This window comes from Arvicanthis niloticus, chromosome 4 (assembly GCF_011762505.2).
Source record: "Arvicanthis niloticus isolate mArvNil1 chromosome 4, mArvNil1.pat.X, whole genome shotgun sequence".
Lineage (NCBI taxonomy): Eukaryota > Metazoa > Chordata > Mammalia > Rodentia > Muridae > Arvicanthis > Arvicanthis niloticus.
This window is the reverse complement of record NC_047661.1, coordinates 91,627,226-92,086,932: the sequence shown is the minus strand read 5'-3', so window position 1 is coordinate 92,086,932 and position 459,707 is coordinate 91,627,226. Positions and strand designations below refer to the sequence as shown.

The following is a 459,707-nucleotide window of genomic DNA, read 5'->3' as shown; positions in this document are numbered from 1 at the left end:
CGAATCCATCAGAAGGCTCTTCTTTCACATGTGTTCTCTTAGAAACCCACAAATTACTACTGGAAGAGTAATAGTATAGTCCCTCTGGAGATTTTGGCATTCCCAAAGAGCAGAATGTCTTCATTTTTGTCCTGCATTTTTCTATTGGACATCTAGGGAATTAAAACACAAAATCAAGGATAAAAATCAGCATATTTGACCAAATGGTACCTGAGAATATAAGGCATTCTTTATTCAATACTTTAACAAGTAAAATCCAATCTATATTTTAGACAAAGTGACTGTTTCTTGTCCTTCCCATTTGCTCATAAATTCTTTTATTTAACAACTGAGTTTATAATTAATGCAATTCTAGTATTTGTCTAAGTAAATTACTATCTGCAATCAAGCATGTATTGAAATATGTATGTATATACATACATATACATATAATAAAATGAAGAAGAAAATATTTATAAAGTAAAGCTGCTGCTTATATGTGTACAAAAAATTTATATATACACCAGAATCATGTATATGTCAATATATATTTCCTACTGAATTTCACTCACTTGTGTGTAGAACTGTGTTTTTGCAAATAAAAGACATGGCAGGAAGTTAGCTGAATTATTTCTCGATACAGTTGTTTTTCTTTTTTTTAATTCAAAATAATAATTTCCTTAGGGAGATACGCATGTGGGAGGAATAAGGGTACAAGAATTTGATAGGACTCAGTTAAAATTTCAGCATTATAAGCAGTTCAAAATAAATACACCATAAAGACTCCTTATCAAAGGTTTAATGTGTAGTAATGAGAAGAAACATGGACAAATTGAACAACAAGGTTAAGGTGGTAGGGCATATGTGGAGTCTTGAAAAAGCCAAAATAAATAACAGTAATTTTATTTTCAACTTTCTTTGCCATCTCTCATGTTAACATGTATAAAACAGAATTTTCTGGCCTTCCTCTAATGGTCATCCATAACAGTACCTGTACTTACAGTCCTACTTACTTCATGACTTCCACCCACCTGTTTTTCATAACAAAATTCTCAGTGCCATCTCCAAGTCAGTTCTCTCTTTCATGCTGACAATATAGTATAATATAACAAATATAATATAATATAATATAATATAATATAGAATAGAATAGATGAATCCTTGTTAGACCCACCTTAAATAAGCTCCCAAGGGGGAGGGTGTTACTCTCTCCTTTGTCATCCTTTTTGATGACATCTTATCTAAGTCAAAGTCTCTCATGTGTGTTTTTTAAGTCACTTTGGTCATTAAACTTCTGATCTTTTCCCTTACAGTCCCTCCTTAACTCAGACGCATCCTTTCAAAAATGTGTAAAATAATTTCACTTCTCTGCTCAGAAGAAATTGAGTGATTCATTGGTGTCTATGGGATTACATGAAGCTTGTCCCCTTTCTGATCTCTCCTGATCTATACTGACCCTATATTAGAACATTACTTGTATTTGTTGTTCTTTCAACATTGTAAAAATTAACTGATTTATATGATGAAAAATGTATTTTGACTCATGGTTTCAAATGACTCTATCCATTATTGTTTTGCCCTTTGATCTTGGGAAAAATATAATAATGGGAAGAACATGTGATGGGGAGCATCTTCACTTCACTTCATGGTGGACAGGAAGTAAGATGTAGCAATAACAGAAAGGGCTAACACAAGAGAGAGTCCTAAGAACATACCCTTAAGTGACTACTTCCTCCATTCAGTCCCCACCTATCCTAGTTTTACTGCCTTCCACAACTCTATGTACATTTTTAGTTTATCAGTGAGTTCAATTATTAATTTCTTCAGCGAGTCCATTTTCTAATTCTCCCTGGAAACACCTTTAAATATATACCACAGAAGTATTTTAATGATCTTCTATGTATCTCAAGTAAATCAAGAACAATGCAATTTCAACTGAAAATGGCAACTCTATAGCAAGCTGGAATGGAAGTCATGTGAGCAAAGACTTGAATATATGTTATCCAAACCTTGAGACTTTATGGTAAGCTGTGCTTTGAAGTGACAATCTTTAAAATGACAATCTTATAGAGGATATTTCAAGGTAGTCCAATATATACAGTGTTATTACTGGCCAATTTTGGCCAAGTTTACAGAGATACACTGGATCAAAAAAATCAAAAACTTAAAATTTCTAGTTTGTCCAAAAATCAAAGTAAAATTGAAGATCAAATAGACATGGTTTCTGAATAAAAGAGCACAAATACGAAGAATCCAGTTACAATACATTGTGATTATAATAATAAAAAAAAAAAAAAAACCTTTGAGAACACTTCTGGAATGAGTCAGACTCTTCCCATCAAACACTAAACGTTACTTATAAAGGTAAACTTACAAGTAAATGTATTAACTCATATTTTCTTTTAAGAAAAGTGTACTATTTGACAACCTGCTTACATAGGACCACCTTAGAAGTTTATTTTTATCTGATCTTTGTCCAAGGGGATTTGGTTACTTTTTGAGTTGGTGGAAGACCTTGCATTGTATCAGTTTTCATTGCTGTTTTTCTATTTCTACATTTTATAACAAGAAGCCTACTTCATCTTAGAATTGTGTAACTTTTTTTGAATTTACAAGTTTTCATGACTAACTTTTTTCCTTGAGACTCAAAGAACACTTTGAAGTTGGAACCTTTGGAGGCTTCTAAATACTATCAGAACTTACAAGATTATAAGGAGCTGGAAATAGAGGGAATGCATTTTTCATAATGAGACTTACATAATACATTAAGAGCCCAATGGTGAAATGTTGTGAATTATGAAGATGCATTTGTATGTTGAGTTTATAAGTAATGGATCTTTAATAATTAATTTTGACTGTCAAGTTGATTGAAATCATAAGTGTCTAAGCAATTAGAAAAACACCGATGTGGGTATGTCAGGACATTTCCTAAGAAAAGTAATAGGAGTATGTCTCAACTCAAATATGGAGGCATAATTCCAAAGACTGGAGTTGTAAATGGAATAAAAGTAGAGGCAATAAAAAGCCAGCTAGTTTAGGCATTTTCTGTCTTGATTCCTGGATGTGAGCCTCTCTGCTCCACCTTGCTTTCTTTGCCATGATACATTAAGATCTCTAAAACTTTAGCAAAAAATTGTCCTTCATAAAAAGTATTTTTCTTTATTTTGTGATCCTCTAATTTAATACATGATGGTGGACAAGCTCAATTTTATAGAATATAAATATGCCTTAAAAATATGAAAGGGTCTTCAGTTCTTAATGTGAAAAGGGAAGAGACATTCTTAATGATGTCTCATGCACAGCCCCCCCCCCCCACACACACACACATGCACACATACAGGTGGAGAGAAAGATTATGAAAAAACTCAAATAGTCCTTTTTGTAAGATGACTTTTCTGTGTTTATTTTGTTAGTGTCACCAGCCAGGACCACAGATCTTGATATAGATTCAATGATCCAGAAAACCCAGTCATAAACACTTTGGAGAGCCAGAAATCTCAAGTGTCCATTTCACTCTGGAAATTTTTGCTCTCTCTGTGTCTTACATGATTTAAATGACACCAAGACAGTTAAACCTATTTAAGTGATGACTTTATCTCAAGGCCTTTTATGCAATAACTATTTTCATGTTTGAAATAACTATCAGATTAGTGATAGGTGGGGGAGAGGAGGGATCACTGAGCCAAGAGCTCACCAAAAATGACAAGGAAAAGTCATGTCTAGTGTAGACTCCTGAAGAGTAGGACATTTGGATTAGTGTTAAGACATTTTTAGAGCAATGTCAACATCACTGCACATGCTGATAAATCTGCAATGAGAACAAGGTTCGGCACCTGCTATGAGCACTTCAGATCTGTAAGTAAGGCAAGATTCTTGACACACAAAAAAAATTAACAAAAGATAGACATGAAACAAGTAGTTATAACAAGGCAAATATAATAAAATAAGCTTTGCAATTTGCAAAATGCCAATAAAATAAAGTTTGGGGCTAGACATGAAAAGATAAATGTGATCAGCAAGATCATAATGAGTAGAAAATATTTATGGATGCTCTACTCGAGAAAACAATTTGAATTTTGTGTGATTCTCTGCAAGGATGCAGGACTCAAAAGCAGAAGTGAATGTAGAATATAGAGAATAAAACTGAGAGCTGTGAATGAAAATACAGAATCATAATAGAATTAGGATTAAAGACCAAGTAAGTTGCTCTATAATCTCAGTTTAATGAGGAAAATAGTGAAAAGAGTGTTCTTCTTATGTCCATGTCACTGGTTTTATTTTCTAAATATTCTTATTTATTCATTGCTATCATTTTAGTGTTTACAGCCTTTGTACACAAAAGTTGTCTTTGAGGAAACCCAAGAGCTTACTGATGCGCTGATGCTGGCTGACATTTTTATTTTTTTTTTTCTTTTTCTAGGTTTATTCCAGAGTAACGAAAATGGATTCTTTAAAGTCTAAAAGAAGCACTGGTGCTTTAATAAGTTCTAGAAAAACTTATTCAACATAATACCCTACCAACTCCTAACCACATGCATCAGAGGCAGGTCAAGATCCAAAAGAGGAATTTCAGTGTGAGTAATTACATGCTGCAATGTAATTTCCTTAAAACTACACACATGCTGGACAAATACTTATTTGTGGCTATAAAGTGGGTAAAGTCGCTGTAAAAATAGTACACCTTATAATAGTGCCATATGCCATAATTTACCTCAGCTATATCTGAAGTATCATATCAAGTTTCAGACTTAATATTTAGTAACTAACAATTTAATGTACAAATCTGCAACCTGAGCTACAGAATAATTTCAAAAGACAAGCCATTATTTTTATATGAATAGAATATGATGGACCATGCCAAACACCAAAGGATTATACAGAGGTGGAGTAGACTTATACTCATTAAAGAGATGTAGCACATTCCAAATACCATACAAAACAATGAGTTAACTCAGTAGAGATATGCAGAAAAGAGATTATTCATAAATGGTAACAAATTTCCCTCATACTGGTAAATACAGGGGGGTTGAGTGAGATCAGACAGTATTATGTACACATGTAAATTTTCAAGGAACGCATTTTACAAGGTAAATAGTACGAGGATACTTGATGGGTACAGAGCCTCCAAGAAAAAGAATCAAAACCCTTTGTCAAAATGCAGTAAAACCCCATTTTATTGAAGCCACAGCAACTGCATGTGACTTCTGATCTTTGTTCTTGGCTAGGGAGAGGCAATTAGCATTGTTTCTGCATTTTTACCATCCAAAGTAAATCTTTCAGATAAAAATAACAATTGAAATAGAAATATCAACAAACATATTTTCATATATTTTAAAAATTCTTTGAACATGATGAATCTTCTATAAATGTACCTTTTAATGCTATCACAAAATTTCTAACATAGATTATATATGAACATGGATTTATGTTTCTCACAGCCCTGGAAGTTCAGTGACTGAGTGTTATCAGTAGCTTAGTTCTATTGAGAGCCTACTGTAGTTGTAATCATGACCAGAGTACCTATGAAAATGACCACATGGAAAAGCCAGAAGCTACCACTAACTTATTGCATGAGATATTTGTATATAAATTCCTTGTGATGGAGGAATAACTATAGACCTGCTTGTCATCTACTAAGCCTAAGTTTATAAAAGTTCTGTTACCTTTTAACATAGCCACAGGAAAAACTATTTTGAATGCACTGGTATGCTTGAGAAGCAGTACCCTTGAAGAATTCTGTTACTTTATTGTAATTTCTTACATATATTTTGATGTGTTTTGGTAGTTTATTTGAATGCTCCAGGCACAATTTAGCACAGTGAACAGTATGGGTCCAACATTCAGTCACATCAACGCAGAGTTTTTAAGACTCTCTTAGTGCAAAACTATTTCTGGTTTATATAAAAGTTGAAAGTTAACACATCTATGGTAACTTTGAGATTTTTCCAAGCTATAATGCAACTTACTGTATTGATGTATACAAATAACATTACTAACCTAGAAAATATGTATACATATATATATACACACAACCTGTTCCTAGTATTTCCCAATCTTCAGTTGTGTCACTTTTTTTGTTTTGTTTTGTTTATTTGTTTTGTTTTTGTTTTTCGAGACAGGGTTTCTCTGTTAGCCTTGGCTGTCCTGGAACTCACTCTGTAGACCAGGCTGGCCTCAAACTCAGAAATCTGCCTGCCTCTGCCTCCCAAGTGCTGGGATTAAAGGTGTGCGCCACCACCGCCCCGTTGTGTCACTTTTTTATTATTCTGCTAAAATTAGAAAAAAAAAGTGTAACGTAAACATTTATTTTCTACTATAAGTTCTAGTATTAAGAATGTTATGGTGAATACAAACATAATGCTCTTTTTTCTTTAATTTCTTTATTTTATAAATTTATACATGAATGATATATTTCTAATATGTTAACCCTTTCCTCTGTCCCCAACAATTCCATCCATGCTCTCCCAGACTCAGCAAATTCAGTTCTCTCTCTGTCTCTGTCTCTGTCTCTGTCTCTCTCTCTTTCTGTCACACACTTACACACACACACATACACCAACACAACCTTCTGAATCCATGTAATATTATTTCATATGCATGTATGTTTAGGGTAACTATATATGTATCACCCATCATGGGGCTCACTTGGAAAAGACAGATTTTTTCCCCTATCGACAACCATTAATGACCTCTAGCATTTCATATAACAGTGGGCTCTTGTGAAATTTTCCCATCCACATGGACATATCAACTTGTGTAGTCAATTTTTAGTTTGTCATTTTTGTTTTTGTTTTAGCAACACATTGTTGAAATTTTTATAGGTGCAGTTTCTCTGTTACATATAGAAGATACTATCTTGCAAACAGCACATGGAGACTACTACAGATATCTACTACTGAAATCATAAATATCAAAGATTATCAAAGACCAGAAAAATGTTGAAAGTCATACCAATACAAGAGTATTGTCAGCAAAGACCAGCGAGTTTTTTCAAGACAAACCAATCAAAGAATGTTGCTCAAATCTTTTGGGTTATACTTATACTCTTTCCAAACATCACATATTCACTCAAGTGTCTGCCTCAGCAAAGCATCCTCTCTCATGTGTCTGCTTCATCAAAACATCCTCTCATAAGACAGCTTCCAGAAAAATATCATATGACATAAATGAGTCTCCAAAGAAATGAGAAATTTCCACTTCACTTGTTGCAATAAGTAGATGAAACAAACCTTTCCTAATTAATATTGTAGTTTAATATTTCTTACCTATCTTAAACTATGCATAATATATAGTAATATAAATTTCTAAATGAAAGGCTAAACAGTGAAAAACAGATTTATCAGAAGCCATCAAGGAAATAGGTCTTATCATGGGAGAGAAATAGGAGTCTCAGACTGATGATGGAGAAAAATTATAGAATGATTGCTGTGTATAGATAGTACCTATTTCAGAGTACAGTGTTGGATGTAAATTGTTGTCCCCAGAGTGACAACAACATATAGATTGAATAAAATAGATACAGATAGACAGACAGACAGACAGAGGAATAGTAGATAAACCAAGAGAACACTTGATATAATTGACCATTTGATTATAAATTTAATACTTCTCTCAGAGTTGAAGAAAACTATGTATTGATACAATAAAACAACAGAAATAATGGAAACATTACTAATTATAAAAGAAATAGAAGCCTTTCAAGGCAAGTTTCATAATTAATTTTGTGTCATACCATATAATATTTATATACTCACAATCATGTAAATACAAAATAATTATAATACTCAGCATAAACATTATATTAAGAGTTCAGTGAAGACATGTGTTTATGTGTGCCAGAAAAAAAGATAAACACAGAGAAAATGTGTTTTGTAAAGTTTGTTAGAATGTATTTGAAGGTTAAATAAAATAATAATTAAAAGTCTGTAGACTTAGTCAGTACAACAACTTAACAAATAGTAGCATTTTATATATTTCTATATGATCCATCAGGTAGAGACTATTTCCAATAACTAACATAATTGTAGTATTAGCATGGTAATATTTAGAGTTGGTGAGTAGATAGAAGAATATACTGTTTTAATTTGATACCACTAACTGCAATTTGAATTATTAAACTGTGAAAGTACATTATTTTAAGTAACACAAAATATAATCTGACACAGAATAAATATACAATTTCAAAGCCATTGAGTTGAATATTACTTTAAGAAATTTTTAAAGTATTTTATTTATTCATTGAGAATTCGTAATAATATTCATGTTCTTTGTTCATATCCACACCCTCCTTCTATCTCCAAAATATTCACAGGACTTCCCAAAATATGATGCCCCTTTAACTTCAAATGTTAAGTCCTGTTTTTGTTTTAAAACCCACTAAATTTAATGAGAAATGTCCCTATGTGTTCGGATATAAGACCACCTACTAAGATATAATCTACCAGAGGCCATACTCCTACAGAAAATGCCTTAGCGGCCTTCAGACACTAATACTCTTCCAGGTAGAGGTGAGAATTTAGAATCGTTGACCAATCTATGCTGTGATTTTTGACTAGGTTGATCTTGTACAGGTCTTTTTCATACAGCTACAGCTACAGTAAGTTCACAAGCATCAGTTAGATTATATCCATAAAACACTGTTTCCCAGAAATCCTGCCTAACCTCTGACCCACACAATTTTTTGCTCTTTTTTACTGGAATGTTTCCTGAATAAAATTCATAGTTTTCTCTACGAATTATGACAAGAACTCCATCATGAGTTTCTAACCATTTTTATAGTACCAGGAATGAGTTATATCCTATACAATAGTACATAAGTCCAATCATAAAAATGCTTTGCTATTCCCAGGAACTTCATACCATTATTGTTTGAATGGATATAACTTAGTAGGCCATCTATTACTGTAGTTCACAGGACTCATCTGAGTAAGACTACTAATGACTTTTGTTCTCTAGCAGACCATAAATAACCATTCCTGCCCTGTGAAAGTCAGCATTAGGCACAAAGCTTCAGGTCCTACCTTCTACGTATCTTATGATCCAAGTCTGTGAAACCTTCAGAGAAAGAGTTTTGTCATCAAATCTTAGTGGATACCCAAGAGCAATTACTGTAGCCAGCATAATTGGGGAGTTTCTGTAGGAATTCCCCAATAGACAACTTGAAAGAAGTACAACATACTTAGCTCTATGATTTTTATTCCATATTTTCTCTTATTTTTGAAATTAAAATATAGTTACATCATTTCTTCCCCAGTTGTTCTAAAATCCCTCTCATACAACCCTCCTTTTTCTCTTTCAAATTCATGTCCTTATTTTTTATTGTTATTACATGCATACATATGTATGTATATATGTACATATTTATTCATAATTTTAATTTTTGTTAAAAATAATTTGTATGTAATACATTCTGATTATAGTTCCCTTTCCACAATTTCCCACATATCATCCCCACCACCCTACTCACCCAAATCCATATGGTTTTTCACAACACATACAAAGAGACTCAGACACAGAGAAATGCAAACACATACAGAAATTCCATAAAAACACAAAACTGAAAACTTTAATAATAAAGCAAAAGACCTGAAAGGAAAAAAAAAGATCCCCAGAAAAAGCCCTATGAAGCAAACTCCCACCAAAACTACCATTAAGTTCATTTTGTGTTGGCCATATACTCCAAGGACATGGAACCTGTTCTTATGTGGTTTATGTATGGAGAAAACTAATTTTTTCTTTACAAAGCAATTGTCAATTAAAGATAGCTTCTGAGTTAGGAATGGCTGTTTGTGTCCACTTCCTCTCAGTGCTGGAATTCCATGTAGCTTAGACGTGTATTGGCTTTGTCCATTCTGATACAGTCTCTGTGAGTTAATATATGTGTCAGCCCTGTTGTGTCTAGAAGGCCTTTTTACCTTAGTATCTTCTGGCTCTTACAATCTTTCTACTTCCTCATCCATGACATTCCCTAAGACTTCAGGGGAAAAGTTTGAAGGAAACATCCAGGTTAGGAGTGAGTATTGAAAGATTTCTTACTCTCTAAGTTTTTTCCAGCTGCATACCTGTATTTGTTTCAATCTATTGCAGAAGGATGACTGAGCAGGGCACTGATTTATGATGATAGAAAAATATCATTAGAGTTATTTTATTACTATGTTCCTTTAGCAGGACAGTAGTATTTGGTTTTCTCCTAGGTCCATGGTCTCTCTTTAGTTTTTGGCAACCCAAACATGTCACACATGTATCTCATGGAGTTGACCTTATATTCAATCAAATGAGAGTGATTGGTTACTCACACAAATATTTTGCTACTATTGAACCAGTAAATCTGGTAGGCAAGCCATCATTATACATAAATGGTTTTGGATCTGAGTTGATGTTTACCTTTCTCCTCTAATAGCATACAGTGTACCTTCCAGTATCATGAACAACGATCAGTACAGGCAAATAGACACCAGCTTGATTTCTCATTGTTCAATGAATTATGTATGTAGCTGTTGTCTTTAGCAATTGGACTTTACCATCAGATGGTAGAGAGGAACCAATAGCTTTACCAATAGCCTGGTTGTTTGGGGTTTTCATGGGTCCCCCTTTACCAACAATTTGTTTAGACATAATTTATTCTTGGCACTGGAAGATTTATTAGTTTATTTATTGGTGAGAGATACATAGTTGGGGCTTTGTCTCCCCCATTATTTGATAATTTCCTCTAGGTTTTTTCATATATGTATGTATATATTTTAAGAAGCTTTTATTGTAATAGATTTTCATATTACACATCCAATAGTGCTTACTTTCACCTGTCCTCCCAGTACTCACCCTGTACCCTCCTATTCCCTCTCTTCTCCATTTAATACTCCTTTTAAAGGTCTCCCCCATTATTTCCCTTTCTTAAAAGATTGTTCCTTAGAATCTGTGAATCTGTGGTTCACAGATTAAAATATACTTTAAATATAGCCTGTTCATACTCTATAATGTTAGCTGTATGTATGTTTTGAAGGATGATTGTTTGGTATTGGATAACCCATTGGTTTGCTCTTTTGTGGGGAAGACTATCTCCCACCTTCAGTATTCCTCAGTTGCCTATAGTACTCTGGTGTTGGGTTGAGGAGACATGTGCTGTTCTACATCCACTTCCTATGGCAATGACATTCTTGTTGCTACTTGTTCAGCTCCTGTTCAGGAAGTTATATTGACTGTATGGGTGTAGGTTCTGATGTTACTGGGAGACACACTCCTGCAGCTATTTTCCCTGATTTTTTTTTGTCCATTTAAATCTTTCTGCCTCCTCTTCTGAGCTTTAACTGTTGGAATTGTTTTGTAAATTCATCTATTGTGGATGGGCTTGACTGCTCTGTGTATTGATGACTCTTGGTCTTCTGTAATATTTTTATCTGTTACAAAGAGTTTTCTTGATGTGGGGTGAAAACTACATTTATCTGCAGGTTTAAGTACAAAATAATTATGTCATTGATAACTGTTGTTCCAAGAAATTCCCAAACATTATAATATGTTTATACTGCCTTTAATAGACCCCCAGAAGTAGAAGTTAAGTTGTAGTGGTATATTTCCTGCTACATTAAACTCTGTATTTTGGGAGGCGCTCATGTGGGAGGAGTAAGGAGAGGAAGAAGAGAAGGAAGCGAAGGAGCTAACAGAGGGGTGGACTGGAGAGAGGGGAAAATGGCAGCGGATATATGTGTCTCCAGCAGTCTAAGGTAGTTGTAATATCTAGGTTAGGTATTGGGTAAAACCTCTAATTGTGTGGGCATCTTGTTATTTGAGCATTGCCAAATATATAAAGCTATTGGATAATCTTTAAACATTAGAATCTCATTTCTACCAGGTACCGCATGGATGTAGAGATGGTCTGGGCTCGGCTCAGCCTTGCAGAGACAGCGTGGGAGACTGGCAGAGCCTATGGCCTCTGGCTGCTTCCAGCTGTAGAGCACTTGGCTTCAGGCCTTGGAGCATGGCAGCCTGAGCTAAGGAGAGCCACCACTGCTTAGATAATCAGCCCAAGAAAACACTGATATAAATATTAACCATGACAGCAAGTTCCTATTTCTGAAGACACCATGTCCTTTAGGTGCATAAAGATTAGCTTTCAGGTATCTGAGGATACCAGGTAAGCTTCCTAAGAAAGAAAAGAAGCAACAGTCCTACCCATCTATGATGCTAATGAATCACTGAAATGACCAGCATGGAATAATAACCCTACTGATGTAGTAATGACATGCCTACCATCATGATAACTAACAGTTCTCTAATTGAACTGAAGCTTCACTCAACAAGATGGAAATCATACCTGTTGCTGGAAACCTAACTAACTCCTAGGAATTAAGTTGTGGATCTTGAAAGACAACTTAAAACCACGATATCATTGAGTCTTTTAAATAATGAGAAGGAAAGAGAAAAAAACTGAGTGGGAAGACCACTGAAAAGAAATACTATGGGGCTGGTGAGATGGTTAAGTCAGTGGTTAAGAGTACTGACTTCTCTTCCAGAGGTCATGAGTTCAAATCCCAGCAACCACATGGTGGCTCACAAGCATCTGCAGTGAGATTTGATGCCCGCTTATGGGGTGTCTGAAGACAGCTACAGTGTACTTACATATAATAAACAAACAAACAAACAAACAAACCTTCAGGCCAGAGTAAGTGGGGCCGAGGTGGAAGACAGAAGGGAAGACGGAAAAAAAATAAAGAAAAGAAACACTATACAGTGAAAAGTCTTGATATGTTTCCAAATATATTCTTCTAATATTCACACACAGACCACTTGTTATACCCTAAATGTCCTTGTTTACTGGCATAGCATCTTTCACACCCTGTCTCCATCTGGAAGAGCCCTGGCAATCCCTCAAGTACTATCTCAATGGTGCTTTATTGTTTCCTCTCATCTGCAAACATATGGAATTTTCTTTCTTTATAATCTCCTTGGGGTTTCTTTCACCTTTACTGTGCTTATTTTACATAACTCTGTATTCTTTTGTGCATTTATCTGATTCAAAATGCTTAAATATTGAGCTTGTGTTTTGTAATACTTTTATTCCTGACACTAAAAATTTGGATAAATATTAGCCATTTTAAAGATGAATAAATTTAAATAAATATTGCCAAGCAGTGCTCATCATTTAAAAAAAGGAAATATCAATGTATTATTCTCATTTTAGGAAAGGAATATGAAAGAATGAACCCAGAGTCTTATAATGTTAAACTTGGATCCTATTACTAAATTAGACTCTTTATCTCTGCTCCCAATTTTATTAACAATGGCTTGAATTACATAACAATACTCTAATAAAAACACAAAATATACTACTTATAATCAAATATGACTAAGATAATTGTAATAAAATTGATGATCTAAGTAATCTCACTTTGATGTTTTGTCATAATTTTTCATCACATCTATGGAAAAATGTGCTTCTAATTTTTATTCTTAAACTGCAAATGCAAGTATATAATATCCATGGAGATGACATAATAGCCATAAACTTGATCACATATCACTAATTATAGGTTCCGTTTTGGTTAGCAACTCTTTAGAAAACCAATAAACAGCAGACGTTAGTCCTTAAAATTGAAGATTATTATCCATGTTAAGAAAATTTATTGAAAACATTGTTTTTAATGACCAGAACAATTTCTTCTATAACTATTTGATATATTTGTTTTTAAATGAGACAGAAAATTAAGAGTATCATTATAGTATTAACATTAATTTATAAAAATCTTACAAAACCAGTAGCAACACACAAAACCAGCACACATACAGAACCTACTACATGTAAAATACTCATCTGAGTTATGTTTTACACATGCTAACACAATAGACATCCCTGAGACTGGCACGCAGACACTGTTGTTAATGCTTTCCTTTGTAGTCGAGAAAGCTGGACCATACCCAGACTAAGTCTTTCCTTATGCTGAGTTTTATTTAGTACCAGACCTAGAATCAAGAGATCAGTAATCCATGCCTGAACAATCCATGCCTTAAAAACCCATGCCATATGGAATAGATGTTGTCTTTGCTCTTAATTTGATTGTTTTTCACATGAGCAACCTAAGGTCTGGAAGGCAGAAACAGAATTAGAAGTCATCTGTTCTGTTTAATAAATATTGCTTTGTTTGGGCATGGTTTTGTCTTACCAGTCTTTTTTTTCTGTATTGTATGGTTTACAATTTAGTGATTTTTATGGGTTTTATTTGTTTCTGGATATGCATGTATGCTTCTGCTTTTTCTTTGGGTTTTTACTTTATTTTTGTTTGTTTGTTGTTGTTTGCCCTTTCTGTTTTCTGAAGAGCAGGAAATAGTAATGGCACAGAGTGGGTAGGTGAGCAGGGTGATGTTGGGGGAGGGGAATATTATCAAAATATATTATATGAAAAATCTAGTTTTAATAATATATATTTTGTATATCAAAAATAAAATGTCTATATTTCAAACAAAAATGAATACATTAAAGATTGTGCTGCAGACTGAACACTGAATATAAAACAAACTACAAGGGATCAAGCTCTCCCCACTGTTAAAGCTCTATACTAAGAAACATAGTGAGGGTTTGAGAAGGTGGCCCAGTGGTTAAGAGTACTGCCTGCTCTTCCAGAAGATAGGGGTTCAATTTCCAACACTGACAAGGCGACTCACAACTGTTTGTAATTCCAGTCCCTGGGGATCCAACACACAGACATGTATGCAGGCAAAACACCAATGCAAATAAAATCAAAATAAATAAATCAGTTTTTTTAAAAATAAAAGTTAGTGAAAAGATGAGCATGTAATTCAGCTTACTTAGCACAGACAAAGTCCTGAGTTCAAATCCCCAACACAGTGCATACCAGAGGGTATGGCAATGCATGCCCATAATGCCATCACTCACTCTGGAGGTTGAAGCAGTAAGGTCAGAAGTTTAAGATTATTCTATGCTACACAAAAAGTCTGAAGCCAGGTTAAGCTACATGCAATTCTGTTTTAAAGTGTAAAAGAAAATAAAGTAAGGGAGAGAGAGAGAGGGAGAGAAGTATAGAGTGTCATACAGTACTTCTTAACTCTGGTTATATTCTGTATATTCTGCATGTCCATCTCACAGTTACATACTTCTGTATTTTCATTAAAACCCTTCAGAAATTGAGGTGAATTACTCCTCTTTTAAAGGATTTTTCATGTAAATCAAAGAGAAACATAATTTTCAAACACAGATTTGATTATTCTTTAGGTAACCTTCTTACATTTAGATATACTATATTCATATAAATATGCTGACAATTTGCTTAAAGTTCTTTATGACTTTTTCAAGTGGAATAATATTCACTTCTCTGCTTGATATTTTGCTATGCAAGAAGGCAGTTACCATGCTCAACTTCAATGGATTCCTTCTGATGCCTCTAAGTAAATCAAATTATACAGCAAGCAGGGATATCACTAAAGCCTATGTAAATAAAATATAAAAAATTAAATATAACCTGTCATTTGCCTTGTGACTTATTCAGAGTAAAACCATTCATGTTGTTCCAAATAAAACGCTTGAGCATTAGAAGTCTTTGCTGGGCGATGGGTAACTAAGAATGAACACTTTAACAGGGAGAGAAAAGGACCTTTGAAGGTCCGTTCAGTCCCATTCCCATGATTCCTCTTTGCTTTACCATGTCTCAGAACCACTAAGAATGACTACAGGACTTTCTTTCATCAGCCTGAGAGCCACTGAGGGTGACTTCAAAGTGGATTGTCACAACAGTGTGCAGTAGTCTGTAAATATATACAGAATAATATGGAAGCTGCTCAGTGTGGGGTTCAAAGAAGCTTTCAAGCAGGGAAGGTCAAACGCAGAACATCTCAAAGCGGTTTTGTTCTGTGTTTTCCCTACCACTATGATTTCTCAAGGAGCCGGTTTTGAGAATTTTGGACCCTTCATTCTGCAACTTTATCCTCATCTCCTTTCAACTTCTAATTGGCCACTAAAGATCCTTACCTACCTTTTTCTTCTCAGGATTTTTGCAATAATACATTAATGAGGGTTGAATAGCAGCCATTAAGAGCACTTGTTCTCTTAGAGGACAAAGGTTTCATTCCCAGCAATCACATAGTGGCTAGTCACTATCATAACTCCACTTCCTGGGAACCTTACAGCCTTTTCTGATTTATGAGGGCACAGGCCACATATGTGATACACATATATGCATGTAGTCAAAACACTCATATGTATGAAATAAATTAAAAACCTAATTATGATTGTGAAATAGTAATAGGTTTCCAGCCACCAAGGTTCCTCCATACATTTCCACAGAACAGAAAGTAAGGTTTGAAAACAGAGGAAGTACATTTCGGTTAGGAATTAAATCCATTACATATAAAACATCATGAATAAATATTTTTAAGGGAAGCAAAAAAGAAGACAAGAAGCAAAAAAAGAAAGGAGATAGGGAACAACAGAAAGAGTAAAATTAACAATGCTTAGTGAAACTAATGTGTCTGATAAAATATGCATCAAACCCTGACGCTATTGCTGATGCCTTGTTGTGCTTACAGATAGGAGCCTAGCATGGCTGTCCTCTGAGAGGCTCTACTTGCAGCTGACTGAAACAGATGCAGATACTCACACCCAAATACTGGACTGAGGTCGGGGACACCTCTGAAAGATTTAGGGGAAGGATTGAAGGAACTGAAACAATGGATATCCCATAGGAAGACCAACAGTGTCAACTAACCCCGACCCATGGGAGCTTCCAGAGACTAAGCCACCAACCAAAGAGCATTTATGGGCTGGTCTGTGAACCCCTGGCACATATATAGAAGAGGATTGCCTTGTCTGGCCTCAGTGGGAGAAGATGTGCCTAGATTTTGATACCCCAGGGAAAGAGGATACCCCAGGGAGAAGTGGGGAGCACCCTCTTGAAAGCAAAGGGGAGGGAGGATATGGGTGAAGAACTATGGGAGAGGGACTGGGGGAAACAATATTTGGGTAAATAAATAAAATAACAATTAAAATATGCAGCTCTTATTAAATTTAATAAAACTTGTTTATCTATACCTTTATTTCTTCACCCCTGTTTTTCCTCCTCTTTTTGCTCTTTTTCTGTTTCTGTTTAGTCTTATCATCAAATCATTATCTTTTCCTCTACTGTGATGGATTAAGGGAAAATGGGCTTCATTGGATCATAGGGAGTGTCACTATTAGGAGATGTGGCCGTATTAGTGTGCCACCGGGGTAGCCTTTGAGGTTTCAAAACCTCAAATCAGGCACAGTGTATCTTTCTTTTCCAGCTGTCTGCCTGTCTAGATCCCAACTCTCAGCTACATCTTTAGCACCACATCTGCTATGTGCCACCATACTTCCCACCATGGTAATCATAGGCTAAATCTCTGAGCTGTAAGCCAGCCCCATTTAAATGTTTTCCTTTATAAGAGCATCTATGGTCATGGTGTCTTTTTTCAGCAATAGAAACCCCAACTAAGACATATACCTTTGCTACCAGCAAAAAATATTGCATGGATCTATACACGCTTATGAGCTATAAGCTAGCGCGCTGCAGCTCTAGACATTCCATTCAGTCTAACTATGAATTATGAGACCTAAAAAATAAATAAGAAATAATTCCAATGACAATTTTTAAAAAATTTGATAATGGCCATAACTGAATCACATTAAAGAAAACGAGATTAAGACTTTATACCAGTAAAAATTACCATGGAAAAAGAAAAAGAAAAATTGTACTATTGATCATACAATGTCAGCATTACATTTGGTCATATTAAAAATAATAGTTTGATTATCAGGCAAGTTCTGTTATTAGCAAACTCTGAAAATCATGAAGGTGGGTAAATTTTTAAATATGCTAACAAGGCCAATTTTTTAACCTGTGTTGAAATGTCAATGCTACCAGGAATATTTTAAGCCAGCAGTTATTTTCTTGAGATGAACAATCAGTTTATTAAAACTATAGGTAAACACACGGCCTAAGATGTGACATGATAAAAGTATCATCCGTAAACAATTATCTAAGTGATTGCTCTTACCATAGGAGTTTATGACATGTCAGTCTAGCAGGGAGATAGACTTTAGGTTGATAGATGCATAGAGACATGAAAAAAGATAAATGGAAATAGAGGCAAATGAAAAGGGAAGAGTTTGTAGAAATGAGAGAGAGGAAAATAAAAAATGAAGAGACAAAATAAAGTTTTAAAATAATCAATTCAAAGAAAAAAAACTGTATACTTTGTGTTCATAGTTCATATCAAAAACCTTTTTTATTGGTTATTTTATTTATTTACATTTCAAATGTTGTCCCCCTTCCCAGTTTCCCCTCCACAAACCCCATTTCTCATCCCCCTCACCCCTGCCTCTATGATGATGCTGCCCACCCAGCCACCCACTCCTACCTGACCATCTTAGCATTCCCCTATGCTGGGGCATCCATTGGGGGGGGGGGGAGACCAAGGGAATACTCTCACACTGATGCCAGATAAGGCAATCCTCTGCTACATATTCTACTGGAGCCATGGGTCCCTCCATGTGTACTCATCGGTTGGTGGTTTAGTCCCTGGGAGCTAAGGCAGGTGTGGTTAGTTGATACTTTTGTTCTTCCTTGGGGTTACAAACCCCTTCTGTTCCTTCAGTCCTTCCCCTAGCTCTTCCATTGTGATCCCAGTGCTCAGTCCCATGGTTCACTGTGAGTATTCATATTTGTATTTGTCAGGCTCTGACAGAGACTCTCAGGAGACAGCTATTACATATAATAATCATATGTATTATATATCAACATATAATATATAATATAATACATTATGCATAAATATATAGAATTTATTTTTATATAATAGAAATATATTTATATATTTGATATACATAATATGTACTAACATATAATATATGTAGATTATATAATACAAATTCTTATCAAAACAACAAAGGTGCTTATAGGTTTATTGGATGACTTTTTTGCTAACAAGCTAGGCCAACTTAATAATTTCATAAACTTTCTCCTAATTTCATAAACTTTCTCTAATCAACACTATCACCCTCCATAACATATCTATTATTGATGACAGAGAAAGGCTCTTGTGGTTTTTTTTCCTGCCTTGTACTACATCACATTACTCCCCTGTGATAATTTGTATATGCTTAGCTCAGGGAGAGGCACTATTAGGAAGTGTGGCTATGTTGGAGTAGGTGTGTCACTGTGGGTATGGGCTTTAAGACCCTCATCCTAACTGCCTGGAATTGAATATTCTGCTAGCAGCCTTCAGATGAAGATGTAGAACTCTCAGCTCCTCCTGCACCATGCCTGCCTGGATGCCACCATGTTCTCACCTTGATGATAATGGACTGAACCTCTGAACCAGCCAGCCCCAAATAAGTGTTGTCCTTATCAAAGTTGCCTTGGTCATGGTGTCTGTTCACCCCAGTAAAACCCTAAGTAAGATATGCCCCCCAAACAGAACTGTGGAATTGAATTCATCTCATTTCATTGAATTGAGTTTCTTACTCTGTATTTTTTCAGTTGCAAACTTTCTTGCAATTAGAGTCTTCAGTTTTTAGCCTAACCTGCCATTTGCTTCAAGTATTGGCATTGGAGGCAAGTATGAGATTCAAGAGCAAAAGTTCCCTTGAGTAACCATCTACTGTATTACATATATTATACTCACATGAGAAATAAGGAATTATTTTCCAATAATTATGTCATTATCAATTACAAAAAGAGAAGTAATGAGGGGTAATGAGGCTCAGGGGGGTTTGTAAGCACGGTGTTATGTTATTCTTTTTCTTGAACTGTAAAATAACAAGTCATTGGTGAATATAATAAAGACATATTAGTCCTAATGTTCTAAGAAAAGTGTACTTTCAGGATTCTCCAAATAAAGAATGAATTATACTGCCTTTTACAATACTCCGATTAACTGTTTGGATAGGAATAAAGCACAGCTTTATGTAAAATGTACCACCAAACTACACATGCTTCTTAATGCTACACTTTACACTGTTGAACATTTGACTATAGAGCAAAATGACAGAGAACATATTGATCTCTGTGACACTTTTCCCAATTTAGCCAGCTACCCTATGCAATAAGAATTGATTAGGACATTTATACAGGTTTTCTAATATACCACACAATTCTAACTTTGTTTAGATAACATCTAACATTTGTTCCTTTATCCTTTTCTGATAAAAAATGGCTAAGTTAAAATAAACACCAATTGAAGAGACATTCTTGTTCATTGTGATGTCTGCTGGATGAGATCTTCAAGAATAATGTTGCAGTTGCCTCTAACAGATAGTTCCACAGGTGCAATTAGTGACTCACAGGAAAGGACTCCGGGATGCTGCACTATACTCTTATAATGTTTAATTTATTTTATAAAGCCCAGTACTTTAAACCTTCTGAAAACTGTTTTATAAAATAAAACATGTAGCTCCTGAACTGGGTCTGGTTCATAAGCCTGTAATCTTCATTTTTAGGAAGCTACTACAAAGGATTACAGATCAGGGCCTACATGGACTACAGAGTTTAAAGGCAAGTTGAATAATTTAGTGAGATGCTGTCTCCAAACTTCAAAAACAATAGGCTGGAAGGTAGGGTACTTGCCTAGCATGGGTGAGGCTCTAGCTTCAGTTCCCTTTACTCTATTTTTACTTATGATAGCCTTAATTCACCATTAAGAAATTTTATTGTGGATTTAGCAATTTCATATGTACTAAGATTATGGATATTTTAGTAATCTTGGTGGTATTTATGCAAATTAGTTTTCAAGTAGTAATTTAAATCACCTATTATATTCAATAAAATGGTTATTTAAATAAAGCTCATTGTTTAATGTTCTTAAAATTGAAAGTTAATTCACCCTTGTTATAATAAAAGTTATAGTTATACAAAGCATTGCATTGTGCTACATGTTGGAAAACCTCTATAAAATAGTTATATACTATATTCCTCATTTTGCCATAAGCTATATTTTAATTTGGAATGGGAGATTGTCTCAGTTACTGTTTTACTGTGGTGAAATAAAATGACAGAGGAAATTTATAAAATAAAGCATTTCATTTGGGTCTTTCTTGCAGTTTCTGAAAGTTAGTCCATTTCCATTCTTGTATGAGCACTGTAGACTACAGACAAGCAGGCAGGCAGGCAGGCATGGTGCTGGGACTGTAGCTGAAAGCTCACATCAGATCTGCAAGTTACAGCAGAAAGAGAGAGAGCGGGATTGGGCCTGTGGTGAGCTTTTGAAACCTCAAGGCTGTCCTCAGTGACACAATTGCTCCAACAAAAGCACTTGTCTATCAACAAGGCCACACCACTTAATTTTCAAATAGTTCCACTAACTTAGAACCAAACATTCAAACATGAGCTTATGGGGTCCTATTCTTGATCAGAGCACCATAGTAATTACTTGATTTTAAGTATTTTTAAACTATAAAATAAGATTTAGTTTGCAAAATGCAAAGTTGACCAAACATAGTTTATAAAAATAATAGGAACAGTGGTAACACTAAAAGCCTTTTGAAAAGCTAAGAAAAGAATATAAATGTAGTCACTGTATAATGAGAGATGTAATGGCCCACATATATATCATATGCCACCAAGTAAAATTTCCAGTGCCAGGATTACATTGTATTGGCTGATTGTCAAATGGGTTCCTACAGATTTCCCCAAATGTCATGGTATTGTCAAAGCTATTGGTTGCTCCCCAGAACCTGATGGTGAGGCCCTACTGCTAACGATAACCCTTACTTTTGTCATGAAACATAGAGAAGTTGATCTAGTGCCCAACTAGAAGATTCATTGACTAGCATTCAAGGTATAGTCAGGTATTCTTTTCTAAGAAAAGGAATCATAACTATCACTCAGCTATAAACTGTGCAACAGCAACTTGTTTACAGGTACAATAGTGGTGCAAATGTCCTGGGAATACATAACCATTTTCTGGTTGGATGGAAGGCACCTTCCATGAGAGAAAATCCATTCTGGCACTGCTATGGTGGTGGTTAGGTTGTGAGGAACCTAAGAGTAGATAGGTTGTAGGTCTACTGGGAAAACCTAGTGCTATTATTTACTTAAGAAACCAAGCAACAAAATGACTCCTAATATTGCCACACTCCACCTTCATCAGAGAAGCTGCTTCTTGTAGCAGAGGAAAATTAACAGAGAGAATCACAACTGAACAATGGGTAGAACATAAGAGACTTTGGAGCTCTTAGTTATAAATGAAATATTTTCAACAAAGCCCCTTCTCTCAAGGCTCAGGGAGCCAAGTGGAAGAGGAGAGGAATGATGGCAAGAGCCAGAGGTAGTGGATGACTTCAAGAATCAGTGTCTTCCAGACACTAGGAACTGATAAACATATAAATCCAAAGAGATTGTGACAATACACACGACCTGCCCAGATTCAAGCCAGAGTTCCAAGACTGAGAGGAAGAAATGAGTGTGGGGTCCCATACTTAACCATGAACCATGAAGTTATATGTGCTTAATACCATTGGGCAAATAGGAGATCATTTTTCTCTGATGGAGTAAATTGGGTATATCAAACACACTTTAGGACAGATATTATGCTCAGAATTGGTTATTCAGTACAGGATGAACTATATGTTGTATTTGGAGACTTTTTGAGGGGGTGGGAGAGCTTTTTTGTTGTTGCTTTATTGGGATTTTTTAAATGATTTTTATCTCATGTTTTGTTTTATTTTGTTTTTGTTTTTTGAGAGAAAGATAGCAAGAATTTGGGTGTGTAGGAAGACAGGGAGGATGTAGCATGAGTGGGGGGAGGATAAATAATGTGACCAAAATATATTATATGCACTTTGAATTATAAAACAAAAGGGAGAGTGCTAATATGTGTTAGGGTCTGTCATGTGTTCAGTACCCTACCCTGTTTAACAAGTTCCTCCAGCATTGGCAACCATACTTATCACCTTTCTAATAGAGTTCCTTGTGCACTATAAATGAACTGTAAAAGATACAAAAATAGGCCTTCTGATTTTTAAGTATCTGAGACTTTTAAAACAGCATCTTGCTTTACAGTGTGAAAATGGTCTTATGCACAGCAAAACCATTTTTTAATTTAAAAACGTTTTTCTTTTTAAAACTGTTCAAATAATTTCCCAAGAAAATGTGGGAAGACAGAACTATAGGCAGGGCTTCTGATCAACATAAAAATAAAAAGCAGGCAGAGTCCCAGCATGCATCACTCTGTTTCCTGAGTATGGATGCAGTGTGATCACAGCCTTCTGCTTCTACAGCCATCCCTTCCCTTCTTTAATGAACTTTATTCCCAGAAGCTGTGGTCCAAGTTTAAGCTTTCCTTCCTTCCTTTCCTTTGCCATATATTTTGTCACACATATTTTTAAAGAAAAAAAAACCATAACCACTATTATATATCTTTATGATATCATCAGAAAATTAAAACACAGTTTATGCTTAATATTGATGGCTCAAACATCATATAATAAAAAGAAACAAACAAGGTTGTTTGTCAATGACTTGTTTTTCTCATGCTAAATCTAATCTGTGATAGATGTGGCAATATGGCTTTTTTTTTTTTTTTCTGTATACATGACTTGTCCCAAGCGTAGAAACTCATACTTGATGGGTTTTTTTTTTTATTAAAAAGAAACTAACCCATTAGTCAGTCTTGTAGTTACCATTGCATGGTATTTTACATTTTACCTTGAATAAGTCTTCTATAATGATTTATTTATTAGTTTTTTCACTTGATTCCTGTTTTCACACATTGCACTGAATTATTTCCTTGCAAAGTCCTGAAAGGAATCATAGAGATGCAGCCATCCCCAAACATTTGCTGCATGCAGCTGGCCTCGGGTGACATAGACTAGCTTCCCAGAACCCACACACACACTCACCCATATTCACAGCCCATGCTTAAATGAATGGAGCTTTTCAGAACAGTAGAGAGGGGCCTGTGCTAACTTTGAAAGAACTGTTGTACCATGTATACATATTCTACCACATTTACCATCTTTATTTGTCTAGCACAAATCTTTCTGTCCAAAGCTTCGCTGCATTTAGACTCTTATTCATTATTCACTATTCAATATTCACTTTTTCTGGGAAATGATAGGAGTTTGAATATTTAACTTGCCCTCATATAAAAATAAACAGCATGGTTAGCACCCTCCTCAACAAGCTAAAAGCAGCAATTGAAGTAGTTGAATCTGATAGTTGAATTCATAATTCATTTATTTGAATATACGGTTTTGAGACTTTTGAATCTGAGTCATGTATTTATTATAAAATTTTTTGTTGGCAATAATTTTATAATATGAAGAGAGTTGTCATGTATAATGCTATGATAATTCATATAATTAGAAATAAATGTTCATACAATAGGTACATTTAGAGATGTACATTTCAGATAACTTAAGATGTGATAAATTTTCTTTTTATAGAATTTGGTCTTTTGTTACATCACATACATACTTGTAGGTTTATTTTTATTATATTTTGTTATTTAATGCATTTTAAAATTTGAATATATTAGTGTTTTTTGGAATTAAAAATCTTTTTATTTTTCTTTCTTTTTTATTGGATATTTTATTTATTTACAGTACAGATGTCATCTCCTTTCCCCATTTCCCCTCCCTAGAAACCCCTATCCTATACCCCATCTTCCTTTATGCTTTTATACAATTTTGTTTACATGCATGTAATAAGGTCAGTTCTAGGTTGAGGGTCTAGCAATACAATAGATGTAAATAGTTGAGGAAAAATAAACACAAGTAGTCAAAGAAAAAGCAAGGCATTAAACCCAGTTATTAGAACACTCCCGTGATCACTGTTTCTAAAGGATGACTAAGGTCTTACCCTCTGCAAAATCCTCCTTCCCCTCCCTCTCCTAAAAAACATAACTTTATGTTATTTCTCAAAAAATAAAATCCCAATACAACAAGTCCCCCCAAAACCACACAACTGTAACCAAATAAATACGCACACACACACACACAAATACTGGGAAGTTCATTTTAGGTGGTCTAATTTTTCTGGACATGATCTCTGTCCTAGAGTGGTTGATATACCTAGTATCACTCCATTGAAGAAAACTTATTTTCCTTCTTTAAACAGTATAACTGACAGTTAAGTTGTTAACTTTTACCATGGTCATCATTCATTCGTTTGTTTTTTAATGTAACTAAATAATACCTAATAAGCTAAAACTAAAACAATCCCATTAAATTTGGACAGGACAAATCAAACGTAGGAAAAAAAAAAAAAAAGCCTGAGAGAAGCTTACAAAGCATGGCTACTCTGGCAAGGGATCTCATCCAAAGACCTTCTAGGTCTATATGATCTTGCAAGAATGCAGACATACCGTGGATTATAACCATTCAGTGTTCAGAAAAAAAGCTAGAAAGGGCAAGTTTGTTCAGCAGTAAGGCTCCAAGATGACATTACATCAAATAAATAAAAGTTATTTTTCCACCTTCTTGTACCAAAGACACTAAACTGTTGTGGCCCACATTCTGCCTCAACGCTTTGCCTCAACACTTTTGGGGCTAAGTGCTCTGGTCAAGAGAGAGTGTGGCTCTTGGGGCAAGAGACACAAAGAATGAAGACAAGACAGGGTGTGATTCAGTCTCTTCTATTTTCTCAAGTCTCCCTTATTGAAGGGAATTCTGAGGTATTTATATACACACGCAGGAGAACACAGGTGAAAACATTTTACCACATGCACCATACAGCTGAGGTCACTAAACAGCAAAACAAGCTATGTGGGATAAACAATATATTTATCAGAGTGTGCTTCAGCTGTTATAGGCTTTTGACAACCAAGTCTTTCATCAGGGTATATGGTTCCAGATGGCTGCAAAGTTGATCTAGCCGCTTTCTACTAAAGTCGGCTCCCAACAGGTCCCCCTTTTTAAATTTTTTTCAAAAGGGAAGGCTGGGAAAACTTATAGAAACCGTGCCTGTCCTAGGTTGGAGCAAAGGACCCCAGCCTCACTTAAGATGGTGAGGCCTCCCTTATTTTAGGGGCAAGGGTCTCGATATGCTCTCTTACCCGTCATTGGCTATACGGCTTAACACGTAAGTTAGGGGTTAATCCTCGTCAGTCTTGATGACAGAGTTTTCAGAGTCCCCTACTTCCAGCCTGTAATAGTGGACCTGTATGGGTTTCATTTGTTATCTGTTGCCGTACCAAAGCCATCAGTTTGTTGAACAGCATGAACCCGAGAGACAAAAGACTTAATATCTAAACTGTTGATATAAAAGCAAACACTCTTTAAGGCAACACACAACTTCCCCTGTTGGAGAAGTGAAAGGTCTAAGCCTTGTACCCACAAATTTATACCAATGAAATCCTTGAATTTTGCATCATCTTAGTAACAATTATACAGATTAAGACAGCCTAATATTAACCACCTCAGTCCCCAAGTCCAGGGAATTGGGGCGCCGACTCTTCATTAACTTCTTCAAGCTGAACACGGGCATTGACTTTTAGAAGAGGAATGAGGGGAAGGGTAAATTGATAAGCATCTGAAGTCTGTCTTAACTGCATCCAGCTGGAAGTCCAGGGCATCAGTGAACATGCAGGTGATAAGATTCATTCTCCAAAGCTGTGTATTCTGCAATATACAAATCTCAAAACAAGGTTTAGTATCAAGATAATTATTTTGATTCTCTGAAATCTAGTGTTCTGGAGGCCTACCTCTGTCATGTCTGATCCATATAATTCTGGAAGACATAACTACTACTTAATGACCTCATTAGAAAACTCATAGAAAAACCTTTTTTTCCAAATTAGCCTTTCCTTAAGCCAGTAACCAGAAAAACCTTTACATTGAGTTTTTATCCAGAAAAATATTATATAACTCAGAATCACACCCATTTTGAAAGTTAAATCAATTAACATTATCATTCTGCTTAGCTCTCTGTCTAGAGCAGCCTTCTATTTATTCCTCGCGTCTTTAAAGCCTTTTTCATCTGTTTTTACTCACTTATTTCTTGCCCCATTTTTGTTACTATAACCTTTATTTATCTGTTTGGCTCTCTTGACTCAGAGCAGCCTGCAATTTACTCCTTGCATCTTTAAAACTTTTTTCATCTGTTTCTGCTTATTTTTTTTCTTGCCCAGTTTTTGTTACTATAACCTTTATCTATCTGTTTGGCTCTCTTGACTCAGAGCAGCCTGCAATTTACTCCTTGCATCTTTAAATCCTTTTTCATCTGTTTCTATTTACTTATTTCTTGCCCCGTTTTTGTTACTATGCAATCACCTTTGTTTCACTTCCGAATTCAGCCAGCTCCATCAGTCAACTGGTTCTCCAGCGCAGGGTGTCTTCCACTGTATCCCGCTTACTGGAGCTCTAAAGTTGAGACTCTGTCAGTCCACTGGTTCTCCAGCGCAAGGTGTCTTCCACTGTATCCCGCTTACTGGAGCTCTAACGTTGAGGCTCTGTCAGTTGACTGGTTCTCCAGCGCAGGGTGTCTTCCACTGTATCCCGCTTACTGGAGTCCCTGTTCAGGCGCCACTAATGTTGTGGCCCACATTCTGCCTCAACGCTTTGCCTCAACACTTTTGGGGCTAAGTGCTCTGGTCAAGAGAGAGTGTGGCTCTTGGGGCAAGAGACGCAAAGAATGAAGACAAGACAGGGTGTGATTCAGTCTCTTCTATTTTCTTAAGTCTCCCTTATTGAAGGGAATTCTGAGGTATTTATATACACAAGCAGGAGAACACAGGTGAAAACATTTTACCACATGCACCATACAGCTGAGGTCACTAAACAGCAAAACAAGCTATGTGGGATAAACAATATATTTATCAGAGTGTGCTTCAGCTGTTATAGGCTTTTGACAACCAAGTCTTTCATCAGGGTATATGGTTCCAGATGGCTGCAAAGTTGATCTAGCTGCTTTCTACTAAAGTCGGCTCCCAACACTAAACATAGGAGTAAAGGCTACATGTAGGCACGGGGTGTACATCTCCATCTCCAGTGAGTAGTAGATGCTATCTTTAGCACTGAGATGCTATGAATTTGTGAAGAACAACATATAGTCTTGGCAACAACCTGGTTTGTTTAGGAATCCCATGGGGCATCTTAGGCTAGCATCTCAATTAGATTATACCCCATCTTGACTGAAGCTTTCTTTGGGCCATTTGGGACTCTGTCTCTCCTATTATTAGGTAATTTCATTTAGATTGCCATCATATTATACTTATATTAGAAAGTTTCTATTGCATTAGATTTTTATACTAGCCTTAAATGCCCCTTAATTTTAGTTGTCTCTGCATTAATTTTTTTCCACAAACCCTCCTCCTTCTTCCTTCCCACTTGATCTTCCCATTCAAGCATCCCCATCTGTCTATCGTTATCTATTCTATTTTCCTTTCCTCCTGAGATATCTCTGTTTTCTTAAGTCCCTTACTCTATATATACACCATTTGAGGTTCTAAGGATATAGCTTGGTTATCGCTGACTTCACAGCATAGATCCACATATAAGTGAAAAGACATCATATTCATCTTTTGGGTTCAAGAGGAGGCTCATTTTTAGATATGTCAAAGTGAGTTTTAATTTATTTTCAAGAAAAAGACACTTTAGGTCTTTTCCATACTTACATTTTTATCAATTTGAATCCCCACCCCAATTTCAAACAAGTAAATAATTGACACTCAATAAAGCAAGGGGATCACCCAGGTATGCTACTCATTAAAACTTAGAGCTTAATACCTTCACTTGAGTATGATTTATTTACTCCATCTCACATTTTCAAATAACTTGTATTATGACATTCATAGGTTTTCATTGTCAATTATCTGCAAGCTCCTGTCCACAACCATAGGAGAGTATCATTAATAGTGTCAGGAGGTGGCTCTTTCCCATGCTATGGATCTCAAGTTGAGCCAGTCATTTATTGGCCATTCCCTCAATCTCTGTTCCATCTTTATTCCTATGCATCTTGTAGCCAGGACAAATTTTGGGTCAACGGTTTTGTGGATGGGTTGGTGTCTCCCTACCTCTACTGGAATTCTTGCCTAGTTACAGGAGGTGACCATATCATGTTCCATACCCCACCTCCAGGAGAAGTACTGCCTGGCTACAGGAGCTAGCTACTTTGGTCTCTCTAGCCAGTTGCTTGGAGTCCCAGCTATTGTCACCCCCATAGAGTAATAACAAATTCCCACTCAGAAGTCTCTGGCTCATCCCTGAGATGCCCCTCCACTGATTTCCATTCTCCTCATCTATTCCATTCATGTGCCTACCTCTCCCCACACCAGATACCCATACCTGTTCCTTTCCTCTCGCCCCTCCTATCCAGTTGCCTCTTTCCACCCACCTCAGATGTCTATTTCATTTCCTCTTCTGAATGAAATTCAAGCATCCTCATTTGATCCCTCCTTGTTACTTAGTTTCATTTGGGCCTGCAGATTGTAGCATGGATATCCTGTATTTTATGGCTATTGTCTACTTATAAGTGTGTTGGGAGCTGACTTTAAGCAGAAAGCGGCTAGATCAACTTTGCAGCCATCTGGAACCATATACCCTGATGAAAGACTTGGTTTTCAAAAGCCTATAACAGCTGAAGCACACTCTGATAAGTATATTGTTTATCCCACAGAGCTTGTTTTGCTGTTTAGTGACCTCAGCTGTATGCTGCACGTGGTAAAATATTTTCACCTGTGTTCTCCTGTTTGTGCTTATAAATACCCAGGATTTCCTTGTAAAGGTGTGGTGTAGTGGTGGTGGTGTAGTAGTGGTGGTGTAGTAGTGGTGGTGTAGTAGTGGTGGTGTAGTAGTGGTGGTGTAGTAGTGGTGGTGTAGTAGTGGAGTAGAGTAGGAATTGTGTGTGTTGAAGACAGTAAAAGAGACTTGACTACAGATCCTCTAGTTTGTTTTCCATTCTTCGAGTTTCTCCCCCTTCTTCCCCCACTCTCTCTCTCTCTTGCTAGACCCCGACCTGTGGACAGAGCGGGCCGCAACAGTTTTGGCCGCCCAAAGTGGGCCAGCTTAGGCCTCAACAGTTTTGGCACCCAAACATGGGACTAGTGAGGTTCCCAACATAAGTGAGTACATACCATGTCTGTTTTTCTGAGTATAGTTAACCTCACTCAGGATGATATTTTCTAGTTCCATCTATTTGCCTGCAAATTTCATGATATCTCTTTTTTCAGATACCTGAATAGTATTCCATTGTGTATATGTAGCATATTTTCTTTTGCTATTTTTTAGTTGAGGTACATCTAGGTTTCTATTACAAATAAAGCAGCTATGGAACATAATTGAGCAAGTGTCCTTTTGGTATAATGTGGCATACCTTTGTGGTACATGCTCAGGAGTGGTACAGTTGAATCTTGAGATAAAACATGTAGACAGGAGCCTAGCATAAGTGTATTCTGAGAGGCTTCATTTAGCAGTGGATGAAAACAGATACAGAGACCCACAGTCAAACTTTAGGCAGAACTCAGGGAATTTAGTAGAAGAGGGGAGGATAGGGTTGAGGGAGATTGAGGAAACACACCAAAAGAAGATCCACAGAGTCAACTAACCTGTGCTTATGGAAACTCACAGAGATGAAACCAACAACCAAAGAGCATAAAAGGACTAAACGTGGGCCCCCAATGCATTTGTAACTGATGTGCTGCTTAGTCTTCATGTGAGTTTCCTAACAATTGGAGCAGGGACTTCTGACTCTATTACCTGCCTTTTAACCCCCTTCCCCTAGCTGGATTGCAGGGTTAGGCCCGAGTGGGAGAGGATGCACTTAGTCCTGCTGAAATGATATGCCACCACGTTGTACCCATGGGAGGCTTCCTCTTCTCTAAGAAAGGGAAAGGTTAGTGGAGAGAGGTGTTTGTAAGAGAGGGACTATAAGGAAAGAAGTGAGGGGAACTTCAATCAGGATGTAAAATTAATTAATTAATTAATTAATATATATTTTTAAAATGTCAATTATCAAAATTTTTGAAACATAGCCCAAGTTAGTCTTGAACTAAGAGAATGTAGATGAAAATTGCATCAGATTTACTATACCACAGAGGCTTGCATGACATTCACTATGATGCTTAGGGGTTTGCCTAGACCTCAAGATTTCCCAACCTTACTCTCTGGGGTCCAAGGCTCTTAGGTCTATACTTATAATGCCTTACTCCAATAAGCAATCTTTATGGACAGTTATGGTCATATTTTAGTGAATTTTCCCACTTATATTTCCCTTACTCCTGAAACAACTTTCTGCTTGTTACCTTTTTACTTCATGTTATCTGTTTAGATACTTTACTCATTTTAATTGACTTTATATTTTCATCCATAAGATCCCACTGCAATTTCAAAATTCATCTGAATAAATTGCATTATTTTGACATTATACATTTGGAAATTGAGATTTAATTTGTAACAAATAAAATTTTTGCTCATCTTATCCCTACATATTGATTTACCAGATTATTAATATGAAAAGAACATATAATAATATATATGATATGTACATTGCACTTAACAAAAATAATATGAACTAAGGGCCAGGCAGAGGTGATACATGCCTTTAATCTAGCAGTGATGAGGCAGAGGCAGGCAGATCTCTCTGAGTTTGGGCCATATGAACTAAAGTAAAGAGTACTTTCTTACAAGTAATGGGATTACATATTCCTGAGATTATTTTTCCAGAGTATAACATTCAGTGAAGAAGGTAATTATTCAATTTTATTTTCACTAGAGCTTCCAAAAGAATTACATATGTATATAACAATATACAAAGAAATATAGTTATATTTATACCAGGTAGTTTTACTGGCTTGTAATTCACTCAGTGTATTTTAACTACAATTTTTACAAATTTTAAGAGAAATTTGATTAAAGTAGAATGTAACAACAAAAGTTAAATGAAGATAAAACTTGTGACAATTTTTAAGAGTACTGGATTTTCTTCCAAAGGACTTGTATTCAATTCCCAGCACCCACATAGCAGTTCACAACCATCCATAATTCCACTCCCAGGAGATCCAAAGCCTTCTTCTAGATTCTGAGGGCATCATGTACACTTGTAGTCCACAGATATACACGCAGACAAAATATCCATACAGATAAACTAAACAAATAAATTTGATCCAGAAGAGTTAGTCCACACCTTTAAGTCTAGCAGGAGGAGTGAGCAAAAGCAAGTTGATCTCTAAGTTCAAAGCTAGCCTTGTCTATAGAGTGAGTCCCAGGACAACCAAGGAAGGCTTCACAATAAAAGTTTGTCTCAAAAAGAAATAAAATTGTCCCAATTTTTCTGTGGGGCAGACATGAGATGATAGTTATATTTCCATATTTAGTTGAAAAAAAGGTTTTCTAGTTTTTCACTTGATTTTAGAATGATTTACAAAAGCATTTGTTTCTAATTTTACCTGCCAGGTAGTATTGCTTTATATGGCAGATATTTATCTAGTTTCTAATAATCATAAGGCAATAATGATTAAAAGCATGCATCTGTCAGGCCAGACAGATTAATTCAAGCAGTGGCGAAGTCACTATAACATACTATAAAAGATTCTACTATGATCCAATGAGCAAATGAATTCATAAAATTGTTTACCATATCAAATTTATGCTTGGAAAGATATGCATGAAAATTAAGAGATGTCTATATGACAAACTCAAATTATTTTGTTTCTAGGAAGACATGAGAACTAATTTTTTTAAAGATGTTCTACTTTCACTGAGATTTTGTTATTGTTTTGGTCATGTGTAGAAAGAGGCAAAGCTTCACCATATTTCACTGAAGAAGTGATTGTGTGTGAAATTTATATTGTAATTTTTCCAATTCCACTCTCCAAAGATGTGTGGCCCAAAGTGTGTAAAGAAAAAACAAAAATGAATAACATTTACCTAAGGCTTTTGTACAACTATTCAATCCGCCATTGTACCAATTACATCATGGCTCAGTGAAATTATTTAACTTCCTTTTTTTGTTTTTTTTGTTTTTTTTGTTTTTTTTTGGTTTTTTTGGTTTTTTTTTTTTTGTTTTTGTTTTTTTTTTTTTTTTTTTTTTTTTTTTTTTTTTTTTTTTTTTTTTTTTTGACAGAGTTTCTCTGTATAGCCTTGGCTGTCCTGGAACTCACTCTATAGACCAGGCTGGCCTTGAACTCAGAAATCCTTCTGCCTCTGCCTCCCAAGTGCTGGGATTAAAGGCATGTGCCACCACTGCCCGACCAATTATTTAACTTCTTTTCCTCAATCTTTACTAAAACTCTATAAAAAAAGGACCTTCCTTGGTTGAAGAGAATGAAACAACCTAAGGAATATTTATCATTTTGCATTTATCCAACTATAATAGATTATAGTGGGTGTGAACATCAAACTTTGCCTCTGAGATTGGAATCCGTACAAATATAGTTCAAATACAGGACTCTTATTTGACATCTCTTATTGAAAACACATTCACAGAAGAACAGGAAGTGATGAGCAGTGGGGGGACTATAACAATAGCTATTATTGTGATGCAGACTCTCATCTTTCATGATGTACCACAGTCTCTTGCTGCCCTTCTCAGGCCTTGGTAACTCTATTAATCTAATTACAGTTAATGCTGGGAAGGCTGAAGGGTAGATCATCTGAATGGCAACTTTACTCTGCCTGACAATCATTATGTTAGATGGAATCTACTGTGAAAAATTCTGACACTCCCCTAAACATCATGATCCATTGCTTCTGCCAATAATAATCTCTTGTTTTATTTCTTCTCCCAGAAGCCATTAACTAGAAGTCATAGTTTTAAGTGAAGTTATGATTCTCTTAAGTCTTTTGATAGATACACATGTGCATTTTCAAACACCTGAACCCGACATCATAAAGCTTACAGTTACTGGGGGAAGAACTCCAGATTCTACAAAATGCATGAGGTCAGCCTATCCACAGGTGCCAACCCTGTAGTGTGGAGGAGCTGTTACTCAGTACTCACAGTAGTATGAGGGTAGACATATCGGTTTAGTAAAATGTATATCAAGGGACAGCAGTAATACACTATAATGTTAGTTATATTATTTTGGACCAAATCTCTGCCTTTAAAAATGTTAATAAATATAGTGCTCTTGTCCTACTGTATTAGCTGTAGCTTGGAAGTATGATGGGCCAACAGTTTGTCTCTTAAATTCAGTATCAGAATAATAGAAGCCTGTAAAAGGCCCTCATCTCACCAGAACCTGGCATATACAATGAATTTTTGGATTGTCCTCATGTTTGGAAGACTTAATCTAATAGAAAAATTAGTCATGTTGGATAGGTAGGGCTCTGACTATAAGTTAAGGGAAAAGAAGACAAATTGTAGAAAACTATTCTTTTGATGGTCACCTCCGAATCCAAGGCCTTCCTATTTTAATGCTTGTTCAACCTCTTCCTTTTAAACATAGACTCTGAAATCTTTGAGCATTAGCATTATATTGTTTCCAGGCCTGATCTGTAGACTTTGAAGATGCTACTTCTGCGCCCACTCTGAGCAGCCACATGAAGAGATGATCCAACTTGCTGGAAACACAATATGGATCATGAACAGGTCCTATAAGAGAGCAAGATACCTGGTAAGTACATAAATGAATCCAAGAAACTCAGTAGACGGCTAAAACAGAGACTCTAGGCATAAGGCTCTAAGTATGTACCACCAGATGTTCCAGCCAGGCCTAGGTTCTTAAGCCATAGTAGATGAAGTTCAGATGTGACTACATCCACCTTACCAGATATCACACAGAGCAGAGACAAACTTTCCTTGCTGTGTTATGTCTGACTTACCAGCCTATAAGACAGTGTAACTTAAACTGACAGCTATTTCAAATCAATGAACCACAGTGAACTTTGTAAGGTAACCAAGATGACAAGCTTTGCCCCACTAAAATGATCAAAATGTCTAACACAGAAATAACAGTAGTAGCAAAAGCAACAAATCTGTGTATAACGAGTTCAAATATTAACAGAACAGCTCGGTCTCAGGCAGTAACTTTTTATAGTGTCTTGCATGTTGTTTTTTACAATGAGTTCAATGTATTGAGTTACAGTTTCTATATCAATTCTTTAACTTAACATTTGAAAACTTATTACAGTCATATAATCAAATGCAAAAGATATTTTTCATTTTTAACAAAATTGGTTATAGAAAAATAAGGCTGACTTTTCAGAAATCTGTTTCCACTTAGGTCTTCCAGCTTTCATTTTACAAATCCTTCTGGGAATACATTTTCCTTCTCTGCATTCCAATACCCTTTTTATTTCCCAAAGCTGTGTCAAAAGCAGTAGTGCCAACTTTAGAGAATGGAACAGGTTACCTTATAATATATATACCATACTGTCCCTTTGTTTTAGGTTTGGGAATTACTGTATGTGATCATTGTTCAAGCCATCCTACTGTATATATTCACTCATATATGACTATGAAAGCTGGTAGATATTGATTAGTAAAGACATGACCTGCTTTTAAGCCAGCTCTTGATACACATTTCTGTTTGTAATATCTTAACTCTCAACATTCTTTAAAATCTTCTGTCTGTGACCAAGCAATAATTGTCATTGTATTAAATCTCTGTATTTGCTGAAAAAATATCATACAAGCATATTCCAGCCTGTAAGGGGTTGAAAGGAGAGGAAAAAATACTTACATGCTAGTTTCTAAGCCTCAAGTATGACTAAATTCAGGCAACAGAGAAAGTATGAAAGAGAAAAGTGTTTGGTATTAACAGAGTTCAATTAGCTTCCATTCCTTGATGGACAGAAAGATAGAACATGAAGTAATGTCCTTCTCTTATATGTATACTGTAGGATCAATAATATAAACAGTGTCACAGAAATGGTACTCAAATGTTTATATCCGTCTTTATGTGCAGTAGAAACCTTCCTGTAAGATAAATTGATATATAGACAATCAGCAAACTTAGTATTCAGTAATTGTAGACACAGTCATTAAACCATGTGATGAAGCTCTGGGCAAGATTAGGCCTGTACTTTTTGTAAGAATAACACAAATTTAAATTAATATTTTAAATATGTACAGTGGAGAAGGCAAAATAGAGAAACTGAACAAGTAAATGACTGGTGTAAACGTGTGGTGTTAGGAAGATAAGAGAACATAGCAGAGAGGGGATGACAAAAACTAAAATATAAGAAACAGAGCTGATAAAGAGACACATCTTTGAATGTCATGGAGGAAATCATTCCATCCCTCAGGCTCTGAGGAATGACCTCAACATGTCTGTGTGGAGGAGATGTCTGAGGGGGCTCTGGTAGGTTCCTTTGAATTAGGACAAAAATCTTGTCAGCTAAATAGTGTAAGGGAGTGACCTGACCTGCAGGTCCGAGGTTATTCATGAGGGATGAGGAGGATTACAACCTGGAAGAAAGGGCGAGAGAGAGAATGGTCTCAAGGAAGCAAATGCTTGTCAAGAGTCATATATTTGGGCACAAAGTGCTTATTTATAATACATTTTTCAAAGGGAGGGGTAAGAGGGATCCAGGTGATGGGAAAGTACAGAATCTTCTTGGCCTGTGCCCTGAAACAATGGCGGTCTAACTGCTTATTTCAAAAGATATGGTACACTGCTTTACATCTAAAAATCTATTTGTAACTATTAAGCAGAACCTTGTGGTTGCTAGGGAAATGAAGCTGCAGCAGACAGTGTGCAGGTGGGGAGAAGTAGGGTATGAGGGTAAGAGTCGAGGGTCCTGGCTTCTGACAAGGGAGAAAAGAATCAGAGACAACTCCTGTGTTACAATTTATAAATGAGAAGGGATAGAGAAGTGTACATAAGACAAATCTATATTGGTTTTTTTTTTTTCTTTTTCGGAGTGCTTGCATGAGGCAAGGTGTTACTATGGTGCCTAAACATCTCCAGTAGTTCTCTTCCTGAACCTCTGAAAGATGCTGTACAACATCATGTCTAGATCTGTTATGTTCTCAAAACATTAAAATACACCTCAGCAGTGTTAGAAAATCTCAAAATATAATGGACATAAAAATTTCAACAGTTACAAAGAATAACGAAGCTTTCTTTTTTCAATCAAAACATTTTCATATATTTTGATCATGTTTTTCCCTCCCACAATTGCTCTGAGATCTTTTCTACCTCTCAACCCATCCAACTTTTTGTACATTTTTGTCTCTCAAGACAGAGAGATAAAAAGCAGAACTTAAAAAGAAAATTAATAATAATAATAACAGCAACAACAACAAAAAAGGTAAGAGCTTGAGGGCAAGCCTCAAGACCTGAATTAGATCCATTAAATCCAATAATTAAAGAAGAGAAAGGACTCTCTATAAATTGTCTTCTGACCACTACACATTTAATTGTGGCTCATATGCATGCACAAACACACACACACACACACACACACGTTTAGATAGATAGATAGATAGATAGATAGATAGATAGATAGATAGGTCTATACATATTATATATTTTTCTTTAGCCATGCCCAAATTATAAAATAAATGAGTCCTTATTAAAGCAGAATTATAGAATGTCTCAGTGTCCAAATAAAGATGTTTCCAAATTTTATAGCATCATGTAAGAAACATACATTATAAAGAAAATCTCTGGTGTCTTAGGGTTTCCACTGTTGTAAAAAGACACCATGACCAAGACAACTCTTATAAAAGACAACATTTAATTGTGTTTGGCTCACAGGTTCAGAGGTTCAACCTATTATTATTAAATCAGTAAATACAACAGCATTCAGGCAGACATGATGCTAGAGATTTCTACACCTGGTCCTGAAAGCAAACAGAAGACTTCTGTCTTCCAGGCAGTTGGGATGAGGGTCTCAAAGCCCACTCCCACACTGACACACTTCCTTCAACAAGGCCATGCCTACTCCAAAAAGGCCACACCTCTAGCATATTCAAATCACCACATTCCACTCCCTGGCCTTAATAAGCTTGTTCAAACATGCCTATGGTGGGGCTATATGCCATATATGCCATATATACCTAGCCATAGCATAATACAAAATACATTTAGTTCGACTTTAAAAGTCCCATATTCTATAACAGTCTCAACAATGCTAAAAGTTCAAAGTTCAAAGTCTCTTCTGGGATTCAGCCAATCACTTAACTGTAGTCCCCTATAAAATCAAAATTTAAAAAAGCAGATTATATACCTCCAACATCACAGAATTACCATTCCAGAAAGTCATAGTGAAGAATACTGGACCAAAGCAACCCAAAATCCAGCTGGGCAAACTCCAATCTTTGCATATCCATGTCTGATATCAAAATGCTCTTTCAGATCTCCAACTCCTTTCATCCTTGTTGGCTGATGTTGGCAAACCTAGCATTCAGCAGTAACAAATTTTTTTCTTTGGGCTGGTGCCACTAACTGTTAGCACCTTTCCTTGGCAGAAATCCCATGGCTCTGACATCTCTAACATCTTGGGTGTATCCAAGTCAACTTTAACTTTACAACTTTTTGTTGTAATGTCTGGGATCCACACCTGATCTTCTGGGATCCTCCAATGGGCTGGTATTACTTCTCCAGCTCTTCCCTCTGTAGCACTCTAAGTTCTGGTTGACAACACTCCACTGCTGCTGCTGTTCTTCATGATCATCCCAAGGTACTGGCATATCTGATTTACTGGAGTCTTTTACTGCAACTATGATTTCACATCTCATAGGCTCCTTTCATGTTGTCTATCCTCAACTTCTTTGCATGACCCCTCCAGTCCTGGTACATCAACTGCAACTGAGGCCATCCCTTCACCAATTGCCTTCCCTAGCCTCTCATAGTGTGAAGCCTCAGCTGCTCTCCATACCTTCAAAACCAGAACCACCTGGCTGATTCTTACACATTGCCAAGTCCAGCATCTAGGCAGGCATGAAGCTGGAGAAGGTGAGAGTTCGACATTTTGTTCCGAAGGCAAATAAAACACTACTGACTTCTAGGCAGCTAGGAGGAAGTCTTAAAGCCTACTCTCACAGTGACACAATTTATCCGAAAAGGCCAAACCTCCTAATAGTGCCACTGCCTGTGCCAAGCATACTCAACCCAGCACACTTAGTAAGCCCACTCGAAAGTATTAAAAGGGTAGGACCCACGTACCATGGGGCTCCCTTCCAGACCCCACATTAGGTGCAGAGCACACCCAAACACCAATTTTCAACCAAATTTCCTTTATAAAGCAAGATAGAGAGATAGGGCACTGAATCTGAATAGGGCAGAAAGAGCAGCTGGCAGCTTACAGCTGGCAGCTCACAGGAGTGTTTGGTTTTTAAGGAGAAAAATGGAAAGTCTGTGCTAGATGAGATATTTAGTCATGATTAGACATATCGGTCAGTATAGCCAAATAACGAATTTTGATAGTTAGAGCTTGGTGGTGAACTTTAAGAATGTGGGAATGGCTACTACTGATTGACTGAGTTCAAGGACAGCCTGGGTAACTTACTGATATATTGTCTCAAAACTAAAATATATATAAAAAAAAGAGCTGAATGAGTAGATGAGTGGCAAAATACTAAGCTAGTGTACCCCAGGCTTTATATCCAATCTCTAGCTTTGCAAAGAAAAAAAGACAACTGAGCTATCTGTTATCTTCACATAGGAAGAAAATTATAAAAGATATTATAGAGGGAAGATGAGATTCACTAAGCTTGAGAAATTTAGCTTATCACAACATCTAACTAATAGAAAAAGCAACAATCATATATTAAATAGAAAAAAAATCCTAACTAAAATATTATTCAAGTCTGTGAATAAAAAGGACTAACTTTATGAACCCAGAAGAAAATAAAAAATATTTAATGAAATATTAGTACCCAAGTCAGGAGACAAATGGCTTATGATTTCTAGGCAGCTAGGAGGAAGAATTTGGACTGTCTTGCAGCTTTCTCTTTCTGCATAAGTGGATGCCAGAAGACAACAAAGAATATCCACGCAGTGCTTTACTGGAAAAAGTTTGTGACCTGAAAATTCCACATCAACCAATTTATTGTTCCAATATAAAAGCGGCAGGAGGCATTCTTAAGTTATAAAGGCTTGGAAAATATTGTAGCCAAAGTTTCTTGGGAAAAAAGTCAGTAATATAATTCAGGTAATAAATACATAATTCAAAATGAAGGAACTGGTGATCACTGAGATTAAAGACATGAGATTAATAGAGTTTAATATGAATCTAAACAGAACAGCTTTCAGCAAATTTTCTGAGTACCTACTGTGTGCAGATTCAGCAATGTAAGTCAGGGGGAGTGTCCTGGGTAGGTTTCTATTTCTGTGAGAAAAGTAAGTTGAAAAGGAAAGGCATTGTTGGGCTTACAAATTACTGACACATGCAAGGATAGGAACTTAAAGCAGAAATTGAAGCAGAGATTATGGAAGGATGGTGCTTATTGGCTTGCTTTCCATTGCTTGCTCAATCTTGGCTCTTATATTACCCAGAACCACCTGCTCCGCGGTAAAAGAAAAGGAAAGGGAAGGGAAGGGAAGGGAAGGGAAGGGAAGGGAAGGGAAGGGAAGGGAAGGGAAGGGAAGGGAAGGGAAGGGAAGGGAAGGGAAGGGAAGGGAAGGATGACTGCTCCTCAGTATGGTGGAGGAGAAAGTTTAGTGTAGATTATCTGTGAGAGCATAGTCAGAGGCAGATATAGCTAAGAGAGTCCAGAGTGGTCATGACCTTGAACCATGTGGTGAAAAGGGGACAAGAAGGTAGATGGGAGAGGGGAAAGAGAATGAGATGTATCCTCAAAAAAAAAAAAAAAAAAAAAAAAAAAAAAAAAAGTGGTGGGTAAACAACATGTGTGGATTATGTAGGGAAGAGCTTCCAAGGGCAGGGCAGTCCAGGCCTCGGGCTAGAGAGTTCAGGGTAGATGGTGGTGCATGCCACCCACAACTTGTAACAAGTAGGGACTGGAGGATGCTGAGTAATATGGAGCCCAAGTCCACTTTGATAGGTTAAGAGACACCTCAGCTGATTGTTCTGGGTTTGAAACTTTAACACCCCAGGCTTTGCATTGATAATAAATAAATGATAAGGGGCAACATACCCATCTACAACCCCTCACTTTGTACTGACATTGGAGTGTCATTATTAGGGACTCAAAAAGCTGGTATGTTGGCCAAGTCCAAGAAAAGCAGGCTGTTTAACTTGCTGTCCAGGCTTTGCTGGACCGTCTGAGGCTAGGGACATGCAAACAGTGATTGGGGCAGTTTACAGTGTCTAATTTATTGGAAATCTGCTGTGAGATAAAGTTAAGGAATTTAGGGGAAAATTTTTTCTTAGATGTACCTTTGAAACTTTTAGGCCCATGATTCTGGTAGTTGAGGAGGGGTGGGGGAAGAAGTCCCAAGACCAGAAAAGAGAAGAGATCTTAGCCACATCTCAGGTTGGGAACCATGCTGTTGATTGACACTATTCATCTGGAGGCCATTTGATCTATGAGGTGTGGACTTAAGTTGACTCCCTAAACTTACAAGAATTTTTGTAAGTTAACAAAAAGAGATACATTTTACATAAATTAGCATTACCACTGTTTGTAATCCATACTGAAATCCACACTGTAGAAAAAGCAGTAGACTCATGGATTTGAGTCATAATAAAGGCTAGGGAACCCAAAAAGAATTTTGGTTAAAAGTATGATCAATCTTCCCTTTGTCCAGAATATTGAGTATGTAAAAATTACACAGATGTTTTTAGCACCAGAAGGAGTTTTAAGTCTATTCTTAGAAAACAACCAAAGAAAAATTAAAATCTTGAATTTGTAACTATAATAACATTATCAACACTTTACCAATGCTACATTAGTAGCTTATTAGAACTCCATTGACTGATGCTAAAATTATGAACTTTTCAAGTCTTAGTATAACAATATGATAGTGAGGGAAGAAAATCTGAAGCATTTTTCACTTTTTATATACCTTAAATCACTTTTTGTTTCTTTTTTATTGTATATTTTATTTACATTTCAGATATGATCCCCTTTCCCCGTTCCCCCTCCACCCAGGAATCCCCTATCCCATCCCCCAGCCTCCTGTTTCTATGAGGATGTGCCTCTATCCATCTGCTCCCTCCTCCCCACCCTCAAATCCCCCCACACTGGGGCATCCAGCCTTCACTGGACCAAGGACCTCTTCTCCCACCAATGCCTGACAATGACATCCTCCCTTACATATACAGCTGGAGCCATGGGTCCCTACATATGTGCTCCCAGGCTGGTGGTTTAGACCCTGGGAGCTCTGGTTCATTGATATTGTTGATGGGACCTCAAACCTTCTCAGTTCCTTCAGTCTTCTCTCACTCTTCCATTGGGAACCCCCTGATCAGATCAATGGTTGTTAGCTGTAAGGATCTGCCTCTGTATATGTCAGGCTCTGGCAGACCTCTAAGGAGACAGCTATATCAGGCTCCTGTCAGCATGCACTTCCTGGCATCCACATCAGCATCTACCTTTGGTGTTTGCACATGGGATGCATACCCAGGTGGAACAGTCTCCAGACGACCCCTCCTTCAGTCTCTGTCTCACACGTTGTCTCCATATTTGCTTCCATGAGTATTTTGTTACTCCTTCTAAGAAGGGACAACGCACCCACACTTTGGTCTTCCTTCTTCATGAGCTCCATGTGTTCTGTGAGTTGTATCTTGGGTATTGCAAGCTTTTGAGCTAATATCCAATTATCAGTGAGTGCATACCTTGTGAGTTCTTTTGTGAATGGGTTACCTCACTCAGGATGATATTTTCAAGTTCCATCCATTTGCCTAAAAATTTCATGAATTCATTGTTTTTAATAACTGAGTAATACTCCATTGTGTAAATGTACCACATTTTCTGTATCTATTTCTCTGTTGAAGGACATCTGGGTTCTTTCCAGCTTCTGGCTATTATAAATAAGGCTGCTATGAACATAGTGGAGCATATGCCCTTGTTATATGTTGGAGCATCTTCTGGGTATATATGCCCAGGAGTGGTATACCTGGGTCCTCAGCTAATACTATGTCCAATTTTCTGAGGAACCATCAGACTGATTTCCAGAGTGGTTGTAGCAACTTGCAATCCCACCAACAATGGAAGAGTGTTCCTCTTTCTCCACATCACCTGAGTTTTTGATCTTAGCCATGCTGACTGGTATGAGGTAGAATCACAGAGTTGTTTTGATTTGCATTTCCCTGATGACTAAGGATGTTGAACATTTCTTTAGGTGCTTCATGGCCATTCAAGTTTCCTCAGTTGAGAATTGTTTGTTTAGCTCTGTACCCCATTTTTCAAAGAGTTAGTTGGCTGTCTGGAGTCTAATTTTTTGTTTTTTGTATGTATTGGATATTAGACCTCTATCAGATGTAGGATTGGTAAAGATCTTTTCCCAATCTGTTGGTGGCCATTTTGTCCTACTGACAGTGTCCTTTGCCTTACAGAAGCTTTGCAATTTTATGAGGTTCCATTTGTCAATTATTGATCTTAGAGCATAAGCCATTGGTGTTCTGTTCAGGAACTTTTCCTCTGTGCCAGGTATTCGAGGTTCTTTCTTACCTTCTCCTCTATTAGTTTCAGTGTATCTGGTTTTGTGTGAAGGTCCTTTATCCACTTGGACTTGAGCTTTGTACAGGAGATAAGAATGGATCAATTTGCATTCTTCTACATGCTGACCTCCAGTTCAACCAGCACCATTTGTTGAAAATGTGGCCTTTTTCCACTGGATGGTTTTAGCTCCTTTGTCAAAGACCAAGTGACCATAGGTGTGTGGCTTCATTTCTGGATTTTCAATTCTATTCCATTGATCTTCCTGTCTGTCTCTGTACCAGTACCATGCAATTTTTATCACTACTGCTCTATAGTTCAGCTTGAGGTCAGCGATGGTGATTCACCCAGAAGTTCTTTTATTGTTGAGAATAGTTCCCCCTGTCCTGATTTTTTTTTGTTATTACAAATGAACTTGCAAATTGCTCTTTCTATCTTTATGAAGAATTAATTTGGAATATTGATGGGGATTGCACTGAATTTGTAGACTGCTTTTGGCAAGATGGCCGTTTTTACTATATTAATCCTGCCAATCCATGAGCATGGGAGATCTTTCCATCTTCTGAGAACTTCTTCCATTTCTTTCTTCAGGGACTTGAAGTTCTTGTCATACAGATCTTTTACTTGTTTGGTTAGATTCACACCAAGGTATTTTATATTATTTGTGACTATTGTGAAGGGTGTCATTTTCCTAATTTCTTTCTCAGCCTGCTTATCCTTTGAGTAGAGGAAGGCTACTGATCTGTTTGAGTTGATTTTATATCCAGTCACATTGCTGAAGTTGTTTATCAGGTTTAGTTTTCTGGTGGAAGTTTTGGGGTCACTTAGGTATACTATCATATTATCTGCAAATAGTGATATTTTGACTTCTTGCTGTCTTATTTTTATCCCTTTGATCCCATTTTGTTGTCTAATTGCTCTGGCTAGGACTTCCAGTACTATATTGAATAGGTAGGGAGAGAGTAGGCAGTCTTGTCTAGTCCCTGATTTTAGTGAGATTGCATCAAGTTTCAAGAGAATTGGTATTAGGTCTTCCTTGAAGGTCTGATAGAATTCTGCAATAAAACCATCTGATCCTGGGCTTTTATTGGTGGGGAGACTGTTAATAACTGCTGTTATTTCTTTAGGTTTATCTGCTCCTGATTTAACTTTGGTACCTGGTATCTGTCTAGAAAATTGTGCATTTCATCCAGATTTTCCAGTTTCATTGAATGTAGACGTCTGTAGTAGGATCTGATGATCTTTTGAATTTCCTCAGTTGCTGTTGTTATGTCTCCCTTTTCAGTTCTGATTTTATTAATTTGGATACTGTCTCTGTGTCCTCTGCTTAGTCTGGCTAAGGGTTTATCTATCTTGTTGATTTTCTCAAAGAACCAGTTTTGTTGATATTTTGTATAGTTCTTTTGTTTCTACTTGTTTGATTTCAGCCCTGAGTTTGATTATTTTCTGCCTTCTGCTCCTCTTGGGTGTATTTGCTTCTTTTTGTTCTAGAGCTTTCAGGTGTGCTGCCAAGTTGTTAGTGTATGCTCTCTCCAGTTTTTTTTTGTAGGTAATTAGAGCTATGAGTTTTCCTCTTAGTAAAGCATGCTTTCATGGAGTCCCACAAGTTTTGGTATGATGTGTCTTCATTTTCATTAAATTCTAAAAAGTCTTTAATTTCTTTCTTTATTTCTTCCTTGACCAAGTCATCATTGAGTAGAACGTTGTTCAGTTTCCATGTGTATGTGGGCTTTCCATTGGTTTTGTTATTATTGAAGACCACCCTTGGTCTGTGGTGATCTGATAGGATGCAAGGGATTATTTCAATCTTTTTATATCTGTTGAGTCCTGTTTTGTGACCAATTATATGGTCTATTTTGGAGAAAGTACCATGAGGTTCTGAGAAAAAGGTATATTCTTTTGTTTTAGGATTAAATGTTCTAGAGATATGTTAAATCCATTTGGTTCATAACTTTTGTTAATTTCACTGTGTCTCTGTTTAGTTTCTGTTTCCATGATCTGTCCATTGCTGAGAGTGGGGTGTTGAAATCTCCCACTGTTATTGTGTGAGGTACAATGTATGCTTAGAGCTTTAGTAAAGTTTCTTTTATGAATGTGCATGTTCTTGCATTTGGAGCATAGATGTTCAGAATTGAGAGTTCATCTTGGTACATTTTTCCTTTGATAAGTATCAAGTGTCCTTCCTTATCTTTTTTGATTACTTTTGGTTCAAAGTCAGTTTTATTTGATATTAGAATGACTACTCCAGCTTGTTTCTTGGGACTATTTGCTTGGAAAATTGTTTTCCAGCCTTTTACTCTGAGATAGTGTCTGTCTTTGTCACTGTGGTGTGCTTCCAGTATGCAGCAAAATTCTGGGTCCTGTTTATGTATCCAGTCTGTTATTCTATGCCTTTTTATTGGTGAATTGAGTCCATTGATGTTAAGAAATATTAAAGAAAAATGATTGTTGCTTCCTGTTATTTTTGTTATTAGAGGTGGAATTATGTTTGTTTAGCTATCTTCCTTTGGGCTTGTTGGATGATTACTTTCTTGCTTTTTCTAGGCTGTAGCTTCCCTTCTTGTGTTGGAGTTTTCCATCAACTATCCTTTGTAGTTTTGGATTTGTGGGAAGATATTGTGTAAATTTAGTTTTGTCATGGAATATCTTGGTTTCTCCATCTATAGTGATTGAGAGTTTTGTTGTTTATAGTAGTCTGGGCTGGCATTTGTGTTCTCTAAGGGTCTATATGATACCACTCCAGGATCTTCTGGCTTTTATAGTCTCTGGTGAGAAGTCTGGTGTAATTCTTATAGGTCTGCCTTTATATATAATTTTACTTTTTTTCCCTTACTACATTTAGTATTTCTTCTTTGTTTTGTGCATTTGATGTTTTTATTATTATGTGACAGGAGGAATTTCTTTTCTGGTCTAGTCTATTGGCAGTTCTGTAGGCTTCTTATATGTTCATGGGCATCTCTTTCTTTAGGTTAGGGAAGTTTTTCTATATAATTTTGTTGAAGATATTTACTTGCCTTTTAAGTTGGGAATTTTCACTCTCATCTATACCTATTATCTTTAGATTTGGTCTTCTCATTGTGTCCTGGATTTCCTGGCTGTTTTGGCATAAATCCTTTTTGCGCTTTGCACTTTCTTTGACAGTTGTGTCAATGTTCTCCATAGTATCTTCTGCACATGAGATTCTCTCTTCTATCTCTTGTATTCTGTTGGTGATGCTTGCGTCTAGACTCTTGATCTCTTTCCTGGGTTTTCTATCTCCAGGGTATTCTCCCTTTGAGATTTTTTTTATTGTTTCTACTTCCGTTTTTATGTCCTGGATTTTTTTTTTTTTTTTAATTTTTTCACTTGTTTACTTGTGTTTTCTTGCAATTCTTTAAGGGATTTTTTTTGTGTGTGTATTTCCTCTTAAAGGCCTTCTACTGGTTTACCTGTGTTGTCCTGTATTTCTTTAAGGGAGTTATTTATGTCCTTCCTGAAGTCCTGTATCATCATCATGAGAAGTGATTTTAATTCTGAATTCTGTTTTTCCAGTGTGACGGGGTGTGCAGGACTTGCTATGGTGGGAGAACTCGGTTCTGATGATGCCAGGTAACTTTGGTTTCTGTTGCTTATGTTCTTGTGCTTGCCCTTTCGCCATCTGGTTAACTCTAGTGCCACCTGCACTCACTGTCTCTGACTGGAGCCTGTCTTTCTAGTAATCTTGCTCGTGTCAGAACTCCTCAGAGTTCAGATGTCTCTGTGATCTTGTGATCCTGAGCTCCTGGGTGGAAGAGCTCCTGGAACTCAGGCTGCCTCTGAGATCCTGAAATCCTGCCGCTCTGAGTGCAGTAGTCCCTCTAGGATGGTTCAGTATATGGTGTCTTCACTGGAGCAGACCAGCTAGGTGTCTGCCCCAGCCAAAACGACCAAGGGAGGGCCTTAAATCACTTTTTAAAAATCAAATTATTTACCAAGAGACACAGGTGGTTGATACTTGACAGGATTCAGTGTAAAGCACATTTCTTTAAACAAAGAAATAGTTAAAAGTTACTTCGAAACCTTGTTTGTGAGTTTAGCTCTTTTCTAAATAATAAGATAAACCATTAATCTTTCTCCAGTAGCTCTCATCCTTGATTTTTACATATGAAGAGAACTGAGCTGGCAGCTGAAACCTTGGTTGCAGCTGTTAAACTCACCAAGCTATCATTAGCCCAGTCCTCAACACCATCAGAGATCTGACAAGGAAAAAATTGATCAGAGTAAGCGGGAGGTACAGACCAAGCAGCTCCTGAATCTACTGACAATGACAGAGAATTAATAGATACCTGGACAGTTACCTTAGGTTCCTCTGTGGTCATGAAGGGCAGAGGATTCAGGGCAGTATCAGTCTTCAGATGCCAGGTTGGAAGATCCAAGCTTTCCTGTGGAGAAGGAATTGGGGAGACTGACACACCTTGTCTAGGCAAAACAGGGGGCAATCAATTCCCCAGTGTCCTGCTTGCTCACAGTTTGGACAGGGTCCTGGCAGCAGTTGAGGTAAAAGGCAATCTTCCACCCAGTGTCCACCTTTGTTACATTTAATGCAAGCTTCAGGTGAAGTTCTCCTATGTCCATCATCTTTGGAGGAGATTAGGGGTGCTACCAGGAACTAAGTTCTATCATGGGAAGATTTATTATTATTACTATTATTATTATTAATTATACATTTTAAATGCCATATTCAGCACTTTGAAGAGTCTGAGGATCATCTGTGTATTAAGTATATCTAAGTTCACAAAAGCTAACTTTCGCAGTACCAGTAAATTCCACTATACCCTACCCTGATGAAGACTCATAAGACTGGTGTGAGCCACCAATAGTATAACATAACAATCAATAGTTTGGAAAATAAAAGAAAAAAAGAAAATGACAGACATATGACAGCTGGTGTCTTAAGTTAGGGTTTTACTGAGGTGAACAGACACCATGACCAAAGCAACTCTTATAAAGACATTTGATTGGGGCTGGCTTACAGGTTCAAGGTTCAGTCCATTATCATCAAGGTGGGAGAGTGGGAACATCCAGGCAGGCATGGTGCAGGAAGAGGAGGTAAGAGTTCTACATCTTCATCTGAAGACTGCTAGCAGAATACTGGCTTCCAGGCAGCTAGGATGAGGGTTTTAAAGCCCACACCACAGTGACACACCTGTCTAACAGGGCCACATCTTTTAATAGTGACACTCTCTAGGGCTGATCATATAATAAACCATCATGGCTAGGGATTAGGGATCTGAGTGAAATAAAAAAATTAAACTGTGAAAGGTCTCAGAAAATGGATTTTGGGATTTTCCAACATCCGGAGATGAGAGAAAGCTTGCCATACTTCATGAAGAATAAGGTGGCTACCAGGAGATCAATGAACTAGCAAGAAAAGTGACAGGTACTTGCACACATGAGTGAGCAACATTCACAGAGCTTTGAAAAATACATAAGGACTTGCAGTTTTCTGATGTAACAATTGGAGAACCAAAAGAGGGTTTTCAGAAATTCAAAATTCCATGCTACGCTTGTTTTGTTTTGTTTTGTTTTGTTTCTTATGGAACAAGTTGTAAAGGTCTCAGTTACTGTTCTTACTGTATGCTCAATGGCTTCCAAACATTATGATAATGGCCTAACCCTCGAAAACTTTAAGCAAGTTCCGAATCATATGTTTTCATTTATAAGAATTGCCTGGGTCATGGTGCCTCTTCACAGCAATAGAACAGTAACTAAGACAGTTAAGCCTACAAAGTTCGTGCCACTATTGCAGCAGCATATCATGTAGGCAATTCATACTTGTGGCTCAAAGAGTTTTTGTGTTTGCCTTTCTCTTCTGGTAGCATGCAAAATACCTTCCAATATTATGAGCACAAGTGAGTACAGGCTGCAGGCTCTAGGTAGGCACCAGCTCAACCTCTCTGGGTTGAATGATATCTCTGTGTTAGCTTTAGCAATAGGGCCTTGCTGTCATTTTGTGGAAGGCAACCAATAACTTTGACAATAGACTGAGTTGTTTGGAGTTTTCCATTAGGTATCTGTAACCAACAACTCAATTAGATGTAACTCATTCCTGGCACTAGAGGTTTCATTTGTGGTGAAAGATGTCTAGTTGGGGCCTTGTCTGTCTATTATTTGGTGATTTCAGAGATAGATAGATAGATAGATAGATAGATAGATAGATAGATAGATAGATATAATTATCAAGATGTTTCAACTTAAGTTTTTCTATGTCCCCTCAGACATTCTGTAGTATTAGTTGTCCCTCTCAGTGTGTTCATCTTTTCCCCTCTCCATTTCATCTTCCTTTTCATCTAATCTATTCCTAGTTTCTAAATAGTTCCTAAGGAAAACCTGCCGTCCCCACTAGTCCCATTTGGGTTAGTAGCCCTTGGCCACCTCTTAATTTGGCGTGGTATAGCAGGGGAAGGTTAAAGAGTGCCATCTTTGAGCTAGTCGTGGAATGTCAGAAATTAACTTGTGTGTGTGTGTGTGTTTGTGTGTGTGTGTGTGTGTGTGTGTGTGTGTGTGTGTGTATTTCATTTATTTCATTTGAGAATCTAGATTGCTCTTGTGTGGGTGCACATGTGCGACCCGCCAGGAGCCAAAGTGATGTAGCCAAGTATGCTACACATAGCCAATGAAGAGATATCTCTATAGACACATAGTAGACTCCTCTCATCAAGGAAACGTGACACCACATACACATAAAGGAAAATATCAACTCCTTGGATTTCCCATAAGAACACACTATGCCTTTAAGTGCTCAACCATGGTTAACTGTATTATCACTTATAGCAAGGAAATTGGCACTTGTCACTATGGCAACGAAGCACAGCAACCCATACCACATGGTGGAAAGTAGTACCTTGTACTGTGTGGACAATGATCTATGATAAATACACTGTGGGGTTTGATTGAAGAACTGTATTGAGTATAAGCCAAGCAAGAGTAAAAGAATAAATGCAAGGTACTGCTAGAGAGAAGCATCAGAAAGATAACAAAATATTAAATCTGATCCTCACTATAGCTCTATTGGGCCCTCAAACTATAACCCCAAATAAACTATCTTTACCTTAATTTGCTTCTTGCCAATTATTTGTGCACAATATAAAAATAACTAACCAAGGAAGACAGTGGAAAATTGTAGCTTTAATGAGATTGGTGGTATATGTCTTAAATTCCAGCTGTCAATGTAAAAAGAAGTGGACTGTAACTTTGAGCTTAGATGGAACCTGGCACATCAAGCTCCTAGCTCCAAAACAAGACTAATGATAGCTGAGAAATAGAGTGCTTGCTTATGAAGCCAAAACACACACACACACAACAAACAAACAAACAACACCCCCAAAAAAACCCCAACAACAATAAAGAAAACTCAAACTGTAACTACATAAATATTTTTTTATTAATTGAAGACTTTTAAAACTTATACCACATTTTCACAATCATCTTGTCTCAATACTTTTATTTAAAAGATGTCTCACATCCTACCTTTTAAGTTTTGACTATGCATTATTCCATTGCATATTAAAATTTTAATTTTAAGTGGGTATTTAAATGACAAGGAGAGTTATATGTTTTTATTATGTGATGAAACCATGTCTCTACAGAAAAACTGGGTCAGTTAAAGCAACAATAGCATGGCTCATGGTCACAGTGGCTTGATTTCCTAAGAGTAAAATCTTGTGGGAAATTTGGAATGTTCCTAAGAATTGTCCAAATATTTTTCTACCAAATCAATATACACTTCAGTATTATTTTACACAAATATGCAACATGGTTGGAGGATTCATAGAGTCTAGCTCATGAGGACTCATCCAAGAAAGGAAGTACAAAATATATTTTAAAATCATTCACTAATAGCTCTGCCTTAATTCTTCTGTCTGACTTTTATCTGAAGACTGCAGAAAGGTGAGACAATTCAAACATAGATAATGATCAGAATAATGAAATAGTTTTAAAAAGTATCAACAAGTCTCTTCACACTTGGAGTAATTTGAATATTAATGTACCCAACAAATTTATATATTTGAATGTTTCATCCCCAATTGGTAGAATTGTTTAGGATGGCTTAGAAGGTATGCCATTATTAGAAGGAGTATATCTTAAGGATTAGGCTTTAAGGTTTAAAAAAGTGTATGTTATTCCAAGCTCTCTCTCTCTCTCTCTCTCTCTCTCTCTCTCTCTCTCTCTCTCTCTCTCCCTTCCCTTTCCCCCTCCCTTACTCTCTCACTCTCTCTCTTTCCCTCTCCCTTTTCCCCTCCCTTCCTCTTTCTCTCTCTCTCCCTCTCTTGATCTCTCTTTCTCTCTCTTCCTCCCTCTTTCTCCTTCTTTCTCTTTCTCTTGCGCTCTCTCTCATTCTCTCTCTTGCTCTCTCTCTTCTTCCTCATCTCTCTTTTTTTCTCCCTTGTACTTTCTCTCCTCTCTCCTCTCTCTCTCTCTCTCTCTCTCTCTCTCTCTCTCTCTCTCTCTCTCTCTCTCTCTCTCTCCATCCTACAGGTAGATCAGATGTAAATTCTCAGCTACTCTTTCAACAGCATGCCTGCCTGCCTGCTTCCACACACCTTCCAGGATGATCATGAGCTCTAAACTTTTGAAACTGTCAACCATTATTAAATACATTCTTCTATAAGTTGCCTCAGCCCTGGTGCTTTGTCATGGAAATTAAAAAGTAAGGCAACATGGAAGCTCCTTTAGCTTGAATATTTCATAATAAATTAAGCTTTTGCAAGTAAAAGTACAATATTATCTCTTTTCCCTCATATTTTTGTGAGCCACTGTGAATTATGATATTTAATGAGTAATTTGGTGACCATATTATGTGTATTATTAGTTGTATCACTTCTACTCCACATATACAGCAATAGCAACACACATAAAAAGGAATCTCAGTGAAAGGTGAATGCAAGGGAGAGATTGGGGTAAATATAATCAAAATGGTATGAAACTCTTAAAGAACAGTATAAAATATACTTTAAAAGATTGATGTGAAATAGAAACAAAAAGGAAAACCTTGGAGAAAAATACAGGTACAATGGCCTTCAAATATAACAGAGGCAATGTGGCCTAGTAATTTAATAGCTATTTTATCCTACATGTAAAGTAGAAATCAACTCCGCTTGAGGCCATAGTTTATTGTGAGACTTCTTGGTTATTTAAAAAAGTCTTGAAATTGTCAAAAAGTTAAATAAATAAGTAAATTAATATATAAAAATCATGAGAACATTTAAAATTCTATAATAAAGAAGACACTGTAGGGAAATGATTACAGTTTTGGCAACAACTACAACAGTAAATAATGGAAAACATTAAAATTACCTTAACATCAATAGGAGAATGAATAAATATATTCTACTATATTTATATCAAGTACTATGCAGCCATTACAAGTCAGTGCTGTTATAAGTAGCAACAGACAAATATCTTTTTTTGAATGTTTTACTTATTTTTTATTGGGTATTTTATTTACATTTCAGATGCCATTCCCTTTCCCCATTTCCCCTCCCTAGAAAACCCCTATCCCATACCCCCTTCTCCTTTTTGCTTTTATACAATTTTTTTTAATGTTAACCAAAAGCTTTAGAAGTTTGGTAATACTCAATATCAATCAGAAGTGTAACCTAATACCCAATCTATATATATCAACTATCTCTGACTGGCAGAGACATGTGAACATCCACCTCCATGTCTGGCCCCCCTCTCTCTTTCTCTGTCATCACCTAGCTCCTCCTCTTCTTCTCCTCCTCCTCTCCTTACTCCTCCTCTCTGTACTCCTCCCACCTTAGCTCCTCCTACATATCACCCTTCCTGTTAAAATAAAATTTTTCTCTCAAAATATAGTTAGAGCATAACTATACTAATTTATGTCAATAAGGTGCAAGATAATACCCAGTCCATCATTTTGTTGACTAAGCAGAACCTCTGTCATCTCTCCTAAATAAAAGACTTAGTTCTGAACCTGGCTTTTTTTTTTTTCTTGGCTTTAGGATGAATGTCAACTGAAAACCATTCTCTCAAATCTTTTCTCTGAAAGTAAATAGCAAAGATTGGCTATGAGACTATAAGTTTTCAACCCCATCAGAGATCCAGAATGACTGAGTTAACTGAGATTATGGGAAGCACAAAGCATAGCTTCTAAAACATAGCCAATTTATAGAGACCACTGAACACCTGGACAGTCCCTATACTACAGAATGTTGGAGCAACAGACAAATATCTTATAAAATATTTATGTTGATGGAAAAATTAATCCTTGAAAAATGATTTATCACATTATCACATATGTAGTTTAAAATCAGAAGTATAATGTACACCATATATGATTATATTCATACTTGGCTATATTTGAAAATCTACGGAAATGCAAAACACTGAATTCAAAGAATTCATTACTTAAGGGTATGATGAAAAAACAAGAGTAAATATTTTAAAAGAAGTTTCTTTTGTTTATGAAAATTTTAAATAAAATATACATGATTACTTTTTAAAAATTTTTGAATAAATGAAATATTTGATTTTATTGTGTAATTAAAACACATGTTTCACATGATTCTTACTGTAAAAACAGTTTTTGCTTTGTGGAAATCAAGGAAACATAAATAAGAAGTGAATACATCCTCTGTCTTTTTCTGATGTAAAAGATGCTCACTTACAATCTTGAAAATAAACTTCTAAGTCCAAGAAAGTTTTTACAATTATCATTCAGGTAACAATCCACATGTTGAAGGGACATCAGGAAACATACAGCAATAGGGTACTTACTGGTGAGGTTCCAGGGCAATGAGGAGAGATAAACTAAATTAATACTTTATAAGCCTGATAGAAATGGCATTGGCTATGAAGAAAAGCCAAGCAGAGATTCAGGCTAAGTTCCGATTTAAATAAGATGCTTGACACAAAACAAATCAAAGCAACGCAAGCCCCAGTACATTATAAAAGTACATTCAGATTAAAGATTTGAGTCAAGTGTTAAAGCAGACATGGGTACCTCCGTGTTTGGCCCACTGCTGATGGAGAGCACAGCAGAGGCTTCAAATGATAGCAAGAATCTCAGCAGGCTGGAAAACAGGAAAAGAGGGAGTGGAGGAAGGAGATGGGTGCAGGAACTATGCCAAGCCTTAGAGAAGGTTGAAGGGTCTGCCCATTTTTATGAATTAGATGCGAACACTTCTGAGAATTTTTGGATATGATCTGACAGTTGTAAAAGGTATACTCTGACTTTCATGAAGTTCCAGTAAAGAAAGAAAGGGATCAAAAAGACAAATTGAAAGCTATTGTAGTGATCTAGCAGATGATGGTGCCCTATGCACCTGGTAAATTAGCATTTGGAAGTACTTTGGTAATGTGTTAACAGTCCTGGGAACTGTGGGAACTTAAAGCCCTCCCTGTATTTGTTTTTGAAGCAACATGAGGCATATAAAATTAAACGGGCATACTAACAGAGACATGCATGAGTCTGGCATGTGCAAATTTCAGTGTTAGAACTGCAGGTATATGAGTCTGCATATTAATGGTTTGGCCACAGAAAGCCTGAGTGACAAACAAGAAGCAACCTTTATTTTTTTAACCCAAATGTTTATAGAGGTTTGGAATTTTTTTCCAATGTGCCATGAAGAAAAACATGTACAAGAAAAAAAAATACAAAATAGTGCATTAAATGAAGTTTTCTAACAATACTTTTTTGGTCTTTTCTTTTCTCTTTCTTTCTCTCCTTTCTTTCTCTCCTTTCTTTCTCTCCTTCCTTTCTTTCTTTCTTTCTTTCTTTCTTTCTTTCTTTCTTTCTTTCTTTCTATCTATCTATCTATCTTTCTTTTCTTCTTTCTTTTTTAATGTACTCATTTGTATCTAACAAGATAACCAGAACTATTTGTGTGCTTTTATGAGATTGGATACTTGGAAAAAGTTCTAGGGCCTCTATAAAATGGCGAAAATGATCCCTTGTTGGCTAAAAGTGCATTCTACTGACCAAGTAGTCTCAGAACTTCTGAAAAGGCCTAAGGAAAATTTTGTAAGTGTTTGGGAGTTGCTACTTTCAAGCCAGAGATCAATCCTCTGTCTGTTTCCTTACAGTTCTCTTTGTTTCCCAGTGCAGCCAGAAAAACAAAATAGAACAAAAACAACAAACAAACAAAACACAGCAATATCTTCAAGACAAGGGGCTTCTATAAAATGCCATGTCGGAGAAACCCACATCAATTTCCTGCTGGATGACTTAGACCAAAACATAGTCATTTTTTAAAATTTTCACTGAATGCACTAAACATATGTTATAATACACATTGTGAATAATACTATCATCTGTTTTGATTTATACCACTAACCCCTTAATCACAAAACAATTTCTAAATGAACAATTTACTCAACAGTAATTAAGGTTTATTTTGTGTTATTTTAGAAGCTTAAAAATGTTGTTCCAATTATTGCAGAATACCTCAGAGTTGACATTTAAAGAGGAATTTAGATGGCTGAGATTTGAATTAGCGATTATCATATCCAGATGATGGGCAATTGTTCTTGTCAGTTGCTGGAGGAGCTGCTAATCATGACTCCCACCATGGGCTTGTGAGTCCCATCCAGCCTGCTACCCACATGCTGCCCAAGGCTAACAAATGAAATGTCTGCCCTGGGTTAGGTTTCTAATCACATTTTTAATAGGCATGACTAGCTAAAATGTTTGTGTCTAAATAATAAATTGTGTCTAATCTCACATAAACATTATTCTACTATTAAAATCAAAATTTACCTGTCTGTGATTGTGAAATGACTAATAAATACATTTTATGAGAAATTTTAGTTTGCTAATATATGACCTGAGAAAAATACTTTGCTCCTTTAAAAATGAAAGTTTTGATCATGTTAGTTTCTTAATATTATTGAAACAGAGTAAGACTTCAGTTTGAGTCATTTGCATTTAAATTTTCAACTGATTTAGTTAAGGTTATTTTATTTTATTTCATATTTTAATGTTATCTTCTCTTTTCCTTTTTTTACATTATAGATTTTATTAACTTAAATTTTTAAGTTTTTAGTTGTATTAGCTTGCATTAGTAATGAATATTAATTTGGTTCTATGATACTATGAGATAGCTCAGTTCAAACAGGACAGTTCGAACATTTTATATTTACATTTGGCACACATCTTTTGTTGCTTGCATTTAACAGGACAAATATGCATGCCAGTCATTACTTTAATGATCATTGGCTGTCAAACATCTGATTCCATACACTATTGTCTTAAACTTGGCTGCTACATTAATCCCACCTGACAAGAATGAGCCACTACCACAATTTTTGAGAAAAATTTGAAGCAAGCACTATTAAATACTAACCAGGATGCTGTACAGTAGCCAGGTCTATACCCAGGATTTCTAAAGTATGACACCAAATTCCATTAGTCAGAGGCTTATAAAGGCAAAACCTACAGGCTATGTACTTCCCACCTTTGTCCAATCAAGTACAAACATACATCCTGACGTACTTCCTGCTTATACACCTACATGTGATCAAGCACATCCTGTGCAATTGGGGCAACCAAACTTCTTTACAGAAACAAAACCATGTGGCTTGTTATCTTAGATTAACAACAGCTCTTAGTATTACTGGAAGTTACCTGTCCTTGGGCAAATATGGCTTTACAGGTTAGAGGAATATTTGGTTTTTGTTTGCTTGCTTATTTATTTGCTGTGTTTGTTTTTATATATATTTATTCACATTACATCCTGAATGATGCTCCTTTTCCTGGTTCCACCAACCACAATCCCTCCCCCAATATCCCCATCTCCTTCTCCTCTGAGAGGATATAGGACCTTCCCACTAAAGATCCCCTACCCTAGCACATCAAGTTTGTGCAGGGCTAGGCACATCCTCTCCCATTGAGACCAAACAAGCCAGCCAGGTTAGGGGAAGGTATTCCATACCTTTACCTTTAGTTGTGGGTGGATCCACATGAAGACTGAGTTGCACATTTGCTACATATGCCCAGGGGAGCCAAGCTCTCCTTTTCCCTTCCCCTTCCCCTTCCCCCTTCCCCCTTCCTTCCCCCTTCCTTCCCCCTTCCTTCCCCCTTCTTCCCCCTTCCTTCTTCCTTCCCCCTTCCCCCTTCCCCCTTCTTTCCCCCTTCCCCCTTCCCCCTTCCCCCTTCTTTCACCCTTCCCCCTTCCTTCCCCCTTCCTTCCCCCTTCCTTCCCCCTTCCCCCTTCCCCCTTCCCCCTTCCTTCCCTCTTCTTTCCCCCTTCTTCCCCCTTCTTCCCCCTTCTTCCCCCTTCTTCCCCCTTCTTCCCCCTTCTTCCCCCTTCTTCCCCCTTCTTCCCCCTTCTTCCCCCTTCTTCCCCCTTCTTCCCCCTTCTTCTTCCCCCTTCCCCCTTCGCCCTTCCCCCTTCCCCCTTCCCCCTTCTTCCCCCTTCCCCCTTCCCCCTTCCCCTTCCTTCCCCCTTCCCCCTTCCCCCTTCCCCCTTCCCCCTTCCCCCTTCCCCCCTCCCCCTTCCCCCTTCCCCCTTCCCTTTTCCCCCTTCCCCCTTCTTCCCCCTTCCCCCTTCCCCCTTCCCCCTTCCCCCTTCCCCCCTCCCCCTTCCCCCTTCCCCCCTCCCCCTTCCCCCCTCCCCCTTCCCCCTTCCCCCTTCCCCCCTCCCCCTTCCCCCTTCCCCCTTCCCTTTTCCCCCTTCCCTTTTCCCCCTTCCCCCTTCTTCCCCCTTCCCCCTTCCCCCTTCCCCCTTCCCCCTTCCCCCTTCCCCCCCTCCCCCTTCCCCCTTCCCCCCTCCCCCTTCCCCCCTCCCCTTCCCCCTTCCCCCTTCCCCCTTCCCCCTTTCCCCTTCCCCCTTCCCCCTTCCTCTCCCTCTCCCCCCCTCCTCCTCCTCCTCCGCCTCCTCCTCCTTCTTCTTCTTCCTTCTAAACTGGAGTTCCTATACTAAACATTTTACATTAGGTTTTCTTTTTTATTAGATATTTTATTTATTAATAATACAATTGTTATTTCTTACCCCATTTCCCCTATCCCATCCCCCCTACTCTTTTAAGGTTTTATAACATTTTGATTACATGTATGTATTAAGATCAGTTCTAGGTTGAAAATCTAGCAATACAATAGATGCAAATAGTCAAGGCACAATCAAGACAATAAACATAAATAGTCAAAGACAAAGCTAGGCATTAAACCCAATTATGTGAACACTCCCCTCACTGTTTCTAAGGGCTTATGAGGATGACCAAAGTATCTGAGCCAACTTCCCTGTCAACTTCTCTGTCCTAGCCCAAGGTCACTTTCATGTTTGAAGCCTACTTCCTTGTTCTAGCCTAAAATTTCAAGTCCTGTCTGAAATTACTTCTTTATTCTAGGCTAATACTTAGGTTCCTGCCTGAGATTACTTCTTTGTTCTAGCCTAATGTCAGATTCCTGCCTGAAGCCTATTTCCTAGTCATTGGGCAATGTCATATTCCTACCAAGCAGCTCATTTCCTTGTCTTTGGCCCATGTCAGATTCTTGCCAAGCAGCCCCAAAGGCTCTCCGCCTCTCCCCCCTTTTCATTTCATTAACAAGACTGAGCCTGTCTTAGGTGGTTCTGACAAGAATGCCTTCCTTACTCATCATGGAATATGCATTATCAAAAGCAATGCATTTCTGTCTTAGGTTAGTAAGGCTCTGTGCAGAATCTTACCCATCCTTGGCTTGCTACCTGTTAATTTAATAACTATGTCTGGACGTCCATTTTCAGGTTCAAGCCATGTACGTGGCTGCCAACAGGTTGATGTTGTTGAAGAAAAGCTTTATTACAATTGTCAGGAATAAAAGTATTCCCAGGACAAAAAGGGCTAGCCTGATCAAGCTATATATGCTATTCTTGAAGCTTGACCAAAATAGAAATACTGACCTCAGGCTATGGGTAATTTTATTGGCAGTATGTACCGCATCAACATTCAGCAGAACAGCATTCTTGAAATTCATAAGCTCCCTATGTATCCTTAAAACATCCTGAGAGGTATTAGAATTATGCCAAATATACTGCAAGTGTCGTTAAACTTCTTCCTAATTATAATGACTACCACTTTAAATTATAGAATTAACATGAATCCAATGGTATTTGGCATGACACTCAAGATGGCTTGCTACCCTTAAATTCTGAACTTCCTTCCAGTAATTTGAATAGGATAAAGATCATCAATACATTCTTCCAAATGCCTATCTTAATCCTCTGGTATATTCAACACATTAGTAATATGTTTTTGTTAAATGATTAACAAAAATAACTGTTTTAACTTTTTGCATCACAGTGATTTCAGAAGCAGTGGTGCTAGCAATTAATGTAATTAAAGCTGTAATAACAGCAATAATCAAGCCCACTACCTTCTTGCTTCTGCTTAAAGCCTGACTCATTTCTTCCAGTACTTGTAAGCTATTTTTAGAATATCAAGGTTCTGTGATAGGGCACTAAAACAAAAGCTGGTTGATAGACCTCCATAACTGACATACCAGATTTCAAACCACAAGTACAATTAGAAGGTGTACAATCAATTCACCGTACATTAAATACTGTAGAAGAAACAAAAGTATTTTTAACTTGACAATTAAAAGAGCCTTAACACATGTGCTAACACCTGTTTGAAATCCAGATCCTATCCCAACTTTATCTCTTGCTAATATAACATCATAGTGAACTGCAGCTAATTTCCATATATGTCTCTGAAAATGTCCAGAACCAGACTTCCAAATGAAGACTGTTATTTCCAATATTGGATTGATTTCTAGACCAGTCCATGATTGAGTCTGAATAACTGGCCACATAACAAAACAATACAAGAGGGATTTTAACTTCTCTTTTTGATTCTCTGTTCCACAAAATCTAAGAATGTGAGGCAAGGCAGCTTGTCCCATCAGGGGTATAGGTAAGCAATGGTGAGTCAGAAACTTATGTCCAATACAGCTTCCCAGTCACCACTGGCAGGGCACTCAGTAAGCTCACAGGTCAACATCATTCTTTGTCCTGGCATCAGAATGTCTCACCCTTGTCTCTGGTGGCCACCATACTCCTTCAGCATCCTACAGAAAAAACACAAACATGCTCTCTTCCCCATGTTTATTACCTAATCTGTATCATGCCTTGTTCCAGTAAGTAGATCCTTCCCTTTCACCTAAGTATACTTAAGTATATATACATAAGTATATATAAGTATATATACATAAGTATACATAAGTATGCCTAGTTGTAGAGCACCATAGACACTCAGCAGAAAGTTCCTTGGTATTCAATTTTTTAAAAAAATTAAATAAAAATAAAAAGAATATGATTTAAATAAATTTATGGTGTACAGGGGTATATATCCCTCTTTTTTATTTTATGAAGATATTGTTTTAAAGGTCCCGTTCCACAGTCTTTTATCCTTGACAATTAAAAGGAATCCGAGTAAGATGGGTAATGTTAAATTGCTGCTAAAGAGTCTCAAATGTCTTACTGTCATAGCCAGTTCCAATATTTGTTTGTTTTTTCTTTTTTTATTATTGAGTACTTTATTTATTTACATTTCAGATGTTATCCCTTTCCCCATTCCCCATCCCCAGAAACCCCTTAACCCATCCTCCCTCCTCCAATATCTATGAGGGTATGCCCCACCCACGCACTCTCACTTCCCCTCCCTCGAATTTACTTTCACTGAGGCATCCAGCCTTTAAGGAACCAAGGTCCTCCTCTCCCACTGAGGCCCAACAAGTCCATCCTTCTCTACAAATATAGCTAGAGACATGGGCCCCTCCATGTGTGTTTCCAGGCTAGCTGTTTAGACCCAGGGAGCTCTGGTTAGCTGGTATTGACGCTCTCCCCATGAGGCCACAAGTCCCTTCAACTCCTTCAGTCTTCACTCTAACTCCTCCATTGAGAACCCTGTGGTCAGTTTGATGGTTAGTGGTTAGTATCTGCCTTTGTATATGTCAGGCTCCTGCAGTGCAGCTCAGCAAACAGGTATATCAGGCTCCTGTCAGCATGTACTTCCAGACACAATAGTGTTTGCATATGGTGATTGCATCTGGGAGGGATCTCCAGGTGGTCTCTTCTCCAGTTTCTGCCACACACATTTTCTTATATTTGCTCCTGTGAGTATTTTGTTACTTCTTCTAAGAAGAACCGAAGCATCCACACTTTGGTCTTTCTTTTTCTTGGGCTTAATTTGGTCTGTGAGTTATGTCTTGGGTTTGCTGAGCTTTTGGGCTAATATCCACTTATCAATGAGTGCATACCATGTGTGTTCTTTTGTGATTGGGTTACCTCAATTAGAATGTTATTTTCTAGTTCTATCCATTTGCCTAAGAATTTAATAAATTCATTTTTTTAATAGCTGAGTAGTACTCCATTGTGTAAATAATGTACCACATTTTTTGTATCCATTCCTCTGTTGAAGGACATCTGGGTTCTTTTCAGCTTCTAGCTATTATAAATAAGACTGCTATGAACATAGTGGAGTATGTGTCCTTGTTATATGTTGGAGCATTTTGGAGTATAAGACCAGGAGTGGTATCACTGAATCCACAGGTAATAGTATATCCAATTTTTTGAGGAACCGCCAGCCTGATTTCTAGAGTGGTTATAGAAGCTTATAATCCCACTAACAATAAAGGAGTGTTCACTCTTTCTCTACATCCTCTCCAGCATCTGCTGTCATCTGAGTTTTTAATCTTAGCCATTATGACTGGTGTGAGATGAAATCTCAGGGTTGTTTTGATTTGCATTTACCTGATGACTAAGGATGTTGAACATTTCTTTAGGTGCTTCACAGCCATTCAATATTCCTCAGTTAAAAATTCTTTGTTGAGCTCTGTACCCCATTTTTAATAGGGTTATCTGATTGTCCAGAGTCTAATTTCTTCAGTTCTTTGTAAAGTTTGGATATTAGCTCCCTATCAGGTGTAGTAAAGGTAAAGATCTTTTCTCAATCTGTTGGTGGCCGTTTTGTCCTATTGACAGTGTCCTTTGCCTTATAGAAGCTTTGCAATTTTATGAGGTCCCATTTATCAATTCTTGATCTTAGAGCATAAGCCATTGGTGTCCTGTTCAGGAACTTTTCCCCTGTGACCATATGTTCGAGTCTCTTCTCCACTGTCTCTTCTATTAGGTTCAGTGGGTCTGGTTTTATATAGAGGTCCTTTATCTATTTGGACTTGAGTTTTGTACAAGGAGATAAATATGGATTGATTTTCATTTTCCTACATGCTGACCTCCAGTTCAACAAGCACACAAACACACACACACACACACACACACACACACACACAGAGAGAGAGAGAGAGAGAGAGAGAGAGAGAGAGAGAGAGAGAGAGAAAACTACTGGGATTAAATACTCTATCAAGATGCTTCTCTCTGAGCAATGTACACTACTCTAAACACATGCTCAAAGTGTGTCTCAGTGCTCCTGTGGGAAGTTGAACTTCTTTCCTCTGGTCTGGAGCAGGAAATTGTCTCTGCACTATGAAGCTTTTTTCTAACTTTATTCCTTCCTTACAATGTATAGATTATTTTCTCCTACATTAACAAATGCAGCAAAACATCACTTTTTATTTGCTTTCCTTTACCGCACAATTTTTCAATCTATTCAATAAAACCTCATTGTATCAACACAGAAGGTACTTTCTAAAGAAAAGAAAACAGAAAAAATCCCAGCTGGGATATTTAAAAGGCAATTATTTTACCTACATTTATTTATGATGTTTGTCATTTGAACCATCTCCCCTCACTCTTACTCTCTCTCTTCCTCCCTCCCTCCTTCCTTCCCTCCCTATATCATAGCATGTACATGTTAGTAGTGGAGTTTTTATATGCTATTTTTATTACATCTCAAAATGTATATTTTTTGTTCTGTCCCTAAACATAAAGTCCTATCAATTTTAATCTTGCATTTTATGTAGGGTTTGTAATGTTTGTCTTTTCCATCTAACTGTTTGCATATCCCAGTCCTAAATACTCTCAATAGCCTCTCAAACCTTTTAGTGGTTATAGTATGAATTAATCCCTTTAATGTTTAACTATCTTAAATAGTTAAGTATTTCTTTTGAGGGTATGGATTTCAACAGAAACTTGAACTGGGTGAAAATGTCTTCAGGATATGAATGATAATTTGCCTTCTGCATTTCCTGTTGTATTTTCAAATGGTAAGAAAATATTTAATAAAACTTATAATCTTCCTTAATATCTATGTGCACAACCTCAGTTAAAAATTCTAAATCTTAGCCCAGTATCATGTGATCTACCTGCAGTCCTAGCTTCTGAAGACAGAGGTAGAAGAAAATAGAGTTCAGGGCTAGCAAGATCTTGTCTTCAATACTCAAAATATTCGAACAACAAAACTTCCAAATCATATATCAGTTTGATCACCTTTCTCTAAACTTCTTCTACTCTTGTCAATAGAAATTAATATAGAAAAATCACACTATTGTTATATGTGCCTCTTCAATGACTTACCTAAGCTACAGATGAGTCACCTCAATTACTTCAATGTTGATTTTACAGTCCCAGTACACCTTTGAAAGTATAGATGAAATTGGTCATTTTCTTGGAAAATAAATAATAACTAAATTATCTGCAGTAGAAATAGAGTATTAAATGACTTGCTTTTATAAATGGAAATTTTTCTTTATCCCTCCATAAAACAAGATTATGTCAATATTTAATTTAAAGGCTACTAATACAATTTATTTTTGTTTCTAGAGACTTCTATGATTCTATAGGAATGGAATGTAAAATTGAGTTCAGTACTTAACTGAAAATCCAAGAACAATACAGACAAACTAAATTTACAAATGTTGATGAGCATTTGATAATAAAATAACCACCATCACATTACAAGATTATGACTTAGTGGATTTAATTCCTGGAATACATGGACAAATCAATAATAATCATGGTGATAACTCAAAGGAGAAAAAAAATCAGTTGGCCACCTCATAGATGTTAATGAGGTATTTGATAGAATCTAACAAGTATTTGTTTTTCGCTAATCACATAAAATTATTATTAGAGGAAAATCTATAACATAAAATCTACACATAGCTCTTTCAAATCTAATATTATGTCTTAAGGGAAAATACTGAAGATATCAACAGTAAAAAAGAAAAAAACTGTAATTCTAGATGTCAGTGTAGCACTATTAGTAAATGTTATTCATGCATATGAATTTCCAATGTAAACAGATGCTTTTATCATACAGGATTTCTTTTTTTTAAATATATTTTAACACTTTGTGGTTTGAACTTTGTTTTTGGTATCTACCTTACTATGTCAACTTATGCTTTTAAATGTCTGTTTGCTGGGTTTATTTTGTTAGTCGAAAAAGTTTTAGTTTTCTTCCTTAACACTCCTTTTTAAGTCATCTGTAAAGTGAAGCCTTTATAAGTATTACAATAACAGGTTTAAAAATCACACAAAAGGGCTGGGGATATAACTCAGTTTCTAGAATGTGCCTAAAACATACAGTTTTTCACAGGATCAAGGGCCTCCCCTCCCACTGATGCCAGATAAGGCATTCCTCTGCTACATAAGTAGCTGGGGCCATGGCTCCCTCCATCTGTACTCTTGGGTTGATGTTTTAGTCATTTATCTGGCATCAATGGGAGGGGAGGCCCTTGTTCCTGTGAAAGCTTAATACCCCAGTATAGGGGAATAAAAGGGCAGGGAGGTGGGAGTGGGTAGGTGGTTGGGAGAGCACCTTCAAAGAAGAAGGGGGAGAAGGGATGGAATAGGGGGGTTTTAGAGGGGAAACTGGGAAATTTAAAATGTAAGTAAATAAAATAACCAAGAAAAAAAAGAAGGAACAAAAACGGAGTCCTGGGCTCAGTCCTCAGGATAAGATAAACCAGCTGGAGCAGTGAATGTATGTAATCCTTGGGCCTGTAAGGTGGATGCAAGAGGATTAGATATTTAATAACATCTCGTAGTACTGAGTTCAATTCAAGGGCAGCTTGACATACATAAGATCTTGTCGCAGAAACAAAAAAGTAAGAAAATCTAGGAAAGTGAAGGCTGACACTAGGAAACTACACATCTGATAAGCAGTTAGTGTCTGTACATCCTGAAGTACTGACATGGACATGTAAGCCCGAACTGTGAAAAACTGAAGCAGCAATGCACATATGTCTGCCTGTATAGTCTGAACAGAGGTATCCATGGAGATGTCAGAGGAAACAGCATCCTCTCACAGTACTATTGTTTATGAATGAACATAGTCATGAGCCTGGAGTTTATCCCTGAGACAATGTTGAGTGAATACTTCCATGTTATCAGAGATACTCTGACTTATCACAAGAGGACAAAACATAGGTTATTGAGTTTTGTCTCTCTGAACACTGGGTCATTCTAATAGAGGAGTCCTTTGCTCTTTCTACCCTGCAAGTTTCTTATAGTTAAACTCTAAGAGCTATACCAACTATGATATGACCTACCCAAATATGATAGATTGGAGGAGAATCTTGGAAACTGCTTCTAGAGTTGTAAAGTATCAGCATTGCCAATTCAATTAAATATTTGAGTAATTTTGTACTTTTCCTATACCCTCACACGTGGGCATAAACTTTATAAATACATGAAAAAAAAAAGAAAGAAAAGAAAAAGAGATCATGGAGAAAAGAGATAGGGGAAGGGAAAAACAAATCAGATTCCAGAGTCACAGGCATGTCACCCATGTGTTTTGGAGGCTGAGGCAGGGGTATTAAAATTTAAAGGCTTTTTTTTTGGTTTTTTTTGAACTACAGAGTAACTCCAAAGTCTTGACCCCACACTAGCACTTGACTCCCTTATACCACTACAGTGTGAGGATCTCTTCCATGTTCTACCACCACCATACTACCGCTCTACCAAGACCTGCCCACCATGAGGGAATAACCCCCCATGCCCCCGAAAAACTAGGCACAAAAATAAATCCATCTCTCCTGCATTACTTTAGTGAGGTTTTGCAAAATATGAGAAGTACTAATATGGGGCATTAACACTGACAAGGGGAGTTATTCAAACTGGCCAAAACATTCATGGACCTCTAGAATGTCTTTATGAGTGCTGGGTGGTGCCAGTTAGACAATCTTTAGAATGTTATAAAGAGCTTAATAAAAACATTATAGTAGGAGTTTGGAAGACTAAAATACCAATATACATGTGGACAGAGCTTCTGAAATTTCATGGATAGAATGAAGACTTTATCAGGAATTGTACTGGAACTTTAAAAAAAAAAACCTTGATGGGTCTAATTTCAGAAATAATTACTAAAACTCATCTGTATAATGAAAAATAATTTGCTTTCCTCAAATTCTACCTAATTAAGTGCTTATCATATACTGAAAGAAGATTGTGTGAGGGTTGGTATTTGACCAAAAAAAAAAAAAAAAAAAAAAAAAAGCATCATATCCTACCAAAGTTGGCACAAAATCAACAGTAAAATCTCCATATAATATCTGATCAAAATATTAAATGTGAATGAAAGCATGATTTAAATGTATTCTGAGAGTCAAAGCCTCTACTAAGCATTCCATTGGTCTCATTCTTGGAATAAATACAATTACTAGTTGTCCCGTGCAGAATGGTCAGCCCTGAAACCACATACACACGAGCAAAATAGACTCAGAGAGTGTTGTATGTATATACTGCTCATGGTGCATGTATGTATATAACAGTATAATTAAAGGAAATGTTAAACTTAGATTTTGAGTGATATTAGAACTATAGAAACATTGTTAAAGAAATTGAAGCATTTTTTGTTATACACAAGACAGTTCTATAATTTTAAGTGGAATTCTGACTTTGATATTGCTAGATACAACATGGCTATGGAAGGGATAATAAGACATGGGTCCTGTCCCTGGAGCAGAGCCAGAAAGACATGGGTCTCCTCGAGTGCTGACTGCTGCTGTAGGCATAAAGTTTGTCTGCTTAATAATGTACATATTTTACTTCATGTTCTTCCTTCAAGGAAGTTCTCCCTCCCAAGGTTAATGGCTCTATGATAATGCACAATTCCAGGAATGGAGAATGTGTCTGGTGACCTGAAGGGGAAATTTCTGGTTTCTTTGGAGACTCAGTTATGTCATGTGATGATTTTCTGAAAAAAAGTATTATACTCAAAGCTAACTTCCTCAGATAAAGATGCCCTTTATGTCTAGACTTGGCAACCACAAGCACTGTGCCCAGTGAACCACATAGGACTTGCTATGTTAAAAACAATGTACTTGCCGTCTGGTACATTTGCCTCAAATGTACTCTGTATTTCAGTTTCTATTCCTAAGAGTGAAGGAGGGGCTTTGGTCATAAAATGCTGATTGGTGGAATGATCAAAAGGGAACCGGGATAAAAGATTAAACTGATATGCAATTTCTAAGGAAGTAGCTTATGAAAATAAAAAATCTGGCTTTGGTCTGCAGGAGAGAGCTATCTAGAGCAGATCACAGAGCTGTCATCCTGCAGCCATCACTGACTCTGAGACATTCTTCCACTGCTCCCATTCACCCCTTGCTCAAGGACTCTCTCTCAAGCTGATGCTGGTCCTTGGCAGCCTTTATGTGAAGACTGAATATGGCTTAAGAAAGTGTGTTTTGGTGCAAAATTGACAAGAGCTGGAACTGAAATGCTTAATATAGATTGTGATTTTGATTGGATTCAGAGGTTCCCCGATTAACAAAGTTAATCATGTATTATAAGTTAATTATAAGTTAATCTTGTATTATATGGCTTGTATGTGGGGGAGCATTAATTCTAGAGGATTCGGTCATGGGTCTCTGACTTACTGAATGGTTTAATCCATTAATTAAAGCAGAGTGGTGTAACTATAGAAGATATCTGCTAGAAGCTGGTGAAAGTATAGAAAGGGGGTCCTGCATGGTAAGGAGGACTTATGTATTGGAGGCTCATCTCTGTAGGGCATACATTAACCTGATTCTTCTGCCTTCATCCTATTTCTTGGCTGCTATAGAATAAGGGTTCTGCTTCGCCCTGTCCCTCTTTAATGATGCTCTGTCTTACCACAGGCACGGAAACATGGAACCAACCTGTCATATACTGAAAATTGTGAAAATGTGGGCCAAAATAAACCCACTTTTGTTAAAAATAAATTAAAACAAAAAATACTTTTAAAATGCCTTAACTTAGCATTTGTTGCCACAAGTGAAGGATATTTTGTATCTGTCAGACTTCTCTGGTAGCTGCATCTGAATATTATGGCTGTGCATTATTTGCCCAGTATCATTATTCTTTTAAAATGCATTACCACAAAGTGAAATAAGAAAAATATGTTTCTGCCTCCAAATGTGCAAATGTTTCTCCTTAGTTTTATGTTTTACATTATTAATCAACTTCCATAACATTTTTTTCCTGTAATCTAGACATTGCATTGTATGGACTCTTTTAATAATCAGTTTGGAAAGTTGCCTTTCATTTTAAGATTTCATTTTTAAGTTTTATTTATTGACTATGGAGTTCCTATCCATATTATACAAAAAATATTCTGAATAAAAGTAAAATGAAAGAAAGGTAAGAAGTGATATTCAATCAGATAGCACAAAGAACTATACCCAAATGGTTAAATCATAATGATATTGCCGCTTCCGCCGCTCGCCCCTCCTGCAGTCTGAGGCCTGCAAGTGAGTGCACCCAGGAGCCCCCCAGACACATTCTGGGGGATCCATAGAACCCATAGCCAGCGCTAGCACGCCCCTTCCGCTGCTCACCCCTCCTGCAGTCTGAGGCCTGCGGGTGAGTGCACCTAGGAGCCCCCCAGACACATTCTGGGGGATCCATAGAACCCATAGCCAGCGCTAGCACGCTCCTTCTGCTGCTTGCCCCCCCTCCGGTCTGAGGCCTGCAGGGTCTGAGTCCCAGACCAGACCTCTACCAGGTCTGCAGTTGTGTGGACCCCGGATTCCACCTGAGACATACTGGAAGGTCTGCTCAACCCAGAGCCACAGAGGAACAACTGAACTCAGAGTGTCAGACAACATACCCTGAGATATCCAAGAGGAGACACTGCACCCAGAACAGCAGACATCTAGCTGGACTGCTACCTTGGAGGCACCATATCCTGAGGCATCCTAGAGATACCACTGTAATCAGGGCAGCTGAAAAAAAATCACAAAGACATCTGGACTCCTAGAAGACCAAACAAAAGTGAGACAACTGGAAAGACAGGCTTCAATCAGAGACAGAAGTACAGGTAGCACTAGAATTAACCAGATGGCAAAAGGCAGGCGCAAGAAGGTAAGCAACAGAAACCAAAGTTACATGGCATCATCAGAACCCAGTTCCCCCATCATAGCAAGCCCTGAACACCCCATCACACCAGAAAAGCAGGATTCAGAATTAAAATCACTTCTCATGATGATGATAGAGGACTTTAAGAAAGACATAAATAACACTCTCAAAGAACAGATAGAAACCCTTAGAGAGGAAACACAAAAATCCCTTAAGGAATTACAAGAAAATGCAACCAAACGGGAGAAGGAATTAAACAAAACCATGCAGGATCTAAAAACGGAAGTAGAAACAATAAAGAAATCACAAAGGGAGAACACCCTGGAGATAGAAAACTTAAAAAAACGATCAGGAGTCATAGATACAAGTATTACCAACAGAATACAAGAGATGGAAGAGAGAATCTCATGTGCCGAAGATACCATGGAAAACATTGACACAACTGTCAAAGAAAATGCAAAATACAAAAAGCTACTAACCCAAAATATACAAGAAATCCAAGACACAATGAGAAGGCCAAACCTAAGGATAATAGGAATAGATGAGGGGGAAGACTCCCAACTTAAAGGACCAGTAAATATTCTCAACAAAATTATAGAGGAAAACTTCCCTAACCTAAAGAAAGAGATGTCCATAAATATACAAGAAGCCTACAGAACTCCAAATAGTTTAGACCAGAAAAGAAATACTTCCCGCCACATAATAGTCAAAACATCAAATGTACAAAACAAAGAAAAAAATACTAAAAGCAGTAAGGGAAAAAGGCAAAGTAACATATAAAGGCAGACCTATAAGAATTACACCAGACTTCTCACCAGAGACCATAAAAGCCAGAAGATCCTGGACTGATATCATACAGACCCTAAAAGAACATAAATGTCAGCCCAGACTACTATACCCAGCAAAACTGTCAATCATTATTGATGGAGAAACCAAAATATTCCATGACAAATCCAAATTTACACAGTATCTCAACACAAACCCAGCACTTCAAAGGATAATTGGTGGAAAACTCCATCACAAGGAGGGAAACTACAACCTGGAAAAAGCAGGAAAGTAATCTTCCAAAAACCGTAAAAGAAGGTAGCTACACAAACATATCTCCACTGCCAATAACAAAAATAACAGGAAACAACACTCATTTTTCCTTAATATCTCTTAATATCAATGGACTCAATTCTCCAGTAAAAAGACATAGACTAGCAGACTGGATACATAAACAGGACCCAACATTTTGCTGCATTCAGGAAACGCACCTCTGTGGAAAGGACAGACACTACCTCAGAGTAAAAGGTTGGAAAACAATCTACCAAGCAAATGGTCCCAAGAAACAAGCTGGAGTAGCGATTCTAATATCAAATAAAATCAGTTTTCAACCAGAAGTAATCAAAAAAGATAAAGAAGGACACTTCATATTCATGAAAGGAAAAATGTACCAAGAGGAACTTGCAATTCTCAACATCTATGCCCCAAATGTAAGGGCACCCACATACATAAAAGACACTTTACTAAAACTTAAAGCATACATTGCACCCTACACAATAATAGTGGGAGATTTCAACACCCCACTCTCAGCTATGGACAGATCATGGAAACAGAAACTAAATCGAGACACAATGAAACTAACAGAAGTTATGAACCAATTGGACTTAACTGACATCTATAGAACATTTCATCCTAAAACAAAAGAATACACCTTCTTCTCAGCACCTCATGGTACCTTCTCGAAAACAGACCATATAATTGGTCACAAAACAGGCCTCAACAGATACAAAAAGATTGAAATAATCCCCAGCACCTTATCAGACCACCATGGATTAAGACTTGTCTTTGACATGGACAAAAACATCAGAAAACCGACATACACTTGGCAACTGAACAATGCTCTACTCAATGATAACTTGGTCAAGGAAGAAATTAAGAAAGAAATTAAAGACTTTTTAGATTTAAATGAAAATGAGGACACATCATATCAAAACATGTGGGACTCATTGAAAGCAGTACTAAGAGGAAAAATCATAGCTCTAAGTGCTCACAAAAAGAAAGTGGAAAGAGCATACATCAACAACTTGACAGCAAACCTGAAAGCATTAGAACAAAAAGAAGCTAGTATACCCAAGAGGAGTAGACGGCAGGAAATAGTCAAACTCAGGGCTGAAATCAACCAAGTCGAAACAAAAAGAACTATACAAAATATCAACAAAACCAGGAGCTGGTTCTTTGAGAAAATCAACAAGATAGACAAACCCTTAGCCAGACTAACCAAAGGGCGCAGAGACAGCATTCAAATTAATAAAATCAGAACTGAAAAGGGAGACATAACAACAGAAACAGAGGAAATTTAAAAAATTATCAGATCCTACTACAAAGGCCTATACTCAACAAAATTAGAAAATCTGGAGGAAATGGACACTTTTCTAGATAGATACCAGGTACCAAAGTTAAACGAGGAGCAGATAAACCACCTAAACAGTCCCATAACGCCTAAAGAAATAGACACAGTCATTAAAAATCTTCCCACCAAAAAATGTCCGGGGCCAGATGGTTTCAGTGCAGAATTCTTTCAGACCTTCAAGGAAGACCTAATACCAATCCTCTTCAAGTTATTCCATCGAATAGAAACAGAAGGAACACTACCCAATTCATTCTATGTAGCTACCATTACACTCATACCTAAACCACAGAAAGACCCAACAAAGAAAGAGAACTACAGACCAATCTCTCTTATGAATATTGATGCAAAAATACTCAATAAAATTCTCGCAAACCAAATCCAACAACACATCAAAACAATTATCCATCAAGATCAAGTAGGCTTTATCCCAGGAATGCAGGGATGGTTCAATATTCGGAAATCCATCAATGTAATCCACTACATAAATAAACTCAAAGAGAAAAACCACATGGTCATATCACTAGATGCTGAGAAAGCATTTGACAAAATTCAACATCCCTTCATGTTAAAAGTCTTGGAAAGATCAGGAATACAAGGCCCATATCTAAACATAGTAAAAGCAATATACAGCAAGCCAGTAGCCAACATCAAACTAAATGGAGAGAAACTTGAAGCAATCCCACTAAGATCAGGGACTAGGTAAGGCTGCCCACTCTCACCTTACCTATTCAATATAGTACTGGAAGTCTTAGCTAGAGCAATTAGACAACAAAAGGAAGTCAAAGGGATACAGATAGGAAAGGAAGAAGTCAAAATTTCACTATTTGCAGATGATATGATAGTATACTTAAGTGAACCTAAAACTTCCACCAGAGAACTCCTAAACCTGATAAACAACTTTAGCAATGTGGCTGGATATAAAATCAACTCAAACAAATCAGTAGCCTTCCTCTACTCAAAGGATAAACAGGCAGAGAAAGAAATCAGGGAAATGACACCCTTCACAATAGCCACGAATAAAATAAATTATCTTGGAGTGAATCTAACAAAGCAAGTGAAAGATCTGTATGACAAGAACTTCAAGTCTCTCAAGAAAGAAATTGAAGAACATCTCAGAAGATGGAAAGATCTCCCATGCTCCTGGATTGGCAGGATTAATTTAGTAAAAATGGCTATCCTGCCAAAAGCAATCTACAGATTCAATGCAATACCCATCAAAATTCCAAATCAATTCTTCATAGAGATAGAAAGAGCAATTTACAAATTCATTTGGAATAACAAAAAACCTAGGATAGCGAGAACTATTCTCAACAATAAAAGAACCTCTGGGGGAATCACCATTCCGGACCTCAAACTGTACTACAGAGCAGTAGTGATAAAAACTGCTTGGTATTGGTACAGAGACAGAAAGGACAATCAATGGAACAGAATTGAAGACCCAGAAATGAACCCGCATACCTATGGTCACTTGATATTTGACAAGGGAGCTAAATTCATCCAGTGGAAAAAGGACAGCATTTTCAACAAGTGGTGCTGGCTCAACTGGAGGTCAACATGTAGAAGAATGCAAATTAATCCATTCTTATCTCCTTGCACAAAGCTCAACTCCAAGTGGATAAAGGACCTTCACATAAAGCCAGGTACACTGAAAATATTAGAAGAGAAGTTGGGGAAGACCCTCGAATACCTAGGCACAGGGGAAAAGTTCCTGAACAGAACACCAATGGCTTATGCTCTAAGATCAAGAATCGACAAATGGGACCTCATCAAATTGCAAAGCTTCTGTAAGGCAAAGGACACTGTCAACAAGACAAAACGGCAACCAACAGATTGGGAAAAGATCATTACCAATCCTACATCTGATAGGAGGCTAATATCTAATATTTACAAAGAACTCAAGAAATTAGACGCCAAACAACAAAATAACCCCATTAAAAAATGGGGTACAGAGCTAAACAAAGAATTCTCAACTGAGGAAACTCGAATGGCCGAGAAGCACCTTAAGAAATGCTCAACATCCTTAGTCATCAGGGAAATGCAAATCAAAACAACACTGAGATACCACCTCACAACAGTCAGAATGGCTAAGATCAAAAACTCAGGTGATAGTAGATGCTGGCGAGGATGTGAAGAAAGAGGAACACTCCTGCATTGTTGGTGGGGTTGCAAGCTGGTACAACCACTTTGGAAGTCAGTCTGGCGGTTCCTCAGAAAATTGGACATAGCACTACCTGAGGACCCAGCTATACCACTTCTGGGTATATACCCAGAAAATGCCTCAACAAATAACAAAGACATATGCTCCACTATGTTCATAGCAGCCCTATTTATAATAGCCAGAAGCTGGAAAGAACCCAGATGCCCTTCAACAGAGGAATGGATACAAAAAATGTGGTACATTTACACAATGGAATATTACTCAGCTATTAAAAATAATGAATTCGAGAAATTCTTAGGTAAATGGATGGATCTAGAAAATATCATCCTGAGTGAGGTAACCCAATCACAAAAGAACACACATGGTATTTACTCACTGATAAGCGGAGATTAGCCCAAAAGTTTGAAGCAACAAAGATTCAACTACCAGACGACAGGAAGCTCATGAAGAAGAAAGAACAAGTGAGGATGCCTAGGTCTTTCTTAGAAGGAGTAACTAAATAACCAAGGGAGCAAATATGGAGACAAAGTGTGGGTCAGAATCTGAAGGGGGGGTTGTAGGGAGACCATTGTGTCTGGGTATTCATTCCATAGGCAGTCACCAAAAATAGATGCTGATAGGGATGTCAGGATGGGAAAGCTGACAGCAGCCTGATAACCCTGTCTCCTTAGAGGTCTCTCAGAGTCGGACATACCCAGAGACAGATACCCACAGCTATCCATTAATCTGATCAAAGTTCCCAATGGAGGAGTTAGAGAGTAAATTGAAGGAACCGTGAACCATACGGGCTGGTGGCCCTGTGAGGAGAGCAAGAATACCAACCAGCCAGAGCTCCCCAGGGTCTAAACCACCAGCCCAGGTGCACATAGGGAGAGACACATAACTCCAGCTGTATATGTAGGGGAGGATGGCCCTGTTGGGCATAGGTGGGAGACAAGATCATTGGTACCCTGAAGGCTGAGCACTGAGGGGGGGGAATCTTAGGGTGGGGAGGGAGGCTGGGGGTAGGTGGGTAAACACCTTCATAGAAGCAGGAGGAGGGGGGATGGGATAAGGGGTTCCTGGGTGGTGGGGGAAATATGGTAAGGGGATAAAATTTGAAATGTAAATATTATATCCAATAAAAGAGGGGAAAAATAGAAAAGCAGTTAGAACCAACATTCTTAATAAAATGTCAGCCCTCTTTAAAAAAAAAAACTATCTTGATACTAAAATTTGTTTTGAGAATTGTATATTGCAGAATGATCAGCCTTGGTGTATCTACTCAACAAGCAAGCTGGGCAGACCTGCTCAAATCTCTGAGGTCCGTGAATTCCATCTGGAGGCAGCGAAGACACAGCATCAGAGGATTGTCAACTTGCTCTCCCCCCCACTCCTCTTCTAATATCTCAACGCCCATAATCAGCTTGAAGAAGCTAATGATGAGTCAGCGCCCCTATTCCCTGGGCATGGGGACTAAGATGGTAAATGTTGGGCTGTCTCCCTAGGGAAAAGTAGTGGTTTTGTCGGAATAGAGAGGATTAGCTAGGGTTTATTGCATAGCCATAACCTATTAGTAGAAATCTGTATAATTAATATCAAGATGAAGATATAAATTCTTAAATGGCACCAATTTACTTTGTTTACAAATTTTAAGGTTTTCATTGGCATGAGCTTCTTAGTGATATAAGAGTGAGATGAATATTGTTACTCTCATAGGCATTGTACCAGTATAACACACTTAGGAATACAAAGCTTAGACCCAGTCCTTCTTTAACTTTTTTAACTGATTTGAGATGGTCAGCCTGTGAGTTAAGGGACTATAGCAAATTCATGACTTGGAGTTTATTATAAGGGTGTTCTCTATGTTTTATTTAGAAATAGCTGAGTGGAGTTAACAGGCAACAGTCCAGATTACCTTACATGGATAGCTGGTTTTCAAAACATCAGAAATCCTTAGAATTGACATGACAAACATTTCAGTATTAATGTTCATTTTCATTAGAGACCTGTCTGCTCCGGACAGCTTCCTATGTTAAATTCTAAGAAGAAATTGAGCATCCTTGGAGTTACTCCAGTTGTGGTGAGACAGCCACTAGGCAAGAATTGCCACTTTCCTTCTACAGACAAATTACTGTCCAGAAAAGGACACACTTGCAGAATAGTCGACTGATTATATCTGCCTAGACAGAGTAATCAGCCCTTAATAATTCTGCAGCACTAAGGTCTGTCAGATGATCCTGGGCCAGAAGGCAGAAGAACAGATGCTCCAACGTTTTGAAGTAGAGCGAGTGTCCAGGTGTTCAGAGGTCTCTATAAATTGGCTAAGTTTTAGAAGCTATGCTTTGTGCTTCCCACAATTATAGTCAACTCAGTCATTCTGGATTTCTGATGGGGTTGAAAACTTATAGCTATTTACTTTGAGAGAAAAGATCTGAGTGTATGGTCATCAGCTGACATTCATCCTAAAGCCAAGGAAAAAGCCAGGTTCAGAACTAAGTGTTTTAGTTAGGATAGATGACAGAGGTGCTGGTTAGTCAACAAAAGGATGGACTGGGTATTAGGACTATCTTGTACCTCACTGGTACAAATAGGCATAATTATGCTCTAATTGTATTTTGAGAGAAAAGTTTCCTTTTAACAGGAAGGGTGATGTGTAGGAGGAGCTAAGGTGGGAGGAGTACTGAGAGGAAGAAAAGGAGTAAGAAGAGGAGAAGAAGAAGGAGAGGAGAAGCTAGGCGATGAGAGAGAGATAGAGGGGGGAGACAGGGAAGCAGATGTTCATGTATCTTCACCAGTCAAAGATAGTTGATATATCTAGGTTGGGTAGTGGGTTACACCTCTGATTGAACAATACCAAACTTATAAAGCCTATGATTAACATTTCTTAAAAAAATGTATAAATTCAAAAAGGAAAAGGGGGCATGGGATAGGGGTTTTCTAAGGGGGGGAATGGGGAAACGGGATGGTATCTGAATTGTAAATGAAAGATCTAATAAAAAAATTCAATAATGACAAAAAAATGATATTGCCTTGGTAGTTAGTATTACAAAATCACAGCTTTGCTTATGAAATAAATACCCATTTCTCTGCAATGCTAAGTAAATAAGCAAAACGTCCATAAACACCATGATAGACGTAAAACCTCAGCAGTCTGAATTGGAAGTCTGAATAGTACATAAAATAAAATGAGTTCTTAGTCAAGACCAGCAGGGTGTAGTTAAGGCTGCCCCTATGAATAGTAACACTTGAAGCTCTTTTCACAGACAGAAAAAATATGTGTGTTGACTCTGGCAGCTGTCAGCATATGCTTAACCAGTAAACCTTCAGAGAAATTATAGGCAGGGTCACAGCTAAACACGCTGTACATCTCAGACCGAGCTATAGTGCCTAGGAGTTCTTTACATTTGAGACACTTCACTGAAAGTGTTCATCATTTCTCACAAAATAATTACTGTTCAGGTTTAAGCTATATAATTCCATTTTCAGAAGCATTATTTCATGCTCATGGAAAGTGAGAAACTAAAAGAATAAAACTACACATAAATTGAACATCCCACAAATGACTGAATGGAAAAGATAATCTTTTAAGTACTCACTTTAAAGCCAAGTAATACCCTTCACCCCACCAAATGTCTCAGAAGATGATAGCCTGCCGTTAGATAGCATCACAAAGTAGCTGGTACATGTCACAAGAATTAATATATCATAAAGCACAAGAATCCTGAGAGTTACATCGTTCATAAGCTAAAGTCCACAATAAGATCAGGTCTAACTTAAGTTTTTAACAAAGTGTTTTTTGTGAAGATCTACTAAATAAACAAAAGATGTCCTCACATGGCTCTCAAATGCTAAAAAATGGAAATGGTTGGAGACTGTACTGTCAACGGACTAGACCAGGCGCCTGATTAACTCCAAGACTAGGTCAGATGAGGTGATGCTTCCTTTGAGGGGCAGTGTTACTGTGCACCCCACTGCTGCCATTCAAACAATCTGCAGTCACAGACATTCCCTGGAGGATACTACTGAAGGTTCAAAAGGGGATGCAAGCTTCGTGTGGTCCCCTCCCACAGATTCACTTGTTTGTATAAAATAATTGCTCTGCCAACAGCTTTGCTCCAAAGATTCTGATTTCCATTTATAAACATGCCATTCAATTTTTAACTCCAAAATATTCATGATATCTGAAAGTATTTTAAGAAAGCAACACACTATTCAAATAAAAAAATAAGCATCTAAAATTATACCCACTACCACATAATATGACTATGAATTAATGATTATGAATGTCATATATCACTTCAGTAAAATATGTAAAAATTAGACTATTGAAAGTACTAAAAAAGAAAACATCACAAGACACAAAATAAATTAACTGAAGAAATTATTCACAAACTAAAATGCATTCAACTTATGATTACATAGAAGTCAGATATTATTCAAATACTCAGGAGAAATACATGCCTAGCAGGATTTTGTTCATTTCTTGTGATGAAGCCAAGTATGAATAAAATAGTTTGAATGCCTAGGTCTTGAAGTTCATGCTGTAATAATCTGAATAATTCAATTATAAGCTAATTCATGACTGATGGAAATTATCTATGAACTCTGTAATCTTGTAGTCTTGGAACAATTAAAAATTTACTTACAAATTTTCAGACTTTATAAAATGCTATTAAGAAACTTAAGAACTTAAAAATTTTATTATCCAATTTAAATATACAAGGGTCCACAAACACATAGCCTTGCTAAGATTAGAACTTATTACCAAATATTCTGTTAAATTAGAAAATTATTCCTTTCAGCTCTTTACCCAACAGAATTCAACTAGGATACCAATACCTTGCTATATTTGTATTCTAAAACACAGAAACTATTTTTTTGTTGTTGTTCTCAAAGAGATTCCAGGGCTGTTAGAGAAATCAGTAAATAGTAAAGGGCTATGGAGTTATTTAAATTATATTATAAATACATAATATAATAATATTTAATAATATATAAATATAAATGTTAATTGCACATAAATTAGTATTATATAAATCTGAGTCACTCCCTCGTAATGGTTTCTATTGCTGCAAGGACACACCATGACTAAAATCAAGTTGCAGAGGAAAGGGCTTATTCAGCTCACATTTTCACATTGCTGTTCATTATGAAATGAAATCAGGATAGAAACTCAAACAAGTCAGAAACCAGGAGGCAGGAGCTGATGCCTGTCTCCCCTCCTGTGGAAGCCCCCCTTCTATTATTTCACTAGCATCTGATAGTCTGTTTTAATAGATCAATGCACATCCTGAACCTGATTGAATCAAGAGAAAATTTCTCTAAAGGAAAGATTATTATTTTTCAGAAAATATTTCAGTCATTTGTACCTTGGCTATAACCACCATTTATAACAATTTTGTCTATAACACAGAATACTCAAAATATTTTTTTCAACTTTTGAGTCATTGGGTGATAAAATCAACACTAAACAAGAGCCAGTGTTTCAAATTAAATATCACCATAGAATGAAGTTCTAGGAGATAAAAGTAAATAACTTATACTAAGCCAAGTTTATTAGAAATTCATTATTAAACATTAGTTAAAATTTTAAATCTTGATATTGTAGTGACAAATTATTTCTGTAATGGGGCATCAGCCATGCTAAATAGAAACTCATTTTCACAACATGAGTTCAAGGAGCAAGATCATGTCTCACTTGCTCTTCCAAAGGCGCATAATATACTTCTTGATGAACGTAGAAGGTATGTCAGATAATGCAAGTGTAACAGTCATTAACATTTTATTCATCTTCAATAATCACAGGTTGGTCAAATGAAGTATGTCACTATTTCTCAGAAATGAACATCTTGTGTTAAAAGCCAGATACGACAGGTCAGGAGAAACAGAGGTGAGAGTGTTATGGGGGCGATCAATCACTAGTCAGACTTTTTTTCTGAGGAAAAAAAGCTGGATTCATTGAAGCAGGCACTTCCTGTGACTCTCTGAACTCTTTAGGGGCCAGCCAAAAGAAAGGAGAAAAACAAAAGGGGAAAGACTCACACATGCACACACACACACACACACACACACACACAGAGAGAGAGAGAGAGAGAGAGAGAGAGAGAGAGAGAGAGAGAGAGAGAGAGAGAGAGAGAGTCAATAAATGAAGCAAGACAAACCAGGCTTCAAGTTTATTTTTTCTTCTATGGCTTATATATTTCAGAAAAATCTTTCAAGTGATATAGAATTACAATGTAATTACATTCTATCATTCTTCTAGTGAATGACTATGAAAAAACATATGTTCCCTGATACCTTCACATGAAAAGAACATTATATAGTACAGTTAAAGAAAATAAAGTATTCCCAAGAACCCGCGTACATTGGTAACTAAGCAACTTGTCAGAAATCAACAAAAGCATGAGCAAGCAATGTAATTTTGTCAACCAGTTTCTTTTATTGGAAGATACAAAAAATGTATCAATTATTTTATTATTTATCTTAACCAGCCACTGATTGAGACAGATACAAATAGTTATAGCCAACCATTGGACTGAGGTCAAAGATCCCTATGGAAGAGTTATGGGAAGGATTGAAGGAGCTGAAGGGGATAGCAGCCCCATAGGAAGAACAACAGTATCAACTAACCAGGACCCCTGAAAGTTCCCAGAGATTAAGCCACCAACCAAAGAATATACACAGGCTGGTCTGTGGTCCCTGGATAATATGTAGCAGAGGACTGTCTTGTCTGGCCTCAATGGGAGATGTCCCTAATTCTGTAGACTTGATGTCCAGAAAAGGGGGATGTGGGTAGGGGGTTGAGCTGGGGTTGGGTGGGTAAGCAGGGTGAATGTGTGGGGCATTGAGGAAAACAGCCTCTCAGAAGCAAAAGGGAGGGAGGAGGAAGGGAGGAACAAAGAAGAGGGCAACATTTTGAATGTAAACAAATGAAACAATAAAGAAAAAGCAGTTATAAAATATCTTAAGAGAATCACAATTCTAAACTTTTCTATAAAAATCAGTCATTCTACTTTAATCTTCAAGGTGCACATCTACTCATTAACAATTTCTTATTAAATCACATATGGAAGCTGAAGGCAAAAATGTGTACAAAAAATTTGTCATGAGCAGCACCAGCTTCAGCAAGAGTCATATCAGCCAGTGCTATTTGGATTGCCATTGTTCTTGTTTCCAGACCTAAAAATAAAATCCTAGTTCAAAATATTAAGAGTGTGCCTATAGGTGGAAAAGGGAATCTTTGGTCCCATGAAGGCTGGACACCCAGTGGGGGAGAATTCGAGAGCGGGGAGGTGGGAGTGGGGGTGGGTAGGTGGGGGCACATCCTCATAGAAGCTGGAGGAGGGGGGATGGGATAGGGAGTTTCTTGATGGGGGAGATGGGGAAAGGGGATAACATCTGAAATGTAAAAAAAAAAAAAATCCAATAAAAATATTTTTTAAAAAAAGAGTGTGCCTTTCTGAATTTTAAATTGTTCCCTAAGATTTTATACATCAGAGCCACTAACAAAAACATATTAACATAATCTCACTAACAATCTATTCTTCCAAGTGCTTTCTAGGTGTAGTGGCTGTTGCTAACAATCTACATTTCTAAGTTCTTTCCAAGGGCCATGATTAAATCATTAATCTGCTGCAGCAGCAATGCTTGAGAAGGATCAAGCTCTATTATTGTGAGTGCCAATGATACTGCCCAGTGAGGGGCAGGAAGCCCCTTTAGAGTTTTCATACAACTCTTAGAAATAAAGGGATGTGAAGGCAACAAGCAAAGTAAAACTACACAAGGACATGAAGTCTTCAGGATACATTGTCCTTAGGGCATGTAGTCCCCCGGGCTGAGACTCTCCTAGTCAGACTCATTGAGATGTTTGTACTAACCAGTGAGCTAGATCCATAAGTTCTAAAGTCATCTGTTGTTCCTCCTGCATGGCCCATAACAATTGTAACTGTTGGTAATGGTGCAATTTTAGGATGCAATAACACAGACTAAACCTCTGTACATTGCTTGAAAAAAACATTACCTTTTCAAATAAAGTTCAGACTTAAAATTTTATTTTAATACATATAATTATTTACAGTATTGAACTAACCACTTTTATGACCAGTTATATATTATGTGATCTTCTAAAGTAATATGGAATCTCCAAGATAAGATGCTTTAAAGAAAAATTAAATATAAATCTTAAGAAAAATTGCTTATTGAGAGCAGTGTTTGCTGGGGGCCGACTTGTAGCAGAAAGCAGCTATCAGCTTTGCAGCCATCTCGAACCATATACCCTGACATGAAACTTGGTTTTCAACAGCCTACAACAGTTGAGCACACTCTGATAAATATCTTGTTTGTCCCACATTATCTTGTTTTGCTGTTTAGTGCCCCTAGCTGCAAGGCACACATGCTATCTATGCCATACACGCCTGTAAGGCATACGTCATATCCACTCCTGCAAGGCACGTGGTATCCACACGCCTACAAGGCACGTGACAAAGTGTATAAATACCCCAGACTTCCCTTCAGAGAGAGAGAGAGAGAGAGAATAAGAGAGATATGAAAAGAGACAATAAACGACAAACTGGACTTGATTACCCTCGGACCAGAACAACAGAGCAGGCTGAGACATTTTGGCCCCAAAGTGTGGTTCAGAACGGTCTGCAACACACTAGCTCCAGGCGTGGGTCAGAGTGGGCCTCAACAGTGTTTGTATCAAAGACTATTGAAAACACTCAAACTCTTAAAATAATACTACTGAAGCATGCAAAGTCAACACAACTGAAATCCCCTTTACTCTCACAATGATCATTGAAGGATAAATAAGAACAGGCCCACCATGACTGTCTTAGGGAGCCCTAAGTATCAAAATACTGACAAAAGAATCATACTTCTAGCCTATTTCTCTCCATCTTGGAACTTAGGAACTCTGAATTGAGAGATTGAAGGACAGAGAATTATTTTGAAATGAGTCATTTGACTCTAACAGATTCTGATTTCAAAAGAAAGATTAGTCTCTCTATTACTGAAGTTTCTAGAGCTTGTCTAGTATTGATGTGCCTTAAACTCCTCACACTAGTCACCAATATTCTCTCAATAAATTCTACTTTGTTCTTAGACTTGTGGTATGGCTACTTAAAGTGTTCAGATTTTATATTTCCATTGGCCCTTTATCCCTCACATTTCAATACTGGTGCAACATTAGGTCAGTTTTTTTAAGTTATTAAAATTCTTATAATTACTATGTGATATTTTTAAAAATGTTATGTTTTAATACATAAATAGTATAAAATATCTCAACTTTTTTAACTTGAAAATTTTGTGCAGTTAGACTAGTAGAAATGAGAATGCTCTGGGAAGATCTAACAGTAAATAGTATTATAAAACTTGGTAATAAACCTTTATAAATGTGTGACATTTTTATATATGTCTGATCAGGAATAGCATGTTTCAACATGAGATGATCTGCGATCTTTTTCTTTGTTTATATAGTGGATGATATTGACATATTTTTACATATTAAACCATCCCTGCATCCCTAGGATGAAGCCTACTTGATTGATGTGAATGATAGTTTTGTTGTGTTTTTGGATTCTGGTTGTTAGAAATTTATTGAATATTTTTGCATTGATATTTATAAGCAAACATTGGTCTGAGGTTCTCTTTCCTTCTTGGGTCTTTGTGTGGTTTAAGTATCAGAGTAACTATGGCTTCATAGAATGAATTAGATGGTGTTCCTTCTGTTTCTATTTCCTGGAATAGTATGAGGAGTGTTGTTGGCATTAGCGCTTCTTTGAAGGTCTGGCAAAATTCTGCACTAAAACCATCTGTCCCTGGGCTTTTTTGTTTTGTTTTGTTTTTCGGTTAGGAGGTTCTTAATGACCTCTTCTATTTCCTTAGGGGATATAGCCCTGTTTGGATAGTTTACCTAGTCTTGATTTAACTTTGATATGTGGTGTCTGCCTAGCATGACTGCCCTCTGAGAGGCCCAACAAGCAACTGACTGAGATAGACATAGATACTTACACACAACAAATGAATGAAGCAACTTCTCAGTAGCAAAGAGGGGGTATTTTGGGTGAAGAACTCTGGGAGAGGGCACCAAAAGAGGCAACATTTGGAATATAAATAAATAAAATAATTTTTAAAAGAATGTTTTGATACTTTCTCAATTAAACTAATTTATCAGTAGAAATTGTCTTGATTTCTAACAGGTTGATCTCACAGAAAATATTTTCTAGTGTACAGCTTTCGTTATGAGAAATAAAGGACCATATTGCTTTAATAGTGTGAGAAAATACTTCTGCTATATTTCAAATGTGGTGGTTTATAAGTATGACAGATGTTGAAAATGGTATCAAGTGAAAAAACACAATGTGACATGACCAATGTTTCTGGTTCTCTACCCTTTTAATGCAACTTTATTTTTTATTTATTGTTATATAAAGATCTTAAAATTTTTTATAAATTTTTAAGAGTTGATGAAAACTACACAAAATTCATCAATTTCAGTAAAAATGTTCTTTAAGTAAAAATATTATAATACGAAGAGACTCAAGTTTAATTACTGCATCAACTTTTGGAAGATCAGAATTCAATATTCTAAACAGCTATTAAGTCTCATACAAATCATCTTGCAATCCCATCAACAATTGAGGAGTGTTCCTATTTCCCAACATCCTCACCAGCATTTACTATCACCTGATTTTTTGATCTTAGCCATTCTGACTAGTGTGAGGTGGAATCTCAGGGTTGTTTTGATTTGCATTTCCCTGATGACTACGGATGTTGAACATTTCTTTAGGTGCTTCTCGGCCATTCAAGTTTCCTCAGTTGAGAATTCTTTGTTTCGCTCTGTACCCCATTTTTAAAAGGGTTATTTGGCTGTTTCTAATTTCTTGAATTCTTTGTATATATTAGATATTAGCCCTCTATCAGAGATGGGATTGGTAAAGATCTTTTCCCAATCTGTTGGTTGCTGTTTTGTCCTTTGCAATTTTATGAGGTCCCATTTGTCAATTATTGTTCTTAGAGCATAAGCCATTGGTGTTCTGTTCAGGAACTTTTCCCCTGTGCCCAGGTATTCAAGGTTCTTCCCCATCTTCCCTTCTATTAGTTTTAGTGTATCTAGTCTTCTGTGGAGGTCCTTGATCCAATTGCACTTGAGCTTTGTATAAGGAGATAACAATGGATTGATTTGCATTCTTCTACATGTTGTCCTGCAGTTGAACCAGCACCATTTGTTAAAAACACTGTCCTTTTTCCACTGGACAGCTTTTGCTCCTTTGTGAAAGATCAAGTGACCATAGGTGTGTGGTTTCATTTCTGGGTTCTCAATTCTCCTCCATTGATCTTCTTGCCTGTCAGTCTGGCGGTTCCTCAGAAAATTGGACATAGCTTTACCTGAGGAGCCAGCTATATCACTCCTAGGCATACACCCAGAAGATGCTCCAACATAGAACAAAGACATATGCTCCACTATGTTCATAGCAGCCTCATTTATAATAGCCAGAAGCTGGAAAGAACCCAGATGTCCTTCAACAGAGGAATGGATACAAAAAAAAAAAAAAAATGTGGTACATTTACACAATGAAGTATTACTCAGCTATTAAAAACAATGAATTTGAGAAATTTTTAGGTAAATGGATGGAACTTGAAAATATCATCCTGAGTGAGGTAACCCAATCACAAGAGAACACACATGGTTTTCATTCACTAATAACTGGATATTAGTCCAGAAGCTTGCAATACTCAAGATTCAACTCACAGACCACATGAAGCTCCTAAAGAAGAAAGACCAAGTGTAGGTGCTTCGGTCCTTCTTAAAAGGAGTCACAAAATACTCAAGAGAGCAAATATGGAGACAAAGTGTGGGACAGAAACTGAAGGAAGGGCCATCTGGAGACCATTCCAACTGGGTATCCATCCCATGTGCAGTAACCAAGGGTAGACACTGATGTGGATGTCAGGATGTGCATGCTGACAGGAGCCTGATATAGCTGTCTCCTTAGAGGTCTGCCAGAGTCTGACATATTCAGAGGAGGATGCTTAGAGCTAACCAATGAACTGATCAAGGGGTTCCCAATGGAGTAGTTAGAAGACTGAATGAGCTGAAAGGTTTTGCAGAACCATGAGGAGAGCAACAATACCAACCTACCAGAGTTCCCAAGGTCTAAACCACCAGCCTGGGAGTACATAGGAAGGAACCCATGGCTCAAGCTGTATATGTAGGGGAGGATGGCCTTGTCGGGCATAAGTGGGAGAGGAGATCTTTGGTACCATGAAGGCTAGTTGTGGAATGTGGAGGAATTCGAGGGTGGGGAGGTGGGAGTCAGGGGTGGGGTGGGTGGAGGCACATCCTCATAGAAGCAGGAGGGGAGATGGGATAGGGGGTTCCTGGGGAGTGGGGAGATGGAGTAAAGGGATAACATCAGAAATGTAAATAATTCAATAAAAAAAAACCTTAAAAAAGCAATAGCATAATGATCTGAACAAAATATCTTCAAAGAAAAAATTCTCATACAAATCATTGTTACATTTACATATATTTATATTATAGTTGAATTTTAGCAAGTTTCTTAGGTTCTTCTAGTTTATGTGTAAATGAGAATAACTTTTGTATGTCTAATAGAATAGACAAAAATCTTTAATCTGTATTTTTATGAAATACTGGAAGGAACAATTTGTCACAATTAAGTTTTCCTGAGTTGGAGTTCTAGTTACACAATCAGTTGTAGATGGTACATGTATATTAACCTATGTAATAAAGAAAAATGTCACCAAGTTATGTTACAAGCCTTCAGCATTAAAATCCAAAATTCCTCATTACTATTAATGAAAAAGTCGTACGTAAATATTAAAGAAAAAACAGTTGAACTCAAGAGGATTTATTCTAGATACGACAAATCTAAAAATGCTCACTGTTCTATTCATTACAAATTATGTATTATGAGAATAATAAGGATCTTTTCAACACAATAAAAAATTAAAAATTAAGCAGTCACTTGTAAATTTTGAGGCAGAAAACTATATTTAAATATGTGTAACCTGGCAAACATTTTTATTAAAATTTTGTGTAGGGGTTTGGGGAGATGGTTCAGCAGTTAAGAGCACTTGACACTCTTGCAGAGAACTAGGGTTTGATTGCCATTACTCATATGAAGTCTCAGGTCATCCCTGACTCTAGTTCTAGAGCATCTGATGGCTTCTTCTGGACTTTGTGAGTACCAGCCATGAATGTGGTACACAGACATGCATACAGGCAAAAACATAAAATCAAACAATTGATCAATCAATCAAGCATAAATATCTTATGTATTTTTTTTACCCTCCCGATTTTATTCACCCCTGTCCACCCTCTGACTCTTCCACGTCTCATACCTCCAACCCACACCCCTGTCTCCACAAGGCTATCCCCACCCCCCAAGTCCCCAACCCAGCTGACCTCTAAACTCCCTGGGGCCTCCACTCTCTTGAAGGTTAGGTGCATCATCTCTGATTGAACACAGACATGCAGTTCTCTGCTGTATATGTGTTGGGGGCCTCACATCAGCTCGTGTATGCTGCCTGGTTGGTGATCCAGTGTTGGTGTGGTGATCCACAGGGCTCAGATTCTGTCCATTGGTTGGATGCAAATATCTACATCTGACAATTTCAGCTGCTTGTTGGGTCTTCCAGAGGGCAGTCATGGTAGGTCCTTTTTTTGTGAGTGCTCCATACCCTCAGTAATAGTGTCAGGCCTTGAGACCACTACTTGAGCTGGATCCCACTTTCAGCCTGTCACTGGACCTCCTTTGCATCAGTCTCCTCTCCATTTCCATCCCTGAAGTTTTTTCAAACAGGAACAATTACGGGTCAAAGTTTTGACTGTGGGATGGTAACCCCTCCCTCATTTGATGCCGTCTTCCTGCTGGAGGTGGTTTCTATAAGTTCCCTCTCCATACTGTAGGGCATTTTATCTAAGGTCTTTTCCTTTGAGTCCTGAGAGTTTTGAACCTCCCAGGTCTCTGATGCATTCTGGAGGATGCCCCCAACCTTCTACCTCCCTAGGTTGCCTGTTTTCATTCTTTCGGCTAGCCCTCAGGGCTTCAGTTCTTTTCCCTCATCCAATAACAGATCACGTTCCCCTCTACCCAAAACTTCCCTATCTACTTTCCTTCCTAAGTCCCTCCCTCCCTCCCCACTTGTGATTGCTTTCTTCTGCCTCCCCAATGGGATTGAGGTGTCCTCATTTGTGCCCTTCATCTTCTTGACATTTTTGAGTTCTATGAACTGTATCTTGAGTATTCTGTACATATTTTTTGGCTAATAACCACTTCTTAGTAAGTACATACCATGCAAGTCTTTTGGGGGTTGGGTTACCTCACTCAGGATGATATTTTCTTATTCCGTCCACTTGCCTGCAAAACCCAGGATGTCCTTGTTCTTAATACTCAGTATTCCATTGTGTAAATGAACCACATTTTTTGTATTCATTGTTCTGTCATGGAACAGCTGCATTGTTTCCAGCTTCTGGCCCTACAAATAAGGCCTCTATGAACATAGTGGAACACGTGCTCCTGTGGCATGGTGAAGCATCTTTTGGATATATTCCTAAGAGTGGTATTGCTGCGTCTTCAGAGAGATCTATTTCCAATTTTCTGAGGAGTCTCCAGGTTGATTTCCAGAGTGGTTGTACCAGTTTGCAATCCCACCAGCAATGGAAGAGTGTGCCTCTTTCTCCACATCCTTGCCAGCATGTGTTGTCACCTGAGTCTTTGGTCTTATCCATTCTGATTGGTATAAGGTGGAATTTCAGGGTCATTTTTATCTGCATTTCTCTGGTCACGGCTCAGAGAGGCAGATGCACAGGAATTTGACTGAGTTCACTCCACGTGGCACCAGGCGGATGCTGGGCTGAGAAGCTGTGGGGGCCCCACTTGGGCGTGAAGAAGTCTCAGCCTGAAGTTTTGCAGGGACAAAGCTCTGGAGTGGGGGGTCTCAGGGCCAAAGTGGCTGACTGGGAGACTGGTGGTCTCTGACCTTGGGCTCCCAGATGCTCCCTGGAGCTTCAGAAGAACTGAGATGGAATGGGCATATGGGCTGGACTGGCCCACAGCTGAAAAGGGCGAGAAAGAGAGCTCTGATGGCACCCCACAGGTAGAGACTCTTGGTTACAGCACTCTCTTGGCTGGATCAGCTAGCTTGCTTGAGTTTGCAGGCCTCTGTGGAGGGAAAGTAGAGAAGTCTTCTAGCTGGAGACTAAGCAGCAGCTGGGTAGTCAAAGGCCTTTTCCACAGTGCCCCACAGCGGGACTCCAAAAACTTGATGAAGTCCATGGTTTTAAAAGGTTTATTGTCATGGTGGAAAGTAGATCTACCTGTGCCCCACCCCCTGAACCTCAAGGCAAACCTGAGTTAAATAGGAAGGGAGGAGGGTCTGAGAAGGAATGCTTAATTGGCTATGTCCTCTGGCCTTTAGGTATCTCATTAATATGGAGATCTCTTGAGGCTCTGAAGCCTGTAGACACACCCTCTACCTGTGGAGGGGCTGGTAGGGGTGTTGCTCTACATGACTGAAAGATGCTGATCAATGGAGGTGTTCAGCATGTCAGGAGCCTGGAGTCTGGGAGTATGGAAAAATTATGCCATCCCATGCAGGGATACTGTTGGGTCTCTCTCTGGTCATCTCTAGCCAGTGCTCCATCAGAAACCAAGTTATCCTTTTATGGTCCCACACCCCATTTTTTGATTGGGTTGTTTGGTTTTTTTGGTTGTTAGCTTCTTGAGTTCTTTATAAATTTTGGATATTAGCCCTCTATCAGATGTGGGGTTAGTGAAGTTTTTTTTTTTTTTTTTTTTTTTTTTTTTTTTTTTTTTTTTTTTTTTTTTCCCAATCTGTAGGTTGCCAATTTATCTTAACTATGTCTTTTGCCTTACAGAAGCTTTCCAGTTTCATGAGGTCCCATTTATCAATTCTTAATCTTAGAACATGAGCCATTGGAGTTCTGTTTGGGAAATTTCCCCCTGTGCCAATGAGTTTAAGGCTCTTTCTCAATTTCTCTTCTATTTGATTCAGTGTATCTGGTTTTATGTTGAGGTCCTAGATCCACTTGGACTTGAGCTTTGGGCAAGGTGAACAATATGAATCTATTTTCATTTTTCTCCATACAGACAACCAGTTAGACAAGCACCATTTATTGAAGATGCTTTCTTTTTTCCATTGTATATTTTTGGTGTCTTTGTCAAAAATCAAGTGTCTGTAAGTGTGTGATTTTATTTCTGGGTCTTCAATTCTATTCCATTCATCAATATGTTTGTCTCTGTACCAATACCATGCAGTTTTTAATCACCATTTCTCTGTAGTAAAGCTTGAAGTCTGGGATGGTGATTTCCTCAGTCATTTATTTTTATTGTTAAGAATTGTTTTTGTGCCGGGCGGTGGTGGCGCAGGCCTTTAATCCCAGCACTTGGGAGGCAGAGGCAGGCGTATTTCTGAGTTCGAGGCCAGCCTGGTCTACAGAGTGAGTTCCAGGACAGCCAGGGCTACACAGAGAAACCCTGTCTCGAAAAACCACAAAAAAAAAAAAAAAAAAAAAAAAAAAAAAAAGAATTGTTTTTGCTATTCTTGGCTTTTTGCCTTTTCAGATGAATTTGAGAATCACTGTTTCCATGTCTTTGTAGAATTGTGTTGGGATTTTGATGGGGAAATGGGAATAGAATACTTGTTGCCACCTGTGATTTAAGAAAGTCATTAATTTAACTAGATACCAACAAACAAAAACAGGAGTCAATTTTTTTTATTATTTTCTATTACAGATTAAATATTCAAAAATGAAATAAAAGGGATAATTTTAATATATGCATTCTATTGCCAAAACCATAATAATTTAGATTAATAAAATCTTAGAAACAAACAAATGAAACAAATGAAACAATTATATGCATAATATTTATATTCTAGGAGTCAATGAATGTAGAAATCAGTAAAGAAGACCTGTTGATCTATGACAAGTCCACGTCACGGTAAATCCATCAGGATTCAGAAGCTGCTCTAATGCACCTAATCTGCTGAATATCACTGAGCACTAATCTCTGGACACTGCTTTGACTACACTTATAATTGTCTAATACAAATACTATCGAATATAAACTGTCTTTAATGATAAACATGTCATGTAGTCTTTTTGACTGTTGCAATGAAAATAAAAAAGACATTGTTCTGTTTGTATACTTTACATCTTTATACAATTTGGTAGGCAAACTATCATGTGTCCAGAACATCAAGATTCACTAAATCTTATAAGGAATTAATTGGATAAATGCAAATGAACTGAAATTTTTATTGTGTATATTGTTAAATCCACTAGTATATATTCAGTGTATCAAAATTAGCACATAAATTTAATATAGTCTCAATATAAAGATGAACATGCACTTCATCATTTTTGTGGTAAGGGATTCTAACTTAGGATCCTACACATTCTAATTAATTGTTCTGCCACTGAGCTACTCTGATTTTTGAGATAAGTTTCCCTTTGCAATCCAGGGTGACCTCAACCTCTCAGTCCTCCTCCTCCATCCTTCTCTAAATTCTAAGACTACAGGATATTCTACATAATCTTATCTCGCTCCTGTTTTATATTTAAAGAAAAAAGATTTTAAAATAAATCTAATGTTAATTTAGAAAAATCGACATATAAAATGTACAAATAATCTATTTTCAGTGCATGAGGAAAGTGATGCTGACTATATTATGAAATTGACCCATTACATTCACAATACATAAGGTTTGCCACTGAAAGAAATTGAACTCAGATAGGCTCCGATAGTAAGAATGTTTGAGTTTCTCCCAAAGGCATAAGTTGAAATTGAATCTTCTATATGAAGAAATTAGGAAGTAGGGCTTTGGAGAGGTAAGTGTGTCATGAAGGTAGAGCCCTCCTGATGAGAGTAATTCCTCATAAAGGGACCTAAAAGACTTGCCTTGCCCCTCAACTGTATAATGACAGGTAAGAAGCATACTCTGTGAACTGAGTGTTTGCCAGAAATCACATACCCAATTGGTTGGCCACCTGATTTTAGACATTTCAGGACTCAGATTTGTAAGAAATAAGTATCTATTGTTATAACACACCTAAGCTTTTCTACATTTTATACAAGGCAAATTGTACAAAGGCACAAATTTCAGAGAAATGAATGAATTTATTGGTTAAAGGAACTATTCCAGGCAAATGCAAAATTTGCAACTATGCCAATAAAAATCATGGACTATTCTTCCTGTAATGGTCACAGTGTGACAGTCACAGTGTCTGACACACAGGTAACAAGAAACATGTTAATTTAATGCCCAGATTAATATCTGCCTGACTTCTGGTGTGAAGAACTGAGAAATGTGATAGATACAAGTTATCTCAATTATGAGGCTATATGTAATGTCACATTTAAATTTTAATGCCTCATAGGAAACATGTAACCAAGAATAGAAGACAAGAAAACATTTCTAAAAATTCAGGATTTAATTTGGGCCAGAGGGTTGTCTTGGGGGAATGCAGCAGCAAAAGTGAGTCTACAGGGTCAAACAGTGGCCACTCGAGAGATCAGATAAGACTAAATCCAAACATCTACAGAGTTAAATCAAATACATGGTATAAGGAGAGAAAATGGCACATTCTCTTATAAAGCATACTGTTGAGACAAGGACTCACAATGATGCTCATGCTGACCATAAGGTTCTAAAGCAAAGTGATGTTCAGAGAATGGCTTGTTCTATAGACAGAGAATGTAGTACAGTAGATAAAGGGCAGTGAGTAAAGCAGATCTAGTATTGGTTCCATTCAAGGTATGATCCAGAACACTTGAAATAAATAAGAAATAAAGCAAGCAGCAACATCCAACCAAATGAATAAGATTGTAATTTGTATTTTATGAATGACAATTTCAAACCCAGGAGCAAGTGGGTTGTTCGAGATCATGTAATTAGCAAGTTGAGCCTATACACTTTAAACTTTTCAGGTACTTAATGTGAAGAATAATTTTGAAATGAAAACTACATCAGAAAACCAAATTGATTTATGTATTCACATGTATATATGGATATGGATATGTCTGTTTTACAGAGCAATGCCAACAGACACAAATTTGCATAATGAATTATTGCTTGAGATAGTATAATGTGCCTGTTTCATATTACTCAATTGTGTTCTAAAAAAGTCAAAGCCATTGATTTTGAAATCTTCTGAATAATCATGGATCAACAAAAGGATGGGCTTCTCTTTCTAGAAGCAAAGTTGTGTCCAGCATAACTTTGTATTGTTTCCATCTCTACTATGAATACGTTGAGTTCGATGATGCCATCTAGAAACTGTGATAATTTTCTATCTGGTGAGCCCTGGTACTTCATACTGCCTCAAAGTAGTCCCTTAAAGGCCTTCCTTTGTCACAGGCTCAAACATAGAAGTGTTCATTCTTGTTTGCATGGTATTAAGAACAATCTGGATGAAATGCATAACTCCATACTAGTAAAGTATGTTTCTTTTAAATCTTGGACCACTGGCATAGAAATGTTCTTGTTGTTTCTGTATGTGAACAGTGTCTTCTGTCTTTCTTTAAGATCAGACTCCTCATAGGAATCTTAAATTCTATATGATGGCCAAATCATAACAAATAGCTGAATAAAGAGGTTTCCCAGATACTGTGTAGTGGCCCATAGAAGGTTGCAAAGCAGCAATCAAGTTTTCAGTTTGTAAATCAGGTCTCCATGGGTTCTAGCTGGCAGACTATAAAGGTGGGTCTCTTTTATGCCTTCACCAAGGGTGGAGGGATTCCTCCACCCTGGAGTGAATAAGTATTTTCCCCTCATTTTCTTCTCTAATGAGATTTTCAAGTTGGGAACAGTTGTAGGGAGTGGCTCCATTTCTAAGAGTCTGAGTACACATGGCATAGTTTACTAAGTGCAGCTCTTTCCTGTTTCTGTCCATACTGGGCCTGAGCCATGCTCCCTAGGTCTGTGGTTCTTCTGGACAATACTAAGCCTTTGGAGTCAATGCTGAAACATTTCAGTGAGGACTCTGGATAATATTTTAAAAACTGAACTGAACTGAGGCTCATTCTAAATCACACACACACTTATCTACAACAATGAGCAACTTTGAGACTCTAGTAGTGTTACACTCACGACTAGTCATTTTCACCAATGTTAATGTTATATGACCTCAGATATATTCCATTGTTTGAGTATTGAATTCTCTCCAAATGTTTAAATAATGTAGAATGATTATCTTCTCTAAAATATCCAGCTTGTGGGATTTTATCATATTTTTTACAGCAACGCATACTTATCTATTGTCATAAAATTTCAGCCCATATCTAAATATTCTTTAAGCTTCCAAAGCAGTTGAAAGTTTTCATAGAATAGATGGCTATCTTAAGCTTATATAAACTGAATTTCAGTCAGGAATATGGCTACATTGTTATGTATTACATATGTGTGCAACTAATATATGTATAAAAACAGTACAGGTTCTTAATATATATGATAAAATTCTATAATTTTACTTTATTTTATTGTAATTCATTTCTGATTTTTAAAGTGCTGATGTATCATTCACTCACAAGGCCCAAAAGAAAACAAGAAATACACTCAAAACACTGGCAAAAGTGTGTACTTCTATTCTGTAGAAAGGATTAAAGCATTTTTGAAGTCAAAATCTGAGATAGGGATCTTAAATGTTCTTTTCCAGCCTCTGTATTTCTCAATGATCTTGAAAATAAGAGAGAAGCTCAACTGGAAAGTCCAGAATCTCTTTTGTTATAAAAAATTTTCTGAATCACTGTATAATTGTTTACAGTTTATAAAGTACTTTGTCTTTGTGTCTTTTATAATAAATTTTACATCAGTCTACTGAAATTTCCCAAATCTATGAAGACTCATGAAAGTTCTTGTTAGTCATTAATTCTCCACCATGGTAACAGTCACTGTCTCAAAATTAGTCATAATTCTATGTATATGAATTCATTTTTCTTACAAGTATATGTTGCCAGAAGTTTTAAAAAATTACTTTCAAATTATCCTACATAGAACTTGTATTAATTCTATTTTATAATATTCAAGCCTGTGAAATTTTATATTCATTGATATGAAACATTATCCTCTAAGATACCTCGTAATTTACTGACTGTAAACACAGTAGAGCCAATATTGAGACTCTACTCTAAAACATAAATGGAATTCTTCTTCATCTGGTTGAAGAACCATTCATTGTTGTTTTCTTGTTACCATTGCCCCTTCAGCTTCTGTTTCTAAAAAGCAGTGATGTTCACTGCTACCAAGTACTGATTCTCTAAGTGTAACCAACCACACAAGTCAGTTCTCTCCACAGACTTCCATCTGGCAGCCCCATGCAATCCTTAAATTCACCTCCAGTATTGGACATCTATGTCAGGGGGATACAGGTTTAGAAAGAAAGATGATATTGCAAAGTTATCTCAGGTAACTTCTTGCACTAGCCACATTTTCCGGCCCCAGTGAATACTAACTTTCATTATTTAGTTCTCTGGAACAATTCAGCTTTAAAAAAAATGTTCTTTTCCCCTCTTGTATGCATGGATTATTTATGAGAATTCAGATTGCTTAAAAACTGTGAGGAGGTTTTTTTTTTGGTGGGGGGGATAGACTGAGCATGGAGAGAGATATTTTATTCTTCCTTCCCCCTCCTCTCAAACATTATTAGAAACACTACTAGAGTTGGGGTTGTGGAAGGAGAAAGAACAGAGAGGACATTAAAAGAAGAAAGTTTGTTACCAAATTCATTATAAGACTTTAACATAACCTTGTTTGCACCAAACATCATAGCATACTCTGATTATATCAGCCCTCTGAAGCCTGAAGAAGGATCCTCAATTTCAGATTGTAAGGTTGTGAGTTAAGATAGCCTGGGTCACCAAAATAAATAAGTAAATAAATAAAATCCCTCTTTTGAGTAGATTGGCCAGGAAGTACAGAAAAGATATTCTTTGGAAAAATTCAGAGTATTTTCTCTGTTTTCTCAGGGAAAAAATCATAAAATGTTTTTATATTTTATAAATATAAATACAAAATATTTTATATTTCATAAAATATTTTATCTTTGAGAATTTCTAAAACTTAATATTCTATCAAATAAATACAAGCTTAAAAATAATTAAGTAGAACAGGAAAAGAATTATAAAATTTTGCTTTACCACTAAAGGAAAGCCTCTTTAGTTTCAGAAGAAGTACAGGCGTTTAGAATGTAAACTACATCTGTATCTATAAAAATCTTTTAGATGTTCATACATTTTTATTAGATATTTTATGTATTTACATTTCAAATATTATTCCCTCTCTCAGTTTCCCCTCCGGAACCTCCCTATCCCATTCCCTTTCCCTCTGTTTCTATGAGGATGCTCTCCCTCCCTCCCACCCACCCACTCCTAACTCCTTGTTCTGACATTCCCCTACACTGGGGAATCAAGCCTTCACAGGACCAAGAGCCTATCCTTCTATTGATTCCCAACAAGGCCATCATCTGCTACATAAGCAGTTGGAGCCAGGGGTTCCTCTGTGTGTACTCTTTGGTTGGAGGTTTAGTCCCTGGGTGACACCTGTCATGAAGGTACATCCTTTAATCCCTGTATTCAGAAAGCAGAAGCAAATAGATCTCTGTGGACTTGAAAGCAACTTAAGATAGATAGAGTTCCAAGACAGGCAGAGACACAAGTTAGGATGCTTTCTAAATGAACAAAAACTTCAGGAGTGAACTTGGTCTATTGGTCTAGTTGTTAAGACAACTACAACAATAACAGAAAGGCAACAAGAAAATGTGTACAAGTGAGGATTCTCTAAACTGATATAATGAAAGCATTTATACAAAAAGGATGAGAGCCATTTGAATGGCTTACAGACTGTGATCTAGCTTGTCCAACAATGGATGTCTTCCAGTGGAAAGTCCAAGAACAAAAGTAATTGTTCAGTTTATGAGGCTGGATGTCTCAGCTGATCTTTAGTTCATATTCCTGATTCAGTAGACTCTAATACCAGTAAATTAAGAATGAAGGCAAGCAGGCAGAGAGCAAATGCTTCTTTCTTTCATGCTGTCTATATAGGCTGCCACCAGAAGGTGAGGCCCAGTGATTAAAAGTACATCTTTCCAACTCAAGAGATCCCAATTAAACTTGAGTCTTCCTATTTGAAATGATTTGGTTAAGAAAATTCCCCCAGAGCTGTACTCATATACTTTGATTTTAGTTAACTCTAGATGTAGTGAAGTTACAATCAAGAACAGCCATCACACAATGGCTCCTGAGTTCTCATCATGTCAAACAGAAACATGCGTCCTAATCCAAAGATTGAAATCATCATTTGTACCTATATAAGCAGTGATTCCCATCTTTTAACATGCCAGAAATATGATTTGTGACAAATTGAATAATGGAGAAAATACTGGACAATCAGCTTCTAGAAGTATCACTGATTTCCTTCTCATGTGTGGCACAGACATGAACCCACATTCGTTAATTAGATTCATTACTATTATTTCTACCACTAGTATGATATTGAGAAGAATTAAGTATAGTGGTTATGCTAATTTTCTCTCATCTCACTGAATAAGAGAGAGAAATATAACACTGAAAACACAGCAAACAAAAGGAATTAAAAGATTTTGCCTGCCATAGCAATTACAATAATCTAATTAATTCCATTTACATTTTTAGTTGGTTTCTTTTATTTTTTGAGGTTAACTTTGCAGTTAGTGGGTTTTTTTTTATGTTTCTGTTTCTGCTTAAGTATACTCAATATTCCTAAATGTTCAGTTCTAAAGTTATTAAAAACATATTCATGGGCTGGAGAAAGGGCTTAGCAGTTAAGAGCACTGACTGCTTTTCTAAAGGTCTGGAATTCAATTCCCAACAACCATATGGTAGCTCATAACCATCTGTAATGGAATCCAATGCCCTCTTCTGGTGTGTCTGAGGGCAGTTACAGTGTACTCATATTAAATAAATAAATAAATAAATAAATAAATAGTGGGTCTTCCCACTTCAAAAAATATAGATGAAAATTGTTTATGCATATATGCATAAATACACACATAAACATTAAAAGAGCACATGCAAGAAAGAAAATTGAAGGGAAACTATTAGACTTAGAATGTGTATCAAGAGGCTAATTATTTATATTGCAATTTTTAAAGTTACAATAGTTTTGCTAATAATTTTTGTTAAATTGTTTTGCAGTACTAAACAAGACTGATGTCAATGTAGGAACATCTTACCAACAGAGGGTTAATTCTGTTCATGCTGCTTATCCTTCACTTGACAACTATAGCTCTTCTTAATATTGTCACTGATCACCCATGTCCCAAATCCCTAGACAGGAAGACTAATCCAGAATGCTTTCTTTGAGTAAGGCACAACTTCAAGATGTAAGAACATCAAGCTTGAATAAAACAACAGAAGGTAGATAACATTCTTTCCTCAATAAGCAATTATTCCTATATTGTAGAAGGCCATATACTAAATCCAAACTTTGATACCATATCTAGACCTTCTCATATAGGTCTGCCTATCTCTAATAGCAGAGAGGAAAATAAATACAAATTTCTTAAAAGGGCTGAAACTACTGTTGAAAGCTACCTGCTACTTCATGCTCTCCTAAAAATTTGGGGAAAAAATAAATGCTAAATAATTAATATAGGATATTATTTTTATTTTGTCAAAAGATAAAACATTTGCCAGGATAAGAGTATAGGTCAGTGGTAGAGCATTTCCTGAATATTCAGTAGGTCTGGGTCTGATTACAGCATTGAAAAATAACAACAAAATAATTCCAAATAATATTCTGCTATACTCATAGATCAGTGCTTTTTTACTCATCATTCGAGAGGCTTTCTTCAGCAGCAGTTGGGAACACATTCAGAGACCCAAAGCCAGACATTACATAAAATGATTGCCTAAATGGGAGGTATTAGTCAAATCCCTCCTCTCAGAGCTCAAAGAATCCCAAGGAAGAAGAGGCAGAAAATTTTTAGAATGTCAGAGTGGAGGGAGGATACCAGAAAAATATGACCCTCTGAATCAACTAAGCAGGTCACATATGAGCTCAGAGAGACTGAGGCCATAAGTACAGAGACTGCATCAGGTTCTCTAGATAGATATTATACCTTTAAGCTTGGTATTTTGTCTGGGACTTCTGACCATGAGGGTCTCTGATTCTTTTGCCTACTCCTGGGACTCTTCCTCCTGTTGGGCTGGCATGTCTAACTTCAATATGAAACTTTTTGTTTCATCTTAAATTTTGTCATATTTGGTTGTTATCTAACAGAAGCCTGTTATTTTCTAATAAGAAACAGAAAGGGAATATATTTGGAGGGGAGGAGTGGTCTGGGGTGGGGGATAGGAGGGATGGAAGGAGAATAAACTCTAATAAAGATATATTGTATAAGAAAAGAATCATTTTCAAAAAATCTAATAACTTCTGCATAAATGTTGATGTGAACCTGGCATTGCATAAATATATTTTATATTTTCCTTGTGGTATAACCACAGGTCACAAAGCATCTTTAGATGCTCACACATCACCATCTCAAAGCACAACATAGTTGAGTTAGAAGATGACCTTTCCTACCTTCTCAAATAAGATGAAAACGCAAGTTTTAAAAAGACGTTAAGTGAAAACAATTCCTTAATTCCTCAGATATTACTTTTTGGCAAAGAAATATCCCATTCAACCCTTACATTAGCCTGTGATTCTATGGCCCTCCTGTCCATTTAAAAATAAATGAGGAAATTGAGACGTAGGGAATTCAAATTGCACAGGTAGTTAGCATCCATGCCAAGAAGAGAACATATTTTCTACCTGAATCCAGTGCCAATTCTATAATCCTTAGTCACCTTGAGTAAAAAAACTAGTATAGAGCCAATTTATCTTGGATCGCATTCGAGGGAATGTAGTTGTACTCACATTAAAGAGCAAATACATTTATAGGTTTTCTAACATGCATGCCAAGGATAGTATTACATAAAATTGCTACTGTTTCTAGCTTTCACATATTAAATATATGAAACATTATCTGTCTCTGACTCAGGTATATTTTATTAGTGCTGAAGTATAATCTAGTTATTATTAAAATAATGTAATGTATTTATCCAAAATTTTAAAAAGAAAAAGAAGTAAAATGCAGCCAAATAAAAGAACAAAAGTTCTTACAAATGTCATTCAAAATACTGAACTGGCAGGAAGATTTTTAAAAGCAAATTACCTGAAGGTTCTTACTGATACTGGCTTATTTCTTGTGATGTCAGTGACTAGTCTCACCCCTTTGACTAGGATGGAATATTCAAGTCTATTCTTTGCTTTCAAAGTTTACACTCCTGTGGGCATTATCAGACACTAAAAGGTTGTTGTTTCGCCATCCTCATTCACACAAACCATTGGCTCTTCCGCTGTGTCTGCCAGCCCAGAGCTGTTCAGAAGGAGGTATTATATTTTTGGTATTGTTTTTTAAACACACTTACCTCTTTGAGTAGAGCCAGAAGCTTTGAAGGTAGTTGTCGATAACAAAACTAGACCTGATGGGCAAATGAACACTTGACTACATTTTCTAGTTGGACTTCCCCAAAAGAATTATCATATTCGTCTCTGGTTCCAATGAAGGGGAACTTTCTGCAGTATTCAGAATGGGAGTCTCTTGGCCTACTAGGCACAGAAAATCCTGCCAAATTAGACCTGGATGGCATGACTTCTGGTTTGTACTAACAAAGTAGCATATTGGATATCTATGCCCTTCTTTCATATCCATTGACAGCAAAAGTTGCTTGTTTTTCTCTGATATTATCAGAAAGATTTCTTTGGAAAAAGAAACAGAAAGAGAGAAGAAACATGATAATAAGACAATGAGATAAGTAGGCTGACTTTGAAAACAGATCCCAAGCGAATAAACAGGAATTTTGGCTTAGAAATCTTTTTTCAGGGATTGAATGCATTTGACTATTTCTTTGGCATTTCTTGATAGTCAGGTTGACCAAAATTAGAAAGATTGGAATATAATCTTCATTCTCAGAAGAAAGCATAGACTAATACCTATCAGCTTATTTTTTTCACCTAATTCTAGCACATGAGATTTTACTCATTTGACAGATACTAGCCAAGCTTAACTTTGTGGAAGTGTTTATGAATTTTCCCCACAGTTTCTCTAACTAACACCCATGAGAGCATGCCAAGAAGATGTGATAATGGTACCTTAGAAACATGCATGTCAGTGACTGGCAATTGTCAGGTTCGGTCACAATTACAAAGGTTTAGTGGTTTGAAAATCAATTCTTTTCTAATCAGGATGGAGGCACTGCAACTGTTAAAGATGTCTAGGTAGCAGTCTGGTAGAAACTAAACTCTTCAGGAACCTAATATTCTGAGTTAATGGTTTATCTAACATGTATCCAGCAACTCAATGGCCCTCTACAACTCCCCATATTTTTTCTCTATAAAGAAAATTAATATTCAGTGATAATTTGTGAGTCTAACACAATGTAAATGTAATCTCTATGTAAAGTATTAAGTTCATTATAAAGTAATGCATTAATGTGAGACATTTATTTCTACACATGAATATTTGTTTTAAAAAACAATAAGATATACAGTTCAAATAAGGTAAGATATGTGAATGTGCTTCAGACAGAATTTATACTTGCCTGAATATAACATAATGTGAATACTATATTTAACAAGCCTCTCTAGAGAAATATTCAAGGAAGTACAAAATTAAGGATTAATTATTATGGTAACTGCAGCATTGTTTTATGTTCTATCATAGCTCTTGGTTTCACCTTTTACCATAAAATTTATCGTGGTCTGATTTAAAGACAGTGAGTACAAGGACTGACAAATCCTCAGGGACTTAAACTTCTTTTTTCCTCCCATTTAACTCTTAACTCCAGTTAGAACTAGAAAAACATATCTCAGATTCCAGTGGCTTCTAAGACTGGCAATCTAAGCAAATGGCATGATCTGAGAAATATCAAGAAGCCCCACCTGCAAAATATATCTTTCCTAAGGGACATTCCTGGAATTCCCATCAGTGAGGACAAACAGAGAGCCCTTTGAACATGCACAGAGGTGCTAATATAGCATTCACCTATGTAGCAGTTTGGGTAGAAGATTTAAAAAAATGAGTGGATATAACCTTGAGGTGGAAATGATATAGTTACACTTTTATCTTTGCTCTGGCAAAATGCTTTTGAATCACATACCAAAATAAAAATTCTGTTTAATATTTGTCAGATTCCTCATAGCCTGAAACCATCTAGTACATGCATTATGTACTTATACCTTTATCATCAGATTTCTTTCTATCATACCATGTATGCCTTTACAAAAGAAGCTTCAATGACATTTAAAAATACCCTTTCAGGTCCTTAGAAAACATGAGCTGATTCGAGGAGCCTCTTTCTCAGGCAAAGTAAAAAAATGTCAGATATTAACCTAGAAATAAAAAGGTTCACAAGTTAGCAAACAGGAAATTCTCAAGCAATAAGCATGCAACATTAGCTGGACTTTCAACTCCAAAATGAAGGAGAAATTTGGTAGGGACAATCCTTTTAAATCATGATTTCTCTCTGCTAGAAACAACTTTTTGCCAGCTTTCCAATAATCCTAAGAATCAAAGCTCAGGCTATATACATGCACTGTTAGCTCCCGACCTTCACCTCAAAGTACTTGTGTCTGAAACTCCCTCAGAAGGATCATCTTACTCAGCTAAAAAAAGAATATGTTTCTATTAGAATCCTATATCTAGTATTCTTTTCCTCAATACAGCCTCTTGTGCTTTTTAACTGTCTCTGAAGTCACACTTAATCACTTACCATTCTTACCTTGACTAATATTACCATATTCTTCACATTCCTTTTAACCACCCATAGGCAAACTCAAGAATCTGGCATTTCTGTAATGATGGGTTTTTATACATTGGGGCATTATTAAACAGGAGAGACATGTTGTTTTTTTTTTTTCTTTTTAAAAATTTAGAATGCATTATACACTACATTGAGTGAGCTGTTCAAAGAGCAGGGCGAATCACTTAACCCTTGTGATGAAACAGTCAGAGATACTCAAAATGTTTCTAGCTGACTGGAGCGTTTATAAATTAAGAATAAGAAAATCATAAGGTGGGTTAGAGAGGTGTTTCTAAGGTTGAGAGCACTTGATGGTTTTCTAGGAGACCTGAATTTTGTTCCCAGCACCCACACAGTAGCTCAGAATCATCCAGTAGTTCTAGGTAATCTGATGTTCTCCTCTGACCTCAGGCATAAAGTAGTCATGTGTACACAGATATACATGCAGGAAAAACTGTCATACACATAAAATATAGTTGTATAAGAAAGATAGTCATATGTTAATGTCACAAACTATGAGGTGAGATATAGTTTCAATTTGACAGGATACAGACATGCAAATAATGAACTATGGATTCATATATGATTTGCCTTATAAATCGTAAGTTTTTCTTGTAGATGAAGCAAAATTTAGGCAAAGCAAGCCATACTATTTAAAAAATATTTTCAATATTTTTATTAGTAGTATATGCAAGTTACAAAATAATATTTTAAGTATAACATTTCCATGCATATGCATACTTATCTACCATTACTCATGATATTATCCATTCACCTGCTTCTGATAATAAATACCCTTTCACCTTCTAATAGTCCTCTTTTTACTTTTATATGTTACATTATTAACTCTAGATTTCACATGTGAAAAAATAAGTAATACTTCTATTTTTGAGTATGATTTATTTTGCTTAACATGCTGATCTCTGTTTCTATCCATTTTCTAGAAATCACATGTGTTTATACTTCTTTACAGAAGAATAATACTCCATTGTACATATGGATCATATTTTTATTTATTTCATAAAGCAAAAAGTGCATATATAGTAGATTAGCCTGAAGTAGCATGGGACCATAGACCTGAGTCAACTGTGTTCTTATTCCTACTGATGTCCTATTGTAATCCAAAAGTCATAGTGATTAAACAGTTCAGTAAGTATATTATAATCCATTAGCTAGTACATACAAAATAAATAAATTTTAGAGGCGGGGGAAGCAGGCTTTTGTTTTCAAATTATTTTAAAGTCATATATGGGATTAGAAATAATTCAGTGTTATGAAAAATCTGTATATGAGACAAATATATTAACTAAACCAACTGAACGAAAAAGATAAAAGGGTGCACAACCATACTTGTGGATATTTTTTGAAGTAGGTTTTACTTTGGGAATACTTTGTCTTAAAGGATTAAAATACATGGACAGGCACTATGTTGTTGTTCATACAGAATTTCACTATTGAGATTAAAATTTAGCCTCTAAAATCATTATATTTTTACTTAAGGATAGAATAATAATGTATAGAAGCCATGCTTCTCTGTGTTGATAATATGAAGATACAGATAAGCAATTTTATATTATAGGGCACTGGCTCATATAGTAATATAATAAATTTGGTGACATCTGTATGAGTACATTATACATTAATATATACCATTCTTCCCTTTTCAAGACTATGGCCCAGGACCTCCAGTAGATCCTTGAAAGCTCAGATATAACCAAGTACTACATACACTGTATTTTGTATCCACATATACTATCAAAAAGTTTGGTTTATAGATACAATAAGAGATGAGTAATAATATTTAATGATAAAATGGAATAGCTATATAAACAGACTGTCATTAATTATTAGCATCATTACATTTATAGTTTTTGAATCACAAATAATATAAAGATAAATGGGCACAAAGAGATAGAAATTATAAGATATAATAACAGAGATGGTCAAGCGAATAATAGGAGGGAGGTTAATGTAGGCCATAGGGATACAGTGGACAAAAAGATGATTCATGTTCTAAGAGAGACTGTCAGATTTTATCACATTGCTCAGACTAAACACATAACTTAAGACATGAATTGTTTCTATAACTTTCCATTCAATAATATTGGACTCTGGATATCTATAAATAAATAAAATCATAAAAAGTTAAAGCATAATTTTAAGCAAATATGGGGCAGCTGCTATACTAATCAAAGATATTTAAGTAAACATACATGTGTCATTCTGTTCTTTCAGGTGAAAGGCACAAAAGTGACACTTCTAACATTGAGCATATCTAGTGCCCACACAGGATGTCTCAATACATTATCATCAATACAAGAAGTTTGGGATACTTTAAGAAATGGATGGTTCTGAAACAAAAACTATATGCAAGATAAATCAAGAGCATCTCATATCAGCAAGCAATGATTTTTTCAAATTCATATGTATATACATATACATTACATATACATCTCACCATGAGTGGGAAGTATGTCAAAGGGTCGTGGCAGACAATTGAAGAACTTTCTACAGGCAAAAATGGAATAATTAACCACAGGCAAAAATGGAATAAATAATACAGTACATTTAATCAATATTTGATTATATTGCAAAGCTAATAATGGGCATTTTTGTGTAGTACTGATCCAAAGAAATAACCAAAATAAATGGAGAAGAGAGAAATATCTCATTCAAAAAAATCAGTTCCACAAGGTATTTTAGAACTACTTTGCCCAAAAGGAAGCATAAAACTTCCCACTTACCAAGTGTGGGCTGTCTTTAGTGATACTACTAAAGACTACACTGTGGAAAAGAAAACACAGAAACATTACAGTGGGTAATTCCCACAGAGCTTTGCTTATGCTAGTAGTCAGCATTAATACTGATATTGGTAAGTCATATTGGTGGTATGTGCCAATATAATACAAATGCCATTTGACCAGAGTCACCTAATCCCTAAACACATTACCACCAGGAAAAAAAAAAAAAAAAAAAAAAAAAAAACAAGAAAAAGACATATAATTACTCTAATTTAAGGGACATGCTAAAAACATTTGATCAGTTCCACAAGCTTACTGTAAAAGTCATCAAAATAAGGAAAGTCTGAGAAATTGCCACTGGTATGAAAAGGAGACATGAATATTAAATGTAATGTGGTATTCTGAAAGGAATTCTGGAACACAAAGGGGACGTTAGGGAAAGCCTGAAGCAATGTGAATGAAGTATGGCAATCAAAATTGTAGTGTATTAAAAAATGGTTAATTAACTTTGATAAAACTATCATCCATATCATAAGATGAGAATCTGGGCAATAGCAATAAAAGACTTTGGTTTTGTATTATGCATAAGTGTTGTCTACTGTCATTCCAAGAATTCTACATTTCCAAATTTTTTTCTAAAATAAAAAAGTTACAGGATATGTATTCTATTAGTGTCATTAAGCAGTATTGAAAGAGGATTATATTATATGCAAACATTTAGATCCTCTTTAACTCTTCTAAAATCACAATATGAAAGAAAAAAAGGAAACAGTTATAATATTCTGAAGAAAAAATAAACAATCAACGATATGAACTGAAAATAAATTCTATTAAATATATGCATAAAATGTTACTGCTCAAATATTAGTGCTATCTTCTATGATGTCTTACTATGTCTAATCAAAACATAGTATGCATAAGGTCCACATTGTTTTCTTAGCACTTTCAGAATTAAGGAACTAAATTGGGTATATAGCTCCCCTTTATATCCCCATAATTTTATGTTTTAATTCCCTTAATATCATCATAAAACTGTTCACTTTAAAAAGTATATTTTGTAGCTGATGGATTAAAAGAGATAACATATATTAAAGATAGCTGTAAAATATTCCAACTTCAATATTTTTAAACATTTAAAACTGGATATTATATAGAGCCCAGGAGAATAATTTTCAGTCTTGTTTCCCTGACTGGACTATAAAAGATCTATTTAACTTCTAGCTAATAGTCAGACAAGATATGGCTAAAGGTTTAAGCTTTTCCCCTGAACTGTGCTTAACACAGAGAGCCTTCTATTTTATGTTTCTTAAGTTTCTGCATTTATTTAAATAAAAATAATACCAAGCCAAGTAAAACACCAGTTGGGTAAAGCTGAGTTCCAAAAAAAAAAAAAAAAAAAAAAAAGCCATGAGCCAGTCCACAGTCCACACGTACAAATGAAAGGCCTAGTAGACTCTGGGCTTTATTTTCTCTTTCCATAGCTACTAATTAGAAGTGGTGGCTGTAAGACAGAACCTAAAACTATGTCCTAGAGAAACTGGAGATTTCAAGTATCTTCTTCTAGGAAGAAATGAAATGTACTCAAAATACTCGATTTCAATCTCAACAAGTAGGAAGATATTCTATTTTCCAAACTGACCTACTTTACAAATATATTTTTTTCATGTCATGAAAACTACAATAGTCTTTATTAAGTAGAAATGAGCAAGATATAATAACTAATTTATGTGTAAAATGTGATGTTCCCCATTTAACTCCACATGCCTTGAGTATTTTTAAGAGCTACCTTTTCTTTTTTTAATGGATATTTACATTTCAGATTTTATCCCCTTTCCCCATCCCCCCCAAGAAACCCCGTATCCCAACCCCCCTCCTCTTGCTTCTATGAGGGTGTGTCTCCACCCATCCACCCACTCCTGCCTCTCAACCTTTGAATTTCCCCACACTGGGGCATCCAGCTTTTATGGGACCAAGGACCTCCTCTCTCACCGATGCCTAACAAATCTAATTCCAACCTCCTCCTACATGGTTTCCAGGACATAGATAGATTTTTTTTTTTTGATATGGAATATTCCTTCCAAATAAATGTGTCTGTCTGCCTGCCTGCCTACCTGTCTGCCCATCTCTCTTTCCCTCCCATCCTCCCCCATGTGTGTGTGTCTGTGTATGTATACCTATGTATGTATGTATGCGTGAATATGATTGCATGTATTTGTGTACCTGTATATATATGGGGCAGTGTGCTGTGAGAAGCAGCTGGGTGCTTGGTTGAGTATAAGCCTGGAACCCCGGACAGTTATGGGATGGCAGGAGTTCAGCTCTGCTCCTGGGCCCTGGTTCTTTTCATTTAGCTTCAGCCCTCCACAACCCTTCCCACAGAGAGAGCTAAGGCCATCAGTCACTAGGAACAGGCCTCAGGCCCTAAAGAGATTTACATACTAATGAGAGGCCTGAAGGCCAGAGGGTGGAACCAATTAAGCATTTTTTCCCAGCCCTCCCCCCAACTCTCACTCCCTATTTAACTCAGGTCTGCCCTGGGTTTTCCGGGGGCGGGGGCATCCAGACCCATCTACCATCCGCCATGATATTAAAGCCTGTAAAAACCCATAGACTTTCTCGTGTCATTGGGTCTACTCCTTGAGGAGCCATGGAGAAGCCTTTAATGAGCTACTGTAGCCGCAGCCACTGTGCCTAACTTCCCCTGCAGGAACCCTCAGCGTTCCCAGCAGCCACTACCCACATATATATATAGGTGCATGTGGATGTGAGTGTGTGTATTGATAACCATCATGTGAAGACTATAATTTTTACAACTAAGGAAAAAAATCACTGAGGCAGAGATAATGTGTTTGAAGAATTAAAAGAAGGAGGAAATGACACACAGAGACAAGTGGTAACAGATCTACAGTATCAGATTCCTGTGGGAAAAGCAAGTATCAAAAAAGTTGCTATGTGATGTGTAAAACCATATGTTAGTGTGTGTTATCATTGATCATTGTAGAGTAATTTTAACATAGTAACATGGCTGCTCTGTCTAGAGATAACATCCAAAGAACTCCTAGGTCTGTGTTATCTGGCTAGAATACAGACACACCTAGGTACATATTGTTAATCCCAAACAATATAGGTAAGGTTAGTTTATAGAAAGAAGCAGCCATGTTTGAAAGTGACAATTAATTGAGGGTCAGACAAAGTGATGGATCAGAGAAAGATTTCACAGAATGAGTCAGACAAAGGATACACCCAACTCTCTTAAGAACAGCACGGGAAAGAAAAGCTTTTAAGAGCAGTACAGGGAAAGTCAGTCAGTTCTGTTCAGTCGTTTGAGTTCAGTACACTGAAGTCAAGTCAGTCAGTTGGGAGTCAGTATAATGAGTTCCATAAAGTGGAGTTGAATTCATTCATGATTCCATGTAGTTCGGTGCAGGTCATCAGAGACAGTTGAAGCCAGAGAGTAAGAAGGAACCAGTATGTCAGAACAAATTGCCAGTGTTAGTTTGAGGCCAATATGGCAAGGAGCCAAGCGAAGCCAGATTGAATCAGTCAGCTCAGAGAGCAGTTTGAGCCAAAACATCTGAGTTGAACCTCCCAGCCAGAATTCCAAAAGAACTAGAAAAGGTCAAATTATTCTGCAGTAAGCCTCCAAGTCAACAATTACTTCTGGCAAATAAAAGTTACATTTAAAGACCATAGTAGATATCTATGCCACTAGATTTATAGGGTAGTGTATAAATTTTTCTTAGATCTCCAACCATTCCTTTGGTAAGGACAAATACATCTCTACTAGGTGATTGGTATGATGCCCATCTTTATCCTATACATTTACCTGTTATATTGTCTCCTTAAGGGAGATTTAAGGCAACTCCAACAGTGGTCTCAGCCACTCTCCAGTAGTACAATAATGACCAAGTTATTTAAGTTTGCTTTTTCCTAGTTCTTTCACTTAGGAAAATATAGCATAAATTTCATATAGTTACTAGGAAACATAACAATAATTCTCATGTACATACATTTTCATAAATGTGCACAATTATGCACATATACACAAAAACACATATATGTGTACTTCGAATACACAGATGACCATATATGTGTGTGTATGTGTATATATATATATATATACATAATTTAACACTATAATATATGCATGTGTATATATTCTTAGTCATTAATTGATAATAATTAATATTTTATATGCCCCTTGGTCACCTATATTGTTTTCAGTTTTATGTTTCAAACTTGAGAAAGATGTACTAATTTAAGCTGTTATCACAAAACATATAAATATCAAAGTGAGAAATACTAAGGTCATGAATAAAATAGATCAATTCATTAAAAAACAAAACTCTGTATGTGCAGGAGGCATATATGTGTTTGCAACATGTTCTAAAACATATAAAATAAATAAATAATTCAAAAAATGTTAATCTTATTTTTCTCATTGGTTCTACTAAGGGAGTAGCCATTATTATTTCAATACTTATTCAGTGAATAAATTTTATTTAAATTATTTCTTTCGATGTCAAAAACATTTCACATTATTCCCTGTTTACTCATTTTAACTTATGATGAAGAATAAGTTAACAACTGAGTTAAGATAGTAGAGGAAAAAGATAAATGGAGATAATGAAATCCCTTATCTGGTGGCCTTTGTACTATTGGACATTGCTCATTTTCCAGGAAGAGAAGCAACCAGTCCATCTATGGAAACAAGTGAGTGATTCTTTAGGAAGATGGTAATTGATCTACCTCAAGATCAGATCTATCACTCTTGGGCATACATCCAAAAAAATGCTTCATCTCACCAAAGAGATATTTGCTGAAACAAGTTCATTTGCTGTATTCATAATACCCAGAAAGTTGAAATAGCCTAGAAGTCTTTCAACAGAGGAATGGACAAAAAAATATTGTACACTAAGCAATAGACTATTACTAAGTAGTTAAAAAGAATGAAATTGTGAACTCTATGGGTAAATGCATAGAACTTGAAGAAATCACCCTGAGTGAGGTATCCTATACCCGGACAAATATGTTATATTTTTACTTATATGTAGATATTAGCTGATAATTCTATGATAGGAAGAGTAAAATCCATAGAGCCACAGAGGTTATGTATAGAATAAAATGCTGGGGAGGAAGCATAGATTTCCTTAGGAAACGAAAATAGAAGAGATGATAAAGAAAGTATGAGGGTAGGAAACTGAAATGAGAGGATCAAAGAGGGTGAAAGAGGAAAACAATGAAGGGAATACAGGGAGAGACAGCTAAAATGAGGGCCCTTTGAGGGAAAACTAACACATTAGAAGCATCCTAAAATATATACATAAATGAAGGCTATCTAAATAAAGTCCTCAAATAATGAGTGATTCAGAGCCACAACTTGACATCTATAGTTACCAAATGAATCATCTAGTACTGGGAATGTATTGCATTTAGTTGAGTTGTTTGCCTAAGATATACAAATGAAATAAGGAAATACCCCAAACAAGAAAGGTTGTTGCCAAGACTATAGGCTGCTCTTCACAAACTAGCAGAAAGGTCCCAGTGGTGAAGACAATCCTTCAACAACTCATTGAACATGTAGATGTCAAATTGGTGATTACATAGAATCTTCACACCTATGTACTAGCCGTTTTGGTACAAACGTTACTCTGCACACTACCAAAGGAGAAACATAAACATTAACACAGCTACAAAACCTTTCATCTACAAAGGTGTCCTGCCTGCAAGATACTCTAGGGCAATAGTGCCACAAAGCTTATGAAGGTAACCAACCAATGTCTGATTTGACTTATGGTACACTGTTACGGCCCGAGCTGCCCCATGTTGGGCGCCAAACATGTTGAGAGCCACTCTACCCCACGATTGGGGGCCAAAATATCGGGGACTGCTTTATCAGTGTTGGAACTCGCACTGCCAAAAGCCTTGGGAGCTAAATTGTTAGAGCCCACACTGCCCCAAGCTGTTCCGGTCAGCAGGTCGGGGTTCAACAAGAGAGAGAGTGAGGACAGACATGAGGAATGGAGACCAGACAAAGTGTGATTCAATCCCGTTTATTCTTCAGTCTCTCTTCCTAGTCCAAGTCCCAAGTCTTGAGTTCCTAGACCCTAGTTCCTAGTCCCTAGTGCCTCCACGTTCCAAGTTTCCAGTTAGTTCCAAATACCAAGTGTCAAGTATTTAATCTTAGTTGCCTGTCTCAGTCTCAAGTGCCTACTCCAAATACCTAATACTTAACAATCATTTCTTCTGTCTGCTTCTCATCTTTTATATGTCTCACTTCTAAACCATGCCTTTAAGTCACACTTTTAAGTCATGCCCTTAGGTCTTGTCTCTAAATCTGATCTCTAAGTCATGCTCTTAAGTCACACACCTTTAAGTCTCACACATCCAAGGGAAATCCTGGGTATCTAAAACAAGATGTTATCAGAGTGTGCTCAGCTGTTGTAGGCTATTGTAATCAAGTCTATGTCAGGGTATATGGCTCAAAATGGCTGCAAGGATGATAGCTGCCTTCTGTTGGCTCCCCACAGTACACTCCAGGAAATCAGAAGCCATATCTGGCATTTCTTAGATAACTGGGAAAAAAAGAAAGAAAGAAAGACTAGATAACCCATGGATCTAGGGGAAAACCAAATGCCTCTGTTCTGCTAAAGGAACAGAGCAATAAAATGCCTCCTAATGGCACTCTACTATACTCTTAGATCATGTCCTTACTCAGACATCATCAGAGAAGCTTCCTCCTGTGCAGATGGGAACAGAGAGGCCCTATACTCAGACAATATTCAGAGAGCAAGAGACCTTGTAACACTCAGCACTAAAAGAGAGGTCTCTATCAGATCGCTCTCCTCAGAGCTCAGGGAACAATGCAGAAGAGGAGTTAGAAACAGTGTGAGATCAAGAGGGGATGAAAAACATCAAAGAAACAAAGCCTTCTAAATGTACAGGACAGATGTGCATTTGAATGCATGGAGCAGCATGCAGAGGGCCTGCATGGGTCTACACCATATTGGGTCATAGAACTAAAAGAAGTAGACTCCCATCTTCTACTCTTAATTCAGAAGCTATCTTCAATTAATAACCACTTGCAAATGAAAATGTAGTTTTCTCCAAGGAAGTCTCACTGAGGAAACAAACTACTCTTCTGGGTAGGCCACATGACCAGTAGTAGAAGGCCAACAAAAAAGGAACTCAATAGCATCTTTGGAGATTCTTTATTTCATAATGCAGTGCCAGAGCTTTTTCTTTTACCCTATTAGGTAGGGTAAAAAAGAAACCCCCAGTGCAGTCAAGTGGGTCTCTGGGTTTATATATGGTTTTTTTTTGCATTTTCTTGGACATGTTTCCTTATGGGTTTTGTTGTTAGTGGTAGTGGTTTTTGTTTGTTTGTTTGTTTTGTCCTATTCCAAAGTGTTAATTTTTGTTTTATCTCATTATGTTTTATTATACTATATTATATTATTACCCTTTACAAACTTTTTGTTTATTAGTGAGAGACAGAAAGAAATACTTGTATTTGAGACAAGGAATAAAAATACTTTTGTCTCTTCAATATTATAAAACTGGCAAGTATTTCAGTCCCCCACCCACGCACCCACCCAGTAACATCTTTATTTACTCAAAGACACACGACTGTCTCTTAGGAATTTGAACCAATTTTTTTTCAGACTATCCACCTGAATAGTATATTTTGAAGCCTGTTCCCAAGCAATGAGGGAAAGACACAGTCACGGCCTGAGTTAGAATAAAAACAAGTGCACTCTTGCCATGTTTGTTTCCTCTTTCCAAGCACACACTCTTGATTGAGAGTAAATTTCTCCTTGTTCTGACATGTTAGTTGGAATTATGGTATGTTTCTTTTAGACTTTGAACTTATTTTTTTTAATGTACTTGATGAACATTGTTCACATATATGAATCAATGTCAAATGTCAGTTTACTTCACTCAATTGTGGAGAGACTTGATCAAATAAAACTTATCATCAAGGAATTTATTCACAAAATTTTCCATAAGAAATTTTAAATGTATCTGGTATCACTTATGTATGTATATATGATAATCAATATCTGCAAATTATCTCAATTGCATATTGTTCATAAATATGTACTAAAATTATCTAAATACTTTTGAAAAGGATGCTAGCTAAAGTTGTCATTTTAGATTATATATGTAGTTATACACAGGTTTAAACAGACAAAATATTACCTTCATCTTTTCTAAAATGTTATTATACAAACAGTTCCATCTGTAAACTCCAGCTTTTATAAACTATTGCCAAATCCTAATGAGAAAAAACCATAAATACTTCTCTTCCATAAGACATGATGTAAAGCTAAATGTAGTTTCAGTGGGTCTGTAGTCTGCTCTTGGAAAAATCCAGAAAAAGTGTTGTAATGTGAGTTGAAGACAGAACGTTGAAAATGATCCATATTGCACGGGGATCTGTAGAACAGTGCGTCTAGATTGCAGCTCTCAGTCACTAGCCAGCTTTCCCCGTGTTTCCATGATCGGCTCTGTCTTCACTCTTTAAAATACGAACAGGCTTCTTGTGGGTGGGATCAAATGACTGCCCCTCTCCCTTCACCTGTGAAATTTCAGAGCCTAGTTGAAAAGAACCATTGTTTCCTAGGAATGCCAGGCCCAGTCCAGGAAAGAAAGTCTTCATTTCAACAGGAATTTGGAGGCTGCCTGAGAAGGCCAGCCAGTTACTTGGTGAAAACTGTGGCGATTCATTCAAGTTCTGAACAGTTATTGTCGCGACCGTGTTCACTTACTTTCAACTCCTAAGCATTCTGATTAATCTCTTTCATTCCCTTAAGTCATGGGAGTATGTACAGGTGTATCTGTGTATACATGGCAAAGCAGAAAAGGTATATGTGAAACACAACTTGTGAACTAGCAGTTAGCTACTAGAGGAAACCTCTTTCCCTTAATGGTGAGCTCCAGCCAAGCACAAGAGCCATTGGTTTCTCTGTTCCAGCTTCTACTCCTATGTTCACAGCTCTTGAGTGCACTCATGTGAATAAGCTCATAGGTTTAGCAAGAATTTGAATTAGATTCCCAATAAAATATATTTATACAAGAATACAAAACAAAGATAAAGTATGTGTATTCAATCAACACTGCAGCAGAGGGGCCCTATCTGAGAGATATTATAAGACAATTCTAATGTGAAATCGAGAAGAGAGGGAAAAGAGTAGGTTGCATTAAAAGAAGGGGTAGCACATATTCTGATTAGAGTTTACAGGGGCTGCTGAGTAGTTTCCTCATAGAACTGTATACTGCTGAGATTCTCTGACATTTTCTAAAAGATGATTTGAGAATTTCCCAAGGTTTAACATTTTGGTAATAATATATTTAAGGATCCTTAATGAATATATTGCCTATTAAAATTTCAAAACATCACCTAATCGTTCAAGCTGAATGAAACATAAAAGTAATATCAATAAACAACTTTGACACCAATGAATTTGAATGCAAATCACCTATATGTTTACGCATGAGAACACACAAAAAGTACTGATGACCCAAAGCTAACACAGCTTTGGACTGGAGATTTCCAGAATTTGTTTTGTTTTGTCTTTCTTTTGTTTTTAATGTAAGTAGTCTTACCTATAAGCTGACATTATTTCCTATTGATATCTAAAGAAGATTTGGGGTAAGATGTCTCAGACAGCCCACGGGTTAACCTCTCATTTCTGTTAGTTTCTACTAAACTGTCACCATGTAATTATTTTCCAAAAGGAATGTTCAAAAGTCAGAAGAAAAAAAATCACAACAGAAGCTAGTAAGTTCAATAGATTCTCTTTTTCTCTTCTCTTTTCCTTCCTCAGATGTTTCCTGTGATTTTGGGAAAACCTAATGTTGTGCCATTGTTAGCAATGAGACTTGGGGTAGGTGGTGCACAAAAGGAAGCTTGTCCTTTTGGGACCTGGTTTTGAACCAGTTTCAGAGGACAGAAAAAATACTCTTTTGTGGCTGCTAAAGTTCAGGAATGAATTCTGGCAGCTGTACCCAATTCTCTAAAGCAGAGTCCACATTACCAACATCTAATTGGCAGGCTTCGCTTGCAACTCCCACCAGGGCCAAGGTAATGAATGGATTTAGTGAAGGTGTCCTGAGTCATTCCACAGTAGCTCCTCTGAGCTGTAAGGCTCTGCCTTCTAACCTCCCCAGATGAGTCACTCAAAGAGAAGAGAGAGCCTTCTGTGCTTAAAGAACAGTGACATGACATAGAAGTTTCATTAAATCAAACGCTCAAGGAAAATTGATTTCTTCATTTCATCTAGAAAGCGAAAGAGTCTTAGGAGAAAAAACATTTTTAATGATCACTTTATTCTTTAGTTTCTACTCCAAACACATTTATATTTGGCATAAATCCTCATTTAAATACAATTGAATGGGGCTTCCTCTAGGCCTGGTCCAGATTATTATTTAGGCAGCCAGAGAAGAAATTTGGCTGTTCCAACCTAGAAAACCCTAAGAATTTATTTTTACTACTAAGAAGCCTTCACTGTTTACTTTTGAGAGAAAATGTTTCTATCACCTGTAGTCAATGCATACCATCAGCATTAAATATTTAATGTCAATTCAACTTTACCTTGCTAATTTTTAAAAACATTTATGCCAAATTTTTATCCAAAAATATTTTCACAAGTGCCTTGATCATAAATTTCCATTGCTCTCCCAAATCTAACAGCCATAATTGAACATTGCCAATTTCTTCAGTGTCAGCAACTCTGCCTCATTCAAATTAGGAGTGTAGGAAAGAGGCTGAAAACAAAAATAAATCAGCAATTACAACAAAAACTAATGAATAATTCCTTAGTGTTGGAGAAAGCACTCTCACTTTCTTCCAAGGGACACAAAACAAATACTGTTTATTTTCTTAACAAACATAGTCAATATTGATTCTCTTTTCATAAATAAGGAATTGCTACATATAATCCACAAGGAACAGGCACTTGCAATGTTCCCAAGCCTCCTAATGCATAGGTTATACTCCAGTTTCTCTAAATGAATAACGACAGAGTTGTCAAGAACAAAATCCACATTGAAAAGTTAGGTGCTTTGAAGTGTCTCATCACCTTACCAGAGTTTCCGCACGGGTAGTCTAAAAGACAACTCAACGATGTTTGAATCAACTACAAACAATGGCTCCTTCACAACTTGGCCTTTAATTGATTACGGCTGTGTTTATGGAAGCAGAAGAGAATTTACAAAAAATGACAGATTCCCTTCATTTTGAGAGAGTTTTACTGGCATTCGTGGTCGCTCCCTTTCTCCACTGAACAGCCCTGATCCTTTTCCCTGCCTGTGCCCACCTGAATGCCACCTAACTAAATAAACATTTAAAAAATACTACTTAAAAAAATTTTTTTTACAAGAATTACCTCCTCACTATTCTCCATATTTGGTCAAATTTATACTTTCTCTGATATTATTCTGCTGAAGTATGAAGTATGTAAATAAAGTCTGGTTTTCCTTGGTCCATGTGATTGTTTCTTACATATTAGACGAGATAATTAAGTAGAAAAATTACTAGAAGTCAAATTAGTGGCATCTCTTCTGTCAGTGGGTCTAAGAAACTGTAGACAGGAGGTTAAGGAGATCAAACTACTTAGCTAAGCCACTCAAGTAGTAGTACCTGATTCATTACTTAATTTTCTAAACAAGATGTAATTTTTAAATTGTATAACATTTGTATAGTGTGCTAGTATTGAATAATATGATCATTTTAGTGATTTGAGATGGGTAGAAATTAAAATTTAGTTACACTGACATAATTTCAGGAGGTTTTCATATGTCTGCTAATAGTGACCTCTACAGGTCAACCAAACAACACCATGTCCTTAGCTGAGAATTGACTCAGACAATTGGCCTGGGTTGTGGCAATAATAAAATAAATTATTTATTTATTTATTTTACTTATTTATTTAAAAAATTAAATAAAAATAATTAATTAAATAAATAAATAATTAAATTTAAAACCATGAAAGAAACTTCAATGACAAATGATGCATTATGTTTATAAATATAACAAAAAATCTTGGACTGCTAAGTACCTGAGGACTCTAATTTCCATCCAAAGTACTCCTTGATAAGAACAAAGAAACAAATCCCACATAGAAACAGAAAAAACTAACATGTGTGCTATGATTAATAGTCAGCTGTCAAAAATGAAGGTGCCATCGTGTGCGTTCTTTTTCAGAGAAATTAATAAATCAAAATTCGATATAAAGGAATAAATCTATCTCCCTTGAGGATATTAACAGTAGGCACTTTTCCTTATCAAGTTCTTCTTAAAACAATATTATAATTGTTTCTATAACTAGATTTTTCATTTTATTAAACTTGATAATCTATATAAATAAACTGAGAAATGCCATTGCAGTGTTTAAGATACATGAACTACTTTGGAAGGTCATTCTAAAGAGTTCTAGCTCAAATTAGCCAAACTTAGTATCCAATATCTAGACTTTCTAGTTTGTAACATTTGTCTATATTTTTATCTTGAGTTCTCATTAAAAGTGTATTTTGTAACACAGGGGCATCTCCTTACAGTCTGCTATCATTTCTTTTCCCACAGCTCCCTCCTCACACCTTTTGCTCTGATAGAGAGTTTTAATTTGACTTTCATTTTACAAGTACACAAGTGATTTTATCTATGTAAGTCTAAGAACTACAAATGAAAGAAAATATATTTGTTTTTCTGGGACCAATTTAAATTTTTTGAAACCAGGTCACACTATGTAGCTCTGGTGGTCCTGGCACTATGCAGACCAGCTGTCCTGGACCTCACTGTGGAGACCAGGTGACCCTGGTACTCATAATGATTCACCTCCTCTGCCTTCTGAGTCCTGTGCCACTATGGCCAGCTTGGCATAATTTGTTTAAGATGACTAATAGTTGCATTCACTGCAATAATAATGGCATTGGATCTGTAGACTGATTTTGGCTTTAGAGCTGTATTCACGATCCTAATCCATGATCTTGGAAGTAATTTCCATCTTCTAATGCCATCCACAGTTACTTTCTTCAGAGTATTAATGTCTTCATTGTAGAAGTCTTCCTCTCCCTTGGTTAGGTGTATGCCATTTTTTCCTAGGTTATTGGGAATAATATTATTTGTCTGATTACTTTCTCAGAATGTCTGTTACACTACTTAGAGACATGATCCAACAGCAAGTTCCCTGATTCTCTTTCTACAATATTCCCTGAGCCTCAGAAGCTGAGTGTCTTGTAGATGTATCCCTGAGACTGGGCTCCTTTCTAGTTTTATTCCATTGTGGTCATAAGGAATACAAACAATCAGTGTTCCCATATTTCCTAAAATTTGTTGTATGCCATATGTGATTTATTTTAGTGAAAACTTCTCTAAACCGCTGGGAAAAAAATGTATTCTGCAGTTTAGATGGAATGTTTTAGAAAGGTCTGTTTTACTATTTAATCAATAGTGTCATTTAACTCAAGTGTTTATTTATTTATTCATTGTCAGGCCGACCTGCCATTTGATGAAAGTAGAATATTACTATCATTTGTAGTTGCTCTTGGGGTGGTATGTGACTTTTAATCTTGTCCTATTTCCTTCATAAAATTAAATGTTTTTATGTTTTCTTTTTACAGGTTTCAAATTATAATGTCCTATTGAAGAATTATTTCTTTACTCTATATAGAATGACTTTCTTTTTCTTTCTTGATTTTAAGTCTGCTTTATCAACCATTATATTCACACTTGCTTGATTCCTACTTTGGAACTGGAATATCTTTTTCTATTCCTTTTCCCAAAGCAGTATCTTTCTTCAATGGTGTTATGCATTTCTTGGAGGGGAAAAAAGTCAATTCTGATTTTTAATTTTGCAAGTCTCTGTTATTACAATAATAAAAAACTAATATTAAATTACTATTTAAAGATTTATATTAATTCCTGCCATTCAGTTTATTTTGCATAGTTTTGTGCTTTATTATTCCTCATTTGTCTAACAACTGTTCTGGCATTACTTTTTCTTTTCTAGATTCTCCTGGATGTTGTTTCTTCAGTCTAAAGAATTCCTTTTAGAATCTTCAGTAGAGCTACAAATGCAATAATAACTTTGAGTTTGATCCAATCAACAAGATAGTATAAAGGTTTACTGGAGAGCAATTTAAACAGTAGGGTTCATGTGGTTATAGGAAAACTTATTAAGGAATATATTGCTTTTTTAGTGATATTTGACCAGCTACATAGAAACATTGGGAAAGAGCTAGGCTATTTGTTATTTTGCAGAAAACAAGGTAGGGAGTACGAAATTTTTAAATGTCTGATTTTCCTGTGATTTTCAATGTTTATTTGAAGGCAAATAGTTTACATTCTAGGTAATCACAATAAAGAAGAGGTGTTGAACAAATACTCAACTTCTCTATAATGCTTATTAGCAGAGACTAAGTACAGTACACATTGACACAACTCTTTTTCATAATATCCAAATGAGAGACATACTATTACAATTATCTTTATCTCCACTTTACAGGAGAAATCAAGGCACAGATGTCTCACAACTGCCTACTGACCAGGTAGAATTCGAAACCAATGAAATAGGTTTTACAATTTGTGTATCATCAGCCTCCTCTTAGTGTACAGGCAAAAGGCACAGATTGTGAATACAGAGTATTTGAAGTCAAACTCAGATTCACTACATCTGAAAGTATGGAGCCTTGAGTTTAATTCCTCTCAGCCTCAGTTTCCTTTTTTACACAATCAAATGATCTCTTATAAAGATATGTACAGTGGGGCTGGAGAAATATCTTGGTGGTTAAGAGTGTTTGCTGCTGGTATTGTGTCAACTTGACACAAGCTAGAGTCATCAGAGAAGAAGAAGCCACAGTTGAGGAAATACCTCCATGACAGCCAGCTGTAATGCATTTTCTTAATTAGTGGTCAATGGGTAAGGCCCCTACTTATTTTGGGTGGTACCATCCCTGAGCTAGTGTGGTCCTATAAGAAAGCAGCCTGAACAAGCCAGGGAAGTAATCCACCTTCCCCTGACTATGGGCTACATCAGCTTCCTGCCTCCACACCCCTGCCCTATTCTGTTCCTATTCTGACAGCAGTGTGGAAGCTGAATAAACCCTTTCCTCCCCAAGCTTCTTTTTGGTCAGGGTGTTTCATTGCAGCATTAGAAAGTGTAACTGAGTCCCTGCTCTTCCAGAGGATCTGATTTTGTTTCCCAGCACCCACATCTGGCTATTCACAGTTACTACTCCAAAGGACCCAACCGCTTCTCCTGGCCTCCACAAATACATGTACACATATAAACATACTAACATACATACAAATAAATAAATAAATAAAGGTTAAAGATTTTATCATTACTAAATGAAGTAGCTCACTGAGCCAATTCAGCACAATGATTATAATAAGGAAGTTGCTTCCTCTCTACCAGGTGAGAAGGGTGAAAAAGATTAAATATGTATGATGTATAGGTGAATTCTTTTATAAAGCCACCTGAGTGTAGATAATCAAACACTGAGGAAACATTTTAACATGTAGATAAGGCATACATTTAAATTTGAATTTAGAGCTTCTTAACTAGATCAGTGCTTCAAAATACTGATCTGTAGTTCCTGGAAAATTGTGATAAATTTTATCAAACAGTTCTTTCACACAATGGTGCAACCCATAAATTAATGTACTTTATTTTATTTTAGTCTCCTGAGAAATACAGCACTTTAAAGTTTTCACATGGTACTTTGAAATCACAAAACTATAGTCTCAATAAAATATTAAATGTTACATTCCAGACCCAATTACATTAGCACTCTTCTAAATAACATCTAAGTAACTTCTAAGTAACATAAAAATGAGAAAGCCTGCAGAGGTGAATGGCACAGGAGGTCCCCATTGTCTCTGAGCTTGTCTAGGTAGACCCCAAGAGCATCCTGCCCCACTCACCCTGAGGAAACCTTCTGAAGTCCCAAAACTAACCAGCTTGGAAACGTACTGACCACCCATCCTAGTCAGATCGACACGAAACTCCAAGTAGTCTGTTTGGGACAATCCGTAGAAGTGAGTGGCACACATGGTCCCCTGATTACCACTGTCTAGAGTTAGATTCACCTGTCACCCCACCTTGGTCTGATTGGGACACAGCCTGGAGAGTAGGTACCACCCTCAACACAGCCTGCAGAGAGAGTGGGCTCTGTCTGAGGCACAGCCAACAGAGTAGTTGGCTCTGTTGACTTCCATTGTCTGGCTCCCACACCCCCTAACCTTCCCAAGAAGACCTTCAGTCATCAGCTTTTTCAGCCAATATCAGGGAAAACCAGATGCCTGAAGGAGAGCCTAAGACTACAGTTAACAAGTCCCAGGGCAATACAGCACCACCATCACCAGAACCCAGCTCTCCTGCTACAACAAACCCTCAAACTGTGCCACAAAAAATAGAAATAGAAGAAACACTGTCAAACTCATTCAATAAGGTCAGTTACCCTGATACCTAAGCTACACAAAAACTCAACAAAATAGAGAATTTCACACTAATCTACCTTATGAAGATTGATAAAGAGATATTCAGTAAAATATTCCCAAACAAAATCTAAAAACCACATCAAAAATAGCATCCACGATGATCAAGTAGGCATCATCATGCCTGATCCCAGGGATCCAGGGGTGGTTCAATATACAAAAATCCATCAATGCATTCTATCATATAAAAAAACTGAAATAAAAAATGATCATCTCACTAGATGCAGAAAAAGCATTTGACAAAATCCAACACTCCTTCATGATAAAAGTCTTCGACAAAGCCGAGAGATACAAGGAGCACACTTAAAATAATAAAGCCAATATACAGCAAGCCAATAACCAAAATCAAATCAAATGGAGAGAAATTTAAAGCATTTCTACTAAAATAAAGGACAAGACAAGGCTGTCCACTCTCCCCATATCTCTTCAATATAGTGCTTGAATTTCCACCTAGAACAAAAAGACAAGTAAAGGAGATCAAGGAGAAAGAGATTAAAATGGAAGAAGCCAAAGTATTGATATTCACATATGATATGATAGTATATATAAATGATCCAAAAAATTCTATCAGAGAACTCTTACAGCTGATAAACACCTTCAGCAAAGTGGCTAAATACAACGCAACTCAAAGAAATTAGTAGGCTCCTCTACACTAGCAATAAACAGACTGGGAAAGAAGTTAGGGAAACAGTACCCTTCCCAATAGCCATAAATAACATAAAAGATTTTGGTGTAACTCTAACCAAGCAAGTGAAAGACCTGTATGACAAGAACATCAAGTCTCTGAAGGAAGAAATTGAGGAAGATATTAGAAGATGAAAAGATCTCCCATGCTTCTGGATTGGTAAGATTAACATAATGAAAATGGCCATCATACCAAAAGCAATCTACAGATTCAATGTAATCCCCATCAAAATTCCAACACAATTCTTCACAGATCTTAAAAGAGCAATTCTCAACTTCATATGGAAAAACAAAAAATGCAGGATAGCTAAAATGATTCTGTATAATAAAGAACTTATGGAGCTATCACTATCTCTGCCTTCAATCTGTACTACCGAGTGTGATGGCTATTCCTGGTTGTCAACTTGACTACATCTGGAATGAACTGCAATCCAGAAATGGAGGGCACATCTCTGGCCCAGATCTTGAGGTTGGAAGACGTGGGTTTCTGACCCCGACATTGACATGGAGATCTTAATGTTAAAGCAAGTTTCAGATCTAGCCATGGTGTTATATACCTTTAATCAGGGCCATACCTTTTTCTGGAGGTCTACATAAGGATATTTGAAGAAGAAAGGCTCACTCTTCTTTGCTTGCTTGCATTTACTTCCCAGAATATCTGTTACAACCTACTTCTTTATGATTCCAACTTATGCAGAGGACCAGATGAAACAACTAGCCTCACAGGACTGAACAACTACTAGATTTTTTGATTTCCCATTTGCAGCTGCTCATTTTTGAGTTAGTTGGATTACAGACTGTAAGTCATTATGATAAATTCCATAATATACAGATATTCCATAAGTTCTGTGACTCTAGAGAACCCTAAGACACAGAAGAATAGTAAAGAAAACTGCATGGTATTGGTATAGATACAAATAGGTGGATCAATAGAATTGAATCAAAAATTCAGAAATAAACCCAAGTACCTATGGCCATTTGATTTTTGACAAAGAAGCTAAAACTATAGAATTGAAAAGGGAGAACATCTTCAACAAATGGTACTGGCCAGACTGGATGACTGTATGTAGAAGAACGAAAATAGTTCCTTAGTTTTCACCCTGCACAAAACTCAAGTCCCAATAGATCAAAGACCTCAATGTAAAACCAGACACACTTAGTCTAACAGAACAGAAAATGGGGAATGGCCTTGAACTCATCAGTACAGGAGATAACTTCCTGAATAGAACACCAGTGGCTCAGGCACTAAGGTGAAGAATTAATAACTAGGACCTCATAAAACTGAAAAGCTTCTGTAAATCAAAGGACACCTTCATTAAGACAAAAACGACAGCTTACGAATTGGAAAAAGATCTTCACTAACTCTACACCTGACAGAGAGCTAATATCCAAAATGTATAAAAATATCAAAAAGTTAGATACCAGCAATCAATTTCGATTAAAAAATGGGGTACAGAGCTAAAAATAGATTTCTCAACAGAGGAATCATGAATGGCCAAGAAGCACCTAAAGAAAGACTCTGACCCAGAATTGTTCCTGTCTGAAAGAACTACAGGAACAAAAATGCAGAAGAGCCTGAGGAAAAGAATGTCCAATGACAGGCCCAAATTGGGATTCAGCTCAGGGGGAGGCCTCAAGGCCTGATGCTATTACTGATACTATGATGTGCTTACAAACAGGGGCCTATTATTATTGCCGAACAAGCAGCTGAAAGAGTCAGATGCAGATATTTGCACCCAACCAATGGACAGAAGCTGCTGATCCCTGTGGTTGAATTAGGAAAAAGCTGAAAAAAGCTGAGGAGGAGGGTGACCTTATAGAAAGACCAGCAGTCTCAACTAACCTGGTGCCGGGATCCCTCATACACTGAGCCACCAACCAGGCAGCACACACCAGCTGATATATACATATACAGCAGAGGACTGCCAGGTCTGGACTCAGTCAGAGTAGATGCACCTAACCCTCAATAGACTTGGGGCCCCAGGGAGTGGGGAGGTCTGTTGGGATGGGGTAGGGGTGGGGACATCCTCTTGGAGATGGGGGAGGAATTATGGGATGTAGAACAGTCAGAGACTGGGACAGGGATAAAATCTGGACTGTAAAAAAAGATTAAAGGATACATTTTAAAAATTTAAAAATACACTAAAATTTACAAAAATAAATGTTCAACATCCTTATTCATCAGGGAAATACAAATCAAAAGGACTCTGAGATTTCACCTTATTATACCCATCAGAATGGATAAGATTAAAGACTCAAAGGACATGTTGAGGTTGTGGAACAAGGGGAACATTCCTCCTTTGCTAGTGCGAATGCAAACTTGTGCAACCACTCTGAAAATGAATTTGGAGGTTTCTCAGAAGATTGGAAATAGTTCTGCCTCAAGACTCAGCTATAACACTCCTGGACATATACTCAAAATATGCTCCACCATCCCACAAGGACATTTACTCAACTATGTTTACAGCAGCTTTATTCAGAAGATCCAGAACCTGGAAACAACCTAGATGGTTGTTCAACTGAATAATGGATAAAGAAAATGTGGTGCATCTACACAGTGGAATAGTATTCAGCCATTAAAAACAAGGGCTTCATGAATTTCACAGAAAAATGGATGGAACTAGAAAATAGCATTCTGAATGGGGTAATGGTATGTACTAACTTGTAAGTGTATATTAGCCATAAAGTACAGAATAGCCGTGCTGTAATCAAGAAACCTAAAAAGCCAAATAACAAAGAGGGCCCAATAGATGGTTGAATCTTTTTCAGAAGGGGAAAGAAAATAGATATTGGAGGTCGATGAAAGGAGGGAACTAGGTACAAGAAGGGATGGAAAGGAGAGGGTGCTGATCATATGGAGGAAGAGCAGGGAAGAGAAGGGCAATCAGTTAGGCAGGGCAATTTCTAGGTCATACCAGAGACCTGTGAAGTGGAGAGGCTCCAACCAAAGAGTGAGCACCTGCTGGGCATTGGCCCCCTGTAGATATGTAACAGATGAGCAGCTTGATCTTCCTACAAGTCCCCCAACAACTGGAGCAGGGGTTGGCCCTGAGCCTGTTGCCTGCCTGCCTTTGGATCCTACCTTGTCTGCCCTCATTGGGAGAGGATGTCCTTAGTCCCTCCCACAAAGACTTGATGGGTGTTTGGAATGGGAGAGGGGAGGAGTGTTGACACCCAGATGGTGGCTTCCTTTTCTAAAAAGAGAAAGGGAAGTTAGAATAGGGGAAGGACTTGTGTGAGAGGGTACTGGGAAGAGTGGAAGGAGTGATACTGGGTGGTAAAATGAATATATAAACTTAAAAATGAAAAATGTAGATTAAATGAAAGAGGTATAATTTGGAAAACAAAATTTGACAGTTAAGATCAACTATAAAAGAACTCAATGAACAGTCATTAAATGAAATAATTGTAGGGGATTTTCTGAAGTTAAAAAAAAGAATTTTTTAAATGCTATTTTTATTTGCTTAAAAACATTTATTTATTTTTGATATGTAAGTGTATGTCTGCCACATATGTATGGATGCCTTCAGAGGCCAGGAATTGGATCCCCTAGACTTGAAGTTACATGTGGTTGTGAGCAGCCTGGTGTGAGTAATAGCACCAGAACTTGGGTTCTCTGGAAGCATCAAATGCTTTTTAACTCTGTCCTCTGAAACTGTAACTTAAATGACTGTGATATGTCAAAGTAGTTTCATTATGTATCATAGTGGATATCAATTGATGTTGGGCAAAAAGTGAAAAAAATCTGACATCACACTGTATTACAGAGCAATGGTGATTAAAATCAGCATGGCATTGGTACAGATAGATAAATGGAATAGAATTGAAGACCCAGAAATGAACCCACACACCTATGGTCACTTGATCTTTCACAAAGGAGCTAAAACTGTCCAGTGGAAAAAGGACAGCATTTTCAAAAAATGGTGGTGGTTCAACTGGAGGACATGTAGAGGAATGCAAATTGATTCACTCTTGTCTCCTTGTACAAAGCTCAAGTCCAAGTGGACAAAGGACCTTCACATAAAACCAGATACACTGAAACTAATAGAAGAGAAAGTGGGGAAGAGCCTCGAACATATGGGCACTGGGGAAATTTTCCTGAAAAGAACACCAATGGCTTATGCTCTAAGATTAATAATCTACAAATGAGATCTCATAAAACTGCAGTTTCTGTAGGGCAAAGGACACTGTCAATAGGACAAAATGGCAACCAACAAATTGGGAAAAGATCTTTATCAAACCTACATCCAATAGAGGACTAACATCCAAAATATACAAAGAACTCAAGAGACAAAATATACAAAGACTCCAGACAGCCAAATAACTCTATTAAAAATGGGGTACAGAGCTAAAGAATTCTCAACTGAGGAAACTCAAATGGCCAAGAAGCACCTAAAGAAATGTCCAACATCCTTATTCATCAGGGAAATACAAATCAAAACAACCCTGAGATTCCACCTCACACCAGTCAGAATGGCTAAGATCAAAATCTCAGGTGACAGCAGATGCTGGCAAGGAAGTGGAGAAAGAAGAATATTTCTCCATTGTTGGTGGGATTGCAAGCTGGTACAACCACTGTGGAAATCAGTCTGGTGGTTCCTCAGAAAATTGGACATAGTACTACCTGAGGATCCAGCTATACCACTCCTGGGCATATATCCAAAAGATGCTCCAACATATAACAAGGACATATGCTCCACTATGTTTATAGCAGCCTTATTTATAATAGCCAGAAGCTGGAAAGAACCCAGATGTCCTTCAATGGATACAGAAAATGTGGTACATTTACACAATAGAGTATTATTCAACTATTAAAAACAATGAATTCATGAAATGCTTAGGCAAATGAATGAATTAGAAAATACCATCCTGAGTGAGGTAACTTCATTGTTAAGTGGATATTAGCCTAAAAGCTTGTAATACCCAAGATACAATTCACAGATTATGTGAAGCTCAAGAAAAAGGAAGGCCAAAGTGTGGATGCTTCACTCCTACTTAGAAGGGGGAAAAATACTCACGGGAGGAAATAAGGAGAGAAAGTATGAAACAAAGACTGCAGGAAAGGCCCTACCTCGGGTCCATCTCATACACAGACACCAAACTCAGACACTACTGTGGATGCCAAAAGGTGCTTGCTGACAGGAGTCTGATCTAGCTGTCTCCTGAAAGGCCCTGCCAGAGCCTGGCAAATACAGAGGTGGATGCCTGTAGCCAAGCATTGGACTGAGCACAGGGACCACAATGGAGGAGTGAAGAAAGGACTGAAGGAGCTGAAGGGGTTTGCAACCCCATAGGAAGAACAACAATATCAACCAACAAGACCCCCAGATCTCCCAGAAACTAAACCACGGATCAAAGAGTACACATGGAGGGACCCATGCCTCCAGTTGCACATGTAGCAAACTATGGTCTTGTTGGATATCAGTGGGGGGAGAGGCCCTTGATCCTGTGAAGGCTTGATGCTCCAGTATAAGGGAATGCCAGGGCAGGGAGGCAGGAGTGGGTGTGTGTGTGTAGGTGAGCATCCTTATAGAAGCAGGGGGAGGGAGGATGGGATGGGGGGGGTTCTGGAGGAGAAACGGGAAAGGAGATAGCGTTTGAAATGTAAATAAATAAAATATCCAATAAAATAAAATTTAAATACATCTGACTATCTTAATAACTTTATGTACTGCCAAAGTTCTTGATCCACATCTACCAACCACACTTACAGTTAAACAGGTTAGTGACTTTTCTCTATTGAGTGACTTTTCTCTATGGAGATATTAAAAAGGAATTATAGGATTAAGGTCCTGTTTAAATAATTTGGAGGAAAGTCAAATGAGAATGCCCTGAAACAGATTCTGCCAGAAATAAAAGACATTTTATGGCTTGTAATTGAGTAAATCCTCTTTATAGGTTAAAACCTAAGTGGCAGAAAGTAACTACTTATTTTAATTAGTAACCCTTTGCTCCCATGTTGTTCATAGTTTTCTTTCATTCAGACACCATGACAAATTAGGCCAATTTTTGTATTATTCTATCATGGTTCTATAGTGTTTTTGTCTGATATTGGTGTTGGCAGACAGTATGTTTTAAGAAAGAGCATAGCCGGGCAGTGGTGGCGCATGCCTTTAATCCCAGCACTTGGGAGGCAGAGGCAGGCAGATTTCTGAGTTTGAGGCCAACCTGGTCTACAGAGTGAGTTCCAGGACAGCCAGGGCTATATAGAGAAATCCTGTCTTGAAAAACCCAAAAAAGAAAGAAAAAAAGAAAGAGCATAATTTGGCTGTGAATCCTATGCCTGCTCATAGAAACATGAACACATGTTTGGGAAATCAGTTTATCTCTCCCAAATATGCATTTATAAAAGCGGGACCATTCAGCCATACCCATAGGTTCTGCATGCATAGATTCAAGCTACCAAGAATCAAAAATATTTGGAAAGAAACTGAATTTGTATTTAACATATACAAATATTTTTATCATTACTCACTAAAATGGACTGTAGCACCTATTTCAATGATAGTGACATTGTATTGGATATTCTAAGTAATCTAGAGATGAAAAATATACAAAAGGGTATAAAATATGTGTAAATACATTTATGTGCCATTTTAGAAAAAGAATTAGAGCATCCACAGAGTTTGGTATGGGAAAGATCTTGGAATAAATACCCCCGTGGGCAGTTTCAAAAGATGATGACCATTTATTTTAAAGAGGCAATTACAAGGTAACTTGGATTTTACTAAATTCTATACCACATCATTGGATCTGACACAAATGTACTGCTAAATAATATGGCTACAGTAAACTTAATATTAATTTTACTAAACTAATTTTGATTGTAGACAAACATGTAACTTTTAAACCTATATAATCTTTATTAATATTTAATGGGATTCCACTTTACATTTGGACCATGTAGGTAAAAGTTTATTATTAAAATCAATAATTCAATGACTTCAAAGCAAATATAGAGGCAACAATGTTGAGTGATAGCTAGATTTTAAATTATCTTCAGACAATTAAAATTTAGATAATGAAAAATTATATAGAATAAAAGTAATTAAAAACTAACATATTTGCCTTACATATCAATAACACCAGTACATTGAGTGTTTACCATACAGCACTTTACTGACATAAGAGAAATGAACTTACTGTATACAATAACATAAGATAATTTGATTTCTAATATTACACCATTTTTTTACAGATGTGGAGAAAGATGACAGTTGCAAGATGAAATCATCTTGGCTAATGCAGAACAAAGACAGATCTGTGATACAAAGCTGAGCATCTCTTCATTCAAAGGCTTGTCTTCAATATTCACACTAATATGTCTGGTTCTGACGCATTTCTGCTTGGCAGACCATTGGTCACAGTGTTTAGGATTTTGTGACATTCTAACACTAGGATGTGGCCCCAGAAAATATGGTATATTTTAAAGAAGATAATACACATATATACTATTAGGTATGTAAGAATACATAAATCACACCCCCTTTTCTAAATAAACAAAATAAAGCAGATGATGTTAAAGGTGACAATCAGAAAGGTTTAATCACTGATTCCTTCTGGTCTGGCCCTAGCACTGAGCAGGTCCCAGGCAGCATCTCTGTCCCCAATCTCACAGAACCCAGAAGTGAGCCTCATATTGTCAATAATCCTATTGATTTATAGAGTCTTGTTTCCTTGATGTCCTCTATCTCCTCTGAATCTTATACTCTTTCCACCTCCTCTTTACCAGGTTTGCTAATCCCTGAGTGGAGGGATTTGATAAAGGCATTCCTTTGGGGCTGAGGACTTCAATGTCTCAAATTCTCTACATAGTATCTGGCTGTAAGTCTTCCTATTTGTTCCCATCTGCTGCAGAAGGAAGCGTCTACAATGATGGCTGAGCAAGGCCCTGAACTTTGAGTACAGTAGAATGTCATTAGGTTTCATTTTATTGTTCTCTTTCTTTAGCAGAACAGTGGTATTTGGTTTCCCCCCCAAGGTCCCTGATCTATCTAGTCTGGGTGCAACTTGGGTGCATCTGTAGGTCTAGTTCTCAGGCCCTTTTTTTTTTTAAAAAAAAAAAAATGAAGGCCAGTCACAAGATGGAGTAGGTTTGGGCTCTCATAGTCATTATGATAGTTGTTGATATTTACTGAATTACTACACTTTTATATAAATTACTAAATTGCTATAGAAATTTACTCACTTGATAGCATAATTATTTACACTTTGCTGATGGAGTTCAGAGCTGAATTTTTTATGATCACAAACTAATAAACTATTTTTATTATGATCACAAACTAATAAACTATTTTTATTATGATCACAAACTAATCATACAATATTTCTATTACTCATTAATATTGATTATAGGTGACAATATTTTCTTCTATTTGTTTGTTGTGATGTATGGCTATGAGCACATGCTGTATGTGGATATATGCATGCCCACTCATATGCATAGAAGTCAAAGTAGGATATTGGTTTCCTTTTTGTTCATTTGAGGCAAAGCCTAGGCAAAGTATCTCTGTGAACCTGAGCACCTAAATTTTAAGATGGCTTAGGGGCCAACAAACTCCAGGGATTTTCTTCTCTCTGCCCATTACCCCGCTGCTGAGTTTCCTGGACCATAAGATCCCCTTTGAATTTCACCTGAGCACTGTGTCTGAATTCAGGTACTCATTCTTTCTAAGAAAGAAAGTGCATCCTCTCTACCCCTGTCATTTCCCAAGCCCTGTAAGTGAATATTTTTAACTCCAACTCTGCTTTTCAACAATGATCAGATACTTTATGTAAAAAATAACCCATATTTTTTAAAGACTATATTGCAACATTACCACATTACCAGAGGCTCAATCTGGATTTCCTGTGATCCCTGTTGTTTGTAATCTTTATCAAAAGAACTTTCAGTAGACACATAGAAAGTAGTAGAGAAAACAAGCTAAGTGGGATAAAAGTAGAACACATTTGGAATGAGAGTGGATAATGGCCACAATCTGTAATAGCCTATGGCCAGAGGGCTAGTTTCTGACCCGTCTGATTAATAGTACCATTGGAATTGACTCAAATGGGAGAGGTGAATAGTAGAGCCTTTTGTAACTAGGAAGCCTTGAGCAAATAGTGATCAGATGAGGTTTAAATCCTTATCTATTAATGACCTTCTTATAAGGGTCTGGCTGTTCTGGGGACAGCAGTGAAACTTAATTTCTATTCTTTTGACTCTTAACCAGAGTTGTTAGTTCTTAGTTTGGCAAGCTATATATCATGAAGGAGGTCCATCTCTAATGACCTCCAAAAACATATGTATCTAACTAGCTACTTAATGATAACATTGATGGTATTAATGTATTAGATATTGAGAAGTTTCAAGTGTAGTATATTATTTTGACAAAGAAAAAATGAGACCCACTGCACCCACTGCATGAGTCTTCCAGTCTTTTTTTTTTGTTTGTTTGTTTTTTTGTTTTTTTTTTTTGTTTGTTTGAGACAGGGTTTCTCTGTGTAGCCCTGGCGTCCTGGAGCTCACTCTGTAGACTAGGCTGGCCTCGAACTCAGAAATCCACCTGCTTCTGCCTCCCAAGTGCTAGGATTAAAGGCGAGTGCCACCACCGCCCAGCTGAGTCTTCCAGTCTTTACGTTTACCTGACTGCCTCTTTAGTGCTGCCCTACCGGCACATCATTTTCCATCAGACATGCATTTCTATGGTTTGCTAGAAAACCATACAATATAATGTTTTCCTTAAAGAAATACTTAAAAACATACAGATATTTAAGTAAAGGACTGAAATCATCTATAATTAAGTCAATTGTCTAGAATTCTTTTGCTTGCAAGTGATAGGAAATTAAAAGGTATTGAATGCCGAATTAAGATAGGATCCTGGCTAATACAAGGACAGAACCACCTTTTGGATGGGGCAACATATCCTACAAAGGTTAATCTTCAGGCTTTTCTCCTTTTGCAGAAACTGATTTTAGACTCTTTTTCATGCCTTACCAAAACATCTTGCTACTTTCACTGTTGGTTTAAGTCCTTGAAGAGAGGTTCTGCCATGACATTTTCACAAGGCTTAAGGTATGCTTTGATTAAACCAACTCTCTTACTTAGAATGAGATACGCTCACAGTCCAGATGATGATTGCTTCTAGTCAGTATGAGGTTATTCTAGACCACAGTTAACCCAGTAGAACCTTCTTACTTGAGAAATAGGGGTAAGGAGCAAGATTCCCACACATTGCAGAAATTTTATTGTATTAGTTTTATTACCTATTTTTAGTGCTAGATATTTATTTATAAATATTATGAGCTACAAGCTTTCTGAATTCCAGACTATTGAGGATTTGCTAAATTTTACTACCTAAAATATTTATTAGCAAATATTGACTAAATTCAAACCTTCTATTAGTAAGCATACCATAAAACTTACCAGAAAGTATATACAATATTTTTTGATATTCATATGCATCTATTCTCTGACTTAGTAAACTAGAATAAAAACTAAGAAATCCTGCTACCTAAAGTAGTTAAAAATTTTTTAAAAGGTTTATAACTAAAAGCATTAATAATCTTTAAACTCACATTGCCATTTTAATGAAGTAGATAAAACATTTTAATAGGTATCCTGGCTATTTTTATGTCATCTTGACACAAGCTAGAGTCATTGGAGAGAAGGGAGCCTTAATTGAGAAAATGCCTCCATAAGATCAGGACAGCCTGCAGGGCATTTTCTTATTTGTTGATTGTTGTGAGAGGGCCCAGCCCATTGTGGTTGGGGTCCTCCTGAACTGGTAGTCCTTTCTGCTTTAACAAAGCAAGCCGAGGATGAAGCCATATGGAGCAAGCCAGTGAGTAGCACTCCTTCATGGCATCTGTATCAGCTCCTGCCTTTAGGCTCCTGCCCTTTATAACTTCCTGTCCTTGTTCCTCTTGATGATGAACCATTATATTGAAGTATGAGAGAAATTAACCCTTTCTTTCTCCAGTCGCTTAAGGTCATAGTGTACCATCATATCCATGTTGTGGTACTATTTAATCCCAATCTAGGGTTTCTACCTGCCTTTTACCATTTCGATTCCAGATAAAAGACATATACAGCCTTTATATTTACACTAAGCCTTAATCAGCACTAGTCCTGGGTATATATCTATCCTCTGTGCTATTAAAATCTATTTCCTATCAGTGACACTGAGTTACTTACTATGTTTCATCTGGGCTGGTCTTAACTCCAGTTGGTCAGCCCTCAGGGCCGTTCTTTCTTTACTCCTAACCCATGGTGTCTTCCTCCTCCTCCTGCTTCATCTTCTCCTCCCCCTACCCCCTTACTGGTCTCCTCTGATCTCCATGATAGAAATACCAAGCACTTCCTATCTCAATTCTGCCCAACTATAGGCTATAAGCATCTTTATTTACCAATCAGAAATAACCTGAGGGCTAGGTCACATAGGGTTACTTGGGTATGTGGGCTCTTTTGACTGGGGCAACCAGGTCTTGGGAGCCCAAACTTAGCATTACAATACATAGCAAAAGACCAAACTTCAACGCTGCCAAAGTAACCTGAACTAAGACAATAGAACTTTAATTATAAATAAGTAACCCAAAGACTCCATTTAGAATGAATGTTTTAAGATGAGGACTTACCTGGTTTATATAATATTATACATAGTTCTTTGCTTATTGTTTCTTTCAAAAACATTAACTCACTCAAATTTAGAATAACTCAGATCTCCGAAAGTTATTTACATTTTGGAGCTCTGGTATCTGTCTATCTTAGTTACTGACAATATAAGTCAGGACAAGATTACACACAGAGGTGGGTGAGAAAACTAAAACTGAAATTAAGATGCTTTAGGAAACTCAAGAAAAATCTGTTAAAGTAACTTTTATTCACCCGATATAATTCTCATCTTAGAGGCTACTGCTAAATATGGTCACCTTTTCTAGTTTAGAGTTCTTTCTGAAGTCTGGCTGGCTGGGTCAACTCAGCTGTTCTGGCTCAAACTCCTCTCCAAGCTGACTGATTCAATCTGACTTTTCTCTGCTTCTCATGAATTGCTCTGCTTGGCCTCAAACTAATCTTCTGGCTCCTTATTCTCTGGCTTCAACTGCCTCTGCTGACTTGCAGTGAACTGTATGAACTCATGAACAAACTCAGCTCCACTGTACTACACTCCCTGACTGCTCTTAAATAGCTTCTCCCTGGGCTGCACTTAAATAGCTTCTCTTTCTTGTGCTCTTCTCCTGAGAGTTGGGCATATTCTAACTCATTCTGTCAAATCTTTCTCTCATTCATCATGTTTGCATTTCAGTTGGAAGTCACTTTTTGGCTGTTTCCTTCTACAAACTAATTTTACCTTAAAGGTGTGTAGTAAGAGAATGTCTGTATTCTAGGTGTGTGGTGTGTCTGCATTCCAGTGGTGTCACACAGACTGAGAACTTTAGATGGCCAGAGTAACCATGTTGCTGGATTAAAATTCCTCTGTACAAATGAGATAAGTAGATTCCTTAACTGTAATTCCCCACCTTGGTATCATTTTCTAACTTGATTAACTTACTAAGAAATAATGTTCTCTACTCCTGATGGGTAATCCCACTGTATGGGTTCTAATGAATGTTTCTTGCATATTAGGAGTCCTACATGTCAAGACTATCAAGGTATTTTCAAAAGGAGTCACCTAGGCATAAGATGCAGGATAAAAATAAGTGTTAGAATTAAGATGTGAGAATTTAGGAAATAAAATTTCTACAAGGATATTTTAAAAGATGCTATGACCTCTGTAACAATATGTTGGACATACTATTTAAAAACCCATACCCTGAGGATAATTAAGGATGAAGTTATAAAATCTAGAAGTACTTCTGTCTAGTTTTGAGTTACAACTATTTTTACGTGTATTGATATTGTCTATATTAAGTACTAAATATACTTCTTGTCATGTGATTTGATATGGAGTAGCAAGGTCCACATCTTTATTGGAATTACTGTTGCTACACTTACCTAAGTTTGGCACAGATAGGTATGTGACAGAATAAGGAAAGTGAGATACTTGACAACTAGTGACCCATAGAAAGTTGTAAAACATATAAACATGGGTTACACAGTGTCACCCACATACATTACATATTACCCTTATACAAAATATATTACATCATATTTTACATATAAAATATATTTTGTGACTACATTTCTAAGCTAAGCATGGTAGTGCCTGCTTGCATTCTCAGCACTGCAAAGGCTTACAGAGAAGTATTATGAGTTTGAGGTCAACCGGGGTCACCCATGTTGGGACCTTGTGTTAAAAAATCTAAAAATAAAAAACTTTCAAAATCATACAGAGTAAAACTTCAAATAATTTTCTGGAGATACACTAACTTAGAGTGGCAGGCATGGCTCCAGCAGGCCTTGCCCTTCTCCCCCATTCCCTCGCCTTACTAAACCCCACTAGATTACATTTCTAAAGCTAGCCACCAAGGTCTATCTCATTATTTGACCACTTCCTCCTCCTGAAGCTGAGTACCAAGGTCCAGCTATCAAAATACTGAGTCAAAAGTTCACTTTGGTTCACATAATTAACATGCCCAATTAAAAAGAAGCACATCATCCTAACATGGGGTTTCCCGTTTTTACCTTTATAAACTTTATAAACTCCTCTCTACCCAGAGGCAGTTTTGTCCCTTCAGAACAAATATCTCTGCCCCTATCCCTTGTTTATTTCCTTCTACTCCCTCTATCCCCTGTCTTTGTCTGTTATTCCCTGCCCTCTGTCCCTCTGGGGAAAATAAATCTTTGTGCTGAGAATTTATTCTTGGGAGATTCTGAGTTGATACCAATCTCTTACAAGGTCTTTTTCTCCAAACAGAAAACTGATAAATGATAAAAGAAACAGCCATGCTATGCCAATGCACATCTTAATTTTCAGCACCCAAGAGGCAGATCTCTGAGTTTGAGACCAGCTTGGTCTACAGTGCAAGTTCCAGGGCAGCGGGGGCTATACAGAGAAAACCTATCTCAAACACCCCCTTCCCCAACACACAAACACACAAAAGAAAGATTCCATGGGAGAGAGCCAATCTCTGAGACTATTAATGACACTCCACTATGCTTGCAGACAGGAATCTAGCGTAACTGTCTCCTGAGAAGTTTCATTCAGTAGCTGATGGAAAGAGATGCACAGACCCACAGACAACTAAGCAGAGCTCAGGAGTCTTGTGGAAATGTTGAGGGTAGGACTAAGCTAGCTAGAGGAGTCAATGACACAAGAAAAACTACAGAGTCAAATAACCAGAGCACATGGGGGCTCACCTAGACTGAACCACCAACCAAAAAGCATGCCGTGGCTGGACTGAGGCCTCATACACATTTGTAACAGATGTGCAGCTTGGTCTTCATGTTGGTCCTGTAACAAATGGAGAGGAGACTGTCTCTGACTCTTGCCTGTCATTGGATCTCCTTCCCCTAGCTGGACTGCCTGGTAGGTTAGGATGTGCTCAATTCGGCTGTGACTTGATGTCTCAGAGCAGGGTGGTACCTAAGGGAAGCTTCCTTTTTCCAAGAAGGAAAGGGATAATGGGGAAAGGGATTTGAGAGGGTGGAACTGGGAGAAGAGGAGGACTGGGGTGCTGCAACTGGGATATAAAGTGAATAAATAAATTAATTAATGGAAGAGAAAGAAAGACAAGAAAAAAAGGAAAAAATAAAAAGAAGAAAACAAACAAACAAGGAAACAAAGAAAGAGAGGAAGAAAGAAGGAAAAAAGAAAGAAACATAAAGGAAAGAAGCAAAGAACAAAAGAAAGAAAGGAAGGAAGCATTCCATTTAAATGCTGGTGAATGTCTTAGGGTTTTACTGCTGTGAACAGACAGCATGACTAAGGCACATCTTATAAAGAACAACATTTAACTGGGGCTGGCCTGCAGGTTCGGAGGTTCAGTCCATTAACTTCAAGGCAAGAAGATGACAGCATCCAGGCAGGCATAGTGCAGACAAAGCTGAGAGTTTTATTCTTTGTCTGAAGGCTGCTAGCAGAATACTGGCTTCCAGGCAGCTAGGATGAGGGTCTTATAGCCCACACCCACAGTGACACACCTATTTCAACAAGACCACATCTACTCCAACAGGGCCACACCCTCTAATAGTGCCACTCCCTGGGCCAAGCATATACAAACCATCACAGTCAACCAATGAATTGAATTAGTGTTACAGGATGATGGACAACTGTGGCTACACCATTTAAGAAGAAATGACTCTCTGCCTCTCAGCAACTATTAAATACATGCTCATGGAGATTTAGAGAACTGTGAGCTCCTCTCTATTAATAATGCCTAGTTTCCTATAAGTTGGGGAGGGGCAGGATTCAGAGCCTTCTCCCAATCCTTAACAGAACAATGATGGGCCCAATCTTGTCTATTGTCTTCTTTAGCTAATCACAGTTACTGGGAGTTCAAGAGAACAGTGGCTATAGCATGTCTAGATGGAAAAAATTCTAAAACAAGAATTTTTTTCTAGTTTTCCAAAAATGTTACCAACGCTCATTCTAGTGAGTAACAAATAGTGAATCAACACTGGTAGGAAAATGGAATATGTTAGCCATAGGTCCCCAAATAGGTAACAAAAGGATGGGCAATCATTGGTATCAAATATACCAAAGATGGGCAGTGGAAGAGACAAGGTACACCGACTTCAATCTGGGCCAGTGGGTTTATACCAAATCTATACTTTGTCAATTTTTCTTTAAAAAATTTCCTTCCATTAAAAGACTTGAAGTCAAAAAACAAAACAAAACAAAAACCCCACAAATAGTGTATCAAAACTCACGAGTTGAAGAACAAAATCATATAAAAAGACATTTAATGGATATTGCTAAAAGTTCAGAAATAATATGAATGGTAATATTCTAGTTTTACAAATATATCTAAACAATATAGGTAACAGGGTAGAAGGAATTATATTACATTGTTAAAAATGCTGCCAATATTGTTAAAGTGGTATATGTATTTCTTTCATTTTGTTGGGGAGTAAAATTTGAACAGTGGGCACAAATTGCCTTTAGGACAATAGTAAAGTATATTTTCAACTAATAATTATTTTTAAACCTTAATTTTTTAGGATGCCTTAGTATTGGGTATTTGTAGGATAGTACTGTAGCTGGAAAATGCATTTGGATGGTTCCCTCTCACTATGATAGCTCATCTCACAAAGCCCCAAGTTGGATATAAGACAACTTTGTGAATCCAGGCAATATGAAAGGCAATATGCAAATGAAATATGACAGAGTAATAGAGGAGTAGAAGTGAGTGGAATATTTCAAATTCATACTCTAAGCTTTCCAAAGAAACCTCTGCCAGTGAATGTTTTCTTCCAATCTAATCTTTTAACTTGAGAAAGTTTGTCCCTATGTTTGAATTCTTCATCAACATTGGTAATGACAACATTCTAGCTATTTCTAGAAAAACTTGAAAAAAGTCAATAGAAAAAAATGAAATTTTTACATTCCCTGCATTGAAAGATTCTGTACAAAATTAAGTAATAATTATACTTATGTCTAAGGAGACACACTCTAATTTCAACATTTCCACCACCCACTAGTTAACATGATATAACTTTAACTCCCAAAGTGATGTCATGAGTCTCTGCCTTTCTGCCCTGTGGTGAAAAAACACCATGTATACAACAGTAGAAATTGCTTTATAAGACACTTAGGACAACTTGTTCCTTGATATTAGATTTCTCAGACTCAAGAACTGTGAAAAACAAATGCCTCTCATTTATAAGATACTTAGCACATGTTTTTTTTCTACAACATCCAGAATAAATTAAGACAAAAGGAAAACAATTTATTTTAGCTTATAGTATCTCATATCCAGTCATAAAATGTATGTTTAAAGTTAGTTTTGTAAATCCATATGATTCAAAAGATAATTCAAAAAATAAATGTGAATATAATAATTTTAAATAGTGTTATGATTAAAGCTATTACCTCTGTCTTCAAGTATTATTGTTTATTTTTATATGTTTACAATTATTATGCATTTGATAAATTTAATTTTCCAAACTATATTTAATTCTCTGTAATTGATACATAAATTGATTTTAAATATTATATATGAGATTAGACATGAACTATAATGTAAGGTATTTTATGTCCCACTCAAAACAAAATGTATTTTGGACAACTAATAAAGATTCTAAGTTTGACAGGATCCAGAAATATTCAATGTTCTTTCAAAATATTTTTGTTTTGTAATAGATATGTGTTAATATAGCAACAAGAGGTTAAATGAGATTGAAATAATTATTATGTAAAAGATGAGCTTGTCTGAAAAATACAGGACAGAGTGGAATAAAAAGGAATAAGTCATAAGCAATTGCTGTTGCATGATTAAACTGTCCCCTTTCTGTGATTTTTAACAGTCAGAAACCATATATTCAACATTTATTCCTAATGGACGCCATGCTTAATTTATGAAGGCTTAAAGCAGAAATTTGTGTTACCTAGACAAGATTGCCATCTAGTGCTAAAGAGGTGCAAACACAGAATATCAATTTAAAAAAATAAAAAATAAAAAAAACCAACTATTAGTAAAATGATTAATGATTGAAAGACTACAACCTAAGCAGAATTCACATCAACAAAGTGGATGAGAGTATTAACATGGAAGAAAAAATTCTGGAAGATGGAAGAAAAATCTCAGGGACGAAACACATTTAGAGGAAGAAAAGGATACAGAAATGCTGTAAGTGAAAAATTCAATCGGTCCCCAGCAAGTCCAGCACAGCCTTGAGATCTGCCACATGCCCTCTATGCTCCATCTTCCAGTCCACATCTCTAACTGCCTCGAGACCTGTAGCCATTAGTGATCACCAGCTAAGAGCCTTACCCCATTTCCCTGTCTGCCTGCCCATCTTGGCAAACCTAGCAGCAACCTCCATCCTGCCTCCTCTGCACTACATTTTCCATTCCACAAGTCCACTTGTATCACTGGAGGCCTGCTGCTGCCCAGAACAAAGAGAGTCCTGCAAACATCAGGGACCACCAAGTCAATCCACATTCCTTTAGGCTCCCGTGGCAACTTCCCAAGACAACCAGCAGCCTGAAGCCATCAAGGTCTAGCAGCTCTGCCTGCATCCCTGAAAGCTTACTGCCACCAGAGACCACAAGCTCTACCTGCAATCACAAAGGCCTGATGACCTCAGGGACTACAAGGGCTACTGGAAGCCTCAGCAGCCTGCTCCCATCAAGGACTACCAGGCTTGCCAACACTAGAGACACACAGATGGGTAAAGGCCACTCAAGAACACAGTCAACCTTGACTTCTTCTTTGCAAGTTTGTATCTCCTTGATCTTCTTTTGTTGTCTTATTGCTCTGAGTAGAACGAGCACTATATTGAATAGATACAGGGGGAATGGACATCCTTGTCTTGTCCCTGATTTTAGTGCGATTGCTTCAAGTATCTCTCCATTTAATTAGATATTGGCTGTTGGTTTGCTGTTTATTGCTTTTATTATGTTTAGGTATGAGACTTGAATTCTTGATCTCTCCAATACTTTTAACATGAAGGGGTGTTGTATTTTATCAGACCTTTTCAGCATCTAATGAGATGATCATGTGATTTTTTTCTTTGAGTTTGTTTATATAATGTATTGTTAATGGTATTTTCAAACATTGAATTACCCTTGCATCCCTAGAATGAAGCCTACTTGTTCATGGAGATGATCACGTTGATGTGTTCTTTCATTTGGTTTGCTAGAACTTTTTTCAGTATTTTTGCAACAATATTCATAAGCAAAAGAGTTCTCTTTCTTTGTTGGGTCTCTTTGTAGTTTAGATATCAGAGTAATTGTGGCATCATAGAATGAATTAGGAAGTGTTGCTTCTGTTTCTATTTTATGGAATAGTTTGAGGAAGTGTTGGTATTGTCTTTGGTTGAAAGTATATTTTATTGGATGTTAGGATGGAAAGAACTCTCACTCTTTTCTTGATACCATTTGCCTGGAAGACTTTTTTCCAGCTTTTAACTCTGGGGTAGTATCTGTTTTTGTCATTGAGGTGTAGCAAATGCTGGATCCTGCCTGCGCATGCAGTCTGTTAATGTTTGTCTTTTTAATGGGGAATAGAGTCCATTGATATTGAGAGATACTAAAGACACCTTTGGATGTGGGAGGTGGGGGGACCATCTTGAATGTACCAGAGACTTGGGATGTGAGAGACTCTCAAGACTCAAGGTGGGTGGGACTTTAGATGAAATGCCCCACAGTGAGGAAAGGAAACTTGGAGAACCCACCTACAGTAGAAAGACAGAGCATTAAGTGGAGGGAAGGGGGTTGCCATCCCACAGTCAAAAACTCTGACCCAGAGTTGTTTCTTTCTAAAAGAGCTGCAGAGACAAAAATGGAGAAGAGACTGAAGGAAAGGAAGTCCAGTGACTGGTCCAACTTGGGATCCACCTCAAGGGCCTGACATAAATTGCCAATGCTATGGTGTACTTACAGAGAGAAGCCTAGCATAGCTGCCTTCCTAGAGTCCCAACAAGCAGCTGACTGTGAAAGAAACAGATACTTACTGTTGGTATCAGACTCCAAACCCAGTGATATCACATTCAGGCGACCCCCACATTGTTGCAAAGGCGACTGCCATATACTCCCAGAATCCACCTGTCTACCTCACCTTTACCTGGGAGAGGCTATGTCACCACCCATATAAAACAAGCAGAACCCCCTGACCTTGCCCTCTTCTTCCATCTTCTTCCCCCACCTTTGCCGTATCTCCTGAATAAACCCCTCCCCTTGGAACAGTTTGGTCTGGAGTGGTTTGCTCTAAGCTGCATGCAGACATCTAACACTGTCTAACATTGGTGCATTGGGCTGAGACCAAAAACCTAGGATACTGCGACCTGAGGTGCAGCAGCTGCAGCAGCCACTGGCTCCTGTAACCCTGTAACTGTGCAGGACTGATGCCAGCCACAGACCCCGTTGATGCTACTGCCGCTACACCACGTGGACTCCATCTGCTACACATGGACTCCACCCACAGCCACAGGCTCATGAAACTCCTGCCACATGAGCTGTGCCACTGCACCTCCCCACTCCCACCCCCCGCCCCCCATGGTGCTCTTCCACATATGTTAGGCAGCAGACAGGCCCACACAGACCACAGGGTTCCACCTTTCCTGATACCAGACTGTGGAAGCCCACAACACACACCAGCATATTGATTGGTAAGGAGCTTCCAATTGGCAGGAGGGACCCTAGATGCCCAGATAAGGCCTGAACAGCCTTTCCTGGGCTGAGGAGTTGGCGTTTCACTGCCCCAGTCCATATGGCTGACCTATGACTTAGGACTTTGGCCATTGGGTGACCCCCCTCCTCAGAAGCAGTTCACAGCCCCCCCACCCCAAGCTCTTGCAACAGCCAGAAATCCTGGTACCAGGTTCAACTGCTTTCTGGCGATCTCCGGGAGTTCGCTGAGGCCCCTAGATATTCTTGACCTGATATCTAGGCTGCTTGCTTGATTTGTTACCAACTTTTCTTTTGGGACGCCAATACAAATAGCTCAGTAAGCCCCTGTCACCCAATGGGCACTACATTGTCTTCGGCTGCACCCCTAGATACCCCACTGGGTTGTCTCCTGAAAACCCTCAAATCTCTAAAATTAATGCCTGATTTGAGGCCTTCCAAATTGATACACCTCTGAAATAAGGTCTGGATTTGGTACCCTCTAGATAATGGTTTAAAATGGCCACCTAATGGCACACTAGATCCAATCATTTTAAAGGGTTGTCATACATACTGCCAGCAGTCTGGTAAATGGAAAGAGGTTCCTTATATCTGAGAATTCATCTACCTTCGCTCTAATCCCTCCATGTGTTCTGCCTGTTCCCCACCCCAGGCTCTCTTAGCCATGAAACCTACTCAACCGCCGTTGGACAACACTACACCCTTAGATCCAGCTGATGAACCGCCTCTCTTCCGTCGCAGACCTGTTTCCATGCCGTCAAAAACCCAAACTGCTGGCTCAGTTTCTTCTTCTTACCAGGACACCTCAGAGTCTACTAGCCTGACCTTTCCAGACCCCTCCCCTCCTTCTAACTCCACAGGCAGAAGTCTTGGCACTGGCCTTCAAGGTGTACCATGAGAGAAATGAGAAAGCCCGAAAACAAAAATACCACATGCTGGCAAAGACTATCCGACCAGCCTCAGCCACTACCTCAGACTCCTGGTCTTTGAAGGCTCTGGGACCACCAGACCCCTGTTATAAATGTGGTCGATATGGTCATTGGGTAAAGGCTTACCCCAACCCCAGCAAGCCAAGGGGACCATGTCTTAGGTGCCATCAGAAGGGACATTGGGTTGTCGATTGCCCTCATGCCGCCCAGAACAGAGGGACATCACTCCCAGAAAACCCTTCAGCTGATCTTCTAGGATTGGCTATGGAGGACTGACAGGGCCTGAGTTCTCTCCACCTGACCACGCCTATCACTAGCAGGGAGCCCCAGGTAGATATTTTGGTATGTAGAAGATCCATCTCCTTCCTCTTGGACACTGGGGCCACTTACTCAGTCCTGATGGAGTTTGGGGGACCCACCTCACCTTTGTGTTTTCCTATTGTTGGGGTAGGACAACCTTACCTTCCCCACCAGATCCCCCCACTTAGTGCATTTTTAGGGGTATACCTCACACCCATTCCTTTTTGGTAGTACCTACATGTCCTGTCCCTTTATTGGAAAGGGATATTTTAGCTAAGTTGGGAGCCTCTATTTCCTTTGCTCCCCTAATTCACCCAAACCCAAGCTTGCCAGCAGTTCCTCTGCTCCTTTTTTTTTTTTTTCTTCCCAGCCAACCTATTAACACTAACATGTTATTTCCCTTACCAGCTTCTCAGGTGGACCCCCGAGTTTGCAATGTCCAGAACCCTTCTGTTGCTAAACATCATTCCCCTGTTATCATCCAGTTACTGGACTCTACCAGGTACATCACCCAAGCTCAGTACCCTCTCTCTCTCCAGAGCCTCAGGGGACTTAGGCCTATCATTTCTGACCTCTTAAGAAAAAAACTCCTTCGCCCTACCTCTTCCCCCTATAATAACTCTATACTAGCAGTTAAGAAATCTAATGTTACCTATCGCCTGGTTCAAGACCTCAGACGCATTAATTCTGCAGTGGTTCCCTCCATCCTGTTGTGGCTAATCCTTACACACTTTTTTTCTACTATCCCCTCAGGGACTTCTCATTTTTCAGTCCTAGATCTCAAGGATGCATTTTTCTCTGTCCCTCTAGATACCCAGTCAAGGACATATTTCCCTTTACCTGGGACAGATCCTGACACCTACTTTTCTACCCAATTTACCTGGACTGTTCCTCCTCAGGGATTCTGGGACAGCCCACACCTATTTGGCCAGGCCCTGGCTTCTGACTTGCTCTCTTTATCTCTCCCTAGATCTAAGATTGTACTTTACTTAGATGATGTCCTTCTTTGTAGTCCCTCTCTAGAGATTAGCCAAGCTGACACAGCTGCTCTTCTAAATTTCCTTTCCAGTCAGGGCTACAGGGTCTCACTTTCTAAAGTCCAACTGTCTATTCCTCAGGTCACCTATTTGGGACTAACAATTACCCCAACCCACAAGGCTATTACCTTAGATAGAAAGAATCTGATTCAGTCTCTAACTGTTCCTTCTACAAAGGAAGAGATTTCATCATTCCTAGGAATGGCTAGCTTTTTGTAGTCCTGGGTTTCTTCTGTTTCCCTACTTTCTTGCTCCTTATATGAAGCAGCATTAGGCCCCACCCACGAACCTCTTCTCAAACCTGTTACTAAGCCCTTTCAAAGGCTCCAACAGGCTCTTTTTAAGGCCCCAGACTTACATATCCCTGACCTGCCTTTTCCTTTTTTCCTCTACCTAACTGAAAAGGAAGAATTTGCCCTTGGAATCTTAGGTCACCAACTGGGACCATCTTTTGCACCCATAGCATACTTGTCATAAAGACTAGATCTAACCATCCAGGGATGGGCACCTTGTATTCATAAGCTGCTGAACTCCTTATTCGAGAGTCAAAGAAACTAAACTTGGGATTGCCCATAACTGTCCTCATTTCTCACAACCTGTCATAACTCCTAACTTATAAAGGCTTACAGACTCTACCTCCCTCCAGGGTTCTTTCTCTCCAGGTAGCTCTAATAGAAGACTCCACCCTCACCTTTCAATCATGCCCACCTCTTAATATTTCCAATCTTGTTTCTTGGCCTAATACTAACCACTCCCTATCTCACTCCTGCACTGAAACTTTAGAGGAACTACTACCTCATCCTTCACACATATAGGAAGGCACATTGCCCCAAGCCATCTATACCTGGTATACAGATGAAAGCTCCTTTATACATGAAGAAGTCAGGAAAGCTGGCTATGCCATAGTATCAGACACCAAGGTGGTGGAGGCACAGGCCCTTCCTGCTCATACCACCAACTAACAAGCTGAACTAATAGCCCTTACCTGTGCCTTCCAGCTGGCACAGGGACAATCCCTCAACATCTACACAGATTCCAAATATGCTTTCCATATCCTCCTGTCCCACGCTGCTATCTGGAAGGAGTACGGGTTACTTACCACAAAAGGAGGATCAGTACCTAATGCAAACCAAATTATGCCCATGCTAAAGGCCTCCCATCTCCCCACAGCTATTGGGATTGTCCACTGCAGATCCCACGGGACTGACGACTCTATTGTCTCCAAGAGGAAACAACAGAGCTAATGAGGCAGCTAGAGCTATGGCCCTTAGTGGCCTACACTCATCTCACCCTCTCCAGGACATTCTTACACTGCAACCCACATACCCACCTACACCCCCTGACATTCGTCAAACTCTGTCCTATCTTCACCAACTCTTTCATCCTAACAGCCAAGCATTGTCTTATTTTGTTAAGACCTACCTACAACCTGCTCCTGAGGACTTAAGTTTCTTAAAATCTATCACTGCTTCTTGCAAAATCTGTCAGATGTCAGATCCCAACTCAAGGTATCGTAGCACCCCTTTTCCTACCCATCAGGCTAGAGGTTTCTTTCCTGGAACTGACTGGCAACTTGACTTTACCTACATGCCCGCTGTCAAACATGCCAAGTACCTCCTGGACACTTTCTCAGGCTGGGTAGAGGCTTTTCCCACAACTAACAAAAGGGCTCAGACTGTCTCTGGTCTCCTCCTCCAGGAGATTCCCCCAATTTTGGGTCCCAGCCTTCCTCCAGTCAGACAACGGTCCTGAATTCCCAGGTTTCTCAAATTCTATCTAAGGCCCTAGACATCCCCTGGCATTTTCACATTCCCTACCACCCTCAATCTTTAGGTAAGGTAGAAAGAACTAACCGCTCTTTAAAAACCACTCTTTTTAAGCTGTCACAGGAACTTCATCTTAACTGGATAAAACTCTTACCTCTGGCTCTTTTCAGGCTACCAGCTCTCCCTAAGTGGCCTCTCCCTCTCCTCATCTCACCCTTTGAACTCATGTATGGACGTCCAGTTCTAACTCCTGGTCTTTCACCTAAATGTTCTCCCCTCCCAGACCATCTACTCACCCCATTAGTTTGCCACATCCGTTCTCTTTTATGGAACTTTGCTGACCACCATCTACCTAGACCACACACTGTCTCCTGTCCATTGCCTGTCAACACTGGAGACCAAGTCCTTCTCTCCCCTCCAGATCATCGGCCCTCACCCTTCTCTCCCAAATGGCAGGGTCCTTTTAAGGTAATTTTTGTGACCCCTACGGCTGCTAAACTTGAGGGACTCCTTCATTGGGTCTACTTGTCTCACCTCAAGCCTTTCATCCCTCCATCTAAAATCAACTCTTCATACACATCAACCCTAACAGGACTGTGCTCTATTAAGCTCCAGAGAACTTCGAAATCACCCATCTTGTCCTCAATCCCAGAAAATGAAACTCCACTCCGGCAGCTGAGCTCGACCTCACTGGACTCGACATCGGTTTCTCGTCCTCCCCCTGCTGCTTGTTTCTATCCAGGTCAGCCCTTACATCTGGAGACTCGAGGGTCAAGAGACCACCACAGATAGTCTCTACAAACAGGGTCAGGAAACTGCTCCATAGCCGGATGCCAAGAACCAATCCAAACTGCTATCATCCCTATATCTGTTGTCCCATCTAAATATTATGTTCTCTACACTTGCTTTCTCTTTGACCAGATAGAAGATTATTGTAGAAACTGACCAGATGATTATGGAGGCTGCCCATATTGGTCTTGTCAGATATATATGCTAGAATTACGGACCAACCACTTCTACCAACACTGCAAGACACTCTTTTCTACATACAAGACCCGCGGGATTCCAGCTGTGGTGCTTCAGAACTGAAGGGGACCAACAGCTAAAGAAGATGGTCTTCGCTGGTTCCTCCAAGAATAATGCTGTTTTTAGGGAACGTGAGATCTCCAGTTCTGAGATTTTTAAAAACCCATATAAAAGCAGATACTCTCTTTTGTAACACCCTTTTTAGTCATCCTCCTGGTGTTATTATTTTTAACCAAACCATTAATCAGTTCCTGTTACAGGATTACCAGCCACTGTCCACAGTCCACAGAGGAACCTGATACACATATCTACTGAGTGGACCCCGATGGTGAAAGCCAGCTACTCCCCACAATGGACTTATGCCCCTACACAGCAGGAAGTAGTTTAAGAGACACTGTGACCCAACTTACTTTTCACCATCAGCTTCTCCTCCCCCTTTTTTTTCTTCTCTTTATAATAAGAAAAAGGGAGGTATCATGTTGGTATCATGCTCTGAATCCAGTGACATCACATCCAGGTGACCCCCACATCATTGCCAAGGCAACTGCCATACCCAGAATCCACCTGGCTACCTCACCTTTTCCTGGGAGAGGCTACGTCACTGCCCATATAAAATAGGCAGAACCCCCTGACCTCACTCTCTTCTTGCATCTTCTTCCCACTACCTTTGCCCTATCTCCTGAGTAGCCCTCTCCCCCCACCCCCCCGCCCTTTGGAACCATTTGGTCTGGAATGGTCTGCTCTAAGCTGCGCACTGACATCTAACACTGTCTAACACTTATACCCAGCCAATGGACAGAAGCTGGGGACTCCTGTGGTTGAATTAAAGAAAGGCTGGAAGAAGTTGAGGAGGAGGGTAATTCCATAGGCAGGCCAGCCATCTCAATAAACCTGGACCCCTGAGATCTCTCAGCCACTGAGCCACCAACCAGGCATGCACTAGCTGGTCTGAGGCCCCTGACACATATACAGCAGAGGACTACTTGGTCTGGCTTCAATAAAAGAAGATGCACTTAACCCTTGAGAGACTTGAGGCCACAGAGAATGGGAAGGCCTAATGAAGTGTGTGGGGTGTGGCTGGGGATATGGGTACATCTTCTTGAAGACCAGTACTATGTACCTCCATAAAGAAATTAGAGAATTCTCATACTAACAATTTTAAAGTACACCTGAAAGCTTAAAAAAAAGTCAAACACATAACAAAGATCATTAGACTCAGGGCTAAAATCAATAAATGAGAAACAAATAGAACAATACAAAGAATCAACAAAAGGAAAGGCTTATTCTCTGAGAAAATCAACAAGATAGACAAACCCTTAGCTAAACTAACTAAAAGTCAGAGACAGTATCCAAATTAAAATCAGAAATGAAAATGGAGACATAACAATGGACTCTAAGGAAATTCAAAAAATCATTAAGTCTTACTTCAAAAGCCTGTACTCCACAAAATTGGAAAATCTAAATAAAATGGGTGGTTTTCTAAATAGCTACCACTTAGCAAAGTAAAATCAAGATCAAGCAAACTATTTAAATAGTTCTATAAGCCTTAAGCAAATAGAAGCAATCATTAAAAGCCTCCCATCCTCCCCCACCCCTCCAAAAAACAAAACAAAAATCAAACAAACAAATAAACACCACCAAGGACAGATAGTTTTAGCACTGAATTCTACTAGAATTTCAAAGAAGAGCTACCTGAAACTACTCCACAAAACAGAAACAGAAGAAACTGCCAAACTCATACCATGAGGCCATAGTCACTCTGATATCAAAACCATACAAAGATACAACAGAGAAAGAAAATTTCAAACCAATTTCCCTTATGAACATTGATGAAAAAATACTAAATAAAATACAGACTGAATTCAAGAACACATCAAAGACATCATTCACCATGATAATGTAGGCTTCACCCAGGGACACAGGTTTAAAATATGAAATTCATCAAAGTATTATTGTAATCTACCATATGAAAACCTAAAAGAAGAAAAAGCACATGATCATTTTATTATATGCTGAAAAACCCTATGATAAAAATCAATACCCCTTTATGTTAAAAGTATGAAAGAGATCATTGATGCAATACACATAGGTAAACACAATAAAAGAGCAACATGCAGCAAGCCGATAGCCAGTATCAAATTAAATGGAGAGAAACTTAAAGCAATTCCACCAAAATCAGGGACAAGATAAGGCTCTCTCCCTATCTCTTCAATATAGTACTTCACATAGTTAGAGAATTAAGACAACTTTTAATTTCTTTTTCTTTTTAATTGGATATTTTATTTATTTACATTTCAGATGCTATCCCCTTTCCCCATCCCCCACCCCTGAAACCACCTATCCCATCCCCCCTCCATCTTTTTTGCTTTTATACCATTTTAATTACATGCAAGTATTAAGGTCAGTTCTAGGCTGAGGAACTAGCAATACAATAGATGCAAATAGTCAAGGAACAAGCAAGACAATAAACACAACTAGTCAAAGAACAAGCAAGGCAATAAACAAAGTCCTGTGATCACTCCTGTGTGCATGGTTTCTAAGGGCTTGTCAGGATGACCTAAATATCTGAGACTACTTCCCTGTCCTTGCCCAAAGTCATTTTCATGCCTGAAGCATACTTCTTTGTTCTAGTCTAAGATTTATATTCCTGCCTGAAATTGCTTCTTTGTTGTAGCCTAATATTTAGATTCTGCCTGAAATTACTTCTTTGTTCTAGACATCTAAAGGAGATCATGGGGATACAATTTGAAAAGGAAGACATCAAAGTATTACTATTTGAAAATGATATAATTGTATATTTAATGACCCTCAAAATTCTACCTGAGAACTCTTATAGATGATAAACATCTTCAGCTATGTGGCTGGATACAAAACTAAAAGAAAAGTCAGAGAAATGCAAATCAAAACAACCACTCTGGAAATCAATTTGGAGGTTTCTCAGAAGATTGGGTATAGTTCTTCCTCAAGACTTAGCTATACTACTCATTGACATATAACCAAAAAGATGCTCTAACACTCAATAAGGACAGTTTCTCAACTATGTTCATAGCTGCATTATTCATAATAGGCAGAAACTAGAAATAACCCAGATATCCTAATCTGAAGAATGGATACAGAAAATGTGGTTCATTTATACATTGTAATACTACTCAGCTAAGGACATCCTGAAATTTGCAGGCAAAGGGATGGAACTAGCAATATCATCTTGAGTGAGACAACCCATATACTTGGCCTATAGAGCATAGTACTGTTAGGAGGTGTGGCCTTGTTGGACTAAGTGTGCCACTGTGGGGGTGGGCTTTGACAGTCTTCTCCTTCAAATCAAGATGTAGAACTCTCAGCTCCCCCAGAGCCATGCCTGACTGGACACTCTGTGACTTGCACACAGCCTCACTGGTCAAGATTCTCCTCTAACTAGCAACTGTTTCTCCTTATATAACCTTGACAAGGTCCAAAAGGATATTGTAAATTCAAGAGTTTGCTGAGATTTCTAAGTTTTGTTTACTTCCTGAATCATAACATCACTTACCCTAGGCAGGAATATTTTAATTCTGAGGAAATACACACACACACACACACACACACACACACACACACACACACACAGACACACACAGACACACACAGACACACACACACAGACACAGACACACACACACACACACACACACACACACACACACACACATATGTCAGTGTCCATTATATTGTATGGTTTCTTCCGAAGCCAGGATCCACAGATCCAAAAATAAAAGGGTGGAAGGGAAATAGTTCTACTCCCTATCACCCCTAGTGACCTACTAGAATTTTTTTCTTCCTGTTTCCAGAATTTTACATTCTGCGGGGCTAGAAGCTTTGGTTGCAGAGTGGGACACACTCCTCCCAGGAGCCACAACAAACATTCCATTAAACTGGAAGCTTAGACCTCCTACTGGACACTTTGAGCTTCTGATGCTCTTAAACCAACAGACTAAGAAAAGAACAACAGTGTAAGCAGGGGTGGTTGATACAGAGTATCATGGTCAAATTGGATTGCTCTTTCACAATGGAGGTAAGAAAGCTGATGTCTGGAGGGCTGAAGATCCTTTAGGGTGTTTCTTGATGCTATCATTTTCTGTGAATGTCTATTGGAAACTACAACTGCATAATTCAGGCAGGCTGACAAAGGGCACAGACCCTTCAGGAATGAAGATACGGGTCACTCCACGAAATGTGCCAAGACCTGCTGAGGTAGTTGCCAAGAGTGGGGGAAGTACAGAATGGGTAGCAGAGGAAGGTAGTTATTAATAAAAGCAGGGACACATGGATTATAATTGACACTAGTGCTTGTGTTTTCTTGATGTCTTTGTACATATATTTGTTTTCTTTTTTAAATTTCTTTATCACATAGCATCCATTAAGAGAATATCAATGGTTATCATATTTAAGTTTGAGATACTAAAAGACTATCCCTCAATTGACACCTATTTGCAATTTAAAAAATGCCTGCAGTTGTACGAGGAATAGTTATGTTTGACATACTTACGACCTAATTAAATATATAATGAATTTGAGATTGTATATGGGATAGTTTTATTGTGATTAGGCATTGTTATGACCTGGTTACTGTTTTTATTTGGAAATTAGTTATGACATGAAATGATTGTGTGCCAAGCTGAAAAGGGGTAGACTTGTAATGGCTATTCTTTATTGTCTATTTGCTTACATCTGGAATTACTGGAAAACTAAAAGTGAATGGCACATTGGTGAGGGATTTTTGATTATTTTGAAATGGAAGGATCTACTTCTAATCTGGATTTTTGAGGTAGAAAGACACACCTTTAGTCCAGTTCTAGTCTGGGCCAGACACACCTTCTGCTGGAATCCTATATAAGCACATGGAAGAAAGAGGCTTTTGCACTTTGCCTGCCTGCTCTTACCTCGTTATCAAGCCCATCCCTTCACTGGTATTAGAGCCTATTTCTTTGGAATTCCAGTGTATACTGAAGACTAACCAAGACAATGGACTTGTGGCTGAACAACTACTGGATTCTTAGACTTTGTACTCAAAGCTAGCAATTGTTAGATTAGCTGGACCATAGTCTGTATGTAAGTCAGTCTAGTAAATCTCCTTCCTCCTTCCCTCTCCTTTTCCCTCTCCCTCTCCCTCTCTCCTTCTCTAAGTTAAGTTAATATAGAGAACCCTGACTAATACACTAGCCAACAAGCTCCATAGGTCTTTTGGTCTTTATCTCTACAGCACTGAGATTACCAGAGCAGACCACAACACTTAGCCTTTTGTTTTAAAATTATAGTATAATTACAACAATCCTCAACTTTTACAATGTGGACTCTGGGTTCAAGCTCAGGTCTACCTACTTTCAAGATAAGTGTTTTATGGACTGAGCTATCTTCTCAGACCTAGCAGATTGCTTAAAAATCAAAGCAGCAATCAAAATGAATATGTAAGGTAAGTGACAGGATAAGAAAATAGATTATAAAACTGTATATTTTTGAAGGGTACTATTTGAGGTAGTTCCATTAGTCCCAACCAACGCAAACTCTCAGCTACCTAAACACAGAACCCATCTTTTTTTATTAAGCTGAAAATAACTTCTAGATTAAAAAACACATGTACAGTTTAGTTTGGTAAAAATTAAAATGGGCATATAAGACTTGCCCCACCTCCCACCTCTGGCCACTGCTTCCAGCTCTCCAGATCTGTATGGTTCTGTGGTTTTGGATTTCTGTTCTGCAGAATGGGGTTTGCGAAAGTTGTCGAGAATAAAGTCTACTTTAAGAAATACCAAGTGAGATTTAGAAGGCTACAAGAAGGTAAAAATAACTACTATGCTCAGAAATGATTGATGATCAATGACAAAAATAAGCACAAGATTCTCAAATATAAGACAGTAGTTCATGTAACTACTAGATTGTGTGTACCTGACAAAGGGGATATGATAGGCTGCACAGTATATGTATATGAACTGTCAAAATACAGGTGAAAGTTGGCTTGACAAATTATGCTGTAGCCTACTATACTGGCCTGTTGCTGGCTCACAGACTTCCCAGTAGATTTGGAATGGACAAAATCTATGAAGACCAGGTGGATGGAGGTGACTAGAGATTAATACAATGTGGAAAGCATTGATAAGACTATCAATGCCTGGTGCCTGCACTTGCTATTTGGATAAAGGTCTTGCCCAAACTGCAACTGCCAATAAGATTTTTGGTACTCGGAAAGGACCTGTGAATGGAGGCTTGTCTATCTCTCATGATACCAAACAATTCCCTGGGCTTTATGTTGAAAGCAAGGAGTTCAACACAAAATTACATTAGAAGTACATCATGGGTCAAAATGTTGCAGAAGAAATATTGAGTTGCTCAAAAGAAGAGCCAGCTTCCTCGGAGCTCAGAAATGGGCTGCTGAGATCTAAAGCAATTTTCTATTAAGATTTTTAAAAATAAGGACAATAAACTTATTGACCAAGACACAATAAAAATGATGTACTTTCTTAAGAATTTATGCCTGGGCAGTGGTGGTACATGCCTTTAATCCCAGCACTTGGGAGGCAGAGGCAGGCGGATTTCTGAGTTCAAGGCCAGCCTAATCTACAGAGTGAGTTCCAGGACAACCAGGGCTACACAGAGAAACCCTGTCTCGAAAAAAACAAACAAACAAATAAATAAATAAATAAATAAATAAAGAACATGATTGATATTTGCTCCCATAAATACAATATTGTACTGGTGAGGGGCATATTAAATATTTTATAGTCTGATGCTTGGGAATAATTTCTTGTGGAAAGGAACCAGATTTCCTCTGAGTGCTCCTCGATTTGTTTTCTTTATTCCTTTCTTTTGTGTCTTTACATAGCTCAGTTCTGGTTGTCCTGGAACTCAGTGTAAACCATGCTGGCCTCAAAATCACTGAGATCCATCTGTCTCTGCCTCTTGAGAGCTGACATGAAAGGGGAGTTGCCACCATGCCAGGTTTCTGCTTTATTTTTCAGAGTGAAATCAAAGAGAGATTTTCAAACGCAAAATTTAACTATTCCTTCAACACACTCTTAAGTCTAGGGGTTTCTGTTCATATGACAAGGTCCCTAACAAACCTCTCAAGTTCACAAGGCCTGTCTCTAGTAACTCAGTATTTTGCTAATTTTTCCCCCCATCCAATGCTTCCTCAAAGCAGAACTTTGATATATTTTGTACTAACTGGCTCATATCCATCAAGCAATTTAGGAGAGAAGACACCATAGTTCTATCGATTGCACATAACGCATTTTGATTAATCTGTAAGGGATATTATTATTTCGGACCACCATGGCCTAATCTCGATCACAAAAGTGTATGCTCAATTAGGTGCAAGGGATCAGATCTCTCCTATTGATGATCAGTGAGACTTAATCTAAGTCAGTACCCTCACTTGTGAGGTGGTGAGAACTTACATACACGTATATGTATGCTTACACATTTTAGATACTTATTCATGGAAGTAGCCAATTTTTTTTTGTTGTTTTTTGGTTTTTTTGAGACAGGGTTTCTCTGTGTAGCCCTGGAACTCACTCTGTAGACCAGGCTGGCCTCGAACACAGAAATCCGCCTGCCTCTGCCTCCCAAGTGCTGGGATTAAAGGCGTGCGCCACCACCGCCCGGCGCCAATTTTGTTTGACGAACAAATCGTGGCAAGAACCTTCAGCCTGTATATGTCGATTGATAATGGCGTGTTCTCTTGTCTACACTGTTTAATCTTAGGCTGGATACCTCTGTGTTTCACCATTCCTAAATGCTAGGAACTCACTTAACAAATCCAGAGAGTTCTCCATTCACCAGCCAGATTCACTTCCGAAACTCTGGATAAGATCCCAGAGAGAACAGCCCTTAGCAGGTTCCTTCGGTACTTGGTCCCAGGGACTATAGCCTCTTTGTTTCACATGACTGACGTTCCTCGATTAGATTTCTCGCCTTCTAACATGGGCGTCTCTTTCAGCCTTTTTTATTACAACGTCTCGTTAGATTTAAAGTACAACGCCTGGACGATCTGCCCTGCAACCGGCTGCGAACTGAAGCACGGCTGTCCGGAAGTCCATTCTCGCGAGATCAGCTCTCGCGGGATTTCCCTACGACCAGAATCCTTAGCGCGTAGCGGAAAATAACTTCAGCTCAGCCTCGGTGACTGCGGGAGTTCGGCCGGAAGCTTCCGCACGGTATCCGATCCGTGTGAGGCTGGTTCGGCGTGGAAGATGGCGGTGCCCGAGCCGCCGATGCAGCTGTCGCGAGGAGGCCCAGGCTCCGCTTCCCTCTCTCCGTCCCGGGGCGACCGCACCCTCCTCGTCAGGCACCTGCCGGCCGAGCTGACGGCTGAGGAGAAGGAGGACTTACTAAAGTACTTCGGGGCGCAGTCGGTGCGCGTCCTGTCAGATAAAGGGCGCCTGGTAAGCGTGCGCAGCTAGCGGGGTGCGGGGCGGGCCTCCGGGACCGTGAGAGCGGGGACGAGGCCGGCCGTCTGCGCGTGCGCAGCTTGCCTACTACCCGGAGTGGATTGGAGGCTGAGCCGCAGAGGGACCGTTTGCGCACCCAGCTCCTCGAATTCAAAACTAGTCTAGACTTGGAGATGTTACTTCCTTTAGATTCTTACGGACGTATGCACGTTTTTGGCTTTGTGGGTTTTTTTCTTCTTCTTCTTTTTTTTAATTTTGGAAAACCTTGGGTTGTAGAGCAGGATATACAATGCCAAAACTTTGATTGTCGTAGATCGTAGACTTAATAGATTTTTGACAAGTCATAAACATTTTCCGAAGTAATCTTTCAGCGAACGGTATTTTTAGAGTTGAAAGTCCTTGTGGAATTCGCAGGTTTTTTTTTTTTTTTCTTTCTCTTTGAGACTGTTTGCTTTTTGTGGTCACAAAGATAACTGTTATTAATAAGTTTATACAGGATGGTTCTCTGTGATGGAGCCAGACACCAGTGGGTTTAGAGTTCCAGGGGACTTTTAATTGTATAGTCAAAGTTAAGCCTTAAGAAGAAGAAAGACCGATTTCGAGCACTTACAGTATTCTATATTCTAACAAATGCGAATAAAAATGTTCTTTGACTCAATCTAAATATACTAAGATCACCTTGGATCAGATTGGACAAATTTAGACTTCTAATAAACAACTCAAACTTACCAGTAATATAATTCATTCACCTACTCATGATGGTTTTGAAAATAGAATTTAAATGAGAAATTAGACTTATTACTGAAACAAATTATAAGAATAAAGCAAAAAAAGACTGCAACTTGAGGGGTGATTTCACTGTTAGTAAATGCTTTTAAATTTTCTCTTGTACTGTATTGAATGCAAATTTAAGATTTTTGAGTGTGATTAAAAAGGGTATTTCATATGTATAAATGTTTTAAGATTGATCTTTCTTGGGAAGAGGAGATGCTTTAAGCTTTATTTTCCTTTTAATTATGTACATTTGTGTATATTTATTTTGGCGGGTGCAGGAGTGTAGGTGTCTTTGGAAGCTGGAAGGATCTTCTAGAGCTAGAGTTTCTAGGTGGTTATGCAGTTTCTGGGCATGGATATTGAGATCCCAGTGAGGTCCTTGGGAAAAGCCCTGCTGACTTTTACCACTGACCCATCTCTCTAGCCCCCCAGGAGTAGAGATTTGTAAAGCTTTGGTCTGTTGAATTCTTTGCTATTATAAGATATATTGTGTTTGTTCTTGTTCATTTATGTTCAAAGGCAAAGGTGAAGAGTTTTCAAGTCCAAGAAGTCTGACCCTAGAAGATTCAGAGCCACTAGACTGAAACTAGTAATCAGTTAAATAGTCTAAAATTTCATCCTTTCCTATACTTTTATTAACGTATTACATGTTTTAAAAATGCTATGTTTTATTAGACACCTGAATTATCTTGGAAATAATGTGTCTTCATTTTATTTCAGAAACATACAGCATTTGCTACTTTCCCTAATGAAAAAGCAGCAGTAAAGGTATGCCTTTTTCTTTATTATTAAAGCTTTTGCATTTCTTATCCAATTTTAGGTCAAAAGTTGGAAGTAATAATAAACTGTCATGTTTAAAAGCAAAATCATTTGTGTTCCAAGAGTTTTCCCAAAAGGTCTTAATTGGCTTGTCCAGTGCTGAGACTTGAGAACCATAGATTATTAAGTAAGACAAGGATTATTTCAAGTATAATTTCAAAAGAAATTTTTAAGAATATTAGATAAACATGCCTAGTGCTTATGGTTCAAAATTTTATAAGTATTAAAAAAGATACATCCAAGGAATCATTTGTGAAAGCTATCCCTTTTGAACTAGGCCTCAAGTGATTCTTTGAATTTTGAGAAGAAAACAGGAAGAAATTGTTCATTCAGGTTTAAGGAACAGTAGAATTGGCCATGAGATGTGATAGGTCAAGCAGGAGCTAAAGGCAGCAGTAGAAATAGAACAAAAAAAGTAAGACTATATTTAAGTGGAAGAGAGGTATTGAATTTGGTTTAGTACATGTCCTAAAAGAGCTTGATACTATTGAGAAGGTTAAAAATATGCTTAGACTGATTTAAAATGTCTGATAGAGTTTATATTTATATATTGGATTTGATGTAGAGAAAAATTACAGATAGACTACATGGGAAGCTGTTTTAGAGGCAGAGGTACTATGAATCTGAAAAGGACACTAAGGAAACAAAAGGAGAAAAGTACATGTATGATTTGGAAAGAAAACGTTTGAGTCTTGTTTTACAAAATAATCTAGTGGAGTATTGCATAGAATGCAGAAGGTCCTACGTCCAATCCCAGTACTACAGAAGTAAAGTTTGTAGGTCTTAGTAATACAAGATGTGAGAACAAAAAGTACTTCAGGATCTTAAGTATTTTTTTTTTTCACAAACCTTTTTTTGCCACTTGCACACATGTGGAGGTCAGAGGACAAGAGTTGGTTTCTCCTTCCACAATATAGTCTCAGTCTTGGGAGCAGGCACTTTTACTAGCTGAGCTATCTTTCCATTCCTGGTTCAGATCTTTGGACTGATTAGCTTACGTGACAAAAGAATATAAGGGTCTTTCACAGGCATGTAATGAGTTTCTATGTTATTCGTTAACATTGAGGCATTCTTGGAGTACTTCTGTAGAAACAGTAAACATTTTAAGATATTTTCTAGAACTGAGAAAGTTAACAGAGTTGTTCCTAGTATGTAAATGGCTATGGTGGACCAAAGGAAGAGAAAGCTTGTTTAAAAAAAAGAAAACGGAATTGCAAAAATGAAAAACATGTTATCTTGATGCAAAAAATAAGTTGGAGATTTTGTGATGAGACATACTGAGAAGTGAGCAGTCTTACTAATCAGAGTTAGTCAGGACTTATTTTTGAAACAAGAGTCTCATAATGTTGTCCTGACTGGTCTGGAGCTTACTGTGTAGACTAGGCTTTTCATTGACCTCACAGAGATCTGCATTGCTGCAGCCTCTACCTCTGCCTTCCTGAGTTTTGGGACTAAATGTTCCACCATACTCTGCTTAGAGACTTTTCTTAAAACAGAAAAAAAAAAAAAAGGAGAAATAACACAAATATTAATGAGAGAGGAATACCATAACTTTAAAAAATATTATACCTCATCTCAGTTAACAGGTCACAGTCAAATTACAAACATTAAACATAAATGATCTTTGGTCTAAGTGTGTCAAGTATGACACAAGTGAATGCTATGTTTAGACTTAGATATTAGCTCCATGGTAGTTGATTATGATTGCAAATATATATAACATGAAAAGACCTAAAAATCTGAATTTAGATCCCAGCCATTTCGATAAGATGTATTAAACTTGTCTGCATTCATGTTTTGGACTGTAATTGACTGAATGATTTTATATGATTATTAAGTTCCTGTACTTGAATGAAGCTGTAAAACATGATACTTTCCTATATATGTCTAGAACAGTGCTTCTCAATTCATGGGTTGCAAACCCTTTGGGGATCTAATATCAAATATCCTGCATATCAGATATTTATATTACAATTTGTAAAGTAGCAAAATTATGGTTATGAAGTAGCAACAAGATGATTTTATATTTGGGGTCATTACGACATGAGGAACTGTATTAAAGGGTTTCAGCATTAGGAAGGTTGAGGTAAATAAGTATAAACTTCTGGATTTAGATAAATATACAGTTTATCTAAATTTGTGATAACATGCAAAGTAGAACATACAGATTCAAATGTTAATGTGTAGCTCACAGTTCACATTTAGTCTCCTTGCATAGAAAGCAAGTAAGAGAATGGGAGAAGAAACTGTGTGAGGCTACATATTAAGGAAAACATACACAATTTTCTCTTAAAGATTAGTGCAATTTAGGCCAAGATTGTGATACATAATTTTCTGATGTCATGGTCACCTTGAGATTTTTGTGGTTGGAATTTATTGGTAACCAGAAGACTTAGTATTTTTGTTTTGTCAGGTACAAGCAAAGTTAACGAGAATTGGAGTTATTTTATTTTATTAGAGTACTTTGATTAGTAATAATGGTAAAATAGCCTGAGATAAGTCATAACTAAGGAAATTTAATAAAAAAGAATAAATTATCATCTTTTAAGTTGAGTAGCAAGTTTTTTTTTTTTTTTTTTTTTTAATATTTATATTGTTGTACTTAAAGGCATTGACAAGACTCCATCAGCTGAAACTTCTAGGTCATACTTTAGTTGTTGAATTTGCAAAAGAGCAAGATCGAGTTCATTCCCCTTGTCCCACCTCCAATACAGAGAAAAAGAAAAGGTATGTAGACGTACAGGGTTTCCTACCATTTTGAAATAATTATGTGTGTGTGCGAATGATTTTTATAGTTATTGTGATGTTGACAAAGAAAATATGTTGAAAGCATAATAAAATGTTTTTCTGCTAAATTTAAAAAGTAAAGCAGTATTTTTACTTCTAGTTGTGCAGGGGGCTGAGGTTTGAAAGCTTAACAAATTAAGTGAAAAAAAAGTGGGGTGGATAGCATTCTACATGTAGTGGAAAAAGGGCAACTGAAGGCTAATTATCCCCTGTCCAAAAATGCATGGGATAAACAGAACTTCATTTGGAGTATTCACCAATACATGATTCATTGTCTTTGAAGTATTATTCTAAGCCTAAACATGAAACTTGTTTCATATTTGCATTGTACACCTTTTCTGAAGGTAATTTATATAATATTTTCAGTGTGTGCATTACAGTGTGTTACCAAAAGAATTCTCTAATTAGTACTATCATGTTGCCTCAGTTTCAGATTTCATAGCATTTCAGATTTCAACCTATAGTAATAACACTAGTAGAGATAATGACAAGTAGAAAAATTACAGCTTCTCTGTTGGTATGTTCACATTTAGACTCTGTAATGTTTGGCTTTGGGTGTATGTACCTGTTCACATCTGCTGTAGGAGGAAGCTTTCTGATGACTGAATATGTTGTATGAGAATAGCACAATATCATTAGGAGTCATTTTTTTGTTAGATTAGTAATATTTGGTTTTATCCTAGGTCTCTGGGTTATCTCGTCTCTGGTTCATGGTTACCCAAGCATTGTCAGGCATGGTTTCCCTCTCATGGAGTGGGCCTTAAGTCAATTCAGCCATTAATTAGCTACTCTCACAGGTTCTGTGCCACCATTGCTGTAGCATATTTTGCAGGCAGGACAGATTGCAGGTCAAAGGTTTTGTGACTGGGTTGGTCTCCACATTTCTCTTTTTGTATCCTGTTAAAGACACTAGAATGTAGGGATAAAGTCTCCATGTAGGCATCAGCTTGACTTTTCTCTTTGTTCAGTGAGTTTTGTGGGTGTTGTCATTGGCAATGAGATCCCACTGTCAGTTTGTGAAGAGTAATCCTTTGTCTTAGCTACAGCCTGGGATGTTTGGGAATTGCCATGAGATTGTCATGGCCAAGAACTGAATTCAATGTAACCTAGTCCTGCTGCTGAAAGCCTTGACTGGCAATAAGAGATGGCAACTTGAGATTCCATGTCACTCCTTACTAGGTACTTCATTAGGATCACATTCATACATTCCAGAAAGTTGCCATTCTACTAGGTTTTCACCCTACCTCTCAAGTGCCTCCCATCTCCCCCAACTCCCTCCCTCCATTCCATCTCCCCCACAGCCTGATTCCTCTACTCTCATTCCCTCCTATCCCTTGTTCCCTCCCCTCAGAGCTCAGGAAATCTCAAGGAAGAGGAGGCAGAAAGAGTTTAAGAGCCAAGGGGAAGATATATACCAGGAGAACAAGGCCTTCTATATAAGCTTACAGAAACTGAAGTAATAGACATAGGTCTACATGGGTATGCACCAGGTTCTCTGTGTATATATTGTAGCAATTAACTTGGTATTTTTATGGGACTCCTGACTGAGAAGAAATGGGTCTCTGTCTCTTCTTGTGACTCTCTTGCTTCTCTTGGGTTAGTGTCTCCAACTTAAATATGAAAGTTTCTGCTTTATCTATTATATTTTATTTTGCCCTGCTTGGTTGTTGTCTCTTAGAAGCCTGTTCTTTAAGTATGAGAGACAGAAGGATCCAGAGGGGAGGGGAGAAAAGGGGGAATTGGAAGTAGAGGGAGGGGAAATTATAATGAGGATATATTGTAAAGAAACAAAAAAATTCCAATAAAAGAAAAAAAATTGAAGAACAGTACTTTAGTTCCAAGATGAACTTTTATATTCTTTAGCCTTTGCAGAGTTTTTTTTTACACTAGCTGCCAACTACATTCATCATCCAGGAACTTGGCTGAATTATAGCATGTTAGCTCTTTTAATGTTAGATCCAATCTTACTAGTATCAGAAATTTAAGAGATGAAGGTAAGAGAGATAAGGCCCTGCAAGCGTGGAATTTTGTGAGGAGATGCACAAAAGAGTTAAGTACCCTCAAACCCTGTAATATAACATGTACTTAGTTTCTCATGATCATTTGGAATTACCATCCCATGTTCATAAGTGTAAGTAAGGACTAAGTCGTTTAACTGTACTCCTCCTCAGCAGTGCTTGTGTGAGAAGTCCTTTAAAGCTTTCTGGTTTTCTAGTAAAATTGTTTTCATAATGTCATGTTTGAAATGATTTTTATTTTCTATATACAGTTTCTCACTTTTTTCAAAGATAAGATGATTAGTGATTTTGAATGTTCTAGGTTGGATGACACTGTGGAAAATGATAAAGAAAAGAAAGAGCCAGACGTTTTAACAGTAGAAAATGGAATTGCACCAAATCATGGGTTTGTATTTTTGTTATTTTTTATTCTGCCTTTTATTGCTCTGTGTGTGTCTGTGTCTGTCTCTCTGTCTCTCTCTGTGTATATTGTACATACATAATATAAATTAGGTAGTTTTGAAAGTCAGCGTTTTTAATATGTCATGTGTAATGTGTTAAATAAATATTTTGAGTTATGAGGGTTTCTTTTCACTGAATTTAAGAAAGATATATCTGTTAAAGTGTTCAGGGATGTAAGTGAACTCTGCTAAGAAATGTTTTTGTATTCCTTAAGGTAATAGGAATATTAAGTAATAAGATAAATATATGACTATTATTTATCTAAAATAATAAATTATTTAAATTGAATTATCTAAATTATCTAAAATTATCTAAAATTAATTATGGATATGAAGTTACTAAAATGTAATAAGCATGCACCTTAATTCATTTTGTTTTTGTAGGCTGACATTTCCTCTAAATTCATGTCTCAAATATATGTATCCACCTCCTTCAAGCACAATCCTTGCAAATATAGTAAATGCTCTGGCAAGTGTCCCTAAATTCTATGTACAGGTATGCAGAATCAACTTTCACTTTTAGTATGAAGTTTATAATTTGGTTCCTTAGATACTGTGCTGGTATTCAAATATATTTATAACATTTAGAACAACTAATTTCAGACAGGCAATGTTCTATGTAATGTTTTAAATAAAATGAACTGTTAAATACTACTGTCAATTAAAGGTTTCATAAATGCAGTGTAAGTGGATACTAATAAGGGTATACACTGGGAAATGTAATTTAATATAACTGTTACTGAGTGTAGCATTGACTTTCAGAAATCCTTAAAGAAAAGATAGGGATAGATCCTTTAGCAAATGTTTGAAAACTTAACAGAATGTTACTTCTCTGAAGTATAAAAATATGTGGTATGTATTTTCTTTATTCTTAATTTCATAGACTCACAGGAAGGAGGGACAATTATATGACAACATTTTCAGTAGGTTTTACATTGCAAAGACATTACACTTTAGTAATAGGAATTAAAATCAGTATTTGTGGAAATGTAGGATTAAGGCTGGTTTAAGAACTGTTAAGGTCAGAGAGGGACTTTGGTTTTTGATCAGTAAATCGCTGATATTAATCATAACACTAATTTCATGTGACTTAAATATTTTACACTTTAAGGTGCTTCATCTTATGAATAAAATGAATTTACCCACACCTTTTGGACCGATTACTGCACGACCTCCTATGGTAAGACGTTCTTAGAATTTTAGGAGCCATAGTTTTGTTCCCTGAAAACTATGGGTTTTTGTTTGTTTATTTTTGTTTTTGTTTTTTTTCTGTAAAACTTTTACAAAGTTTTCTAACAAGTTTGTATTTACTACTAATAAAGCTGAGAAGTAAAAGTGGAAGAGAGTGAGATATGAAGGAAATGCTTTCTTAATAAAGCCAAAATGTCTTCTAGTTTTATGTCCTTTGGTGGCAAATATATCATCCTATAAATGTAAGATAATTTTATTTGAGTTATCCAAATATTCCATTGCTGTGGTTTTAATTCACATGCATCTAGCTTCACTTGGTAAGGATAAAGTTACAAGAAAGTGTTGGCTACTATTATATGAACTATTAGCTTCCTAATTTGTTATTGTAACACCACCATGGACTTGTTGCTTAGTAATTTAATAAAGTCACATTAGATAGTGTTAATACAGTAAGTTAGACCTTGTCATAGCTATTCCATTTCAAAGAATAGGGAAGGAGGGATATTTCATTCTAAGATTCAAGTTGTCTTTACTATGTGCCTGTCCATGTACAGATCAGATAAAAAGGGAGGATTACATATAGGCTTTTTAGGCTCTTGTTGCATGGGCTAATTTACATGTTGAAATGCAAGGTATATTTACAAGTATAGCTAGATGGCCAGGGAAAATAGAAAACAACACTGTTATTGTCTAGCAGTCTGCCATCATATGTGTTCCCTGAAGGTACACTGTTTATAGGAGAGAAATGAGAATCAAATATTAATGTGGAATGAGATTGTCTTGATGAGAATCAAGAATTTATACAAGATAGGTTGTCTATTCTGTGAGTGTCACTGTTTTCCATAGTGTTTGTTTTGTTTTTTTAATAGTATGAGGACTACATGCCGTTGCATGCCCCTCTTCCACCTACATCCCCTCAACCACCTGAGGAGCCTCCCTTACCAGATGAGGATGAGGATTTATCTAGTAAAGAATCAGAATATGAAAGCAGTGATGAGGAAGACCGACAGAGGTTTGTGATACTACATACTCATTTTTGTTCTAAGAATAAGGATGTGGGAAAAGTTTGTTCTTCCTATATTTCACATATAATTATTCAAAGTTTAGAGTGTATTAAAATGTATTTCAAACCTCCCTATGATCTCAAGCTCAGTGGATATAGAAAATACGGATCTTCAGAAAAATTTTTGGATTAAACAATTTTTAGATTGGTAATTTTTGTATTACCGAGTATACTTGAACCTCATTGGTTATGGTTCTATATTTGTTATTTTGCTTATAAAAATTTTTGTAGCTCCAAAATTACCTGTTTTTTTTCTTTAAAAGAAAAATGTTTTTTTCTAAATTGTATTGTTTCTTTACAAGGACCTGTTTTATTTATAAAGTGTTTTGTAGATGTGAGTATAAACAGTATCCTGAAAATTTTAGTCACTGACACATAGGTTAACAAATGAGATATAAAGTAGCCAATTGTTAATACTGAAGTGCTTGGGATTTAACTTATAATTTAAAAAAGTGTATTTTTATTTACGATTTGGGAGGATACCAGCTATGTCCCCATTTTGTTTGGTTTGTGGACAGTCTGTGACAAATCAGAAGACAGCACATACTACTCATTTTACAACTCTAAAAGCAAAAGAGAAATGAAGAAATCATGGTACCATGATCTCTTCTAAGTAGCCCAAGGTGCTCACCAGGTTCTACCATCCTTGAAATCAAGGTTTTCAAAAATAGACCACTGAGAAATATTTCATATCCGAATTATAGCAGTTATATCCCAACATCTTGTTTTAACTTTCACACTAGTTACATATATTATTTATTTTTTAAAAAGTATTATTTATGTATATGAGTACACTGTCTCTGTCTTCAGACACACCAGAAGAGGGCATCAGATCACATTACAGATGGTTGTGAGCCACCATGTGGTTGCTGGGACTTGAACTCAGGACCTCTGGAAGAGCAGTCAGTGCTCTTAACTGTTGCCATCTCTCCAGCCCCCGCATATATTATTTTTTAATGGTCCACTTATGCTTCATGTTTTTCACGCTTTGGTTTTATTACTAATTAATACATTCAAATGGTTTTCAGTTATAATCTTTAAGTGCAGACTAGTGATGCTAAGCACAAGAAAACTATGCCTATGAGAATATTAGGCCAGAGATGTAGTAGTATTGAATACAAGTTAAATCATTAATATTTGTTAAATTAGATATCTCTCATGTAAATCACAGGTATGTATTATCATTTTATCATATGCTATAAGGAGAAACTAGCAGGAACAAAACTCACACTTGTCTGGATGTAGCGTTTTATTCACTAACCAATATTTGCTATGATTTCATAGAAAGTTGCTTCATAGAATAAACATTAATTGTATTCATAGCTTGAACACCTGGTTGCCCTGAGTTGTATTCTGTTCAGAATGATTTCTAGAGAAATTTTATAGGATTTTTTTTTTGCACAATCATTTATGTTAGTAATTACCAATAAAACTTTCATTGGGTTACCTAGAAATTCTATATGTTTGTTTAAATATTCTATAAAGTAATTATAAATTCTTAACAATTTTCTGGCGTGTAATCTAAACCTATCTTAGTACAAGAATTGGCCAAACATATTCCTTGAAAATCCAAAGAATAAATGTTTTTACTTTGTGAATCAGGTGTGGTGTGGATCGCATTTCACAGCTGTGACTCAGTTCTATTTTCATGGCTGGAAGTCAGCCACATTCATAGTTCCTGAATAGGTGTGACTGTGTTCCAAGAAAACTGTATGTGTGTACAAGGACAGCTAGCTAGCTTTATTTGGTCCTTGGATCAATCCCCACCTCATGGAAATGGGTGAAATGACATGACTATTAATTATGTACAAATGAATTAACTATGTACAAAAAGGAAGGGTTAGTATGAGTCAGAATCCAAAACAAATTTTTGGAAACATATATTCAGCAATAATTTTGTTAATGCCCATCTAAGTAGTGATTCAGTACATAGTATCTCTCTGTGGAAAATCAACATGCAGGTGGGACACAGGTTACTAAGTAGGAAAAGATAGAACTTACTTGGAATAGAAACATTCTGCTGTATTGTAAACTAAAGAATAGTATAAAATTTTGCATTTTATTAATTATTCTCTTAGAAAGTTGTATTTATTTTAGTAATCTTGTAGCCTTATTTAGAAATACATTAAAAAGTAAAAGTAGTGATCTTAATTAGAAATGCAATGATATACTATCCTAAACTCATTTTTATTTTTGTAGGTTTTCATTTAGAAGTATAGCATGAAATTCTGGCCAAAATTCATCTTGAGTTTTAAAATTCCTGATGCATGTTTTTATAACCTTGGTATAAAGCAAAATCTTCAAAAAATATATTTAGTTGTATTTATAAAAAATAAATTTATTAATTTTTTTATTTGCCTGTTTTTGTTTTCAAAGGTAGCATAGTTTGGGTGAATAATTTTAATGTAGGTATATGATTTAAATATTTAAATATTGTATTTTTAATAATATTGTTGTTAGTGTGTTGGTTTGGGGACATCTAGAAGTGGTCCGACTCGATAATCCTAGCTGATTTGAATTGGCTATATAAATCAGACCCTGTCTGAAATCTTCCTTCCCTGCTCCGAGTGCTGGATTACAAGTGTATGCTACAAGTTTTTCTGAAACTTGGCTGTTGTGAAGCTTCATACTGTGAAGTTTATATTTATTCTTTCACCTGTTTATTGGAAAAAGGCCTAACGTTTTTAGCCATGCCCTCTATTTTTGTGTGTTTGTATATTTATTCACAAATGAAGTCCTAAGAGATTTATTTTTAATTGCTCCTCTGTGAAAGATACCAAAATATCTAAACAAGATTTATTATAAACATTAACTGTTCAGAATCATAATAGAGGAAAGTTGTACATGTGATGCCAGTTGCTTACTAATTAGAGCATCTTTATTATTTGGATTTTTTTTTCAAATAGCCACTTTGTTCATATAATGATTTATCAGCAGTAAGTATGTACAGAACAAATATGTATGATTCAAATATAAAATATGTAAGAATAAATGTTCTTTTCAAAGAAATACTTTAGTAATTAAAATAAAAACCAAAAATAATGCAATATATTTCTGTGTTTTGTTCAGTTGTATGTCATTTTATTTGGCTAGCTAATAATTCGTACTGAAATCTTTTTAAATATTGATAACATAATTAAGTGAACCTTTTAAAAATAAGATTTAAATGGTGCAGGTTGATTTAGAAAGTGAATTCAGTCAAACTGATAATGTTTATTTTTGGCCTTAAAGTTTTCTCGTAATTAGTTTTAAATATATATTTTGTATTAGAGATATAAGCCATATTTTAGAATGTCATCTCTTGTTTACTTTCCCGTTACTTAACATAGAATGAACAAACTAATGGAACTAGCAAATCTTCAGCCCCAAAGACCCAAAACAGTAAAGCCACGTCACGTGAGAAAAAAACGAAAAATAAAAGACATGTTGAATATACCTTCATCGGCTTCACATAGGTAATTTTGTTTATACTTATGAAATGAGGGTTGTCTGTGTGTGCTGAATTTGCCTTACTGTAATCAGTATTCTTCAGTGTGTTTTGCCAGTTTACTTTGTTGACGTCTTGGTTACTATTTGCCAAACGAGTAAATTCTCACATTTCTCTGTTTACCTGCATTTGATGATACTCAGTTTTCATTTCTTATTAACATCTCTTCTCTGACTAGGTATATTTACCACTTCTTACTAGAGATTGCAATTATAATTTCATTTAACTTTTCTGTTACATTAAAACATAACGAATTATATTTTAATAGAAAGAATCTGATGTATAAATTATTGACACCTTAACCTTTTTTTGTCTTGACATTATAGTCCTGTGCTTTTAATCTCTTAGTCGTGCTGAGCAGCAGAAAGAATGTAAACCATGGTTTCTTGTAGCCACATTATACAGTAAAAATGAGCAAGTTAAGACAATAATGATAATTATTTCATTCTCTAGACTGAAAATACTATTTCATCATAGAATCTGTATGAAAATGTTATTGAGCACTTGGACATTTTTCTTTACAAAAATTCATTAATTACATGTAGTTAATGACTACTAAGTTGCATATTATAGCACTGATGTCACAGTGTATAATATAAACTGTTAAAACACTGTCAGATGATATGGTATCTACCTATAGTCATAGCACTTGGGAGAGGAATGCAGAATGATTACAAGTTCAAAGTCATTCTCTGTTGCACATAGCAAGTTTAAGCCTGAATGAAATGGGCTGGTAAGATAGTTTTCTGGGTAAAGTTTTCTGCAACCAATGGTGATGTCTCGGTTTTGATCCTAAATAATCACATGGTGGAAAGAAAGACCTATCTAACACAGTTCGTCTTCTGAGCTAAACATGTACTCTACCACACATACAAAATAAATGTAAAACAAATAAAAATACTGTTTTATACTGACTCAACAAGTGCACACCTGCAGTCTAAAATCAATTACAAAATGATTTTATTAAACTTTGAACATCCTTTAACCACTGTTTTTCTCATCTGTAAATTAGATATTTAATAGTACCATTACTAAACTTTTGGGCTTTATTGGCCTACTAAGTCTAGTCAGTATGTGCCGTGCCTATATTACAGTGAATGTTTTATCAGCAGTAGCCTTTTAAATTAAAGACAATATGAAATAATGTTCTAGAATTTTATTTTAAAGTAAAAACTTACGTTGTGATTGTGTGTTAATACCAGTTTTCATCCTGTGCTGTTACCTTCGGATGTATTTGACCAACCACAACCTGTAGGTAATAAAAAAATAGAATTCAATATATCGACCAACATGCCTGCAGCATTTACCAAAGATTTGGAGACTCAACAAAATAATGAGGAAAAGAATTCTGGTAAGAACATTTTTGTTATGTTATATGCTAACAACTTTTTTATGTTAATATAAATTTTATATTAGTGTTTGTCAGCTTTAAAGTATTCAGTTATATACTGAGAATGTTGTAACTCAGTTGGTAGAGAACATGCACAGCGCTCTGTGTCCCCAATACTTCAAAACTGAGCATGCTAAGGCAAACTTGTAATTTCAGTGCTTGGTAAATGAAGGCAGGGGACTCAGAAGTTCAGGTACATTTTTGGCTAATAGTTGGAAGATAGCCTAGGTTAAATAAGACTCTACAGTGTAAAAAAAGAAAAGGTTTTGGTTTGTTTTTTTGTTTTTTTTTTTTTTATCAGAAAAAGTAAATTATATAGTTAGGTGAGTCTTAATATCATGGGCTAATGTATTATCAGCTGTTACCTAACTAAAACTTAGGTTAAGTAAAAAGATTGTCATTGTTGCTTTTTTGTTTTTTTTCTGATATTTTCAGATAGGATCCTCTGTCCCAAACATCTATTAAACACACACAGTCCTCCTTTTCCCAATGCTAAAGTCAAGGGTATGCACTAGCATTCCTGACTTCTTGTTATGTCTTACTAGTGGTCACATCTACATGAGATTTAAGAGTTCTGCTGATTTAAATGCTGATAATAATAATATTTCTTATATTAGCAACTATTCATTGTCTGACTGATAAGATATTCTGTGATTCTATTAACAGAATTGTATAATTTTAAGGAAATAAGCTTTGCTACTATCCTGGAGTTTTCAGTTTACACAAACACACACACATACACACACACATGCACACACGCACACACGCATGCATGTGCACATACATTTTACCTAAAACTCAAAGAAGTAAAACATTCCAATGCTTATTGAAACTCCTAATTTCTTAGTAACAGTGGTATTCTTCATTTTAAAAGATATATTTTTATTTTTCAATTACATATATGAGCTTATTGGAAGGCAGATGGACACTTGAGTAAAGATGCCTGCCTGCTGAGGCCAGAATAGCATGAGAACCCTGGAATGGAGTTACAAGGCTTGTGAGCCACCTGTGTAGCATGTTGGGAATAGTCCCGAACCTCTGTAAGAGTTGTATATGATTTTAACTACTGAGCCATCTATCTAGCCCCACAATGACATCCTTTAAATATATCTTTCAGAATTAATATATGCTACTAGAAATTTAATCACAAAATACATGAAGTGAAATTTTAAAAAGTTAATGTGGAATTTTTTAAATTCTTTATTCTTCAAATGTAACTAATTTGTAATTGTCTTTGTTAATGTTATTCTGGCCTTTATTATCTGAGGTTTATGTTTGTAACAGAATAACTAAAGTAGCTTTGAAAAGGATATATTTGGGTCACAGTTTTAGAAGGTCAGCCCTTTTTACTTTGGGTCTGTGAAAAAGCATGTGTCAGAGAAAACTGCCTACTTCAAAATATCCAGGAAGCAAAAAATGGTGTGAGGTATCAAGAGGCTAGTATCCAAAAACTCCCTTCAGGATCATATGAGAAGAATTCCCTACCTCAAGTTTCAAGTTTTAACCTACCTCAAAATATTGCCATGCCAGAGATCAAGACTTTAATATAAGGGCATGTAGGAGGCATCCCAAATTTAAAATACTTCATCTTGTTTGTTACATAGCAAGTTGTAGTGACAACCTTCAGAGCTTACAGGCTAGTGAGAAGAGTTTGCTCTATTTCTGAGTTATAGTCCATAGTTGTAGCATTAATTGTAGCTCTTAGATTTGGAAGTTTTTCTTACAATAAAGATTTATATTTTATTTGTGGGTGTATACACTGGTCTGTGTATGTTCACATGTCTGTGGTTGTACACTGAGGCCAGAAAAAGGCATCTGGTGCCCTCTTCTATCACTTTCAACGGGTTCTCATTTTTGCTATACTGGAATGAGCAAGATCCTCCTCCATGTTGCCTTTTGCAAATATGGGTATTTGAAAGGAATGCCTGGGTTGTTATCTGGTTGCTTGGATCCAAACTCTAGTCTTCATGGTTCTGGAACAAGCACTCTTAACCACTGAGCAGTCTCCACCCAGCCTCAATTCTTTCTAATTTGTTAGTGTAAATACTAGAATATATTTTATATTGCTTCTTTGTTTACTTTTATAAATAAAGAGTTCTAATAAGGATTGTGCATGTAATATGTGAACTTTTAATTACCTGTTCCTTATTATATTTTGCACTTTTCATTAGCTTTATTTTCAATATTTCTACTTTTCTTTGTTATTTTCTCATTTTATGGCTAGTCACCTTACATTAATATATTTTTACTATAATTGATAAACAAATTTAAACATATGCGGTACAGTTTTATGGTTATTTGAATAAAATATTTTATGTTTTTGAAAGATAGTCTGTCATCCCAGAGTTTGTTTTTGAGGTTTATTTAGAGGATTTAATCATATTTTTAAAATTTAGTATGTTGCTATTTAAAGTAAAAGTTAACATAAAAAATTGTTAGCTTTTAAGTATGAAATAATTGTCCATGAAGGATAAACCTTATTACTTATTTATCTTGGAGTGGTGTCAAGGTGAATAGAACTGTTTTGTTCATTTCAGCTTACCATTTTTGACACGAGTTTTAACTTATGTTGAAGAGAGTAAGATATTTAACAGTATTGTGATAAAGTATTATGCAATTCTCATAGTCATTATAGATTATTTTGAATGACTTTGATTTAGAGTACTACTAATTTTATAATGTACATAATTGCACATTTATTTTAACTTGTAATTGTTTCTACTTCAGAGAGGATTGGTTAAGCAACTAATTGCTATATACCAGTATACATACTCTTATCTAACATTGAACATTTTCATCAGATTCTCTTTGATACATCAAATTGAATATGCTAAAGCTAAATTCATTTCCAGTCCTCTTTGCCCCCTAACTAGCATTATAAAGCAAACATTTGACTCTTTAGCTTTTGTTTGTAGCTGCCTTCATGCTGCAATAACAGAACTGAATAGTCAAAGCCTTGGCCAACAAAACTGTAAAACACTGTTCTTCAGAGATTTATAGGAAAGATTGTCCTGTTTCTGTTCTAAGACACCAAGAAACACTAAAAATGACCAAAATGGTATATTAGTAAATGTAAAACAGGAAAAGAAATCTAAAATACATTTTAAATCAAGAGTTATTTTCATTTGTTTGTTTTGTTTTTCTTTTTTAATGACTGATGTTAATGTTCGACTCTTAGATTCACCAGACACTGGACTTGATGATTCAAATACAGGATTTGGAAAAATCTTCCCCAAACCTAATTTGAACATCACAGAAGAGATTAAAGAAGACTCTGATGAAATGCCCTCACAGTTTATTTCTAGAAGAGAGTTGGAAAAGGGTCGTATTTCTAGAGAAGGTAACGTAATAAAATAAACCAACACATAATTTATCTTATATTTTATGTCTTATTTACATTTTTTATACTTTTTGAAGTAAGAAATTTTTATTGGTCATTTCCATTACGTGTTAGTATCTCTAGTTAGTTTGTTGACCCTTCTTTCTTAGAAACTCAAATCTTTTTCTTGTTATTGTTGTTTTGTTTGTTTGTTTGTTTGTTTGTTTTTTGAGACAGGGTTTCTCTGAGTAGTCCTGGCTGTCCTGGAACTCACTCTGTAGACCAGGCTGGCCTTGAACTCAGAAATCCGCCTCTCTCTGCCTCCCAAGTGCTGGGATTAAAGGCGTGTGCCACTACTGCCTGGCAGAAACTCAAATCTTATACTGGGGAAGTTCCTTACCATGCAGTGCAGTCAGTATTGGGTAACCAGTAAGTGCCTCGTGTCTGGAGTTACTTAAGTTGACAAATCATTATCATATACTCTAAAATAGATACAATTTGGTAATTAGAGATCTGAATTTAGGATGTTATATCCTAAAGTTACTCTTTATGTAAATTTGGAAAAAATATATAATAAATTTTAGTCATTTTCTATATGACAAAATATCATGACTTAGGCAAAAAATGAAAAAGTCACTTAATTGGGCTCATGTTTTCAGAGCATTAGAATCTATGGTGGTAGAGGAAAGGCATCATGGCAGGAATAACTAGAGCTCACATTAAGCTGTAGGAAGGGAGTGCACACTAGGAATGGTTCAAGTCTTTTGACACCTCAGAGACTGCTCCCAGTAATAACACCTCCAAGGCCATACCCCATAATCCTTCCCAAACAATTCTAGTAATTGGGGACCAAGTATTCAAACATGGGTTCAAAACAACACCTCTAAATGATTTCTTTTTGTTTTAGTATTAAAAAAATTAGTTATAAATACCTTTCTTTACAATTATGGGGAAACAGACTCCATTAACATCTTTGCATATAAAATCTGGTTTCCCAAAGCATATTACTGGCAATAAATATGAGGAACTATAAAGGAGTTTGGAGACCTTTGTCTGAAATTCCTGACTATTGATTTTGAATGCATTGTTCCTACATTTGAATATGAAAGTGGCTGATTTGGGAAATAAATTTTATTTGCTTATTCATTCATTCATTTGTTTTCTTTACATCCCACTGATTGCCCCCCCCTTCTGTTCAACCCCTCCCACAATCCTTCCCCCATTTTCTCTCCACTTCTCAGAGTGGGTGGGGACCTGCTAGGTTTCCTCCCATTCTAGCATTTCAAGAGTCTGGGAGGCTAGGAGCTTCCTCCCCCACTGAGGCCAGACAATGCTGCCCAGCTAGAAGAACATACCCCATATACAGGCTACAGCTTTTGGGATAGTTCCCACTCCAGTTGGGTGGGACTCACATGAAGACCAAACTGCATACCTGCTACATATATGTGGCGAGTTCTAGGTCCAGCCTATGTATGTTCTTTGATTGGTGGTTCAGTCTCTGAGAGCTCCAAGGGTCCAGGTTAGTTGACTCTGTTGGTCTTCCTGTAGAGTTCCTATCTCCTTAGAGGCTGCAATCCTTCCTCCTGTTATGCCATGAAAGTCCCCAAGCTCCATCTGCTGTTTGGCTGTGGGTATTTGCATATTTCTGAGTGGGACCTCTCAGAGGACAGATACACTAGGCTCCTGTTTGCAAGCATAACGGGGTATCATTAATAGTGTAAAGAGATTGGTACTTCTCCATGGGATGGGGCTCAAGTTGGGCTGGTTATTGGTTGGCCATTCCCACAGTCTCTGCTCCATCCCAATCCCTGCATTGCTTGTAGACAGGATAAGTTTTTGGGTTGAAAGTTTTTTGTATAGGCTGGTATCCCTATTGCTCCACCAGGATTCTTGCCTGGCTATAGGAGGCAGCCTCCTCAGTTTCTATCTTCAATACTGTGAGTCTCATTGATTCTTGGGCCTCTCCTCTATCCAGGGTCTACATCTCTTCCTGGAGATGCCCCCCTACCCATGTCAGTTGCAGATGTCCATTCATTCCCATAGCCATCCAGCCATTTCCCCTCCTCCTTCACATATTGTACCCCGAGCCTCCTCCCCCCACTTCCCTCCTGATGTAGCAGAGTTGATTATGTAAGCGGTTATCACATATTTATGATAAAGTGACTCCTCAAAGAATTTTTAATGACTTTGGGATAAATTTTAGTTCTGTGTAATTGAGAAATACTGCTACTATTGTCTGCTGCTAACATTTTAATAAAGCTTCTTTTTGTCTTTTTAGCAGTTATAGTAAAATGTTACAATTTTACTTAAAGAAAATTACTAAAAAGATTTTAATTCTATATTTTTCTTTTTTTTGTTCTTAAAAAGAAATGGAAACCCTTTCAGTTTTCAGAAGTTATGAACCTGGTGAACCAAACTGCAGGATTTATGTAAAGAATTTAGCCAGGCACGTTCAGGAAAAGGTAAGGTGAAATGTACATTTGATTTTGTTACTTACTTTTCCCACTAGTTTTCTAATTTGTCTTTTTTTTTTTTTTTTAATTTTCTAATTCTAGGATCTTAAATTTATCTTTGGAAGATACGTTGACTTTTCTTCAGACACACAGCGGATCATGTAAGTGGTAGTTCTGATCTCATATTGTATTTTACCTGTTAAAAATTCATCATGTTTTGTTATGCTTGATTTTTCTCTTTAGTGCTAAAACTCACATGATGAAGCATTTGTTCTCTTACATAAAAGTCCTTTTATAAGTCTAGAGTAGGGATAAACAAATTTGTATATAAATGAGCAAATAAAATTTTTAATATTTAAATTAGATCATATTTGTTCAATTTTTTCTAACTATGAAAGCTGATATAAAAATGTATATTAAGAAATGTTTCTGGTTATATTTTTCTAAATCCTTGTTTATTTATTTATTTATTTATTTATTTATTGGTTTTTTTTTTTTTTTTTTTGATAGGGTTTTTCTGTGTAGCCCTGGCTGTCCTGGAACTCACGATGTAGACTAGGCTGGCCTCGAACTCAGAAATCTGCCTGCCTCTGCCTTCCAAGTGCTGAGATTAAAGGCATGCGCCACCACCGCCTGGCTTAAATCCTTATTTATAAATGCCCATTTTCTAGTAATTTTGTCCCTAAGCCTCTGACACTAAAGCATTAGTACTCAACTCTTTTACATTGCCTGAGAACTACTTGAAAAGCTTGTTTAAATGGTTTCCTTGGCCTATCTCCAAAGATAGGTTTTCTAGTTGTGGCAGGCCTCACAGATTTGGATTTCTAAATATGACTTTAGCTTAATTTTATCTTAATTTTAAGTAAAACCAATACTTTTAAAATCTTACCTACCATGGATATAATTTTGTTCTCATGTACAACTACATACAAGGTGGTATATACTGTAAAGGTTACATTTTCAGTATTACCTTGCCCATAATTACAGTTTGAGATGAAGGAAAAATTCCATTTGGAAAAAGGTTATAAATCCCCAAATGATTGTTATCTATGAAACTAGTAACTAATTTTTCTAAAATCACTTCATTTTCAGTTTTGTGTGTGTGTGTGTGTGTGTGTGTGTGTGTGTGTGTGTGTGTGTGTAAAACACACATACATACAGGTGGGTCATTACTCTGTGTGGTATGTATCGGTATGTGTTCATCATTTGCTCTTCCTTTTTTGCATTTGTTTGCTCATCTGTTTGAGACAAAAGTTTTTATTGGCCTCATAGTTAGCAAGTTTGCTAGTCAGGCTGGCCAGTAAGTCAGGGCCCATCTGTTTCTGTCTCTCTAGTTTTGTAATTATGAGCATATATCAACCATGCCCAGTTTTTTGGTTTTTTGTTTTGTTTGTTTCTTTTTTTTTTTTTCCAGTGAGTGTTTAAAGGATTGACTATGGATCCTTTTACCATCAAAACAAGCACTCTTCTACTTGAGCTGTTACTTAGCCTCATCAATTGATAGGATTTGTTTATATTTTTTGGTTTGTAATATTAGATCATATTTTCATTGTAAGTTATTTTATTTTTATAAATAGATCTTAAAAAGTTTTCTCTCAAAAATGTTTTATCTATGAATATACTGTAGAATAAAGAATAGGATATTGGGAGAATTAAGCTAGGAATAACATGTGACTTAGGCTCTATGCTCGGAAGGGCGATGCTGCCTCTAGGTACCATTAATAAAATGTTAGCTTTGAATATCTGATAAGTCCCTTATGTACTCAAATGTTTATAATAATATAAAGTCAATAATGTAAAGCTAATAATCAATTACTTGGTTTCTCTTAGCCTTCGATTTATGTACTTATTTTTAAATCACTTGAGTGTATATTATTGAATTCATTGCAACGTATGTATAAAAAGATTAATTAAAAAAAAATTGGTGGGCAGTGGTGGCACATGCCCTGAGTCCCAACAGTGAAGAGGCAACAGGTCTGATTTACAATGCGAGATCCAGGATGGTCAGGGCTACACAGAGAAACCCTGTCCTGAAAAACAAAAACAAAAAACTCCAAGCAAATAAACACACAAAAACAGTTTTAACTTGCTTTGCTGCTATTAGAACCCTGTATCATGTACAATCACAAAAAAAAAAAAAAAGATTTATATCTTTGCTACTGGTATAATTTTAAAATTTTAAGCATAACAATTGTTACTTGTTAAGATCACTATCAGATAGAGTTTTCAAATATCTAATTCTAAGGTTGAATAGTTCTAGTGTTACTTTGAAATAGCAAAAGTAGTTTGTTATGACTTTTGATGCATGATTTTAAAATTGATAGGCTTTACATCAGAATTACTAGGTTTTTTTGTTTTTTGTTTTTTAACTTCTAGGTTTGATATTCGCTTAATGAAAGAAGGACGCATGAAAGGACAAGCGTTTGTTGGACTTCCAAATGAAAAAGCAGCAGCTAAAGCCTTGAAAGAAGCTAATGGCTATGTTCTTTTCGGAAAACCCATGGTGGTTGTATCCTTTAAACCAGTCTACCCTAAAACCATACACTTTTTATCAGGAAGATATAAATAACTAATATCAAGTTATCATTGATAGTATCAACAATTGCTTGAGTTGTTACTTAACAGTTAATATGCCTTAGCTCAGTCAGATGACAAACTTAATCATTATTTGAAAGTAATCGTAACTTTAGCAATGGAAAGGGAAGGCCAGCTAAGTCTGTACGTTGTGCAGCTCTAAGTTATTTCCTCCTGTTAAACTCAAGGCATAGTACCTAGAAATATATTGGAGTCACTGGAAGCGATTCCACTGTACTTTAATTGTAATTCACATCTCTACTTTGGTATTTCAGTGACCAAGATAGATCATTGCATAAGTCTCTTGTAGTAGTAAATTCAAGTTTTACATTAGAAATCAGTGGAAGTATGGTTGAGAAAAGTAACAGTTACAAGGAAAGGCAAATGTTTTCTTTTTTTTTTTTTTTTTTTTTTCAAATTGTGAAGATCATGCAAATGTTAGGGAAAATAATTTTTAAGTCTTCTATTTTAGACATTAGTACTATATATTATGAATTCTTGTATATTAGATCTTGACTATCTAAAAAAAAAAGCAGTTTTATGTTCATTATGGAAGCCTTAATGTTAACATAATAGCAGTTTGCTCGATCTGCTAGACCAAAACACGATTCTAAAGAAGGAAAACGGAAGTGATACAAACAAATAAAGGTAAGTGAGAATAAAACAGTAAGTGGAGTTTAAAAAAAAAATTTTCTTGGAGTAAATGTAAGGAAATATGAAAGTATTACAGATTACTAATTCAGATATTTTATGTTTTTAAGAAAATTTCTGTGTATACTGTTTATTCTCATTAAGTTCAAAATTATAACTAGATTAAAGTAAGCTTGTGTGTAACAATTTTAGAGGATTTTATAAAGAGAATGTATTGGTTGTTATTTTATGTTTTCTGCATGATGATGTTTTTAATATCTAACCTATGTTATAATCACTTGGAGAGCTTGATAAAAACAGATTGCTGGCTCTACACTTCAAGAGTTTTGAGTCAGTAATTTTGAGGTGGGTAAGCAGTAATCCCATTTATCCTATCAGTATTCGCAGCATGCAGTAATTGCAAGTATTGCAAGGAACAATATATTACATATTCATTGAGTTCGTAGGTAACATTGAGGTGTTTGGTCCAAGGACCATGTTTTCAGAACTGAAGCAAACAGTTACTAAAATTCTACAGTGCTATGTATTTCATCCTATATATTATTAACATTCTTCACAAAAATATGTTTCTGGGGTATAATCTTTTTGGAACAGGTAGTTTCAATACCTAAGTAAATGAATGATTTGAAGTAGTGAAACTGAAAATTTTAAATTCTTAAGTTGTTTTTTTGAGAAATCAGTGGAAAGAGTTGTTTCTGGTTTTTTGGGGGATGGGGGATAGTTAGAGATATTTTACTTTTTGTTATTCTACTCTTTGAGCCTGGAAGAATATGAAGATCATTGGTCAAAATTGCCATTTAGCTGAAAAAGAATCATATCAAAATAGAATTATTTGCTTACTGTTTAATCTTTGTGAATTTCTTGGAATATTTAAGTTTACTGTCAAGGGAGACAGATGTCTCAAAAATGCTATACAGAAAAAAATGAAGAATTTCAGTCTTTATTTTAGTAAATTGTTTCAAAATTTATTGCTAAAGATTAGAAAAAAATAAACTACATTCTGCTGTTCTTCTTTAGAAGCATTCCTGCGTACATACTGCTGTAATACTGTCATACAAGTGTATCCTTTCTTGTTGTATCCTTTTGGGGCAGTGGTTTTGTTTTGTTTCATTTTGTTTTCCAGAAGTCCTTTGTCTACCTTCTATCATTTCTCCAGATTAAGTACTTTTTATTCTTTATTCAAATGATACATTTCTCAAATTAGTTTTGTTTCCTGGAAAAATACATGTATTTTAGATGCCCTGGTTAATATTCTATGCTATCATATAAGTCAATGAGTTTCAGGCAAAGTTAGTGAATCAGGTCACTTGGTATATACAATTGCTTGACCACAGTATATGGTAATATTTCTTGTATATTTGAATTTCTTCAATTTAATTCAGGAACATGCTTCCTGTTTTGTATTATATCCCATTTTGTTGTTGTTCTAGTTTCTTTTTTGTTGCTGTGATAAATACCCTGACAAAAAGTGACTTAGTGAAGAAGGGATTTACTTGTCTTTCAATTTACAGTCCATTACCATGGGGAAGTCAAGGCATGAATTTAAAGCATAATGTCCACAGTCAAGAGCAGAGAGAGAGAGAGAATAAATTCATAGCTTGCCTAGTCTGAGCTGGCTTTTTCCTGTTATACGCTGTTCATGGTCCCCTTTCCTAAGGAATGGTCTTACCCACAATTGGTTGGATCTTACATTAGTGAACAGTCAAAACTATGGTATGCGCTCATACCAACATAATCTAGATATTGCTTTATTAAGACTTTTCCCAGGTAATTCAATATTGTGTCAAGTTGATAATTAAAACTATCCAGCACAGTTTTTCTGTATAACATGTTGCAAAATTTAACTGGGAAATGATCTTTTTCTGTTAATAGTAAATATATTGAAAAGGAACAAGATTTCTATTAAAAAAAAAAACTCAAGGTACAAAAAGATTGAGTGCCTTTGACAAGTAGAAGGATTTCCTTTACTTTTTGTCTTTTCAAAACAAGAAAATTCCAAAAACAAAATTTAAATACACACACACACACACACACACACACACACACACACACACAGAATAACAGATAAGACATGTTTATGTAGTTATATAGTTAGTAAATTATCTTCTAGAAGTAAGAACAATGATTCCAGGCTGTATGATGACTATCTCCCAGAACAGCCAATCTCAAATTCTGTACATTTAAATTCTAAGAATTTTAAAATTTATAATAATAATTATTTGTTGATATTTGTTTTCTGTCTTAGAGATTGATTCTCGTATATTAATACAGAGAGACCCACCAAAGAAGATGGTCGATGTACAAGTATTTCTAGAGTCTAGATTCTATCTCAGAGCTAATAAATCAGAATTACTGGAATATGTCTTGTAATATAATTTGAAAGTTTTACTTAATAATAGAAAGGACCACTGACAAATTTACATTTTTTTAGGAAAATAAAAATCCTAAAGATTTTGTGGGAAATGTTCCTATTATGAGTCCTTTAAAAATGCTCATAATTATGTTATTTGAAATTACCAAAATTGAAATTGCAGTCTCTTCATAATCACAATTGAAATATTTTCATTTTTATTATTATAAGTAGCCTTTCTTTACATGTATTTTGTACTGACATGATTCACTAATTTTCTGCAAATAAATATTGGGCTTTTAAAACTTAATGGAATTATTATGATTATTTTTAATGGGCCTTTGTGATATTTTAGGTTTCTTCTGAGTCCTGTATCTTTCAAGTACTGTGGAACTTTGAGAGAAGAAACTGACCATCTGGACTTTGGAACTGTGCGTAACAACTTTGAAAGCATTAAAAAATTACATATCTTCAAATTAATGTTTGGAGATACATTGCAATGGCTTATCATATATATAATAAATTATTTTTTCTCAACAGTGTCCATAATTTTTTATTACTCAGTTTATATATCTAAGGAAGTCTAACTCAACAATAAATATGAACTTTTATTGATAACTTTTAGTGCTATTTATACATTTTTCTTTATGATACTCATACTTTATTTCTACATTTGTACATATATAGGTACTATAAACATATTTTACAAGGATTTATCTAGTTAATTATTTTATGACTAGTTTTAATTTTTATTGACACTGCCCACTCTTTTGATAGTGGTAGATTTGTTTGTATTAATATTTGTGACCATTTCTATCTTAGAATGTGAATTTTATACCTCTAAACTTTGTATAGAATCACTGTTCAGAGGTAAAGACATGTCTCATAGTAAAGTATTCTCTTAGTAAAATTTATTTCTGGCATAAGAAAGAATTAGAATTTTCAGAAGAAAAAATTTGTTTTTTTTCACTGGTAAGTATAAAATAACCTTTCCCTTAGAGCTGCTCCCCGAAGGCTTGTGCCTTCATTGAAATACCATTAAGAATTTTACCTTTTTTTCCTTGCATTTATGGCATTGCAAAATGGGCAGAGTAAAAGAACTCAACATAGGAGTTAGAAATAAAAGTGAGCCCTAGAACATGCTGATAAATGCTTAGCTGGTCAAATAGATAAAGAACCAAAAAGGAAGGTATTGTGCCTGTATAACACATTTAGGAATACAAGGCCTAGACCCAGTCCTTCTTTAACTTTTTTAACTGATTTGGGATGGTTAACCTATGAGTTAAGGGACTATAGCAAATTCATGGCTTTGAGTTTATTGTTAGGAGGTTTCCCATATTTTATTTAGAAATAGCTGAGAGGAGTGAATAGACAACAGTCCAGGTTACCTTACATGGATAGTTGGTTTTCAAAACATCAGAAGTCCATAGAATTGACACTACAAATATTTATATATTAATGTCCATTCTGATTAGAGACCTGTCTGCTCCTGACAGCTTCCTGTCGTGGAGTCTAAGAAGAAATTGAGCATCCTTGGAGTTACTCCAGTTGTGTGGTGACAGCCACTAGGCAAGAATTGCCTCTTTTCATCTACAGACAATTTACTGTCCAGAAAAGGACATACATGCAGAATAGTCGACTGATTATATCTACCTAGACAGAGTAATCAGCCCTTAATAATCCTGCATCACTAAGGTCTGTCAGATGACTCTGGGCCAGAAGGCTGAATATTTGATGCTCCAATGTTCGGTAGCATAGGGGCTTTTCAGGTGTTCATTGGTCTCTATAAATTGGCTAAGTTTTAGAAGCTATGTTTAGTGCTTCCCATAACTTCAGTTAACTCAGTCATTCTCGATTTCTGACAGGGTTGAAGACCTATAGTCTCATAGACAATCCTGGCTATTTACTTTGAGAGAAAAGATCTGAGTAGTTGGTTTTCAGCTGACATTCATTCTAAAGCCAAAAAAAAAAAAAAAAGAAAAGAAAAGAAAAGAAAAAGAAAAAGCCAGGATCAAAAGTAAGTGTTTTAGTTAGAAGAGATGACAGAACTTCTGGTTAGTCAACAAAATGATGGACTGGGTATTAGGACTATCTTGTACCTCACTGGTACAATTAGGAATAAGTATGCTCTAACTGTATTTTGAGAGAAAAGTTTTATTTTAACAGGAAGAGTGATATGTAGGAGGAGCTAAGTGGGAAGGAGTACTGAGAGGAAGAGATGGAGTAAGGAGAGAAGATGAAGGAGAGGAGAAGCTAGGTGATGAGAGAGAGAAAGAGGGGGCATGGAGGCAGATGTTCACAGCTCTCCACCAATCAAAGATAGTTTTTATATCTAGGTTGGGTATTGGGTTACGCTTCTGATTGAGCCTTACCAAACTTATAAATCCTTTGATTAACATTTAAAAAAAAATTGTATAGAAGCAAAAAGGAAAGGGGGGGGGCATGGGACAGGGGTTTTCTAGGGAGGGGAAATGGGGAAAGGGGATGGCATCTTAAATGTAAATAAAATGATAAATAAAAAAAAAAAGAAGGGAAATCTTGAAATGTGTTGTCAATATTAGACAAAAGAAGAGTGGATCAGCATAGTTGTTTTTCAGTGAGTCCCTAAGTTGTTAAGACTAAGATTTAGGTGTCCACATGATCTAGATCTGAATGAAACTGCTTAGATAGATAAAATGGGTTAGAGTTGGTGGTCAGTAAAGTGATTGAGAAGAATTTATTAAAATCATAAAAACAATTCTCTTTCTCAGGTAAATAATACTCTTTGCATGTTTGGTTTTCTAAATATATAGTTGTTTTGAAGTTGTATATGAGTGCATTGTATTGCATAATTATTCCAGCCACTTAGAAGACAACTCTTGAAAATGTAATAGGGGAAACGGGTCTCTAATAGGTCTATTTGTTAACAGATCTTTTTGTGTGTGTGTGTGTGCGCGCGCGCTTTTAAGAATTGCAAGGAAACTGGTTTGTCAACAGGTCTGATAAAAGAAGGAAGAAACTGTAGGAAAAAAGAGGAATATTTATAAATTATCAATCTTGCATATAAGTAGAAGACAGATTTTCAGACTAGATATTTCTAGTTTTATAGACCATGTTACATTTTTATTGGGATTAATTATGTTCAGTTTTTGATGTTTAAATGACAAATGCCTGCAAATATCATTGTAAAGGAAGAATGATTTATTTTCTCTTAAAATTTCAGAGACTTTAGTCCATATTATTTCTGGACTGACCTCATTACTTCTGGAGCGATGGTGAGACAATAGCATATAGTTGAAGGCCATGGTAGTACAGAGTACAGATTTGCTACATCACAACAGGCAGGAAGTTTAATTAGACAAACTGTTTGAAGTTTTAAGAGACATGGCAATATATAGCTCCTAAGAACAGCACACAGTGAGTGTTCTTAGGAGCTATATATTCTAGATAGTTCCCCTCTAAAATTTAAGGCACTTCTCAGAATAGTGCAGTGAGTGTTCTAAGTGCTATCATTGAATAGGTTTCATGGTTTGAATTTAGTCAAAGGTGAAACTTCCCTGAATGAATACACAGAAGTTGAAAAAATAGCAAGGGACTTTAACTTACAAAGGAAAGGTTGAGACAGGCCAGCCATTGGTGGCACATATCTTTAATTCTAGCACTTGGGAAACAGAGGTAGGTGGCTCTTTGAGTTTGAAACTCGATTGAGTTTCAGGATAGCCAGAGCCACACAGATAAACCCTCTCTCAAAAAATCAACAGTTTGAGACTGTTGAAAATGGCATAATTCTGTATAAATTAATGGTACAGATGAAGATGTGTTAGTGTTCTCAGAAGCAGAAGTTGAAACTATAGGAGACACAAGAATAGAGTACGTAAAATTGAGAATATTGGAATATGGTACAAACTAGGCTGTTTAGATGTAGGTACAGTTCATGTAGAATAATAGATGAATTCAAGAATTATGACAAAGTAGTGGCCAAATAACTAATTATTAAACTATATAAATATTAAGTATTTAGGAGATAATAGTTTTTAAAATAAGCTTAATTTTTTCCACATTCTACAATGGTAATAGGAAATTTTCTTAGGTAATATAATTGTGTTGAGTTTTTTGTTTTGTTTGTTTGAAACAGTAGGTATGAGGAAAATTATTTTATGCCTCATTTCCCACAGTGATAGCATTATGTATAGTGTTACTACTACATGCTAGTAAATATTGTAAACATAAACTGGCATGACTTAAGAGATTTCAGTTATGTTTTTTCAATTTACTGGTCTCTTCCCCATAGGTATAAGAAAATACCTGAAATTGAGATAATTTCTTTAGCTCATATCTCTTAAGTGCCATTATTGGCTTTGACTTCCACTGGGTTCTGGTGGGGTTTCATGGTAAGTGGTATCACTGACAGGGGCCAGATCCAGCTCTTCTTTCTTGATTCCTGTTAAGGTAGCAGAGGGGGATGACCATCAGTTGGGGCAAGACTTGGTCTTATGAGATATTTAAGGTGTTTACCTGTCTTAAGTCTTAGTCACTTTGCTACAGTAACTGACCTGCCTGTCTGAGTTCCTATGAGACCAGAAATTGCAGTCTCTGGCATTTAGCACATTATAAAGCAGTAGGGGATTAAGTAAAGTAGCCTTTGTTCTGTCTCAGCACCAACTCCAAGATTAACTCTCAGCCTTCTAGGTGAAGCCAGTAGAAGAAAAAAAGCACTCTTTGAAAATTTATTTCAGTGTTCATTTCTAAGTTCTTCAGTTCTCCATAAAGTTTCTATAAAAGTTCTCCAAAAAGTTCTCTCTAAAACATTCTCTCTGCTCTCTTCTAATCTTACTCTTTTGTCCTACTCTGATGTCACAATAATGCCCTTACTCTCAATATCATTATTCCCAGTGCTGTATGCCTTTTCTCCCAATGCTATTACTCCCAGTGTCTTTACTTCTCAAAGTTTTCTAAGAAAGCTCTTCTCTAAAAAGTTCTCTCTAAAAGGTTCTTGAATTCCATTTAAAAAGTTCTCTCTCTCGGTCTTCAGCACTTACATGTTGCAGCCCGCTCCATTCCATTCTGCCCCTCACTTGAAGGCCACTATGTTGCTGACCACTCTGCCCCATGCTTGGGGCTAAGTGCTCTGGTCAAGAGAGAGAGTAGAGATGGAGGGGCAAGAGACTCGAAGAATGGAGACAAGAGAGGTTCTGATCAAGTCTCTAGTCTTGTTTATTGTCTCTCTCCTATTGACCTCTTGACTCTATTGACTCATATTGACTCCTATTTTTACCCTATTACAAGGAAATCCTGGGTATTTATAAGCACAAGCAGGAGAACACAGGTAAAGACATTTTACCACGTGCACCATGCAGCTGGGGTCACTAAACAGCAAAACAAGCTATGTGGGATAAACAAGATGTTTGTCAGAGTGTGCTTCAGCTGCTGTAGGCTGTTGAAAAGCAAGTCTCTCTCAGGATATATGGTTCCAGATGGCGGCAAAGTTGATAGCTGCTTTCTAGCCACTTTCTGCTTAAAGTTGGCTCCCAACACTTACACATCTTTCAGAATACATGATCACATGGTAAAGAGTTCATCACAAGTTTACACATAAATTCAAATCATAAATTGAATTAAATTTACAACAGAGAATGTTTATATGCATATATCGTAGGAGTAATCTGGCTAAACATTCATCATCTTTCACTAGCTCTATAGATTTATGAAAAGTTAAAGACCATAACTAAGTTACCACTGAAGTTTTGTATAGATAAACCCAGTCAATATTGTATCTTCTGTCCTTGCACCTATAGTAAATCCTTAGTTCCTTTTTTATGACCTTTGGTTGTTTTACAACCTCTTAGAATGCTATAAGTTGAAAATGCCTGCTTGCTCCCTCAGAAGCAGTTTAACTTGTGACGCTTGAAGACTGGAAGAGTTCTCATTGTAGTGTTGAGTATCAGAGAAGACTTAATAGCAGTCCTATACTAAAAGCTTAACAATTACTAATATAGAATTAGGAATTCTTATAGTATCATTAAGAATTAAGAAATCATCTGTTACAGAAATCTGCTCGAGTGGGCTAATACCTAGTGATTGTTATATATATTTAATAGTAACAGGAAAGCATATTAATATCAGGAATTTTTCCTCAGATAAAATCTTAGCCTTGCCCAGAGAAGTAAACCCATCATAGCTTTATAGTCCATGGCGGAACCATCTCAGGAAGATTACCTGCTAGTTTTTAGCTTTTCCATGATGGCTCCTGGCACATCATAATTGTTGAAATGCATGGTTAGAGGGACAGATTGCATAGTGAAACAAGAGGACAAAGGATGGATGTTGATGGAGTAATTTTGTTCTTTTATTGCACTTTTGGGTTACTAACTAGGGTTCCCTGAGAAATACTTAATCTTTTCTGAGGATGTGTTTCTAGAGACCCAAGCAGCTGGCCCACCTTACACCTCATAAAAGATTGTGTCATTTTAACATTGCCACACCAAAGATTAAGCCACTAACATGTGACCTCTTACAGGAAGAACTGAAACCATATTAAAACTAGTATCCAACCAACTCAGTTGTGAATTGTATAAAAATCACAGAGTATTCAAGAAATCCTCATCCTTTCTCTGAGAAGACCTTATATATCCTTTACTTCCCTTTCTTCATCTAGAGCTTTGGACTGTTTGACAAGAAAACACATGGTGGGGCTGCAGATAGGGGTCAGTGGTTAAGAGCACTGGCTGTTCTAAAGGATTGGGTTCAATTTCCATCACCCACATAGTAGCTCTCAACTGTCCCTAACCTCAGATCCAGGGAATCCCAATACCCTCAAGACAGACTTGTAGGCAAAACACTAATGCACATAAAATAAGTAAGTACCTGATAAGGCTACATGACCAGTTGCTGAAAGGAAGGTTATAGTTGACACATGTTTTTTTTTTTTTTTTTTTGCATGTGTGTTTCTTTTGCTGTGAAGAGATAACCATAGCAACTCTCAAGAAGAAAACATTTTATTTGGGTTGTATTACACGTTCAGAGGTTTAGTCTATCATTAATGTAGGAAGCATGATGGCATGCAGGCAGACTTGATACTGGAAAAGGAACTTAGAGTTCTACATCTGGATCAGCAGACAAGAAGAAGTGAAGAGTGAACCATAGCCTGGCATGAGCATTTGAAACCTCAAAGCCCACCCCAAAGACCTGCTTCCTCCAGCTTAGCCATATCTATTCCAACAAGAACATATCCTAATCCTTTCAAATAATACCACTCCATATGAGTGGGCCATTTCAGTTCATGGCACCACAGCCTTGTCTTGTGTTCATGTGTAGGATATGCAGCCCAGTGTCAAAGATGAGCCTTTTTTTCTTCAGCCTAGAGTTCCTTTCCATTATGCTCTGTCATCCTGATATCATTATTTATGAACTCAAAATAAGAGTTATTACAGAGTAGAAGTGCTGATCATGTAATTTGAATCTGTAGAAAAAGCCTTATCAGCTAATTGAATACTTAATCAACTGCTTTAAACAAGTGCCTTACATTTTACTAGAAGAAGAATAATTGGCTAAATGAATGTCAGATAATGACCATGGAAGTGAACTTTTCTGTTAAATACATGATGTTCTTTAAAGGAAAAGTGGCATTATGAAATCAATTAACTTGGTTAATAGGTGCCTAAAAGTAGATTCCTTACCTTGGTGTACAATATATAAAGCTCAATTGCATGTTCTTTTCTGTTTACGCCACATGTGGTCAGATATGTGATGTGCAATCTCTCAGGATTAAAGGTTAAGAAAGTAGTCATTTCGACAAGATTTTGATAATTTCATAATCCTGATTAAATCATTCAGATAAGCCTTGAAGTTGCTCTTTCTTGGAAGGTTTTATAAAAGAAACACTTTGAAAATTAAGATAAAAATATATACATCTGAAGGAAAAAGGGGGAAGATTTTTTGAAAATCTAAAAGTTAGAAAATTCTTTGCACACTTGCATGTGATTTTCAAGAACTTAGAAAAAGATTGCTTTTCAAGATGATGCTACCTTCTACTGCTCACATAAAAGTATCAAGGAATAGCAGCATACACAGTAGCAACATGTATGACTTGTAGAAATTATACTAAGTCTACACTTGTTTTATTTTTAAAATTATGTTTAGAAAGTGAGTGTGGTGTATGTCTGTGTCTGTATTGTATACACTCTGTTGCTGCACATACTTTTCTTCATATTATCTCAGTAAGAACACATTTTATGAAAAAACTAGAATGTTAACAAATTTAAAACCTCAAAGATCATGCAAGGAATGTTATTTTATCATAGCTGAATTAAACTTGACTTCAACATAAAAAATTTAAAGTTCTTCAATTTTTTGAATATCAACAGATTACTGAACATGAACCAAAGATGATGAAATGAGAAATTATAAGATGCAATTAAAGGATTGTCTAAAGGTTATTTTAGAATGAAGTTTAATTACAAATTGATAGGGTTCTACTTTCGAAAGCTAAAGGGAGTAAACAAGTAGAAGAAAATAATAAAATTTAAAAATTAAACCCACAAATAGGAACAGTAGGAGAAAAAGTGTAAACAAATCTGGTTTGGAGAAAAGATTAATAAAATTGAACAGGTTGTAGCCACACTGTTGAGAAAAAGACCAATAAGAAACACAGTTAAAAACATCATGAAAGGCCTCATTTTATGTCCAAAATTTTCTGAAAACATGTTGAACATCTTTTTAAATTTAGTGGATATATCCACGACATAATGTGTATATATCTATGTAATGATCATAATCAAGAAGATTATCAACTTAAGAGTAGGAGGGGAGCATAGGAGAAATTCTCGGAAGGGAGTGGAGGGGAAAGCGATGTAATTCTATTTAACTTAAACATAAAAGATTTTTATGAATTATTTTACCAATTTTTTGAAGGCTAGAATCTCTTATGGTCAAGATCTTGTAGACAACCTCCCTTTAAATCTGTGTATGAAATTTACTGAAAGTTTAGACACAACAAAAGTTCACTGTTGAATTCTGTCAAACATGAAAAGAGAAATGTTCAATTCCTCTAGTTTTAAAATTATTTGCAGCGATATTCAAGACTATATTTAATGAAGCCGCAGGTCACGCTTGCTCATGAATATACAATAAAAAATTTTAGAATATAATAATATGTAAAAGTGATCATCAGTTTTGCCAAGTTACCTTTATCTTGGGAGATGCAAACATGTTCAGCTTTTGAAAATTAGTATTATTAATCATAATATAAAAGGATAGAAACAGGAAGAAAATGATAGAATTATTTAATCCTAACAAAAATTCAGGAAACCAAGAGTGGAAGAAACCTACATAACAATACAGACTTTGTAAGTATGAAGAACTTTTTTTTCTGAAATTAAAAACAACCAGAGAATGCCTGAAGTCACTCTTCCCATTCAAGTCTTAGAGCCAGTGGAGGAGGAGGAGTAATAATGACGATGCTATTATAATAAAGCCATGGATATTAGGCACAAAGACAGTACATTGTTCACATTGAGCATTCCCATGATAATTGACATGGAAAACTGAAGAATTGGCTAATGGGTTACACTGAGTATTAAGAATTACTAGATTTAAAAATAACGTGCATTTTACTAGGGTCTGGCAGCAAGCTATGAGAAATTGAAATTTCTTATAATGTATTTCAGATCTGACCAAATAGTATAAATGGTAAATTGTGCTTGACCGAAATGCTCAAAACAACATGGTTTATTGATATATATATTAGAAGACTTGGATGCCTGCCTTTCTTGTGGTTCATCCTTTTTCAAATATCACAGTTGACTATAGTGTTTATACTGACAAAATAACTCAGAAATCTTTGTAAATGGAACAGTAATACAGAACTCTTGTTTGATAACATCTGTATAAATTTAAGACTTTAAAACTAATCAACATCGTTTTTTTCAGGATAAATGACATAAAAATAACTGAACAAAACAAAACACCACCAGGAATGTGTTCCACATAAATGATGAGCTAAGACTTTGTCCCAGTGACATGCCAGTTTACTAAAGCATAAAGAATAATGTTTTGGTGTTTTCGTAAATACATGGACACACAGATTACAATATTAGCAACCATTGGAAAAAACCAAAATATCCTCATGGAAAAACATTCAAGAGACATGCATATTATAGAATGAAAAACTAAAACTTAAAAATACAAGATAAGCACAGTTAAGCAAGTTCATAAAACACAGGTTTGATTATTTTAAGAAATTGATGTCAGACAGTATTTTGCTTTTCAAAGTACTATTAAAATAACAAAAGCATAACATACAGAGAAAAAAATCTTTGTAAGCCATATACTAATGTCAGTTGTATCTAAAATATATAAAGGAGTCAAAATAGAAAAAGAAAATGGACATCACACAAAAATGGGAAGGTAATTTGAATAGACATTTATCTCAGGGGCTAAAGGATACAGATTAGCACTCAAAATGTATTTTAACATCACATACAATTGGAAAGTGAAGTAATAATAAGATAGCACCACCAAATACATTCCCAAAGTAGCAATGCACAATAATCAGGATGCTCACAGATTGTGGAAATTATAAGGAAACCAACCTTAACACTTACAATGACAGCATTTTCAACAAATTATGTAAAGGCACACTCTAAGAAGTACAAGGCTTCCTAGACAACTAGTCTGAATTCAAATGTAGGTAAGACAGTTAAGTACAAAATGATGTGAGAATTTGGGAACACCACAACTAATTTTATAGTTTCAAAGGGTACTTTGTCAAATGTACAAATCTATGCATCAGACAGTAAATTTTACTCTATGTGAAATGTATATAATAAAACTTGTTCTGTGTCCTTTGTGATTTGTGTATTTGCTTGTGATTAGTATAGAATATTTATGATATGCTTTGGTCCACATTTGATATCTTTTATTTTGTAATACCAAGCAATTATCAGACATTAAACAGAGAATTTTCTCCCTTTATCTTTTGAAGTAGTTTTCTTTAACAATGTATTTGAAGGATTTTTCTAAGTCTTTGTTCTATTTTGTATATAAAGTGTCTCCACTTTTGCTGGAGAGGCAGGCTCATCACTGATTTGTATTTCTGTAAGCCCATTTGAAGATATTTGTTATTACCAGTATACATAGGATCATTTTGCCTGAATCTGCAGATGGTAATGTAATATTTTAAACTCTTAACTCTTGCTTTTTCTACCTCTCTGAACCTTGATTTCCACAATAATGTGTAGATGACACCAATCCAGTAGTACTGTTTAGCAGAAATGTTCACATAAATTTCTAAAACATCTGTTACTACTCTTGCTATATATTATGTCACATATATTGTAACTTGTAAGTATATATTACAGAAAAATGCATATTTCTGGGAGATTGATACCTATGACCCGACCCACTTTATAGTCAAGAAAAATAAGCATGAAAGAATTTACCAAAAAGAATCACATCACACTACAGTTGCTCTAATCTTCTCCAAATACAAAGCTTCAGACAGGATTTTGTACTGACCCAAAATTTATAGGATTTTCATAGTTTGGATTTATTTTACAAAACATCTTTTAAAAAGGAAAATTATCAATTCTTTCAAGAAGATTATCAAATTATTAGGTAGAGGTATTTTATTGTTACAAGATGAATAGCCAGCAAATGGTGGTGCACATTTTTTAATCATTTATTTACATTTAAAATGTCCCACTCTCTGTCTACCCTCCATAAGCTTCCCATCCCAACCCCTCTCCTTGACCTCTAAGAGTGTGCACACTCACCCACTCCAACTCACCCCTCTAGCAGTCCTCTTCTCTGGGGCATCAAGCTTTTACAGAATCAAGCACTTCTCCTTCCATAGAGGCCAGACGGGGCAGTCCTCTGCTACATATGTAGTAAGTGCCATGGACCTGCCCGTGTATGCTCTTTGACTGGTGGCTTAGTCTCTGGGGACTCTGACAAGTCCTGTTAATTGATACTCTTGTTCATCCCATGGGGTTGCAATTTCCTTCAGCTCCTTCAGTCCTTTTAACTGTTCCATAGGGGTCACTGGGCTCAGTCCAATAGTTGGCATCTGTATCTGTCTCAGGTACTGGCAGAGCCTCTCAGAGGAAATCCATGTCAGGCCCTACACCCTATCTCAGAATTTTGAGCCAGACTTGTTCCTATCTAAAAGAAATACAAGGACAAAAAAAAAAAAAAAAAAAAAAATGGAGCAGAGACTGAACGAAAGGTCATCCAGAGACCCGCCCAACTTGGGATCTATCCTTTGTCTTGCCCTGAAACCAGTGTCTAGGTTTTGCCAGGACTTTACCTTCCTATGCCCCAACACAAGGTCCTCTCCCATGTCACATCCAACATTTCTACCCAGTCAAGATCTACCATGCAACTAATACATTTCAATACTAACTTTAAATATCAATGGCCCCAATTCTCTAATTGAAAGATACAGGCTGGCTAATTAGATCAAGAAATAGAATTCATCTGTCTTCTGTTTACAGGAAACACAGTTTAAAAATAGTCATTGCCTTAGAGTAAAAGGATGGATAAAAGTAATCAAATAGGAGTAGAAGGCAAGTAGATGTTGCTATCTGATTTTCTGACAAAATGATGTCAAACTAAAATTAATCAGAAAAAATAAAGAGGGACATGTCATTCTCATCAAGGGACCAGTTGAGAAGACACTACTGTCCAAAACATATATATACCAAACATATATACAATAAAATTTTGAACCCAATTTCAAAAAAAAATGAAAAAAGATTAGATTTAAGGACACGGATTAATATAAACTAATCAATAGTAGGTGATTAAAATACTTTCTCCAATAGATAGGTCATGTGGAAAAAATAAACATTTATTTCACAAAGTGAAATAAATCAAATGAACTAACGTACCTACAGAATAATTCTACCCAAACACCAAAGAATACACATATTGAAATGATTCCTATATCTCCTCTGGCCAAAATACAATTACACAAATTTACAACAAACAAATCTCCAGGAAATACACTCATGGAGATTAAACAATTCATTACTAAATGATGAATATAGAAAAAGAAATCAAGAAAGAAAAGTGTTCCTAGAACTAAGTGACTGGAAACATAACAGAACCTCAGAGACACATTGAGGAAATTGTATAGTTCCATGTGTCTACATTAAGAAGAGTGGGACCACATAAACTTAAAAAAAAAAATCTGACTTTAGGTTGGAAAAAAGAACATACATATATTACTTGGTGGAACTAAAAACCTTGGAAGAATAAGATCAACCCAAATCCAAATTAGTTGATGCAAGAAATACTACAAGAGCAGATATCAGAAAAGACATGCTTTCTTGGGACCAATGGGGCACAGGTGGCAGGTATTAAAGGAGCTTGCAGAAATGTTCAGATGAGCTTGTTGTGACATTTCTCACCTGCTCTCAGAGTCTGTGTCATTGACTCTGTGCCACCTCACCTGCAACCTGCAAGGGCAGGTAGGGTCAGGCAGCAAGTAGTCTAGGGCACAGGCAACACCCACTGAAGTCAGAAACCAAACCAAAGACACTATCCCTACTCTTTTTCAATACGTGGTTATTACTAGCTGAAGCAATAAAGTATGTGAAGGAAATACAAATAGGGAAAAATAAAATTGTTATTTGTAGAAGACATGACACTATACAATAATGATTCCCAAAATTCTGTGTATAACCTTCCAGAAAAAGTAAATTAAAAATGTGACAGCATACAAAATTAGCTTGAACAAATCAGTAGCTTTTGTATACACCACAAACAAACAGGAGATCATGGACAAACTTCTACTCAGAGGCCTCAAAGAAAATAAGAATAGACCTAAGCAAAGAAGTGAACTTCCGTAATGAAAATGTCAAATCTGTGACGGAGATAAAGACACAAGAAAATGGAAAGAAACACGATGCTTATTATGGGTTAGTAGGCAATGTTGTGAAAATAATTATTTTACAAACATTAAATATAACCAGTATAACTCCATTTTCTTTCATAGGAATAGTAAAAAAGAACCCTAAAATTCATTTGGAAACACAAAAGAGCTGAGATAACCAAAAGAATACCAAACAAAACCAAAAAGTATGTGGGATTACCATTCCAGATTTTAATATATTTTACAGAGCTGTAGGAATAAAAATAATATACTGGCACAAAAACAGTGTAGATCATCAGTGGAACAAAATTGAACACACAAACATGAGTACACATAACTTCAGCCATTTAATATTTATAAGCCTGAGTAGAGAAAGCGTCTTCAACAAGTGATGCTCAGAAAACTGGATGTCTACATAAAGAATGAAATTAAACACATATTTGTCACCTTGCACAAAACTTGATTCCACATGGCTCAAATCCCTAAATCAGACCTGAAAACTAAGTACTCTTAATGATATAGGTGTAGAAAAGGACTTTCTAAATAGTACTCCATGTGGTCTAGAATTAAGGCCAACGACTGACCATAAAACTCAAAATCTGCACATACAGCTAAAATCAAACAAATCTACTTGAAGAGGAGTTCCACAGAACTGAAGATAATCTTTACCAGATATATATCAAAAGATTAATATCCAGACTATGTAAAGAACTCAAAAAATAAAGTACCAATAATCAAATGACCTATTAAAAATGGACTTGAGACCCGAACAAAGAGTTCTCAAAAGAAAAACAGTCTAAGAAGTTTCTAAAAAACTGTTCATCAGCACTAACAATAAGAAATATGAAAACCAAAACTCTGAGATTTCATCTTATATCATTTAACATGGCAAAGATCAATAAAACCACCAACAATAAATACTAGAGAGGGTTGAGGGAAAGAAAACCCACATTTTTCATTGTTGGTGAAATTGAAAACTGGAGCAATCATGAAAATCAGTAAAAAAAAATTATCAAAAAGCCAAAAACAAATGTACTCTATGACCTAGCTATATCACTACTTGGGTTTTTGGGTACATGCCCAAAATATGACATCATATTCCACAATATTCACTTAGCCATGGTCATTGCTGCTGTATCTAAAATAGCTAAATTTCTCTCAAACAAAGAATGGACAATGAGAATGTGATTCCTATACACTGTAGAATACTATTCAGTTATAAAAAAATGAAATAATGTATTTTGCAGGTAAATGTTTGAAAGCAGAAAAGATCACATTGTGTGAGATAATCCAGACCCAGAAAGACATATGTTATATGTTCTGTCTCTTTGGAGTCTTCTAGCCCCAAATCTTTAGAAGTAAGTACATATACTGGAACAACTACAGAACCAGAAAATGAGACTATTGCCAGGGTAGGTGCTTGTGGGTTCAATAGAGAAAGGAAAAGCAGGATATAAATGATCAGATTGGGTAAGTGCCTCTAATTAGGGAGAGAGAAGGGGGTGGCAAAGAGGGTAACATAACTATAAGGATATCTGAAAAAGTCATGCAGAAACATACTATTGACTATACTTTTTAAAAAGCCCTTAAATGTATATAAGTCTATGTATAAATATACATGTAGAGTTTAAATGAAAATTTCTACCTGTGCTAATAACAGTGCTCCCTCCAAGAGCCAAAGACAACTGTTTTTGTTGTTGTAAGTTTTTTTCCTTTTGTTGTAGTTGTTGTTTTTAATGAAAATGTGAAAATGACTTCCATACGCACACATGTTTGAATGATTGGCTTCAGTTGGTGAAACTCTTTGAAACCATTTAGGTGGCATGGCCTTGTTGAAGGAGGTGTGCTACTGTGGTTAGATGTTGGGGTTTCAAAAGTTCCATTTTCAGTCTGTCTCTGTCTCTTTCTCTTCTCTCCCTCACTCCATTCCTCCCTTCCTCCCCCCCCCACCCCCGCAACTTGTGGATCTGGATGTAAGTTCTTAGCTACTGCTCCAGATCCATGCTTCCCTGTCTGCTGCCATGTTGCTTGCATTATGGTCATGGACATCTGAAAGTATAGCAAGATCCCTATTAAATGTTTTCTTGTATTAGTTGCTTGAGTCATGATGTCTCTCCACAGCAATAGAGAAATAACTAAAACAACCACCTAACCACAAATAACAACTACAATCCAACACCAAGCACGAGAGAAACCCTCCTTTCATTATTGGTTAGGGTTGTCCAAGATAGTTCCAATGCATCACAGGCTATTGCTATCATTCTTGTTGCCCCCCAAAGGTGTAAAGTAAATCCATATTGCTGAAAATACCCTACACTTCAGACAAAAGGCCTAGAGTCCCTGAAGCTGGAACTGATTTGTAAACTCCTCCCTGAGAACTAGATTTCATGCTATCAGAAGGCACTAAACAAGCTTCCAAAAGTGGGAAGCAAGCAACAGTCTTACCCAGCTATGATGCTTATGACCCAACACAACAACCAGCATTGCACAATAATCCTAAGGGTGCAGTAGTGGCATTCTTACCTTAGTGGTAACCAACAGCTCTCCAAATTTTTCTGCCTGTTACTGGAAACCTATCCAACTACTCAGGTAAAGTGAAATCATGGTTAGTGGAGAAGAGCCTACCACTACCACTTCTCTCAAATTGTACAATCCCTAACTACATTTTAAGCAACCATGCATACCCATAGATAAGTGAATTCCTCACCCCCATTGAGGAAACTTCAATGTGCAACATATAGAACTCGTTACAGATATCTACAATCAAAGAAAATGAAGACTTGTTTAGCCCTGTCCCAATGGACACATGTACAAATCAACTCATGCACCTATGGTTCAGAGCACATTGTAGAAGAAAGGGGGGAAAGATTGTAAGAGCCAGAATATCAGGAAAGTTGCTGTGAGACTGGCTCCTAGCTGTGTCAGATGCTACACCAGTTAATTCTCACTAAAGTGCCTGTCCAAACTTGAGCTGAGCTAGTACAACAGTAGATATGCCAAAGTGGAGGAGGAAAGATTGTGAGGCCTCGATCCTAAGCCAAGACTAAAGGCAGCTAAGGAATACTGACAGTGGGAGAAAAATCGTCCTACCCAGGGAGGAGCAGATAACTGGTTATCCAATACCAAGTGGTCAACCTTGAAAACATACAAGTATCATATTCAAACTGTTTATCATATTTAGAAATATATATATGTATATACATATATACACGTGACAGTAACTAATAAAAATAGGCCATAATTTTGAAATAGAGCAAAGATGTGTATATGAGAGGGATTAAAGAGATGAGAGGAAACAGGTAAATAATATAATTTTATTATATTAAAATATAAGAATTTTAAAGGAAAAATTTAGTTCTCAAATATATCTAAGATTTGATAAATTGTTTTGTTAAAAAGTTGTGTTGAAAGACAGTCCCATTGTAGTAATGTTAAGTCAAGGTACTTTTCATGATTGTCACAAGAGGTATGCATTCTTTTTTTTCATTTTTTATTGGATATTTTATTTACATTTCAGATGCCATCCCCTTTCCCCACTTCCCCTCTCTAGAAAACCCCTATCCCATGCCCTTTTTTCCTTTTTGCTTTTATACAATTTTTTAAATGTTAATCAAAGGCTTTATAAGTTTGGTAATGCTCAATCAGAAGTGTAACCCAATACCCAACCTAGATATATAAACTATCTTTGACTGGTGGAGACACATGAACATCTGCCTCCATGCCCCGCCTCTGTTTCTCTCTCTCATCACCTAGCTTCTCCTCTCCTTCTTCTTGTCCTCTCCTTACTCCTTCTCTTCCTCTCGGTAGGATTATCTTGTACCTCACTGGTACAAATAGGCATAATTATGCTCTAATTGTATTTTGAGAGAAAAGTTTTATTTTAACAGGAAGGGTTATATGTAGGAAGAGCTAAGAGGTATACATTCATAATGTGTGGTAAAATACCCATCTTTTGCTTTTCACATTCTGTCCTTTGATCAAATAGTATTTGCCTGGTTAATAGGATATAGCAAAGTGAATAGCCTATTTCAATAAAAATAGCAAACCTTTCAATGTCTTGATATCAAATTTATGAAAATTAAAAATTTAATATAAACAATTTTAAAATAAAGGTAAAAAGATAATTCAAAATAATATATAGTATATATGTGATGGCAAGACTAAAATTTCTAAAATGCAGATTTGTTAAGCTATGTTGTTTTGTTGTTATTAGTATTTTTATTCAGTGATATGACTTATATGCTACTTAGGGTTTCAAAGGCTATCATCATTGACTATCACTGGTAGCTTGATGGTGGAAAGATGTATTTTCAAACAAATATAGGTTGTAAGTAGATTTTTTTGCTGTCATAGAACCCTAGGCATTATTTTCAGAGGACATCTACAATTTCTCAAAACTGCCTTCTTTTCTCATCTTCCACCTTTCCTACCTGGCTGCTTCCATTTTCAGGCCTGCAAGGAGAATTTCTAGAGGGAACTAGACCAAGCTCCATGATGTAATGAGGCATCCTATCCCCTTTGCCAGATCCTATCAGAAGCAACTCAGAGGCATTGTCTACAGTCAAAGATGGGGGCCATTATCCAAGGTCATTCACCAGGAGGTGGAGATCATAGGGATCCCTACACCTCCCCACAGAAGATGTGATTATATGACTATGCATTGCTGCATACCTAAAAAAAAAATCACTGGCAATGAACTAGTTCATGTACAAAAGTAACTTAAACAAGTAAAACACCAAGGAAAAAATGACCATTTGGGGAGAATCATCTTATATTCAACCTAAAAAAATGGCAAATATAAAGGTATGTTTTAAATGATGTTTCAAAATTTCTAAATTAACTCTTGATTGAAATGTAATTTCATGGAATAAGAACTGTATTTGGAAAATCAAACATTTTATTTACAGTGACATTTTTAGAACTTTTCAGGCACATGACACAGAAATGCAAAGATATTGGATGCAGTCTATAAGAAATACTGTTTAAATAATGATGAACACATATTTTTTGTGTAATCATCACAATTGTATCTTCAGTGCATTTTATTTTTCAGTTGTTTATAAATAATATGACAAAAACCTCTATATTAGGCAACCCTACAGGTGTTATATTCAAATCTTAATTTTAAGACTTTACATAGTCAAAGCCATCCAAAGTCATAATAATCTTGCCAGAAAGATTACCTTACTTGATTTAAAGCTATTCTTCTGAACCATTGTAATTAAAATATAGTAACACTGACATAACAATAGACACATATATCAATGGAATAGACTAGTGGTCCTATATATAAACCTGCACAGGTACAGACTCCCAACTATTGACAGACTCCAAAAACAATGGAGAAAATAGAAAAAAAGACAGCTTATTTAACAATAATACTGAAAACTTGGATGTCTACACTTAGCAGAATGGAGCTATATGTTTCTTTCATATTGCTCAAAAATCAACTCCAAATGAATCAAAGACGTCAACATAAAACCCCAAACTCTGAAACTGTGGGAAAAAATAGATACTATATATACTACAAGATACATAATTAGGTTAAAAACTTTCTGAAGTGAACTTCACTTGCTCAGGAAATAAGGCAATTGACAAATGAAATTTTATGAAGTTATAAAATTTTTGTACCACAATATATACTCTCAATCAAGTGAACAAGCAGCCTACAGAGAGGAAAAAAATGTGATATGACATAGGAAAAACAAAATTCAAAGATCTCAAGAAACTAAACATTAAAAAAGCAAACAACACAATCAAAAAATGGTTCAGGGAATTAAACATAATTCTCAAAAAAGAATTACAAATAGCTAATAAACATTTAAGAAAGTGTTAAACATTATTAGCCTACAGATAAATGTGAATTAAGAGTTTTTATGATTCAATCTCAATTCAGTTTGATGAATATTACTAAACAAGTGACAGCAAATATTGAAGAAGTTATGAAAAGGAGACTTCTTATGCCTTATCAGTGGGAACATAGACTTGTACCACCCCTTTAGAAATCAATATGTGGTTCCTTGAAAAGCTAAAAGTAAAACTTCTCTGTGATCCATCTATGCCACTCTTGGATATGTCCTAAATGACTTTACTTATTAATTCATGGATCTATTTAGAATATCTAGGTAAAATAATCATCCTAGATGTATGTCAACTAATGAATGGGTAATAAAAAGCAGTACATATGATTAATTTATTTTTTTGCAGCCATAAAAATGAAATGACTTTGAAGAAAATTGATGGGAATGGAAAATATTATACTGAATGAAGTAACTAGGCTCAGAAAGACAACTGAATCCAGAGCCATGCTTCAAATTTAGATTTTGTAAATTTAAATTTGAGTGTATTTACAGAAGGCAATGAACAAGAATGAAGCCATATGGGAAGGTGAAGTAATTGGAGGATATTGACCTGATCAAAAGTCTATGTCTGGGAAAGTTGTGGATCCAAGTCGTAAATACACTACCAGAACTCCCTAAATGAATATATTGTCAAACTGTCTTCAAGGTATGTATTTATTTAGTAGTGAAACTTTCAGTCTGTGGCAGTGAATTTGAGTTTTTGTAGAGAGTGATGGTTAGTAAATAGGTTTACATATGGTCAAAGTGTTGAATAAGGGATTAAGAAAAGAAGAAAGCTAGAAGAGGGTAATAAGGAAATAAATACATTCACAATACACTTAGTATATTTGAGAAACCATCAAAAAATTGAAAGAATAAACATATGCAAAAATGAGAGTTAATAAGGCAAGTTTATCCATTAGTAACTATAAAGACATAGCTCATTTTATCTGAAATAATACTGACAATGCACGGTGAGAATGGTAATGTAGTAATCCAATTTTAGATATTTTTAAACAATGTTATGACAACCATCATAAACACATAATATTAGGACCATCAGGCTCTAAAAAACTTAAAAACTTTTATCAATTAAGTACATTGTGAAACAATAGGATCTTATATAACCAGAGTTGTGAATCAAATTTCATTCAAAAGATGTTAAAGTAAATGCTCAATTACATTCATGAAAGAACTTTAAGATTTTTGTAACATTTGTATCCTGGTAATTCATTGTATTTTCTGTTATTAAACAGTTTGGTACCTTGAGGAAACTAAATCTCAATGAAAAATATTGAGATTATTTTTATCTTGTATCATGTCACACAATAAGTTTATTTTTAGGTTAATCAAGCTGGAGATACTACCTACTGAAGTTGTCTTTGTGGTTCTGGGGGTTATCCTAAGGCCTAAAACAAGGCAACCACCCTCCTTCCCCCAGTCCTTTCTTTTTCATTCCCTCGCTTTTCACTCCGTTGCTCCCTGACTCCCTCCCCACTCCTCCTCCTTCTTTCTTTTTTCTTTAGTTTGACACATCCTCATAGGAACACGAGTAAGGGATTGTTTCTTTTTTTCTTTAAAAAATTTGAGAATCCTATATAATATACTGTAATTAAGTCATTTATACTCTCCTCCCACATATTGTCTCTTAAATTTATGGCCTCTTATTTAATTATTGTTACATGCTTGCACATGTGCACACACTTGTTCATGTGAGTATGACTTAAGACTGAGCACTTGGCATTAGATAACCTATCAGGGTACTTATCACAATAGAAGACTTAGTCTTTCTCTCTCAGTAACCATTAATTGCCTGGAGCTCTTCAACTAAGCATGAGACCCTATGAAAATTTCACCGTCCATATTGAGCCTGTACAGTAAAACAAAGAGATGCCTTTGTAAACTATGTGGTATCTGAAATCGATTATGAGCATTTATCACTGAAACATTGAGTGAATTATTCATATAAAGTACTGACTTAAGAGTATTTTAATTTAATGAATAAGTATGAGCCTCAACTACATTAGAGTTTTCTTGCTTAACTTTAATTTTATTTAAATTATTTCCAGATGCTTATTGCCTTGTAGTGTTCCTTGTTATACGTGTCCTAAAGTAGCAACACATTAAATGATAGGATGGTGCTCAGCTACAGCTCTCTGAAACTTAAAAAATAACAAAATAAATTTCCTCTTGATTGATCAGCTGTCGTGAAGAAAGAATCATTAGTTTACTCTAGTCTCCAAATAAATCCAGAGCTTTAAAGAACTGTGAGCTTATGCTGTAGGTAAAGTGCTAATTACTTTTTCACCAGACACATATGCTTTACCTATTGAATGAGAGGACCATGAGTTTTCCCATCCCTACCTCCATTTCTTTGGGGAGCCAAGGTTTGGCAAAATAATGTGATGCTTAGCATTTTGTGCTGAGCTATCCTTCTATTTCTCTGTACTTTCCCAGTTCTGAATTCTAATACTCTTTCAACCTTTGTCTCTTTAGAAAAAAAATCTATATTCACTATTTTTAAAATTCATTCATTATGTGGGAGTGATCCTAATCTGCCATCTTCATTCATTTCAATAGTAATTGCTAAAATCAGTTACAGTTGATATATGTATTTCACATGAGAATATGATATGTCAGTTACAAAACAGCCATAAGAGGTTGAGGTTCTAGAAAATTAACAGTTAGGTGTTCAAAGCAAAAAGACAGAGTAGATACTGGTGCAGAAAAGTCATACTGAAGACTCAATAAGGGGTTAAAAACACAGATACAGACCTGCCAAAGAACAGAATTTCCAGGCACAAATCCACCTGGCAGGAAGTTGTAAATGTCAGATAGATAAATGTATCATCTTGAAGTGGACCATGTATCCTGGGCAGGAGAAATTATGCTTGGCTTGAGACCCAGGCAGAGTCAAATGTTCATTCTCAGGTGATCTTCTCGAAAAAGTTCCCTAACAAATGACTGTTTCACCACGTGCTATGGAATTTATTGTAGGTCAATTCTTCTTTTTATAGTCTTGTGTAAGGGAATTTTACTGGGTTATATTGATCAGCTCACATTCTAGAATTTCAGATATGACTTGAAATATTCAGGGACAGAATTTTTATGGAAATGATATTACTTCTCTGGTATACTGGTAAATTATGTTTATATTTTTTATACAAAATGCAGTAGAATCAGCAGATGAGACTATATGAGATTTAAAAAGTTTATATACAAAAAAACCCTACCAATAGACAAAAAAGATCAAGAATGGTGGAAAAATCTTTATCAGCTATACTTCAAATGGGGGGCTAATATTCATAATTTAAAAATAATAGGAATAATTAAACACCAATGAAACAAAATTGACAATGGGCAAAGGAGCTGATGAAATAAATATATATTCTCAATGTTCAAACAGATTAAAATTACTGTGAGATACCATCTCGCTCTAGTCAGAATGGCTATCTTAAGAAATTTGGCTTTCTTCAGATTCTGTTGTTATATCTCCCTTTTCATTTCTGATTTTGTTAATTTGGATACTGTCTCTGTGACCTCTGGTTGGTCTGGCTAAAAGTTTATCTATCTTGTTGATTTTCTCAAAGAACCAGCTCCTAGTTTTATTGATTCTCTGTATAGTTCCTTTACTTTCTATTGGTTGATTTCAGCCCTGATTTTGATTATTTTCTGCTGTCTACTCTTGGGTGTATTTCTTTTGTTTTTCTATAGCTTTCAGGTGTGCTCTTAAGCTGGTAGTGTGCTCTCTCCAGCTTCTATTTGAAGGCACTTAGAACTGAGTTTTCCTAACAGAAACTAAGAAAATTCAAAACATCATCAGATAAAAGACTATGTTCAACAAAACTGGAAAATCTGGATGAAATGGACAATTTTCTAGACAGATACCAAATACCAAAGTTAAATCAGGATCACTTGATTTAACCCTCCAAACAGTCCCATAAACCCTAAAAAATAGAACCAGTCATTAAAAGTCTCCCAACCAAAAAAAGGCCAGGACTAGAGGGGTTTAGTGCAGAATTCTATCAAACCTTCAAAGAAGACATAATACCAATACTCTTCCAACTATTCCACAAAATAGAAACAGAAGGACACTACCGAATTCATTCACACAGTTAGGCTGTGTATTCTATTCTCCCTTGGAGGTGGAATGGTTTCTGTCTAGTCAGAACTTGTCACAATTTTTTTTCATAGAGGACTTCATAAGAGATTTTTTTCTACTTCTATGATGTTTAATGCTCCATATAGATTTTAAAACTGGTTGAGTGCATATTACTTTTAGCTTAAGAAGATATCATGTATATTTAAGAGGCATTTAACTATTATAAAATATTTTGATATCTTAAAAAAAGAAATTTGGCAAAAAATGTAGCAGAGCATATAGGGAAAGGACAATCCTTGTTTACTGCTTGTAGAATTGCAATTTAATAAAGCTAGTGTGGAAATTAACTTGGCAATACTTCAAAAAATTAAAAATAGAACTGCTATGTGATCAAGCTATGTCAGTCATGGATGTGTACCTCAACAGTCCCTAAATTACTCCAGAAATAATTGTACATTTATGTTTATTATTGCTCCATGCACAATAGCAAAAAATGACAAGAGCCTAGATGTCCATCAGCTGCTGAATGGATAATAAAAATGTAGTGCAATATACATCATGGAGTATTATTCAACAATAATGAAAAGTGAAAATGTATGGACATAGAAAGCATAATGTTAAGTGATGTGATCCAAACTCAGAAAGAAACAAAACCCAACATATTCTCCCACAAGTCTATTGCTAGCCTATAATGTATACATTCATATATGTAAATAAGCATACACATAGGTGACGTCTAAAAACTTAGAAAGGAGATCTAGATAGGTGATGAGAAAAAATAGAATATATTCAAAAGTATATATGAATTATAAAAGTATTATTTGCCCCTAATTTAAACTCCATTAGAATCATCATCCATGGTGGATTGTGAGTTTAACTTTCTGGGTATTTATGAAGTAATTATTTTTCACATTCTAAAGAATGCAGCATGCATTATTATTTTAAGAAAGTGACTGAAAGTTTGATTTTGTTTTTAATTTCACTGTCCATTAATGCAATAGAAATTAGGCACATGAGTCATAAAAAAATATATAAAGCTATTTCTTCTAACTTCAACTCCATTTTAGTCACTCCTCCATGATGGATAATATGAATTTAGCTTTACTGAGTTACTAAGTATATTTGACACATTGCTCCATTTAGAACAAATGATGTCTTTTCAGTATGTTCCAATGTGAGGGTTTTTTAACTTCGAAAGGTCCCCATTTTGTGTTCTGTTTAAAACCATATCTATGCTGGATGGTCGTGGCACACGCCTTTAATCCCAGCACTTGGGAGGCAGAGGCAGGTGGAGTTTCTGAGTTTGAGGCCAGCCTGGTCTACAGAGTGAGTTCCAGGACAGCCAGGACTACACAGAGAAACCCTGTCTCAAAAAACCAAAAATAAATAAATAAATAAATAAAACCAAGTCATTCTATTACCATGGTATTTAATATAAAAGTTTTATTGCTATACATAAAGTATGGCTAAATGTTTCTAGTAATTTTGAACATGTCTCAGTTTACTTCCTGTGTTGTGTTTAAGATGTATACAAGGAAACTTCTGATTTATTCATTTGAAAAAAAAAGACAACATTCAATCTGAAAGCTTCTATTCAACACAGAGTACTTCAACACATAAGTGTTCACTGTCATTCTTGATAGTGGGAGCCAAAAGTTTCCCTAGTGAGAAAAACCACCCATTATTTTTTTTACATGATGCATTGCAGATGGTGATGGCACATGACTTACGGATATAGAATCCAAATACAATTTCCAATAAGAAAGGTGTATTAGTAATTTTCCATCTCTGTGACAAAAATACCAGAGACAGTGGGAGGAAGGATTTACTTGTCTCACAGTTTGAGCGATTTCATTACACGTCAGCTTTCTTCTTTATTTGTAAGCTGTGGTGAGGCAGAACATTATGACAGGGATCATGAGTTGGAACAAAACTTTTCATCTTATATTCAGGAAGTAGAAAAATACAAGAGGGAGCCAGGGACAGAACATTCCTTCAAAGGCATGCCTTCAAGTGACTTTCTTCTCCAACAAAACATTCCCTTCTGAAATCTCAGTCAATAATAACTTATGAATAAATGAATTCATGAATTTAGTTCATGAAATTAATTAATGCAGTATGCATCCTCATTATCCTTACACTTTTAAATATGTTCATAAATTGGAGATCAAACATTCACTATATGAGTATATTTGGAAGATGCTGGCCCCACAGATTCATGTATATGTCAAAATTCAAAAGACATATAGCCATTCAAGAGTTCTAAAATCTTAATCATCCTGTATTTCTTACTATTCAAATCCTGAATTTTCTTTGACAGTAAAGAAAATGTTTGATCTGTGAGACTTTTTATAAAATTGCAAAGTAAGCTATGAGCTTTCACTGTAAAAAGTGCCTTGGGGTGAAAGGATTATTTTCAAGAGGAAGAACAGAAAGAGTGGGAGTAAGAACAATGAAAGAACAGAACCGCATAAGAAAATATCAAATTCTGTGTGTTCACACTCAGTCCCCTAACCACATTGCATTGTGATGTGAACTTCCAAGTCCTGGAAATTCTCTTCTTGATCTCCTTGGCAGCTGCAGCAGATATGATCTACTTCTTACCCTGGCTCTGTTCATGACCTGTGGTTCTCCTCAATAGATATTCCACATGTATTATATCTATATAGCTCTTGTATAACATCTTAGCATTAGCTTCATTTTTACTGTTTCATAAATCATTCTTTGGAGAGCTATCTTAATGAATTTTGGTCCAACTGGCCTCCCATATCTTGCAAAAGTATGGCAGAAGCTTGCATGTCTCTACAAGTCCATCTTTGCACCTGAGAAACTACCATTATCATATGGATGTCATGAATGTCTACTAATGATTTCAGAAGTATCTGTGCCTTCTTCAATAATTGCCATAGTAGCCACTGAAAACTAAAACAGCTAATTGTGCAAATGTGCTGTTCTTTGAGCCAGGCACTCTAGACATATCTTCTTTAAAAATCAGTGTATTTCCAATAATTCTACATTTTTACATAGTTTAGCTTTCTCTGGGTATGGTCTGGTCAATTCCTGAGATACCCTCAAGGTAGGCACTTTTACTATTATTTCAAGATAAATTTATTTGTTTGTGTTTATTTCTTTCCTTCTTTCTTTTCCTTCCTTCCTTTCTTCCTTTCTTCCTTCCTTCCTTCCTTCCTTCCTGTTTTTTCTTTTTGCCTGTCATTAGGTTTTGTTTCTTTCCTTCCTTTCCTTTTCTCTTCCTCCTCCTCCTCCTCCTCCTCCTCCTCCTCCTCCTCCTCCTCCTCTTCCTCCTCCTCCTCTTTATCCTCCTCCTCCTCCTCTTCCTCCCCCTTCACTTTGTAGGCTGGAAAGAGATCTCTTAAGTTTCAGCTGTTGACCTGCATGTCAGAGGTGTGCTACCTCTCATACCAAAGAACAGTTATAAATGCAAGTAGGATAATCTTGTACTGCAGTATAAATAAAATGAACATATATGTGTAAGTAAAATGTACACACACAGACCCGTCCCACATTTATATATATATGTATATATATATATATATATATATATATATATATATGTATATAAATTTTAAATACTTTAAAGTATATATTTAAATACTTTAAAGTATATATGTGTGTATGTGTGTGAAGGGGGTGTGTGTACATTTTACTTACACATATATGTCCATTTTACTTATACGTATTTTGAAAAAAAAATATATATATATATATTTCAAATAGTATTCCAGTGGCCATTTTATTTCTTTTATTTCTTTTTAAATAAAATTGTAGAAACTCTACCAGTTTTCGGCAGGGAGTATATTAACTTATATGATTTTTTTCATAAACTGTATTACCAGTTATTGAATGAAAGTTATTCTTATTTCTGCTTCAGCATCTTCAGTCTTCTAGTCCACTTGCTTGAGAATAAGTATTATAAAATAGTTCTGTTTTGTTCTATTTTAATAACTAAATTTAAATAATTAAATTCAGTAACACCAATTTCACATTATACTTCACAAAATAATTCGTGTATTACATGTATCACATGTATTTAACATAAATGCTATACAACAGCTTAAAAAAGTGAAGAAACCATGGAATATAGAGTTGGTACTGAAATCACATGTAGAGAAAGTTGCTGGGACAGAAAGCTAATGATTGTCACAAAATGAAAGATAAATTCAGCCACAGTGATGCTAAGGCACAAGTCAATCAGTAACACATCCACATAACAAGTACTTTTGAATGACAATTTGGAGTGTCTTCCTGAAGCTGACCATATACCATTGACAAGAGACATCACATTTGAGGTGCAACCTAGAAATAGCAAGTTCTTTCTCTGGTGCTTCCCGCAGGAGAATCTCCTGAGAAGTGACCGAGTTGATTGCTGTGATGTCATCATCCAGTATTACTACTTCCTTTAAAATCTTATGCAGGAAAGTTATATTGATCAGCTCATGAGTCTGGTGTTACTGATATTTTGAATAATCACAAATATAATCTTTAATTATCATGAAAAAGTAATCAGTTTGTTTTGTGCTGGTAGGTTGACAGTCGCTTATTGTTTACACATGATACAGAGTTGCTCTTCTTTAACCCTTGTGCTAAAAATGGAGTAACTCATTAAAAACTCCTTTTCCCCAAGTAGAGAACTCAAGAGTAGTACATAACTGAAAAGCTGCTATTCTCTTTAGCATTGACCAGCTCAGATCAGAGCACAGCCTGTTCTGTCCCATCTACCTTGTGACTCTGACAGCAGAAGTGCACTGATTCTCTGGCTAGAGGAAACACACATTGTTCTTTCTACATGGTGCATTACGGAGATTACCGGTGAAAGAGCCATGGAAGCATATTCCAAATCTAATGGCCAAAAATAAGAACAATGTTTTTCTTAGATGATAATAAATTGTCCTGACCAGGTTAGCAGAGCCATTCTCAATCCAAACCAGAAGATTCCAACTGCAGTGGAAGGAAGCACATGGTATGTAGTCTTTGAGGGACATGCTAGTTTGGGTATGAATTTCATGTGCATGTCTTTATGTTATTTTGCTAGTGCAACTGAGTTTGTATTTCATATGATAGCTGCATGTTTGTTTAAATCCATAGACATATTTGCTTATTGTTAGTGGAAGACATTGAGTGTTATTTTGAATGGAATTAAATGATAGTCAGAAATTACTTGGCTGCACATGAAAATAACTAAACATGTTCATATCTGAGTATCTATATCATGTCACAAAGTAATTGGTTAAGAAAAGTGTATCAATGACAATTGCATAAGTTATAAAATTGTTGTTAGATTTAAAAATTCTCTCAACAATTTACATATAGATATATATCATCAATAAACCAGAAGCCTGTAATATGATTAAAATGGTGTTGCAGTTAAAACAAATGTAGTTTTTATGAAAATAATGCTACATGCATGATCTGATGTATGATTTTTTTCTTAAAGATGCTCAGATTATTTTCTTTAATAGCCAGTTCCTCATGAGAATAAGACTCTTCCCTTTGTAAGTGGTGTGACTACTAAACTCATTCATCATGAGCCCTTGATCTCTGTTGATTGACATGATGCTGCTTTCTAGCCCGGTGGTCAAGTATAATAAAGAAGGAAATAATGTTACATTATAGTACAAGATGGGCATTGGATTAACAGAGTGAACTTTCAGTTTTTGATTACAAATCTCCATAGGCCTTTGTTTGTATCATCACAGGGTTAATTTGTTTGAAAAATTGTATCACTTCAAATATTCTTCAGTGGTGATTTTGATTTTATTTGTTGCATTTCAGTGAAACCAAGATAAATAGTACAATTCTCATTAGCAAGCTGTGCCAGCAGTATAAATCAGACCTTATCTGTGTGTTACAAGTTATTTCTTTTCATCAGCTTTAAGCCACCAAAATATTTTTGATTTAATTGGGTAAAAACAGTGAAACACATAAAACAATGGCAACCATAGTTTTATGTTCCCTACAAATTTTGATTGCTAAATTAATAACTTGTCACATGTTACTGTTCACACATTGACATATGGATTACAGACCAGCAAGTAAATAAAAGAAGAAGCATGAGATAAAAAGTGTCAATATTGAAAGCAAATTCAGAGAGCAAATTATAGAATGGAAGGTTGATGTTAATGGCTGAGTGAATGATTAAGAAATCCATCCCAGCACTGCCAAGACACAGAGCATTTATGCATTGGATCACAGGACAGGTAGTTTTGAATATTAGTTGATGTGTTATCCCGAGGTGGACCACTCAGCACTGGCAGGTGAACCCACACTTAAACTGAAATCAGAGAATGACTGTAACTTTTCTTGTGGATCTGCCTGAGTAATTCCCCGACAAATGACTGTGTGATGCATAGGCAGTTGTTGTCTTGGAGTGCCTTTGTTTATAATCTTTAGTTATGGGAGACAGAGCTGGTGTTCTATTAGTTCATGTTTCTGATACTCCTGAAAGATCCATGGGTGGACATTTTTATTGGCACTAATAAATTATTTACCAGTTGATGTTTACTTATGTAAACATGGAATTCTACTTTGACACTTACACTCAAAGTGCAGAATGTCGTGTCAAAATTCTGTCTGTAAAATCAAAACACCCAGGCAAAGCATAGCCTGAATGTTACTATTCTATACAACAGAGTGGGTCCTCAAATATGGCATAGCCTTTTCTTCGTGCAGATTTAAATAGATTCTATAAAATCTAACTTTGATAGTAAAAAAAAAAAGAGAGAGAAAAAATGGGCCACAGGGAATGATTTATCAGAAGTTTTAGTAGAAATGAGAAATTTTATACACTTCATTTAAGTTCAAAACGTGTGAAGAAAGTACCCCAAACAAAGCTCTAGTGCGTCAAGCATAGGTGAAGGTTGCAACTTTTATGGCTTACATTTCTGATAAATGTGCTACATTGTACACTAAAGAAATAAGCACACTTTATTCATTTTTATGTATGCATGTGCAACTGAGTATGCTCTGGAGCCCATGAAGGTCAGATAATGGCACTGGATTCCCTAGAATTGGAGTTACAGGCAAATGTAAGCTGCCACATGGGTGCTGAAAACTGAAGCTGGGTCTTCTGTAAGAGCAGTAATCACTTTGACCACTGAGTTATCTCTTCAGCTTCAAGAAATATACATTTGGCCGGGCAGTGGTGGTGCACGCCTTTAATCCCAGCACTTGGGAGGGCGAGGCAGGCAGATTTCTGAGTTTGAGGCCAGCCTGGTCTACAGAGTGAGTTCCAGGACAGCCAGGCTTACTCAGGGAAACCCTGCCTCGAAAAACCAAAAAAAAAAAAAAAAAAAGAAATATGCATTTAAAAATCCATTCATTTGATACATACTTGTTAATGCATGTAGGTGTAAAGACAAAATATTTTACTATAAAAATAGTTTTTACACAGAATAATTCTATGGAAAAATATTTTGCACAGAACACTTATAAAATACAAGAGAAGCCAGATGTCCCCAGAATATAATAAAAATGCTGAAAAATTTATTTTTATAATTTTATTTATGTAAAATATTTTAAACAATCAAGGGAAAGAAAAAATAGAGTCCCCTTTAGATAAGCAAGTAACAGAGTAACACAATTTGTCTGAGGAAACAGTCACCAAATAATAGTATAAAGTGTTTTAAATGTTCAGAGAAGTTATAGATAGAATTTCTAAACTATTTCATACATAAGTAAAAAGCAAAATGGAAAGCTTATAGGCAAACCTACATTATTTTTCCCTATTTCAAAAGATACTGTCTTCCAGAATTAAATATGAGGATGATTTAAGAATGAACAAGGTAACTATAAACTTAGAAGAAATGTTCATTTGTTCTAATGTCATTTTATTTTCTCTGGCAAATAACCTCAATGTTTTTTTTTGCACTTTGAAGTCTGCATGATGTAATTTCCATTAAAAGAATAAAATCAGAACACATAATTTCTTTTTTCTTTCTTTCTTTCTTTTTTTGTTTGTTTTGTTTTTCAAGACAGGGTTCCTCTGTGTAGTCCTGGTTATCCTGGAACTCACTCTGTAGACCAGGCTGTCCTTGAACTCAGAAATCCATCTGCCTCTGCCTCTGCCTCCCAAGTGCTGGGATTAAAGGAGTGTGCCACCACTGCCCGACGATTACATAATTTCTATTATGGCAAAAAGGAAATTATACTGATAAAAAATGTGTAAGTAGGCAAGACATTAAACAAATTAACAATTCAGTAAGAACCTGTATTTAAAGGGAATTATATACTAATAGTTTAATCCATTATAAGAAAATTGCTTATTAAAAGCACAAGCATTTTCTGGTATTGTAAGGTGTAAGGCCCCCAGGAATGGAGGACCTCACCCAAGCCTCAGGAATTCATGTCCACCCATTAACTGCACAACACCAAACTTGATGTAATCAGCAAGAGGCATATTTTAATCAGTATACTGAGGTCAAGACCTGTAGCCCATGCAGGGGGAATGGGGTCTGACCCCGGGGCTTTGGAGACAGAATTTGAAGCCCAAAACTACAAATCAGGGGGGAACCACAACTCAGGGGGAGTAAGGAAGGGCTATTGGAGAGCACCTGTGGAAAGTCCCAGCCCATTATTCAGTTTGTGACAGGGTACAAGGAACAGGCTATTCTCTAAGAACCTATACTTAATCAGCCATCTGTCTTGTGGTCAGCCAAGTTCCTGGTATCCAGAGTGCACAGGCATGCTAACTTGAACTCCCAGCTCAAACCCTATTCAATCTATCTTATGGTCAGTTTTTAGTTCCTGGTACCCATAGCGCTTGGTCACGCTGTCCTGAACTCCCAGCTCTGAACTCTTATCTTACTTATTTTGTCTTGTGGATAGCTAGTTTCCTAGGACCCAGAGCACAGAACAAGCTGATCTGCACTCTTGACTCCATCTGTGGAAGGTTTAAAAATGTTTAACTCTTTCAGTATGATTAAAAACATTAATAAAAACAATTGACAAAAATAAAAGGCTATAACAAAAATTCCACATGCAAACTGTGACCCTCCAAAAATAATAAAACATGTATATAACATGCAATTTTTTACATAAAATAATTAGAGACTAAATAAATAGCCAAAGTAAATATTATATATTTCAAAATATTTTACTCTGCCTAGGAACTCAGGGATGGAGAGATGGCTCAGAGGTTTAGATCTCTTCTTGTTTTTCTAGAGGTCCTCAGTTCAATTCCTAGCACCCACATGTCAACTTGTAACTGTATATAAGTGATCTGACACACACTTCTGATGTACAGGCATACATACTGAAAAAGCACTCACATACATAAATAAACTTAAAAAAGGAAACAACAAAAGATACCCATAGAAACTCAAAAATTTCAAAATCTTTGTACCATTTTTTCTATTAGATATTTTCTTTATTTACATTTCAAATGTTTTCCCCTTTCTTGTCTCCCAATCTCCCTATAAACTCCCCTGCTTCTATGAGAGTGTTCCCCCACCCATCCACTCACCCACTACCACCTCACCAACCTGGCATGCCCCTACACTGGGGCATCAAACTTTCACAGGACTAAGGACCTCTCCTCCCATTGATGCCAGACAAGGCCATCCTCTGCTACATATGTGGCTGGAGACATGGGTCACTCCATGTGTACTCCTTGGTTGGTGGTTTAGTCTCTGAGAGCTCTGGGGTGTCTGTTTGGTTGATGTTGTTTTTTTCTACAGGGTTGCAAACCCCTTTAGCTCCTTCAATCATTTCTCTAACTCCTCCATTGTGGACCCCATGCTCAGTCCAATGGTTGGCTGGGAGCATCAGTCTCTGTATTTTTCAGGCTCTGGCAGAGCATGCCAGGAGACAGCTATATCAGGCTCTTATCATCATGGACTTCTTGGCATCCATAATAGTGTCTGGGTTTGGTGATTGTATATGGGATAGATTCCCAGGTGGGGTAGTCTCTGGATGGCATTTTCTTCAGTCTCTGCCTCTGCTCCATGATTTGTCTCTGTATTTCCTCCCTTGAGGAATACTTTGGTTTTCCTTCCTTCTTGTGGTCTGTGAATTGTATCTTGGCTATTCCAAGATTTGGGGCTAATCTCCGCTTATCAGTGAGTAAATACCATGTGTGTTCTTTTGTGATTGGGTTACCTCACTCAGGATGATATTTTCTAGTTCCATCCATTTACCTAAGAATTTCTCGAATTCATTGTTTTTAATAGCTGAGTAATATTCCATTGTGTAAATGTACCACATTTTTTGTATCCATTCCTCTGTTAAAGGGCATCTGGTTTCTTTCCAGCTTCTGGCTATTATAAATAAGGCTGCTATGAACATAGTGGAGCATATGTCTTTGTTATTTGTTGGGACATTTTCTGGGTATATGCCCAGGAGTGGTATAGCTGGTTCCTCAGGTAATGCTATGTCCAATTTTCTGAGGAACCACCAGACTGACTGATTTCCATAGTGGTTGTACCAGTACCAGTTTGCAATTCCACGAACAATGGATGAGTGTTTCCCTTTCCATATTCTCACCAGCATCTGCTGCCTACATAAAATCTCATACTATCAACACCTGAAAGTTGTATAACAAAAACAAGTAATTACACTGAGCAGGAGTAGTAGATGACAAACTCAAACCTGATAATAGACCTTTGATTAAGTGAATTTGTTCCCATTATGCTCGCATTTATTTTATTGATTTAATTTGGCTCAGTGATAAACTACTGTGATCTTTGAACTTATTTTTACCACTTTCACCCTTATATTTTACAAATGATTTACAGAAAAAGTTGAAAGTAGAAGAGGATGATGTATATTGAGAAAGCAAAGTGATGATGAGTTATGTTGTAATAGAGGAGGTGATGAAGCAGCAGCCGAGGGAAGGCAGTGGCTTCCAAGGACACCAGGGTGGTGACGCCCAGTCCATCATAGGTCACCGTGGAGCTCAGATCACACTGCTGACAGAATCTATATTTGGAGAATTACATAAGGTTTGAAAAAGAGAATAGTGAAAGGATACAAATTTATAAAATTCTAATCTGGCCTTCTGTTCTAACTGAAGAGAAATGAAACCAAAATAGTGAGATTTCTATTGTTTTATATTTGACAAACACAAAGATTTGGATGGTTGCTGATTTATGCAAGTTGATGTGGTAAGTTACTCTTAAAATATATAATTTTTTTTTTTACTTTCCTCCTTTTCTGTACTAAATTAGAGGTTTATTTTTATTTTTTATGATTTGATTGCTGTCATTTAGGGTTTCAGTCAGGGTTTTAAGGTAATTTTATTTATTTTTTTTTTTTTTTTTTTTTTTTTTTTGGTGTGCTGACATTTTTTTTGGTGTGCTGACAGATCGTGTTTGCTTGCCCAGCAGCACAGTCTGTACTGTTTGATTTGGAAACACCACTGAGCCTTGGCTCCAAGCTTATCTTTAGTTTTAGAGATTTGGTAGGCAGACTTGCTAAACTTTGTCTTTTTTTAGCCTTCATATGCAATGTATGCTAAGCTTAAGTTGGTATTTCTTTCTTGTGGGCAGTATTTGTGGGCAAATGACTACTGTTTTTGGGAGAAAATACAAGGTAAAACTCAGAGGAATTGTGAATTCTTTCACTTAAAGCAACCACAACTTAATTACCTTTATGTAAAATATCTTCCTAATACTTTACAATTTAAAAAAACACTAAAAACAAAACACAGAATCTTTCAACACTAGAGAGAAAGTTAATTGATGATAATGTTAATACAAATGATAAAACTGCATACAAAGGTGTGTCACTAAAGAAACTCTAATATTTTAATGACATTACCATTACAGTTTTCACTATAAAGATACTTAACTATGAATCTTCTGGGCTAGTAACTACAAATGGCAAGAATATATAAGCTATCTCTTACTGACCGTTGTTAATTAATTTGTATTTTATAATGTCTTGGTTTGCCATAAATTTCAAGCAGAATATATAAGGAAATTAATTTTGTAAATAATGAGTATTTGTATATGTGAACAGGGAGATTAGAGAAATAATTTAAAATTAACTGTGTTTTTTCTTAACATTTAAATAGTCTTTAAATTATTTGACTTTGATAAGAAGAGTTTCAGCTAAATGCCTACATTTATGAGAGCTGGTACATAAAAAGAAATTCTGAATTCATATTAGAGTCCTCTCTCTGTAATATTAACACTGAAGTAATAAGACACCTGTTTTATAACATTGCTACGAAACTGATGTTGAGAATATTACATGTAATTTTCAGTTTATTTCTTAATATTAGATAAGATTTAAAATTTTTCTTCTTTCAAATTCTAATTCACATTATGCATATTTATGGAATATTATTTGGCAATTCAGTAGTATTTAAACACTAACCACATTAGGGTTGTCAGCATTTCCATCTAGAGTTTTTGATAATCTTGTAGCTTTTATCCATAATATATAGATGAATTTAGTTCACAATAGCATATCAAATATTTTGTGAATCACTACAGGAAAAGACATGTAAGCCTCTAAAAGAAGTTATGATGAGAACCAAAAAATATATAATACACACACATGTGAGGAGCCGACAGAAGGTGGCTATCATCCTTGCAGCCATCTTGAGCCGTATACCCTGATAAGAGACTTGTTTACAATAGTTTACAAAAGCTGAGCACACTCTGATAACATCTCGTTTTAGATACCCAGGATTTTCCCTTGGGTGTGTGAGACTTAAAGATGTGTGACTTAAGGGCGTGAATTAGAGATCAGATTTAGAGACAAGACTTAAAGGCATGATTTAAGGGCCTGACTTAAAGGCGTGACTTAGAAGTGAGAAATATAAAAGGCGAGAGGCAGACAGAAGAATTATTAGATCCTAGAGATTAGACACTGGAGACATGGAAAGAGAACTAGGAATTAGGCACTTGTACTTGGATGAGACTCGAGGGTAGAACTTGGAACTGGAAACTTGGAGCTTGGAGGCACTAGGGACTAGGAACTAGGGACTAGGAACTCAAGACTTGGGACTTTGACTAGGAAGAGAGACTGAAGAATAAACAGGATTGAATCACACTCTGTCTGGTCTCCATTCTTCGAGTCCTCCTCACTCTCTCTCTTGCTGAAACCCGACCCCATGGACCGGAGCAGCTTGGGGCAGTGCGGGCTCTAACAATTTAGCCCCCAAGCTTTTGGCAGTGTGGGTTCCAACACTGATAGAGTGGTCCCCGAGATTTTGGCCCCCAAGTGTGGGCAGCTTGAGCGGTGACACACATACACACACACACACACACACACACACACACATTATAACAAACAATAATTGGTTTTTATAAGTATGCATTGTGTATGAGTATTGTAATACTACAAAGCAGTCATAAATATTAGATTTGCTTTATTGAAAATTGAAATATTTGTACTTCATGAGAGGAACTGTTTTGTTGTTAGGTTGCTATCAAATGTTCTAATGTATTATCAAAGTTATATATTTCTGTTGTATATTAACATAATACATATTCATATACTAGTATATAATCAAACGCATATATATATATATCCCAAAACTACATAAATGTAACAGATTTAGTGACTGAAATGCATTCTTAACTCTATTTGACATTATTATTATTCACAATTTCTTACTTACTTGTATACAAGACATTATGATCATATTCCCTTCCCTCATATCTTCTCTTAGACATTTTTGTTGTTTTCCCAACTTCTCCTTTTATGCCTTTTTTATTTTTCTATGCATGTTTTGTGCCTATGACTATATTTGCTATTGTTGATGCTACCAAAAATCATGCAATATCCAGAAGGGGACTATGACTTCACTCCATTCTCCAGATCTTATTCTATTAAAAAATGTTTAAGTACTTTGTTTGTTTGTTAAGCTATGCACTTGCACATGTAATACCTTCAGAGGCTAGAAGAGAAAGTTGTGTCCTCAGGAACTGGAGCTACTGATGTTTGTGATTTTCTATATTGTTGCTGGAAATCAAAACCAGGTTTTTTAGAAGATCAGGAGATACTATTAATTGCATAGCCATCTCTCCAGGGCCAAGCTCCTAAGATTCTTCCAGACCCTTTTCCATCATGTTCTCTGGGGCACATTGTGGGTAATAAAGATGTCCTGTTCAAGGCTGAGCACTCTGAATTTCCTTATTCTCATCCCTTTGAAAAGTTATGAGTCATTGCTTTGACTGCCTACACTGCTAAAAGAGTTCTTTGACTAAAGCTGATACTTATACCAATCTGTGGTTGTAAATGTAAATATTTAGAAAGCAATTCAATCCCATATTTATTTAATAAAACATCGGTGGTAGATTCTACCATTGAATCCATGATCTCCCAAACCATAAATACTTGACCAGAACAAGGTGTGCATTTTACCTATTGGGCAGTCCTAGGATCCAAAAAGTCTCTGGAACTATTATGTCATTAATACATCTTAGCTGGAAAGTTGGTGTTATAGCATAGGGTTCAAGACTACATTGTTGAATTTTCTCTCTCAATCACTTTCCATACTATGAAATCTATTCAGTTTAGAGGAAGCACCCAGCTCAGCGCAACTCAATTTATGTGTTCTGTATATAAAGGAAATAATGTTTTGATCAATAAACTATTGCCATTTTCTTTTTGTGGGTGACCAAGATCACTGGCAATATGTACCCTGCACATATAAATGGTGAGTCTAGAGAGAACAAAGAATATTATAGAAGCATGAAATCACATGTCAAATATGTACAAAATTCTAGTTTTAAGAATTTTTTTATGCAGTTTGTTGTTAAAGGAGCAAAAGAGAACATTGTAATTGACAAAGAAATAATTAAGTTTTTTAAAGTCTTGACAAAACCCTCAGACCTGGTACTTTCTCATTTTATTATCTTAATAAGTGATATCACCTTCAAATACCTTTGTGTTTAGCATTTCTGCCTTACTTGCTATTAGGCTCCAGTTAACCCACACACCTACTGTTTTTCTAACAGTAATCTGCTCTGTTCAGCTGACAAGTCACTTACGTCATTCACGCAGTTATAAAAGTCTTCCCAATGACCTGTCATTTCCATTTTTACATATCTATAACCTGGTTTCTTTCCACTGGCAGGAGTGAACTTCAATTAATTTTTTATCCTAAGTGTCTCTCCTCACAGCTTTGGTAGCTCTTTCTTCATTTTTTTGGAAGGTCTTGGTCTGTTTGCCCCTCTGACATAATCTCATGTTACCTTTCAACTTTTCAGATAAGCTTTAGTCTTGCTGATATTTTTGTTCTCATTATTAATGCTTCTTAAGTATTTTAAGTGTGTTATATGTGTAGACATTCCTGATACCAACACAAAATTTTCTATGAGAAGAAAATAGAGATTAATTGGTTATTCTGTATTTGGAAAGGAACTATAACATATACTTTTATGTAGATACTTAAAACTGTACAAGGCTCCAATCGTAATTCTCCTGAATGGATGATGTCATAAATATTATCTAGTATAAATCAAATAATGCAGAAACACCTATATAAAACACACCCAACCATTCATATATACACATGCACAAACATATATGTATTTCTGGAAAGGGCTAATGTTTCTTTGTTTAGAAAAAAACATTGAAACTTATGAAGAACTTTTTTTCCCTTTTTTTTATTGGATATAATATTTACATTTCAAATTTTATCCCCTTACCCCATTCCCCTACCCCCCAGAAACCCCTTATCCCATCCCCCCTCCTTGTGCTTCTATGAGGGGTATGATTTTCCTGTTTCTATGATGCTGTTTCCCTTAACATAAACTGCCTCCTAAATTTCTAAATCCTTCCATTTGTGTTATTAAATCTCCTTTTTTTCTTTCTTTCTTTTCTTTTTTCTTTTTTTCTTTCATCTTTTTTTAAACATTGGGTATTATATTTACATTTCAGATTTTATCTCCTTATCCCACTTCCCCCCACCACCCAGAAACCTCCTATCACATCCCCCCTCCTCATGCTTCTATGAGGCTGTGCCCCCACCTACCCCCCACCCCTACTTCCCCCTCCCCACCCTCACATTCCTCCCCACTCTGTGTTTGTCTTTCATGGGACCAAGAATCTCCTCTGTCACTATGCCTGAAAAGGCCATCCTACCCTATATATACAGCTGGAGTCACGGGTCCCTCCCTATGTGCTCCCAGGCTGGTGGTTTAGACCCTGGGGAGCTCTGGTTGGTTGGTATTGCTCTCCTCATGGGGTCACAAACCCTTTCTGCTCCTTCAGTCTTCTCTCTAACTTCTCCATTGGGAAACCCTTGATCATATCAGTGGTTAGCTGTGAGCATTGTCCTCTGAATGTGTCAGTTTCTGGCAGACCTCTAAGGAGATAGATATATCATGTTCTTGTCAGCATGTACTTCCAGCCATCTACATCAGTGTCTAGCTTAGGTGACTGTGCATGGGATGGATACCCAGGTGGAATGGTCTCCAGATGGCCCCTCCTTTAGTTTCTGTCCCACATTTTGTCTCCATATTTGCTCCCTTGAGTATTTTTGTTACTCCTTCTAAGTAGGACTGAGGCGTTTACCTTTTAAAGGCTACTTACCTTTTGAGGCTACTTACCTTTTAAAGACTTATGAGAACTTCATAATATTTCATTAAGACTTATGAAGAACTCACAGAGCATTTAGATAGTTTTCCTGAGAAAGTTTTTGAATGTTTTTCACATTTTGACATTGTTATTGGTAATTGCTTACAGTTTATAAATAGCTAGTACTGGAATATTGATTTGTGTTAATATTTATTTTATTATGTGTTTTTCAGAGGTAAAATACTTGTTAGAAAGAACACGGCCAACATCACAGCAAAATGAAATTCTTCCTACTGCTTTCCCTCATTGGAGTCTGCTGGGCCCAATATGACCCACATACTCAATATGGACGAAGTGCTATTGTCCACCTCTTTGAGTGGCGCTGGGCTGATATTGCTAAGGAATGTGAGAGATACTTAGCTCCTAATGGATTTGGAGGGGTACAGGTAAGACTTAATTACAATTCAAATGCTGAGTTTACTGTGTTTTTGTAAAATTGTTTTCTAATGTATTTTAACTATTTTGAAGCAATATTTCACTTCACACATAATTTTCATGAGGAAGAAAAAATGGTGGCGATGGCAACTTTATATATTGGTTTCACACATCCAGAGGATCTCTTTATTGTGCTGTAAATGTGTTCAATGATTCTGAAACAATGAGAATGAACTTATACTGATTAAGAACTGCAAAATCATTGATCGTTTTCTATAGGATTTATTTATGTAAAGAGAGCCGTGAACTGATCATCTTAACTCATTTATTTGTAGGTCTCTCCACCCAATGAAAATATTGTTGTCCAAAGCCCCTTTAGACCATGGTGGGAAAGATATCAACCAATTAGCTACAAAATATGCTCCAGGTCTGGAAATGAGGATGAATTCAAGGATATGGTGAACAGGTGCAACAACGTTGGTGTAAGTGAAGTTATATGTTCTTCAAAGTCAGTTTATGTAAAACCATGTTCTTTTGGTTCTTATTCTTCTTGAGCAAAAGGCCTCACACTTTTAAACTTCTTTCTTTATATTTTAGCTATAACTCAAAATTCACAACTCTTTTAGGAGCAATTTTAAAATTTCTTTCATATGAACAATTTAAAGAAGAGACCTTATAAAGTAAAACCTTGACTTTTAATCTTATAACCATACTCATTTTTTAAAAATATTCTTTATTTATCTTTATTTATATGAGTACACTGTAGCTATCTTCAAACATACACCAGAAGAGTACATCAGATTCCATTACAGATGGTTGTGAGCCACCATGTGGTTACTGGGAATTGAACTCAGCTCCTCTGGAAGAGCAGTCAATGCTTTTAACCACTAAGCCATCTCTCCAGCCTCCATACTCATTTTAAATAAACCTTTTCTGATTAGAAATTAGAAATTTCAGATGCAAACTTACTGCCATTTTAGGTGATTTATTGGTCCACTCACAATTTCTGCACTATTTCTTTTTTAATAAAGACCAATGTCTACCTTTTTATTTCCTTCAGAGACTAAGACTCAAATTAACTCCTTTCAAAATCAATGTCTGCTATTAAAAAGAAACAATTTTAAAATGTCATTTTAGTTTTGATTTTTGTGATGATGCCTTATAGTTTTCCACTTACCAGTTCTGTAAATCCTCAACCAAATATTGACTATTATTGACCTTCATTTCACACTGATTTTTTGTCCTGTTGAAAATGAAATTACAAAGTATCTATCATCTATTTATCATCTATCTATCATCAATCTCTCTACCTATCATCTACCTATATGCAGATTTGTTAACATGCTGGGACTTTAACAATGGAAATGTAGACCTGAGAGTGGAAGCATGAGAACTACAATACTGCTGCTCAGAAGAGAAAAATGTTGAGAATTAAGGAAGAAATCTGGGTGTCATTATGCACATGGTAGTTTTGGAAAAGCATTTGATATGTGGTTTATTTTTCTTAGTTAACATAGTATAGGAGTCTGAAACTCAAATCAATATCCAAAATCCTTTCCCTAGTCATTTGATGGCTTAGGGAAAGTGCTAATTATATAATATATATAACTATATTTTTATATATACATAATATATTTAATGTATAATATGTTAATATATGTTTGATTAGTGTGCTGCAGAGTTTAACCAACTTAATTTTAGGTCTCTAAGCTGTACTGAAGTACACATTCTTCTCTTCAGGTCCGTATTTATGTGGATGCTGTCATTAACCACATGTGTGGAGTAGGGGCTCAAGCTGGACAAAGCAGTACATGTGGAAGTTATTTCAACCCAAATAACAGGGAATTTCCTGGAGTTCCATATTCTGGTTTTGACTTTAACGATGGAAAATGTAGAACTGGAAGTGGAGGCATCGAGAACTACAATGATGCTTATCAGGTAAGGAAAATGATCAGAATTAAAAAAAGAAATCAGGGTCTCGTTATGCACATGGATCTTTTGAAATACCATCTGACATGTGGCTTAGACTCCTTATGAAACATATTATTAGGAGTTAGACACTCAAATCAGTCTTCTAAAACCTTCTCCTAGTCTCTTGATAGCTTAAGATAGGTGTTAGGTGTTAAATATTAAAAATATTTATGCTTTATTCCAGTACTACATAAGAGAAGGAACAAAAGGAAAAAGAAAGGACACAAAGGGTTTCCTCAACCAACTAATAATGTTAAATAATGTTACCTATTTTATTTCTGCCTCATCCAGTGACTATAGTGGAAAATATTTGAAAGGTGTATCCACAGTAGAATGTAAATGTTCTCAGTTTTCCATGAAAAGGCTTTATGAAGCTCTTTTTATTAGTTATTATATTTATTACATTTCAAATGTTAGCCCCCTTCCTGGTTTCCCCTCCGCAAGCCCCCTATCCTATTCTCTCTTCCTCATGCGACTATGAGGAAGCTCCTGCACCACCCTCGCACCTCACTGCCCTAGCATTCCGCTACATGAGAGCATCGAGCCTCCCATGTAAACAGGACCAAGGGCCTCCCCTCTCATTGAGAATTGCCAGATAAGGCTACATATGCCATGGGATCCTCTATGTAAACTCTTTGATTTGTGGTTTAGTCCCTGGGAGCTATGGTGGGTCTGGTAGCTTAATATTGTTCTTCCTATGGGCGCGGAAACCCCTTGAGCTTCTTCAGTCCTTCTGCTAAGTCCTCCATTGGGAATCCTGTGCTCAGTTTGGTGGTTGGCTGCGAGCATCCGCATATGTATTGATCAGGCTCTGGCAGAGCTTCTCAGGGGACAGACATACCAGTATCCTGTCAGCAAGTGCTTCTTGGCATCAGCAATAGATAGTGTCTGGGTTTGGTGTCTACAAATGGGATGGATCTCTAGGTGGGTCAGTCTCTGGATCGCCTTTTCTTCAGTCTCTGCTCCACTCTTTGTCCCTGCATTTCCTTTAGACAGGAACAATTCTGGGGTAATATTTCTGAGATGAGTGGGTGGTCCCATCCCTCAACCAGGGCTGTGCCTAACCTCTGGATATGGTCTCTACAGGTTCTCTAGACTAATCAGTGAATACTTGTTTAGTTGAAGGAAATCTCAGGTAACAGGTGACATTTACATATTGAACACAGTTTTGTTTTGTTTGTTTGTCTTAACAGGTCAGAGATTGTCGTCTGTCTGGCCTTCTGGATCTTGCACTTGAAAAAGAATATGTTCGAAACAAGGTGGCTGACTATATGAACCATCTCATTGACATCGGTGTAGCAGGGTTCAGACTTGATGCTTCTAAGCACATGTGGCCTGGAGACATAAAGGCAATTTTGGACAAACTGCATAATCTAAATACAAAATGGTTCTATGAAGGAAGCAGACCTTTCATTTTTCAAGAGGTAACGTAACACATATATGTACATATAAATGACACTGTTTTGTTAAACAGAAGACAGATGGAAGGTTGTATTAAACGGAATTTAATAGGTTAATGTCTGAGTGCTTTATAAAATGTGCAATTTTTTATCTCCCTTTTATTTAGATATAAGAGACTTAATTCTTTAGTAGAATAAAGGCCTAAGGGAATGTAGAGACTTTATTTAGCCTGTGACATTATTGTGCTACTTAGTGTACACTCAGGGACAATTATGTAAAGACATAAAATCTTAGTTGCTGAATTAAGTCAGTATTTCTAGGCTTAAATCTTGTCTTAAGTACTATTAAATGCATACGTTTTGGATAAATTGATTAATATTTGTGTGGACATTTTTCATGTGAAGAAAGTTAACGATGTTTGTATTTGTTTGCTTTGGAGAATCAAATCAATTTGTAAGTGCTGAAATTGTTTATCTGACAGTAAGTACTTCGTTAGTATGACTATCTGAATTTTCAATTATGTTAAGTGAAGTATGTCAGTCATTTTTACTGGACAAGAAATGACGTTGTTATTAAATTTCTTTCAGTACTGATTTATATACTTAATAAAGGAATGAAGAAAACCACTTTGAACATGAACAATATAAGAAATTTATAGGGAATTATTTTTGCCTTAAATATTTTAATATCTTTTTTTTTTTTCCAATGACTGTTTTCCCCTATTTCTTTACTAGGTAATTGATCTGGGTGGTGAGGCAGTATCAAGTAATGAGTATTTTGGAAATGGCCGTGTAACAGAATTCAAATATGGAGCAAAACTGGGCAAAGTTTTGCGCAAGTGGGATGGAGAAAAAATGGCATACTTAAAGTAAATACATCACACTTTGTTATTTTGTCTGTCACAGATCTGTTATCATATTATCCCAATACATAATCATCTTCTAATTTATTAAGTATTTATCAAGACATTAGCTATTAAGCAGGTTTTTACCCTCTAAACAATAAAAAATCATCTGGAATTAGTAATTTCATTTTAAATATCAGTAACAAGGAGGCTCTCTAGTAACACAAAACATCACCTACAGACTTTTTTCTGTCTTTGATATGAGTCTACTAGATTTTGGTAGTTACAATCTACTGAAGTCAAGATATTACTTGAAAAATTCTACTACTTGCAAATAAAACTGCAATGTGATTCTGCTGCCACACTTATACATTGACTACAATAAATTTCTTTTAAATATTTGCTCATAACATAGAGTGAAATATCCAATTTTATTTATTTATTTTTATTGTATATACTGTGATATGAATATTTACCCTTCCTGAGTCAATCTACATTGCACTCTTACATGAGCATTGTGGATGAAATGCAAATAAATCTTATACGTAAAATTGCCTAGAAGGAAACTTTTCTGTGGAATAATCATTTGGTTAGAGAATCATTAATTAAATGAAAATGGATTATAGAAAGAAGTACAGATTTATGATACTCTAAATGTTCTTTTCATGAACTAATGTGTGCATATATTTTTAAAAACTAGGAACTGGGGAGAAGGTTGGGGTTTTATGCCTTCTGACAGAGCCCTTGTGTTTGTGGACAACCATGACAATCAGCGAGGACATGGTGCTGGAGGAGCATCCATCCTGACATTCTGGGATGCTAGGTGGGTAAAAGTATTCTTTTTTTACATGTTCTTTAGTGATGGTAAAATTTCTAGTTTTCTATTGTAATTTTTTTGTTGTAATTTTCAGACTCTATAAAATGGCTGTTGGATTTATGTTGGCTCATCCTTATGGTTTCACCCGGGTAATGTCAAGTTACCATTGGCCAAGATATTTTCAGAATGGACAAGTAAGTTTAAAAATACTTTTGAAAAGAGAGAAAGTGGTCCTGTTTTAATTTCACATGAAATTGTTACACAAAAGACATGCCATAAACTATTTATTTAATACAACTTTAGCATTGTAAGTATATTATAGAACTATGTACTGCTTTATCACTGTGAAACAATAACTTGAAAATTAGAGAACCAGAAGAACACAAAGTAAAACATAGGAATCTAGTAATTCTTCCCTTGTCCATTTGATGTGAGAATTGTGTATAGTAACACATGAAAGGAGGAAATCAGCTTTTGTTTATTTAACCAAGACAAATATTTGCTAAATACTTTTGGATTTTTCTATGGAATGTAAAGAAACTTACATAACTTGAGGTTACCTTAAAAAATACAAGAAACAAATTATATTAAAGTAAGCACATAAATTGAAGACTTATTCAAGAATAGTAAACATAACAAAAATATTTTGCAATACATTAATCTGAACAATATCAAAAAGCAGCTAAGAGATTGGGGAGATGATTTAGAGAGTAAAGCTTTTGTAGGATGAACAGAAGTTCAAGTCCCTGGGACATTGCACTGCTGAGCTGACTTGGTGTCTTGTAACATAAGTGCACAGCAGGGGGAGACATCAAGTATCAAATTGGCCAACTCTGGGGTTAGATGAGAAACCTTACCTCAATAGAACACAGAGAGAATGTTTATTTTAGAAATATATTTAAACATGTTGACAATCAGCAAATGCACATTAACATTTTGGAAAATTTATTACAGAATATCAGGACATATTTATTAGCACCTTTATTCAAAAGGTGGCATAAAACCAATTGATATATTTAAATACTTCACACACATTAATATTTTTATATTAACAAACTATATTTCTATTTTATAAATAATGATACTCAAGTATAAAGAACTTATGCATATTGAACAGGATTTTAAAAGCCATTGGTACTTGAACCTTTTTTAAAAAACGTTTTATTGATTTGTTGTGATTTTCACATCATGCAACCCCAGTCCCACTCATCTCTCCATCTCTTCATAACTACCTACTCCCTTGCAACTTTCCTTTAAAATAAAAAAAAGAAAAATAGAACAAGACAAACAAACTAACAAACAAAATCAAAAACACCTTGTTGTGTTCCACAGTATACCCTTTTGTTCACATATGTTCACTTGCAAATGTTGATTGTAGTGAGTCATTGGTCTGGTTCGAGGCCTCTGGCTTTTGGTACACTATCAATACTGGATGCTCACCCGCTTGCTGGGAAGAAAGGGGAAAACCATCTCTCCCCTGCAGCAGATGAGGGGTGGGGCTAGCTTTCCAATGATCACACCCTGGGGCCAGTTTACCTGAACTCCTGTCATCAGGACCAGCTCTATTATGCTATACTGGTTTGGTGGAAGGTGTGTTCTCCAGAGTAGGGCACCCAGTGAGGGGAAAGGCTTTGTCTTAGTAGCCTGTGGACATCTACATGGTCCCAGGTGGCAGGCCATACTAGGGATGTCCTAATGAACATTAATGGTAATATGAGCCACGAGCATCAACATAGACCCTTGCTGCTGCATGGACCCAGACATTTTCCACAGCAGCAGTATGGGCCGATACTTCACCTTGGCCTCAAGTGGCAGGACAAGTTCTGCATCTTCATAGTGCTCATGATGCTCAAAGCAGTCTATTTCTCTTTCTCTCACATCTCTCATGACATACTTGCACATCATAGTGGCCCCCACTGTGTATAAGCCATGAAGCATGCAGACCTCTGCCTGCTTATGCCTGTCAGCACCGCTGAGCCTGATCTTTATTTAATCCTCATTTTTCTGATGCTAAAGCTCTTTCCATTTTAGTGACATTAAAGATGAAAGAGAGTTATTAAGAAACTGTTGCATGGAAGACACTGAGAAAATAAAAATGTATAATTCTGTGAAACATGACTTAAGAAAACTATGGTATATATACTGAAATAGTAAATACGCAATAGTGGTCTGTGTAAATACTGAAGTAGTTGGATACTATGTAGTTAGTATAGAGACTAAAGTAACAGAACACATTGAGTTTAGTGCAAGGGAAATATAATATGCATGTTAAAAACCTGAGGCTTTTCCCTTTAATTAAGGATGTCAATGACTGGGTGGGACCACCTAATAACAATGGAGCAACAAAAGAAGTTACCATTAACGCAGACAGCACTTGTGGCAATGACTGGATCTGTGAACATAGATGGCGTCAAATAAGGTGGGGATGTCCCTTACAAATCTTGTGTAATAAAGTTGTTTAACCTTTTGTTTTAAATGTATTTTTTAAGAGTACCAGCATTTCATAAGACACTGTGTTTTTAGGAACATGGTTGCCTTCAGAAATGTTGTCAATGGTCAGCCTTTTGCAAACTGGTGGGATAATAACAGCAACCAAGTAGCTTTTGGCAGAGGAAACAAAGGATTCATTGTCTTTAACAATGATGACTGGTAAGTGGATATTACTCACAGTAGAATTATATACTATTATACTCTTAGACCCTTCTATTTACTTTCTGTTCACTTATAGCTTTACATCTTTTTATTAATGGATTTAAGAAAGCATCGTGATCTAAAAACTGTAGAAAAAACAATGCTTGCTCTTAATGTGTTTTTCAATTTTGAAGAGTTTGTTTTAAGTAGAGTTTTGATATTTACTGTCGTTGATGCATTTTTACACTTTCATGTGTATATATACTCATGTGATAGATGTACAAACGACATAAACACTCAATAAAAATCTTAAAAATCAGTGAAAAGACAGGCAGTATTAGTTTCAAATTATCATACCCTAGCTCTGAGTCTCAATTATTTATTTTTCTGTTTCTTTGGTATACAATCTTAAAATGTCTGCCTCTGTGTGATAATTCTCTTTTTCTTTGTGATTAGACTTTTCACGTTTGTATACTTGGCCACAGCCAATGTTTTTTTCTCAGAAGACAGATGTGGATTGGTTCTACATTCTCCAACAACTGACCTTCCATTTATGATACATGCATTCTTTTCTTCTCCTTTAATAATTTCCTCCTACATACAACAACACTTAGAGAATCTCTTTGCAGGAATCTGAGTTATCTTTTGCTAAAGTTATCTTTTGGTCATTTAGATGATTGGATTAGTTATTTTTTGATGCTATGATTAAACAGGGTGACCAAGGGAACTTATAGAAGAATTTATTTGTGCTTACAGTTGCAAAACTTTGACTCCATGAACAAAAGTTATGAGGGTGGAAACCAGAAGGTGATGCTCACATTTTGAACCACAAGCATAATACAGAAAGAGCTGATTAGAAAACATACAAGTGTTTTTATTCTCAAAACCTCCTTCAGTGACAAAATTTCAATAGTCCACATCACCCACTTCCCCAAACAGTGCCACTAGCTGGAAACCAAGTTTTTAACTTACCATGTACATATGTATATATGCATATATGTTATATATAATGATACATTTAATATATAGCTATATATAAAAAATCATTTATTAGGTTGTTGGCCATTAAATCATAATTTCTATTCATACAGCACAAATTTTACACAAGTAATTATTTTTGAGATAGTTTGCTTTCTTACATGTTTCTGTGTTGAACTTGATTTTAGAATTAACTTTTTACTTTTTCAGGGCTTTGTCAGCAACTTTACAGACTGGTCTTCCTGCTGGCACATACTGTGATGTCATTTCTGGAGATAAAGTCGATGGCAATTGCACTGGAATAAAAATCTATGTTGGCAATGATGGTAAAGCTCACTTTTCCATTAGTAACTCTGCCGAAGACCCATTTATTGCCATCCATGCTGAGTCAAAAATATAAAATTTAAAATAAACACAAATTGAGAGCATCAATCATTTGTATTTCCTGTCTTTTATGTAATTTCATATTTATATTTCAATCACATTTAGTAAAATCTATAGGCAATAAACCTGAAAAGGTAAAAAAAGAAGCTCATTAAAATTATACATAATTATGAGAAATTTACATCCAGGATTTTGATACAGTGTAGAAGTTTATCTTTAAATTATTTGTCAAAAGAAATTCTCAGATTTATAAAGCCATCCTGACAAATATATTGTTTTACCACTTATGCCATTTGTTTCATGGCATCCTAATTTCTCATTGCTTTGATCATATTTACTCCCTTATCTTTGTTTTATTTCCTCCTATTTTTACTAGATTTCCTCTTTGTCCCAACAAACCCTCCACCTCACATTTTCATGTTATTTTTGCTTTGGTTTTTGTGATGATGCTTTCTAGTTTACCATTTACCAGTTCTGTATATTCTCAACCAAATATTGACTATTATTGATCGTCATTTCACATTGACTTTTTGTCCTGTTGAAAATGAAGCTACAAAATATCCCTGTCTGTCTGTCTGTCTGTCTGTCTGTCTGTCTGTCTGTCTGTCTATATTTGGGACCCGTTGCTCTTAAGTAGCATTGCCTACATGACCATGGATGAAAAGTTACTACTGAACAAAGGCAACATACTAGTGGATAATACACTAAGGAATATAATTTCCCTCACTCTAGAGCCCATAAAATTACTTTTAGCTTTTTAGGAAGGGATTGGGCCTTCTGGAATCTTCCCCAATCCCTGGTAGAATCTTAATGTGCCAAATTTCAAGCAGAACTTAAGTAGTTGACCACTGCTGTGTGAGTTCATGGATGCAGCGCCATTTTATCTACCAAAGATAGCATCTAACAGCACTCCTTTCCATCCTCTGATTTTGCATTCTTTCCACCACCTCTTCCATGCTACTATCTAATGTCTGAATAAGACTTATAGATGTTCCATTTTGGGATGAGGACTCAATAGTCACTTCAGTTTTAACACTTAGACAAGTTATGAGTCTCTGCTTTGTTGTCACCTACAGAAAATAAAACCTCCTGACATAGGGTGACAGCAATGCAAATCAGTGTTTATAAGCATAACCATGTAGAAAATGAATGGATACCACAATGTCTATTTAGTAAGAGAACCTTAGTAATTGTCTCCTAAGTCCATTGGCTGTTCTAAATCTCACTATGTTGACTAGGCTGGCTTCAAACTCACAGAGACCCACCTGTCTCTACCTCCCTAGTGGTGAGGTTACTGGATTAAATGTGTGTGTCATCATGTCTGGCTATATTTTTAATTATGGTAAATCTCTCTCACAATTTTTCATCTCCCTCATTTCTCAACCGCATCATGTTTAAAAGTTTTCCATTAAAGTTCTTGTGATGGGGGAGGGGGCATTTTTGGGGTATATGCCCAGGAGTGGCATCTTTACAGATCAAACTATTCCCAATTTTCTGAGAAACTGCTAGATTGATTTCAGGAGTAGTTGTACAAGTTTTCAGTACTACCAGCAATGGAGGAGTGTTCTGCTAGCTCCACATCCTCACCAGCATCTGCTGTCACTTGAGTTTTTGATCTTAGTCATTCTAATTAGTGTATGATGTACTCTCTGGGTTGTTTTGATTTCTGGGTTGTTTTGATTTGCATTTCCCTGATAGTAAGAATGTTGAATATTTTTTAAGTGCATCTTGACCATTCAAGATTTCTCTGTTGAGATGCTCCACTATGTTTATAGAAGCTTTATTGGTAATAGCCAGAAACTGAAAATAACCCATATGATCCTCAACCAAAGAATGGATACAGAAAATGTGGTTCATTTACACAATGGAATACTACTCAGGTATTAAATACAAAGACATCATGAATTTCTTAGGCAATGGATGGAAATAGAAAACATTATCCTGTGTGAGGGGTAAAATAGATCCAAAAGAACATACACTGTATGTACTCATTTATAAGTGCAGATTAGCCAAAAGTACAGAGTACCCATGTGTCGGGCCTGACACGAGGTCTAATCTCTATTCAACCTGTGCCTTTCAGTCATGTACACAGGTGAAGGGCATGATGAACAGGCCCCAGGCCCTAGAGAAATTTACATACTAATAAGGTACCTGAAGGCCAGAGGGTGGAGCCAATTAAGCATTTCTCCCCAGCTCCTCCCCCCTCTTCCCCTTCCTATTTAACTCAGGTCCACCTTGGGTTTTAGGGGGTGCACATCCAGATCCATCCACCATCCACCATGGCAATAAACCAGTTTTGGAAACCCAAGGACTTCCTCCTTTGTTGGGGCCATGTCTCCAGGAACTGTGGAGAGGCCTTTACTGAGCAGCTGGTCCTAACTTCCAACTGGAACTCAGAGCATTCCCAGCCAACTACACAGAGCGTGGCCTGAGGAACCCTGTGGTTCCCCAGCCAGTTTTTACCTACACCCATGCTACACTCCACAGACCCCTCAAAAAAAAAAAAAAAAACTAATAAAAGAAAGGACCAAGCAGGGATGTTTGAAATTAGAAGGGGGAATAAAAGTCATAGGAAGCAGATGGAGGAAGGAAACTTGGTGGAAGATAGGATGGGGAGAGGAATGGGGTAGGGTTCAGGATCAAGATCAAGAGTCAGGAGAGATGAGAAAGGGCCAGAGGGCCAGGAGAATGAATGGAAATCAGTAGCTGGTAGGGTGGGAGAATTGGGGGTTTCGGGGGCATTTCTAAGATGGGCCATAGACCCTGGAGTGGGGGAGGCTCTCAGGTGTTTCTGGGAATGACTTTAGCTGAGACTCCTAGCAGTGGGGATATTGAACTCCTTTAGCCAGTGAGGACCCTGGTGGCAGGATAAGGATATCAACCCAACCACAAAACCTTTGACCCACAATTTGTCCTGTCTAAGAAATGCAGGGACAAAGGTGGAACGGAGACTGGGGGAATGGATAACCAATAACTGGCCCAATTTGAGACTCATCCCAAAAGCAAGCACCAATCCCTGACATTATTAATGATCCTCTGTTATGCTTGAAGATTGGAGGTTAGTATAATTGTTCTCTGAGAGTTTCCATCCAGCAGCCGACTGAAACAGATGCAGAAACCCACAGGCAAATGTTGGATGGAGCTTGGGAGTCTTATGGAAGAGCTGAGGGGATCGAAGGTCATGGATAGGATAGATAGAAACTTCAGAAGAAGACCAATGGAGTTGACTAATCTGGATCCTGTGTCACTCTCAGATACTGAACTACCAACCAAAGAGCATACAGGGCTTGGACCTAGACTCCTTGCACATATGTAGCAAATGTTCAGCTTAGTCTTCATGTAGGTTCCACAACAACTGGAGTGGTAGCTGTCCTTAAAGCTGTTACGTACCTGTAGATTTGTTCCCCCTAACTGGGATGCCTTGTCTGGCCTCAGTCGGATAGGATGTGCCTAGCCCTGCAGAGACATGATGTGCTAGGGTCACAGGATACTCAAGGGGCCTCCACCCTCCCAGAGGAGTAGAGGGGGGATGGGTGAGGGATTTTATGAAGGGAGAGGGCCAACAATCTGGATGTAAAGTGAATAAATAAATATATTAATGAACAAAAATAGTTTTCCATTCATATCATTCTCTCCCTTGTTCTATATTCATGTCATAACTCTTCTTGTTTCTGACACTCTTTTATGTCCTCTTATCTAATGCTATGTGATGACCCTTTTCTAGCTCTCAGGCTACCACAAGGACTCTGTGTTAAAGAAACAAATTTAATCAATTGAAACTAGGATCCCTCTATGATAAACAACATTTGTCTTTCTGGGCATAGGTTGGCTTACTATAGTATTTTCTCGTTCAAACCTCTTACTGCAAATTTCCTAAATTCAGTGGTGTGTATTTACCATAGTTTCATCATCTATTCCCCAGTTGATGGACATATAGGTTTATTCTACTCCCTAGCTATTACAAACAGAACAATACAGAACATGGGCATTTGGGTGTCTCTGCAGAAGAATATAGAGTCCTTTGACAATGTCATGAGTAGTATATTTGGGTCAAGTGGAAACTTTGTTTTTGAAAACTCTCCTCACTAGTATCTATTCTGGCAATGCCAGCTTAAATTCTCCCCAGAAGTGAATAGTTTCCTTCTTTTTACAACTTTTGCAAGCTGTTTTAATTTGATTTCTTCATTATAGACTTTCTGAATGGGGCAAACTGAAGTGCCCAAATTAGTTTTAATTTGCATTGTCTTGATAACTGAAGATTTTGAACACCTTTTTTAAAAAATTTATTCATTTACTTTATGTACTGACTGCAGTTTTCTCTCTCTTCTTCTCCCAATCCTCCCCAAACTACTTCCACTTTGACTTCTCCCTCTCTCTTCAGAAAAAGAAGGGGCCTCCTATGGATATCAACCAACATTGACATATCAAATTGCAGTAAGACTAGGTACATCTTCTCCATTGGGTCCAGAGGATGCAGCCCAGTAGGAAGAATGGATCTTAAATGCAGGCAAGAGAGTCAGAGACAGCCCCCTACTGTTGGTGATGCTTTCAGTGGACTTGATAGGCAGTGGCTTGCATGAGGAGGGCCTTTCCTGGTGTTGCTGAGTGTAGTAGGCTTCAAAGAAAAAAGACAGAGTTGTGGAGTCAGAAGTGGAGCACAGCATATGGGGTGCAGTCTACTTCTCTTGGGCATGCTTTTAGGGAAGTTGGTGGGCAGAGGCTTGAAGGCAAGAGGTGCTTATCAGTGATGTGTCCCTGGTTCTGTCAGGCCTCTGTGAAGGTACCCAGAATTGTGGGGCAGGAAATGGGGCACAGGGTATAGGGTGCAGTTTACCTCTCTTGAGTGGGCTTTCAAGGGAGTTGGCAACATTGGCTTGGGTTGAGAGAGGCTTACATGGTCATATCTCTCAGTTTGACAGGCCTCCATAAAAGCAGGCAGAGTTGTCGTGAGGGAAATGGAGAACAGGGTATGGGGTGCATTTACTGCTGTTGTGAGTACTCTCAGGAGAACGGGCTGGTGGGTGCTTGGAAAGTCTTTCCTTCCTTCCTTCCTTCCTTCCTTCCTTCCTTCCTTCCTTCCTTCCTTCCTTCCTTTCTTACATGAATAGAAAGTTATTCAACATACAAATACTGGAAAGGAAAATAAAAATAAATTATCATGCTAACATGAATGCTTATAAAATTTTACATACTTATTTCTTACTCATAAATGATTCTCTGCTTTTGTTTTTCCTTAGAATTAGTGATTACCACAAATTTCTTGACTTTTTGGCTTTTGCTTTAATATTCTGTCAACCATAATTGTCATCTGTTCTGAGAATTAAAGGTATTAAGATGATTTTTGTCTTAATAATGTTTTTCTTTTTCTAAAGAATTTTTTATTTATTTTATGTATATGAATACACTGTCCTCAAACACACACCAGAAGAGGGCATCAGATCCTATTACAGATGGTTGTGAGCCACGATGTGGTTGCTGGGAATTGAACTCAGGACCTCTGGAAGATGAGTCAGTGCTCTTAACCACTGAGCCATCTCTCCAGCCCAATAATGTTTTTCTAACAAAATAAAATGCAATAAGATAAAACAAAACCATCACATCAAAGGTGGATAAGACAAACTGACAGAAGTAAAAGAATCCCAAGTGAAGGCACAAGAATCAAAGACCCAGTCATTCAAACATTCAAGAGTACCATGTAAGTACAAAGTTGGTTTACTGATACACAAGTTTTTTTTTTTTTTTTTTTTTTTTTTAGTTTTTCTCAGTTGTCTCTGCATGCTTATCCATTTAGTATAATTTAAAACTAATAAAATCTCAAACATAACATATAGGTTCTTCTGAGAACAATTTGTGCTTTCTCTTTTCTGACTTTGAGCTTATCCAATGCACCATTCCTACGTGGCATTCTTAGCACCTTACACATATTGTGTCTCTCAAGCACTTGCTTTACTTCATATTTATTTTAAGCTTGCTTCAGTGCTACACCTTAGTTTACTTTGATTGCTTATTGTTGGTTTTGAAAGGACTGCTGTCTTCCGTCCTTTAAGTCAGAGCAAGGGTTACTTCATCAGAGAGGTGTGGCTTGACCAACAAGTATAAAAGACCCCAATCTTGAACTCAAAAATTTCTTCACTTTCATTTAATTAATCATTATTCAAGCTGAATTATGTTTATCAATAGTTAATAATTATAGTTATATTTACTGTAATATTTTCTTCTCCTTTGTCTACAAAAACTTCTAGATTAGGAATATGTCTATTTTGTTAATGATTATATCCCTAATATCCTCAGTGCCTGGCAACATGAGGACACTCACTCAACACTCACTGAGTAGATGGGAAAGGTTGTTTTATCACCTGTACTGTCATTATCTCTCATAGCATTTCACTAATAGTAAATAAGAAAGAGAATTTTAATTTCTTTGGTCTAAAAGATATTTTGGTAAGGGGGGGGAACTACCACTAACAATCTATTGTCATATTTACTGATTAAGGCCAATATTTTATGCCTTATATTTCAAATACATTAATGAAAATGTTCAAATAATAGAAAAAGTTGAGTAAAGGATGCAAAAACCAAAATAAATTGAGTATCTTGTTTCTACTTTGAATTGGAATGTTCTGTATATTTTCAAATAGATACTTATAGTTCTATTGGGATTTAATTTTAATTTATTTGTCTTAGGAGATAACATCTGAAATAAGACCTATTACCATTCAAGTAATACATGTTCTCACAGGGCCTTTTGTTTATTTTCCTGTGAGATTCTTCTGAGTGTATTTCACCTGTTACCATTATTATTGGCAATCTCTCCCACACTATGAATGACCAGTTTGTACTTCAAATATTTATTCATTTACATTATGTGTGTTCAATGTATGATTCATTGCTAGAACAGATGTTGACAACTTCAGGGAAAAAGATTTTTTTTCTGCTGTATTCAGTCAGTGGGTTTTGCTGGGTTCAGTATTGCACAGGGATATTCAACAGAGTCTATAAACAGCCTGCTCTTGTCCATGTTTGAGTAGCACTTGGTTGATGTTGCCAAGGCATGTATGTAACACTTAGTTCTCAAAGATTTGGAGGCAGAAGGTGCAAGTAATGTTTTTTCACAATTTGAACTCAGTGATTATTTTGCATATATAAAAGTATCCTAATTTTCAATTTCAAATTAAATTCACTTTAAATCACTTTCCTGTTTTCTTGAAAATATGTTCTTTTTTACACATAATATATTCTGATGATAGTTTTCCTCCCATTCCTTCCCACATCTTTTTCTACTTGGATCCATTCTCTTTTTTTCTCTCATTAGAAAAGACCAACTTCTAAGATATAATATTAAAATAATAAAATAAATTATCATAAATAAAATGCTATCACACTCAAGTTGGAAATGATAAACAAACAGAAGGGAAACAGCCCAAGGGAAGGCACACAATCACAGACTCATTCACACATACACTCAGGAATCCCATAAACCACTAAACTGGAAACCACAATATACACTGAGGACATGGTACAGACCCATGGAGGTCCTGTGTATATTGTTTCAGTCTCTGTGAATTCATGTGAACTTTATTTATGATTAATTAGAGGGCCTTATTTTCCTGGCATTTTCCATACTGCCTTCCTCTTCTATTCTTTCTGCCTCCTCTTCCTAGGGGTTTCTTGAGGACTGATAGGAGGGGTTTGAAGCAGATACTACATGTAAGTCTGGATGTTCCAAGATTTCTCACTCTCTGTATAATGGCTTGCTGTGGGTCTTTGTATTTGTTCCCATCTGTTGCAGGAGATAGCTTCTCTGATGATGGCTGAACAGGGTAGTAAACAGTGATCAAAGCAGAATATCATTAGAAATAATTTTATTTGGTTATTGGTCACTCAAGCAGTATGGGGCATGGGGTTTATCTTGTGGAGTAGGCCATAAACTAAATCAGTTATTCAGTAGTTACTCAATTCTAAGTAATTTAAGTCAATATGGAGCAGTAATTCACTTTGCACACAATTTTTCCGAGACAAGAAAATTTTGATATGTTTGACTCTTTATATTTTCTTTTAAGATGTGTTCAGTGTGCTGTCAATGTATTCAAGTGTGTAAACACCAGTAGAACTCTATGTACAGATTAAGGAGTGATAATGAATAAAATAAATTGTAGATTTCTGTAAGTTGTTTCTATAGAGAACATGTTATTGGATATATAATCTTGATAGAAATTAAATAATAAAATTACAGAGTCAAAGTAATATAAAAATGAGAATTTGAGAAGAAAATACTCATAGCATGACACTAAAGCTTTCTATTTTGCCTACTTTAGCTATATTTCTTATTTAAGAAATTTTTAAAATTAATTTAGAAATGATTAGAAAACATGTTTGTAGCCTTTTACTATGAGGTAATTTCTGTCTTTGTAACTGAGATGTGTTTCTTGTATGCAACAGAATGCTGGTTTCTGCTGTGTATCCAGTCTTTTTATTGGAAAATTGAGTCCATTGATGTGAGAGATATTAAAGACCAGTGATTGTTGTTTGCCATTATTTTTGTTGTTGGAGGTAGAATTATGTATCTGTGATCTCCTTCTTTTTGGGTTTGTTTTGAGCTGATTAATTTCTTATGTTTTCTTGGGTATAGATAGCCTCTTGTGTTGGAGTTTTCCTTCTAGAATCTTCTGTAGGGTTGGATTAGCAGCTATATATTATTTAAATTTGGTTTTGTCATGGAATATCTTGGTTTCTCCATCTATGATGATTGAGAATTTTGCTGGGTATAGTAGCCTGGGCATTTGTGTTCTCTTAGGGTCTGTATATCATCTGTCCAGTGTCTTCTGGCTTTTAGAATCTCTGTTGAGAAGTCTAATGTAATTCTGATAGATCTGCCTTTATATGTTACTTGACCTTTTTTTCTTACTGCTTTTAATAGTCTTTCCTTGTTCTTTGCATTTAGTGCATTGATTAATAGGTGAAAGGCTGTGAGGCCTGCGAGTGAGTGCACCTAGGAGCCCCCCAGACACATTCTGGGGGATCCATAGAACCCATAGCCAGCGCTACCATGCCCCTTCTGCCGCTCGCCCCTCCTGCAGTCTGAGGCCTGCGGGTAAGTGCACCCAGGAGCCCCCCCGACACATTCTGGGGGATCCATAGAACCCATAGCCAGCGCTAGCACGCCCCTTCCGCCGCTCGCCCCTCCTGCAGTCTGAGGCCTGCGGGTGAGTGCACCCAGGAGTCCCCCAGACACATTCTGGGGATCCATAAAACCCATAGCCAGCGCTAGCACGCTCCTTCTGCTGCTCGTCCCCCCTCCGGTCTGAGGCCTGCAGGGCCTGAGTCCCAGACCAGACCTCTACCAGGTCTGCAGTTGTGTGGACCCCGGATTCCACCTGAGACATACTGGAAGGTCCGCTCAACCCAGAGCCACAGAGAAACAACTGAACTCAGAGTGTCAGACAACATACCCTGAGATATCCAAGAGGAGACACTGCACCCAGAACAGCAGACATCTAGCTGGACTGCTACCTTGGAGGCACCATATCCTGAGGCATCCTAGAGATACCACTGTAATCAGGGCAGCTGGAAAAAAATCACAAAGACATCTGGACTCCTAGAAGACCAAACAAAAGTGAGACAACTGGAAAGACAGGCTTCAATCAGAGACAGAAGTACAGGTAGCACTAGAATTAACCAGATGGCAAAAGGCAGGCGCAAGAACGTAAGCAACAGAAACCAAAGTTACATGGCATCATCAGAACCCAGTTCCCCCATCATAGCAAGCCCTGAACACCCCATCACACCAGAAAAGCAGGATTCAGAATTAAAATCACTTCTCATGATGATGATAGAGGACTTTAAGAAAGACATAAATAACACTCTCAAAGAACAGATAGAAACCCTTAGAGAGGAAACACAAAAATCCCTTAAGGAATTACAAGAAAATGCAACCAAACAGGAGAAGGAATTAAACAAAACCATGCAGGATCTAAAAACGGAAGTAGAAACAATAAAGAAATCACAAAAGGAGAACACCCTGGAGATAGAAAACTTAAAAAAACGATCAGGAGTCATAGATACAAGTATTACCAACAGAATACAAGAGATGGAAGAGAGAATCTCATGTGCAGAAGATACCATGGAAAACATAGACACAACTGTCAAAGAAAATGCAAAATACAAAAAGCTACTAACCCAAAATATACAAGAAATCCAAGACACAATGAGAAGGCCAAACCTAAGGATAATAGGAATAGATGAGGGGGAAGACTCCCAACTTAAAGGACCAGTAAATATTCTCAACAAAATTATAGAGGAAAACTTCCCTAACCTGAAGAAAGAGATGTCCATAAATATACAAGAAGCCTACAGAACTCCAAATAGTTTAGACCAGAAAAGAAATACTTCCCGCCACATAATAGTCAAAACATCAAATGTACAAAACAAAGAAAAAATACTAAAAGCAGTAAGGGAAAAAGGCAAAGTAACATATAAAGGCAGACCTATAAGAATTACACCAGACTTCTCACCAGAGACCATAAAAGCCAGAAGATCCTGGACTGATATCATACAGACCCTAAAAGAACATAAATGTCAGCCCAGACTACTATACCCAGCAAAACTGTCAATCATTATTGATGGAGAAACCAAAATATTCCATGACAAATCCAAATTTACACAGTATCTCAACACAAACCCAGCACTTCAAAGGATAATTGGTGGAAAACTCCATCACAAGGAGGGAAACTACAACCTGGAAAAAGCAGGAAAGTAATCTTCCAAAAACCGTAAAAGAAGGTAGCTACACAAACATATCTCCACTGCCAATAACAAAAATAACAGGAAACAACACTCATTTTTCCTTAATATCTCTTAATATCAATGGACTCAATTCTCCAGTAAAAAGACATAGACTAGCAGACTGGATACGTAAACAGGACCCAACATTTTGCTGCATTCAGGAAACGCACCTCTGTGGAAAGGACAGACACTACCTCAGAGTAAAAGGTTGGAAAACAATCTACCAAGCAAATGGTCCCAAGAAACAAGCTGGAGTAGCGATTCTAATATCAAATAAAATCAGTTTTCAACCAGAAGTAATCAAAAAAGATAAAGAAGGACACTTCATATTCATGAAAGGAAAAATGTACCAAGAGGAACTTGCAATTCTCAACATCTATGCCCCAAATGTAAGGGCACCCACATACATAAAAGACACTTTACTAAAACTTAAAGCATACATTGCACCCTATACAATAATAGTGGGAGATTTCAACACCCCACTCTCAGCTATGGACAGATCATGGAAACAGAAACTAAATCGAGACACAATGAAACTAACAGAAGTTATGAACCAATTGGACTTAACTGACATCTATAGAACATTTCATCCTAAAACAAAAGAATACACCTTCTTCTCAGCACCTCATGGTACCTTCTCGAAAACAGACCATATAATTGGTCACAAAACAGGCCTCAACAGATACAAAAAGATTGAAATAATCCCCAGCACCTTATCAGACCACCATGGATTAAGACTTGTCTTTGACATGGACAAAAACATCAGAAAACCGACATACACTTGGCAACTGAACAATGCTCTACTCAATGATAACTTGGTCAAGGAAGAAATTAAGAAAGAAATTAAAGACTTTTTAGATTTAAATGAAAATGAGGACACATCATATCAAAACATGTGGGACTCATTGAAAGCAGTACTAAGAGGAAAAATCATAGCTCTAAGTGCTCACAAAAAGAAAGTGGAAAGAGCATACATCAACAACTTGACAGCAAACCTGAAAGCATTAGAACAAAAAGAAGCTAGTATACCCAAGAGGAGTAGACGGCAGGAAATAGTCAAACTCAGGGCTGAAATCAACCAAGTCGAAACAAAAAGAACTATACAAAATATCAACAAAACCAGGAGCTGGTTCTTTGAGAAAATCAAGAAGATAGACAAACCCTTAGCCAGACTAACCAAAGGGCACAGAGACAGCATTCAAATTAATAAAATCAGAACTGAAAAGGGAGACATAACAACAGAAACAGAGGAAATTAAAAAAATTATCAGATCCTACTACAAAGGCCTATACTCAACAAAATTGGAAAATCTGGAGGAAATGGACAATTTTCTAGATAGATACCAGGTACCAAAGTTAAACGAGGAGCAGATAAACCACCTAAACAGTCCCATAACGCCTAAAGAAATAGACACAGTCATTAAAAATCTTCCCAACAAAAAATGTCCGGGGCCAGATGGTTTCAGTGCAGAATTCTTTCAGACCTTCAAGGAAGACCTAATACCAATCCTCTTCAAGTTATTCCATCGAATAGAAACAGAAGGAACACTACCCAATTCATTCTATGAAGCTACCATTACACTCATACCTAAACCACAGAAAGACCCAACAAAGAAAGAGAACTACAGACCAATCTCTCTTATGAATATTGATGCAAAAATACTCAATAAAATTCTCGCAAACCGAATCCAACAACACATCAAAACAATTATCCATCAAGATCAAGTAGGCTTTATCCCAGGAATGCAGGGATGGTTCAATATTCGGAAATCCATCAATGTAATCCACTACATAAATAAACTCAAAGAGAAAAACCACATGGTCATATCACTAGATGCTGAGAAAGCATTTGACAAAATTCAACATCCCTTCATGTTAAAAGTCTTGGAAAGATCAGGAATACAAGGCCCATATCTAAACATAGTAAAAGCAATATACAGCAAGCCAGTAGCCAACATCAAACTAAATGGAGAGAAACTTGAAGCAATCCCACTAAGATCAGGGACTAGGCAAGGCTGCCCACTCTCACCTTACCTATTCAATATAGTACTGGAAGTCTTAGCTAGAGCAATTAGACAACAAAAGGAAGTCAAAGGGATACAGATAGGAAAGGAAGAAGTCAAAATTTCACTATTTGCAGATGATATGATAGTATACTTAAGTGAACCTAAAACTTCCACCAGAGAACTCCTAAACCTGATAAACAACTTTAGCAATGTGGCTGGATATAAAATCAACTCAAACAAATCAGTAGCCTTCCTCTACTCAAAGGATAAACAGGCAGAGAAAGAAGTCAGGGAAATGACACCCTTCACAATAGCCACGAATAAAATAAATTATCTTGGAGTGAATCTAACAAAGCAAGTGAAAGATCTGTATGACAAGAACTTCAAGTCTCTGAAGAAAGAAATTGAAGAAGATCTCAGAAGATGGAAAGATCTCCCATGCTCCTGGATTGGCAGGATTAATTTAGTAAAAATGGCTATCCTGTCAAAAGCAATCTACAGATTCAATGCAATACCCATCAAAATTCCAAATCAATTCTTCATAGAGATAGAAAGAGCAATTTACAAATTCATTTGGAATAACAAAAAACCTAGGATAGCGAGAACTATTCTCAACAATAAAAGAACCTCTGGGGGAATCACCATTCCGGACCTCAAACTGTACTACAGAGCAGTAGTGATAAAAACTGCTTGGTATTGGTACAGAGACAGAAAGGACGATCAATGGAACAGAATTGAAGACCCAGAAATGAACCCGCATACCTATGGTCACTTGATATTTGACAAGGGAGCTAAATTCATCCAGTGGAAAAAGGACAGCATTTTCAACAAGTGGTGCTGGCTCAACTGGAGGTCAACATGTAGAAGAATGCAAATTAATCCATTCTTATCTCCTTGCACAAAGCTCAACTCCAAGTGGATAAAGGACCTTCACATAAAGCCAGGTACACTGAAAATATTAGAAGAGAAGTTGGGGAAGACCCTCGAATACCTAGGCACAGGGGAAAAGTTCCTGAACAGAACACCAATGGCTTATGCTCTAAGATCAAGAATCGACAAATGGGACCTCATCAAATTGCAAAGCTTCTGTAAGGCAAAGGACACTGTCAACAAGACAAAACGGCAACCAACAGATTGGGAAAAGATCATTACCAATCCTACATCTGATAGGGGGCTAATATCTAATATTTACAAAGAGCTCAAGAAATTAGACGCCAAACAACAAAATAACCCCATTAAAAAATGGGGTACAGAGCTAAACAAAGAATTCTCAACTGAGGAAACTCGAATGGCCGAGAAGCACCTTAAGAAATGCTCAACATCCTTAGTCATCAGGGAAATGCAAATCAAAACAACACTGAGATACCACCTCACACCAGTCAGAATGGCTAAGATCAAAAACTCAGGTGATAGTAGATGCTGGCGAGGATGTGAAGAAAGAGGAACACTCCTGCATTGTTGGTGGGGTTGCAAGCTGGTACAACCACTTTGGAAGTCAGTCTGGCGGTTCCTCAGAAAATTGGACATAGCACTACCTGAGGACCCAGCTATACCACTCCTGGGTATATACCCAGAAAATGCCTCAACAAATAACAAAGACATATGCTCCACTATGTTCATAGCAGCCCTATTTATAATAGCCAGAAGCTGGAAAGAACCCAGATGCCCTTCAACAGAGGAATGGATACAAAAAAAGTGGTACATTTACACAATGGAATACTACTCAGCTATTAAAAATAATGAATTCGAGAAATTCTTAGGTAAATGGATGGATCTAGAAAATATCATCCTGAGTGAGGTAACCCAATCACAAAAGAACACACATGGTATTTACTCACTGATAAGCGGAGATTATCCCAAAAGTTTGAAACAACAAAGATTCAACTACCAGATGACACGAAGCTCATGAAGAAGAAAGAACAAGTGAGGATGCCTAGGTCTTTCTTAGAAGGAGTAACTAAATAACCAAGGGAGCAAATATGGAGACAAAGTGTGGGTCAGAATCTGAAGGGGGGGTTGTAGGGAGACCATTGTGTCTGGGTATTCATTCCATAGGCAGTCACCAAAAATAGATGCTGATAGGGATATCAGGATGGGAAAGCTGACAGCAGCCTGATAAGGCTGTCTCCTTAGAGGTCTCTCAGAGTCGGACATACCCAGAGACAGATACCCACAGCTATCCATTAATCTGATCAAAGTTCCCAATGGAGGAGTTAGAGAGTAAATTGAAGGAACCGTGAACCATAAGGGCTGGTGGCCCTGTGAGGAGAGCAAGAATACCAACCAGCCAGAGCTCCCCAGGGTCTAAACCACCAGCCCAGGAGCACATAGGGAGAGACACATGACTCCAGCTGTATATGTAGGGGAGGATGGCCCTGATGGGCATAGGTGGGAGACAAGATCATTGGTACCCTGAAGGCTGAGCACTGAGGGGGGGGAATCTGAGGGTGGGGAGGGAGGCTGGGGGTAGGTGGGTAAACACCTTCATAGAGGCAGGAGGAGGGGGGATGGGATAAGGGGTTCCTGGGTGGTGGGGGAAATATGGTAAGGGGATAAAATTTGAAATGTAAATATTATATCCAATAAAAGAGGGGAAAAATAGAAAAGCGGTTAGAACCAACATTCTTAATAAAATGTCAGCCCTCTTTAAAAAAAAAAAACTATCTTGATACTAAAATTTGTTTTGAGAATTGTATATTGCAGAATGATCAGCCTTGGTGTATCTACTCAACAAGCAAGCTGGGCAGACCTGCTCAAACCTCTGAGGTCCGTGAATTCCATCTGGAGGCAGCGAAGACACAGCATCAGAGGATTGTCAACTTGCTCTCCCCCCCCCACTCCTCTTCTAATATCTCAACGCCCATAATCAGCTTGAAGAAGCTAATGATGAGTCAGCGCCCCTATTCCCTGGGCATGGGGACTAAGGTGGTAAATGTTGGGCTGTCTCCCTAGGGAAAAGTAGTGGTTTTGTCGGAATAGAGAGGATTAGCTAGGGTTTATTGCATAGCCATAACCTATTAGTAGAAATCTGTATAATTAATATCAAGACGAAGATATAAATTCTTAAATGGCACCAATTTACTTTGTTTACAAATTTTAAGGTTTTCATTGGCATGAGCTTCTTAGTGATATAAGAGTGAGATGAATATTGTTACTCTCATAGGCATTGTACCAGTATAACACACTTAGGAATACAAAGCTTAGACCCAGTCCTTCTTTAACTTTTTTAACTGATTTGAGATGGTCAGCCTGTGAGTTAAGGGACTATAGCAAATTCATGACTTGGAGTTTATTATAAGGGTGTTCTCTATGTTTTATTTAGAAATAGCTGAGTGGAGTTAACAGGCAACAGTCCAGATTACCTTACATGGATAGCTGGTTTTCAAAACATCAGAAATCCTTAGAATTGACATGACAAACATTTCAGTATTAATGTTCATTTTCATTAGAGACCTGTCTGCTCCGGACAGCTTCCTATGTTAAATTCTAAGAAGAAATTGAGCATCCTTGGAGTTACTCCAGTTGTGGTGAGACAGCCACTAGGCAAGAATTGCCACTTTCCTTCTACAGACAAATTACTGTCCAGAAAAGGACACACTTGCAGAATAGTCGACTGATTATATCTGCCTAGACAGAGTAATCAGCCCTTAATAATTCTGCAGCACTAAGGTCTGTCAGATGATCCTGGGCCAGAAGGCAGAAGAACAGATGCTCCAACGTTTTGAAGTAGAGCGTGTGTCCAGGTGTTCAGAGGTCTCTATAAATTGGCTAAGTTTTAGAAGCTATGCTTTGTGCTTCCCACAATTATAGTCAACTCAGTCATTCTGGATTTCTGATGGGGTTGAAAACTTATAGCTATTGACTTGGAGAGAAAAGATCTGAGTGTATGGTCATCAGCTGACATTCACCCTAAAGCCAAGGAAAAAGCCAGATTCAGAACTAAGTGTTTTAGTTAGGATAGATGACAGAGGTGCTGGTTAGTCAACAAAAGGATGGACTGGGTATTAGGACTATCTTGTACCTCACTGGTACAAATAGGCATAATTATGCTCTAATTGTATTTTGAGAGAAAAGTTTCCTTTTAACAGGAAGGGTGATGTGTAGGAGGAGCTAAGGTGGGAGGAGTACTGAGAGGAAGAAAAGGAGTAAGAAGAGGAGAAGAAGAAGAAGAGGAGAAGCTAGGTGATGAAAGAGAGATAGAGGGGGGAGACAGGGAAGCAGATGTTCATGTATCTCCACCAGTCAAAGATAGTTGATATATCTAGGTTGGGTCGTGGGTTACACCTCTGATTGAACAATACCAAACTTATAAAGCCTATGATTAACATTTCTTTAAAAAATGTATAAATGCAAAAAGGAAAAGGGGGCATGGGATAGGGGTTTTCTAAGGGGGGGGGAATGGGGAAACGGGATGGTATCTGAAGTGTAAATGAAAGATCTAATAAAAAAAAAAGAAAAAAAAAGAAAAAAAAAGAAAAAAAATAGGTGAAAGGCTGATTTTCTTTTCTGGTCAAATCTATTTTGTGTTCCTCAGGTTTCTTGTACATTTATGGCCATCTCTTTCTTTAGGTTAGAAAATTTTTCTTCCATGAATTTGTTGAAGATGTTAAATGGCCCTTTGAACTGGGAATCTTTGTCCTTTTTTTTTTTTAAAAAAAATTATTTTATTATAGACAATTTAAAATATGTTCATTTCTCAGTCCTTAATTCTCCAAGTCTAGATTTATAAATTAACAATATGAATCCTGTTGTGATATTGGAGAAATAATGTCCACCCCAATTTAACTGATAACCAAAAGATACTTTTTCCATTAAAGAAATTATCAAAAAGGCTGTGTCATATTCCAAAGCCAAAAACCAAAAAAACCCCCAAAAAACAAAAAAACAAAATGAAAGAAAACTTAACAAGAATGCAAACATGATGATTTAGGTACCACTGCTAAAACTTTGCCAGCTTGGAAAACAAAAGTTTGATCTTTTTTTCCAGTAAGGAATAGTTTGTGAAATGATGAGGGCATTCTATCTGCTTGATATGACCAATGTGTGCACACAAACTTTAACAAGACTGCAAATATTCCAGAAGGAAGTCATTTAGTTATGAACAAAATAGCAAAAGTGAGAATGTCAAAAACTGTTGTCTTTAATACTAGACCAGGTTTAGTAGCTCAGTTTTGTCAGAGTTTTCTACCTGTCCTCTTGGGTACAGAGATGGATGATTCCTCAACACACTCCTCCCCTTTCCTTTCTTTAAGCTGTCTTTCCTGTTTTGTTCTCTGGCAATGTAATAAGCATGATGGTGCCTTTTATAACATCATTCAAGTCTTGCTGGTGATGCTGTACGGTGTAGTTTATATATTGCTTTGCTGCAAAGCCACACAGCTGTAAAACATTGAAGAAAATTATTGATGTATAAAAGTTGTGGTATTTTTAAAATCAGTAAAATGGATGCTTATTATTTAACTTATTATTAATGTAATAAACATGATGGTGCCTTCTATAACATCATTCTAGCCTTGCTGGTGATGCTGTACAGTATGGTTTATGTATTGCTGTGCTACAAAGTGACACAGCTGTAAAACATTGAAGAAAATCATTGATGTATAAAAATTGCAGTATTTTTAAAATCAGTAAAATGGATGCTTATTATTTAACTTGTTCTTCAATTAACATCTTTTGTGTTCTATGTAGGAGGGAGTCATGTGTGTTTGAAAGGGAGAAGTCAGTTGAGTCTCTAATTGACTTTTCTTTTAGCTCCAATGTGAACTATGAAAACATAATTACTTAGTTCTTGGAAAAGTCTAACAACTTGGTGGACATTTTGTCACAATTTAGAAGCAGCCAGATTCCCAAAAATGGCAAGTAAATTTGAGTGAGGATACTGCAGTTTTCAGAGGAAACAATGGCAGCTTGTAAGGGTGGGGGACAGGAACTGTCACTCATTTTGCACAATTTTTGAACTGATGTCAGCACCCAAATGGCTCCTGAATTTAAGTCTGGGCAGACATCTTTTTATTTTTACATGAATCTTTAAACAATTCTGTAAGCAAATTTTCTAGCTGTTGGATTATTGTCTGTCTTCATAGCAGGTTCCAGTGAACCACAAGAATGGCAAAGTTATCTGGTTTTATGGTTGGAACAATCAGTATTTATCAGATTTCTGGTGTTTCAAGCAAGAAGTGGAGTAAACAAGTGTGACCACTTAAGGATACTTGTTAACATGGAAGATTTCTCCATTCTAACTTAGTGAAAACAAATATACACTTGGCATGGGAGCAAATTGGTTCTGAACTTTGTGACTGTTGGCTAGTTATTAAACTATTGGTATTTTGGTCAACTGGACAATATGGGTAAAATTTAAATTTTTCCCTAAGTGGAGGTCTTCCATGTTTGAGAAAATGTCTTGCACCATTGCATATTTTGTTGTTGACACAGATTTTTGAAGTTTCCATTTTGGAAGGCGAATGGTTTTTTTTGTTTGTTTGTTTGTTTGAAACAGTTGTACATTTTCTAATGTACAGTACTTGAAGTTTGTACTAGGAATTACTTTGTAGTTTTAAAGATTTTATCCAAACTACTTTGAAATAAGTGACTTTCCTGTCAGTGGTTTGCCCTCAGGTGTAATTTTCTTTTGTTATTATTCCTCCTCCCTATTGTGTATGTGTGTGTGTGCATATGTGTGCAAATATTTATACACTGCAACATCTGAGCAAGCATGTATATTTCCAATCCAAGATATTGTCCTATAACCCATATATACTGTTCTAGCAACAAAAGACAGATGTTAAGTGTAACAGATCATTAGAGCTAAGAGCCATTCAGCTTCAGCCTTTACACACCACAAATGAAACATTAAAATATCACATGGAGGAATATATATATGAAACACAAGAAAATACACTCAAACAAATAGAGGCATTTACAGAGGAAGCAAATAAATCCCTTAAAGAATATAGGAAAATACTATTAAACAGGTAAGGAAAATAAGTAAAACTATTTAAAACATGAAAGTGGAAATAGAAGCAATAAAGAAAACAAACTGAGGGAATCCTGGAAATGGAAAACAGGATTCTAGGAAAGAGAAAAGGAACAACAGTTGCAAGTATCACCTACAAAATACAAGAGATAGAAGACAGAATCTCAGGTGTAGAATATACAATACAAGAAATTTATACATCAGTAGAAGTAAATGTTAAATCTAAAAAATTCCTGACATAAAACATCAAGAAAAACTGGGTTACTATAAAAAAAAAAAACTTAAAATAAGAATAAAAGGAATAAAAAAGCTGAAGAGTTCCAACTTAAAGGACCAGAAAATATTTTCAACAAAATCAGAGAAGAAAATTTCCTTCATCTAAACAAAGAGATGCCTACAAACATATAAGTAGCTTATAGAACACCAATTAGATTGGGCCAGAAAAGAAAACCCTCCTGTCACACAATAATCAAAATAATGAATCTTCAGAACAAAAAATAAATATTAAAAGCTTCAAGGGAAAAAGACCAAGTGACATACACAGGCAGAACTATTAGAATGACACCCAGCTTCTCAACAGATATTCTCAAAACTAAAATGGCCTATACAGATGTCTTACAGATCCTACAAGACTAAAGATGCCAACCTACACTACTATACCCAGAAAAACTCAGAATCACCATACATTGGGAAAAGAAGATATTTCAGAACAAACCAAATTTAAACAATATCTATCCACAAATCCAGCACTATAGAATATTTTAGAAGGGAAGTTCCAAACCAACGATGTTAAATACACTCAAAAAAAGTATAGGAAGTAAATAATTCCTCACTACCAAACCAATGAAATGAAACAAAAAGAAAGCAAAGCAAAGCAAAGCAAAGCAAAGCAAAGCAAAGCAAAGCAAGCCAAGCCAAGCCAAGCCAAACCAAAACAAACCAAAACAATAAAACCCCCCTTGACATCAATAGACTCAATTTCCAAATAAAAGACACAGGTTAACAGAATGGATATAAAAACAAGATCCATCATTCTGCTGCATACAAGAAACACACCACAGCAATATAGACTTTACTTCAGAGTAAAGGGTTAGAAAAAAATGTTTTCCAAGCAAACAAACCCAAGAAGCAAGCTGGAGTAGCCATTCTAGTAACTAATATAATAGATTTTCAACCAAAATTAATGAAAAGAGACAGGGAGAGACACTACATACTCATCAAAGGAAAAATCTACCAAGGTGATATCTCAATTCTGAAAAATTACCCTCCAACCACAAGGACACCCACATTTGTAAAAGAAACATTTCTAAAGCTTAAATAACAGCTGGAATCATACACATTAATAGTGGTAGATTTCAACACTCTACTCTCACCAATGGACCAGTCCTTGAGATCTTTGCTTGCTTCACAAAGCAAGGCTCAAGGTCACAATACAAGATAATTGAATTCAATTACATTGACTACACAATGTATTCACATTGTGCACACAATACACAAGCAAGGTAACAATACAAGATAATTGAAATAACTCCTTATATCTTATCAGACCATGATAGATTAAAGCTGGACTTCAATGACAACAGAAACAACAGAAAGCATACAAATTCATAGAGACTGAACAACTCTTTCCTCAATGATTATGGGATTTGGCAAAAAAAAAAAAAAAAAAAAAAAAAATTAAAGGCTTTCTAGACTTGAATGAGAATGAACACTTAACAAACCCAAAGTGCCTTCATAATAAAGTTGGAGAGTTCTCTTACTAGCAATTTATAAGTACGCTGCAACACTCTAGAAAAAAAAAAAAGAAGCTAATACACCCAATAGGCATAGATAGCAGGAAATAAACTCAGGACTGAAATCAATAAATTAGAAAAAGAGAACTATATAGAGAATCAATGAGCCAGGCAGTGGTGGCACATGCCTTTAATCCCACACTTGGGAGGCAGAGGCAGGCAGATTTCTGAGTTCGAGGCCAGCCTGGTCTACCAAGTGAGTTCCAGGACAGCCAAGGCTATACAGAGAAACCCTGTCTCAAAAAACCAAAAAAAAAAAACAAAAAAAAAACCAAAAAAAAAACAAAACAAAAACCAATGAAACCAAGAACTGGTTCTTTCAGAAAATCAACAAGATAAACCCTTCACCAAACTAACTAAAACACAGAGAGACAGTATCCAAATTAACAAAATCAGAAGTCAAAAAATTCAAAGAATCATTAGGTCTTCAAAAGCCTCTAGTCCACAAAATTGGAAAACCTAAATGAAATAGATGATTTTATACCACTTATCAGAATTAAATCAAGATCAGGCAAACTAAATAGTACTATAACCCTAAGGAAATAGAAGCAGTCATTAAAAGTCTCCTAACCAACAAAAAGTTTAAGACTAGATTATTTTTTTAATTTTAGTTTCATTTTTAATATTTTTACATATTCACTTTGCATCCAACTCACTGCTTTTCCCACAATCCTTCCCTCCTTGCCCCTCCCTTTCTCCTCTGGGCAGCTGGAGGCCCCCTGGGTATTGCTCCCACTTTGGTACTTCAAATCTCTGCAAGGCTACTCATATCCTGTCCCACGGAGGCCAGAAAGGCAGACCAATTAGAAGAATATATCCCACACACAGGCAACAGGGTTTTGGTTACCCCCCACTCTAGTTGTTTGGGACCCACATGAAGGTCAAAGGGCACATCTGCCACATATGAGCATGGGAGCCTAGGTCCAACCTACGTATGCCTTTTGTTTGGTGATTTAGACTCAATGAGCCCCAAGGGTCTAGGTTAGTTGACTGTGTTGGTCTTCTTGTGGAGTTCCTATTCCCTTCAGATCCCACAATCCTTCCTCCTATTCTTCCATAAGAATCCCCAAGCCTCATCCACTGTTTGGCTGTTGGTGTCTGTATCTGTCTGAGTCAGCTGCTGGTTGGAACCACTCAGAGGACATAGCATAATTCTATCAGAAGAGCTAATACCAATACTCCTTGGACTACTCCACAACATAGAAACAGAAGTACCATGGACAAACTCATTCTATGAGGTCACAGTCACCCTGATACCTAAACTACACAAAGACTTAAACAAGAAAGAATATTTGATCAATTTCCCTATGAATATTTGTTGTGGTAAATATTATGTGCAGGTTTCTATACCACCATAGATCATTCAGTTTCTAAATAAAGGATGTGAAACCTTTATATTTGTAATCAGCCTTAAAGCACTAGAGATGGGCAGATATAATCCCTCTTTGCTATTTTGACTACTTCCTTGTCAATAACCCTGAGATATCACTTGCCATGTTCTGCCTGGGCTGCTCCTACTTCAACTGGCTGCCTCTCATGACCATGGGCTCCTGATCCACCTACCCAGTGGTAACTTCCTTCTTTCCCCATGTTCTTTCTCCTCTCTTCCTGGTCCTTGCCTAAGACCCTAAGCCAGGGAACTTTGCTGTCTCTCTTATGCCCAGCCCTGGATGTAGGCATCTATATTAACCAACTAGGTGTAACTTAGGGAGCAAGGTATACACAACAATAGCTGGTATACAGGAGGATCTCTTTGTCTTGGCACAACTACATATTAGGATAAAGAACTAAGTATTTGAATATATAGCAACACCAGAAAAACCCACTACAAACATTTATGAAAAATATATACAATAGAATGTTTGCAAACTGAATCCAAGGATGCATCGAAAACACCATTCATTATGATCAAGTAAGTTTCATACCAGAGATGCAGAAATGGTTCAATACACAAAAATCCATCAATGTTCTCTATCATATAAACAAACTAAAAGAAAAATAACCCCACATGATCATCAGCGTTAGCTGCTTTGTACAGAATCTTACAATGCTATTACTTGCAATTTGGCAGTAAATATATTGAAGGATTTTGGAGAGCCATTGGTCTTCCTTCCTTACTGGAAGGCTCAGGAATATAGATTTGTTTGTTTAGGACAATATCTCACTATATAGCCCTGGCTACACTTGAACACACACAGACATGTCTGCCTCTGGCTCCCAAGTGCTTGGATCATGTCCTGAGAATTTCGGTTTTGACATCCGCACTGAATGGCATTTAACGGCTGAAACTGCACTAGCAATTGTAACAAGTTAAATGAACTCAATAGCAAGACAAAAAAAAACCCAAACAAACAAACAAACAAACAACAAAAAACTCCACAAAAGAACAACCACAAAACAAACAAAGAAACAAGCAGTCAAAACCAAAACACTTTTCTTGGACTTTCTTATATTTAGGCTAGTGTCAATGAAATATGCTGTCCATATTTAGGGTGGATTTTTCTATTTTAATTACTCTAATTAAGAAAATCCCTCATGGTTATGCCCATAATCTCTAATTCCAGATTTTCTTGTTGACAATGAACATTGAATAAAAACATTTTTTCTCCTCTGTTCACCTTCCCTTCCCTTTCCACTTTCTCTTCCCATGAGCTTATGTATTAATCATTTTTTTTCAAGTAATAAAAGGAGGGGAGAAGCTTGATCCTGTGGAGACTTGTTGCCCCAGCTAAGGGCAAAGTTATAGGGGTGAGGTGAGGCAGGAGTTGGTGGTGGAGGAGCACCATCTTAGAGGCAGAGGAGAGGGAGGATGTGATGGGGAGGTTCAGAGGGGAAACCTGGAAGGGGGACAACATTTGAAATGTAAATTTAAGAAACCTGGTTAGTAATAATGTAAGGAAATAAAAATCTACTTTTCTTCCAGTTTAAGAACATAGAATACATTTTGTTTGTTTGTTTCAGACAGACCTCTCTCCTCCTTTTGTACTGAGAGAAAGGGGCTTCTCTCCTACAATATGGTATTATTAAGTCATTAAGGCTTTCATTCTTCCTCTATTTTTTTTTCATTTTGGGGGTTTGTTTACAGATTATGTTAGTATGCCCTGGAGCACAGAATGTTCTATTTACATTGGAAATGCTACTGACCCTTGGCTCAAAATGTGTCAATATTGTCAAAGATCTTGTTGGCAGACTTGAAAAACTTTATCTTTGTTATGTGTCTCTAACCTTCACATGAGACTATGCAAAACTTAAGTTCATATCATTTTGGGGAGGGTATGACTTTCTGGCAAGTGAACATTTATTGATTTGAGGCAATTGTGCAGAATTCAATGTTAATTTGGAGAAACCTTGTGTTACAGTAGGAGCAACCATTAACTTGACTAACTTCTACATAGTATTGCTATCTAAAGCTTTAAAATATTGAAAAGTGAAGAAGTTGAGAAAATGAAAGGACTTTTTTTATGATGAATGTACAAATTCTTATGATGAATGTAAAAATATGACTGGACTGTAAAAAATTAAAAATAATAAAAAAGAATAAAATACCTTAAAAATAGGAAAAATGTAACATGTTAATGCATATAAGAGCCATTAATAAAATCATTCAACCAATGGTCTCTTTACAACCTAGAATCCTAATGCCTTCCTTGGCACCTAAGGATCATCCTATCATAGTGATTGGTTTAAAAGATTGCCTTTCAAAGGCCATCCAGAGACTGGCCCCACTTGGGATCCATCTCATGAACAGGCACCAAACCCTAACACTATTACTGATGCCATATTGTGCACGAAGACAGGAGCCTAGCATTACTGTCCTCTGAGAGGCTCTACCAGTAGCTGACAGAACTTTTGGGCTGAGGTCAAGGACCTCTCCAGAAGAATTAAGGGAAGGACTGAAGGAGCTAATGGGGATTGAAATCCTATAAGAAGAACAACAGCATCAATTAACCCAGACCCCTCAGAGCTCTGAGATGCTAAGCCACCAACCAAAGAACATACATAGGCTGGTCCATGGCCCTCACCACAGTAGTAGCAGAGGCCTGCCTTGTCTGCTACCAGTGGGAAAGGATGCGCTTAACCCTGTAGAAACTTGATGCCCCAGGGATGACGGATGATTGGGGTGAGGTGGGAATTGGGTGGGTGAGCAGGAGATCTCCCTCTCAGAAGCAAAGGAGGGGGGAAATGGGGTGAAGAACTCGTAGAGGAGGAACCAGGAATGGGGGCAACATTTGAAATGTAAATAAATAAAATAATTAATAATAAAAATTGTATGCAAAAAATGTAACAATAAATAACTTCATAAAGTTTTATTAAGACATGTGTCTTACTAAAGATATAAAGATAATTAAGTATGAGTCTCTAGGGCAATAAATGCAATGGGAAGAGCAGTATGCCTCATTGGTCAATGTTAGCTAATTCATTTGCACTCATAAGGCTTTAGTATACAACAAAGGAAAAGCCCACATACAGTTAGAGATACAATTTTGTAAACAATTTACATACACACACACACACACGCACACATATACAAATAGGAAGCTACAAAATGCAAACAGTATCAAATGTTACTACTTTTTCCTTTATGTCTACATAGATCTCAAATTATATAAATATTTGTGATTTAACTGCGAGTTAAATGTTTAAATCATGGTACTTTATTGCAGAATTATTTATTTATGAAATCCTGGCTTTATTGCAGAATTATTCCTCTGTAATATTATTTATATTATGGGCATTAAGTAAAAATATAGAAACCTTTTCTCTGGTATTGACTAGAAAAACACTTTGGGTAGCACTATAATTTTGAGCCTGAATTTTCTTCTTAACATTAAATATGATTTTTAACTTTTTTCCTTTTATCTATTTTATTTTAATTATATACATTTATGGCCTACAATGTGACAATTCAGTAATTACAAAATAAATAAACATCAAGCCAAGGTAATTAGTTTTTCCATTAAAATTAAAATTTTAATTATTGTTATAATTAAAATTATAACAATATAACATGTAATTATTGTTAATATTTTCTATTAAATATTTTATGAATTACTACATGAAAGAAGAACAAAGGCTCTAATTATAAAGTTAAGAAATGAACTAAGACACATGACATAATTTATATTATGTGCTTTGTATAACTACTGTCAAATGACATAGTAGACATAAATATTGGATATACATATATATGTGTGAATACACATGATTACATATATTTATCCCAAAACAGAATTACTTCCTGATACAATCTTATCAAATGTTTTATTATATATGTGTGTTGCTACTAAATGCACCTAAAGCCCCAGAAATGTTAAGCAGACATTTTACCACTGACTACATGCCTAATGCTATTTTACATTTCAAAATTTTGACCAATGTTATATACAATATTGTTTTCTACTTCCCTTCCAATTTCTTTCTTCTCATACTTGTTGACTCCATTCTTTCTGAGTACTCAGTCTTTTACTGTTGAGTATCTTTACCTGCTTCTATGTGAGTCTCAGCTAATGTGTAATTATGCTTGCAAAGGCATGCAGAAGGCAGCATTATATATTGCTTCTCTCTATCTGCTAGCTGTCACAATATCATTATTTCTCTTCCACTATGTCCCAAAAGACCTTGGTGTGAGATGGATAAATATCCTACTTAGGGATGAACACTTATTAGTCTCTTATTCTCAGGACTTTGAAAACTCATGAGTGTCTGACTTGATTGTCATCTACTTCTCTATGAGGTTTCTCTAAAAATAAGAATTTCTCCAGTCTATAAATACATATATTTAGAAGACATATTAACAACTCTATTTAGCAAAAATAATGGTAGTAGATTCTAGCCAGTGACCTAGAAAGCCATATTGTTTTGAGAAGGTTTAAATGCCAAGCACACATTGCCTCCCGTGGAGCAAATCTTAGATTCAACTGGAAAGTGGCAACTGTCATAGTACTTTTGTACGTGTAGATATATCATGGCTAGCAAGTCTTAATTGTAGCACTTAAAGATCAAAATTGGACAATATCATTGCTAACTTTTTAGAACTTCCTTTTGGTACCCAGTAAACTTTCAAGATCAGGGACTGAAGGCTTGATAAGACAGCCAATGTTCACTGGCCTGTGCATAGCAAATGCAAATGGTGGTGTCTGTTATGTTCAGAGAACTGAAAAATTAATACTACATATTTTGCATGCAATTCCTCAACTTATTGCTGTGTTAAAAATTCGCCACTGTATCTGTTTTATTCATCATATCTAGCTATTTGGGGATGTGTATGGGTGTGGTGTTTTATGTATGCAACCATATCTGTAGGATCACTCTTCATGAACGCCAGAGAAGGAAGTAACTGTTTTTCTCTACCACTCTTTAACTTATTCATCATTGGGTCTATGAATGAACTTGAAACTTACCATTCTAGAAAGTCTTATAAACCAGGATTTCCTAGGATCTATCTTTCAGTCACAGCCTCTTAACTGTTGTCTTACAGACATATGAGTATGGCAGCAATTATATGAAAGCTGAACATTCAATTCATATCCTCATGCTTTATAGAAAGTGCTATTTCTCATGTAAGCATTTTATATCTCCTCATATTCACCTTTAAATCTCATTTTTATAATTTTATGGGTTAGCACTGAACCTGAATACCAGGATACGAGTATAGTTGCTCTTTCCCAGTATTTCCTAGATTCATTTGTGATATAATGTCAGTATCATTCTTCTGTTTAGCAAATACTTAAGTAGCAGAGTCCCTTTTGACTTTCTGTTTTCATACTATTCCTCTGAATCTAATTAGATACTATTTCTATATTCAGCCTTTACCAAATTTGTAAGCCCTCTCCTCTTCTCTGGTCCTCTGACTCCTGTATCCCTTTCACTTTTCTTACCCATCTTCCTCTTCTCTATTGTCTCCCCATCTACCTCCTCTCATTGTGAGTTAGTCAGGATTTTTCTAGAACAAAGATGTCACTTAACCAAAATATTTATTAAGGGAATAGATTTTTACTAACTTTTCTTTCATGATTCAATCTGGGTATTGGACCAGTGGCTACCTTCACAATGGAAAATCAGCAGTTTATTAGTATGTATGGAAATGCCTGGGCATACTTAATTGAGCAACAAATTTCTGGAGAATCAGTGGTTTCCAATCTACAATGATTATAGGTTTTAATGTTATCATAAAATAGCAGCTACATCAGCAGTATGAGTAACACTGGGTAAAATATGGAAAATAAAAGTTTGAACAAGATACAATGATCAACATGTAGGACTTCATCTCTGCAATGTTCTACCTTTCTAAAAGGCACAATCATCTTAGGATCAAGTGTTCAAACATATGACCCTACTAAGGACACTACACAATTTACATTTAGAACATAACACCTTACCTCCTATCCCATCTTCCACACTGGGAAAAAATCCCAGCCAGGTTTTGATCACAGAACACATTATTGTAATTGTAATATTATTGTCTACTCCTCATAGATTCTTGGCAGAATTCTGTTCTGAAACTTGCCCTTACTCAATGACGTCACCTGATTTCATCTTCCTCGTTAATACATGCTCTAGTTCTGTTGACGTTTCTGTTGTTATTAATGTCTCTCCAGCATTCTAAAGACATTTCATCTTTAGGCTTTATTTTGCCATGCTTTGGTTTTTCTGATCTTCAAAGCATCTTTTGCCTTTCATCATTCAAACCAGTGGCAAAGTCACTTCCTTAGTGAAGTATTCCCTAAACAATGAGTTGTAAAGGTGCATTTGTTGAACTCAACTGACTCACTATCTTATCATTTGAAAAGTTTACTTATTTTTATATGCCTGTAAATTATATTATTAACACTGTTAATGCTTTAATTATATGTATGAACAAGCTTAGGTTTTTTTCCCATTAAGTTCAACTGCAGCTTTGTTCAGCATTATATCCCTAATAACCAGTCCTTGGTAAAATAGGACACTAACTCATCACTTGCTGAAAGGAAGGGTGATGTTGCTTCTTTACCTATACTATAATTTTCTTTCACAGGATTTTCATACACATTGTGAAAGGCAGTAAATTTCTACTTTTTATGGAGTATTATGTCAAGAAGAAAAGATATTTGGCTAGGAAGAAAAACTAACACACAATGAACTTGATTGCTTTGCACACTGAGGTTTCAATCTATGGGTTGATGAAAAAGAAATGCATATTTCACAATTCAAAAGGCATTTAATTTAATTCTATCTCCCCTTATATAATTCTATTTCTTTATTTAGAGTACTTTCTATAAATTGGTGACTTGCACAAAATCTTAACTTTTTTCATTCTCGTTTTACTGAGATAATAGGTGCATGCCACAGTACTTTGCATCATCTTAAAATTCAATGAAAATACTGAAATAACAAAAAATTTTAAGTGGGGAAACAAAAAGAAATGAATTGATTTTCCGATCATTTCTATTTGGAATGGTGCAATACAAAAATTTAAAGATGGAAAGTCCCAGATTTATTTGATTTCAGTTGTAATTCTCCTTGTACTTGCTGGTGGAGGTCATAAAAAGTAAGATCTAATATCAGTCAATTAATGATTGATATTTAAAAGAATTAAGTTTATTCTCCATGGGAGTTTCTGAAGAACCTTCAGCTGTGTGCATCATTGCTTCTAATCTCTTTTGAATGATAGACTGTACTTTAAATATTTACTCATGAGCATTTAGTTTGGAAATGTACTTTGTGCAGGTATATAAATAGGCACCAGAAAGAACACTGACAACTTCAAAGCAAAATGAAGCTCATCCTGCTGCTTTCCCTCATTGGGTTCTGCTGGGCTCAATATGACCCACATACTACGAATGGGAGGACTGCTATTGTCCACTTATTTGAGTGGCGCTGGGTTGATATTGCCAAGGAATGTGAGAGATACTTAGCTCCTAAGGGATTTGGAGGGGTGCAGGTAAGATTAGTTCACAAACTAAATGCAGAGCTTACTGTGCTATTGTAATATTCTAACCAAGACTAATGACTTTAGAGCACAACTTCATTTCACACAAAACTTTGCTGAGAAAGTAAAAAAGTTTGGTAGTTGTGGAACCTTTGTATTTATTGTAGAATATCAAGAGGACCTCTGCAATGTCCTTCCATAATATCTGGTTATTGTTAGTCAACAGAAATGAATGTTTGTAGGTTGAGAAGTAATGTCAGATTATTGATAGCTTTCTACAAGATTTAGATATATAAGTAAGCCATAGTCTGGTACTAATTATAACTGTTTTATTTGTAGGTCTCTCCACCCAATGAAAATGTTGTAATTCATAACCCCTTTAGACCTTGGTGGGAAAGATACCAACCAATCAGCTACAAAATTTGCACCAGGTCTGGAAATGAAGATGAATTCAGAGACATGGTGACGAGGTGCAACAATGTTGGTGTAAGTGAAGACACATTTTCTTAAAATCATTATATATGAAAATCATTATATATATTTCTCTTTTGTATCTATTTTTGTTTAAGTAGGTTTTAAATTTCTAAAATTTTACTTTACAGTTTATGTGTTATTGAAAATACAGTCCTATCTTCTTGTCAACTTTTGAAATCCTTGAACACACACCATTTGAGGTTGAAAGAATAGTACTCATAAAGTAAAATGTTGACTTTTAAAATTAATAACTATAGAAACCTCCTAAAGTATTTTCATGGGCACTGATTCATGAGTGAGGATTAAGTTATGTTTATGTGATTTCTTTTTCTAACTGAAATTTGTAGGTTTTCTTCCCCTATCATTATTTTAGGTAATAAATACCTTCTCTGTTCTATAATGAAGAGATAAGTATCTTCCCTCTAGTTTTTAGCCATGTAGTATATAGATTAAGCTATGTTCTTTCTCCTTGTAACTCTGTAAAATTTCAAACACAATAGTCTCTCAAATTTATACTATGTCGTATCTTGTCAAACACTGAACTTTTTATGTAGTCTTTATGGTGGTGTCTGTTTTTTTCTCCCCAAGACCTCTATATTCTTTTCCACAAAGTGTAATTATTGATGGTTTTCTTATTTCACATTAGTTTTCTTTCTTACTTGACTCACTTTTCTAAAGTGACTATACAAAGCAGCAGATTAAATGTTTTGGAGAATTGTTGGGAGACTGTAATGAAACCATAGATTTTTGAGTCCAACTGAAGTATGCACTTTCCTTTTCTAGGTCCGTATTTATGTGGATGCTGTCATTAATCACATGTGTGGCTCAGGCAACCCTGCAGGAACAAGTAGTACCTGTGGAAGTTACTTCAATCCTTCTAAGAGGGAATTCTCAGCAGTTCCATATTCTGGTTGGGATTTTAATGATAATAAATGTAATGGAGAAATTAATAACTACAATGATGCTAATCAGGTAATGAGAGAGACAGTTATGGGAATAAACAACTGTCTATGCTTCTACATATGCACAGAAATTTACAAATGCCATTGAACATAGAAAGAAAACAATATGACTAATACAGGACACTGAAAAACAGAAAGGAAATGTGTCCTTAATTTTTTTTTACATTGTTTTGTAAGGATATGCTAATGTCAATGATAAAGGTAGGGGTGCTCTTTCAAAAATTTGTCTGAAAAATTAAAAGCTTGATTTACTTAATTATATAAATACGATGAAATGGAAAACATTAGAAATACAAATCATATATAGAAACAGTCTTCAAAGACTGAATCACAGTCTAAGTTTTGTACTTGTATACTTAATATGAGCAAATTCCCTTTGATATTTTTGACCTATGTAAAATAAAGAAAATGAAGGAAGAATAAAAGAGAAATGGAGAAGGAGATCTGAAGAGAACAAGAGAGAGAGAGAGAGAGAGAGAGAGAGAGAGAGAGAGAGAGAGAGAGAGAGGATCATCAGGAATGAGAATGGACCAACTATAATGCTCACCTATCTTAATCTCTGATATTCTGCATATTTACAACAAAAATTTCAGTCTCTGTGTTCACATTAGAACATCAATATATTCCATGTCCCAATTAAAACCCATATAAAAATTTTGCTATTGATAAATCTGTGAATGACTGAATGATGAATTATCAGGCAGAAATACCTTTTTATAAATCAATATTTTTTCACCAACAGGTCAGAAATTGTCGTCTGTCTGGCCTTCTGGATCTTGCACTTGATAAAGATTATGTTCGGACCAAGGTGGCTGACTACATGAACCATCTCATTGACATCGGTGTAGCAGGGTTCAGACTTGATGCTGCTAAGCACATGTGGCCCGGAGACATAAAGGCAGTGTTGAATAAACTACATAATCTAAATACAAAATGGTTCTCCCAAGGAAGCAGACCTTTCATTTTCCAAGAGGTAGAACAATATATAGTTTTTTTTTTTTAAAAGTTTGATACTATAGTTTAATTACAATGTTTCTTCGCTCCCTTTTCTACCTCCAAATACTTCCATGTACCTACCCTGCATACTTTCCTTCAAGTTCATGGCCTCTGTTTCTTACTTACTGTTATTGTATATATATGTGTGCATGCATGTATGTAAAATATATACATATATATGTATGTATAATACAATCATATATGCGTATATGTACTCAGACATACAACACACACATATATATTTCCTAAATATAATGGATGTAGCTCATAGTGCTTCATATGTAAGTGATTTAGTTCAGATATTGCCCTGAATATGTACATTTACAAGGTTGACTTGTCGGTACTGGACAATCAGTTGTGCTCTTCCTTCAGGAAGGCTCCCTGTACTCTGTTTTCTATGTTCTTTGCATAGGACCTAAAACCTCATGGGATTTTCCTTTAAATATTATCATTTTGTAAACCAGATATCAGATTTCTCTAAGTATATAATTAATAATGTTGGTTAATACGTCAGTCTTGTGTAGAGTTGTCATTCTGTCCTTAAAAATACAAATGTTGTTAATCAGAAATACCACACTTAATTCTTTTTTAAAATTGGTTATTTTATTTATTTACATTTCACATGTTGTCCCCCTTTCTGGTCTCCCTTCCCCAAACCTCCCATCCCATGTCCTTCCCTTTTGCCTTTAAAAGGATGTTCCTCCACCCACCCACCCACTCCAGCAACACACCTCTAGCATCCCTCTACACTGGGACATTAAGCCTCCACAGAAACAAAGATCTCCCCCACCACTGATGCCAGATAAGGCTGTCCTTTGCTGCATAGTAGCTGGAGCCATGGAACCACTCATGTATACTCTTTCTTTGATGGTTTAGACCCTGGGAGTTCTGGGGGGTCTGGTTAGTTGATATTGTTATTCTTCCTATGGGGTTGCAAATTCCACTTCATCTCCTTCAGTCCTTTCCTTTGTGGTCCCCAGGCTCAGTCCAATGGTTGGCTGTAGGTACCTGCATCTGTATTAAGTGCAGGAAGAGTCTCTCAGAGGATAACTAGGCTAGGCTCCTGTCAGCAAGCACTTCTTGGCATCAGCAATAGTGTTTCAAGAAAGTGCTAACTTCATTAATCTATATCTTATATTCAAAGATATCGTTTTACAAGACAGAAAAATTATGCTTATTGTCTCAAGCTAATCTTCCTGATTTTCTCTCATGTTAATGGCATTATAGGTATTTAAGGAAAATGGAGAAGACATTTTCTTTAGCAATAATGTTACTTGAAGTGTACTGAGGATGACAACATTGTATCTCTAATTTCTTTAGAAAAGTTCATGAGTTATAAGTGTTTCTAATGTTGACAAGTGTTACCTTATTGTGAATTAGTGAGTTGTCCCTTCTGACAGTTATCCTGGAGGATAAAAATGACCCTTTTGTAATTTGGATTGTAATTTGCTTTCCTTCAATAATGTGACATATGGTTTATGAATGAAATCAGAATGTAGGTATACAGAAAGCCATTAGTAATTTCAAATAACAGAACTCATTTAAATACTCTAAATAATATTATATTTCAATAATATGATTTAAAGTTATAAATAAATTGACAGTTGCTCCAATGTCTCTCATAGGTCATTGATCTGGGTGGTGAGGCAATTAAAGGTAGTGAGTACTTTGGAAATGGCCGTGTGACAGAATTCAAGTTTGGTGCAAAACTTGGCACAGTTATCCGCAAGTGGAATGGAGAGAAGATGTCCTATTTAAAGTAAATATACACCATTTCAACATTTGATCGATCATATATTTGTTGTCATTTGGCATCAATAAGATATATCTTCAAATACCCTAACTTACACAACTATGAAGTTGTTGATTATTAGTTAAGCTTATTGTTCAACAACCCTTAATTAATCATATTTTTATTTGGCATATTAGTCAACTGATAGCAGTAGAAATCCAAAGTATCACTTTGTGATTTTTGCCTGTTTCTGATAAGTCCCTTAGATTCTAAGAATGTTTTTTCGTGGTTTACTAAAAATATGTTAGCAAAAATAGTTGTATTCATAAGTGATTCTTACAATGTGGCCACAGTATGGAATTTCCTTGTGCTACCTTAGAGAATTAATTGAAAATTTCAAAAGTGTGTAATTTAAAGACACAGTTAAAATTCATTTTTATTCTATATTATATAACATGGATATCTAAATTCTCAAGTCCATAATATTATAATACAATTAAAAAGATCTAAAGAGAAAAATCTCAGAAAAAAAGGTTATATAGTAAGACCTAAATGGGGATAAAATTCCCATGTATGTTACCATAGAATGAATATATATATATATATATATGAAAGACTTCTCATGAAATTGCCATTTATTTAGATAATTGAGATGTCATATGTAATGTTACACTAAGCATTGTGAAAGAATAATGTGCTTTTTAAAATTCAGGAACTGGGGAGAAGGTTGGGGTATGGTGCCTTCTGACAGAGCCCTTGTGTTTGTGGACAACCATGACAATCAGCGAGGACATGGTGCTGGAGGATCATCCATCCTGACATTCTGGGATGCTAGGTAGGATAACATTCTTTGCTGCTGTGGAGCCTGCTTTTAATGACAGTAATTTATTATATACTTCTGCTTTAATACTATTTTGAAACTTTCAGAATGTACAAAATGGCTGTTGGATTTATGTTGGCTCATCCTTATGGATTCACAAGAGTAATGTCAAGTTACCGTTGGCAAAGAAATTTCCAGAATGGAAAAGTAAGTCTTGGAGTTGTTTGAAGCATATTTTATTCTAGAAAGTGGTTCTGTTTTAAGTTCATGTAAATTTATAGCATATGGAATTATTACTATGTGTTCATTCACTACAGTTTTCTAAAATGAGGGCAATGAAGAAGTACCCGATAGTGAAAATGATGTAGTTGAAATACTAACAAAATGCAGAGTGAAAACAGTTAACTCCTGCTAAAGCCCTCACTCATAGTTTTAACATTGAATTATGCCTGCTAACACCAAAAGAAATTTCAAATTCTTTCTGCCCTTGGTACAATAAATGTCATCATATGAAGATACTTTTATTTTTCCTGTGGAATTAGAAAGCATCTGATTTGAGGTTGATTAAGGAAATTACAGTAGATAAAAGCTTAGAAGAATACCAAAACAGTGATTTGATGAAGCAATCCATGTGTGCCTTGAATTATATCCATTATGTGTTTGTTTATTAGTTGCATATGTATAAGCAATTTCAAAACTTAACTAAGCAGTGAGACTACCAGATATCTTATAGCTATGTGAAATATCATATCTCAGTGGAAAATACTAGCCTTATAGAGACACATCAAATTATATATATATAATATATATATATATATATAATAAATCTGCCAGATACTTTTTATTTTCTTTGAATACAATTCATTTGTTGTGTGTTGAAATTTATTCTCTTTTTGAAGTACTCTCATGAGTAGAATAACTTTTTAGAGGTATATTCAAGTATTTTGCCATCATAAGATGTTCACTAATACTTTGATAAACTTAAAAATGTCAGAACATTTTATAAGCTATTGGTAAGAAATCAACTCACATTAACTTAAAAATTGTTATATTAAAAGAATTTTCATAGATGATTTTAATTTTTATAGTAGCCAATAACTATGTCCCTTTTTTATGTCTATACTGAGGCACATTCATTTAGTGTATAGTGATGGAAATATTTCAGGGAGTAACTGGAGTCTGTTTGACTATGGTTGTAGAGAACCTCAGTTTACACAGAAGTAAAAAACTCAGTGAAAGTCTGTGAGAATAATTAAGGACTTAGTTCATAATTACCCACTGCAGAGACAGAATTAGACCAGTGGACTTGGTTTTGGTTTTCTGTAGTGGCAAAAGTCAGGGAGCTACAGGCATTCAAATGATGTGATTTTTTTAATAATTAAGGATCAGAATGACTGGATTGGACCACCTAATAATAATGGAGCAACAAAAGAAGTGACCATTAATGCAGACACCACTTGTGGCAATGACTGGGTCTGTGAACATAGATGGCGTCAAATCAGGTGGGATGTCCCCTTCAGGTCTTGTCTAATAAGGAAGTTGTTTAATCTTTTTATTTTAAACTGTTAAAATGTTGAAATGAGCATTTCACTCGATTTTGTGATTTTAGGAACATGGTTGCCTTCAGGAATGTAGTCAATGGTCAGCCTTTTGCAAACTGGTGGGATAATGGCAGCAACCAAGTAGCTTTTAGCAGAGGAAACAGAGGATTCATTGTTTTTAACAATGACGACTGGTAAGTAGATAGTGATTAAAGTAGTCTTTCCCTGTCCATTTTTCATATTTCATATTCCATGTCACATATTTTTCATATGTGAAAAATCTTTAAACAATGGATTTAAGCCACAAAATGTTCAGTATACATAAAAATAATATATGCTTTCCTATTTTTCTTTTATGTTAATAAAATTTTGTTTTTGTGATCTTTAACTACAGTTTACAATGACGTAGCATGCATTCATATTTACAAGCTCATTTGAAACATTTCACAAATCACATAAGTAGTAAACATATAACTTAACATCATAAAACAATGTGCCATATTAGTACTTATTCCAGTACCTTTTATTATCAATTATGTGTTTATCCATTTTACAGTCTTAAGTTTTCTATTTATGTATTTTAAATATTTTTAAGGTATATGTGTATTTGCATCCGGTTTATGAATTGCTTCAGGAGGTTACTTACTCTGCCTTTAAAGTCATCAATATTGTCTTTTCACCTGCAGTACTTCTGAGTCTTCATTATTGCTCCTTCATCTGTAGTACTCTAGATCAGATAGCAGAAGTGGTGCTCACTGCCTTTCATCCTAGTACTGAAAAAGCAGAAGCACACATATTGCTGGATGTTTGAGGCCACCTTGATCTGCTTAGTGAAGTTCAGTATAGCCATGGATATGGAAAGACACCCTGTCTTACAAACAAAACAAAAAAAGAATTCTAGATAGAGAGTATCTTTTGGAGCCAGTGAAATGTCTAATTTTAAAATGAACTTTCTGTCAGGTTGAGAATACTTTTCCCTATAGCATACTTGATTGGCTATGATACAATAATAGAAGTATGTAACTTGTTGGGTTTTTTTTTCCTAAAAGACCACATGGTTGGTTGTTTAGGGGAACTAGAATTACTTCATGCAGACACTTTTCTATTACAAACTTGTATGTATCTATAGAAATGCTAGATTTAATTCTTGAAAACGTTATTTATGGCATCATGTAATTGAAGGTTTGAAGAATTGATGCTACTAAAATTAAAAAGAATCATCAGAATGTAAGTCCAGCAGAGGACAGACAGGAAACAATGATCTTCCTGACAGGAGGGCTTTAGTGCTGAGCTTCACAGGGTTCTCTGTGTTTTTCTGGTCACTACAGGCCATGGCATTAATATATTTGGTACATATTTGTTACATAGAATTCACTTGCTCCCACTAGCACATTTTTTTTGTGTGTGTTTAGATTCTCTCACTGAGTTCTGAGTCTTTACTGTTTTATAGCACAAGGTTGGGGCACTTATTATTTTGTGGATTTTTTCCAGGGCTTTGTCAACAACTTTACAGACTGGTCTTCCTGCTGGCACATACTGTGATGTCATTTCTGGAGATAAAGTCAATGGCGGTTGCACTGGACTTAGAGTAAACGTTGGCAGTGATGGCAAAGCTCACTTTTCCATTAGTAACTCTGCTGAAGACCCATTTATTGCCATCCATGCTGACTCAAAATTGTAAGAAGCAAATTAAAGACATGTAGAGAGCACATCGATTGAGTCTGCTTCTTTTTTATGTGCTTTGCACTATAGCTTTAATGTCTATTTTCTTTGTTTATTATCATGCGTGCCTGTTGCTGTGTCTGTCTGAGCACTGGAATGTACGTAGGATGTATAAACACCCCTGTGCCATGGTGTAACCTCTCTGCCTCTTTCCATAAGGCTGATCAAACTGAATTCATCAGGTTTCCCTGAAATACTCTTTTATCTACTATTCTATGTTGCTATCTCACCTGTCCCTTAATTTTTAGAGTTTATTTCCTTGTAGCAAAACCCATAAACTATAAACAAAACCCATAGACAATAGGCAGAAATCACAAAACTCACAGAGTCATCAGATATCATCATCCTAGATATACTAAGCATTAGCAGAATTTCTAAATGTTTTTCGTAATAAATTCTCTGATCTCTTAATAGTGTCCTGGCAAATATTTTGCTCTACAATTAGTATAAATTCTTTCCTGGATTCTTTTTCAAGTATGAAAAATTACTTTCAGTGAATTTTATTGGCAATCTAATTATTCATTAAGCATGCCTTTGGCTACTTGTAAATCCATCATTGTTCAATTTCATCTCTTTTCTTCAAATTTCTTTCATAATTAATTATCCCTCAAAATATTTCCTCATTCCACAATACTCACACATGTTTCTGTTTTGGTCTTCTTCTATAAGTGGCCTGTGGTTCTTGGGACCTCAGAGTCCTCTTGTTTAGTTGGGGGCCTCTGCTGGGGATTTGGCAGTTTGCATGACCTTTGGTGTTTAGGATACTGTTTTAGTCTTTGTGATACTGGAGTTTTCGGAACTGGCATGACCTCTAGGGTTCTGGATAACTCACAGTCTCTGGTAAAGCAAGGAGCTTCTGCCGGAGTTGTGGTCTGGGACATGGAGATGAGTGAAGTGGGTACTGTTGGGGAAAGTTTGGCAGACTCTAAGGAAATGTTGGTGGTCTGCCTCAGACCCTTACCTGTGGCTCTGGGTACCAGCATGGCTTCTGGTAGAGCAGAGAGATTCTGCTGGGGTTGCGGGTCAGGATATGGAGACCTGGAAAGCACAGACTGGTACTTGCCAGCTCATATGTGCCTTAGTTTTTATTTTCTTTTACTAATAGCCTTAAACAATGAACGTGAATAGTAGAAATAATAGAATGCACATGTAATCATTAGATAACTACATGCAATGTTTACTATGCATTAGCAGAAAACCTAATTCTTTTCCAAGAAAATACTTAGAACTTGGATGGCATCCTGAGAATTTTTTTTTTTTTTTTTTTACCATTAATATCATTTGCTTCACGTTATCCTATGTGTTGCATAAAAATTATTTTCAATAAAACTCACCCACTTATTAAACATGTTTTGATTACTTTAAAACTAGTCACTGCTCAATTTCATCTAGTCACCATTTTCTTAAAATTTGTCTTATAAATAACTATTTAAAGAAAAAATATTCCTTTTCTAATTTCACAATTCTAACAATACTTCCAGCACATATATATTCCATTGTGTAACCTATCTCATTACTCAGCTGATGGCATTCTTTGTTCAGTGTACAGAAGCATTTCAGTGTCATAAATTCCTGATGTTACTGTATGAACAATTGCAATCACATTCAGAAAGCCTTCCTTTTGCAAATGAGTTTACACATGTGTTTTATCTTATTCTGACACATCACTTCCCTGATTTGCCCCTCTGTGATGTCTTTTAGATCACACTACAGTTGCAATGCTTTATAGGTAGAGTATCTGATCTGCTTACACTCCTGCACATTCCTTCTGTTCCCCAACTGAGAGTGCTGCCCCTGGTCCTTGCATCTCTTGACTATGTCATACTCAATGCTTATACTCCATGCAACTTTCTGGATATATTTTGACCTATCCTATTTTCAGCCAGTTTAATATTCAACACCTTTGATTCAAAGTTTGTTTTCTGCAATCTCATGAAGTACTACTGGTAGATAATTTTAGTGTATAATTCTGTATCACCAGTTTTGATTTCCCAAATGTGTGTTTTTTTTATGGGGAATCTAGGGCAATAACCTCAGAACAGTAATAGATGCCTTCTTTGTATTTTTTTTTATTGAAATAGATTTTGCTTCATAAAATATATTTTGATCATCATTTGTCTTCCTTGCCCAGATCCTTCCTTTATCACTACAGATTCACTTTTACTCTTTTTCTCCATTGTTAGAAACAAATAGGAAACTAAATAATAATGATGATGATAATCATGATAATAATAATAAAGTTTTAGTAATTACAAATTAGTAATTAGGGTAGTACCATAAATATCCTATTATTATTCTTTGAAGTATTTCCTGCTAACGTTTGGTCTTTTGCTGTGTGTTGTAGCGCTAAATACAGGATCCTAAGATCTGAGACACGAGAATCTACACATAAACAAGTGATGATCTTGCTTCTTAATTTAAAACTATTGGTTGAATAAAGATGCTGACAGCCTTTATCTGGGCAGAAGAGAGATAAGTGAGGTTTTGTTTTCTAGTCTTGAGTCTGAGGCAGGATCACGAGAGGGAAAGAGAGGGAGAGAAACTTGATAGAGAAGACACTATGTAGTAGGTGAGTATGAAAAAAATGGCCATGAGGACTGGCCAATTAGAGTTAAGAGCAGTCCAGAAGGAACATAGCAAGTTATAACTGGGAGTCATTACTGGAGAAGTAGACATTAATAGCTTAGAGGGCAGATATCTGCACAGTTCTATGCTTACTAAATGGTTATAAATGTAAAGGTTTTGTGTCTTAATATGGTCTGGGACCTGAGTAATCAAAGGCAGGGTAGAAGCCCCTGACTGAATTTAAATATATTGCTACATCAATTTTCTTTTTTGTGAAATCATTGTTAAATTTGAAATTTTCTGTTTAAACATATACCACTTGTCTATTTTTACACCTTAACTTCCACGGAAGTTAAATAAGAAGTAAGTAAGTGACTTTAAATAATTAAAAAATAATACAGAAGAAAGCAATGTAGTAGTGCTAGTTTTATTAATGTAGAAAGTCTTCGTATGATCTTTTTACAACACAGACTAGAGCTATATTTCAGTGTTAGAGTGCTTTCCAAACACTGAAAATGTCCCAGAAAATCTCCATATAAAAATAAAAAGGGGTACATTGATAAATATGTAAATTCATATGTTCTCTATTACAGTCTAAAAATAACCAAATTAATTCATTCTAAAACTTTCATTCACTGTTAATACTTTACAATACTTTGCTTTATTCCCCTTTTGACATTATGAGTCCCCTGAGAAATGAGTGCTGTAAGAACGTGTGAATTAAACTGTGCTGAATAACCATGGGTCTTTATTAAACAGTAGAAAAAATATTATGCTTTAGTCATAAAAAAAGCTCTGAAAATTTCCAGTGACTTATTAATATTAAGGTTAATTTTCATGATCATCTAAGATCAATTCTAAGAGGATTCGTAGAAGTTTTTTTGTGATAATAATGGAAAGATAATTTTGTCTGTCTTTTTCTCCAGACAAAATCCTGTTGATTTGTCCCTAGTGCCACAACAGAATACCAGCTGCAACTTTTCTCCTCCCTGCCCCCATGTCCTGTGAATACCCCATATTATCCCCATTAAGATACATTCTCCCCTGATGGGGAACTCGGGGTAGAAAGTCCCAGATACCAGGAAAACAAGAGAATCCCAGTACCCAACAGGAATGTCATTAGCTGAAATACCCAACAAAGGGTAGAGACAATTTGTAGAGACCATATTCAAAAGTTAGGCATGGTACCCAGTTGAGGGGTGAGGCAACTCACCCATCTCCAAAATTTTAACTCAGAATTCTCCTGTCTAAAGGAAATACAGGGACAAAGAGTAGAGCAGAGACTGAAGGAAAGGCCATGCAGAGACTGTCCCACCTGGGGATCCCATGCTAACAAACACCACACCCAGACACTATTGCTGATGCCAAGAAGTGCTTGCTGACAGGACCCTGATACAGCTGTCTCCTGAGAGGCTCTGCCAGATCAATAGAGGAGTGGATGCTCTCACCAAACTATTGGACTGAGCATGGTGACCCCAATAGAGGAGTGAGGAGAAAGACTGAAAGAGCTGAAGGGGTTTGCAACCCCATAAGAAGAATAACAATATCAAGCAACCAGACAACCCTGAACTCCTAGGGACTAAACCACCAACCAAATAGTACACATGGAGGGACCAGTAACTCCAGCTGTGTATGTAGCAGAGGATGGCCTCATCTGGTATCAATGGGAAGGAAGGCCATTGGTCCTGTGAAGGCTCGATGCTCCAGTGTAGAGGAAAGCTAGGGCAATGAGGCAGGAGTGGGGGGACACTCCCATAGAAGCAGGAAGAGAGGTGGTAGGATAGGGATTTTCCAGAGGGGAAACCAGGAAAACATTTGAAATGTATCTAAATAAAATAATAAACAAAAAATTGAAAATAAAAGATACATCTCCCTCATGCCTGACTGCAAGTCCAGCGGGTACTTCATGCTAACCTAAGAGCCTTTCTTCCCAGGAAAACAAGTAGGCTGAGGTCAGACACACCCCTCTCCTACTGCTCCTGAGATACAATTCCCCCAAGTCTCATCCTCAGCTCTGTTGCTGGAAGCTTGTAGTCCCCAAAGGAACTTGTCTGGTTTCAGTGGGAAAGGATTCTCCTAATCCTGTAGAGACTTGATGCCCCAGGAAAGGGTAGAGTGTAAAGGAGTGGTAGAAAGTACCCTCTTAGAGGCAAAGGGAAGGGTAGATGGGATGAAGAACTCTTGGGGGGAGGAAAGGGGAAAACATTTGGAATGCAAATAAAACAAATTTAAAAAGAATTAAGAAACCCTTATAATAACCTTTATGAATATGATAGAGATCTGTAAAGAGGAAATGAATAAATTCCTTAACAAAATCCAAGAAAAAAACACACAAACAGCATTTGGAAATAAATAAAACTATTCAAGACATAAAATTGTAAATTGAATCAATAAAAAAAAAAACCAAACTGACAGACTTCAGGAAGTAAAAAGTTTAGAAATTTGTAAAGGAAGTACAGAGACAAGCTTCACCAGCAGAATATAAGAAGTGGAAGAAAATAAATCTTCGGTGTTGTAGATAAGGTGTTGTAGATAAAATAGAAGAAATGAATATATTGGCCAAAAAAATTTTATGTCTAAAAAACTCCTGACACACAACATCCAGGAAATTTGGTACAAGACTAAATTTGGTGAAAAGACCAAACCTAAGAACAATAGGTATAGAGGAAGAAGAAAACCAGCGCAATCCCCAGATGTTTTCAACAAAATCATAGAAGAACATTTTTCTAATCTGAAGAAGGAGATTCCTACAAAGGTACTAGAAGCTTACAGAACTCAAAGTAATGGACAGGACCAGAAATGAAAATCTCTTTCAATATAATAATCAAAACCTTTAATTACAGAATCGAGAATGGATATTAAAACTGCAAAGGAAAAAGACCAAGTGACATATGAAGGCAGGCTTTTAAGAATTGCACCAAACTCCTCAATGGAGACTCTAAAATCCAGAAGGGCCTAGAAAGATGTATTGCAGATTCCAAGAGACCACAGATGCAAACCCAGTCTACTACACCCAGAAGAACTTTCAATTACCATAGATGGTGAAAAAAAAAGATATTCCATGATAAAGCCAAATTTAAACATGTATCTACAAATCCAGTTCCACAGGAGGAGCTAGAAGGAAAACAACAACCTAAGGAGTTTAACTACACACATAAAAATAGGAAATAATCTTACATCAGCAAAATTAAAAGAAGATAAACACACACACACACACACACACACACACACATAAGCACACACACACACACACTCACACACATCCCATCACCACAACCACCATGATAAGCACCATCATTAAAATAATGGGGATCAATAATCATTGGTTATTAATATCTTTCAGTGCCAGTGGTCTCAATGTCCCAATAAAAGGATACAGACTAAGAGAATAGATGTAAAAATAGGATCCACCCTCTGCTGCATCCAAGAAACACACTGCAACTTCTAGAATAGACATTATCTCAGTGTGAAGTGTTGAAAGAAGATATTCTAAGCAAATAGACAAGCTGATTTTTAATATCTAAAATATCTAAATATCTAAAATATCTAAATAAAATCTATTAAGATTATTTAATATCTAAAAACAATAGACTTCAAACAAAAGTTAATCAAAAAAGATAGAAATGCCACTTCATATTCATCCACCAACATTACATTTCAATTCTTATCTTCTGTGCTCCAAACATAAATGCATCCAAGTTTGTAAAAGAAACACTACTAGAGCTTAGGTCACATATTGACTTTCACACACACAGAGTGGGAAGCTTTAATGGATACTCTCATCAATGAACAAATCATCCAGACAAAAATCCATCCAAGCTAACAGATATTATAAACCAAATGGACCTTTCAGATATTTACAGAACATTTTACCCAAAGACAAAAGAATATGCCTTCTTCTCTGCACCTATGGAAATTTCCCCCAAATTGACCACATTCTCAGACACAAAGCAAACCTCAGTAGGGACAAGAGTATTGAAATATCTCCCTGACAACCATGTATTGAAACAACATAACCAACAGAAATCTTACAAACTCATGCATGGAAACTGAACATTTCCCCACTGAATAAAAACTGGGTCAAAGACTAAAATAAAGAAGGAAATGAAAAACTTCTTACAATTCAATGAAAATTAATATATAACATACCCAAACTTATGAAACACAGTGAAAGAGATGCTAAGAAAAAATGTTTATAGCACTAAGTGCCTACATAAAAAAAATTGGAGAGATCTCATAGTATCAACTTAACAGCACGTCTGTAGGTATAGTAAAAAAAGAAGTAATTATATCCAAAAGGAGTAGTAGATGGCAAGAAATAATCAAACTGAGGGTTGAAATCCATGAACTAGAAACAAAGAAAACAATACAAAAAAGTCAATGAAAGAGTTTGTTGAGAAAATCATTAACACGATAAAGAAACAGCCCCCCAAACTAACTAAAATGCAGGGAAAGAGAATATCCAATATAGAAAAATTAAAAATCTCAAGTAAAAAGGACATAAAAACAGACATGGAAGAAATCCAGAGAATCTTAAGGACACAATTTAATATCCTGTACTATGTTAAATTAAAAAATAAAAAATAAAAAATAAATAGATAATTTTGTAGAATGCACCAATTAACAAAGTAGCTAACCAATGTTTGACTAAACCTAGGCCCATTCCATTAGATGGAACTCATACCTAATAGCACTTGGGTAACCCAGAAGCAGAGATTAGTTAACTCAGTCATAAGGTAAAACCACGTACTACTCATTTGAAAAAAATTAGCAAACTTATTTTTAATGTTATTTTGCTTCCCCCATAGACCTTTTGCAGTCATCATCAGAGAAGCTTCCTCTGGAAACAGATGGGAATAGATGCAGATGCAGATGCAGATGCAGATGCAGATGCAGATGCAGATATTATGTGGAGAAAGAGCTTAAATGGATGCTATCCATCAAATTGCTCTCCTCAGAGCTCAGGGATTCCTAAAGAAGAGTAGGAAGAAACATTATAAGAACCATAGGGGAAGGAGGAGACCAGGAACCCAAGCCATATGAATCAATTAAGCATGATATATATGTACTCACAGAAACTAAAGCAGCAGACACGGCTTACAGGGATGTGTACCAGATCCTCTGCATGTATAACTATTACCTTTTTATTTTTATGGGACTCTTGACTGGGAGAATGAATGGATCCCTGACACTTGTGGTGCTCTTGGGACTCTTCCTCCTATTGTGCTGCCAGATCCAACTTTAATATGTTAGTTTTTGCTTCACCTTATTACATTTTATTTTGTTATTTTGGTAGTTATCTCTCCGAAGTCTGCTCCTTTCTAATGAGAGGCAGAAGGGATTTGATCTGGAGAAGATGGAGGGTTGGAAGGATCTGGGAGGAATGGAGAAAGGAACAACTATAATCAGAATATATTGCACAAGAAAAATTTATTTTAACTAGTAGGAAAATAAAAGAAGAAAAAAAAAGGCTCACTTGACATGAGCAGTTTAGGAGGCCTTTTAATAAAACATTATTTATTTTCACATTTAATTGCCAATGCCACATATTTATTCTCCACTGTGTATATATATAGTCATGTAGGTATAAGAGCATAAAATGTTTCTTAGCAATAATATATTCTTTCTGCATAAGATTAGAGAATAATGTAACAGAAACAATTAATCTCATGTGGAGTGAACATCTGAATATAAAGAAAACTGAGTATACTCTTTACTTTTATTACCTTAAAATACTTTCCACATTCCAAGATATTTTCAGCAAGAAATTATTTGATTCTACCATAGCAACTAATATGGGAGAGGCTAGGAGGATGGATGCTGGGAGCTGGACAGCTTGGCTTAGAACCATGACTGCACTAATATCCTGTTTTACCATTTTGAGCCACTTACTACCCACTTTCCCATGAATTTCTTTACTCATCCTACACGTAAATGTGATCACAATTTCACATTATGTGTTCTATCACTTTAGCATTTTTTTTTGAGCATCATATTGTGGGTGACAAACTTGAACCTCACAACAGACCTTTAATTCAGTGAATGTGTTCCCATTATACTCTCATCAATTTTATTGAATCAATTTGGCTCAATAATAAGCTACTGTGATCTGTAAACTTATTTTTACCAAACTTTTACCCTTATATTTTATAAGTGATTCAGAGGAAAAGTTGAAAGTCGAAGAGGATGTTGTATATTGACAAAGCAAAGTGATGAATTATGTTGTAATAGAGGAGTTGATAAAGCAGCAGCCGAGGGAAGGCAGTGGCTTCCAAGGACACCAGGGTGTCCTTGACACCCAATCCATCATAGGTCATTATGGAGCTCAGATCACACAGTACTGACAGAATCCACATTTTGAGAATTATATAAGATTTGAAAGAGACAATAGTGAAAAGATGACATAATATAAATGTATAAAATTTTATTTTTTTGTACAACAAACATTTATGTCCTGACAATCATGCCCATCAGAGGGTATTAGAATTCTCTGTCTATCATAAGCAGTCAGAAACCCAGCCTCCTTAATACTGTACTTTATCAAATTTACTTCTGTTTCTTCCATGCATCTGGTAGAATTGCGTCTCCTTTGAAGTTTGATGAAGAAATGTGACTCACCTGGCCAGTGGAATGTACTCTGGCCTTTTGATCTTCCAGAAAAGAAATTGAAACCAAACCAATGAAGATTTCTGTTGTTTATAATTGACAAATTCTAACTGTAGGTTTTTATGCTTGCTGATTTATACAAATTGGTGTGGAAAGTTTTTAAAAAATATATATATGCATTTCTTTTTACTTTCCTTCTTTTGTACTTAATAAGACTTAAAAATGATTTGATGTCATTCAGGGTTTCATGTACATTTTTGGGGGGAGGGGAAGGGGTTTGTTAACACACCATGTTTGCTTGCCCTGCAGCACAGTCAGTACTATTTGTTTTGGAAGTACTACCAAGCCTTGGCTCCAAACTTACCTTTAATTTCAGATGTGGTAGGCAGACATGCTAAACTTTGTCTTTCTCTAGCCTTCACATGTAATTCATGCTAAGCTTAAGTTTCTATTTCTTTTTCTGGTGGGTAGTATTGGTCGGAAAACAATGATTGTTTTGAGACAGAATGCACTGTAATACTCAGAGGAATTATGAATAAATTTAACTAAAGAAACCACAACTTGATTACCTTTTATGTAAAATATCCATCTTTAAATTATGTGACTTTGATATCCATAAGAAGAGTTTCAGCTAAATGCTTAAATTTATGATAGTTGGTGCATAAAGAGGAATCCTGAATTTGTGTCAGATTCCTCCCTCTGTAATATTAATACTGAAGTAAAAAGATGCCTATTTAATAACAATGATTAGAAAAATGCTTTTGAGAATATTATGTGTAATTTTTAATTATAATTTTAAATGTCAAATATAACTATTAATTTTTTCCAAATTATAATTCACATTACTCATATTTATGAAATATTTGTGGTGATTTAATCATCATGTAAACAGTGACCAAAATGGGGTTGTCATCATTTCTCCCTCAGAGATTTTGATAAACTTCTAATTTCTATCCATATTACATAGGTGATTATACTTCACAATAGCCTATCAAATATCTTATGAAATCACTAAAGGGAAAGATGTATAATGCTCCAAAAGAAATTATGAGGAGGAACAAGAAACATTAAACAATCTGTTTTAATAAGTATGCATTGTGTATATGTATTGCAATACTACAAATTGTCATAAATATTGAATAGTCTTTATTGAAAACAGAAGTATCCATAGTTCATTAGAGCAACATTTTTATTGTTAGGATGCTATCAAATGTTCTAATATATTATAAAATATATTATCATATAGTTATATAATATATTCATATACATAAGTAATATATTCTTAAATAATACAATATAATTACACACATATCAAACTCAAAGCATGCTAGTCAACATTTAGCCACTGAAGCACATCCTTAGCTCTATTTGACCTTATTATTTACAAATTCTTTATGCTCATGGCAGCTTTGTTTTTTAATTTTGTTTTTTATAATAATAATAATAATTATTATTATTATTTTAATTTATTCAGTTTGTATCCTAATCGCTGTCCCCCCATCAACCTCTCCCACAATCCCTTTCCATTCCTCCCATCTCCCCATCTCCCCATCCCCACATCCCTTTCACCTCCGAAAGGGTATAGGCTCCCCTTGGGTATCTCCCTAACCTGTTATATCAGATCTCTTCAGGGCTAGGCATATTCTCTCCTACTGAGGCCAGACAAGACAGTCTGGCTAGAAGAACACGTCCCTCAAACAGACAACAGGTTTTTTTGTATATTTATTTAATATATACATAATATAAGCATATTTATACATATTTTATTATAATTAATTTTATATTATATATTAGTTGTATAGTATAATTATGTAAATTATGTGTAAACATTTTATTTTATTTTTATTTATAAAATTTATTTATTTTTATTTATAATTAAAATAAATAATATATAATATATTATTTATGCATAATATAAAATATGTAAAAATAGATACAATATAATATATATTTATATATTATACATAAAATAATTCTTTAAAGTTTAAATAATAAATAAATGAATAAAATAAATAATAAAAGAAGCCATAATTTTATATTCTTAAGTAAACATGTACCATGTAAGGAAGGATGGTGGGTCATTGAGAGAACACAGAATATCATAGAAGCATCAAATTGCAAATCAAATATGAACAAAAATTTAGTTTTGTTAAGGATTTGTTCATGCAGATAGTTGTTGAAGGAGCAAAAGAGAACATTTTAATGGACAAAGAAATAATTAAGATCTTTAACAGGCTTGACAAACCTCTCAGACCTGGCACTTTCTCATTTCATCATCTTAATAAGTGATATCACTTTCAAATACCCTCATGTTCAGCATTTCTATTTTACTTGCTAATTGGATTCTGTTAACCCACACACCTACTGTTTTTCTAACAGTAACCTGCTCTGTTCAGGTGACAAGTCACTTACCTCGTTCCTTTTCAGTTATAAAAGTCTTCCTAATGACCCCCCATTTTTCGTTTTACACATTTATAACCTGTTTTTTTCCCCCATTTGGTAAATGTGAATTTCAATTCAATTTTTATCATAAGTTTTTTCCTTTATTGCTTTGGTAGCTCTTTCTTCAGTTTCTGGAAAGTCTTAGTCTGTTTGCTTCTCTGACATAATAATCTCATGGTACCTTTTCAATTTTCAGATAAGCTTTAGTCATTTAGATATTTTTGTTCTCATTATTAGCATAACTTATATATTTTAAGTGCTTTATATTTGTAAGCATTTCTGATAGCAACACAGAATTATTTAAAAGGAGAAAATAGAGATTAATTGATTACCTTGTATATTTTTAAAAGGAAATATAACAAAGGATTGTGAGAGATAATTAGCTTCTAATGGATTTAGAGGGGTACAGGTAATACTTGTTTACAGTTTAAATGCAGAGTTTAATGTACTTATATAAAAATGTTTTCTAATATCTTTTAATTATTCTGAGGAAATATTTCACTTCACATATTACTTTCATGAAAAAGTAAAAAAAATGGTGGGGATGGCAACTTTGTATTTTTTTTTTTTAGACATCCAGAGGCCCTCTCTATTGCGCTATCATTGTTTTCAGTGGTTCTGAAGCAATTCTGAATTTGCACAGATTAAGGACTGTAGGATCATTGATAATGCACAGGATTTATGTAAAGTAAGCCAAAAATGTGATAATCTCAACTGTGTTATTTGTAGATCTCTCCCCCCAATGAAAATACTGTAGTCCACAGCTCTTCAAGACCATGGTGGGAAAGATACCTAACAATTAGCCACAAAATATGCTCCGGATCCACATACTGAGTGCATTAATCACTTGTATTTCCTTTTTTTTTTTTTTTTTTTTTTTTTTTTTTTTTTTTTGCACAGTATAATCTTTATCCTTCATTTAGTCAAATCTATTAGTAATAAACCTGAAAAGGTATAAAAAGTACTCATTAAAACCATATATAGCTATAAGAAAATTGTAGCTAAGGTATTAATATGTTTTACAAAATCATCTTTAAGTTATTTGTTAAAAGAAATGCTCAGATTTATGAAAACATTCTGACAACTCTTTCATCACACATACCATTTATCTCATAGTACCCTAATTTCTCATCACTTTGGTCTTCTATTGTTTCCTCCCATGTTTCACTGTCTCCTTATCAACAAATCCCCTACATCCCCATGTTTTTTTTTCCTTGTATCCCACTACTTTCAAGTAGGGTTACCTGTATGACTCTAAGTGGAAAGTTACTTACCTAAACAAAGTCTACTTAACAATAAATAAAACACTGAGAAATATAATTTCTCCCACCCTAGCAGTCTAATTGCTTATAGCTCTTGAAGGAATAGAACCTTTTGGTATCTTCTCCAATTCCTGGTGGAATCTTGATGTGCCAAATTTCAAGCAGAACTTGAGTAGTTGACCATTGCTATGTAAGTTTATGGATGTGACATCCATTTCATGTACCAAAGATAGCACCTAACAGCGCTCCTCTCTGTCCTCCGATTTTGCATTCTTTCCACCACATCTTCCATGACATTTCTTTATATTTGAATAGGGTTCATAGATGTTTCTTTGTGGGATGAAGACTCAACAGTCACTTAATTTAAGCACTTTGACCAGTTATGAGTCTCTGCTTTATCTGTCAACCACAGAAAAGAAAACCCAGGGTGAGAGCAATACAAATCATTAGGAATAAGCATAATCTTATAGAAAATGTTTGAATACTATGACATCTATTTAGCAAAGGAACCATACTACTTTTCCCCCTAAGTCTACAAGGAATCTTTTGTGCAATGTGTTGACATCTCACTTGTTGATTCAAAGCCTATGTCCAATGATTAGAAGATGGGTCATGTAGCAGAAAGAGAAAGGGAGAGAGCAAGAGAGAGAAAGAGAGAATATCTGGGTTAGAGATGGAGTTGGGGTCGGGAAGAGAATGCAAAAGGAAGAGAGATATGTAAACCTGAGGAACAGGTAACCAGCCATGTGGCATGACACACAATAGAATAAAGAGGTAATTCTATCTTGAATTAGTCAAATACCAAAATTATTAGCCTAGGTATTTATTCACATATAAGAAATTTCAGAGTCATTATTTCTGGCAACAAAATGGTCTGGTGGAAAAACACGATGTTACAGATAGCACCGATTCTACCTAAGTCCCTATTTCAAATGGCACCATCTCTACCTAAGTCCATTGACATACTGAACTATGAGGTTTTGGTCAGGTTTACAGTACCAGGTAAGAATTCCTCCTGTTAAGTGAATTAAAGATCCAATGAATGCATTATTCCTAGCATGTTGGTTTTGTTGTTCACAGAATTTACAGCTAAATAAGTACTTTGCTGATGTTTTTACCCCCCAACAGCTGCCTAGAACACCCCACCACTAAAAGAACTAGCAATGTGGAAGGAAGCGTCCAACTCAGTTACAGATTGATTTCATGTCCTGACTTTAAACTATTTTAAGTAATAAGGACTTAATGTTTAGTTCCAGTGGGAAATCAAGATGAACTCCAATAACCTATATTATTTTGGAGGCATCTTGGCCATAACTGCCCAATGACTCTTCAAGATGTATCCCATAATATGTCATTGAGATTTTGTTTAAAATCCTGTGGCTTTGGGGTATAGCTTTATTAACATTTGAAGAATATTCACTTCACAAAACTTTATTTGCAATTATTTTTTTAAAATTAGCTTTCAAAATATAGGCTTCTAAATGTTTTTATATGGATTAATTAATTAATTAATATTAGGGTGGGGATCAATGTCACTACTCTAGGTAGCCTTGGTTGTTCTAAAACCCATTGTGTAGACCATACTGGTTTTGAACTAAGAAACCTACCTTCCTCTGCCTCCTTAGTACGGTGATTACTGGGATTAACAGTCTGTGCCATCATGCCTGGCTATATTTTTAATTATGGTAAATCTACCTCACAGCTCTTCATCTCCTTCATTCTCAACCCCCATCACTTTTTAAGGTTTCCATTCATATATCTCTTTCTTGGTCTTCATTCATGTCATATATTTTCTTGTTTCATCCACTCTTTTATGTCCTCTTATTTGGTGCTATGTGATGGCCCCTTTTTACCTCTCAGGCTGCCACATGGACTCCATGTTAAAGAAACATCTTTAAATATTTGAAACTAGGTTTTTTTCTATGAGAGATCATATGCAACATTTGCCTTTCTAGGCATGGGTTGGTTTACTATGAAGTTTTCTAGTTCATATCAAGTTTCTTTATTTCTGTTTACTTACTGCAAATTTCCTAAATTCCTTTTCCTTTCTAGCTGAATAGAATTCAATTGTGGGTATTTACCACAGGTTTATCATTCATTCCTCAGTTGATGGGTGTCCAGGTTGATTCTATTCTGTTCTATTCTAATCTTTACAAAATATTTTGAAACTGGGCATATGAGTATCTATGTAGAAGAATATCAGATTCTTTGACAATGTTGTGAGCAGTATATCTGTGCCACATTTGTTTTTGAAAAATCTCCTTGCTAATATCTATAGTGGCAATGCCACTCCCCCAAAGTCTCCAAAAGTGAATAAGTGTCCTCTTTTTCCCAACCTTACCAAACTGTTGTAATTTGATTTCTGCATGATAAGTTTTTTTTGATTGGGTTAAAAAAATGTCCAAATTAGTTTTAATTTACATTTTCTTGATGGCAAAGGATGGTGACCAATATTTAAAATTAATTAATTAATTTATTTACTTTATATCCTAACTCGAGTTTCCCCTCCCTCCTCTCCTTCCAGTTCTTATCCCTCTATCTCCTTACCCATCGACTTCTTTTCTTTTTCACAAATAGTAACTTATCCAACATAAAAAACCATGGAATGAAAAAGAAAAGTCAATTATTATGCTAACATGAATGTTTGTGGGATTTTATCTGCTTATTTCTTCCTCATAGCTGACTCTCTGCTTTTGCTTTTCTGTAGAATTAGTGATTCCCACAAAAATTCCTGGTGGTTTTTTTTTTTATTTTTTATTTTGCTTCAGTTCTATAGCATGCCTGTTTTCTGTAAACCATATTTGTCATCTGCTCTGAGAATTAAAGATATTTAGATATTTTGTCTCAATGTTTTTAATTAGAATAAAATATAATAAGATAAAATGAAACCATCATCTCAAAGTTGGATATGAAATCACATAGAAGCTCATGGTGGTGGTGGTGGGGTGAGGTTCCAGGGTCTAATACTGTTACTCATGCTATAGTATGCTTATAGACTGGAGTCTGGTAATGACTGCCCTCGGAGAGGTCCAACAAGCAGCTGAAAGAGTCAGGTGCAGATACTTACACCCAACCAATAGAAGCCGGGAACCCCTGTGGTTGAATTAGGGAAAACCTGGAAAAGCTGAGGAGGAGGAGGGAGACATCATAAGAAGACCAGCAGTCTCAACTTATCTGGACCTCCAAGATCACTCAGACACTGAGCCACCAACCAGGCAGCATACACCGGCTGATATGAGGCCCCCCGACACATATACAGCAGAGGACAGCCTGGTCTGGCCTCAGTGAGAAAAGACAGGTACTTAACCCTCAAGAGACTTGAGGCTCCAGGGAGTGGGGAGGTCTGGTGGGGTGGGAGACGGGTGGCGACATCCTTTTGGAGATGGGGAGGAGGTATAAGATGGAGAGTAGTCAGGAGTAGACTGGGAAACTTTTCAGACTGCACTGTAAAGGAAGATTAAATAATAGTAATAAAAAAGAAAGAAACCAACAGAGGGGAAAAACAAACGAATGAACAAACAAACAAACAAAAACTAAACAAAAACCCAAGTTAAGGCACAAGAATCAAAGAGCCACACATTCAAACATTCAGGAGTACCCTAACAGTACTAAGTTCATTTATTGATGCACAAGTCTTGTAGTTTTTCTCAGTTCTCCCTGCATACTAATGCATTTAATACAATTCAAAATAATATTTCAACTATAAGAGATATATTCTTATGTTTCTCAGAAAAATATGTGCTTTCTGTTTCCTGACATTGAGCTTATCCAATGCATAGTTCCTACTTGGCATTCTTAGCACCTTATATATACCATGTCTCTCAAGCTCTTGCTTCACTTTTTACCATTTATTCTAAGCTCACTTCAATCCTATATGTTAGTTTACTTTGATTGCTTATCACTAGTCTTGAAAGGACTGCTGCCTTTCATCCTTTAAATCAGAGCCAAGGTTATTTCATCAGAGAGGTGTGCCCTGACCAACAAGTATTAAAGACCCATGAACTCAATATTTTTGTCTCTTTCATTTATCTAATCATTATTTGAACTGAATTATTTTTATCAATATTTTATAATTATAGTTATATTTACTATTATATTTTCTTCTTTTATTAAAAAAGGCTTTTAGCTTGGAAATCTGTCTGTCCTGTTCATGATTTTATTTTTAATATCCACAGTACCTGGCAACATGAGTACACACACTCAATATTAGCTGAGAAGATGAGGAAGATTGTTTTCTCACCTGTACTGTCATTATCTCTCATAACATTTCACTAATAGTAATAAAAGAGAATTTTTTTTCGTCTAAAAGATATATGGGTAAGAGGGAAAACCTATCACTACAGTCCTATTGTCATAGACACTGATAAAGGCCAGGATTTTATGCCTGCTATTTAAAATTTATTAATACAAATATTTAAATTATAAAAAATTAGTAAAAGGAGAAAAACCAAGATGAATTAAGTAATCTCTTTCTACTTGGGATTGTGATATTTTATACATGTTAAATAGATATTATAGTTCTATTGGGATTTAATTTTAATGTCTTTGTCTTAGGATATAGCATCTAAAATAAGACCTAATACCATTCAAGTAATACTTGTTCTCAAAGAACCCATTGCCTATTTTCTGTGAGACTTTCTGAGTGTATCTCACCTGTTAACAGCATTATTGGCAATCTGTCTCACACTATGTATGATCAGTATGAGCTCTAAATATTTATTCATTTGCTTTACACACTTTTTTCTGCTTTCAGGCAGTGGGTTCATCTTGGTTCAGCATTACACAAAGATAAACTCTACAGAGTCTAGAGACAGACTGTTCTTGTCCATAGGTTTGAGTGACACTGGATTGATGTTGCCAGAGAAAGTAAGTAACACATAGTTCTCAAAGGATTTGGAGGGGGAAAATATAAGTCATTGTTTTTCACAATTTAAGTGAGAGATTTTTGAACATATCTGAAAATATGTTTCACTTTCAAACTTAACACATTTTTCAGTCACCTTTTCCTTTTATTGATGATACATTCATTTCTCAAACTATATATCTTGGTAATGATGTGAGTCTTTCTACCTGTACTTCTTCCATACATGCTACCACAAGAAACAACCAGATGAGATCCCCAAGCCCCAAGCCCCTGCCTCTGGGTCCCCCATCAAGCCCAAGAGCCATAAGGTCAGCCCTATTTCCTCTGTGATCCATCTTCCAGTTCACACCTCTACCTGCAATCCTAAAGAGCAGCAGGCATTAGGGATCACCAGGAGAGACACCCCTACTTCAATTCCCTGCCTGCCACTTCTTAGGACAAACCCAGTAGTGTTGAGTTTTGCCCTGTTTCTTCTGTACTTTATTCTCTGGGCATTCTCACCTCTCCCCTTTGCGTGCCATCTTCTGGTACATACCTCTACCTGCAATGTCAGAGGCTTGTACCCCTCAGGGACCACCTGGTGGGGACCACAATTGCCTACTTATGAGGCCCTTTTCAAACTCAGTAGCAATAAGTTCTGACCTGGTCTGTCTGCACTGGATTTCCTGGTCACAGTTCCTCCTGTATCTCTGGAGGCTTGCTGCTTCTGGGACAACTAGGTAGATCTCCAAGCCCCAAGCCTAAAGCCCCAGGCCACTGAGACCCTTGGCAAACCAAGCAGCCCTGAGATCTGCCCTGTCTTTTCTGCACTCCACCTTCTAGTCCTCACCTCTTCCTGAAAAGCCAGAAGTATACAGTCATCAGGCACCACCAGGTCAGACCAGAGGGGTCAGCTGCAGGGAGTTCCTAGGTGTCCTCTCAGCACTCCATTTCTGGCCTATAGCTCTGCCTACATTCCTGAAAGGCTGCTGTCACCTGGGATAACCAGAGGCCTCCAGCCATCAGTGACTACCAGCTCTGCTTTCATCTCTAGAAGCCTGCTGCCATCATGGCAACCAGCACTACCAGCAATCCTAGAGGCCTGCTGCCCTTAGGGACTACCAGGACTGCTAAAACTAGGGACAAACAGATAAGTAGATGTCAGCGCTAGAACACAACCAACAAAAGCCAGATGATTAGGGCTCCAGAGCAACCCAGCTATCCTATGACATCATGGATATCCTAACACACCTGAAGAGCAAGAAAATGATCTTAAGTCTATTCTTAGGAAGATTATAGAAGCCTTTAAAGGTGAAGCAGAAAAAAAATCCCTTAAAGAAATATAAGAAAATAGAATCAAACAGGTAGATATGCTAAGAGAATGAGCACATATAGAGATATACAGGAAAAGACAATCAAACCGGCAAAGGAAATGAATATATTTGCTCAAGCCCCGAAATTGAATATAGAAGTAATAAATAAAACACAAACTGTAACAAGCCTGGAGATGGAAACCTACGAAAGAGAACAGAACTACTGACACAAGCATCACCAACAGAATATAAGAAACAGAAGAAAGAATCTCAGGTATGAAAAAATAGGGTAGAAGAAATTGATACATTTGGTAAAAGCAAATGCTAAATCTAAAACAAAATATTCAAGAAATATGAGACACAATGAAAAGAGCAAATATAAGAATAATAGGAACAGAAGATGGAAAATCTTCCCACTCAAAGGCCCAGAAAATACCCTCAACAGTAGCATAGAAAATTTCCCTAACCTAAAAAAAGAGATGCCTATAAATGTACAAGAGGCTTACGGATCACTAGATTGGACCTAGAAGAAACATTCTCCCACCATAAAATAATCAAAACACTAAATGTATAAAACAAAGAAAAATATTAAAAGACACAAGGGATAAAAGCCAAGTAACATACAAAGATATACCTATTAGAAATACACCAGACTTCTCAACAGAGACTTTAAAAGCCAGAAGGGCCTGAGTCTGACAGTTTCTAAGACATTACAGATGCCAACCCAAGCTACGACTCCCAGCAAAACCTTCAATTATTACAGACAGAGAAAACAAGATATTCCATGAAGAACCAAATTTAAAGAATATCTTTCCCTTAATCCAGCTCCACAGAGAATATTAGAAGAAAACTTTCAACACAAAGAAGGTAACTACACCAAGATAACACAAGAAATAAATAATTCTACACCAACAAAACCAAAAGAGAAACACACCCCCACAAACTACCATTATCAACATTAAAATTATAGGAATTTGATACTCATTGGTCATTAATATCTCTCAACATCAGTGGACTCAATTCCTCAATAAAAAGACACAAGCTAAGAGAGTAGACCCATTAACAGGATCCATCATTCTGCTGCATACAAGAAACACCTCAGCAAGAAGGATAGACTTTACCTCAGAGTGAAGGGATGGAAAATGTTTTTCCAAGAAAATGGGCCCAAGATATAAGCTGAAGCAGGCATTCAAATATCTAATAAAATAGACACTCAACCAAAATTAATCAAAAGATATGGGGAAGGAAATTTCATACTCAACAAAGGAAAAATTCACCAAGATGATGTATCAATTGTGAACATCTATGCCCCACATGCAAGGAGAACCATATTCATAAAATAAATATTACTAAAGCTTAAAATCACACATCAAACCCCATACATTAAAATTGTGAAGCTTCAACATCCAACTCTCATCAATGGACAGGCAATTGAGACAGAAACTAAGCAAGGAAACAATGAAACTAATAGACATTATGAATGAAATGAACCTAACAGATATCTACTACAGAACATTTTACCCATTCAGAAAAGAATATATCTTATTCCCAGCATCTCATTGAACTTTGCATGATTGACCATATAGTTATAGAACCAGGGAAGAAATAAAAAAAGAGATTAAAGACTTTCTAAAATTCAATGAAAATAAAGGCGGAACATAGGTAAAGTTATGAGACATAATGAAAACAGTGCTAAATTCATAGCACTATGTGCCTCTATAAAGAAATTAGAGAATTATTATAATAGCAGCTTAAAAGTGCACCAGAAAGTTTTAGGGAAAAAACAAAGTAACCACACCTAAAGGGGTAGAAGAAAGGAAAGAATCAAACCCAGGACTGAAATAAATTAGAAACAAACACAAAAGTAAAATGAAAGAACAAAAGCAAGAGCTGATTGCTTCAGAAAATCAACAAGATAGACAAACCCTTAGCCAATTTAAATAAAAGATGCAAAGACAGTATCCAAATTAACAGAATCAGAAATGAAAGGGGAGGCATAATAATAGACACTGAAGAGCTTCAAAGAATCATTAGGTCCTATTTCAAAAGCCTGAATTTGACAAAATTTGAAAATCTAAATGAAATGGATGATTTTGTATATGGATACTACTTATCAAAGTTAACTCAAGATTATGTAAACTATCTATAAGCCCCCCCCCCACAAATATAGGAGCAGTCATTTAAAAACTCCCAACTCAAATAACAGCAACCACCAACCAGAAACATGGTTTCAGTGCAGATTTCTGCCAGACTTTCAATAAAGAGCTAATGCCGATACTCCTTAAAGGATTTAACAAAATACAAATAGAAGGAAGATTGACAGGTTCATTCTGAGGTAATAGTCACTATGATACCCAAAACAAACAAAGACTCAACAAAGTGCACTTAAAACGAATTTCCCTTTTGAACACTGATGCAAACATGCCCAATAAAATACTACAAACCAAATCCAAGAACACACCAAAAACATAATCCACCATTACTGAATAGGCTTCCTCTCACAGATGCAGGGATGGTTCAACATACAACAATCTCTCAAAATATCCAACATATAAACAAAAAGGAAAGAAAAAAGAAAGAAAGAAAGAAAAAAAGAAAGCCAGATGATCATCTCATTGGATACTGAAAACACTTTAACAAAAATCCAATACCCTGTCGTGTTAAAAATCTTGGAGTGATCATGGATACAAGAACCATAACTAAAGACAATAAAGTCAATATACAGGAAAATAATATCAAATATCAACTTAAATGGAGAGAAACTTAAAGTAATTTCATTAAAATCAGAGACAAGACCAGGCTGTGCACTGTCTCTCTATCTCTTCTTTAGACTTAGTCCTAACTAGAGCAATAAGTCTAAAGGAAATCAGAGAGATACAAATTGGAAATTAAAAAGTTAAAATATCACTATATATGCAGATAATATGATATTATACATAAGTCATCCAAAGAATTCTACCAGAGAATTCCTATAGCTGATAAATACAAAGTGACTGGATACAAAATTGTCTAAAATTTTCTAAAAATTAAGTCGTTTCCCCTCCTTTATACTAATAATGTACCTGTTAAGAAAGGTATTAGGAAAACAATGTCATATTTACCAGTCACAAATAATATAAAATACCTTGATGTAACTCTAACCAAGAAAGTGGAAAAACATGTATGATAAGAATGTCAAGTCTCTGCTGTTTATTTTCTAGTTCCATCCATTTGCTGGCAAAACCCAGGATGTCCTCATTCCTAATAGCTGAGTAGTATTCTACTGTGTAAATGAACCACATTTTCTGTATCCCTTCTTCTGTCATGGGACATCTTGTGAGTCTGTGTTCAATCAGAGATGATGCACCTAACCGTCAAGAGACTGGAAACCCCAGGGAGTTTAGAGGTCAGGTGGGGTAGGGGTGGGGAATGGGAACAGCCTCTTGGAGACACTGGAGGTACGGGGTGTGGAACAGTTGAAGGGTGGATGGGGGGAATAAAATCTAGAGTGTAAATAAATAAATAAATAAATAAGAGAAAAAGAATGTAAAGTCTCTGAAGAAATAAACTGAAGAAGATACCAGAAGATGGAACAATCTTTTATACTCATGGATCGGTAGAATTGCCATAATAAAAATGGTCATCTTGCCAAAAGCAGTATACTGATTTGGTGCAATTCTCATCCAAATTCTAACACAATTATTTGTAGACCTTGAAAGAAGTATTTTCAACTTCATATAGAAAACAAAGGTAATCAGTATAGATAAAACAATCCTGTACAATGAAAAAATCTGGAGGTTTTGCCATCTCTGACTTTGGGCTGTACTACAGAACAATAGTAATAAAAAACTGCATAAAATTGATATAGAAGCAGACAGATGGATCAGTGGAATCGAACCAAAGGCTCAGGAATAACCCCTACACTTATGGAAACTGGATTTTTGACAAAGGAGCAAAACATACAATAGAAAATACTTCCATAAGGAAAGGACATTTTCCATAAGACAAAGAACAACCTACAGATTTGGAAAAGATCTTCATTAACCCTACATCTGACAGAGGGCTAAGGTCTAAAATATATAAGAGCTCAAGATGGTAGACACCAACAATCCAAATAACCCAATTAAAAAATGAGGTACAGAGCTAAACAGAGAATTTTCAACGGAGGAATCTCAAATGGGTGAGAAATACTGGAAGATCAAAGTGTAGGTACTTCAATCCTACCTAGAACATTTAACAAAATAATCATTGGAACTAGAGGGAAGGAGGGACCATGGAAGGAGAGAGAAGGGGGAGGGAAAAAGAGGGCAGAAATAGGTATTGGAAGGATGGGAGAAAAGTACAGAGGTTCAGGAAACTGAATAGAAACATGTAGCAGAGGAGGATGGGGAACTGAGGTAGCCATTAGAAAGTCCCAGACTTCAGGAAAGTGAGAGGCTCTCAGGAGCCACTGTCGATGACATTAGCCAAAACACCCAACAAAGGGGAGATACAACCTATAGAGACTACCTCCAGTAGATAGGCATGGTCCCTAGTTGAGGGATGGGGCTACCCACACATCTCAAAATTTTAAACCCAGAATCCATCCCACCAGCAGACACCAAACATCTACACTATTACTGATGCCAAGAAGCACTTGCTGACAAGAGCCTGATATGTCTGTTCTCTGAGAGGTTCTACCAAGCACCTGACCAATACAGATGCAGATACTTACTGCCAACCATCAGACTGAGGCCAGGTACCCCAATGGAAGACCTAGAGGAAGGACTGAAGGAGCTAAAGGGGATTGCAAGCTCTTAAGAACAATATCAACTAACTGGATCATCCAGAGCTCCCAGGGACTAAATCACCAACCAAAGAGCATGCATGGAGGGAGCCAGGACTCCAGATACATATGTAGCAGAGAATAATCTTATCTGACATCAATAGAAGGGGAGAGAGGCTTGATGCCCCAGCATAGGGGAATGCTAGAGGCAGTGAGGCAGGAGTGGGTGAATGGGTGGAGAAGCACCCATATAGAGGTAAAGTGGAGGAGATGAAGGGTATAGAATGGGGGTGGTTGGTGGATGGGTGACCTTGGAAGGGGCATATCATTTGAAATGTAAATGAATAAAATGATCAATAAAAGAAATAAAGAAAAAATTAAAAAAAGAGAAGTATTCAAATTCATTAGTCATCAAAAAAAAAAAAAAAAAAAAAAAAAGGCAAATTAAATCAGCTCTGAGATTCCACCTTACACCCATCAGAATGCCTAAGATCAAAAACCCAATAGAGAGCACATGCTGGCAAGCATGAGGAGGACACCGAACACTTGTCATTGCTAGTGTGAGTGAAAGGTTGTACAACCCCTCTGGAAATCACTTCAGTGGTTTCTGAGAAAATTGGGAATAGTTTTAACCTTATCCCCACTCCTCAGCATATGCTCAAAATATGTTCCACCATCCCACAAGGACACTTGCTCAATTGTGTTCATAGAAGCTTATCTGTAATAGAAACTGGAAGCAACCCAAATGTCCCTCAAATGAACAGATATAGAGAATGTGATTCATTTACACAAATAAATACTATTCAGCTTTTAAAAACAAGATTATAAAATTTGCAGGTAAATGGGTGAAACTAGAAAATAGCATCCTGAGTGAGGTAACTGAGGCTCCAAAGGACATGCATGGTATTTACTCACCTATAAGTGAATATTAGCCATAAACTACAGGATAAACCAGTTAAAATACACAGATCCAAAAAAGACAAATAACATGGAAGGCCCAAGAGAGTATGCTTGAATGTAACTCAGAAAATGAAATTAATTATGACAACATTGGGAAATTTTCTGATCTGGCCTATATCAGAAAGGCCATATACAAAAAATTTTTGTATATCATATGTCTGTCTCTTTTACTTGGATAGTTGTATCCTAGATTTAGAGGAATTTTGCTATGATCATATTGAAAATATTTCTTGGTTTCTTTCTTTCTTTCTTTCTTTCTTTCTTTCTTTCTTTCTTTCTTCACATCATTCATCTTCTTTGTCATTAGTTCAGTAATTTGGTCTTTTCAAGATTTTCCAGAGATCTTACATAACACATTCATTAGTTTGTTAAACTCATTTTTCTCCTTAGCTGAATAAGTAATTCCATACACCTTGTGGGCAAGACCCTATTTTCTCTCATGCTGCTGGTTTATTCTATTGCTAGTGGTTTATTCAATGACTATGTTATTTATTTGACTTATTAAAAGTTTCCTTTGTAGTATCACTTTAGTTTGTGATCTTCAGTATTTCTATTTTCTAATTGAATTCTGTTTTGCTTTTCTTCACTTCTACACATATCTTATTTAGCATTTGCCTTGTATTCTCTTGAAATTTGTTCAAGACTTTATACATTTATGTGAGCATAAATATTATTTTCTTTCAAATTATTTGTGTGTAATTTAAGTGAAGTCATTGTGTCTGGGATTGTTTACTTTATTATTGGTAGATTTTAGTGGAGACATATTGTCTTGTTTTTCATGATACTTGTGCTTTTTCACTGTGATCTGAGCATATTTTTGAAAGTTCTATCATTTTTCAGACTGAGAAGTCAGGCTACAGACTGCTGAAATATAAATGCATATTTCTCTAATCTAGAGGCATTTAAATTTAATGATTTCACTTATATATATATAATTTATTTATTTGTTATTTTAATCAATTATTATTTATTTATTTAGGTTACTTATATAAACTGCTGACTTGCACAAAATCGTATTTTTTCTTTCTTCTAGTACTGGAGAGAGTAGGTACATGCCACAAAGCTTAGCAGCTTCTTAAAATTCAGTGAAAATATTGAAAAGAATCTAAGTTGGGGAGCAAAAAGAGAAAAATTGATTATTTCATTGCTATTTGGAATGGTAGAATACAAAGAATTAAAGGTGGAAACTCCCAGCTGTATTTGATTTTAGTTGTAATTCCACTTGTATTGATGGAGGACATAGCAAATAATAGCTAATATCAATCAAATAATAGTTGTCATTAAAAAGCATTAACTTCCATTGTGTAAATGTAGCACATTTTTTTTGTATCCATTTCTCTGTTGAAGGACATCTGGTTCTTTCCAGCTTCTGGCTATTATAAATAAGGCTGCTATGAACATAGTGGAGCATATGTCCTTGTTATATGTTGGAACATCTTCTGGGTATATGCTCAGGAATGGTATAGCTGGGTCCTCATGTAATGCTATGTCCATTTTTCTGAGGAACCACCAGACTGATTTCCAGAGTGGTTGTACCAGCTTGCAATCCTACCAACAATGGAGGAGTGTTCCTTTTTCTCCACATCCTCGCCAGCATTTACTATCACCTGAGTTTTTGATCTTAGCCATTCTGACTGGTATGAGGTGGAATCTCAGTGTTGTTTTGATTTGCATTTCCCTGATGACTAAAGATATTGAACATTTCTTTAGGTGCTTCTCAGCCATTCGAGTTTCATCATTTATACAATGGAGTATTACTTAGCTATTAAAAACGAATTCGAGAAGTTCTTAGATAAATGGATGGAACTAGAAAATATCATCCTGAGTGAAGTAACCCAATCACAAAAGAAAACACATGATATTCACTCACTAATAATTGGAGATTAGCCCAGAAGCTTGAAATAGCCAAGATTCAACTCACAGACCACATGAAGCTCATGAAGAAGGAAGACCAAGTGTGGGTGCTTCAGTCCTTCTTAGAAGGAGAAACAAAATACTCAAGGGAGCAAATATGGAGACAAAATGTGGGGGAGAAACTGAAAGAGGGGCCATCTGGAGACCATTCTACCCGTATATCCACCCCATGTACAGTCACCAAAGATAGACGCTGATGTGGATGTCAGGAAGTGCATGCTGAGAGGAGCCTGATATAGCTGTCCCCTTAGAGGTCTGCCAGAGTCTGACATACTTAGAGGTGAATGCTCACAGTTAACCATTGAGCTGATCAAGGGGTTCCCAATGGAGGAGTTAGAAGATTGAAGGAGGTGGAAGGGTTTGTGGCCCCATGAGGAGAGCAACAATACCAACTAACCAGAGCTCCCCAGGGTCTAAACCACCAGCCTGGGAGCACATAAGGATGGACCCATGGCTCCAGCTGTATATGTAGGGGCAGATGGCCTTGTTGGGCATTGGTGGGAGAGGAGATCCTTGGTCCCATGAAGGCTAGACACCAAGTGTGGGGTAATTTGAAAGTGGGGAGGTGGGAGTGTTGGAGGATAGGTGGGGACACATCCTCATAGAAGCAGGAGGAGGGGGGATGGGATAGGGGTTTCCTGGGCACGGTGGGTATTGGGTAAGGAGATTGCATCTGAAATGTAAATAAAATATCAAATAAAAATATTTGTAAAAAAGCATTAAGTTTATTTTCTGTGAGAGTTTCTGAATATCCTCCAGTTGTGTACATAGTTGCTGCTAATCACTTTCAGATTATAGCTTGTACTCTAAATATTTACTCACAAGCATTTAGATTGAAATTGTACTTTTTGCAGAAATATAAATAGGCACTAGAAAGAACACTGACAATGTCAAAGCAAAATGTAGTTTGTCCTGCTGCTCTCATTGCATTCTGCTGGGCTCAATATGACCCACATACTACAAATGGGAGGACTGCTATTGTCCACCTATTCCAGTGGTGCTGGGTTGATATTGCCAAGGAACGTGAGAGATACTTAGCTCCTAAGGGATTTGGAGGGGTACAGGTAAGATTAGTTTACAAATTAAATGCAGAGCTTACTGTGCTCATGTATATAGTATTCTCTCTCTCTCTCTCTCTCTCTCTCTCTCTCTTTCTCTCTCTAATTTAAATTATTTTATTTGTTTACATTCATGTGATTCCCCCACCTCAGTCCACCCACCCACAGTTCTCATCCCATTTCTCTTTCTCCTTGCCTCTGAAAGAGTGCTGCCCCGACCTCCCCCTTCCCTGAGGCCTCGAGGCTCTCCAGGATTAAGCACATTGAGGCCAGACCAGGTAGACCTCTGCTACATAAGTGCCAGGTGCCTCGGACAAGTACATGCATGCTCCTAGTTGGTGGCTGTGTCTCTGGGAGCTCCGAAGGGTCTGGGTTAGTTGAGACTGCTGGTCTTCCTATGGGGTCACTCTATCAACTTCTTTATTTTTAATTAATCATTCCATCATTTACATCTTGAATGATATCCCACTTCCAGGTTACCCCTTCCACCAACTCCCATCCCATGATATCCCAATTCCCAGTTACCCCTTCACCAACCCACTATCCCACATCTGCCTTTCCCCCTCCCATTTACCTGTATGAGAATTCTCCTGACCCACCACTCCAGCACTCCCCGATGCTGGGGCATCAAACCTCCATGGACCAAGGGCCTCCCCTCCCATTGCTGTCATGCAAAACCATCCTTTGCTACATATGAATGTAGAGCCATGGATCCCTTCCAGGTACTCTCCTTGGTGGGTGGTCTAGCCCCTGGGAGAACTGGGTGGTCAGGCCCACCTATGTTGTTCTTCTAATGGGGTTGCAAGCCTACTCTACTTCTCCATCCTGCTAGATCCCCCACCAGCTTCCCTGAGCTCAGTCTGATGTTTGTCTCTAAGCACCCACACCTGCCTAGGTCAGTTGCTGGCTGGACCTCCCAAAAAACTGCCACACTAGGTTCCTGTCAGAAAGCACCTCTTGACCATGGCAACAGTGTTGGGTTTGGTGTTTGCAGACATGATGGATGGGGCAGTCCCTGACTGGTCCTTCAGTCTCTGTTTTATTTTTTTCCCCCTGTTGTTTCTTTGGTCAGGAACATTTCTGGGTGAAAAATTTTGAAATGGGTGGGTGGCCCCATCCCTTGACCTGGAGCTGTGCCTATCTACTGGAGGTGGTCTCAATATGTTCTATCTCCCACTTCTCTGTGCATTACAGTTAAGGTCATCCCCATTGGGTCCTGGAAGCCTCACATTTCCCTGGCGTCTGAGACCTTCCAGTGGCTATCCCCAGTTCCTGTCAACTTCTTTAAAGGATTTCTTTAATCCTTCCCCTAATTCAACCATAAAGGGCCTGAAACTACAATGCTATGTGATCTGCTTTCAGATGGGAGCCTGGCCTGGTGCTGAGAAAGTACATTCTCTTGTTTTGGGGTGAAATGTTCTATTAAATCTGTTTGATTCATAACTTGTGTTAGTTTTACTGTGGATCTGCTTACTTTCTGTTTCAATGACCTATCCATTGATGAGAGTGGGATATTACTGTGTGAGGTTCAATGTGTATTTGGGGCTTTATTAAAGTTTCTGTTACAAGTGTGAGTGTCCTTGCATTTAAGGCACAGATGTTAAGAATTGAGACTTCCTCTTGCTGGCTTTTCCTTTGATTAATATGAAGTGTCCTTCCATGTCTTGCTGATAACTTTTATTGAAAATCTATTTTATTGAATATTAGAATGGCAATTCCAGCTTGTTTTCCCAGACCATTTCCTTGGAAAGCTTTTGAGGTAGTGTTTTTACTCTGAGGTAGTGTTTGCCTTTGTCACTGAGGTGTGTTTCTTTTATGCAGCAAAATGTTGAGTCCTGCTCTAGTATCCAGTCTGGTAGCCTGTGTCTTTTTTATAGGGGAATTGAATCCACAGATGTTGAGAGACATTAAAAACAGATGATTGTTTGCAAGAAAATGATTAGCTCACATGTGGGCGCAGGAGTATGTTCTTGAATTTTGTTGGGCGATTGTGATTTTCACGGCTCCAAAGAGACTGGAGTGTGAGAGTCTTGACTGAGTTCACTCTGTGTACAACACTAGGCGGGTGCTACAGGGCCCCACCTGGTGGATGGAATTCTCAGTCTGAAGTTCCACGGGGGTGCAGAGCTCTTGGATTGGGGATCCCCAGGCCCAGAGGCAGCCAGGGACCAACTGGTCTCAAGTCCTTGCATTCTCACATGCCACTGAGAGGCCGTGGAAGGACAGAGACTGGGGGCATGTGGGAGCACAACCGGCAAGCACACAACTGAGAGAAATGGGGGGGGGGGCAGAGAGAAGAAAAAGGCCCCTGCAGCACCCCTCGGGAGAGACTTGGTTACTGTACTCACTTAGCAGACTTGGCAGCCCAGCTAGCTTGCTTGAAGAGGGTTGTCCCTGTGGCTGGAACACAGAGAGGTCCTCCATGACAGCAGCACAATAGTTGAGACCTTTTCTATGCTTACCCACAGTATCAGTTTCTGTAGTTGTATAGCTGTGCCCCACGTAGGTTGCGCCGGCTATGGGCTTCTGTGGCAGAATGCAGAGAAGCCTTCCATGACAGCTTGATAGATGGCAGGCCCTAATAACCCTAGGAAGTCCATGGATTTCCAAATTGGGTTTATTGGCATGATGGATGATGGTTGAATCTGGTTGTGCACGCCCTGTGAATCTCAGGGCAGACCTGAGTTAAATAGGGAGGTGTTGCCTCCTGATCCCACTAGCAGACAGAAGACAACGGACAGACACAGGATCTTCTTCCCAACACGGTTTATTCAGGAACCTTGAAGTACCACAAAAAGCCCCCGAGCTCTAGCTCCCAGCACCTTAAATCTCTGTGTCCTCTCCAATCAGAACCTGCCACGTGGTCATTCTCGATTGGTGCTCAGCACATACATCACATGGCCCGATCTTATGTAACAATGAACAAGCAAAATGCATGCGCAGTAAAGCCTAGCCTACGTGCCACCCAGGCTTCCTGAAATGGTGAGCCAACACACCAGGGGTGTCTGGCACCCAGCCAGGGTGCCATCTTGAGTTCTGCTCCCCACAGGGAGGGAGAAAGGGGGGAGGGTCTGGGGAAGCATGCTTAATTGGCTATGCCCTCTGGCCTTCAGGTATCTCATTAGTATGTAAATCTCTTGAGGCTGAGGTCTTTAGTCCTGCCCTCTACCTGTGCCTTTTGAGAGGGGCTGCATCCTATGTGACTGAACAAAGCAGATTAATGGAGTTTCTTGCCAAGTTTTAGAAGCCTGGATTTTGGGAGCATGGCAGAATAAATGCCTGTCCTTTGCAGGGTCTCTGGACTACTTACAGCCAATGCTTCTACCAAAAACCAAGACCCCTTTCATGGCCCTACAATTGTTATTTTATTTTATTTTATTTTTGTTGCTGGAGGTGGTATTATGTGGGTATGATTCTCTTTGGGGGTTGTTGTGATCTGTTTAGTTTCTTGGGTTTTCTTTGGTGTAGTTACCCTCTTGTGTTGGAGATTTCATTCCAGTATCAGCTATAGGGATGTATTAGTAGAAAATATTTAAATTTAATTTTGTCATGGAAGATCTTGGTTTCTCCATCTATGATGATAGTGAGTTTTGCAGGTTATAAAGCCTGGGCTGGCATTTGCGTTCTTTTAGTGTCTGGATGACATCTGTCCAGTATCTTCTGGCTTAAGAGTCTCTGTTGAGAACTCTGGTGTAATTCTGAAAGGTCTGCCTTTATATATTACTCAGCCTTTTTCCCTTACAGCCTTTAATATCCTTTTTTTGTTCTATGCATTTAATGTTTTGATTATTATATGACAAGATTTGATTATTATATGACAACATTCTCTGGTCCAATGTATTTAGTGTTCCATAGGCCACTTGTACATTTATGGCCATCTCTTTCTTTAGGTTAGGGAAGTAACTTTTTTTTTTTTTTTTTAAGAAGAAGAAGAAACTATGATTTTGTTGAAGATGTTTTCTGGGATCCTTTGATCTGGGATTCTTCACCCTCTTCTATTCCTATTATTGTTCAGTTTGATTTTTTTCATTGTATCCTGAATATTTTGGTTTAGAAACTTTTTACCTTTCGTATTTTCTTTGTTCAATATGTCAATATTTTCTATGGTGTCTTCTATGCTTGCAATTCTCTCTTCTATCTCTTGTACTCTTTTGGCATACTTCTATCTGTAGCGCCTGATCTCCTTCCTAAGTTGTCCTTCTCTAGGGTTCCATCCACTTGTGTTTTCTTTATTGTTTCTATTTTTATTTTTAGTTCTTGACAGTTTTGTTCAATTTCTTCACCTCCTTGATTGTATTTTCCTTTATTTCTTTTAGGTATTTATTTGTTTTTCTTTCTAAGGGTTTCTCTTTGTTTGCCTGTGTTTTGCTGTACTTCTTTAAGAGAGTTCCTTATATCCTTCTTAAAGGCCTTTATCATCTTCAGGAAATGGGCCTTTAGGTCATTATCTTGCTTTTCATGCCTGTTAGGGTAGCTAGGGCTTGCTGGGTTCTGATGGTACAAAATTCATTAGGTTCTGTGGCTTATGATCTTGTTCTTGCCTCTGGCCATCTGGTTTTCTCTGGTATTAACTGGCCTGAGTGTCTATGATTAAAAGAGGTCTCCTTGGAGGCAGGTAGACTTCTGTGACCTGAATTAGGGCTGGTCTCCTTGGAAGCAGGCAATGTTGTCTTTCATTAGAGTGGGCTTCCTGTTTTTCTGGTTATAACAGGCCTCCTGTGTCCCTCATTACTGTGGACTTCTTGTGCCCTTTGTTTCTGTTGACCTCCTGGCAAGCTCACAGGCTGTAGCTTTTCAGGCCACTGTTCTGGTTAGGGTGGGGAAGTGGGCCATAAGGAATGTGGAGTTTCGGGGATCTGAGAGGGGTACCTGTGTCATCTGTGCAGCATGGGTATCCCAGTTAGTGTGTGTATTTGGGTGAAATTCTCACTTGTGTTCTTGGACAGTGAGGAACTCCTGGAAAGCACACAGGCTGCAGTGTTTGGGTGGGTATCTGGAAGGCTGCTGATCACACATTTTACAGTATTTTAATCAAGACTAGTGAGTCTAGAGCACAACTTCATTTCACACATAACCTTTCTGAGAAAAGAAAAGTTTGGTAGTTGTGGCACCTTTGTACTTACTGTAGAATATCAAGAGTATCTCTGGAATCTTCTTCTATAATTTCTGTTGATTGCTAATCAACAGAAATGCATATTTACAGAATGGGAAGTAATGTCATTTTATTGACAGGTTTCTACAAGATTAACTTATGTAAATAAGCTATAATATGGTACTAATTGTAACTGACTCATTTGAAGGTCTCTCCACCCAATGAAAATATTGTAATTCATAACAATTCCCATGAAGGCCTTGGTGGGAAAGATACCAACCAATCAGCTACAAAATTTGTACAAGATCTGGAAAAGAAGATGAATTCAGAGACATGGTGACGAGGTGCAACAATGATGGTGTAAATGAAGACACATTTTTTTCTAATTATTAGATATGAAAATATTTCTCTTTTGTGTCTAGTTCTTTCTGTTTCAACACAATTTAAGTATCTAAAATTTTTTACTTGTTATTTATTACTGAAAATACAGTTCATTTTTATTGTCACCTTTTGAAATTCTTGAATACACAGCATTTAAATTTGGAACAATTATTCTCATAAAGCAAAATATTGACTTATAAAATTAATAACTACTAAAATTTACCATGGGAATTGGTCTAAATGAAAAGATTAAGTCATATTTATGTAATTTCTCTTTCTAAGCCAAATTTTTAGGTTTCCTTCTCCATCATTATTTTAAATAAAAAATATCTACTTTGTTCTATAATGAAGAGACATGCACTTTCTCTCTGGTCTTCAGCCATGTAGGATATAGCTTAAGCTAAAGTCTTTCTCCTCATGATCATATAAAATGTCAAACACAACAGTCTATTAAATTTATACAATGCCTTACTTCCTCAAAGATTGATCTTTTGTTTGTAGTTTCTGTTTTGTAATGGTAGTTTCTGTTCTCACTGCTTAAGACCTCTATATTCTTTTCCACATATTATTGGTCTTATTTCGCAGTTGTTTCCTTTCATGTTTGACTCACTTTTTCTAAAGTGAGTCTACAAAGCAGTAAATGAAATGTTTTGTAGATTTGCTGTAAAGTTGTAGCAAAATTGTAGATTTCTGAGTCCAACTGAAGTATGGACTTTTCTAGCTCTGTATTTATGTGGATGCCATCATTAATCACATGTGTGGCTCAGCTGGTGGTGCAGGAATAAGCAGTAGCTGTGGAAGTTACTACAATGCTCATAACAGGGAATTCTCAGCTGTTCCATAATCTAGTTGGGATTTTAATGATAATAAATGTGATGGAGAAGTTAATAACTACCAGAATGCTCATGTGGTAATGAGAAAAATAGTGGTGGAAATAAAGAACTGTTTATTCTTCTACATATGTACAGAAATGTATGAAATGCCATTGGACATTTCATTTAGATTCCACAGAAAATGATTGTACTTAGACACAATGCTGAAAAATAGATATGAAAAAAATGTCCTGTATTTTTGTCATGTTATTTTGTAAGGATACACCAAAGTCAAGGATAAATTCAGGGGTTCTCTCTAGCAACATTGTGTGAAAAAAATAAGAGCTTGGTTTTATTAATTATATAAATATGATGAAAATAGAAAATATTAGAAACATAAATCATATATAAAAATAAATTCAGGCATTGTGTGGCATTCACAGTTTTAGAGCAGTGTACCTAATATAACCAAATTCTTGGCTTGGATTTTCTGAAATCTATAAAATAAATTTTAAAAAATGAAGTAAAGGAAAAAATGAAATGAAGAGTCAGAGAGGGAGAAAAAAAGAAAAAGAGTTAGAGAGGAGGAATAAGAAGAAGGAAGAGGTGTAGAAAATGAAGAAAAAGTAGGAAAGAGAATGGACCAACTAAAATGCTCACCTATTTTAATCTCTGTATTCTCTATATTTACAACAGAATGTAGTTGAATATAGTTAGAATCAGAATATAGTTAGAGTCAGAGTCCACAGTAACATTGTAACACATCCCATGTACTGATTAAAACCCATATGAAATTAGATATCACCAATGGGTGAATGACTGAATGACGAATTAAATTCTCAGGCAGAAGTACGTTTTTATAAATCAATCATGTTTTCCCAAATAGGTCAGAGATTGTTGTCTGTTTGGCCTTCTGGATCTTGGTCTTGATAAAGATTATGTTTGGACCAAGGTGGCTGACTACATGAACCATCTCATTGGCATTGGTATGGCAGGGTTCAGAATTGATGCTGTTAAGCATATGTGGCCTGGAGACATAAAGGCAGTTTGGGGAAAACTACATAATCTAAATACAAAATGGTTCCCTCAAGGAAGCAGACCTTTTATTTTTCAAGAGGAGAAATATTATATGGTTTTCTTGAGATTATACTTTAATTACAATGTTTCTCCCTACCCTTTTCTCTCTACAAATACGTATGTATTTTTCCTTCAAGTACATAACTTTTATTTTTCATGTACTGTAATTACATAAAAATGTGCATATGTATCTGAGTATGGGTGTATGTATATATATATGTATGTATATAACACATATTTATATACTATATATATACATATATTTACACACACATATACATACATGCATAACATTCATGCATGTTCCTTAAGTATAATTGTTGTGTTCTTGCCTCAGGAAGACTTCCTGTTCTCAGCTTTCCTTGGTTTACTACAGTTCTTTGGCTAAGTTTGAAAGCCATGGGCTTTTCTTTAAATGTCATCATTTTTGTAAACCAGATAAGATATAGTAAATTTCTCTAAGCATATAATTAATAATGTAGGTTATAACTTAGTCATGTATAGAGTCATCATTCTGTTATTAAAAATAGGAATGCTGTTAATCAATAAGAACATACTTAGTTCTTTATCATAGCATGTTTCAAGACAGTGCTAACTTCATTAACAGAGCCATTAAATTCTCAGACACTTTTACAAAACAGAAAAATCATGATGCTTTTACTCTCAATTTCTTTAGCAATAATGTCACATGAAGTGCCCTAAGGATGATGGCATTCTATTTCTAATTTTCTTGAAAGATTTAATGAGTTTTATAAGTGATTCTAATGTTGACAAGACAGCAAGTATTAACTTATTGTGAACTAATGAATTTTCTTTTCTGGCAGTCATCCTGGAGGATAAAAAGTAGCCCTTTTACAATTTGGCTTGTAATATAATTGCCTTAATTCATTTAATATTGTGACATATAGTTTATGACAAAAATCAGAATATTAGTATACAAAAAACCATTAGAAAGATTTCAAATAACAGAATTATCTTAAATACTTCTAAAAATACTATATTTCAATAATATGATTTAAAGATATACTTAAGATGACACTTGCCCCAATGTCTCTCCTAGGTCATCGATCTTGGTGGTGAGGCAGTTAAAAGTAGTGAGTACTTTGGAAATGGCCGCATGACAGAATTCAAGTTTGGTGTAATACTTGGCACAGTCATCTGCAAGTGGGATGGCGAGAAGATGTCGTATTTAATGTAAATATATTCAATTTCATCATTTGATCTATCATACATTGTTGTCATTTGGCGTCAATAAGATATATCTTCAAGTATTCTAATTTGTACAACTATGAAGTTGTTGACTATTGCTTAGGGTTATTGTTCCTTAAACTTCACTTAATCATTCTTTTCAATCTGGAGATCAATCACCAGGTAGTCATGGAAATCCAAAGCATTGCTTAGTGATTTCTGTCCATTTATGATGAGTCTAATAGATTCTAAGAATGTTTGTTCATTGTCTACTAAAGTTACATTAGTATTACAAAAATAGTTGTGCTCAGAAGTGATCCAAGTATGGCCTTTCCTTATATTGCATTAGAGAATTAAATGAATGTTTTTAAACTTTGTAATTTAGCAATGCAGTTATGAATTCAAGCTTCCATTTTATACTATGTAACTTGGATATCTTAATTCTCAAGTCTATAATATTATAATACAATAAAAAATAAAGAAAACATTTCAGGAACAAGAAGGTTTTATAGTAAAATCTAAATGTAGATAAAATTCCAATGAATAGTATCATAGAAAAATATATCTGAAAGATAGACATGAAATTATCATGTATTTAGATAATATAATAGAGGATGCCATATATAATTTTATGCTAAGCAGTATGAACGAATAATATTTTTATTTTAATTTAGGAACTAGGGAGAAGGTTGGGGTTTGGTGCCTTCTGACAAAGCCCTTGTGTTTGTGGACAACCATGATAATCAGCAAGGACAAGGCGCTGGAGGAGCATCCATCCTGACATTCTGGAATGCTAGGTAGGATAACATTCTTTGATGCTGTGGAGCCTGCCTTCGATGACAGTAGAGTATTATATACCTCTGCTTTAATACTATATTTGAAACTTTCAGAATGTATAAAATGGCTGTTGGATTTATATTGGCTCATCCTTATAGATTTATAAGAGTGATTTCAAGTTACTGTTGGGCAAGAAATATCCAGAATGGAAAAATAAGTCTTAAGAGTTGTCTGAAGCATATTTTAATGTAGAAAAGAAAGTGGTTCTGTTTCAATTTCAGGTGTAGCTATAGCACATGATACTTATTATTGTTTATTCACTACGGTTTTCTAAAGTAAGGACATTGAAAAGTACCTGATAGTGAAAATGAAATAATTAAAGTAATAACAAAATACTGAGTGAAAACAGTTATGCCTGATAGAGCTCTGATTCATAGGTTTGACAATAAATTATACCTGCTAATACTAAAGGGAATTCCAAATTCTTTCTGCCTTTGATATGATAAATATCATCCTATGAAAATACTTTTATTTTTTTTCTGTGAAACTAGAAAACAGCTGACTAGAGTATAATTAAGAAAATTATAATAGGTAAAAGCTTATAAGAATCTGAGAACAATGATCTGTGTGAGAAATCTGTGGATGACTTGAATTATATCCAGCATGTTTGTTTGTTTCATAAGTTTAAACAGTTTCAAAACTAATTTAGGCAAGGAGACAATAAGCTATCTGATCGCCTATGTGAAATTTCTAATCTCAGTGGATTGGAGATAGGCCTATAGAGACACATCAAGTATAAAAATAAAAATATCACTTCTGTATAAATCCGAGAAATATTTTTTGTTTCCTTTCAAGACATAAATCCCTTGTTCTGCATTGAAATTCATTCTCTTTTTGAAGAGCTTTAATAAGCAGAATGAGATTTTTCCCCAAAATATATTCAACTATTTTGCCAACAAAAGATGCTTATTTATACTCTGGTGAACAATAAAGTCAGAATATATTATCACATTTTATAAGCAATTAGCAAGAAATCAATTAATAGTAACTTAGAAATTATTACATTAAATACATTTTCATTGTTGTCTTTAATTTTTATGTTATTCAGTGACTACCTCTTTCTTTTGTGGATAAACTGAGGTACATGCATATAATATATAATGATGAAAATATTTTAGTTATTAACAGGAGTTTATTTTTTAATTTTAGGTTTTCTAACTATAATTTTCTTATTTCAGTCACAGTGAAGATATTTTAGTGATACCGAGGAAAAATGAGAGTTTTAAAAAATGTTTCTGATATTTTAAATATGTTTTTTAGAGAATGTGAGTTTGCATAAAAGTTAAGAACTCAGTGAAAGTCTGTAAAAACAGTGAAGGAATTAGATAAAAATTAGACAATGCAGAGGCAGAATTAGTACAGTGGGCGTGGTTATGGTTTTCTGTAGTGAAAAGAATCAGGCAGTTACAACCATTCAAATGCCCTAACTCTTTCAATAATTAAGGATCAGTATGACTGGTTCAGGCCACCTAATAACAATGGAGCAACAAAAGAAGTTACCATTAATACAGACACCATATGTGTCAATGGTTGGGTCTGTGAACATTGATGACATCAAATAAGGTGGGAATATCCCGATCAGATCTTGTCTAATAAGGTAACTGTTTAACCTTTTGTTTTAAACTGTCGAATTAAAGGATACCAGTATTTTATGCTATTTTGTGTTTTTAGGAACATGGTTGCCTTCAGGAATGTAGTCAATGGTCAGCCTTTTGCAAACTGGTGGGATAATGGCAGCAACCAAGTAGCTTTTGGCAGAGTAAACAGAAGATTCATTGTCTTTAACAATGATGGCTGGTAAGTCGATAGTGATGAAAGAAGAATTTCACAATATTACACTCTAAGGTGCTTTTGTTCTCTTCTTTTTCATTTATATTTTTTATACATGAAATAGCTTTTAGAAAATGAATTTAAGCCACAAATAAATGGTCAATGTACATAAGAATATCATGATTTATGCTTTCCTATTTTTCTTTTGTGTTAATAAATCTTTCCTTTTTGATCTTTAACCATAGCATATAATGACAGTAGCATATATTCAAATTATAGGCTCATTTGACACATTTTACAAAGCATAAATTGTAAACATACATCTTAATATTATAAAACAATTTACATCATTTGGACTGGAGTACTTTCTCCATTACCTGTGATTATCACCTATACATTTATCCACTTTACAGAGTCTTCAATTCTCTGCTCTGTGTTTTAAATATTTTTAAGTCATATGTGCACTTGCATCTGGTTTATGAGTTTCTTCAAGAAATTGCATACTCTGCCATAAAAACCGTCAATATTCTCTATTCACCTGTAGTACTTCTGAGTGTTCTTTTATGGCTGCTTCACTTGTAGTACTCTCTAGTTCAGATACCAGAAATGGTGCTCAAAGACTTTCATCTGAGTGTAGAAAAGGCAGAAGCACACATATTGCTGGATGTTTCAGGGCACCTTGATCTGTCTGGTGAGATTCAGTTCAGCCATGGCTATCTAGAAAGACCCTGTCTTACAAACAAAACAAGATAAAACACACAGAACAAAACAGAATTCTAGATTAGAGAATCTCTTTGGGAGCCAGTTAAGTGTCTCAATCAAAATCAGCTTTCTATCAGGTTGAGAATTCTATTCCATAAAGCATATTTTATTGGATACAAGGAAATAATTGAAATATATTAATACTTTTCTTTTTGAAGAGCACATGGTTAGTTGATTAAGAGAACTAGAATTACTTAATGCTAGATACTTTTCTACAACAAACTTGTACGATTCCATAGAAATGCTAGATTATGTTTTTTCCAGGAAAGGATATTTGTGGCATCATATAATTGAAGTTTTGAAGAATTAATGCTATTAAAATTAAAAAGAATCACCAGAGTGTAAATCCAACAGAGGACTGAATGAAAACAATGAAGGTCCTCACAGGAGGCCTTTACTGTTTAGCTTGTATTTGTTCTCTGTGTTTCTCTTTCTGGTCACTACAGGCCATGAAACTAACACACATTTAAAACAATGCCTTTGATATCAAGAATTTGCTTGCTCCAGTTGATAAAGTCTTGGTGTTTGGATTCTCTTACTGAGTTCAAAGTTCTTACTGTTCTATAGCACAACGTTGAGAAATATATTGTTCTGTAGATAATATATAATGCATGTTTCTGCACTTGATTGTGTTGAATTTGAATTAAATACTAACCTTTTTTTCAGGGCTTTGTCAACAACTTTACAGACTTGTCTTCCTGCTGGCACATACTGTGATGTCATTTCTGGAGATAAAGTCGATGGCAATTGCACTGGACTCAAAGTAAATGTTGGCAATGATGGTAAAGCTCACTTTTCCATTAGTAACTCTGCCAAAGACCCATTTATTACAGTCTATGCTGACTCAAAATTATAAGAATTAAATTAAACACATGTAGAGAAACCATCAGTTGAGTGTGTTTTTCATGCTCCATATTATATTTTTTAATTTTTTGTTTCTTTATAAATATGTGTGCTGTGTCTATCTGAATACTGAAATATGTGTAGGACATTTAAATAACCCTGTACCATGGTCGTTTGTAGGAAGCCGCTGTTAACGGTGGTATAATCTGCCATCCCAAGATGGTGCTGGCCTCGTGTCTTCTCCAGAAGTAAACAATTAACTGCGCAGTTGCAAAAGACAAAGGGCGCGCCAAAGTCACTGGCCAATCCCGAGGCATAATATTGGGTGGTGAGCGAACAGCCAATCAGAAGTGAATACGTCACTCTAGGGTGTATTTAAGCTAGGCCCCTTCCGGATCTCAGCCCTTCTGCGTTTTCCTCGTCTGTGTTACAGAGTAAAGCCTCGTTTTGCAGTAACTACCCAAATTCTGCCTCTCGTGTTTCTCTCCCACGGGTGAGGGAGGACACGGGAGGTGCGCGTTATATCTGACGCTGAGAACCCGGGAATTTCAAGGCGTTGTGGAAGGCCCCCGAGACTCGAGGAGGGTTAAAAGACTGCAGGTTTTGAGGTACACCTTTGGAAGATATTCCTGGGGTGGCGTTTGTGGCAAGCGGATTTAAACTCACCGCTGCCGCTCCACTAGCTAGCCTCTTGCTTGCATTGCATTTGTTTTTAACTTATGTGTGTTGTGAGAAAAGGGGCCACTCTAGCATACCAGAACCAGGGTGTGTTAGCCGGCAACAGGCAAGGCCTGGTCATAGGATAGGATATCCAAAGGGAACAAGGACTGCTGCAGAGTCCATTAAGCTTGAGAAACCTCCATCGGCAGATGGAGAGAGGTCGGAGGAAAAAAAGATCCTCCTTTATAACAGAATCTTTGGGGAAGCTTCTGCACTCTGCTACCTGTGGCGGCTTGCAACAAGACAGAGCCAGAGCAAGGGTGCGGGGCGGCGGGCACACGGGGAGTGTCCCGCGAGCTTAGAGATAGAACAGATGATCTTTGAAAATGCCACAGCTGAATGCCGTGCAGCCATTGTTCCTCGTGAGAACAGGAGGCTACAAGATTGGCTAATGGCTTGCTGTGGCCCAGGGAGGGGGGCTGTTTGTGCTTATTCCACAGGTGAAAACAATTTAATTTGGATCCCTACGCGGCTGTTGCATATTGTGAAGAATGAAGCTAGGTTGCAAGATTACAACTCTGAGTCTCCTGACACTGAAGTTCCATTTGGCGATAAGTATACCGCTGTGGGCCATAGTCAGATCTTGAACTGTTCTCTTGCCAGTGCATTCAAATGCTGAAGTAATACCTTTTGATTACAGCTATTCGAGTGTTACTTACAAAAGAGGCTTTTAAACATAGTTAAACTGCCAATATTCCATTGGCTACAGTTGGTAGCTCAACCGAGAGTTTGAAAATTTTTGATTTGCCTATGTTTATAGAAAAAGGATACAACAGGTGTCTTTTAAGGTTTACAGTTTAAATTTAAGGTTTTAAGCTAAAGCCAAAATGCACAATTTGGCTTAGCCAAGCCTCAGAGAACAGGCCTGAGGGAGGTTAAGTGCATTTACATTTGAATTAAGACATGCAGACTGAACTACAGAAGCCCAGGTGCAAAGCATTCCCTTTTGTTCTGAGTCTTCAGACCAGATCCTAGAAATGTGCTTACCGGGATTTCTGTGTTTCTTGTGAGAAGAGAGATAAATCTAAGACTCAAAGACTTTACAACAGTCTGTGGGTTAAAAGTTATGATTTTAATTTCTTTATATTCAAAGTTGTTAAAAATGAGATGTTTTAGATTCCTCTAATGTTTGTAACAATTATTAGAAGATAAAGTTGGCTTTTATCTGATATATTCATTGGACAAAAAAGATTGGTTATTAGATTAATCCAAAATAAAGTTCAAATTTAAGATTTATACAACATAAGTTGCCTACTCCAGCTGCCATTTTAATAAATACTTATAGGATTTTATAGATATAAAAGATGTTTTTATATTATCCCTTTACATTTTCTGGTAAAGGTGAGAGATTTGCAGTTAGTAAATTTATTCATAATTTTTAAGAGCCCATGAAGCGATATTTGTTAAAAATAATTGCTTCAGAAAATAGTTGTTTTACATTTTATATATACAAATATTGTTGTTGTTTTAATACAAAAAATTAAGAGGTTAAATCTTTTGGTGTGTATTATTCATTGTGTGATACTTTATTAGTGGATTTCTCTAAGAAAGTTTTTTCTATAAGCTATTGCTTCAATATAACGAGCTTTAAAAATTGTTTAGAGTACTTGTTACTTCAAAAAAGATTCAAAGACAGTGTCTTTCAATATTTGAGACAAGCTGGGGCTAGAAAAAGGGCTCAGCCATTAAAGGCTAGACTTAATTTAAAATATAAAGGCTGAACTCCCAGCAACCACATGGTAGCTCTCAACCATTTGTGGTGGGGATCTAACGCCATCTTCTGGCTTGTGAGTGTACATACAAAAGAAAATGGTTTACTTTTAATCTTGATTTGCTCTTAGTGATTTTTAAAAGTTGTTAAGAGATATTATTTGGCTAAAACCTCATCTTAAGCTTCCCATAGGAGGATTTAAACCTCTGTTTAATGTTTTCAAAGGAATGCAAGTCCCTAAATTAAATCATATGTGTATTTTTTTGGGGGGTTTATCCTGCTTCAACACAATTAAATTATGTGTTGTAGCCACTGTTTAGAATGTTAAAAAAGGGTATATCTGCCTTTGTCTTGTTGAATGATATATTTCATGAAGTGCAGAATGTTTCGGCTACATGATTTAATATCTCTAGCCATTTGAATAACATTAAAATTAATAAGGTGTTTAAGAATGCATCTGCACAACCGTTGTCGGTGTGTGTAGACCCTCCATTTTTCTTTATGTTATCCAACTTTCAGAATAATTCTGATATCTTGGATTGTAAGAATGTTACATGCTTTTAGCACAATGCTGGAATGGATCACTAGACCTAGTCTTCGTTGTGCATGTGCCTACCTTTGTGCCCATCCCAGTACATCGTTATAGAGACTTAAAAGAGACTTTGGTCAATCAGAGAGTTGATTGGCTCCAAGCCCATGTGAAGCAGCTCACGGATGTGGTTCAAATAAGCTGAGTGTTAGCAGCCCCACATCCAGGTGTTACACCTCTGAGATTTGTAAATGATACATTTATTTAAAGCCATAATCTTTCTGCTTATTTAGAAGGGAAGTGGAATGGGAAGCTAGACCTGGTGCAGCAGCAATTACAAATCTGGATTTCGAGCCTTGATGGAGCACAGATGGACCCCGTTACCCCTGGAGATTTTACTTTTTGAATTTCTTCTGCCTCTTTCTTTCTTTCTTAAAGAGTGGGGTAGGCCTGTTTGATACAGCCCTATGTTGTGGATTAGTGTTCATGGATGGTTGGTCTGTAAGCTCAAAGCCCAGCAAAAACGTGACAAGGTAGCTAAAGCCCAAGCACTCGAAGCCTTGGAGCAAGCATCTCTCCCTGAAATTTGACTATCTAGGCTAAGAAAGTAGCCGATGACTGAGACCCTAAGTCGATGCACCCCAAGGGTTCAGCCCATTGCACTGGGTCGGTGAGAGGTCTAAGTGCAGCCAGCCCTTGCCTGAATAACTGTGGTACCTAAATAATAGGTTGACAGCCCTTGCACTCCTGGGAGCTATACTCCATTGCACAGGAATGGGTGTCAATTCCTCTTTACTTCCCCTTAGCCCTTGCACCCAGAGGACTTGTTTCCATCGCACCTGGAAGGGTAAGGGAAAATCTTCCGGCTATAAGCTCTTGATCGCTTATTCCCCCAAGATGGAGTTTGTTTGATCGGGTTTGAGTTTGAATCTTGATTGGTACTGTGCTTAATAGGCAAAAGGCTGTTCCATATTAATAATTTAAACAGGGAGAGATGTAGGAAGCCGCTGTTAACGGTGGTATAATCTGCCATCCCAAGATGGCGCTGGCCTCGTGTCTTCTCCAGAAGTAAACAATTAACTGCGCAGTTGCAAAAGGCAAAAGGCGCGCCAAAGTCACTGGCCAATCCCGAGGCATAATATTGGGTGGTGAGCGAACAGCCAATCAGAAGTGAATATGTCACTCTAGGGTGTATTTAAGCTAGGCCCCTTCCGGATCTCAGCCCTTCTGCGTTTTCCTCGTCTGTGTTACAGAGTAAAGCCTCGTTTTGCAGTAACTACCCAAATTCTGCCTCTCATGTTTCTCTCCCACGGGTGAGGGAGGACACGGGAGGTGCGCGTTATAGTCTTTCCTCTCTTTCTTTTTCCATGAATTGTGTATATCACACTAAATTCATCAGACTTCCATGGATAACACATTTCCTTGTAATAAAAATCTCTGAGCAATAAACCTGAATAGATAGAAATATTAAAACTTACATAGAGACATCAGATAACAACATCCTAGATATATGTAGCATTAGCAGAAAGTCTAAATGTTTTCCAAAAAATTCTCAGAGTCTGAATGGTGTCCAGACAAATATTTCTCTTTACTGTTAGTATAATTTCCTTCATGTTTTTTAATGTATAAAAATTATTTTCAATAAATTTTATTGACAGTCTAATAATTTATTAAACATACCTTTGACCACTTGAAAATCCATTATTGCTCAATTTCATTTAGTAACTCTTTTCTTCAAATTTCTTTTATATTTGATTATTCTAAGAAAATACATTTTCTACTTCTATAACACTCATACATGTATACATAATTATACACAATGGAAGTTAATTATTTATCAAAATTTTATCATGTGTTCCATAAGCGTCTACCTTGCATGTTTTCCATCCACTTTAAAGCACATTTACTCATGTACACACATATATACATTCAAATCTTTTTGGTTACAGCTGGCACTTCAGAATGCTTGCAGGAATGTGAGTTGGAGATGATTTAGTGATAAAAAGATGTTCACAGTGGTTATTCTCTTAATGAATATGTTTGTACTACCCCAGCAGTGGCCCATAGTCAATTAGCCACCCATAAAATAATGGGAACTTAGAAGTTACTGCCTAATCCAAAGTGAATATTGAAGTTTCCAGTGTTCTGTGCAGGCAAACATTGATTTTGCTGGTGCAATGTTGCAACATTTACATCTTGTAAAGATGACTGGTTTTCACAGTAGACCTTTCCATTGTCTGGATCTTACATCATTAGTTCCTAGATTGTCCATGATCATTCACTCTAAGGCATTATGCAGCTATTTCTTTTTTGATGAGTATGTAGTATTTACCAATTTTAACAGATTGATCAATTATTTCTCTTTGCACTAGCAGTCTCCAAATGCAAACGCAGCCTTCATTTTACAAAATTTGGTAAAGCATCTCAAGGAACATTTTTGTTTCCCACTTGTTAAGTCATTTGTGCCTATTGTGAATGGTGTTGTTTCCCAGATTTCTTTCTCAGTTTATTTGTCATTTGTATAGAAGAGTAACATGATTGTGTGTGTGTGTGTGTGTGTGTGTGTGTTTGAGTTAATCTTGTTTCCAGCCACTCACTGAATGAGTTTATCATCTGTAGGAGATCCCTGGTTGAATTTTGTGTTTTATCTATAGTATCATAACATTTGCAAGTGACAATACTTTGACTTATTTCTTTCCAATTTGTATCCCCTTGATCTTCTTTAGGTGTCTTATTGATCTAGCTAGTACTTCAAGTAATGTATTAAATTAAATAGGTTCTCAGAGAGTGGAGAAATACTTAAAGAAATGTTTAACATTCTTAGTCATCATTAAAATGAAAATGACTTTGAGATTCCATCTTACACCTGTCAGAATCACTAAGATCAAATCCACAGGTGACAACTCACACTGGATAGGACATGGAACAAGGGGAACATTCTTGCATGGCATACAAATTTGTATAGCCCTTTTGGAAATAATTGTGGTTGTCCTTAGAAAAATTGGGATTCAAACTACCTTAAGACCCAGCTAAACCATTCTTGGTCATATTCTCAATAAATATTTCATCCAATCACAAGGATATTTATTTAACCATGTTCAGAGCACATCTGTATTTATAATAGTCAGAACCTAGACACAACCTAGATATCCCTCAACCAAAGAAGGGATAACAGAAATGTTGTACATTAACAAAATGGCATATTACTCAGTAATGAATATTACTCATGAATCACAATCATGAAAATTTCAGGAAAATAATAGAACTAGAAAAAAAACCATTTTGAGTGAGGTAACCCAGACCCAGAAAGACAAACATGGTGTGTACTCAATTATAAGTGGACATAAGCTGTTAAGTAAAGGATAATCATGTTACAATCTATATACCCAGAGAGACTATATAAAGAAGAAAGCTCTAGTAGGCACTCCTGGTCTCTCTGGGGAGAGAAAATGGAGTGTAAACCGGTGTTAGGTAGTGATGGGAACAGAAGAATTCAGGTGACAAGGGAGTGGTGCAGAGATAGAATGAGAGAGTATTGGGAGTGATGACTGAATTGTGTGTGGTAGGGCATTTGAGGGACAATGTGGAAACCTAGTGCAGTGCTCCCTGGAATCTATGAGGGCAAATCTTGGTGAATCCTTGTAGAAGTTTAGGTTATGGAATCTTAACTCCCCATCTTCAGTAACCATTCAAGGCTTCTAGTGCTGAGACTGTGACACCAAACCAGCCACAAAACCTTCAACCCACAATATGTTTGAGGGCAATGTTGGTGCAGAATTTGAGAGAGAGGCAAACCAGTGAATGACCCAACTTGAGCCTCATGCCAAGAAGGAATCCCACTATGTCAAAGACTGTGGATGGCCAAGAACCAAAGATTGAATAGCACAGAATGCTGGGATAAAGCCAAAAATGACTGGATAGAATAAAAAAGGCAATGAAATTATTCCTAATGATATTCTGTTAAACTGAGTACCTAGCCCAATCATCATTAGAGAAGCTTCAGGCAGAAATTTATGGGAGCAAATATAAAGACCTACAGCCAAGCATAGGCAGAGCTTGTGGAACTAAAAGGAAGAGGATGACAAACACTAAGCAGGGCTCTTCAGAGCTCAAAGAGACTGAAGTGGTAATCATGGTGTATGCATGGTTCTGTGCTAGGTTTCCTGAATGGATGTTATAGTTGTTTAACTTGATGTTCTTATGGGCCTTCTAACAGTGTGTGTGTGTGTGTGTGTGTGTGTGTGTGTGTGTGTATTTCTTTTGCCTGCTCTTGGGACCCTTTCCTCTACTGAATTGCCTTGTCAAGCTTTGATATACGTGTTTGAGCCTGATCTTATTGTACCTTGTTAGTTGAAATTCCTGGGAGGCCAGTTTTCATGAAAGGAAATAGAAGAGCAATGGATCTGAAAGAGAGCAGATTAGGGTTGCTGATTTGGAAGGAGTGGAAACTGCTGTTAGGATGCATTGTATGAAAGAATAAAAAAATGAAAATAAAAAATGAAAATAAAAAAACTGTCTTGTAGTTGGATCTTATGTAGGTATTTTTCTCATTCGAGGTTTTCTCCTCTCTGTTGATACTAGCTTGAGTCAAGTTGACAGAAAACTAAGCAGTACATTTACACACACACACATTTCCACATTCTGCAGCCTCTCTATTCACTCAGTTGATGGTGTCCATTGATTTGCAGAATGATTTTGGCTTTGTGATGTCACATTTATAAATTCCTCTTCTTATAGAATGAATAATTGCAATCACAGAAAACCCTTTCTTTGCAACTAAGTTTAAGCATGTGTGTTGTCTGTTTTCTAATACATCCTTTCCCTGATTTGTCCCTCACTGTTGTTACTGGGAGTATCACAATATGATTGCAGTGTCTTATAGACAGAATGTCTGATCTGCTTACACTCCACATGGTCTTTCTGTTTCCCATCTGAGAATGCTGCCTCTGGTTCTTGCATCTCTTGACCACATCATACTCAATGCTTATACTCTCTTCACCTTTCAGGGAACCTTTGCTCTTATTGTATTTTCATCTAGATTAATATTCATCATCTTTGACTTCAACTTTGTTTTCTGCAGACTCACAAGCATATTTCAGCTTAAAATAGTTTATTAATTCTGTTCTACCTGCTTTACATTTTCAAAGTGTGTTTCTGTGGAGGATCTTGGGCAGTAATGTCAGAACAGTAACAGAGTTCTTCCTTTATTTTATTTTTTTATTGAAAATAGATTTTGTTTCATATAATATATTTTGATTACCATTTTTCCTCCTCAACCAGATCCTCCACATACACATATAAACTCAGTTCCACACTCTTTCCCTCTCTCCTTTATTAGAAAACAAATGAGCATCTAAATAATAATAATAATAATAATAATAATAATAATAATAATAAATATAAGCAATTTGAACTTTATTTTGGATTAATTTAATAACCAATCTTTTTTGTCCCATGAGAATATCTGATAAAAGCCAACCTTATTCTCTAACAATTGCTACACATATTAGAGGAATCTAAAGCATCTCATTTTTAGCAACTTTGAATATAAAGGAATTAAAATAATTTGAACCATATTTTATAAGCACATTTCTAGGATCCGGTCTGTGAAGACTCAGAACAAAACTTAGCAGTTGGGCTTCTGTGGCCGCGGCCTGCATGTCTTAATTCAAATGTACTTAAAGCCTTAAATTTAAACTGTAAACCTTAAAAGACACGTGTTGTATCTTTTCTCTATAAACATAGGCAAATCAAAAATTTTTAAACTCTTGGCTGAGCTACCAACTGTAGCCAATGGAATATTGGCCGTTTAACTATGTTTTAAGCATCTGAATACACTGCAAGAAAACAGTTTCCCACAATGTATACTCATTCCCAAATGGAACTTTAGTATCAGGAGAGTCAGAGCTGAAATCTTGTAATCCAGCTTCCTTCTTTACGATCCTCAGACAGCTCCAGTTCCGCCTCCTGCGCCCACACCTCGGGGTGGCAGCGCGGCCAGCTCTGCCATCGCGGCTACACCAGCCACACTCCGGAAGACGAGTGCAGTCTTTCAACCTTCCTCGAGTCTCGGGGTCCCACCGCTGTGCCTAGAAATTTTGCCGTACCTAGAAAATCTCGCGCACCTAGAATTTCCTCTCGCCTAGAAATTCTGAGCGCCTGGGAATTCCTGGGTTCTCAGCACCAGATCTAATGCGCACTCCCGAGCCTTGCATCCGCGGAAGATAAAACACGAGATGCAGAGATCGGCTAGTTACTGCAAAACGAGGACTTTTACTTTTGTATCACGCACGTGGAAAAACGCGGAAGGGCTGAGCTGTGGAAGGGGCCTGGCTTAAATACAGTCTAGAGTGACGTATTCACTTCTGATTGGCTGTTCGCTCACCACCCAACATTATGCCTCGGGATTGGCAGTGACTTTGGCACGCCTTTCTGCCTAGCAGCTGCGCAGATAATTGTTTACTTCTGGGAAAACACAAGGCTAGCGCCAACTTGGGGTGGCAGATTATATTGCGGCTTCCTACAGTGAGGTAAACCAGAGCAAGAAAGAGACACATGGTATATATTCACTTATAACTGGATATCAACCATAAAGTACAGAATAAGCATATCACAACCCATAGACCCAAAGAAGCTAAGTAACAAAAAGGAGCTATGTGGGGATGCATGAATCACACTGAGAAGAGGAAAAATATATATTGGTTGTAGATGAATGGAGAAAACTGTGTTGAAGAAGCAGCAAGAGAAACAGGAGGGATCAAGTGCGGGGATGACAAAGGGAGAGAGAACTGGGAGAGAGAACTGGGATTGGGAGAAGGCATCTCTGGGACAAACTGGAAACCTAGGTCAAGGTAAATTCCTAGGAACCTGTGAAACTGACCCTAGCTAGGAGTCCTTACAATAGGGGATATGGAACCTGAAACAGCTATCTTCTGTAACCAGGCAAGTCTTCCAATGTAAGATTGCAGACACCATCATACCTACAAAGCTTTGATCCACAATTTGTCCTACCTATTAGACGACAGGGATAAGGATAGAGAAAAAACTGAGGGAATATCTAACTAATAGTTGGTCCCCTTGAGACCCATACCATGAGAAAGAGCCTATCCCTGACAGACAGATGGTTTTCTCCTATACTTCCAGACAAAAATCTATCATAAATGTCCTCTGGGAGGCATCATCCAGCAGCTGATGGAAACAGATGCAGAGACAGACAGACAAACAGCAGGGAATCTTGTTGAAGATGGGGTAGAAGGATTGAAGGAGACAGAGGGATCAATGACAGCACAATAAAACCTTCAAAATTAATAAATCTGGGCCCATAGCGGCTCACAGAGACTGAACCACCAACCATCGAGCACACATGCAATGGCCGTCAGCACCCTATTCAAAGGTAACACTTATGAAACTTGGTCTTCTTGTGTTCTTTTGTCAACTAGAGCAGGGGCTCTCTCTTTTTGCTCCCTGAGTATATTCCTAATACATTTTATTTACTTACTATATCTGTAAATTAGAAAGAGCAAATACCTTGGTTAATGAATAACTTCTTGGAGAATTCTCCCACATTTGCCTCTGGAATTCGTTACTTTTCATTTCTCATGATAAAAAGTACCTAAGTGCCCCTCCATTCATGTGACTAATGATGTGGCATATTTACACTTGCATGTGTTTTCTGTACCTCAAAGACAGCCTTTTCACAATAGGTTTGTGTTTGTATGAGTGTATTGCTATAATTTAAGCAGAAGTTCATATAAACATTAAGTAGAAGCTTTACCTTGAACTACATATCTATTCCTATTTTATGTTTTTAAAAATTCCCCAGTTCATTTGAAATCTTATATTTAATTACCATAATTATATAGATTAAAGGGAAAAATACAGGACCATGGACAGTAAAACATTTATATTTATATATTTATATTAGGAGCAATTTCCTTAAGTAATAATCTTCCAGAAAATCTACTCGAGGACCAAACCATAGATGTGTTCTTCTATAGTTCTGTTTTGTTATTAATGTTAAAGGCATTTAGCATTAATCTTTAAGTTTTCCTTAGAAGACACAAATTTCTTGGGAAAACCTAAAATTGATATAAAAACTAGAGTTGTTGAAGGTAGGAGGGAAATGTTGGGACATAGTGGAGGATTATTGAGGTAGGAATTTATGGTGGATTTGTCCTAAAATATTTTATACATGCCTAAACACTAAAAACAAAATTATAAATAGAATGTTTAATACATAGTACAAAAATCATTTTAACAGTTTCATGGTCTTATCTTTGGTCTTCACAGCTATTTAGATCACTTGTTTGCAGTAGAAATTAGGATTGAATTTGAAATTAATGGAAAAAAATCTCTGGAAATACATTTTTAAAAAAATCTCATATTCAATAGTAAAAACACAATTTTTTAAAAAAAAATTCCAAAATAGTTACTGAGTCAGAGATTAGAAGCATATGTAACATCAGTATGTCTTCGAGAGAAATCTTAAAAAGTAAAAAATAAAGTGATAGTTTGTGGCAAGGCCCAGAAGAAAGGAAGTAAAGAAAAAATAAATAAAATATAAAAATGTGAAGCACATTGAGTGAGATAACTCACTCCCAAAAGGACATGCATGGCATGTACTAACTAACAAGTGAATATTAGGCAAAAGAGTACCAAATACCCAGGATACAATCCACAGAACTCAAAGCAGAAGGGCCCAAGTGAGGACACCTCAATCTCACTTGGGAGGGAGAAGAAAGCACTCACAGGAGGGGTAAGGGAGGAATGGAGCAAGGGACCTGGGTGGGAGAGGGGACAGGGAGGGGAAGAGGGAAAGATGATCAAATATTTAGTGGGTGGGAGGAGCAGGACTGAGGCTTCAAGGACCAGCAGAAAGAATGGAAACAGGCAACATAGGTGGGGGCGGGGGGTCTAGAATGTACTGGAGACCTGGGAGGTAAAAGACTCTCAGGACTCAAAGGGATGGACAGTGAAACCTTACAGTGGGGCGTGTAAACTTTTGGATCCCACCTCCAATTGAAAGTCCAGGCATCAAGTGGAGAGATGGGATTGCCATCTCACTGTTAAAACTCTGACCCATAATTGTTCCTGTCAGAAAGCACTGCAAGGACAAAAGTGGAAAAGAGCCCAAGGAAAGAATGTCCAGTAACAGTCCCAAATTGGGATCCAGTTCATGGGGAGGGCCCAAGGCCCGACACTATTAATGATGCTATGGTAAGCTCACAAAAATGGGCCTATCATGACTACCCTCCGAAAGAGGGCAAACAGCTGAAAGAGTCAGATGCAGATATTTATATCCAAGCAATGGACAGAAGCTGCTGTCTCCTGTGGTTGAATTAGGAAAAAGCTGGAAGAAGCTGAGGAGGAGGTCAACCTTATAAGAAGACCAGCAGTCTCAATTAACCTGGACCTCTGACATCTGTCAGACACTGAACTATACACCAGGCAGCATACACCAGCTGATATGAGACCCCCAACACATATACAGCAGAGATCTGCCAGGTGTGGACTCAGAGAAGATGCACCTAACCCTCAAGAGACTGGAGACCCCAGGGAGTGGGGAGGTTTGTTGGAGTGGGGTGGTGATGGGGACAGGTTCATGGAGATAGGGAGAGGAGGTAAGGAATTTGGAACAGTCAGAGAAAGGGTGGATCTGAAGGAGGATAAAATCAGGACTGTAAAAAAAAGATTAAATTAAAAAAATTCCCTCTTATCATCATTTGTTCTCCTGGTGTACAAAGAACATTTCTGAGAAACAGAGAGGACGATTAGACATTGGAAAGTGCTAAATGGCAATTTGTCAGAGGGTTGCACTGAGGGTGGGAAGAGAACAAGAGTTTTCTGCAGTATCACTAGAGCCAGTAACAAAGAAAACAACACAACGATCATAATAATGATGTGTAAAATAAATACTCTGATAACTCAGTGTAACTACCAGGATAGCAGCATTATTTGCAGTAATTTGTTTACTCATGATAAGGACTGTGGAAGTATAATTTACATTTCTAGTTCATTTTTTTTTTCTAATAGCAAAGCTTTAGAATTTATTGAGAGAACAGTGCACTCTACTGGAAAAGAAGGCCAGAGAAAGAAGAGTCAGCAAGCTGCTCAGAGTAGAGGCTACTATTATTCAGAGCCTTTTCTTTTCTATGCCCTGGGTGGAGGTTTGAGGTTTGACTGACAACTTCAAGTACTGTGTAACCTGTTACTTTCGGTACATACGGTTCTCCTAGAATTCACCTGGTAGTCTAATGTACAGATGTTGCTTTGGCGCATGAGGTAAACTGAGAAAAACTTTTCAGAGTCCTGTTTGTAAGAAAGCTCGGAGTTTCAAAGTATAGCTTACCTTCCTTTTAACACCTTTTCCTGAAGTGTTAGACTCTAGCACTTGTAACCATAAAATGTGAGGGTCAAATGATATTTTTATTCTCTGTTTTCTCAACACTTGACATTTGCCTTATATCTCATACTATCTCTTTTGTATTTTTTTCCTATCTGATTCCAATAGTCTTTCTCATTTAGTTATTCTTGTCAACATTCCATCCACTTTATTTTGAAAATAATGCCTTTTAAAGGAAGGATCTTTCTCTATTGAAATTCTATCCTCTCCCCTCCTTTCTCTTCACTTAACTTCACTGACATATATAACTGGACATTTCCCAAACCCAGGCCTTTGCACCCAACACTTAAATGAAAGCCCATTATCTGTCAAGATCCAGGTCTGAAGGTGTAATAATATTTTGACCTGAACAAAGTGAATATTAAAAGATAAAATTTATTATATTCAATGTTTCTGCAAATTCAATAGATGAAAGTGTGTGTGTCTGTGTGTGTACCCTAAAATTATTATTTTCATTCAATCATTCAATAATCTATCTTTCTTCATATCTAATTTAGTAAAATAATTTTTAAAGTTTTATTTAAAATTTTGTAGATGATTAATGTGTTCCTATTCCTGGTTAAATCCTGCCCTATTCTCCCTAATCCCTTTTGTGTTAATGACTTCCTTTTAAATTTAACATACAAGTGGATTTAGTGTTGCTACTACATCATATATATGTCCAGGGCTGAAAATGTAGGACAGGAAAAATTATCAAGAAGATTGTCCCTGAAGAAATAAGATTGTCTTCTCAGATGCCATTGATTGCCCGTAGCTCTTCTTTGAGGACCAGGTGCTTAGGATAATTTCTCCACCTATGTAGTCATGTCTACTGGTGGGGTCATTATACTAGTCTTTTGTCTCATCCATATTATTGAAATTTCATGGGTCTAGAAGAAAAGCCATTAACCAAGTTAATTACCCCCTGACAACATATCCCAATGAGGCAACTGTTGCCTTTATACCTTGAAGGTACTAATATTTAAATTGATGTAAGGTATCCTCAGTGGGATTTTGTGCTTGGGTATTATAAATGAAAGCAATATGTGGCTGGAATCCAGAGGAGCACAAACTTTTGACATTTTTTTTTTTAAAAAATACATTAAATCAATATATTTTCTTTTTTAATTCTAAATACTTATCATATTTACCTTTGCACTCATAGATAACTCTATATCCACATACCTCGCTGAAGGAATGTTGACTGTAGTAAATCAGGGCTACTAGAAAGTTCCACTAGTGGGAAAAGTGCATAGAAGCTATTGTAGGAACCATAGCCTAACTAGTACATGTGCAATTAATTACTACAATTAAAATTCATGGGGCATTACTAAATAAGTGATGGGGAATTTTAAGATCTAATGTGTATTAGATATGAAATGGATAAAATGGATGCTACTTGTTTTTAGGATGTGAGTATAAGGACATGTGCATCTCTCTCTCTCTCTCTCTCTCTCTCTCTCTCTCTCTCTCTCTCTCTCTCTGTGAGACAGAATGTCATTTGCGTGTATGTGTGTCTGTAGGTTCATCCTAATATGTAGTCATGTCTAGAAGTAAAAGAATTTCAATGTCTACTTCTTTTCCTCTCCAATTAATGCTACTCAGGTTCTCCTACACAACCCGAAGACCTCTGTTTTGAATCTAATACACTGTCAGATCATTCAGCTCGTAGGATCCTCTAGTCTCTGTACCATCTCTTATTTTCTTCAGTGACTTTCTTCCTTTTTCTCCCTACTCCTCTAAATATGATTTCCTTTCCTCCATTCCAATTTTCTACAATCCTGTTCATCTAGTTCAAGTGAATCTATTTTGAGTATGTATGAACTTAAGAAGATTTTTAGATTTGTTATATGACTCAACCTGGTAGTGTATCCATATGTATCTGTACTCTAGAGCTTGAGAAGTGATACCATGTCATTCAAGAGTCCGATGGTCTCAGTAGTTCCAATCTTTTGCCAGATACCTGGAGTATTTCTCAAAAGAACTTAGTCTTCGGTCCTTATTGGAAGGTTAAAATAGTCGTCTTTTATTTCAGCATAGATTGTTAATAGAAGGGACAGCAGTAGTAATGAAAGTAACAGAGTTGATAAACTCCCCAGCAAGAGAAAACTTATAGTTAAAAAAAAAACAGTTATATTCCTTCATATTTTTCTAAATATTTTATTTTTTATTCATATTACATCCTGATCACAGTCTTGCTCCTTTCTTCCTTCCCTGTCTGGCTCTTACTAGTCCCTTCCCCCATTACCCCTCCCCTTCTTCTCAGAGAAGAAGCCCCCTTGGGTGCAACCCATCCTGGGATATCTAATCCTAGAAGGACTAGACATTCTCTCCCCCTGAGTCCCAACACGGCAGTCCAGGTAGGGAAATAGGATCCAATGGCAAGCAACAGAGTCAGAGACTGCCCCTGCTCTAAATGTTAGGGGTCCCATATTAAGACCAAGCTGTGCATCTGCTATAAATATGTAAGGGGCCTAGGTCTTGCTCATACACGTTCTTTGGTTGGTGTTTCAGACTTCATGAGCACACCTGGGCCCAGGTTAGTTGACTCTATAGGTCTTCTTGTGGTGTCCTTGACCCCTCTGTATCACTCACTTCTATCTACCACTCTTACACAATACACTTCGAGCTCTGCCTGATGTTTGGCTGTGGGTCTCTGCTTCTGTTTCCATCTGTTACAACATGAAGCCTCTCTGGAGACAGTTATGCTAGCCTCCTGTTTACAAGCATAGCAGTGTATCATTACTATTGTCATGGGTTAGCTCTCTCATATAGGATGGGTATCAAGTTGAGCCAGTCATTGGTTGGCCCTTCTCTCTGTCTCTGCTCCGTCTTAATTCCTGTGTATCTTGTAGGCAGGAAAAAAATAGGTTAACAGTTTTGTTGGTGGGTTGATGTCCCTCTACTGGACATTCTTTCTGTCCTCCCTTGTCCCTGGCCTCCAGCTAACTATAGAGATACACACCCACCCCATGAATTTCTATGCTCACTACCAGCCCTCTCCCTTTTCCCTCTTTCCACACCTGATCTCTTTTTCCCTTTTCCCTCCTCACCTGCTATTCCACACAATGCCTTCTCTTCATCCACTTCCAATGACTATTTTGTTTCCTTCTCTTAGGGAGAGTCACACATGATCCTGTGTGCCTTCCTTTTTACCCAATTTCCTTAGGTCTGTGTATTGTAGCATGGTTATCCTGCACTTTATGGTTAATGTCCACTTATAAGTGAGTAATTCTCATACATGCCTTTCTTTGTCTGTGTCACCTCAGTCAGGATGATATTCTCAAGTTCCATGCATTTGCCTGAAAACTTCACGATGTATCCTTGTGTGAGGGTCCATGATTTGTTGAAGAATGATACCCAAGTCACCAACAGTATGCAAAAGCAAAAAGTGTTTTATTCTGCAGAAGTTTTATTCTGCAGCATGCAGGGGTTTCTCATTACCAAGATAGAGATCATCAAGTGAGCTTGAATGCCTGATTTATAGCTCATATCACAGGAATTCCAGAGTAGATAATCTTTATCTTAATCTATTGGCTCTATCTCTAGGGACATTCCAGAGCCATTACTGGGGTATAGGGGTGTTGGGAACTGTTGCCGTGGAAGTTAGGAAACCTTTCCTGACCACCTAAGTCATATATATCTTAGAAATCTTACAATAGTTACAGTATGTTACCTAATGGTACAGACATGAGAAACAATCAGAAAGTGATATAATAGTCCTAACACTATCAAATTTGGAGGTGACTAATTGCTGGTAGACCAGTGTTATAGCAGATGAAATTCAAAATTGAGTTAGATCATTGTCGAGTTTTCCTGATTAATAGCTTTCATAGAATAATCTAGAGCAATGAATGTTGGTTATTGAGGAGTTCATCTTGATTTCTCTAGGTACAGGATGATCAAAACATCTTTTCTTCATAAATATGGTCTTAGAATTTATTTATTATGGGAAATCCTTAGCATCTGCATTGTCATGCATTGTTTTAAACTATTTGTGTTCAATACTTTATAAGCACTTATATCACATTCTTCAGTTGGATTTTGAGTTGAAAATGTATGACTACGGGAATAATATTAACCACTCATGTTGCAGCCCGAGCTGCCTTACGTTGGGCACCAAAAATTTTGCGGACCGCTCTGTCAATGTTGGACCCAAACTGCCAAAGCCTACGAGGCTAAACTGTTAGAGCCCACACTGCCCCAGGCTGCTGTGGTCCACAGGTCAGGGTTCAGCAAGAGAGAGAGAGTGAGGACGGACTCAAAGAATGGAGACCAGACAGAGTGTGATTCAATCCCGTTTATTCTTCAGTCTCTCTTCTTAGTCTAAGTCCCAAGTCTTGAGTTCCTAGTCCCTAGTTCCTAGTGCCTCCAAGTTCCAAGTTACTTCTTCCAAGTGCTAAGTGCCTAATACCTAATGCCTAATAACTAACTCCAAGTTGTACTCCTAACCTAATTTCTAGTCCCAAGTTGTACTGCAAGTTCTTCTTCCAAGTTGTACTCCAAGTTGTACTTTCTGAAGTGTCCGATTCTCTGTTACTCCAAATTGTTCTGAACTCTCCTGTCTGCCTCTTGCTTTTTATATGTCTCACTTCTAAGTCACACCTCTAAGTCATACCTTTAATCATGCCCTTAGGTCTTGTCTCTAAATCTGATCTCTAAGTCACACCCTTAAGTCACACACCTTTAAGTCTCACACGCCCAGGGGAAAATCCTGGGTATCTAAAGCAAGATGCTATCAGAGTGTGCTCAGCTGTTGTAGGCTATTGTAAACAAGCCTCTTGTCAGGGTATATGGCTCAAGATGGCTGCAAGGATGATAGCTGCCTCCTGTCAGCTCCCCACACACTCACAGTGAATTCCCATTCGAGATTCGATGAAGAAAAACAAATCATTTTAATTAGCTAATGCATTTTATTTTGTTTTATTTTTGTGTCATCTCTTAGAATCCTGTTTATTTGTAATTACAGACATAAAGAAAAGAGTCTGAATGGCAGAGGGTGTAGGGAGGAACTTGAGGGAAGACAGACCACAGTCAGGATCTAATATGTGAAAAAGGATATATTATCTTTATAATAAAAGGAGAAATGTTAGTTTATTATGTAGATTTATCACAAACTTTTAGATTTGAATACAATTATACTGTTTCATATATTAAAAAATCTTCAGTCTATTTATTAACTACATTAAATGATCATAGTACACTTAAATTTTTTTCTTTGTAGTGAAATGCAGAAAATATTAATATATGAAAGTGTGTGTGTGTGTGTGTGTATGATTGTGTATCTGTGATAACATATTCCACAACAAATTAGTAGAAGTTATTGGATACCCATAGATATCAATTCATTCCTTCCATAATCTGGCTCAACAAATTAAACTCACGTCTGCAGGCATGGATGAACAGGTCTTCCACACTGGGATATAGTCAACCCCCAATTCCATATTTTTAAACTTCATCCTACATGTTAAAAAAGTCAAGAAGTTCCTTATACATTTTTCTCAGAAAGGAAAATCTATTTGGTTTTTTAAAAAGTTTTACATGTGTTGTGTTGATTCCAATTTCTCCGAATTCTTATCTGAGGTGAACATGAGAAGTAATGAGGAAAAAAAATGACAACACTTTTTGTTTCATAGAAATAATTGTATTTGTTTATTTTCATTTATATTTGGATGCTAAAAATTCTTTTAATTATTCCTGGAACTTTTTAAAAATTTATTTATTTTGTTTTTTTATATATCAAATGTTAGCCTCTGTACAGATCTCCCCTCACAGAGTTATTCTCCCAACCTTTGTCCCCTTTGCTTCTGAGAGAGTCCCCCACCCACCCACTCCACACTGGTATCTTCCCTCTTTGGGGCATCAAGTCTGTACAGGTTTAGTCACATCCTCTTCCACTAAGGCCAGACAAGACATTCCTGTGCTACAGCATGTGAATACTCTTTGGTTGGTGGCTCAGTCTCTGGGGACTTCCAAGGGTTCAGGTTAGTTGACACTGTTGGTCTTCCTGTGAAGTTACCATCCCCTTCAGTTTCTTCAATCCTTCCTCTAATTATTCCATAATGTCCCTGACCTCAGTCCAATCCTTGGCTCTATTTGCATCTGTCTGTCAGCTGCTGAAAGAGCCTCCCAGAGGACAGACATGCTAGGATTTTGTTTACAAGCACAACATAGCATCACTAATAGTGTAAGGGATTAGTACTTGCTCATAGGATGGACTCTAAGTTGGGTTGGTCACTGGTTGTCCATTACTTCAGTGTGTGCTCCATTTTTGTCCCTGCATTTGTTTTAGACACGAGAATTTTCGAGTTGAATATTTTTACATGGGTTGCTGACCCCATCCCTCTACTGGTGGTCTTGTCTGACTACTGGTAGTGGTCTCTTCAGGTTCCATATCCCCACTGTTGGGCACTTTTACTAAGGTCATCCCCATTGAGTCCTGGGAACCTCCCCCTTTCCAGGTTTCTGGGACTTTCTAGAGGTTCGTCCTGCTCCATTCCCCCTAGAAGCTACATATTTCCATTTATTCTCATGACCCTCTGAGCCTCTTTCCTGTCTCCTCCCATACAAACTCTGATTAAAAAACACTAGATATTCCTTTTCAGAAGAACAGGCCAACAGTAACTGGCATTTGTTTATGTCAGAACCAGTGTTTGTTAGAGATCCTAGAATGATAGAAAATGGAATTTTAGGGATAGACAAAGAAAGAATGGGGCTAGGAAGGCAAAGAGAAGGTAGAAAAAAGAGAAGAAAATAAGGAAGAAGGAAATATTTGGAAGAAGTAAGTAGCATGATGGCAAGCAGGAGATCTTTACTTTTGTTTGTTCCGCTCTGGCATTCTCAGCACTTCGTTGAAATTGAGAAGATATTTAGACCTTGGAGAGTACAGATGCTGATGACAGACTTTCAACATGTTTGCACTGAAAGTGAAAAAAGAGCACGAGTTTATAACAGCATGGCTTGGGCAAACAGTGGCGATAACAGTATAGTGATTATAATAACATTATGACAACTAAATACACTGAAATTCAGTGAAATCATGCACTAAGATAATGCTTTTATTTGCAGTCAACTGTTTAAGCAAGATACCAACTTTTGGGAATATAATTTACATTTTTCTAGTTCTAACACCTTATCAATAGATAAGGTACTTTCAGAGAGGTGACTTTCAAGTGAAGGTAAATTAACCCTAGAGGTGACTTCAGAATTCTGTTTCAGGAGGAACATACATGTAAGCACATGATAATAATCAGTGGAAAACAGAGGCCATGGATTAGAAAAAAGTGGAGTGAGTGGGAGGGTTAGGGAGGATGTCAGGGAAGGGAAAAAATCTTATATTTATATCATAATCTAGAATTTAAATTCAAAATTAAATTTAAAGAATTTTTAAATTGAGACCGAAATAAAGTGTAGTACTTTTTATTCTTTAGTCCATGCACTGGATTTTTATTTCTAGCTCTTCTGTAATGAGACCTGTGTCACCCACCATCTAGTCACACTTCTCATGTGATTTTAATATGTAGCCACTGCCAATTAGTCTTCTTACTTTTTGCAAATTAATCTTCTTACTCTATTTTGAAATTGGTCTTAAGTAATGAGTAATTTCACTATATTATTTATTTACTAATTTTTGTCCTTTTTTGTATTATATGTTAGAATTCCCCCAAATGTATTAATTTTCATTAAACTTTTTGCTGGGACCTTCTCAGTTGTCAAGATACAGTTATGAAAAGCTTGATGATCTAGTCAGTGTTCATTGACCTGTACATGTTAAAAGTCAAGAGCTGACATCTGTGGTCTTCATAGTCCCCTATAAGTTAATAGTGTATATTTTGTGTGCCATACATAAAACTCCTTAAACTTTGTTAAAATACCCTTATCTTCCCAGCCTCTTTCTTCACATGTTGTGTGTCTGTATGCACGTGTTTGTTTGCCTATGTGTATGTGCGGGTTCCTGAGTGTGATTATGATTCTGTAATTATGTGCACGTGTATCTGTGTGTGTTTGTGTGTATGTTCAGTTGTGCTTGTGTAGAGGCCATAAAATGGAGTCCGTAGCCTCTTTGATTGTTCCCCATTCTGTTCATCTAAGATTCTTTCAGTGAACCACAAGTAAGCATTTTTGGTGTGTCTTGTGGATGCAGTTGCTTTAGGATACTTTAGTTTTAGATTTCAATTATGGGACTAAGGGTGCTTTTAATTATACAAAAATACTTGGTAGCTGAGCATATAAATGCATGTACCTCAACTACATTCTCATTGTAGGACATATTTTTAATACACACTTTGAAAATATGTTTTATAATTTTATACATTTAGCAGTGATACTTCAATCCCTGGATATACTGTAATAATACATCATATTTCACTTCTTAGCCTTCCCTAGTAGATATTCTTGAACTTGTAAGGACAGTGCCATACTTCTGTAAATAGAGAATAGCCAAAGAGGTGACATTCAGTGTTTGCAAAAGATGACACCAACTATAGCAGCTATATCATAGGGATAGCTCTAACACATGGACTCAGTTCAAGACGCAAATATTACTAGGCAAAAAACACAAGCTGTCTCTCAGACATCCTTACATCTGGCTGTGACTTTTGGAATGTGCTTCCACCTTTAGCATTTGCAACCCTTTCCAAATTAACATAATCATGAAAACCCTTACATGTATATGCAGATACTAACCATCAATAAAAATAGTTTGGGTTATCCATTACCTTATCTCCAGGTGTTATCAAGATGACAACCAAGTTTACTACCAACCTTCTTATCCTCTTTTATTTTACCCCTTTTTTGTCTTTTTCCTATTCTCACTTCCTATGTTAGTAACTTATTTGCTGCCATGCCAAAATAACTGGAGAGAGGCAATGGAACAGATTTAAGGTTAATTTTCGTTATAGTTTTGGTAGATAGTATTTACCACTATGACAGCTCATGGCAGCAGGAGGTGAAAGTTGCTGATCCTATTACATCCATAGTTATCACAAGAGGAAATAAGAAATCAGGGAAGCTAGTAAAACTACAAAATCTGCTGCAAGGTCTTACTTCTTTTAGCAAGTTTCCACCTAAAAGTTTCAACTTTTAGACATTACTACCAGGAAGCAACTGAGATATTAAACAAATATGCATCAGGTAAAATCTTTTCCTTTGGATGACACCATTTTGCCTGTGACTCCTATTATTTATTGGCCTTTTCATGAGCCAAAGTTATCTTCTTTCCAACTTCCAAGTCCTTATAAGTTTTAACAACCACAAGGTACTTAAAAAACATAAGGTCTCCTCTGATGCACAACATAAGCTTTTCATCTGCAAGCCAATAATATATTAAAATTAAATTACATGCTCCCAATATACAATGGTACAAGTATTCTATACAGGGAATGGAACGAAATGTTGTAAGGCTAAAAACTAGTAGGGTGGATTCTTAATCTAAGGCTCTCTTTAAGGATGCTGATGGAATCATGTTGGATGCAAAAGACATAGGTAGCCCTACTCTTCCAGATGATTTTCTGGAGCACAGCCACTCTAGTGATCTGGATGCACTTATTGTAAATGAAGCATTTTCAGATGATATCTCCTGACTTGGACATCTTCAGTATACTTGGGATCTCTGTGTTACATTTACTATTCTTTGCAGTGGCTTCTTACACCCTTTCAGGGACCCAAATTTGCCCCAAATTGCCTGGGATTAGAAATTCTTTAAAATATTGGAGGTAAGCCCAGGGATATCTTCAATCCTTCCTCTTATTTGCCTGCATAATCAGAATAAATAGATCGATCTTTTAACTTCTGCTGTCACAAAGAAATGGAGCTTGCATGACAATTAGGACATCTTCTGGCTTCTTGATACTGGAAAATGCCTCTTCCACATTTGTTTTTCAGAAACAGGGATCTGCATTGGTGACATTCTGATTTGAGACTCTTCCCTTTCACAGAAACATTTGTTTCACTGGTTTGGAGCCTATGGTGGGTAAGATCTTTCCTTCATGCCAATTTTTTTCTTCTCTCAATGTAGAGCAGACAGTCTCTCTTTAACAGTCAGTTTGTCATCAATTGCTTGTCTTCAGCTGTAAACTTGATTAAGCCCATTTCACCTTCAAAGGTGATATTTTTTTCTGTCTTCCTCTTCTACTTAAGCTTTTAACAATGTCCACAGGGATAAGAAAAGCAACAAATAGCTATTTCAGAGTCTGACTGCAACACTGCATGGGAGTTTTCTCATTTATAGACATTAAATTTACAACTTTAAAATTAACCTCTATCAAGTTCTCATGGAAATAGATTCAGATTCGTAGGTGGAATGTACCTGGAGTAATCTAAATTCCATCTCCATTTAGACTCTTTTATCCCCTCTTATCTTTTTGAGCCTGGCTCTCTGAAATGCGTTTACCTATAGATAGCTATTCTAAATGCGACCTAGAGTTTATTTTGCACAATTATCTCATTTATCTTCAAATCATTAATATTTACATTGTTCTTTAGATACTTTCTGCTTTTGGTTACCATATTGGAAAGCACAACTTTAGTTTTTAAAGAGAAAGTAAGGTACAATAAGAAAAGAGTGATTTTCACTAGAATTGATAGCATCAGGTGTTGTCTTGTACTACATGATTGAACCTCTGTGACTAAGTCACTTCCTCTGGATTAGAGTTTCTTTATGCATATGTTAAAGGAATAAAAATGAATATGTTATACAATTGTTTACCTGGTGCTTACTTATATTAAAAAAATGAGGGCATTACTCACATTAAAAGCTTATCTAATAGTTGAATGATGTAGTTACTATACCACAGACATTTACCGAACAAGGGACACATCATTTTAATTATAGTTTGGTCTGTTACCCATAACGCCTCAATGTCTGTCTGTCTGTCTGTCTGTCTGTCTGTCTTCCCCTTTCTTCTTCCTTCCCCTCCTCTTTTCTCATTAGGCCATGATCTGGCCTAACTCAATGACTTCATCAGATTTAACATTCACAATTTTAACACCGGATTTCAATCTGTTAACATTTGTGTTGATGTTATTGATGTTTCTCCAGTATTCTAAGTTCTTTTCTTCTGTGACCCTTAATCTGCTCTGATTGTGTTCTCTCCAATCAAACCATTTTCCTATTTTTCTCCTTCAATTCAGAGGCTAAGTCATATTTTTAGTGAAATATTCTCTGAATATCTAGTCTGAAATATCCCAATGTTGAACTTATTCTTTATTACAATTCTTTCCTATTTTTACAACTAATCATAGTCATTTAAAATTACGTACAAAATTGATTATTATAACTATGTTTACTTGCATTTTCTCTTTCTCTGAGAGGAACTTGTGGATATTCGGCAGTGTTCATCATTATAACTTAGGGTACTATATGTTTGATAAAATGAAGACACTTACTCAGCACTTTGTAAAAGACATGAAAGTTTTCCCCCATTGGTATTGTCATTTGACTTTTTAAAAATTAATTAATTAACTAATTAATTAATTATTCTTTTACACTCCAGTCTTTATTCCCCTCTCACTCCACCCTCTATTCCTCATCCCCTGCCCTGTCTCCAATAGGATGTCCCGCCCCCCCAACCCCACCCCACGAGAGTTTCCCAATCCCTGAGGCTTCAAGTCTCTTTAGGGTAGATGCATCTTCTCTGACTGAGTCCAGACCCAGCAGTCCTCTGCTGTATATGTGTCGAGGGCCTCATATCAGCTGGTTTATGCTGCATGATTGGTGGCTCTTAATGTCTGAGCGATCTTGTTGGTCCAGGTTAGTAGAGACTGCTGGTCTTCCTATGATGCCTTCTCTTCACCTTTTTCCAGGTGTCATTTTTATTCACTGACTTTTTCACTAATATTGAGAAGGATAGTTTTACATTTTTATTTCATATTGTGGCAGGTATAAAGATATTTGATTGGGGGAAATATAACATCTTAATATGCAGACTATGAGCAGAGTGTAGGGAAGATGTATGTTTCTCAAATACAAAGATGCCTGCATTATGTTTTTTTTCATTTGTGTACAATGGGTTACTGTGCAGCTCAGTTTTGTCTTATACTCCAAATCTTCATTCTTTCACCTTTGCTGTTTTTGCTATTGTAGGTGAATTCTACAGTGTTTAAAAGTTTCTTAAAATAAATACAAATATTTAAATAATTAAAATTTGAGTAGAAGAAACAAAATGACCTCAATAGATTAATTTTTTTCTATTTTCTATTTAGAACATAAATACTATACATATTTGCAAAAATAACCCTTGCTACATTTACTTTCAAATTTTAATTTCTTCATATTAGAAGATGACATCAGAAGGAAAGATCTATAGTAGTCAAACAATACATGGCCTCAAAGGGCTTTCAGTTTATTTAACATGAGAGTTTTTAAAAGTCTATCACCTGTTCACATCCTCACTGCAAATCTTTTAGATTACAAAGAACAAGCTCATTCTATAAATGTTTATTCATAAATATTGACTTGATAAACTGTACCTTTTTCAGGATATAAATAGGTGCTAGAGAAAACACTGACAACTTTAAAGCAAAATGAAGTTTGTCTTGCTGCTTTCCCTCATTGGGTTCTGCTGGGCTCAATATGACCCACATACTACTAATGGGAGGACTGCTATTGTCCACCTATTTGAGTGGCGCTGGGTTGATATTGCCAAGGAATGTGAGAGATACTTAGCTCCTAAGGGATTTGGAGGGGTGCAGGTAAGATTAGTTCACAAACTAAATGCAGAGCTTACTGTGCTATTGTAATATTCTAACCAAGACTAATGACTTTAGAGCACAACTTCATTTCACACATTATTTTGCTGAGAAAGGAAAAGGTTTGGTAGTTGTAGCATATTCATACTTACAGTAAAATATCAGGAGAATCTCTGCAGATTTTTCCATATTTGGTGATTGTTAATCAACAAAAGTGAATGTTTATAGGTTGAGAAGTAATGTCAGATTATTGATAATTTTCTACAAAATTTAGGTATGTAATGTAAGGCATAATCTGGTACTAATTATAACTGTTTTATTTGTAGGTCTCTCCACCCAATGAAAATATTGTAATTCGTAACCCCTTTAGACCTTGGTGGGAAAGATACCAACCAATCAGCTACAAAATTTGCACAAGATCTGGAAATGAAGATGAATTCAGAGACATGGTGACGAGGTGCAACAATGTTGGTGTAAGTGAAGACACTTTTTTTTTTAATTTATTACACATGAAAGTATTTCCCTTTTGTGTCTAGTGTTTTGTTTAAGCAGGCTTTACATTTTTAAATTTTACTTTATATTTTATGTGTTATTAAAAATACAGTTCTATCTTGTCAATTTTTAATATCCTTGAATACATACAGTTTGACTATACAAAAGAATAGTACTCATAATGCAAAATGTTGACTTTTAAAATGAATAAATATTAAAACCTTCTACTATACTTCCATGGGCATTGATTTGTACATGAGAATTAAGTCATCTTTATGTGAATTCTCTTTCTAACCACAATTCACAGGTTTTCCTCCCTATCATGATTTTAGGTGGTATCTTCTTTGTTTTATAAAGAAGAAACATATACCTTCCATCCAGTCTTTAGGCATGTAGTATATAGATTAAGCTATGTTCTTTCTCCTTGTATACCTGTACAATGTCAAACACAATAGTCTCTCAAATTTATATCATATCCTATATCATCAAAAAACTGAATTTTTTTCATAGTTCTGTTTCTCTTTGCTTAAGAGCTCTATATTCTTTTGCACATAGTATGACTATAGTTGATCTTATTTCACAGTGGTTTTCTTTCTCACTTGACTCACTTTTCTAAAGCCAATCTACAAAGAAGCAGATGAAGTGTTCTGGAGCTTTGCAGTGTGATTGTAATGAAAGCATAGATTTTTGAGTCCAACTGAAGTATGCACTTTCCTTTTCTAGGTCCGTATTTATGTGGATGCTGTCATTAATCACATGTGTGGCTCAGGCAATGGTGCAGGAACAAGCAGTACCTGTGGAAGTTACTACAATACTAATAACAGGGAATTCTCAGCTGTTCCATACTCTGCTTGGGATTTTAATGATAATAAATGTAATGGAGAAATTAATAACTACAATGATGCTTATCAGGTAATGAGAGAAACAGTGATGAGAATAAAGAACTGTTCATGTTTCTATATATGCAAACAAATTCATGAAATGTCATTGGATATTTCATTTAGATCCCATAAGGAATAAAAAACATTACTAAAACAGAACACTGAAAAACAGGAAGGAAAAATGTCCTGTACTTTTGTTACATTATTTTGTAAGGGTACACTAAAGCCAATGATAAAGGCAGGAGTGCTCCTGCAAAAATTTGTCTGAAAAAAATTAAATCTTGGTTTTATCAATTATATAAATATGATAAATTGGAAAATATTAGAAATACAAATCATATATAGAAACAATCTTCAAACACTGAGTTATAGTCTAAATTTTGTAGCAGTGTACTTAATATAAGAAACTTCTAGGCTTCAGTTTTTGGACCTTTGTAAAATAAAGAAGAGGGAAGGAAAAAAGAAATGGAGAGACATGTAGAGATTGAGAGTGAGAGAGAGAGACAGCGACAGAGACAGAGACAGAGAGGAAAAAGGAGGATCAGAAATGAGAATGAACCAACTAAAATTCTCACCTATTTTAATCTCTGATATTCTGTATGGTTACAAGGAATTTTCGAGTGTTAGAGCACATTAGAAAATCAATACATTCCATGTCCTAATCAAAACCCATATAAAAATTGCTATTGATAAATGTGTAAATGACTGAATGAGGAAATGAATTCTCAGACAGAAATTACTTTTTCTAAATCAATCATTTTTCCCCAACAGGTCAGAAATTGTCGTCTGTCTGGCCTTCTGGATCTTGCACTTGATAAAGATTATGTTCGGACCAAGGTGGCTGACTACATGAACCATCTCATTGACATCGGTGTAGCAGGGTTCAGACTTGATGCTGCTAAGCACATGTGGCCCGGAGACATAAAGGCAGTGTTGGATAAACTACATAATCTAAATACAAAATGGTTCTCCCAAGGAAGCAGACCTTTCATTTTCCAAGAGGTAAAACAATATAGTTTTTTAAATTTTTTAATGTTATAGTTCAATTACAATGCTTCCTTCTTCACTTTCCTATGTCCAAATATTTCCATGTAACCTTCTATATTTTCCCTCACACTCATTTCCTCTGTTTTTTACTTACTCTTATTCTGTTACTATATGTATGTATGTGCATGTATGTGCGTACAAATAGAGAGAGAGAATGTGTACAAATGTTCTCAGATACATAACACACATATATTTCATAAATATAATGGATGTAGTTCATAGTTTTTCATATGTAAGTGATTCATTTCAGCTATTGCTCCCCATATATACGTTGTCAAGGTTGACTTGATACTGGACAACAAATTGTTGTGCTCTTCTCTTGGGAAGACTTCTTGTTCCCACTTTTCCTCAGTTTTCTGTAATTCTTTTCATAGGGTAAAAATTCCCATAGGATTTTCTTTAAATGTCATCATTTTTAAAACCAGAAGTTGATAGCAGATTTCTCTAAACATATAATTAACAATGTAGGTTAATAACTCAGTAGTGTGTAGACTTATCATTCTGCCATTAAAATTAGGGTGTTGTTAATCAAAAAGTGCACATTTGCCGGGTGCATTTGTGGTGGCACATTCCTTTAATTCCAGAATTTGCAAGGAAGAGTCACATGGATTTCTGAGTTCAAGGCGAGCCTGGTCTACAGAGTGAGTTCCTGGACAGCCAGGGATACACAGAGAAACCCTGTCTTGAAAACACAAAAACAAACAAAAAATTGGTTTATAATTTGGTTTCTTTCAATATTTTACATATGGTTTATGAACAAAAAGAGAATGTACATATACAGAAAGTCATTAGTAATGTTCAAATAACAGATCTATTTTAAATAATTCTAGATGATATTATCTTTCCATAATATGATATAAAGATATACTTAAAATGACACTTGCCCCAATGTCTCTCATAGGTCATCGATCTGGGTGGTGAGGCTATTAAAGGTAGTGAGTACTTTGGAAATGGCCGTGTGACAGAATTCAAGTTTGGTGCAAAACTTGGCACAGTTATTCGCAAGTGGAATGGCGAGAAGATGTCCTATTTAAAGTAAATATATACCATTTCAACATTTGATCTATCATACATTTGGTGTCATTTGGCACCAATAAGATATATCTTCAAATACCCTAACTTAAATTGTTGGTTATTACTTAAGCTTATTGTTCACTAACCCTCAATGAATCATGCTTTTCATTTGGTGTATCAATCACCTGATAGCAGGGGAAATCTAAAGTATCACTTAGTAAACTTTGTTCAGTTGTGATATGTCCACTAGAGTCTAAGAATGTTTGCTCATGGCCTACTAAAAATGTGTTAGTATCCCAAGAATAGTTATTCTAAGAAATGATTCTTATAATGTTACACTAGGAAATTTCTTTATGCTATATTAGAGAATTAATTGAAAAATTTAAAGTTTGTAATGTAAAAACACAGTTATAAATTCATTTTCAATCTATATTACATAATATTGATGAATAATTCTTATGTCAATAATATTACAATACAATTAAAAACATCTAAAAAATCAAAAATAAAGGTTATATAGTAAGACCAAAATCTTGATAAGATTCCCATGTATGTAATCATAAAATATATATATATTTTAAATATATATATTTAAATATATATATGTAATATATATGTAATCATAATATATATATATTATATATATATATATTTTTTTTAAAAAAACTTCTTATGAAATTGTCATTCATTTAGATAATTGAGGATGCCATATGTAATGTTATGCTAAGCATTGTGGATGAATTATGTACTTTTTTTTAATGCAGGAACTGGGGAGAAGGTTGGGGTTTGGTGCCTTCTGACAGAGCCCTTGTGTTTGTGGACAACCATGACAATCAGCGAGGACATGGTGCTGGAGGATCATCCATCCTGACATTCTGGGATGCTAGGTAGGATAACATTCTTTGCTGCTGTGGAGTTTGCTTTTAATGACAATAATTTATTACATGCTTCTGCTTTAATACTATTTTGAAACTTTCAGAATGTACAAAATGGCTGTTGCATTTATGTTGGCTCATCCTTATGGATTCACAAGAGTGATGTCAAGTTACCGTTGGCAAAGAAATTTCCAGAATGGAAAAGTAAGTCTTGGAGTTGTTCAAAGCGATAAAAAAATACAGAGAGAAGCAGTTATGCTTGATAAATCCCTGACTCTTAGAGTTGATATTAAACTATGCCTGTTAATTCTAAAGGGAATTTCAAATTCTCTCTGCCCTTGGTATGATCAATGTCATCATATAGAAATATGTTTCTCCCTGTAGAATGAGGAGGCTGCTTATTTAATGGTAACCAAGGAAATTATAATAGATAGGAGCTTATGAGAATCACAGAATAGTGATTTGAAGAATAAATCCATGAATGAGTTGAATTATATGCATTATGTCTTTTTTGTTATGTACATAAGTTATACATTTATAAAATTTAACTAAACAATTTGACAATAAAGGCCTATATGAAGTTTCCCATCTCAGTGGAAGATACTAGCCTTATAGCACAGATCAAGTATAAAATATAAATATCACTTCTCTATAAATCTGACAAATATTTTTCAATTCCTTTGAAGGTAAGAGTCTGTTTGTTTTATATTGTAATATATTCTCTTTTGAAGAGGTTTCATGAGTAGAATGAGATTTTTTTCCAAAAAATATGTAAATATTTTGCCATTATAAGATTCTCACTTATACTTGGGTATCTTAATAAAGTCATACTATTTTATTAGCATATTTTACAAGCAGATTTGTATGTAATCAACTGTTATTAACCTAGAAAGTAACATATTAACAAAATTTTATATATGTTCTTTACTTAGTATAGAAATACTCATCTCCTTATGCATAAACTGAGGCATATATATGTACTGTATATTGATGTAGATTTCTCAGGTAGTAACTGAAGTCTGTTCTTTAACCTTAATTTTTTTAAATTAATTATTTATATTTTTTCTTTTATATTGGATATTTTATTTATTTACATTTCAAATGCTATCTTCTTTCCCATTTTCTCCTCCGAAAATCTCCTATATCATCCTCCTTCCTCCTGTTTCTATGAAGGTGCTTCCCTACCCAACCACCCATTCCCATCTCCCCACCCTGGCATTTTGTTACACTGGGGAATTGAGCCTCCCCAGAACCAAGGGCTTCCTCCCATTGATGTCCAACAAGGGCATCCTCTGCTACATATACTACATATACTGCTGGAGCCATGGGTCCCTCCATTTTGTACCCCTTGGTTCGTCTTTTAGTCCCTGGGAGCTCGTGGCGGGGGGAGGGTCAGGTTGATTATATTGTTGTTCTTCTTATGGGTTTGCAAACCCCTTCAGCTCCTTCAGTCCTTTCTCTAACTCCTCCATTGTGGATCCCATGCTAAGTCCAGTGGTTAGCTGTGAGCATTTGCCTCTGTATTTGTCAGGCTTTGGCAGAGTCTCTCAGAAGACAGCTATATCAGGCTCCTGTCAGCATGTACTTCTTGGTATCCACAACTGTGTCTGGGTTGTTGCAGTCACAGTAAAGTGCTTTTAGTGATACTGAGCAGAAAATAGAATGTGTAAAATTGTTTCTGATGTTGTTAATAGGTTTTTAGAAAACATGAGTTTGAACAGAAGTTGAGATTTCAGTGAAGGCCTGTAAAAACACTGAAAGACTTAGACAAAAATGAGACACTGCACAGATAGAATTAGCTTGGTGGGGTGTGGTTTTGGTTTTCTGTAGTGCCAAGAGTCATGCAGCTACAGGCATTCAAATGAACTAATTCTTTCAATAATTAAGGATCAAAATGACTGGATTGGACCACCAAATAACAATGGAGCAACAAAAGAAGTGACCATTAATGCAGATACCACTTGTGGCAATGACTGGGTCTGTGAACATAGATGGCGTCAAATCAGGTGGGATGTCCCCTTCAGATCTTGTCAATAAGGAAGCTATTTAACCTTTTATTTTAAACTGTTGAATTAAAGGGTAACAATAATTTTGCAATGTTGTGTCTTTAGGAACATGGTTGCCTTCAGGAATGTAGTCAATGGTCAGCCTTTAGCAAACTGGTGGGATAATGGCAGCAACCAAGTAGCTTTTGGCAGAGGAAACAGAGGATTCATTGTCTTTAACAATGACGACTGGTAAGTGGATAGTGATTAGGGAATGGTTGTATAATATTACACTCCAAGATGCTTCTTTTCTTTTTCTGTTCATTTATATTTTTCATATGTGATAAATCTTTTTGACAATTAATTTAAGTCACAAGTAAATATTCAGCATTCATGAGAAAATGCTGTTTGCTTTCCTAGGTTTTTTTGTGTTAATACAATTTTGATTTTTGTGATCTTTAATCACAGTGTAAAATGACAGTAGCAAATATTTACACTTAAGTTTGATTTGATGCGTTTTACAAAGTATATAAATAGTAAACATATATCTTAACATCATTAAAAATATGCATACTAATACTGGAGTGCTTTTCCCATTACCTTTGATTGTAATTTAAATGTTAGTCCATTATACTTACACAGGGTCCTCAATAATATACCTGCATGTTTTATATATTTTAAAAGCATATGTGTACTTGCATTTGTTGTTACGAGTGTCTCAAGCAGTTGTTTACTCTGGCTTTAAAACCTTTATTCTTGTTCTTTTATCTGTAGTCTTTCTATTTGAGTCTTCATCTGTAGTATTCGAGATCAGACACTAGTAGTAATGCTTGTTACCCTGACGAAAGAAGCAGCCCTATTGCTGTGAGTTTGAAGCCATCTTGATCTGCATAGTGATTTGAGTACAGCCATGGCTGGCTAGGCAGAGAGAGACCCGGTCTCACAAACAAACAAATCAAAAATCATTCTAGTGCAGAGAATCTCTTTAGGATATAGTGCACTGACTCAACGCAGAATAAGCTTTCTGTCTGGTTGAAAATATTTTTTCTCATTCTTGAGGTGGTGGCACACACCTTTAATCCCAGCACTTGGGAGGCAGAGGCAGGCTTATTTCTGAGTTAGAGGCCAGCCTGGTTTACAAGTTTGAGAACAGCCAGGGCTATACAGAGAAATCCTGTCTCAAAAAAAAAAAAAAAAAAAGCAAACAAACAAAAGAAAATACTTTTTCTCTAAATCATGTTTTATTGGCAACAACAAGAAATGAAGTACATAATTTTTTTTTTTTCAGAATGAGATTTGGTTTTTATTTTAGGAGATTTACCAAAATTACTGTATACAACCAGTTTTCTACTACAAAGGTGTATGTATCCATACAAGTGCTAGATTATGTTTAATTCGAGAAAAAAGTTTCACGTGGCATTATGTGATCTAAGAACCTTTGAAGAATGAATGAGATTTAAAAAATTGAGTTTAATCCAGCAGCAGACAGACTGGAAACAAAGACAATCACAGAAGAACTTTAGTGCTGAGCTTCTCTGAATTCTCGGTTTCTCTGTCTGGTCCCTACAGGCAAATGAAGCAAATAGACTTTTAAAATAATGACATTGGCATAGAGAATTTGTTTGCTCCAGCTGACACAGTCTTGGTGTTTGGATTCTCTTACTGAGCTCTGAGTTCTTACTGTTCTATAGCACAAGGTTGGGGTAGGGCAATTATGGTTCTGTGGAGAATACATAACAGATTTACTTATATTTGACTGGGTTGAATTCCAATCAAATATTAAGTTTTTATTTCCCAGGGCTTTGTCAACAACTTTACAGACTGGTCTTCCTGCTGGCACATACTGTGATGTCATTTCTGGAGATAAAGTCAATGGCGGTTGCACTGGACTTAGAGTAAACGTTGGCAGTGATGGCAAAGCTCACTTTTCCATTAGTAACTCTGCTGAAGACCCATTTATTGCCATCCATGCTGACTCAAAATTGTAAGAAGCAAATTAAAGACATGTAGAGAGCACATCGATTGAGTCTGCTTCTTTATTTATGTGCTCTACATTATAGTTTTAATTTTTATTTATTTTTTGTTTATTATTATGTGTGCGTGTTTCTGTGTGTGTGTGTGTGTATGTGTGAGCACTGAAATGTATGTAGGGTGTGTAAACACCCCTGTGCCATGGTGTAACCTCTCTGCCTTCCCCATGAGCTGTGGGAATTCATCAGACTTCCCTGAAAAGCACTCATCTGCTGTTGTATGTCACCAGCTCATGTGTCCCTTACTTCTTAGATTTCATTTCCTTGTAGTAAAAACCATAAGCAATAAACTTGAATAGGCAGAACTCACAAAACTCACATTGAATCATCATATAACTACATGTAAGATCTACTAACCATTAGCAGAAAGTCTGCATGCTTTTTGAAGAATTTTTTCAGATATCTGAATGATATACAAAGCAAAATATGCTATTTTTTGCACTAATTGTCTCCAACTGCAAACACAATCTTCAGTGACCAAAGCTTAGAAAAAACATTGAGGGGCTGTTAGCTTGTATGTGGGCTGGTGTGGGTCTTGTTGGGCAGAGTTGTAGATCCTGCAGTTCCTGGAGCAGAAGTGTGGGAATTTGACTGAGTTTACTCCATGTGGTGCAGGGTGGACAATGTAGGGCTCTGCCCAGGAGTGGAGAGTTGTCTGTCTGAAGTCCTGTGGGGGCAGGGATTTTGAGTGGGGTCTCTGGGTTGACAGGGCTGTCCTGGAGGCCAGTGGTATTTCCTCTTGTGTCCCCAGACACTGCCAGGAGCTGCAGAAGAACTAAGAACTGAGACGTGAGGGTATGGTTGGACTGTAGCCGAGAAGAATGAACGTGAGGGAAGCCTGAGGGTTGAGACTCCTAGTTACAGGGACTTGCTTGGCTGGATCAAGGCTGGACTGTTTGGATTAGTGGCCTCCTTGGTGGGAATGTAGAGAAGTCCTTTAGTGGTAGATTAGAAGGCTGAGGCAGCTCATTAGTCAAAGGCTTTTCCATGGTTCCCCCCCAGTGGGGGCCTCAAAGACACAAGGAAGTCCATGGTTCCAAAACATTTATTGTCATGGTGGAAAGTGGATGAAGCTGGCTGTACTCCCCTCACCCCCAGGGTGGGCCTTTGGTTAAATACTGTTTGTAAGGAGGAGGGTCTGGGAAGGAATACTTAATTGGCTATGCCCTCTGGCCTTCAGGTATCTCATTAATATGGGAATTTCCCTAGGCCGAGGGCTGTAGTTATGCCCTCTACCGCTGGAGGGGCTTTTGCCATACGTGACTGAAGATGCGGATCAATGGAGGTCTTTAGCCTTGTCAGGAGCTTGGGGTATGGGAGTGAGGCTGAACACCTGCCTCCTCCCATTAGGGCCTGGGCTTCCAGGCCTGTGCTAGACCAGGAACCAAGCTATCCTTCACAGTCCCACAAAACATATCAAATAGACATTTTTTATTTCCCATGTATCCTTTCCTTTTTATGCTTCTCACATATTTTTGGAGGGGTGCTGTTCTATGGGATTATGAAAAGCTCATCTGGGGCAACACTGGTGAAGAATAGTGGCTCTCTTCCTAGCAGCTCGTTTCTCAGTCCTCCTTCAGTAGTGTATCTAGACACACTTAGCAGGCACTATGCCCACGTGAGATAACAACATTACACTGTCTCCCAGTTATTATAATTTTAAATATCATGGATTTATGGGCTCAACTAAAAGTCCTTTATGAATCATGTCAAAATTCAAATCACAAATGTATGAGCTACCTCTGTAACCATTAAGCCATTATTGGATCAGACAAATGCATACTTTTGTAATTAAATCATAAGTACAGAATTTTCCTCATTCATTTTCTCCTTCCTTCTCTCCCCCTAGAACTCATAGTTTCTTTTTCTTAAATGTTAGTATCTATTTATATCCATAGATAAGTGCCCAAATACATGAGTACTTTTCTTAAGTCGTTTTTTCACACAAACACATACATACACACCACACACATATGATTAAAAAACATATATACATGTTTCACATATATGATTAAGCATGCATATGTTTATATATGTATACATACAATATATATATTTCTAAATACAGAACTACAAGTATGAATATATATATATGGACTGAAGGCTTTCTCCCCAAGAGGGAAAACATACCTGGTTCAGTAATATTAGCAAAACACCCAGGACAACTGAGGCTATGAATCTTAGAAGATTCATTGCCATTTTACTAAACCAATATAATTCAAAAATGTTTATAACTAGTTATCCTTGTACACAAATATCTAAATCTCACTTCCCATTAAAGAAGCTTTTCTGTTTTTCTCAAAGCAGATTTTTTTTTAAAAAAAGATGCTATTGTACAGAAAATATATATAAAGAGAATTGTTGGGGGCCGACTTTTAGCAGAAAGCGGCTATCAGCTTTGCAGCCATCTTGAGCCATATACCCTGACATGAGATTTAAATTACAATAGCCTACAACAGCTAAGAACACTCTGATAATCTTGGTTTAGATACCTTGAGATTAAAGGTGTGTGAGATTAAAGGTGTGTGACTTAAGAAGTATAGAGATCAGGGTTAGAGACAAGACCTAAAGGCATGATTAAAGGTGTAACTTAGAGGCGTGGCTTAGAAGTGAGACATATAAAAGGCAGAGACAGAACAGATCAGAATTCAGACATTAGGGAGACACAGCAGAGAGAAGACATTAGGGAGACAAGAGAGAGAGATTCATACACATCAGACATTAGGTAAAATCTGGCCTCACCCTCGCTCTTGCTGAACCCCCGACCTGAAGACCGGAGCAGCAGCTTGGGCCGGGATACAGTGGCCGCCCAAACGTGGGTTGGCCCGGGCCTCAACATTTTGCCTGGGCTGCAACATTTTATTTTGGCCGCCCCAACTTGGGGCTAGTGTGGACCCCAACATTATTTTGGCGCCTGAACAGGGACTTGAGCTTGGGCCCCAACATTATTTTGGCGCCCAACGTGGGGCTAGTGTGGTCCCCAACAGAGAGTCTCAACAGGTTAAGGAACAGAGATCAACTAACTGTGCAGTGTCCAGCTCCAGCTGATACCTCTACAACACTGAGCCTGCATCTTAGGTTCAAGGAAGATCACACAATAGGAAGCAGAAAGATTTGTAGGAGGCAGAGTACCAGAATGTCTGGTGTGAAACTGTGATGTCTAGAAATGACATGAAAGTTCAACTGTGATACCTCAAAATTTTCACTGGATAATTAAGCCATAAACAGGTACATCAGAAATAGAAATGGTGAGGCGGGAGGAGCTAATATTACAGGATCCTACCCTTATAACTAAGCAGAAGAAGAAACTAATAACTGATGAGAGACAGAGAAAATTAAATTTTCCCTGGATTGATCCTTGTTTGCTCATCTAATACCAAGTGGTCAGACCAGATATCATATACATACAAACCAAATTTCCATCATTTGGGAGGCAGATATATCTCTGTGAGTGTGTACAGTCTATTATACATTCAAAGTTACAGGCCATCCATGGATACCCATCTAGACTTTGCCTCAAGAACTCTATAAAATAAATAAGTAGAGTATCTTGATATATATGAATACTTTGGATTTCAGTCTCTTGTCAAATATAAGTGAAGATTTCTCACATGTTTGCTATTAGTTCTCCATTCACTTGAGTGCTCTTTGATTTACAGAATCCTTTGTAGCATAATGAGTTCATACCATGGCTAATCTCATTACCGTTCAGTAGAAATAAAACATATAATGTCTACATATGAGCATATAGTAGCATATGGTGATCATATTTTTAGCTTTGGAGCATTTGCCATACTTGTTCCTACAGTGGCCACACCAGTTTGTAATATCTTAACTCTTTTTCTTCAATATCTATATGATTAAACAACATCAATGGCATAAACACACATATATTCATATGATTAAAAAACACCCCAGCCCATATAATTATGTGCATATGAATTTATAAGTAAAACAGCTATTGATATAAGACTACATTTATGACTTCATGGATAAGCATTTGTTTTGTTTTGTTTTGTTTTTAAATCACCAAATGGAGTGTTGATTCATGGCAAGGTTATTTCTCAGGCTCTCAAAGTTTTTCAGTTTCTCATGATTATGTTTTAAGGATGGGTCTCCTTTTCTATCCATCTTGATTGTACATGTTTGTGTCTTGTTCAGGCAGCGATTTTGTTGATCTATCATAGTTGCAGCTTTCCTCTTCTTTCTAAGAAACAGCTTCACAGCAGACTTCTACATCTCTGTCTAACAACTTTTCTGCTCCCTCTTCAGTAATGTTGTTTGTACAAATGATGGCACTGTGTTGTGGATCTATCAGTTGCAGTTGGGCACCACAGAAGCACATATGCTATGTTTTATGACAAGTACAGTTTTGGGGAATTTTCTCTTGGTCAAAAGGGGCCATTTATTTGATGAAAGGAGAAAGTTTTATTCATCTATGTAGAGTAAGTTTAAATATTTAGAATGCAGTCAGAAATTTTGTTAGTTCAATAAACTGATGAGAGCATATTCTTCTCTAAGATATGTGACCCCATGACATGTAGTTAGATTGGATACCTATACCAGGCATGATTTTCCTCCTTTGAGCAGTAGTTAAATCCAATTAGAGAGCTGTTTTATACCAGGCACATCTTGCCTTATATTGCAGTACTGCAGCTCACAGTATGCAAAACATGTTAAGATACTTGGTGACTTTGATCTCTGCCACCCTCAGTCCACAAAGTACAGCCCAGCAATATGGATGCTAGTAAGCAACTAACATGTTTCCAGCTCAGTTCTGGTTTTATTGCTTTCTGTAGTGTGTCTAAACAACGTTCTCTTCAGCAACACTTGATGGCTCTCACTGATAAACAAGGCCAATTGAACTAGCCTGTAGTTCTGATTCTTTGGGATCTGATAACCAAGGGATAATTGGATTATGTTATACCTGGAACTCAGCTTTGTTTAATATTATGATGCTTTTTGTGGCTGTACTATCCAATTAAGCTGCGCATTTCCCTTCAAACTCTTTTATTCATTGTATTGTGTTTTTAAACATTGAGTAGCTAATAAATAGTAGATTTTCATATGGCTTTCCATACATATTGAGCTTGTTAATTTTCACTTAATGTTATTTTTAATATAAATGTAAACTGTAAATTAATACAGTGGCTGTATTTTTTCACTCAAGCTACTTACCCAATAATGACACAGAGAGACCCATATTTATTTTTAAGACTCAATACTTTGGCCATCAACTGATCCTCCTTAATCCCCTAAACTAATCTGGCCACTTCCTAGCTGAAATCCCTATAGTACTCACATTTAAAATCTTCCATGTTTCTGCTCTCATGAGCTCTTTCCTCCTTCATTCTGTTTCTTTTTATTTTTAATTATTTTATTTATTTACAATCCAGTTTTTTATTTTTACAGTCCCTCCTCCCACAGTTCCTCATTTCATTACTCCTCCCCCTTGTTATTCAGAGGGTACTCTGCCCCTTTCTAGGCCTCCCCCTTTCCTGGGGACATAAGGATCTCCAGGATTAACCACAACATCTCCCATCTAGGCCAGATCAGGTAGAGCGATGCTACAAATGTGCCAGAGTTATCAGACCAGCCTATATATGCTCCTGGTTGGTGGCTCAGTCTCTAGGAACTCCCTGGGGTTTAGGTTAATTGAGACTTCTGATCTTCCTATAGGGTCACTATCTCTTTCAGCTTCTTCAATCCTTCTAATACCATAGGGGTCCCAACTTCAGTCCAGTGGTTGGGTGTAAGTATCTGCTTTTGTGTCAGTCAGTTGCTGGTAGCACCTCTTTGAGGACAGCCATGACAGGCTTCTGATTCTGGAGAGCTCTTGGGGCCATTTCCAGAAATTTGGCAAAAACTATTTACATTGGGCTAGGACAAGAATTTGATATTGGGCTACGAGAAGGCTCCAGGTGAATACAGCTAAGGAATGTGTTCTTTGTGTCCTGATCATCTCAATAAGTCCCTAAATACATTAATCATGGGACCTTTGTTTATGCTTTGATTGATTGTTCTTGACTGCTTTTTCTTTGCCTTGTTTGTTCCTTGAGTACTTTGTCGTTGATCTAGAACTGACGGTTTTTTCTTAGCATGTACTTAGAATGGTATAAATGGTATAAAAGCAGACTGAAAAAAAATATCAGCACTGGCTCTAGTCATGGTATAATGTTGTCTAATTGTCTTTTCTTTCTTTAATTCTTACTTTCTCCCTTGAGACGCTGTTGAATAACTGAGTTACTTAGGTTACCTGTCTGTAAGCACATCACAGCATAGCAGTATCAGACCTTGGTGTTCCCCACACTTATGAGATGGGTCTCATGTTAGGCCAGTTATTGGATCTCTTTCCTTCAATCTCTTCTCCATTTTCATCCCTTCACTTTTCTTTAGAAAAAAACAATTCTGGTTCAAGAATTTTGACGGTGGGTTAGTAACCCTGTCTCTCCCCTTGAAGCCCTATCTATCTAATGGAAGTGAATTCTTTGAGTTTCCTTTCCCTAGTATTGAACATTTTGGCTAAGGACACCCTGAATCACTTCTGAGAGTGTCTCTTCTCCAGGGTCTCTGGTACAATTTATAGGGTCCCCTCACCTCCCGCTTCTCAAGGCTGCTCATTTCTCTTGATTCTCTTGGACCTCTGGGGTTCTCTCATGCTTCCTCTCCCCCCATATCTGATCCTGTTTCCATTTTTTCTTCCACCTTCGCTCTCCCACCTAGATCCTTCCCTCACTCTGCCTCCTGTGATTATCTTCTTTCTCCTTCTAAGGTATTGAAACCTCTTTTCTTGGCATTTCTGCTTGATATACTTCTTGTGGTCTGTAGTTTGTATCCTAGGTATTCTGTACTTTTTGGCTAATATTCATTTATCAGTGAGTACATACCATGTATATCCTTTTGGTTTCAAGTTACCTCACTCAGCATGATAATTTCCTGTTCTTTCCATTTGACTGCAAAATTGATGATGTCCTTGTGTCTAATCAGTGAATAGATTTCCATTGTGCAAATGATCCACATTTTCTGTATCTACTCTTCAGTTGAGGAACATCTGGGTTGTTTCTAGATCCTGGCTATTACAAATAAGGCTGCTATGAATATGGTGGACCATATTTTGAGTATATTCCCAAGAGTTGTATAGCTGGGTTTTCAGGTAGAACCATTTCCAATTTTCTGAGGAATCAATAGAGTGATTTACAGAGTGGTTGTACCAGTTCACAATCGCACCATCAGTTGAGGATTATTTCTCTTTTTCTACTTCCTCGCTAACATGTACTGTCACTTGTATTTTTGCTCTTAGCCATTCTGATTGGTATGAGGTGGAATCTCAGGGTCATTTTGATTTGCATTTTTCTGATGACTAAATTCTCTGAACAGTTTTTTTAAGTGCTTCTCAGACATTTGAGATTCTTCTGTTGTGAATTCTCTGTTTATCTCTATACCCCATTTTTCAATTGCTGCATTTGGGTTTTTGGAGATTTGTCAGGAGCCAACAAACTAATAACTAGCAGGTGATATTCTTGAAATGACTTTGCCTTAGATTAAAATTCTACGACAAAGCTACATAAGGCAAGATCCAGGAGAAAATCATTTTACAAAATATTTCTGTGATTAATATGCTTATCTGTTATTGTTACACATATATTACAAGCTATTAGCCCACCCCTTTGAGTAGATCACTGCAGTACTATGAAGATGTACTGTCTTATAATAATGGCATATATACAAATAGGTAACTTCTCATTTCTTTATGATAATCTTATATAAATTCCTAAAACTATATCAGTATTTATTATGGTCTTTAATAATGGGATTGCTATTAGTTTCTTTCTTATACACAAAAGTGCAATGAGAACCCTGCCAGTCTTTAGTGCCACCAGTTAATTGATGCAGACATTTTACTACTCAGAGAACATTTTAAGATGTTGTAAAACCATTAACTAAATGTCATTAAAAAGAGAACTAATGGTTTATTCTATAAGCTAGAAGAGAAGATAAAATATTGACTGGGTTTATCTATTCAAAACTTCACTACTAACATAGTTATGATTTTTAACACTTTATGATCCTGTGGAGCTATGACAGGTGATGAATGTTTAGCTAGAAAAGTACTTTTAATGGATATGCATGTAAACATTCACTGTTGTAACCTTCTTATTCATTTTATGATTTGAATTTATGTGTGAACTTGTGATGAAGATTTTACAGTGTGAATATGTATTCTGAAAGATATATAAGTGATGAGAACAAAGAGATGAGAGAGAATGTTCCCCTTCCCCTTTTCAATTCATTTCCCCCCTTTTTCTTAGAGAGCTTTTATAGGAAACTTTTTACAACTTAGAAATGACTTTCTAAGTGTCCCTTTTTCTTCCTGCAACTTGACTTCAACTAGCAGGATGAAAGTTAGAGCTGTGCAGTTCCTGCTAAGATAGAACAAAGTCTATTTTACTTAATCCCTTGCTGTTTTAGGATGAGGTGCTAAGTGCTAAGTGCCAGAGGCTGCAGTTCCAGCCTCAGAGGAACACAGAAGGTAGGTCATCTACAGTAGCAAAGTAAATTAGACTTAGTTAAGTAAATTTTTAATTATTATGCAACAACCCTACATATTTCCTATGCCAAAAGTCTTACCTACATATCTCTTAAGACAAAAATCCTACCCTTCAAAGATGCTCTTCCCTCCCTGCTGCTTCAAGAAGAACCATCAAGAAACAAAGAAAACCCCACCAATGCTGGCCCCTGGCAGAAGTTGACTTCTTGATTTCTTTATATATTTTGGATATTAGTTCTCAGTTGGATGTAGGGTAGTGAAGATTTTTTCCAATGTCTAGGTTGCCAATTTGTCCTATATATGATGGCTTCTGCCTTACAGAAGCTACTCAGTTCATTGAGGATCCATTTATCAATTATTGATATTAGAGCCTGAGCCACTGGTCCTCTGTTCAGAAATTTTCAAAGAATTCTCAACTGAGGAAATTTGAATGGCCGAGAAGCACCTTAAGAAATGCTCAACATCCTTAGTCATCAGGGAAATGCAAATCAAAACAACCCTGAGATACCACCTCACACCAGTCAGAATGGCTAAGATAAAAAATTCAGGTGATGGTAGATGCTGGCAAGGATGTGGAGAAAGAGGAACACTCCTCCATTGTTGGTGGGATTGCAAGCTGGTACAACCACTCTGGAAATCAGTCTGGCGGTTGCTCAGAAAATTGGACATAGCACTACCTGAGCACCCCCAGCTATACCACTCCTGGGCATATACCCAGAAGATGCACCAACATATAACAAGGACATATGCTTCACTATGTTCATAGCAGCCTTATTTATAATAGCCAGAGGCTGGAAAGAACCCAGATGTCCTTCAACAGAGGAATGGATACAAAAAATGTGGTACATTTACACAATGGAGTACTACCCAACTATTAAAAATAATGAATTCGAGAAATTCTTAGGTAAATAGATAGAACTAGAAAATATCATCCTGAGTGAGGTAACCCAATCACAAAAAAAAAAAAAAAAAAAAAAAAACCACACATGGTATTTACTCACTGATAAGCAGATGTTAGCCCAAAAGCTTGAAATAGCCATGATTCACCTAACTAACCACATGAAGCTCATGAAGAAGGAAGACCAAGTGTGCATGCCTTGGTCATTCTTGGAAGGAGTGACAGAATGCTCAAGAGAGCAAATATGGTGACAAAGTGTGGACAGAAAATCAAGGAGGGGCCATTGGGAGACCACTCTACCTTGATATCCGTCTCATGTGCAGTCACCAAAGATAGATGCTGATATGGATGTCAGGAAGTGCATGCTGACAGGAGTCTGATACAGCTGTCTCCTCAAAGGTCTGATGGAGTCTGACATATCCAGAGGTGGATGCTCACAGCAACCCATTGATCAGATCAAGGGTTCCCAATGAAGAAGTTAGAGGACTGAAGGAGCTGAAAGGGTTGGTGGCCCCAAGAAGAGAGCAACAGTGCCAGCCAACCAGAGCTCCCAAGGGTTTAAATCACCAGCCTGGGAGCACAAAGAGAGGCACCCATGACTTCAGCTGTATACTTAGGGGAGGATGGCCTTGTCAGGCATGGGTGGGAGGAGTTCCTTGGTCCCATGAAGGCTGAACACTGAGTGGAGAGGAATTCATGGGTGGGGAGGGGAGAGTGGGGGTTAGGTGGGGGCACACCCTTGTGGAGGCAGGAGGGGGGATGGAATAGGGGGTTCCTGGGTGGTGGGGGGAATGGGGTAAGGAGATATAATCTGAAATGTAAACATAACATCCAATAAAAAATATGAAAAAAAATTTCCCCTGTGCCAATGTGTTCAGTGCTTTTTCCCACTTTCTCGTCTATTAAATTGAGTATATCCCCTCGCCCAGATCTCGGTGGCTGGAGCAGTCACCCAGCAGATCTGCTCCCCTGTGGAAACTGTGTCCGGAGGCATCCTAGAGAGGTCAAGGACCGCAGAGCTGCAGGTAGGAGCACCCGCACACTGCCCTTGGCCCCAGAAGCACAACTGGCAGTAGGGAGCCCCCAGAGCGCACCTGGCATCTAGATCCTGTCCCTGCAGAAAACCACTCCCCTTCCGCCCCTCTCCTGGATCCCCGGGGCTGGAGCAGTCACCCAGCTGATCTGCTCCCCTATGGAAACTGTGTCTGGAGGCATCCTAGAGAGGTCACAGCCCGCAGAGCTGCAGAGCCTGGGACACCATATCCTGAGGCATCCTAGAGGAGCGACTACACTCAGAGCAGCAAACACCTAGCTGCTCTTCTACCTTGGAGACACCATATCCTGAGATATCCTAGAGGAGCCACTGTACCCAGAACATCTGGAGCTCAGGATCACAGAGACATCAGGACCCTGAGGAGTTCTGACACAACCAAGATAACTGGAAATGCAGACTCCAGTCAGAACCAGTGAGTGCAGGTAGCACTAGACACAAATGCCAGCCCAGATTACTATACCCAGCAAAACTCTCAATCACTATTGATGGAGAAACCAAGATATTCCATGACAAAACCAAATTTACACAATATCTTCCCACAAATCCAGCACTTCAAAGAATAATGGATGGAAAACTCCAACACAAGGAGGGAAACTATAACCAAGAAAGAGCAAGAAAGTAGTCTTCCAACAACCCCAAAAGAAGATAGTTACACAAACATAATTCCACCTCTAATAACAAAAATAACAGGAAGCAACAATCATTTTTCCTTAATATCTCTTAATATAAATGAACTCAATTCTCCAATAAAAAGACGCAGACTATCAGACTGGATACATAAACAGGACCCAGAATTTTGCTGCATACAGAAAACGCACCTCTATGACAAAGACAGATACTACCTCAGAGTAAAAGGATGAAAAACAATCTTCCAAGCAAATGTCCCCAAGAAACAAGCTGGAGTAGCCATTCTAATATCAAATAAAATTGATTTTCAACCAGAAGTAATAAAAAAAGATAAGGAAGGACACTACATACTCATCAAAGGAAAAATGTACCAAGAAGAACTTTCAATTCTGAACATCTATGTCCCAAATGCAAGGGCACCCACATACATAAAAGAAACTTTACTAAAGTTTAAAGCATACATTGCACCTCACACAATAATAGTGGAGGATTTCAATACCCCAGTCTCAACTATGGACAGATCATGGAAACAGAAACTAAACCGAGACACCATGAAACTAACAGAAGTTATGAACCAAATGGATTTAACGGATATCTATAGAACATTTCATCCTAAAACAAAAGAATATACCTTTTTCTCAGCACCTCATGGTACCTTCTCCAAAATAGACCATATAATTGGTCACAAAACCGTCCTCAAAAGATACAAAAAGATTGAAATTATCCCGTGTACCTTATCAGACCACCAGGGACTAAGGCTGGTGTTTAATAACAACAACAACAACAGAAAGCCCACATACACGTGGAAACTGAACAACGCTCTACTTAATGATGACTTGGTCAAGGAAGAGGTAAAGAAAGAAACTAAATACATTTTAGAATTTAATAAAAAGGAGGACACATCATACCAAATCTTGTGGGACTCCATGAAAGCAGTGCTAAGAGGAAAACTCATAGCTCTAAGTGCTTACAAAAACAAAACAAAACAAAACAAAACAAAACAAAAACAAAAACAACAACAAAAAAACTAGAGAAAGCATACACTAACAACTTGACAGCACACCTGAAAGCTTTAGAACAAAAAGAAGCTAATATTCCCAAGAGGAGTAGACAGCAGGAAATAATCAAACTCAGAGCTGAAATCAACCAAGTAGAAACAGAAAGAACTATACAAAATATCAACAAAACCAAGAGCTGGTTCTTTGAGAAAATCAACAAAATAGATAAACCCTTAGCCAGACTAATCAAAGGGCGCAGAGTCAGTATTCAAATGAATAAAATCAGAACTGAAAAGGGAGACATGACAACAGAAACAGAGGAAATTAAAAAAAATCATCAGATCCTACTACAAAGGCATATACTCAACAAAATTGGAAAATCTGGATGAAATGGACAATTTTCTAGACAGATACCAGGTACCAAAATTAAACGGGGAGCAGATAAACCATCTAAACAGTCCCATAACCCGTTAAGAAATAGAAGCAGACATTAAAAGTCTCCCCACCAAAAAAAGTCCGGGTCCTGATGGTTTCAGTGAAGAATTCTATCAGGCCTTCAAGGAAAACCTAATACCAATTCTCTTCAAACTATTCCACAGCATAGAAACAGAAGGAAGACTACCCAATTCATTCTATGAAGCTACAATTACGCTCATACCTAAACCTCACAGAGACCCAACAAAGAAAGAGAACTACAGACCAATCTCACTTATGAATATTGATGCAAAAATACTCAATAAAATTCTCACAAACTGAATCCAAGAACATATCAAAACAATCATCCATCATGATCAAGTAGGCTTTATCCCAGGAATGCGGGAATGGTTCAATATTTGAAAATCCATCAATGTAATCCACTACATAAATAAACTCAAAGAAAAAAACTACATGATCATCTAACTAGATGCTGAGAAAACATTTGACAAAATTCAACATCTCTTCGTGGTAAAAGTCTTGGAAAGATCAGGAATTCAAGGCTCATACGTAAACATAGTAAAAGCAATATACAGCAAGCCAGTAGCCAACATCAAACTAAATGGAGAGAACCTTGAAGCAATCCCACTAAGATCAGGGACTAGATAAGGCTGAGCACTCTCACCCTATCTATTCAATATAGTACTGGAAGTCCTAGCCAGAGCAATTAAGCAACAAAAGGAAGTCAAAGGGATACAAATAGGAAAAGAATAAGTCAAAATTTCACCATTTGCAGATGCTATGATAGTATACTTAAGTGACCCCAAAACTTCCACCAGAGAACTCCTAAACCTGATAAACAACTTCAGCAAAGTGACTGGATATAAAATCAACTCAAACAAATCAGTAGCCGTCCTCTACTCAAAAATTAAACAGGCTGAAAAAGAAATTAGGAAAATGACACCCTTCACAATAGACACAAATAATATAAAATATCTTGGAGTGAACCTAACCAAGCAAGTGGAAGATCTATATGACAAGAACTTCAAGTCTCTGAAGAAAGAAATCGAAGAAGATCTCAGAAGATGGAAAGATCTCCCATGCTCCTGGATTGGCAGGATTAATATTGTAAAAATGTCCATCTTGTCAAAAGCAATCTATAGATTCAATGCAATCCCCATCAAAATTCCAAACCAATTCTTCATAGAGATTGAAAGAGCAATTTGCAAATTTATTTGAAACAACAAAAAACCCAGGATATCGAGAACTATTCTCAACAATAAAAGAACTTCCAGGGGAATCACTATACCTGACCTCAAACTGTACTACAGAGCAGTAGTGATTTAAAAAAAAAAAAAACACTGCATGGTATTGGTACAGAGACAGGCAGGAAGATCAATGGAATAGAATTGAAGATCCAGAAATGAACCCACACACCTATGGTCACTTAGTCTTTGACAAAGGAGCTAAAATTATCCAGTGGAAAAAGGAAAGTATTTTCAACAAATGGTGCTGGATCAACTGTAGGTCAGCATGTAGAAGAATGCAAATCAATTCATTCTCATCCCCTTGTACAAAGCTCAAGTCCGAGTGGATAAAGGACCTTCACATAAAGCCAGATACACTGAAACTAATAGAAGAGAAGGTGGGGAAGACCCTCGAATACTTAGGCACAGGAGAAAAGTTCCTGATCAGAACACCAATGGCTTATGCTCTAAGATCAAGAATTAACAAATGAGACCTTATAAAATTGCAAAGCTTCTGTAAGGCAAAAGATATTGTCAAAAAGACAAAATGGCAACCAACAGATTGGGAAAACATCTTAACCAATCCTATATCCGATAGAGGGCTAATATCCAAGATATAAAAAGAACTCAAGAAATTATACTCCAGACAACCAAATAACCCTATTAAAAATGGGGTACAGAACTAAACAAAGAATTCTCAACAGAGGAAACTCGAATGGCCAAGAAGCACCTTAAGAAATGCTCAACATCCTTAGTCATCAGGGAAATGCAAATCAAAATAACCCTGAGATACCACCTCGCAGGAGTCAGAATGGCTAAGATCAAAAACTCAGGTGATAGTAGATGCTGGTGAGGATGCGGAGAAAGAGGAACACTCCTTCATTGTTGGTGGGATTGCAAGCTGGTACAACCACTCTGGAAATCAGTCTGGCATTTCCTCATAAAACTGGACATAGCATTTCCTGAAGATCCAGCTATACCACTCCTGGGCATATACCCAGAAGATATTTCTTTCCCTTGTCCTTCAGAGAGTGCTCTCCCCTCTCCAGGCCTCTCCCTTCACTGGGTCTATAAGGATCTCCAGGATTAAGCACATCTCCCACGTAGGCCAGATCAGGTAGACCTCTGCTGCATGTGTGCCAGGGGTATCAGTCTAGCCCATATATGCTCCTGGTTGGTGTCTCAGTCTCTAGGAGCTCCCTGGGGTCTAGGTTAACTGAGACTTCTGATCTTCCTATAGGGTTGCTATCTCTTTCAGCTTCTTCAATTCTTCCCCTAATTCATAGGGGTCCCAACTTCAGACCAATGGTTGGGTGTAAGTATCTGCTTGTTTCAGTCAGCTGTTGGTAAGGCTTCTCTGAGGACAGCCATGCCAGGCTCCTGTCTCTGGAGAGCTCTTGGGGCCATTTCCTGGAATATGGCAAAAAAATACATCATGCTAGGACAAGGCTCCAGAAGAATATATTTGAGAAATATGTTTTTGTGTCTTGATCATATCAATAAGCCCCTGAATACATGAATCATGGGACCTTTGTTTATGCCTTGATTGTTCCTTAACTGCTTTGCGTTTACCTTGTTTGTTCCTTGAGTACTTTGTCTTTGATCTAGAACTGACCCTTTTTTTCTTGGCATGTACCTAGTATGGTATAAATGGTATAAAAGCAGACTGGAAAAAAATAAGGCTGCTCCAGCACTGGCTCTAGTCATGTTATAATGTTGTCTAGTTGTCTTTCCTTTTTTAATCTTTATTCCCTCCTTTGAGACCCTGTTGACTGACCGAGGTGGCTTGGTCACATGTCTGTAAGCACATCATAGCACAGTAGTGTCAGACTTTGGTGCCTACCGGACTCCTGAGATGGGTCTCATGTTGAGCCAGTTATTGGACCTCTTTTCTTCAGTCTCTTCTCCATTTTCATCCCTTCACTTTTCTTTAGAAAGGAACAATTTTGGTTCAGGAATTTTGACAGTGCGTTAGTAACCCTGTTTCTCCCCTTGAAGCCCTATCTAATGGAAGTGAATTCTTTGAGTTTCCTTTCCCCAATATTGAACATTTGGCTGAGGACACCCCGAATCAGTTCTGAGAGTGTCTTATCTCCATGGTCTCTGGTCTAATCTAGAGGGTTCCCTCATCTCCACTTCTTAAGGCTGCTAATTTCTACTTATTCTCTTGGTCCTCTGGGCTTCTCTCATGCTCCCTCTCCCCCATATCTGATCCTGTTTCCATTTTCTCTTCCACCTCCTCTATCCCACCCAGATCCTTCCCTCACTCTGCCTCCTGTGATTATCTTCTTTCTCCTTCTAAGGGATTGAAACCTCCTTACTCGGGGCATTTCTGCTTTATACACTTCTTGTGGTCTGTAGTTTGTATCCTAGGTATTCTGTACTTTTTGACTAATACCCACTATCAGTGAGTACATACCATGCATGTCTTTTTGGTTTAAAGTAACCACACTCAAGATGATAATTACCAGTTCCTTTCATTTACCTACAAAATTCATGATGTCCTTGTTTTTAGTCACTGATTAGATTTCCATTGTGTAAATGAACCACATTTTCTCTAACCACTCTTTGGTTGAGGGAACATCTGGGTTGTTTCCAGATTCTGGCTATTACAAATAAGGCTGCTATGAACATGGTGGAGCTTGTGATATGGTGGATCATCTTTTGAGTATAATTCCAGGAGTCGTATAGCTGGAGTTTCAGGTAGAATTATTTCAAATCTTCTGAGGAACCACCAGAGTGATTTACAGAGTGGTTGTACTAGCTCAGAATCTCACCATCAGTGGAGGACTGTTTCTCCTTTTCTACATTCTCACCAGCATTTACTGTCACTTGTATTTTTGATCTTAGCCATTCTGATTGGTGTGAGGTGGAATCTCAGGGTCATTTTGATTTGCATTTCTCTGATGACTAATGTCTCTGAACATTTTTAAGTGCTTCTCAGCCATTTGAGATTCTTCTGTTGTGAATTCTCTGTTTATCTCTGTAGCCCATTTTTAAATTGCTTCATTTGGGTTTTGGAGATTTGTCAGGAGCCAACAAACTAATAACTAGCAGGTGATCTTGAAATGACTTTGCCTTAGATTAAAATTCTATGACAAAGCTACATAAGGCAAGATCCAGGAGAAAATCATTTTAGGAAATATTCCTGTGTTTAATATGCTTATCTGTTATTGTTACATTTATATCACTAGTTATTAGCTGACACTTTTGAGAAGATATCTGCAGAAATATGAAGATGTACTGTCTTATAGTGAGGGCATATATACAAGGAAATACCTACTCAATTCTTTATGATAATCTTATATGAATTCCTAAAATTATATCAGTATTTATTAAGGTCGTCAATAATGGGACTGCTATTAGTTTCTTTCTTATAGTCAAAAGAGAACTTTCTTATAGTGCAATGAGAACTCTGCCAGTCTTTAGCATCACCAGTTAATTGATGCAGACATTTTACTACTCAGAGAACATTCCAAGAGGTTGTAAAAACCATTAACCATATATCATTAAAGAGAGAACTAATGGTTTATTCTATAAGCTAGAAGAGAAGATAAAATATTGACTGGGTTTATCTATACAAAACTTCACTACTAACATAGTTATGATTTTTAACACTTTATGAACCTGTGGAGCTATGGCAGGTGATGAATGTTTAGCTAGAAAAGTACTTTTAATGGATATGCATGTAAACATTCACTGTTGTAACCTTCTTATTCATTTTATGATTTGAATTTATGAGTGAACTTGTGATGAAGATTTTACAGTGTGAATATGTATTCTGAAAGATATATAAGTGGTGAGAACAAGGAGATGAGAGAGATTTTTTCCCTTCCCCATTTTCAATTCATTTCCCCCTTTTTCTTAGAGAGTTTTCATAGGAAACTTTTTACAACTTAGAAATGGCTTTCAAAGTTTTTCTTTTCTTCTTGCAACTTGACTTCAACTAGCAGGATGAAAGTTAGAGCTGTGCAGTTCCTGCTAAGATAGAACAAAGTCTATTTTACTTAATCCCTTGCTGTTTTAGGATGAGGTGCTAAGTGCCAGAGGCTGTAGTTCCAGCCACAGAGAAACACAGAAGGTAGGTTAGCTACAGTAACACAGTAAATTAGACTTAGTTAAATAAATTTTTAATTATTATGCAGCAACCCTAAATATCTCCTATGACAAAAGTCTTACTTCCACATCTCCTAAGACAAAAATCCTATCCTTCAAAGATGCTCTTCCCTCCCTGCAGCTTCAAGAAGTACCATCAAGAAAGAAAACTGCACCAGTGCTGGCCCCTGGCAGAAGTTGATTTCTTTACTTATTTTGGATATTAGTTCTCAGTTGGATGTAGGGTAGTGAAGATATTTTTCCAATCTCTAGGTTGCCAATTTGTCCTATATATGATGTCTTCTGCCTTACAGAAGGTACTCAATTTCATGAGGTTCCATTTATCAATTATTGATATTAGAGCTTGAGCCATTGGTCCTCTGTTCAGAAATTTCCCCCTGTGCCAATGTGTTCAGTGCTGTGTCCCACTTTCTCTTGTATTAAATTCGGTATATTTGGCTTTATGTTGACATCCTTGATCAATTTAGACTTGAGCTTTATCCAAGGTGATAAATATGGATAAATTTTCTTTCTCCTACATACAGATGACCTGTTAGACCAGCACTATTTATTGAAGATGCTTTCTTTTTTTTCCACTGAATGTTTTTGTCTTCTTTGTCAAAGATCAAGTGTCCATTGGTGGAAGAATTTACTTCTGTGTCTTCAATTCTATTTCATTGATGGACCTGACTGTCTCTATACAAATACTATGTGGTTTTTATTACTATTGTTTTGTAGTACAGCTTGAGATCAGGGATAATGATTCCCCTAGAAGTTCTTTTATTGTTGAGAATTGTTTTGACTATCCTGGATTTTTTGTTTTTCCATAGGAAATTGAGAATTGCTTTTTCTATGTCTTTGAAGAATTGTGTTGGAATTTTGATGGGGTTTGCAATATATCTATAGATTGCTTTTGATAAAATGACCATTTTCCCTGTCATTCCTGTCTGCCCATGAGAATGGGAGGTAGTAGTGGTATTATTATATTATATTATATTATTTATTTAATATCCCAAACTCTGTCCCATATCCCAGGCCTCCCCTACAGAGTCTCTCCCTCCATCCCATTTGCCCTTCTTGAGGAAACACTATTCCTGATGTTAAGTTTTAGTACAGGTCAATAGTGATAAATACTGTATGATATTAGTACAGAAACATACAGGTTGATCAATGATATAGAATTGAAGATCTAGAAATAAATTCTCCTTCTCTTGGAAGACTGAATCTCTTTTCTCACTCTTCATCTTTCCTTGGCTGGCCAAAGTTCCTCCCTATTTTCTCTTCACCCCAGCCATTGGGTGATCAGCTTTTAGACAAGGCAGAGAATAAATGGTAAGAATTGTTCATACACACTTGAGACAGGATATTCTTTGTTTTCTTCTTTCCTTCTTCCCTCCCTTCTTCCTTCCCTCCCTGTTTTGCTTGCTTGCTTGCTTGCTTCCTTCTTTGTTTCCTTACTTCCTTGCTTCTGTTTCCTTCCTTCCTTCCTTCCTTCCTTCCTTCCTTTCTTTCTTTCTTTCTTTCTTTCTTTCTTTCTTTCTTTCTCTCTTCCTTTTTTTCTTTCCTACATTCCAAATGGTGCCATCCCTCCTGGTCCACCCTTACAGAGTCCCTCCCCCATCCCTCCTCCCCTTCACCTTTGAGAGGGTGCCTCACCTACACTCCAAACTTGGTGTGTCACATCACTGCTAGATTAGGCACATCCTCTCCCACTGAGGCCAGACAAGGCAGCTGTCTTCTACATATGTGCCAGGGGCCTCCATTCAGCCTACGTATGCTCTTTGGTTGGTGGTAGAGACTCTGAGAACTCCTAGGGGTCCAGATTTGTTGACACTGTTGGTCTTCCTATGGGGTACCTATTGCCTAAGGGTCTTCAATACTTCCCCACAACTCCTCTATGAGAAACAGGATATTTTGACATATGCATTGAAATGCCATGTCCCGATTGAAACAAGATATGAGGGCAGAGAAATCAGTATTTGAATAACAGAATGGTAACCTATACACAATTCACAAAAACAGTATTCCTAACATCCTCCTCGATAGCACTTACTTCCTCAGACCCTGATTCTCATAACATTCAAACATTTCTATCCATATTGTTCTTACTTACTTTAGGTCACACATATTTTATCCGCACACCCTCATGTCCCATTTTCTCTGCCTTTTAAGTGACCTCTGTCTAGTAAATTGGCTCTTTTTAAATTATAATTTTAATACACAAATCTAAAAATTTGAAACTATGATTTTCATATGAGAGATCACATGCAATGTTTTTCTTTCTTTTTTCTTTATTTATGTATTTATTTGTTTATTCACTTTACACTCCATTTGCCACTCTCCCCCTTATCCCACCCTCACAACCTCATTACCCCCTCTCCTTCTTCTCAGAAAAGGGGAAAATCCCTGTGGGTACAACACTACCCTGGTACATTAAGTTGCAGCAAGACTAAACATATCCTCTCCCACCAAGGAACCACAAACCAGTCCAACAAGGGGAGGGAGATCCAATAGCAGACAACATAGTCAACATATATTATTTTTAGTATTTTGATATGTCTTAGTGTTAATTAACCCAATTCATATTCTGTCCAGAACTCTCATCCATCACTCCCAATTTAATTCTTTCTAATCCTTTATTTCTCTTTTAATCTTTATACCAATCTTGGTTGTCATTTGTGCTACTGATAATGGCAATTTTGATTAAGGTGATATGGAATATTATTTTTAAGAAGTTTTAACTTTTCAGACTGGACAATGTTGTAGTTTACAGTGTGCAGTTTGTAAGATAGGTGATTACATTCTCCTCTTGTAGCATGCTCAGCACCTTCCAGGACTGTGGAATATAGTCAGAGGGAAGGAAGGCTAAGGGGAGTTACTACTACCTAAATTTCTCTGTTTCATCACTGTCATAGGCAGAAACTTTGAAGTAGAATAAGGTAGAAATGACCCAAAATTTGAAACTGATTTATTGAATTCTGTAATGATTCACTTAAAGTATTGTTTGTACTGCCTATTTTCCAAGCATGAGTTCACTTGTTACCTGTAATACAATGACCTGAAAAAACATGAGATAATGGGTCATTGCCCTAAAAACCTGCTGATGGCCAATGCCTCTATAATTTTTTGCATGGTTATCTGCTCTACTTTGAGGATTTAGAGCTGTACCCAGGATTTGAGCCATTTATTAGTGGCAATGCCACTAATAACTTACATTCTCATTGGTGTTGAAGTGCTTTATAAAAAAGAATCCTGCAACATCTTCAGTAACTTGGTCTTATTATCAATTCTGAAGGGAACCAAGAATGCTGACAGTTGCCTATAATGTTTGGGGACCTATGGGGATTTCATTGTAAGTAATTTCCAAAAAAATTAGCTCATTACTGGCAATGAGTGTTTTATTCCATACCCTGTGCTGTGTAAAATTTCTAGTCTTGTTCCAGAGTTGTTCCATCTATATGTGGAACATTTATATGTATATTATATATTTTATATAATATCATATATTATATAATGTGTATTTTCTCCATTTATATGTGTATTATATATTTTATGATGTTTTTGTAGTATTAGGTTTTCAAATGCCTATCTCAAAATGAAATTAAATCTAGTAATCCCTTTCAGTATCCTACATTTACCCTGCTCTCCCATCCTCTTTCTATTTAGTGCCTTTACTCCCCAATTATTCTATGTAAACCATTTATAGCTTCATCACCTCATTCTAGCTTTTTTTCTTGATAACACCCCCATGGTTTCTTAGCAATTTCTTGATCTATACAGATATTCCAACATGAAAATAATATTTATTTTTGTTTTCAGATGAGTGTGTGTGTGTGTTTTGTGTATGGCCAAGATCGCCATTGCAAGTCCATGTGGTCCACCTCTTTCTAGATTCTGAAGGACTTCTATACTGATTTCCATATTGGATGTACTAATTTGCCCTCCTACCAGCAGTGAATAAGTGTTCCCCATTCTTCTAATCCACAGCTGTATTAGGCATTGTTATTGTTATTTTAGTGATTCTGCTTGCAGTAAAGTGAAATATCAAAGTAATTTTCATTTGTATTGGCCTCATTCATACCTTGTTCCTTAGTTAGAGTTACTGTTGCTCTGATGAAATATCTTGAACAAAAGTAACTTCGAGAAGAAAGTTTCTTTTTTCCAAACACAATTCCATGACATTTTATTACCCAAAGCAGTGAGCACAGGGACACACAAAGAGGAGGACCTGGAGGTAGCAGCCGATCTGGAGGCCATGGAGCATGTTTTACTTCTCATGGTCTTCTCAACTAGCATTCTTATAGAACATAGGACCAACAGGTCAGGGATGACTTCAGTGTCAATGGGCTGTTCACCTTTGCCATTTGAAATTCTTCTATTCCTAAATAAAATATAGAAAACACCCTAACAATAAACTCAAAGCCATGAATATGCTATAGTCCCATAAGTCACAGGCTAACCATTTCAAATCAGTTTAAAAAGTTAAAGAAGGACTGGGTCTAAGCCTTGTATTCCTAAATTTGTTATACAGGCACAATGCCCATGAGAGTACCAATATTCATCTCATTTTTATATCAATAAGAAACTCAACTCGTACCAATGAAAACCTTAAATTTGAAATCAAAGTAAATTTTGTACCATTTAAGAAATTATAACTTCATCTTGATAATAATTATACAGATTTCTACCAATAGGTTATTATGGCTTTGTAATAAATCCTAGCTAATCTTCCCTGTTCCAACAAAACCACTACTTTTCCCTAGAAAGACAGCCCAATATTAACCACCTTAGTCACCAAGCCCAGGGAATAGGGGTGCTGACTCTTCATTAAGTTCTTCAAGCTGATTATAGGCATTGAGATATTAGAAAAGGGGTGGGGAGAAAAGTACATTGATGAGCCCCTGACGCTGTGTCTTCACTGCATCCAGATGGAATTCCAGGACATCGGAGGTCTGAGCAGGTCTGTTCAGTTTGCTTGATGAGTAGATACACCGAGGCTGTGTATTCTGCAATGTACAATTATCATAACAAATTTTAGTATCAAGATAATCTTTTTTTAGAGGGCTGACATTTTATTAAAGATTTGGTTCTAACAACTTTTCTCTTTTTTCTCTTTTTTAAATTGACATTACAAACATTTCTATATTAATGTTCATTTTGATTAGAGACCTGTCTGCTCCTGACAGCTTCCTGTGTTGGATTCTATGAAGAAATTGAGCATCTTTGGAGTTACTCCAGCTGTGAGGAGACAGCCACTGGGCAAGAATTGCCTTTTTCCATCTACAGACAAATTACTGTCCAGAAAAGGACATACTTGCAGAATAGTCGACTGATTATATCTGCCTAGACAGAGTAATCAGCCCTTAATAATCCTGAATCACTAAGGTCTGTCAGATGATTCTGGGACAGAAGGCTGAAGATTTGATGCTCCAACATTCTGTAGTATAGGGATTGTCCAGGTGTTCAGCGGTCTCTATAAATTTGCTAAGTTTTAGAAGGTATGCTTTGTGCTTCCCATAATTTCAGTTAACTCAGTCATTCTGGATTTCTGACGGGGTTGAAAACCTATAGTCTCATAGCCAATCCTGGCTATTCACTTTGAGAGAAAAGATCTGAATGGATGGTTTTCAGCTGACATTCATTCTAAAGCCAAGAAAAAAGCCAGGTTCAGAACTAAGTGTGTTAGTTAGGAGACATGACAGAGGTTCTGGTTAGTCAACAAAATGACGGACTGGGTATTAGGACTATCTTGTACCTCACTTGTACAAATTGATATAATTATGCTCTAATTGTATTTAGAGAGAAAAGTTTTATTTTGACAGGAAGGGTGATATGTAGGAGGAGCTAAGGGGGAAGTACCAAGAGGAAGAGAAGGAGTAAGGAGAGGAGAAGAAGAAGGAGAGGAGAAGCTAGGTGATGAGAGAGAGAATGAGAGAGAAAGAGGAGGGGGCATGGAGGCAGATGTTCATGTGTCTCCACCAGTCAAAGATAGTTGATATATCTAGGTTGTGTATTGGGTTACACTTCTGATTGAGCAATACCAAACTTATAAAGCCTTTGATTAACATTTTTAAAAAAATTGTATAAAAGCAAAAAGGAAAAGGGGACATGGGACAGGGGTTTTCTATGGAGGGGAAATGGGGAAAGGGGATGGCATCTGAAATGTAAATAAAATATCCAATAAAAAAAGAAATTCTTCTATTGACAACTCTGTTTAGATCTACCCCCAATTTTTAAATTGGGTTATCTTGTTTGTTGATGTCCAGTTTCTTGAATTCCTTTTATATTTGAGATATTAACCCTCTATTTGATGTGGTGTTTGTGAAATTTTTTTCCGTTCTGTAGGTTGTTGTTTTGTCCTTTTCCTTAAGAAGTTTTTCTGTTTTATGAGGTCTAATTTTGAATGTTGATCTTACAGCCTACACCATCAATGTTCTATTCAGAAAGTTGTCTCTTGTGGCAATGTATTCAAGGCTATCCCCACTTTCTCTTTTATTGGGTTCAGTGTATATGGTTTTGTATCTAGTTTTTGATCCACTTGGACTTGAGTTTTTCAAGAAGAGTTATAGATCTATGTGCATCCTTCTACATACTGACATACAGTTAAACCAGCACCACTTGTTAATACATTTCTTTTTTCCATTAAATTTTTTTGGCTAATTCATAAAATAATTGGTTATCTTTGTGTGTGCAGATTTATTTTAGGGTCTTTAATTAAATTCTATTAAGCACTGCCTTTGGTTTATGACAACACCATGAAGTTTTCATTACCATAACTCTCTTGTACAGGTTGAAGTCAGGAAAAGTAACATCTCTGGGAGTATTTTTATTTATTTTTCTGGATTGTTTTATCTTTCCATGGATTTTGTTTCTTTTTTTCATACAAAATTTAGCTTTGCCTTTTCAAGATCTGTAAAAAATTTTGTTGTAATTTTGATTGTAACTATATTGAATCTTAGATTACCATTATTATGATGTTTATTCTACTGACCTATGAGCTTCAGAGATCTTTCAAACTTCTGTTATCTTTTTCTATTTCTTTCTTCAAACACTTGAAGTTTTTGTTATTCAAGTCACTTATTTGTTTCATTAGTATTACCTCAAGGTTTTTTTGTGGCTATTGTGAATTTTCAAATTAAAATCAGATTTCTAACAGTGAGCATTTAGAAGGCACCATGCCCATTTGATATAACAATAGTATGTTGTCTCCCAGTTCTTATAGTTTTAAAAACCATGTACTTATGGGCATGACTGAAAGTCCTTCTATAAATTGTGTCCAAAATTGATTCACAAAGTTATTAGCTACATTTGTTGCTGTTATATTATTCTTACACTAATGAATGTTTTTGTAACCAAAACATAAATACAGAATTTTCCTCATTTGTTTTTCTTTCTTCTTGCTCTCCTTGTTTCTTCTTCAACTCATGTTGTTTTAAATATTTAGTAGATATTTACCTAAATATATGTGTTTTTCTTCACTATTCTTAAATGTGTGTATGTGTATATATATATATATATGTGTGTGTGTGTGTGTGTGTGTGTGTGTGTATGTAAGTAAAAGAGGCTATGTTTATATAATATATTATGTGATATATATATATAATGTAGAGTGTACTTTGTGCTCACATAATGAATTATTCTAATCAGGACTGTGAGTCTAGAATATAAATTTATTTCAGACATATCTTTCCTGAGGAAGAAAAAGTTTGTTGGGGTGGTACATTATACTGGACTTCTTCAATGTCTTACCATAATTTCTGGTAATTGTTAATCAACAGAATGACATATATACAGGTTGAGAAGTACTGTCAAGTTATTGATAGGTTTCTATGAGATTCAGTTATGTAAATAAGCCATACTGATTATAACTGTTTTATTTGTAGGTCTCTTCACCCAATAAAAATATTGTAGTTCATTACCTGTCAAAACATTGTGGGAAAGATACCAACCAATTAGCAACAAAATTTGCACAAGATCTGGAAATGGAGATGAATTCAGAGACATGGGGATGAGGTACAACACTGTTGTTCTAAGTGAAGACACATTTTTTTTTACATTTATTATATATAAAATTGTTTTCTTTTGCTTGGAGTTCTTTTTGTTTCAGCAGAAGGCTTTAAATTTCTCAAATTTTTCTTTTCACTTTATGTTTTATTGAAAAAACAGTTCTTATTGTCAACTTTTGAAATCCTTGAATACACAACATTTGAGTTTAGAAGAATAGTACTCATAAAGCAAAATGTTGACTTTTAAAATGAATCATTATTAAAATTACCAAATGAATTTTCATTGGGCATTGGTCTATATGTACAGGTTAGGTCTTTTTTTTTTTTTTTTTTCTTTTTTTTTTGGTTTGGTTTTTCGAGACAGGGTTTCTCTGTGTAGCCCTGGCTGTCCTGGAATTCACTCTGTAGACCAGGCTGGCCTCGAACTCAGAAATCTGCCTGCCTCTGCCTCCCAAGTGCTGGGATTAAAGGCATGCGCCACCACCGCCCGGCGGGTTAGGTCATTTTTAATGTGATTTCTAACCCCAGTTTATGGATTTGCTTCCCGATCATTATTTTTAGTGGTAAACATTTACTTTGTTCTATAATGAACAGAAATGTACCTTCCCTCTGGTCTTTAGTCATGTAGTATATATTTTAACGTATGTCTTTCTCCTCATGACTTTGTAAAATGCCAAACGGTAAAAGTGTCTCAAGTTTTTACCATGCCCTACATCTTTAAAATTGACCTTTTGTTTGTAGTTATGGTAGTTTCTGTGTCTCTCTCCTTAAGTGCTCTATAACCGTCTCCATATAGTATGACTATAGTTGGTCTTATTTCACAGTAGTTTCCCTTCTTGTTTGACTCACTTTTCTAAAGTGAATCTTCAAAGCAGCAAATGTTTAGAAGGTTTGCTCTGAGACTGTAATGAATCTATAAATTTCCGGGTCCAAGTGAAGTATGTTTTTCTTTTTTAGTACTGTAATTTATGTGGATGCTGTCATTAATCACATGTGTGGCTCAGATGGTGGTACTGGAACAAGCAGTACCTGTGGAAGATACTATAATGCTAATAACAAGGAATTCTCATCAGTTCCGTAATACAGTTTGGGAATTTCTCTCTTTCTTTTTATTGATTATTTTATTTGTTTACATTCTAAATGTTATTTCCCTTCCTCGTCTCTCTTTCTTTTTATTGATTATTTTATTTGTTTACATTCTAAATGTTATTTCCCTTCCTCGTTTCTCCTCCAAAACTTTCCTATCCCATTCCCCAACCCTCTACTTCTGAGGGAGCTCTCCCACCCACCTACCCACTCCAGCCTCACCACCCTGGTATTCCCTTGCGCTGAGGCATTAAGCCTCCCATTGATGCCAGACAAGGCCATCTTCTGTTAGATAAGCGGCTGCAGCCATGGGTCTCTCCATGTGTAGTTTTTGGTTGGTACCTGGGAGCTCGGGAGGTTCTGATTGGTTGATATTATTGTTCTTCCTATGGGGTTGCAAACCCCTTCAACTCCTTCAGTCCTTCCCCTAGTTCCTCCACTGGGGTCCCATGCTCATTCTAATGATTGGCTGCTAGCATCCTCAAATGTATTGGTCAGGCTCTGGGAGAGCCTCTTGGGACAGCTATACCAGGCTCCTGTCAGCAAGCACTTTCTGGCATCAGCAATAATGTCTGGGTTTGGTATCTGCAGATGGGATGGATCCCTAGGTGAGGCACTCTCTGATGGCCTTTCTTGCAGTCTCTACTCCCTGAATTTCCTTTAGAAGGGAACAATTCTGAGTTGATACTTTTGAGATGGGTGGGTAACCCTCTCCTTCGCCCATGGGCCATGCCTAAACACTGGATTTGGTCTCTACAGGTCTTCTTTCCTCTTTGTTGAGTATTTCAGCTAATGTCATCCTCGTCGGGTCTTGGAAGCTTCCTGCTTTCCTGTTATCTGGGACTTTCTCCTTGCTACGCCCAGTTCCCCATCCTCCATTGCTACACACCTCTGTTCAATTTCCTGACCCTCTGTATTTGTTCCAAATCTCCTCACATACATGATCCTACCCCGCCTTATCCCTTCCTCCTCTCTTCCTCCCACGTTCCTCCCTCTCTCTACCTACTGTAATTATTTTGTTACCCTTTCTAAGTAGAACTGAAGACTCCACACTTTGGTCTTCCTTCTTGAATTTCATATGGTCTGTGAGTTGTATTGTCCGTATTCTGAGATTGTTTACCTAATGTCGACTTATCAGTGAGTACATACCATGTGTGTTCTTCTGCGACTAGGTTACCTCATTCAGGATGATATTTTCAAGTTCCATCTATTTGCCTAAGAAATTCAATGAAGTCATTGTTTTTAATAGCTGAGTAATACTCCATTGTATAAATATATAACATTTTTTTTGTAACCATTCCTCTGTTGAAGAAAATCTAGGATGTTTCCTTTTCTGGCTGTTATAAATAAGGCTGCTTTGAACATAGTGGAGCATGTGCCCTTGATATATATACATTGGAGCATCTTTTGGCTGTATCCCCAAGAATGGTATAGCTGGTGCTGATCTGACAGATGATGTTATATCAGTGTGAATTAGTGAATTTTCCCCTCGGCCAATCATCCTGAAGAAGAACAAGTGACCTATAATTTGGAATTCTTTAATATTGTAACATATAGTTTATGAAACTATCAGAATCCTGGTATATAGAAAACCATTAAGAACAATTCAAATAAATTTATTTAAATATTTTAAAATAATGTAATATTTCAAAAATATGCTTTAACATTATATTAAAAATGACAGCTGCTTCAATTTCTCTCCTAGGCTATTGATTTGGGTGATAAGGCAATTAAAAGTGTAAGTACTTTAGAAATATCAGTGTGACAAAATTCAAATTTGAAGCAAAACCCAGCATGGTTATCTGCAAGTGGAATGTCAAGAAGATGTTCTATTTGGAGTAAATATACACCATTTGTTCATTTCATATATGTGAGATCTTTTGTTGTTTGGCATCAATAAGTTATACCTGTAACTCATCCAATTTACTAAACTATGAACAGCTGATAGTTAGTTAGACTTACTGTTTCTTAAACCTCAGTTACTCCTCTTTTTCTTGTGGGATACCATCACCATGTAGCTCTGGAAATACAAAGTATCACTTGGGAATTTTTGTCCATTTGTTATCAGTTTGTTAGATTTCAGGAATGTTTGTCTAGGGTCTACTGAAGTATCATCATCATCATTGTTATGTTTGTAAATTATCTTTAAAATGTGTGAAAATATGGAAATCACATGTTATATCAAATATTAATTAGAAATTTGAATACTAGTGTTATAACACTGTTATAAATCCAGATTTCTACTCTATATCATTTAACATGTATACTTTAGTTCTCATGTCCATTTTTAAATACAATTTTAAAAATCTAAAGGAAATAATAAGACCAAAATGTTTATATTGTGCGACTTAAATGCAGATAAAGTTCCCATGTACATTTTCATAAATAATGAATCTCTCTCTCTCTCTCTCTCTCTCTCTCTCTCTCTCTCTCTCTCTCTATGTGTGTGTGTGTGTGTATGTACACTTCTTATGAAATTGTCATTTATTTAGATAACTGAGAATGCCATAGGTAAAGTTACCTTAAGTATTCTAAAGGAATAATCTGTTTTTTTAAATGTAGAAACTCAGGAGATCGTTGGGCTTTGGTGCCTACTGACAGAGCCCTTGTGTTTGTGAACAGCCATATCAATCAGTGGGGACATGGTGCTATGGGAGCATCCATTCTGACATTCTTGGATATTTAGTAGAACATACTTTGCTACTTTGTAATCTGCCTTTAATGGCAGTAATGTATTATTTACTTCTACTTTACTATTATTTTTATTTTTTTTCAGAATGTATAAGGCGGTTCTTTAATTATTTATGTAGGCTCATCCACATGGATTTAAAAGAGTAAGGTCAAGTTACCAGTGGGCAAGAAATCTCCAGAATAGAAAAGTAAGTATTGGAGTTGTGCAAAACTTATTTTTATCTGGAGAAGAAAGTAGTTCTATTTAAATTTCACATAAAGTTATAGCATATGGTACTTATTAAGTATTTATTAACTACAGTTTTGTAAGCTATGAACATCAAAGAAAGAACTGATAATATACAAGAAAAATTAAGAGCAAGGTACAGAAAGCAAACAGGTATATTCATAAATCTCTGACTCATCGAGTTTACATGGGATCATGACTGTTAATACCAAACAAATTTTCAAAACCTTTCTCGTCATGGTTCAACAAATACCACCATATGTAAAAACATTTTTTCGTCAAATGAGAGGCAACTGATTTGAAATTCATAAAAGCAGATAGAATAGATATGAACTTATGAGAATTATAAAATGGTGGTTAGCTGACAAATCTATGAATGGTAAGAAACAGAAACAGTAAGTGTGACTTTGTTGGTTGAGGAAGTGTAAACAATTTCAAAATTAAACTAAAATTAAGGCTATTGGATATTGGAAAGGTTATGCGAAGTTTTCTACTTCAGTGGATGATACTAGACTCAGAGATAAACATGAAATATAAAACTAATATTTCTTCTCTGTAAGTCATACAAATATTTTTTATTTCCTCTTAAAATGACAATCTCATTAGTTATCTAGAAAAATCAATTTTATTCTTGAAGAAGTTTCATGTGAAGAATAAGCTGTTCATATTTTAGAAACAATGTTTAAAATATTTTTCATAAAATGCACATCTATAATTTCTTCAACTTAGTAAGAAAAGTCAGGATATATTATTAGTATATTTCAACAGTCAATAGTAAGAATCAACTATTATTAATTTGAAATAGTTATACTAAAAGTATTTTCATAATTGTTCTTTAAATTTTAAGATAGCCAAGAATGAACTCTGTTTTATGGATGGACTGAGGCTCATATAATAGAATGTATAATGATGGATAGTTTCAGAACTGAGCCTATTTTTTAATTCATGTGTTCCTGACTCTTAATTTCTTGTTTCAGTTACACTGAATTGTTTTTAGTGATACTGGACATGAAATGAGAGGTTTAAATTTTGTTTTTGATTCTTTAAATATGGTCATAAAGAACTTGAGTCTGCACAGAAATTATAAAGTAAGTGAATGTCTGTAAAACACTCAAGGTCTTAGATGAAAATTAAACACTGTAAACAGAATAGGCAGCTTTTGTTTCCTATAGTGCCAAGAATCAGGCAGCTACAAATATTCAAATGACTTGATTCTTTCAATAATTAAGGATCTGAATGAATGGATGAGCGCACTTAATAACAATGGAGCAAAGAAAGAAGTGATCATTAAACCAGACACCACTGTGGCAATGACTGGGTCTGTGAACATCGATGGCGTCAAATAAGGTGGGAATTTCTTGTGCATATTTTTTCTAATAAGAAAGTTGTTTAGCCTTTTATTTTGATCAGTTGAGTTTAAGGGTAGGTACCAGCATTTTTCATTACATTGTGCTTTTAGGAACATGGTTGCCTTCAGAAGCAAAATCAATGGTCAGCCATTTCCAAACTGGTAGGATAATGACAGCAAACAAATAGTTTTTTGGCAGAAGAAACAGGATTCATTATCTTTAGCATGGTGACTGTTAAGGGGATATCAGTTAAAGTAGGTGTTAATACTATAATTTGGATCCTTCCTTTTTTCTGTTCATTTGTATTTTCTTATATGAAAAATATTTTTTCTCATGGACTTGAGACTCAAAATGAATGCTCAAAGTATAGAAGCCAAAATGGTACATGTTTTCATATTCTTCCATTTGTTGTCTAATTTTGTATAAATTTTGCTGTTTATGTCTTTCACTCTTAATCTAGCTTCATTAACAATTTTACTTTTTCAAATGTTTTCTAAGAATGGTGGTCACTGATGACAACCTACATTTCTATGTTCTTTCTTAGGGTGGTGATTGAATCATTCATCTGCTCCAGCAGAAATGCTTGAAAGAGATCCAGCATTATCATTGTAAGTGTCAATGGCACTTTTCAGTGAGGGCCAAGAAGGCCTTTTAGAGCTTTCATAACATTCTTAGATTTAGAGGCATGTGAGGGCAACAAGCAGAACAAAATATAAAAAGAAAAATTTAAAAAGTATAAAATATTAAAGATACCTTTATTATTTGAAATTTTCATGTTTAAAATGCCTTATGTGAATTTTTGTTGAGTGTAAGTAATTGCAACAATGACACTGAGTTTAGCCATTCTTCCAAACATTCCATTCTCTACCTTGAAACCTGAGATATTTTCAGATCAGAGAACCACTACTGTCAGCAGAATTAAGCCTTAAAATCTCATTTGTTGTTGGGTTTGGCTGTTCTTTGTTCTTTTTGATTCCTCTTGAGGCAATGGAGTGGGAAGGGCATTGGCAGGGGTAAGACTTACAAGATATTTAGGGTTTCTGTTTAATAATAAAACATTTACATATCTTAAATCTCAGTGACTTTGTTACTGTAACTGACATGTCTGTGTTTCTTTTGGGACAGAAACTGCAGTCTCTGGAATTTAGCACTTCATCTTAAAATGGCAGGGGTTTAAGTAAAAAATTGTGCCTGGAGTCTACTGGCTTGGAGAGGCAAAGAGTAGTGAGGGCAAAGAGTAGGCCTCTGGTGTGGCTTTAAAGTTTTGGGGTCTCTGGACATTCTAGCTTTCTAACTATACTCAAATGCCATGATAACTTCTAAAAAGTCCTAAAAACTTTCTTACTCTTTCCGAAGGTCAAAAAGCTGCTGGGTTAGGTGATTGACACTTGTTGCCTAACAGTAGGGTATTAAGTAACCTGGCCTTTGCTCTATCTCAGCAGGAACTTAGCTGCTCTAACTCGGCTTGCTAGATGGACTAAGTTGTATATGTCTGCTTGCTATCTCAAAAGCAATTAACTCATGACACTTGAAGACTTGCAGGATTCTCAATGGAATTTTGACAAACAAAAATACTTAATAGAAGTCCTATTATAAAAGAACTTAATAGTTATTAATATAATTTTAGAAATTCTTATAGGATCATCATTAGAATTAAGAAATCATCTATTTGTCTATATAGCATCACTACAAGACAGTACATCTTCATTGTTCTGCAGAGATATGCCCAAAAGAGTAAGCCAATACCTAGTGATTGCTATATATATTTAATAATAACAGGAAAAGCATATTAATAGTAGAAATGTTTCTACAATGTGATTCTTCTCAGCCTTGCCTAGAGAAACATTTCTGTCATTAACTTTAATAGTCCATGACAGAACCATCTCAGGAAGATCACCTGCTAGTATTTAGTCTCTTCTTAATGGTTCCTGACAATTTGTAAAGCCTTCCTATCTTATCATATCATACCTACTTTCGAGTTACTTACACTTATCTTCCCAGTGCCAGAAGTTCAACAGAAGAAATATTTGATCTCTATACTTGGAAGGTTCCATTTCTGTTCTGTTCCCCTAATTAACTCTTATTTGTCATGTAAATTATATTTGGAGGTTGATTCTGTATAGATTATTTCAAGATTATTTAAGACTTTTGTTTTCTCTCTTGACCATATACCTTCCTTATTATTCTTTTTTCATAGCACTTTGAGGAGTCTCTTTTGCTCTCTATTAAGTGAGTATTTTCAATACAATCTCTCAAAATGTTACTTATAAAACAAAGTAAGATATTGTAAAAGAAAAAGAGAGAGAGAAAGATTTTTAAGAGGTTAGCTTTTAATGTAAGTCCCATCACACACACACACACACACACACACACACACACACACACACACACACACACGGTGAAGATGTGGTTTTAGATGTGGTAATATAATCTTTTCTCAAGTTTTCTGTTTGATGTTTCAGTAGATTAAGAACTGAGTAGCTCTAGTTTTTGATGCCATAAAAGCCTGGGGAAATCAGAGCATCAACCCGTCACAATTTCAAGAATTTTAAATCACAACAGTAGTTGGTTCATAGTGAGCTATGTCCCTAATCAATAAACAAATTGTTTTTGTAGTTGACTTGTGAAAATGAGCCACAGTTTATGCAGTAAATTCAAAATCAATTTTATTAAAATTTGTGAGCTTTGAAATACTATGTCATTTGCAATAAGTTTGTACCACTTTCATTTTTTGATATGAATTTACATATGTAGTTCTTGCTACCAAAAAAACCCCCAGCCATTTGTATTTTAAATTATTCTTCTTTAATTAAAATTTTACTCACAAGTGAAAATAGAGCTCCAAAACATAATTTTTATCTTAAAAGTGTGAGTTAAACTGAATCTGATGGTATAGGCCAAAGTATCTGAAAAGCTGACAAAAGAGAAGTTAAAGTTTGAATATTGCTTGGTACAATTGGAATATAGTACAGGATCAAGGCCAACCAGAGCAATTTAGAGAGACCAAGTTTCAAAATCAAATGTAGAAAGAGGGCTGAAGATAGAAGAATCAGGATAAGAATATTCACATAGTACATATGAGGTACTATATTCAAGTTCTGTTGTTAGGAGGTGGTATAAATAAATGGAAACAGTTATTTTAACACAGACAAATGAAGAAGGTTATACTAAAAACATAAATGCTGTTTATTTAGAATAAGTGCTCAAAAATGTGAGCTGAGACATCTAGTTTTATAGATTAAAAATATAAAGGGAAGGAAGTTACAGTAAACTGTTATGTCACAGCTTCATTAGTCAATATCCAATGACATTGGTTGAATCTCCGTTTATGATATTTATTTCATGTAAAAATTTCAATAAGCAGAATAAAAACTGTCAAAGTTATGTAGTGCTCTGATGGCATCTATGAGTTTCTATGACCATAGGCTAAAGTAAAATTAAACAGCTAAATGGCTTGTGAGGGGATTCAAGGAGAACGTGACTGACTGCTATTCTGAAATTTTGTCTACCCATTTCACAAAAACAACATATAGTTCCTTTTTCTCTTATTTCTCTACGTATAATAATGAAATATTAGAGATTATTATCTCAGTACTTTTTCAAAGCCACCTCAATACTATGATCAGTATTTACTATTATACATGAATTTCTGAGACAGACTAGAAAGACAAAGAGAATTATGGTACCTGAGAAGAAAAATAACTTTTCCATCTTGGTATGTAGTATCTCTTTTCTGGTGATGTTATGAGCCGCGCCGGAGCTCAGGCTCTGTTTGAGGGGGATGGAGCGCGCGAACTGGCAGCTAGGGAAGTGCAGAGAGGAAAACTACAAGCTGCTGAGCTCGCTCAGGATACAGCCCACTTCCTCTCAGGCAGTTAGTTCCATACGATAAGTGCTATGGTTAGAGACGCCAAACTCACAGCCCAAACCAGGGCAGGATATGAGCAAACTGGCAAACAGCCAATCGGGTGTAAACACTACAAGCTAAGGGTTATATAAGCTGGCACCACAGACCCCCGCCTGCCCCCGTCCCATCTCCTCTCCTCATTGATGAAATAAATATTGTTGTGGAAGGATCCTGACCCGCGTGTCGTCTTTCGCGGGCGAGAGCATGCGTGTGCGGGTTATAGCTGGTGCCGAAACCCGGGTTGTTATGCCACACCACCGCTGGTGCCACGGACGGGGACGGGGACCCTCAGCTTTTGCGGAGCAGGATTCAGAACCACAAGACGAGGTAAGCTCTGAAAGGCATGCATTTTTATTTTCAGCTAGCAGGAGCCCTTGAAGCCTTCGCTATTGTTCTGGTAGCACTCATTCTGTTCCTTTTGGTTTCATTCTGCTTCCACAAATATTCTTGTTAAACGGGACACTTTTACAAAGAAACTTGCAGCCATTGGGCGTGGTTAGTCGGTCGTATATAAGCCGCAGCGCCCCTCCCTGTGTGTTCGTTCCTCTCGTACGTAAGAGGGCAGCATGGGAACTTCACATTCTGTGGTTACGGCTCTTCAATCACTCTTTAGGCAACATGAATTAAAAGTTCCCACCAAGACTTTGCAGAGGTTTGTAAAGGAAGTGGATCGCATAGCTCCCTGGTATATCTGCTCAGGGTCACTAACGCTCGCTTCCTGGGACAAACTGGAGGGTGATTTGCTTAGAGAACAGCAGAATGGGAAATTAATGCCTGGAACTAGACCACTGTGGAAGCTAGTTAGGTCATGTCTACTGGATGAGAAATGCAGTCCGGCTATAGAGACAGGCCATGGGGTGCTAGAAGACCTTCAGAACAGCATGTCAGAATCAGAGTGGAATAAGAGATTGAGAGCTCGCAGAAAAAAGGAAAAAGGTATACCAGAAGCATCAGGCCCTTCCAAAGACTCACAGTCTGCGGAAGAGAGAGATAAGGGGAAGAACACCCTGGGTGAGATATATATGAAGAAAGATAGGGAAAGATATACCTTAGAAGAGAAAGGTAGGGAGGGAACCAAGGCTCCAGAAAGAAAACCCCTGTATCCGGTACAGGAACTAAAAGCCTTGAGAATTGATAATTGTGAGCCAGAGGAACTCAGCTCCTCTGAGGAGAAAATCTCAGATAAACAGACAGCCTACTATGATAAGTAGCTGCCGCTGCAAACTGGAAAGCAGAAGAAAACAGGAAATAGGGACTACATGGTTTCTCAGCCTGTTGCACTCCCCCAAACTATTGTTTCCAGTGCCCCTCCACCTTATGTGGAGAAGCCTTATGCGGAGAAGCGCTGCTCAGATTCCTTCCTGTCAAAGGGAGATAAGAAAAAGTTATTGCAGGCCTTTCCGGTGTTTGAGGTTGCAGAAGGAGGTCGAGTCTATGCACCGGTAGAATATGGTCCCATTAAGGAACTTGCTGAATCAGTTAACAGATATGGAGTTGATGCTAATTTTACAGTCATGCAGCTTGAGAGACTTGCCACTATGGCTATGACTCCGAATGATTGGCAAAGTACAGTAAAAGCTGCTCTCCCTAATATGGGACAGTACATGGAATGGAAAGCCTTATGGCATGATGCTTCTCAAGTACAGGCAAGGGCCAATGCCAATACAGAAGGCAATCAAAGAGAGTGGACGTTTGAATTATTAACAGGACAAGGACAGTATGTTAATGACCAAACAAATTACGACTGGGGAGCATATGGCCAAATTTCAGCTGCTGCTATTAAAGCATGGAAGGCCCTCTCCAAGAAAGGTGAGGCTGGGGGACACCTAACAAAAATATTACAAGACCCCCAAGAGCCATTCTCAGACTTTGTGGCTAGGATGACAGAAACAGCAGGCAGAATTTTTGGAGACCCAGAGCGAGTCAAACCATTGATAGAACAACTGGTGTATGAAAATGCCTCACCAGAATGCAAGGCAGTCATTACCCCTAGAAGAAACAAAGGGTTAACAGACTGGATAAAGGTTTGCCGAGGACTTGGAGGCCCTCTTACTAATGCTGGCCTTGCAGTGGCTATCTTACAAAGCCAAAACCACTCTAGTCCTGGCAGCCGTAAAGTCTGCTATAACTGTGGCAAACCAGGTCATTTGAAACGAGAATGTCGTGCTTCCACACAAAAAAGAACTCCAGGGCTTTGTACAAAATGCAGAAAAGGTTATCATTGGGCTAATGAGTGTCGCTCAGTTAGAGATATTCAGGGAAAGCTTATTCAACATGATTCCCCACCAGTGGGAAGAGATGAAAGTATTCCAAAAAAAGGATTTCAGGGCCCCAGATCCCAGGGCCCCAAAAAATATGGGACACAAATCAGCAACCAGAGGACACTTCTAGCCACAGAGCTACAAGAGGCTCCACAGGATTGGACCTCTGCTCCACCTCCCGATTCTTATTAATGCCTCATATGGGCGTACAACCTATTACAGTTGATTTTAAAGGCCCCCTGCCTGAGGGAAGTGTTGGCCTCATTCTAGGTTGCTCCTCTCTTACCTTGAAAGGGCTTGTGGTTCATCCTGGTGTGATAGACCAAGATTATACTGGGGAACTTCAAGTTCTCTGTTCTTGTCCACAAGGTATATTTTCCATCTCTCCTGGAGATAGGATTGCTCAATTGGTTGTTTTTCCAAATTTACATAATTGTTTCCCATCCACTGGGGTGCCTAGAGATGCCAAGGGACTTGGTTCTTCAGGAACTGACTTTGCTCACTTGGTAGTTGACCTTAAAACTAGACCCACCTTACAATTAATGATAGAGGGAAAGAACTTTATCGGAATTCTGGACACAGGAGCTGACAGAAGTATTATTGCCTCCAACTGGTGGCCTAAGGCGTGGCCTGTTACACAATCATCCCACTCCTTACAAGGGTTGGGATATGAAGCCAGCCCTGCAGTCAGTTCACGCTCATTGACTTGGCAGGCACCAGAAGGTCAAACAGGAAGCTTTATACCTTATGTGCTTCCTCTCCCTGTTAATCTCTGGGGAAGAGACATCTTACAAGACCTAGGATTAACATTAACTAATGAGTATTCTCAACAAGCCATCGATATTATGAAAAAGATGGGATATAAGGAAGGAAAAGGCCTTGGCAGAAAAGAACAAGGAAGGTTAAGCCCAATCTTACAAGAGAGTAGTACAGGAAGACAAGGTTTGGGTTTTCCCTAGTTGCCATTGATGGTTCTATGCCCATACCCTGGCTTACGGAGGAGACCATATGGGTTCCTCAATGGCCCCTATCCTCTGAGAAATTAGAAGCTGCTATAAGGTTAATTAAAGAACAAGTACAGCTTGGTCATTTAGAGCCTTCTACCTCTCCTTGGAATACACCTATTTTTGTCATAAAAAAAGTCAGGTAAATGGAGACTTCTCCATGATTTAAGAGCCATAAATGCACAGATGCGACTATTTGGCTCTGTACAACGAGGCCTACCTTTACTTCTGCTTTACCTAAGCAATGGAGGATTATTATTATAGACATTAAAGATTGTTTTTTTCTCCATTCCTTTATGCCCACAAGATAGACAAAGATTTGCATTTACCTTACCTGCTGTTAATCACTTTGAACCAGACAAAAGATATCAGTGGAAAGTTTTACCTCAAGGCATGGCCAATAGCCCCACTATATGTCAGCTATATGTACAAATGGCCCTTGAGCCAATTAGGAAGCAATTTCCCTCTTTGTTGCTGGCTCATTACATGGATGACATTCTTATGTGTCATAAGGATTTAGATATTTTGCAGACCTCATACCCTTTATTACTAAAAACCCTAGAACAATAGGGCCTGCATATTGCTACTGAGAAAGTTCAAATTTCAGAAATTGGCTCTTTTCTGGGGACAGTTATTTACCCAGAAAAAAATAGTTCCTCAGAAATTAGAGATTCGCAGAGACCATTTACACACTTTAAATGATTTTCAAAAATTATTGGGTGATATAAATTGGTTGAGACCATTCTTAAAAATTCCCTCTGCTGAATTAAAACCTTTGTTTGATATTTTAGAAAGGGATGCTCATATTTCCTCACCAAGAGCTTTAACACCGGCTGCAAGGCGTGCTCTACAAGTGGTAGAAAGTGCCTTACAAGATGCCCAGCTAAAACGCATAGATGAAACCAAAGCCTTTGACTTACGTGTTTTTAAAACTAGACACTTACCAACTGCTGTGTTATGGCAGGATGGGCCCTTGTTATGGGTTCATCCCAATGCCTCTCCTGCAAAGATTATTGAATGGTATCCAGATGCAGTTGCTCAGCTTGCCCTTCGTGGACTAAAAGCAGCCATTACCCATTTTGGAAGGGAACCTAGGGTTTTAATAGTGCCTTATACTGCCCATCAAGTCCAAATATTAACTGCTACCTCTGATGTTTGGGCAGTGCTGGTCACTTCCTTTAATGGTCAGATAGATAATCACTATCCTAAACATCCCATTTTACAATTTGCCTTAACTCAAGCTATTGTATTTCCACGCATTATATCTCAGGAACCACTCCTAGATGGAATGGTAGTCTATACAGATGGGTCAAAAACAGGAGTAGGTGCCCATGTGGTTAATAACAAAGTTACATCCAAACAATACCATGAAACTTCACCTCAAATTGTGGAATGTTAAGTGGTGTTAGAGGTTCTGGAAAATTTTCCAGGTCCCTTAAATATTGTTTCAGATTCCTGTTATGTGGTAAATGCAGTAAAAGTTTTAGAATTGGCTGGAATAATTAAGACATCCAGTAAACTTGTAAAAGTTTTTCAAAAGATTCAGTTTGTTTTAGTTAATAGAAGATTCCCTATTTTTATTACACATATTAGGGCTCACTCAGGCCTACCGGGACCCATGTCCCGTGGAAATGACCTGGCAAATCGAGCCACAAAGTTGATTACAATTGCCCTTTCGCCAAAATTAGACTTGGCTAACGACTTTCATAAAAGATTCCATGTGACAGCTGAGACGTTACGTCGTCGATTAACATAACTAGAAAAGAGGCTAGAGATATAGTAACTCAATGTCAAAATTGCTGTCAATTCTTACCTGTGCCTCATGTTGGAATCAACCCTCAAGGAATCAGGCCACTACAGATCTGGCAAATGGATGTTACTCACATCCCATCCTTTGGCAAATTGCAATATTTGCATGTTTCTATTGATACTTGTTCTGGAGTGATGTTTGCTTCTCCATTAGCCGGAGAAAAAGCAGCCCATGTTATTCAGCATTGTCTCGAAGCATGGAGTGCTTGAGGAAAGCCTAAAGTCCTTAAAACTGACAATGGACCAGCTTACACTTCTCAAAAATTTGGACAATTCTGTCGCCAAATGGGAGTGACTCATCTGATGGGTCTCCCTTATAACCCTCAAGGACAAGGCATTGTAGAACGGGCTCATCGCACTCTCAAGTCTTATTTAATAAGACAAAGAGGGGGAGTCGAGGAAGCTCTACCCTCAGTGCCACGAGTAACAGTCTCTATAGCACTGTTCACTTTTAATTTTCTAAATGTGGACAGTCAAGGCCATACGGCGGCTGACCACCATTGCTTAGAGCCTGACAGGCCAAAAGAAATGGTCAAATGGAAAGATGTCTTGACTGGTCAATGGAAAGGCCCGGATCCTATATTAATAAGATCCAGGGGAGCTATTTGTGTTTTTCCACAGGAAGAAGATAACCTGTTCTGGTTACCTGAGAGATTGACAAGAAAGATCCTAACACCTGGAAATGAACCGATGGATTCCTTGGAAGTTAATTCTAGTCCTCACGATGATTCTTCAGAATTGGGTTCCTAGTATATGGGGAGAATATCGTTGGGCTATTCTATCTGCTTTTCCAAAACCTATGCCGGTCAGACATAGTGCAGCAGTTTTTCCTAAATTCTTCACAACAAATAAGACTCTAGATCTGCCCTATATGCCATATGACCCTACAAGGGCCCCATTAGTCGAGACTCGCTCCTTGCCAGAACGAGGCTCTCTTTGTTTTCAAACAACTGAGAATGGAGACTGTATACCTCTCTCGAGGAGGGCTTTGGGATGGTTTTATGACCAGAGAAAATGGGCAAAAACGACAATTAAGAAAAACAATAAACATACTGAGTTCTCACAACCCTTTTGGCAATCAGCTATTTGGCTAAATGGGACATTTTTACCACCTAACTTCTCAGACGGGGAGTACCCCCATCAACCCAAAGTCTCCCCTCTTTGTAGCGTAGAAGATGAGGGAGGAATTCTGCCCTGGTCTGAATGTCAGTCCCGTATAACACGATGGGCAGATGCCAATAAGACTTTCTCTTTCTCACCCAACATGATGTTGGACCCCAAAACTAATACGGTAATGAGAGAAGGCCCCTTCTTACAGGGCCATAGTATGAATCCTTTTCACAAATGGCTACTCTGTGGAATTAATGGTAGCTGTACTACTCTTAACTCCCTAGTATTTCTTCAAGGCGGGGCGGCTGGAAGGACATATTTCACGGGAATTATTAATGGAACCATGGTTAAACAGGAAGGTGATCGGGCTCCACAAGTAACAGATGCAACTCAGTTGATCACTGGAGTGAATAAAACTCTGATTAAGCAGACAGATTTTTTACCTACCCCTGTCTGTGTTTATCCTCCTTTCTTGTTTATTCTTTCAAATAATTCATTTATAGACTGCACCAATGAGACTTGTGAAATGTCTCCGTGCTGGGATGCCCGATGGGCGTCTAGAGCCATGGTTGCTAGAGTTCCACGATGGATTCCAGTTCCAGTGGAGACCCCCTCTACCTTGTCTCTATTTCGACAGAAAAGAGACTTTGGAATTACTGCAGCCATTGTAACGGCTATATCTCTTGCAGCCGCTGCTGCGACTGCTGCTGGAGTTTCCATGGCCTCATCTGTACAAACAAGTACAACACTCAACCAGATATCAGCTACAATTACGGAGGCTATGAATACCCATGCATCTGCTACAGCCCAGTTAAAAGGCGGCCTGATGGTTGTTAACCAATGCCTTGATTTGGTGGAAGAGAGATTAGACATCCTCTTTCAATTGGCCCAATTGGGATGTGAAAGAAAACTTGGAGCGCTTTGCATTACTAGCGTACAGTATCAAAATTTTACTCGAGCTGCCAATTTGTCTAGAAAATTGTCTTTATATCTTACAGGAAACTGGTCTGAAGGATTTGAGGAAACCATGGAGTTATTGAGAGCAGCGATTGTGACCATCAACGCAACAAGAATTGACCTGTCGATGACTGAAGGACTTTACTCCTGGATCTCTTCAGCTTTTTCTTTCTTTAAAGAGTGGGTGGGAGTGGGCCTGTTTGGTGCAGCTCTATGCTGTGGATTAGTGTTCATGCTTTGGTTGGTCTGTAAGCTTAAAGCTCAACAAAAATGTGACAAGGCTCTCATTACCCAAGCGCTTATGGCTATGGAGCAGGGAGCTAGTCCAGCAGTGTGGTTATCTATGCTGAGGAAAAACTGAATCCATATCTCCAAGTAGTGGTGAATAGTTGTCTTCTCTGTTTAGCCACGAACAGCCTTTGCACCCCATCGAGGCTTCGCCTCACTGCACTGGGATAGGTGTTCCTGGCCTTTATTGGGCTTCTAACATGAGCCTTAAAGAGTGCCTTATTATCAGTTGAGGTTGTCGAGTGAGCACTCGACAAGGAATGTTCCACAGACGTGGATAGATTTCCTGAAAACATGCCTGATTGCATAAAGGTTTGATGACATAGCCCCCTCCATGCACACAGATGGCCGCTGGGCACCATGGAGAGGAGGTCTCCTTTCCCCGAAAAAAGGCATTGGGATGGGTATGGGAAATAAACCCATTACAATATCCCCACTTGCACAGGGGATCAGGCCTCTGTTTTCCCTCAGTGTACAGTTGCACTCAGTTACAACTGATTCACCCTACCCAATCAATAAAACAGAAAGGGGGAGATGTTATGAGCCGTGCCGGAGCTCAGGCTCCGTATGAGGGGGATGGAGCGCGCGAACTGGCAGCTAGGGAAGTGCAGAGAGGAAAACTACAAGCTGCTGAGCTCGCTCAGGATACAGCCCACTTCCTCTCAGGCAGTTAGTTCCATACGATAAGCGCTATGGTTAGAGACGCCAAACTCACGGCCCAAACCAGGGCAGGATATGAGCAAACTGGCAAACAGCCAATTGGGTGTAAACACTACAAGCTAAGGGTTATATAAGCTGGCACCACAGACCCCCGCCTGCCCCCGTCCCATCTCCTCTCCTCATTGATGAAATAAATATTGTTGTGGAAGGATCCTGACCCGCGTGTCGTCTTTCGCGGGCGAGAGCGTACACGTGGGGGTTATATGGTGACGAATGCAAAAAGTTTCAAATAGCACAAAGAAAACCAAGGTTGCTCATGAAAACAATGTATCTAAAAAGACATCTTATCAAAGGGAAACTCTGCTTTTGTGAGGGAAAATTATATATAACCTTGAGTTTCAATCATTTTCCTCACATTACTAAAGCTAAACAATACCCCTTCTAAGTCCATACTACATATTTCAAAGAAAAATATTTCAGTGTTATAAAAACGGATAATGAAGTACAACAACTTTTAGAGACAGAACTTGACAGCTAGCACATCAGTGTAAAGGTATTTGTCTCTGCCCTTAGAAATCCATATCTACTTTCTCAAATATGCTTTAATCTTTTATTCAGTATCGTTATTTCTGCTTTAATAAAATTCAATTTTATATTATATTGACTTACCCTAAAATTCTTTTCTTCAGAGCCACAAATCCCACTTTTGCCTGTGTGAATGTCACTGAAAAGAAGTCCTGAGACTGCTGAAGATGACTTACTGTGTTGGCCTCTGTATCTATCCCACCAGCCTTTTCATTGAAACTTCCATATAAAATCATCTAGAAATTAAATCATCAGTGCATAATAAAACTTTGCAAAGACTGTAAATAGCATTAAATTGTGTTCCTTCTCTGCTTTCTGAAACTTTAGGTGGGAGTCCAACTCAATTCTGAATGTTAATGATATACTGAGTATCTATCTGAAACTGCAATACAACATTGATGCCTCTACAATTACCTAGCCTTTTATCTATCCTTTTGTAATGGTCTGAATAAGGTATGACTCCCACATGCTTATGTGTTTTAATGTTGGTTTTTGAATAGCAGTGCTGTTTTGGGATGTTGTAACACATTTAGGAGATAAGAATACAGTTAGAGGACATGGGTCAGTTGGAACAGGCCTTCAGTTTTTATAACCTCTCCCTGTTTCAGATCAATTCTACTGCATATTGTGAATAAATGTGAGGACATTATGAGTGCTCACTGTATACAACAGTTTTATACAGCTGACTTCCACTACATGTTTCCAACCATCATAGACTGGAGTGTTCTATGAGACCAATTAGTTTCTTGTTAAGTGTGTTACAAGTAAAAAGAAAAGGAACATATATACCCTTGTGTTGACTGCTCTTCTCATTGCAATGACAAAAGAAATGGCAAAAGCAATTTAAGGAAAGAAGTTATTTTGGCGCATACTGTGGGAGTAGCCAATCAATGTCTGATTTGATAAAAGACCTACTCCACAAGAGTGATCCTGTAACTGACAGAGCTTAAGTGACCAAGGACCAGAGACTGTATAGCCCAGAGACACAGGGTGAAACCAACCAACCAAACAAAAAAAGAAATTATTAATAAAATGGCCCTGAATGGCATTCTGATATACTTATAGATAAGTGTCTTATCTAGTCATCATTAGAAAAATTTTCTTTAGAAGCAGAGGGCAACAGATGGCTCATAGCCAGACATTATGCAAAGAGAGAGGCGGGGGTGGCGGAGGAGACTAAATGGGAAGTTACCATCAAATCCATTCCCTCAGAGCTCTTGAAACCTGTTACAAGAGGAAGCAGAGAGAGTGTAAAGACTAGAAGGGACATACAGAATCATGAGAATGAGGTCCTCTAAATCAACTGAGTAAAGGGGCTCATAGAGACTGAAGCCCCAAGCAAAGGGCTGGCAGAAGTATACACCAGGTGCTCTGCATACATATTATAGCTTTTAGCATAGTATTTTTACTGGACTCTTGAGTGTGAATGTGATTCTCTGATTCTTATACCTGCTCTTGATGCTCTTTTCCTTCTGTTGGGTTGTCCTTTCCATTCTCGATGTGATGGTTTTATTTTATTTTGTCATGATTGGTTGTTATCTCTTGGAAACTTATTCTCTTCTAAAGACAGAAAGGGAGATGGGAGGTTAGTGAAACTGGGAGGAGTGGGGAAGCCTGCAGGCAAGATATATGAGAAAAGAATTTATTTTCAATAAAAAATAGTAAAAAAAAAAAAAACCCAAAAAATTAAAACTTAAAAATTGTTTTAATCTGTTATGGCTTACTCTACTGGGGATTAAATTAATTGGAGAGTAGAGGAAACGTATTTTACTTTCTTATGCTTTTGGAAATTACAAAGAGATGCCTAGGTACCCCACTCTTTTCAGACACCACAGGTTAAGTAAATAGAATATTTAACAAAGCTAATAAATACAAGAACAATTATCAAGTCAGCATTCATGACTTCTGCCTATAACTGTGCCCAATAAAATTGACTTTAATAGTTCAACAGTTAAGAAAGCTAGCTTCTCCTTCAGAGGACCTGAGTTGATTCCCAGTGCCCATGTGGCAGATCACAACTGTCTGTAACTGTGGTTGCATTGGATCTGAAGCTCTCTGCTGGGATTTGTAGGTATTGTATGCACATGAAGTCCAGTGCCCAGGCATTCATTCAGGGAAGCAGTCACGTACATAAAATAAAAATAAATACATTCTCAAAGTTTTTGCAAATATAAATGATGAGAAAGTATCTTAAATTATAGGAAAATATCTTCAGACAAAATTCCTTGCATTCCAACTTTTAAACATTTCAATGTTTGGTGTGAGTTAGTTCTAGATCCTTTCTCTCTTCAAAGCAGCTGTTTCTTTCCTACTTGTCTCATTTTGTCTTCTGAACATATGATTTGGCATTCTACTTATTCTACCTGGAGGGTGGAGACAACCTTTGTGCAAGTTATGTTGGCAGCATAGAGTGAGAAATTTTGTTAGTTTTATTTCTTATTATTTTTTCTTTTTATTTTAATTAATTAATTAATTTGTAGCATGGTAAATTAATTTGTGAACCTCACAAATGCTTGGCAAAATTTTTATGCTTGAGTTATATATGTACGAATATCAGGGAGGAGGTGGTAATTTTTAATATAGCATAATTTTGTAGTTACAAGTAGGTTACAAATATACTGTTTCATATAAATTTAATTTAGGATACAAAATAATAGGTTTCCTTGTAAGATTTTTGTATATGTATGTCATATTATGTTCTAATTCACTTCTGTCTTCCACTCTCCTGCTCCCTCTTTTCTGGTCCAGTCCTTTCCCACAGTGTTCCTCTCTTCTGTTTTCCTGACCTAAGTATTCTAAGTATCTCTTTCCTGTCAGTCTCCTACTTTAATTTTCCTTTACATTTATCTGTAACTTAGCTAAAGATCTCACTGCCCCTTTGAAAATGCTATGTGTAATCTCAGTGTCCATGAGATTTATCTTTTGGAAGTTACAGTAAAGGTAGACTGGAAGCTGAGTTGCTAGCCTTTCCAGCTCCCTCTCACCCTAGAGAAACTGTTGCTTTTCTATGTGAGCACAGAAAAAAAGAACGTAAAAGGAATTATTTTATATTTTTCTTTTTGAATGTTATATTAAATAATGTTGGTAGCTCTGATAGGTCAGTTTTCAAAATTATCTTTTTTAGCATATAAGGAAATAGATTTCTTTGTGACATTTTTAGTCATATAGACCATTGTTTTGATCCTGCTGTTCCTTTTCCCCATTAGCTCTTGAAAATCCTCACTATCCCAGTAATGCTGGCCTCCTGTGTATCCCTAAGAAGTTCTTTTTCTGCTTCCATGACTCACATGTAATTACTCTTTCCTGCTTCTCGTTATCCCCTTACCTTCCACTTCACACCTATTTATTTTCACCATCTGCATTCAATATCCAATAAACACAAGGGGAAAATGTAATATTTGTAGTTCAGAGTCTGACTTATTTAAGGTAAGATAATATTCAGTACAATGAGTTTTTATGCAAATATTATCATTTCACGTACTTAAAAAAAAACAGTTGAAACAAGCTCCACTAAGTTTATCTGTTACAGTTTGTTTATCCATTCAGGTATTGATGGGCATCTAAACTGGTTCTATGTCTTAGGTGTGATTAGCACTTGTAAAAACATGGAGGAGCAGGGATCTCTGTGCTATGTTGACTTAGACTCCTTTGGATACATAACCATGAGTGGTATGACTGGATCACATAATAGTTCTACTTTCAGTTTTTTGAGGTACCTTCCTCCAGATTTCCAGTGTCTGTGCCATTTTAACTTCCCAGCAGCTCTGTGTAAATTCTCATCTTCTCCCACATGACTGCTGATATATGCTGTTGTTTCTCTCTTTTTTAATAGAAGTTTTTATTCTATATTTTATTTATTTACATTTCAGATGTTGTCCCCTTTCCCCATCCTTCCCCATAAACTCCCTATCCCATTCCCCCTCCTCCTTTGTGCTTTTATACTATTTTAATTTCGCGCAAGTCTTAAAGTCAGTTCTAGGTTGAGGAACTAGCAATACAATAGATACGAATAGTCAAGGAACAAGCAAGACAATAAACACAAATAGTCAAAGAACAAGCAATACAGTAAACAGAGTTCAGTGATCACTCCCATGAGCACTGTTTCTAAGGGCTTATTAGAATGACCAAAATATCTGAGGCTACTTTCCTGTCCTAGCCCAAAGTCATATTCATTCCTGAAGCCTACTCCTTTGTTCTAGTCTAAGATTTATATTTCTGCCTATACATATACTAACTGAGGAGTGGAATTTCAAAAGAGATGTAACTACTGAATGGCTAAGAATGCCACATACTTTAAAATATTATTACCAGTCATTGCTTCTTTGGAGAACTGTCTATTCAGTTCACTGGCCTATTTTTTGACTGGGAAATTTCTATTTTGGGATTTCTTCATAAGATCATTCTAGATACAAATCTCATAACAGGTGTATACATGAGAAGTCTTCTCCCATTATGTCACTCATATTTAATCTTTTATCATTTTGACATGATACTGCCATCTACAAATTTTATACTTGAGATCACCCAGTGTAGTTTCCAAACCCCTCATGTTTTAAGTAAGTTCATAATTATGTGTGGAGCACCATTTACAGCCATGGTTGGTCACAAGCAGCTCTTGACCTGCAGGTCTAACACATATTTTAAGCTGCCCTTTTTATTCATTTTGTTTTTCTTTGCTGTGCATAAAATTATTGCATTTATCTCATTTCATCATCACTTAGGAAGTTATTTCCTGAGCTATTGTAGTATCCTTCAGAAATGTGAAAAAAATTAAAGATTTTATTTATATATGTATATGAATGCTCTCTTTGCATATATACCTACACCAGAGAGTAGATGGCATCAAATCCTATTTTAGGTGGTGGTCACCTATGATTTCTTTTAGCAGTTTTGGAGTTTGGGGTTTTGTACCATCTTCCAACTATTTTGAACTGAGTCTTGTACAAGGTCAGTGATATGGATCTAGCTTTATTCTTTATTGTATTTTTCCCCATGTTTGATATTTGGCTACCATTTCTTGGAAGCCTGTTTTGTTCTGAGGTTGAGTAGGAGAGAGAATGGATCTTGGAAAAAGAGAGGTGGAGTGGAGATCTTGGAGGAGTGGAGGGAAGGTAAATAATTGTCAGGATATATTGTATGAGAGAAGAATCAATTTTCAACTAAATGTGGGTATTGAATTTTTCTCATCACCACATGTGGAAGACGATCATTTTATTCAGTTTGTGTTTTAGACACCTTTGTTAATGGTTAGGTGGATGTGTCTATGTGGGTGTATTTCCAGGCCCTCTATTCTATTCAACTGGTTGTACAAATTAATATTGGTTAACCTCAATATATAAAGTCCTGTTGAAATTGAACAGGGATGTTGGGACTCTGCTACGGATGATTGCTTTTTCTGATACTGTGGATATAAAATACAACTTATATTCCGGGTGCTACATTTAATTAGTATTGGGTTGATTTTATTGTAGGAACCATCCTTAATTTTATCGCAGATATTTGTATTCTATGTATGTCAGTTTTTACTGTAATTTATTGTGTTTATGACATTGCAATTCATTTTTTCTTTTTTTGTTTGATACCTGAATTTTCTGAAGATTTGCCATTCTTATTACAAGAGAGCATACATATTTTCTGAAAAGTACATTTATGTTCTTAGAGGTGAATAGTATGATGTAAATGAAAAACAAAAAATAGTGTATTGACAAAATGATGACAACACAGTTAACAAAAATGAATTACTTTAATATCGCTAACATTGACAAAATAACACATGCACTTGATTAGTTACAATATTAGATATAAGAGTAAATACCTTCTGGCTTGAGGATCTACCATTGAGTTGAACGGTTCTCACAGATATTTGTGTTTATTTCTCCTATTTAATACAAATTACACCAGAAGGTTCAACTGATATACATGCACACATATATGTAATATGTAATGTTTATTACACACACATACAATGAGGTGTGATATTTCTATTGTATTCTTGAATTAAATTTCTGTTTACCTTACTTAAGATTTGAGACTATCAATGTTTATTTAAAATAAGAAAAGATCATTTAATGACTAATTGTGTGTTTTTAATCACCCTAAATCTTTTCTATAATAATATACATTTTTAACTCAAATTAGAATAGAAACATCTAACTACCTCAGATTTAAAAAAAAGATTCTTTCATCTTTTCCAAGTTTATATAGGCCCCTATTTAATATTTGCTAGAAAAACAAAGAAATTTTATCTCTAACATGTCTTTTGCAGTATGTCTCTCCAGTCAATATTATTAAATAGTTAATAATCTTGAAAATATTTAAGATACAGCAAATGACATTTAAATTGCATGATACTCTGAGTATGAAATAGATATTTTCATATTTTAATGCTTTCTTTGTATGAAGAAATGTCACAAGTCCAATATAGATATCAAGTAATAATTATGACCTAAATACATATATCTAATATGTGTGGTGGGGTCTAAGTCACTGAGCTTGAAATCTAGGTCCTATCTTGGCTTTGCCTGCATCTTCTGACTGATTAGAGATTATTAGTAAATACAAAAGTTATGTTCAGATCTCTGGTTTATATATACTGCTTTGAGAAGATAGTCTCTGGATTATAAAATGGAAAAATAAAATATATGCCCATGAGCCAAAAGCAACTTCATAACTAACTATCTCGACTTTCACTCATCCAGGCAAAGGATACTTAGGTAGTATGTGCAGAATTCTGAGGTGATAGCTGGGTGTGTATGTAACTTGCAATGCATGTGTGAAGATCTTATTTTGGATCCTTACAACACACACTAAACTGGAAGTGCAAGTGTGCAACTGCATATCCCCAGTGGTCCTACTGTGTGATAGAACTGGTGATAGTGACAGGAGATTTCCAAGAACCTAGTAGGGCAGTTAGCCTATAGTACAGAATGGAAAACAAGACATCCTCTCTCAAACAGGGTGGAAAGAGAAGACTGCCAGTGAGGTGTGGGGCAGTGGACCATGCCAGAAAACTTGGCAAGTGAGTGGATTCAGAAACCCTTGCATTCAGGCACCCATTTGAGGATGGTAGGAGTTTCCCTGCTTCCTACGAGATTCTTGGCCTGAAACATGTGACCACACTACCCACAGAGAAACATCACCAATGGCTGTGCACAGAACAGAGATCTCCGTGCTAATGAGGTACCTAGATGGGCCCTGAGAGTTTAGCCAACAAGGTTTCCCTACCAGACATTCCTTCCTATGAAAGATATTTAATCTCTGGTCCACCCTGAGGAAGGAGTATGAACTCATTTTTTCATGATAAACAATGAATAAGCAGTATGGAGAAGAGAGAACTGTTTCTCTCATCAAGAACCACCTTGGAGAGCATGGAGGCGCCTTCATCTACAAAGCTGAGCTGTCTAAGTCTCTCGCAGAAGGCCCCTCCACAGTCCCAGACATTCATCCCCATAGCTAAGCCAGAGTTCCCCCTTCCCATGGACCTTGACTCATCCTCGCAGGCCTAAGCCCGCCCCCCCCCCATTCTGACTCCTCCTCATGATTTTGCACAACATCTGGATGTCTGGGTGTTTGGGAACCCCTGACTCTTCAGCCTCAACCTGTGCTGTTTCTCACCCGGACTAAGGTTCCCCCCACCTTAGGCTGCATTCTACCACCAACAAACCCACCAAACAGTGACAACATAGGGTAAATGCAGTTTAGAGTTCCATGTTTCTCTGACCAGTGGGGTTCCCAGATCCCTGTGGCAAGGTGGAATGCAGAACCACATTGAAACTATCCTCACATTCATATGATATTTAAACCTGAACAAAAGATATAGCATTAAAGGAAAATTCTAGGAGGACATTTATAACACAAAACAAAGTAGATGGAGATATATTTTATGATTGAGATTATTGAAATTAAATATGTTGCAATTGAAGTCAAAATTCAGTAAAATCACTGGAATATAAAATCAAGGAAATACCTCAGATAATTTGAGCAAAAATAGACTAAAATAAGAATAGATAAATTTCAATTGTTGATGCAATAATTTAACTTTTATCTAAAAAGATGATAAGTTATAGTTATTAACATAATATCTGCTCCCTACACACATCAATTTCAATAATTAAATGACTGTCCGTGAGCTCATGGAGGCTCACAGGAGCAATGAATTTCTCACAGTTATATGATAAAGACAGACAGAGGAGAGAGGGAGAGGAGGGAGGGAGGAGAGAGGAGAGAATGAAATTTCCCACTTTCTCTTCTATTTGACTTTAATATTTCCAGTTTTATTTTGAGGTTCTTTTTTATTGGATATTTTCTTTATTTACATTTTAAATGTTATCTTCTTTCCAGGTTTCCCCTCTAGAAACCCCTATTTCATCCCCCTTCCTCCCGCCTGTCTACCACGTACCCATCCACCCACTCCCAACTTTCTGCCCTGACATTCCTCTACACTGGGCATCAAACCCCCTCAGACCCAAAGGCTGCTCCTCCTACTTATGTCCAACAAGGCCATCCTCTGCCACATATGCAGTCGGAGCCATGGGTCCCTATGTGTGTATTCTTTGGTTAGTGGTCCAGTCCCCAGTTTACACTGTTACTCCTTCAATGGAGCTGAAAACCCCCTCAGCTCCTTCAGTTCCTTCTCCAACTCCTCCATCGGGGACACGGCACTTAGTCCAATGGTTGGCTTTGAGCATCTGCCTCTGTATTGATCTACTTGGACTTAAGCTTCTTGTCAGGCAACAAATATGGAACAATTTTCATTATTCTACATGCAGACATGTTGAGTGTAGCTTTTGATACCCTGCCTTGTATTCCTGGTGGGTCAAATGCTTACACCCACCCAGGAGTTATCTCAAATCTAAGGATTAAAGAAACACACACACACACACACACACACACACACACACAGACAGAGAGAGAGAGAGAGAGAGAGAGAGAGAGAGAGAGAGAGAGAGAGAGAGAGAGATTTATTCTTACAATGCCTTGGCTAGCAACAACTGGACATACCTAATTCTTGCCCTGTTACCCCAGGCTCAGTAGGGAAAGTGGCTTTAGTTCTTACATCTCTGGTGGCTATATCTTCCTTCAAGAACATTGGTAAAAAACATTCTGCAAGTTTTCTACTTGAGGGAACTTGAAGGTTCTGCCTTTTCTGCCCAGTCATTGAGCAACATCTTTATTGATGGATCAAGAGCCAATTGGGGAACAGTACCATTAGCATCAGTACTTACTAATTCCCAATTAAATCCAAGTATCAGAACTGCCCCGTACACAGACAGCCAGTTTGACCAGCACCATTTGTTGAGGATGTTTTCTTTCTTTCCATTTAATGGTTTTGGTTTCTATGTCAAAAATCAAGTGTCCTTAGGTGTTATGATGTATTTCTGGGTCTTCAATTTGATTCCATTGATCAACCTGTTTGTTCCTACACCAGTAATATGCAGTGTTGTTGTTTTGTTGTTTGTTGTTGCTGCTTTTTTAAAATCACTATTGCTCTGTAGGACAGCTTGAGATTGGGGATGGTGATTCCACCAGAGGTTCTGTTATTTTTCAGGATTGTTTTGGTTTATCCCAGGTTTTCTGTTTTTCCATATGAAGTTGAGAATTACTCTTTCAAGATCTATAAAAATTTGTATTGTAATTTTATGGGAATTGTATTGCATCTGTAGATTGCTTTTGGTAGAATGGCCATTTTGTACTATGTTGATCCTACCAATCCATTAGCATGGGAGTTATTTCCATTTTTTGAGGTCTTCCTCAATTTCTTTTTCAGGGACTTAAAGTTCTTGTCATACAGATCTTTCACTTGCTTAGTTAGAATTACACCAAGATATTTTATATTATTTGTGGCTATTGTGAAAGGTGTTGTTTCCCGAATTTCTTTCTCAGTCCATTTTTTTTTATCATTTGTATAAAGGATGGCTAATGATTTGTTTGAGTTAATTTTATATCCAGCCACTTTGCTGAAGTTGTTTATCAGCTCTAGGACTCATATGGAAAAGTTAGAAGAAAGATTGAAGGTCCTGAAAGCAATGGTATCCCCACAGGAAGACCAACATTAACAACTAACTTGCATCTCTGGGAGGTCCCAGAGACTGAGCTACTAACCAAAAGGCTGGTCCGAGGCTGCAGGCACTTGTGCAGAAGAAGGCTTGTCTAGCCTCAGTGGGACAGGATACCCATAAACCTGAAGAGACTCGATGCACTGGGGTGTGTGGATTCCTAGAATGTATGGTATCTTCTCAGAGGGAAAAGAAAAAAGGGATCAGAAGAGGAACCCTGGGAGAGTAGACTGGGAGATGGGGCAGCATTTGGAATGCAAATACATAAATAAAATTTTAAAAACAGAAGAAGAAAAAAAGAAAACAATATAATATGTAATCAGTGACACTAAAGTTCCTATTTGCCTGCTCTATCCATGACAGTAACATCTTTGGCTAATGAAACAGCCAGCAATTATTGCTCACCAGTGGAGAAAAAGGCAGTGGTCACTCATTTGCCCCTGCTATAGGAAAAACAAACAAACTAACTAACTAACCATTTTTTAATGTTGTTTCGTCTTACAGTTTTAAAAGACTTTGTTCCTAACAAATCATATTGTAATATATTGTGACTTGGGAAAGGGTAATGCTGTTTCCACAAGAGTTAATTTTTACTCTCATGTTACTGGATTCATTATTATGATAATAGATTGATATAAAAAACTTGACAACTCCACCACATCTTTGAAGTCACACACTTTGTCATGCTGAGATCCACTGAGAAGCTATACAAGATACCAGTGCAATGTTGATGGTTCACTTACAAAAATCATAAACCAAATGAACATCTGTTTACTGTGGCACACCCAACTTCAGATAACTCATAGAAGTAAATCCTGGTTTTAGCTTCTAACTTCTTCAAATTAGGTGAAGTAGCATCAAAAGAGGTACATATCATTTACATTCTCCTGAGTTGAATATTAGCTATTTTTATTTTAATAAATGAATTTTGAATTTTGAAAATATGGCAGGCTTAATTTGAGAAAAATGATTTATTCTGGGAATTGTGGCAAACTCATACAATTAATCATCTGCTTGTGTGAATATTGTGCATGCTACTGGGTCAGATTTTCTCATGTTCTCTTATTGCTGCCAAGTCCGTCATTACATGTCAACCAGAAAACTGCTGACATATTGCCAATTATGTTGAGGCTTCCTGTCACCCTGTCCTAGATTTTATTTCTCTAGGATGAATGCTGTGCAAGCAGAAGTCAATATGTTAGGGACAGTGAAAAAAAATAGTTAAGAAAATTCTTTGCATATAATTTGGGCAGTGAGTTCATTTATAATTTGAGCATTCTCATATTCCTGAGATTTTGTAAGTAAAATATTAAATGAGGAACTTGCAGTGTTTTCAATGGGGCCACTCATCTCAAGCAGCTGTTTAGAAAAATGTTTAAAAACATTATTACTGTGCTCCCAATCAGGTATTATATCTTTTAAAATATATAATAATTTAAGAAAATTATACAAAAGACAAAAAGTCTTAGTAAGAAAAGCAAATCTATGCTATGTGATTGTGGCACACGTCATTAATCCCAGCACTCCACAGGCAAAGGCAGGTTCTGAGTTTGAGACCAGCCAGAGCTATGCAGAGAAACTATGATTTAAAAAAATGAACAAACAAGGAAACCAAGGAAGCAACAAAATGAAGGCAAATCTTTGTAATAATACAAGTATCTGAGAACACTTTACATAACATGCCTGTTGCACTTTGGAACGTAGTAGCTGTGATTACCGGAACAAATATATGTTACATTACATATGTCAACATGCTGCTATAGATAGGGGACAATCTAACACGGCCCCACACCTTAGAAATTTATATGTAGTTAATGGCTAATGGAGGAGGACATTTTCTTCAGTAACATAACCACTGGTCTGGTGCCTGTACAAATCTTTATAAATCCTCTCATAAGCAATCTTAATAAGAGTCACTGGGTCACAAAACAGAGAATACAAGACATAAAAGTAGAAGAACTAATAAGGAAGATAAATGGAAAGAGTAGGAGTGAGTGGGGGAGAGGAAAAGAAGATAATATAGGTGAATATGCTAGAAATAAATGTGAAACAGATTTGAAAAAAGTAATGGCAATTTGCTCATTGTTGAAATTTGTCATTTGATATTGGAATACTTTTTTAAACAATGTAATTACATTATCATTGTACGCATGTTTTATTTTTTGCTAATAACTTATTGTTTCATATTTATAGAGCGCTGCAGTAATATTACAGAGATATTGAAATCTGAGACTAAAAGCAAATTTTAACATTTTCCTTGAGAAATACATTAGTACTAAAGTATCAGAATTTTTTAGAATCCAAAATAGATTCTTCTTTCATATAATACATTCCAAACACAGTTTCCCCTCCCTCCAGTCCTTCCAGAGATTTCCCACATCCTTTTTCCCCAGACTCACTCCTTCCCCCCTCCATTTCCCTTCAGATAAAAGCAAGCCTCTAAAATATGACAGCCAAACAAGACAAAAGAAGACACGATAAGACAATGCCCAAACTTTAATATCAAGACTAGAAAAGGCAACCTTTTAGGATAAAAATTGCCCCAAAAGCAAGCAAAATAGTCAGAGACAGCCCCAGGCCCACTGTTAGGAGGCTCATAAAACACCAAGGCTCATAAGTGCCAAGGACCTCATGAAATATAAAGATGGTCATTTGTTCACATTTGAACACAAGAATTTCAAGTTTCTAACATTCTTTGAGAAAGTAGATATGTACATTTAGATTTAACTAAACTAATTTATATAATTATAAATATATCATAATTACAATATAAATAATACATAACTCACAAATTACATATGGAAATGTTCCAATCTTTAAATAGTAAGTACGACCTTACATAGAGCTTCACTTCTAACGTGAAAAAAGAGAATGAGCTATAAATATGGCTTGGGGCTAGAGTTATTGTCTAGTATTCCTGAGACTCCTTGATCCCCAGAACTGTAATATATAACAACCAGCTAAAGTAAAACTAGAAAAACAGAAGATACTGAACAGGGGGAAAGAGATACAAAAGGTAAAATGCTAATAAAGGGAATAGAAAGTTTCTTTAAAGGCTAGAACTAGAATTTATCATAGAGACAAAAACAATTGAGCTAGAATTGGGGTAAAGAATAGGAGATATAGTTGCAAAAGTTTGTAAGGATAAATGGTTACCTTTCCATCAGTGACCTGGTGAGTTCAGTATTGAAAGAGGATATCTATTTGAAATGCTATTTATGAAAATAGATGCTTCCAGATAACTATATTTTGATACCTGAATCATTAAATATGAAAATGAGAGTAATTTAAAAATAATCAGACAATATGGGTTTTGTAGAACTTAAATCATCTTACAATCAGTGCATATTTATAAGGAGATCAGTAGTTGAAAACATTGCTTTTTAATACTATTAATAGATCTATACACAACTGTGGTTTTTGTAGCATTAGCAATGTTATATTTTAAGCTTCCTAGAATTGTTAGCTGAATTGAAGTAGGCAGCTTAAATTCTCTGATTTTCTTTTAAATGTTTAGTGAACTCATTAGGAAGTACTTTTTCATAGTTCCCAGCACATTTCAGGGAATTGAAACTGCACTGTGAATTTGTCCAATTACACTTAGTTTATAAGTAGTTTTTGCAATTAGTTGGACAAATCATTATAAAAAGAAAGTGTTTTATATGGATATAGTATACTAACATAGACTCAAACATATGGTATATTCAAATTGCTCTCTATATGAAAGAGGATGAATTATAGCAAACATTTGGTAAACATATTCTTGCAGACAGGAGCCTAGCATAAATGTCTCCTGAGAGGCTTCATCCAGCAGAGAATGGAAACATATGCAGAGACCAGCAGGCAAACATCAAGCAGAGCTTGGAAAGTCCTTTGGAAGAAGTGGGTATAGGGTTAAGCTAGTGGGAGGGCTAAAGGCACAAGAAAACCTGGAACATCAACTAAGTTGGGACTATGGGGGCTCACAGAGACTTAACCACTAACCGAAGAACATGCAGAAGTCAGACCTAGGACCTCTACATATTTGAAGCAGATGTGCAGCTTGGTTTTCATGTGGGTCTCCAAACAAATAGAGTGAGGGGTGGCTCTGACTATTGCCTGAAATTGGATCCATTTCCTCTAGCTGGACTGTCTGGTTGGGCCTCAGTAGTTGAGGATGCTTAGCTTAGTCCTGCTGTACTTAATGTTTTAGAATGAGGTAGTATCCAAGGCTGGGGGCGGGGGCGAGGGGGGAGTTCTGCTTTTAAAAAAGGGGAGGAGATAATGGTATGTGGATATTATTGCTGGGGTTATCCTATAATAATAATATGTCAGAGTTCATGCCTCATATAAGAGTACACATTTATTCTTAAATATGAGGCCATTCTTTAAAACAGAGACAATAGGGGATAATTATCTCAGATAAAGATACTACTCACAAGATATCTTTTAAAGTTATTCATTACATAAATATTATATCATTGTTGGCCAACTAAATTTCAAAGTACAGGACAAAAAGAAATGATGAATCCCTGAATCATCATTAATTTAGCCTTGTTTCTAAGTGTTTTGTAAGTGATAAAAAGAAAATCTGAAAATGGAAGACCTACACTTTGTTTTTTTTTATTATAGCCTTGCTTCACTCTTCATTTACTTTCTATTATGTTATGTTCCTAATATAACACTTTGAACAAAAGCACCTTGGTAGGAGAGGGATATATACATATATATATATATATATATATATATATATATATATATATATATATAATTTTAATTTTATTTTATTTACATTTCAGATGCCTCCCCTTTTCCCGTTTCCCCTCCCTAGAAAACCCCTGTCCCATGCCCCCTTTTCCTTTTTGATTTTATATAATTTTTTAAATGTTAATCAAAGGCTTTATAAGTTTGGTAATGCTCAATCAGAAGTGTAACCCAATACCCAACCTAGATATATAAACTATCTTTGACTGGTGGAGACATGTGAACATCTGCCTCCATGCCCCACCCACCCCCGTCTTTCTCTCTCTTTCTCTCTCTTATCACCTAGCTTCTCTTCTCCTTCATCTTCTTAAGAGGGTCTATTTTGATTACAATTCAAGCTCAAAAATCAAACATTGTGGAAAGTTAAGGAACAAAATAAACTCAAGCAGAACCAGGGAGAAGCACCACTTGCTGGCTTCATCTGACAGCTTTTATGTAGCTCAAGCCTATCTAACTAATGATGGTGACACCCACACTGAGCTGAGCTATCTCATAGCAATCATGAATCAAGGAAATCTCTCACAGACATAGCCATAGCAAATATGAAAAAGGAATTTCTTTACTTGAGGTTCTCTGCCTAGGTGACTCTAGGTTGTGTCAAGCTGACAATAAAATAAATTTATCATATCTTTAAAATAATTTCTTATTTAAGGAATATAACTTATGGTTATATAATTCTATATTAATGTTTTAAATTAAGGTCTGCTGAAGTTATAAAACTGATAATCTCAAACCTTCACATAACCATTATCAGTCTGATTGTTAATTAGTGAGTACTTACTATTATAAATCCATTAACCCCACTTCCCTTCACATCAGGTTACTGCTGGACTAGGCACATCTCCCACTGAGGCCAGAGAAGGCTGTCCATTTAGAGGTATAGGATCCACAGGAAGGCACAGGGGCAAGAAGCTCAGAGACAGCCCCTGTTCCAGTTGTTGGGAGACCTGCATAAAGACCAAACTGCTCATCTACTCCTTATGCATAAGGGACCTAGTTTCAGCCTGTTCTTGCTCATTGGTTGCTGATTCAGTCTCTGAGAGCTCCCATGCATCCACGTAAGTTGACTTCGTTGGTCCTTCTGTGGAGTCCCTGTCCTTTCTAGTCCCTCAATCCTTCCAACTTTTCCTTAAGATTTCTCGTACTCCATTATATTGACACTGTAAATGTCTCTAGAATTACTTGTCCTTTCCTTTCTTCCTTTTCCTCTTATTCATTTCCTCTATTACCTTCCTCTCTTGTCTCTTTTTCTATATGATATATGTTGAGGATCAAATCTCAGTCCTTATGAAAGTTATATAAGTACTTTGCTAGAGAAGCACACCTCCAACCCTAGAATTACTCATTTAATTTAATTTGTACCAGATAGAATTATTGAATAATAATATGTAATAATGCCTGGTATTTTAATAGTCATCATTGCAACTATTCACACATTAAAAGAAAAGCATATTGTTGGGTTGCTACTGTCTCTTGTTATCTCAACCTTTCTGTTACCACATATACTTTTTGCCATAGTAAGTAGTTCTAGAATATCCAAATGACACAGCTGATGGCTTGTGACCACACTTTAGAATAGAAACCTAAGATCTTGATTAATTTTGAAATTTCTGTTATTTTTGTACTCATTATTCCTTCCTCCCCAAATAAGCCACATTTTATTGAACTTAAAGTTCTAACGTTTCTGAATATTTATATTTGAATTTTATATTGGGATCAATACAGTTAGATAATAAATCAATAATAAAAACTGAACTGGTTAAAACCAGACTTAATTCTTTTACTCTTGGTTTATTTTCATTGCTTTGTTGGTCTGTAGATATTTTACCATCTGCTACTACCTTCTAATAGTCTTTTTTCATCAAGAGAAAAAGGCATATCTTCAATGTATAAATTTCTAGGGAAAAATATTTTTTATTCTTTCAACCTACATAATGATTTTTTTCTTTTATCTCTTTTCATTTCATTAATCTAGCCTAGGGGAAACATAATTCTTTTTAATTTTCTTTCATAAAATAACACAGAATACAGGAAAAATTCATATCTTATCATCTTCAGGGGATAAATGTCTTAATAGATTATTTTAAAGTTATGATTAAAGATAAAATATAAGAGAATGAATGTATGAAAACAGTACTTTCCTATTAAAACATATAAAAAAAGTTTTTCCCTCAATTTTAATGGCAACTGAATTTTTTATTTTCTGTGTAATAACATGTCTTTAACATGTCTAAAACTTACTGAGATTAAGAACATTGATGAAAGAATTAAAATGTTTAATTCAATGAATCTTTATAACTAGGAAATATACACTGGTCTGTGAGAATAAAATATCTTCTTTCAAGAAGCTTAAAATTTCAAAAAAAAATGGAGAAATTGTTTGTTATTTCCTTAATTGATCAATTTATGATATGATTAGTGCCAAAATGAATAGTACCAAAAAACTTACACTGGAATACTAATACCTGGAAAGAAGAAAAAATAATTAGCCATAATTTTAATAGTGTTGCTTGTCTACCCTCTATTTTTAGCATAATAATCTCAAAGAGAGGAATGTATCAAGGCTGGATTCCTGGACAGAAGCACTTTAATGTCTCTTTCTATTATCAGGAACTTTGTTAAACTAGATTGCATTCAGAAAAAAATAATATTAGTTTTTATTACTATTAATAGAAACTTCTAAAACAAGTTTGACCAACACTTTAGAGACATAACTTAGGGAAGTTAGGATTTGTTTTAGCTTTCTAGTTCAAATATTTCAGATTATAATTTTTTGTGTTTGCTGTTTCTGACCTGTGATGTACAACAGTGGTGTGCCAATGATAGGTTAGAGCAGATCTGGTCATACCATGGCAGTCTGGAAACATAAGGGACAAGGCACATCATTCTAGAGCATAATCTTTGTGATCTACTTTCTCTAACTAGGTCATTATCTTTCTCATGACCAACTCTCAACAATGCCATCTTATCATGGATTCATCAAGGAGTTAATCCAATGATAAAGCAATGATAAATCAAGAATGTGCCACAGACCAGCCTAAGCTTGGAGAGGTGTTCTGAAGAATGAGTATATAGGGGTGGTGAAACAAATGACAAGAAGTCAAATTGTGGGTTCAAGCTGATGACCTATGTCCTGCTTGAGACAGCTTTCCCTTGCTATTTTAAAAATTGTCTGAATAACTCATGTCTTGCATGTTAATTCAGTCATTACCCCAGATTTCCTTTTGATTATCCCATGAATTAACATCCTCTGACCCCAGCCTCTAGATTCTTAGAACGAAACAGCTACCACAAGCACAGACAATATGGTAGCTAGGTGGTACCCAGCCTTGCAGTTACCATTCCTATTATACCTGGGCCTGCATCTAAAATCCCTCTGTACAAGGCTGACCTTGAACTCACTAGTCTTCCTCCCTTTGTAAGCTTAAACAAACAAACAAACAAACAAACAAACAAAAACATAGGTGGATGGGATCTTGCTCTGTGCTCACCACTTGCTGAATCTCTTTATCTTCTTTCTTAGTATCTTTCAGTCAAGATGGCTCATAGTGTAGCTGCCTCTGTTCCTTTAGGTTTGTGAAGCTCCTTATATAATTCATATTGCATTTTATATTTTGCACCATGGAGAAATCATGTATTTTTTAATTCATGTTTTCAGTGTTCTTTCCCACAGCCTTAAGGGCTGTCCTGAAGGTCACAGAATTCTACTATTTGGCTGAGACATTAGACACACACTTGCCTCCCAGACTCTTGCTTTCTCCGACTATCATGGAGTCATTAACATTGGCAGAGAGGACATTTCTCAAAGAAGGAACATGAAAATACGTACATTATTATACAAACAAGCTTTACTCTCACAGCAGCCATCAGCACTCATGGAGGTGTACACTCTGCTGGTTCTGTTTCAGGGATGGGAACCATGTTAAATGATCCTTACCATGAGCAAGCTGGACTCAGCAAGGATGCAATCATTTACCCAATGCTTATCAGGTAGTAGCTATGGCCCAATATATGAATCTGTGATTGACATGTGACATATAAACCATAAAAGTAATCAATGTTAATAATTTTCTGGACTTAGTTGGACTCAGCCTTTATTTATGACAATATAATTCATATTATATAGTGATGTAATTATTTATTATGGGTTTATACTCCTATAAATATAACAGCAACATACTAGAAAATTTGTTTTACAAAACTATTACTTAATAATTTATATTATTTTCATGGTCAACTTAAAATGAAGAACTCAATGATATCCTTGGTGGTTCTTTGTCTTATAATGTTAAGTAAAAAAAAAAATGTTTTATTTGTTCCTTCATTACAAGTCCTTTGCATATATATTATGGCTTCATATTTTGAGTTTTTATGAGATTTCTGAGTATTTGAATGTTTTTGTTCTTTTTTTATTAGTTCTATTTTCTATTTTTTCTATTTTTATTTGAATATTTCTTGTTCTTTTTTGCCTCCTTTTTCTGTAATTTTTTCTTTAATATTTCATATACCATGCCATAAATTGATCAGCAAAAGTAAATGAATAAAAAACTATTTACTTATTTTTTTCTTAAAATTTTAAGCTTCTGGAAAACAGAATACTTTATTTTCACTGACCAATGTATGTTGTACAGTTATGAAGATTCATTGAATTAAACATTTTAATTTTTTCCTCAATATTCCTAATATCAGTATGTTTCAAGCTTGTTCTACTTACAGTTTTCTCTCTCCCTGTTCCTCCCAATTCTTTCTCATCTCCTCTTCCATCTAGACCCATACCTTTTCTCTTTAGAAAACAAACAGGAATCTAAGAAATACTAATAAAATATAATACAATAATACAAATAAAGCCAACAAATAAGAATATGACAAACATCAAGTGTGTGTGTGTGTGTGTGTGTGTGAGAGAGAGAGAGAGAGAGAGAGAGAGAGAGAGAGAGAGAGAGCACAAATGTGTATAGATGCAGGAACAAACGTGTGTATTCTAAGAGACCCCATAAATACCCAAAATGTGAAGGCATAATATATATACAAAGGAACTGTATGTAAGGAACAGATAAAACAAAACAAAATGAAACACTCTCCTTGACTTAACATTATAAGACAAAGAACCACAAGGATGTCACTGAGTTAATTTTGAATTGGCTATTGTTGGGCATCATGCCTGTGCTTAAGAGTGGATTGTTTTCCAGTGACATTCCTTTGGAGAAAACTAATTTTCTTTCCCAAGTAGCTATTAATTGGAGATAGCTTCTTGGTTAGGGATAGGGGTATGTATGTTCATATCTGGAATCCAGTCTGGTACAGAGCTGTGCTGGCTCTGTGTGAATGCTGCCACAATCTCTGTGAATTACCTAAGTATTTCAGCTCTATTGTGGCTATAGGGACTTGATTCTTTGGTATCCTCTATTTTCTCTGTCTCTTACATTTCACCTTCTTCTTGAACAAGATTTCCTGAGCATGGAGGGAAGGGATTTGATGGATGCATCTCTTTTGGAGTTGAATTTTCTAAGGTCTCTGTGCATAACTTTGAGTGTAACAAGCGAGAAACATTCCTGGTACTGGCAACAGCCAACTTTCCAGGGTAGTGAAATCATGGATCTCAGAGAAGAACCTATAACTACTATTTTATCAAGCCAGCACATTCCCTCACTATATTCTTAATATTTTTACCTATGCCCACATATAAGTGTAGTTCTCAGTCCTCATCAAAGAAACTTCTTTTTGTATCAGAGACCACTATAGAAAGTGACAACCAGTCAAAGTGTAGAGTTGTGGAGCCGAGTCCCAAGTGATATCTTGACAACAAAACTCCTGGGCAAAAAGTTTTATAAGGTACATAACTATAAAAAGTTTTTAAAGCAGACATTAATTTTAATTAATATAAGTATAGACATAACTGTTTCTATTATTTTTATTTTTAGTAGTAATTGGTTTACTGCAAAGAAAGAATCTTTAGTTTCTAAGGTGTGAGAGGAGGTCCTTGGTCCCATGAAGGCTGGATGCCCCAGTGTGGGGGGATTCGAGAATGGGAAGGTGGGAGTAGGTGGGTGGGTAGGGGCACATCATTATAGAAGCAGGAGGAGGAGAGATGAGATTGGGGTTTCTGGGTGGGGAGGAAATGGGGAAAGAGGATAACATCTGAAATATAAATAAAATATCCCATTTTCAAAAAGAAGCAATTTGGACAGTTTTATTCAGCTTCACAGTTCAAAGGGACAGATACTGTGATGGTCTGAATGAAATGGCTTCCATATTCTCAGGTATTGACTGCTTAGTCCCCAGTTGGTCACAGTAGTTGGTGATGTTTAAGACATAGGACCTTGCTAAAGGAGGAGTGTCACTGGGAACTGGTTTTCAGGTTTTCAAGGTCTTATACTATTCCCAGTTCAATATCATCTCTTGTAGCTCAATAGTGAGAGCACAAGGAAATGACCAAACTAGACCATCCCATCGGCAGAAAGACATACTGGTGATCAAACTATCAAGGTCTTTTCTCAGGGAATAGAGAGAAGAGCAAAATAGTGGAAAAGCAACGAAAACTTATTTCATGCCAGTCAGCAGGGTGAGGATCTGAGTTGATACAGACTATCTGATTGACTAGAAAGTGGGTGTTCTTGCCCAGTGCTGTTGATTGGGGGTGGGGGTGGGAGCGGAAGGTTAAGAGTGATCCCTGAAGGACTTGGTGATCAATGGCCGATAGGATCCAGTCTTAGGAGATCTGCTCCACTGGTAAACATAAATTGTTAGCGTTCTTTACCTAATAACAATAATTCTGTTTACCCACATGAAGTCTTCTGTTTAAGCCAAAGTCATCAGCGCTACCATCTTAGGGGACAGTTTGAGCTCTCAATTTTCAGATCCAGCCAACATCCTGCCTGCTGAAATATGTGCCTGTCATCCTGATGACAGACTTTTATGGCACTGACATTTTAAACCCCAATAAATCGTTATTTTTGTGAAAAAAAGAAATGTAAAGTAAAAACAAATATTTTAGGTAATAGGTTTTTATTCCTCCTCCAGTTTTTACTGAAATATTCATTATAGTCTTATTAAAGAATTCTGGGAGAAGAAAACAATGTTTTTCTTCTCTATGATGGTTTGTTTCTAGTTTGAGAATAGTTGAAAGGATCCATCTGCCACTCAGCTTTTTATTTGTAGTTCTAACTTGGTTTTGTTTGTCTTTCTATTTGATTAAAAGATTCTCAGAGTAGTTGGCAAAACTCAGATTCATATTACTCACAAATTTATATAAAGCTTTAGACAATATATTAAATTGAGTAACTTTTTCAAAACACCTATGAACATTGCTTCAGTTGGGAAGTAAAAATAATATCTTAAATAAGTAATTATAAAATTTAAAGATCAACTATTATTTTCACATGATAGTTTTCTAACACGCATCAGCAAAGAAATAAGAATAATGCTAAAATTTTGCCACAAGGTGGCAATGTTGTCTCAGATATGAGAAATATGAACTTCCTCTTTGGGGGATGATCTTCTAAAGTGATGGACTATTTTGTGAATATATCATATTATCTTAAGGATTTCAAGTTTCGGGTAAACATTAAGTGAAGATCATCCAAAATTAGCATTACCTTCTGATTGGAATGTCTGCAATTTGTCTTCAAACCCCTCACGTGTATAAAGTTCCCTCTCTCAAACAACCAGTTTTGATTGAATATTAGATATTTTAATCCAATCTAAAGCCCTTAGGAGAAAAAAAATAATCAGACAGACCTCTTTCAGTTCATAATATTGCCATTTCTGATTGTCATTTTTTTGTGTGATTGGATGCAGTGATCATTGATTCCAAAATGTTAGTATTAGGATATGAAAATCAACTTTTATCATGATTAGAGTTATAAAATAGGAACAAGTGAAAGATTACAAATTGGTGGTTTAGGAAAGAACTCAGAAACACAGATCTACTACCAAAGTATATCTTATGTGTACAAAGTAGAAATAAAAATGAGTAAGTTAATATTGCATACCTATATTCTTTGAAATAAAGGTTTCCTTTATCTATATGCATAACCCATTGTTTTGCAAGTATAATTGGAGCTAGAAAGCATTATTTTCTTTATATAACAACAAGACTCTTAAAATAAATTGTCTGAGCTACAGAAGCCAAAGGTGAGGGGTGATGCTTATTAAATATGCTAAAAAGATTAATAAGGATAAAGTTTGCCAAAGGCAGGCAGTCACCTTCACAACTATAAAAAGGAAATAAAAAATACCAAACATTCTTCTGGCTTGGACATAGCAACAGATAAAGAATGAACATAAAAGGAAAGAACATCACAGTAGCTTGAAGCTTATCAAATAGTATCTTCATAAGGAATAATTATGTTAACTCCCAGAAGGACAAATAAAAAGGGTGCCAAAGTCATTTCAATCTATATTATGCAGTCAAGAAACATTCTTTTCATTAGTCACAGGGAAATGAGTAAAAGAAAGAAGAGTTTAGAGTTGTTCATATGTAAATGCAAAAGAGAAAGGAAAAAGAAAACCTATTCTCCAGTTAGAGACTATTTTTTACTATAAACCACAATCAAAGTTCTTCATAAATGATTTCCTCCCCAACACACTTCATTAATGGTCCCTCATGTACTTCATAAACAATTCCTACAACATACACTCATTATTTGACTCTGTGGTTTCTCAGCTTCTCCCACTGCAAACCATGTGTCAAACTTTAGTTTACAACTGCATGCTAGTGTTTGAGACTGCACACAAAATTTGTCTAAAGAAATAGTTTTCATTACATATATAAACTATTACACATCAAGAACATATAAGCATAATTATTTTTCTCTTTAATAATAGACAATTACAGTAGATATAAATTTTAAACACTATTTTCATATAGTTTCTAAAAGTTGTGATTATCTGCCAGAGTACAACATTTAGATGTTCAGGGTTATTTTTCTTTAACCATTCTATATAATACACAGTATATGAAAAGTATACACAAATTTGAAGGTTCAGAATATGTGGGCTGAGGCAAATGTTTGCTATAATTTATCTTCTTTTATATAGACAACAACTTGAATAGATTACATTTAAGTCTATGTTAGTATACTACATCTGTATAAAACACTTTAACAACAGGCATTATTAGGTGATCCACTTTCATTATTCATGTAGATTTTGGTTCTAGTTACTCAGTTTAACTCACATGATAAATTATTATTATTATTATTATTATTATTATTATTATTATTATTTTCATGTTCAAGGGCACAGGAGTCTTCTTACAGCTTTCAAAACCCACACTTACATTTTCCATCATTATTATAAATTTATCAAAATTTCTTCCCTTCTGTAGCTGTTGTCCTGTGGGACAAGTTAGGGAAAATGATTAACGGTATAGAGATAAATTTATATTCATATTTTGAAATTTACTGTTTCTCAATATTGATGACAATATCATCCAATCTAAATATGGACAATTATATCATTCAATAGTTAATGCCTAGATTTAAGCTTCAATGGAAGTCGTTACCTCACTCTTATCATCCATCCTTCAATATATGAAAAACCTAGAAGAATGGAAGATATGCTTCCAAAGAACATTTTTACCTTAATTAATATTAAGTAAAATTATAGGAAGTAATACATCAGCTCATCAGAATTACTGGATTTGAAAAGTAGGACTTCCAGTGGAAAGAAATAGACATCAATCCACCCTCAATCCTTCAATCCAAAATTTGTCCTTCTTACAAGATGCACAGGAATAAAAATGGAGCACAGATTGAGGGAACAGTTTACCAATGACTAGCCCCAAATGAGACACATCCCATGGGAAAGTGCCAACCCCAGACACTATTAATAATACTCTTCTATGTTTGCATACAGGAGCCAAGCATAGCTGTCTCCTGAGAGGCTTCATCCAGTAGCAGGTGGAAATAGATGGAAAGATGAACAGCCAGACATCATGTAAAGCTCCGAGAGTCTTGTGGAAGAGTGGAGGATTGGATTGATCAAGCTGGAAAAGTCAAGGACACCACAAGAAGATCTACAACGTCAACTAACCTGGGACCATGGGGGCTTACAGAGACTGAACCACCAACCAAAGGATGCAAGGGCTGGACCTAGCTTTCCCTTCCCCCACTAGTAGCAGATGTGCAACTTAGCCTCCTTGTGGGTCCATGAACAATTGGAGCTTGGGCTGCCTCTGACTCTGTTGGCTGCCACTGGATCCTCTTCCTCTACCTGGACTACCCGGTTGTGCCTCAGTGGGAGAGAAGGTGCTTAGTTCTGCTTGGACGATATGTCTCAGGGTGGGTTGGTACTCAAGAGGCATTTCCCTCTCTTTGAAGAGAAATGGAAGGGGAAATGATGGGAGGGACTTCTAAGGGTAGGACTTGGAGGAGGTGACAAAGGGGGCTGCAATTAGGATGTAATTTGAATAAAAAATAAATTCTGAAAAAAAAGAGAAGCTGAATACCTGCCAATCTAAAGACTGTTGAAAACTATATAAGATATCATTTAATACACTTATGCTATGCCAAATTCTAAGGTTGATCTCAATAAGGTTGATCTTAAAAGGCGTCTTGGGGAAATGATGGGGTACCGACTTTTTAGGATTATCTTATTTTATATGGCATAGCAATCTATAAAGATGTGTGTCATCTGTAGTGTACAGGTCCGTTCTAAATCAAACAAAATCAAACAAAACAAACCCTTAAAAGAAGTAAAGCTCTTGGTCAAGAGAGATTTCAGTATGAGAGAAAATCAATCTGAGGTAGGATTTGCACTGCTGGCTTTGAACATGGAGGCTTGGTGCATGTAAGTACATTGGGATACTGTGAGTACAGAAGCTTTATTCAACTCATACACATAAGGTAGCGCAGATACTTTGACCTTAGCCCTAGTACTGCAGGACAGCAAATCCTAAAATAGGTAATCTCAGAAGAGAATAGCAAGTTGCCACAGCTTGGGTCCAAGCAGAAAACTTGATCTTAGCCTTGATTTGAAGTGGTGAGCAGAGATCCTAAATTTTCGGATACTTGACATACAGAACAATGAGATAAACGAATTTCATTTTGAGTCACTGCATTTGCGATAACTTGCTGTGTAGGAAGTCCACTATGGTGATGAAGACCTATCTGTGTAATGAACCCCTACATTCTTTCTGACAGATTCTAGCATTTCTAAACATGTAGTCACCTCTGGATTTTTTTTTTTTTATTTAAGCACTGTTCTTTCCTAACTTATGAAAATAACATTTACTGATTGTGTTCATCATGCAGTTGTGATACATGTCATTCAGCTGTCTAGCTGACCTAATGACAAAGAATACTAGAGTAAACAATGAAATCAACATGATCAGAATTCTCTTTAAATGATTGTCTTAGTAGTTGAATGAGAGAAACACTAACTGGATGCAGTATGTACCTGCTCGTAGCTTATGCTCAAGGTGCAGGTAGGAGAAAATAGATCAGAAAACCAGTAATGGGTGATGGGAAAGGAGTAAATGATTGAAACACATGCTAAATAAAATTTCAGTTTGATGAGGCCTTGATGGAGGAAATGGAGTCCAGCATATTTCCTTGTGGAACTATATGAACATTGGTTCTGTTGGTTGCCCTGAAGCACTTTCCTTTCTCCTTTTTTTCCTCAAGCTTGGAAAGGGCTAGGAAGAAAAGACTCTGAGTTCATTTCTATCTCTAGGTGTTAGCAATGACAGCACAGATGTAGGCAAGCACACTCAGAGGTGACACAAGCTTGTCATGTGTTTTAATTTATCATTTGAGGTGTTCTGGAACAGCATTTGTGTGCTCACACTCACTTGTTTCCACCTGCTTAGACTTTAAGGGAAGCCATGATTTTCTGTCCTCTGAACAATGGTTCTCAGCTCCATTGCAGTGTTTTCTATATCTAAAGCCAAATGCTCTTACTACTTACACAGGAGTAATTATTTTAGTTTTAGAAAAATGTATTGCAGTAGAGTTGTCCTCTTCAAGGATGTTGCCTATTATCTGCTTCTTAGGTTTGGATGAGAGTTTTGGCTTCACAAAGGAAAGATTCAGTGATGCACAAGCTATCGAGCCCATTACAACCTAGTGCTTTTCCAACTAGCTCACTGTGATCCTTCGTTAACTTTTCAGAATAGGAAGGAACAATTCTTCTCTCTAATAAAGGCTCGTTACTGAGTTGGATTCTCCCACAAAAAAATTATATTGCAATTCTGTTTAAAAATTTGCATTTCTGATGACAAAAAATATCAAAGCCTGATTTTTAAGAACAGGAAGCATGTCTATATACACTCAAGAATGCAGGAATAAGCAAAAAAAAAAAAATCAATGCTCTATTATGAAGTCTAACTAACAAACTAGTGATCCCTAGGATTTTGGAATGTTGAGTATAATTGGCTAGTTTGCCAGCTAGCATTGAAATTGGGGGATTATCTCTTCTGGAGATAAAGGAGAATTTGGAAGAAAGAGTCATGTAAATAATAAATTTGTCATTTTTTGTGAATATCACTTGATCATTTCTCCAATTTCACTTAAATTTCACAGGGAGAAAGCTTGAGAAAATTTTATGTGTATACATAAAACTGTATCAAAATAAAAAGGCAAATATGTATCTTTTCGTAAATAAAATATTTCCGTTTCCTTTGCTTATAAACAGGGTCAAAAGTGAAAATAATGAAATTGTATCAAAGAAATTGTTACATGGTGAAATGAATAAATGGTGAATATAACAAGAAACCTAGATAAAATCTGAAACCAGTAGTGAAATCTCAATCCCCTAACACAGTCAAGTCAGCAAAGAACTGTACTCAAGCTTATTAAATAGTCCTAATATCAACTGTGTATACTCATTCTCCTCTGTTTCCTTTAGCTACCACTTCACAGTGTAAAAGGATGCCCAGAATTTTTTTTCTCTCCCCAGAATATGTTTGGTATGGTGATGGGAGATTTCTGCTAACTCTTTATGTTGAAAAAACCCAACATGCAAAATATCGTGCACAACAGACTGCCCATCCCTCTGTGTTAGCATTCGGCATTTTTAAATTTAGCTTCACATATTGTCATCACTCATCTTGTCTGTGCTGTTGTAATTTGAAGCAAATGTGACAGAATGTCATTTTCAGTGAGAGAACCCTTCAGTGGTGCAAACAGTTGCAAATACAATGTCTTCTTTCATTAGCTGAAACTTCTACTGAATCCATCCCATTGTAATAATGTCCACATACAAAATGTATAAAATATTTCCAGAAAACATCGCATGATACAGTTCATTTGATTTCAGAAAATGTTTATGAGTATTAGTTCCTGGGTTGGAAAAAATAAACAGTTTTAAAAATAACTCTCAACTTTGATCAAAGACCTGTATGACACACATACAATACATTAGGTAGGTTGTTGCTAGTGCATATACCAAACTTAAATTTTACAAAGCAAAAAGGAAGTCTATCTGAAGCACATTGGAAAATGTAGTGGGATAAACAAATACATACCACTGGCACAGGAACTCATAGACTGGAGTACTGGTAGGGCTAACATTTCTGCTTCAGTTAATGGGTTTCATCTCTTGCTTTCACTGCCAATCACTTTATTTCTAAATGATAGAAAGCACAGCTGTTAACAGCTTTACAATTTAGAATTTATGAACACCTAATAATCATTGGAAATATACCAATTCCTGTAACCAGCAACTGTGGCCAAAAGTGAAATGAAATAATTTAAGCATGGAGATGTAGAAATCATGTGGCTAGATTGAAAAATGTAGTCTCCAGAAAGGCTTAAGAAGGATACATGGTAGAAACCATTGCACACTGAATCTCTATGGCAAGTCTGAGTCTATCTATAATATTAAATCTCTGAGTTCCATGACTTCTGAAATGCCTTCCACATTCATGTGCTTTCCAAGTCCTACACATGACTTGTAGGTGGTTTGTTACTTTGGAAGTTCAGGAACAAAATATAAATAAGTAATAAGATGTCCTGCAATAGGAATGGATTCACAATCCAAGACGATAATGTGACATTTTGGAGCATCCATTTTAAATTGACAGGCCATTAATATGAAATTTTAATGAGGGTAGGAATAAAAAGCAAATGGTTTCAGTTCACATTAAATGTTGCTTAGCTGTGTTGTCATACTGACGTTATGGCAAAATGAGTTAAAATAAAGAACAAGACAGATTTGGGGTGAAATTGAAGAGAGTGTCTAAATTATGTTGTTTCACATTTTTGAAGTCTCTGATTTATTTTATAACTCATCTTTGTAGGCTTGGTGTTTTGAATGAAACCTAGAAATTGGTAATTTATAGTTTTCATTTTGAAATATCAAAATAAATTACCTCTTAATGGAAGAGATTTTATTTAGTCTTTACTCATGGCCAAGAAAATACATTGTGCTGTGATAAACAAATAATTACTTTGGTATAGATTGAACTTATTTACGTCTTTATTTTTTAATATTTTATTGCAGAAATTTCAGCCATACTACAGGTAGAAAAGATGAATTAATGAACCCCTTTGTACCATGGCTCTGCTTCAATAATGCCTCTATACAGGCTAATTTTTAGAAAAGTTTCTTTATATACCTCAATTATGACCCTTGATTTCTTTTAAATGTTTCTATGTTGTGTTAAATGTTAAATTATTATTGTTGTTATTATTTTGATTCTTTTGAAACAGACTGCTGCTCTGGGTCATTCAGATTGGCTTGGAACACATTAGGTATGTCAGTCTGGGCTCTGATTATCAGAAATCTTTCTTCCTTAGACTTCTAAGTGCTAGTCTAAAAGGTCTATGTCACTATATTTGGTTTTACAGATGTTTATGGTTTTCTATTTTTTATTGAAAATATGATTTTATAACTTTATTCTGATTTTGGTTTCATCTCCCATAACTCCTTCATTTTTCAGTAGTGAGAACACAGTGAGTTTAGGCAATATGTAAAGAAGCCACAGCTCTAATAGATTTGTTAAATTTTTTGATCTTAGCATTCTCAGGTCAGAGTTGTGACCTTGTTTACTCTTGTCTAAGGCACCTGTCCTTTTCCTTTTTCTTATAGCAATTTGGACTAAAAAGTTTTTTTCTACAGTTGAATCAAAACCAAATAAATTTGGGTATAAAAGTTTCCTGAAATGGCTCATATGATGAGGCTTGAAGCTTCACACCTAGATAAAAATGTTATTTTAAAATAACTGAATAAAAAAAGGCACTGTTAGTGATGAATTAATCAATGATGAGTTCTTAATAAATACACTATTAGCAGGTAGCTCTGACTAGAGAGAGTAGACCATTAGGAGTATATCTTTGAATGAAATACCCTTCTTTGTTTTTATTTTATACATATATTTTTTAGACAGGGTTTCTCTCTGTAGCCCTGGCTGTCTTGGAACTCACTCTGTAGACCAGGCTGGCCTTGAACTCAGAAATCTGCCTGCCTCTGCCTCCCAAGTGCTGGGATTAAAGGCGTGTGCCACCACTTTCCTGGCCTTTTCTGTGTTTTATTATATTTCCAAAACTGGATTGTTCTACAAAGTCATGGCTCTTCTGATACCCACCATGTAGAACATATTAAGTTCTCACCAATTATCATTTCTCAGTCTCTTGATTGCTCAGAGTGTTGGTGTGATTCACCATGATATTTGAATCTTCCAGTACTATTATTCATTGGTATTTTAATATCAATTTGACAATATGTACCAAATTCCTTGATAGGATTTTAATTCTGGTGACATTTGTTATTCAGAATAATTGTAAGAGAATTTGCATTCTTATTTCAACTCATTCAATTATCAGAATGCCATGTCATTTCTGTGCCTTCTTTAATTTTTCTTTAAATATATTTTGACATCATGACATGGGAATTTTTTTTAATTAGAACTTTTATTAGGTTTGTATTCTTTATAATATGTAATGTCCAAGCTCTTAGGCATGCGTTGTTTTAAAGCTTTTTTAAAAAAAATTTATTGAATATTTTTATTTATTTACATTTCAGATTTCATCCCCTTTCCCCAATTCCCCTCCCAAAACCCCCTATCCCATCCTCCTCCTCCTTTTTGCTTTTATACTATTTTAATTACATGCATGTATTAAGATCAGATCTAGGTTGAGAGTCTAGCAATACAATAGATTCAAACAGTCAAGGAACAAGCAAGACAATAAACACAAATAGTCAAAGAACAAGCAAGGCATTAAACCCAATTACGTGAACACTCCCGTGATCACTGTTTCTAAGGGTTTATGAGGATGACCACAGTATCTGAGCCTACTTCCCTGTCCTAGCTCAAGATCATTCTCATGCCTGAAGCCTACTTCCTTGTTCTAGCCCAAAATTTAGATTCCTGTCTGAAATTTCTTCTTTGCTCTAGCCTAAGATTTATATTCCTACCTGAAATTACTTCTTTGTTCTAGCCTAATGTCTGATTCCTGCCTGAAGCCTACTTCCTTGTCTTTGGCCAATGTCATATTCCTGCCAAGCAGCCCATTTCCTTGTCCTTGGCCCATGTCAGATTGTTGCCAAGCAGCCCCAAAGGCTCTCTGCCTCTCCCCACCTCTTTTGTCATTAACAAGACTGAGCCTGTCTTAGGTCATCCTTACCCATCATGGAATATGCATTATGACATGGGAATTTTTAAAACTTCTATGGCATTTATTTCTAAATACCTCATGGTGATAAGTTAAATAGAATCATCATTTGTATATGGATTTTAATGGAGTCCTTATTCCATTTTTTTCCACACAATAAAATAATTTTAGTATCATGTCACCATATTTTGTCAAATTTAAACATGTTCTTAAAGAATAATAAGTCTCTTCATGAAAAGCAGTGAGGTGGTTAGTACAGCGTCTGCATGTGTCTGTACCAGGTGCTCTGCACATATGTTATGGATGTTAGCTTGGTGGGTTTGTGGAATTCCTAATAGTTGGAATAAGTGTTTCTCTGACTCTTGCCTGCTCTTGAGACTTTTTTCCTCCTATTGGGTTGCTTTGGTCAGGCTCAATAAAAAGGCTTTTGCCTTAGCCTATTGTATCTTTTTTTTCCTGACCTGTTATGCTGTCCTCTTCTGGACACCTGTTCTTTTCTCGGTTAGAAGGTGTAGTAGGGGCTGCTTGCGAGAAGTAGAGGGAGGAGGAACTGTGGTTGGAAAATTAGTTTTTCTTTCTATTTTATTGAAATGTAGTTACAGATCATATATTTTTAGAATGTAAAGAATATATATATTTAGAATATATATTATGAAATAATTATTATTAAGCTAAAGGAGTTGACAAATCATCAACTTAATTAGTTACTATTTTAAGAAGTATCTTAATTTGTCTAAAATATAAAAACATTGAGCAGTTAAAATACCAGCAATTTATAGTATGGTTGAATTTGAAAGAAAACCTGGAGTAATAAAGAGGTGATATTCTCTAAGATTACCAGTTGCCTTAAGTCCAAAAACAATGTCTCATCTCTTGCATTAGGGCTGTTTGCTTGAACTGGGTGCTAAATAGAGTTTGTACCCAGGAAGAAACAACAACAACAAAAATTACAGAAAAACCTCTATGTGTGTATGCATGTGTGTATGTATATATGCATACATAATAATACAGTATAGTAAATACACAAACTAGTTATGTAGCTAATCATTTTCATTATTACAAATTGTATATAGCTGTATATACTCTGAACTTTAGCTGTTTATAGCAAGCAGCTGAAGAGGCTTGATTACACCTGTAGCACCAGAAACTTGTTAATTATGGATTACACGATGACATTAGGAGAGTTTACAACAGTACTAATTGTTGAAAATTTGAATATCTTATGAGATAATAACTATTGATGTGTTATTTACATAAACTCTCTTAAATTTTGACTAAATTAATAAGTTAAATTCAGTAAAATTGTAAATATATAAAATATTATACATAAGCATATGCATATACATAAAACAAAACTAATAATACTACTATCCTATGATCTAGGAACTGCAATTCTGGCAATGCTATTAGTGAAAGGATGACAGTCACACAAATTATGTACACAGATGTTTACCTTACAGTTGCTAGCCCTAGTCCAAAACTGCTTATACCAGACTGTTTTTTATAAACAAATTGTTAAGTAAACTGCTACATACATAGAACAGAATATTATATGGAGCAAAATTAGTTAACTATTAATCAAGGTCATGCCTTAAATAAACCTCTGGAGCTGTTACAGTGAGAAACTACATTTATATAATGCTATTGAGAGATAAAAATTTATAATATATAGAATTTTAAAAGGTTACTAACTTCCAGATGCTTATGAAGGAGAGGAACATGTGGCTGTAAAAGGCAACATGAATGCTATTATTTTAATTGAAAATATCTCCTAGAGGTTCATGATTTTAGCAATTAATTCCCAGTTGGACACATTGAGGCAAACTATGAAGAGTTTAATAGAAAGGCCTAGCTGGGGTCAGGGATCACTAGGGGTGAGACCTTGAGTGTTTATTATTCCTGAGTTTATTCTTTCTCTTTTCTGCATCTTCTGTATGAGTTCACCAACTGCTGAGCTCTACTTCTCAAAGTTCTCCCAGCCACAGTGGGCTGAGACTAAATTGACTTTTGTCTCATCAGTTGCTCACAGTGATAAAAATACCACTCATACAATAAGGATTCTTGATGAGGTCATCAACAGATTTATTGTAAATTTTTGCTGTATTAAGGCTGAAATTCTGTCTATAGTATTGTACTATAATTTTAGAAAAATTTGTACATAGAATATATGTGTCATTTCTGTGAATCTATAGGCTTTGCAGAAATAGATATTTAAATGAAAAATTCAGTCATTTGATAATTACTAGCCTTTTGTATTATATGTTTTTATTTTTCAAAAATGTTATATAATGTTGTTTCTCATTTAGAATAGTTATGGTGAATAATATTTGTTCAGGGTATTTCATTGGTTAATAGTTAGGTTTTTTTTTTTTTTTCCAAATAAACCTCTCTTTAAAATTTACCCTTATTCCATTGTTTGACTTGCAGAAAGAAGCTACATGGTGTGGGGAATGTTGCCACTCTATAACTTTCAGTTGTTCTTGTCCTTTATGAGATAAATGTAAAAACTATTTTTGGATCAGCAAACGAATATCATTACTGAAGACGAATGAATTTTTCTTTTCCCTATTGAATAAAGGTGAGAAAATGTGACTCTAATGAATTAGAAATGAAGGACATATTCTGTATAATACGAAGATAGCATGGCAGCCACAGTTTTACTTAGTAAACATGAGGATGGGGATGTAATACTTTAAATAATAAAATAGAATATTTTGGATTTTCTTATTAAACATGGGCATAGCATTCTATTTTCTATTGTAATATAAAATGGCTTGATATTTCTTTTCTTAAATAACAAAGATAAACAGGTCTTGTAAAATATATTGGGGATTTCTTACTTTAAGTATTGAATTCTTAAATGTATAAATAGAACATGATATTTTCGTTTTTAAGATTTCAGAAATCTCATTCAAAGCAACAGATACATGAGTTAAATCTATTTGTATCACTTTCATTTATGCAAAGAACTAAGATATTTATTTTTCTAGTCCATTGATTGTTCAAAATGATGTCAAAAGTGGTCCTCAGACATGAGAATTTTATTATACATTTTATAATTACCTTTATACCCAAAATTAGCTTTCAGAGAACATGAAATTATGATTACATTTTGTACATTTTTGCTTAAACAAACAATATGTTTTATTAAAATTATTCCAATAAAATTTAGTTTATTTTTATGTTGTGTATATAAGTATTCATGTGTGTATAGATTTTCATCTTGTATGTGCAGTCCACGTGGAGGACAGAAGAAAATATTAGATCAAAGATCTTCAGAGGCTGGAATTATAAATAGTTCTGACTTCATATGTGGATATGATGATTCAAACTTGATATTTTGCAAGAGCAATATTTGCTGTCAACCACAGAGCCATCTCTTCAACCTTTCTGTAGTTTTCTTGCAGCTAGTTGGGCATCCTTATCTCTATATTTGAAAAATTCCCTCTATTATTTTTGTTGAAAATATTGTCTATTATTTGCAGGGTGAATTTTTTATTGTGCTCATAATTTGTATAGTTTGGTATTTTAATAATTTCCTTATAGATCTCATATGTATCATTCATAGTTTGTCATTAATTTTAGCTAGATGATATAATTTCTCTACTTTATCCTGGAGTTGTGATCTTCTGTTTTCCATTCAATTGATTCTACTGGTTAGTTCTTCTGCTCAGGATTATATTTTGTCATTGAAGTTTTCTTATCTTCTCTATATTTTTTGGCTGAATTCTATTTCATATTGTTTATTAATCTTCATTATTCTGTTTACATATTTATAAAACTTCTGCTGTGTTTGTGATTTTCAGCACATAAACATTCTACTGAACTCTGTCTGGAGTTTTATCTATAGTACTGACATTGGTGGCCATTACCTTGTGATTGTTACTTTTGGAGGATACCAGTTTGTCTTCTTACTTGCTGATGTTGTTATATAGGGTGCTCCACATTGGGAGGTAGCTTGTTTAGACCATCTCCCATGTCTATCTGCACTTCTCTAACATGAAGTGTCCGTTAAATACAAGGTAAGTGATGCACACAGATAAACCTTTTTTGGTCAAGGTATATCCCACACTTTATTATCGTTTCATCTTTCATGTTTCCTGTGTGGTACTCTGACAATCTGTCAAAATGGTGAAATTGTTCCAGGAGACAAGCCCCACTTTTGTTTGTAAAAAGGCCCTAGGTTTTTCTTTCTACCAGTAAAACATTCCTGGGAATATTCAAATTATATTAGGTTCATAGTCTCTATAGTCTGATAGCAAAATGGGAGAGATAAAAGTGTCACTAGATTCTCTTAATCTTTCTAGGAGATTTATAAGGGTAGTTGCTGGTTACCAAATTCCTTATGCTTAGATCACATATTGCCGGTCTGTGTTTGTTAGCTGCATTATCGCTATTTTCTCATTTCTAGTGTTCACAGTCTCTTTTCCTCTTTGGAGTAGATTCTATTTTTTGCTATTCTGATGCTTCTATTCACCATGCTCCATAATACCAGTTTCTCACCCATTTTCAAAATCTAGAATTCCCTACTATGAATCATTCTTAATTTTTCTTTTTTTTTGTTGTTTTGCTAGAAGTTAGTAGATACCTCAGGATATTTTCAAGTTTCTTTTATCTTTATAATGTAAGATAAGTTATGCTTTTGAATATAACTTTTACAATCAGTGAAATAGATCGTTAATTCAATGAGGCACAATGAAGATTACCATTACTTTTACATAGGGGTTTTGCATTGGTTTTACATAGGTTTGCATTAGTTTTACATAGGGGTTTAACAAAAGATCTAATGGAGTTATAGTGATAACATTTTTTTTTTCTGTTTTCAGATACACTTTTGGTTTTGGTGCTGATGTCATGGCAGAGAAGGCATTTTGAATAAAATATTTCAAAGCCTGCTTTTTTTTTATTTAAAAGTAAATTCAGCATGGAAAGATGTTTGAGGTAAGTAGATTTAGTTCCACAGATGATGAATCTAAAGTAAGTGAAAGAACATTTTGAAGGTGGGCCTGCACAATTCTCCACTTCAAACACCTTTTTTTTAGAAGGTGAAAAGAAACATAAATGTGGAAATCCTGCAAACCCAGGTAGTACCCTGCAGACGTACTGAAGGACTGTCTTAGTCATTGATCTCTATGTAACAGAACTGATAGAAAGAATATAAATATTAAATGTGGACTTAGACAGTTTCACAGGCCACAGTCTGAGCAGTCCAACATTAACTATTACAACAGAAAGGCAGAGAATCCAGTAGTTGTTCAGTTCACAAGGCTGGATGCCTTGGTTATTACAGTCCAATGACAGAGTCCTAGAAGATTCCCAGGGAGTCTGTGATCCTCAGTCCACACTGGAGTTTCAAAAAATTTGGTTCCAGTACCTGCCAAGGAGTGCCTCAGCAATAGGATAGATAAGGTTTCCAGCTGGACTGAGGGCTAGCAGGCAAAAAGCACTTTCCTTCTTATTTTGTGGACTGATACCAATAGGTGTGGCCCATATTTAGAGTGGGTCATCCAGCTTTAAAATACCGTGAGTAGAAAGATTCCTTCTGGGGCTGGAGACTTAGCACAGCTCTTAAGAATACTTGTTGCTCATGCAGAGGATCAGACTACCCATATAGCAGTAATCACAAGTGCAAGTTCCAAGGGGTTATATCACCTGCTTCTGGCCTTTGACAGCATCAGGCACACATGTGGCTCAGAGTCACATGTAAACAAAACACCCAAATACATAAAAGTTATTGGGATTCTCTTGCAGACTTTACAGAAGGCATGAAAAAAATGATCAGGGAGAGATAAAAATGAAACTCAGCTCAGTCTGATGATTTTATTGTAACTGGCATTGGACCTGGAATTCTGGAGACTGGCCCGTATCATTGCACTTCAGCCCTATTTAAGCAAAGCATAATTTTGGAAAAAGAAAACGTTTCAGTAACTTAGTCCCAAATGCACAGCAATTTAAGACATGTTCAGATAGATCTTTGCAAAATGCTTATAGCTTCATCTATAAGATGGCTTCTTATTAACTTAGAAACAGTGCTCAATATAAGAGTCTAGGGAGAATGAGGTAAACAAAATGCCTGTGGGTGTCAGGTTTTTCATGGCCCTAACATAAAGTCACTCAGACTGTTATAAAGCACTAGAGACATCACTCATAATAATGGGTTTTAGGGTTTAAAAGTGATACTCAAGGTGGTAGGGAGAATGGGTTTGGAATAAGTAAATTCTTGGAAACTCAGGCAGAGCAAGTCTAATCAGATAGCAAAAGACCACAAAGTTGTAAAACTATACCATTTCTGACATTCCATGAAGAAAGCTAAGGTACCACATTCCATTGAAGAAATAAACTGAGTGTTTAACTTTCCTGGCTTCTCGATTGCTTATCTCTGTATACAAGGCCTTCTTGTTCTCTACAAAATCTTACTTTAATTTCTTTTAAAAAGAAAAATCTTTCTTTTTCTTTCTTTCTTTCTTTTTTTTTTTTTAGTTTTTCGAGACAGGGTTTCTCTGTGTAGTCCTGACTGTCCTGGAACTCACTCTGTAGACCAGGCTAGCCTCGAACTCAGAAATCCACCTGCCTCTGCCTCCCAAGTGCTGGGATTAAAGGTGTGCGCCACCACTGCCCAGCAAAAAAGAAAAATCTTGATTAATCTTTAAGGGTTTCTACCTTTTTGCCTGTGTTTTCTGTATTTCTTTAAGAGAGTTATTTATATCCTCCTTAAATGCATCTATCATCATCATAAGATCGGATTTTAGATCAGAATCTTGTTCTTCATGTGTGTTAGGGCATCCAGGGCTTGCTGTGGTAGGAGAACTGGGTTCTGATATTACCAGGTTACATCAGCTTCTGTTGTTTATGTCCTTACACTGCCTTCTACCATCTGGTTATTTCTGGTGTTAACTTGCTGGGGTGTCTCCAGTTGACCCAGTCCTCCTTGGAGGCAGGTAAAATTGTGTGACCTGGGTTAGAGCAGGCCTTCTGGGAGGCAGGCAGTGCTATCTCTGGTTAAGGCTGACCTCCTGTGTCCCTATTAAAAATGAGGACATCATGAATTTTGCAGGTAAATGAATAGAACTAAAAAAAGTATCATCCTTATTTAGATAACTCAGACCCAAATGGACATACATGGTGTATACTCACTGATAAGAGAACATTAGACAAAAAGCACAGAATAACCACGATACAGCCCATGGATTAACAAGAAGAAAAGCCCAAGTGAGGATGCTTCAATTCCACTTAGGGAAACAAAATAATCATAGGAGCAAAGGGATTCAGTGGACTGGGGTGAGAGAGGGGAAGGTGAAGAGGAAAAGTGGAGCAGGATCAGGTATGGGGGGGCAGGAGAGAAGCCCAAAGGGCCAGGAGAATAAATATAAATATGTAGCTACTATAAATATAATATAAATATGTATATAATATACATATTTAATATAAATATAAATATAATATAACATAACATAATATAAATATGTAAATATAATATAAATATGTAGTGAGGAAACCTCTAGAAAGTCCCTGAGACCTGGGATGGTGGGGGCTCCCAGGACTCAATGGGGGTGTCCTTTGCCAAAATGCTCAAGCAGGAGGAAATGGAACTTGAAGAGACCACCTCTAGTAGATAGAGTAGATAAACAAGGCCCCCAGTGAAGGAATGGGGTCACCAACAGACCTTCAAAATTTTTGATCACCAACTGACCTTCAAATTTTTTGAATCAGAATTGCTCCTGTCTAAAAAAAAATACAGGGACAAAAAATGGAGCAGAGACTGAAAATGGGCATCCAGTGACTGGCTCAATTTGGGATCCATCCTATGAGCAGGCACCAAACCCTGACACTGTCACTGACACTGTGGTGTGCTTGAAGACAGGACCCTAGCATGGCTGCCTCTATGAGGCCCTACAAGCAGCTGACTGAGACTGATACAGATACTTACAGCCAACCATTGGACTGAGGTCAGAGACTCCTTTGGAAAGTTGGTAAAAGGATTAAAGGAGCTGAAGGAGGTGGTGACCCCATAGGAAGATCAACAGTATCAAATAACCCAGCCACCAAACAAAAAGCATACAAGGGCTGGTCTGAGGCCCCAGCAGATATGTAGCAGAGGAGTGCTTTGTCTGGCCTCAGTGGGAGAGAATGTGCCTAATTCTATACAGACTTGAAGCACCAGGAAAGAAACATGCCTCGGGAGTGGGGCATGAGAGTACACTCTTTGAGGTAAAGGGGAGGGGACATGGGTTGAAGAACTCTGGGAAGGGGATGGGAGAAAGGGCAATATTTGGGATGTAAATAAGTAAAATAATTAGTTTTTAAAAAATTGCAAATAAACAAGATGCTTAGTAGTACTGAATAGAGTGTTTAGTGATATTGAGGGCTATGTTGCAGGACAATGTTTATATTTATATTATTTTTATATTCATTAAAATGAAAAATACAATGGACTCTAAAAGGTGAGAAAATTTCCCCATTATTAATATATCAAGTCCTTGTGAATTCAAAGGCCTTCATTTTTCCTTCTTGATATCATAGTCTTCTAGGAAATTATATACCTTGTATATAACAATATGAAATAAAATGATTTACTTACTCTTCTGAAGTATTCCAGAAAATTTTCCAAACCACTAATATTTATAAAATAGTTATCATATAGTTTTATATATAATGATGTTGTACTTTGTATTGAAGACATTTTTCTGTGGTTGTTTAAGAAACTTTTATTCCCAGCTCATTTTCTAGCATAGATAATCACAGAGAAAGTGATATTACTCTACATTTATAAAATGCAAATATCTAAACATGTTACAAATTTGAAATATTCAGATAGATGATGGACACCCAAAATATGTTGATTCATATTATTAAGCTAAACTGGTTTTGCTGGTCCTCATGATACTTATTAAATAATTAACTCTGATTACAAGATACATAAAACTCAAATAACTTATTGTTTCAAGGCAGCACAGGTGAAGAATTTGTTTCCATAGCAAATAAAATTATTTTATGAATAATTATGTCAGTAATTGGCTTTCTCGCCATGCTGGAAGCCTCAAGCTCTATCTCGAGCACTTTATAAGCTGAGGTGTTGTGGGATCCCTATAATCTCAATCCTCAATCTCAAGGCAAGAAGATCAGAAGCTCAAGGTCATTGTCTGCTCGTTCCTTTCTCATGCCATCTGGCTACACAGAGATCCTGTTTATACAAATAATACCCCCCAAATAAAAGAAAACCTTAATATATGTTATTTTTTAACAAGGTGCCTGCATACACATATTATTTTTCATTTACACAGACATGAAATAAAATTATATAAAATAATTGAAAATAGTTGCCTTTATGTTGACAAGTTTAAAATATTGAAACCTAAGATATTTATTCAAATACTACTTTACTAGAACACTGGGAACATAATTTGAAATGTGTATCAAGCATTATTTGAATATATTAATGTGGATTGTCACATTACTGTGTATATTTATAATGGAAACATTGTAGAAATATATGCATGTGTTTTTGTAAGATTTTTCTTTTGCTTAAGATGTATTACTAGATCATACAAAAATAAAATAGAATGGCACAAATCACATTGCTGTTAAATTAAATTCATCTGAAGTTGAATGTCAATTTAGTAACAATACAGTGATAAAATCTCCTTGAATGTTTTCTATTTATAGAGTAAAATTGATGTGTAGTTAAGAATACCATTTCTTTGTCTTTATGATATTATTTTTAACATTGATTTATTTTAAAGTAAGACTTTTTGCAAGACATATGCTAAAATGAAAATGTATTATATACTTCTAAAGTCATTTCATAAGGTAATTATATTATTTCAACTGAACATGGTTAAAATTATCAGCAAGGTATATATTTTTAGCAGGATTGCTGGTATTTTTTTGTTGATTAGCATTTTTACAATGGTAATTACTGTAATGATGACCTCTATTAGGCATATAGGTGAAGAATTCATTTTGGCCTTAACAGGAATTGGCCTAGCAGGTAGTCCATTAAAATATAATTTTTTTCTATGCATCGAGCTCTTAAAAATCAAGATTCTAAACTATTGTTATACTCAGACATTATGTAGTCATACCTTAACATTAACAATGAGCATTATATTATTGTTACTCCAGGACAATATATAGTCAAATAAATTTTGAGTTATTTATTGCCATGCAATTACTCATTCTAAACTTTAACACCAGCTAATTATTTCTGATGGTTCTATGCATTGATGGGGTTCAGTTAGATGATTTTTCAATAATTTAGTCACAATAAAATTTTAGATGTGTGAGTGAACAACACAAGGACTAAAATACTGAAGTCAAGAGTTGTAACACTTTCTTCTACAATCAACCCTTTTGGTGTCTTCAGAGAGACTGTACTTTCAAAGTCATTATGCAGAACATGTAGTGCACTTTCTAGCTAGATGAGGAAGAAAAAATTACTTTTTATACCATCTTTTTCGAATCTTTGCATCTTTAGTTTTATTTATTTTTGCCAGTCATTTATCCTTTCCCTTCGATAATTTGAGTTTGTTTTTCATTTTTCTTATAAAATACTTATTAATTTTCCTTCTCTCTCTCTCTCTCTCTCTTTCTCTCTCTCTCCCTCCCTCCCTCCCTCCCTCTCTCTCTCTCTCTCTCTCTCTCTCTCTCTCTCTCTCTCTCTCTCTGTGTGTGTGTGTGTGTGTGTGTGTGTGTCTACACATATGTGTCTATGGTCTATATAAGTACAGAAACCCACAGAAGTTAGAAGGGGAATACGATCCCTTGGAACATCACTGATGCTTATGAGCTGTTCTGTTGGTTCTGGGAACTGAACTCAAGTCCTCTATATGAGAAGTAAAGCATTTTAAGAATTGATCCACCTTTTCAGCCCTTGTCCTCCTCTTCTTCTTCCTTTTTATTCAATTTTAATGTTGAGTGGTTTACTTGAAATATTATTTTATTACATTTATTCACTTACTATAAAATTTTTCTTAATTCGGTTATTGTTATATCTCATAGACTATTTTGATTTTAGATTGTTTAAAACATTTCCTAGTTTTTATGTATATTTCTTTGATCCATTGAAAAACAAGAAGAGTTTCCACATATTTCCAAACACTCATCTTCTCTCTCTTATCAATTTTAACTTATAATATTGTAATGAGAGGAGATACACTGAATAACAGGTCTTTTTTAAAATTTTGTGTTCAAAGATTTTTTGTGATCTAGAGAAAATAAAAGTTTGTGATTTTGTTGTTTGTGTACATGTGTGTTACTGAATCCATTTAGTACTGCTTGTTGTAGGAGGAGCTAAGTTGGGAGGAGTAAGGAAGGAAGAGGAGTAAGGAAGAAAGAGGAAAAGGAAGAGAAGGACCTAAGGGAGGAGAGGAGAGAGGGGAGCAAACATGGAGGCCAGGTTCAGAACTACGTCTTTTAAGAGAGATGACAGAGGTTCTGTTTATTCAACAAAATGATGGACTGGGTATTAGGTCTATCTTGTACCTTACTGATACAAATTGGTATAGTTATGAAATAATTGTATTTTGAGAGAATGGGTTTTTTTTTTTTTTTATTTTAACAGGAAATGTGATATGTAGGAGAAGAAGGTGGGAGGAATAAGTGAGAAAGAGGAGTAAGGGAGGAAGAGAAAAGGAAGAGGAGATAAGGGAGGAGAGGAGAGAGAGAGGTGAACATGGAGGCAGATGTTCACATGTCTCCGCCAGTCAAAGGTAGTTGGTATATCTAGGTTGGGTGTTGGGTCACACTTCTGATTGTATGGGCATCTTGTTATTAATCATTACCAATATATAAAACCTTTGGATAATCTAAGCATTAGAGTCTAATTTTTTTACCGGGCCTGCATGGTTGGTGGGGTAATCTGGGAAATGTCCAGCCTTGCAGAGACAGTGTGGAAGACTGGCAGAGCTGTCTCCTGTGCTGGTGTCTCATGGGTAGCAGGGCTGGTGTATCTGGGTGGCCGTTTCTAGCTGTGGCATACACGTGGCCTATGGCCATTTAACATGGCACTTGAGCTAGGCAGAGCCCCAGCTTAGCCAGTTGGCTTAACTGGAAGCTGCTTTTTAAAAGTAATTACTACAACAGCTTGTAAGAACCCTTACTACACATACAAGGACTGGCATTTGTTACTCAGAATCCATGTGACAAGCCAGATATCCTGCATACATCTGTTATGCAGGTCTACTGTAGTAGGGTACAAGAGAACCAGTGGGGCTTGCTGTCTTCCTGTATACAGAGACCATAGTAGCCCCAGGTTCAGAGGAATACCCTGGCTCAGAGTAGGCAGAGAGTAATGAAAGGAAACATCTGATACCCTCTTCTGCTCTCCACATGCATATACGCATGTGCACCCACTCACACAAACACACACATATCAAAAAAATCTTTAAAATAAAAAATTTCAAATGCTATTAAGGAGCTGAAATGGTTTATAGCCCCATGGGGAGAGCAACAATACCAACCAACCAGAGCTCCCAGGGTCTAATCTACCAGCTTGGGAACACATAGTGAAGGATCCATGGCTCCAGCTATATATGTAGGGGAGGACAGCCTTGTTGGGCATAAGTGGGAGAGGAGGTCCCTGGTCCTATGAAAGCTGGATGCCCCAGTTTGGGGGAATCTGAGGATGGGGAGGTGGAGTTGGTGGGTGGGTGGGGGGACATCCTCATAGAAGCAGGATGAGGGGGAATGGGATAGGGGGTTCTTGGGTGTGTGGGAGGAATGGGGAAAGGGGATAACATCTGAAATGTAAATTAAATAATAAAAATTTTTAAAAGGCTATTGTTAATGTTGATGAATTTTATATGATTGACAGTAAATTTATTGTAAAATTTAAAACCCATTAAATATTTAACATAGAAAATGATTCTAAAATATTGATGTCATGGGAAAATTTACAAGTTTTAGTATTATTGTAGTTTATAATAGAGGTAAATGTCATCCATCATCATTTTCATTGTATAAGATAATATGATTTCCAGGAGACCAGAACCTTACTGTTAATGTAGAGAACATTGCCAGATGATAAAACAGAAGTTGTCATTATACTATTAAACATTCTCCAAATGGCACCTTAAGAAGAGGTTTAGGGACAACAGTGTTAAAACAGAGCTACAGCAGCTGAAATTGACTCTTTCTATGACCAGAAAAAAATTGTCTCTTGCTCAGATTAGACAGCTATTGTAGATCTCTCCTGCTAGTGTTGCTCTTACTATTTCGAAACAGGCCAACATGAATATCCGTGATTTTGAAAAATTTATTCTTTAACAATGGTGTGTTTCAAAGAACTGCTTTAAAGACTGAAAATTCAAGATCTGACGCCTAAGCAGCATCAGGCCAGATTAGATATTATATCTGAAGACATTACTGAAATACAAAAGAATCAAACTACAACTATGGTTCAAATAGCACAAGAGGAAACTTAGGGATCTCTCTCCAAGAACATTATAGGTTCTAGTCAAAACAGGAATTTGAATCAAAGAGTAGCTACTACACTATATGCTGATAAAGAACAGTTGTAGGTTCAGCTAGATAACTACTCAGGGTTAAGTAATGCACTTACTTTGTTCAGGGATCGACTAAACAAACTATGTTCCAAATAAGGACCCAGAATCATTTTGGGGCTGTGAAATCTGAAGCTTATGTAGATGCAAACCTATTATGAAAAATCAAACAACATTTGAAACAACAGCAGAAAGGCCTTAGCCATTTTTTCTTATTTTTTTATTAGATATTTTATTTACACTTCAGATGCCATCCCCTTTCCCCATTCCCGCCTTAAAAACCCCCTATTCCATGTCCCCTTTTTCTTTTTGCACATATACATTTTTTTAAAAAATGTTAATCATAGGCTTTATAAGTTTGGTATTACTCAATCTGAGGTGTAACCCACGACCCAACCTAGATATATCAACTATCTTTGACTGGTGGAGATACATGAACATCTGCCTCCCTGTCTCCCCCCTCTTTCTCTCTTTCATCACCTAGCTTCTCCTCTCCTTCTTCTCCTTCTCTTCTTACTCCTTCTCTTCCTCTCAGTACTCCTCCCACCTTAGCTCCTCCTACATATCACCCTTCCTGTTAAAATGAAACTTTTCTGTCAAAATACAATTAGAGCATAATTATGCCAATTTGTACCTGTGAGGTACAAGATAGTCCTCATACCCAGTCCAACATTTTGTTGACTAACCAGAACCTCTGTCGTCTCTCCTAACTAAAACACTTAGTTCTAAACCTGGCTTTTTCCTTGGCTGTAGGATGAATGTCAGCTGATGACCATCCACTCAAATCTTTTCTCTCAAGGTAAATAGCCAGAATTGGCTATGAGGCTATAAGTTTTCAACCCTGTCAGAAATCCAGAATTACTGAGTTAACTATAATTGTGGGAAGCACAAAGCATAGCTTCTAAAACTTAGCCAATTTATAGAGACCTCTGAACACCTGGACACTCCCTCTACTACATAACGTTGGAGCATCTGTTCTTCCGCCTTCTGGCCCAGGATCATCTGACAGACCTTAGTGCTGCAGAATTATTAAGGGCTGATTACTCTGTCTAGGCAGATATAATCAGTCGACTGTTCTGCAAGTGTGTCCTTTTCTGGACAGTAATTTGTCTGCAGATGGAAAGAGGCAATTCTTGTCTAGTGGCTGTCTCACCACAACTGGAGTAACTCCAAAGATGCTCAGTTTCTTCTTAGAATTCAATATAGGAAGCTGTCAGGAGCAGACAGGTCTCTAATCAAAATGAACATTAATACAGAAATGTTTGTCATGTCAATTCTGTGGATTTCTGATGTTTTGAAAACCAACTATCCATGTAAGGTAATCTGGACTGTTGCCTGTTAACTCCACTCAGCTATTTCTAAATAAAACATAGAAAACACCTTAACAATAAACTCCAACCCATGAATTTGCTGTAGTCCCTGAACTCACAGGCTGACCATCTCAAATCAGTTAAAAAAAATTAAAGAAGGACTGGGTCTAAGCCTTGTATTCCTAAGTGTGTTATACTGGTACAATGCCTATGAGGGTAACAATATTCATCTCACTCATATATCAATAAGAAGCTTGTACCAATGAAAACCTTAAAATTTGTAATCAAAGTAAATTGGTGCCGTTTAAGAATTTATATCTTCATCTTGATACTAATTATACAGATTTCTACTAATAGGTTATGGCTATGCAATAAACCCTAGCTAATCCTCTCTATTCCCACAAAACCACTACTTTTCCCTAGAAAGATAGCCCAACATTTACCACCTTAGTCCCCAAGCCCAGGGAATAGGGGCACTGACTCTTCATTAGCTTCTTCAAGCTGACTATGGGTGTTGAGATATTAGAAGAGGAGTGGGGGGAAGAGCAAATTGATAAGCCTCTGATGCTGTGTCTTCACTGCCTCCAGATGGAATTCCTGGACCTCAGAGGTTTGAGCAGGTCTGCCCAGGTTGCTTGTTGAGTAGATACACCAAGGCTGATCATTCTGCAATATACAATTCTCAAAACAAATTTTAGTATCAAGATAGTTTTTTTTTTTTAAAGAGGGCTGACATTTTATTAATGATGTTGGTTCTAACCGCTTTTCTTTTTTTCCCCCTCTTTTATTGGATATAATATTTACATTTCAAATTTTATCCCCTTACGGCATTCCCCCCACCTCCCAGGAACCCCTTATCCCATCCCCCCTCCTTCTGCTTCTATGGGGGTGTTTACCCACCTACCCCCTAACCCCCTCCCTACCCTCAGATTACCCCCCACCCCCACTCAGTGCTCAGCCTTCAAGGAACCATTGACCTCATTTCCCACCCATGCCCAACAAGGCCATCCTCCCCTACATGTACAGCTGGAGTCATGTGGCTCTCCATATGTGCTCCTAGGCTGGTGGTTTAGACCCTGGGGAGCTCTGGCTGGTTGGTATTGTTGCTCTCCTCATGGGACCACCAGCCCTTAAGGCTCCTTCAGTTTACTCTCTAACTTCTCCATTGGGAAACTTTGATCAGATTAATGGTTAGCTGTATCTGCCTCTGGGTATGTCAGACTCTGGGGGACCCCTAATGAGACAGCCTTATCAGGCTGCTGTCAGTTTTCCCTTCCTGACATCCATATCAGCGTCTATTTTTGGTGACTGCACATGGAATGAATACTCAGGTGGAATGGTCTCCATGTAACCTCTCCTTCAGATTCTGTCCCACACTTTGTCTCCATATTTGCTCCCTTGGGTATCTAGTTACTCCTTCTAAGAAAGACCTAGGCATCCTCACTTGTTCTTCCTTCTTCATGAGCTTCATGTCATCTGGTAGTTGAATCATTGTTGTTTCAAACTTTTGGGCTAATCTCCTCTTATCAGTGAGTAAATACCATGTGTGTTCTTTTGTGATTGGGTTACCTCACTCAGGATGATATTTTCTAGTTCCATCCATTTACCTAAGAATTTCTCGAATTCATTATTTTTAATAGCTGAGTAATATTCCATTGTGTAAATGTACCATGTTTTTTGTATCCATTCCTCTGTTGAAGGGCATCTGGGACCTTTCCAGCTTTTGGCTATTATAAATAAGGCTGCTCTGAACATAGTGGAACATATGTCTTTGTTATATGTTGGGGCATTTTCTGGGTATATGCCCAGAAGTGGTATAGCTGGGTCCTCAGGTAGTGCTATGTCCAATTTTCTGAGGAACCGCCAGACTGATTTCCAGAGTGGTTGTACCAGCTTGCAACCCCACCAACAATGAAGGAGTGTTCCTCTTTCTCCACATCCTCGCCAGCATCTACTATCACCTGAATTTTTGATCTTAGCTATTCTGACTGGTGTGAGGTGGTATCTCAGTGTTGTTTTGATTTGCATTTCCCTGATGACTAGGCCTTAGCCATTTAATTAGCATCGTTAAAGATGACTAAAAGATATAAAACTAGTAGCACATGGACTGGAAGAAAGCATCCATAGCAGAGGCAGCTGACCATTTACAAACTGGTGCCAATGGTTTATAAAATGCACATTTTTGCTACTTCTTTCCTTCCTTAGGATGACCACATGAACAGAAAAAGAATCATTTTCCTGCCTGGGATGTTTGAGGTTCCTAAGAAATTACTGTACATAAAATCTGAAAAGGTCACCACAAAGCTCTTAAAAGAGAATGCTTGAAAAGTTTGAATGTAAAAGCTGAATTTATTTAAGAAAAAGTACACAATTCCCCCAAAACATATGCACTGGTGTGTTCCGCACACCTCCCGAGCCCCTTTTTGCCTGCGAATAAGGACACGAGAGACAATAATCGGGTATCACTGCAGACGAGGATTTATTTCTTGTAACAGTAAAGTGGAAAGATGGAGAAAGCCGGAAGCAGCACCGCTTAAATACGCCCTAGAGTGACGTGTTCACTTCTGATTGACTGTTCACTCATCACCCAATATTACGCCTCGGGATTGGCCAGTGACTTGGCGGGCTTTCTGCCTTTGCAGCTGCGCAGTTAATTGTTTACAAGTGGGAAGACATGAGGCCAGCGCCATCTTGGAATGGAACCACTGACCACGGCTTCCTACATCTCTCCCTGTTTAAATTATTAATATGAAACAGCCTTTTGCCCATTAAGCGCAGCACCAACTCAGTGAGGGAAAGCAGAGGCCTGATCCTCTGTGCAAAATGAGATATTGTAATGGGTTTAATTCCCATACCCAATCTCGATGCCTTTTGACGGGGAAAGGGAGCCTCCACCCTGGGGCGCCACCAGGGGAGGTTTCTTGGCATCAAACCTTTGTGCAATCAGGCATACTTTCGGGAAATCTATCCACACTCGTGGAACATTCCCTTTCGAGTACCCACTCGCAAACACCTCTAAATGTTCAGGTACAGGTTATTCAGGCAAGGGCTGGCTGGACTTAGACCTCTCATCGACCCAGTGCAATGGGCTGAACCCTTGGGGTGCATTGACTGAGTGTCTCAGTCATCGGCTACTTTCTCAGCCTAGATAGTCAAATTTCAGGGAGAGATGCTTGCTCCAAGACTGCGAGTGTTTGGGCTTTAGCTACCTTGTCACGTTTTTGCTGGGCTCTGAGCTTACCGACCAACCATATATGAACACTAATCCACAACATAGGGCTGCATCAAACAGGCCTATCCCCACTCTTAAGAAAGAAAGAAAAAGGCAGAAGAAATTCAAGAAGTAAAATCGCCAAGGGAAACAGGGTCCATCTGTGCTCCATCAAGGCTCGAAATCCGGATTTACAATTGCTGTTGCACCTGGTCCAGCTCCCCAGTCCACTTTCCTTTTAAATAAGCAGAAAGATTATGGCTTTAAATAAATGTATCATTCACAAATCTCAGAGGCGTAATACCTGGATGTGGGGTTGCTGACACACAGCTCATTTGAACCACATCTGTGAGCTGCTCCACATGGGCTTGGAGCAAATCAACTCTCTGATTGACCAAAGTCTCTTTTATGTCTCCATAATGATGTACTGGGATGGGCACAAAGGTAGGCACATGCACAACCAAGGCTAGGTCTAATGATCCATTCCAGCATTGTGCTAAAAAGCATGTAACATTCTTACAATCCAAGATATCAGAATTATTCTGAAAGTTGGATAACATAAAGAAAAATGGAGGGTCTACACACACAAACACTGGTTGTGCAGATGCATTCTTAAACACCTTATTAATTTTAATGTCATCCAAATGGCTAGAGATATTAAATCATGTAGCCGGATCATTTTGCACTTCATGAAACACACCATTCAACAAGACAAAGGCAGATATACCCTTTTTAAACATTTTAAACAGTGGCTACAACACATAATTTAATTGTGTTGAAGCAGGATAAACTCAGGAAAATACACATTATTTAATTTAGGACTTACATCCCTTTGAAAATATCAAACAGAGGTTTAAATCCTCCTATGTTAAGCTTAAGATGAGGTTTTAGCCAAATAATATCTCTTAACAACTTTTAAAAATCACTAAGAGCAAATCAAGATTAAAAGTAAACCATTTTCTTTTGTATGTACACTCACACATCAGAAGATGGCGTTAGATCCCCACCACAAATGGTTGTGAGCCACCATGTGGTTGCTGGGAGTTCAGCCTTTAAATTTTAAATTAAGTCCAGCTTTTAATGGCTGAGCCATTTCTCTAGCCCCAACCTGTCTCAAATATTGAAAGACACTGTCTTTGAATCCTTTTTTGGAGTAACAAGTACTCTAAAAAATTTTTTAAAGCTCGTTATACTGAAGTAATAGCTTGCAGAAAAAATTTCTTTAGAGAAATCCACTAATAAAGTATCACACCATGAATAATACACACCAAAAGATTTAACCTCTTAATTTTTTGTATTAAAGCAACAACAATATTTATATATATAAAATATAAAACAATTAGCCATTTTCTGAAGCAATTATTTCTAACAAATATCGCTTCATGGCCTCTTAAAAATTATGAATAAATTTACTAATTGTAAACCTTTTACCTTTACCAGAAATGTAAATGGATAATATAAAAACATCTTTTATATCTATAAAATTCTATAAGCATTTACTGAAATGGCAGCTGGAGTAGACAAGTTAGGCTGTATAAATCTTAAATTTGAACTTTATTTTGGATTAATTTAATAACCAATCTTTTTTAGTCCAATGAATATATCGGATAAAAGCCAACCTTAATCTCTAATAATTGTTAAAGGAATTAAAACAATTTGAACCATATTTTATCAGCAGGTATAGTTTAGTGCCTTCAGCATAATCATAACTTGTAGCCCACAGACTGTTGTAAAGTCTTTGGGTCTAGATTTATCTCTCTTCTCACAAGAAACAATGATGACAAAAGACAAATTCCCTTAAGCACATTTCTAGGGCCTGGTCTAAAGACCCAGAACAAAAGGAAATGCTTAACACCTGAGCTTCTACAGGGCAGTCTGCATTGTCTTAATTCAAATGTAAATGCACTTAACCTCCCTCTGCCTGCTCTCTGAGGCTTGGCTATGCCGAACTGTGCTATTTTGACCTTAACTTTAAACCTTAAATTTACACTGTAAACCTTAAAAGACATGTGTTGTATCTTTTCTCTATAAACATAGGCAAATCAAAAATTTTCAAACTCTCGGCTGAGCTACCAACTGTAGCCAATGGATTATTGGCAGTTTAACTATGTTTTAAAGCCTCTTTTTTAAGTAACACTCAAATAGCTGTAATCAAAAGGCAGTACTTCAGCATTTGAATGTACTGGCAAGAGAACAGTTCAAGATCTGACTATGGCCCACAGCGGTATACTTATCGCCAAATGGAACTTCAGTATCAGGAGACTCAGAGCTGTAATCTTGCAACCTAGCTTCATTCTTCACAATCTGCACCAGCCGCTAGTGGCCCAAATTGAATTGTTTTCACCTGTGGAATAAGCACAAACAGCCTCCCTTCCCGGGCCACAGCAAGCCCTTAGCCAGTCTTGTAGCCTCTTGTTCTTACGAGTGACAATGGCTGCACGGCATTCAGCTGTAGCATTTTCAAAGATCATCTGTTCTATCACTGGCATTGCTTGCTCTGAGCTCGCGGGGCACTCCCCGTGTGCCCGCCGCGCTTTCCAGGGCAGACTATCTCCCTCCTCTGTCTGTCTTTCGTGCCACTCTCTCTTGCTCTGACTCTGCCTTGTTGCAAGCCTCCACAGGTAGCAGAGCGCAGGCGCCCCTGCAACCGGTCTGACCCGGGCGCCATCGCAGCGTCTCTGTTCCCACACCCCAAGCCGAGAAGCACAGCAGGGGGCCCTCGAGCCCGAGTGAGCCACTAGCTTTCTTAGTCTTATCTCAGCACTGCTACCCTTTGTATAGGCAGCTGCTTCCTGCCCCAGGCTCTCTTCCTCTCCTTGTGTTAGGTCTTCCTCGGAGCTGCTAAGGTTTATGGAAGCAGGCTCCTTAATTGGTTGCAGGGGGCTCCCCCCGAACTCCCGTTTCTCTTCACCAGCCGGTGAAGGTTTCTTAGCTTTAATAGGCCCTGCAGCGGCCCCTATTCCTCCTGAATATTCTTTCCTATAACCAAGCTCTTTGGCTTGCCTCTGTTGTCCAGACTTCCTTGCCTGTTTCTCTTTTCCAAGCTCCATGGTTTGATGCCGGCTACCACACCCTGGTTCTGTTATGCTAGAGTGGCCCCTTTTCTCACAACACACATAAGTTAAAAACAAATGCAATGCAAGCAAGAGGCTAGCTAGTGGAGCGGCAGCAGTGAGTTTAAATCCGCTTGCCACAAACGCCACCCCAGGCATATCTTCCAAAGGTGTACCTCGAAACCTGCAGTCTTTTAACCCTCCCCGAGTCTCGAGGGCCTTCCGCAGCGCCTTGAAATTCCCGGGTTCTCAGCACCAGATGTTCCGCGCACCTCCCGAGCCCCTTTTCGCCCGCGAATAAGAACACAAGAGACAATAATCGGGTATCACTGCAGACGAGGATTTACTTCTTGAAACAGTAAAGCGGAAAGACGGAGAAAGCCGGAAGCGGAGAAAGCCGGAAGCGGCACCGCTTAAATATGCCCTAGAGTGACGTGTTCACTTCTGATTGACTGTTCACTCATCACCCAATATTACGCCTCGGGATTGGCCAGTGACTTGGCGGGCTTTCTGCCTTTGCAGCTGCGCAGTTAATTGTTTACAAGTGGGAAGACATGAGGCCAGCGCCATCTTGGAATGGAACCACTGACCACGGCTTCCTACACTGTTGTACATTTTAAAACAGCATTGAGCATAGTCACTTTACTTAATGATTTATGTAAGTTCTCTTTTCCTTGGAACTATGTGAAACATAACTACTTCCTACATTAGAAAATAAACTGCAATCATGTGACTCGTGAAGATTATACTTAGGAATGTAAACGCATTTCAGCTTTTATGTTTTTAACATTATTTGTGGGAGATTAAAAAAATCCCAAAGTATTTAATGATTTGTGTGACTTCTTTTGTCATTGTTGTATGGCGACTTTAAACAAGTTTTAAAAGTTTAACAAGTTTTTCTTGTTATTTCATTTATTTGGAACTTAGAGAACATACCTAGTCAACTAGAATATAACAAAATCATCATTTCTGCAAATATTTTTTAAAAACTTTTTTATTTGTAGAAATGAAAGCTTTAAAGTTGTTAATTTGTATTTTAATGCAAACAAGAGAAGATAAGACTACCTTTATAAGTTTACCTTTGCTTAAAAATTAATTGTATATACTTCTATATTTACTAATCTATCCATCTATCAGCCTACCTATTATCTACTTATCTATCTGTCTGTCTGTCTGTCTATCATCTATCTTTCTGTAGAGGTGGAGCTAGGAATCATAGATTAGAGAAAGTATGTGGAGTTTGTATTTGTGGATCTTTGTTATTTTACACTATATTTTTTCCAGGTCTACTTATGTAACTATACAAAGTTTATGATTTCTCTTTTTAATAGCTGAATAATATTCCATTGTGTATAGTATTCCATTGTGTTCTACATTTTCCACATCCATTCATTTGTTGAATGACATTATATTGTTTCCATTCTTTGATATTGTGAATTCGGTGGCAATGATCATTGCTGAGCAAGTATCTTTGGAGTTGGATGTCAAGACCTTTAGGCCTATGTCAGTTAGTGGTTCATATTGAAGATTTGTTTTTAGATTTTTGAGGATCCTACATACACATTTCTAGAGTTCCTATACCAATTTGCATCAATACCAATTGTTCCTCTTTCTCCACAACCCAGTTACCATTTATTGCTCATTGTTTTGTTGATATGGACATTGAGACTGGGAACAGAGCTAATCTCATAGATGTTTTAATTAACATTTCTCTGATTACTAAAGATAATGAACACCATTGAGATATAATTTAGGCACTTTTTTCATATTAATAACTGTATTATACAGGATATTAAGATGCGTCACAAGTCATCCAGTATGCCCTCTAGGGAGCTGTGGGTATGGTGGCTGGAAAAGCACCAAATTCCTGTAGGCAGAAAGTTAGGCGTGATGGCTGTGGCTACAGTGGCTCATTAAAGGCCTTTTCCATAGTACCTCATGGCGAGGTCCCAGTGACACTGACATGAGGAAGTCCATGAGTTTTACTGGCTTTATTTTCATGGAGGGTGGTAGCTGGATCTGGATGTACACCCTCCCCACTCCCCAACCCTGTGAAACTCAGGGCAGATCTGAGTTAAATAGAAAAGGAGAAGGTGGGGGGACGGTCTGGGGAAGAATGCTTAATTGGCTATGCCCTCTGGCTTTCAGGTATCTCATTAGTATGTAAATCTCTTGAGACTGAGGCCTGTAGTCACACCCTCTTCCTGTGCTCTTTGGGAGGGACTGCATCCTATGTGATTGAACAGCACAGGTTAATGGAGTTCCATGCCACATGTAAGGAGCCTGGATTCTGGGAGTGCAGCGGAATAGATGCCCGTCCCTTGCAGGGTCTCCAGGCTACTTCCAGCCAGTGCTTCAACCAAAAACCAAGACCCCATTCATGGCCCTACAGGGAACCTTGTAATTCTTTTCTATTTTTATATTTTTGACAAATTGTTAATGATCTTGGGGTCACTGGAGTGTATTTGTTTACATATCTTTAAAATTACATTCTAGATAGTAATTGAAAGATTTGCTAACAAAAATCATTCATGTCACAGTTTCCATTTTCAGTTTGACTTTACCTACTTTTATCTAAAGAATAAAATACTTTTATTCTAAAGATAGAATAAGCAGCATTAATATTTTTAAGCTGTGATTTGAATAATGATATTTGATTTTATTAATATGTTCTTTTAAAAATATGCTATACATTCTCTACTGGTTTAGTATATAACCTACTTTCCTATGTATCATACCTTAAATTCCTTTCCATAATTTTTCTTCTCCACTCAACTCTATGTAGGGACTCTGGGAACACCAAGAAAGAAGAGGAAGAATAGTGACAATGACACTGAAACTTTTTAGCAGTAGATTATGTAAGAATGTAAGAGAAAAAAATGGAATTAAATAATTACTCAGCAATTTTAAGATAAAGATTCTTGAAATTCAGTGATTTAATCAACTGGAAGAAATAGGAGCAACACATACATGTATGTATGCATGCCTGTATGTATTCATGTATGTATGCATGCGTGTATTTATGTATGCATGTATGTATATAAAATGCATGCATGTATGCATGTATGTATTCATGTATGTATGCATGTATATATACATGTGTGTATGTATGTCTTTATGCATGTATGTGTATATATTTTTATGTCTTTTATTGACTTCTTTGTTTAGATCCTTAACCCATTTTTGGAGGTGATCATCTGTTTGCTTGACATTTATTTCTTTAGTTATTTATGTATTACTGGTAGAAATAATTTGTCTCATATATAGCTACAAATATTCTTGATCATTCTGCGAATTTCTTTTTCACTCAACTGATTGTTTTCTTAGCTGTACAACAGCTTCATTAATTTTATGAGGCCCCAGTTGTCATTTACTGATGTGAATTCTGAAGAAACTTAAGTCTTCTTCAGGACTTAGCAATGTTAAGGAGTTAACAATGCTTCTCATATGAACCATATACTTACAAAAATCCCAGTAAAAAGACTTAAAAACATGTTCTTTAGAAGAGTTGATCAGAGTATTCCAAGGGACTCCTCAAACAATATAGTTTACCTGTGTATTCTTTACTGCCTCACAGGATTGAGGTCAACCCCTGTTGCTGAAGACACCACATATGAGCCAGATGACTAGAATTGAAAATGACATAAAAGTCTCTTTCCTGTGGTCTAGCTTTCATGTTCTTGGAAAATAGTGTATAAGCAGATATGTGAGTGAAATAATTAAATAGGCCTAGTGAACCACAATACTTAGGAACCAAAGCAATTACCAACTTGACAAAATATTCATAAAGTTGCAAGAAGTGACAATTACATGGTCACTACCTGGTAATTACATATGGTAATTACAAAAGCCTAATTGGCCTTTTATTCCATTCAAGAGGCCTCAGGAAACACGGAAAACAGAGTATAAATACCAAAAAAGCTAACATACCAGGAAGTCTTCTTTAAAACAGTCTCTCAAGCAATGGTTGCGTAAATTGGACTAGAGGAATATCAGTATCAGTGGACATGTTAATATAGAAGGGGAACATTTTCACTGTTTCTTATCCTTAGAAAAATAACTACAGGAAAATAATGACTACAGGAAGAAGGATAAGGATCCTCTCCCATGGATGAGCCCCATTATAGGTAACCAAATGCAGATTTGTTGGCCTTAAAGCCATATAATCACTAATAAAAACACACACACTCTCTCTTTCTCTCTCTCTTGATATATATATATATATATATATATATATATATATATATATATATATATAACATAATTTATAATATAATATACATAATATGTGCATATATACATATAAAAAATATAATTAAAGAGAATGAGGATTTTTTTTAGAGTGGAGGACATTAGATTGTTTCAAAGAAGGGACTTGGTGGAGAAAAGGACTGGGGAAATGATTTAAATCTATTTCAGTTAAAAGCACTAATAAAAGGACATCAACATACTACAAATTTTACAAACATATGGAGGGAAATTTCATGCTAAAACTAACAATGGTTATATATGATAAAAACTTTTGTCTATTCCATGTTAGTCTACCATAAAGTTATATACTGAAAGAAACCTTAACTCAAGATTTTACAAGAGAATTTAACCAGGAAATTTTAAATGCAAACATGTTATAAAAAAGTCTACTTAATATGGTTAAGAAATATTTTCAATTAGGACAATTAGAGTTTAAAAGGTGGTTTTTAGCAGTTTTCATCTTTCACCATGACAAATGAGGCAATAAAATTCAGGGGCTGAGAGGAGTCAAGTTCACTTAAGAGATGAATCAGATAAAACCAGGCAATGGCTCAGAGTTGTGTTGCCTTCTATAGTAAACTGATTTATAATAAATTATCTTTTTGTGTGTGAAATAAATGATCTATACTTTTGTTACTACAATCTACAGTTAGAACTGAAGTAGATTTCTTAGTTTTTTCTACCTAGTAGAATGCCAACATAGAATATTTTCTGTGAAAATCAAGTGAAAAAACTAAATGATATCTAATAAAGATACAATATATGCATTTAATGAGTTTAACCCATTTTATCATTCAGTTTTGCCTATTATATCTCCTACAAAAGTAATCATTTACCCATACTGAAAATATGTCCAAATTTTCAGGTAAGAAACAAAGACCCATCAGTAGGATTATCAGGTTCAAATTTTCATTTTTGACTTTAACAAATAGCTTACTTTTAAAAAATGAAGAACTAATTAAACTCAAAACTATTGCTTCAAGTTTAAATTGTAGCAGGTATATGCACATATTAGCAAGTGATCTAAGATAATATGATTTCAATAAATATAAATCTAATTAATATTTTAAAGTATATGTTGGTAAAATAAATTACATTCATAGATTGTATCAATTTTTGGCAATTAATGAATTTCGAGAATATGATTGTCTGATTTTATTTCTGTTATGACACAATATCTTGACAAAAAGCATATTTAAGGGAATATGGTTAATTTTAGCTCATACTTCCAGGTTATATTTTCTCATTTTCAGAAAGTTTCTCATAAAACTTCAAATAACACATCTGTAATGAAGAGCAAAGAAGAATGAGCACACACATGTTCGCTTTTTTAAAACCTCGATTTCCACGCTCTTATATAGTAAAAAATACCCTGATTATTGAATACTAGCAATCACACTAGGTCTGGTCTTCCCAGATCAATTTACTTAAAATTATGATAATAGTTAGATAGCAAAATTTCTAAAGTTGAATTATTTTAAAGAAGAATTGATATAAAGTTTATAGTTTACAATTCTGATATCTGCAAGTTCTGAAGAGCATGGTGCACAGAGTTCTTGTAAAGATTCCCTGGTTACATTACAACATAGAAATGAAGTGGAAGAGAATATGTTGCATTCAAAGAAGGAACAGAAAGTTTCTATGGTAAGACAGATGGAAAATAAGATGAGGAGATACAGAGTTTACTCATTTTGTAATAGCAACATTGCATTTAAACTTAAAAGCCTGGTTCTTTTCAGAGAGATTAATCTACTCAAGATGTAGGAGTTTCATGTGGGGAGCCGACAGAAGGTGGCTATCATCCTTACAGCCATCTTGAGCCATATACCCTGACAAAAGACTTGATTACATCAGCCTACAACAGCTGAGCACACTTGGATAACATCTTGCTTTAGATACCCAGGATCTTCCCTTGGGTGTGTGATACTTAAAGGTGTGTGACTTAAGGGTGTGACTTAGAGATCAGATTTAGAGACAAGACCTAAGGGCATGATTAAAGGCGTGACTTAGAGGCGTGGCTTAGAAATGAGACATATATAAAAATGGAACTATAATTTATTGTAAGTGACAAAAGAAGATAAAATACTGACTAGGTTTATCAATGCAAAACTTCACTAATAACTTAGTTATGTTTGTTAACTCTCCCTGAACCTGTGGAACTGTGACAGATGATGAATATTTAGCCATATAATTGTTCCTAAAGAATGCACGTAAATATTCTGTGTTGCAAACTTTTTATTTGATTTATGATTTGAATTTATATGTAAACTTATGGTGAACATTTTTCCATGGGATCATGTATTCTGAAAGATGTATAAGTGCTGAGGACAAAGAGAAGAGGAAACTCACACTCTCTCCTTATCCCCCTTTTCTTGCATTCTCCTTATCCTGCTTTTCTTAGATTCTGCTTATCCACTTTTTTTATTGACCCTTTATTTCTCTTTTCCTTAAGCCCTTCATCCATTTTTCTTAGAGAGGTTTCATACAAAATTTTTTTTAATTTTATTTTTTTATTTTTTATTGTTTATTGTTTTTTTTCGTTTTTTAAAATTTTATATTTTATTTACATTTCAGATGCCATCCTCTTTCCCCATTTCCCCTCCCTAGAAAACCCCTATTCCATGCCCCCTTTTCCTTTCTGCTTTTATACAATTTTTTTTAAGTGTTAGTCAAAGGTTTTATACGTTTGGTAATGCTCAATCAGAAGTGTAACCCAATACCCAACCTAGATATATAAACTGTCTTTGACTGGTGGAGACACATGGACATCTGCCTCCATGCCTCTCTCTCTCTCTCTCTCTCTCTCTCTCTCTCTCTCTCTCTCATCACCTTGCTTCTCCTCTCCTTCATCTTCTCCTCTCCTTACTCAATCTCTTTCTCTCAGTACTCCTTCCCCCTTAGCTCCTCCTACATATCACCTTTCCTATTAAAATAACACTTTTCTCTCAAAATACAATTCCTATTTGTCCCAGTGAGGTACAAGATAGTCCTAATACCCAGTCCATCATTTTGTTGACTAACCAGAACCTCTGTCGTCTCTCCTAACTAAAACACTTAGTTTTGAACCTGGCCTTTTTCTTGGCTTAGAATAAATGTCAGCTGAAAACCTTCCACTCAGATCTTTTCTCTCAAAGTAAATAGCCAGGATTGGCTATAAGACTGTAGGTCTTCAACCCCGTCAGAAATCAAGAATGATGGAGTTAACTGAAATTATGGGAAGCACAAAGCATAGCTTCTAAAACTTAGCCAATTTATAGAGACCGCTGAACACCTGAACAGCCCCTATACTACCGAACATTGGAGCATCAAATCTTCAGCCTTCTGGCCCAGAATCATCTGACAGACCTTAGTGATGCAGAGTTATTAAGGACTGATTACTCTGTCTAGGCAGATATAATCAGTCGACTATTCTGCAAGTGTGTCCTTTTCTGGACAGTAATTTGTCTGTAGATGGAAAGAGGCAATTCTGGCCTTGTGGCTGTCTCTGCACAAATGGAGTAACTCCAAGGATGCTCAATTTCTTCTTAGAATCCAAGACGGGAAGCTGTCAGGAGCAGACAGGTCTCTAATCAAAATGAACATTAATATAGAAATGTCTGTAACGTCAATTCTGTGGACTTCTGACATTTTGAAAACCAACTATCCATGTAAGGTAACCTTGACTGTTGTCTGTTAACTCCTCTCAGCTATTTCTAAATAAAACATAGAGAACACCCTAACAATAAACTCCAAGCCATGAATTTGCTATAGTCCCTTAACTCACAGGCTAACCATCTTGAATCTGTTAAAAAAGTTAAAGAAGGACTGGGTCTAAGCTTTGTATTCCTAAATGTGTTATACAGGTACAATGCCCATGAGAGTACCAATATTCATCTCATTTTTATATCAATAAGAAACTCATACCAATGAAAACCTTAAATTTGAAGTCAAAGTAAATTTTGTAGCATTTAAGAAATTATAACTTCATCTTGATACTAATTATACAGATTTCTATCAATAGGTTGTAGCTATGCAATAAATCCTAGCTAGTCCTCCCTGTTCCAACAAAACCTCTACTTTTCCCTAGAAATATAGTCCAATATTAACCACCTTAGTCCCCAAGCCCAGGGAATAGGGCATTGACTCTTCTTTAACTTCCTCAAGCTGATTATGGGCGTTGAGATATTAGAAGAGGGGTGGGGGGAACAGTAAATTGATAAGCCTCTGACACTGTGTCTTCACTGCATCCAGGTGGAATTCCAGGACACTGGAGGTTTGACCAGGTCTGCTCAGTTTGCTTGATGAGTAGATACACTGAGGCTGTGTATTCTGCAATATACAATTCTCAGAACAAGTTTTAGTATCAAGAAAAAAAATTTTTTTTTCCTAGAGGGCTGACATTTTTTTAAAGATGTTGGTTCTAACAACTTTTTCTTCTTTTTTAAAATTGGTTATGATATTTATGTTTCAAATTCTATCCCCTTATCCCATTCCCCCCACCACCCAGAAGCCCCTTATCCCACCCCCCCTCCTCCTGTTTCTATGAGGGTGTGATTTTCCAGTTTCTATGATGCTGTTTCCACTAACATAAACTGCCTCCTAAATTTCTAAATCCTTCCATTTATGTTATTAAATCTCCTATTTTTCTTTTTTAAATCTTTTTTCCCTTTTTTTCTCCTTTTTTTCCATCTCTCTTTTTTTGGGGGGGTATTATATTTACCTTTCAGATTTTATCCCCTTACCCCACTTCTTCCCACCACCCAGAAACCTCCTATCCCATCCCCGCCTTCTCATGCTTCCATGAGGCAGTGCCTGCACCTACCCCCCCACTCCCTCCCCCACCCTCACACCCCCACCCCCATTCTGTGTTCGTTTTTTTATGGGACCAAGAAATTCCTCTCTCACCTATGCCTGACAAGGCCATCCTCCCCTACATATACCTCTGGAGTCCTGGGTCCCTCCCTATGTGCTTCCAGGCTGGTGGTTTAGACCATGGAGGTAGGGGGGCTCTGTTTGATTGGTATTGCTGCTTTCCTCCTGGGGTCACAAATCCTTTCTGCTCCTTCAGTCTTCTCTCTAAGTTCTCCATGGGGAAACCCTTGATCATATCAGTGGTTAACTGTGAGCATTGTCCTCTGAATGTGTTAGTCTTTGGCAGACCTCTAAGGAGACAGCTATATCATGTTCTTGACAGCATGCACTTCCAGCCATCCACATCAGTGTCTAGCTTAGGTGACTGTACATGGGATGGATACCCAGGTGGAATGGTCTCCTGATGACTCCTCCTTCAGTTTCTTTCCCATGTTTTTTTCATAGGAAATTTTCTACAACTTAGAAATAATACTAAAATCACTTTTCAAAGTGTCCCCTTTTCTTCCTGCAACTTCAGCTAGCAGCTTGAAAGTTAGAGCTATGGAATTCCTGTGGAGATAAAACAAAGGCTACATTATTTAATCTCCTCTGCTTTAAGATGAAGTGCTAAACAGTTTTTCATCTCAGAAGAATTCAGAAGGCAAGTCAGCAACTGAGGCAAAGTGACTTGGACTTAGATAGGAAATGTTTTATTAATAAACAGCAACCCTAAACATCTAGTAAGACTAAGTCTTACCTCCTCAAAGCCCTGTGACAAAGTATGAGGCAAAGAATGTTACCATTGAATTCATTTTGTGTAGGCCATCTATGACTTGACATGGTACATGCCCTTAGGAGTTGTTTGTAAACCTAGTGAGACAGTGGAAAAAAATTAGTTTTTCATTTGTGAGAAGTTATCAATTGGAGGTAGCTTCTGGGTTAGGACTAGGAGCTTATTTTCAATTCCTCCTAAGCCTGAGACTCAGTCTTGTCCATATCTGTTCAGTCCCTGTACATGCTGCCACACTCATAAGTGTCTTTCTGGAAATTATTGTTTTCTTGATGTTTTCTATTCTGTTCGCTCTTATAGTCTTTGTGCTTCCTATTCTGCATAGTTTGCTCAGCTTTGAGTAGAAGTGTTGAATGAAGACATCTTGTTTAGTATTGGGTATTCCAAAGTCCCTCACTCTCTGCTCATTGTCCAGCTCTGAGTTTCTTTTTTCTTTTTTCTGATTTTCTTTTTGAGACAGGGTTTTTCTGTATAGTCCAGGCTGTCCTGGAACTCACTCTGTAGACCAGGCTGGCCTCAAACTCAGAAATCTGCCTGCCTCTGCCTCCCAAGTGCTGGGATTAAAGGCGTGCGCCACCACTGCCTGGCAGTCAGCTCTAAGTTTCTATATTTTTTTCCACCAGCTATATGATGTCTTAACTACATTACATATGTAAAAATACCAATTTTTTTTGCCTTTTACACACAAGGAACTGCATAATGTATAGGTTTAGTAATTGTTCTAAAGTTGTGCATTATTAATTATGAAGGTTAACCAAGACAAGTTGATTCAATAACATGTACCATTTATCTGTCCTCAGGAATCTATAATATGGTCAGTGGATATAACATAAAGAGACCACAGACTGTACTTAGTTACATTGTATAGTGCATGTATAGGATCAGAGGGGACATGGCTGACTGAGACACTCATAAGATGTAGATAGGAACTGGAGGTGGCAAAAGCTACAAAGCATGATTTTATTAAGCAGAAATAAATCTACATGCTTGTGGGGCAGTGCACCATGAGAGAAAGCCCATTAAGGTTGAGCTAGAGCTTGAATCCACAGAGACCCAGAGGCACAGTAGGAGCTTTGCCTGCTCCCAACTCCAGGACCCTGTCACATAGTCATAGCACCCCATAAAAAGAATTGTGGCCATCAATCATATAAGGGCAGTGCCCACAAGTCCCTCCTCAAGTAGATGAGGCATCTCAGGCCAAGCCAATAGGAAGCATGTGCTGTCAGACCAAACCCACCTGAAAACTGTATATAATATCCTATGCAGAAGGAATAAAAGTATATGAGAATTACTCCATCATCTGAAAGCATCTGTCATAAGAGTTGTAGCACTGCCAGGGAGAGCTGTAACAGAGTAACACAGCTCTCCAGAAGCTTTGGACATCAGAAGCACTCCACTCATTTGCTAGGCAGCCCTCCACTGACTCAGCTTGGCTCAGCTTGACTCAGCTCAGCACAGCCAGTGCAGCATCTTAAAAGAACAAGGGCTCCCAGGGCAGTGGCATCATAGCAGCAGCAGCAGCAGCAGCAGCAGCAGCAGCAGCAGCAGCAGCAGCAGCAGCAGCAGCAGCAGCAGTAGAGGTGGTGTAAGCACTTCCCCATCCCTGATTGTGCTCTTTCCCCTTCCCTTGAACCCTCCCACTGGATCAGGCCAAAGATCTCTTGTACATAGACCGACACACTCCTAACAGGAACAAACAAATAAACTTCAGACAGTGAATCCCTGAGAAACATGGGATCTAATATCAACCAGATTCAGTGGCTGTTAAACCAAGGTGCAGAAAGGAGGACCAGGTTACATTTAAGGAAGCTGGAATGGTGTTAATACCATTGCAGCACCTGAAAATCTGAAAGAAGATCATGGTTTTTTGTTGTTGTTGTTCTGTTTCTGTTTTTTTTTTTTTCAACAGTTTACAAGCTTTTGATAGAGTGGATAGTATACAGACATAAAAGATGAGGCAGCCAATAATTCAGTGCTAGTTTCTTGTTTGATGAATTTGAAGCTACAGCTCATACCATTTAAGAGAAAAGATGTTTATTCATTTTTAGCCATCTAGAACTGAACCTAAATAATCAGTGTGCCAGAGAGACTTAGTCAGTTATCAAGAATCTAGAATAATGTTCTTTCCTTTGCCTGAATAAAAGGAAGCTATAAAATGCACAACATTGAGAGGATAAAAATCCTTGCTCTCTGCTCACTTAACTATACACAATTGTAGGTCATTCTGACATCCTGTCGCCCTCATTATATATTCATTTTTTGAGTCCATAGCAAACATTTGAGTTCCAACTTTCACAGACATCTTTGATATTACTTGTTTTGCTGGAAACATTCCCTGTTCACAATCCCCCCCCCCCTTTTTCCTAAGGGAATAAGTAGTGAAATGTGAAAAGCAACATAAGTTGGTAGAAAAAAAAATGGTACTTCAATATTTAACTATGAAGATAAATCTTGGAAATGCTGTATGGAAAACATATTTCTCAAATTTAACAGGAGTTAAATATTCAAGAATTCTTTCTTTCTTCTTTTTCTTTCTTTCTTTCATTCATTTTAGTATGATGCAGTGATGCTATGTTTTATTTCATTTTCTTTCCAATAACTGTTTCACCCTGAGAATAGTGTTCTCTCCTGAGGGCCAGACACTGACATTTCTGCGGACTTAATCTATATGTTCGAGGATACACCAAAGGTTAAGTAAATTCCATTTTTAATGCCATGATCACTAAATTGGAAATGTTAGCAGCTTTAAGTTTTGACAACTCTGGCCCTTCATCTTGAATAAAGATTCTATATTGTAAAATACCAGATGCTTCCTGCTATAAATAGGCTTTTCTTTTTTTTTTCTTTTTCAGTTTTTCTTGTAATTTAACGGTTTGGTTGCTTTTTGGCTGTGGGCTCTATCTAGTCTTTATGGTCCTGGTTCTAGGCAGCAGTCATGCTACACTACTCTTCCTTTCTTTGTTTGTTTCTTTGGTTATTTGTTTCTTTCTTCTTTTCTTTCTTCTTTTCTTTCTTTCTTTCTTTCTTTCTTTCTTCCTTTCTTTCTGTCCATTAATTTAATTTATTCACTTTTATATTCAATTGCAGCCACCTCCTACCAGTCCTTCCCCCACACCCAACACACAGTACCACATCTATTCCTCCCACCTTCCTTTCTCCTCTGAGGAAGGGAAGGTTCCCCTTGGTACCAATACACCCTGGCACATCAAGTCACTGTATGACTAGGCACACCTTTTCCCACTGATGCCTGACAAGGCAGCCCAGTTAGGGAAACAGGATCCACAGACAGGCAACAGAGTTAAAAATAATCATAGTCTATTTTTAAATTATTATTAATTTCTGTTAGATACATATGCTTGTACATATTGTTCCCAATCTCAATATTAAACATGTAATAAGAGTTAGCTAAGTTGCTCTACCTTTTAAAGATAAAATTAGGTTCCATTTATCAATTCTTGATCTTAGAGCATGAGCCATTGGAGTTCTGTTTAGAAAATTTCCTTCTGTGACGATGTGTTCAAGGCTCTTTCCCACTTTCTCTCCTATTATATTCAATGTATCTGGTTTTATGTTGAGGTCCTTGATCCACTTGGACTTGAGTAACAAATATGGGTCTATTTTCATTTTTCTACATACAGACAGCCAGTTAGACCAGGACCATTTATTGAAGATGCTTTGTATTTTACATTGTATATTTTTGGCTTCTTTGTCAAAGATCAAATGTCCATAAGTGTGTGGTTTTGTTTCTTGGTCTTCAATTCTATTCCACCGATCAACATTTCTATCTCTGCACAAATACTGAAAAGCTTCTGTAAGGCAAAGGACATAGTCAATAAGACAAATCAGCATCCTACGGACTGGGGAAAAAAAAAAAAGTCACTAGTCCTACATCCGATAGAGGGCTAATATCTAAAATATATAAAGAACTCAAGAAGCTAACCACCAAAAAACCAAATAACCCAATCAAAAAATGGGGTATAGAACTAAATGGAGAATTTACAACAGAAGAATCTCAAATGGCTGAGAAACACCTAAAGAAAGGTTCAAAGTCCTTAGTGATCAAAGAAATGAAATCAAAACGACCCTGGCATCCCACCTTATACCAATCAAAATGGCTAAGATCAAAACCTCAGGTGACAAGTATTGAAACCATGAGGGCCAGCGAGGATATAGAGAAAGAGGAACACTGCTTCATTGCTGGTACAATTGCAACCTGGTACAACCATTTTGGAAATCAATCTGGAGGTTCCTCAGAAAATTGGAAATAGATCTACCTGAAGACCCAGCAATACTGCTCTTAGGAATATTCCCAAAAGATGCCACACCATGCCACAGGGTCATGTGTTTCAGCCTTATTTGTGATAGCTAGAAGCTGAAACAACCCAGATGTCCCACAGTGGAAGAATGGATATAGAAAATGGGGTTCATTTACACAATGAAATACTACCCAGCTATTAAGAACGAGGACATCCTGAGTTTTGTACCTAAATGGATGAAACTAGAAAATATCCTGAGTGAGGTAACTCAGAACCAAAAGGACATTCATGGTATGTACTCACTAATAAGTGAGTATTAGCCAAAAAATGAAAAAGAAAAATAAAAGAAGGAAAGAAAGAAAAGTACAGAATATCCAAGATACCATCCATAGAACTCAAAAAGGTCAACAGGCTGAAGGGCCCAAGTAAGGACACCTCAGTCCCACTTGGGAGAAAGAAGAATCACAAGTGGGGAGCAAGAGAGGGACTTGGGAGGGAAAGTGTACTGTGGGAGTGGGTGGGTGGGGGGACCTGACCTGGTATTGGGTGAGAGAAAAGGACTGAAACCCTAAGAGCCAGTGGAAAGAATGCAAATAGGCAACCTTGGAGGTAGGAGGTTTGGAGGACCCTCCAGAATGTAATAGAGGCCTGGAAGGTGAGAGACTCTGAAGACTCAAAGCTAATGACCTTAATTGAAAAACTCTACAGCAGGGAGAAGGAAATTGTAGCCCATCTCCAGTTGAAAGACAGGGCATCAAGTGGAGTGATGGGGTTGCCATTCAATAATCAGAACTCTGACCCAAAATTCTTCTTGCCTGAAAGAACTGCAGGGACAAAAATGGGGAAAAGCCTGAGGAAAAGCAGGTCCAATGACAGGCCCAAAGTGGGATTCAGCTCAAGGGGAGGTTCCAAGGCCTGACACTATTACTGAGGCTATGGAGTGCTCACAAAGAGGGACCTATCCTAACTGCCCTCCAGAAGACCCAACAAGCAGATGAAAGAGTCAGATGCAGATATTTGCACCTAACCAATGGACAGAAGCTTCTGAGCCCTGTGGTTGAGTTAGGGAAAGGCTGAAAGAAGCTGAGGAGGAGGGTGACCCTGTAGGAGGACCAGCAGTCTCAATCTAAAACCTTGAGATCTCTCAAACACTATACCACCAAAAACGCAGCATACACCAGCTGATATGAGGCCCCCAACACATATACAACAAAGAACTGACAGGTCTGTGTTCAATCAGAGATGATGCACCTAACCCTCAAGAGATTGGAGGCTTTAGGGAGTTTAGAGGTTGGGGGTGGGGTGGGGTTGGGAGTAGGGATGGGGACATCCTCATGGAGACAGAAGGTGGGAAGGAGGTATGGAATGTGGAACAGTTGGAGGGTGGACAAGGTGGGGTGAAATAAAATCTGGAGTGTAAAAATTTAAAAAAAAAAATTTAAAAGATAAAATTAGGACAATCAATTTGAGAAGAGAATTTTACAACTTACCTAATCAATCTAGTCTACCTCTGTGATCTTTCTGTTTTATCAGAGCCAAGTTGTTGTCTGCGGTTACTGAGTCTTATGCTTCTTTTCTGCTGAATGATTGTGTAATGGCAGAAAAATGAAAGCAAAAGTAATCAAAAAGCAAAAGCACTCATAACTGAGCACCAGTGACAAGTCCAGGGTAATCAGATGAACAGAAAATGCCGTTTTGCTGTTAACATCTGGATATTTCTATTTATAGAAAGATATCACAAGTTAAACACAGAAAAATAAGGCTCACGAACCCAATAAAATTTGGAATGTACAACTGCCTGCAATATCAGGGGATTTTTACTCAATATATTTGCCAACAAATATATATCAAGAGTAAATCCTTCTGTATAGTGGACTATCAAATTCTCTATAACAGGTACTCTTGCCCAATTTAATAGAATCCCTGAAGTGCTTTGTATGTTTCAAAGCCAATACTGCTGAGGCTTAAAATTTACATGTGATAAGCAGGATAATATTTCTTAATAATAGCTTAAATAAAAAGAAATTATGTGATGATTTTGAATTAAATGCTTTCATGCTGAATTGGGCTCAGTTTAAATTGCTCTTGTCTCTAGATGGCATGATTCCCATTATCCATATTTTTCTACAGGTTGAAGAAAGTACCAAACACATCTAAAAGTATTATTGGCTTTCCTATAGTGAATGACTGCAATTTTTTTTGCTGTAAAGATTGTACCAGATAACAAACCTCACTGAGATAGCTGTCATAACTCATGGACTCAGCATACATTGAAGAGCCCTCCCTTTTTGGAACATTTTTATCCATCCAGAAGAAAATCCATAATTCCTCTTTCATTTCTAAACACCCTCACAGAATTTAGTGCATTATTTCCTCCATATTCCTTCTGCCCCTTGACTATAACATAAGGACCTAATACATACTTTATTGTGCAAATATGTATGACATTCTAAAGAGGAAACAACATATATATGATGTGTGGTTTGTTTAAAATATAATTTTACTTTGATGGTCTTGTCTAAAATGAAAGACAAACCCTGAAAGGTAAATTTTGTGTTAGAATTTTGTTTTATTTGATACTAAGACTCATGCTGGGTGATCTAAGATTTTTAACAGTTGTATAAAAATTTGTATTTAACAGCTATTACCTGTCAATGATGGCACTAGATAGCAGAGATATTGGTATGAAAGCCAATATAATTGCCCTTAAGGAAATCACAATTGTGTTAAAAAAAAAACAAAAAAACCTGCTATCAGAAATTGTCAAATTATTGAAAAGGTATTTAATGTATTTTTATTTATTTTTATTAAATAACACTGATTGTAGAAAACAAAATAACTCTACGATAACATTCAAAGAACTAGAACTACAACTATGTGACTAACTTAACACAGGGGAAATATATGTGAATGTATATTTACAAATAGCTTCTTTATGAATGACAGCCAGATATTTATATGAAAGAAAAGAAACAGAAACAAAAATGGAGAACTGAAGCATTAAGAGGATTTGAAGAGAAATAAAATGCAATAAAAGTGAATACTCGAAGGAGTCTGGATACTCCTTCACATGCATTCTCACTCGAAGGAGTCTGGATCCTCCTACACATGCATTCCCACTCATGCTCTTTATTGTTCCTTACATGACAACGAGGAAGTGGGTCGCTCAGCTGTCTATCAGCTGTTAATGAATGATGAATGTGCTTAGAAATAAATATTACCAAGGAAGGGAAAGACCTATATAAAACAACTCATCAAACTAAAGAAATTGAAGACACTGAGAATAGCTTCCTGTTATAACTGAGAATTGTCTTCTTGTTTTTAATGATCAATCACTTGTCTGTGATGCTGATTTAAAGACTATGGAACCTTTAGATGGTGACCACTCCCCAATGAAGGTAGGTTATTAGAGAAAAAAAAAAATCTACAGTTGTGTTCTATTTTCCGGTCTTCACTCTGTGGAAGTGAATTGAAGCACCTCATACTGTAAGCAACAATAAACCTTTTCTACACTTAATTGCTGCTAGAAAAAAAAGGACTGTTGCCATGGCAACAGGAGAGTAAGAATTTTGATTTCTCATGTCCATGGATCAGCATATCGTGAGGTCAGCGAACTTACAAAAGTAACTTGCAGATGTAATGAAATTCCTATAAGGTCTAGTGATATTTCCGTAGAGCTAAAATGAATGATTTTATAATTAATATGAAGTCACAACATGGTACAGATAGTAAAAACAATTGTTGGCAAAAAAGGAATAGTGGAGGCTGTAATTTTATCATACAACTCCTACTACATAACACAATTTCCTCCAAATGTTGTTTTCTAAATGAGCCTTAATTTGATAATTTGTTTCTTGTCTCAGCTGAAATATATTATAAATTACTTCTTGGAACTTCAACTTTCTACCTACTCTAGTTTCACTCATTTCACAGCATTAATCGCATTCAATATTATATTAGCATTTGAGCTCTATTAGTTCAACCATTTGATCGGTTTATTTTTTTTTTCATTTTTGGATTTTGTTTCTATTATTTTGAGGGGGGCATACTATATATCTATTGGCTGGCCTATAACTCATGTAGACTAGGCAGGACTTTGTACTCACAGACTTGAACAACTGGGTCACACATGA

At 36.6% G+C, this 459,707-nt stretch overlaps 5 protein-coding genes, 1 long non-coding RNA gene and 5 pseudogenes across 12 annotated transcripts; 10 read left to right on the top strand and 1 right to left on the bottom strand.

Moving 5' to 3' along the window:
* Window positions 1–32,968: 32,968 nt before the first annotated feature.
* On the bottom strand, window positions 32,969–156,303 carry LOC143442109 (uncharacterized). 2 transcript variants are annotated; one of them, XR_013110036.1, is made up of 4 exons: window positions 155,970–156,303; window positions 137,197–137,290; window positions 47,708–47,791; window positions 32,969–34,469 (listed from the first exon to the last, which is right to left on the bottom strand). It is a non-coding gene; the product is annotated as an uncharacterized LOC143442109 (long non-coding RNA). The 2 variants fall into 2 exon arrangements; XR_013110037.1 differs by lacking the exon at window positions 137,197–137,290.
* Window positions 153,925–154,618, top strand: LOC117707413 (large ribosomal subunit protein uL18 pseudogene; annotated as a pseudogene).
* On the top strand, window positions 156,293–192,875 carry Rnpc3 (RNA binding region (RNP1, RRM) containing 3). 5 transcript variants are annotated; one of them, XR_013110034.1, is made up of 16 exons: window positions 156,307–156,603; window positions 158,104–158,151; window positions 160,811–160,929; window positions 163,309–163,392; window positions 163,832–163,943; window positions 164,559–164,627; window positions 165,508–165,650; window positions 169,031–169,156; window positions 170,391–170,539; window positions 173,757–173,918; window positions 176,265–176,359; window positions 176,453–176,511; window positions 178,727–178,859; window positions 179,458–179,572; window positions 180,593–182,356; window positions 188,866–192,875. XR_013110034.1 is itself a non-coding variant. In XM_034499732.1 (15 exons), the coding sequence occupies exons 1-14, from the start codon at window positions 156,412–156,414 to the stop codon at window positions 179,555–179,557; spliced, it is 1,548 nt and encodes a 515-aa protein (XP_034355623.1). In that variant the 5' UTR covers window positions 156,293–156,411; the 3' UTR covers window positions 179,558–179,572; window positions 182,281–182,462. The 5 variants fall into 5 exon arrangements, 2 of the variants coding, with proteins under 2 accessions (XP_034355623.1, XP_034355622.1); XM_034499732.1 differs by lacking the exon at window positions 188,866–192,875 and having other exon boundaries at window positions 156,293–156,603; window positions 179,501–179,572; window positions 182,281–182,462; XM_034499731.1 differs by lacking the exon at window positions 188,866–192,875 and having other exon boundaries at window positions 156,293–156,603; window positions 179,501–179,572; window positions 180,593–182,462.
* Window positions 192,876–216,539: 23,664 nt separating this feature from the next.
* On the top strand, window positions 216,540–231,719 carry LOC117706695 (alpha-amylase 1). The gene is made up of 11 exons (XM_034499734.2): window positions 216,540–216,836; window positions 222,444–222,656; window positions 222,981–223,127; window positions 224,386–224,583; window positions 225,810–226,040; window positions 226,752–226,885; window positions 227,562–227,684; window positions 227,773–227,872; window positions 229,979–230,097; window positions 230,202–230,327; window positions 231,498–231,719. The coding sequence occupies exons 2-11, from the start codon at window positions 222,489–222,491 to the stop codon at window positions 231,685–231,687; spliced, it is 1,536 nt and encodes a 511-aa protein (XP_034355625.1). The 5' UTR covers window positions 216,540–216,836; window positions 222,444–222,488; the 3' UTR covers window positions 231,688–231,719.
* A 30,236-nt stretch (window positions 231,720–261,955) lies between these two features.
* Window positions 261,956–270,366, top strand: LOC117707013 (pancreatic alpha-amylase 2a5). The gene is made up of 10 exons (XM_034500285.2): window positions 261,956–262,144; window positions 262,472–262,618; window positions 263,390–263,578; window positions 264,311–264,541; window positions 266,190–266,323; window positions 267,009–267,131; window positions 267,224–267,323; window positions 268,500–268,618; window positions 268,726–268,851; window positions 270,149–270,366. The coding sequence occupies exons 1-10, from the start codon at window positions 261,977–261,979 to the stop codon at window positions 270,336–270,338; spliced, it is 1,527 nt and encodes a 508-aa protein (XP_034356176.1). The 5' UTR covers window positions 261,956–261,976; the 3' UTR covers window positions 270,339–270,366.
* Window positions 270,367–297,689: 27,323 nt separating this feature from the next.
* Window positions 297,690–315,494, top strand: LOC117707412 (pancreatic alpha-amylase 2a5-like; annotated as a pseudogene). The gene is made up of 10 exons (XR_013110032.1): window positions 297,690–298,092; window positions 303,387–303,538; window positions 304,281–304,469; window positions 305,258–305,323; window positions 306,509–306,642; window positions 307,311–307,433; window positions 307,527–307,622; window positions 308,914–309,036; window positions 309,145–309,270; window positions 310,672–315,494. The product of XR_013110032.1 is annotated as a pancreatic alpha-amylase 2a5-like (transcript).
* A 21,193-nt stretch (window positions 315,495–336,687) lies between these two features.
* Window positions 336,688–345,186, top strand: LOC117707095 (pancreatic alpha-amylase 2a5-like). Its single transcript, XM_034500454.2, has 10 exons — window positions 336,688–336,879; window positions 337,203–337,349; window positions 338,092–338,280; window positions 339,021–339,251; window positions 340,198–340,331; window positions 341,075–341,197; window positions 341,290–341,389; window positions 343,073–343,191; window positions 343,297–343,422; window positions 344,969–345,186. The coding sequence occupies exons 1-10, from the start codon at window positions 336,712–336,714 to the stop codon at window positions 345,156–345,158; spliced, it is 1,527 nt and encodes a 508-aa protein (XP_034356345.1). The 5' UTR covers window positions 336,688–336,711; the 3' UTR covers window positions 345,159–345,186.
* A 26,905-nt stretch (window positions 345,187–372,091) lies between these two features.
* Window positions 372,092–376,752, top strand: LOC117707411 (pancreatic alpha-amylase-like; annotated as a pseudogene).
* A 3,378-nt stretch (window positions 376,753–380,130) lies between these two features.
* Window positions 380,131–389,256, top strand: LOC143433743 (uncharacterized). Its single transcript, XM_076933159.1, has 2 exons — window positions 380,131–380,673; window positions 386,042–389,256. The coding sequence occupies exon 2, from the start codon at window positions 386,103–386,105 to the stop codon at window positions 387,846–387,848; it is 1,746 nt and encodes a 581-aa protein (XP_076789274.1). The 5' UTR covers window positions 380,131–380,673; window positions 386,042–386,102; the 3' UTR covers window positions 387,849–389,256.
* LOC143442108 (igE-binding protein pseudogene) lies at window positions 380,671–386,043 on the top strand (annotated as a pseudogene).
* Window positions 389,257–433,254: 43,998 nt separating the features above from the next.
* Window positions 433,255–437,323, top strand: LOC117707409 (nuclear pore complex protein Nup54 pseudogene; annotated as a pseudogene).
* The last annotated feature ends 22,384 nt before the right edge of the window (window positions 437,324–459,707 follow it).

Coding starts and splice junctions, on each gene's coding strand:
- Rnpc3 (XM_034499732.1), top strand. CDS start 156,412: ATGGCGGTGCCCGAGCCGCCGATGCAGCTGTCGCGAGGAGGCCCAGGC. Junction 176,512..178,726: donor TCAGACACACAGCGGATCAT/GTAAGTGGTAGT, acceptor TTTAACTTCTAG/GTTTGATATTCGCTTAATGA. Junction 178,860..179,500: donor TCGGAAAACCCATGGTGGTT/GTATCCTTTAAA, acceptor TTAACATAATAG/CAGTTTGCTCGATCTGCTAG.
- LOC117706695 (XM_034499734.2), top strand. CDS start 222,489: ATGAAATTCTTCCTACTGCTTTCCCTCATTGGAGTCTGCTGGGCCCAA. Junction 226,886..227,561: donor GAAAAAATGGCATACTTAAA/GTAAATACATCA, acceptor TTTAAAAACTAG/GAACTGGGGAGAAGGTTGGG. Junction 227,873..229,978: donor GATATTTTCAGAATGGACAA/GTAAGTTTAAAA, acceptor CCTTTAATTAAG/GATGTCAATGACTGGGTGGG.
- LOC117707013 (XM_034500285.2), top strand. CDS start 261,977: ATGAAGCTCATCCTGCTGCTTTCCCTCATTGGGTTCTGCTGGGCTCAA. Junction 262,619..263,389: donor CGAGGTGCAACAATGTTGGT/GTAAGTGAAGAC, acceptor TTCCTTTTCTAG/GTCCGTATTTATGTGGATGC. Junction 264,542..266,189: donor GACCTTTCATTTTCCAAGAG/GTAGAACAATAT, acceptor TGTCTCTCATAG/GTCATTGATCTGGGTGGTGA.
- LOC117707095 (XM_034500454.2), top strand. CDS start 336,712: ATGAAGTTTGTCTTGCTGCTTTCCCTCATTGGGTTCTGCTGGGCTCAA. Junction 336,880..337,202: donor AGGGATTTGGAGGGGTGCAG/GTAAGATTAGTT, acceptor TTTTATTTGTAG/GTCTCTCCACCCAATGAAAA. Junction 341,198..341,289: donor CTGACATTCTGGGATGCTAG/GTAGGATAACAT, acceptor TGAAACTTTCAG/AATGTACAAAATGGCTGTTG.
- LOC143433743 (XM_076933159.1), top strand. CDS start 386,103: ATGAACCGATGGATTCCTTGGAAGTTAATTCTAGTCCTCACGATGATT.